Below are 540,115 nucleotides of genomic sequence, written 5' to 3'. Positions count from 1 at the left end.
GACCAGGAAAAGCACCTGGCTCCTGGCTCCTGCCAGGATCAGCGCGGTGCGCCGGCTGCAGCGGCGGCCATTGGAGGGTGAACCAACGGCAAAAGGAAGACCTTTCTCTCTCTGTCTCTCTCTCTCACTGTCCACTCTGCCTGTCAAAAAAAAAAAAAAAAATCTGAAAAAAATTATAGGAGCAAGTGTTTGATATCTTGGAAGTGAACCAGCACATGGGAGATCTCTATATCTCTCTCTCTGTGTTTCTGTCTCTCTCCCTTTCTCTCTATTGATTCCTGCCTCTCTTTCAGATAAAGTAAGTAAATAAAAACTTAAAAAGGAAAAAAGTTATATCAACCCAGAATTTTTTTAGCCAGCAAAGCTAGCTTTCAAAAATGAAAGAACAGTAAGATTATTTTAGATAAAAATTGAAATGATGTATTATCATTGAACTTACACAAAAGGAACTAGTAAAGAAAATTCCTGGCATAAAGAAATGAAGAAATAACATATAGAAACGGAATAAATGAGAGTAAACGTAAAATTCACTTTAGAATTTTTAACTATCCTGAAAGACAACTATCTAAAGCAAAAATAGTGCAAATGTATTGTGTTTATAGCATATGTAAAAATAAAGTATATAGCAGAAAGAATGGAACAAAGTAACTGGTAGAAGGACCTGCATTGTGGTGTAGCAGGAAAAGCCACTTCCTGCAATGCCAGCATTCCTCATGGGTGATAGTTCATGTCCTGGCTGCTCCACTTCAGATCTAGCTCCCTGCTAATGGCCTGGTAAAAACACTGGAAGATGGCCCAAGTGTTTTGACCCCTGCCACCCAAGAGGGAGACTCGGACTAGTGGCTTCAGCCTAGCCCAGCACTTGCTGTTGTGGCCATCTGGAGAGGGAGGCAGCAGAAGGGAGATCTCTTTTTCTTGATCTCTCTCTGTGTAACTCTGACTTTCAAACAAATTAATCTTAAAAAAAAATAGTAACTGGTAGCATATTGTTGTAAGATCATAATACACATAAAGCTTTATGAATTATGATTGAATACATAATTTATAAAGTATTTTACAAACCCTGTGGCAAACACTAAAAAAATTAGAGGCGTAAATAACAAGATAATAATGGAGATAAAATGAAAGAGTAAATTATACTCATTTAATACAAAAGAAGGCAGAAAAATGAAACAAAGAACCAATGGAACAAATAGAAACCTAAGAGAGACAGGTATTATGGTGCAGTGTGTTAATCTGTCACATGGGATACCCACATCTCATATCAGAGCTTCCCTGCTACTCTGATGCAGATACAACTTCCTGCTAATGCTTCTGGGAAGGCACTGAATGATAGGCCAAGTACTTGGGTTCTTGTTGCCAATAGGGAAGATCCAAATGAAGTTCTGGGCACCTGCCTTTGGGCAGGCATTTGGGGAGTGAACGAGCAAATGAAAGATCTCTCTCTCTCTCTCTCTCTCTCTCTCTCTCCCCTTTTCCCTCTCTTTGTCACTCTGCCTTTCAAATAAATAAATCTGCTGATCCACTCCCCAAATAGCTGCAATGGCAACACCTGGGCCAATCCAAAGCCAGGATCCAGGAACTTCTTCCGGGTCTCTCACGTGGATACAGGGGCCCAAGTACTTGGGCCATCTTCCCATGCTTTCCCAGGCACGTTAGCAGGGAGCTGGATTGGAAGTGGAGCAGCTGGGTCTCAAACCAGCACCCATGTGGGATGCTGGCACTGCAGGCCACGGTTTTACCTGCTATACCACAGCACTGGCCCCAGTAAATGAATCTTTGAAGAAAAAAAAAAAAAAGAAGATAAATTTTAATCAAATCATGTCGATAATTACATTAAATATAAATGGTCAGAACCCTTAAAAAAGCAGATTGGATTTTTTAGAAAAGCAATACCCAACTATATGATGTATATTAGAAATTCACTTTAAATATAAAATCATAGACTAAAAGTGAAAGGCTAATGTAAGACTTCGTATGATAACATCAATTTTTTAAACAGCTGGAACGTCTATGTCAATATCAGAATAAAAAAGAATTCAGAGCAGAGAATATTGACAAAGATACTTGTACTCCAATAAGGGACGCCAGTGTCACAAGTGGCTGCTTAACTGCATTGTGCCACAGTGCCAGACCCTGCCCCTCCAATTTTTTAAAACTTTGAAAAATTAATATTAAGAAAACAATGAACCAAAACTATGGAATAAATATATGGGGGAAAGACTTGAACAGACATTTTGCCAAAGAAAATATACAGATGGCAAAAAATTTTAAAAGGCCATTAAGGATGCTTTTGAGGCCGGTGTTGTGGCATACTGTGTTGAGCTGCCGCCTGCAATGCCAGCATCCCATGTGAGCTCTGGTTCAATTCCCACGTCCAATCCAGCTCCCTGCTAATGTGCCTGGGGAAGCAGCAGAGGATGATTCAAGTCCTAGGGCCTACCACTCAAGTGGAAGACCCAGAGGAAGCTCCTGGCTCCTGGCTCCTGGCTTCAGCATGGCCCAGCCCCAGCTGTTGTGGCCATTTGGGGAGTGAGCCAGCAGGTAGAAGATATCTCTTTGTGTATTACCTGTTTTAATGGTTTGTCTTCTGATTCTATCGTCTGTATATTCCTGTGTTTGTTTCTATTGATTACTTTTCCTCCCTTGTTATGGGGCTTATTGTATGCTTTATTGCATACAGGATAATTTAAAGTGAGACAGTAGTTAATATAATTTTATGTAGTCGAGTGCTAGATTTTTCTGCAATTCTTTAAATATTTTTTGAACTTCATTCTGGGATGTAGTTAAGTTACTGGGAAACAATTTGAATCTATCAGAGCTTGATTTTAGTCATTATTAAACGTTTATCTAGGATTTACCTAGGATTAATTTGGCTCTACTGTAAAGGCAATCCTATGCAGAGAACTTTACTCAATGCCCCAAGAGATAGGAAGTCTTTTCACTTTGTCTGACAGGTTCCCAGCTCTGGGTCAGTTCTGAGGATTTTTCTGCTTGCTCTTTCCCAGGAATCCTTTCCCAGAATGCAATGGCATCCTCTCTTGCTTGTACTGATGATCTCTTTCACCTCCTCCATCCTTTGCCCTGTGAAGTCTGAACTCTGTGAGACCACTGGCTTCTTTCCCATGTCCCTGACTGATGGCCTGGAAACTCCTTGGGCTGCAAGGAGATTGTCAAGGTTTATTTTCTTCCCCTTCTTTCAAGGATCTTCATCCTGCACTGCCTGTTGCCCAATATCTGAAAAGCATTATTGCATGTATTCGGTCAGGGTTTTTTAGTTGTTTAGGTGAAAGGGTAAATCTAGTCCCTGGTACTCTATTCTGATCAGAAGTAGAGGTCTATAAATAATTATCAAGTGCCTACTATTGTGCTGGACACAGCCTTAGATATTGAAGATGCTGTAGCAACCCAGACAGACAGACAAGGGTCCTGTCCTCAGGGAGGTACATTTTAGTGAAGACCTATGAAGACAAGTAGAATGGAGTGAACATGATCACGAAGTTTTCACTTCTACCTTGAGAAGAAACTTCTAGATCTAAAGCTGTAGCTACAAACAGTAGCAGATTGCACAGGAAGGCCGGTGGGGATTGGATGGGGAGTCTTATATAAAAAATACTACATATGATTTTATAAATAGAAGGGCTGTTTTGCAGTAACAAAACTGCATCTATCTAAGAACTAACTTGTGTAATGGTACTGTCCATTTCCTGGAATTCTTATAAAGCAAAATCAAGTTCATACATATGAAGTGCTTAGCTCAGGTTCAGTGTTGACTGCCTGTCCCCTCATTTCAATTCAAGCTAACATCTCAGGGCAGTGTTTGGTGCCTTTCTACCCACTTGTGTACAACTTTTATTATTACTTCTATTGCCTTATACTCCCAGATTAAGAACTCTCTCCAAAATAATTATTTAGCTAGGAGCATCTAAATAATTTGCATGGGCCAATATAAAATGAAAATATGAATCTTTGGCCCCAAAATTATTCATAATTTCTAGAGAACAATGTTGATTGAGCTAATGTTAAGTGAACATATTTAATATTATCTTCTTATTAGCTAAGGAAGAGAACTGATTTGGAAATTACCCTACTTCCAAGAGTACTATTGAAGAAATCAAAGTTCCAAGGAATAGTTACAGGAGCCCCTCCCTTCTCAGTTCCATCTGACCTTGGCACCAGATAGTGTCATAAAACTACCTATCTACAGGTGTGGAGAACAGATTCTCAGAATAAGGTGAACCTTAAGATATCTCTGCTAATGCCAAATGCACTGGCTGAGAGTAAAGCTGGTAATGGGAGTGGCCTAGTGGGCCAGTTACAGAAACTCTGTGCTCTGCTGGTCTTATACTGAGGCCCTTACTGAACCTGCTAGGCTAACACACACTTCCTGGACCATGGAATTGACATCCAGTTCCTCTCTCCAACCTTTACCTCCCATCCACACTTCTCTCTTTGCAAAACCCTGAAGGCTATTTCCACTTAGATGACCCACTGATAGCTCAGAGTCAGTTTGTCCTAAACAAGATCTCACCATTGTCTTCTCAGAGGCCTCCTCCCCCAATTCTCTTCCTTCTCTTCAAGGCACAGTAAGCATTCCTTACACGTGCTTCTCCAGTTCTGTCTTCCCATTAGCACTTTCCTCAGCTGACCCTGTGTTAGAGTTTGGTATTGGGCTTTTGTGCCTCTCACCTTCAGGAAGGAGCTTGTGACAATGAAAAGGCACCTGCAGCAAGGTGCGAAGGGGAGAATTTGAAGAAACTTTCCTTCAACTTCCCGATTTTGGACAGAGTTGACCTTGAATACTACCAGGCTGTTTGAATTCCTAGAGGCAGTTATAACTGCTGATGGCAAGTGCTGACCAAGGATTTCATTTTTTTAAGTTGATTTTATTTATTTGAAAGGGAGAGAGAAACTCCCACCCCCTGTTTCATTCCCCTAAATGCCCACAACAGCCAGGGTTGGGGCAGGCTAAAGCCAAAAACAGAGACCTCAATTTACTCTCCCGTGTGGGTTGCAGGGACCCAAGTGCTTGAGTCCTCACATGCTGCTTCCCAGGGTCTGCAGTAGCAGAAAGCTTGAATCTGAAGCAGAGCCAGAGCTCAAAAACTGGCATTCCAATATGGGATGCAGTCATCCCAAATAGTGTCTAACCACTATGACAAATGCTGCCCTCCCATTATTTTTATAGTATATTTTATATCTAATTTAAATTTGTACTGAAATATTTGCCTTTTCTCATGGAATTCTAATGTTTTTGAAATTTGCTTGAGAGAAGTTTAAGATCTTTTTCTCTCCAGCTTTGTCCCACATGGCAGGTTCCTTTCTGAGTGGGGAGACAGTGAACGTATTAAATAGGATGTGGAGAGGTTGGCGTTGTGGTATAGCAGGTTAAGCCTCTGTCTGCAGCACCAGCATCCCATATGGGTGCCAGTTCGAAACTTGGTTGCTCCACTTCTGATCCATCTCCCTGCTAATGTACCTAGAAAAGCAATGGAAGATGGCCCAAATGCTTGGGCCCCTGTCAGCTGGGTTCCTGGCTTCGGCCTGGCCCAGCGCTGGCCATTGCACCTCCTCCTCCATCTCCTCCTCTCTGTAACTCTGCCTTTCAAATAAATAAAAAGTAATTTAAAGGGGGGAGGGGCTGGCGCTGTAGCATAGCAGGTAAAGCCACTGACATCCCATTTGGGTACCCATTTGAGTCCCATTTGCTTCACTTCCAATACAGATCCCCGCTAATGGCCTGGGAAAGCAGTAGAAGATGGCCCAAGTCCTTGAACCCCTGAACTCATGTGAAAGACCTAGAAGAAGCTCCTGGCTTCAGGCTTTGGCCTGGCCAGCCCTGGTCTTTGCAGCCATTTGGAGACTGAACCAGTGGATAGAAGATCTCTCTTTCTTTGTCGGTCTGTCTCTTCCCTCTCTGTAATTCTGACTTTAAAATTTAAAAAAAAAAAAAAAAAAGGAGCAGGCAGGGTTGTGGAAATAGAAGAGAAAAGAGGCAATGATAGATACTCCTCGACATGGCAGTGCTGGCCTTGGCTAATTCATGGTTAGGTGCTGGATAGCCTACGTTTTAGTAAAGATTGGCAGGTTGACTAAGTATTATCTGGCCACAGAAAGCAGAGTGAGAATATGGGAAATCCTAAGGAGTTACAATGTCTGTGACCTGACATTAGGGGTTTCTCCTTTCTCTCCTGCCCTTTCTTTTGTATGCTCTTTCTAATTTCTTCATTGATTCCATCTTCTTTCCTTCATTTCTTTCCCTCTCTCTTCTCTGTGCCCCCTCACACCTTTTCTTCATCTTTAATTTCCTATCACTGTTTCCTCTTGACGTTTTCAGCACTCTGCCTGGAAAGCTGTGCTTAAGAACACTGGGAGAAAAAAAAATGGCATCTAGAATAGCTATGAAGGCCCCCTCAGTACTCAGCAGAGCTAAAGGCAGAGCGCACTGGTCATTTGTGTGTCAGGGAGGGAGTGGTAGGTGGTTGTGCCTTTGTGATGGGAAGAGACAAAGGTTATGGAGAGCCAGGGAGGGCCTGCAAACATGCTTGTGAGTTGTAGAAATTCAGCATCAACAGCAGCCAGCTCATGGGTTCTGCTGAGGGTTCTCTTCCTGGCTTTTAGAGAGCTGGCCACCTTTGCATCGTGTCCTCACATGGTAGAGGAAGAGCCAGCTCTCTGGTGTCTCTTCTAAGGGCACATGATCCCTTGAAGGCCTTACCCTATGACCTCACCTAAATCTAATTGCCTCACAAGAGGCCAAATCTAACACCATCACATTGGAGGGTGCTGTTTCAACCTGTTTCGGAGACGTGAATATTCATCACATAATACTTGACAACTATTAAGTATGACTTTTATTTTACTTTAGTCTGTGCAATTTTGACCATTAAAAAAAGTATTTTAGAAGTTCATCTTTGTTTCTAACCAAGTGAAATGCATGCCTTTGAAAGCACAAATTTCCCTTTTTTCATTGACATGGGTTCAAGGATGCTTTATTCATCACTTTATAGATTTCCCATGGCTATAAATATCCTCCCATATGTTTGATGTAGGAATTGAAACAGAATATTAAGTCTGACTTTTAACAAATTTAAAGCAGTGAGTTCTTTGTTGCTCCTTGCTGAAACTATATTTCATCTTGTCAAGAGCTGTTGGGTCCTCAGGGGACATGAACATTAGGTCTGCAACACTGACTGCCTAATAGAGAGAAACTAGAGAGAGCTCCTTTTTTCAAGTGACAAGGCCACATTGAATTCTCTGTAAAAGAAAGAGATATATTTTGATTAACAAATTCATGCAATAATATGGCACATTTCCCAAGGAAAATTGTTGATCAGACCTAGTATATATAATACATTATATGGACATTACATACAACAAACTATATGTTACATAACAAATTAATGGAGAGATGTTTTCAGGCAAATTTATTCACTATAATTAGACAAATAATCCTTTTACCACAAGACTGTATAGTTCAGACCAAAAAAATTGTTGCTTAATAATTATATAGTCAAGGATAGGCATATGGTGCAGTGGTTAGGTTGACGTTGAGACACCCACATCCCACATCAAAGTGCATGGTTGGAGTCATGGTTTCTCTGTTTTTGAACTGGCTTCCTACTAATGCTCATCCTGGGAGGCAATAGATGATGACTCAAGTATTTGAGTCCCCGCCATCCACATGGGATACCTGGATTGAGTTCTGGGCCCCTGGTTTCAGTCTGGCCCAGCCCTAGCTATTGCAGGCATTTGAGGAGTGAACAAACAGATAGAAGATCTCTATCTCTCTGCCTTCCAAATGGGAAAAAACAAGAAAGAAGGAAATTAAATAAAGATATTTATAACTAATTCAGATTAGTTTTTAAAATTTATAGTCAAATTAAATGCTACATTTTTCCCATTGAAGGTAACAAGGGCTGTTTTAGATAATTTTTTAAAAAATAATCTTCCAAATATCCCTTAACACTCAAAAGTTCTGCATAGTATCCCTTAATAAGTTTTAGGTATCATTATCTTTTAGGAACATGACAGGATATGAGAAAGAAATACCAGACAAAGAATAGCACTCTGAGGAGTCATATTTTTATAAAAGAAAAACACTCTATGCTGTGGGAAAGCTGAACATTTCCTGCCTGAGAGGTCACATGGCAGAGCTTGGCACCTTGTGCACTCGGGCCCAGCCCAGAGCTCTGATGTGCTAGTGACATGCTCTGACACACAGCACTGAACAGGCTCAGTGAACTTGACCAAGAGTACAAGGGGAGGGAGGAACACTTCCCAAAGACTGTGCCCTAACATGGCTAAAAACTCCGCCATTACTAGTAATAACAGTTCACCTATTTAAGAATTGACTAGTGAGCCAAGAGTCTTTCATGCATTATTTCACTGAATCCCCCTGGTGTCATAGTTACTGATTTTTAAACCACTATTCAAAGCCCCTATTTACCTTAGAGAGGTAAAGCAATTTGCCCAGCTGCTACTGAGTGGAGATCTTAGATGTTAATCCAGACAGTTGGATATTTCCTCAATTAGAGTCACAACCTCCAGGTAGATAAGTTCTAAATTTTACCCCATGTATCCCCAGGGGGCATTGATAGGGGCATTGCAGCTGTGGCCTGATTCAGCCTTTCACTTCACTTCTCAGACAGTTGCTCCAGTTCTGGAAAAAGCCTTCATCAGGCATCCTTGCCACCAAGGCAAGTGCAATCGGAAGTTCTGAAATGCAGATAATTCTAATTGTAGGGAGGGGCCGCCAGGCTGGAGCCTGCTCGAAGTCTATAAACACTGCTCGTGACTCAGTGCACAGCCTGAGTTCTGCAGAATTTTCCAAATGAAAGGTCGGCTGACACTGTGACCTGCAAGAAACAAGGAATGGAATGGCTGCCACTGCCTCCTTGGGTCACTCTTCTCTCCCACCTCACTGGGCAGGCCCCTTCCAATCCCTTCCACAAGAATTCACTATCCATGTCGTCTTTTTGAGAATAAAGAGGGAAATGCATTGCAACTTGGATCTGATGAGGTGTGGAGGCAGCAATGGTGCTGAAGGAACCAGCACAGATAGATGGGAAGGCAGCAAGAAGTCTTTGGGGCCATCACCCTCTCTGCCTTTGCCCTTGTCTCACCCTTCATCTTCCTCTCTATTCTCAAGACTGTCTGCCTCACTGGAAACCAAAGTCAGAAAGTAGCCCAGGTAGTTTATGGACCTTGCTAAAGGGCTTTTAAGAATTGGACAGCCAGTGAGGGAGGTAGACTGTCTTGTTCAGGATAATTTCCCCACTGCCTAGATGAGTATCTGGCTCCTTAAGATTTGTAGAATAAATTAAATTTAGAGGCCACCCAGTTCTTTCAAGACCCTAAAATTGCACCACCTTTTGGCCTGGCCATAGGCCAGTGAGTGACATGGTGTTGGCCAGATCTTCTGGGTAAAGGGACTTGGTGTGATGAAACATTTTGGGCCTGTGTGGGTTCTAGGCAGCAGAATGTGTGAAGCTAATACTCCATGTGATATCACTATTCCCGGGAAGCTCCAATCCAGGTTCCAGGACAGGAGGATTCTGGCTCTGTCATTGGAAGGCTGGCCCCCCACCCTCCAGATCACAGAACAATAGCTCTGAATTAAGCCTTTCCTGCCACTGCTATGGATTGAATTGTATCTCCTCAAAATTCCTATGTTGACACCCTAACCCCCATTGTGACTGTTTGCAGTAAGGAAGTTATCAAAGTTAGTGTCCTTATAAGAAGAGACACCAGAGAGCTCACTCACTCTAGCGCTCTCTCTCTCACTCCACCCCCTCACCATATGAGGACACTGTGAGAAGGTGATAGACTGCAAGCCAGGAAGAGAGCCCTCACCAGAATATAAATCAGTCATCCCTAGATCTTGGACTTCCAGCCTCAGAACTATGAGAAAACAAATTTAAAGTCACCCAGCCAATGGTATTTTGTTATGGCTGTCCAAGTAGAAAAGACACCCTCCTTTCTAATGCTTCAACATTTATATTCAGAGAGGTTCAAATGAGTGTGCATACTGAAAAGAAAGGAAGATTTAAAAAGTGTTTTCATCCATTTTAAAAGGTATTGACAATATGTGTAACTCATGAATAAAAGGAAAAATGTATTCTCCCCACCCCCAGAAAAAAAATGAATAGACATACTATTTGGCCCACTCTTGCCAGATTTCTCTCTGTCTCACTATTCTACATAAGTGTACACAACACTGGTTCCTGGCACACACCATTGCTCCTTTCCCATGTCTTAGGTATCCCATCACAAAGAGGCCAATTCTATGGGACAAGAATGTTTGCAAGAGCAAGGGCACCATGAGGCTCTAACAGTACCTTAAAATCTATCTTGGTCTCAGGCTGTCACCATAAAGAAGGCTGGTTTCAGGGACCTCCATTAAAGTGATCACGCTACTTTGGAATGGTAGCATAATATTTAAACCCCCTTCAACAAATTAGCAGGTTTTCTGGCTCTCTCAGAGGGGAATTGGATACAAGGTTACTTTCAAAAGCTCACAGAAAAAATGAAATTAAAAGATAAATTTGTTTTGGTGCAAAAATTTTGAAATTAATACAGTTTTTTCAAAATACATATTTTCTGTAAACTTTATAAAGACCCCTTGTATTTAATGGTGGGAGGAGGGTAGCAATGTTAAGAAACACAGGATGGGAAAGCTAAGGGACCAGAGCCGGTCTCTACAAAGACTTTGAGGAGCTGAAATCAGCAAATCAGGTTTGCTCCCTTAACAGTTTCCCCACATAGCTCTCAAAAACCAGAAAAAAACTACAATAAAGTACTTGTCCTGTCACAATGTAAACCTCAGCAAAAGTTAATTAATAATTACAGAGCACGAGATAAAATCTTAAATGATTAACTGAACAGGACCCAGGGTTATGGGATCTGATCAGGTAAATTACATATGCCCCTGTGAGATGGGGCTGCAGCTGGGAAAGTCCCATGAAGAGGCTGTAGCAGGAAGGTACTCTTAGAATCATCTGGGCAGAAGATAGTCAGGGGTAGGGCAGCAGAGTGTGGCCAGGGACAGGAGGCTAGAGAACGCTGTTGATTGACAGCTGTATATATTTCACTGCCCTGCCTTTGGGTAGCCATGGAGCTGGACATTAATCACAAAGGCTATCGCCCTTTCTGCACTGGTACACAAGCAACTGTTTGAGAGAGGGGGCTAGAAAGACACCACTAGAAATATAAGGATCTTTCTCTGAAACCATTATAAAGTGCTATCAGGCATATTTCTTGTGTTTTATCTGATCTTATCCTGCTTCATTAAAAACTTGGGCCTTGGGGTAGGCCTTGTGCTGTAGTGGGTTAAGTGGCCACTTGCAACACAGATATCTCATGTGGGGGTGCCCATGACACCTAGTAGTTCTGTTTTGGGTCCAGCTCCCGACTCATGCACCTGGAAAAGCAGCAGAAGATGGCACAACTACTTGGGCCTCTAGCACCTACATGGGAAACCCAGATGGAGTTGTAGGCTCCTGGCTTCTGCCTAGTTCAGACCTGGCTGTTGTGGCTGTTTGGGAAGTGGATCAGTGGATGGAAGATATTCTCTCTTTCTCTCTCTCTATCTCTCTCTCGCTCACTCTCTCTCTATCTCTCCCCTCTATCTCTCTGTAACTCTGCCTTTCAAATAAATAAATCTTAAAAAAAGTATTTCTCCCCAAATATATCAAAGTCCTAGTCCCTGGAAACCTGATCATATGATCTTATTTAGAAAAAGCTAATTGTCTCAAGATGAGATCATCATGGATTTAGGATTTAGTATGTGTCCTAAATCCAAAGGCAGAAGATTGAAGATACAGAAGATCAAAGACCAATGATACAGATCAAAGTGCTATGATAATGGAGGTAAAGATAGAATTAGGTAAACCACTAACCAAGAAAGGCCTGGAGCCACCAGAAGCTGTAAGAGGCAAGAGAGGACTCTCCGAGGCTCAGGAGGAAGTGAGTCTCTTCTGCAACACCTTGATTTCAGACATCCTCTGGCTTCTGATTGGGTTTAGGAGATGGGGTATCTTTCAGCCTATTTCTCCATCTACCTTGAGGCTAGCTCAATGGTGGCATGGGTGCAAGTCATAGCTGGGTTCCACAATAAGGAGTTCTTCTCACCAAGACTAATCTGGCTGCTCCCATTAGTGACTGTTGAATCTACTAATAGAATTCATCCCCTCCATTCCACTTTCACTGGAGGTCTCTGACTCAAATAAATCTTGCTTTTAAATACCAAAAAAAAAAAAAAAAAAAATAGTAGAGTTCAGTGATAAGGCCACAGTGAGGCATTATTTCTCAACACCACCAGCCAGTCACCTGACGGCCCCATCATTGTGGGGTCAGCAGTTCCCCAGTGGACTTAACATTTATTCTGGATATGTTGCAGCTTAGTAATTCAATGTCCCATGTCAAAAGGCAAGGGGAAACTATAGTAATGCAAGTCTGTCAGGACTATTAGTAGTTCACGTGCTTAAAAATGAAAACGAAAATAAAAGTCATGCCATCAGGTAAAGAACCATGAGTATTTCAGTGCTGGCTGGCTGCATAGGAAGTGTGAAATGGTGGGGGAAAAGGATATTACAAACTCTAGCTACTGCCTTATTACTAATTATTAGATTTTTAACAGCAAAGCATATTTTTCCTTGGTTTATTATTTATGCTTTATATTTATTAATTTCTTCCTTTTCTGTCCTCTATTCTTTGATATAGGGTAAATTGATAGTAGTTAACCCTTTAGTTTTCATGTTACAGGATATTAAAGGGAGATTGTGACTGAAAAAGAATGATCATCCTGAAGAGAATATAAATGACTGCTAGGATTTGGGGTCTCCCCTTCTGAGGGAAGGTGGTGGAGGCATCTTTATTTGTATGAGAAGTCACAGAACATTCAGGAAAAGTATTACGCAGTTGCTATCATCGCTTAGAAATTGAGTGTGGGTAGAATGGCAAGTCTGGGTGATGAGTACCTGAAGCGATGAACTTCACCAGACTGTCTATTCATTGGATCCTGCACGAGTTAGGAAGGTACTCTTAGAATCGGCTGGGCAGAAGATAGCCAGGGGTAGGGCGGCAGAGTGTGGCCAGGGACAGGAGCCTAGAGAACACTGTTCTTCTATAGTCCTGCAAGAGTTAGGAAGACTGCAAAAACCTTTGTTAGATTGCTTTGCCAGTCATTCCCTATGTTAGATTCCATAAATTAAGAGGCAGTTATATGAAATTTGGAGAATGGGAGAAAGGCAGAATGTTGTTTTTCCACTATAGCAATGAGCAGATATGTGGGCTTCAACAGATATGAGTATGCTTCAAAAAGTTCATGGGAAAAGGAATTAGATAAGTTCAGGCTGGCACTGTGGCCCTGGCCCTTGTAGTCATCTAGGGAATGAACCAGCAATAGAAGGCCTCTCTGTTTCTGTCTCTCCTGCTCTTTGTCAGTCTGCCTTTCAAATAAAATATGTATTTAAAAAAATAATAGTTTGACTTTAACATTTAAAGAAATTTAAGAGGCCGGCGCTGTGACACAGTGTGTTAAAGCCCTGACCTGAAGCGCCAGCATCCCGTATGGGTGCTGGTTCTAGTCCCAGCTGTTCCATTTCCAGTCCAGCTCTCTGCTATTGCTTGGGAGAGCAGTACAAGATGGCCCAAGTCCTTGAGCCTCTGCACCCATGTGAGAGACCCAGAAGAAGTTCCTGGCTCCTGGCTTTGGATTGGCACAGCTCCAGCTGTTGCGGCCATCTGAGTAGCAAACCAGTGGATGGAAGACCTCTCTCTCTGCCGTATCTCTCTCTGTAACTCTGTCTTTCAAACAAATAAAATAAATCTTAAAAAAAAAAAAAAAATTTAGGCCGGCGCCGTGGCTCACTAGGCTAATCCTCCGCCTTGCGGCGCCGGCACACCGGGTTCTAGTCCCGGTCGGGGCACCGGATTCTGTCCCGGTTGCTCCTCTTCCAGGCCAGCTCTCTGCTATGGCCCAAGAGTGCAGTGGAGGATGGCCCAAGTCCTTGAGCCCATGCACCCGCATGGGAGACCAGAAAAAGCACCTGGCTCCTGGCTTCGGATCAGCGCGATGCGCCGGCCGCGGCGGCCATTGGAGGGTGAACCAACAGCAAAAAGGAAGACCTTTCTCTCTCTCTCTCTCTCTCACTGTCCACTCGGCCTGTCAAAAAAAAAAAAAAAAAGGAATTTAAAAGATCAAGTCAGCTTTTGTACAATTTTTAATATATCACTCCCTCTTAAATTGAAATTACATTTGAAATTTACATATTCTTTCATTTTGTCTGATTCCCAATACTAACAGTGATATCAGGGGAACATGGCTGCATCTACATTTAACACTGTTTTAACTGCCTTCCTTGACTCTTGAAAACATTTTGGCCTTGATATTAGGGCTCCCTCTCAAACCTTGTATCCATTTCCTTCATCCAGCATGCCCATCCCATTTACCCCTGAGCTAAAGCAGGAACACCTGACCTGAGGGAAGAGTCCTTGCCCCACCTATCAGACCCAAAGCCCAACTTCAACAACCAGTGTCCAGAGGGCTGAAACTTTCTTCTGGCTCTCCTTTAAGACTTTTATCAATACCCGATTGCCCACCTACACCTGACCCTTCTAAAATACAAGGGTGATTATGTCTTTCCTCTGCTTAACAACAACAAAGCAGTGGACAGCCTTCAGGAAATCTGACATTTTGTCTTGGGTGCATTATTTTGAAGAACAAGCCTATGGTTTCAATGTATTCCCATAACAATAAGAACCATCAGCCTCCAGGAAAAAGACCTGATTCAAGAAGGCCAAGAAATTTATCACAATTTGGCTCCAGCCTCTCTCCATCTACTCTTCTTTTTGTATTTTAAATCATGGCTATGACTTGTCTTTCCCTGTGCTATCTATATATATATATTCATGCTTCCTTGTCTTGTTTCTGTCTTTTCTCTTTGCCTAGATTCCCATTTCCCCTTTTCTGTCAGGAAAATTACTATGCATGCCTTGGAACTCAAATCAAATATGGATTCCTGGTGGAATGAATTATCTAAGTCCCAATATACTGTGTATATAATTCTAGCATAGTTGTAATTATTTCCTCCTTCATCAAGTTAACCTTGGATTTAGATGACCTCAGCATAAGATTAGATCTTATTTAAATTGATATCTCCAAGGCATAGCACAGATCATACTAGGGACTACTGATTGTTGGGTCTGGGCCATTGCCTAACATATCAGGGACCCATCTCCCACTGATGTGCCTGGGAAAGTGGAGGGGTAGATGGCCCATGTGTTTGGAGCCCTAACACCCACATTGGAGACCCAGATGGATCTCCAGGCTCCTGGCTTCAGCTTGGCCCAACCCTGGCCATTGTACGCATTTGGTGAGTGAACACCTGACTGACTTTGTAACTGACTTTCAAATAAATAAATCTTCAAAACAAAAAGTCACTTGAGCACCTCAAAAGTAGACTTTCAGCCCAGAGGACAATCCTTTGAATTAAATATTTAGCATTTTGAAAAGCTTCCTACATTGACCTTATTTTTTCTCATTCCATGATGAAAAATTCATTCTAGTTTGTCAATTCTAGAATAATGTTTGGAAACAACTGATTTTGATCTTCACATTCTTCCTGACTCAGGAATGGGTTTCAAGTATCATGACAAAAATAAAATCCTACAGGCTTTCCCCACAGCTTCTTTTCTTGGGTGTGGAGAGAAGTGGCTAGAAATAAGAGACCAACTAATGCATATTGAGCAGTCTGGGCTATCACTTGACTTGTGTATTATGTGCACATCTCCGTTGATAAACTCAGCTAGAAAATTAACTACTTCGGGCAAGAAGTATCTTGCACAGCTTTGCGGCTCCCCATGACTTACAGCACTCAAAGAGCTAAAAGATGCTTATTTACAGGATAGATTGAGGATGGAATTTGAGTCCTGAATATCCAGAGAGTCCCTGTGAAGTGGATTCCATTAGTCAGAAGTGATGTCTTCCCAGTTAAATGAGTCTTCTGCAGCCTCTGCTCTCCCCATCCACTTCCTGGGGTGCAGCGCCTCCTATTGGGAATCCAGGTCTGTGCCTCCTCCCTCAATGGTCTCTTAGTGACTCCCAGATCACCATCTTCTCACCCTCAAAACCTCAGCGTCACCTCCACTGAAGAGGCTCGGTAGATTCTGGCAGTCCTTCGTAATAACCTATGTTCTCTAGAGGTGAGCAATGAAGGGCTCCATTAGTGATAGATCATTGCTTATCAAGCCTTCCTGGGTTGATGAATCACCTAGGGGGAATCTTGTTAAAGAGTCTGATCCAGCAGTTCCAGGCTGTGGAACCAGATTCTGAATTTCAAACAAGTTTCCAGGTGACATGGAGGCTGCTAGCTGAATCTGCTGCTCCCGTGGCAGCCAGCTGCTGCAGCAATGGCTGGCACCGCTGGGGGCAACAGCGGCAGATCCTTGGTATGCTGGTTATCCAGGAAGCCATGGGTTGATTGTAATATATATGATATATGTGTATATACATTTGCTGGAATGTTGTTTAAAACATTTTTGTTGGAACTTGTTATAACTTTAAAAAACTCCATAATAACATCTTTTTCTTTGAAGATGGTTTTTCTTTAAAAATGTTGTTTATTTTCATTTACTTGAAAGGCAGAGCAAGAGCAAAAGAGATCTTCCAGCTGCTGGTTCACTTTCCAAATGCTTGCAATAGCCAGAGCTGGGCCAGGCCGATGTCAGGAGGCTGGAGCTCCATCTGAGGCTCCCACATAGATGGTATAGGCACAAGCATTTGTATCACCCTCTGCTACTCCCAGGATACATTAGCAGGAAACTGATCAGAAGTAGCAAGGCTAAGACTTGAACTGGCACTTAGATATGGGATGTGGGCATCCCAAGCAGTGGCTTAACCTGCTGTGTTAACCCACACATTCATATTTAAAATATGAATTTTAAAAGGTAGGAAATCATTTTTAAATAGACTGTGATGACAGATATTGAGGTGGATTTATTCATAAAGCTTATAAATTAGTCCTGAAGAGAATCCTCAAACAAGAGTCAGAAACATTTGAGGCAGCTGATTAGAGAAAGTGGAATGCCTACTTTTGAAACATGACTTATTTGGATCCTTAAGTTCCACTGTGTTCACCTTTAAGACGTTGGTTTCTTTGTGTCATATTTCCCCCTACTATTTGATGTAAGGACAACGTCAATAGGGCTTCTTAAGTACCAGACACTATTGCTTTATAAATATTAACTCAATCTTCATAACAAGTGTGCTTCCTTCCCTGCCGCTTTTACAAATGAGAAAACTGAGACACAGAGACATGATGTTGGTTGCCTGACATTGCCCAGCTAGTAAATGGTTGAGTCAGGATTCAAACCCTAGGCAACCTTCTTGCAGGCTTCATTACTAAGCTGGGCTACCCGTTGACTAGGACAAGCCTAGAGGAAGGTGTCACTATTGCATCTCATGGTCTATCATATGGAACGGTAAAGAAAAGAAGGGAAAAGAAAAAGTCAGTGACTTAGAGACTGGAAACCCTGCAGAAAGTAACAAATCTAACCAAGAAGGGAAGAGCAGGTGTTCAAAGTATGAGCAGCGAGCCTTTAGACTGGCTGCCTCTTTCCTGGAGCTGAGAGGCCTGGAGAAGACCTCAGACCTCATGCTGGAAGGGGAAAGACCAGCTTCCCAGTAGCAGGGAAGAGCTGACTGGCTGCTCAGAGCCGGTGTCCCGAGGTGGCAGCGTCTTGCTGAGGTCTTCCCAAGGCAGGGTCTCCAGCTCTCAGCTCTGCCAGCCCAGCTGGCTTTGTCACAGCCCCCAGAAATAAGTAGGCTCTGGGGAAATGAATCATACCGACCAGACTCTTGAGTCTAAACCAAAATACCCATAGTGAAAAGAACAAGTAGCTTGTTCCGAGCAGAGCTCCTTCCTGCAGGAAAGTCTACCAGGCAGTCAAATCATTATCACAATCTGTTTTGTGGTCCTAGAATCAGAGTAGGGGAAACTGACTGAGTGACCTCAGAAGAGGATGTTAGGAATTGTTGGTAGCTGGATGCAACCAACTCCAGGACAGACATGTACCTGCCAAAAAGAAAAAGGCCTATAGTTGGAAGTGCAGGAGAGCACTCTTGCCCCTTGTCACTCTTCCTGCAAACCAAAGTGTCACAATATGACACTTCCAGTTTAGCTTTCCTTAGCATACCCAGCCTCAGATGTGGATGGCTAAGGGGTTATCTCAGAAGGTGGAGGTTATTGGATTTGTTTTCTTGGATTTTACCCACAATACTCTTAAAAGGTGGTTGCTTCTGACTTTCTCCTAGGTTCTGGGAGCAGGTCACAGCCCAGAGCACAGAAGCACCTGCACAGAGTAGTGGGGAAATGGCAGTGGGGCCAACAGGAGAGAGCCAGAGCCATTCATTTATTCCCACCATGACAGCTTACCCAGCCTGCAGGTTAAAAAACTTCAGTGAAATTTCTTGGTGAGGAGTCTAAGGAATAGAAACTGTCACATTCCTATCGATTGGTTCGTGTGTGTGACTTTGATCCTCTCTAGGTGTATAACCCTTAAATCAGTCATCTGAAGCCTGTCAAGTTCTCAGGTTCACCTTCACCTATTCTGCTCAGAACACTCTTGGGGTCTAAACTCTTAGGGAATTGGGGGCTGGGAATCACAGCCTATCAATGTCTCACTTCAGCATGTTCAGGAAGTCTTTGCTGATGGATTTTTTTTTTTTTTTTTTTTTTTTTTTTTTTTGCGGGTAGGGGCACAGCCCCAATGCAATGTCCATCTCTCCCAGGAATGCTTCCTGACCTGGTTTGCCTCCGCCCCCACCCCCCCACCCCACTCCCCACCCCAGTCCCCTGGGAGGAACTGAAGAGGCTTATTTTGCACTCAGTCCTCTCTCATTCCCTCCTTGACAGTGACGTGGCTGCCACCAGCTGCCTGAAAGCCAAATCCAATACTCACTTCCAATTTGCCTAATGGCGCATGACAGACCTGCATTTCTTGAGTTTGTTTTTTTTTTTAACTGCACAGAAAACAAATCAACAAAATTGACTTTAAATCTGAGGTAGATTAGGAAAAAAAAAAAAGCCTCCAGGAGAAAATGGCTTGTCACCCACCCAGGAGCTGTGGAGATGGGGCCACAAACCACTTATTAAGCACCCCTCAATAGTGACTACGGGAACCAGCGCCTGTGGTGTGGTGGTATGTGTCACTTGTCACAGGATCTGAACCAAGAATGGTTCAGTGTTTTGACCAATCTGCACTCTTCAAACCCTGAACCAATGCTTGCGCGTTGTTGTGATATATGGCCCCCAAGCATGGATGTTTTAGCCGGTGTGATGCTTATTAGAGGATTCTGTATGATTTGACCATCGATGGGGTCAAATGAGGAAAAAGTACTACGCAGAATCTATCCCAAAGCAGAATTATCACATGCTGGAGATGGGGGTTGGCTGGCTCACTGGCAGGTGGGTAAATAAAACGTGAAACAATAGTCCATTGTATCCACAGAGCTCTCTGTTCACGCGTGACGGCCCCATGGTAACCTCTGCCCCAACCTAACTGAAAGCAGCTCCCACATTCGCACGAATGTGACTTCCCAAATTTAAAAAGACACCCTTGCCGTGCCATTGTTCCCACAATGCCGTGACTCGGATTCGAACCGAGGTTGCTGCGGCCACAACGCAGAGTACTAACCACTATACGATCACGGCGAGCTACCGGGACGCCACGAGGAGCGAGCGGCCGGGCGTCTTGCCTCTTACGCTGTCCCAGCCTCTGTGCTTCCCGTAGCCACCCGCCCTATCGTCCTCACCCTGACCCCAGGGAGTAGGGGAGCCCTGGACTCCCCAGCCCAAAAGCTCCGCTTGGCTCTGCGCACCGGCCGCAAAAGGGGGCCGCGAAGTGCTTTGCAAACTAAAGATTCCTATAAGGCCAGGCCGTACTGACATGAAACCCCCGAGTCGTCGCTCTCACGCTCACAGCGCCCCGGCTATTGCGCTACCTGAACGGGCTCTGGCTGGGACTGGAGCCGTCCCTGGAGTTCTACAAGAAGGAATTCTGAGCCACCCCACAACTGCCTCGAGGCGCGGGAAAGGGGAACCCCTTTCGTGAAGCAAAGACGTCTCTCTGCAAGTGGATCAAAGTGCGGACCCAAACCGAGAACTCAGAGGAGACTATTGCGCCTGCGCGCACTCAGCCGCAATTTGGAGATGGGCGGGAAAAAGCAATGACAAGCCAGTGACGCCACAAAGGGGCGGAGCTTGCAACGAACAAGAGCGCTGCGGAGAGAGAAGCGCCACCAGTCCTCCAGTAGCTCGCCGTGATCGTATAGTGGTTAGTACTCTGCGTTGTGGCCGCAGCAACCTCGGTTCGAATCCGAGTCACGGCATTGTGGGAACAATGGCACGGCAAAGGGGGCTGTATTTTATCGTCCTCTTTCGTTTTTATCTTGCGCTTGTAACGTTCTGAAAAATGGAACCCCAACTCCCTTGTGGCCGCTGGGGACGACGTTTATTCAGGCTTTCGCTAAAAAGGATTTCCAAAGGATCTAGGTCTCGGGTTGCTCCGGGGGCTAGGCGCGTTCTCCGAGAGGCAGCACGGAGCTCTGGCCTCCCTGAACAAATGTAAAAGACCTCTGTGCGAATTTCCCTAGAAATTCCGCACAGGAAGCAGACTCCTGTTAGGAAAGGGAAGGCCTCACAGAGGAAGCGACCGTTGAAGTAGGTCGTAAAGCAGAGTGAGAATTTGCCCAGCACAGCCAGGATCATTCCGTGTGCAAAGGCTTGAAGGAAGACTTGAGGAGACAGGCTGATCCTAATTCACAGGTGTTCTAAGTCTCCTGTCAGTCCGCTTCCCGACTCCCCACGGTGCCGGAGGCTGTGCCTGACAGGGAGTGGGCGGTCCCCAGCGACCCGCTGAGTGAATGAATGAGGGGACCGGGGGGGGGGGGCACCCTGAGGGAGGGCCAAAGGATGAGCAGGAAGAGGCAACGAGTTTCCTGCAGTCTGGGGTGCACGGCCGCTCCAGTGGCTCTGCAGAGGGCCGGCCGGCTGAGCTGGTGGGCGGCCCGGATCCCTCGTCAGACACCACCCGCGCCTCCTCAGGGGAGCAAACAGCCACTAGCAGCCGTGGCCTCAGACCGTGGCCTGCTGGACCACCAGAAGCAGGCCGGTGGGCAGCTGGCCTGGAGGCGACACAGCCCAGGGAGGAGTGGGGGCCTCGCGGCAGAACGAGACCCTGGAAGGCAGTGGGTGTCGACAGGAGCGGGGCCAGGCGGGCAAGCTGCGTCCACCGAGTTCCTTCTACGTAGCCCACCCAGTTATGGGGGCGAACAAGACCCCTGTAAAGAGAATGTTGGATCACTGCTCGGGAAAATGGCTTAATAGAAGCCACGAGGAACGGCCCCTGCAGGCCCTGGCACGCTGGAGGCTTCGCTGGAAGGGTCTTCAGGGCACAAAAGATGGGCGTCCCCCAAGGACAGTCTGAGTTCTGGGCACCTCCGTCCCTGGACGTCTAAGCGGTCTCAAAACTCTTAAGGCGGCCCCAGAAAGCCTGCAGACTATCATCGCCGCCGCCTGCGGCTGGCGCGAATTCGAGCCCGGCAGACCGCAATGCGCCTGCGCGTTCTCAGGCATCGTCAGTCCGTGACGCAGACGCGACCGGCCTATGCCTATTGAAAGGGACAATCGGAAGGCTGTGTCCTCAGGTCCCCGGTAGCTCGCCGTGATCGTATAGTGGTTAGTACTCTGCGTTGTGGCCGCAGCAACCTCGGTTCGAATCCGAGTCACGGCATTGTGGGAACAATGGCACGGCAAGGGGTTCGTTTTTTCCCTTCAGGTTTTTTTGTTGAAACGAACAGCTGTTTACTCGCTTGAAAATTGAGCAGCCTGGAATATCGCCACCCCCTGTGATTCCCGTTTAGTCCTCTGAACACAGCCTTAGATCAAACGGTTGTAATCCTTTCCCTCCCGAAAATCCGATATAAATCATTGTACACGATCAAGACAGCGCCCTCGTGACCTTGTGGGCTTTTTTCTTTTTCTTGCATTTAAAAAAATTGGGTCGTTCTTTTGTAAAAAAGAGAATACATGTACACAGGTGTAGTGAAAAAAAGTAAGAAGTCTTCCGTATATCTTTCTATGACAATCCTTGTGTAAACAAATATTTATGTATGTAATTACATATGTAAATATAGTCCTCTTTGCTTCTTGCATAAAACACAATCTCTTCCTTCTCTCGCCTTCCCCTCTCCTCCCTCCTCGAAGTGATGTGATGTTAACACAGCATGAAATGACAGATGGGCAGGAACAGGGCAATCTCTTTTTATGGGAAAGAATTCACACACCAGAGGGAATTGCCACCCATTTCAAGTCCTGTACTTTCTCTCCCCAGGGTCTGATTCCTAGCCAGGGAGGTTGGGGGACAATTTGGGCTGAAAAGATAGGGGAAAGGCATTCTTTACTGAACCCATATGAAATGGATGGGAGTCTTGGCCCTGTTAGGAAGAAACCCTGTTTTGATTTCAGGTTGGGAGAGCAGAGTAGCATCTCAAATTTGCAGTCTGGAAGAGAGGTTTGGCTTGGGCAGTCCATCTGAAGACCCTCCATGCCCATCTCTCCTTCTCAGTCAGGACCCACTGTTAGTCTCGGGCCACTAATATTAGAAAATCAAATTGATTGAAGGTTGGACTAAATCTTGCCTGCGTTTCCATAAATATCTGAACAGAGGTTTCTTTACAGAGAAATGTGTGTGTGAAGTGCCCAAGGTTTGCTTTATGGCTGCATATTCCATTGTGTGTGTTTAATGCAAAACAACATTATTTTCATATACAATAGAAACAGTCTATGCTTGCACTAAAAAGAAAAATATGCTTTTCCATTTTTCTAGTAACTTGTCACTCTCTAGGTATCACTCCCCTGCTTGCTCTTTTTCTCTCTACCTTTTCCTTTCCTTTAAAGACACATAACCTGAAGAAATATTTCACTTTCCTCTTAAATCTACAGTAAGTGTGTGTGGGGGGGGGATGCTGAAAGTTGGTGATAAAAGGGACTGACTTGGGGTCCAGTGAAATCCTAAGGCCTTGGTCTTTGAAGATGTGGCCTCATCTAATGGCCCCCAGGCCACTCCTCTTCCATGCACTGGATCTCTTCATGTTTCTGGAGAAGACAACCATCTAGAGTAAGATCTCTAAAATTTTTAAATATTGATAATGAATTCAATTATTTTTTAAACACCAAGTTGACAAAAACTATGTAGACCAGACTTGATCCAAATGAAGCTCCGTGTCAACATCTAGAATCAAATAACAGAGTGCATATGTGAGTGTACTGGGATGAAGTTGTCCTCTCAAGATTATGGACAGAGATGGACCCAGACAAGACTGGAGGAGACAAAAGGCTAGGACCACTCCTAAAAGAAGACAAAACTCAGGTAGAATGAGGGTTCAGGACATGACCAGGCATCCAAACACAGGCAAACAGAGTGAGGATACTTCAGTCAGTACCCAGTGAAAAAACCAAGGGCAAAGTGCCAGGCCTGGTACATACACAACTTTCAAATGTTGAGAGGAAATAAGAATTCAGTCTGAGAGGAAGAAACCAGGAGAGTGTCATTTTAAGAAAAGTGTAGGAGAAGAAGGTTTCAAGGACAGGAGGTCAGCAGACAGGTGGGTCAGAGAAGTCAAGGAGAAAAATGAGACAAAATTATTGAGTTTGACACTTTGAAGTCATTGTTGACTTTAAAGGCTGCCTGTGGGAGTAACTGTATGATGTATATCAAGAATCAAACAAGTTGACATTCTTTGTCCCAATTATTATGTTTTGGGGATTCTTACCAAAAGAAATAATGTTAACAGAAAAAATTATCTGCAGAAATATGTTTGTTATAGAGTTGTTTAGAAAGGGGGAGATTGTAAATAGCCTCAATGTTCAGCAAATAAGGCAATGTTGAACTATACCAAAGCAGGTTCATTTGGTGATATATTTAATAGCCATTTTTAAAATGTTAACTTTAGGGTCCAGCGCTGTGGCATAGCGGGTAAAGCCACTGTCTCTAGTGCCAGTATCCCATTTGGGCACAATTTTTTTTTTATCTTTTATTTAATGAATATAAATTTCCAAAGTACGACTCATGGGTTACAATGGCTTCCCCCCCCCCATACCGTCCCTCCCACCCACAACCCTCCCCTTTCCCACTCCCTCTCCCCTTCCATTCACATCAAGATTCATTTTCGATTATCTTAATATACAGAAGATCAGCTTAGTATACCTTAAGTAAGGATTTCAACAGTTTGTTCCCACACAGAAACATAAAGTGAAAAATAATAGATGATTTTTTTTTAAATGATGATGAAATCAGATCAGACCTATTGTCATGTTTAATCCCAGTGAGAGTCAAGTTGGGAATTGATAATTTCTTTTTTTTTTTTTTTTTTTTTTACAGAAGATCAGTTTAGTGTACATTAAGTAAAGATTTCAATCGTTTGCACCCCCATAGAAACACAAAGTGAAATATACTGTTTGAGTACTCGTTATAGCATTAAGCCTCAGTGTACAGCACATTAAGGACAGAGATCCTACATGAGGAGTAAGTGCACAGTGACTCCTGTTGTTGACTTTACAAATTGACACTCCTGTTTATGGCATCAGTAATCTCCCTATGCACCAGTCACCATTTGGGCACAATTTGAATCTGGGCTGCTCCACTTCCAATCCAGCTCTCTGCTATGGCCTGGGAAAGCAGTAGAAGATGGCCCAAGTCCTTGGGCCCCTGCGCCTGTGTGGGAGACTCGGAGACCTGGTTTTGGCCTCACCCAGCCCCAGCCCCAGCTGTAGCTGTTGCAGCCATTTGGAGAGTGATGGAAGATCTCTTTTTGCCTCTCCTTCTTTCTCTGTCACTCTGCCTTTCAAATAAAATCTTAAAAAAAAAAAAAAAAAAAGACAACACCAAAAGACATAAGAATGTCTTGTAAAGCTTCCCATTGGACAAATTTGGGACAATTTGAACATCAAAAAACATAATGAAGGTGGGCATTTGGCAAAGCATCTGCTGGCCATCCCATGTCAGAGTGCCTGGGATCCCAATTCCAGCTTCCTTCCTACCATTGCATACCCTGGGAGGCAGCAAATGATGGCTCAAGTACTTGGATCCCTGCCACCCATATGGGAGAATTCCTGGCTCCTGGCTTGGGGCTCCAGCATTTGGGGAGTGAACCAGGGAATGGAAGATTTCTCTCTGTCTGTCTCTGTCCCTCTGCTTTTCAAATAAAGTAGAGAGATCTGGTGGACTCCAGCTTAAGCAAGTGATCAAATCTAGTGTCTTCAATAAAGGAACAAGTAGGCACACAAGAGTGCACACAACATTCTCTATGTAGTGGTCTTTTCAGAAATGTTTAAGTTGAACATAGTCATTAAGAAACTAGGTAGTGACTGGCGCTGTGGTGTAGCTGGTAAAGCCGCTGCCTGTAGTGCTGGCATCCCATATGGGCACCGGTTCAAGTCCCAGCTGCTTCACTTCTGATTCAGCTCTGTGTTATTGCTTGAGAAAGCAGTAGAAGATGGCCCCTGCACTTACATGGGAGACCTGAAAGAAGCTCCTGGCTTCCGATCAGCCCAGCTCCGGCCATTGCAGCCATTTAGGGAGTGAACCAGCAAATGGAAGACCTCTCTTTCCCTCTCTACCTCTGTCTCTCTGTAACTCTGCCTTTCAAATAAATGAATATTTAAAAAATGGAGAAAAGAAAAATGGAAACATTTAATATGAAGTGTACAATAGACAATACTAATAGATAAATGTTAAATTTCCTAAGTGTAATAATGATCTTGTGGCCCCATAGAATTCTTTGTTCTTGGGAATGCTTGCTATAGTATTTTTAGCTAAAGTATGATGAAATTTCTCCTTGCATCAAATGGTAAAGCAAAAACCAACCAAACAAAACAAAACAAAAAAACAGTGAATCTAGGTGAAAGGCATACAAGTTTCGACTGTACTTTCTTTGAACTTTTCTGTAGGTTTAAGATTTTTCCCAAAGGAAGTGAGAAAATAATTCCTATCTAACAAAAACAAAATATCATATAATGTTAAATTAAAAATAAAGACATAAAAATTGTGTATATAGTACAACAACAGTTATATAAAACTGAGAGAACCTATCTGCATTCATTGTGACGTTTGTGAAGCCAACACCATGCGTGCGACAGGCTCTGCACTAAATGATGGAATATCCCTGCTTCCACACAGGAACCTGATTGTGTGGTGAAAGGCTCAAGGTGTAAGAATGTGGATCTGCTCACTCCTTCCAAATCTCAAAGGAGCCTTGCTGTGAAGGCCTCCCCTCTTCACCTTTGATTCTTTTCAAACTGCCCCACCCCCGCGAAGTATTCAACACTGGTTGCTTTCAGCTCACACTCTAGTGGGGAGGGAAAGGACAGATACAAGTTGAGCATCCCTAATCCCAGAATCTGAAATCCAAGCCATTCTGATAAGGGGTACTCAATCCACAATGTAAAACAAGAGTAAGTGCATGGTGCACACAAGTATTATAACTTTTAAATGATCATTTAAACCCTCCCTTTAGGACATCCTCTTTCCTGTGTCACTTTATCCCTACTTTTCCCCACTGTGAATACTCCCCTTGTTTAAGATGTGCTGGTTCCCGCCTCTGTGTCTTTGCTGAGCTCCTGCTAACCTGGCTCAGAATGACCTTTTACCCATTTGCTTCATCTACCTGGCTCAGGTCTACCTCCTGCAAGAAGCCTGCAGATTTCCGGTCATTGATTCCATTCCTCTGAGCTGTCAGCAGCTGAACTCCACATTTCTTAAACATGTGGCCTTGTGTGACACCTTCCATTGTAAGCATTTCACAGTTTTCAAAGCGTGTTCATATCCATCACCTCTCTTAAACCTCACAAAACAGAAACCATTTATTTTCCTTTCTAGGAAAGGATCTGTGGCATTGAGTACCTTGCCCAAATATGCAGCCAAAGCCCTGTTAGTCTCCTGCTCAGGGACATTTCCATACCCTCACATCTGGTGATGGTGGGGACCCTCTGTGGAACACCTGGACCATACTGTGTCCAGCTTCTATGTCCAGCTATGCATTAGTCAATTTTAAAAAGCGCACATGTAAGAAATATGCATATTATTTTCTTTATTATACTTTATCACATTTCCACAGTGTCATCAGGATCTCCTACAGTCCTGCTACTCAAGCTGGGGGTGGGGGTGGGGGTTGGGCAGTGCAGGGCAGGCCTCCACTATCACCTGGGAGTCCATCAGAACTAGTCTGGAGCTGCATCCCAGAATCAGAACCTGCAATTTAGTAAGATTCCCAGGAAGTTCACGTTAAAGTCTGAGAAGCACTTGTCCTACACCTTACACTCGTTAGGATTCGCACCAAATGGAAACTTGACCAACACTCTGAGACCTGGGACCCTGGAAATCCTAGGAGATTCTGTGTTGCCATCGCACCTTCCTCTACACCCTAGCTTTGAACGCCCTTCCCTTAGGGGCCTCTGTGTCTTTGCGATCTCAAAAGCAGTTATGAGCTTGGGAGCAGGGAGACACTTGAGTCAGGGTCGCGAGTGGGTGACGGTGAGGTGAGGGAGCTGGGCCCGAAGCAAATGCTGGCGTTGACTTCAGGGCTGTATTTCTGGTAAGCAACCAGCTGTATTTCTGAGACAACAATGCCTAGCGCTTGAGCATCGGGAGAACAAGGGGTTTGTGATAGACAACATTGGAACTGTTTCCAGACTTGATTTATTGACTTGTCTGTTTCCATTCTGTCACTAATCTGACTGACAATGAAATCCCGGCCTGTGGCTCGAAGGGATCTCTGCGGGTGTGCAGGGCCGCGTGGGCGGGCTCGGGGCAGGTGCGCCCCTGGATGCGGGGTGTTTGTGCGAGGGCTGTTCGCCTGTGCAAACGACACGGGAGAGGTGGGGATCTCTAGGGAGTTGCTTGTCTGTGACTCGAGATGTTTGCCTGCATCGGGAAGCAATAGATCGGGTGTGTGCGGTGCGCACAGTTGGGTGGGAGGAGCTAGGCGGCAGCACGGGCAGGGGGTGCTCCTTCTGACCCATTTTAGGGAATAGCCCCTACGCTCGCCCTCCCTAGATTTTCTTCCTGGAATACCCTTCCTGGTTGTGAGACCTGGGGGAGGGGAGGAGTGGGGGCGGGAGGCGCCAGGAGGCCAAGAGCCCAGGCATCTGGGGACTTCCTTCCCCGCGCCTCGCAAGCGCTGGGAGCTGCGGAGGGGTACAGATGGGGACGGGTGCGCCTCGCAGGCGCACGCGTGGCAACACGTGGAGGCTTCACCCTCAGTTCAGGAGTCGCATCCCCCGTCCGGGGTCGTCCTCTTCCTCTTCTCCCGCTCCCACACCGCCAGCGAACCCGCAACCCACTTCCCCTCCCGCGCCGGGGGAGGTCGACCCCCGTTGGGGAACGGTGCCCCGCCCCCCGCCTTGTTACCGGCGAGCCCCGCCCCCCGCCGCCGCCGGAGCCCCGCCCCGCCCCCGCCCCCCGCCGCGCGCCGCGCTCCCCTCGCTCAGTCTGGCGGGCCCCATGCTACTGAGCGGAGCTCCTCCGGCGGGCTCCGGCCCGGGGCCGCGGGCGCAGGCGAGCGCTGGCGGCGGCCCGGGGGGGTCCCGCCGGGGCGCCGGGGGAGCGGGAGCCGGCCCAGGAGGGGGCGGCAGCGGCGGGGTAGCCAAGTGGCTCCGGGAGCACCTGGGCTTCCGCGGGAGTGGCGGGGGCGGCGGAGGGGGCAAACCGGCGCCCCCGGAGCCCGACTACCGCGCCCCCGCGCCTTCCCCGGCCGCGCCCCCTGCGCCGCCTCCCGATATTCTGGCAGCCTACAGGCTGCAGCGGGAGCGCGACTTCGAAGACCCCTATTCCGGGGGGTCGTCCGGCTCCGCCGCCCTTGCCACCCCCACCGTCCCCGGCCCCACGCCGCCCCCGCGCCACGGCTCGCCCCCCCACCGCCTTATTCGGGTCGAGACCCCTGGGCCCCCAGCGCCCCCTTCGGATGAGCGGATCTCCGGACCTCCCGCGAGCAGCGACCGGGTGAGTGCGGTGCCAGGCAGGGTTGGTGCGGAGGGGGTGGTGGTCAGAGGTCTGGAGGTTGCTGGAGGGACAAAGGTGGCCTGGCCAGGGCCGAGCCCCTCGGTGTCAGAGCCTCCGGCGGACGCGAGCTTAGTCCCTGACCCTGGGGCTCCGAGTGCTCATCCACCTTTGTTCAGATTCTCAGCCGGCTCATCTTGAACAGGATGCCCTAACTCTGCCCCTAACCCCAGGACGGCCCGGGGACTGGTGACCCTCCCCCTCCTGCGCTCCCGCTCTCGGCTTTGCAGCCGAGATCCAGCGCGTTTTCTAACGGGATCTGAGGCGCACCCACCTCCCCCTGCTGGCTGATGGCCTTTCTGCCCCTCCGGGAGCCGCTGCTCACTGCTCTTTGATCTCTGACCCTTTCCCCAGGGCAGAGCAATGCACAGAAGCGCTTCCCTCCTGCTGCTCCTCCTCCCTATCTCACCTCTTCCTCCTCCTCCTCCTCTTCCCCCTCCCCCTCCTCCTCATCCTCCTGCCCAAGCTCCTTGCAGGTGTCAAAGCCCCAGAAAGGAGGTGAAGGCTGGAGTTTCTCCCCGTGGGCCCAGGAAAAGCTGGCCTTTGCCTTTCCGTGGTGGGGATTGGAGCTGAGCGGGCTGCTGTTCTGGGGAGGCCAGGACCCGCAGTGAGCCGCTCTTGTCAAGGCTGCTGGTCGCTGGGGTGCAGGCCCACTCTTTGCCCCTCCCCATGTCCCCCTCTCCTCCCCATGTCCCCCTGGGCACCCCCTGTTGGTGCCCAGGACCTGTTGCCCAGATGGGGCTAAGCAGCTGAGCCTGTTCCTCCTCTCCTTGGCCTCCCTTTCCCCCAGGCCCCTTCTGAAGGAGGCTAGAGCCTTTTGTCGGTCTGCAGTCAGTGGCATGGGGAAGAACAGGACAGCCACTGTTCCCCTGGAGACCCACGGGGCCTCGGAGCTGCCCTCTCCCCAGCTCCAGTGGGTCTTAGCCCTCCCAGCAGAGACAGCTGCAAGCACCCTAGCCCCGCATGGCCCGGAGTTCTAGGAAGAGGGCTCCGTAGCCGCCCTGGCTCTGTTGTCCTTCACTCGCCCTGGGAGCTCAGCTCTGGAGCTCACCCTCAGCACAGGGGAGGAGAGCATTTGTGTGTGATTGGTGAGCAAAGTTGCTGTCCGAATCCATTGAGGCTTTTCAGTCTGGAGAGCGCCATTCAGCTGGATTTCCTGGATGAGAGAGGCGTCAGGGTGAGCGCAGAAGCCTCAGGAATGTCAGTTATTTTTCTCTGAGTTCCTGCCATGGGGCATGGCTGCCCTTCCTGGGCAGGATCCTTAGCCTGCAGAGAGGGTTCAAGGGCACCGCTCCAAGGCTGTGTTCCTCTCCTTCCTGGTTGTCCCCGCTGTCCTGCGATGTGATGGTGGTGGTGACAGTGAGGCATGGGGGAGGGCTAGGCCTTGTTCTCACCACTGACCATGTAGTCTCCTCCTCTCTGACCACTGCCTGTTGGCACATGGGCCTGAGCTGTCCTTGGCCCCTTTCCTCTCTGCAGTGGCTTGGAATGTCCCTCATAGGCTGCCCACTGAGCCCTGGACTCCAGGACGAGGGCCATGCCCTGCTCGTGTCTGTGTTTCCCAAGTGCCTGACGCAGTGCTTGGCATAAAGAGGGGTGTACAGATACACATGTCCTGAGTGGTGACTGTCTACTACCAGGGTGGACTGCAAAGCTGCCCCTGCACAGACCCCCGAGGATGGGACTGCACCTTCACAGCCATGCAGAGACAGACGCACAGCTGCTTCTTGCTGAGGGCATCCATGCCTCCACGTGGCCGCTCTAATCCACAAGCTGTTCAGACCTGGGTGGGGGGCGGCAGGGGCAATAGATATCTGAGGCCGTTGTCAGCCACACAGACAGGAATGAGCTCCAGCAAGCTCTCCTAGGAGCCTCCCAATCCGTGGGCTCTGTGGTGGGTGTGATGACAAGGATTTAGAATGCCACCTGAGCTGGCCCCAAGGTCACTGATGCTGTCTCCTGGCCCACCTCAGTAAGAGGTGCTCTCACCTCTTTGAGAGCAGAGTTTCGGGGGCCCTAGGAAGAGCTCAGACGAGGTATCCAGGCCCTTTACCCTAAATCCAGTGTCCAGGCCCTCTGTGGTCTACTGAGCAGTGCATAGCTGCCAATCTCCCACCCCCACCCTGGCCTGCCCCACTGAGCTGGTGCGTCTATGCTCTGGGGTGCGCTCTCCTTCCACTCAGCTACAGGGTCATGGGGCTTGTTGCTGTGGGTCTCCTGAGGTGAGGTAGGGACTGGGAACTGAGCTGTGCTCTAGGCTGGCCTGCTTCTTTCCTTCTGGAGCCCGGTGGCTGGTGCCAGAGGGATCAGACCCCTTTGAGAGGAACTGGGTCATGATGTTTGGTGAAGTGGGTGGGGGTGCTTCTGTGATGAGCCCGGGAGATTGACAGGAAGCCCAGTGAGAGGGGGTAGGAGAGCATGGGGTCCAGCAGAGGACCCTAAGAGTCCCAGGGGGCCCGGGGCTGTTAGCCTCCTCCCTGTGCAGGGCTCTGGCAGTTGGACCACACTGATTGGCCAGGGTACAAGGGTGGCCATCTGGGCAGGCCTGGCAGGGCAGGTGTGGGAGCAGCAGGAGTTGCGCCCTGCAGCGGGCAAGCAGGGCCTTGCCATCTGGCTGCAGGAAGAACTCCCTGGTGGCACTGGGCGCTCATCCTGCATCCAGGCCGCACTGGCAGAGGGGCTGAAGAGCTGTGCCTTCCCTTACTTTGCTGTCTTTTCTCAGACCTTCAATAGGAAAAACCTTGTCTCGTTAGGAAGGGGAGTGACAGGGGAATTGGGCCCTGATTGGATGAAGCCCTGAGCCACCCCCTGCCTATCTTCACAGTGTGTTCTTTGCCATCATCATGCCAAGATGCACATGTGTGGCATGGATGAGAAGACTGGCACCATATATTGAGACCAAGGCCCACCCGTGTAGCTTATGGAGGGGCTCCTGGGGTCCGCAACTCTCCAGAAGCTGTGTGCACCTATTTCCCATTTTCCCTGGAAAAAGTTCACAGCTTCAGATGGTCATAGGAGTTCACAGGCCCTTAAATATTAAGAACTTTTAAAAATGGAGAGATGGTATCCACATGGACATGTGTCCTCCAGCCCCAATTTGGAGAGGAGAGAATAGGCTAAATGAGAAGGGTAAAGTAAGGGAGCCAGAGGCTGCCAGTGTAGGATCCTGTCTTGGCCAGTGTCCTTTGAGTATTTGTGTCTCATGAGGTGACACTGGTCTAGGCACTGAAAGGGACCCTGCGCTTAGAGGACTCAGTCCTTGCTTTGTTTGAGTTTGCTTTACTTCTCAGGACTTCACTGAGTCTGGAGGTCTGCCAGGTTACCTTGCACACGTTCTCTGATGGTGATGGAGGGGGAACGTCGTGGGGAAGGCAGGAAAGGCAAGAAGGGGTCCAGGTCGCAGACCTCTGAGGACTGGTTGGGCTTCAGCCCCCTGTGGCCCAGGATGGCCGTCTTTGCTGTGGCTGGTGCTTCAGGGATGGCTGAGGCTGCTGGGGGATTGTGTGGCAGGCCTGTCTGCCCTGCTCGGTGCTGCTGCCTCACTCGGTGGCACTCACTCTGTCTGGGAGACATCTGCACTTGTTGACTTGGCCAGTGGGTGACTCCGTGACACCTCAGCCCTGGTGCTTTACCTGTTGGGCACCAAAGACAGCTGGAGTGAATCCTGACTGGGACCTGGGACTTGTAGGGAGTACCTGCTGTCCATTCCAGTCGCCATTCCCACAGGACAAACATGATGTTAGGTGAGAGCCAACATGGGGCCAAACTCTATAGTGGGCCTGAGGGTGCTCCCAGAGCTGACCTCCCAGCTTCGGTGATTCACAGCACCGTGAGGTGCCTTTCTCTCTCGCTCATGCTCTCCCTCTTTCTCTTTTTTGAAAGTGAGAGTTACAGAGAGAGAGAGAGAAAGAGATTATTGTCTATCTGCTGGTTCATTCTCCAAATGACCGCGACAGCTGAGGCTGGCCCAGACTGAAGCCAGGAGCTTCATCAGGGTCTCCCACATGGGGCCCAAGCATTTGGGCCATTTTCCACTGCTTTTCCCAGGCCATTAGCGGGGAGCTGGATGGGAAGGGGAGCAGCTGGGACGCAAACGGTTGCCTGTATGGGATGTAGGCATCGTGGATGGCGGCTTTAGCTGCTATGCCCCAATGCCGGCCCTCTCTTGGAGCTTGCTTTGTATGTGTTTCTATGAGCACCTGAAAGGCCCAGAAATTTGGGTTTTTCACTTTTGCTAATATAGTGGCTGACATTTACTGAGCTCCTACTGTGTGCCTGGTACCAATCTGAAGCTGCTGACAGGTGTTAGACCAGTTGATCCTTCCACACACTCAGTGAGGAAGATTCCCTTCCTCTCCCCAGGTTATACTTGGGGGAACTGGAGCACAGGAGTGTTGGCTACCACTTGTGCAGCCTCTCAGCTCACAAGCAGTGGAGCCCAGGTTCACAGCCAGGCTGCCAGCCTCCGGACTCAGCCAGGCCTGGGACTTCGGCACCTCCCTCCAGGAGCCTGGCAGACAGGAGATGTTCACTAAGCGTGTGCTGATAAGCAAGAGGAAGGAGGCTCTTAGAGAAGAAATGAGGAGCATGTCCTGGACTGAGTTCACCATCTCCTGAGTGCTGGGGCGATCCTTTGCCACCCAAATAGGAAGTGGCTGCAGACACGCCCAAGGATGTTAGAAGTGTGGGTGGTATCCATTGCACATCTGTAATATTTGGGTGTCTTATAAGCAGGACATTGCTTTTGTAATTAGAAAAAGGAAATAAATGTGTTTCATGTGAAAGAGTTTTCGGGGCAGACAGATTAGAAGGAAATTCCAGTTAGTAAGAACCATAGGTACAAAAGGTTTGATCTTGGGGAAGGTCAGTCATGTACCATTTCCCAAACCTTGACAGGTCAGCAGGTTTTCAATGACAAAGGGTTTCCACGGTTAAATACTTTGGGAAATAATGAAACAGAATTAGACTGATTTATTTGCTGTAGGACTACTCAGAGCTGATGTACCTTTTAAATCTACAAATAGAGGAGAGAAGACGCTGCACTTCCCAAATTTTTGGAAACTATATGACAAGGCACTTCTGAGAGTCAAGAGACAGGGATCCCAGTCTTGTCTGGCAAGCTCTGTACCCTAGACAGGCACTGAGGCCTTAATAGCTGAATGTGAAAGATAATGAATGTAAAAGATTATTATCAGAGCCATCGTTTATTGAACACTGACTCCATGCCAGCGTCTGGGCTAAGAACTCCTACAAATTCATTTTCCTCTTCCCCGCCCTGTGAGATAAGTACTCTTGAAGTCCTCTCCACAAATACAAAAGACAGGTTTCCAGACCCTGAATGTAAGTAGAGATAAGCAAAGGAAACAGGCAGTGGCAAACTCTGGGGACTTTGTAGAACCAGCATCTTGTAATGTGTGCCCTCCTTGCTTCTAGACTCCGTGGGTGGGGTCAGGCACGTGTTGCATGGCCTGGCTGCAGAGTGGGAGACCCAAGCAGATGGTGGGCCGGCGAGCTGCTTGGGAGAGGCTTGGGCAGGAAGGAGATTGGAAGTATGACAGCTGCTCTGGGAGGGGCACTGCCTAATTGGAACAGATGCAGTAGCGGGGTCCTGGAGGCAGCCTGCTGAACGGCAGGAAGGAGGCAGACAGGGGGCCTCTGCACAGCAGCTGCTTTACCTACTAGTTTGGAAATCTGTCAGCATTCAGCAGTGTTCTGGCTATGCCAAAGGAAAGGCCTTAACATCAGCCGCAGTTTAGGTGCCTGCCCCAGAGGCCTCCCTTTGAGCCCAATTCAAACATGGCTTCTCTTGACATCCTGATCCTATAGCTGCTCCTGATCAGTCAGACGTCAGGGTACATGAGAATCTGAAAGTTGGTGTCACTCCAGAGGATGGTGACTACAGCAAAGGGGGCCTTTTGAACATCCAGTAAACGTGCATTGAGCACCACTGTATGCCAGGACCACCCCTGGCATACCCTGGGGTGGGTATAGAGAGCAGCAGTGGGCACGTCAGGGACCATAAACAACAGACTGTGGTAGGTCACAGGCATTGGAAGCCCGTAGGGACAGCTTTGCCCACTGAGTCACCTGTCCTGTTCATGGGGAAGGCGGGCCTGGGCTCTGACTGGGATCCTCTGTGCCCAGGGTGGGCGTCTGTCCTGCCAGCCTTCCCAGCTGTCTTCTCTGCTGCTGTTCCCAGCTCCTGGGCCTGTGGGTGGCTCCTGTGGCTATCCCAGCCCAGGGGGGCTGGGACTTCCTGGAGCAGGGTGTGGAGCCAGGAATAGAACAGAGGAGCCATTGAGCTGCCCACAGAGCTGCCACCTGGGTGCCCAGGGCACTGTGGGTTGGGGCTGGGGAGGCTCATGCCAGCCTGGGAGGAGATGGCTCTGGGCACCAGCCCAAGACTCAGGTGGGAAGGGCGATGGGTGCAGCTAGGGCCAGATTTGGTGAGAGAGGGGCTGGAGGGGCTCCGTGGAGTGAGGGGTGGGTGGAAGGGTTGTTGGAGGCTTGGACCAGGCGCCTGGGCCCCCAGCAGCTTCTGGGAGTACACCTCACTCGAGAAGACTCAGTCCCCTTATGTGACCCCACCCCACCCCATTTATGCTTCCTCCCTCTTTGAGTGAACAGGGGAAAGCGCTTCCTTTGTCTGTAAATCTGTTGTATGTAAAGGGATTTAACAAATACTGAGTTTTCAGGAACCAGGAGTTTAGCAATAAATGTGGTCCCTGCCCTGAGGAAGCTCATTCTCAGGAAGACGTGCAATAAAATCCCACTTGTCAGCCGATTCAGACCGGGCTGAGTGCAAGGCTGCTGCTGACTGGAAGGGTCACCACTAACTCGAGGGCTTCAGCACCCCCTTGGTCAAGGGCCTGGGTGGCCTGGGAGAAAGTAGCTGGGGGTAGGGGTGGGGTCGAGTGGCTTTGTCACTACTTCCTGTGAGGAAGGAGGACTAGGGGTGAGGGTCTAGAGGGGCAATAGGTGGTGACAGAAAAGAAAAATTTTTAAATTACTGATTTATTTAAATTTTATTTAGTTTTTAAGTTTTATTTTCATTTGGAAGGCAGAGAGAGCGAAAGACCAATCTCATGCCCATTCACTCTCCACATAGCCACTGACTGAAGCCAGTGCCAGGAACTCAATCTGGGTGTCCCAGCTGAGTGGCAGGGCCCACAGTGCACATTAGCAGGAAACTGGTATTGGGAGCAGATCTGGGACTCGAATCCAGGCACTCTGAGTTTTGTGACACCGAACACCTGCCCACAGGGAGAAACACTTTACAGTGCCTACTGTGTTCCGGGTGCTTATTGCAACTGGAAAGACAAAACTGACTACGAGCTCAGGCTGCTGGTGGCGACATGGCCTGGGTGGTGGTTCACCAACAAGCAGGCAGAGATGCAAGGAAGTGAGGAGCCCAGGGCTTTGCTAGAACAAGGGGGGAACTGGAGATAGGAAATGAGGTGGTAGAAGCCACTGGGACATGCCTCAGGAACATGCAGAGGGGGTTCCCTGCTAGGGGTCTCCATTCCCAGATTCTCATCCCAGAGCAGGGCACTTATTGCCACAGCCTCCCAGCACAACTCGCTCTCCCACAGCCCCGACCCAGCTCCAAACCAAAGCCTAGCCTGCCATGTGGGGAAAGGTAAGAGTGCCTCCCCCTTCCTGCTGCGGGCCCTGGAGCCACCTCCCAGCCTCACCTGTCAACCCAGGGGTGCAGCACGCCCAGGATGCTGGCAGCCCTGGGTGGCCTGGGCCCTGTCTCCACCCAAGCTGGCGGCCCCGGAAAAGCCTGCGCCCAGCTAGGAGAAAGGCTCTATTGTCCTCGCTGCTCCCCACCCCAAGCACCTTGAGCGCCTCTGCAGGGTGTGTGGCTGTGGTTTGCTCTGCTTTGACCGGGAGCAGGGGACACAGGGCTGGCTGTTAGCCAATTGTGTGGGAGAAAGGGGCAGTGTGGGGAGTGGAAGGCCAAGGCAAGGCCTTTCCTGTTGCTGTCCCCATCATCCAGGAGCCAAAGGAATTTCAGCAGAGCCTCAAGGCTGTCCCAAGGTATCTCTCCCAGGATGCCCACTGGTGGCAGGTTGGCAACCGTTCACCCAGAGTATCCATCCTGCTTCTTCCCCTTGGGCAGAATGGTCTTGGGCCTGTTGCCCCTTGACTGTCCAGTTTTCAACCCCTTAAAGTAGGCCTAGTGATTCTCACACAACAGGGATCTTGTGAGTGCCATGATAGAGTGAGAACACAACCTTTCCTTCTTGGTGGTCAGCAACTGTTTCTTTTGTCAGCATCTGGAAGTGCACTGGTTGGTGTGTGGACCACGCTGTTCTCTGAGCTGCCTGGCTATCCTGGCCTTTTTCTTTGAACTCTCCCAACACCTTTGTTTATAAAGATTTATTTGTTTAAAAGAGTGACAGAGACAGAAAGATCCTTCACCTACTGGCTCACTCCCCAAATGCCCACAACATCCAGGGCTGGGCCAGGTTGAAACCAGGAAACAGGAGCTCCACCCAGGCCTCCCACGTGGGTGGCAGGGGCCCAAGTACTTGAGCCATCATCTGCTTCCTCCCAGGATGTGTTAGCAGGAAGCCTGATCAGAAGCAGAGGTACCAGAACTCAGACCAGCATTCCAATATGGAACGTGGGAGTTTGTGTCTGTGCCACAGTGCTCACCCCTTTCCAACAGCTTTAGTGAGAGGGAGAGACAGAGAGACAGGTCTTCCTTCCGTTGGTTCACTCCCCAAATGGCCACAATGTCTGGACCTGTGCCGATCTGAAGCCGGGAGCCAGGTGCTTCTTCCAGGTCTCCCATGTGGGTGCAGGGGCACAAGGACTTCGCCCATCTCCTACTGCTGTTCCAGGCCACAGCAGAGAGCTGGATTGGAAGAGGAGCAGCCAGGACTAGAACCGGCACCCATATGGGATGCTGGTGCTGCAGGTGGAGGATTAACTTATTGCACCATGGCACTGGCGCTAGTTCTTTGAATTAAGTCCCTCTGTTGAACCTCCTTGTGTTGCCTCTTGTCCTGTGTGGACCCTGACTGAGGCAGGCCCGAAAGCCCAGTTGCCTTGTCCTGGCCTAGGATATGGTCCAGAGGCACAAATCATAGAGAAGAAAGATGTCCCACTTGGTTGGATGCCTAACGGGGAAACCCTGCCAAGGAAGAGCCAAAGCTCGTCCCCCAGCCAAGCTCAGGGCTTGCCCTTGGGTGGCTGGGGCTCTGGCTCTGAGGCAGCCTACGCAGAACTCTTGCTGCCTTGGACAGAGCATCTGGGGAGAGGCAGAGCTGCCTGTCAGCAGCCTGAAGCCCTCTGTCTTTGCTGCTCTCACAGTTGGCAATCCTAGAAGACTATGCAGACCCGTTTGATGTTCAGGAGTCTGGTGAAGGCTCAGCAGGAACCTCAGGAGCCCCAGAGAAGGTCCCTGAAAATGACGGCTACATGGAGCCTTATGAGGCCCAAAAGATGATGGCTGGTGAGTGACGGGGGCTGGGAGCTGGGGTACTTCCTGAGGCGTGGGATCTCCAGAACAGGCTCTGGCACCCACAAGTCCAAGGACTGATCCCTTGGTCCCTAGAACATATGGAAGAAAGCCTTTGCCAGATCCTTGTGAGGACAGCCACTCATTCAAGATAATCATTCTGGAGAAGGAGCTGTGACTTGAGAGGCCGGGGTCACCAGGAAGGGCAAGGTAGTGGGGTGGGCTGAGGGTCCCAAAAAGAGGATCACTAGGGTTGGGGAAGGTGATGATGGGATGTCATAGTGCAACATTGTGGCGACGGGACATATGACTAGAGATACAGATGCAGTGGGCCCCATGAGGTTGGGCAAAAGTGGTTCAAGGATTTGGGGTAGGGAGAAGTGAATAAGACTTGGCCTGAGGACAGAGGCCAAGAGAGGATGTGGGAAGGAGACCCAAGTGGGGGTGATCAGAGAGGAGGACAGGGATGGGTCACGGAAGCCCGGGACCCAGGTCAGAGGAGAGGAGAAGTGGATCTGGATGGAAGATATTTGTGTGGGGGCTGTAGGGGGAGCTGAGGCAAGGGAGATGACAGAGAAGCACTTTGATGACTGGAATGAAGTGTTTGGACCTGTTCCAAAAGGGTGAGTGGAGCCATTGTGAATTCTTGAGCAAGGGAGGAACAGGACGAATATGGCATTTTAAGAGGATTACTGAAGCTTTGGTGTGCAGAATGTGCTGGAGGAAGGAGGCATCAGAAAGTTGCATTGGCAGGGTGTTGTGGAAATTAGGCTGTTAAGAGGCCAACAGTTAGCACCCCTTCTTCCTCTCCTGAACTTGGAAATAATTGAGAATAAGATTAAGGAAACAGATTAAAATATCAGTTTTCTTACTGATAGAGTTGATCGGAGAGCACTGCTTATCTATGTCACCGACATTGGGTTCCTTAATACTTCGTCACAGAATTACACTTGCCGGCTCAGACGTGGGCAGCACAAGGACAGCTGTAGGCCACTCATTGCATGGAGCAGAGAGAACCAGAATGTTCTCTCCCTGTATGAAGGCAGATCTTAGAAAGAATGCAAGCCTTCACTGGCCAATCAGATAAGCTGCTCCTCTTCCTTGAGAGAGGTGAGTGAGAGGGGCAGAGAGCGAGGGTCAGGCGTGTCATCCCAGGAGGGCCATCCCACGGGTTCCACAGAAACTTGAGGTTCACCCCAGCCATAATCTAGGAAATGCTCGGGTCTGACAAGGAGCAGATGACTGGAGAATGAAGTAGGGCCAGGTCCAGGTGTCGCGGACAGAAATGAAGACAGCGAGAGGGCAGCTACCCTGTGAGGTCAGAGGGGCGTGGACCCCAAGTGCCCTGGACCTGCTTGTGACAGTTTGAGTGCAGATTTTCATGGGAGCAGCTGCAGAGCTTTTGTTGGACGTTCACTGGGGACAGTGATCCCCAGCAGCTTTGGAGAAGGTGGGGAGTTGGCGACAGCGGGTGTCCAGGTGAGATGCCTTTGAAAACGTGACTGGGAATACGGAAACAGTGGCTGCCAGGAGGCTGGGCAGGTCATTCAGGGAGTTGGGGGGAAGGGAGGAGAGTGACATACGAGCCTGCTTGAGGGAACAGAGGCCAAGGGAGAGTGATCTGAGGGCAGACAGTCCCAGAAAACGACCTGGCACAGGGGAAGCTTCCAGGGAGGGGGTGCCTATGGTGTCTGAGCAACCAAGAAGCACTTTCTGGCTGAGAAATGATATCACTTGGGACACAAGGAGATAAAGGGAGCTGGGCAGCAGGGAAGAGATGGACTAGAGGAGGACCCTGCCTCAGTTTCCTAAACATGTCCACCTCCACTGCCCAGCCCTTCCTTTCACTGGTCTACCACTGCCTCCTCTGGGCCCTGGAAGTGAACTAAGGGTGAGATCCAGGCCCCATGACTGCTGAGCTCCCCCAGAGCTGAGGCTTCTGCCCAGTAGGAGGCACAGTTCCTAGTGGAAGAGGGAACCCCGGCAGTCAGGCCTGAGCTCTCTCCTCTCCTCGCCCTGGCAGAGATCCGGGGCTCCAAGGAGACAGCAGCTCAGCCCTTGCCTCTGTACGACACGCCCTACGAGCCAGAGGAGGAGGCAGCCCCCCCTGAGGGAGAGGGGGCCCCCTGGCCCCGGGAGTCCCGCCTGCCTGAGGACGATGAGAGGCCCCCTGAAGAGTACGACCAGCCCTGGGAGTGGAAGAAGGAGAGGATTTCCAAAGCCTTTGCAGGTGGGTCATGGTGGACAGGGCACTCTGCTGGGGCCCTGGGCTGCTGGCCAGGCCCCAGGAGAAGGGGGTGTGGGTCCTTGGGGGGCCGGATCATCAAGCCACGTGGGGACACAGTGCCACGTGCAAGGTCAGGGAATGGGCACAGGCAAAGGATGAGGCCTTCCAGAGCCCACGAAGTATGGGCCACTTCCATCTTTTGGAGGACTGAGTGTATTTTAAAAATAAAGAAATTCCAACACAGAATTCTAAAACTTGTGCCGCGTGTTAAATCCCGATATTTAATAAAAGGCAAGGCAGCATTTACCACAATGGAAGCAGGAATTCCAGGGCTGTGTGTCCCAGGGGTAGGCCCTGCCTGACCCAGAGGGAGGCTGTGAGGGATCTACTGATGGCCACTGAGTGCGGCTCAGGTTTCTCCAGGCCCCAGTCGCCCATAGACAGCCTGGGCTGGGAGGGGTGAGAGCCAGCAGAAAGAGGGCTTTCACTCCCGCATCCTTGTGGTGAGAGTGTAAAGGGTTAAATGCCATTAGACTTCATTTCTACTCCCAGCGTCCACCCCCCAGACCCTCCTTGGGCAAGGGGCTCATCCCCACCTTGGCTGCCTAGGAAACCTAGGCTTCTAATTTGCTTCCTGTAAAGCACCCGCCACTGAGGATGGGCCGTTTATCTCCAGAAGTCTCCTTGGAGAATCGATACTGTTTGGATTGCTTAATGGGAAAATCCATGCCCGTCATTAGGAAACCTCGTTAGCAGCCCTGCGGCCGCCGGTGGCATCACTCTTCCTGGGCTTGGGTGGGGCGGGTGGGAGCTAAGTTTCAGTAAAGCATCTCTCGCAACCTGAGTCCGTCCGCCAGGCAGCCTGAGGCTGGGTGGTCTCAGTCTGTTACCTGTGAGTTCCCAGGTTGCGGGGGAGTGGGGAGAAAGGGAGAGCAGGGAACCTGGATGTGGCACTCTGAGGTGTGGGTACCTCCCCTTCCTGCTTTTCCTCCTCTCCTGCTGCCTTTGAGCCCTAGAGGCTTGTGAGAGGTCAAATGAAGGGGACCCCAGGGCTGGCCAGCCGAGGCCCTCTGTCTTGCTGCCTGAGCCTCACACCCGTGCACCGGGCCACCCCAGCCTCTGCCTCTGCCCCTCTTCCTTCTAGGCTGTCCTGTGTCCTGACTCTGGGTTTTGGTGTCTCAACCTCTGCCTCTCCCTGTCCCTGTTTCTGTCACTGTCTGTTTCTCTTCTCCCTTCTGCTACCGGCTCCAGTTGACATTAAGGTCATCAAAGACCTACCTTGGCCTCCGCCCGTGGGACAGCTGGACAGCAGCCCCTCCCTGCCTGACGGGGACAGGGACGTCTCCGGTCCAGCCTCGCCCCTCCCCGAGCCCAGCCTGGAGGACAGCAGCGGTGGGTCCTGCGGGGGCTCGTGGCCAGGGCCACATGTCCGTGGGCCCCTCGGGCTTTGTGGCCTTAAGTCGGGGCGGGGGCTGAGAGGTGGGCCCAGAAAGAATGCCTCTTGGGTAAGCATTGGGAGTGACACAGTGCAAGCTATAGGGGAGTCTCCTAGGGGAGGGCCCCTCCTAGTATGCTACCCACCAGGTCACTTTGGATACAAATGTCTGGGGAAGCGGGTAGGGGTTCAGGGTTGGCACTGGCACAGGAAGTGTCTAACTCTTGGAGGAGAGGATCTGATACTGGCAACTGGTGACCAAAAGACAGTAGGACTTGAGAATGCTACAAGGAGAAAACACGAGAAATGGGGAGAGAGAAGATGCTGAATTCTTCTGTGTTCAGTGTGGTCCAGATTTGCCCCCGACTCGGGGCGGGGGGCGTGTGCTCATCTGTGGGTGCACAGACATGAGCACCCATTGCACTGCTGTGCCTCAGGGTTGTGGGTACTTTGTGAAGACAGCACAGAGGAAGGCGCCTGTCACTTGTGCCTGTGGCCCTGTGGCCTCCTGGGCTTCGGTGGGTGGGGGTTGGGAGCCAGTGGGCAGCGACCTTGGGATGGGGGAGGGGCCGCCTCCGGGGCTCCAGGCAGGATTAGCCTGTCAGGACAGGATGGCACCGAGGGGAATCGGATAATTGTTCTCAGATCGATAAGTCATTTCTGCAGAATGGCTTGGCAGGGTGATTCGGAGAACGGTAATGAACTCTGAGGAGGAGAAAGAAACAATATTATCAGCACCAAAGCCACCCCGAGGGGGATGGAATGGGGCAGGCAGCAGTGTCCCCCATTTCTCCTGTTGCTTCTGTCCCCCTGGCCCAAAGTGTGGGGGCAGGGAGGCCCTGTGTGGTGGAGGGGGCTGCGTCCACCCTCAGCCCCACCAGGGGACAAACCCAGGATGCAGTGAGGCACGGGAGCGGGTGCGCAGCTCCTGGGACATTGCCTGACCCCTCGGGACCAGCGGCTATGGGGGAAGAGCACTGGCTAGTCAGCAGGGCCCTTTCCCTAGGGTCATCAGGGTCCGTGACCAGTGTGCTCCCCACAGCCCAGTTTGAAGGACCGGAGAAGAGCTGCCTGTCACCCGGCCGAGAGGAGAAGGGGCGGCTACCTCCTCGACTCTCCATGGGGAACCCCAAGCCAGCCAAAGCCCTAAACACAGAGCCCGGCAGCCCTCTGGGGGAGTGGACAGACCCAGCGCTGCCTCTGGAAAACCAGGTGTGAGTGTCTGTGTCCAGCTGGGGGCCTCCCGCCTCTTTGTCCCTGCCTGGCACTGCCTTCCCTGTGAGGGACACCCGGAATGGGTGGGCCTGGACAATGAGGGACCCAGCAGAGATGCCCCCTCCTCTCTCTCCCCCTCAGCTGGTACCACGGGGCCATCAGCCGAACCGACGCCGAGAACCTGCTCCGGCTGTGCAAAGAGGCCAGCTACCTGGTGCGCAACAGCGAGACCAGCAAGAATGACTTCTCGCTCTCCCTCAAGTGAGTGCGCTATTCCCCTCGCGCCCAGCCAGCGCCCTGGAGCAGTAGCCGACTGCGCCAGGCATGGCGATCCCGAGCTGTCAAGAGGCTGTTCTTAATGAACACAGGGTCCGTGGGAGCACAGCGCCGAGCCACAGCATCCAGCTCGCCCACTGGCTGTGTGGCCCGGGCCCCTTAACCTCTCTCAGCCTCAGTTCCCTTACTAATAAAGTGGGACGATAAGGATTAGATGAAGTAATGTATGGGAAGCACCCAATAAGTTACCACCACCGTCATTAATAGAAGCCCAAGAGATTCTAGCAGCCTGGGCCAGGAGAGAGGAGCTGTGCCTGGGGGAGCTTGCAGGGCTGGGTGGGTCGTAGGAGGGGCAGGGCCCTGGACCCAAGCTGTTCCTGTTTACTGAGGAAGTTCAGTGGGTGGGGGCGAGGAGTCGTCCTGGGAGAGGAGGGAGGGGCGGGCCCTCTTTCCCACCAGCCTTCCTCCCAGGAGGGAGAGGCACAGACCACTTCCTACCATGTTCCCTAGATATACCCCCTACTTCAAACAAATCCCATCTATAGAAATTTGGGACTATAAGCCAGACATATTTAGGAGGCTGATTACGCACTTTCATTAAAAGGTAATAGGAAAATTGCCAAACATAGTCAGGTCACCTGGGTTCTATTCTCAGGTCTGATAAAACCAGCTGTGTGACCTTGAGCCAGTCACTTAACCTCTCTGGGCCAGGGTTTCTTCCTCTGCATAATGAATTGGTGGATACACTTAGATTTCTTCCAGCTCTCATACTCAAGGAGTCTGCAAATTGCAAAATCAAAGGAGCTTTTTTGAAAATTTCATTTGTCAAAAATTTGATTTGCATGATTTCAGAAATGTGAATTGCTGTAAAAATTGTAGTTAAGATCCATGGAGCATACCAAGCCACCTTGCAAGGTAGATCTAAATAGATTCAGAGAGTTTTTTTTTTTTTTGACAGGCAGAGTGGACAGTGAGAAAGAGACAGAGAGAAAGGTCTTCCTTTGCTGTTGGTTCACCCTCCAATGGCCACCCCGGCCGGTGCACTGCGCTGATCCAAAGCCAGGAGCCAGGTGCTTCTGGTCTCCCATGGGGTGCAGGGCCCAAGCACTTGGGCCATCCTCCACTGCACTCCCTGGCCACAGCAGAGAGCTGGCCTGGAAGAGGGGCAACCGGGACAGAATCCGGCACCCTGACCAGGACTAGAACCCAGTGTGCCGGCGCCGCTAGGCGGAGGATTAGCCTAGTGAGCCGAGGCACCGACTGATTCAGAGAGGTTTGTGACTTGCCCAAGGCCACCAGCCAGTGAAATCCCTGAATTAGGATTTGAACCCAGCTCAGTCTGACTCTAAGAACCACGCTGTTCCCTTGCACGGCTGCACCCCTCACCAGGTGCTGTGTACTGTGGCTGGTATTGTCCAGGGCCAGGGGAGATACAGAAGCCTGACTCCCTGAGAGGAGCCAGCAGGCCCTCCCTTATTCTGGGGAGCAAAGAGAGGAGGCAGGCCTGGACGCCACTCCAGCCCTGGCTGATCTGGCCCCGCCAGCATCTGTCTGCCAGAGCCTCGTTTGCATATAAATGGCTTCTCTGAAATACAATTATGGTTTCTCTTCTCTCCCTAATGGAAGGGCTTTCACTGGTAATTAAACAGCTTCCTCAGAAAGCTTTGCCAGTGCCTGCCCTGTGGCCCAGCTGGTCCCACCCCAGCCCCCTGAGGGTCTGCCAAGGGCTTTTCTGTGTCCTAATGGTCCCTTGGGACTTTGTCCCATGAGGTCAGAACCCTCGGCCATCTCCGTCCCCAGGAGGGGGTTACACGGATGGAGGCTGGGCTCTCTGGCCACTTGTTGCCCCTTTGGGCCAGATACAATGTGCAGCTGGGGGGAGTGATTCTCCCAGATGGGCTGTGGGGAGGGAGTCATCCTCAAATGGGAGATGATGAGAGGGAAGGCAGGGCCCACACTGCCGCCCGCAGCCTTGAACCTGGGCCCTGGCACAGGACAGACAGTGGAGGCTGGCTGCTCACTGCCCTCTCCACTGCCCACAGGGGCTTGTACGTCAGCCCCAGCTCTTATCTCAGACCTACAGAGAGCCCCACACCCTGAGATGAACCCAGCCTTCTCCTGGCTGAAGGCTCCAGGGCACCCTGCCCTGGCCAGAGACAGAGGCATGGAGTTAGGGATGTGGCTTTCCTCCCAGGCCTCTCTCCTCTCTGTCTCCCCACTCCTCCTGCTCTCTCCCTTGTGGGCCTAGTGAAACGGAGCCTCCTTTGCAGCCAGGCAGGCCAGGCAAGTGATGAGGCTGCCTCAAGGACGGGGTCTCAGGGCAGAGCGGCCCCTCACCAGCCCTACTTCTCACACCCACATTAAGCTCTGTCCTGGTCCCCAAGTGGGCTGCGGCCAGCAGCAAAGTGCCCAGGCCGGGGGCTCCCGCAAAGGTCCCTCACCCTTGCCTCTGAGTAAATTTCAGGCCTGGGGCCTGGCAGACCACCCCTCTGGCAGTTCTCACTGGGGGCCTCAACCTTCCATTGCCTCTCAACAGCTCAGAGTGCCTGGACATTTAGGAGCTGGCCAGAGCTCCGAGCAGTGGGGTCCTGGTCTTGGGGGTGGAGCCGGGCACGCGTGCTGATTACTGAGCTGTGGGTTGGGATGGGAGAGGCAGTGGGCGTGTCCTTTCGAGGAAGGCCATAGAGCTGCAGCCTGAAGAAGGATGATGTCATCCCAGGCTGAAGGGCTGATTGCTTGGATAGCAAGAGGGTGGAGGGGTGTCCCCAGGAGGAGATAGCTGAGCACCCCCAGATTGGGGGGGACACCTCCAGATCTGCTTCACCCCTCCCTGTCTTTGCAAGAGAACCCCCACCGTGTCTGGGTTGTCACCTGCCCACCCACCATCCCGCCAACAGCATCTGTGGCTCCACGTGAGTCACCAGGGAGCCAACCCCACAGCTCAGGAAGAGCCCCGGTGAACTGGGCCTGGCTTCGCAGGCTGGAGGACTAGCGTACCCGGAGCCCACGGTGGGAGGGGTGCCCCTTGCACACACCCTGTACGCTCACTGTATACACATTCTCGGCACACCCAGTGTCCTCCCACAAAGCCTGATGCCACCCACCCACGCACCTTCCCCCCGCACTGGCTGTGGGAGGGCGGCCCCCCTCACCAGGTCTCCTCTCTTCCCAGGAGCAGTCAGGGCTTCATGCACATGAAGCTGTCGCGGACCAAGGAGCACAAGTACGTGCTGGGCCAGAACAGCCCTCCCTTCAGCAGCGTGCCCGAGATCGTGCACCACTACGCCAGCCGCAAGCTGCCCATTAAGGGGGCCGAACACATGTCCCTGCTCTACCCCGTGGCCATCCGGACTCTGTAGACGCGAGGCCAGGGCGCTGTGATAGACCTGCAGCCGGCCTGGGCCCGCCGCCACCGGCTCCGGGCTGTGGCTCCTCCGGGGGCCCAGGAGCTCACAAACCTTTCTTCCCCTTTCCCTGGGAGGGGGCGGACGCTGGAAATTCCTTAATTTATTCTGAAGGGGAAGGGCCTTGGAGTAAAGGGTTTTCCGGAGCCGGGGAGAGACCACGGGGGACGCGGGCTCGGGCACCGCTGGTCTCCAAGGGACTTTGTTGGCGGCTCTGGCCCTTCCCACCCGGGGTGCGTGCAGGGCGCAGCCGGCCGTCTTCTGGCCTCCAGACAGCCGGCGGGCTCCGCGCAGAGCCTGGTGCTGGGCTCGGGCAGGCAGACCCCGGGGACTGAGACGGCGCTGGGGGGTGGGGCGGACAGGGCCCAGACCCGAGGGAGCTGTGCAGTCCCCGCGCCGCCCCGGCTCACGGCCAGAGGCCATAAATAAACCCGATCCTGCCAGGCACGGCCGCGTCCGCGCCTTCGGCGCCGCCCCCGGAATGGCGGGGGCGGGGAGCACGGGCTCTGGTTTATAAATCAACTCCCGAGCAGGCGCAGGCCGGCCGAGAACATTTTTCAAAGCATCGAGTTCCTTCCCTTGACGAGACGTCAAACTAGTCCCCGCAACCGCCCGCCGGGGCTGGGGGACCCTGGCCCGCCGGCCACGCGGCGCCCCGAGAGCGCGTCGGATCTCCTGCCAAAGCCATTTGTCTGGGAGGAGGGGAGACGCCGAGACAAAGAGGCGGCGCGCCAGCGAGAGAGCGGCGGCCATGGGGGGTGGGGGGGGGGCGGGCTGCGGGGATCCTCGCTCGCTTCCTTCCCGGAGGAAGCCGCGACCGGCCGAGCCTCCCGCAACCCCTGCCGGGTGGGTCAAGCCCGGGAAGCCTGCGTGCCTCAGCTCGCCGCCGAACCTGGCGGGGCTGGCCGCGCGCGCCCCCTGGTGGTCGCCCTCTCAACCACCGGCACTGGGCACGCTCGCCGCTGGACCGGCGGAGGCCCCCGCCCCGCTGTTCCCACTAGCAAGGTGAACAGAAGCTGTCCCGTGTGCGGGACAGACACCCTCGGAGGGCAGTCTGATGGGCAACCCCCAAGTGCAGTGAGAGTCACAGGACGTGGCAGTTTCTGATCCAGGTGACACGTGATCTAGCAAGTGCAGAAAGCCTTTGGGGGCGATAGAAGAGCTCGCTTGAAACTGGTTTCAGAAATCTACAGCGTTGCCCTATCGGGAGACTTGAGCGGTTGGGTGACAGGATCATCTGTCTCTGGCTGTATTCTCACTGCCTGAAGTATTAGGGATGGTATTAGGCACAGGTGCCTTCTATTGTTCGGAGAAGGGCGGGGAGCAACTGAGGGCCTCAAGCAAGCCCTGCACTATAGGCTCCAGCTGTGTCTCCTCCCCTCTGCCCAGCCCACCTCCTCCAGGAGCCCCAACAGCCTGCTTCCCTCTCCCTCTCCCCTTCCCCCATCATGATGCTCCAGAGCCACGCACTAACGTGCCCCCCCCCCCCCGCCTGCCACCAGTCACTAAAGGGCACCCCTGGGGCAGGAGACAGCAGGGTCTCCTGCTGGGGCACTTGGCCTTGGGCCAGTTCCTTTCTCCCACCAGTATTGGTGAGCTAAGAGAGAAAGCTGGCCTGGTGAGTGGTTTTCTCTGCGTGTGTCCCTGGGGGAGGATAAGGAAACCTTGAAGGCAGAGAAGCGATTTATTTGTAAAGGAGACTACGGGGTGGAGGAGCAGTGCACACACTCGCAGCGCTGCCCAGGCTCTGACTGCAGGGTGTGATGAGGGGAGACCACTGCTGGTTACCCCCACCCCCAACCCCGCGGCGTGCTCATGGGGCCTGTGAAATGTCTGCTGTGCGTCCAGCCTTACCTACTCTGAGGCATTTGCTGGCCATCTTGAAATGGGGTGCCTGGGAGAGTGTTCTAAGATGGCAGCATCTGTGTTCCCACTTCCCCCTTAGCTGCGGGCCCCCTGCACACGTGCATACATGTGCTACTCGAACATGTCAGCTTATTTTGAGGTTTTTTCTTAGCCTGAAAGAAGAGGCTTCCCTTTGCCATAAACCAACCGTTCCCCTACTTGCCAACCTCTAGGACCTTGACAGTTGCCTGGCTGGTCCAGGCAAAGGCAGCTTGTAGGTCTTGGGAAGGGGTCCCTGAGTCCACACCTGGGGAGGTGGCAGGCGAAAAGGCTGAGGCAGCCAGACTAGACGTGCAGAGGCGAGGAGAGGGGGCAGTGGGCAGAGCCCCGTGCAGGGGGCCCTAGAAGTTCTCGTAATGGTGGTAGAAATGAGTTCGGTCCTGCCTGTTGATGAGCTGGCAGGCCTTTTCCACGTTCTTGGTCATACCAGGGGGGCCACAGCTGAACACCCCGATCTTCCGGACCTGTTGGAGGAGGAGGGGGAAGTGGAGGCTGGCTGGTTCATCTGCAGTGTGCTGACGAGGGCTCACTCTGTTCAGGAGGGGCCAGCACCGTGGCTCACTTGGTTAATCCCCCACCTGCAGCACTGGTATCCCTTATGGGCACCAGGTTCTAGTCCTGGTTGCTCCTCTTCCAGTTCCGTGCTCTGCTGTGGCCCTGGTCACCCGCATGTGAGACCAGGAGGAAGCACATGGCTCCTGGCTTCGGGTCAGCGTAGCTCCGGCCGTAGCGGCCATTTGGGGGGAGAACCAATGGAAGGAAAACCTTTGTCTCTCTCTCTCTCCCTCACTGTCTATAACTCTACCTGTCAAATTAAAAAAAAAAAAAAAAAAAAAAAAAAAGACCAGCAGGAGCCCCTGGTGCTGCTAAGGTTCACTTTGCACCCGGTGAGCTATGTTAAATGTGAGGTGGGTGTTTCTATTGGGGGTGGGTTAGCTGGTGCTCAAGATGAGGGGCAGCGGTATGCCTTTTTGCAGGCTAGTGTCTTGTTCACAGTGCAGATGAGCTCAGTGTCAGGGTGACGGTGCCTTGAATCCTGGCAAGGACTAGCTCAGCCATCTCGCCCTCCCTTCTGGGCAACACATCAGGGCTGCAGAGGTGGCCAGCTCCGGTCCCCTTGGCAACTCAGGGTCAGCCCCACTGCCCTTCGCCATCCCATCACCCCAGCAGTCTCTTAAGGGCTGGCTTCTCATTGGCCTCTCTTTCCCTGATGGAGCAGGGTTGGGAGCTTTGCTCAGACCCAGGCAGGGAAGGCAAGGAAAACCTGGGTACGGGGAGCACTGACCTGGGGGTGGACCTCCTGCAGGGAGTTGAAGAAGGGCTCGAAGGGGGGGCGGCCGAAGTGGGTGACAGAGCGCAGGCCCGTGAACAGACTCCGGTTCAGCACCTTCTGGAAGTGCCGCTCGCAGATGTACTGGGGGTACGAGGACAGGCAGCGTCAGTGCCCAGCCCACACACAGCCGGGAGATGGGACTGGAGGTTAAGGGTCCTGTGCCCCCTACCTGCCGAGCCTGGCTGCCCACCCTCCCGTCCCAACCTACCAGCATGGTGGTCCTGAGGTCGAACTTCTCGGCCAGCTGGGTGATGTAGATGTGCACGGACACCAGGTCCCGACGGTCATTCTCTTCCACCTCCCGGATGATGTCAGCCAGCCACTCGAACTGCCGCTGGGTCCGCGTCACCCAGATGAAGTAGATCTGCAGACACAGCCAGAGCTCGGGACCCAGCACAGCCTCCACACTGAAAGCACACTTCTGATCTCAGCCAGGCTACCCCCAGATACCCCGGGTAGACGGAGCGTGTGGGTGATGCGGCCAGGCTCTGAGCTCACAAACAGAGAGGTGGACGGGAGAGACAGCCTGGGGGCCTGGCGAAAGGACACCCCCAACCCCATGGACAGCTGAGGGCCCACTGGGTGGGCAGCTGCTCTCATGCCGAGCGGGTCCCAGAGCACTACTCCCTGCAGAGTCCCGCTGGAGCCACCTGAGGGCGCAGGTCAGGCTGTGGAGCACTTCACCAGGAGATCCAGCCAGGAGTGGCTCTGGCTGCTGAGGGTTAAGCAGCAGCAGTAGAGGGGAGGGGACCTGTCACCCTCTGAGCGCTGACAGCACATGGGCTGGGCCTCTGCCCGCTGCATTCCGCCATCCCTGACTCACCTGTTGCCAGGCCCAGAGAGACAGGCAGGGACCTGCTGCCAGGTCTGGACTGGGGTGAAGGGGGCCCGAGGGCTTGGGCTGTGTTCCCGGGGCCCACCCAGCCCACCAGCAGCCCTGCCTTGCCAGCTCGCTTCCTTTTCTTGAGGGCTGAACCAGTTTCACTTGTGCCCCACCCCAAGGGAGCCCTTTCCTCTCCCCAGCCCGGCAGTGCTGCGCAGAGCACCCCATGATGGTGGATGCAGCCTTTGGAAACCAGGCACGCAGCAGCCGCCCAGGTCTGTCCTGAGTCAGGGATGTCAACCTGCACCTGCCCAGATCAGGGACGCCAGGGCCAGAGGTTGAGGGGGGGCACGGGGGGCACAGTGATGGGGGAGAGGGGCCCTTACCTTCTTACAGAACACCTGGCAGCTGACTGATGACTTGAAGACCAGGTCTTTGAGGATGGAGGCAAAGGGGGTGACCCCGATGCCCCCTCCCACTAGCACCGACACCTCAAACTTATGCCACTCCTGGTGGCCCTCTCCAAAGGGTCCATCGAGGTACAGCTGTGGGGCAGGGGAGGAAAGGGTTTTGAGTTCAGCTTGGCCACCACCGTAGTTCTGAAGGCAGAAACGGGAGGCAGGTAGGTTTATGGAGTGAGGTGGATGAGAGGGCCTGTATATTGTCTGGAAGCACCGGAATCCAGATGGAGAGAAGGGAGCAACATAGCAGGGAGTAGGTGCTGTAGGACCAAGGCCTGCTAAGAGGAAGTGGGAGGATGGGGCACGTCTGCGCACCTTGGGGTATCTGGCACAGTTGTCCCCTGTTGGGGGGGAGTAGATCTCCCTGAGGCGAGTGGTCCAGGGCCCTGCCGCCCGGATGTGCAGGCTGAGCGTGTCCTCATGGGGTGCAGAGGTCAGCGTGAAGGGGTGGTACTCAGTGGTCCCCAGAGCCAGGCAGGCGATCCGCACCCACTGCCCTGACTTGTACTCGAAGCCTTGGGGCCGCTGGAACTGCAGGTGGGTCACTCCTGGGGAGGGACGGTGGGCGAGAGTCCGCTGTGCTGAACCCAGCAACAGTATGGCTCCAGAGAATTCCCCCCACAGCCACGGCCTCAGCCCTGGTTCTGGGCTATGTGGGGAGGGGCTCTCCTCTTGAGCAGGTACCCCAGAGGAAACGCTGGGCAGCACCAGGGCCGGTGGTTAGCGAGGAATGGGCAGCCTGGCTCCCTGCTCTCTGCAGTGAGAGGCTCAGGTCCCTGGCAGAGTTCTTCCTACCAGCTTCCTCGTCCCTGCCACCTCCACTGGCCCAGGCCAGGAGATGGGTGGTGCAAACTCTGCCCCGTCCTGCCGGCTCCCTCAGTGCCAGCCAGCCCCCAACAGCCTCCGGGCTGGTACCTGAGGGCAGCAGCTCTGCCTTCACCACGCCGATCTCCACCTTCTTCCGGCTCAGGCTCACCAGCTTGTCCCCCCCATAGATGAGTGCCGGGACCAGGAAGAAAAAGTGGAAACGAGGCAGCTGGATCAGAGCATAGCTGCCGTGGATGATGAGCTGGGGAGAAGAGCAGAGCTGAGACCCTGTGGTCCCTAGCATAGGGTATGGGCCTGCCCAGGCTCCAGGCCCCACTGGCAGATCCATCCCCACCTCATCATGTTCCGTATTCCTGCCAGGTCGTAAACTAAGCACCCTCCACCCCATCCTCAAAGCATCTCATAGCAATGAGACTTATTTTCCATCTCCTCGCTACCACCCTAGACCAAGCCAGGTGGCCTTCCCTGGACTTGTACCCCTGCTGCTCCTCCAGCTCTTCCTGCAGCTGGCTCCGTCTCAATGTTTGGGTCCCAGCAGAAATACCACCTCCTTGGTCCACCCCTCCATGCTTTCTTCCCATCTCCCTGCTGCCTAGAGCCCTGGTCACCCTCCACCGTCCTGTTGCTGGTTTCACTGTTTATCTGGTCACTGTTGTTTCCCCGGCTGGACTGTTTGCACCATACTCTGGGCTCCTGCCTGGTACATGCGAGGCGCTCAGTAACTCTTGGAGAAAGGAGGCTCCCCAGTTTATCCTCTCCTTTGTGAGGGTTGAGAACCTCCCCCCCACCCCGCTAGTCCCCCTTTTCCATTAAAATAACTCACAATTATCATCCTCCTAGTGTGTGTGTGTGTGTGTGTGTGTGTGTGTGTTATGTGGTCAGACACCACTGGCCCGGCTTTGCCCCACTCACTTGCTCCGAGTCCAGGTCAGCCTGGCTCCACCCCACCTTAGGACCTCCCCAGTGAGGGCTCCTCTCAAACCTCCTGTTCCCGCTCCTGGCAGCCTGCAGCACTGGGGGCCACGCCCTCCTTGCCAAGGCTCAGCCGTGTGCCACCGCCCCTCCCTCTCTGCCTCTCTGCCTCTCAGGATCCTCGTTTCCATCTCCTGCACTGGCCACACTCCTGCTGCTGCCCCAAGTCTGGGATGTTACCCGGACCTGGTTTCCTCACCCGCCTCTGCTCTGCTCTGTCTACGCTCTGCCATGTGACATGGCCCTTCAGCCACGCTGCAGCCCCAACGTGTTCCCCAGCATGTACAGCCACCACCTAATGCTCTATGGCCATCCAGGGCCAGCCCTGTCTCATCTGTCCCTGGAACGTCCCATCATCCTTCCTACCTTTGTACCTGTGGCCAGGCCCTCCCTCCTCCCTGGGTTGCTCTTCAGTTCCCACTCTGCCCTGTCAGAGTCCAGCTTCTCTCTCCTAAAGTCTTGGTCCAAAGTCTTCCCTAACCAGTTTAGCCAACTGAAATCCCCTTCCCTATAACTTCCTGTCTGCAAGACTCTCTTAGCCTGCCTTTTCATTTTGATCATTTCGTGAGTGTGGCAATGACCTCTGCAGCAAACCCTAAGTGCCTGGGGGTAGGGAGAGTCTCCCCGCCATCTTCTGCTGGGCCTCACACAAGAGCTGGATCAGAACAGGCCCTCCACCAACATGCCTTGAGCTGAGCACTGACCCCTCACTCAAGCATTTCTTCCCCCGATAAGTGTCCCCAAATCCTTGCACCTTTCCCCACAGGACTGACAGAGCTCTGAGCTCTTCTCTCAGTTGGCTCTGCCTTCCCCAGGTTCCTCTTTCATTGTGAAGCCACACCCACCCCCGAAGCTTTTGGATCATCCAAGCAGCCGGAGTACAATGGCAAGATGACTCATACTCCTCTGTTTACACACCCCTTTTTTGTTGGCTTTTTAAAAAATAACAAACTACAAGGCTGTGGCTGCAGATTCCTGGTGGGGGTGGGGGCAGCCAGCCAGCTCAGCTTCTGACAGCCTGGGTCAGGATACTGAACACCTTTCCCCAGGGCCTACTCTACAGTGGAATCCTTTCCTTGTACCTTCTCTTTCTGCCCAATGTCAAGTGGCCACACCAGAGATAAGTGGGATGGAAGAGGGTACCTTGGCCCTACTGTTGGGCTGGAACTGCCCAGCAGGGGAGGTCTGTACCTTTCTGGGCCCCAGGGGGCTTTCTTGGTGGCAGAAAGGGTGTCTCTGAGCCCCAGTGATGTCCACAACCCAGGGATAAATGAGAAAGTTGCTTTGGTCTTAGGGCCCTAGACTGGCCACGCTGTGGGTCTCCCACCCAGTTCAGAGAAGGTGCTTGATCATCTGAACAAGAACATCACCCCTAACAGAAGCAGCAGCTGCAGGTGCTAGGGCTCCGCGTGATACTGGGGAGGGAGGAATACATTAGTCACAACTTCCAGTGAAGGGAAGGAGCTTTTCAGAAATGAGCAGTATCAGTCTGGCTGACAGCCTAAGTGAAGGGCGGGAAGCTATCTTCAGGCAGGTGCAACAGACCTTCCTCCTACCTATCGGTGAGGGCAGAATTGCATCAGACAACAGGTCAACGTGACCTAGGCAGCGGAGCGGACACAAAGGCGACCCCTACCTGCACTTGCACCTGAAGCCTGTGGATAAAGAAGGCAGTCATAGTGGCTCTGAGCTCCTTGAAAGCTGATAGCCAAGACATCAACTGATGGGATCAGCGGGGCCTTGGGACAGGTCGGAGCGTCTCCGCAGGGCCTTCAGGGTGCTCTCTGGGGAAGTGCAGGCAAGCAGAGCCACAGCACAGGGACTAAGCAGCTGCAGCAGCTGACAACAAACTCAGGGCCAGGCGAAGGGAACCCAAGAAGGGAGGCAGGAGCAGGTGGAGTCCTAAAAGTCCCTTCTATCAGCAATGCAACCAGAGACATTTGGGAAGCTCGCTGACTTTACTACAGGTGGCACTTAGCTGGGTGGTGTGGCCAACGTCCTTCCAAACAGGATCAGAACAGAAGTGGAAGAACCCACTTAGGATAGGTTTCTCCAAGAAGGGTCATGCTCCCTTGGGAACAGGCGGTCCCCATGCAACCACTCAAAGAGGGGAGAGACTGGTTAGGCAGAAGTGACGCAGGAGTGTCTGCAAGGAACGTGCATTGGCCTGGCAGAGCTGCTCTGGCAAAACCCACGCCGGTGCTACCTTCTGGGGTCAGCCCAGGGGGAGCTCCGTACTCCAACCTCCACCTTGGGAGAGGGATGTGGAGGAGCCTTGAGATAATTAAGGGATGACAAATTAACATCCTAGCCTTTAGTGCCTTCCTGGGAACATCCTGCTCACACCCTGTGGGCCTGGCTCACAGCCAGAAGCTCTTACCAGGACATAGAGCAAGAAGTAGAGGTGGTGGGTCAGCCAGAAGCCCCGGAAGCTGCGGCGGCGGAAGTGGCGTGAGGCGAAGACGTACATGATGGCCAGGACCAGGAGCAGCAAGACCCCTGTGAGGCCTGTAAAATGGAAATGGGTGTGGAGGGCAGAGGATTCGTGCCTTGTAGAGTGGGGCGTTGTTCTGAGGCTCCCTCAGTCAGGGTCCCCTTTCCACTGCACTGCCCAAAGTGGGGGTTCCTTGCCCTCCACAGCACTGAACACCTGCCCCTTTCATTGCAGCAGACCCTACTTAGCCTTGCTCACCCTTGTCACCATGGCCAATTTTTCAAACGATTTATGTACTTGAAAGGCAGAGTTGGAGAGGGAGAGAGGGAGGCATGGGGAGAGAAGGAGAGAGAGGTTTTCCACCTGCTGGCTCACTCCCCAAATAGCTGCAATGGCCAAAGCTGGGCCAGGTGAAAGCCAGGTTCCTGGAACTCCATCCAGGCCCCAAGCACTTGGGCCCTCCTCTGCTGCTTTCCCAGGGGCATTAACAGGGAGCTGGATCGGAAGTGGAGCAGCTGGGACTCGAAGCAGCACCCGTATGGTAGGCTAGTGCTGCAGGTGGCAGCTTAATCCTCTGTACCACAACACTGGCCCTGGCCTTGGCCATTTTCCACTGGTGTTATTTGATTTTTGTCTGTCACTGTCCATCAGAACAGGGGCCAGGTGAGGCTGCTTCACCACTAAATCCTAGTGCAAAGCTTGGCATGCCATGGCCTTGTCTAAATGTGTCCTAGATACACAGAGCATCTACTCTGGGCCTCAGGGCCGGACACCAGAAACTGTGCCTTCATGGAGTCAAGGCATGGTCCTTGTCCCTGCACCGCACACTGGGCTCCACCGCAGGAAGCACCAGCACTGGCACCGTTAGTGAGGGGGTGGGGCCGTGTTGTGCTCAGGCCAGCCCCCCACTGGTGGGAAGCCCACCCTCTCACAAGGAACCTCAGGCAGGGAACACAGGAAAATCCTGGAGCCAAGGTGGGGGTGGGGAGACAAGGCATGGCCCCTCGGGTGAGCGGGAAGGAGCGAGTCGGAAATTAGGAAGATTAGAGCCCTGCAGCGTGGGAAAGCAAAGGTTAAGGAGGGATCTAACCAAAGCCTGTAAAGTCCTGAGCACAGAGAAGAGCATAAACACAGTCTTACCCACCAAATCCCAGGGTGCAGGAATTAGCACGCACCCTCTGAAGTTGAAAGCGGATCGTTTCCGGATTAAAAAAAAAAAATAGCCAAGGTGTGGGTATAGAAAGTCTGTTACCCAAGGAGGGCAACAGACTGAACATATAAATAGGCACCAAAAGAGCTTGAATAGATTCATAACTAGTAACTCCAACACGTGCGATTAAAGGGAATTAGTTACACTGGGGGAGCATTTCTGTCTGACTTGACAAAAAGCCCGATCCGTCCGCCACGCAGCTGGGCGACAGCAGTCCTTGCAGCCACTGGCACGGGGGTTGAGCGTAGCAGGGTCCATGCCCGTCCCACTGAGGGCTAGTCCAGGGAGGTGCTAGCTAGCTCCTGCCAGGGGAAGAACCAGCCCAGGGTGGGGGCAGAAACCCAGCCATGCTCTGAGAGGAGGACTGGAAGGCAGAGTCCCTGAGTCCCCTGCTGCTGCCCAGAGCATCCTCGGGCTGGAAGGCAGAGCCTGCCCCCCCACCCCCCGGGGCCATTGAGTGCTCCATGACACCCAGAACCCAGAGCCTGCAGCTGGGAGTCAGGCCCAGAAATGCAGGGCAGGGAGGCCTCTCACCTGGTACCGTCTGGAAGAACCACCAGTAATACTTCTTGGGGAACTCAGATCTATGTGGAAGAGACAGCAAAGGGAGTCCCTGAGACGAGAACTCTGGGACTTCCAGAGGGGACCCTCCGGACAAGGCCTCCAGCCCAGGCTCCAGTCTCCCCTGCTACCGACTACAGGTTGAGGTCTCAGGCTGGTCATGGTGAGCGCCATCATCTAGAAGGTGACGCCCTCCTCTGTGCCAGCAGAGACTCCCCCCACCCCAACACACATATTCACAGCCCCACTCACCCATCATTGGGGAAGAGGCCGGGGAAGAGGCAGGAGAGGACACTGAGCGGGCTGATGGAGAACAGGTACACGTTCACCGCGTGGCCAGCACTGTGCAAGACTAAGGGGCAGCAGACAGGGCGGGGAGGGAGGCAGTGAGCCTGGGGCCAGCCCAGCGGGGTGTGAGCCCATTTCAAGATTAGGACCCCCACCAAACAGAGCTGGGGGCCTGGACTTCTGAGCTGTCATCAACCTGCTGGTTCTCCCTCACACCATCCGTGAGCCACACTGAGTCAGAATTATACCATGAGAAGTTCATTCCTTTAGTTTCTCGCAGAAAGTTATGTTTCAGTGAACGACAGGGCAGGTGTTTGGGGCAGTGGTTAAGAAAACTGCGTGGGACAGTGGGACACCGACATCCTGAATGGGAGTGTCTGGGCACAAGCCCCGGCTGTGCCCCCGGGCCTAGTCTCCTGCTAGAGCGCAGCCTGAAGGAGGCACGTGATGGCTCTAGTGGTTGGATCTCTGAACTCTGCATGAGTTCCAGGTTCCTGGCTTCCGCCTGACCCAGTGCTGGCTGCTGCTGGTGTTTGGAGGAGTGAACCAGTGGCTGGAGATTTCTCTCTCAGTCTCTCTCTGTCTGTCTCTCTCTCATAATAAATATTTACTAAATAAAAAAATAAATAAATGAAAAAAGGAATAAAAATGCAAAAATAAATAAATAAATAAATATAAACGGAGGGAGTAATAACACATTATGTGCACTGATTCTTTGGTGTTAGTCACTTGACAGCTGGAGGGTGCTGAGGTGCCTTCCAAAGTGCGGGAAGAGGCAGGCATGGGGCAGCGAGGGGCTCCTGGGCACCCTTCACACTGCAGCCCTGGCCAACACCATCCTTAGGGACAGGGCCATCCAACCCTCAAGCAGGCAGAGAGGAGGCGGCTCTCAGGGGGCGGGGAAGCCAGCAGGGGCGGGACAAGCTGCGGAGAGCCCGAGAACCCCAGGGCCTGCCTGTGAGGACGATGGCAGTGGAGGCGATCCAGCGATGGAAGTCCACGGCCGCGTCGAAGGGCACGTAGCGGTTGAGGAAGGTCTCCCGCAGGAAGGTGATGAGGTTGCGGCACATGGTGAGCAGGATGTAGGAGAACATGAAGGAGATGCTGGCCGCCGTGCCCCGCGACAGGATGATGCCCACGCGGGTGGTGTCAGTGATACCCATGTGGTGCGCCGCGAAGGCATAGTCTGCGCCGAGGTCAGGTAGGTGAGCGAGGGGTCGCGCCCCGCCGGCCCCGCCCCAGGGCTGTCACTCATAGCAGGCCCCGCCCCGGAACTGTCACTCATCGCAGGCTCCGCCCAGGGACTGTCCGTAACTCGCCACAGATCCCACTCCTGGACTGGCGATGGGGGCCGTCACTCACAGTAAGCCCTCTCCAGGAAGAGCCCGATGGCGATGGCGTAGAACACGGCCACACAGCCGATGTGGCGCCGGTAGTTCTCGATGAATCGCTTAAACTGCTGCACTGTCTGATGGCGTCGGCTGCGCTGAAACTTCTCGCGGTGCGCTTCGGTGAACAGCAGGGGCTGGAACGACGTTACCCTGGGGAACACGGGCTCGGCGCTAGCGGAAACCCGCTTTGCTCTCCCAGCGCAGCCGCCGCAGGCCGAGAGCGAAGGTCTCAGGCGGAGCAGGGTCGGGGCCCCCAGACTGCGAAGGACCGCCTCCCGAGTGGGCACGGATAGAGTGGGTGCACTCCCTCATCCCGCTGTCCCTCCACACTCAGCCCCCTCCCCGCCCAGCCCGCAGCTCCCAGCCCCAACCAGGCACCCGTGTTCAGCATTTGCTGGACGCTCAAAGAACACCTCCTCCCTGATGCCGCCTCTGACTTCCCAGGCTCCACTTTCGCACCCCGAAGCCCTGTGCTCTTGGCTCTGTCCCGCCAATGACCAGTACCACTCTCAGCTGCCTGTGCCTTGCTTGCGCTGAGATCTTTCACCCTGCCTGCACTGCAGAGCTCAGTGTGGTGCAGGGTGGATGGATGTGTGCTGGAGGGAGGGAGGGGGAAAGGGAGGGAGGGCCTGGGCTCCAAGGGAAGACGCACTTCTTGCCAAACCTCCGGCGAATCTCCTGCGGGGGCTCTGTGTCCGCGGGGCACTGCAGTCTCTGTGGCGTCAGCTCAGGGTCGGCATTGCTGCGGGCACAGCGTGGGCCTACTCTCAGAGAGGGACTAGGAAGGAAGGGCAAGACTGGACCTTGGCCACCTCGGCCACTTGGTCCTCTGCTGCCCTGGGTCTGCCTCCAAACCCCTCTGTTGAGGCAAGCTCACAGCAGGCAGCCAGGGGACAGGACTCCCACAGGGGGTCTGAGGGTCCCACCCGAGACCACAGCATAAGCCTGTGCCCCTCAGAGGGGCATCCGGCCTGACCCGGAATGGGTGCTGAACTCCATAGGCTCTCTGCCTGCCTGGGGTGGGGCTGTGTCTGAACGCAGTAAAAGGGGTGCATTTTCTAAAGTGTATGAAGGCGTTCCCTGCATTCACAGTCCGTCGAGGTCCTGGGTGTTCTGGGGAGAGAAAGGGCAGCCCCTCCACCCCACCTCCAACATTCCTGGTGGGGCTCACCAGATCTTCTCTTGGCTGATGTAGGAGGCTCGCCGGCACAGGTCCTTGATGACTTCCGGCACCTCCACCCCTGCAGTGCAGAACTAGGCTAGGTGGGAGCCCAGAGCCCAACCCCAGGCTCACATGTACAGCACCCCCATTTTCCCATGTGCAGGCACTAGAGAGAGTCCCAGCCTCAGCCTGTGTCCCCAGACGCAGAAGGAGAAGGCCTGGAGCAAAGAAGGCCAGGCAGGAGAATGTGTCCAGCTTCAGGTCCCCTCCTGGGACTGGTGGCATCAGACATATGGGAGAGTTCAGGAACTGTGTGTAACCTGCCTCTGAAGCCTGTTCTGCCACAAAAATCCTGCTAACGGCCCCTGGCTTAAAATCCTCCCAAGAGCCAGCATCGCGGTACAGGGGGTAAAGCTGCCACCTGCAATGCTAGCATCCCATATAAAGTGCCGGTTTAAGTCTCAGCTGCTCCACTTCCAATCCAGCTCCCTGCTAATGGCCTGGGAAAAGCAGTGGACGACGGCCCAAGTCCCTGGACCCCTGCCACCCATGTGGGAAACCTGGATGGAGTTCTAGGCTCCTGGCTTCAGCCCTGGCCATTGTGGCCATTTGGGGAGTGAACCAGTGGATGAAAGATCTCTTTCTCTCTCCCTCTGTGTTTCCCTCTCTGTAACTCTGCCTTTCAAATAAATAAAATAAGTCTTAAAAACAAAACACAAAACCAAAAAGCCTCCCAAGAGTTAGAATTTAAGTGGTAGGTTTATAGGAGCTCCTTCGAAAGTACTCTTTATTCTTCTGTAATAGACATTAAAACATGAAAAGGTTCATAATAAAATATTGGGTGGAAAAAACCTCCCATAAACTACCCTGTTGTTCCTTTCTGGGCTGAGTTGAGAATCCATATTCTTACAGGAGATGCAGGAATCTCCAGCTTGCTTCTAAGTTCTGAACCAACCCTGAAGATGGCCCTGATCTTATAACCCAGGCCCAGAGCAAGTAAGCTGAACAAAATAAAACCAGAGTGTTCCAAACAGAGTGTAGATGTCTCTACTCTCCAACGGTCCAGCAAACAGCCAATGTGGCATGACAGAAATACATGGGAAACCTAGGGGAAGGGGAACGGACATCTCTGAGTACTGTCCTTACTCCCTTCCTGCAGGTTTGAAATCTTTCAGAATGAATCTGGAGGAAATAACAAGTCACAACTATTAAAAGCAAAACAACAGCCAATGCCAACCTTCTATGAAATGCTCAATCTCCAAGCATACTGCTACCTCCACCCCAGGAACTAGATGTTCCGGGGACTCTGTGGTCTGGGCTCACATCCAGGTCCCCCCCGCCCCACCCCTCAGGCCCAGATGCCAACTGACCGGGGAAGCACTGCTGAGTCGGGAGTGCTGGGTCTCCTTTCTCTCGATTCCCCTCACCCCCAGGCCAGGGAGGCCCTGAGCAGAGGCCCATCTGGGTCTTGCCTGACTTGTGCTTCTCCCACACAGAGGCAGCCAAGCCCCGCTCCTTCTGGGCTCCCTGGGAGGGGCTGGGTTTGGTCCTGACATGTTCTAGTGAGAATCCCTTAACAGCGTAGCACAGGCTCCAGACAGATGCCCTTGGCAGCTGCCTGCTCCCTCCTCACTCCGACTCCAGCCCTGGCCCACTTGAGTCCAACACAGGTAGGGCAGGAAGTAGGGGGAAGGACAACAGAACTGTGTCTTCATGCACTCAGCCAACATTTGCCGAGCACTCAGCCAGGGGGTACGGTGGTGACAAAACCCAAGAGACAACACCCCACCCCCACAACCAGACCTCCCAGTTGAGGCAGGTCTGGCCCAGGTAGGGCTCTAACAAGGAGATACAGTGTCCCCTGCTGTCCTGGGCACCAGGCACATCCTAACCCTACCCACCTGAGCCCTGGACACTTCTGCCTTCTTGGGACACTTCCTCCATTAAAATAATAAAAATTAAACGAAAAACGATATCTTACAGTGGTGTCACCATCAAGAAGAATGTAATTCAGGATGGATACAACCTTACAACGTACTCCTTATTAGGATGTTCATTTTTTTTCCTTCTGATTTTCAAAGAAATGAAAACATTTCTAAGGGCTTCTCTGCAGGCACTGTGTCTACTGTGCCTATCAGATAGGTCAGCCCTGGCTGCCAGGCTGGCCCACCTTTGACACAGAGCTGCGTGAAGCGGAGCTCGCTGTCATGGTCCCGTAGCATGAAGTGGAAGTCCTCCCACGTCAGCTCCTCCTTGTCCTGGAAGCCCGACTCCCGGAACATGGACTCCACGACCTCGGCCAGCTGCGCCTTGGACAGGCAGTTATTGGAGATCTCAATGAAGGACCTGGAGTGGGAGGGGGGAGCCGTCAGACAAGAGCCCACTGACCAGCTCCCCAGGCCTTCAGTGCCCCCCACTGAGGGACCTGCTGGGCCAGATCCCAAGCCTCTCCTGGCTATTACAATCTCAGGTTACCTGGGTAAGGAGAGGCCCCTGCTCGCTCCTTCATGTCCCAGCTCTTTCCTCTGGCTGTGGCTGCCCTGGCCCACTCTCCTGACTGTCCCAGAGGACCCACCTCAGCATCCTGATGAACTCATCCTTGGAAATGAGGCCATTCCCATCGAAGTCGTACATCCGGAACATAAGGCGGGACTTCTCCTCAGGGGAGCCTGGGAGAAGGAGCACTCTGCTGGGACAGCCCCAGTTTCCCTTCCCAACCCCAGGCTGGCCAGGAGACCCTCTGCTGGACACAGCAAGGGGTTGCCGGGCCACCTGACCCCTACCTGGGCTCTCCCAAACACCTGTCATGGTTGCTGGCCTGGCCCCAGGGCTTCCCCATCTCCAACAGGTCAGCCTCGGTGCCCAGCCCCTGTCCCACCTCTCTGATGTGGACAATCATTCCCTCAGCCCCCTCACCTTTCATGAAGACCACCAGAATGTCCAGGAACTCCCGGAAGGACAGGTAGCCATTGCCGTCCTTGTCGGCCAGAGAGAACATGGACTCCACAAACATGTCCTGGGGCTTGAGGCCCAGAGATTCGGCAAACTCAGCCCTGCTCAGCTCGCACGTCAGGGCCTCCCGCACCTTCTGGGATGCGTCCAGGGGCAGGGTCCCCGCGTCCGCCTGGTTGATGTCCAGCACCTGCACGCGGACGGCAGCAGAGGGAGGGAAGGAGTCAGGGTTTTGTTGACCTGAAGGCTGATTGAGCCCTAGAGGAGCCACCTCTTGGAGTAACTTCCTGACACTCCCTCCACCCCTTATAGGTTGTCCTAGGACTATGTTTGCTCTGTAGAACCCTGGCCACCTGCTTTCGCTGACTGCATGCTTAACCTAAACTGGGGATCTGGAACTGGAGCTAAGAGGTCCCGGGCTCATCTTGTCCTGAGCACAAGAAACTTAGGAGTCCTGGGGTGCCTTCTTCCTCCAATGCTCAGACACAGGTACTGAATAAGGCAGAGACACAGAAAGAAGAGAAGGCAGCTGGAGAGAGGAGCTCGCTGACAGCTCTCCCTCTCCCAGCCAGCTCCAGTGAGCTTCTTCTATTGACACTTGAATGAGTTTGAACTAAGACAGGACTTGAGTTGGGTTGAGGAGAAGCTGGGTTTGGGAAGGGAGAATTCTCACTAGGGGCTGTCTCCAGCCCACCCAGGGGCTGCCCTTGGAGGAAGGGAAAAGACCGTGAGAGAGGCAGGCAAGCCACAAGCCATGCTACCTGTCTTTCCTGTCTATCAACTAAGGTACCCCATCCAGGCCTGGTTAGGGTTTTGTGAGGTAAGTGTCGCAGCTTCAAAGAAGGTGCTTTATGGAAAGAACCTGGGGCTGGAGGCAAGAGACCTGGGTTCACATCCCAGACTCTGCCACGTGCTTGCTGCACGACCTCAGGCAAGCCTCTTCGTTGTCTGTGATTCATTTCCTCACCTGCCCTATCATAGGGTTATTGTGAGAAGCAACAAGAAAGGCTGTGTGCAAAGTGTTTGAAAAGCTGGAAGCACTGTACAGACATAGAGGATTGGCAGGTACCCCAGGACACAGCAGCCTACCTCACCTCCCAGCCCCGGCAGCTCCCCTAATCCTGACAGAGCCTCAGCTGAGCACGGCGGCGCAGCCCCTGCCTCCGGCCCTGGCAAGGAATCAGCCCGGCTGAGGGTCACTCCGATCTTGTGCATGCTCAAGTTCAACTTGCTTGAGGATTAAATGACTTCAAACGATGTGCCAGGCACAGAGGAACCGCCCGTTAGATGGTAGCTTCCCTCAAGCGTCTTCTCCCGGAGCCAACCCTGCTCCTCCTCCAACATGAATCCATGCCCTTCCACAGCGCAGCTCCATTCAGCTCGTCCTGCTCCTTTCTCTGAACCCAAACTTTTCTCTGAATCCTTGCCAAATCTCCCCTCTCTTGGGCCTCCTGCCAGGCTGAAGGCTTGCTGGCCTTTCTGAACTCCTGGACTACTTACTCCCTGGTCACGCTCACAGCCTTTATTCTTTGCAGCTGTCTTCCTTCCTGTTCATCTTCCCAGCGCCATAAACTCTGCCAGTGGGGACCATTCTGCATCTCCCTCATCTCTCTCCTGTTTCTCCACTCTGCTGCACGCTCCATGGCTGCCTCTATTTTCGTGCCAGATGTGGACTCATTTTCCATTTTTTCCCCCATCTGGCTTTCCCGCATCCTCCCAAAGGCTCTCAGAGGTCCGCAGGGTGGACAGCAGTGCCCAGAGAGGCTTCTGGCAGCTGCGGGGCCCCCAGGAGGGGTGAGCCACGGCTCTCATGGCCCCTACTCTGCCTGTCTTTGCCCTGGGTTGGTTCAGAAAGCCTGGGCAGCCCTAAGAAGAGAGATAAGTGACAGGCAGGTGAGGTCTTTCCTGAGCGTCGGCACCCTGGAGCTTCAAACCTGGGGGCGGGGCCCCTCTGACTTGCCCAGATTTGTCATGGAGCTGATTATTTGTGAGAACTGGGGCTCCTGACTTTCTCCCGGATCACCCCATGTTTCATGCAGGTAAGCATGCAACAGACAAGACCCACTGGGATAGAGCTGATCCATGTCCATACCTGAGAGAAAAGGTGCCTGAAAAAGGTCTCCAGGAGGTGGCTCCGCTGCTCCCGGGTCACAGCTGCCCGCATCAGCTCCTGCTCCCGCAGCTCCCACTCCTGGAAGTTCAGCCCATTCTCCTTCAGAGCCCCCCGAAGGCTGTCCACCAGCGCCTGCCGCTCCTCCTCCAGGTTAAACTGCAGCACCTGCCGGGCAGCAGCAGTGACAGCAACCTTTTGTCAAGGCCTCTGGGGCCAGTTACATCACAGGGGCCACTGGACTGGCCTTGCAAGTGGCCTTGTAGCTCCCTTTACAGAAGAGGGAATGGGCTCAATAGGGTTCAGTGACTCGCTTATAGGTGTAGAACTGGCCTTCCAGGGCACAGGTACAGAGCCATGCTTCTCTCCACTCCCTGGAGAAGGGAGGGGAAGGCAGGGAGGCCAAAGAATGCAGGGGATGATAAGCCATGCAGAGGCAAAGCCCAAGATCAGCCTCTTGTCTTGCTCCCCTCCAAAATATCTAAAAATTCACTCAGTCTCGAAATAAGGGTTCAAGGAAGAGGTCCTAGCTTCTTCCAAGGACTCCCAGCTGGATGTGCCAGCCTTCACTGGAGGAGAGGAGACAGGCTGTGTCTGCAAGGGGAAGGAGGGCCTGTGGTGCTCCCGTCATCCAGCAGACCCCGAGCAGCTGAGCAGGCCTTCCGGTCTCCCATCAGGTACTACTGCTGGAGACCAGAGCCACACACACCACTCTGCTGCTTGGCTGCCTCCCTGGCTACGGCTGTGCACAGGGACCAGGGGCCAGTTGGGCCATACCAGGTCGTACTCCTTGGGGATCTTGAGCAGCAGTGTGCGGCGTCCACGGTTGCTGGACAGGATGAGGTTGACCTGCTGCGGGGGGCGCAGCTGGATGGTGCGGAGCACCGTGAGACTGCCGTCTACCACGCGGATCTGCCCCGGCTGCAGGTGCACAAGTACCGGTCGGCAGGGCTCCTTGCGGCCCTGCCACTCCAAAGCTGGAGAGAGAGAGAGAGAGAGAGAGAGAGAAATCAGCAGGGTCGGTGGGGGTCCTCCAGAGGCCCCCTGGGAGGCAGAGGGCCTGCTCAAGGCTGGGGTTAGGGCAAGGCCTTCCCATCCTGTCCCACGCTCGAGTATGGCTCCCCTCCCTGACAGTGGTGCTGTGCCTTAGCTCACGAGGAGAGCAGTGTCTACCATTTCCTGAATGTCCACAATTACACCAACTGCTTTCCATGAACTATTTCAGTTCATCATAAACCTTTAAGGGAGGTGCCATTATGATTTCTATTTTAGAGATAAGAAAAAGATAGGGTTGGAGAGTTTAAAAATCTGCTTAAGGATCAACAACCCTTAGTGCTGGAACATTCCAATGCCAGTCTGACTTGGGGGCTTCATTAATCCTTTCTCTGTCACCTGGAATTCCAGTGTGAGAGGCCACAAAGCAGTGGTTCTCAGGGATCTGTGAGTCACAGTGTCTGCGAGATCCAGGCAGAGGCCTACAACTTTCACACATGAGTCTATCACAGTCTCCCCCAACCCCTTTTTTTGACTCCTTTTTTTTTTTTTTTTGACAGGCAGAGTGGACAGTGAGAGAGAGAGACAGAGAGAAAGGTCGTCCTTTGCCGTTGGTTCACCCTCCAATGGCCACCGCGGCCGGCACGCTGTGGCCGGCGCATAACGCTGATCTGAAGGCAGGAGCCAGGTGCTTCTCCTGGTCTCCCATGGGGTGCAGGGCCCAAGTACTTGGGCCATCCTCCACTGCACTCCCTGGCCACAGCAGAGAGCTGGCCTGGAAGAGGGGCAACCGGAACAGAATCCAACGCCCTGACCGGGACTAGAACCTGGTGTGCTGGCACCGCAAGGCAGAGGATTAGCCTGTTGAGCCAGGGCTCCGGCCTGACTCATTTTCTTTAAAAGAAAAAAAAAAGGCAAACACACAGAGAGACAGAGAGAGATCTTTCAGCTGTTGGTTCACTCCCCAGATGTCCATAACAGCTGGAGCTAGGCCAGGCTGTAGCCAGAAACCAGAAACTCCTTCCAGGTCACCCATGTGGGTGGCAGGAACCAGCACACTTGGGCCATCATCTGCTACGTTGCAGGTGTATTAGCAAGACACTGGATCAGAAGTGTAGAGGAGCCAGGACTTGAATCAGGCACTCTGATAAGGGATGCGTGCATCCCAAGCAGCAGCTTAACCCACTGCACCACAACGCCCACCTCTATCACAGCACCTGTATTTGGGACCCCTGGAAGGGGCTCTGGAGGTTGGAAGGCTCCAGGCCCAATTTCTACCAAATGCTACTGTAGCTTTCCCCACCTGCCCTGGCCTTGACTGCATCCCTGGCCTCTTCCTTGGGCTCCTGGGGTGAGGCAAAGGACTGTCACCCTGAGCTGTGTCATCTCCGCCACCCAGGCCAGCCCCCCCACCCCCACCTACCTTCCACGCCCCCTACGAGTTTCTCCGATACGGTGCTCTGGCAGTCATGACCCTGCAGCCTCTTGAAATTCCTCATCCGGAGCCGGGCCACAATCCAGGCGCTGAGCAGGCTCACTGGGAGGGCAGAGGCAGTAGGATGCTCAGGGGAGGGAAGGGTCTGGGGAGGTGGAAGCAACTCAACACCTTTTCTTGGCAAGACCCCTGTTGTCCCCATCTCCTAAGTCTGCTCACCCAATTGTTTGAAATTAGGATGATCCCTAGGGAGAGCCTCTTTGCATCCCAAGGGGCACTTTGGTGGCATCTAAGATGCCTGCCCAGACTCCCCTGCGTCCAGCATGCAGGACCCTTCCCAGCCAAAGTAAGTACAGACTAGAGGTGCATTCAGCCAGGCCGCGGGTTGAGCCAAACACAGACAGCCTTGACAAAGACGGAGGCCCCAGCCCTTGCCCCACTCCTGATTCTCGAGTGGAGATTTGCCTCTGATGGTTCCCCAGACCCAGCTGCCACAATCAGGTTATGGGCTGTGGACCCTCCATGGCTCCTGACCTACCTGAGCCCTGGGGGTGGGAGGGGGGACGGGGATCCCAGGAGAAGAAGGAGGCAGATCTTGCCTGTGCTGACTTACCTGCAAGTCAGATCCTTCTCATATCCCCTCCTGCTCTAAGTGGTTCCTCCTTCATCCAGAGTGACTGTACTCTCTATGGCTGTTGTCAGATGGCATCACACCAGCCTCGCCCACAAGCTTGTACCTCCCACCCAGCCCCATCCTGCCTACCACTTTTACCATACCCAGGGGAAAGCAGCAGAGGGTCGCAATGGTGATTCCAAAGCCAAATTCACTGCCCTCAAAATAGTCCCGAACAATGAGGGGGGCACAGGCTGGCAGACCCTCGGTGCTGAGCTGTCCTGGCTGCGGGCAGGGATCTCCTGTGGAAGAAGAGGAAGCCGGAGTCCTGGGTACTGGGACACAGGCTGTGGCATACAGTCACGGAAGAGGTCAGGGTGGCAGAAAGGGGGTGGACTGCTCTGGGTAGCAGAGTTCCAAGAGGGGCTGCTTATCTTTGCTGGTGCACCCAGACTGTGGCATTGTCTACTTGGGTAACAAGTCGGCTGAGATTGAAGTTCAGTCTCTCTCTCTCACACACATGCACACAGCTGCGTGCACAACACACAGGGTGCTCGCCTCATGGCCGCTGTGGGATTGGAATATCCGCGCTGCACTTGTCCTCCTAACGTTACACCCCACCCCCACCCCCACCACATGTGAGCCTCCTCACCCGGTCCTGCTCTCACTTGGCACCTCGTGGAGTTGTGTAGCGAGGAGCCCACGCAGCTGACTGTAGCAGCCCCCACACCCCGACCCAAAGTTCCTAAGAGCAGGACCATAGCTTGTGCCCCCTTGAAGCTGCTGTCCAGTCACACAGGACCCAGTCCACAGCTGAGGAGGGAGGTTGTGGACCCAGTGCCCCCTCCTGCCACCCCCGGCTCACTCACCTGCAAGCCAGAAAAAGACATTGGGCTGCAGGGCGCTGGGGTCTGTGCTGGTGGTGGCCACTAGAACATCACGTAGGGAGGTGTTTCTGATCTCGGCTATCTCCGCCTCAGAGAACAGCCTAGGGTGGGAGAGAGGGGGAGCTGCTGGGGTGAGATGAGTCCCCCCGGCCCCAGACCCAGGGGCCCGGAGAATGAGGAGAGACCCGAAAGCCCAGAAGGGGGAGCTGGGCCATCTGGGAATCAAGGGCCTAAGGGGGCTGCGTGAAGCCAGGCTGGGGCTCTGGGAGCCCAGATCAGGTGGAATCGGAGGTGGGGCCCAGCAGTCCTTACCCATTCTTGGTGTTCTCAAACCAGTAGCGGTCGCCATCGCGCAGCCGCACAAACTGGTCAAGGACGATGGCGCTGAACAGGGGCCCAGGGTCGCCATAGCTCTCCAGGAGCCCCCCTGGGAGCAGCTCCAGCCGGGACAGGTCCTGGTGGTATAGGGCAGCTGTGGCCTCCAGCACCTGGAACCAGGAAGGGGCAAGAGTGAGTGACAGGCTCTGTCATCTACCCTTGGGCAAAGAGATGGCTCCCAGGGATTAGCTCCAGGGATAATAGCAATAAATGACAGAAACAAGAACTCACTCCCACAGAGTGCTTATTACGCCCCAGGCACAGCTCTGAGCGCTTTGCATAGGTTAACCATTTCTGGGAACCCTCTCATAGCTTCTGCCGCCTGTTTTACCAATTTGGAATAAAAAGCCAGCCAATCCTGCACATGACTTGTTCTTGGAGATGTCTGAAAGTTGAAGTGGCAAAATCAGAATATGCCAAATTGAATGGCAGAATGATGTGTTATAAAAACCGCCCATTCTTTGGAACTAAAAAATACCCAATCCCTGCCTTTTAGAGATAGTCTTCAACAATACACAAGTATCACCAGCATTTTCCTCCTGACCTTTACTCTAGCTCTTTTCTCTACAATGTAAATAGGCAGTTGCCCAACTTAATTCCAACTAAGATCCCAAAGCTTTAAGGCTTCATTCCAGTGAAGCCCACTATAGGCTAAAGATTTGCTATGCATCATGTGCCTGGTAATTCTGATCTTGATTTCAATATTATGAAGTTTATGAGCCCACACACGTATCACTTCTTCACACATATCACTTCTTCACCGGTCTTTCAAGTCTCCATTTCCCAACAGCTTTATAAAAGAGCAAGTGCAGAATGCAGTGAAACAGGCACACAACGTAGAAACACCGCGGTGCCAAAATGGTAAGGCGGCCAAAACAGGTGTGTGGGCTGGCAAGGATGCCATCTGCCTGGGTGACGGCTCAGGTGTAACAGCATGAAAGCACAGCTTGGTCCTAAGTCAAGGACCTTCTATACTCATTCAGGGAGTTGGAGGGAGGAGGACGTGAGAAATGCCCATTCAGTGCTTGCTATATCTGAACAGAGTCCAAAAATGAAACCTGGTAGTCCGGTAGTCTCCACCCTGGTGTGTGAGAAGTGGAAAGGTGACCTGGGGTGAGCCCTGCCCATCTTCTCATTGGGTTCTTGTCTCAGGTAGCCCATACCTTACTGCCCATCACCCACCTCTCAAGCCGGGCCCCGGCCCTCCCACTCTTCCCTCTGGGTCCTGACCCCTCCTCACAGTGCCATCACTCTGGGAGAGGGCAGGGTTGATGTCCTGCCACTGGGCAATGGGAGGCAGGCCCAGAGCTGCCCTGGCTCTGGTATAAGAGGGCAGGCCCAGATCGCGGCCCCGCTGCAGGCAGCTGGCCAGGTGGTCTGTGCGGGAGAACTTCAGCGGCCCCGGCCAGAAATCTAGGAATGAAAGACGAGAGAGTCTGAGGGAGCTCAGGGTCACAAATGTGGCCTCCTACCCAGGCCACTCCAGCCAGCCTCAGGGAAGGGGCCGTGGTCAGCAGGTCAGGAGCTCTCTCAGCAGCAAGCACAGTGCAGGCTCCCAGCCCTGGGCACCCTTCCCTGCCTGGCTTTGGAGGGCCAGCCAGATTTCCTTCCAGGGGACAGGGGTCCACAGCCTGCGGGGACAGCCTCAGCCTCACCTCGCACATCTTCAACCACCACATGGTCCTCTCGCTCCGCAATTTGGGAGGCCATGCCTAGCAGCAGTGCATCCATGTTGTCAGCACTTTGCAGGCTGGGGTGCTTTGGGTGTGGGGGAGAGGAGAGACGTGTGGTTAAGGGGACCAGAAGTTGGGCAGCCAGGCCTCCTCCCCGCATCCTCCTAACCCTGGGCCCACCCTGTCCTGCTGCTTGTGCCCACACTGCCTGCCCATCGCTCCTCTGCAGGTAAATTCCCTGCTCGGGCTGAATGACGTCCCCATCCAAAGTCCACACCACAGGGAGACAGATCTACAAGCACAAGGGACCTTAAAACTCCGCTTCTATCAGAGGAGGTGTGACAATGTGCTTGGCAAAGGCCCTAGAAGACCCAGGCCTCAGCACTGGCTCTGGTACTAACCAGCTGTGTGGCCGTGGGCGACTCACAGGACCTCTTTGAACTCAGTTTTCTCCCTGCACTGAAAAGGGACTCGGACTGCGAGGGCACTGAGGTCCCACTCACCCCAGTTCCAAGGCTGATTCGGTGCCTTCCTCTTCTCTCGCTGGGTCCTGTCTCCCCTCCCCTCTTGTAGCTGCTTTTGCTTTCAATTGCTGCTCAGCGCTCCTTACCCACCCTGGTGGGGCTTGGATGGCCCGACCATCCCTCACAATCTCTGAATCCCTTCCTCTTTCCTGCCGCGCACACAGATGTGTGTCCACATGGGACATTTCCCTGGGGGCCTGCCATGGCTGGCTTGCTCCATGGCCTGCAGGGGACCCAGAGCTATCAAAGAAGAACCTCACCTCCCCAGGCCCACACTCTCTCAAACAGCCCTGAGGGAGGGGCGGGGAATGACTTTTATCACCCAGTTAGCTCAAACATTTGTGGGGGAAATGACTGAGGTCCCCCAGGCTGCCTCCTTCACCCATCCCAGCTGCCCAACTGCCTGCCTCAGCCTACTGCTTACCATTACCACACCATCTCAGATCCATGCACAAGCTCACACACAGACACACACAGACACACACAGACACACACACCCAGTCCTGACCTTTCGGCTCCAGTAGCTGTTGCAAACCCGGAGAGCCCCAGACACACTTGAGTTCTGATTGATGATGCCCTGGAAGTGGCAGCTGGCATTTCTAAAATGTGAGGAGCAGAGGCTCACGTTGTGGTGCAGCAGGTTAAGCCACTGCTTGCGACACCGACATCCTGTATTGGAGCACCGGTTTGAGTCCCTGCTGCTCTGCTTCTACCCAGCTCCCCGCTAATGGTCTAGGAAAGCAGCAGCAGATGCCCCAAGTGCTTGGGCCCCTGCCACCCACGTGGGAGACCTGGATAGAGTTCTGGGTTCCTGGTTTTGGCCTGGCCCAGCCCCTGGCTCTTGTGGCCATCTGGGAAGTGAACCAGCAGACGGAAGAGCTCTCTGTCTCTCCGACTCCAACATGGTGCCTTTCAAATAAATCAAGTCAAATACATAAATCATTTTAAAAAATAATAAAATGCAGGGGAGTTGTAACTGAGGCCATGGAGTCCTAAAGTCAGACAACATCTCTGGTCTCCACGGCTGCAGCTCAGGCCCCAGGCCATCACCTCAGTGCATGGTGCTCGGTGCTGGGTAGGTCCTGTTTGGAAAGCCCCTCCACCTCAAGTCAAACAGCTAAAAATGCACGTACATTCTTTGTGTGTGCCTGTGTGTGTTTTAAAGGATTTTTACATTGTTCGTTTGAAACTACTCGCCTATGGATAATTCAGCTGTCTATGATTTCTAGGCCATCATCAAGCATACAGAGAGATTGTTCCAGAAAACAAACTAACAAGTGAATCATTTTATGTTACAGCACAACTGTAAAAAGTAAACTGGCATGCTTCATTTATGTACATATGTTCAAATATGTGCTTATTTATTTATTTATTTTTTGAAAGAGAGAGAGCGAGAGAGACAGAGTGAGAGAGAGAGAGACAGAGAGAAAGGTCTTCCTTTACCGTTGATTCACCCTCCAATGGCCGCCATGGCCAGCGCGCTGCGGCCGGAGCACCGCGCTGATCCGAAGGCAGGAGCCAGGTGCTTCTCCTGGTCTCCCATGGGGTGCAGGGCCCAAGCTCTTGGGCCATCCTCCACTGCACTCCCTGGCCACAGCAGAGAGCTGGCCTGGAAGAGGGGCAACCGGGACAGAATCCGGCGCCCCGACCGGGACTAGAACCCGGTGTGCCGGCGCCGCTAGGCGGAGGATTAGCCTGTTGAGCCGCGGCGCCGGCCAAATATGTGCTTATTTTAAAGTCATGTTTTGCTATTTGGGAGCCAACGTTTTTTCCCACAGATGGCACACCTGTTTAGAACCTTCTTGGGAAGTCCGGCAGCCCCAGCAGGCCCTGTGCCTATAGCTATAAATGCGGCCCCGCACTTCAGTCAGACCTGCGGCTCTGTGGCAGCCTCCAAGCCTCAACCAACCCCGTTTAATTGGAGGATAAAGAGCTTCACCGGCTGCAGGAGAATGGGAACCAAAGTGCTTGAAACCCACAAGGATGCATCTTTTAAAAAAATCATGGTTTTCCTTTCGTGTCCATGTTCATGGACGCCTGGGAAATGCGCCCATTTCAGAAAGGCTGCCCTGGGTGCAATTTCCCTCGTTTGACCCCCAACTGCCTACTCCCTCACCTCATGTAGACGCCAGGGGGCACCATGGTGGAGAAGAACTGCTCCGAGGCCGCCACAAACTCCGGGGAGATGCTGGGGTCCACGAACGGCCGGTAGCCTAGGGGAAGAGGGGAAGAGAGGGCCCTAGGGCTCAGTCCGCCCACCGGACTCCCGCCCACCGGACTCCCACCTCCCATTACCTCTCCTCCAGCCATAAGCTCCTGTAAGCCCCCTCCGCGGCTCTCACCTGCATACTCCGGGGGCGTTTGCTGCAGGAAGCTGGGCAGCCACTCGTACAGGGCGATGTTCTGTGGGGCAGAGAGAGGGGAGGCACCGGTGCGTTGGACCGGCCGGGGCCGGGACGAAGGCAGAGGGGCGCGGGCGCGGGCGCGGGCATAGGTCAGGTGGGCTGTCTTGCGACCGGCTACGCTAACAGGAGCCATGCGAGGCCTGACCCCGCAAGGAACTGCGGCTAGGGGGTAACTTGCGAGTAGGAGGAGGGCCGGGGCCACGCGGACGCAGAAGCTCAGTAAGCACCACGAGCAGAACCTCTCGGACAAACGGCACTTTCCCTCCCGCTCCCTTCCAGGGGCTTTGCCCAGACGCCAGCCCTCCACCCACCCCTACCCCCGGGACGGCGCGTCCTCCCGGATAGGGGCGTTTCCGGGCGGGGGCTGTGTGGTGGAGCGCTGTCTCCCCCGACGACGCGCGTGCGGGTAGCGGGCGAGGCCGGGCGCCCACCTGGTAGGTGGCGATGACCCTCTTGCGCGCGTGCTGGAACAGCTCCTCGTCGCTCCAGCGCGGGTGCTCGCGCGCCAGCCTCTGTGCCCACAGGTTGTGGTAGCGGAACCAGAGCAGGCCCAGCGCCTGCAGGAAGGGCTCCTGGTTCCCTCGCTCGGCCCCGAAGGCTGCGGCGGACGCGGGAGGCGGGCACGAGAGGAGCGGCGGCGTGAGTCGGCGGCGCCCGAACGCGCCCACCCCAGCCCGCGCCCGCGCCCGCGCCCGCGGCCTCACCGAACAGCCCCTGGGCCCCGCGCTGGCCGGTGGCGGGGTCGGGCGGCGTCCACATGAGCAGGGGGTCCTGCGCGCCCCGGGGGAAGGCGGGGTCGGGCCCGGACGCCAGCTGCCCCCCGGAGAAGCTCCGCAGTGCGTCGCTCCACGAGTGCGAGGAGCCGTAGATGGCGCTGCCGTCCAGCCAGCCGGTCACCCCATTGGTCTGTGGGGACACCGGGCGGCTGAGCCTCGAGTCGGGTTAGCGGAGGCGGGGCAGGGTTGGGCCGGGGCCGGGCGCGCGGGCGTCTGGGGGAGGCGAGTGGGAGCGGGCGAGAGCCGAGGGCCCCACTGACCCCGGTCCGGGCTCCGCCCGCCATCCGCCTGGCCTCACCAGGTCTCGCGGGTTGCTGGGGCTCCGTCCTGTATTGGGGTCCCAGCGGCTCCTCTGGAAGGGCAGCACCACGTTTCCCCGCCCGTCGGGGTCGAACACGGGGTCGCCAGGCGAGATGTAGATGTTGAGGAACTCGGCGGGGCAGCCAGGAGTCTCCACGCTCACCACGTCGGAGAGCACGTGGTAGCCTGGCCATAGTGTGGTGGGGTCACTCTCCTTCCCGCCTTCCTATCTGGTCCCTCCCCACCCCCAGCCTTCAAGAGACTCAGAAGCCACTATAGGCAAGTCCAAGCCTTGACCTCCCAAACTCCCTGCCAACCCTTTGTCTCTCCTGACCAGCCTGTGCCTGCACCTGGTCCAAGCTGATGTCACTGTCAGTTTGGCCTTCTCCTTGGTAACTGGGAGGTACCCAGTGACTGTGCCTAGGTGAGCCGGCTGGCAGCACCAGCTCCAACATGCAGTGCAAGCCTGCCCAGAGGGCCTGCCAGCCTCAGTGGGAAGTCGGACACTGGGGGCCAATGTTGTGGCACCTGGGGTGGTTCACAGGAGCCTGGCATCCCTGCCAATCCTCAGTCACTAAGGCCAGGCCACCCTAGCACCCCCATCTTGGCCTCCACTGAGCTCTCTCTGCCCTGAGCCTGTCCTAGAAGTGACCAGCAAAGAGTGAGAACAGGGTCTGGCAGAGAGTGCCCACCACATTATTACCATGCTCTTGACTCAGCTCCCAAGCCCAACAATGGCCCAACGTGGAGGGAGACTTCTTTTCCCTTGTTCCATCTCTCGCCCCATGTCTCAGACCCTCCATTGCTTCCCTCCTCATCCCCCGGCCCCTCCCCAAGACAAAGGTGTCCAGCAAGCCCCACTGCCTCCCCCACCCCCCCATAGAGGCTGAGGTTCTCACCAAAGAAGAGGCCCAGGACAGTGCGGTTCCTCAGGGAGGCCAGCCCTGCAGGGCCCCTCATGGCGGTGTTGCTAAGGTCCCGGGGGTTGGGCAAGTGGGGTTCCCCCAAAGGCTGGTACACGCCATCTGCATAGCTGGCTGGGACCAGGCGCCGCAGCCGGGCGCCTGGCGTAGGAGGGGCAAGGACAAAGAAGAATCCTGAGGGTGCATTCCTGACCTCTGGTCTCCTAGGCTGCCCTCTATAGCATAGATGCCCAAACCTTAGAAATGGATGGCTTTTGTTGGTACCTGCTGGCTCCCGCCCCACAGCACTGGGTACCACCCTGGTCCTTAGAAATCTTTGGCTCTCACCTACCTTTGCTGCCCCATCTGTGCTCCATCAGGTTGTTGTACCACCCATCAAATCGCTGTACCTCCCAGGAAATGGGGTTCTGAGCTCCTGTGTGGGAAAGGAGGGAAGAGGGCAGCTGGGCAAATCCTGGGAAGCCAGGCAGGGTATGGATCCTGTGGGTCTGGCAGTTGGAGCAATAGAAAATGACACCTAGCACAGTTGTGACAGGTAGGGTGCAGAGGGAGAAACCCGGCCAAGGTGACAGCCAAACTCAAGCCGAGTCTTTAAGCCACTCAGTGGAGGAGGCAAGGCAGGAAGTGCTAAAGTAACAGAACTGACAAATGGCCCCAGACAGGAAGTGGACCCTGTTGGGGAGTAGTGGTGATGGGGAAGGGGGTGCAGGAGCCTTCTGCTCCCTTCTACCTCTGCTTCCTGGAGGCCACAGCACAGCAGACACTGCCCCCAACCCAAATACACATAGAGAGCAAGAGACACCACACCCCATACCTGGGAAGCCATGCCATTCTGTGACCCATCTCTGGGCAGATGCAGTGTAGAGAGGGACCAGGGCAGGGTGTGGCATTGCTACTTTTTGGTCTTCTTTCCCAGCTTCTTGACTGGACTGGTCATGTGGATGACCTTGCCTCTTCCGCCTTGGGGCATCTTGCCCACACTTAATTCCTTTTCTTGATGCTGCTGTACTCTCTAAACACTAGACTAGGAGGGAGCACTCAGCTGTTGGGGGAAGAACAGAGCTGGGGGTGCAGAGAGAAGGGCTGGGGTAGGGATCTTTCTGGTCAGTAGATTGAATAACCAGCCAGATTATTTATTTTTTCATATATATATTAAAGATGTATTTATTTATTTGAAAGGTAGAGTAAGAGAGAGAGAGAGAGAGAGAGAGAGAGAGAGAGAAACACAGACACAGATCTTGGATCTGCTGGTTCACTCTCCAAATGCCTATAATAGCCAGAGCTGGGCCAGGCTGCAGCCTGAAGCCAAGAACTCCATCCAGGTCTCCTATGTGGGTAGCAAGGAATCAAGTGATTGTGCCAACCTCTGCTGCCTCCCAGTGTGCTCAATATTAGGAAGTTGGAATGGAGAGTGGAACTGGGACTCCAACCAGGCACCCTGACACGGGCATCCCATGTGGTGTCTCAACTGCTGGGCCAAGCACCCCCCGCCCCAGTCAGATCCTTTCACCCGAACTAGGAGGAAATAGGGCTGAGACTCCCTTTCTCCTCACCTCAAAGAACAGAGGAAGGCATTCCTCTTAGCCAGAGGGAGACCCATTCCTGTCTCCCCACTCAGATAATGCACAGGATCTCTGCCCCACATGCATTTGCAGACACACACACACACACACACACACTCACTCACCAGGAGGCAGGAAAAGAAAATGACTCAAGTCCTGGTGTTTGAGCAAAGGACCCACCTAAGGATCCAGGACTTGGGTCAGGGACCAGGGCAGTCACATGCGTGTGATCATTAGGATGAACTGGTAGCCGAACAAGGAGGGAACCTCTCGGGGAGGGTATGGGAGAGTGCCTCTAGGGGAGAAGAGGACAAGGGTGAGGGAGAAAAGAGAAACCCAGGGAAGGGAGAGCTGGAAGGACCAAGAGTGTGAGCAGCCCTGCCGGGGGAGGCTGCGCCAGCTGTGTCACTGTCCTGTTACCCCCAGCCAGGACCGAACCCTCCACAGGATTTTCTGTTTCCTGTTTTTGCCCTCTCCCATCCCTCATGATCAGAGACTTGCTCTTTCTAAGCTAGTCTGTGGCACCGTGTGTCTTCCCTCCTCACAGACCCGGCCTACACAACATGGCTTCGGATTCTAGGAAGAGACAGTCCAGAGCTGAGGGTAGCAAGATGACACGCTTGTGGATCATACTGGTTTTGGTGTGGATCTTATTGTTTTGAAACACTGATGGTTCCAGGTTGGAGTCCAATATGACTCCCAGATCCTTGATTGATTGATTGATTGATTGACAGGCAGAGTGGACAGTCAGAGAGAGAGAGAGAGAGAGAAAGGTCTTCCTTTACTGTTGGTTCACCCTCCAATGGCCACCACGGCTGGCGCGCTGCGACCGGTGCACCGCGCTGATCCGATGGCAGGAGCCAGGTACTTCTCCTGGTCTCCCATGAGGTGCAGGGCCCAAGCACTTGGGCCATCCTCCACTGCACTCCCTGGCCATAGCAGAGAGCTGGCCTGGAAGAGGGGCAACCGGGACAGAATCCGGCGCCCCAACCGGGACTAGAACCCGGTGTGCCGGCGCCGCAAGGCGGAGAATTAGCCTAGTGAGCCATGGCGCCGGCCTAACCCAGCACAGTTGTGACAGGTAGGGTGCAGAGGGAGAAACCCGGCCAAGGTGACAGCCAAACTCAAGCCGAGTCTTTAAGCCACTCAGTGGAGGAGGCAAGGCAGGAAGCGCTAAAGTAACAGAACTGACAAATAGCCCCAGACAGGAAGTGGACCCTGTTGGGGAGTAGCGGTGATGGGGAAGGGGGTGCAGGAGCTTTCTGCTCCCTTCTACCTCTGCTTCCTGGAGGCCACAGCACAGCAGACACTGCCCCCAACCCAAATACACATAGAGAGCAAGAGACACCACACCCCATACCTGGGAAGCCATGCCATTCTGTGACCCATCTCTGGGCAGATGCAGTGTAGAGAGGGACCAGGGCAGGGTGTGGCATTGCTACTTTTTGGTCTTCTTTCCCAGCTACTTGATTGGACTGATCATGTGGATGACTTTGCCTCTTCCGCCTTGGGGCATCTTGCCCACACTTAATTCCTTTTCTTGATGCTGCTGTACTCTCTAAACACTAGACTAGGAGGGAGCACTCAGCTGTTGGGGGAATAACTGAGCTGGGGGCGCAGAGGGAAGGAAGGGCTGGGGTAGGGATCTTTCTGGTCAGTAGATTGAATAACCAGCCAGATTTTTTATTTTTTCATATATATATATTAAAGACTAGAACCCCGGATGCCGGCACTGCAGGCAGAGGATTAGCCTATTGAGCCACGGTGCCGGCCATCCCAGATCCTTCATAATCTTGTGTGTCTAATCAATCTTTTCCTGAGTCAGTGGCTCTCATTCTATAGGAAAAGAGAGAAGCTAGAGGAGAAAGGACCCCTAAACTTCCAGGAGTACAACAGGAAGTACAGTCGAAGGCTTCCAAAATCTGTGTATTTGGAAATCATTTTCATTCTGCTTTCATCCATTTATTCAGCAGCTAGCATCGAGCACCTACCAAGTGCAGGGTACCATGGCTAGGGATGAAGGATGCAGAGGTGAATCGGACACAGCCCCCGTCCTTGGGGGAACCTGGAAGATGCTGGCTCCCTCTGCCACCAGCCATGCTTCTCCAGTCTGTACTCACCCATGAGGATCCACGGCCTGACCAGGAGTGTCCATGCCAAAGCCAGGCGGAAGTCCATGATGAAAGTGATACCACGGCCTCAGATGTCAGGATACCCCAAAAGGAAGACCCTAGATAAAAACAGGGAGAATGAGCTCCAGCTGTTTAGGAGAATCAGGCCAAGGCCTCTGCCAGCCCCTATATATCAAGGCCTGGCGCTGGGCCAGGGCCATGGTGGGTAGCAAAGAGCAAGAGACTCAGTCTCTCCCTAGATTGCTTTCCTTCATTCAACAAATACTTGACAAGAACCCACCATGTAGCAAGCATTGATCCAGGCACTAAAGAGTCAGCAGTGAACAAAACAAACAGAAATCCCTGCGTCCCTCGACTTTACCTTCTGAGATGACTTGGAAAACTTTGCCTTGGACCAGTCTCCTGTAGAATGTGGACAGAGCCTTGCCTAGAGGCCAGATGACTGACTGCCCGAGGTCTCAGCGCTGCTGCCAGTCAGTGCACTGTGAAATCTCAGGCCAACTTCTCCTATCTGATTCTTGCTTTCCTCTTCCAGCTGTGGGAGTAAACATGCCTCAACTGTTCACATCTCAGTGTGCTGCCAGAATCAGATGTGGGAACGAGGTGGAATTCAAAGCAAGAAAAGTGACAGAGGTTATGCAAATGTGGCTACAGGAAAGGCAGGCTGGAGTTTGGCTCCCCTGGGAGGACTCAGAAGGGCTGCCAGGCGCTCATGTTTCGGTGCTGGCTTCCTGGCTGCTTCTCCCCAAGCCAAGAAACCACCCAGGAAGAGAGGCAGCAGGGGAGTGAGGCTGGGATTCCTGTAGGGTACAAGGAGGACCTAAAGCCAGTGATGACCTCCTAAAGGCTACCTGAAGACTGGGTGTGGGGTGGAAGGAAGGGAGGGCTCAGGGAAAGCCTCGGGCCCTTGGACAGGTTGACCAGTCACAAAGGAGAGAAGCCACAGAGCGATCTCATCCCTACTCCCCACCTCCCATTAAACAAAAACCCTGGGCCCTGGCCATAACTCTAAAGCTCCGTTTTCTACCTGTTTGGTCCCAGAGAGTCTGTCCAGGTGCTGGCTTTTGATAGGATGGGAATAGCTGAGCTCTGGGTGGTTGGACTGAGGCCAGACATGCCCAAGGTGCCCAGGTGGTCCTTTCCTGATCCCAGAGGCCCCGCCCTTTCTCCCTACCATCATGTCGTCAGGATCCTGGGCCCCTGATACTAATGTACCACTCGATCCCCCGAGGGCATACAGGGGGCTTCCAGGCCAGGCTGTGGGGGCCACCTGGAGAGAAAGGTGGGCATACCTAATAACTGCTCCTTGTGGATGAGGGTAACTGGAAGGATTTACCCAGCAATGTAGAGGCAGTATGTTCCCAACAGCTTTGAAAAGGAGGCGCAAGCCCAGGCCAGGGCGGTGAGGCCCCAGGCAGTGGCAGAACTAAGGAGAGAACACAGGGCTGCCCGCCTCTGGCCCCACGTGGCCACTTTTTCAGCAGAGTGGTGGCCCTGCGGTTGGGAGGAGATGAGTCAAGATCATTGAGATTCCAACCTGGTCCCAAAGGAGGGCTGAGGCAGGGAGTCTGACTCCGGCATGATGTGCTGGTGCCAGAGGGAGAAGGCTCCCACCATTCCGCGGTCCGGAAGAACTCTATCTCCCCAAACCTTGGTGGGGCAGAGGGCAGGTCCCGACAGGGCCCAGGTCAGCCTCAGGGTAAGAGCCGAGGCTCAGGGGGAGTCCAGGATTTCTCGCCCCCCCCCCCCCGCCCTCCCTTGCCCAGAGCGCCCAGGCCTGTGGCCCCGGGAGAAGCCCCCCCACATCCCACCCCGATCTGACCTGTGGCCGAGGCCTTGTCCCCGAGTCCGCGACTGCGGATTGGCTCGGCTCCCAGCGGGGCCAGCGAAGCCGGCTCTCGTCCTGCTGCCTCTTCTGCTCTGCGCCGGGGCGGGCGGGGCTGGGGATGTAGAGGGGACGGCGCGTCCTGGCTCCTCGGCGCGGCGGGGCGGGGCGGCACCGAGCGGGGCGGGATAGACGTGGCGCTCGGGGAACCCGGGCGCGCCAGGTGAGAAGCCGTGGGCTCTGCGGACCCAGGGGAGGGGAAGGAGCTCGGCGGGGGTGGGTAGGTGGCCGGCGAATAGCCCCAGTCCCGCGGGTCCGAGAAGAAGGACGTGCGGCCCTCCCCAAATCCTCTCCACACCGTCGGGTCTGGCCCCCACGACCAAGAGGACCGGCCAACCCCACCCACGCCACCACGGTTCAGCCCGATATCAAAGCCAGGCATCCATTCATCCTAAACCGCTCTCTCCAAGGTTCCTGTGAGACCCTGGGGGTCCCGGAGCCCCGCGAGCCGCGCCCACGCCAGGCCACAACCGGAACCGCATTGGCAGGTTTGCGCTGTCTCTGGGTGCCGGGCCTCGGGGCTGGGCAGAGAGGAGGGGGTCTGAGGGCCGAATTGCCAGGGCGCGGTCTGAGATGGTTGGCAGTGACTGGAAGCGGGGCGGGAGGGTGGCGGGGGAGCACCCCGACCCGGTTTGTCCGGTCACAGCAACTTGGTCCTTAAATGAATTAGGAGAGGAGTGGGGGTTGGAAGGGAGCCTCGCGGAGAGAAAGGGGGCGCACTTTTGGTGAACATCTGGACCCAGGTCCCTCCGTCCTCGCACCCGGGAGCGCTGCGTGTGAGGGTCCGCAGGAGACGGCGAGCGGCGCCCACTGCCACGCACGCACCGAAGGTAGGCAGCAGTGGTCCCGTAAGGGTGGCGGGGCGGGCAGCGGCTACGATGTGCGGTCCACGTGGGTTTGGAGGGGGCTTGAAGTGCAATCCCAGCCCCGGCCCCTAGGGGGCACACTCCCCGCGGCCGCCCCGACCAAATCCAAGTCAAGCGAGAGTTCTTCAAAGCAGAGGTTTAATGAAAAACTAAGGAGGCAAGGAACACCTGGTAAGGCCGTAAACGCTGCAGAGTTTATAGCCACCGACTCTTTATCCCGGCTTGGCTGCAGTCTCGGAGGGCTGGCGTGCGAGATCCCACACCCCGGAGTGCCTCAGCACACTAGCCCTTAATGGGATCCTGTGCCAACTCACTTTTCAAAGTTTGTTCTGTTTTGCCACTTAACTCCTCTTGTAGAGCAACAGCAGGAGGACACACACACACACACACACACACACACTCCTTTCTTAAGAGGAAAGTTCAGGACAGGAGTTCCTGACAGGATCCCCTTGGCCAGCCACCACTGTGAACTTTTAACAGGGTCTACTCCAACCGCAGAAAGAAATCACCACATGCCAGTAGGCCAGCCTCAGAGCTCCTGGCAGTCCACACATGTCACCTGTTCCCCCTCTGTAGAGAATTGCAGTCCTCACTCTACCGGATCCAGCAGATGGCAGAGGTGGGCAGGGAGGAAAGTCCTGTCCAGCTACAAGAAAGGCTGCTAGGCGCTCACAGAACTTTGCGTGGTGGAGACTGGGGCTTGTACTAGGCTGTGAGCTGGAAGACCGTACCTTTATTCTTACTCACGTCTGGTGTATACACGGCCTCACCGCCCACTGTGGGAGGGGAAGGGTGGGTAAGTGTGTCTGAAGTGCAGCTCCACAGGAGGAAAGCCTTCAGTGTTAAAGGGAGTCCAGAAGGGAGTACAGTGCCTCGCTCCACCCCCAGGCGAGTGAGAAGGGAAGACCCCACAGTGTGGGAGTGGCCCACCTCAGGTATTGTCATGGAGTAACACAGGTGTCTGTGTTACCGAGAATGAGAGAGTCTTGTTTCTTCTTGTTGTGTCTGTGTCTGTTTGCATAAGCTTGTGGGTGTGTGTTTGCTTGCACCTTGTGTCTGCTTATTTGTATCTGTATACACTGTGTATAGCAGTTGTGGTGGTGAGGTACGGGAGCAGTAAGTCAGGTTGATGTTGGCATGAGATTTTTCTCAGATTAGAACAAACCCTGCTGTCAGACCCTGCCTGAAAAGCCAGGGAGAAAGATGTTCCTGGGGGTTCCCCAGGATTGCTGGGGGTGGGGACTTTCCATTTCAGTCCCTCCTCTGTTCAGGAGCCCTGTTAGTTTCATAATGGAAATCAAATTAGGAAGAGAATCATGAGAAGTCAATTTTAAACTAGGCCATATAGATTAAGAAAGACCTCAATCTTAAAACTGAATAAGAAGAAATTAAGCAAGTCCAGATTTTATTCAGTAACTGTCTTTTTTTACCTTAGTCATCTTTAATAAATATTTTTTGGAGGACTAGAAATAAGTTAACAATGTCCTGTACTTAAGATACAGAAAATCTTTTGTTAATGTTTCTTTGAAGTACCATGTTAATAGAGATGAGCCAGTCTTGTAAAAATTTTTATGACCTCTCATTAAAATAAATGCAGGAATAATGCTAATATGTGATCTTGAACAAAAATACATTATATTATTTGCTTGTATTGCAAATGTGTGTGTTCTTGCTATTAACACACTTGCTTTGCTTCCTACCTTATTAGCCAAGACGTCCTACACTTTATGTACTTTTCCTCTGTAGCCTTCATATAAAATATAATGGCTTCAATGTTGGTGTCATAAATTAAAAACTTTTAGACCAGTAAGCATCTGCTTTAAAATAAATATCACTGTCACATATTTTACAAAATAATCCACAAACTCGTAGTTACTCATCTTCAGCTAGGGTTGAAATGTGTGTTTAAATGTGAACATTCATATTTGGGTCTTCACTAATTTTGAAGACCCCAGCCATTGGAAGAGGCTTTCTGAAATTGTCTGACGTCACTAAGAATTGACAGGACCCACCAACTCCTGCCGTACAGTCCTCAGCCCCCAGGGGCGGTGCCCCTCAGACTGTGCTGAATGAACCAGCACAGGGCAATGAGGAGGCACAGCTCCCTCTTGTGTGGGAAATCAGAAGCAGGTGCTGTGAGGAGTGGTGCTCATTCATTTGATGCAGAGCCCAATTAGTATATGCTGCTCATGAGGGATGCAAAGATGGGACGATAAAGTCCCTGCCCTGATGGAGGTTAGAGCCTAACACGGAGAGAGATGTTCAAACAATTAGAGTACGGTGCCATTGTTGTGAGCATGGAAGTACGTTCAAAATGCAGTCAGAACCTTAGAGGTGGGAACTTCTACCTTGGCCCAGTGGTGTCAGAGGAGACTTCGCGGAGGAGGTAACACAGGCTGAGACTTGAAGGGTGTGAAGGTGTTTGCCAAGGCTCTGAGAGCATTCCAGGCATAGAATTAGCATCTACAAAGGCAGGAAGGCTTGAGAGAACATGTCAGGTTCAGGCAGAGGCAAGTAATTGAGAGTGGCTATAGATTAGGCTGAGCAAAAGATGGAGATGGAGAGATAAGTGAGACCAGATCTCAAGGCACATTATCTGTGACAGTAAGAAGATTAGATCCCACCCAGAGCAGGGAAGTGAAATGGTGATATTAGCTTAGTAGAAAGATTATTCTGGCACCAGGAAAGAGATTTGTGCAATTTGGGCAGAGGCAATATGAAAGGAAGTTTGTGGATAGTTCCAGGACATCTTTTGAAGGTAAGATGTCCCTGGTGTCTGGCCTGTTTGATTGAGGGAGTGTTGATGGTGCCAAAGAGACAAAGTTTTTGAAAAGCATAAAAAGCAAGGTAGAGACAGTGAATTCCGTTAGCACCTAATAACCGCGGTGCAGTTGTTCCTTTTGTGTTTGTTGCTAAGGTAGGAGACCTCCTGGAGACACTGGGCACCAGCAGCCATGGGAGTGGATATCATTGCCCAGGGAATGTTAAACCATGCTGAGAGTGGAGCTAAGACAGGGTCCTGGAAGCATTTACCAGGGAGGAGGAAGAACTAGCAGAGGGTCTGAGAAAAGGATGGCCCAAGGCAGGAAAAAATGGTGTCCTGGAGATGCTAGGAGGAAAAGTTTGAAGAGTATGGTCTCCAGCGTCAAGTGACATGTTCTCTCAAGCCTTCCTGCCTTGGTAGATGCTGACTCTATACCTGGAATGCTCTCAGAGCCTGGACAAACACCTTCCCACCCTTCAAGAGTAGTGTCTTCAGCTTCAAGGGTGGAGAGGGGTGAAACGTACAAGCTATACGCATCCCTCTGGACTTCACACCTAGTGACTTAATGGGGAAGGCAGGGACGAGGAGATAAGGCGGTGACATTACTGATGGAGATGATTCTTTCCAAAATCCTCCTTATGAAAGGGAGTAGGATCGGATGGTGAGGGAGAATGTTCCTTTTATTTGTGGGTTTTTAAAAAGATTTATATACTTTTAAATTTATTTAAAAGGCAGTGTTACATAGAGGCAGAGAGAGAGAAAGAGAGAGAGAAGTCTTCTATCTGCTGGTTCACTCCCCCAATGGCTGCAGTGGCCAGAGCTGGGCCGATCTGAAGCCAGGAGCCAAGAGTTTCTTCCGGGTCTCCCATGTGGATGCAGGGACCCAAGGACTTGGGCCATCTTCTACTGCTTTCCCAGGCCATAGCAGAGAGCTGGATCAGAAGTGGAGCAGTGTCGCTCCCCGTCTTCGTGGAGGAACGACACAGGACCCTGAGCTGTTCTTTTGTCTGCTCGGCCCTCCCCGGGTTTGCTGCTGGTTCTTCCCAGGTTGGCTACCGTCCCTTCCACCTCCGTGGAAGGGCGGTTCCCCCGGCCACTTTCCCCACTTCCGCGGGGGAGCGGCACACCGCCGGCCGGCTCTCTCGGGGGTTACACAGGTGTTCCTTCAGCTAGATGTTCCTGGTGCATGTTGTCTCTCTCCTCCTTTATAGTCCTCTTCCACCAATCCCAACTCTGCTACCCACACGCCGAGTACGCTGCTCTCCTGCAATCAGGAGCAGGTCCTACAGTTTATTGGTTGAACTGGAGGCAGCTGTGTAGAAGCTGTTTCTCCCTTCTCAGCGCCATATTGTGGGAGAGCAGATGCATAGAATAAGTCTTAATTCCAGTAACTTAGTCTAGTCCGGGTTGCTCCCCACAGAGCAGCAATGTCTTGAACTGGTGTCCATATAGGATGTCGGCACTGCAGGCTGCGGCTTTATCCACTACACCACAGCACCAGCTCCTTATTTGTGTTTTTGAGAAGGAAACTATTAAGCATATCCTCGGGAGGAGCCAGCAGACGAAGATGTGGAAAAGCTATGAAGGGGAAGAGGGACAGCCGAAGGTAAAGCCATGGTTCTCCAGGCAGGTGTGGAACAGAGGAGAGCAAAATGGAAAGAAGAGAGACACTGCTTCCTCTGGGCTGGCAGGGTTGGACAGTGAAGAAACAAAGACTTCATGTGAAAACTGAGACGCAGGGGTTATGCAAGTTGTCCAAAACACAGGATCTAAAGTGAAAACTGTGTCTCTGCCCGATGTCATGCTGTGCTCCCAGAGGCAGCATAAGGAGTGAGCAGCTTGGCAGATGGGGAAGGCTGGCAGCTGGAGTGTATAGTGGGAGAGTCCTACCACTGGACCCGGAAAGCACACAGAGATGGTCTTATCCAATTAACATGAGGCAGCCAAGGACCACGGGCTTGTCACTTCCTGTCCAGTGTTACGTGAGTCGGTGAGAAAGTGCAACTAAACCCAGAACTGACCCCAGCCCAGGGTTCTCTCCAGGAAGGATTGGAGAAAGAGGAACATGGAGTAATGAAATGCCGTCTTCTCCCCAGCTTGGTAATTTGTCCCCAGCACGATCCTTGATGCGTTACACACACAATCTCATTTCATCTTCTGAATAACCCTATTGGGTGACATTATTATCTCCATTTTAAAAGAAAACTGGGTCTCTGCAGAAATCAAATAAATTGCAAGAGGCAGCGGGAGAATCCAAACCTGTTGGAACTGAGTCTCAAGCTGATCCTTTCCTGCATCACTTAACAAGACACCGTGCAGTGCGAATGCATGATGGAACCTCCTGGGCAAACTGAGACCCCAGGGCAGCCCAGATCACAGCCGGGAAATGAGCAGGACTGGGACTGTTGATTCCAACAGACTTCCCCCCACGTTTTTACATCTCCAAAACTGTGATGAGTCTTGCCAACAGTGACTGTCAGGCTTTCATTCACAATACGTTTTTATTCTTTGTGGTACATAAAATAGTTGTGTATCTTGCAACCCCTTCTGTCTGAAATTTAGCTAAACATAGTAAGTTCAAGTGCAGTTTCCCCAATATCCTGTAGGCAACAGGACAAACTAGACTCAGATAAGCTCTGAGGTTAGGGGATAGGCTGAGAAGACCAAGCCAGGGTGTGAGCAGTAACAAGGCCTGGGCATTGGAAAGGAAAGGAAGGGCCAGTGTGGATGATGTGTGGCCTGGAAGGACTGCCGGCCCTGGCTCTGTGCTTAGTGGAGGGGAGAGGCCACTTCACTGCTTACCCAGGTGAACCGAATCAAGCTCAGTTGTTCTGGAATGGCCGGAACAGGAGCTCGGGGGCTTGAGAAAGCTGGACGGGCCAGTGTGGGCAGTGCCAGGTCTGGGAATCCATCCGCTAGTGACACAGCTGGATTATATACTTAGCAGAGCTGTCTGGCCTTTGTTCCTTTGGGGACAGAAAGCCAACTGTTTGGTCCGCTGGGCCCTCTTTGACCCTTATGCCACCACTTAATAGTAAATGTAGCTCTTTTTATGTCTGTGATCTATCTGCTTGTGCGATAGGCCCAAGGGAGAAGAAAGGACATTATTATATATCTTAAGAAAAGTCTCAGAAGAAACAGGTAGTGGAGACAGTGCTATGGGGACCTGGGGCACCGAGACCGATTGCCAAGACCCTGGTTCTGTCAGCTGATACTTGGGGAGCTGGATGGCTGAGAGCCGTGGAATGGCAGTGGCAGGGAGCCTGGTGAGGCATTGGAATGCAGGCTCCAGAGAAGGGCATCTGGTCCACCTTGTTCTTTGCTGTGTCCCTGGCACCAAGAGCAATACCTGGTGCTAGAGGGCACTCAACAGACGTCCATCGTTGTTGTACAGAGTTGCCTCCCTGCAGCCCTCCAGCAGAATGGCGGCTTTCGGACACACGTTCCCCTTCTATGCTGGCGCCAAGCCAACCTTCCCAATAGACACCAGTTTGGCCGTCATCATCACCATCTTCCTGACTGCACTGGTCACTTTCATCGTCATCCTGCCCGGCATCCGGGGCAAGATGGTAAGAAGCAACCCCATTCCCGGAGACCTTCTGACTGCCACCAGCCTCAGGGAAGAGACCCCCTTTCCCACCACACATACAGTGGAGAGCTCCCCCACTCACTGAGTCAAAAGATAATTGTTGAGCACCTACTATGTGTGCCAGACACTCCGATCTCAATTAATCAAGTGACATCGGTTGCTGAATGCCTAGCCTACCCCCGAGACTGGCAAGAGGAAGGAAGGGTGGGCTTGGAAGGAAGGCACTGCTTACTAACCCCACTCTCCCATCCTGTGACTCAGAGGCTGTTCTGGCTGCTGCGGGTGGTGACCAGCTTATTCATCGGGGCTGTGGTCCTGGGTGAGTGCCAAGCACAGCTGACTCGGGCAAGTGCCTCTGGCCCATGGGGCTGCCTCAGCAGCCTGCCTCTCCTCTCCCTGTGTCCCCACGGCGGTCGCTGCTTCAGGGTGGCCTCCACACGCTGCCTGCCCACCTCTCCCACCACGGCCTTAACCCTTTTCCTCTTACCCTAGCCCCGAGGGGTGTGGCCATGCTAGGTGCCTCTCCTCAACCTGTCGCGTTTCTACCCAGGGGAGAGCAGGCCCAAATGAATGTCTGTGGGGAGAGGGGCTCTAGACAGGAGCAGAGGAGATGGGGACTGCTGCCTGCCTGGCTTTGGTGACTGGGCAAACAGGAGCCGTGGAGAGTCTCTGCTCAAGCCATTGGTTTGCCTGTCGTGGGTTAGGCTGGTGCTTCCTCCCCCACTGCCTGAGTGACTCTCCCTAAATGGGGAGTGGGGAGTATGACCAAGCAGGCAGCCCACACATACGATTGGCAGGCTGCCCAGGATCCAGTCCCTGGACTGGTTAGCAGGTATACAGTTAGGACCCAAACAGACACGGAGCCCTTGTAACGCTCCTTCTGACGCTAACCCAGTAACGCCCAGACCTGCCTGAGTTCCCATGTGTTCAACTCCCAACCCCAGCTGTGAATTTCAGTTCTGAGTGGTCTGTGGGTCAGATCAGTACCAACACAACATACAAAGCCTTCAGTTCCGAGTGGATCAGCGCCGACGTGGGGCTGCAGATCGGCCTGGGAGGCGTCAACATCACGCTCACAGGTGAGGGAGGGCTCCTCCTGGGAAGGAGGGGACGGCTGTGCTCTGTGTCTTTGGTGTGGTCCCAAGAGCTAAGCATGCATGCGGGCACCCAGGGTGAGCAGGAGCGGGGGAGGGGCAGGAAGGGAAATTCAAAGCTGCCTTCTGTCAACAGAGGGAGCCAGCTCCTCTCCTTCTGCCCTCGACTCCTTGCTGAACACAGCTGCCCCATTCATTCCCCAGGGACCCCAGTGCATCAGCTGAATGAGACCATCAGTTACAATGAGGAGCTCACCTGGCGCCTGGGCGAGCACTATGAGGAGGCCTACGCAAAGGCCCTGGAGAAGGGGCTGCCAGACCCTGTGCTCTATCTGGCTGAGAAGTTCACCCCACAAAGCCCGTGTGGCCTGCACTACCCATACCGCCAGGCAGGACACTACGTCTCAGCCATGCTGTGGTGAGCACGGGGAGGGAGGGGACACGGGTTCAACCTATCTTGCCTCCACTCCTGTGGATATCTCAGGCGGGACAGGCTGGTGTCCATCACCACAGTGCTTGACTGGGAAGTCCACAGGCAGAAACCCCGACTTCACACCTTTGGGGCACCCTTGGGCCCCTGAGCCTCCCTCTATAGGACCCTCCAGCTTCCCTGGCAGGTCGAGGAGCCTGGGCCACCCTCACTGGGCCCTGGCTCTCCAGGGTGGCATTCCTCTGCTGGCTGCTGGCCAATGTGATGCTGTCCATGCCCGCGCTGGTCTACGGGGGCCACATGTTGCTGGCCACAGGCATCTCCCAGCTGCTGGCCCTGCTCATCTTCTCCACGGTCACAGCCCTCAGCCCACCGTGTCCCTTGCGCCTGGGCACTGCTGTGCTGCACACTCGCCATGGGCCTGCCTTCTGGATCACCTTGACCACAGGTGAGACACCCCCTACAGACAGGCGCCAGAGGGCTCAGGGCCAGGGACCATCAGGGTGGGGGTCCTGGGGGCCAGTGTGCCCCCTCCCTCTCTTTCAGGCATGTCCTGCGAGGCCCACACTGTCAGGATGGTGGGGTGACGGTGTTCTTCGACAAGAAGCACTAGAGACAAGTTTCAGTGAACATGTCCATTTATTAACAATCAGCCACAAGCTTTTAATGGGCAGGCAAAGAGAGGGTGTAGTAGTAGTTCAGGGTGACACTAATTCTATAGGATAAAGTCGATATTGGCACCGCTATGCTTCTCCAATCAGCTTGAAGGCCATGTAGCCTATGTAGCTTTCCAAGTGGTCCTTATGGGTCTGGGCCACACCAGGGAGCTGTTTACCTGATTAATTACAAGGCCCTTCTACAGGAAGTGGGGTAGGGGTTTGGTGGTGGTGGTGGTGGTGGGGAATGTGCCTGGGGCTCCTGCTGCCTGCCAGCAGTAAGGTCATAGAGTCCTTCCCTGGCCATGTCCCCTCAACCTCCTGCATGGGCTAGGCAGGCAGTCTCCCAGCCAGGCACAGGATCACCCACACCTCTTTAAGGCCCCATCCCTCTCAGGTGCCCACTGTCCTGGATGTCTCTCCCCAGTGCTGCTTCCTCTCCCACCTCCTCCTCTTGTCATGTCTCTCATCCCCGACATCTCACTTCACCCAGCTCCTTCCTAAATCTTCCAAACCCACGTCCTTTCCCACTTCTCCCAAACACCCTCTCTGTGTCCCGTTCCTAGGCCCCTTCTGTGTCCCTAACCTGTCCTGTGGTTTCGTCCTCCTCTCCTGTCCCACTGCCTCCACCCCTTCATGCCCTCCCCTGCCACCTCTGTGCTCTACCCTTCCCAGGGCTTCTCTTGGGTTTCAGACCTCTCTGTCTCCCTTTCCCTTCTCTCCCTCTCCCTGGATATAATGTAAAGAGCCCTGGGCTTGGAGTCTAGAACCAGGGCAACAGAGACACACCAGCCAAATGACCCCAACCTGTTACCGCTCTGGGTCCAAGTTGCCCTGGGTCAGGGACTCCTGGGGGAAGATGTCTCCTGGGGCATGCTCTTGGGGGAAGATGTCTTTGGGAGGGCTTCCCTGTGGCTAAGGTGGGACACCCGTTGCTGTCATCCACAGGACTACTGTGCGTGCTGCTGGGCCTGGCCATGCTGGTGGCCCACAGGATGCAGCCCCACAGGCTGAAGGCTTTCTTTAACCAGAGTGCAGAGGAGGACCCGCTGCAGCTGGGTCCCGCGGAAGGGGGCCTCCTGATTCCCCGCTACCGGTCCATGGCGGAGAGTCCGGAGCCCCAGGACATTGCTCTGTCGGAGGCCTCCTCGGAGGTGTGCTGCAGCGAGGTGTGCCCCCGCGAGCCTGACTGTGCCTGCTAATGTCCCCCTGCCCGGCGGCCACCTGGACCTCCAGTCTGGCTGCAGACCTCACTGGGGCCCCATGGAACTGCCAGGACCTCCCGCAGGGTGAGCTGATCGGACCCTCAGCTCCAATGTAGGAAGAGGAGGCTCTACTTTTTGTTAAAGAGAGAACAAAACAAAAGCCCTAAGGTGCTGAAGGGGTGTTGGGTTCCTCCTGCTCCCATGCAGGGGCCCAGCAGGGGCCGCCCGTGTCTCTGCACAGCAGCCCTGCCTTCCCTAGATGCTTTGCCTCCTCAAGGAGCCACTCACTGACACCCAGCTCCACCCACATGACCTGTGTGTGTGATCCATCTCTTATTTTCTGTTTCCTGGGTCCCTTTCGTTCTTCCTTCACCTCCCCGGCTTGTCTGACCTCTTGGTACAATGCAGGACAGCACTGGAAGGGAGAAGAGACCCAGCTCCCCATTCCGGATCTTACACGAACCACCCGTGCCACCGTCTCTTTGAATTCAGTTCTTAAATGTGTTAAATAAGATTGTAGGGCTTGCAAAGGACCTAAAAAAAAAAACCAAAAATTCTAGTATTGATTTTTTTTATGCCTTGCCGACATTTACCTTGGCTCTCAGACAACCCCAAATGAAGCCCAGTGGAAGGAGTTAGCGAATCAACTCCACTCAGCTAGGAGGATGAGAGCCAACACTCTCTGGGGCGGCTCAGAGGCTGCTGGTTACAGTCGTTCCCCTCCGGCCTCACTAGAGGGCGCTCTCTCCCAGCGCCTTCCCGGGTTACTCTGGCTTTTGCCGAGAGGAAGTTTCTGGAGCCGCAGCAGCGCAGAGAGAGAACCAGCAATACTAGGCTGTGGTCAGCCCAGCGAAGCCGGCCGAGGGCGTGGCTCTCCGACAGCCCAGAGAAGCCTTGGAAAGTAGTGGGGGTGGGGTGGGAGAGTTTTGTTTTTTAAACAAAAAAGTTTATTCACAGTTCACCCCGCATCCCTGGCGCGTGCGGCACCGTCAGACGCTGCCTGCCTATCCCTGGGTGCTGGCGGGCACTGGTTCCCGGCCCGCGTGGCCCCGAGGCGGGGTGGGAGTCCGGAGTGGCGTCCCCTTCACAGGTTTGTGGTGATGCTGAAGTCCGGGGGCTGGAACTGCTTGTCCAGAGCGTTGCTGAGGAAGAGGGGCGCGCCGCCTTCTTTCTCCAGGCCGCTGTAGTCGAGGTCGCGGAGGTCCAGAAAGGTGCGGAGAGCGCTGGGTGCAGCGTAGTGGGCACACACCACTGCCCCTCCGAGCAGCAGGCACAGGATGCCTGCGGCGCCGCCCGAGAGAGAGCGGCAGGGGGAGGGAAGCAGGGATCCAGGTCAGAGCCTGGCACCCCAGCCCCATCTGTTGGAGCCAACCCCTCAGCTTGCTCCCCAGACACACACACACACACACACACACACACACCCCTCGCAAAAGGGCTTCTGACGCGGAGGGCACCATCCCCGGGCTCGCGCGCTAACCGAGCCCTTCTGAACCTCATCTGCAAAATGGGCACAGTGGTGCCCGTGCGCCAAGATGGTAGATGGGAACTCATTTTGCAAGCTGGAACCTGCGCGCTCAACCGCTGGGAACCGCGTCCGCACCCGCCGCCGCCCAATGCCCAGCGCCCAGCGCCCGCCGCCTCGGTCCCCACCTGTTGCCAACGTGACCCAAAAGGCGGCGCCGTAGTACGTGACGAATGCCGAGGAGCCGAGGCGGAGCGGGCAGACCGGCACGGTGGAGATGGAAGCGAAGGCGAAGATAGAGAAGAGGACGAAGGCGCCAGTGACCAGGAGCCCCAGGCCGCCGTAGAGCGGGGCCGGCATGGAGAGCAGCGCGTTGGTGATGACCCAGAAGCAGAAGGCCACCCTGTGGGAGGGGGCGACCGTGAACAGCCGTGCCCCGCGCGCCCCGGTTCCCGCAGCCTCGCTCCCCGGCCGGTGCTACCGCTGCGCGGAGGCCGCGGAGGCGCAGGGGAATCCCCGGGGAAGGGCTTTGGGGGGAGAAGCAGGCTCCCGAGCGCCAGACCATTGCTGGGCCTCTCTGGACTCCCTCGCGGCCCTCCAGATCCTCCCGCCCGCAATCAAGCCGAGCGCGGCGGGCCTTCCCCCAGGCTCACCACAGCGTGGCCGAGGCGTAGTGGCCCGCCAAGTGGTACTTTTGGTACAGGCCGCAAGGGCTGCTCGGCGTGAACTTCTCCGCTAGGTACAGCACCGGGTCCGGCAGTCCCTTCTGCAGCGCGTCCACGTACTCCTTGGTGTAGTCCTCGTCCAGACGCCAGGTGAACTGCTCGTTGTAGTCAATGGTCTCATTCAACTGCTTCACGGGAGTCCCTGCGCACAGCCAAAGGACCCGGGCAGCTTCAGACAGGAGCGGCTTCGGATGGGAGAGTAGGGGTGGGGCGAGCCCGAGGAGAGAGGCTAGCTGGGCTGTGGGCTGTGAGCGGTCCTCCGAGCTGCCCCTGCTCCAATCCCCGGCGCCAGGAATCCGTCTGGCCGCAGCCTCCTCACCTTTGAGCGTGATATTGACACCCACCAGGCCCACGTGCAGACCCACGTGGCCTTGCACTTGCTCCGTGCTGAAGGCTTTGTAGGATGTGTTGGTGAACACTCCACCCACGAACCATTCTCCGCTGAAGTGCACAGCTGTGGGCACACCAAGCGACAGGGGTGGGGATGAAGAGGTGAATTAGGAGAGGGGTGATGGGATGTGGAACTGTGCAGAGACATCCGGGTCTAGGGGCCAGGGTAAGCGCATGGTAAGGGCAGGGAAGCCAGCACTAAGAACGAGCTGGAGCTGGGAAGAGGCAGCAGGAAACCAACCCCTCCCGCCTCCTTCCTTGGGCCCATTCCCCTCCCCTTGGGCTGCACCGCACACTCACCCACGATTTCTCCGCCTATGAACAGACTGAGAAGAACTCTCACCAACCAGAACCAGCGCTGCAGGAATAGGCACTCCCATCAGGGCACTGCCCCAGGGAGTCCCCGAGACCTCCAGTGACCCCGCTCTACCTCAGTCTTTAGTCACGCGCCTGACCTTTGGAGGCCGCTGCTGGGCATGCTTTTCTGAGACTGCCCTTGGGCCACTGGCATTTCTGATGTCCTCTGGCCTGTGCTTCCCCCTCCCCAGCCGCACTTCCCGGTCCGCCCTGCAGCCAGCCACCTTCAATCCCCCAGTCGTCTGGCGCCCGATCTGGCCCCACTTCCTGGTCCAGTCACTTCTGGTTGAGGCTCAGTGAGTCTAGAAGTGCCAGGCAGGCCAGGGTCATTGCCTCCAGAAGAGGGAGGCCCCAGGGCCTGGTGGCCAGGTAAGAGGAGCTGGTAATACAGACGTACTTCTGGGCACACCAGTTCCCTGGGAAACCAACACAGAGCAAGACAAAGAAGCCCTGGACCCTCTCAGACTAGAAAAAAATGCACAGCCCAGGTTCTGCAGGAGGAGGGAAGTCTGATGAAATACACCCAGACTTGGGATCCAGTCTGGAATTCTGAGCCTTGAGGGTGGTGCACCCAGACACCTGTATGTTAACCCGACACAAAGAGGAACCTAGTAGCCGGAGCTGCTGGCCGTGGCTGGCTGTCCTCTTGGCTCTAAGCCGGTGCAGAGGAACAACCAGGGTGGGACTGCAGAGTCTGGATGGAGGTGGGAGGCCCCGGTGGCATGTGGAGCCCAGAATCTGCTCTAGGATTACTGAACTGGGCACCCTGTCTGTGCAGCAGCTGGGGACAGGGTCTCTCTCCAGAATGTTCCTGGGAAGCGGTGCTGGCTGCAGCAGCCTTGGAAATTTGCTCTACCTGAGCCTCAGCTTGACTCCTCTTGGAGGCCCTTGACACCCTTATCTGTCTTGGATGCCTGTTCCTCCTCCCCGAGCTTCCCCCACATCCCTTACCGAGTGACCGCGGATCCCAGGCAAAATGAGCAGGAAGCTGCCAGCAAAGGCCAAGAAGACCACAATGACTATGAGCAGAGGCACGCAGAAGCCGGCCGCATGCGGGGACTGGGGGTAGAACGGCAGCACACCGTTCCACAGAGTCATCCTGTCGACAGGCTGGGCGGGCGGGCTGAGGTCGCTGGAACCTTGGGGGTACCGTCAAATGTGAGCCCGGCGGCTCCGCCCAGAGGAAATGCAGAGTCCCGTTGTCCCGGAGCGTCCTGGGTTTGGCGTAGGCAGAGCCGGGCTAGCCAGCGAGCTAAATTATTTCTCACTGGTCTTGATGGATTACTTGGCCGGCTCTGCTGCGTTTGGAAATTGAGCGGAACCCGGACCCCTTTTATAGGAACGTGGTGGTAGGTCGTCCCTACCTGCTCCGGCGGCAGGGTCCAAGCGGGAAGAGGTCATGCAAATGAGGGGCGGAGGGCGTTATGCAAATGAGAGGAGCCCCGCCTTCACAGCAGATGGGCGAGCCCCGGGTCCAGATATTCACACCTGACGCCAGGTCTGGCCTGAGTTGACACCTGTGCGGCGGCGAGACCGAGGACTCGGAGCGCAGGGTGAGAGTGCAGCTGGGAAGGCTGAGGATCCGCGGGGCTTGGGGAGTGGAAGCCGGCAGCAGAGCAGAGAGGCAAAGACTGCAAGAGTGGAGACGACGCCTGAAGCCCACGGGAGCCTTACCCCGGAGGCTGCACCAAGAGTTGGGAGCCTGGCTTCCTCAACCTCTGGCCCGTCACGCTCAGGCGCTTGTTTGCGGGAGGCTGGGTGGGCTTCGGGTCCTGGGGTCCCGGCTCATTAGTCTTGCTCTTCCCTACCACCTCTGGAAGAAGCGGTACTTAAGAGGCTGAGGGCAGTTTGCAGGCGTTGGGCCAGGGCCCTGGAACGCTGACCAGTCCTTCTGGGGACTCACAAGCCCCAGAGGACTCGTGCCCTTGTGTCCGAAGTTAGCTGCAGAACAGGGTGAAAGGTGGCGAGCAGCGCCAACACCTCCAGAGCTGCCAGTGGTCTCGGACAGACTGGCATGCAAATGCAGGTGCTCAGGGATGCTCCCAACAGTTTGGCTCCAGAACTGGCCACAGCTGGCGCGCCTTCTCTGGCGGCACGACCCGTCGGAGAGTGCGTGGAGTGGTAGCCGGTGTTCGTGGCTCACACACCCCACTCACCCCCAGCCTGCAGGATCAGTATGCAGCACGCAAGACTCGAGGCCCTGGTGCTCCTGGGAGCTCTGCTCACTGGACCTCTGGATCCAGCAAGTAAGTGTCAGGCACCTGAGGCTAGGAAGTGTCACCCGGTATCCCCTGGGGGTGGTGGTGGGGAACTGGAGAGGGGCAGGTAAGCGGCTCCCTGAGGTGGCAGGGTCAGGAAGAGGTCTCCACAGTTCGGAGGGACGGGAAACCGCAGCGCGGCCTGGACACTGAGCCAAGTATAGCCACGTGGGTCCCGTCGGAGGCGCTCGCTGAGCTGGGAGAGGGCAGAACTGGCCATCGGGTGCCGGGTTAGTCGCTGGAAGGCTAGCGCTGAGGGTGCCGCTATCTGTGCCCACAGGAGGCCAGGACGCACCCCCACTGCCCTGGGAAGTGCAGCGCTACGATGGCTGGTTCAACAATCTGAGACACCACGAGCGTGGAGCTGCTGGTGCGTCCCGGGTCCCCGGCGGGTGGTGGCCGCGGAGACCCTAAGCCGGGAAGCTGGGAACGCGCAGCGCCCTTTCACGCACTCCCGAGGCCAAGGGATCCAGTCCCTGAAAGCCGGTGGTTGAGGTTCGGGCGCTCCTTGGGGATGGCTGCTCCTCGCGAACCCGGCCCCCTGCCTCCCTCAGGCTCGCGGCTGCAGCGCCTAGTGCCAGCCAATTACGCGGATGGCGTGTATCAAGTCCTGGAGGAGCCGCTGATGCCTAACCCGCGCCTGCTCAGCGACGCAGCCACGCGGGGCAAAGCCGGCCTGGCATCGATCCACAACCGCACCGTGCTGGGGGTCTTCTTTGGTGAGAGCCAAAGGGGAAACCACTGGGGTTTTGAGTCGGGGCTTGGCGCTCAGCGCTGGAGGAGAGGGACCCAGAGGCTCCGCTGCCAGTCCGCAGGAGACCAAGCCGAGTTTCCCAACCGCTTCTGCCCCTCCAAACAGCGCAGCAAGGCTGCCATCATCTCAGAGAAGCTGTTCGGGATCGGTGCAGGAATATAAACTCCTCTCATCTTTCTCTTCCCCAAGAATGCCACTGGGTCTCCATCCTAGCTAGCAGAATGGAGTCCACAACACCGTCTTCCTGTCCTGCAGAGAGAGAGGACTGGCGTGGGGAAAACCCTCCATTGATCGCGTAGGGTTGCAGCAACTTTAGGCGGTGACTGGCCAGAACCCAACATTCTTGCTTTGCATATTAGGAACCTGGGGCTCTCTTGGGGCTTAGCCACAGAGCTGGCAGCGGAGCTCCGAGGCTAACCCCTGCGGTCGGGTTCTGGGGAACCGGTGGCAAGAGTGATGCGGGCGGTTTGCTCACCAGTTTGCTCCCCACTCCCGCAGGCTACCACGTGCTCTCCGACGTGGTGAGCGTGGAGACCCCTGGCTGCCCCGCCGAGTTCCTCAACATCTACATCCCGCCTGGCGACCCCGTGTTCGACCCCGACGGGCGGGGAGACGTGGTGCTGCCCTACCAGAGGAGCCGCTGGGACCCCGAGACAGGACGGAGTCCCAGCAACCCGCGAGACCTGGTGAGGCCAGGCGGATGGCGGGCGGAGCCCAGACCGGGGTCAGTGGGGCTCTCGGCTCTCGCCCGCTCCCACTCGCCACCCGCGGACGCCCGCGCGCCCGGCCCCGGCCCAACCCTGCCCCGCCTCCGCTAACCCGACTCGAGGCTCAGCCGCCCCGTGTCCCCACAGACCAATGGGGTGACCGGCTGGCTGGACGGCAGCGCCATCTACGGCTCCTCGCACTCGTGGAGCGACGCGCTGCGGAGCTTCTCCGGGGGGCAGCTGATGTCCGGGCCCGACCCCGCCTTCCCTCGGGGCGCGCAGGACCCCCTGCTCATGTGGACGCCGCCCGACCCCGCCACCGGCCAGCGCGGGGCCCAGGGGCTGTTCGGTGAGGCCGCGGGCGCGGGCGCGGGCGCGGGCGCGGGCTGGGGTGGGCGCGTTCGGGCGCCGCCGACTCACGCCGCCGCTCCTCTCGTGCCCGCCTCCCGCGTCCGCCGCAGCCTTCGGGGCCGAGCGAGGGAACCAGGAGCCCTTCCTGCAGGCGCTGGGCCTGCTCTGGTTCCGCTACCACAACCTGTGGGCACAGAGGCTGGCGCGCGAGCACCCGCGCTGGAGCGACGAGGAGCTGTTCCAGCACGCGCGCAAGAGGGTCATCGCCACCTACCAGGTGGGCGCCCGGCCTCGCCCGCTACCGCGCGCGCGTCGGGGGAGACCGCGCTCCGCCACACAGCCCCCGCCCGGAAACGCCCCTATCCGGGAGGACGCGCGGTCCCGGGGGTAGGGGTGGGTGGAGGGCTGGCGTCTGGGCAAAGCCCCTGGAAGGGAGCGGGAGGGAAAGTGCCGTTTGTCCGAGAGGTTCTTGCGCTCGTGGTGCTTACTGAGCTTCTGTGTCCGCGTGGCCCCGGCCCTCCTCCTACTCGCAAGTTACCCCCTAGCCGCAGTTCCTTGTGGGGTCAGGCCTCCCACGGCTCCTGTTAGCGTCGCTGCTCGCAAGACAGCCCCCACCTGACCCGCGCCCGCACCCGCGCCCCTCTGCCTTCGTCGGGCCCAGATCCCTCCCGGCCCCGGCCGGTCCAACGCACCGGTGCCTCCCCTGTCTCTGCCCCACAGAACATCGCCCTGTACGAGTGGCTGCCCAGCTTCCTGCAGCAAACGCCCCCGGAGTATGCGGGTGAGGGAGTTGGGGGAACACCTGGACTGAGTATCCAAGGGGGCAAGAAGACGGGCGGGTGCCTGCGATCCGAAGCCATAGGACTGGGGAGCCTAGCTCCTTTCCTGCCCCTCTCCTGCAGGGTACCGCCCTTTCCTGGACCCCAGCGTCTCCCCGGAGTTCGTGGTGGCCTCTCAACAGTTCTTCTCCACCATGGTGCCCCCTGGCGTCTACATGAGGTGAGAGAGAGCAGGCAGTGGGAGGGCACAGCTCTGTGGTACAGGTGCAGAAGGAGCTCCCGCCTGGGGCCTGGGGCCTTTCACACAGGGTTTCAATGGAGATGGCCCTGAAACAGGAGCCTGGGGAGAAGGCTGGGTTTTGTAGGGAAATCCCTAAACTTCCTCTTGGCAGAACTCTGATCGATGAGTGTAGGCTTTGAATAGCATCTGGGTCACCCTTCTCCCTCCACCTGCAAAGAGCTCACTCTGTTTTCACGCTGTGTTCAAGGAAGCTCTAGGGCCACCTGGTGATTCTGGCTAACCCCTGGACGAACCCCTCACCCCACTGAACCCCATCTTAGCTTCTGCCTTGAATGTCCTCACCGCATCTGCGATTCTCCATTTCAGAAATGCCAGCTGTCATTTCCAGGAGGTCCTCAACAAGGGTTTTGGCAGCTCCCCAGCTCTGAGGGTCTGCAACAGCTACTGGATTCGGGAGGTCAGCCTGGGGGCAGGGTCGAGGGGAGGTGGGTCAAGGTCAGTGTCTTTACGCAGTCTGGGTAAAGCAACCATTTCAGTTCTTGGGTGTTGCTCCTGAGATTCTGGGCTGGCCAGGGGTCCTTTGTCCTTAGGTGTGGCAGTGGTCCAGGGTGAGAGGGACGGAACTTTGGGGAGGGCCCCTCAAGCCTGTCTTGAGCCTATGGTATTGTTTGCTTCCAGAACCCCCACCTGAACAGTGCCCAGGAGGTGAATCAGCTGCTGCTGGGGATGGCCTCCCAGATTTCCGAACTGGAGGACAGGATAGTGGTGGAGGATCTGCGGGGTGAGCTCAGAGCTAGGAGGGATGGGCGTCCAGGGCCAGGGAATCCTGGGGACCCGGCCGGGTTCATCAGCAGGCAGACCGAGGGTACCTGAGATGCAGAAACATGCGTTAGCCTTCAAACATTCATTAAAAGACAATGAACGTTGAGCAGTTTTTATGCTTAATTTACATTTTTGTGTTGCTTTTAAGTTAATTGTGAGTGTTGGGGCAGGGCTGGGGGGACCTTTGTGCTTAGTTAGGTCTCACATGTGACACTGGTCACACACCGAGACAAGGCTAGTGTGGATTCAGGTCTCATGTAGAGGGGTGCTGGGGGCAGGGGGAGGGAGGGTGCTGTGGCCAGCCAGATGCAAAGTTGCAGACCCAAGAAGGGCTGGGAGGACTGAGCCCACTGTCTGGCCTTCTCTCCTCCCCCAGATTACTGGCCTGGCCCTGACAAGTTCTCCCGCTCAGACTATGTGGCCAACAGCATCCAGCGTGGCCGAGACATGGGGCTGCCCAGCTATACCCAGGCCCTGCTGGCCTTAGGGCTGGAGCCCCCGAAGAACTGGAGTGACCTCAACCCACATGTGGACCCCAAGGTCAGGAGTGACAATGATAATAATAGCAGCTAAAGCTTTCCTATGGCCATATCATTCCAAGTCCTCTATATAAGAATATTATAAGCTATCATAGCTTCCGTTTTGTTGGTGACCTTGTTGATGAGTTGTAGAGACATGATTTAAATCCATCCATGACTCAGAGTATGCTCCCAGCTACCATGTTGTTCCCTATCTGGCTTGGGTGTCATTATCCTGTCCGTGTACCCCATGGGTTGGATGCCCCAGAAGCTGCTACTCATTCAGGCCAGGTAGTCTGGAAAGCAATGGCCATAGGATGTGGCCCTCAGACACCTGGCAGCGGTCTCGCCTTGGGGAAGGACACACCTCTAGGAAGAGGAGACTCCCCAGGACTGAGCAGTAAGCCAGGCAGCTGCTGAGGCCACGTGTCTGAGAGCTGGGACACTGGTGGCTGCCCTCACCGACTCACGTGCACTCCCTACCTCCTGTGATGCCCCCAGGTGCTGGAGGCCACAGCTGCCCTATACCACCAGGACCTGTCCCGGCTGGAGCTGCTCCCAGGGGGGCTCCTGGAGAGCTATGGCGACCCTGGGCCCCTGTTCAGTGCCATTGTTCTTAGCCAGTTTGTGCGGCTGCGCGATGGTGACCGCTACTGGTTTGAGAACACCAGGAATGGGTAAGGACTGCTGGGCCCCACCTCCGATTCCACCTGACTGGGCCCCCAGAGCCCCAGCCTGGCTTCACGCAGCCCCCTTAGGCCCCTGACTCCCAAATGGACCTCAGAGTCTCTTTTCTCACTCAAGTCCTCGGGCCTGGGGTTGCTGGAGAACCGCCTGCCTGCCCTTTCTCAACCCAACCACTCCTGCCTTTCCCGGACCTAGGCTGTTCTCCAGGGAGGAGATTGCGGAAATCAGAAACACCAGCCTGCGGGACGTGCTGGTCGCTGTCACCAACGTGGACCCCAGTGCCCTGCAGCCCAATGTCTTTTTCTGGCATGAAGGTGAGTGGCCTGGAGGAGCACAGGTGACAGTGGCCAGTGAAGGGCCAAGGTTGGGGACATCCAGGGAGCTGGGCCTCAGCCTCCTGAGGCCAGCATCAGCTCTCACATGGACTGGGCCAACATGCAGGCTGCACCCTGTGGCCAAACTGGGGTGGCTGCTGAGAGCTGATGCATGAAAATGGACTTTTTTGAGGGGCACAGGTTGCAGGAGGTGGGCCCAGGAAGGCAGAGGACACCCCAGTGCCTTGCAGGGCAGAGTTGGGAAGGAGGCGTGTACACACTCTGAGCAGGCTCCTCGGACTTGGAGGTCTCCTGTGCCCTCTTCCACAGGCGCACCGTGCCCCCAGCCCCGGCAGCTCACAACGGCAGGCTTGCCCTCCTGCGTGCCCCTGACGGTGACTGACTACTTCGAGGGCAGTGGAGCTGGTTATGGCCTCATCATCGTGGCTCTCTGCTTACTTCCATTAGGTGAGCGCCTCACCCCCTCTCATCTGCCCCTCATTTCCTGCTGGGCTCTGGGACAAGCTCCTTATTCTAAGGCTTGAGGCCAGGCTCAGGGGGGCAGTGGGAAGGGAAGCCTCCGGGAAGCGGCCAGCAAGGGGCTCTCCCCACCCCCTGACTGGCCCATTCTGATCCCCTTCAGTGAGCCTGGTTATCGCGGCGATTGTGGCCCATTTCCGGAACCGGGAGCGCAAGAGGCTGCAAAGGAAAGGCAAGGGGAGTACGGAGAAGGAATCAATCAAAGAGGGGGTGCCAGGTGAGCTGGGTTGCGGGAGGGAGGGGCAGGCTCTGGCCGAGGAAGCCTGTGGGCAAGGGTCTGGGGCCCTCTGCTGAGCCTCTCTGTCCAATCGTCCCTTTCTCAGCGATGGAGTGGCCCGGCCCCTGTGAGAGGAGCTATCCTGTCACCATCCAGCTGCTCCCAGGTGGGCAGCTGCAGGTCCTGGACAGGCGGCTCACCCCACTCCGCACCATCCAGCTGCAGCCCCCGCAGCAGGCCAGCCTCATCCTGTCCAATGACCGAGGCTGCCGCACGCTGTTGCTCAAGATCCCCAAGGAGTACGACCTGGTACAGCCTCCCCCGCCTGGGCCACTCACACGCGGCTCCACTCACAAGCCACCCTGTCCTCAGCTATGGGGGGGGGGGGGGCGCACCTGTGAAGACTGATGCGGGGGGGGGGTAGGGGGGAAGGTCTCAACCTTAAACCATTCACCTGGCCCCAGCCTGGATGGGTGGAGAGGGGCTTTGCTCACCTTCCCTCAACCCAGGGTCCTTTGCGGGGAGCCTGAACCCTAAGCTGGAGCTCTGAGCACCATGGGGCCTTCCTCCTGCCCAGGTGCTGCTGTTTAACTTCGAGGAGGAGCGGGGCAGCTTCGTGCAGCAGCTGCGGGAGTTCTGCAAGTACTGGGGGCTGGGCCTGCACGTGGCGGAGATGGGCGAGAAGGAGCTGTTCAGGAAGGCGGCGACCAAGCAGCAGCGGGCGCGCATCCTCGAGATCTTCTTCAGACACCTTTTTGCTCAGGTGCCACAGCCTGGGCCTTTTGTTACTGTTGTTGTTTTGTTTTTAAGATATTTATTTGAAAATCTGAGTGACAGAGAGAGAGAGAGGAAGAGAGACATACAGAGACTCCCTAAAGGCCTCAATCGCCAGGGCTGGTCCAGGCTGAAGCCAGGAGCCTAGAACTCCATCTAGGTCTCCCCCATGGTACAGGGGCTCAAGCACTTGGGCCATCTTCCACTGCCTTCCTAGGTGCATTAGCAGGGAGTTGGATAGGAAGTGGAGCAGCCAGAACCCAATCAGTGCTCTAACGTGGGATGCTGGAGTTGCAGGTGGCAGCGATGCTACAATGCCAGCCTCGCCTATGCCTTCTGGGGACAAGCCCAGCACAGGGAATGGAGGGAGAGGGAGCATGGGCTGCATCAGACCCTGTGTGACTCCACTCTAGGGGCTGGAGTCAAATAGCCCTGGTTCAATCCTGGCTCTGTCACTTGTGTCTGCTTGTGTGGCCATTATCTCTATATGTCCATGTCCTTACCAATGAACCACTGATTCAATCAGTGGTTCCATCAGTATCCATCCCTCGGCGAGAAAATCTCAGTGAGTGCTTCTGAGAGGTTGGCCCTGGGGGGCATCAGCCTTCCTTGGGAACTTGTTGGAAGCGAGAATTCTCAGGCCCCTCCCCAGACAGACTGAATCAGGAACTCTGGGGTGAGCCATCCAGGTGATTTGATAAACACCTGTCCAGGTGTGGCCCAAGTGCTTCAGGGGACTTTGGTAGCTACAGGCGACTTTTCGAGTCTTGGCACAATAGGCAGAGACTGAAGCATAGGCACAGAGCAGCCCTATCTGAATTGGCACTAGAACTTGGCCCCAGCCTCTTCCCGCCTGTCCGCCATGTCTACTCCTTCTGTCCCGGTGCAGGCTTTCTCACTCTGCATTCCCCGAGTTTGCCCTTCCGCTTCCATTCCCCGCCCCAGCACCAGCACTGTGATTCTGGGGTTCAGGGAGGAAGGGTGCTGGCTGCTAGAGACTTGATTCCCTCTCTTCAGGAGAGCAGAGGGAGGCCCAAGTCGGTGAGTGTAAGGAGCAGGAGCAGCCATCGGGGTTGCCCCCTCTGATGTGGACTTTGGGGAGATGTGAGGGGTCACTGAGCTGCCTCCACCTGGGCCTCACTGCTTTCCCTCCCACCCTCTGCTGCCGTCCGCGTGCAGGTGCTGGACATCAACCAGGCGGACGCGGGGACCCTGCCCCTGGACGCATCCCAGAAGGTGCGGGAGGCCCTGACGTGCGAGCTGAGCAGGGCTGAGTTTGCCGAATCTCTGGGCCTCAAGCCCCAGGACATGTTTGTGGAGTCCATGTTCTCTCTGGCCGACAAGGACGGCAATGGCTACCTGTCCTTCAGGGAGTTCCTGGACATTCTGGTGGTCTTCATGAAAGGTGAGGGGGCTGAGGGATGGTGCACCCTCCAAGGGCCCAAGGGGCTCGCAGCAGAGAGGTGGCCTCCACCCCCCTTTCTCTCCCAGGCACCCCAGAGGATAAGTCCCGCCTCATGTTCACCATGTACGACCTGGATGAGAACGGCTTCCTCTCCAAGGACGAATTCTTCACCATGATTCGGTATGGGTGGTGGGCCTTCCAGTCCTGAGACCTCCTGATGTTTTAAACGGGACCACAGAGGAGGTCAGAGGTCAGAGGAAGGCAGGCAAGGAGGCCTTTTTTTTGGCCGCCTTTGGATCTTTAGGAACTCCCAATGGGACAGGTGACCTTGGTTACTCTTCCATTGCCAATCACCTGCAGGCTCGGGAGGAGAAACACGGGGAGTCGCTCTACACCACGGTTCCTCTCTTGTTTCTCAAGCGTTGCTGGCGCTGGCGAGCCGAGAACGCCAGTTCTGAGCACCACCGCTTCCTCCCTGCTGAAGACAAGGCCTCAGCAAGGCTGCCTTTTTCGGGGCCTCAGGGCAGGGCTCCCCCATCTCTTGGTTGTATCCGCTTCCTCCCCGTTGTGATTGGCACAGAGTAGGCATTGGACATGTAGTTGACTGAGGAAGATTCTTCTAACTTGCCTATCGCTGTGGGCCTCTCCATTGCTCTCAGCACTTCTCTTGACTGTCGCTTCTCTTACAGTCCAGGTACCCCTGCCAGGGTCAACTGATTGCATCCCGCACCTGCCCGGTGTCTCACTGCAGGCCCGGTCCTGGCTGGGGTCTGGGGGCTCTAGGAGAAGGCCCCTGCCACCAGGGGCTGAGCGCCCACCTTCTCATCCCGTAACTCAGTGTGGATCTTGCTTGGCCTCAAGGGATGGTTTTTTGTTTGTTTTTGTACAGTGATGGCAACACCTGCTGTGTCACAGAGGCCCAGGGCTTTTCTGCTGGACCAGTAGAAACTGGCATGGTCTGCTTGGTTTTGTCCCTAAGCACAGCCTGAGAAAGTGTTTGGTCACTATACATGCCACAGTGTGTGCTGTCAGAGTGGGTGTGGAGACTCTCCAGCCTGGGCCCTGGAGTGTTGGCATGAGGATGCGGCCAGTGCTGCAGCCACAGCCCTGTTCCTCTCCCTGCTGTCTGGTGCCCTGCTGGCCTGTGGAAGTGGGAGCCGCCGGGTGGTGTGGCAGGCATCAGCACACGAGTGGGCCAAGTGGCTGTGGCACACCCTGGACACATCCCTGCACCGAGTGGACGTTTGTCCTACCCATAGCTGCACCTTCCCCCTTCCCCTGCCCCATTTGACTTTGTCTTAAATGTTCAAGGTGATTTGAAATTCTGTTCTTTCAAGCCTGCGGCTACCACACCCAGCTTAGTGTCAGCTACAGGCTGGATGAACACCTTTTCAGTGCCATTTCTTGGGTCACTGGTAACCACATTGGACAATCCAGGCCCTGCCCCACCCTGTACCGGCCAGAGCCTGACCTCGATGGGTGACAGGCTGCTCTGTTGCTGCCCCTCCCCCAGGTCCTTCCTCGAGATCTCCAACAACAGCCTGTCCAAGGCACAGCTGGCCGAGGTCGTGGAGTCCATGTTCCGGGAGTCGGGCTTCCAGGACAAGGAGGAGCTGACATGGGAGGACTTCCACTTCATGCTGCGGGACCATGACAGCGAGCTCCGTTTCACGCAGCTCTGTGTCAAAGGTGGAGGTGGAGGTACGTGAGTGCTGAAGAGAGGGGCTGCGGCAGGGAGGCAGCGTGTATTCACAGTGAGAGTCCCTGGTGGACAGGACCCAGGTTGTGTTCCTCTCTGAGCTGTTGGCACCTAATACAGAGCCAGACAAGGCAGCCAGGGGCATCATATCCAGATGTACAAGTTGTGCACTGCACAGATGCCATGACCTGCTGAGGTCATGGGGCAGGCTGAAGTTCAGCCAACACCCTGCTCAAAGCCATGGGCACTGGCCAGAAGAACAAGCACCATTTTCTTTACCCAAAGTTTGTGTAGGGTTGCGTTTGCTCAGAGGGCGTCCCTTATTCTACTCACACAGGGTCAACACAATGTCTGGCCCGTGTCTACTGGGGGTTCAGTAAGGGGAGGGAGAGGAACGGGGCTTGAGCCAGAGATCTAGACACAACCCAGACACTGGCACGGGGAAGGGGGGGTGTGGCAGGTTCCCACGCCCCACTTCCTGCCCCTGTGGGGAAGCCAGACCAGCCTCTTGTTCTCCTCTCCAGGTGTTGGAGATGACTTTAAGAAAAATGCCAACTGCCGAGTGTCGTTCATCACTCGGACTCCTGCGGAACGGTGAGCAGCAGTGAGGCAGCTGGGAGGTCTCCCGGCTAGTGCCTTACAGGGAAAACAGAGGAACTAAGGATCGCTGTCCAGCCTCCAGGGTCAGGCATTTGCCCTCTGATAATAGCTCTCAGCACGTGGTGGGCACTAGCCCAGATTCCAGCTGCCCCCTCCCACACGCCGCTCCCTGCCGCTTCAGACCAGAATCCTTGTGCAGAACAGACCTCCTGCTCGGCACCTTGCCCCCGCCTGCCTTGCCCCTGTGGTGTGATCCAGCTCAAGTCCGAGTGGCACTTCTTCTCCTGGCTGCAAAGACAGGGGGACAACAGCCCCGTTCTCTTTTTCTCAGCTCCTGCCCCCAGGGAGTGGGGCTCCCTGACTCAGAAGTCTCAGAGCCCGGAGGTCCTGGGCTGAAAAAAAGGTTTGGCAAAAAGTGAGTGTATCCCAGACGCCTGGGCCCAAGGACACAGGGAGAGAAGTTTCAGGGTCTTTGGGCCTTGCCCGCACCAACTTGACAAGTAAAGGAGCACCCTGAGTGTCATCCTGTTTGTCCCTGACCCATTGCGGGGGTGGGGAGAAGGCTGTAGTGTTGGAGGGCTTCTCATCATCCTCTCCCCTCCACCACCACGGCCGTGCTGCATCCCGTTCCCACAGGGTGGCGGTGCCCACCGCGCGGCCCTACACCGAGGCGCTGCAGGAGAAGATGCAGCGAGGTTTCGTGGCGCAGAAGGTGCGGCAGTTCAAGCGCTTCGTGGAGAACTACCGGCGCCACATCGTGTGCGCCACGCTCTTCTCGGCGCTCTGTGTGGGCCTGTTCGCAGAGCGCGCTTACTGTAAGGCTGAGGCGGGGGGTGTCGGGCAGGCCCAGCCCTGGGCGAGGGCGGCGCTCTCCGGCTGCTCTTCCCCATCCTCAGGGCGGCACGGGAGAGCCCAGGCGGTGGGTGAGGGCTCGGGGCGCCGCCTCTCGTGCCCGCTGACCCCCGCCCGCTCCCACCCTAGACTACGCCTTTGCCTCCCCACCCACGGACATTGAGGAGACCACGTACGTGGGCATCATCCTGTCGCGGGGCACGGCGGCCAGCATCTCCTTCATGTTCTCCTACATCCTGCTCACCATGTGCCGCAACCTCATCACCTTCCTGCGGGAGACCTTCCTCAACCGCTACGTGCCCTTCGACGCGGCCGTGGACTTCCATCGCTGGATCGCCATGGGGGCTGTTGTTCTGGCCAGTACGGGCTCCCAGCGGCTTCCCTCTGCCTGCAGCCTGGGGGGAGGGGGAAGAGGGTTGGGTAGCACAGAGGTAGAGGCTGCCCTGGTGGCATCTCTAACGGGGCCTGGCTCTTTCAGTTTTGCACAGTGCTGGCCACGTGGTCAACTTCTACATCTTCTCAGTCAGCCCACTCAGCCTGCTGACCTGCGTGTTCCCCAACGTCTTTGTGAATGATGGGTCAGTTCTGGGGACCTTGCTGGGGCGGGCCCAGGGGGAGTAATGGAAAGTAAGTAGCTGGCCACAGGTCCTCAGCCTCTCGTGAGTGAAAATGATGCACAGCTGGCACCGTGAGGGAGCTGAAGAGTGGCCTCCTTGCCCTCAGGAGGCTACCTGGATGGGACAGGTGTTTGGGAGCTGAAGGTGGAGACCCTCTCCTTATGCACCTGACACACAGCTTGCCATCACAGCTCACCTTCCACTCAGCAGGGGGATCTCTATGAAGCATGTCCTGTGTGTCTATCCAGGAGCCAGAGAGTAGCAATGTCAGATAACAGGCAGTCATTCCACAAATGCTTACTGGACACTCGCTGTGTGCCTGGCCTTTGGAAGCCCAGAGATAGAGCAGTGACCACAGCACAAGTCGCTGTTCTTGGGGGACTTGTGAAATCATGGCCCAGGCACTCAAGTAAGCAAAGCCGGCCACAGTAAGGGAGCTCAGCACAACAAGGAGTGGACATCGCTGGGAGGGAGGAGGCTGCGGGTTGTGGTTCTCGGAAGGATCCCTGTCCACCTGGGCGGAGGTCCAGCAACCTCAGCCATCAGGGCCAGAGGGAAGGGACTCAGGCTGCAGCGACCGCTGTGGGGCCCTTCTGCCCCCCAGCCAGAGACTCCGTGTGCCTTCATTCCACAGGTCAAAGATCATCCCAAAGTTCTACTGGTGGTTCTTTGAGACGATCCCAGGTAGGGAGCAGGGCTTCTGCCTGGGGACCTTCATCTCCTGCTCGCAGTGAACACACACTTGTCTGTAGTGGCCCTGGGACCCCTTTTTATCCTGTAGACCAGCTCCAGCGCCTCCTGGCAAGAGGGGCCTAGAAGGCTGAGAGCAGGAGGAGGGCAGGGTGGGGGCCTGCTCCATTGCACTCCCTGCCCAGGCCGAGGTCCTGAGAGTATTTGCTGACCCTGTCCTCCTGCCGCCAGGTATGTCGGGGGTGCTGCTGCTCGTGGTCCTGGCCATCATGTACGTCTTCGCCTCCCACTACTTCCGCCGCCACAGCTTCCGGGGCTTCTGGCTGACCCACCACCTCTACGTGGCGCTCTACGCCCTGGTGAGGGACTTTTTTGGGCAGGACCAGGCCATGGAGCAGGGTGCTCAGCGTGAGAGATGGGGGTGGAGGAGGGAGCACGCAGAGTTAGACCCGAGACCTCAGACTGGGATCTAAGACTTCAGATGTGGGAGCCGGTGCTGGCCCCATCTCCCCAGCCCAGGCCTGGTTCTGGGCAGGAAGTGCCTGGGTGAAGGTGGGGCGGTGGGGTGGGGTGGGGTGGGGGCCTGGTGGAGCCTCAGCTATACTCACTGGCCATGTCCCCAGCTCATCATCCACGGCAGCTACGCTCTGATCCAGCTGCCCTCTTTCCACATCTACTTCCTGGTCCCGGCGATTATCTTTGGGGCAGACAAGCTGGTGAGCCTGAGCCGGAAGAAGGTGGAGATCGGCGTGGTGAAGGCAGAGCTGCTGCCCTCAGGTACCGCGTCCAGCCCGACCCAGGTGGGAAGCAGCAGAAGTCGGCCCCTCAGATGAGGGCAGACAGCTCAGCAGGCATCCCGAGCCCTCACTGCCTCTGATGCCCTCTCAGGGACTCCGCGAGCTTTTCTGATGGAAACACACCCAGGACAGGCTGTGCTGGGCCCTTGCAGATATGCAGTGACAAGGGACTGTGAGAAGAGAAGGCTCAAAGTTCACACAGTGGGGTTTGAGGATGAGAAAGACCCCTACTTGTGTGGCCTGGGTGCAGAGTGTAGGGCAGGAAGTCACATGCCCTCCTCCCATTCCTTGTCTCTCAGGGACAGGCACAGAGCCCAGGGTGCCCTCTGTTCTGACAGGCAGTGTTGGCCAGAGTGGGGATTCAGATCACTGTAGAGGGTGCTAGAAAATGGGGCTGGTGTTGTGGCATAGGGGGTTAAGCCGCCACCTGTGACACCAGCATCCCATGTGGGTGCTAGTTTGTATACTGGCTGCTTCACATCTGACCCAGCTCTCTACTATGGCCTGGGGAAGCAGCAGAGGATGGCCCGAGTGCTTGGGCCCCTGTATCCATGTGGGAGACCTGAAAGAAGCTCCTAGCCTCAGCCTGGCCCAGCATAGCCCTGGCCATTGCAGCTCTCTGGGGAGTGAACCAATCATTCTCTCTCTCGCTCTCTCTCTCTGGCTCTCTCACTCACTCTTTCTCTTTGTAACTGTACCTTTCAAATAAATAAATCTTTTTTTAAAAGATTGGCTGCAACAGCCGGAGCTCTGTCGATCTGAAGCCAGGAGCCAGGAACTTCTTCCGGGTCTCCCACGTGGGTGCAGGGGCCCAAGGACTTGGGCCATCTTCTACTGCTTTCCCAGGCCATAGCAGAGAGTTGGACAGGAAGCGGAGCAGCCGGGTCTTGAACCAGCGCCCATATGGGATGCTGGAGCTTCAGGCCAGGTCATTAACCCACTGTGCCACAGTGCCAGCCCCAGATAAATAAATCTTTAAATATATACATTTATTTTTTAAATAGAAGGTGCTGGAAGATGACTTTAGGTGTCATAGGGCCATCTAGTCTTCAGGAGTCATGTTGCAGGAAAATTCACCTCAATTCATTTTATTTCAACCAAGACCACTTCAGGAGAATGTCTCAGATCGTGTTTGTTTGCCTCTCCTACTCTTAACACTTGTTAATCTCTTCTTTCAACAAAGAGACAGCAGGCCTGTGGCTCAGCTGTGGTCAGGCAACAGCATCCAGCTAAGATCTGGATCACATGGAGTGGTTTTCCATGTACCTTAGAAATGAGATTTCCGGCCAAGATAAGTTGAACTTAGGGGCAGGTGTTGTGGCATAACAGGTGAAGCTGCTTCTCAGAATGTCCACATGCCTTATTGGAGTGGCTGGTTTGAGTCCTACTTCTGATCTGGCTTCCAGCTGATGGACCTCCTGGGAGGCAGCAGATGATGGTTCAAGTACTTGAGTCCTTGCCACTCTGTGGGAAAAACTCAAATAGAGCTCTGGGCTCCTGGCTTCAGCCTGGCCCAGCTGCAGCTGTTATGGGCATTTCAGAAGTGAACCAGTGGATGGAAGCTCAATCTCCCTGCCTTTCAAATATAAATAAATAACTAACATTTAAAATTAAATCAACTTAAGAACATTAGATGGATAGTAGTATAGAAGGTGTGCAGATGTGACCCACCACAAAGGTCACCAGCAAACAGGGGAAGTTGGATAAACACCAAGAGGGTCCCCGGGGAGCCTAAGGTCTCACCTCCCCTGCCCACCAGCAGGCTGGTATTCAGAGCAGGGGTGTGAGGCTGGGGCCCTGTGTGGGAAGAGGGAGGAGAGAGGCTGGAACAGGAGCAAACGACCCAGGACACAGAAAAAGGGGCGCTCGTGTTCTGAGCCCTAAGATCCCCACTGGCCCAGATCACTGCCTGGGCCGTGGGTGTGTGGCGAGCACTGGTGCCTACCAAGCCTCAGGCACCAGGAGCAGCCTTCTCATCTAGCTCTTCCCTGTCGACGACCCCCAGGAGTGACCCACCTGCAGTTCCAGCGGCCGCAGACCTTCGAGTACAAGTCAGGGCAGTGGGTGCGGATCGCCTGCCTGGCTCTGGGGACCAATGAGTACCACCCCTTCACGCTGACCTCTGCACCCCACGAGGACACGCTCAGCCTGCACATCCGGGCGGTGGGGCCCTGGACCACTCGCCTCAGGGAGATCTACTCAACCCCGAAGGACAAGGACTGTGCCGGATACCCGAAGGTGCCCATCACTGGGAACCCCACCTCTGAGCCTGTGGCGTGGGCAGGGTCCCTGTTCTTCTGCCTAAGACTAGAAGCCCCAGCCATCCCAGGACCAGGCCGGGACAGGGCTGAGGTGCCTCCAGGGACACTCAGGAAGCTTGATCCCTTCCTTCTGCCTGTCTCATTTCCGGCCCTGGAGCTGGGGCAGGGTCAGGCTGACCTCATCTCTCCCTTCTCTCGGCAGCTCTACCTCGATGGACCCTTTGGAGAGGGCCACCAGGAGTGGCATCAGTTTGAGGTGTCAGTGCTGGTGGGAGGGGGCATCGGGGTCACCCCCTTTGCCTCCATCCTCAAAGACCTGGTCTTCAAGTCATCCTGGGGCAGCCAAATGCTCTGTAAAAAGGTGAGCATCTCTGCCCCAGTCTCCAGGTGGGGGCCAGGCCACCTGACCATGGCCCTGCATCACAGCAGAGGCACTGGCAAACAAGCCGCTGGCTCCCAGGCACTGGGTTCACAGGGGCCACTCATTCCCAGCTGTCCACATGCCCAACGTGGAGAGCAAGTAAGAGGCACAGCCAGAATGATCCCTGCCAGGATCTGTCCACTGGGAGCCTGGGATCAGCCTGTAGGGGCGGGCGGCGCATAGAGTCTGACTGTCTATAGGTGGGCTGGGGCTTCCAAGCCTCTCAAATGAAGGCAGCTGGGATACAGGGGGCAGCGCTGCTGGGTCCCGAGCTCTGGCTGTGTCTGCAGATCTACTTCATCTGGGTGACACGGACCCAGCGGCAGTTCGAGTGGCTGGCTGACATCATCCGGGAGGTGGAGGAGAACGACCCCCAGGACCTGGTGTCCGTGCACATCTACATCACCCAGCTGGCCGAGAAGTTCGACCTCAGGACCACCATGCTGGTAGGTCGGGATGGGAGGGTGGGCAGCCAGGCTCGGCGGGTAGGGGGCACAGGCCCCTTAACCTCCAGTCCCATCTCCCGGCTGTTGTGTGGGCTGGGCGCTGACCCTGCCTGTCCTCGTACCCCCAGTACATCTGCGAGCGGCACTTCCAGAAGGTGCTGAACCGGAGTCTGTTCACGGGCCTGCGCTCTGTCACCCACTTCGGCCGCCCCCCCTTCGAGCTCTTCTTCAACTCCCTGCAGGAGGTCCACCCCCAGGTCAGTGCACCCCTTCCCAGCGCAGGACTCTGGCCTTCAGCGGCCGAGCACCCTGCAGCTCTATCCTGAGCAGAGATTCCCTGCACCATCCCTGCCCCAGGATGGGGTCCAGTGTTGGAGGAGGACTCCACCGTCCCCCGGCTCCAGTCTCTTCTTCAGGGCTCAGAGTCGGAGCTCTGAACCTTCTGGGCAGCTGGAGAGCAGCTTCCCCTCCCCTTCTCTCTCCAATCACCTGACAGGTGCGCAAGATCGGGGTGTTCAGCTGTGGCCCCCCCGGCATGACCAAGAATGTGGAGAAGGCCTGCCAGCTCGTCAACAGACAAGACCGAGCCCACTTCATGCACCACTATGAGAACTTCTAGGCCTGCCCCCTGCCCTCCTCTCTCTGGCCCTGCCTGCACTTTCTGTCAGAAGCCACCTCATGCCCTTCCTTCCTGGCCTGCTCTGTCCCATGCTCTGAGAAGGTGGAGGAGACCAGCCCAACCCCAGCTCAAGCCCTAGCAGGTTGTGGCAAGCCGAGCAGAGAGGGGACGGTCTCTGCTTGTGACCCAGTGGAGCTGTGCTTGCCTCCAACAGGCCCCACGTCTGTTTGACCTCCACAGCATTGCTGTGTTGAGTTGGTTTTTTCTTGGTCAAGGCATTTGCCGGAGGAAGGACGGGGATACCGCTGAGTGATGCCCAGAGCCTGGAGAGCACAGTGGCCTCGACTCAGTCTCTTGGGGTCTGTTCCCTCCCACTGCACAGGGGCAGGCTCGCTCCTACCCCTTCCTGCTCCCAGGGGGTCAGGAGCCTTGAGGAGGGCGCCAGGGAGCAAAGATGCCAGCCCAGCCTGAGGTTCCTAATGTCAACCAGGGATGCCCACTGCCCTGACCCCTGGCGGGCCCCTCTTTGAGCTCACTGGAGCATCCCTGAGCTGTGGTCAGAGGAAGTTCAGCCTCCACCAGGTATCCCAGACACCCTCTCAATGCCACCACCCACCCCCAGGAGTCAAGGGTTCAGCTGCCCCGTCTGCCCAGGACTGTCCCAGTTTTAGCACTGAAAGTTTCTTGTCCCAGCAAACCCTTCCATCCCAGGCAGATCAGGGCAGTTGGTCACCTTCCACAGGAGCCAGCCTGGGACGGCACCACCATACTCGGCTGTGCATGGTCTTTCCTTTTCCTTCTTCACCCAACTCTGTCCTAAAAAGCTGAGCTGTGAACTATTTTGAATTAAGATATAATTTGCATACAGGAAATGTACAACTCAGATCAAGAGAGAGAACATTTCAATGTCTCCATCACCCCAGAAGCTCCCCTCATCCCGCTGTCCAGCCGGTCTCACCCAATACCTTAGAGCAACTGTCAAAGTGATTTGTGGCTCCAGTTTTGATCCTCCTGAATGTATTCTCTTGAGACTGCTTCTCTCACCGAGTGTCCTGAGGCCTCTGTGGCCCATCCATGCCATGTATCCATAGTTTGCTGCTTTGTGCTGCTGGGTAGTAACCCATTGGAGCAGGGTGCCACACTTTTGTACCCATTCTTCTGTTGATAGACATCCGAGTTGGTTCTGGGATTTGATGATCATGAATAAAGCTGCTATGAACATTCTTGTGCCTGTCTCCTGGTGGACATAATGTACTCATTTCTCCTGGGTAGAAGAACTGGGGCAGGGGGTTCTCCAGGCAGTAGTGATAGGAAGAGATTCAGGCCATGTTCACATCCCTGCCCCGGGCTCCTCTCCTCGTTGGTCTAACCTCTCCTCTTCGACCTGGTCAAACGCCTCTGGTTGCCACCTCTCCATGCTGGGGGTCTCTCTGTGACAAGGCTGGAAAAACACCAGATCAGGAGCTAAGAGACCAAGGATTCTAGTACCAATTTTACTCATAAAGAGCTACAGAAGAAAATCCCCTCACTTCTCCAAGCTTGTGTCCTTGCTTATTCGAATATCTATGAGGGCACTGGGAAGTCAGACGGTGCCACTGGCCCACACAATCATACAGATGAGCAAATGTGTGAGCACAAGAGGATGGCACCAGTGCAAGTGCACGGTGACTACGAGTTCACCTGTGCGGGAACAGTGTCACGTCCCCCGGCCTCCAAGCCCCTGGCCCTCACAGGCACACAGCAGTCGTTAACCCTGGGCTCCACGTTCACATCTTCACATTCACATCTCAGCCTCAGCTTTATTCCTAAACCTAATCCATCAGTGCCTGCCTTATTCCCTTCTACAAACTGCTCAAACATCTATCTGTGCCACATTCATCCATCTGTCCTTGCTGGATGGAGAATGGCGTAAGTAGCTGTCGTGAGTATAACCTCTGACCTACCCGCCATGCTAGGGGCCAAGGGAGGGTCTCCAGAAGGCCCTGTGATCTCCAAGGATGGATCCCCAGCCAATGTTGCCCAGACCCCAGGCGATGCCAAGCACCCGTATGTCCAGCTGGATAGAGGGATATGCTGTCGTGAACTTGAATAGCCTCAGTCCTGACTCCACACCCAAGGCAGACTCCAGATGTGAGCCCCGCTCAGAATTGTGCCTCCCTGTCTAACTCTGCAGGAAGGTTTCCAGGAGGCGCCTGGAAGTCAAGAACTCGGGCAGCTGGGGAGAAGCATCTCCCATCAGGACTCAGCCTGCCTGGGACCTGTGACACACGCCCCACGGGAAGCAGGATGGGAGATGGAAACAGGCAACTCTTGGGTGACGCACCAACTCACCACCTGAGGGAGAGGTTAGGCTCTGGGTAACACGTAAACAAGGGAGGCTAAAAACATCCAGAGAAGGAGGACTAGGGGAGGGCGCGACAGAGGAAATTTATTGAAAATTTCATTGTCACAGAGTTTTTATTTTTATTTATTTTTTAAAGATTTATTTGAAAGTCAGAGTCACACAGAGAGAAGGAGAGGCAGAGAGAGAGAGAGAGAGAGAGAGGTCTTCCATCCGCTGGTTCACTCCCCAATTGGCTGCAATGGCCGGAGCTGCACCCATCCGAAGCCAGGAGCCAGGAGCTTCTTCTGGGTCTCCCATGCAGGTGCAGGAGCCCAAGGACTTGGGCTGTCTTTTACTGCTTTCCCAGGTCATAGCAGAGAGCTGGATCAGAAGAGAAGCAGCCGGGTCTTGAACTGGCGCCCATATGGGACGCCAGCACTGCAGGTGGTGGCTTTACTGTAATGGCCCTGACACAGAGATTAAAAAAAAAAAAAAAAAAAAAAAAACCTTCCCTAGACTGGGTCATAGATGCTGGCCCCAGGCTTTGGGACAAAGTCCAACCCCAGCCCTCCCTCACAGGGATAGGGATGAAGATGAGAACACAACAGGGATAGAGAAGAAATCAGGTGGCGTTGAGGATGGAGAAGAGGGTGAGGGTGAGTCTGGGTGGAAGAGCTCGGGACCATGTGGAAGGGAGTGGAGGAGGACAGGAGGTGCTGAGGCTGATCTCTGTAGGACAGCAATGCAAATTGGACCATTGCCTCTTTCCCTAACTTTCCAGTCCCTGCTTCTGCTCCAACTCAGAGAAGAGAAAGTGGACAAGATGTGGGCGTCCTACCCACTTCCTAGCTAAGAAGGAGTCAATTCAGGGTAGCCCTTAAGAATGGGGGCTTGAAGGCCGGCGCCGCGGCTCAATAGGCTAATCCTCCGCCTAGCAGCGCCGGCACACCGGGTTCTAGTCCCGGTCGGGGCGCCGGATTCTGTCCCGGTTGCCCCTCTTCCAGGCCAGCCCTCTGCTATGGCCAGGGAGTGCAGTGGAGGATGGCCCAAGTGCTTGGGCCCTGCACCCCATGGGAGACCAGGAAAAGCACCTGGCTCCTGGCTCCTGCCATCGGATCAGCGCGGTGCACCAGCTGCAGCGCGCCGGCCGCGGCGGCCATTGGAGGGTGAACCAATGGCAAAGGAAGACCTTTCTCTCTGTCTCTCTCTCTCACTGTCCACTCTGCCTGTCAAAAAAAAAAAAAAAAAAAAAAAAAAAAAAAAGAATGGGGGCTTGAGTCAAATTGAATTTGATCCTTGCTGGGTGACTTCTGAGTAATCAAGGGAAACTCTCAATGCCTGAGTTTTCTCCTCCACAAAATGGGGATGGAATCGCAACTGTTCCAATGATGTATTCCACTCAATTCCGCAAGTATTTGCCAAGCATCTATTATATCCTCTGTGTAGACCCTCCTATAGAACTTAAAAGCAGACAGGTAATAAACATGTTAAAAGGAGAAAACCCTAGATTGTAATTGCCCTGACAATTCTAAAATAATAAAACGATATTTAGCTACTAAGGGGGAGCCTTAAGAAGATGATGGTCCAGTGATAACAATGAATGTACAGAGATTGCAGTGTGCCCTGCGCTCATGCAAGTGCCTGAAATGTGTTAATTCACTCAGAACATCCCAGCAGGCAGGCAGGCAGGCAGGTACAATGTGATCCCATTTCACAGGCTTGGAAACCGAAGCACAGAGAGACGGAAACAATTTGCTCTGAGTCACCCAGAATGAATGTGAAAGGACTAGATAGGAATCCAGAAATTTAATGCAGAGACCATGCCCTTGCCTACCGCTTTATCCCGCCTCTCTAGCGCAGGCTGCACATGTCCAGCTAACAGGAGTGTACAGAGAGCCATTAACTGTGCTGGCACCACACTGAATCTTGTTAGAATGAGTCAGTAAGAGAAGAGGTGGCTCTGAGGGCACAGTTCCGCACTCTCCACGTGTGTGGGACTCGAGTGATGCTCAGAGACTTGAGCCTGCACAAGCCCTGCCCCCTGTCTCCCCAGGGGCTGGCTCTGTGAAGAGGGAGGAGGGGGCTGTCCCTGGTGACACTGCCTCCCATCCCTACATCATCCAGAGGCCACTCCATCCTGGCCTTGTCACATCCTGGGGTGTGACGTGGCGAGCCGGTGGCCTCCCTCCCTGGTTCCCAGCCTGGCTGCAAAGGGCCAGGGAATCTCTCCAGCTGACTTCACAGAAATCCTCCCGCCGGCAGACTGTGACCTCAGATGAACTTTACATGAACGCGCTTCCTTCTCGGAGGCGGGAGGCCAATGTGGGACTCCAGGAACGACTGCCCAAAATGCACTGGTTGCAAGGACTTCTTTTATTTTTTTAAAGATTTATTTATTTATTTGAAAGTCAGAGTCACACAGAGAGAGGAGAGGCAGAGAGAGAGATAGAGGTCTAACATCCGCTGGTTCACCCCCAAAATGGCCGCAACGGCCGGAGCTGTGCTGATTCGAAACCAGGAGCCAGGAGCTTCCTCCAGGTCCCCCATGCGGGTGCAGGGCCCAAGCAATTGGGCCATTTTCTACTGCTTTCCCAGGCCATAGCAGAGAGCTGGATGGGAAGAGGAGCAGTCGGGACTAGAACCGGCGCCCATATAGGATGCTGGTGCTTCAGGCCAGGGCGTTAACCCGCTGAGCCTCAGCACCGGCCCCAGCAAGGACTTCTAACATCACTGTGTGACCCTGAGCTCTCTAGGTCTCAATTGTTTCACCAGGAACATAAAGGAATTCTGCTAAGACCTCCTGTAGACCTAAATTTTCATGCTTCCTTCTGTACTCACTGCTTCAAGTGAATGGAAGGCCTATTTTAGGAAACAGCTTCCTTGGCCTAGCATGTAAGGCTGTTTTGTTTTTTTTTTAAATATATATTTGAAAGGAAGAGTTACAGAGAGAGAGAGAGAGAGAGAGAGAGAGAAGGGTTGGAAACAGAGGGAGAGAGAGCTTTCAACTCCTGGTTCACTCCCTAAATGGCTGCAATGGTCAGGGCTGGGCAAGACCTAAGCCAGGAGCCAAGAACTCCCATCTGGGTCACCCACACAGGTGGCAGGGATGGCATTTGCACCATCTTCCACTGCTTTCCCAGGCACACTAGCAGGGACCTGTATTGGAAGTTGAGCAGCCGGGACTCACACTCATATGGGATGTTAGCATTGCAGGCTTAATCTACTGTGCCATAACACTAGGCCCTCATTCAAGGTTAAACGGTCTGGAGAGGCAATGACACAGGTTTGTTTTGTGTGAGATCCTATAATACATTCCAGCAAATTGTCTCCTTAATCCACACAAAACTTTTATTAAACATTATCTATCTATTTACTTGTTCATTTTACTTGAAAAACAAGGAGATAGAGATCTTCCATCCTCTGATCAACTATGTAAATGCCTACAACAACCAGGGCTGGGCCAGGCCAGTGACAGGAGCCTGCAACTCAATCCAGTTCTCCCATGTGGGTGATAAGAACCCAAGTACCGGCCGGTGCCGTGGCTCACTAGGCTAATCCCCCCACCTGCGGCGCCAGCACTCCGGGTTCTAGTCCGGGTTGGGGTGCCGGTTCTGTCCTGGTTGCTCCTCTTGCAGTCCAGCTCTCTGCCGTGGCCCAGGAAGGCAGTGGAGGATGGCCCAAGTGTTTGGGCCCTGTACCTTCATGGGAGACCAGGAGGAAGCACCTGGCTCCTGGCTTCACGCCAGCAGTAGCAGCCATTTGGGGGGGACCTTTCTCTCTGTCTCTCTCTCTCTCACTGTCTAACTCTGCCTGTCCAAAAAAAAAAAAAAAAAAAAAAAAAAAAAAAACAACAACAAAAAAAAACCACACACACACACACAAACAAAACCCAAGTACCAGAGTGTGTGCGTTAGCAAGAAGCTGCATCTGAAGTAGAGGAGCCAGGATTTGAACTAGGCACTCCAATATGGGATGCAGCCATCCTGAGTGTGGACTTAACCATTGTGCCAAATGTCCACCCTCTACAGTGGGTCTTTGGAGAATGTATTACTTCCTCTATTAAACTATAAATTTTTTTTTATTTGAGAGGTACATACACACATGCGGGCACACGCACGCAGTAAGAGCGAGTGAGAGAGAGAATCTTCCATCTGCTGATTCACTCCCCAAATGCCTACAACAGCCACAACAGGACCAGGCTGTGGCCAGGAGTCTGGAACTCAGTCCAAGTCTCCCATGTAGGTGACAGGGACCCAAATACTTAAGCCATCACTTTCTACCTCCCAGGGTGCACATCAGCAAAAAAAAACTGGAATCGAGAGTGGAGCCAAGATACAAACCCAAGGACTCTGATATAGGATACATACGATCCAAAAAATTACTCAACTGTGCAGCCAAGTGCTCGCCTCGGCTTTCTTATTTCATGGAAGAAGATGTGAACTAAGAGAGCAAATCACCCACAAGCATCCAGTTGGTAACAGCAAGAAAAGGATTTGAACCTAGGCCCCACGATATTGCAGAGTCTGTTGTTTCCATCCTGTGGCCTCCAAAGGTACAGAAGGAAGGAGAACAGGAAGCAAAGGACGTTTTCACGACTTGTCTCCCATTGTTAGTGTTCTCCTGCTACTCGTGGAACACGGTTGAGCACACAGCTCATGTTGATAGAAGGCAAGATGGCTGCCAGGAGCCACAGATCTCCCCAGCTCTGGGAGAAAGTGCAGTAAGCCGCCACACTGGCAGGCACCGCGCTTGCTCAATGTCCCTCTTTCCCACCGTGCTGTAAGCCCCCTTGGCGGGAGGACCTGTGCCTTTGCTGTTCACTGCCCAGGACAGCGCTGGCCACGGAGCAGATTCTCGTGGGCTATTTGATGAATGAACTACATTATGGCATAAGTGATTGATTAAATGTCAAGATGAGGGGAGACTCAGAAAAGCTCCCTGGAGGAGGAAGATTTTGAGTTTAACTTTAAAAGACAGAGCACAAACTCACCTCTGCTGGCGTCTACATCCTGGGGGTCCAGAGTGGAGCCCCTTCCTCTGCCATGGCACGCTTTCCTGAAGACAGTATCTGCCGAAGGCAAGAGCATCTCTGGGGTCCGAACACCCTGGTCCTATCCAGGAAAGACAAATGTACAAGGAAATGCACTGTATTTATGATAGCAAAATATTGAAAGAAACAAACACCCAATGACAAAAGAATGAAATGGCACAGCATGCTGTACAGTGAATGCATATAATTACTGTTATGATAATCTACTACCATTAAAAAGAATGAATACTGGGGCTGGTGCTGTGGCACAGCGGGTTAATGCCCTGGCCTGAAGTGCTGGCATCCCATATGGGTGCCGGTTCAAGACCTGGCTGCTCCACTTCTGATCCAGCTCTCTGTTATGGCCTGGGACAGCAGTAGAAATGGCCCAAGTCCTTGGGTCCCTGTACCCATGTGGGAGACCTGGAAGAAGCTCCTGGCTCCTGGCTTTGGATCGGCACAGCTCCAGCCATTGTGGCCATTTGGGGAGTGAACCATCAGATGGAAGACCTCTCTCTCTCTCTCTCTCTCTCTCTCTCTCTCTCTCTTTTTCTCTCTATCTCTCTCTCTGCCTCTCCTCTCTCTGTGTGTAACTCTTACTTTCAAATAAATAAATAACTCTTTAAAAAAAAAAGAACGAATGTTATCTACATGCACTACCATGGAAATATATATGGTGAGGATGTGATTCCATTTTTGTAAAATTAAATTTAAGAGTAAGTACATGTATGTGCACGTAGTGTTTGTGTGTGTATACTATATACAATGTGTGCATATATACACACAGTCTTCAAAAAGTTCATGAAAAATGCATGTTATGGGGGCTGGCGCTGTGGCACAGTGGGTTAATGCCCTGGCCTGAAGTGCCGGCATCCCGTATGGGCCCCGATTTGAGACCTGGCTGCTTCTCTTCTGGTCCAGCTCTCTGCTATGGCCTGGGAAAGCAGTAGAAGATGGCCCTAGTCCTTGGGCCCCTGTACCCATGTGGGAGACCTGGAGGAAGCTCCTGGCTCCTGGCTTTGGATTGGCACAGCTCCAGTCGTTTCAGCCATCTAGGGAGTGAACCATCGGATGGAAGATCTCTCTCTCTCTCTCTCTCTCTCTCTCCTGTCTCCCTTCTCTCTGTGTAACTCTTTCAAATAAATAAATAAATTTTAAAAATGCATGTTATGAAAAAATTATTCTTGGATTTTAATTTTATGTACTCAAATAAATTTCTATTTTAATTCCATTTTCTACAACATTTTTTGAAGTGCCTTCCTCTGTGTGTGTGTGTGTGTGTGTGTGTGTGTTTAGTGTTTAAGGTATATCTGCAAGGATACATTACAAAGTGAAGGCTCATACTAAAATGGGGACTGAGGTAAGGTGGGGACATCATAATTTTGAGCTGAGTTAAACCTCCACTATCGAGCGGCGTAAATAATTAGCAATGCCAAAGACAGGTGTTTGGTCCCTGGCATTAGAATGTCTGCATCTCCTAGCAGAGTGCCTGAGTTTGCGTTCAGGCTCCAGCGCCACTGGGTAAGGCCTCAAGAAGTTGGGTCACTGGAGATCTGAATCGAATCTCCAGCTCCCGGCTTCCACAGTCCAGCAGATGTGACATCTCTTTGGCTGTCTCTGCCTCCCAAATAAAAACAAATGTTTAAGTCATTAGCAATGCCAAGAATACTAGCATAGAGCTAAAGGAAGCATAGTGGTGTTCATAATGCAAAAACAAAAAACCCAGAAAACACCTTGATGTTTATAGTGACTAATAGAAGGCAACAGCAAAGCAGAAGGCAACAGGCTGGCCAAGAATATCATGAAGCAAATACAGCTCGCTACGGCCGAAGCATGAGCCTGCGAACCTTCCACCTGCAACTCAAACCCTGACTCCACCTTTGTCTTTATTCAGGTTTTTACTGCTCTGAGCACCCAAGTCCTGCCAGAGGTGAGGGTAGCATGATACAATGTTTGCAAAGCACTGGATTCAGAGGCCAGGTCAAATAGGATTATAGAACCGTCAGTGTGGAACCTGGCGAGTGCTCACAAGGGGTTGACAAGAGACATTTTAAGGGGCTACAGGAAGATGTCTTTGGCCACCACTGCTCCAGCCCTGGGGAGAGGGAAAAGTTTGAAAGCAAAGCCCCACAACCTGATGGAATTCACAACACAGGGTGAGGGTCCCGGTTGACTTTTCCCATTTAAAAGATTTTCAGAAGTCGGAAGCCTTGGCAGGATGCGTCAACAAAAGACTTCAGCTGCAGAAGTCCGTACTTCGGCACAGTGGGGACACAGACATAGGGGAGTGACGGGAAGGGCTGGCTGAGCAGGGGATGGTGGTGTGGGTTCTCAGTGTATCAGACAAGACACTGGGAGAAGGACTATGGGAGGGGACAGGGAAGCTCGGTGGGGGTTTCAGACAGGGACTTGACCTTCACAATACAAGGCTGGAGGAGGAAACCCTGAAATCCACACGTGAGAAAAAAACTCATTGCTGAGGGCTGTCCTGCCTCCCGCCCACCGAGCCCCCTCAGCTCCGCAGGTGAGGAGTACGTATTGGGGTGAGGGTTGAGGGAGGGTGACAGCAGCTTCCTGGCCCTGCGTGTGTTGGGTGGACTCTTCCCAGAGCTTAAGGAGGAATTATAAGGTCTGGTGTGGTCCTGCCTTGCTCCTGGCGTTGTAATATCCCAAAGGTGTTTTCCCGGGTCCTGCGAGGGTGGCTCAGGAAGAGTGCTTTGTACATTAAGGTCCCAATTCGGAAAGTTGCCAGCAGGCCCAGGCCCAAGCCCAAGCCCACATGGTGATTTTGTTGTAGAATCCGGAAGGTCGGGCCTGACGCGGGAGTGGTGGGAGTTGTAGGAGGTGAGAATCAAACCCAGCTACTCTCTGTCTGGAACTCCCTTAATGGAGTGGAGTCAGAGTGGGCACAGGAACCGCAAGCTAAGGGCATGAGTCACTGGTGTGGGCCTTCAGGCAATGTTTGAGTCGCCTGGAGTGCCTTGTTCAAGTCCCAGGTTAGTTCTCTGTTCCAGCTTCCTGCTCATGCTGCTCCACCTCCACCCCCTCCTCACACAGGAGGTGATGGCCCCTACCACCCACCTCCTGGCTTTGGCCCTCTGGCCATTATAGGTGTTTGGGGTTACACCAGCTGATGGGGGCTGGGGTGTCCCTCTCCTGAAACAAAAGTTTTAAAAGAAAAAAAAAAAAGAAAAGCCAGAAAGATTTATTTATTTATTTATTTGAGAGAGAGATCTTCAATTCGTTGATTCACTCCCCAAATGCCAAGAGCATGGAACTCCATTAGGATCTCCCACATGGATACCAGGGGCCCAGGAACTTGAATCATCTTCCATTGCTCTCCTGGGCACATCAGTAGGGAGCTGGATCAGAAATGGAGCAGCAGGGACTAGAATCCTATACCACTCTGGTACAGGATGTCAACATTGTTGGCAGCAGCTGTGCCACAATGCCAGCCCTAATCCACACTTTCCTAAAACAAGATCAAAATATCCCTTAATTGCCAATTGAAATTAATCTTAGGAATGAGGAAAAAATTCTGTTAATACTTCTTATGGTAAAAACCAGTTTTCTAAATCAGAAAGATCTTTTTTAACCTAATTGAAAAGGATCCAGAAAACAAAGTCTTTTACAGAAACCACAAACAGGATGAAAGAAAGCAAAAGAAGGAAGTAACAGAGGTTAATCTAAGGGTCACTGGGAGTACACACAACACAATTGCAGCCAGAACAGATAACTCTGATGGTGGGAGGGCCATCGCCTCGATTCAAAACCAAAACTCAGGGTAGGTGTTTGGCTTAGCTGTGAAGACATAGTTGTTAACATGTGTGACCCATGGCAGATTGCCTGGGTTCAATGCTCTGGCTCCTGATGCCAGCTTCCTGCTCATGCAGGCCCTGGGAGGAAGAGATGATGATTCATGTAGTTGTGTTCCCACCATCCACATAGGAAACCTGGAACTTCTGGGGAGTGAATCAGTGGGTGAGAAATTAAAAAACAAAACCCCAGTTACATAGAATCCACAAAATGTAGTGAAGACCACAGATGCAGACACTAACCTCGAGGGAGGTGCTAAGGACTCCCCTGCTGTGGGCAGTTACTCTGCTGATCACCAAACCAAGCAGATGATTCGTTGGGGAGAACAGAGCTAGTGAAAGGCTGCAGCCTCATGGCTGAAGCGTGCACAGCTGACTTCCTGGACCCAGTATGCCCAGGGTCTGTTTTATTGTCCCCCATGGCCCTGGAGGCCTCACAGCTGACCTTTGAGGGCCATGATCTATAAATAGATAAATAAACAAACATTTTTTAAAATGTGGGACCTAGGAAAAATTATTCAGTCTCTGTACTTCAGTCTTCTCTGCTATAAAATGAGGGTAATGATGTTGCACTGATTGGGTTAATGTGGTTAATGGTCATTGTGTTAGGATACCCAGCATTCTCAGCAGAGGGTCTGGCCCACAGGAGGCACTTGGCTTTGGCTGTCATTATCAGTCGCTCCTCTTTGGCAGAGCTGCTTAGTGTTCTATTGCATGAGTGACAACAGTGCTGAGAGACTTTGTCTCTCATTGCAGGTGCTCAAGAACACACACAGGTGGGTGTTTGGCACAGTGCTTAAGTCCATGCTTGGGATGCCTGCATCCATATATCAGATTGCCTGGGTGTGAGTCCTGAGTCCACTCTCCATTCCATCTTCCTGCTAATATTCACACTGGAAGGCAACGGGTGATAGCTCAAGTGTTTAGGTCCCTGCCATTCAGAGAAGGGAGACCAGATTGAAATCCAGGTCCTTGGTTTTGTCTTGGCCCAGCATTGGCATTGTCCTGACCCAGGCATTTGGAGAGTGAACTAGCAGGTAGAAGATCTCTGTTTCTGTCTCTCACACACATATAACACACACAATGGCTCTTCTGAAATGAATGAGCAGCAGGCCCAGAACTCAGGACTCTGCCTCTGCCTCTGTGTTGTTCCCAGCACCACACAGGGTGCCCACAATCCCCCCTGAAACCAAAGAGGTCTGGATGGGGCAGGCTTCCCATTGCTTGTTGCTCAGTGGGGTTGCCATCTTATTTGGACTCCAGGCTGTCTCCAGGAAGATCTAGGCACAGGTGAGTCCTAGTCCTTAGGGCTCAGCTTCTCCTCTATATAGAAAGTCACCAGGTAGCAACATTGTCTCCTGAGGAGCCCCCCTGCCCCACACATACACTCAGCCCCACCACCCCTAGCCACTCTGGATTAGCTACAGATGTGGGCAGGAAGGAGGGACTCAGAGCTGAGTGAGGTCTGGCTGCTTATCAGGCTACAGAACACTTTCAGAGCTCTGTTCATGTGTGTAGGAAACCTGTGCAGTGAGGTCTGGCCGTGGCTTCTGGGAGTCCTTGTCCAGTGGGAATCAGCCACCCGGGGCGCCTGGGTCCAGACAATCCTCTGAGTGTTCACAGGGGGCAGGGCAGGTAAGAGGCAGCCCTGAGTGTATTTACCTGGGTCCTCTCTGCCCCCTCCACGCTCACCCTCCAGCCTTCAAAACTGGTGCCATCTCTTTTTCCCTGGCAGGCAGAGGGAAGAGCTGGAAATACCAGGTCATGGCCAGGCTGAAGTCTCTCCTGCCACCCTGGGAACTTTGCAGATAAACTTTCCAGTACCTCAGCAGACTCACAGGTAGCAAGTCTTGGGGACCATCCACTGTGCTCACTTAACAGGTGGAGGGAAGGTTTGTTGGGGGAAGGGCCAGAGCGTGAGCACATGATAAGCACAGCCACAGTGCTATTCACCTTGCAAAGAACTTCAAGACTGTTTCATTTTATCCTGTGACAACCCTGGGGGAGGTCTTAATTTTCCTATTTGAGAGATGAAGACCTGAGGCTTGTAGAAGTCAAGTGCATTGGCCAAGGTCATAAGGAAATCTTTATTTCTGCAAGAGGCCCAAGACATACCCCGGCCTCTTCCTTCACCATCTTTCCGATGAAGAGAGCGTTTCCTCCACTCACTGACAGGACAGAATTGGATGACGGAGTCCAGCAGGGTCGGTCTTCCCCTCAACAGTGTCTCCCCCTCTGGAGGCCTGCAGTGGTGCGTGTACAGCCAGGTGTGGGGATTTAGTCTGGGGTACAGGAGCAGTCCAGGTGGGGCTGGCCCAGGACAACTCTGGCTGGAGCCTGTCTGTCCCTGCGCTGTCTGGAAAACCCAGCTTCTCCCTGCAGCCAGCAGCCCCAGCCCACAAAGGCCACAGCTGAGTCACTTTCTTCACTCTGCCCTGGATTACCAGTGCCCTGCCTTGCAGCCTTTTCCTCATTATTTCACTCTCTCTCAGATCATGCACTGGCCTCTTGCTTGCTGATAACATTTCTTTTCAGAAGTTCATTAGAACCATCAATCTCTGATAGCATCATTGCTGACAGACCCATCCCATCGCATGTGATGGGTGATGGGGTGAATGATTCACTTTGGTGTTCTTGAAAGCAGGGAGTGCAAATATGCAAGCACACTCAGAAGTCTACTCTGTTAAGCTACATGCGTGCAGATTATGTATAGGAATGGGTGTTCCGTGTGCTGGTTAAGATGTTGCTGGGTGGGGGGCCGGCGCTGTGGCGCAGCAGGTTAATGCCCTGGCCTGAAGCGCCAGCATCCCATGTGGGTGCTGGTTTGAGACCCGGCTGTTCCACTTTCAATCCAGCTCTCTGCTATGGCCTGAGAAAGCAGTAGAAAATGGCCCAAGTCCTTGGGCCCCTGCACCTACATGAGAGACCCGAAAGAAGCTCGTGGCTCCTGGCTTCAGATCAGCGCAGCTCTGGCCTTTGTGGCCAATTGGGGAGTGAACCAGCAGATAGAAGCCTCCCTCTCTCTCTCCCTCTCCTTCTCTCTCTGTAAATCTGACTTTCAAATAAAATGAATAAATCTTAAAAAAAGAAAAAAATTGCTCTATTAAAAAAAAAAGATGTTGCTGGGGCACCCTGATCTCAGAGAGCCTGATTCAAGTGCTGGCTCTGCATCTGATTCCAGCTTCCTGCCAATGCATCTCGGGAGGCAGCTGACGATAGCTCAGGTGCCTGGGTCCCTGCTACCCACGTAAGAAACTCACACTGAGTCCTGGGCTCCCGGTTTCGGCCTGGCCCAGCCCCAGATGCTGCAGGCATTTGAGGAGTGAGCCAACAGTTAAGAAATCTCTGTCTGTCTCTCTGCTTTTCAAATAAATTCTATATGTATGTATATATACACACACATATACACATAGATATGGCAAGAGAATAAAATAGCAATGTGACAATTGCATTTGAATCCCTCAGAAGACAAAAGTCCCCCAAGAATTATAAATTGGGGCTGGCATTGTGGCATAGTGGGTAAAGCCACCACCTGGGACGCCAGCATCCCATATGGGCTCTGGTCCACTTTGGATCCAGCTCCCTGTTAATGGCCTGGGAAAAGTTGCAGTAGATGGCCCAAGTGCTTGGGTCCCTGCTACCCATGTGGAAGTCCTGGAAGAACTCCTGGCTCCTGACTTCAGCCTGGCTAGCCCCAGCCACTGCGGCATCTGGGGAATAGAACAACACATAGACGCTCTCTCTGTGTGTCTTCTCCCTCTCTGTACCTCTTTCAGATAAATAAATAAAACAGTTAATAGACTGCCAAGTCTCTTGGGGTCTGAGAATTCAAGATTTGCATCTCAATAACAAATCCAATTACTTTTGTGCCCTCCCGGATTTGCATCTATTGAAGCTGAGCCAGAACCAGAAAGGAATATCCTACACAGCAGCCCTACTTCTTCCCAATTACTTATTGACATGTGGTAATGGCACCCAGCAGCCCCTGGCATTGAAGTGAGTGGGTGTGGGGCAGGCTTCCAGGCACTGTTGAGGGAATTCTTCTCTGGGACTCCTTCCCCAGCCCTTCATGGGGTGTGTATTTCATGTCCTGTCAGTGGTTGCAAGCTGGCAAGGAAAGCTGATTTTTCTCCTAAGGAAACTGAGGCGTGGAGAAGGCGTGACCTGTCCAAGCCTACGGATGGTGGGGTGCAAGTCCCAGCTTCCCGAAGACTGAAGCCAGTGGCTTCATGGCCTCAGCAGCCCCGAGGCCTCGCTCACCCCCAGGAGCCCTTCCACCTCGCTCAGGGCGTGCAGTACTCCCAGAGATCCTCTTAGTGTCACTATCAGTGCTCCGTGTTCTTGTCTAACCAGGCCACCTTGGAAAGACGCACACCCTTTACCCCAACTGTTTTCCTTCTAAAACACAGCCTCAGAAAAGAAGTCAGTAGCACAAAGATGTATGCACAAGGATAGCATTGCCACTTTATCACAAGAGCAAAACCCTATCAACTATTCAAATAATCACAAAATATTGTGATTGCCTTTATAAATGATAGTGTAGTCACACAATGGGATGTGGTGACATAATATGACGATGTGTGTCATTGTTGACAGAAAAAATTCTGCCATTTATTAAATGAAAACAAGTAGCTTTTCAAAAGTGGTATTGAGCATAAAGGGCCCAGTTTCATTAACATAATGGCATTTAAGCCACAGTGGAGGGGAATTATAGTAAAGAGACTTAGGCGATACAACCACATGCAACGTGTTTAGATCCTGATTTCAGTAAACAATATGTAAAAAATAATTACTTTCTTCAATAAGATAATTAGGGAAAATTTGGCACAGATGGATTGGGTGTTGGATGATATGAAGGAATTACTGTTAAATGCATTGGATATATTAGCAGGAATTATTTGATAATTGTGATTATGTAAAATGATTTATTTATTTGAGAGGCAGAGAGAGAGGTCTTCCATCTGATGGTTCACTCCCCAAATGGTTGCAGTGGCCGGAGCTGAGCCAATCTGAAGCCAGGAGCCAGGAGCTTCTTTCGGGTCTCCTTCATAGGTGCAGGAGCCCAAGCACTTGGGCCATCTTCTACTGCTTTCCCAAGCCACAGCAGAGAGCTGGATTGGAAGAGAAGCAGCCAGGACTAGAACCAGCGCCTTTATGGGATGCTGGCACTGCAGATGGAGGTCTAACCTACTACGCCACAGCACTGGCCCCAGCTGTGATTTTTTTAAAAGTCCTAATTTGTTATGGGTGAAAACAGGCAAAAGTCAAGCAGAGTCCTATTTGCAATGATAACCCATGGACATGTTTCACAGGCATGAGATTGCATGGCAGAACTGGAAGGAGGCACCCAGCGTGCTAACAACCAGGAGAACAGATTATGCTGACTTTCTGTTTTTCACATATCTGCCTTTGTTTATTTTCTTACAGTTTACAGACGTGCTTGATCAGGGAATACGGTATCTCCTGCGGTCAGGGCACAGCAAACAGCTGACTTGAGCCGCTAGGGATTCCCGCCAAGGAGGAGAGAGCTCAAGGTAGGAACCACGGGCGCCAGCACTGCCCACAGGGAGCTGGGAGCTGAGCCCCTGCCGGCTGGAGCCCATCCCCCACACTGTCCTCCCTCACTGTGATGGACTCCCCGGCCTGGCTATGCTGGGTCTCTGTGTCTGCACAGCTCTGGACTGTGCAGACCCCTCAGGACCACACCTGGGAGGCTGAGGCCGAGGACCAGACAAGGTGATGCCCCGGATGCAGGTGTTCCCAAGCGCACACACATACACACACACTTGAACCGAAACCAGAGAAGACCCTTCCCACTCAATCCTGAAGAATAACCCCAAAGGGGTCCTCACTCCCCAGGGCCTCTGGTTGATGGTGACCCATCCCATAAAACATTAGTGCCCAGAGACCTCAGATCCTCTGGCACAAACCTTCAGTTGCCAAGGGAGGGAACTGAGCCTCCGACTGGGGAGGTGACTTGGCAAATTGCACAGTGAGTTAGTGGCTGCCCCAGGATTAGATAGAAGTCAGGAATCCTGGCATCAAGTCCTCTTTTTTTAATTTGAGAGTCAGAGTTATAGAGAGGCAGAGACAGACAGAGAGAGGGGTCTTCTATCTGCTGCTTTAGTCCCCAGTGGCTACAACTGTCAGGATGGGCCAGGCCAAAGCCAGGAGCCAGGAGTTTCCTCCGGGGCTCCCACATGGGTAGTAGGGGTTCAAACACTTGGACCATCTTCCATTGCTTTTCCCAAGACAGTAGCGTGGAGCTGGATTGGAAATGGAGCAGCTGGGACACACACTGGAACCCACTGGAACGGGAAGCCAGCATCATAGGCAGTGGCTCCAGCTGCTGTGCCACAGTGCCATCCCCACGGCACACAGTCCTCTAAAGCACACTGCCTCCCACAGGCCGGATGGGCCCAAGCCCTGAGGACAAGGCTGCGCCCTCAGCCACCCCCAGCACCACCGATAGGAAGATGCACTGAGCAGTCTGCTGCAGGGAACTCCATCCACATGCTGTGCCCACCCGCAGGTGCCCAGGGAGGGAGCTCAGTGTCTGAGTCAGCCAGGACCCTCAGAGGAGCAGGAAGCCCGCAGAGAGGGGCAGAGCTGCGGGAGCATGGAGGGCAGCTTCAACGTGGCAGCAGCTGTCCCACAGAGTATTTACTGATGTCTCAAACTTGCTGAGCTCCTCTCTGAGCCACATCACTGCTGCCCCTTCCCCACCCTGCTCCTCCCTCAGCCCTAGAAGAATTCCCCATCTGGAGGGGGATGAGGATGGTGGAGACCTGCTGGGCATTGCTACCTGCAGCCAGCCCACCAGGTGTCCAGAGCTGGATGGACATTGCTTCCTTGTCATTGGCCCAAAGTTGACGTCAAGAGCAGCAGACAGTTCTGGGAAATAGCAAATAAATCCTGTCTCCTGACCTCTGGCTCTGCCAACTCGCAGACAGGCCTTCTTTGCACAAAATAGGAGGCAGAGAAGAGGCGGGACCTTCCTACACAAGAAAGACTGAGAGGGGAAGGTGGTTGGAGAACCAGATGTCAGAGCCAGGAGTGTTCACACCAGCATGCACTGTGGCTCAGGGTGGACCCTGCAAGAGGGAGTTCCTGGAGCCCACATGTCCCTTTCTCATTGGGGGTCCTTGGGCAGCTTCTCTTTCCAGCTGTGAGGTTGCCTGTAGGGTCCTTTTCCCCAGCTCTCCACCCTCCACCCCACCCCACCCTGGTGCTGGGAGTGCCACCTGGGTGGGGTCCTCAGTGTTGACTGAAAGCTAACTGGTGCCAGGTGCTGGTGACAGAGCACACAGAGGTGGCCCAGCCTCCCCAAGGTTGGGGAGCATGTGGGGAATTCACATTCCTGGTTCCGGGACTGATTCACTCAGTATTGATTGAGCACTTAGTGGAGGTGGTGGTAGGCATGAATTTCTGGGCTTCCTTGGCTCCTTCCAAGCACGAGATGTTTCTGGAAGGGTGCAGAAGAAAGGGAGCCCTGGCTCTAGCTCCGTGATTCTAACTTGGGCCCTCATAGCCCTGGTCACTCATGGAGCAGCCAGGTCTTAGCTCACACACACCACCTGTGCCACCTCCACCTGCTCTGTCCCTGGCAGGGAGCTGGGATGTGTAGCTGGAGAGCTGCCAGGTTCAGGTTTGGAAATGGGGAGAATCCCTGCACTATTTCCAAAGGTTTCTTTGCTCTTCATAATCACCTGTGTGCCCATTTAACAGACCAGAAACTAGGCTCCAAGACATTGGCTTAGAAGATCAATCCTGGGGCTGGCGCTGTGGTATAGTGAGTTAAGCTGCTGCCTCGATGCTAGCATCACACATAGGTGCTGGTACATGTTCCATCTGCTCTGCTTCCCATCCAGCTCCCTGCTAATGCAACTGGGAAGATGGTGGAAGATGGCCCAGGTCTTTGGGAACCTGCACCTACATGGGAGAACTGCATGCAGTTCTGGGCTCCTGGCTTTAGCCTGGCCCAGGCCATTGTGACCTTTTGGGAAGTGAACCAGTGGATGAAGATCTCTGTCTCTCCTTCTCTATGTAAGTCTGCCTTTCAAATAAATAAATGGATCTTAAAAGAAAAAAAAAATGAAGCCTAAGCATGGTTGTGAATCAGTGGCACATCTCTGTGCATGTGGCCCTCTTCTCTGCAGCTCCCAGATCCCTTTCATGTTCAGTGGCTTCCTTACATCAGTCAGGACACTTCTACGGGAAGAATGCTTTCTCATTCAATTTTTGAAAATTTCTTTTTATTTATTTTCATCTTTTACTCGAAAGGTAGACAGACACAGACATCTTCTCTCTACTGGTTCACTCCCCAAATGCACACAACAGCTGGGACTTGGACAGACCAAAGCCAGGAGCCGGGAACTCCATCAGGGTCTCCCACTTGGGTGGCAGGGATGCGTATGCTTGCGTCATCACCTGCTGCCTCCCAGGAGGCATATCAGCAGGGAGTGAGAACTGAAGATGAGCGGGGACTCATACCCAATACGGGTTCCAGCAGCTCTCCAATATGGGATGTGGTCTGCCGAGAGGCCAGTTATCCACGGCACCAAACGCCTTCCCCACCTCTTTCCATGATAGAGGAGCCTTGGATGCCATGGAGCTGGATGGAGAGAGCTTTGAGAGAGGGCATATGGCGAGTCTGGCCCTAGCTAAACAGGACTCAGAGGAAAATGAACAAGTGGGCTGGGCTGTATGACCGCTGAGTGTGTGTGTGTGTGTGTGAGTGTGAGAGAGTGTGTGAATGTGAGTGATGTGTGGACAGAAGTCTCAGGACCCCACCTTCCTTAAGCGGGTGAGAGAGGAAAAGCAGCGTGTGACCTTGAGCACATTACTTGATTTATTTCCTTATCTGTAAAACAATCAGACACTTTGGCTTTGCTGCAAGGATGAGAGGTGATTCACATAAATTTCCTACAGCCCATGAAATTATATTTGATGCAGAAAATGTGTCAGCTGCAAAAATCCTGGGATTCTTCCCTCTGTGAAGTGGGCAACCTTGATCCACTCCTCCTTAAACAAGAATAAACAGCAGCAAGAGCCAGACACCAGCAACAGAGTTGATTATGCACAACAGTTTGAGGAGTTCCAGGCCCTGGTCGTAGCCTTCCCTGGTCAGAAAACTCACCCTCCACCCACAACCGAAGTGAGGGATTAAAGGCTGCAACTCAAGTTACACCACGGCTACTATATCCTCATTCTTGATGAATCATTTCAGCGCCCGAATTGGGCACGATGTGGTTTGGATCCGAATCTTACATAGAAAAAACCCCACAATTAAAATAAGACAAGTTCAGAAAATGTCATTCTGACAGACAGAAAGATAGCAAGGCCTTAAGTGGCTATGAGACGGGGAAGGGATCTGTCTAATAACCCAAATGAAATGGAATTATCTAAGAATCAGTGAGGGAGCCTTGGAGCAGATGCTCTTTCTGCAGGGGAAAGTCAGGTGCCTGGACCAAACCTGCAAGGTCTCCTGGTTGCCTAGCAGCAAGGGAGCCCGGTAGGGCAGGGATGGGGAGTACTGGGAAGGTGGTTCCCGGGCTGGCGCAGGAGAGGACAGACTTCTCAGGGGCAGAAGAGGCCCTGTTCCAGCAGTGCTGACTGAGACGAGCCCTCACCGTTTCCATCTTTGGGGAATGCAAGCTGGCTTGATCTCACAGTGGGTTTCAGTTCTACACATCCGTTGGGTTTTTAAGCCATCCCCAACCCAGGAAAATCAGTCCCTTTTGTCCCACTCCTTTTATCATCAAACCCAAAGCATGTATCAGTAGAAACACTGTGCTATAAACTACAACTGCTGACAATCCCCCCTGAGTTACAGATTTGCATGAAAATCAGCCTCTGGGCCAATTAAATCTCAATGAAATTGTTGCTTCTGTGAAGCCCCCATTCCCCACCTAGCCTGTCCCTGTGGCACCGGGAAGCCAAGGGCTAGGTCTGCCTCCTTACTCAAAGGCACGCCAGGAAGAAGGGAGTTCCCGGCACCTGCCTGTCCAACTCTGCTCTACTTGGTAAATTCTGTTCAGCATGAACAGGTCATCCTGGCCTCAACTTCCCCCAAGCCATCCCTGCTTGTGTCTTTAAGGCACACCAGCTCCTCCGTGTAAGGCTCTCCGCTCATATGAATTATTTTAGTTATTCTTATCATTCAGAAGAAGGCTATGTATCAAAGCCCACCCCTGCCCAGCCATTCAGCCCAGAGCCGCTGAGAGGCAGGGACCGGGGCAGAGCCCAGGGGACATCAGGGATTCTGGTCATCCGGGTCACACTTAAGCATGATTTTCACCCCCAGTCCTCTCTTGGTTGTTTCAAAGGCCTCAAGAGCTTTCTCCAGAGGAAACCTATGAGTGACTAAGGGCTTTACATTCACAGACTTGGACGCAAGCATGGAAATTGCTACTGGCCACCTGTAAAAAGGAAAAAGAAAAAAAAATCACAAACGTTATAATCAGCTTTCAGGGAGAAAAGAGCCAGGCCCCCAAAACTACCAGGGTTGGCTCAGCCATATTTACTTATGGCACTGCTGTTCGGCAAGGCCAAGTTTACAGCCCAGCCGCGGAGGTCACAACAGCCTTTGGCCTTGCAGTTGGCTTACAGGTGCGGAGCCTGACTGCAATTGTCCCCTCTCCTCCCTCCTGCCCCTCTGCCTGGATCCCCCTATTAGGGAGGCCACTGGGAAGGAGGCCCTGCAGTCTGAGGAAGGGCAGCCCCAGCTGAGCCACTCGCACCCACTGGTGCTCCGTGATGGGCCTGGAGTTATAGCCTCTAAAGCTGAGGGCGACAGTGGGGACAGAGGGACCTCACAGGGAGAGGGGAGCTGCAGAATGTGGGAGGGGTCAGTTAAACCGCCCCTTCTCCCCAGGGTGGGACTTGATTTTTTACTGTTGTCCTCCTCTTCCCCTTTAAAGGGGAAAGTGGAGACAGGGTCACTTCAGGACATGGAGAAGAGAGCAGGCGGGGGTGGGGGGGTGGGAGGGAGGATGTGGGGCGGAGACTCAGCGAGAGTTGCCTCTAAATCCCCTCCCTCCTGCAGAGGAGTAGGTGTTCTCCCTCTGGATCCCTATCATATCGCGTGGCCGTCCCTGCGGCCAGGGAGTGCCCCTCATGAATAAACAGGCAGCAACTCTTGGTCCCAGAGGCCACACAGGGCCTGCCCTGGTCCTGCTGGCGGCTGGCCAGCCAGCTCACCCACAGCACACTCACGTGTTGCAGTATCGAAACACGCCCTTGATATCCACCTCCCGCAGGGCGGCGTGCACCAGTGGTATGGTGGTCATGTCGGAGCCCAGCCCCACAAGCACCAGGGTCCCACCAGAGCGCGTGGCCTAGGGAGGAGGCAGAAACAGGAGAACTCAGAAGAAAGCGTAGACCTCCCGCTTCCTGTAACCTATCAGTCCCTCTGAGCCTGGCAGGTGGGACCCCAGAGATCCCAGGCAACACGATCCTTGCTGGCTGCTGAACTCTTCCATGTGGGGACTAAACCCAGCGGTGCAGCAGAGTGGATGTTATCTTCTTCAAAGTTCCTGAAATAATGCACTTGCCCTAGGCCAGTGCTGTGATGCAGCAGGTTAAGTGGTGGCGGCCTGCCAGGCTCCTCGTGGGTGAGAAAGGATGAGGGTAGGAGATGGCCTGGCACTAGGGAGGGCCCTGTGAGCAGCCTGGTGTGCTTCGACTGAAGCGGCAGCATCACTCACAAGCCGCCTGGGACATGCTGCTGCCCCCCTTAGAAAAGTGGGACAGACATGTCGAGGATGAGAGAGAGCCACAGGACACTCTCGATTGGGAAGTTTTCCAGGAACATGGTTTCACCCTCAGCACTTCTTCTATCTGGAGATGAAGGGGGCTCCTCCCAAGCTGCCGGAGGTCGCCCGTGCGGAGCTGGAGCTGACTTGTGGAGCTAGCGCAGGTGCTTACCCAGCGCCTGGTAGACACCTGCACGCAGCAGTGCCTAGAACCCAGGGCTTGTTCTCTTTCCCCTCCTTTTTCTCATACTTGGCCTCTTTTTTTTTTTTTTTTTTTTTTTTTTTTTTTTTTTTTTTTGACAGGCAGAGTGGACAGTGAGAGAGAGAGACAGAGAGAAAGGTCTTCCTTTTGCCGTTGGTTCACCCTCCAATGGCCACCGCGGCCGGCGCGCTGCGACCGGTGCACCGCGCTGATCCGATGGCAGGAACCAGGAGCCAGGTGCTTTTCCTGGTCTCCCATGGGGTGCAGGGCCCAAGCACCTGGGCCATCCTCCACTGCACTCCCGGGCCACAGCAGAGAGCTGGCCTGGAAGAGGGGCAACCGGGACAGAATCCGGCGCCCCGACCGGGACTAGAACCCGGTGTGCCAGCGCCGCAAGGCGGAGGATTAGCCTAGTGAGCCGCAGCGCCAGCCCATACTTGGCCTCTTGATGCCACTCCCTCCCCCCACCCCAGCTCCCTGCCAGGTTCCCAGGAATTGCTGGGGGGCTGCTCAGGGGCAGGTCAGGCTAGCACGGGAGAGAGCAGAGCAGTAGCCAACGTCCACCCTGAGAAGCCTGCTCACTTGGTGACTAACCCGCATCACAGCTGTCACTGGGCTCCATGCCTCAAAGACTGCAATTTCTCCTCAATAAACAAGAAGCGGGGCTGGTGCTGTGGCATAGTGGGTAAAGCTGCCGTTTGGGACACCAGCATCCCATATAGGAGTCAGTTTGAGTCCTGGCTGCGCCACTTCTGATCCAGCTCCCTACTAATGTGCCTGGGAAAGCAGCAGAAGATGGCCTAAGTGCTTGGGCACCTGCATTCAAGTGGGAGACCCAGAAGAAGCTCCTGGCTTCAGGTCTGGTATAGCTCCAGGCAGTGCAGCCTTTCGGGGAGTGAACCAGTGGATGGAAAATCTTTCTCTCTGTCCTGTCCTCTCTCTCTCTGTAACTCCAACTATCAAATAAAATAAATCTTTTTTTTTTTTAAAGACCACCAAGATAAGGCTTTCCTGCACTCCCCAAGAGCACAGTCCCCAGTCCTTGTTCCTCCTGTGGTCTTTCTGTCAAGATTCCTACTTTTATGGCCACAGATAGGATCTTGAAAGCAGCTCCATCCTAAAGGTCTGGCAGGTGACAGTTTTCAAGTCCCAAGCTTGTCTGTTATCTTGTTTGAACTCTATGCTGCCTCAGTGAAGACAAAGGCGGATGTTACTACCTCGCAGGGGGCACATCTAAGACAACAGAGATGCCAGGAGATGAACCTGTCCTGCCTGGGGGCCAGACAGCAAGTCAGTGAGCTCCTCGCTTCTGCCCTGTGCCCTCTCCCCCACCGGCAGGCTGCCCCGGGCTCACTCACGTAGATGCCCGCCTGGATGGCGGCCTCTGCCCCCGTGCACTCGATGGTCACGTCTGGCTTATGCCCCAGCAGCCCTTCCACTTTGCTGGCCACTTCCTTAGGGCTCTCCTTGGAGATCTGGAGGACGAAATCGGCCCCGACTTCCTTGGCCATGGACAGCCGAGAAGCAGACAGATCTGAAGGTGAACAGAGTTTCTTTCAAACTAAGAAAGCGGATGATGGGTTAGGAAGAGAGTAAAGTGGAGGGGCAGGATCTGATGGCAGCAAAGCTCGGGGAAGTAGGTTGTGTCGCTGTGCCCAACACATGGGCTCCTCGCACCCTTACTGCCCCATAGCCCAGGCAGCTACACACACACACACTCCCAGATCAACCTCTCCTCACACAAAACACAGATGCACACCCTCCTACATGCTGCACAGTGCTTGCCTGCACACGCTCTCATAGCATTCCACACTTTCCCAGAAAACCTCTCCTCACACATTCATACTCACATATTCATACTCACATCCCTCCATGCCTCCCACCCAAACCACACAGCACCTCACACACCTTTCCCTCCTGAGATCCAACAGATCCAGGGCAGAACCTCCTCTTAGGACCAAGGGGCCAATACAGGCAGCTGAGGCCCACATACAAAATTCCACTCCCCTCTTCACAAGAGCGCCTTGTTCTGAGCTCTCAGCGGCTCATGCCTGGGTGGGCTTTTCAGCCCTGGACACCGGAGACAAGACAGGAGCTCTTCAGAAACCCAGTAGCTCAGAAAGCAAGTAGGTCTCATGTCCCAGGCCCAGACTACGAGCCCAGCTATTTCCCCCGGAAGGAACTTTAAGAAGAAAGCCTCTTACCAGTCACCACTACCTGACCCGCTCCCATGGCCTTGGCCACGAGCAAAGTGAGCAGCCCGACTGGTCCTAAACAAAGCAGAAGATGGGGGATGTTTGTGAATTGTTATTGTTTTTCAAGATTTGGTTATTCATTCATTCATTCTTTCATTTGAAAGGCAGAGTGACAGAGAGAAAGAGAAAGAGAGAAAGACTTTCCATCCGCTGGTTTGTTCCCCAAATGCCTGGAACAGCCAGGACTGGGGCAGAGTGAAGCCAGGAGCCAGGAACTCAGTCTGGATCTTCCACATGGTGGCAGGAACCCAAGTCTTTGGCCATCATTTCTGCTTCCTAGGTGAATTAGCAGGAAGCTGACTAGACGCAGAGCAGCCAGGACCCAGTACCAGGCACTCCATAGGACGTAGGCATCCCAAGGGGCAGCTTAACCCACTGCACTCCAGTGCCCACCCTGTGTTTGTGAATTATTAGACATCAGCCCTCCCCTTTGTCCAGGCCACAGACAGGAACCATATCTTTCTTGTGCCCCTAGAACCTATCCCAGTGCCATGCACACAATGAGACATTAACAGCTACTGTTGACGCCGGCGCCGCAGCTCAATAGGCTAATCCTCCACCTTGTGGCGCCGGCACACCGGGTTCTAGTCCCGGTCAGGGTGCCAGGTTCTGTCCCGGTTGCCCCTCTTCCAGGCCAGCTCTCTGCTGTGGCCAGGGAGTGCAGTGGAGGATGGCCCAGGTGCTTGGGCCCTGCACCCACATGGGAGACCAGGAGAAGCACCTGGCTCCTGCCATCGGATCAGCGCAGTGCACTGGCTGCAGCGTGCCGGCTGTGGCGGCCACTGGAGGGTGAACCAACAGCAAAGGAAGACCTTTCTCTCTGTCTCTCTCTCTCTCACTGTCCACTCTGCCTGTCAAAAAAATTGTAAAAAATAAATAAAAATTTTAAAAAAAAACAGCTGCTGTTGAGACCAGAAGTGAGCAAATGCACAGAGAATTGTTTATGGGAAATACTTGGAGCTCGGTTCTGTTTCTCCTGGGGCACTTCTTGGAGCTAAACTCAAAGAACCAGAGGGTCGAAGGAAGCGTGCACTTTGTTAGTGAATAAGGAGTCTCGGGGAGTCCAGATGCTTTCCCGTGTGACCCCACCTTCCTGAGAACCCACCACTGCACTCCAAGGAGACACACACTCTTCCCGGGGATCTCTGAGGCTCAGCCTGAGGGGGCGGTATCCTCAAGTGAGCTGGCTCCCTGGGTTGACCCTGTTGCTCAAGCGGCTCCAAGATTCTCAGGTGCCCGAGATCACCCGCTTCCCTGCGGTGTCTACAGGCCATGCCCACTTACGGGGAGCAGGAAAATGGCCTTCCACAAGCTGGAGCAGGCCCCTCCCTCCTGGTCCTCAGAAGCAGCACCCCTGCCAACACCTGGTTCTGGACTTGTGTCCTCCACAATTGTGAGGCCCTGCGTTTCTGTTACCTAAGCCACAACATCAAAAAACCTGCGCCCCCCCAAATGAGGCAATGCAGAATCTCTGAGGGGGTTTGCTTTTTGCACATGCTCCTTTAAAAACAATTTTGTGAGTTCCTCTAGAAAGTTAAACACTGGGCCGGCGCTGCGGCTCAATAGGCTAATCCGCCTGTGGTGCTGGCACACCAGGTTCTAGTCCCTGGGAGACCAGGAGAAGCACCTGGCTCCAGGCTTCAGATCAGCGCGGTGCGCCAGCCACAGCGTGCTGGCTGCAGAGGCCATTGGAGGGGTGAACCAATGGCAAAGGAAGACCTTTCTCTCTGTTTCTCTCTTTCACTGTCCACTCTGCCTGTCCAAAAAAAAAAAAAAAAGTCAAACACTGGAAAATAATACCTGAAATGTCCAAAAAAGGGTGACTAGTTAACTAAACTGTAGGGGGATATTACAGTTTTTAAAAATGATGTCATAACTCTGCTACAGCATGGGAAAATTCACAATATTTTGATTTTTTTTTTCAAAAAGAATAGGCAAAAAGAGCATATTTAGGGCCTGGTGCTGTGGCACAGTGGGTTAAAGCCCTGGCCTGAAGTACCGACATCCCATATGGGTGCCGGTTCTAGTCCCGGCTGCTCCTCTTCCAATCCAGCTCTCTGCTATGACCTAGGAAAGCAGTAGAAGATGGCCCAAGTCCTTGGGCTCCTTCACCCCTGTGTGAGACTGGGAAGAAGCTCCTGGCTCCCGGCTTCGGATCAGCGCAGCTCCGGCTGTTGAGGCCATCTGGGGAGTGAACCATCGGATGGAAGACCTCTCTCTCTCTCTCTCTCTCTCTGCCTCTCCTCTCTCTGTGCAACTCTGACTTTCAAATAAATAAATCTTAAAAAAAGAGCATATTTAGTATAGTCTCATTAAAAAAAAAACAAAATGAAAAGATTCTGCACTAAAATGTTAAGTGGTTCTTTCAGGCTAGTAGGAATTCTGTGTGTGTGTGTGCATGTGCATATATGTATGCACGTGTGTGTGGTGTATATGTAGCTTGTTTTCCTTTTCTATGGCAAATGATTATTTGTGCAGATTTTTTTTTTTTTTTTGACAGGCAGAGTGGACAGTGAGAGAGAGAGAGACAGAAAGGTCTTCCTTTTGCCATTGGTTCACCCTCCAATGGCCGCCGCGGCCAGCGCACTGCACTGATCCAATGGCAGGAGCCAGGTGCTTCTCCTGGTCTCCCATGGGGTGCAGGGCCCAAGCACTTGGGCCATCCTCCACTGCACTCCCGGGCCACAGCAGAGAGCTGGCCTGGAAGAGGGGCAACCGGGACAGAATCTGGAGCCCCGACCGGGACTAGAACCCGGTGTGCCGGCGCCGCAAGGCGGAGGATTAGCCTAGTGAGCCGTGGCGCCGGCCTATTTGTGCAGATTTTAAAAGACCCCATGTCCTGAGTCCTGCAGCCTGCTGGCTCCCTGGGGCAAATCCGCTCTTCTCCCATCACTTCTCTGCAGAGAGCCCTGCCAGGGCAAGTCACTCCCACATGTGCACGAGAAAGGCCAGATCATAGCCACCAAAAGGGGAGATGCTGTCTGGATCCCCGGCCTGAGTTGGACCGAGGCTGCTGGGCTTGGTTCTGGGGGGCTGGAAGCAGGGAGCAGGAGACGGCAGGGAGCTGCAGCCCCACTGGAGGCAGAGCGCAGGCTCGCTGGCCAGGAGAATGGGCCCCGCCTCCCTTGTGGATACGACGAGGCAGTCATTGCTCTGGTATGATTTAAAGTTCCAAAATTTGCCCTCCTCCCTTTACTCCCAACAAATACTGCCCTAGCTTCTTGGGAGGAGTTCAGAAACAATCACAAGACTCGTGTTTTGAGAGAACAAGAGAGGTAGGCGTTTGGCCTGGCGGTGAAGGCGCTGGTTAGGATGCCTGCATTCCCCGTCAGAGTGCCTGCATCTGAGTTCCAGCCCAGGCTCCTAATTCCAGATTCCTGCAGATGCAGTGGTCGTGGCTCAGGTAGTTGGGTTCCTACCACCCATGCGGGAGAGCCAGTCTGTGTTCCCAGCTCCGTGGCTTCTGCCCTGCCCCAGCTCTGGACATCAGCTGCCATTCGGAGGATGAACCAGCAGAATGTCTCTCTCTCTCTCAAATGGAGAAATAAATAAGCAAATAAAGAGGCAAAAGGATTACATTGCCCAGGAAATGTAGCATTAGTCGCTGTCATGTTGCAGATATTTATTTAGCCAAGTACTGATCATGGAGGGAATGGGACTCTATAACCCTCCCCTACCCAGAGAGGTTCTAGACCAATCGCAGTCCTTGGAGGGGGGATGAAATGAGAAGAGGGGTCCCTGTGTCCCCAGTGAATGAACTCATAACCAAAGTGTCATCTCCTTACCGGCTCCGCACACAAGGACACTGTTCCCCAGGGTGACGCCACCTCGCCGGCAGGCATGGATCCCCACAGACATCGGCTCAATGAGGGCTCCTTCCTCAAAGGTGACACTGTCAGGAAGCCTGCAGAGTCATTCGGCACCGGTTAGGTCTAGGGGGTTGACTGTATCATATTGTGCACTCACAAGGTCACAGTAACAATAACAGTTGAGATTCATTGAGCATTTACTTAGGTGCACTAAGCAAACTGCATCTTCACGCAAATCCTTGGGGCAGTTCTGTGGCAGGTACCACCACTCCAGTTTTACAGGTGAGGAGACTGAGGGTTGGAGGGTTAAATGACTTATCCCCCAAGGTTCAAAGCTAGGGAGGGGCTCAAAGGGTCCACATTAGAAGTCAGACATACTTGGGTTCCAGTACCCACGTGCATCACCCCTATCTGAAAATGGTTTTCTCGGAGGAAATCAGTTCAGGGAATGTGAATATGTTTTCTCCAATGTGCCAGCCAAGCTAAGGGGTGGGGCGGTTGGCATCAATCAATGAGAAGTTCATTTAACCAGAGGCTGGCTGGCTGCATTCCAGCATCTCATGGCTTCTCCCTGTGGCAGCACTTCTGCCTCAGCCATCCACAACTGCACAGGTGCCACTCTGTTTCCCTGTCCCCCAGAGGACATCTTCCAGGAGAGCCACACCTGATGACAGCAGCTGCCTGGCTCCCCTGGGAATGGTTAGGACGGACCTGTCCCACACAGCTGATTAAACGCTGTGTCACATTCACCACGGGTTCTTGGTTTTTACTTCTGAGCCTCCTGGCATCTCAGCCCCATCAACAGGCCCACTGGAGGATGACAGTAAACATTTGCAGAAGGCTTTACGGATTAGAGAGCTTTCTCGCCCGTTATCTCATTTAATCCTCGGGATAGCCCGGCCAGGCAGGAAGGGCAGGCTTTATTTTTACCTTTCTTTTGCAGAGGAGGAAACAGAATGTCAGTGACATTGAGAGATTCGCCCAAGGTTACCAGGCTGGCAAACAGAACTTAAACCCGGGTCTCTGATTCCATGGCGTCTGCCTGGCTCACCTCAGCTGCCTCTTGGTACAAGCAGCTCTGTAGCTAATATCCAAACTCTGCAAGTTCCTCAGTGCCCAGGATTCATCCAGAGCCCTCAGCACCTTTGGATGCAGGCACAGAAAAACCCTCTGGTTCCAGAAGGGAAGGTGGCATCCCAGCCTTGTGCCTGTGCTCACAGTGCCACTGTGCCCAATCCTTAGCTGAACAAATCACGAGGCCCATGGTCGCCACCACCACGCTGCTTCTCTCCTCCCCACTCCCCTCCCCGTCCACTCCTCCCACCCCCGCCCGCTCCTGTGCTCTGACTGTTGTCCACACCTCTTCTATTCACCACCCCACAGGCATCAAGTCTGCAAAGGGGAACAGGTTCCAAGTGAAATAATGAGGAGCCACGACTCTCTCAGAGACCCCAGCAAGCACTCTCAGACATGCCTGTCCCTTCACATCTAGGCCTCCCTCTGAGCTCAGAATGGCCCTGAGCTGGGTAGGGGTGGGGGGATGGGATCCTTAGTTGGGAAATGAGTGAGCCCCACACCTCCCCTCTTTATTCTCTTCAGAATAAGAACATCCGGGAGAGATGGGATTGGGGATGGGGATGGGAATACTCAAAGTTTCCTCCCAGCCTTAGCCTTTTAAGACTTTATAACCCCCAGAGAATGACAAGGCAGCTTGGCTCAGGGGTAAGCAAAGGGGGACCGAGGGCGATCAAGTAGCCCGGGGGGAAGCAGGGAAATGGAAAGAAAACAGATGAGTGGGAAAATACAGCAGCCGTGGCTGTGCAGGAATCCTCTAAAACACATCAGAGGGGAGGGCCACAGCCCAGGCCAGAAAGGACCCTTGAAAGAAAGGAGGGGCAGGAGGCAGAGTACACAGCCCCCAGGGACCCCCCTCAGCCCCTCCACCACCCTCTGCCATTCCTTACACATCACCTCAACCTCAGCACTAGGCCAGATCCTGCACATCCATCCCCCAGACCATAAGACCATGGCTATGACACATCTCGGTGCTCATGCCGAGTGCTTTCTCTTCGAATCGTATTCACAAGTCTGAGAGGGAGGTGCTGTGATCACCTCCATTTGACAGGCCAGGATTTTGAAGTTATGCCTGTATAATTTAAGGAACTTGCTCAAGGGCTCACAGTTGGTAAGTGGCAGAGCCCACTGGTTAGTCTTGAGTTCTGCTTCTATGATGTTCTGCCTTCCTTGAAAATGTGGTTTGGCGCCTTGACTTGGAAAGGGCCCAGGAAAAGATGAGCTGATCCAGGAAGCATTAGTTGAAATGCAGGCTCTGTCCAGATAACCTGCTTTCTTCTAGAACAGGCTTGGCTGTTGACTTAAACTCATCGCAAGGTCTCTGGCCTGCGACTGCTCTCAAGGCTTCCAGTGGGCACTAGAAAAACCCAAATCTGTCACCCTGCCCCTGTGGCTGGCATCTGGCTTCCACTGGCCAAGGCACTGGTGGGGCCAGGCTGAGGTGGAAACAAAATGCACTTGGGCCAGGTGAGAGGGGAGCGGCACATCAGCATCCCGTGCAGAAGGGGCAACACTGGGCTTCTCCCTGACACAACTTCTCACCTCAAGACCATCGCAGGCACGAGCTGGGGTGGGGCAGTGGGCACAGGGCAGGTTCCCAGTTGACTCCTAGTTCTGCTCTGTACCTCAATTAGCCTCTTTCTGCCCCAGTCAACCCTTGCATTAAACTGCAGTCAGAGCGCCCACCTCACCATTATTCTTGGGAAGGTTAAATAAGATAAGGCATGCAAAGTGCTTATTGGTACAAGGGCAGGTACTTAGTAGTCATAATTGTGACTTACATGCATTGCCTTATTTAATCTTCTAGTGATTAAATGAAACCGAAGCAGGGGAGGGGAGGGTTAAGTCACTCCCGCAACGTTACTTGCTAGGAGGGATTGGGCCCCATCCCAGCCTGCGTGCCCTGGGCCACACTTGCATGTCAGTTGCTGTTGTGATTGTTTGCTGTTCTCAAGGTCATCGAGAACAACACCTTTCTGGTGGTTGTGGTGGAAACCAATAACAGAAGATAAGACAGGACGAGTTCTCTCTCCAGAACAGCTGGAGGGAAGGGAGGGAGTGATTTCAGCAAGAATTTCCTGTTGTCGCTATAGATGAGGGAAAGTCAGACTGGAAGACTAAAACCAAGCACTGCGGGTCAGGCTTAGTCCTAGTATGGCTACCCTCACTGAATGCCACCAAGAAGGGCAGGCCTGACAGGTGAAGCCTTATGTTTACAGTCATGAGCCGAGGGGCTGGCACTGTGGTTAAACCACTGCTTGACAGCATCTCACGTGATTGCCGATCCGAATCCTAGTTGCTCTGCTTCTGATCCAGCTCCCTGCTAATGGCTTGGGAAAGCAGTGGGACAAGGCACAAGTGCTTGGGCCCCTACCACCCACACGGGAGACCCAGATGAAGTTCCTGGCTCCTGGCTTTGGCCTGGCCCAGCCTTGGCCATTGTGGCCACCTGGGGAGTGAACCAGCAGATGGAAGACCTCTTTGTCTCTGTCTTGTAACTCTTCCTTTCAAATAAATAAATCTTCTTTAAAAATTATGAACTAGGCCGGCGCCGAGGCTCAATAGGATAATCCTCTGCCTGCGGCTCCGGCACACCGGGTTCTAGTCCCGGTCAGGGCGCTGGATTCTGTTCCAGTTGCCCCTCTTCCAGGCCAGTTCTCTGCTGTGGCCCGGGAGTGCAGTGGAGGATGGCCCAAGTGCTTGGGCCCTGCACCCCATGAGAGACCAGGAGAAGCACCTGGCTCCTGCCTTCGGATCGGTGTGGTGCACGGGCCACAGTGCACCAGCTGTGGTGGCCATTGGAGGGTGAACCAACAGCAAAGGAAGACCTTTCTCTCTCTCTCTCTCACTGTCCACTCTGCCTGTCAAAAAAAAAAAAAAAATTATGAACTAATGGGGCAGGTGCCGTGGCTCACTTGGTTAATCCTCCGCCTGCAGTGCCGGCATCCCATATGGGCGCCGGGTACTAGTCCCGGTTGCTCCTCTTCCACTCCAGCTCTCTGCTGTGGCCCGGGAAGGCAGTGGGGGATGGCCCAGGTGCTTGGGCCCTGCACCCTCATGGGAGACCAGGAGGAAGCACCTGGCTCCTGGCTTTGGATCGGCGCAGTGCTGGCCGTAGCAGCCATTTGGAGGGTGAACCAAGGGAAGGAAGACCTTTCTCTCTGTCTCTCTCTCTCACTGTCTAACTCTGCCTGTTAAAAATTGATTAATTAATTAATTAATTAAAAAAAGAAAAAAAATATGAACTAAAAAGAATGTAGAAATCACTATGGGAAACTAGAAGAAAGGTCACTAAACAAAAGGAGGGAGAGAGGTCCAGCAGCATGCTGGGGCCACAGGCACTGACTTGTAACAGAAGTTTGCATTGTGTTTGTAGAAGCGGCAGAGGTTCCCGTCATCAGGGGGTGTGGCACAGAAGAAGATGGTGGGCGACAGGTTGTAGCGGCCGGCCTTGCAGTATTCATCATTTTCTCGGACGGCGCCAGGCTCGATGGCAACACGATCACCTGGAGAGGAAAACTAAGACATGACCGAGCCCAAGAGTGGAAGCAGAGCCTGCCTCCTCCTTGGCCTGGTTCCTGGTTTTCTGATCTTTGAAAACAAGAGCCAGGGCAGAGGCGCTGTGAAGGCATGCAGGCTCGTGGGCAGGGCCTGGGGACAGAACAATGCAGCTGCTGAGCCGCCCTCCTCCTTGGGGACCCGGGTGTCCGAGGCAAGCCCAGCATATCGGTGCATCCAAGGGAGAGCAGATGCAGCTCCAACTTGGGGAAAGGATCAGCCCACATCCCTGCAGACTGCCAGGTTGCACCTGCTCTTTTCTAACTCGTGTGAAAAGCCACCGCTGCCCTCTGGCTCCACAGTCACTTCCCAGCTTGGGAAGCACAGAAGCAGGCCCATCTGCAAGCCAGGCCAGGTCTGGTTCTCCTTCTCAAACTGAAGCAAAAGAGGAGTTTATCTGGGGTTTGCACATCTTTTTTTCTTTGTCTGTTGTGAAAATATGGAGAAGGGCTCTACAGAGCTGAGACTCATAATCATGGCACGTTTGAAGTTCAGTCTGGCTGTGTTTAGGCAATAAGCTAGGAGTCAGCTGCTTCCTGGTTAGCAGAATCTCAAAGGCCGAGCACCTGTAGAAGCCTCAGACTCCAGTACGGAAAATAATATGCAAGGCTTGTCACACTCCACACCTCACTACCCCTGCTTGGAAATAGCCTGAGCATTGCTCTCTTGTTTTGTTTTGTTTTTCCTTTATGAAAATTTCCCAATATACAGCAAAGTTCAAAGAATTGTACGGTGAAATGCAGCTACCCCTCCCCCCCCACCTAGATTCTTCAGGGAATTTTAGCTGTGTTGGCTTCGTCTTGTATCTCTCCACCCAACCCTCTGTCCCATCTGCCCGTGTCTCCCCCAGCCATCAATGCATCTTCTTTCCTGATGCATTTCAAAGTAGGCTGTAGGCATCAGTACATTTCACCCTACAACACGTCAACCTGTACATCAGCAACTAGAGCTCAATCTTTGTTTACAGCTTTTTTTTTTAAGGTAAACTTTTGACATAAGGAAATGCCCAAGTCTTAAGTGGACCAGTGGATGAATTTTGATAAATGCATTTACTTGTGTAACACATCAAGACACAGAACATCACTACTACCTCAGAAATTAAATTCCTTTGTGTGTCCCTTCAGTCAATTTCACCTCTACACACACACACACACACACACACATACAAACACACACAGGCAACCAATGTTCTGTGGTTTTTTTCACCATAGCTTAGTACTATCTGTTCTAGAACATCATGGAATTAAACACAATGCACATATTTGCATCTGGCTTCTTTCCCTCATCCTCATGTTCTCCGGTTACTCCATGTTGTGATGCTATCAACAATCCATTCTTTTTTATGGCTGCATAGTGCTCCATTGTGAGTAGCCCACAGTTAGCTCAGCCACTCTCCTACTGATAGACAACTGTTTCCAGTTTCCTAATTTTGTTTGCTTTTTTTTTTAAAGCATATCTTGCCTTCTCATCTTGGACAAGTGTGCCTTGGGGTTAATGAATGTTCTGCTCCATATTTTATTTCTCCATGGTGCCTTGTGTTATGCTAGAGAAATGTTTACTGCTAAACATAGAATTTATGACTGGGGGGGACAAAACGATGGGACACCAGTGTTACTAGCATCTTAGAAGGGCATTGCTGGCCAGCGCCGCAGCTCACTAGGCTAATCCTCCGCCTTGCGGCGCCGGCACACTGGGTTCTAGTCCCGGTCCGGGCGCCGGATTCTGTCCCAGTTGCCCCTCTTCCAGGCCAGCTCTCTGCTGTGGCCAGGGAGTGCAGTGGAGGATGGCCCAAGTACTTGGGCCCTGCACCCCATGGGAGACCAGCGCAGTGCGCCGGCCGTGGCAGCCATTGGAGGGTGAACCAATGGCAAAGGAAGACCTTTCTCTCTGTCTCTCTCTCTCTCTCACTGTCCACTCTGCCTGTAAAAAAAAAAGGGGGGGGGCATTGCTTACTGGTGACAACTGTCCTAGGATGTGACAAATGAACGCTGTTGGTCAGAGAGTAGTCTATTATGCTGTAAAGGAAAGGGAGAAAGGAATGAACAATTCAAGGCAAGTGGTCACCCTGAGGCTCGGGGACGGTGCAGATGGTCTTGATGCCAGCACCCAGCCCTGCTCAGAACTCCAGCAGGCGGCCTCCATGCTTGCAAATCAAGAGCAGACTTGCAGGAGGTTTTATACTGCAGGCGTTGCAACATGCCAGCGTTCTAGCTGGATTTTAACTCCGCCTGAACGTGAGCAGTGACTCACACCAGCTAATCAGAGGCTGTGCTAGAAACCCCAGTGGAGCCTCCTGCCTGAGCTGAGGTGCCAGCTCCACAGCAAGGAGGAGAAAGCTGCCCCGCTGGCAGCCAGGAACAAAGCTGGGGACCGATGATGGCTGAAGGAGAGGGAGGCAGTGCCCTGCAGGGCCCCTCCCGCCGGAGGAACCTGAGCACCGGGGCCTATTGGGAAGAAGTGCTCACGCCTACAGGATACAGTTTCCCAGTGGTGGCACAGCACAGCAAGACCTGCCGCTTCCGGAGCATCAGGTGCGCACCAGGTGAAGCGCATCACAAAAGTTTGCTTCTTCCTCACCATAAACCAATGAGATGGAGATAGGATGGGAGCTTAGGGGGCCGCACAGTTTGACCTCTGGACTAGAGGAATTAGGGACCTCCTGAGCCTGAGGACAATGTGAGGAGCCTGCTAAGAACCCATAGGTCTGGCGTTTATTCAGCGCAGACATAGTAAGCTATTTTTATGAGTCTTTTTGTGTCAAAAGTACCCAGGGGGTGGTGTCTGGCACAGTGGTGAAGCCGCCACTTGGAACACCCACATCTCATATTGGAGGATCAAGTTCCGGCTCTGCCCCGATTCCAGTTTCCTTCGAGTGAGCACCCTGGAAGGCAGTGGGCAACGGCTGGAGATTTGGGTCCCTGCCACCCATGTAGGAGCTAGATTGAGTTCCTGGTTCATGGCTTCAGCCTGGCCCAGCTCTGGTTGTTGCAGGCATTTGGGGAGAGAACCAGAAGAAGAAAGATCTCTGTCTGTCTTAGTCTTTCAAATAAATAAAAATTTTTAGGGGTTGGCATGTGGAGTAGAAGGTTAAGCCTCTGCCTACAGTCCCAAGCTGCTCCACTTCTTATCCAGCTCCCTGCTAAAGTGCCTGGGAAAGCAGTGGAAGAAGGCCCAAGTACTTGGGCCCCTGTACCCATGTGGGAGACCAGAAGAAGCTCCTAGCTCCTGGCTTGGGCCTAGCCCAGCCCAGCCCTGGCCGTTGTGGCCATTTGGGGAGTGAACCAGAGGAAGGATGATCTCTCTCTCTCTGTCTCTACCTCACTCTCTCTATAAATCTGTCTTTCAAATAAATAAATCATTTTTAAAAAGATTCATTTATTTATTTGAAAGTCAGCATTACACAGAAAGACTAGAGGCAGAGAGAGAGAGAGAAAGAGAGAGAAAGGTCTTCCATCTGCTGGCTCACTCCCCAACTGGCCACAACAGCCAGAGCTGTGCCAATCCGAAGCCAGGAGCCAGGATCCTACTCCAGGCCTCCCACATGGGTGCAGGGGCCTAAGGACCTGGGTCATTTTCTACTGCTTTCCCAGGCCACAGCAGAGAGCTGTATCGGAAGTGGAGCAGCCAGGACGAACCAGCACCCACATGGGATGCCGGCACTGCAGGTGGTGGCTCCACCCACTATGCCACAGTGCCGGCCCCTCAAATAAATAATCTTAAAAAAAAAAAATCAGTCTCCTGCCGGAGCTTCTTTAACTACCTCTGCCCACAACAAATGCCTTTTCATAGTTATTTCACCATAGTGCCTTGTGTTGTTCTAGACTCATTTTTACTGCTAAATATAAAAATTTGTGACGAGGTGGGGGGTGGGGTGGGGAGTGGAGAAAACCGTGGGACACCAGTGTTGCTAGAATCTGGAGCAGAGCCCAGCAGGTGGACGTGGCTGACCTGGTTTGAGGTGTGTCACCGAGGATCCCACTTTGACGACGGTTCCTGCAGCTTCATGCCCCAGCACCATTGGCTTCTTCACGACAAAATCCCCGATCCGGCCGTGCTGCCAGTAGTGGACGTCTGAACCGCAGATCCCCACGGAATGCATCTTCAGCAGCACCTCTGAGGGGGGATGGGAGAGGGAGGAGACAAGTGAGGGGGAGAACCGCCCCTCCAGCGCGCAGGCACCCAGCGACTCCCCGGCTCCGCGCAGGGCAGAGGTGTGAGTTTCCGAGGCCAGGTGCACAGTGTAGACCACTGACTGGAACACGCTACACGGAGAGCCTCGTAAAGTCTCAGAAGGCAAACCAACAGCCTCCTTGGAGCACGTGAATGGCACGTGAGGGCTAGTTTTGTGTCGACCTGGCCAGACTCCGATGCCCCGCGGTTAGGTCACACAGCAGTCTAGGTGTTCCTGTGAAGGTATTTTTCAGACCTGTGACTAACATTTAAGTCAGTAGAATTGGGGCGAAGCTGCTTGCTCTCCACAGCGTGGCTGGGCCTCACCCCCTCAATTTGATGGCTTTGAGAGGCAAGCCCGAGGTTTTCTCCAAGGAGAAAGAGCGCATAGAAACCCTGCCTGGGCTGCCAGGCTGCCCTACAGATCTCGGGACTCGAGACTACAACGGTCACCTCACCTGGAGCCCACTCCGCTGGCCTGCCCCACGAACTTCCAACGTGCCAGCTCCCAGACCCCCACGATGGCATGGGCCAACACCTCAAAATGAATCTCCGCCTCTGTGGCCCTTCCCCCTACACACACACACACATCCCGCATCTCATTTGTTCTGTTTCTGGGGAGAATCCTGACCAATCACTGTGTATATAAGATATTACCAGTAGGGAGAAATGTACCAACCATTTAAGACAACAAACTTCTCCAGGAGACAACTGTTTTCAGGCCGTGACGAGCCTGGTTCCTACCTATCTGAGAATGAGTCTGGCAGAACCTTGGCTTGGCAACAGTCGGGGAGCTATCTGAGTTCTCAAAAGCAGCATCTTTATTCACACCATCCAAGGATTTCAACTGGCATCTCCCTTTGAAGGGTTTAAATAAAGCAAGAGTAGGGTGGTATTGTTGTCTATTTTCCAAGTCTAAAATAATGGTGCACTAAGTACGAAAGCGTTGCTGGTCTATTCTGACTCTGAGGACCACACTACTGGTATCTTCCTGGCTTTAGAAAGATGATGCAGAAGCGCCACTGTACATTCAGACATCCTACACAAGCCACCAGGGACCCACCAGGTGTGGCTCTGGTTTTAGCAGCCAGAGTAAGGAACGGAATGGTGAATGCTGAGATCAAAACTTTGGAAGGAGCAGGTGTCATCACAGGGATTAAGACACGGCTTGGGATGTCCACATTTCTTATAAGTGTGCCCTGGGTTCAAGTTCCAGCTCCACTTCTGACTTTCACCTCCTGCTAAGGCACGCATAGAGACATCACGAATGATGGCTTCCAGTGCTTGGATCTCTGCCACCTACATAGAGACCCACATTGAATTCTGGGTTCCTGACTTTGGCCTAACCCAACCCTAACTGTTGGTGGGCATTTGAGGAAGGAACCAGTGGATGGAAGATCTCTGTCTCTGTCTTCTCATTTTCTGTCTCTGCCTTTCAAATAAAAATGAAAATAAATATTTTCAAAATTAGGAAAAAGTTATTTGAAATTAGGCAAATTGTCGCAGAGCTTTCCCTCTTGAAGTTACCAGTTTGTAATAAGAGATTATATTGGGACTGGCGCTGTGGCTCACTTGGTTAATCCTCCACCTGCGGCGCCAGCATCCTATATGGGTGCTAGGTTCTAGTCCCAGTTGCTCCTCTTCCAGTCCAGCTCTCTGCTGTGGCCCGGGAGGGCAGTGGAGGATGGCCCAAGTGCTTGGGCCCTGCACCTGTGTGGAAGACCAGGAAGAAGCACCCGTCTCCTGGCTTCGGATCGGCGTAGTTCTGGCTATAGTGGCCATTTGGGGGGTGAACCAACAGAAGGAAGACCGTTCTCTCTCTCTCATTGTCTAACTCTATCTGTCAAATAAAAATTTAAAAAGACAGAAAATTCTTTAAAAAAAGAGAGAGAGATTACACTGGACTTGCTAGAAGGCTCACCTTCCAATTCCAGCATAGCAAGGGACAAGAAAATGAGGGCAGAATGCCATGTGAGATAGCAGCTGAACCGCGATCCTTGGAGTTCAAGATGGCCCTTGTTTGGCCAATTCTGAAATCAACACTGACTCTGCAGGACATAGTGAGGTACCTCCTTCTCTGAAAGTGGTATCATGGTGGAATGTTTAAACCCTAAATATACCTTACTCCTCCACACTGATAGAAATAGCTATGTCTGTATCTTATCGTCCTGAGTTAATAACCCGACTGACCTCAAACTGCAGACCTCGGAAGGCACCAGGAGAGCTGCCTTCCACGGGCTGTTCGTGCACACAGAAGCTGAGGTCTGGGGTGAGCTATGGTAGATTCAGGGAGGGCACCCCCAACTCACAGAGGACAGAAAGGGGACCTGTGTGACGGGGTGTGGGAGGGTGACGTGCCGTCTGTGGGTACTCTGCCCACTTCCCCTCACCTCTCTTCAAGGTCCTGTAGATTAAGAAGAAATAGGATGTGGGGCTGGGAGGGATGAAAAAACTATCAGTATGGTCCTGCCCCAGCTAACAGGGGATGTGACCTCCCCAGAGACAGATGTTACCCCAGGGACCATGCACGCAGCTCAGCCAGCCAGGAGCCTGAAGGAGTAGGGCAAAGGTGCCAGCAGCTCTGGCCTAGCGCTCTGTGCAGCTCCTCCCAACCCAGCGGGACACACAGTCCTGGGCTGTCCCACTCTTTGATAAGTGGCCTCTAGGGAAGGGCTGGCACAATGCTCTCTTCGTTAAGTAAAAGACTACATTCTGCAGACTCGCTCCTTTTCAAAGGTTGGGTGAGGGCTAAGACACGGTTTGCAACCCCAGCAGCAGCTGATGGTAGACAAGGTACTGGGCTACTAGGTCAAGAGAGGGAAGGTCCTCCTTTTGGCCCAAACACATCTCATTACACACTCTCCGGGGCGAGTCAGCAGTCTGATGCAGTCATTTTCATGGCTCTGTCACTGTCACCTACCTAATCAGTCTTATTATGGACAACAGATGAGGTTCTCAGAGTAACAAAAAGCTTAGCTTTTAATGGAGGCACAGGTAATGAGCAATAGGAAAAGAGGAGGTAAGGGCACAGTGCACAAGGGTCCCCAAGGTAAGCAGGAGCAGACAATCACACCCAAGCTGAGCTTCCAGGAACCTACCATTTGGGCCTGGCTCCGGGATAGGATAGTTCTCCTAAAAGAAGCAAAAGAGAAAAAAAATTTAACATGTAGAACAACTGTATCTTATGAACATTTTCTATTTTTAAAAAATCAAAGTGGGGGCCAGCACTGTGGCGCAGTGGCTTAACGCCCTGGCCTGAAGCGTGGGTATCCCATATGGGTGCCGGTTTGACACCCGGCTACTCCACTTCCAGTCTAGCTCTCTGTTGTGGCCTGGGACAGCAGTAGAAGATGGCCCAAGTCCTTGGGCCCTTGCACCCACATTGGAGACCCCAAAGAAGCTCCTGGCTCCTGGCTTCAGATTGGCACAGTTCCAGCTGTTGCGGTCAGTTGGGGAGTGAACCATCGGATGGAAGACCTCTCTCTCCCTCCTGCCTCTCCTCTCTCTGTGTAATCCTGACATTTAAATACATAAATCTTTTTTTTTAAAAAGTAAGTAAATATTAAAAAATATCAAATCAGGTGCCAGTGTAGTGGTATAGCAGGTTAAAGCCCCAGCCTTCAGCGCTGGAATCCCATATGGGCACCAGTTCAAGTCCCAGCTGCTCCACTTCCAATCTAGCTCCCTGCTAATGCTCTTGGGAAAGCCGAGGAGGGTAGCCCAAGTGCTTGGGTTGCTGCACCCATGTGGGTGCTCCTAGCTTCAGCCTGGCTGTTGTGGCCATTTGGGGAGTCAACCAGCAGATGGAAGACTTATCTCTCTTTTTCTGTCTCTACCTCTCTCTCTAACTATTTTTCAAATAAATAAAATAAATCTTTTAAAAAAAATCAAAGTGGAGTTTCATTTAAATTCTTCTGGGACCAACATTGTAGCACATTGGGTTAAGTTGCCACTTGTGACATTAGCATCCCATATCAGTTGGAGTCCTGGCTGCTCCGGTTCTGATCCAGCTCCCTGCTGATGTGCCTGGGAAGGCAGCAGAAGATGGCCCAAGGACCTAGATTCCTGCCACCCATGTGGGAGACCCAGAAGTTCCAGGCTCCTGGCTTCAGCATGGCTCAGCCCTGGCTGTTGCAGCCATTTGGGGAGTGCACCAGAAGGTAGGAGATCTCTGTCTTTCCCTCTTCCTGTCTCTGTCACTCTGCCTTTCAAATAAACAAATGAATCTCAAATAAATAATTTTTCTTTTTAGAGTTAGCACAAGCTCAGATCACACTGTGGCTAGGCCTCTGCCTGGCAGGCAGTGAGCTCCATGCTGAAAAAGCCTGTCTAGCTCTTTGATGCTTTGCTGAATGACAGAGCAACCGACGCAAACAATGGCATGCACAACACACTCGCCAAGTGTACGGGGGCCACACTCCTTGTCACCAGCGATGCGGCCCTGGGTAGGAAAAATTTCAGAAGCTGGGGTCCCTCTCCGGAAAGATGCCGCTGGCCCCACAGCCAAAGGCCCAGTCCCAGGGTCAGAACTTGAGGCCTGGGGGGGGGGGGGGGTGCGCTGATACACCTGCCTGACCCCAGCCCACTCACTGCCCAGAGAATAGTGCTAACCAAGAACAATCAAGAAAAAGTGCTCCAGGTGCCCTCAGGGCTGCCTCTAAGTCGCCAACCTGCCTTCCATACTGGCTCCTTCCGTCCAGAAAAAACACGTTCTTCGATACAGCTTTGTTTGGTCTGGCAACCGCCCACTGGGAGAGGATGAGGGCGGTTCTGGCAGTTGCCCTGTCAGGCCTCTCCATCTAGACAGGTGGGACAGAGCGCCGTGTTGCCGCCCTTTCCATAGGCACAGCTGAGCCTGGCTTGCTGCCCAAACCTCCCATGTGGCCCTATAGGGGCCCCTTGGAACACGTAGGACTGGAATATAGGTCACTCTCAGAGGTCCAAAATGCAATCTGACCTACTTTCATGTTCACAGCTAGTAGTAACAGTCATAGTATTTGTTTGCTAAGCTTTTTTTCCCAATGCCAACTGCCTAGGAAAGTCCTTGGGAAAAGGAGGAAGGCCACTGAGTTCCAAGTGTTCATTTCTTTTTACAGATTTATTGTACCTGGCACCCCATAAGGGCACTGGTTCGAGTACCAGCTGCTCCTCTTCTGATCCAGTTCTCTGCTATGGCCTAGGAAAGTAATAGAAGATGACCAAGTGCTTGGGCCCCTGAACCTGTGTGGGTGACCTGGAAGAAGCACCTGGCTCCTGGCTTCGGATTGGCTCAGTTCTGGCTGTTGCGGCCATTTGGGGAGTAACCAGCAGATGGAAGACCTTTCTCTCAGTCTCTCCATCTCTCTCTGTCACTCTACCTCTCAAATAAATACATATTTTTTAAAGATTTATTGTACTTATTATTTGAAAGGCAGAGCGACAGAGAGAGGGGGAGGGAGGAAGAAAGAGAGGAAGTGGCCACAATGGTCAGGGCTGGCTCAGGATCAAGCCAGAAGCCTGGAATTCCATCCTGGTCTCCCCCGTGGGTGGTAAGCACTCGGGCCACCTTCTGTTGCTTTCCGGTTGCATTCTCAGGGAGCAGGCCTGGAAGTGGAGCAGCAGGGACCTAAACCAGCACTCCAGTATGGGACTCTGAGGGCGTCACAGGCAGCAGCTTAACTCGCTGTGCCATGACATCACATTGCCCGCACCCTCCCCCCTCAGCAGCGTTCGTTCTATTAATTCCTTGAAGGCAGTCAGGAAGAAGAGGGAGAAGGGATGTAAATCATTCACAGTGAGGCCGTGTTGTAGCGAAGCAGGTTAAGGAAGCTGGTATCCCATGTGGGTGCTGTTTCGAGCCCCGGCTGCTCTGCATCTGATCCGGCTCCCTGCTAATGTGCCTGGAAAGGCAGCAGAAGATGGCCGAAGCATTTAGACCCTGCACCCGTGTGAGAGACCCAGAGGAAGCTCCTGGCTCCTGGTTTTGGCCTGGCACAGCCGCAGTCATTGTGGCCATTTTGGGACTGAACCAGTGGATGGAAGATGAAAAAAAAAAAGTTCACAGCACCTGCTCTCGGGCCAGGCAGTGTGCTGGACTGTATCTTCACCAGAGCCTCTGTAGTCTGTAGGCCAGAAAGCTGAGGCTAGAAAGCTGCAAAACTAGGTCAACATCCCACTGCCCGAGTGGGGTGACGAGGGCTCGGCCCACGTGTCTGGCGCCACGCCTGCTTCCCCTGGACCCCACTGCACTCAGGGTGCACTACGTCCTTCCTCCTGCAGAGGTGATGCCAAGAGCTGTCAATCAGGTGATGAGGATGTTGAGACGGGCCCCATGCAGGGTGTTCCCGGCTCGTCTCCTTCCAAACCCCCCCCCCCCAGCTGCTATACAGGCAGTCCCACAGCACTGGAGGACCCCGCAGAGCACGAGACACGGGCTACTCGTTACTGCCCTGCTAACGAGAATAAACACATTGAGGCCCAGCCATGCTTCCTATCTCCTGGGCACCCGGCCGCAACCCCGGGTGTGTGCGCTGTTAAATAACCCCTCTCCAGAGCAGTGCTCCCACAGGAGGACCTCACTCGTCACCTGCTCCCAGCACTTTCTGAGAAGCCCCGTGCTCATTCGACCTCCTCCTGTGAAACGGGGCTCCAAGTGACTACCCTAAAGCTCGTCAGGTGCTGTGCGCTCGGTGCTTTAATGATCACGCTAACTCTAGGTGCTGCCCTCTCTGATCACCCTGCTGTCCACGGGATCAGGTCGCGGGACGGGAAGACTGAACCTGCCCGCAGCAACAGCGGCAAGAGCTGCATCCAAAGCAGCCTGCCGTGGAGGAAGGGGGAGCGAGGCAGGTTTTTGCCTCTTTGCCATTTAAACTGCGTGCAAGAGCAGGGGAGGGAGGGGATCCCTCAGCATAGCTGCTGCCACCAACACCCTCCTCCGAGAAGACTGATGTTGTGCAGCACTGGGGACTGCTGGTGGTGTTCTATGGGGTGCAGTTCCAAACTGCAGGTTACAGTGCACCCAAGACTAAGGCCTTTATTCCGAAAACGGACCAGCACCTACTCTCCCTGCTACAGGCAATAGAAAATTCCACAGTCTTCATGTCTTTGTCTCTAGCCAGGCCGAGTCTTAACACCCCATTTGGGGCTGGGTAGGTGGTGAGATGCAAGGTCAGAGCGACAGTTGGGTACACCAAGTAGGCCTTGGGTCAGGAGAGATCACTGTTGTAATCTTAAACAAACTGACCGACCGACCTGCCCTTACCACGCAGGCAAAGCTGCAGTGACTCTTCCAGACACTAGAGGGTGCTGTGCCAGAACGCCCGTTTTTTTTTCCTTAGCCCCGAACACAGTTGGGGGAGATCTTGCCTCTCTACCACAACTTTGGCTCTTTCCTGCTGCGTCTAACCACCCTGACAACCCGGGCGGGCTCCTGCCTCCCCTCTCTGCAGGAGACGTGCCACCGGAGTGCAAGACCATGTTCGGATCAACACACAGATTTGTAGAGCTTGTCCTAAGCATGGCCCGCAACGTTTCACAGTAGGGTTGACCCAAAGCCTTGCCTTTTTTGTGTGTGGACTGTTTACTTAATCTCCTTTTCTGTCTCAGATTTCAGTAGTGCTTTTTGCCATCTATCAGTTTTTCAGCTCCCCTGGGACCCTGAACTTTCACTGTGATCCCAGGCACACTTGATCAGGATTTCTCTCTCTCTGTCAGTAACAAGTGTGTGAAGGAGTTGAGTAACTCTTCTTGCTGTAGCTGAGTCATTTTCCAACATCTGTCACTGCAAGTCAGAACGGCACACGTGACCCTCAGTCGGCCTTGCGACCCCTTCGGCTGCTCCCACTCCCCCTGCCGCCACCCCACAGGAACTGGTGGAAGCCCCTTGGGAAGAACTCTCTCTGGGAACACGGAATCATCTCAGATGCCTCGCACCCCACCCCCCACCCCCACCCCAGCCCGCTCCCGTTTACTCCCGCCCACACCCTCCACACGCCTTGCCTGGGTTGGAGCAAGGGCCTCAACACAAGGAGAAACCGAGGGAAGATGCCCCTGCCGTCTTCCTACCAACCCAGGTGGCGCGCGAAGAACCAGCAGTGCAGGTGCACACCAGGCGCCCGCCTCGCCCCGCCCCCAGCTGTGTCCTTCCCTGTAATTATGAAACCTCTGTTCTCAGCTTCCTCCTCCGTGTGAGGATAATCGTAAGAGGGAGTGTCGCCGCAAAGAAAGCCAAAGTTCCCTTTCCATCATTGGCTCACTCACACTATGCCTGCACAAGCTCCCGGCAACCTTGTCTGTGTGTAGGGGTGAGGTAGTTTCAGTTGTTTTTTTTTGGGAAAAGCTGTGTTCCCGCCCTTTTCATGTGAGTTTTAAGACAATGCAGCTGGCCGGCGCCGCGCCTCACTAGGCTAATCCTCCGCCTTGCGGCGCCGGCACACCGGGTTCTAGTCCCGGTCGGGGTGCCGGATTCTGTCCCGGTTGCCCCTCTTCCAGGCCAGCTCTCTGCTGTGGCCAGGGAGTGCAGTGGAGGATGGCCCAAGTCCTTGGGCCCTGCACCCCATGGGAGACCAGGAGAAGCACCTGGCTCCTGCCTTCGGATCAGCGCGGTGCGCCGGCTGTGGCGGCCATTGGAGGGTGAACCAATGGCAAAGGAAGACCTTTCTCTCTGTCTCTCTCTCTCTCACTGTCCACTCTGCCTGTCAAAAAATAAAAATAAAAATAAAAAGACAATGCAGCTGCTCTTGGAAAGGCTAGAATTCGGAAGGAGGTGAAGTAGGGCTCCAGGCTTGACTGGGTCTGTTGGAAAGACACCCCCCCCCCCCCACTGCCGGAGTAAGAGGGACCGGAGCAAGGCCACACGGCCAAGTCCCCAGCAGCCTGCTGTGGACCTGTGGGAACTGCTCTGCACGTTTCTGGGGAGCAGGAGCCCCTACTTTTGCTGGCCTTCTCCCTCCATTTTCCCATCCCCTTGCTGACTTGAAAGGTGTTTGGAAGGTGGGAGGAAAATTCAAAGGTTCCCCATCGACCATTCTGTCGTAAGAGACTTTGTTGTTGCCGTCAGTTCTGGTGTACTCATGGTCAAAGTAGAGGGTTGGATGCTCTCCCAAAGTCCACTACGCTAGTCTCCAGCCCAGGCTCTCCTGGCTCCATCCAGCCTGTATTCTGCTAATAAGAATCTTTGTAGACTGCAAATCTGTTTTAAAGTCCCCAGAGGCCCTAGAAAATCCTCAAGCCCTCCTGTGGTGGCCACTGGGCCCATTTCATCTCCAGCTCTGCAATACTCGCCCTGCACTCACTCGCCTTCCCGGGGCCCCTTCTGCCCTCCTTCAAGACCCACTGACAGGTGTCTTGGGCTGACGTCCTAATCCCCGAGGGAACATGGGAGACTTGGGTTTGGCTGTGTTGGGATTGGTGTTTGGGGACATCCAGGTGGTTGCTTCCTGGGACTAGTGTTCTGGTGTCACTTCCCGCTAGTCTTCCCGTCCTCACCAGGCTGGGAAGCTGACTCCTTGCTCTTCTTTGCATTCGCCCACCACTCAGTACTGAATCCACACAGGACAGCAAAAGGAGTGTTCCATTCTCAGCAGAGCCCAGGATGTCGAAATGCCTTCCTCATCCCAAGTGCATGCACATATCCACACACAAGCTTAGCAAATGGTCCTTACAGCAAGCAAAACACAGTGCCTGGAGTTTACCTGGATGCTGTAGTCTATCAGCCACAGTAAGTGCTCACTGCGTTCAGGTCTATGTAACTGAATCCTCAAGCATTTTAAAAATTGTCGAGCTGGGGCCGGCGCTGTGGCAAGGCAGGTAAAGTCACCGCCTGCAGCGCTGGTATCTCATATGGGTGCTGGTTCGAGACCCAGCTGCTCCACTTTTGATCCAGTTCCCTGCTAATGTGCCTGGGAAGGCAATGGAGGATGGCCCAGGTGCTTGGGCCCCTGTACCCACGTGGGAGACCTGAAGGAAGCTCCTGGCTCTTGGCTTTGGCCATTTGGGAAGTGAACCAGCAGATGGAAGATGTCTCTGTCTCTCCTTCCCTACTTCTCTCTAACTCTGCCTTTCAGATAAATAAAATGACTCTTTTAAAAAAAATTGTTGAGCTGAATATCACATTGCAAAATTTGAGTGTATTTTTCCCAGTAATTAACGTTCTCAGCATAAGTCTGGTTGGGGGGAGCCAGTTTTAACAACCACAGTAAATGACTTCTAAATTGATTGCCTGTGTGGTGTATTTGTTAACTTTGTGTGCATATTTCTCCTTAATCTGGCATGCAGTTCTGAAAGAGAAGTTTGCCCCACACCCAGCATTCTAAATCCTCTGGTCAGGACGCAGCTGCTCTTCCCGCATGCAACCTTCTCTGCCTGTGTGCACTGCCTAGTGTGTGCTTTGTGCCTTGGGGCGGTTTGCAAAGACACTGACTTCTCCTCGAGACTGGCAGTGTTGGCTGGGTTCAGTTTCCTGTTTGGAATTCGGAGTGTTCAGTCTGGTTTGGCTTGTGTAAACGGAAGAGAGGTGCTTGGCTGGGCTTTACACTACTCCCTAGTAACCCTTTTTCTGAAGGAACTCGGATTCTATTTTCAGTCTCAGGTGCCTGGGACTTGAGTCAGTTTCAAGAAGAAAAGATCTGCATCCAGCTTTGATAAGAAAGGGTTAAGGAAGTCTGCATCTGAGGGGCGGGGAGAGGTCATGTTTAATCCAGCAGCTCCTTAGACCCTAGGTACGCTTTAATCTCATCACCTAGGAGCAGCTGGCTGTGTCACGTGATGGCAAAATTAACCAGGGAAAAAGACCTGATGCTGAGAACCATCTGAGCTGCCGGTGCCCCTACCACGTCATTATACAGTCCCCTTCTCCTCACCCAAAAATCTTTTTTTTTTTTTAAATATTTTAAGGGCCGGCATTGTGGTACATGGAAACCGCTGCTGGTGTTATTGGCAGCCCATATCAGAGCGTGGGTTCAAATCCCAGCTGCTCCATTTCCAATCTAGTTCCCTATGAACATACCTAGGAAGGCAGTGAAGGATGGCTCAAATGCTTAGGGCCCTGTGGTTGGTTCATCCCCCAGAGCTGGGAACTCCGTCGGGGTCTCCCACAAGCACTTGAGCCTGCTGCCTCCCAGGATGCACCAGCAGGGAGCTCGGTGGGAAGCAGAGTCACTTCGACTTGAACCCAGGCACTCCGATATGGGATGTCTGTGACCCAAGCCATGGCTTACCCTGCCATGCTGCAATGCCCATCCCTCACCCAAAAATCTTAACAGTACAGGAGTAGACATTTTCAGCGTGTTGAATTATAAATATACAACTGTCTTATTTTTTAAAAATATTAACAAAAGAATTTTTTTGACCTAGGGTGTAAGACATTTCCTGAAAAAGCAAAAACTCAAGACACAGCTTCTTGGAACCCTGACTAATGTTTAAACTTGGTTGATGGTGGAAAATCATTTTCTCTGCTCTTTGTAGTTAAACAATGTCAACCCATCATTCTACAAGAATTATTTCTCCTTTGGCTTGTTTACTCCTATAGCCCTGCCTACATCCCCTCGGCGGTGCTCAGTTCCCATTCTCCTCCCTGCCCAGGGGCTCGGGCCTGGCAGCTGGAAGACCTGGCTGTCAGGAACAAGGGAGACAGAGCGTCCCTGATGAACTGTCACTGCTTCATGATGCCAAGAGTCCCAGGGACATCTAGAAATGCTGATAGTATTTGGGTACTGCTGCCACATCCGAATGCAGCAATGCAAACGTGAACCTGTGGCCGAGTGGAAATGAAAACGAAACTGGTCCTCCACCCCAGAGGGTTAACACAGAAGCTCTGCATTAAAGGGCCAGGCGCATGCCCATCAATTTCCTTACCATTCAAGTCAACCCCGGCACATTAAATAAGCAAGCCAGCCCCCACAGCAAACATGGCTCCCGTGCAAAAAAACAGACTTGCTTCTTTTATTATATCCCAACTTTATGAGCCAGTAATTCATTTCTCCATTAAAAACAATTGTTTGTGGTAATGAACACAAGCTCACGGCCTGGGCCCACTTTCTAACAGTGTGGTTAAAGGGTGCCCTCTGGCCGTGCTTGAGGCGGCGTTGGGCCTCTTGCAGCGCCCAGCCCGCCACCACCCTCACTTCCATTGGGAAAGTGAAGCAGAAAACAGCTAGTGCTGTACAGAACCAGCAGCAACAGGGCCGGGAGAGAAGCCCACACTGACCCCTGTCTGGCACGTGACCTCATTCCTGTTTCCGGTTGCCCCCAAGTGTAATTACTGATTTAATTCATTGCGCCTTGGAAATCCTGGCTTTCCATGTTGGTGTTCCCCCGCCTTGAGAGCAGGTCATTTTCCCTCAAAACGTTGCCAAGTCTGTTCCTCCCTGTTGCTATCCCTGGTTTACTACCGAATCCAGTACCGAACCAGTGACCCTGCTGGCCTTAAAGAAAGAGGAGGAGAGGCAGAGATACCCTTGTGGGGGGCGGATGCTAGGGGGAGACCATGTCTGGGAGGGAAGTGACCAAGGTCCAGGGTGGTTGGGTTGCAGGTGCCCCTGGAGCAACGCAGGCCTCCCTGGCCAGTCTCCTCTGCTGACAGCTCTTTCTGCCGCCTCCTCTCCAGTTCGGGGGGCTTTCTCCAGGGTAGCCGCCTCCAGTTCTTTCCTTCTGCCTCTCCACATTCCCCTCAGCCTCGGTAAAATGCAGGCTTCCACCATCTCCCAACAGGACACTATTTGGGCCAGGATGGTTCATCGCTGTACAGGACAGTGCCCCTCAGTCTGCCAGTCATGCCCCTCAGTCATTGTGTCAGTCAAATCACTGATCCATCCCCGACTCCCCCGGAGGAGGCGCAGTACTGCTCAGTAAAGCAGCAGTGACTCCCGAATCTACATCTCCAGCCCCTGGTGCCCAAGGGGCCTGCCCGAGAATACCCTGTGCATTGTCCCAGAGACGTCCTAAGTCTTTGGACCTGACGTCATCATTCTGAACTACTCTTCTGTCTAGCAAATGACCCCATAAGAAACACCTCACACTTTCAAAATGAACCTCCTGACTCCACCCATCAACCCTTTAACCCAGCAGCCCCACAGCCCCAGGTGAAATTCTCTAGCCCAAAATGTTTTCTCCAGCTTTTAAGATACAGCGAGCCCCACCCAGCCCCTAATCCAATCCTAGAGTGGCTTCTAATGCAGAGCCAATGGGCTCAGCTGTAAGGGGAGTTCTCCCCACTTACAGTCTTCAAGGGTTATCCTCTGGATGGAGGGGTTTTGCCTGTGCAGCTGCCTAGGGCGTGAGTTCAGGCACAAAGGCGGAGCGGAACATGGTGTTGTGATCCTGGGTCTACTACTTACTAAGTACAAGAACCTAAACACGCCCTGAACAGATGGAGGGCCAGGGGCCCTGCCTGCGAGGCATTTGCTCTGTGGCCTCCATCAAAGCCCTTGGGTCATAACTGCGTGTGTCAGTGGCTCTTGGGCAGCCTGCGAGCAGAGCTGTGTCCTCCACGTCTCTGGGCCCCCCATCAGTGCGTGGTGTCTTTCTCATCTAGTAAATGTATGATCAGCCTGTAATCTGTGCGGAGTTGAACCGCTTTCTCTTCCCCGTGGCACCATCTGGGATTTACAGCAATAAACACTAACAGGGTCACTGCTGTTCAGAACCTCAGGTGCAGTTTCCAAGGTGAGTGGAAATGAGCCAGAAATGGGCATCTGGGTTTCTGAGTTCTTGTCTTGTCTGTTCCTTCACCAAGCCTATCACACTGGGGATCCCGAGCTAGGGTTCTTTTAAGTCTGGGGTCCACAGGCTGCTGGATGGTCTGGAGGGGGGTGTCAGGGAGTCTGAATAATCGGAAATTGATTCCAAACTCTGGCACCCTGTGGGGAGGGAGGCCAAAGATTCTTGAGTGCTCCAAACTGCCACCTGGGTAATCTGAGTCCCTCCAGTTGAGTTCCTAAAGAATTCTTGGGGAGAAGGGGTGCTGGGGAACAGAGCTGGCTGGCAGCCGCCCTGACTCACCGCCACCCCAGGCCCATCTGAGATGGACTTTGTCAAGGGAACCCTGGCATGATCACAGGGCTGACTCTAAACTTTGTGGCTCCCTAAACTTTGGCCTCATGAGCCCCCCCGGGGAGGGGGTGGAGAGGCAGAAGGCAGGGTTTGAGGCAGGAGGAGACATAAACAATGTTCTAAAGGGACAGGAGAGCCAAAAGGGGCTGGGAAGTGAGCCAGATGTGGAGGTGCAGAGCTGGGAGATGAGAGCTTTGGTGGCCTGAGGACTGTGAAGACCTTAAGTCTGATGCAGGCAAGGGAGCACCAGAAATCCCGCAGGTGGAGGCCCAGCCTGGAAGGCAAGGAGAAGCCGGCCCTGTCGGAGCCCTCACTGAGTGCTGGCTTCTCTCGTGATCACAATAATCCTGCGAGGCAGGCTTTGTCAGTTTCAAGCAAGGGAGATTAGAGAGAAATTCCAATGCTTTTAAGCGTCCCCCGCGCCTCTTTCCGCCCTGCGCTGTCTGCCCAGACTAGAAATCAGCGCAGGTCCTAAACCAGGCACCCTCCCTCCTATCTCTGCTGAAAACTGCAATGGGAAGAGGCTGGCAAAGGAGGGAGGAAGCTTCAATCAAGTTAGCACCCTGGGCGCCTGCCACGTGCCAGCCACGGGGCTGGGTTCCGGGAGGCACACAAGATCCTCCCTTAGCGACAACCTCTAACCCCTCACCCCGACCCGCGTGACAACCAGCTCGGGGCCGGGGGCGACACGGGCGCGGGAAGCGCGGGGTCCGCACCGCACTGGACTGGGGATCGGGACCGTGCAGGGCTCAGAGGGGAGCGAGGCGGCCTGCCCACCCTGCTTCCCGTTTTACCAGGCGGAGATCGCCGGGTCCGTGCACCACCAGGGCGAGGTTCTCAGCCTTGGCCGCTGCCGCCATGTCGCTTTCTCACTGCTGTCGCTGCCGGCTGGAGACTGGGAGTCTGCCCGACCTGTGGTCGCTGGGATCACGGCCCAGCGGAGGGTCCAGGGTAACCGCCGGGAGGCGGAGCTTAGGCTGGGCGGCGTGCTCGGGGGCGGGGTTTCCTCACCCTTGACAGGCGGGGCGGGGTCAGCGTGCCGAGGCGGGGCTTTCTGTTCCCGGGCAACCCCTAGGCCAGAGGGGCTGAAAAGGGGACTGAAAAGGGGGCTGGCGGAGTCGGGGGCGCGCAGTCGCCCGTGTGAGTCTGGCTCACATCCAAGCAGACACAGCTGCCACAGAGAGTAGCCTGCAGCGTCACCAGGCCAGCGGCCTTAAACTTCAGCTGCACAAGAGGCTGGGGACTGTTGAGAATGCAGATTCTCAGGGCCGGCGCTGAGATCCTGATACAGTAAGTGTAGGTCTGCGGTGTGGCCCTAGGGCCTGTGTTATTAGCAGTGAGCATGCTGAGGGTGAGCCGTGGTGTACACTTTGAGAAACAGGTGCTGCACTCTGCAGCATCCGTGTTGGTCCCGTGTGCTCAGCATCCAGCAATAGGCCTGGCAGGAACAGGAGTGGATGAAGGCGTGGCACCGCGCCTGGTGGGTCTGAGGTACCAGGACACAGAAGCCATGAAGAGGAATCTGTGAGCCCTTTCTGTTAGAAGCAGGGTTTCTCTCCAAACCCTTCCTTCAAGGCTCTCTCCCCTCTGAGAAACACGGGGCTTCTACTCTCTGGGAAGGGCGCTGCCTCCTTCAGGTCTGGCTGCATAAGGGCTCCTCCCTCCTTTGAGGATGGTGCTCAGGGGTCATCCCCTACAACCTCTCCCTCTCCTCCGGCCACAGGACTGCTCCTCTGAGCTCCTCCAGGAGACTTTCCCAGGGCCTCTCAGCCCTTGAAGACGTCTCGGTGTGGCACTTAGCACTCGCTCCACATGCAGGACACAGCCGGTTCTTTCACTAGTGATCCCCCCTCTCCAACTGTACAGGGAGGCCACTGAGGATTTGATTAGAAAGCAAGAGAGAGACAGATCTTTCATCTTTTTCTCAGGGTCACAATGCGCTGGATCTGGGCCAGGCCAAAGCCAGGAGCCAGAAACTTCACTCAGGTCTCCCAAGTGGGTGGTAGGGGCCCAAGTACTTGGACCATCTTCCACTGTCTTTCCAGGCGCAGTAGCAGGGTCAGAGCAGCCAGAACTTGAACTGGCAGAGCTAGAACTTGAACTGGCGCTCAGACATGGGGTGCCAGCGACAAAGGTAGCGGCCTAACCCACTGCGCCACAACATGGGCCCCAATGGCTCTACTCTTAACCAGAGCCTGAGCCCCAGTAAAATGTTCTGTGTGGTGTAAGAGCTCAAAAAATATCTGATGGCAGAGATGGATGAACCTCTGGAGTCCTAATAATGACACATACACACACACAAAATGTGTGTGGGAGTGCAGGTTGGGGTGGTACAAGGGGCAAGAAGGCAATGGGATGGATTTTTGTAGGGAATTACTTACAGAGTCAGTCGGGATCTTTGTTTTGAGACACCTCCCACAATGCTTTGCTATGCCTAGACAGTTCCTCTGGCAGCTCCTGCACTCAGCTGCTAAGCAGGCCTTGCATGGAGAGATGAGGTGTCTCCTTCACTCATGTGCTGTGCTGAATTTAATACCCAAATTCCTCTTCCTGCCTTATGGGGATTGCTCATGGTTTCCCAAGCATGTCTTTCCAGTGGTGAAGCTCAACAAGAAGGCCCCTGGAAGGGCTTAGGAGCAAGAGCTGCTTGAAGGAGACATTTCTTGTCCTTTATAGTATGGGAACAGAACAACCAGCACCAAAGCAGTGGCAGTAAAGGGAGGACCAGTGGCCATGCCTGGACAGAAGACACAGCGGCCGTGCCTGGACAGAAGACACAGCGGCCATGCCTGGACATTGACACAGCGGCCGTGCCCGGATGGAGGACACAACAGCGGTGCTGGGAGGGAGGACACAGCGCTGTGCCTGAACATTGACACAGCGGCCGTGCCTGGAGGGAGGACACAGTGGCCATGCCTGGACAGAGGACACAGCAGCCGTGCCCGGATGGAGGACACAGTGGCGGTGCCGGGAGGGAGGACATAGCAGTCGTGCCTGGAGGGAGGACACAGCGTCCATGCCTGGAGGGAGCACACAGTGGCCATGCCTGGACAGAGGACAAGCGGCCAAGCCTGGAGGGGCCTTTGTTTTCTCCCTGAAGCTGTCTTGAAGGCTGCAGCTCAGGGTCCTGGAGGTTTGGAGGAGTGGGAAGCACATTTAGAACTGTATCTTAGGACTAAGGCTTTTTACAGAGAAAAGGATGAAGGGATGAGGTTCTTAAACTATTTTTTAACGGAGGAAGCAAGTTGTTATTATGGCAAGCATTTTTCAACAACTTGTGACATTTATACATACTTCCCGAACAGAGACTGGCACTCAGCGGTGAGGAGCAGGCTTTTCCAGGCATTTTACTGAATAAGCAGAGAAAGGCTGGCCTTGCCTTTGTCAGTGACCTGCTTAACTTTCCCAAACAGCACAGCACTTTGAGACACTCTGCCCACTGAGTATGGCTTTCACACATTGTTGATAAATTTTTTATGTGAAAGCTTATTTGGAATTAAAACTCACAGGACACAGATCCTCTGGAGCCACATATCTAGAAGAAGTGAGACTTTAACCCATCATTGATACAGAGTTATTGCATAATGTACCAAAAAGATAAATCAGTATGCCAGACCCTTGGCATTCCAAAGGTCAAACCATTATAAAATCTTGATTTCTGGCTTTCTCTATTTGGGCTTCAACTGTTCAATTACTCAAATAACCTGACTATTTTAAAAAAAAGATTTATTTATTTGAAAGGCGGAGTTACAGAGAGGCAAAGGCAGAGGCAGAGAGAGGTCTTCCATCTGCTGGTTCACTCCCAAGTTGGCTGCAATGGCTGGAGTTGTGCCAATCCATAGCCAGAAGCTAGTAGCTTCTTCTAGGTCTCCCACATGGGTGCAGGGGCCCAAGGACTTGGGCCATCTTCTACTGATTTCTCAGGCCACAGCAGAGAGCTGGATTGGAAGTGGAGCAGCCAGGACCAGAACCAGGATCCATATGGGATGCCGGCACTGCAGGCAGTGGCTTTACCCACTGTGCCATAGTGCTGCCCCAACCTGGTTATTTGTAAGAAAAGAAAGGCATGCCAAAGGGGTAGATGCTTGGCAAAACAGTTAAGATGATACTTGGGACATCTGCATACCATACCATACCATAGTGCTTGAGTTCAAGTCTTCTCTCTGCTTCCAATACCGTATACCTGCTAATGCACTCCTAGGGCGGCAGCTGGTAATGGCTCAAGCACTTGCACTGAGTTCCAGGCTCCTGGTTTCAGTGTCTGGCCCATCCCAGCTGTTCTGAACATTTGGGAAATGAATCAGCAAATGGAAGTTCTCTCTCTCTGCCTTTCAAATAAATAAAAAAATTTTAAAGACTAATTTTTTTCTTCTTTTTAAAGAGTTATTTATTTGAAAGGCAGAGTTAGAGAGAGAGATGGGGGAGACTTGGGGAGACAGAGCTTCCATCTACTGGTTCATTCTCCCAAATAGCCACAATGACTGAACTGGATCTGAAGTGGAGCAGTCAGAACTTGAATAGGCACCCATAGGGGATGCCAGCATTGAAGATGATAGCTTAACCTGCTGAGCCACGATACCAGCCCCAAGCATATTCTTTTATAAAGAGTAAGAAATAACAAAAATCATGACATTTATTACAGAACTTGGAAATAAGGTTACCAATGAAAGTTAAACGAGTAAAATCTATATGCAGTGGATGAAATTAATAGAAACTACATCCCTCCCATTTACAAGGCTGAAGAAGGTAGCGAAAAGGGTTAGGAAAATAGAGAGCAAGAATTTTAGTCTAGAAATATCCATCGCAGAGGAGACTTAGTGGTAGTGGTGGTGACAGTGAGGCACAGAGAGAATGGAAGCAAGAAAACCAGTTACAGGTTACTGCTGTGTACCAGCCGAGGCTGGTGACCTGGAGTTGAAGAAATGCCAAAAGCAAAGAAATGCCAAAAGATGGGATGTACAGACCCAAGTAGCTTCCATGCAACTTAATAAAGAGACTGTCTCATGTAGTTGAGGAAAAATTGATGGGATGGTTGACTCCCAGATTTCTAACATGATTAAGTGGATGGATGAAGATACTATTTTCTGATATGAGCAAGACTTGGGGAGGGGAAGGAAAGAAAGCTGTGGAAGTGTATAGCAGGCAACCTAGTGTAACTTGAAAGCAAGGCAAGGCTGCCCAGGGCGGAGGGGAGTAATGGATAAGCAGTATTTGAATGATTAGAGGAGTCACAGCAGTAAGATGAGGGAGAAAGAGAGAGCGTTTGTGCTTTGTGCATGAACATGTGTCCTAAAGGAGCCACACGTGTGGAGTTCAAGAAGGAGAGGAGACCGTCATTAGAAGCCAGCAGTGTGGGAGCTGGCACTGTGGCATAGGAGGTTAAGCCTCCAGCTGCAGCGCCAGCATCCCACACAGGCTCCGGTTTGAGTCCTGGCTGCTCCATTTCTGATCCAGTTCCCTGCTACTACACCTGGGAAAGCAGCAGAAGATAGCCCAAGTGCTTCAGCCTTTGTACCCAAGTGGGAGACACAGAGGAGGCGGAGGCTCCTGACTTCGGCCTGGCCCAGGCCTGGCTATTGTGGCCATTTGGGTAGTGAACCAGCAAGTAGAAGATACACACACACACACACACACACACATATATATATATATCTTTCTCCCTCCCCCACCCCAACTTTGTAACTCTGCCTTTCAAATAAATAAATAAATCTTAAACAACAACAACAGTAAGAAGTCAGCAGTGTGGGGACCAACTTTATGGCACAGCAAGTTAAGCCTCCATCCATGAAGCTGGCATCTCATATGGGTGCTTGTTCGTGTCTCAGCTGATCTGCTTCTGATCCAGCTCCCTGATCATGTGCCTGGGAAAGCAGCAGATGATGGCCTTGATACTTGGGTCCCTGCAACCAACATGGGAGACCCGGAGAAAGCTCTTGTCTCCTGGCTTTGGTCTGGCCCAGTGAACCAACAGATGGAAGATCTCTCTCTCTCTCTCTCTCTCTCTCTCTCTCTCTCTCTGTAACTCTGTGTCAAATAAATACATCTTTAAAAATATATATTTGAGAGTGTGGCGCTGTGGTGCAGTGGGTTAATGCCCTGGCTTGAAGCACCGGCATCCCATATGGGCACTGGTTCAAGACCCAGCTGTTCCACTTCTGATCCAGCTTTCTGCTATGGCCTGGGAAAGCAGTAGAAGATGGCCCAAGTCCTTGGGCCCCTGTACCTATGTGGGAGACCCAGAAGAAGCTCCAGGCTCCTGGCTCCTGATCAGCGCAGCTCCGGCTGTTGCAGCCATTTGGGAAGTGAACCATTGGATGGAACACCTCTCTCTCTCTCTCTCTCTCTCTCTCCCTCTCCTCTCCCTGTGTAACTCTAACTTTCAAATAAATCTTTTTAAAAAATATATATGTATATATATATTTGAAAAAAAGGCAGCAGTGTGTCACGATCATGGTGAACAGAAGAGGGGCACCAAACAACAAAAACACAAGCCTCATGCTCAGTAAGTGACCCAACCCAGGGGATCGCATTGGTACTCCAGTGTTCTACATTTTTGGAAATTCTGGGCTACAGGAAGAAATGTATTGAGAATGCCCATGACTGAGTATATTAGGGCAAAAGCCAGAAAATAATACTACTGTAAGGTGACGCATCCACTCTGAAGTCCATTTTGTTAAAAAAAAATTTTTTTTTATTTGAAAAGCAGAACATCAAAGAGAGGGAGAGATATCTTCTGGCTTCTGGTTCACTCCTCAATTGGCTATAACAGCCAGAGCTGGGCCAGGCTGAAGCCAGGAGCCAGGAGCTTTATCCAGGTCTCCCACATGGTTGGCAGACACTCAAGCACTTGGGCCATCTTCCACTGCCTTTCCAGGTGCATTAGCAGGGAGCTGGGTCAGAAGCAGAGCAGCAAGGACTTGAACTGGCCTTCCAGTATGGGATGCCAGCTTGGTAAGTGGCAGCTTAACCTGCTGAACCCCACCTGGGTCAAGCTTTTCTTATAGGAGGCAATGGGATGTGGTGGTGGGCTGTGTTGTGAACAGCCTTGCTGCTGCATATCTCTGTGGATAGGAGAAGTAGAAGCTAAAAACAAGCTCTTTATAGACACCCTGGGTTATAGGGGAAATTCCTGTTAGCCTAGAACTCAGCCTTGTCTTCTTCCCTTCATGTTGTGTTTGTGAATAGTTGGCCCAGAAATAACTCACCTCATCCAGAAATTTGTTATCAATAAAGGATCAGAAAAAGCAACGCAAACAAGCTACTGGGAAAACAGGAAGAAAGGAAGAGGGAAAGAAAATGCAGACAAAGAGCACTCACCAGAAATATCGTGGTGAAGAGCAAGTGGATCTTGTGATGGCTGAGTTTGCCATAAAAGGGAAGGAGGCGCTCAAGCCTGGAGGGTCCAGGGGGAGGTGGGGATGGTTCAACACCCGGGTGAGAGAAGGGCACCCTTGCAGGAAAGTGGTGGCGACATGGAGTGTCACAGCCTGAACAGATGGGGAGGAGTCCCCACCAGGAGGCAGAATGTCGCAGCTCAGTGTAGGGCAAAGGATGCCGAATGTGAAAACTAGGGTGATGATGCGGCCTGCCAAAGTCGGGCATTGGAGCCTGGGCAAGTCGGATTGGGCATTTGCACAGGTGAAGAAGCAAAGAGACAGAAGATTGGCACGTTAAAGGAGATTGAAAAATAGGGAAATATATTGAGGACAGTGGGAGTGAGGCTCCTCAGTGTCGCAAGGAGAAGTACGAGTATGGAGTAAGAAAAACGGAATGAAGCCCGTGCAGTGTTGGAACAAATTGAAGGGATTGGTATGAGCTCATGGTTTTCAATATAGATAGGTAGATATGGAAATAAATATAGGCACAGTGTCTACATTCACATGCTTTTAAGTACGTGTATATATGTGTATATGTATACACGCACCTACATACGCAGTTATGGTCTGAATGCTTTTGTCCTCACAGAATGCATATATTGAAATCCTAACTCCCGGCCGGCGCCGCAGCTCACTAGGCTAATCCTCCGCCTAGCAGCGCCGGCACACCGGGTTCTAGTCCCGGTCGGGGCGCCGGATTCTGTCCCGGTTGCCCCTCTTCCAGGCCAGCCCTCTGCTGTGGCCAGGGAGTGCAGTGGAGGATGGCCCAGGTGCTTGGGCCCTGCACCCCATGGGAGACCAGGAAAAGCACCTGGCTCCTGGCTCCTGCCATCGGATCAGCGCGGTGCGCCGGCCGCAGCGCGCCGACCGCGGCGGCCATTGGAGGGTGAACCAACGGCAAAGGAAGACCTTTCTCTCTGTCTCTCTCTCTCACTGTCCACTCTGCCTGTCCAAAAAAAAAAAAAAAAAAAAAAAAGAAATCCTAACTCCCAAGGTGATGGTGTTAGGAGCTGGGGCCACTGATAGGTGATTAGATCACGAGGTGGAACTCTTGTGAATGGGATGAAAAAGGAGGCCCGAGGAGCTTGTTTACCTCTCATGTCACGTGAGGATGCAGTGAGAAGTCATCATCCATAAGGAACTGGCCCCTCACCAGACACCAAATCTTCCAATGCCTTGAACTTGGACTTTGCAGCCTCAGAATTGTGAAAAGTGAATGTGTTGTTTATAGGCCTCTCCATTTAACAGCAGCATAAATGGACTAAGACACACACCCTCACCATAGTTCCGTCCACCTGTAGAGTTTGGTAACAGTGACACTGACAGCAAAAGGCACATCTGCTAGCCAATTACTGTTCCGAGTACCACTTCCCACACAGAGGATCCAGGGCTCCTCAAAGAAATGGTTGCATCTAGGATTGGAACAAGAAAAGTGCAAGGTAAACTTGTACTTTCTTGTACCAGAAAGCAAGTGTTGCAACAATGATGGGACATGTCAAAGGGCACAGAAGCCAGCTTGAAGAGGCTTCTACTGGCCAAATCAGGGGAAGTGTGAACTCAAAAATAATGACAGAGGGAGCAGTGTTGTGGCATGGTGGGTTAAGCCGCCACTTGGGATGCCTGCATATCCTATCAGAGTGCCCAGAGTTGAGTCCCACCTCCACTTCCAACCCAGTTTCCTGCTAATGTACACCCAGGGAGGCAAAAGATGATAGTTCAAGTACCTGGGTCCCTGACACCCACATGAGAGACCTGTATGGATTTGCTGTCTCCCGGCCTCACTCTGGAATGAACCAGCAGATAGATTCCTCTCTTGTTCTTGCTCTCACTCTTTTGAATCGATAAATAAATATCTTAAAGGTAATGATAGTAATAGATCATAGTCCACTGGATAAGATAGGAACTTGTAATGATAGTACTAGATAACAGTCCATTGAATAAGACAAATCACGAGTCCATACTTGGAGGGATTCAGTTTGACGTGACCTGTTGTATGTATCTGAGGAAATGGACAAGGGGCAGGAAGCACTTGCCGGGGAAATCCTGGCAGGCTACCTGTGGAGAGGGCTGCTCCACGGGCCAGACGTCCGTGGCCCCCGTGTGAGTATGAGGACATCTGACAGTGTTGCTGAGTTTAGACTGATGGCTGACTGTCACTTAGCCCACCGCAGTAAGGATGTATCGTGAACTGTTCCACTGGCTACCAATGTGCAGCAGGCCTCAGAGGAGAAGACGAAAAACAGCCAGAGAGAGATGCTGTTGAGGTTTTTGGAAAGGAGGGCCTCCCGGCTCTGAGCTGTGCTCTCCCACCCAACACCTGTGCAGTGAAAGGCACAGGCTCAACACACGGAGCAGCCAGCTCAAGCAGCCCCTCGAGGAGCATGGGAGAAGCCCAAAGGCCTGGGCCGGAACTGAGAGTCAGGCCGACCACGGACACCGAGAGTTTGAAAAGGCTCCATAAATGGATCTTCACCACTACATGGAAAATAAGCCTCCCAAGCCTGCCTCAGTGGTACGGACTGCTTCGCTCTCTCCTTTGCTCAGTTGTCAGACGGGATGGGGCTGATGTCCGGGAAGCCACAGCCAATCTGGGAAGGGCTGGAAGGGGCTGTGGTAGGATAGGCCCTGTCACTAAACAGAGTAGGAGAGGAGAACAAACCAAGCTTGGGGAAAAGAAAAATCAGGAATCCGTCCTGATAACTAGAAAGCAGGTGCAGCACAATCTCCTTGGCACTGGTGTTCCTGCGAGAAGAAACAGAACAGCCAGATGCCATGTTGCTCCGTGGAAAGACCCGCGGTTCCCACCTCTCTCGTCTGCTCCTGCGCACAGGCAGGCATTGCAGATCATATAGAAAGGATTCTACCCACTCTCAGAGAATGGGGGTGGGGGTCAAGATCGCCCCAAGGTGAGGGCAATAGAGGGTGACCAGAAGCCTTATAAAGAACTCTCTATCTCCCAGTCTCCCCAGAAAAAATAAAAAACGTTGCCCTAGTAGACACGGGCATCAAATGTGCACTTTTCCATGAAAACCCAGACTATTCTGGGGCCATGGGCACTCACATGTAGATACAGGAGCAAGCCCATTAGCGAAAAGTAAGGATCATTGCATTTCGGTATGGGGCAAATGCCTCCAGCCCTATTGCTGGTGCTCATTTCTAGAAAACCCCCTAGGCATGGACGTCTTGTTAGGGAAGACACTGCGAACAACTGTTGGGAGTTTCAGCCTCAAATCAGGGTTATCTGTCCCTGGGCAGATAATGCAAACAAAGCAGTACAAAATGCACTGAGGATAGGCCAAAAGAGGAGACACCAGGAAACATGAGACAATTAGGAAGGGTTGGAGTTCTGTAGCCAGCCCACAATGCTGTTAACAGCCCCATCTTAGAAACAAACACAAACAAGAAACGAACAGATGGGACTTGGAGAATTGATAGATTCCTGGGAACTTAATAGGCTAGTGCCTCACATATGTGCTGCTGATCCCAGTATTACCCAGGTATTAGAAAAACTAGCACCCTCTCCGGGTTCTCTGTATGCTGTTTTAGATTTAGCTGATGGCTTCTCAGCACCCCTTTACAGGTGGTTCCCAAGGTCAGTTTGCCTTCACATGGACTTTCCCGGTGCTGCCCCAGGAGTGTCTGTGTAGGGGCAGGAGTTGTGGCGCAGTCTTTAGCTGATGCTTGGAATGCCTGCGTCCCATAACAGAGCACTGGTTCAAGTCCCTGCTACTTCACTTCTGACCCAGCTTCTTCCTAACACACCTGGAAAGGCAGCAGATTATGGCCCAAGTACCTGAGTTCCTGCCACCCACATGGGAGACCCAGACAGAGTTCGGCGTTCCTGGCTTCCACCAGGCCCAGCCCTGGCTGTTTCAGGAATTTGGGGAGTGAGCCAATGGAAGAGCTCTCTCTCTCTTGCTCTCGCTCTCTCTCTCTTCCCTCTCCCCCTTTCTCATCCTCTATAGCCCTTCAAATAAAAAAATAAATCTTATAAAAAACCTTTAAAACAAAGAGTAGCTGCATAGTCCTACTATCTGTCATAGCATGGTGGTCCAGGACCTCACCCTGTTCTTTCCTGTTGGCATTGCTTGGTTTCATTGCATGGATGACATTATGCTAACCAGGGGAAATGGTGCTCTCTTACAGGACACATCATACGGCCTTTGCACCCACCTCCAGGTGAGAGATGGGCGATGAATCTCAAAAAATGTCAAGGCTGCAGAGCACCTGAAGTTTCTTAGAGAGGTCTGGTCAGGTAAGACCCATTTAATACCTGAGTTGCTGTTCAATGATATACAAACTTTCGCTATACTCTGTAACATAAAGGACTGGTTTGAGACAGAGCAGCCAGCGTGCAGAACTATGGAGAGCAGTCCATGAGGGGGTGAATCTGTTCTTAATCTGGGCCTCTGCATCCTTCACTGTGTTTTTGCTGGCGTTTCCCTGATTGTGTGAAACTTCCAATGTTGCCCTCCTTGGTTTGATGGTTTTGTTTTATTCCTCTATTGTTCCAGCTCACATTTCACTTCTTTCCTATGAGTACCTCCCTGAAACTTTTCATCTCTGCCTTATGCCATCTGTTAACAAAGGCAAATGTGTTACTGAATGTTCCTCCATACTTATTTTAAACTTTTACTTACAGGAAGCAAGCACAAGAGAAAGGACTCTATTTCTTAGTCTAGAACAAATTACCAGTGTTAGGCCCTGTTGAAACCAGTAAATTTAACATGGATTTTTCTAATTACTATTAGTCATATTTCAGACTTCATTCCAGTTCTGTCAATTGCCCCAACAGAGTCCTTTAGCAAAAGGATTAATTCAGAATCATGTCGGATTTAGTTGTCATGTCTTTTTAGTGTCTTTCAATCTGAAACAGTTCCTCAGGATTTCTTCCATGACACTGACCCAGTTGAAGATTGCAGACTGATTACTGTAGGATGTCCCTCAATTTAAGCCTCGATTCATTTATGCCTATTTGGCATGAATATCTTAGGAGTCTTGCTGCTTTTTTTCTCAGTGCATCCTAACAAGTGGGGCGTGCATAATTTTCAATTTGGTCACAGTGATTTCCTGAGATCACTGGATGCCAAGCTTCTCCACAATAAAATTACTCTTTTTTCCCTGTGCAAACAGTCAGTATTTGATGGGGAGGGGCTTTTGAGACACAGAGGGCTGAGGGAGCCGGTTAAACTACCTGGGGGTCTTTCCTGTGATCTCAGGGCCTGCAACATACAAGTTAGGGTTCTCTGGCTCTGGACATGAACAGACCCCTATCTGGACCACAGAGGCTGCCCTGGATTGACCTACAGCCCCTCCTGTGCTTACTCTAAGACCTTAGCCGACTAGATGACACAGTTGCTGGTTTCCTACTTCTCAGGAAAATCCTGAATAGCACTCCCTCTTATTAGGCTGTGCCTCGCCTCTCGCTAAATAAGCAGCATAATATTAAACACAGTTCAGAGATGGGGCCCCCCCGCCAGGAGCCTGCTCCCTGACTGTAGAGTGTGCACTTTTGCTGTCTCACTGAAACGCTGCCTGTTGGCTACTTGCTATTCTCCAACTTGCTCTCTAATTCTTTCTCCTGGCGAAGTCAAGAACTGGGTTACCAGGCAGTGCTTCCTGCCAGCACCACTCTTATTTATTTATTTATTTTCAATTTGAGAGAGAGCACTCTTATCTGCTGATTTATTCCCTACATGCCCACAATAGCCTGGGCGGGGTCAGGCCAAACCCAGTAGTCCAGAGCTTAGTTTGGGTTTTCCACATGGGTGGCAGGAACTCAATGACTTGAGCCATCACTGCTGTCTCCCAGGGGCCACACTGTCAGGAAACTGGAATCAGAAGTCAGAGCAGGTATCAAACCCAGGTACCTTGAGGTGGGATGGAGGCATCTTGACCACTAGACCAAACTCCCTACCCAAGAGGTCCTTCTACAGTATGGAACTGCTCGTTCTTTGCCAAACTGTCAACTAATTTGTTATTATCAATATTGTTTCTGAAAAACAGTGTACAAGAACCACTTGCCAAAGGCAGAAGGTGCCACAAGACAGGAGAAGGGACAAATCCAGTGTTAATATGGAATGTAACTTAGAGGAGCCTAATGACAGAAGCATGGCCTCCCACGCCTCTAAGACACAGGGATCTCCACGCCACAAGGGAGAGGGAATAGGGTTTTATGGACAAAGATAGCCTGTGGCTAATCTGAAAACACCTGAACTTATCAAGAGATACTAAATTTCTTTAGAGACATTCCAGTGTATCAGATGAAAGCATTCAGATAACAATTTTGTTTTTGTTGCAAGGTTATGATGACCTCCAGGGTTCGCTAGAGGAAAAGATGGCGGTCATACCAAGTTGAATCTCTACACTCCTCCCCACATAACTAACTTGCATTTTCATGCTTCCCCTTCTGCAGCGTGCCCTGAGCTGAGAGGGGCCTGACCATTGTCTTGCCATCGTGTCGTGTGGTCATTTGTCTGGTCTGTAAGCAGACAAATGATTCACTGCAGGAATAGAGAAACATGCACCAGAAAAAAAGCAAAAGATAATTTTTGTAAAAGAAAAGGAATGCCTGGTGTTGTGGTGTAGTGGTTGAAGTTGCTGCCTGTGATGCCGGCATCACACGAGTCCTGGCTGCTCCACTTCTGACCCAGCTCCTTGCTAATGTGCCTGGGAAAGCAGTGGAGGATGGCCCAACTGCTTGGGCACCTGCCAGCCAGGTGGGAGACCCAGAAGAAGCTCTAGGCTTCAGCCTGGCCCAGCCTTAGCTACTGCAGCCATTTGGGGAATGAGCCAGCAAATGGAAGAACTCTCTTGCTTCTATCTCTCCCTTGCCTTTCTCTCTCTCTGTAACTCTCTTCCAAATAAATGAATCAATCTTTTAACAAAGTGAATAATTAATTAATAATACTAATAAAAGATTTATTGAGACTGACATTGTGGCACAGTGAGTTAAGCCACAGCTTGCAAAGCCAGTGGAAGATGGTCTGAATACTTGGGCCCCTGGCACCCATGTGGAAGACCAGAATAGAATCGCCTTTGGTTTTGGCCTGGCCTAGACCTGGGAGGTGAACTAGCAGATGGAAGATTGATATCTCTCTCTTTCTCTCTTTCTGTCTCTCTCTCCTTCCTTCTCTCTTTCTCTTACCCTCACTCTCTGTCACTCTGCCTTTCACATAAATGAAAGTAAATAAATAAACTATTTTCCAAATCATGATTCTGTTACAGGAAAATGCTGGTTTAAAAGCAGATCCCAGAGGTAAAAAGCAGCAAAAGTAGCATCAGGCCTCAGCCAGGGATGGAAAAATGTCTAGCAGGGATTTACAATGGCACATCCACCTGGGCCAGCCAGCCAGGACTGGGAGCGCCGTCTCTGTCAGATGATGTGGCGGCCACAGCCAGCAGGACCAGACCACCTGTGATTCCTAACACTAACACAAAGTGGCATGCCAGAGCAAGAGGCCCCTGTTGTGTCCTACTCAAGGCCTGTGCTAGCAGGTCCAGAGGCCAACAGGATAAGTGGAGATTGAGAGGGCCAGAGGCTCCCCAGGCTATGGCAAGAAATGGTCCATCTGCCTTGGGGAAATGAACCACTGAAACCCTCATTTTGTTGTCCTCACCACTGCACTTAAGTGTGCTGTTTAAAACAGCAGCATTCTCTCTGTCTCTCTCTCACTTAGATAGATAGATAGATAGATAGATAGATAGATAATCTAATTCGGGCAACATGGCGTTTGGCTGTACAGCTCAGACACAGATGGTGTTTGGTGCTGGGGTTGGGGTTGGAGCCCCAGGCGCCCGTCAGGGGCAGGCATGCCCGCCGCGTGATTTAAATTTACTAATGCATCTCCAAGAACGCCACTCCAGCTGGCTAAGGGAGGTTTACGTGATGAGGCCCATATCGATTGCTCTCACGGACCGTTTTTCCTCTCTGTCAGCCGTTATCTGGGCGACACAGGGCAGGTGAAAGCGCCATGGTGCATCTTGTGTCCCGGCCACATGTGTTTCGTCAGCATGGCACAGGTGCCCGTCCATCACACTGCGCCTCTCGACACCTTGCTGGTGCCAGTGGGGTTGGCTCTTTGATAGGAAAGGCTTGCATAGGCCCAACAGCTGTTTCTACCCAGGAAATACCCATGGAATTAGGATTCTTACAAGTTACCTGTCATGTGATTTTGGACAAGTTACCAAACCTCTTTGTGTCAGGTTATTTTTTTTTCCAGCTCTAAAATATATTACTAACTGCTTCATGATACCCATTTATGGTTAATGAGATAGTATTTATACAGACAATTTGTACCCCAAATTTAGAATAAAATCAATTAGAATCAAATAAAAGGGATGAGGTCAGACACCAGCAGAAATGATACAGCCAAAGGCGTTATTTTTGACTGTGTAATGGAGTTTCAAGAACATCCATATCAAATTAAGGTGGCTGTGTTGTCATTTCTGGGAAATATGGACTGGATTGGATTAATTTAAATTTAAGCAAATAAATTGCACAATAGCATAGAAAAAACATGTGGTGGCAGCAAGGGTACTTGTTAGGAAAAGAGTTGTAGATTGGTGCCTCCTTTCATGGGGGCAGCAAAATGTTAGAAAAAGAGGTATAGAATAGAGAGGAGGCAGTGTCTGAATTTACAGCCAGATCGAATTTATTCAGAGAAAATAAATCCACAGAGGTGGGTGACCAGCTGCCCACATGCACATCCATGGAGCACGTGGCAGAAGGCCCCACCACCAGGGGCTGGACCTTTCTAAGGAGGGCTAGGGATGGGGGTGAGGGCAGGAGGCAGCAGGCGGAGGGGAATTCCTGAAACTGGGTGAGGCCTTGGGAACCTGGAAGAGAATGCTGGGTGGGGTATGAAGGCAATAGGGTGTGAGACCCAATTGCAATTCAAGGGCAAGGACTACATTCCAACGTTATCTATCTTTTGGGCAATGGGCAAGAATGGCTGAGGCTTCTGTCCTCGTTCCATCAGCACTCAGTCTCCAAAACCATCCTGGAAAGACAGTCCCTGATGAAGAGCATGGGGTGCCCGTGCCAACAGTGGGGACGTCCCAATAACAGACATGCCAGCATCAACCATTGGAATCTTCTAGCAACCCCCACTCCATGGTCAAGGTTGCATGCTCCCTGAGAAACCCTGTGGTGATATTTGATGTCCACAACTTTTACCACAGGAAGGGGAGGCACTGAAGAACCCACAGGCACATCCATCCCATCCTCTTAGAGTGGACTGATGGAAATCTGAAAACTTCAGGACTGAGACCCTTGCCACCTCACTTCTAGCATCTCTGAGTTGCTGATGTACAACCATCTTTATTTTATTTTGTAGATTCACTTATTTATTTGAAAGAGTGACTCCAAGAAGGAGAGACGGAGATTTTCTGCCTGCTAATTCAATCCCCAAATGGCCTCAACAGCTGTTGCTGGGCCAGACAGAGCCCTGGAACCAGGAACTCCAGGCAGGGTTTCAAGTACTTGAGCCATCATCTGCTGTTTTCCAGGTGCATTAGCAGGGAGCTGGATTGGAAGCAGAGCAGTCAGGACTATAACTGACACTCCCATATGAGATGCTGGCATCACAGGCAGTGGCTTACCTGCTGCACCATAATGCTAGCCCCTAGAGAGATCTTTTTGTCCTATCCCAGTCTAGCCAAGTTATATAGCCAGGAGCGGGGGAGGGAGAAGAAGTTTTGGGGGGTTCAGGCTTTTGGGGTGGCAGCTAAATGATGATTTCTCAGATTTACCAAATTGTGGCACTTATCCCTTTTGAAGAAAATGAACTACATAATGGAATAATTTAATTTTTATAAGATTCCCTTCTGGTTCTTAATTTCAATTTTAGAGAAAAATTCTTGTTGGTGAAACTCCTCCTCCCCTCCTTGCCTAGTGCTTCACTCCCTTTCTTCCCTTCCACGGTTTCACGTCTCCAGAAAGGCAGCCCAGCGTCCCAGACTTCCACCCCCCCTCCTTTCCTTCCCAGTGCACTTCTCCCCACTGTCACTCAGAATTCTTAGTACGATGACCCTGAAGAAGTGTCTTTCTGTGCAGTTCATTTCCTGGTTTTGCTTTGTCCTATTGAGTGATGTCCGCCTCCTACCCACTCCCAGGAGAATTCACTTAAGATCCCTTGCAATTTCTGTTGGCAGATTTGGGATCGCACGCCAACTTTGCCTTGGGTAACCATTGTGTTCCTCAGTTTCTTCATCCGTAGAGCATAGGAGGATGTCTGCTGTCAAAGTCGCTGTAGGGATTAAATGCTGCAAGTGACAGTGTCCTGGAAGTGGCATCCCGAGCACAGTGTGCTCACAGCCGCTGCTGAGGGTGACTGGCAGCAACCATGCTGGTCTCCAGTCGACGGAACCATGTGTGGGCACTTGATGCCCCAAAGTCAGGCAAACCCAGAGTCTCCCCAGTAATTAATGATGCAGCTTAGTGCAGAAAGTTCTTTCTAAAAAGGAAGGTAGTGGGATGAGCAGGTTAAGCTGCTGCTTGGGACGCTGGCATCCCCATATCACAATGTTGTTTGGAGTCCTGGCTGCTCTGTTTCTGATCCAGCTTCCTGCTGGTGTTCCAGGGAAGGCAGCAGATGGTGGCCCAAGTGCATGTGGGAGACCTGGATGGGGCTCCTGGTTCCTGGCTTCAGCCTGGCTCATCCTCAGCTGTTGTGGCCATTTGGGGGGTGAACCAGAGGATGGAAGATCCCTTCTCTCTCTCTCTCTCTCTCTCTCTCTCTCTCTCGGTATCTATCTATCTCTATTTCTATCTCTCTTTCAAATAAATCTTTTTTAAAAAGAAAAAAACTCATCCTGAGTCACCACATTGTGAAAGGATTTCAGTTGACCAGGATTCAAGCTGATGGAATATTTCCTTAAAAAAATTAAATAGAAAGGTTGCTCTCTAGAACCTGAAATGGGAATTAATAAGGAAATTAGAAGTGGAGCTAACAAGACGTGAGGAAGGATGCTATGATTTGGAGGTGGTCTGTACCCCAAAGATCCACATATTGGAAGACTGATCCTCATGTGATGGTATTCAGATGATAGAATCTTTATTTATTTATTTATTTATTTTTTACAGGCAGAGTGGACAGAGAGAGAGAGACAGAGAGAAAGATCTTCCTTTGCTGTTGGTTCACCCTCCAATGGCTGCCACGGCCGGCAGCGCACCGCGCTGATCCAAAGGCAGGAGCCAGGTACTTTTCCTGGTCTCCCATGGGGTGCAGGGCCCAAGTACTTGGGCCATCCTCCACTGCACTCCCTGGCCACAGCAGAGAGCTGGCCTGGAAGAGGGGCAACCGGGACAGAATCCGGCGCCCCGACCGGGACTAGAACCCGGTGTGCCGGCGCCACAAGGCGGAGGATTAGCCTAGTGAGCCGCGGCGCCGGTCAGAATCTTTATTTATTTATTTTAAAGATTTATTTATTTATTGAAAGTCAGAGTTAGGGAGAGGGAGAAAGAGAGGCAGAGAGAGAGAGAGAGAGGTCTTCCATCCACTGGTTCACTCCCCAATGGGCCACAATGGCGGGAGCTGTGCCAATCCGAAGTCAGGAGCTTCCTCCAGATCTCCTACATGGGTGCAGGAGCCCAAGGACTTGGGCCATCTTCTACTGCTTTCTCAGGTGATAGCAGAGCTGGATCAGAAGTGGAGCAGCTGGGACTCGAACCAGCACCCATATGAGATGCTGGCACTGTAGGCAACGGTTTAACCCATTATGCCACTGCGCCAGCCCTCAGGTGGACTCTTTAAAGAGGTAAGGCTTAGTGGAAGATGGTTAGGTCACTGAGCATGCTGCCCTTGGAAAAGTCTGAGGTGGTTCTTAGGGTCCCCAGCTAGTTCTTGCAAGAGTAAATTCTTATAAATGAGCAAGCTGGATCCAAACTAGTCTCTGGCTTCCTGTCTGCCCATGTAATCTCTCCCTCTGGCATGGGCTTCTGCCATGATGCTTTCCATCATGATGTGATGCAGCCAGTGGGCCCTCACCAGAAATGATGCCATGGTGTTTGGACTTGCAGCTTCCAAAACTGTGAGCTAAATAAACCTCTTCTCTTTCTGTTACGCAGTCTTAGATATTTTGTTATAACAAGGAAAAATGAACTAATACAAGGAAGGAAGAGATGGAATCAGAAGCAAGTTTCGATTATTGAGTAGGGTTAAGCTACAAGGAAGCAGACATAGTAAGTAAGAAAAAAATGATGAGGTGAAAGAAAGATATAGAGTAGAGGCTGAGGAATCCAGGAAGGGTGGAGAACTCCCCCAGTAAGTGAAGTCCGAGTCATTGAGGCATGTAAATAAATGGCCATGCAGCAAAGTGAAAATCCAAGAACTTCTGCCGCTGAAATTCCTGGTAGCATCTTGGGGACCAGAGGAATCCCTATTCTTGGATTTCCCTGGTTTGCCCATATCTCTTATTGCCAGTGCAGTCTTTAATTGATGTTTGAAGGAAGGATTTGGACCAGAGGGAACGAAAGATCTTTACAAAACCTGACAAGTGAGGAAGAAATAATACAGAGGAGGTGTGGTGAAGACTAATTAGGACAAGGAAGTGGACTCTAAAGGACAGAGCAGAAGAAACACAAGAGGCAGCAGGGAAAGAAACCCCATTAAAAGAGGGGAGGGCTCCACAGCTGGCAGACCCCCTTGTTTAAGTCTGCAATGCCGTCCAGAGGAAGCTGTGAAGTTGGCATCATGAAGATGGCATCATGGCAGGATGGCCATTCCAAGAGAGAAGTAGGACTGTGCCAGGTGCTTTATGGTGACAGGGTGAAGACCTGAGGGAGGGAGAGCCCTCTGATCAGGAATGTGATGCAGCAGATGTGAGCAGAGCCCCAGGGTGACAGAGAGCATGGGGAAAGATCACACACGTGACACAGAGGAGGTAGGCAGTCCCCTGGCTAGTGAGTACTGCAGGCTTCAGAGATTAGGGGAGCAGCCAACAGGAAGTGAAACCTTCGTCTGGGAAATCAGTCCAGGGTGGGAGACAGAAGGCAAATGGAGACAGCGATGGTCAGAGTTGGGTTATAAATTACAGGTAATAGCTGATTGCAAGCCACTGAGTCAGGATCTAGGACTGAAGTTGTAAAAGTGGTAAAGTGGTTCTGCACACAAGACAAAAGTTGCAACCACAGTAGTGGGGAAAATTCCAAGGCTGGCATTAGGTCAGGTGTGCAAAACGAAAGCAGAGAAAATCTGATTTCAGGACAAAACAGGTTTTATTCTCTTTTTAAATTTCAGATGGATCTATTGCCCCAAGCACTTTCTTTTCAGAACAAAAACAGGCCAAGCCATTCTACCTCTCAGAGCATGGTGCCTGAAGAACACAGCTGTTGCACTCGGTGACACACACCCAGAGCCATAAAGGTGACTGATAATGGCTAGCATGCACTGAGCATGTGCTAGACCCTGTGCAAAGCACTTTTATAGATACTGTCTCACTTAATCTCCAAATAGTACCCATTTCATTATGTCACTATCTTCATTTTTCTCGTGGGGAAACAGATTACATAGCTCATCAAGATTACAAAGCTCATAATTCATGAAGCTAAAGGAAGAGTTTTAATATTATGCATTCATTATTTTTTAGTTATAGGGCTATTCAGAGCTCCTTTTTCTTGTGTGTGCCAGTTTTAGTGAGAGATATTTCCTACAAATATTTCAGTTACTTTTTAAATTTATTGACATAAATTTGATCATAATTTCCTCATTTTTAAAAGATGTATTTATTTATTTGAAAGATAGTGAGAGATAAGAGAAGATATATAGAGAGAAATAGAGAGAAAATGATCTTCTATCCACTGGTTCGCTCCTCAAGTGGCTACAATGGCTGGAGCTGGACCAGGACAAAGCCAGGAGCCTAGAACTCCTTCCAGGTCTCCCATGTGGATGGCAGGTGTCCAAGTACTTGGGCCATCTTCTGCTGCCTTCCCAGGTGCATTGGTAGGAAGTTGGATTGGAAGTAAAATGACTGGGACTCAAATTGATGTTCATATGGGATGCTGGTGTTGCAGGTGGCAGCTTGACCAGCTGTCCCACAACGCTAGCTCCTCTTCCAACTCTTTAAGGGGAAAATGGAGCTGCCATACATTCTCTTTGTCTTACAGAAGTGCAAAACTCCCCAACTCCACAATCCTATTTAAATTTAAAAAATCCTAGTCTGATGACTGTTCATCACCTACTATGTGCCAAGAACCAAGATATGCAAATAGTAATGAAAATGCACAGCTTTGTTATTGAGTACTTGTCAGGTATTGTCCTAATCATTGTGCATGCATTGTCATTCCTCCCTTCCTCACAACTTCCTTGTAATTTTGGCATTATGATTCCCATTTGCCAAAAAAAAAAAAAAAACCCACACACAAAAAAACACAGAGGTACAAACATGTTAAGAAGCTGGTTCAAGATCACAAGTTAGGGCCGGCGCCGCGGCTCACTAGGCTAATCCTCCGCCTAGCAGCGCCGGCACACCGGGTTCTAGTCCCGGTCGGGGCGCCGGATTCTTTCCCGGTTGCCCCTCTTCCAGGCCAGCTCTCTGCTGTGGCCAGGGAGTGCAGTGGAGGATGGCCCAGGTGCTTGGGCCCTGCACCCCATGGGAGACCAGGAAAAGCACCTGGCTCCTGGCTCCTGCCATCGGATCAGCGCGGTGCGCCGGCCGCAGCGCGCCGGCCGCGGCGGCCATTGGAGGGTGAACCAACGGCAAAAGGAAGACCTTTCTCTCTGTCTATCTCTCTCACTGTCCACTCTGCCTGTCAAAAAAAACAAAAAAACAAAAAAAACACAAGTTAGGTAAGTGCTGTAGTTGGAATTTAAATCAAGACAGGCTGACTCTGTGCTGTTGCTGTGCCCTTACTGCTTCTGCAATATGATGCCCCCTCCAATGCATTAATAGTTTCAGATGGTTTCACCTGACATCCAGGATGAGAGACACTAGGCCTTTCATTTGAGTACTTCAGGCAATCACTCGTACTAAATAGAATTTTATGCTAAATAGTATTTCCAAGAATTATTTGTTACTAGTCAAATTTTATTTGTTACTAGTCAAATTTTACAGATTCATAGATCTGGAGGCTCATTTGGAGATCATTTATTCCAGACCACTTATTTATAGTATTTTTTTTAGATTTATTTATTTATTTGAAAGTCAGAGTTACACAGAGGACAGGTAGAAAGAGAGAGAGAGAGAGAGAGAGAGAGGTCTTCCATCCGTTGGTTCACTCCCCAGATGGCCCAACGGCCGGAGCTGTGCCAATCCGAAGCCAGGAGTTTCTTCCAGGTCTCCCACGTGGGTGCAGGAGCCCAAGGACTGGGGCCATCTTCTACTGCTTTCCTGCACCATAGCAGAGAGCTAGATGGGAAGCAGAGCAGTTGAGACTAGAACCAGCACCCTTATGGGATGCTGGTGCTTCAGGCCTGGGCGTTAACCCACTGCGCCACAGTGCCGGCCCCTATAGTATTAATTATTATCTTTGGAGGAAGAATTCTAATGGTTTTTAGCTTTTTAAATATTTATTTATATGATTAATTTTTATGAGAGCATATCATGCATATTTTTTTGACAGGCAGAGTGGACAGTGAGAGAGAGACAGAGAGAAAGGTCTTCCTTTTGCCGTTGGTTCACCCTCCTCCGGCACACCGCACTGATCCGATGGCAGGAGCCAGGTACTCATCCTGGTCTCCCATGGAGTGCAGGGCCCAAGTACTCTGGCCATCCTCCACTGCACTCCCTGGCCACAGCAGAGAGCTGGCCTGGAAGAGGGGCAACCGGGACAGAATCCGGTGCCCCAACCGGGACTAGAACCCGGTGTGCCGGCGCCACAAGGCGGAGGATTAGCCTAGTGAGCCACGGCGCCGGCCCTAAAAATAAATTTTAAAACGATTATTTCTGCGAGGACAATTCAATGGGGGAAAGGATAATTTTTTTTTTCAACACATGGGATTGGACCAACCAGATATTCACACACCAAAGAATGAATTTGGACTCCTACCTCACACCATATATTACAATTAATTGAAATGAATCATAAACCTAGATGTAAAAATTAAAACTATAAAACTCTTGGAAGAAAATGTAGGAGTAATCTGTATGATTTGGGGTTAGACAAAAGCTTCTTAAGTACAAAACTGAAAGCATAACCTAGCAAAGAAAATATAAATTGGACTTCATTGAAATTAAAAAATTTGGGGGGCTGGCACAGTGGCTCACTTAGTTAATCCTCCGCCTGCAGCACCGGCATCCCTTATGGGCACCAGATTCTGTCCCGGTTGCTCCTCTTCCAGTCCAGCTCTCTGCTGTGGCTCGGGAATGCAGTGGAGGATGGCCCAAGTGCTTGGGCCCCTGTGCCCGTGTGGGAGACCAGGAGGAAGCACCTGGTTCCTGGCTTCAGATCAGCGCAGCACACTGGCCGTGGCAGCCATTTGTGGGAGTGAACCAATGAAAGGAAGACCTTTCTCTCTGTCTCTCTCTCTCTCTCACTTTCTAACTCTGTCAAATAAAAAAAATTAAAAATTTTTGAGCTGCAAATGACAGCATTAAGAATGTATAAAGTAGGTGTAGAAGGTTAAGCCTTTGTTTACAGTTCCTTTACCCCATGTGAGTGTTGGTTCAAGTCCTGACTGCTTCACCAAAAACTCCATTTCACAGACTATTTTTTTTTTTTTTTACAAAAGATGCTATAACTCTAACATATGATGTCACTAAGGTTATCTACATAACTTCAAGGTCACAGATCTGTCAACACTCTACAGATACAAATAACTAGTGTCTTCCACACAATTCTGTCCCAAAGAACATGGTCAATAATCTAACCTTATGCCTTCATTATGATCAGTTTGGCAGCAATAGACACGAAATACTAGTGACTGGACATGGGAGTGTATTTCTGTCACACAAAGTCTGGAGGCAGGGTCCAGAACTGGGCTGGCAGATTTCTCCACAGTGTCCTCCAGAGTCCAGGCTCCTTTCAATCTACTGCCTTTCAATCCTTGGGTACGGTCTGTGCTCTTATGGTTCAAGATGGTGGCTATCACATCCACGTGGAGAATCCCACAGGAATCTCAAGAGGAGTCACGAATCACTGCTTACCTGAAAAGGAGATGAACTGTGGAAACACAGTAAAACATTGAGTTAAGAAGTTACCACTAGCCACAAAATAAAAGTAAAGTGGAGCTATAAGTCAGGAGCTGAGGCAATACCTAATGGCTGTTAGGGAGACGCCCCTAATCATACCAAGCAGACATCTCTGGTCAGTCAGATAACAGTGTGCTATGGACAGTACCCTCCTACCCATGCTGACTGGATAGCTCAAACATAAGTAAGGCGGGAACAGTATTGACTGGACTGTTCAACTATAAGCAAGGAGGAAACAGCATTGATTGGACAAGCTGGAGGATGGCAAGCTGGAGAACTGCCGGAAATGAGGATAAAAAGGGAGTCCTTGCACCACTCTGCATCCTCTCGGGGATCATGGCCCGGTGAGTGTGAACCTCTGGATCTCCACACATCCAGAGCTGAAGAGGCAGCCCACTACTCTTCATGGAGCAGGTAGCAGCACAAGCCAACCTGCAGAGCTGTCCCTGAGCTGTAACCCCACTGTGTGTGTGTGTGTGTGTGTGTGGCCCAGTGCGAGTGAACCTCTGGATCTCCTCGCACTTGGAGCTGAAGCACCAGCTTACTAGCCCCCTTGCTAAGCGACACAAAGCGACTACGGGATCAAAACTCCACCTGAGATGCCACCTCACTGCCTTGCCTAGAGTCCTTATCAGCCTGCTGCCAGACCTGACCACAAAGCTGGACCAGGCCTCTCAGCAGGGGACCTCTCCAACTTCTCGCCTGGCCGTCATCCTGGGAACTTTGAGCCTACTGCCCAGAGTGACAGTCTTCCCACGACTTCCTGCTTGTAAGTGACTGATCCGAGATCCGTCTCTGCTGAGACATGGAGCTCTGGACCTTGAACACTGACACTCTTATTCGTGACCATGATACGAGCCTTGAAAACGCAGCTTTTACAAATAATGTTAGTCATGTGTAATATAATGTAACTGTGTTTTGACCCTATGCAAGGTATCCGTAAATAATGCTGGAGACCTTGATGTACATATACTATTATAGTTAAATAGCCCTCAAAATTACTTTAACACTGTATACTGTGATCTATGGATTAACGAATAAGTTCAAGTAGTATTATTGATATTGATATTAATGGTATTAATCCCAGTAGGCTTCTAGTCATTAAGGGAATAGTGTTACTCTGATAGTTAAGTATTTTAGTAAGTAAGTTAAGTATGATAAGTAGTTATTTTAAGCTAAGTCAGTAAGTGTGTTAAGTTAGCTATAAGTTATGATAAGTGATATTTTTGATAGTGATATTAGTGATATTGATAAGTGTGTTAAATTATTATGTTAAGTTAGGTGATTAGGCCAAGACGTTAAGCTAAGTAGCTAAGTTAAGTAGTTAAGTCACATTAAATAGTAGTGTTAAGTTTATTGATAAGTGTATTAAATAGTATAGATTGATAAGTATATTGATACTGATAAGTGTATTGATCCCAATGAGCATGCTGATGAGTAGTGTGATATAAAACCCTGGTGTGTCCTCAGTGTGTGAACAATAAAATTGAAAAAGACAGTCTTGTGTCTGTGTGTTTCTTTCTTCCCCGTGACTGACAAGTCGTACGTCCCATTTGCTACTGTTGAGCTACGTGACAATAGGCGCTCACAACAATCCACACTCTAAGCAACAGGCTGAGAGAAGACAGAAATGGTGAGGGTAGAAGGAAATGGAGACAAAGTGTACATGCCACATGCCTTTAAGAAAGTTCCCTAACAGGCTGGCGCTGCGGCTCACTAGGCTAATCCTCCGCCTAGCAGCGCTGGCACACCGGGTTCTAGTCCCGGTCGGGGCGCTGGATTCTGTCCCGGTTGCCCCTCTTCCAGGCCAGCTCTCTGCTGTGGCCAGGGAGTGCAGTGGAGGATGGCCCAAGTACTTGGGCCCTGCACCCACATGGGAGACCAGGATAAGTACCTGGCTCCTGTCATCGGATCAGCGAGGTGCGCCGGCCGCAGCGCACCGGCCGCGGCAGCCATTGGAGGGTGAACCAATGGCAAAGGAAGACCTTTCTCTCTGTCTCTCTCTCTCACTGTCCACTCTGCCTGTCAAAAAATTAAAAAAAAAAAAGAGTACATGTCCCATAATTTCTTTATCCAGTCTACTGTTGATAGGCATTTGGGTTGGTTCCAGCTCTTAGCTATTGTGAATTGAGCTGCAATAAACATTAATGTGCAGACTGCTTTTTTGTTTGCCAATTTCATTTCCTTTGGGTAAATTCCAAGGAGTGGGATGGCTGGGTTGAATGGTATGGTTATATTCAGGTTTCTGAGGAATCTCCAGACTGACTTCCATAGTGGCTTAACCAGTTTGCATTCCCACCAACAATGGGTTAGTGTCCCTTTTTCCCCACATCCTCTCCAGCATCTATTGTTGGTAGATTTCTGTATGTGAGCCATTCTAACCCGGGTGAGGTGAAACCTCATTGTGGTTTTGATTTGCATTTCCCTGATTGCTAGTGATCTTGAACATTTTTTCATGTGTCTGTTGGCCATTTGGATTTCCTCTTTTGAAAAATGTCTATTGAGATCCTTGGCCCATCTCTTAAGTGGGTTGTTTGTTTTGATGTTGTGGAGTTTCTTGATTTCTTTGTAGATTCTGGTTATCAACCCTTTATCTGTTGCATAGTTTGCAAATATTTTTTCCCATTCTGTCGGTTGCCTCTTCACTTTCCTGACTGTTTCTTTTGAAGTACAGAAACTTCTCAATTTGATGCAATCCCAAATGTTAATTTTGGCTTTGACTGCCTGTGCTTCTGGAATATTTTCCAAGAAGTCTTTGCCAGTACCTATATCTTGCAGAGTTTCTCCAGTGCTCTCTAATAATTTGATGGTGTCGGGTCATAGATTTAAGTCTTTAATCCATGTTGAGTGAATTTTTGTGTAAGGTGGAAGGTAGGGGTCTTGCTTCATGATTCTGCATGTGGAAATCCAATTTTCCCAGCACCATTTATTGAATAGACTGTCCTTACTCCAGGGATTGGTTTTGGATCCTTGAACAAATATAAGTTGGCTGTAGAAGTTTGGATTGATTTCTGGTGTTTCTATTCTGTTCCATTGGTCTATCCATCTGTTTCTGTACCAGTACCATGCTGTTTTGATAACAACTGCCCTGTAGTGTGTCCTGAGAAATTATGGGACATGTACTCTATAGAATACTATACAGCAGTCAAAAACAACGAAATCCAGTCATTTGCAACAAGATGGAGGAATCTGGAAAACATTATGCTGAGTGAATTAAGCCAGTCCCAAAGGGACAAATATCATATGTTCTCCCTGATCAGCGACAACTGAGCACCAAAGGGGAAACCTGTTGAAGTGAAATGGACACTATGAGAAACAGTGACTTGATCAGCTCTTGTCCTGACTCTTGATGTACAATGTAATACTTTATCCATTTTAGTATTTTCTCTTTGTTTTGTTCTAGTACTATTGGTTGAACTCTGTGATTAACACACAATTATTCTTAGGTGTTTAAATTTTAACTGAAAAGTGATCACTGTTAAATATAAGAGTGGGAATAAGTGAGGGAGGAGATGTACAATTTGGGACATGCTCAATTGGACTTGTCCCAAAAGGTGGAGTTAGAATCATGCCAGGGGATCCCAATACAATCCCGTCAAGGTGGCATGTACCAATGCCATCTCACTAGTCCAAGCTATCAATTTCAGTTCACAATTGATCACACTGATAGGTCTAAGAGTCAAAGGGATCACACAAACAAGACTAGTGTCTGCTAATACGAGCTGATAGAATCAAAAAGGGAGAGAACAATCCATCTTGGGAAGCGGGATACACAGCAGACTCATAGAATGGTAGATGTCCTAAATAGCACTCTGGCCTCAGAATCAGCCCTTAAGGCATTCAGATATGGCTGAAGAGCCCATGAGAGTATTTTAGGCATGGAAAGCCAAGACACCCTGGGAAAAAAAAAAAAAAAAAGAAGACCTAAATGGAAGATCTCTGCGAGTGATATCCCAGTGGAAAGAACGGGGCCATCAAAGAAGGAGGTACCTTTCTCTGAAGGGAGGAGAGAACTTCCACTTTGACTATGACCCTGTCGGAATAAGATCGAAGTTGGCGAACTCAAAAGGCTTCCATAGCCTTGACAACTCATGACTAGAGCCTAGGGAGATTACTGACGCCATAAACAAGAGTGTCAAATTGTTAAGTCAACAACAGGAGTCACTGTGTACTTACTTCTCATGTGGGATCTGTCCTTAGTGTGTTGTCCAATGTGAAGTAATGCTATAACTAGTACTGAAACAGTATTTTACACTTTGTGTTTCTGTGTGGGTGCAAACTGATGAAATCTTTACTTAATATATACTAAATCGATCTTCTGTATATAAAGATAATTGAAAATGAATCTTTATGTGAATGGAATGGGAGAGGGAGCAGGAGATGTGAGGGGTGTGAGTGGGAGGGAAATTATGGGGGGGAGCCATTGTAATCCATTAACTGTACTTTGGAAATTTATATTTACTAAATAAAAAATAAAAAAATTAAAAACAAACAAAAAAAAAACACAAAAAAATTAAAAAAAAAAGCAGGTTCCCTAATGTCATTTCTGCTATACATCCATTGGCCAAAATACTGTGACAGTCATAGCTGATTCTGAGGGAGACTGAAAATATGGTCTTTATTCTAGGTAGTGTGCTCCCACATAGAAAATGGGAGGGGTTTTATCATCACAGAAGAAAAGGGAAACACATATTTAGAAATAACTGGCAGTCTTAGTCAATAACTCAAGAATTATCTAATTACACAAAACCCTACCAAAAGCTAGAAAGAAAAATAATCTGGCAACAAAGAAGGTGCAATAAGAATTAAATAGTAAATTAAAGAGTATATAAAGCAACCATGTTTGATAGCAGGAAGCATCAGAAGAGATGTTTGCAAAAGGGCAGAGAAATAACCAAAAATTCTGAAGGTGAAGGGGACATTTTCTATTAGATGGGAACCAGAGGCAATATCCACCAAATGTACTACAGCAAGTAAAAAGAAATAGTTTACAGGAGCTGTAACTAAAATGATACTGCTTTTTAAACTTCTGATTAAGGCAACAAACTCTTAATAAAGTTTATCTTTACCTATTTTATTTCTTCATATGCTTCTAATTCCTGAAAGACCTGTTATTGACTGATCTTAATGTTTCTGGCAATATTTCAAGGATCTATATTGCATTTGGCTCTTGCTATATATATACAAAGATATAATCACTTTTGTTTGACCAATACTTGCTTTTTATTTACTGTGTTAACATATAAGTAATACACATGTTGGAAAAATACTGAATAGTCTTTTCCAAAAAAATCCCAACATATACAACTTGCAGTAAATTTATGTAATCTTCTTAATAATTGATTACAAACCTACAAACAGACGTGATTTCTATGTAAGAAACAAACAGAATGTGATGAAGATAAAGTATTCAGGAGAAATAATGTTTAATATGCTTCAGGAAAAGATAATTAATATTTAGTTTTTTAAATCTACAAGTTCAGAAGGGTCCTACCACAGATATGAATATAAATAAATAAACGTTCCATATGGAAAATAAAACTCCCAAATGGTGAAACCCAGAGTAGTGTTAAAACTTTGTTATATGAGGCCGGCGCCGCGGCTCAATAGGCTAATCCTCCGCCTAGCAGCGCCGGCACACCGGGTTCTAGTCCTGGTTGGGCGCCGGATTCTGTCCCAGTTGCCCCTCTTCCAGGCCAGCTCTCTGCTGTGGCCAGGGAAGGCAGTGGAGGATGGCCCAAGTGCTTGGGCCCTGCACCCCATGGGAGACCAGGAGAAGCACCTGGCTCCTGCCTTCGGATCAGTGCGGTGCGCCGGCCGCAGCGCGCCAGCCATGGCGGCCATTGGAGGGTGAACCAATGGCAAAGGAAGACCTTTCTCTCTGTCTCTCTCTCTCTCACTGTCCACTCTACCTGTCAAAAAAAAAAAAAAACACTTTGTTATATGAAATGGACAAAAGGCCAGGGCCAGAGCTCACACATACCCAAATGAGACAAATGCTTTAAAGAAGTTCACGTTTTCTTTAATTCTAGAGCTGATTTGTACTTCCAGAAGAAAGTACAGTTCTAACAAGATGATAGCTTTAAAAATGTCATTTATAAGTATTTACAAACTATATTAAGACTAGCAGACTTGATGCATGACTATATGAATGAAGATTCAAAATTATTCAGATCTATTTAGCTTATTTAAAGGGCACTAAGACACCTGACTCAAAAGCTGTAGCACATGCCTTGTGGGGGAGGGGTAAACATTAGCCTGGAAAATGCAGAGAGTCATGCTCCAGTTCTGGCTCGGCCCCTATTTGGTTACCTTGGCAAGACTTTCTCTCAGTGTCTTCATTTCCTCATGAGGCAAGTGGTGTACACTTCGTGTTCTCTGAAATCCTTTCTTGCACTGTGATTCCAAGGGATCTTGCAGGTTCATCTTAGATGATATAAAACTCTTAGTCTGTTTATAATAAATCACTCGTGATGCATTTATTATAAGAAACAGTCCACACACGAAGTATGAATTATTAAAATGTTTTATTCCATATGTTTCAAGTCAGAAAAAATAATTCAGAACTGTGGCATTATAATTTTTAAAATAAAAGTAAGATGACCAGATTCAAAAAGTTTAGCATTAAACCTTAAAAAAAAATTAGAATGTTAAAACCAAAAAAGCATTTGACAGAGAAAGGGGAGGAAGAGAGAGAAGTTTCTCACAAAGCATGTTTCAGTTACTCTCTAACAACCGTGCACTCAGAATTTATAAACATAATTTACAGCTGAGGGAAAGTCCAGCCCAAATGTCCAAACACAGAGCCAAAAGGATTCTGAAATTCCTAGACACATATTGAGGAAGAGAAGAATTTTTCATTTCCCCATTCTCCTTGTCCCAAAAGGGATCATTATAAATTATGCATATAATATGGTAATATTTTATAGAAAATAAGTACTCAGATTAGTGAATATTTCTTCTTCAATTTGTTTTTTATAGCAGACATGTTAATTTCATTTTGAACATGGTATGCCAAATATCCTGAGCTTCCAGGAATGAAGTCATGTATCTCTCCAAGAAATTTCTTCATGGCATCAATTGATATATAACCTACAAAATAAAAAAGTCTATATATATATTTATTTTTAAAATCCTGTCATACTGTATGTTTTCTAATGTCATAGATTTATTAGTGCTGAGAGTTCTAGTGTTAACAGGCATGGTACTATGGAACAGACAGGCCTTAAAAATGTTATTATGTTAACCAATCAGGCCAGGTAAAACAACATCTTTCAGTCTTCACTAGGGTCCAGAAACACCCTCCCCCCATTTCTACTCCTCTATGAAATCCTCTCACTACTTGGTTAATGCCACTCTTAGGACCATTAGCTGCTGTTCTCACACTGGCCTTTATACTATCTTGTCTGTTTAAGTGTTTACAGGGGGTGATAACAGAATGAATCAAAGCCTTCACCAAACAGGCAAACAAATGCTACTACAGGGATATACTCGGCTCCCCACCCAGGAGATTGTGGCTTGAGAAATCACCCCATGCCAGTGTCGCCCCCATGTCAGCAGGAACTAGCTCTAAAGACAGGTAAAGCCATTGCCTGCAGTGCTGGCATCCCAAATGGGTGCCGGTTTGTGTCCTGGCTGCTCCACTTCCGATCTAGCTCTCTGCTGTGACCTGGAAAGGCAGTGAAAGATGGTCCAAGTCCTTGGGCCCCTGCACCCGTGTGGGAGACCCAGAGGAAGCTCCTGGCTCCTGGCTCCAGTTGGGCCCAGCTCTGGCCTTTGTAGAACCAAGCGGATGGAAGTCTCTCTCTCTCTCTCTCTCTCTCTCTCTCTCTGCCTCTCTCTCTCTCTGCCTCTCTCTCTCTCTGCCTCTGCCTCTCTGTAAGTCTGCTTTTCAAATAAATAAATAATCTAAAAAAAAAAAAAAAAAAAGACTGATCATCATCCCTCCATCCCCCTTTCCCTGGACTTTTGGGCCTGATATAATGCCATACAACAGTTGCTTAATAAAAAACAAAAGGGGGGAATGTTAGTAAAATGACACAGTCTTACCTGTGGCATGATCTATGCCCAGGCCACCATCCTCAGCTCTAGCCCTAGTTGTCGACATTGTTAGAAGCCAGGTGACCAAATGGCCCAACCACAGGTGTCGGTTCCACCCCCACCTAACAGAATTTGCTGCTCCTATTTCCCTGCCCCCTGCAAAGGTATAATAGGACCTGCTTACTGCACATGCGCCTTCTCTCCTGACCTTTCCCTCTTACTCCCTCGCCCTCTTCCCCTGGCCCATCAGCATTCCCCCACTGGACAATAAACCTTTCCTCTAAAAAAAAAAAAAAAAAAAGAGAGAGAGAGAGAGAGTTCTAGTGTTTTTAGAAAAGAAATACAAAGAAGAGTGAGAAAATTCTCCATAAAATTGGATAAATTATCAGGGAACACCCTTGTGGCCCCCACCCCATAACCTTCTCCTATCTTTTAAAGCACAGATACTTGATTAGCCACTTTGTTTACTCAGAGTGTGATACCTGGATTCAAACCAGAACATAAAAGTACCTGTATCTAAATAACTGGGAAATTGTTTGGCTTGGAGAGTGATCACTGTCCAAAAAGCTACTAAAAACAACAGCTCATCTTCCCTATTACAGCTGGCAACACGTCCCTGAACTGCTAACACTGATAACATTCTTTAGTGAAAAATTAATGGGGAAAGTGATATTACTGCCCAGTTAACAAAGATTATAAGTAATTTTGATGTCATTACTAATCTGAAATAGATATTAGTATCAAAAAAAAAAAAAAACAAAAAAACCCTGCCCAAATGGAAATAGCTTAAGGACTCAAATAATCTTAAGCAATAACTTGATAGCAATTGCTTACTATTTGAATGATTATATTTTATGTGTAATGCAAATGTTTGTGGTTTATACTAAAACCAAAATCTAATTTAAAAGTAAATAGTGTATGGAAAAAATTCTGGTAGAGTTCAAGAATAACTAAATTTAGACCACCACTACCAAAAAGATCAATAGCATATCTATGCATATAGTTTGTTTTAATAATAAATTCATGACAAATAAATTAGCTATGAATCCAACTATATAAAATCTATTAATATCTTTTTGAAAAAGATTTATTTATTTATCTGAAAGTTAGAGTTACAGAAAGAGAGAAAGAGAAAGGAGAGCGAGATCTTCCTCCACTGATTCACTCCCCAGATGGCTACAATGGCCAGGGTTAGGCCAAGCTAAAGCCAGGAGCCCAGGAGCTTCATCCAGGTCTCCCATATGAGTGGCAGGGGTCCAAACACTTGGGCCATCTTCTGCTGCTTTCCCCAGGCCATTAGTAGAGAGCTAGATCAGAAGTGGAACAGCTGGGATGCAAACCAATGCCCATATGGGATGCTGGCATCACAGGCAGCTGCTTTACCTGCTATGCCACAACACTGGCCCCAAATATCTTTAATGATATATTTGTCAGTGTCATTTAATTTACAGAATCTCTGCTATACTTTGTATAAGTTCATAATCTTTGCCTAATGGCAAAATAGCCATGTAAAATTAGTTAACAAATATCTTGATATAGAAAGACTTGACTTGCTGTATTCCATGTCTAAAAAATCCAGAAAAAGAGCTGCAATTAGCTCAGCTCAAGTCAAGTATTCAATTACAAAGCAACTCTTAGGAGTAGGAAACAAGCTCACATTTTAGAAAGTGTCCATTCCTGTGTAACCTAGATAAATTGGGAGGAAGAAGAGAGTTCCTAGGAAAGGCATTCTTGATAGACAATTCTAGATATGTCTGTGATAAACAGCCTCCCAGACGGCCCCAACAGATCCCCAACTCCTGGTATTCACAGATTTGTACAGTCCCCTTGAACAACAACACAGAAGTGATGGTTTGTCACTTCTGAGAGTAGGATATAAAAAGGTCAATGGATGCTATCTTGGGCACATTTTTTCTCATCCTTTTATTTCTCAGTACAAAAGAAGTTAGCCATGTTGTAAACAGCTCTTAAGGAGAGGCCCACCTGGTGAGGGGCTGAAGCTTGGGACCAAAACCCAGCTAGGACCCAAGGCCGGTCAACAACTATGAGTGAACTTTAAAGTGGAGTTTCCAGTCCCAGCTGTGCTTTGAAATGATTGTAGCCCAGCTGATAACTTGACTGCAACCTTATAAGAGGCTTTGAGACAAAGTACCCAGCTAGATACTACTAGATTTCTAACCTTAAGAAACTATGCAATTAATAAATGATCATTGTTTAAAGCTGCTGAGTTTTGGAACAATATGATTAACAGCCATAGATAACAACTATTATAGGTTCTCAACTTGCAATTATCAGAACTCTTGAGTATCTGCAAGGTATTTACAGTTGTTAGTAATTGTTTTCTTACTCTTATGTCACTCAATCAGAACTTCTTATCAAGGATGATAACTAATGACGTCAGAATGAGGGGATTTAATTCCAGTCAAAAGCAAAAAATATTAAAAACTTAATGTTTTAGGGTATATCTTGCAATGTCTGCAGACATGTTTACTTGTCACAAATGGGTAGAGAGGGGTACTACTAGCATCTATTGGGCAGAGGCTAGGGACACTGTTAAACATTCTACAACACACAGTACTGATGTTCACCCTGCCCCACCCAAACAGTTAATTATCTGGCCTAAAATGCCAATAGAGCCAAAACTAGGAGCCAATGTTCTAGGACATAGTTCCAACTTGTATTTTCTATAATCAAAGATCTCAATTCTATATCCAGAAATTTAACAGTCATTGAGTTGAACCCAACCCATTCTGAGGAAGAGACAGTCAAGTTGTAGTCATAAAAACTGATACCAAGCCTAAATTAGAACTCTAACTAAATATTTAACCAACACAAGCTGATTTTTTTCTAATAAGAAGTTATTCTGGGCCGGCGCTGTGGCTCACTTGGTTAATCCTCTGCCTGCGGCGCCGGCATCCCATATGGCCGCCAGTTCTAGTCCTGGTTGCTCCTCTTCCAGTCCAGCTCTCTGCTGTGGCCTGGGATAGCAGAAGATGGCCCAAGTGCTTGGGCCCCTGCATCCACATGGGAGACCAGGAAGAAGTATCTGGCTTCGGATTGGCGCAGCTCCAGCCATTTCGGCCATTTGGGGAGTGAACCAGCGGAAGGAAGACTTTTCTCTGTCTCTCTCTCTCACTGTCTAACTCTGCCTGTCAAATAAAAAAAATTAAAAATAAAAAATGAAGCTATTCTTTTCTGTACAAGTATTTGGGCATGATAAAAATGGGAAATATTTGTCATTTCACATAATACTAAAGACAAATTTCCTCTTAAAAAAGCTTTCTCCCAAGAAAGTGCTATTAAAATATTTAATGTAGAATATAAATAAAATAATTATTTCTAAACTATTTGTTTATTTATTTATTTGACAGAGTGATAAAGAGAGAAAGAGAGTGAGAAAGAGATCTTCCATCTACTAGTTCACTTCCTAAAAGTCTGCAATGAACAAGGTCAGGTCAGGCTGAAGCCAGGAGCCTGAAACTCCATACAGGGCTCCCATGTGGGTAGCAGGGTCAAAGTACTTGAGCCATCATCCACTGCTTCCCAAGTGCATTAGCAGGGAGCTGATTGGAAGGAGAGCATTTGGGACTCAAACTGGCACTCCTTGGTATTCCAATTTAAGCTGCATCACACATGGCAGCTTAACAGCTACACCAGCCCTGAAAGAATTATTAAGTTGAATAAATGAAAAGATCAGACATTTTTACTTTAACTCTACCAATAAAATTAGCAAGAGATTACTATAGGTTAAAATTAGAATCTAAAAAATTCTAATGATTATTTTTATGGTTCTTTTTAGTCTGTTTGTGTATAACATTAGCATGTCCTTTTGAACTGTCGGTTTCTTTATCCAGTAGCAAAACAAAGAGCAGTATTGTTACATATTCAAATGTATTTGTTGTGTGACTGACTTTAACATTTATCGTTGACCTTTTTAATGTGTTATTAGACATTTGGCAAGTCCAAATGAACTTTGGACATTTAATACCTGGTGATGAAGTTGCTTGAAGTAAAATCAATATCAGCAATATAGCACAACCATGATTTAAGACCCTACATTTTATCTGAAAGCTTAGGTCTAGGGCTAAATCTGGGCAGCAATCAATTGCTCCCAATCTTGGAACATAAGTACTTCTTAGTTCATTATCCTTTGCAGTCCACAGTTGTCTTCAGAGTACTGTGATAGATTTCTATTTTCATAACTGGGTAGCAAGTTTCTTTGATTTCTTTCAGACTCAGTCCAAAACTACACATTAAATGTTATTTTTAAAATGCTTTTACAAAGGCTACTTTCTATTACTTGAAAATGGTTAGAAGGCATTTGAAGTAATATGAAAGACTAGTCGTGGACTTGGAGTCAGAGATTGTTTTGATATGGCTAAATAAAGTGAAAATGATAAATGCAAAATTATTTTAAATGAATTTATAAAATCTACATTTTTTTAAATTCCTATTTTTAAAATTATTATCAATGACCCCACTGAATGCGACCCAGATCAGAGTATTCAATATCCACCTGACTCAGCACTATCTAAATTCCAGCGGCCACTTGGTCCCCTCAGTTCTACCTTGTCACTGTCAGACTCAGCTGTCTTCTCTTTATGTGGGGCACTAAGGTGGGAAAATGGGTGATCTGTGAGTAGGCTTCTGGGCATCTGTGAGCCTCTTTAAATTACAAGTAAAGTAGATGTGTTATGTTTGAATATGTATGTATGCTAGGGAAAGGGGCCTATGTTTTATCAGATTCTCAGAGGAAATTATGATTGAGGTTATATGTATAATGTAACTCCTAAATTAGGACACTTGAGAGTAAAAATTGATGCCAGAAAAGCAGGCATATACAGTGGCTATATTAGGGAAACAGAGGTGTGTGTTCACTCCACCTAGAGACCATCATTTTAGCACAGGGAATATGAGACTTACCCCTGGTAAGTCTGCAGGTCAGGTTATTTAATATACAAATGATGTTCCCTCTACAACCATGTATGACCGAGGCGGGGTCCACTTGTTAGGCCTTTGAAGTACAACAGCAGCTTTATTATATACAATATTCCCAGGGTTTACTCTAAATTTTCTTCTGACTTACCTGTTACCATGTTGTTCACTGGATAATTTTGAAGAGGGAAGTACATCTGCTTCTCTACAACTGGAGTCCTTGTAAAATCCTCTTCTGAGCTGTAAAATGAAACAAACAAAAATTCACATCTATGTTTGTTTTTGGTGGTCAGTTTTTGTTTTTGTTTTTGCACTTGCTTGGCAAGAGAGAACTTATTCTAAATAAAACATATTTATATAGCAATTTAAAGGCACTTTGATCTGATGTCAGTCTAATTGGATGAAAATGTTTATTGTAAATTTCTTTTGTGATTTAAGCTATATATAAGGGCCTACACAGATAGTTTTGGTTTTGGTCACTGCACAAATAAAGTATTTATTGAATATATAGAGAGTTAGGACTTTTTCTCAATATCTCTGAAAGTATAATAATTCAATAATACCTTATACTTAGTTAAAATACATACATTTGAGGGGTCTTCAAAAAGTCATGGAAATATATACGATAAAAAAACTGCCTGGATTTCAAATATAGCTTAAATTTCTTACAGTGAAATAAATTTATATTTTAATTCCGTTTCTCCATGGACCTCTTGAAATACCCCCATACATTTGCAATCTTAAATATAAAAAAAACTACAGTAGACTGTTTTATAAATGATCACCATATTTTTGTTATTTATCATTCAAGTAATTAACATTCTATTAAATAGTACTTCCATACTTTACCATAACAAATAAAAAATGATATCTGGGACAATTATGAGTTACAATAAGATTTTAAAAACATTAAGTTATGGTTAGTGTGGTTGTATAGTGTAACTAGCTATATTCTAAATTCTTAATTTAATTTTTAAAACATTAAAAAATTTACTAGGGGTTGACATTGTGGCATAGCAGGTAAAAGCCACCATCTGCAATGCTGGCATCTCTTATGGGTAATGATTAAAAACCTGGTTGCTCCACTTCCAATCAGCTCCTTGCTAATGTGCCTGGGAGGGCAGCAGAAGATGGCCCAAGTGCTTAGGCCTCTGTACCCAAGTGGAAGACCTGGAGGAAGCTCTGGGATCTTGGTTTGGCCTGGTCCAGGCCTGGCTATTGTGACTATTTGAGGAGTGAACCAGTGAATAGAAGATTTTTCTCTCTGTCTCTCTCTCTCTCTCTAGTTCTGCCTTTTAAATAAATAAATAAATCTTTAAAAAATTAACTAACAAAGTGATACATATCTATGGGGTACAATGTTACATTTCAATACATTTGTACAGTGTGCACTGATCAAATCAGGGCAATTAACATTTTCCTCTCTTCCTCATTACTTTATGATTGGAGCCTTGGAACTCTTCTCTTCTATTTGCTGAGAAAATACATAATAGGTTATTATGAACTGTAGTTACCCCACCATGTTGTGTAACACTAGGAACTTATTCCTTCTAACTCTCATTTGATAGCCATTATCCCATCACCTTCTGTCACTCTCCACCCCTCCCTGCCTCTAGTAATTACTGTTCTATGTTCAGATTGAGTTTTTTTCTAGCTTTGATATATGAAATAGAATATGCAATATTTGTCTCTATCTAGTTTACTTAACATAATGTCCTCAAGTTTCATTCACTTTGTGGGAAATAACAGGATTTCATTCTTTTTTATGGCTGAATAATATTTTATTATACATATATACCACATTTTCTTTAACCATTCATCTACTGATGGGCAACATTTTAGATTCTGTTTCTTGGCTATTCTAAATAGTATTGTAATAAACATTGTGGTGGAGGCATCCCTTTGATATAATGATTTTTTTTATCTTTTTTCTATCCAGCAGTGAGATTTCTGGATAACATAGCAGTTCTATTCCTAGTTTTTAAAGGAATTTCCATACTGTTTTCCATACTGGCTGTACTAATTTATAACTAATTCAAGATGGATCAAAGACCTAAATTTAAGACACGAAACAGTGAAATTGCTAGAGGAAAACACAGGGGATAGAATTGGTGAAGGCAATGATTTTTTGGATAAGACCCTAAAAGTACAAGTAACAACATTTAAGATAGACAAGTGAAGTTATGTCAAACTAAGAAGGTTCTGTACAGTAAAGGAAATAATCAACAGAGTGAAGAGAAAACCAACAGAACGGGAGAAAATATTTGCAAGTTATTTACCTAAGGATTAATATCCAAGATATATAAGGATCTCAAAAAACTCAACAAGGAAAATAACTAATCTACTTAAGAATTGGGCCAAGGACCTAAATAGACAATTCTCAAAAGAAGAAATACAAATGGCCAACAAATATATGAAAAAATACTCAATATCACTAGCCATCAGGGAAATGCAAATCAAAATCATAATGAGATACACCTCATCCCAGTTATTACCAAAATTTGTTATCAGAGGAGGATATGGAGCAAGGAGACTCATATACTATTGGTGGTAATGTAAGTTATATCCTAATTTTTTTAAAAAGTTACTTTAAAATTTCTACTTTATAATGGTCTCAAATAACATTTATTACATTTAGAAAACATTTACCCATTAGATAATACAATATGTAAACAAAAGCTTCAATGATAAAAAATGAATCTCCCCTAAATTTATTATCTCCCTAAAAATCTAAAATTATACTAATTGTTAATAATGGTTTTGTTTTTGAATTAAAAAAAGAGATTTCGTTTAAATTCTTTTAAAAGAAGCTATACCTCGGTTAAGATGAGATCCTACAAATAAAGCAAAATCGTATTCCCAGAAAAGTTAGGGACTAAACTCATTTATATATATATATATATATATAAAATAGGAATGCAAATTTGTTTAACCTTTTTTGAAGACAATTTGTCAAGAGCTATCAAGGATAAAAATGTATATACCTTTTGACCTAGTAATCCCTCTTCCCTGAAATAATTCTACAGACATACTTGTAGCAAAAGTCCATTAAAGTAAGGGACTACTTGAATAAACCATGGTGAATTCGTACAATGGAATACTACATAGTACAAAAAGAAAAGAACTCTTTATGTAGTCATATGGAATGAAATTCAGCATAAATTATCAAACAAAAAGAGGCAAGGTGAAGAACAGTATTCATGGTGAGAAAATGGAGAAACAAAAGTATATTTAGATGAATTTGTTAATAAATGTACATATATTGGTTGCCTCTGGGAAGGGAACTGGCTCTCCAGTAGCCAATATTTTTTTCATGGTATCTCCTTTTATATATATTGGATTTTGAATCCCCTAAGTATATTATCTAGGAAAGATAATTAAAATTTCAAAACAAAAATAGTAAGTAGGTATCAATAGCTAAGGAAAATATTTTTATAGCATAATGAGGGCTTTATTGTATCAGATTTTAAAATACATAAAAAGTTATATAATTTAAAGGAATATTGTATTGATATAAAAATAGATCCACAAATTAACAGACTAAAGCAAATAGTCTAAAATAATTTTCATATACAAAAAAGACAAAAAGAAATAAAACATAATAACTTTTTAAAAAACTAGTAGAAATTTGTGAAACAAAACTAAATTTAGATCCTCAACTCATATACCAAAATAAATGTCTGTACAATTTAAAACCCATTTGCTCTCCAATGGGAAAGGATTTTGCTGAACAAGGATACAAAAGAAGAAATTATAAATGAAAAGTGATTAATTTAATGATATAAAAATTTTAAATGTGTTTTTCCAAAGCACAATAAGCCAGACAACAAACTGAGGATACAACTTGACAACTGGCAAAAGGATAATATATGTATTGTTATACATAGACAAGTTGATAAGAAAATTAGTTAGATCCCCAATAGAAAGTATAGAGATAAAAGCAAAGAACCAACAGAAAAGGAAATGTAAAAGGCTAACAAATGTAAAAAGTTCAAATGTATTACTGATCATCAAAGATGCAAATTAAAATAAGATGCCATTTTTTACCTATTAAATTAGCACAAGATTTCTTGTTAGTATTCAAAATATTGATGAGGAATGATAAGATAAACACTGGTGGTATTTTAAATTTGCACTTTTGTGGGAAGCAACTGTCAATATGCATCATGACCTTTAGAAATATTCAGATCTCTTAATACCATATATTCCACATCAGAAAATTCACATGAAGAAAATAATCTAAAAAGTCGAGCAACATTTATTAATGTTTATAGTTTTATTTTTAATTGACAAACAATAGTTTGTACATATTTATGTGGCACAAATGATAGAGCTAGATTTTTCTTTAAAAGATGTTCATGAAGATGTCATAAGAGCAACACATTATTAAAAAATCATAAAAAGATGGTTAAACAAACAATAAAATGAAATATCATATGCAGTCATTGTAAATTATAATAGAAAATAAGGTTTTTCATTGGGGAACTGCCTATAGAATGTTAAATGGAAAATCAAGAGATAAACTATGCAGTATGACCTCAACTCTACTAATATGTGTATTAGTAGAAAACTGTCAAGAAACATACTAACGTTGATGGCAGTTATCTCTGAGTAGTGGAATCATCTTGTAATTTAAATTTTCTTTATTCTTTTCAAAATTTTCCATTTTGACAAATTACATGCATCACATTTATAATAACATAGTAACTCTTAAAAAACAAAGCAAAAATCCATACAATTTTCAGAAGATTTGGGGAACACTTCAGGAAGGGAGAATAGCAGCAAATAAAAATTTATAGTCTGGATCTGCTAGACTTGGTTTCAAATTCATCTCCACTCCTTAGATGAATAATGGATAAATTATCTAGCTCTTGGGGCCAGTGCTGTGGCACAGCAGGTTAAGCAGCCATCTGCGATGCCGGCATCCCATATGGGCGCTAATTCAAATCCCAGCTGCTCCATTTCTGATACAGCTCCTTGCTAATGCACCTGGGAAAGCAACAGAGGGTGCCCCAAATGTTTGGGCCCCTGTACCCACATGGGAGGCCAAGATGAGGCTCCTGGCATTTTGGGGAGTGAGCCAGCAAATGGAAGATCTCTCTCTGTCTCTCTATAACTCTGACTTTCAAATAAATAAATCTTTTAAAAAATTATTTAGTTCTCTAAATCTGTTTCTTCAATTGTAAAATATAGCTAACATTATTTATCTATCCCATAAAGTTGTGAGAATCAAAAGAAATACTGTGAACTGTTTAGCAAACAAGTATTTTGTATTTAGCAAGCGTTCAGTAACAGTTCACCACTTAGTACATATTCAATACTTAGTACATATTCAATATCACTAATAGTAGTATGCCAACAAAAAATGCTTCATGTGTTGGGGGTGGGGGGTTGGGAAACAGGATATATTTTATCTGTGTTCACACTGCACCCTCTGGTGGTTTCACAAAGAAAGACTCTAAGCAGGCATCTGCCTTCCTAAGATGTATTTATTCATATCCTTTGTCTATTTTTGGTATTTTTATTAGATTAGATGTATTTTCCCCAGATTTATAAAAACCTCTTTATAACATTAAGGAAATTAGACTTTATAGAAAAAAGATAGAAAAAAACTATTAATTTCTATATTGAAAACAATTATTTAATCATTTTTATTTCAGCAACTAAATTCTTTTTTTAAAAAAAGATTTATTTATTTGTTTGAAAGGTAGAGCTACAGAGAGGCAGAGGCAGAGAGAGAGAGGTCTTCCATCCATTGGTTCACTCCCCAGTTGGCTACAGTGGCCGGAGCCAAGCCAATCTGAAGCCAGGAGCTCTTCCATGTCCCCCACGTGGGTGCAGGGACCCAAGCACTTGGGCCATATTCTGCTGCTTTCCCAGGCCATAGCAGAGAGCTGGGTCAGAAGGGAAGCAGCCACGACTCGAACCAGTGCCCAAATGGGATGCTGGCACTGCAGCCGGCGGCTTTACCTGCTATGCCACAGTGCCGGCCCCCTAAACTCCATTTTAAATAACTGATGTCCCCTATGAATGTTTGAAAGCCCAACTGAATTAGAACTAAATTATTAATAAGTCTGTAAGAGACTGGCCCCAAGACAATGCTGTCTGGGTTTGCTTGTCTTTTTAAATTTAATTTCTTAAACTGAAGTAGTCACATTACAAAACAATTTGGAACAGAAGAAAGAAATCAGTTACAACCTTCAAATTACTGCTAACATTTTGTATAATTCCTATTTGGATATATAAATATATTTTAAAGATTTATTTATTTATTTGAAAGACTGAGTAGAGGGAGAGGGAGAGACACCTTTCATCTGCCAGTTCATTCCCTAAATGGCTGCAAAGGCCATGCCTGGACCAGGCCTGATCCAGGAACTGAATCTGGGAGCCTGGAACTCTACCCAGGTCTCCCATATGGGTGGCAGGGTCCCAAGCACTTGGTCCATCCTCCACTGCCTCCTAAGGAGCATTAGCTGGAAGCTGGATCAGAAGTGGAGCAGCCAGGGCTCAAACAGGCACTCATAGGGGATGCTAGTATCTCAGGCAGTAACTTAACCCACTGGCACCACAATGCCAGTCCTTTTTAAAGAGTAGCATAACTGTTATCATAACACACATAATCTTGGTTTCCTTTCTGCAGAGATAGTACAGCAGAGTAGTTACATGCAGAGGCGCTGAAGTTGGATTGATCCAGGTCCAATCCTACTTCTCCTCAATTAAACTTTGTATGATTTTGGGCAAATGACTGAAATATTTTAATCCTAAATATCTTTCTCTATAAAGTGAGATTGGTGATAACAATATCAATCTCATAGAAAGAGAGTGAAAATGAAATGAGATAAGCATGCAATAAGTGCCCAAAGATATCTACGTGGAGTTGAATATCAATATAGTATATGAATTCAATACCTTTTGGACAATTCTTTTTTGTCCTCTGTTGCTAGTCCACTGCTTTCACTAAGACATTTTATTTCTTTTGATGTTACTTCATCATGCTGTAGATAGTAAAAGAAAGCACATTTCAAAATTCAACACACTAGCAAGCCAATTAATATTTGAAAAAAGGAAACTGGCTATAAAAATATTTATATATTTATCATTATATCTAGTTTGGTAGATGTACACAAGCATAATGTACTATATATTTTTAGAGGTACATAAAGATGAGAATTTTAAAGATATCAGCTGTGGTTGTATTAAATGTTGATAGATTTAATTGCCTTTCATTTTTGAAATTTTCTCTAACATGGTCATATTACATTTTTAAAATTTATTTATTTGGAAGACAGAAACAGGGAAAAACACAGAGATATGAGACAAAGAGATTTCTCATCTGTTGATTCACTCCCCAAATGCCTGCAACAGCCAGGGGTGAGCCATGCCAGGCATTCTGATATATGGGGCATCTTAACTGCTGCACCAGTCATAAAAAATAAGAAAACAAAGCAAAAAGAAGTGTTACTAATTTTCTTAAAATTCCTGACTTAAGGATTTCAGGGCTTTCTGTGAGCTACAAATAAAAAATAGGAAGTATGCTGAACAAATTGACAACTAAAAATGACAGTGAAATATTTAACTGGGAAGTTCTGAAAGAACTTTGGTATATTAAGCTTTTCAAAAAGGTTTGTGAAAGTGGATTTGATATGGGTACCTATCATATAATCTATTTACTTAATATGCTATTGGGTAATTTTTATATTTTGGTCATAAATCTATTCCAAACAATGATAATGCTTCCCAAATTACTTTCCAGATTTACCCTTGTTACTGCCATTCCATAAAGTACCTTTTACTTACATGTTCTGTGGTACATTATTATAATTAGCTAGGATTCAATATCAATCAATACTTTGAAAAAATTGACAAAATCCTTTATTGTGTAACAATATAATTTCTAGAGTCAATAAAAGTATGCTGTACTTTTTTTTAGTAGAAAAATCACTGGGTTGTATTGAAGAACATATGTAGAGAAGAAAATTTGATTCTACTTTCCTAGCTATGAAACTAAAAGATGTCTTTTCTCTTTACCTCAGTTTTCTCATTCATAAAATTAATTAAATTAATGATCTTTAAAGTCCTTTTGAACTCTGCAGTTCTGCTATATGTAATAATTATTATCAAATAATAACCATCCAATCACCACTTATGTTCCTAAAACACTGTGATAAGCCAAGGATTAGGTATTTTATTTTCTTTCTTTTTAAAATTCTTATTAAGGATTAGGTATTTCCACCCTTAGTAAAACTTACTATTACCTCCTCACCAAAAATCATGAAATAACTATTATTTTTAGATGATAAACATTTTGGTAAGAAAAAAATGAATTAATAAAAGGAAAATAATATATAAGCTAATTTCTTGGATATATTATAAAAATTTTCTCCCTTATTGTGAAACATTTGAAGTTTATTGGAAAGTTAAATTGTACAATAAGTACTATATACTTTTTTTTTTTTTTTTTTTTACAGGCAGAGTGAACAGTGAGAGAGAGAGAGAGACAGGTCTTCCTTTGCCGTTGGTTCACTCTCCAATGGCCGCCGCGGCCGGCGCGCTGTGGCACCAGCGCGCTGTGGCACCGGCACACCGCGCTGATCTGAAGGCAGGAGCCAGGTGCTTCTCCTGGTCTCCCATGCGGGTGCAGGGCCCAAGGACTTGGGCCATCCTCCACTGCACTCCCGGGACATAGCAGAGAGCTGGCCAGGAAGGGGGGCAACCGGGACAGAATCCGGCGCCCCGACCGGGACTAGATCCCGGTGTGCCGGCGCTGCTAGGCAAAGGATTAGCCTATTGAGCCGCGGCGCCTGCTAGTACTATATACCTTTAACCTAGATTTATATTTTCCCCACCTTGAGTGCCCTTTCTTTCTTCATTTTTGCTGAACCATTTGAAAACATTTGCAGATATCATACCATTTCCACTTCTTAAAACTAGAATGCATTTTCTTTAAAAATATACTCTTTCATCTTTACAATACCACTCTCACACTAAAGAAAATTAATGTTAATTCAAGATCACCTAATTTATAGCCGGTGGTTAAATTTTCCCCAAAATGTCTTTTACACTTTTTTTTAAGTTAAAAAATATCCAGAATCCAGTCAAGGTTTATATATCACATCTAAGTATTATTTCTCTTAATCTGGAACAGACCTTCTGTCTTTTTAAATTAATTAATTTTAAATTCATTTGAAAGGGGGAGAGAGAGAGAGAGAGAGAGAGAGAGATCATCCACCTGCTGGTTTACTCCCCAAAAACCCACATCAGCTGAGGCTGGGCCAGGCCAAAGCTTGGAGGCAGTAACTCCATCTAGGTCTGCCATCTGGGTGGCAGGGACCCAAGTAGTTGAGCTATTATTTGCACATTAGCAGGGAGCTACAATGGAAGTAGAAGACAATCTCAAGAACTCTGATATGCAATGCAGGTATCTCAACTGGTGGCTTAACCTACTGCACCATAATGCCTATCCCTGCCTATCCCTCTCCTGTACTTTTTTTTTTTACAAAAAAAAATTTTTTTTTTTTTGAAGATTTATTCTATTTGTTTGAAAGACAGAGTCACAGAGAGAGGTAGAGACAGAAAGAGAGAGGTCTTCCGCTGGTTCACTCCCCAGATGGCGGCAACGGTGGGAGCTTCGCCAATCCAAAGCCAGGAGCCAGGAGCCAGGAGCTCCTTCCGGGTCTACCATGTGGTTGCAGGGGCCCAAGCACTTGGGCCATCTTCTACTGCTGTCTCAGGCCATAGCAGAGAGCTGGATCGGAAGTGGAGCAGCTGGGACTAGAACCAGCACCCATATGGGATGCTGGCACTTCAGGCCAGGGCTTTAACCCACTGAGCCACAGCCCCAGCCCCCAATATTAAATTCTGGATTTAATATTCTGATTGTTAACCACAATTAGACTCAGGTTAAGCATTTTGAGCAAGAATACTACATAGATAGCACTGTGTACTTATTAAATATTATATCAGCCTTGACATAATGTGAAGTTGTTCCAATACATGTGATACAAAGTCTGATCAGTTGGTTAACATGGTGTTTGTCAAATCTCTCCATTGTAAAGATCATTGTTTGCCTTAGTAATTAGTAAGTAATCTGTGAATGATAATTTGAAATTGTGGTTTTAGAATCCATTAATGACCTTGGCCTAAATCAATTCTTATATTTGGGGCTACACAATGGAGATTTTCTATTCTACCATCCTTTCTATATTTATTAGCTGCTATTATTCTGCAGTGGAAAACTTTCCTTATCCCACCTTTTTTTCTACCTTCCTTTATCCCTCCTGCTTTTGGAGTATCACTGTGGACTCATGGATCCTTTTTATTTAATGTATTATAATCTATAGTTGTCATTATCCCTTTTTGATATGCAGAGTATCCCAAATTTGGCTACTGTACAAAGATTTTGAAGTCAAAACTGTAAGTAGGGGCTGGCATTTGGTGCAGCAATTAAAGACACTGCTTGGGACACCTGCATCCATTATCAGGTGCCTGGGCTCAAATCCTGGCTCCATTTCCAATTCTAGCTTTCCACTAATGTGCACCCTATGAGCCAGCAGGTGATAGCTGAAGTACTTCGGTCACTGCCACCCACATAGGACACCTAGCTCCTGACTTCAGCCTGGCTACTCTGAGTACAGACAGTAGATGAATGATCTCTCTCTCACCTCTCTCCCTCATCCCTCTCTCTCTCTCTCTCTCTCTCTCTCTCTCTCTCTCTCTCTTTTCCCCCTTTCAAATAAATGCTTTTTTTAAAAAAATAGGTAAATTTGAGTCAGGATGACAAAAGCTAAAATAGCTGATTTTCAGTATTGTACACACTTATTGAGGACTGTTACTCAAAACATTTAACAAATGGCACATCACAGCAATTAATCAGAATCTACACTGGCAGTAAAGAACTGGTAAGTATCATGTACCTAAAACTCTCTTAATATTGCTATCAGAAGCAAATTTTCCACTTTTTATATGAATACTAACATTTATATAAAAATACTTCATGTACTACTATAAAAACAATGTCAAAACAGATAATATTCAATAAAAGCATGACCTTAATTCCTTAATCTGGCTCATGATTGCTAACATGTCACAAGCAAAAATTTTTTAAATTACATTGTTTTCTGAAAACTTTGAAACTGAATTCTAATCAAGAACCTTAATTTACTCTTACCTTTTCTGTCAGAAAATGTTGGTCTTGTTCCCAAATAAAACTACCAATTTTTCTTCTTATTTCTGTGGTAAGAAAAACAAATCCCATACTATTTTTCAAAAGTAGCTTTATAAAATCTTCTGACTTTTGTTGAAGTTTGAAATTTCTAAGTCAGTGTTACTCCATTTGCATCAACCTATGACACTTATTAAAATGCAGATTCCTGTTGAATCAGATCATTTCAGAAATTTGCTTTTCTAGCATTCCAATGTATTATGAAAATCACTGTTGCTTTTTCTCTTGGAATACATTTCTTCATTAGATATCAGTGTCTGTATTAGGCAAACAATTGTCCAATCAAAATAAAGTGTAAAACTGCTGAGCTTGCAGATCAGAGATCCTTAAGAATTAATTTATTTACTAAGAAAAGAATAGAAAAGCAATATGTCTAGTAGGTAGGGGAGTGCAGGAATTCTGCAGTATTGAGCAAGTCAATCAAAGGACTATGTCATCATCCTAAATCAATGCTCTCAAAAGTTTGTACAGGATCCACTGAAGTACAATGAGGGTAATATTACTCCAGACCTCCACTGTCCAGGATGGCAGCTACTAGCTACATTTGGATATTGAGTGCTCAAAATGTGTGGTGAATCCAAATTGAGATGTGCTGCTGTAAGTATAAAATAAACACTGTATTTCAAAGATTTAGTATCAAAAATATATGACAATATTTTGGATATTCAAGGGTACTTCAGAAAGTCTGGAAAAGTAGAATTAATTTATTTTAGTGCAAATTTCTTTTTAAATTTCAATTTATTTGTCATTTTATTTGAAAGACAGAGACAGAGATCTTCCATCCTCTGGTTCACTCCTCAAATGCCCATAACAGCCAGGGCTGGGCCAAGCCAAAGACAGGAGCTCAGAACTCCATTGTGGTATCCCACATGGATGGCCAGGAACCTGAGAATTTGAGCCATAATCTGCTGCCTCCTATGATACACATTAGCAGGAAGCTGGATCAGAAGCAGAGAAGCCAGGCCTCAAATCAGATACTGTGACATGGGATGTCAGTGTCCCAAGTGGTATCTTAACTGCTTGTACCACAAATCTGGTCCTTCGGTGCAAAAAAAAAAAAATTCTATCATGGTTTTTTTCATAATACACATTTTCCATAAACTTTTTGAAGAACCTTCTATTAGGTTAAGTAAAACATGTTTTAAAAATTAATTTCACTTATTTTTATTTTAAATAAATATTTATTTAATTTATTTGAAAGGCAGATAGAAGGGTGGGGAGAGAGAGAGAGAGAGAGAGAGATGGATTTTCCATCTGCTGGTTCACTCTGCGAATGGCTGCAACTACCAGTGCTGGGCCAGGCCAGAGCCGGGAGTCAGGAGCTTTTTCTGGGTCTCCTACATGGGTAGCAGGGGCCCAAGCACTTGGGCCATTCTTTGTTGCCTTCCCAGGCACATTAGCAGGGAGCTGGCTCAGAAGCAGACTCGAGCTGGCACCCATATGGGATGCCAGTACTGCAGATGGAGGTTTTAACCTTCTACACCACAGTGCCAGCCCCTATTTTTTAATATGATTACCAGAAAGCTTTAAATTCATATGGGGTTCATACTGCTCTAGGTGGATACAAATGCATACTTTTTATTTTTTAAAAGTAGCTTGCTTTTATTTAAAGCAGATTTTTAAGGATTTAAAAACATGTTAATATAAGATGCTAAACATAAAAGGAATGATAATTTAAAATCAAATCAGTTAGTCATTTTACAGTATAAGCTCCTTGAAGGTAGGTATTCACTGATTTGTCAATCTTTTTTTAATAAACCAATTCTCCCTACTAGTAATTAATTAACTTGCATAAATCACTTAGAGCAATTTAGTGTTATAAGTTACAAACAGGTCTCACAAGACAGCAACTATGGAAGAAACTCAATATTTGCAGTTTCTAAAAGCTCTTCTACAGAAATATTTTTCAAGTTTTTTTTAAATACTCTTTTATTTGGGAATTTGTACTCTGCTTCAATCTGTCTTTATGAAGATGTACATTTACCTATTGGTAGATGATACACATTAAGAATTGGACAATAAAGTAAATCGTACAAAAGTGGAATGTTTAAAGTTAACCCAGAAAAGAGGGGTAGGATTTGGACCAAAGAATAGGATAAGCAGTGAAAATTGAAAAAAAATCACTCTCAGAAACAGCTCACTTACTTATTTACTTGCCCTTCCAACTTCATTGGGTTGCTGAAATAATATGAAAGTACTTCCAAAAGGAAAAATACAATATGGGTATTATTCCCATTATATATTGTATATTGTAATATGGGTCTATTATCATAGCAAATACTTATTTAAATGTCAGAAGAAAATTTCAGAAAAATAAGAAGTTCAAAACTGGAAAAGGATACATTTATTAAATGCTCACTACATGTCAGACACCTTAACATATTATTAAATTTTATCCTCAAAACAACCCGGGAGAATTTTAAAAACTTGTTAAAAGTTCACAGACTAGAAAGTGCTGATTCCAGTCAGTGAGCACTTTAAGGGCCAGAACTGCACCAGTCTTATTCACAACAGAATCCCTAGCACCTAGGTTAAAACATGACATCTTGGAGGAGCTCAATGAATCTGTGAAAGAACAATAAAGCCAGGATATACACTTAAGGCAACCTGATCCAAAGTATATGCTTTTCTCACTTATACTAAATGATACCAAACTGAAAAATTTCTGACTGAGGACAAAGATCAGAAAGTTGGATTTGACTGCCTAACAGGAATTGGTTGAATGATGTTTGCTAACCTTTTTGCAGGCATGCAGGAGGAAGCATGAAATGACCTAAAGGCACTGAGCTTTTAATTTCAGCACTGGCTACTGCAGAGAGATAGCAGGCATGAAAAACCGTAGCATTATCTTCTATGTAATCAAGGCTCTGATAAATTCTAGGAGAAAGAAAGAAAACCTTTTAGGTTATAAAATAAGCAAAAAAATGTATTCAAACTTTTGAAAGAAAGAATAAACCACTGATATAGGGGACAGTTACATTAAAGGATACATGTACATTTATTCTGGTCCTTTCTTGTTTTTGTTTTTGTTTTTGTTTTTTTCGGGCAAAGGGATAAAAACATATAGCCTATGATATTACTGTTTTGGGGGCTAAAATCCAGGCAGATTTCAACTTTAGAGATTTAGTAAATGTTTACTTGAATTTAGACCTAAAATGTTACTATTTACTGGTCATCATCAATGGATGGAGAGCCAGTAACCTATGGGTTTTATCCACAGTCCTTGCTATAAAGAGGAATCAACCACTTCTGAGGTGTGGTAAGGGAAACCTTCACATAGAAAAAGCAGTGTCTTTCCTGGACCTGTAAAACGCACAACAAGAAAAAAAAAAGGGGGGGGGGTGGTAGGGGAAGATGCATGGAGGCGCGATAAGGCGAGATGGGGCTGACTGGACTATGAACAGCACAAGAAACACTGGGAAAGAAACCAGGCAGGCACTAGCCAAGGTCCAAGTCTGTAGGCAGTCAGCAGGGGAGGGCAGACGGTGGGCAGGAGAGCTGTGACTGGGCTTCTGCTTTGTATGAAGGGGTCTGCCGGGGACAGACTCCCGGCGGGGTAACCTCTGGGAAGTTGCTGTGAAAGTCTGCACAAGAGGTAAGGGTACCACTAGGGCGACAGCAGGGAGGATGCTTGGGGGGAAAGCTCGTTATTCGAAAAACATGGAGGTTTTACGTTTGGGGGACACAGGCTCTGGGGCAGGTATGAGGGGACACAACTCCTGGTTTAGACGTATTATGTTTGAGGGACCCTCGGGAAACACGCGCCCCGGAGACCAGGCTGGGAGGCCATGAGACTGAGGTGGACAGGCAAGGGGAAAGCTTTCTGTGTTCTCTCTCACGCGGAGGACTGAGAAGGCGCTCGCTTCCGGTCTCAGTCCACCAGCGCTAGTTGTTAGTGGGCTGCAACTTTTGCGCCCGACTCCGGACTCATCCCGACGCACAGGCGCTGCCGGGTGGCCCTCAGTACCTCATTGTGTCTGGGTGCGAGGCATCGCAGCTGAATAAGAAGTTGGCCGCCTGAGCGTCGCTGATTGTCCCTCCCTCGGCCACTGTGGAGGCAAGAGCACAGGGTGAGCCCTAGCAAGTACCCTGGTGCACCCCTCACCCGACCCTTCTGGCCGGCTTCCTACCCCAGAACTGCCTCAGGTCCTGGCTGACACTGCGGCAGAACCAACCGCGCTGCCCTTGAAACATGGCGGCGGCGTTCGCTGTGAGAACATGGGGCGGGACCCGGGAGCTGAGGCTGATGATTGGTCCCAGCTCTGAAGCCGGGCTCCATGATTGGCTTCTAAGAGCAGTGGGCGGGAAAGGTCTGAGGCACGTGGAAGAGGGACTGGGGCTACCAGACTGTGCTGACTGACTCACAAGGTTGTTCAGGGGCTCCCAGCCTTCTCTGCACACCCCGCGGGAGGAAGGCCCCTCCAGCTGGTGAGTTTTAAACCCCAAGTATTAACAAAGTCCCTGTGCTGTGTTGTACACCCACGGGCACAGGTTCTGAAGCATCAAGTATTATTTTGAAGCAAAACTCATTTTATCCTTTCGTCTATAAATGTTTCACTTTGAATCTCTAAAGTATGAAGGCTTTAAAAAAAATCATTGCACTTAAAAAAAAAAAGTTCTTAAGTATAGCCAAGTATCACCAGTGTTCAAATTTCCACTTTTCTCAAAATAATGTTTTTCTTTTATGGTCCTCCCATCCCTGCCCCGCTTCTTAGGTCTGTTTTGATAAATTGGATTTTTTTTTCTGGTGTGGAATCTAAATCTAAAATTTCAAAATTACTATCTATAAAATATTTTTTCTTTCTGGATGAGCATTCGGCCCAGCAGTGGCCCCAGCTTGGGATGCCCATATCCCATATTGGAATGCTTGAGTCCTGGCTGGGCTGTGAATTCCAGAATCCTACCAATGCACTCCACAGGAGGCAGCTCAAGTACTCGAGTTCTTAACTCCCATGTGGAAGACCAGGATGGAGTTACTGGCTCCTGGCTTTGGCCTGACGTGGTCCTGACTGTTGGCTGCCTTTGGAGAATGAACCAGCAAATGGAAGACCTCTTTCAAATAAAATGAAAATGAATAAAATTGCTTAAATTTTTCTTTTTTAATGTCTGCAGGTTCTGTAGTCAGGGTTATTTTCTTAAAAAATTATTCATTTATTTGAAAGGCAGAGAGAGAGATGAGACAAGAGAGAGATCGTTCATCTGCTGGTTCACTCCCCAAATGGCCACAACTGCTGGAGCTGGGTTGATCCGAAGCTCCTGGGTCTCCCACATACGTGCAGGGGTCCAAGCACTTGGGCCATCTTCCACTGCTTTCCCAGGTGCATTATTAGCAGGGAGTTGGGTCAGAAGTGGAACAGCTGGTACCCATGTGGGATGTTGGCACCTCAGGTGGAGGCTTAACCTTCTATGCCACAGCACCAGCCCCCTTCTGAAAATGGTTATTTGTAACTTCTTTTTTATTTTGTAGTCTCATCAGAGCTTTATCAATTTTATTAGCCTTTTCAAAGAACAAACTTCTGGGTGTGTTGATATTCTCCTCATGTATTTCTTTTTTGGAATTAGAAATATTTATTCAGAATATAAGAATGTTTGTAAAATATTATAAATTTCTATCTATAAATGAAATATTTTTAAAGTGATCCTGTTTCACAGATATATTTTTATTTATTTAGCTCTTTATAATTCCCATGTATTTTCCTTGTTTTTGAATTGCTGTTCATTTTCTAATTTCTTGAGATAGATGATTGGTGTTCAGTCTTTGTTTTTCTAATATGTGCATAAATGGATATACATTTCCTTTCTTAAGAAAATTAATTGGGGCTGATATTGTGGCATATTGGATAAAACCACTGTGTTCAATGCCAGCATCCCACATGAGTGCCAGTTTGTGTCCTGGTTACTCCACTTTTGATCCAGCTCGCTGCTAATGACCCAAGAAAAGCAGTAGAAGGTGGCCCAAGTGCTTGGGCCCCTGCTACACACATGGGAAAGCTGAAAGAAGTTCCTGCCTCTTGGCTCCCAGCTTCTGCTTGGCACAGGCCCAGCTACTGTAGACATCTGGGGAGTGAAACAGCAGGGTGGAAGATCTGTCTCTGTGTGTGTGTGTCTGATTCTCTATCAATTACTGAGAAAGCAAAGTTTAAAAAAACTCATACTTTATTTACAGATTTATCAATTCCTTCTTGTATGTTGTTAATTTTTGCCCTGTGGATTTTGAAGCTTTGTCATTAGGTACATTTAAATATGTACTCACTTGTTCTTACCTTCTTGTTGATTGAGCCATTAAGCATTAAATATGAAAGGCAAAACTCCAAAACTTCATTAAAAAGAAAAACACAGGAGACTTTCTTTCTGGCATCAGGATCAGCAAGGATTCTTTAAATAAGATGCAACAAGATCCATAAATTTGACTGTATTAAACTTCATCAAAGTTACTATAATTAGAATGAAAATACAAATTACAAAATGTGGCAAAATACCTGTAGCACAAATCAACAGTGCTCTCTCTCTACCTCTTCCTCTCTGTAACTCTGACTTCCAAATAAATAAATAAATAAATAAATCTTAAAAAGAAAGATGTTTAATTTTGGTACAACAGTTTTGAAATCCATGCGTAGTTTTTTCATCATATGCATTTCCATAGACTTTTAAAGATCCCTTGTATACATTACCTAAACTCTTCTGTATATATTTTATAATTAGATTTTAAAAAATAATCAAGAATGTTTGTAAACTTAGGAAGACTTTATCTGGAGTAGTGAATTTTTTTTTTAGAAACCTTTTATTTAATGAGGATAAATTTCATGAGTACATCTTTAGGAATACAGTGATTCTTCCTTTTTTTTTTTTAAGGTTTATTTATTTTACTTGAAAGTCAGAGTTACACAGAGAGAGAAGGAGAGGCAGAGAGAGAGAGAGAGGGCTTCCATCCCCTGGTTTACTCCCCAATTGGCCGCAATGGCCGAAGCTGTGCCGATCCAAAGCCAGGAGCCAGGAACTTCCTCTGGGTCTCCCATGCAGGTGCAGGGACCCAAGGCTTGGGCCATCTTCTACTACTTTTCCAGGCCACAGCAGAGAGTTGGATCGGAAGTGGAACAGTCGGGACTAAAACCAGTGCCCATATGGGATGCTGACACTGCATGCGGTGGCCCCACCCGCTATACCACAGCACCGGCCCCAAGATTCATTTTGATTAACTTTATACACAGAAGACCAACTCTATACTAAGTAAATATTTCAACTATTTGCACATACGCACCCACTAAATACAAAAAGCTGCTTGAGAACAAGTTTTACAGTTGAATCTCGTAGTACAACTCATTTAGGACAGAGGTCCTACATGGAGACTAAGTGCACAGTGACTCCTGCTGTTAATTTAGTAGTTAACACTCTTATGTATGACGTCAGTGATCCAGTGATCACCCGAGGCTCTTGCCATGAGTTGCTTGGCCTATGGAAGCCTTTTTTTTTTTTTTTTTTTTTTTTTTTTTTTTTTTGACAGGCAGAGTGGACAGTGAGAGAGAGAGACAGAGAGAAAGGTCTTCCTTTGCCTTTGGTTCACCCTCCAATGGCCACTGTGGCTGGCACGCTGTGGCTGGTGCACTGCGCTGATCTGAAGCCAAGAGCCAGGTGCTTCTCCTGGTCTCCCATGGGGTGCAGGGCCCAAGCACTTGGGCCATCCTCCACTGCACTCCTGGGCCACAGCAGAGAGCTGGACTGGAAGAGGAGCAACTGGGACAGAATCCAGCGCTCTGACCCAGGGTGCCGGTGCCACAGGTGGAGGATTAGCCTGTTGAGCCTTGGCACTGGCCAATGGCAGCCTTTTGAGACCACATTCTCCTTCAGAATTTAAGCAAGGCCAAAGGCAAAGTGGAAGTTCTCTCCTCCCTTCAGAGAGAAGTATGTCCTTCTTTGATGGCCCTTTCTTTCCACTGGGGTCTCATGGAGTAGTGAATCTTAATAAATTGACAGGGGCATCTTTTACCTTCTACATCATACAGGATGCTTTTGTTACTGTCAGCCTCACTGTCTTGTAGCCTGAAATACAGTGTTACTTGCATATAAGATAGCCCCAGCCATGATTCTCATGACTACCATTCAGGGTCTATTTTAGCAGGTGTCATATTAGTGGTGTTTTTTTTTGTTTTGTTTTTGGTTTTTTTTTTTTTTTTTTTTTTTTTTTTTTTTTGACAGGCAGAGTGGACAGTGAGAGAGAGAGAGAAAGGTCTTCCTTTGCCGTTGGTTCACCCTCCAATGGCCGCTGCGCTGTGGCCGGCGCACCGTGCTGATCTGAAGGCAGGAGCCAGGTGTTTCTCCTGGTCTCCCATGCTGGTGCAAGGCCCAAGCACTTGGGCCATCCTCCACTTCACTCCGTGGCCATAGCAGAGAGCTGGCCTGGAAGGGGGGCAACCGGGACAGAATCCGGCGGCCCGACCCGGACTAGAACCCGGTGTGCCGGTGCCGCAAGGTGGAAGATTAGCCTAGTGAGCCACGGCACCGGCTCATATTAGTGTTTTATAGTTGACACTCATTAGAAACATTTGTGCTGTTAGTTGTATTCTGAGTCCTATATAAAGGGATTGTTCAAGTGATTTAGTTTAGAGTAACCAATTGAGAAAACTGTGGGAAAATAAATTTGCATCATCAATGTTAGGATAAATGCTGGAGAGCTGAGCTGGAATGTCAGAAAAAAGTTTGAAGGGAGGTAACAGGTAGTGGATAGTATGTATACACCTGTGGTCTGGCATTATTCCTTTCATCATTTGAATAAAGCATTCATATTTTTCTTTTCCTCTAAAATAGTTTTATTGTAGTATAGCTTATATTCTGTAAAATTTTCCATGATAAGTATGTGGTTTGCTAATTTCTAGTTTATATTACTATGCAATCATCACCATATAAACACTCCTTCTTATGAAGTTATTTTCCAAATTTAGATTAGACTTTTTTTTGTTTTGTTTTGTTTTGTTTTGTTTTTGATAGGCAGAGTTAGACATTGAGAGAGAGAGAGAGAAAGGTCTTCCTTCCGTTGGTTCACCCCTCAAATGGTCGCTACGGCTGGCGCACTACGCCGATCTGAAGCCAGGAGCCAGGTGCTTCTCCTGGTCTCCCATGTGGGTGCAGGGCCCAAGCACTTGGGTCATCCTCCACTGCCTTCCCGGGCCACAGCAGAGAGCTAGACTGGAAGAGGAGCAACCGGGACAGAATCCGGCACCCCGACCAGGACTAGAACCTGGGGTGCCAGTGCCGCAGGCAGAGGATTAGCTTAGTGAGCCACGGCACTGGCCAGATTAGACTTTTTAGTCATTGTTATTCATCTTTTACTTTATCCAACTAATCACAACTTTTCCTTAGAATTTCTGTTCCTATACTAGTGAAGATTGCCCTCGCCTTTCTCTGAACTCTCTAGCAAGTACTTGTCTGTCCAAAGTTACACTTTAGGTATCAATGATCTAAAATTCAATGAGGGAACAACTAGGCCCTCTTCTGTCTCCAAAATTCTTTGTCATACTCCTTGAAATGCTTTACCAAAGTGCGTAAAACCACAGCATTAGAAATATTTACTTATTGAATATGTATCATACATTAGTAATATTGAGTCAATGTTAAATTTTTTGAATTTGATAATTTAGTAGTATGGTTATGTAGGAGACTGCCTGGTTCTCAGGAGATACTTACTGATGTATTTAAGAATTATAATGCCCACAACTTAATCTAAGGTGGTTCATAATAATTATAGGGGCAAGCATTTGACACATATAAGACGTGGCTTTAGATGCCCCTATCCCATATCAGTGTGCCTGAGTTCAAGTCCTAGCTCTGCTTCCTGCTAATGTATGCCCTGTGAGGCAGTGAGTAATAATTCAAGTTCTTGGGTTCCTGCCACCCAAGTGGGAGACCTAGATGGAGTTCCAAGCTTCTAGTTTCAGCCTGGCCCAGCCCCAGCTGTAGTGGGCAAATGGGGAGTGAACTACTGGATGGGAGGTCTCTGCCTCCTTCTGTATCTCTCTCTTTCTGTCTCTGTGCCTTTCAACTAAATAAATTATATATACACACACACACACACACACACACACACATACATATGATAATTAAATAGGAATAAGAAAGCTCATCTAAAGACTTATCTACCCAGAGCCACCATTCTAGAGAATAATGACAACATGATAAAATTTCTGGAAACATTTTTAAACTGATTTTTAATTTTTTAAAAAATGTATTTTCATGGCCGGCACTGCGGCTCACTAGGCTAATCCTCCGCCTTGCAGTGCCGGCACACCGGGTTCTAGTCCCGGTCGGGGCGCCGGATTCTGTCCCGGTTGCTCCTCTTCCAGGCCAGTTCTCTGCTGTGGCCCGGGAGTGCAGTGGAGAATGGCCCAAGTGCTTGGGCCCTGCACCCCATGGGAGACCAGGATAAGTACCTGGCTCCTTGCTTCGGATCAGCTTCGGCCGCAGCGCGCCGGCCATGGCGGCCATTGTAGGGTGAACCAACGGCAAAAAGGAAGACCTTTCTCTCTGTCTCTCTGTCTCACTGTCCACTCTGCCTGTCAAAAAAAAATTAAAAAATGTATTTTCATTTTATTTGATGGTGGAGAGAGAGAGAGAGAAAGGGAGGGAAGGAGAGAGAGAGAAGTCTTCCATTTATTACAACAGCCAGGGCTGGGCCAGGCTAAAATCAGGATCTAGGTTTTTTATATGGGTGGTAATGACTCAACTACTTGAGTCATTCTGCTGCCTCCCAAGGTATGCATTAGCAGGAAGCTGGATCAGAAATGTAGTGTAGACTTGAACCAGGTATTCCCATGTTGGGTGTGGGTGTCCTAAGTTGTGACGTAAGCACTGCACCACATGCCTACCCCTGGGCACTTTTATAAAGGGATTCCAGGGGCAGGCATTGTGACACAGCTGGTTGAGCCACTTGGGACATCAGCTTTCCGTATCAGAGGGTCAGTTTGAGTCCTGGCTACTCTGCTTCCTGTCCAGCTCCCTGGCAGTACACCTGGAAAGCACTGGGTGATGGCTTGAGTACTTGAGTTCCTGTCACCCACATGGGAGACCTGGATGGCTCCTGGCTTCAGACTGGCCCAGCCCCAGCTGTTGAGGCCATCTGGAGAGTGAACCAGCAAATAGAAGATCGATCAATCGATCAATTGATCTCTCTCCGTGCCCCCCTCCGTCCCTCCTTCTCCCTCCTCCCTCCTTTTTTCCCTCCCTCCCTCTATCTCTTTCAAATAAAAATAAAATACATCTTTAAAAAATATGTAAAGGGATCTCAAACACCACAAACTCAAGTTGTAGTTTGTCCTAGTAGCAATAGCATAATGTTCATGAAAGTGGATCCTGTGTCATAGAAGACCCCAGAGAAACAGAATGTCATCCTGAAAGATTGCAGTGAAATCCACTTAGGACCCTGAGAATGGAATTTGTGAATCTTCTTTTCATTATTCCAGAGTTCTCCCTAAACTGGAAAGAGAATCTAACGAGACTGGTTAACTATTTTAATACCTCTTTAATAGTGCTTTGAATTTATACAATAGTATGACTAATTACTGAGGGTGTAAGATGTGCAGTGGTTCTTTATTCTCTCCACCATCATTAAGGCAGGGGCAGAAGTAAGGATAAAGTTTCTCCATGAAAGTGCTGCTGAAGGTGTAGATGTGGACCATGGTTGTAGCATTGTAGAAGGACACCTGACCGCCTTCATAATCCAGGTAGACGCCCACCCTCTTGAGGTTGTCGGTCATTTTCAGATTGCAAGAAGGAAAGTCCAGAGCCTTTAGGTCAGTTTGGTTCCTCAGTCTTAAAAGCCAGAATCCTTGCTCAGGGGTTAGAGGACAGCTGCCCTTCCGAATGATGGATTCTCTGACAACTCCGACAGTCCATTTTGTCTTCTTTGCTACTTGTACTTCCCAGTACCACTTTCCAGATGTAAAGCCTTTTGAGCCCAGCACAGCCACACTTGAGTCAAACCTCTCTGGATCATCAGGCATTACCTGCTTAACGTCACCATGCCACACACTGGTTTGGTTTTTGGAGAGCACCAAATTTGGGTGAGCTGTTTTAGGGTCCAGAGTTAATGGAGATAGGCCTAGTTAAAAAAAAAAAAAAAAAAAAGAGGAAGCAGGGCATGGGGAAGAAGAGAGTGAATGCACATTCCCAGTGTAAAACACAGTACTTACATAGACATCAGTGCTTTGTCTCCCCGTACCCATACACTCTTAGACAGGCAGGTGGTTACTTATATACTTTTATTACTTGGTTATCCATGTTGCTGTATTTTAGACATTTTTATATTTAGGATAAAAATCAAGCTTTACTCTCAAGTAATTTATGCTCTGCTAAAAGCAGCAATACAAATATTGTAAATCTGTACTAATACATGTAAGAAAACAAATGCCTAAGTGATAAAAATTAGGTAAAGTTGTCCTAGGAAAACTTCCTAAGGAAAGGAAGTATTTCAGTTGTTATATAACATGGACATATTAGATGTATTTAAAAAGCTTCTTGTAAACAGACAGGGAAAAGGAATGGGTTAAAAGCAGTTGTTTGGGGCCGGCACTGTGGCATAGTAGGCTAAGCCTCTGCCTGCGGTGCTGTCATCCCATATGGGTGCTGGTTCATGTCCTAGCTGCTTCTTTTCTGATGCAGCTCTCTGATATGGCCTGGAAAAGCAGTGGAAGATGGCCCAAGTGCTTGGGCCCCTGCACTCATGTGGGAGACCCAGATGAAGCTCCTGGCTTCGGTTCTGGCATAACTCTGACCATTGCGGCCATTTGGGGGAGTGAACTAGCAGATGGAAGACCTTTTTGTCTGTCTCTCCCTCTCTGACTGTAATTCTACCTCTTAAATAAATAAATAAATAAATAACAGTTGTTTGTGTGGGAGAAAAGGTAAGAGCTCACCTGATAGACACAGGTAAGGCAGATATAACTGGTACAGAGAAGAATGATGAAAAGCATATATTTGTTTTAACAAATAATGGGACACTTGAAATCTGGAGCGGTTTATGTCATTCAGAATGGGGTCCACAAACTGTGTGGTTACCAATTTGGGGAAAAGGTAGTACAGAAATTGAGAGTAAAGTCTTAAAAGATTTTTTATTTATCTATTTTCTTTATTTGATAGGCAGAGAAACAGAGAAATCTTTCTTCCACTGATTTACTCCCCAAATGTCAACAATAATCAGGTCTGGGTCAGGTTGAAGCTGGGAACCAGAACTCAGTCTGGAACTCTCAAATGGTTGGCAGGAACCCAACTACTTGAGCCATCATTCACTGCCTCCCAGGGTACACACCAGCAGGAAATTTGAACTGGGAGTGGAACTGGGACTCAAATCCAGGCACTCTGATATGTTATGCAGGCAACCCAAGTGCTAACTTAACTTCTAGGTTAAATGTCTGCCTCTAAGAGTAAGCTTTTAGAAACTAATAGCAATTTGACAGAGTAATTTTGTGTTAGTTGAATTTAACAATTACTTTGTAATCTTGGGGGGTGGTATTTCATTTTTTCAAGTAAATTACATTTTATTCTACAAAAGTATCACCCATGGCAGATTGACTTTTTATAAGGTAAGGAAGTATACTTTTTTTTTTTTAACAGGCAGAGTGGACAGTGAGAGAGAGAGACAGAGAGAAAGGTCTTCCTTTGCCGTTGGTTTATTCCACAGTGGCTGCTGTGGCTGGCGCACCGCACTGATCCGAAGTCAGGAGCCAGGTGAGTCTCCTGGTCTCCCATGCAGGTGCAGAGCCCAAGCACTTGGGCCATCCTCCACTGCACTCCCGGGCCACAGCAGAGAGCTGGACAGGAAGAGGAGCGACCAGGACAGAATCCGGCGCCCCGATCGGAACTAGAACCCAGTGTGCCGGCGCCGCAGGTGGAGGATTAGCCTAGTAAGCCGCGGCGCCAGCCAGGAAGTATACTTTTTAGAAAAAGATTTATTGGGGCCGGCTCCATGGTGCAGTAGGTTAATCCTCCACCTGCGGCACTGGCATCCCATGTGGGTGCTGGTTCTAGTCCCGGCTGCCCGTCTTCCAATCCAGCTCTCTGCTATGGCCAGGGAAAGCAGTGGAAGATGGCCCAAGTGCTTGGGCCCCTGCACCCACATGGGAGACCAGGAAGAAGCACCTGGATCCTGGCTTCAGATCAGTGCAGCTCCAGCCATTGCGGCCATCTAGGGAGTGAAGCAATGGAAGGAAGCCCTTTCTCTCTGTCTCTCCCTCTCACTGTCTGTAACTCTACCTCTCAAATAAATAAATAAAATCTTATTTATTATTTTTTTTGACAGGCAGAGTGGACAGTGAGAGAGAGAGAGAGGCAGAGAGAAAGGTCTTCCTTCAGTTGGTTCACCCTCCAATGGCCACCATGGCCGGCGCGCTGCGGCCAGCGCACCATGCTGATCTGAAGGCAGGAGCCAGGTGCTTCTCCTGGTCTCCCATGGGGTGCAGGGCCCAAGCACTTGGGCCATCCTCCACTGCACTCCCTGGCCACAGCAGAGAGCTGGCCTGGAAGAGGGGCAACCGGGACAGAATCCGGCGCCCCGACTGGGACTAGAACCCGGTGTGCTGGCGCCGCAAGGCGGAGGATTAGCCTAGTGAGCCGTGGTGCCGGCCATAAATAAAATCTTAAAAAGAAAAATATTTATTTATTAATTTGAAAGTCAGAGTTACAGAGTTGGGGGGATAGACAGAGAGAAAAAGAGATCTCCCATTCACTGGTTCACTCCCCAAATGGATGCAATGGCAAGAGCAGGGCCAGGTCAAAGACAGGAGTCTGAAACTCCATCTGGGTCTTCCATGTGGGCAGCAAGGGTCCAAGAATTTGGGTCACCTTCCTGCGTTTTCTCAGGTGCATTAGTAGGGAAGTGTATTGGAAGTGGAGCAGCCAGGATTTGAACTGGTGCTCTTATAGGATGCGGGTATTGAAGGAAAAGGCTTAACCCACTGTACCATGACACCAACCCCAAATTGAAAATTTTTAAACTGGCTCCTCATCACAGGTAGTTTGACAGGCATTGGTTTAGACAAATCAAAGGACAGTGGTATAATCTCTGTAAGAAGAGAAATTAGAAGCAGATGAATAAGAAAGATGACAAATTCTAGGCCGGCGCCGTGGCTCACTAGGCTAATCCTCCGCCTTGCGGCGCCGGCACACCGGGTTCTAGTCCCGGTCGGGGCGCCGGATTCTGTCCCGGTTGCCCCTCTTCCAGGCCAGCCCTCTGCTGTGGCCAGGGAGTGCAGTGGAGGATGGCCCAGGTGCTTGGGCCCTGCACCCCATGGGAGACCAGGAAAAGCACCTGGCTCCTGGCTCCTGCCATCAGATCAGCGCGGTGTACTCTACTAAGAGACTATTGGAACTCATAGAAGATTTTGGCAAAGTAGCAGGGTATAAAATCAATGCACAAAAATCAACAGCCTTTGTATACACAGACAAGGCCATGGCTGAGGAAGAACTTCTAAGATCAATCCCATTCACAATAGCTACAAAAACAATCAAATACCTTGGAATAAACTTAACCAAGGACGTTAAAGATCTCTACGATGAAAATTACAAAACCTTAAAGAAAGAAGTAGAAGAGGATACCAAGAAATGGAAAAATCTTCCATGCTCATGGATTGGAAGAATCAATATCATCAAAATGTCCATTCTCCCAAAAGCAATTTATAGATTCAATGCAATACCAATTAAGATACCGAAGACCTTCTTCTCAGATCTGGAAAAATTGGTGCTGAAATTTATATGGAGGCACAAGAGACCTCGAATAGCTAAAGCAATCTTGTACAACAAAAACAAAGCCGGAGGCATCACAATACCAGATTTCAGGACTTACTACAGGGCAGTTGTAATCAAAACAGCATGGTACTGGTACAGAAACAGATGGATAGACCAATGGAACAGAATAGAAACACCAGAAATCAACCCAAACATCTACAGCCAACTTATATTTGATCAAGGATCTAAAACTAATTCCTGGAGCAAGGACAGTCTATTCAATAAATGGTGTTGGGAAAATTGGATTTCCACGTGCAGAATCATGAAGCAAGACCCCTACCTTACGCCTTACACAAAAATCCACTCAACATGGATTAAAGACCTAAATCTACGACCTGACACCATCAAGTTACTAGAGAACATTGGAGAAACCCTTCAAGATATTGGCACAGGCAAAGAGTTTCTGGAAAAGACCCGGGAGGCACAGGCAGTCAAAGCCAAAATTAACTATTGGGATTGCATCAAATTGAGAAGTTTCTGTACTGCAAAAGAAACAGTCAGGAGAGTGAAGAGACAACCGACAGAATGGGAAAAAATATTTGCAAACTATGCAACAGATAAAGGGTTAATAACCAGAATCTACAAAGAGATCAAGAAACTCCACAAAAACAAAACCAACAACCCAATTAAGAGATGGGCCAAGGACCTCAATAGACATTTTTCAAAAGAGGAAATCCAAATGGCCAACAGGCACATGAAAAAATGTTCAAGGTCATTAGCAATCAGGGAAATGCAAATCAAAACCACAATGAGGTTTCACCTCACCCCGGTTAGAATGGCTCACATTCAGAAATCTACCAACAACAGATGCTGGCGAGGATGTGGGGAAAAAGGGACACTAACCCACTGTTGGTGGGAATGCAAACTGGTCAAGCCACTATGGAAGTCAGTCTGGAGATTCCTCAGAAACCTGAAGATAACCCTACCGTTCGACCCAGCCATCCCACTCCTTGGAATTTACCCAAAGGAATTTAAATTGGCAAACAAAAAAGCGGTCTGCACCCTAATGTTTATTGCAGCTCAATTCACAATAGCTAAGACCTGGAACCGACCTAAATGCCCATCAACGGTAGACTGGATAAAGAAATTATGGGATATGTACTCTTTAGAATACTATACCGCAGTAAGAAACAATGAAATCCAGTCATTTGCAACAAAATGGAGGAATCTGGAACACATCATGCTGAGTGAAATAAGCCAGTCCCAAAGGGACAAATACCATATGTTCTCCCTGATCGGTGACAACTGACTGAACACCAAAAAGGAAACCTCCTGAAGTGAAATGGACACTATGGGAAATGGTGACTTGATCAGCATAGCCCTGACTGTTAATGAACAACTTAATACATTATCCCTCTTAGTAGTTTTTTTGTCTGTTCTACTTAATATGACTGGTTTAATTCTGTAATTAATACACAGTTATTCTTAAGTGTTAAAAATTAACTGAAATGTGATCCCTGTTAAACATAAGAGTGGGAATAAGAGAGGGAAGAGATGTATAATTTGGGACATGCTCAAGCTGACTTGCCCCAAATGGTAGAGTTAGAAACATACCAGGGGATTCCAATTCAATCCCATCAAGGTGGCATGTACCAATGCCATCTCACTATTCCAAGTGATCAATTTCAGTTCACAATTGATCATAATGAAAGGACTAAGAGTCAAAGGGAGCACATAAACAAGTCTAGTACCTGCTAACACTAACCGATGGAATAAATAAAGGGGAGAGTGATCCAACATGGGAAGTGAGATACTCAGCAGACTCATAGAATGGCAGATGTCCTAAACAGCACTCTGGCCTCAGAATCAGCCCTAAAGGCATTCGGATCTGGCTGAAAAGCCCATGAGAGTATTTCAGGCATGGAAAGCCAAGACACTCTGGCAAAAGATCTCTGCGAGTGAGATCCCAGTGGAAAGAACAGGTCTTCAAAGAAGGAGGTACCTTTCTCTGAAGGGAGGAGAGAACCTCCACTTTGACTATGACCTTGTCTAAACAAGATAAGAATCGGAGAACTCAGAGGGCTTCCATAGCCTTGGAAACTCATGACTGGAGCATAGGGAGACTACTGATGCCATAGACAGGAGTGTCAATTGGTAAAGTCAACAACAGGAGTCACTGTGCACTTACTCCTCATGTAGGATCTCTGTCCTTAATGTGCTGTGCATTGAGATTTAATGCTATAACGAGTACTCAAACAATATATTTCACTTTGTGTTTCTATGGGGGTGCAAACTGTTGAAATCTTTACTTAATGTATACTAAACTGATCCTCTGTAAAAAAAAAAAAAATTATCAACTTCCAACTTGACTCTTACTGGGATTAAACATGACAATAGGTCTGATCTGATTTCATCATCATTTAAAAAAATCATCTATTATTTTTCACTTTATGTTTCTGTGTGGGAGCAAACTGTTGAAATCCTTACTTAATGTATACTAAGCTGATCTTCTGTATATTAAGATAATCGAAAATGAATCTTGATGTGAATGGAAGGGGAGAGGGAGTGGGAAAGGGGAGGGTAGTGGGTGGGAGGGACGGTATGTGGGGGAAGCCATTGTAATCCATAAATCGTACTTTGGAAATTTATATTCATTAAATAAAAGTTAAAAAAAAAAGATGACAAATTCTAAAGGTGAAATAAACGGACCTTGACATGAAATTTGACAGAGACTTAATAGTTATATGTTCACATCACATATGCAGATACATGTACATATACATTTGTTGTTATTGGATTTACTTATCCTTGGAAGTGAGACTGATTCAGTCCAACTCATTTATCCCAAAAAAGCTTGAGACTTTTTCCATCACCCTAAGGACTTCTCTTTCCAAAAGAGGCTTTGAAGAGTTAAGAATCCTGAGTGTTTCCATACAGGCTGAATTCCTTCCCCTCACTTATCTCCATGCACTTTGGAGGTAGCATAAAGACTTGCTACCAAACTTTATAGAACCTCAGCCTGCTCAGCACTAAACTTCTGACATTTCTAGCTAGCTCTGCCTGCATCAGGACTTCTAGCTATCAGCTCTGCATCCTCTTTTGTTCTCCCGCCATATTCTACTCAATAGCAAGTTTTGTCAGCTCCACGTTTAATATATTTGAAGCTAAACACTTCAGACTACTTTTTTCTTCTGACTACAAACATCACTGGCCTAGAACTATTGCAGTAGTCTTTCTTTTAAAAAAAAAAGATTTTATTTATTTGAAAGGCAGAGTTACAGAGAGAAGTAGAGACAGAGAGAGAGGTCTTCTATCCACTGGTTCACTCCTCAAATGGCCCCAATGGCCAGAGCTGCACCAATCTGAAGCCAGGAGCTTCTTTCGGGTCTCCCACACAGGTGCAGGGGTCCAAGGACTTGGGCCATCTTGTACTGCTTTCCCAGCTCATAGCAGAGAGCTGGATCAGAAGAGGAGTAGCTGGGACTAGAACTGGTGCCCCTATGGGATGCCAGCACTTCTGGCCAGGGCGTTAACCCGCTGTGCCACAGCGCTGGCCTCTGCAGTAGCCTTTCACACTTCTGTTCCCACTCTTGCCCATCTGCAGCCTGCTCTGCCTGGAACATGAATGGGATCATGCAGTTCTCCTACCCAACATGCTCATGCTTCCCATCACACCTGAGATAAAATCCATAGTCCTTACAAAGCAAACAAGACTCACAAGATTTACCCACCTCTCTGACTTCATCTCCCGTCACACTTTGATCCAACCACCCTTGCCTTCTGGCGGTTCCTTGAACACACAAAGCTCATCCCTATATGGGATCTTTATACTTTCTTTCCTGTCCCAGAACACTCTTCTTCCATATTCTTAAGGCCTTTATTCATGCAAATTATTTTTTAAAATGTTGACAGAAGTCTATCATAGGTACCATAGGTGGGTGTAGGAATGGTCACTGTAAAAATCTTTAAGTTTTCCGGTAGGCTTAGAAATTTCCACAGTAAAGCATAAGGAGAAGGGGGTTACTATCTCAGAGCGGTTTACTCTGGCTGTTCTCTAAAACAGCACATGCATCTGCTATTTGTACTCTTATGCTGTTCACATTTTCTCATTAAAAAGCTACTTGTTGAGAGACCTCTGCTTCATTTTTTCACAATGGTTATCACTATGAGAAGTTATTTGTTCATTTTCCATCTCTTCCACTAGAACAATCTCCGATAGACCAGAGATTTCCTATGTTTTGCTCCCTCATGTATCTTCAAAGTTTGGTACATTTCCTAGGTGTTCATTAACTCTTGTTCAATGAATAAATGTGATTTAATCAAAGTTAGAGCATTGAGTGAACGAATTTCACCATGCCTTATATTCCTGTTATCCTTGGCCAACACCCAGAATATAAACCCCTCCAATGATTCCTCCTCTCCTGTACTTTTATACCCTTTATTCTGTCCTTTGCTTCTCCCTTTATACACCCCTTCTCTGTTCCTCTCACTGCACCCACCCAACCCTTCCACCTTGCCCTTTGGAAACTTCTCCCTAATTAACTCCTCTGCATCTTCAGCTTATAGAATTCTCTCATCAACTGCTTGTTGTAGCAGAAACCTTCCTGGTTCTTCCCCAAAAGCCAGAGCCTTCAAAGGTTCAGGAGACTGTTCATTCTCTAAATGCAGACACCAGAGATCCAGTAGCTACCACTGCCACTTTCAGACCACTCCTCCTCTCCTCATCCTCATGTAAATATCACTGGCTTTTGCCATTCAGTTTTGTACAACCTTTTCTTTGCTTGTTTGATGCTGTTATGTTCAAACTTCTGGTTACATTCCCTGAACTTTGAGTCAATTTTACTGTTCTTCCCCAAATCCAGTCCCTTGTTCCAAATGATTTTGCTGTTAGGATATAGCCATTCTTTCCTTGAAGGTCCTTGACTTTACTGTTAGAGACTTTTGATTCATTACATCAGAGCTGCCCATACCAATGACTGCATTCTGGACTATGTTACCATTGGGAATTATTTATTCTCTAAAGTCTTAAACTCTGGGGTAGGCGTTTGACACAGTGGACAGAGTGGCCGGGTTCAATTCTCAGCTCCACTTCTAATTCTAGCTTCCTACTAATGTGTACCCTAGGAGGCAAGAGGTGATGGCTTGGCCGGTGCCACAGCTCACTAGGCTAATCCTCTACCTGCAACGCCGACACCCTGGGTTCTAGTCCCGGTCGGGGTGCCGGATTCTGTCCCGGTTACTCCTCTTCCAGTCCAGCTCTCTGCTGTGGCCAGGAAGGCAGTGGAGGATGGCCCAAGTGCTTGGGCCCTGTACCTGCATGGGAGACCAGGAGGAAGTACCTGGCTCCTGTCTTCGGATTGGTGCAGCGCACCAGTGTAGCGGCTATTTGGGGAGTGAACCAACTGAAGGAAGACCTTTCTCTCTGTCTCTCTCTCTCTTACAAAAAAAGAAAAAGAAAAAAGAGAGGTGATGGCTCAAGTACTTGGGTTCCTGCCACCTAAAAGGGAGACCAGATTGAGTTCTGGACTCTGGCCTGTGACCTGGCCTGAGCTCAGCTTTTGTTGGAAGTTGGGGAATGTGCCAGTTGATCTAAGATTTTGCTGTCTGTCTGTATGCATCTCTCCCTGTGTGTCTTTTGGCGTTTCAAATAAAATTTTTAAATGTTTTAATTAAAATCTTAAACTCATGGGGCCAGCATTGTGAGACAGCAAGTTAATCTACCAGCTGCAACACCGGCATCCCATATGAGCACCATTTCAAGTCCCAGTTGCTCTATTTCCTATCCAGCTCCCTGCTAATGCACCTGAGAAAGCAGCATAAGATGGCCCAAGTACTTTGGGCCCCTGCCACCCACATGGGAGAATAACTTCAGCCTTGTCCAGCCGTGGCCATCTGGAGAGTGAAACAGCAGATGGAGTAGTGTGGTCTCTCACTCTCTCTCTGTCCCCCCACCCTTCCCCCTTTCTGTCTGTAGCTCTGACTTTCAGGTAAGTTAATAAATCTTAAAAAATCTTAAAAGCAGATACCCTATTCACTTACTTTTTGAGCTTTTGCACTCTTAACTCCCCCTACAACCATTATTTAACTTCATTAACATCCCTAGTTCCTTATTTCTCCTCAGTACCTTAATCTATCTACTTCCTGGCTTACTTCCCTAAACATCTCAGCTTTAGCTGCTTTGTCACCCATAACCTCAACACCCTTATCTTCTTCTGCTCCTACAGTATCTGCCATGCAACTCTCCAGTGCTGGCTCTACCTAGCCATTCAGATTCACATCCCAGCTTCTGACCACTGCAGAAGAAAAATCAAAGAATTGTGCAGATAGATATAAAGCTTTAATTTCCACTCTAACTTTAACCATCAGCACTGCCCATAAATCCTGTATTTCTCAGATCAGATCCTCCTCCATCCTTTACAGCAGCAACTTCAAATATTCAGCTCCCTCTTCAAACCTCCTCTTCCAGCACTTACCCCTCACACTCAGGCAGAGTCATCTCCTGCTTACAGAGAAGATACAGTGTACGGTAAGGGGACCCCTCTGCCCTTCCCTCTCACATTGCAAGCTACCTCTGTCAGAATCGTCTGCTTCACCATCTTTATCTCCTCTTCAGAGGAAGCAGAGGAAAATCAATACCTATTTCTGCTCTTGCTGTTACTCAGTCCTCCCTAATCCCACCAATTATGTCCTTTCTTGTTCCATTAATTTCTTTCCACGAATACTTCCTTCATCATGTTTCTAAAAATCTTTTGACTCTACTTATACCTTCTAGCTTCCATACTCACTTTCCCCTCTTAAATGAGTGATCTATTCACTTCACTACTGCCTAATTTAGCAACATTGTTTCTACCCATTCTACTCTCTTGTAATTGCCCTTGTCAAATTGATCAGTTGTTGTTTAAACCATCTGTTTTCCTGTCACTTTCTTAATTATCATCGCTGATTGTGGCATGAATGATCACTATCTTCTCCTTGACATTTTCTTTCCGTAGATTCCATTTCACCTTTATTTTTTGGTTTTCCTTTTATTTCTCCTGCCTAGATTCTCCTGTGTCTTTTGGCTGATTCATCACATTTTTCCTGTTGGTATTCTCTACAAGAAACTCCATTCTCTCCTTCTCCTGGAAAATCTCTTATCAATAGCTTCAGTTACTGCACTATTTCTAGGTCTTCACTTATTCTGCAGGTTCTATATTAGCTCCTTCTCTATCAGGTTTATACATGAGGCTGTTGCTTTTCGGAAGAAACTAATATTTTTTCTATAAGGGCTCAGATAATTAGTATTTTAAATGTTTACATGTTGTATGGTCTTTGTTGGAACCACTTAACTGCCATTATGGTGAAAAAAAAAAGTCACAGATAATATGTAAATGAATAGTCACAGATGTGTTCCAATAAAACTTCGTTTACAAAATAGGCAATAGGCCAGATTTGGCCTTTTGGCTATAGTTTGCCAACTCCAAATTAGGCAATCACTAAATTTAAAATATTTTAATTTATTTCCTTTAGTTTTGTGTTTATCAAAAAAAAAATCATCAAAATTCACTCATTCAGCATACTCTTATAAGGGGCCCACTATGTGTTAAACGTTAAGTTGGGCTCTGAGAACACAGAAATAAAAGATGTAGCTTCTGCTCCAAAGAAGGAGAACTAGAAGACCAACTCAGACTCTGTAATAGCCATCTAGGTGAAAAATTAAGACCTAAACCAAAGAGTGACAATAAGGATGGAAAATACAGATTTTAGAGATGGAATTCTAGGAACTGAAATGTATCAACTTGGATTCATTATTAAAATGTATTAAATATAAGATGTTATTTATAGGAGAACCTGGGGAAGGAGTGTGTGAGAACTCTCTGTGCTACCATCTCAATTGTTCTGTAAAATTTTAAAATTGAAAAGTGTTCTAAAAAATTAGCCCCATTAAAAAGAAAAAAACAGTACTTGCCATGCAAAGCAGCAGGAAAATATGACCAGTCAGGAGAAAAATCAAGCAGTAAAAACAGGTCCCAAATGATAACAATGATGGAATTAGCAACAAGGACATTAAAACAGTTATATCTTCCATCTGCTCAAGGAAGGTATGAGTACAATGAGGAGAGAAATGGAAGACTTTTATAAAAAGACCCAAAATGAAACTTCTAGAAATTAAATGTTTATGAAATGAAAATATCTTGAACAGCATTAATTAGTGCAGAAGAAAAGATAAGAGAACTTAAATAGCAAAAGAAACTATTCAAATGAAACACACGAATTAAAGCTTAAGTAGTGAGAATCAATGACATGAGACAACCTGACAATATCAAATTATCTAACATACGTAAAATCAGAATTCCAGAAGGAGGGGAGACAACAGGTATGGTAAAAAAAAAAATACTGGAAGAAATACTAGTAGATATTATTTCAAATTTGATGAAAACTACTAGCTCATAGATCCAAGAAGCTCAATGAACCACAAGCAGAATAAATATAAAGAAAATTACAACAAAACTCAGCATAATCAAATTAGTATATGCAAGTAGCATAAAAGCAAGTCTAAAAATAGACTCCCCGGGGTCGGGGGGAGATACAGTATATACAGAGAAATGAAGTTGAGGATGACTGTGAAGGGGCATGTGGGAACTTCCTGGGATGATGTAAGTTTTCTTTATCTTGATTATAGGGATGTTCACATAAGCGTATATGTCTGTCTAAACTCACCAAACTAATATACTTAACTAGTAAATTTGGGGTTGTCATTGTGACACAACAGGTTAAGCAGCACTTAAGATGCTGGCATCTAAGAGGTTGGTGCTGTGGCGTAACAGGTAAGGCCGCTGCCTGCAGTGCCGGCATTCCATATGGGTGCTGGTTCGAGTTCTGGCTGCTCCATTTCCTATCCAGCTCTCTGCTATGGCCTGGGAAAGCAGTAAAAGATGGCCCAAGTCCTTGGACCCCTGCACCCGCATGGGAGACCTGGAAGAAGCTCCTGGCTCCTGCCTTCGGATTGGCTTAGCTCCAGCCTTTGTGGCCAGCTGGGGAATGAAGCAGCAGATGGAAGACCTCTCTCTCTCTCTCTCTGCCTCTCCTTTCTCTGTGTAACTCTGACATTAAATACAAAAATCTTTAATAAATAAAATAATAAAAAGAAGATGCTGGCGTCCCATATTGGAGTACTGGTTCGAGTCCCAGCTGCTCCACTTCTGTTCCAGCTCTATGCTAATATACCTGGCAAAGCAGCAGAACAAGCCCAAGTGCTTGGGCCCCTGACACGATGTGGGAGATTTGAATGGAATTCCTGGCTCCTGACTTTAGCATGGCCCAGTCCTTGCCATTGCAACAATTTGGAGAGTCAATTAGTAGATGAGAGACATACTCCCTCCCTCCCTTTCTCCCTCCCTCCCTCCTTTCCACTCCCTCTCCTTTCCTCCCTCCCTCTAGATCTCCCTCTCCCTCTCTCTGTCACTCTGCCTTTCAAATAAGTAAATGAATAACTCTTTTTTATTGGTAAATTTTATTCTGTTGTTTATACTTCAGTAAAGGGTTTATTTTCCCCTGTCAATTCTCTGGAAAAATTTGTAATTTTCTTGGTCATAATTAAATCAGTAATTATGACAATCATGAAAATGGGTCTAAATGAATTCTGTAAAAACATTATTTAGAATTTTGTTTCTAGAAAAGATTTTCTTATAAAGATTTTTTAAAAACTTATATAGTGTTCTTGGAATGCCATCTATGTTATTTTGTCCTCATTCTTTTGGCATCCACAGGAACACAAAAACTTAGCATCCTTATTAGGCATATTTATTCAAATTATTGGTTTCCTACTGAAGATCTCTGCGCAATATCCTAAGATGTTCTACTCTGTGCTGTGACCGTCAAGCACAAAGAACCTGTAAACATCCCATGTGCATATGGAGAAATATGTGCAGAAACTTCCTTCCCCAGGGCAGAGAAGCCTCAGGGATTTATGGAGGTATTTTTGCAAGAGGACAAAATTTTGGCCACATTTAATAGAACAAACAAAATCATAGGCTGGGAATAAATTCTAATATCAGATTCATCTGTTAACTGATACAAAGCCATAAGTTCTTAGGTATAACTCCAAAAGAAGTTCAGTCATACCAACTAAGTCTCCTTTTGGCTAAACTCCATCTTTCTTCCCGTACCAGAGTCTAAAGACCTAATTAGGGCCTCAGAAGAGTCTCCAGGAATGAAGCATAATTAGGAGTCCAGGTCGCTACCCACTTGATACCTGGAAGGATGGTGGACTGCATTTCCCTCCATATCATATACTGGATGGGACCCTTGAACTGGCCTGGGTTCAACTTTCTGGAGATAAGGTCCCTGGGTGTCAGCACCTTCATTCCTTGCTCCAAGCTGAAGGGGAAATAAATCATTTATTTGTAGACATTCTCCAGGAGCTGAAGAACGGGCAGTAAGAGTACCATGGGGGAAACACTTACCTATCCAAAAGATTTGTGATGTCCTAGAAGAGGAAAGGAGAAATAGACAAGTCAGACATCTGTTCATCAACTCCAGAGACTCCTTTGGTGATTTGGCCACCACTAGAATTTGATCATCACCTGCTATCCTATGTAGATAGGCCCCCTCTCCACCAACTGCTTTCATCCTCCATATGCCTTTTCTGGTCTGCATCCCTGATCTCATCCAGGATAAACTGACCTTACCTTGTCTTGACTTTCTAGAATTCCCTTTTATAAAGGATAAGAGGGAAATCAATAAGACAGTAAAGTTTAAGCTTTTCTTTTTGTTGTAACCTATCCTTTCAAATAGTATCACCAGAAAATCCAGTCCAAGCACACTTTTCCTTCTGGCTAACTAAACTTCTAAGTGCTGAATTCTGTCAACTTAGAAGTGAAACTTTAGGTAGCAAAATTTGGCAAATAACTTTTCAAATATGTCACCTTATGATTGCTGAACCCAAGTCAAAGATACAAATCAAGCTGCAAACATTCTTATGTTTAGATATAAAGCTTTAAAGTTGGTTAGGGAGAAATACTAAACCACACTGTTATTAATGGCATTTTTTTAAAAAATGTTAATTTATATTTGAAAAGCAGAGCAACAGAAAGAGATCAAAAGGTAGAAAGATCTTCTATTTACTAGTCAGTCCTCAAAAGTCTGCAACAGCCAGAGCTTGGTCAAGCCAAAGTTAGGAGCCAGAAATTCCACGCAGATCTCCTATGTGGTTGGCAGGGACACAGGTACTTGAGCCATTATCTGCTGCCTCCCAGGGTACGCATTAGCAGGAAGTTCAGTGAAAGTCAGAGTCTGGACTCAATCCCAGGCACTCCCATATATGCAGGAATCTCAAGCAACTGCCTAACCCTCTGTACCACAGTGTCCCACACTATGAATGAGTTGGTTCTTTTTTTTTTTTTTTTAATTTTTATTTGACAGAGTTATAGACAGTGAGAGAGTGACAGAAAGGTCTTCCTTCCGTTGGTTCACCCCCAAGATGGCCACTACGGCCAGCGCTGCGCCGATCCAAAGCCAGGAGCCAGGTGCTTCCTCCTGGTCTCCCACATGGGTGCAGGGGCCCAAGCACTTGGGCCATCCTCCACTGCACTCCCGGGCCACAGCAGAGAGCTGGACTGGAAGAGGAGCAACCGGAACTAGAACCAGATGCCCATAAGGGATGCAGGCACTGCAGGCGAAGGATTAACCAAGTGAGCCACAGTGCCGCCCCTATGAATGAGATTTTATTATCTTCTTTTTCTAGGAGGATGACAGTAAACCCATCTGCTGAGCCAAAAACAAAAGTACCTTCCTGCTTTATTCCCAGAAAGACTTAAAAGCACTAGAGTAGTTTCACTTTGTTTTTCCCCTAGTGAAAAGTCACTTCCACATCCTCTTCAGCCCTCTTCCTCCCTCTGAGTGTACCTGCAGTCGCGTTGGGGTGGAGCCTCACCTTGAGGAAGTCGAAGGAGTTCTGCTGTTCCATCCGTACCTGAATGCTAACCAGCATATCCTTGGCCAGGAGACACTGCTCCTGAAGCTGGTTCAAATTCAACTCCATCTCCTCATTCAAGGTTTTGCCCTCTTCCCGGAGCTCATTTAGAATGTCCTTTTCTTTGCTGTGCAGGAACTGATGCAGCTTTAGAAACTCCAAGGACACATGTTGCTGTAGATGTACCTTGTTTTCCTGGAAACCTCCACGATCATCAGCATGGTTATTACTGAGACAAGGACTTGGGGACAGGGGCCCACACCACTAATGCCCACTCAGCTTGAGAAAGATCATCACAAGCAAAATGCATACAGTGTCAACATTCATCCATATTAAAAGGAATCTTTTAGGAGACTTACTCCTTCTTTCCCAGCTAGTTTAGTGATTCAGGATGGAATAGCAAAAGTGTTCCTATTGCAGCACTAAGATGGCAACCAATGCCGTATTAAATAAACTTGTGAAGTTCATCAAACATCCTAGAATGAACAGTAACCTCCAGATTGGCAAACCAATATCTACCAAGTTGTGCTGTTAGATTGGGATCATAAGGGGGCTTGAAGAATTGCCCTTATCTGGGACTGGAGGGGATGCTATTCCTGCTGTCAGAACAATATAAAAGAATCAGGTTCTGAGCAATGTCTGAAGCACTAAAATTGAAAATTGCTGCACATGAAGCTCTTTTCTTGAGTGACCTCACCATCCTCACATATGAACCATCTGACATCCTCCTGGCTTCTTAGTTCTTCATCCTCCTCATTTCCAATGATTTCCAGCTTTATCCACTCATTCCCACTGTTATAGTGGGGGTTTTACCATCCCCAGTAATTGCACCATCTCCAAAATAACTTTTTCTGCTCCAAGCTCACTTACTCAGGGGCCCCTATTGCAGCCTTTACTGGATCTCTTTTATACCTCCTATGCGTTGACTCCTCCCTCTCTATTCAATTTCTCTCTTTATGTCTGCTCTTACCCAGCTTGTATTCCATGATCCATAATTATTACTGAACTCTTAAGACAAGCTCAACTCCCCCTTCTAGCTCACACTTTTCTAGTTTCTCTTTTACCTTTCTCTCTACTATTTCTCAGTCTTGTTTATTGGTTCCACTTTCTCTAACCAAGCTCTATAAATATCAGGATTACAGGATAGTCTATCATGGGCCCTTTCCCATTCTCATTCTACACTTTCTTTCTAGACAATATCCTTTCCTCTCATGGATTTAATTGCCATTTAACTCTGACTTCTTCCCTAGACCAATTTCTGAACTCCAGATACCTACATTCAAGTATGTATCTGAGTTCTCCATTCATCTCTCATATCTCATCAGTCATTACATCCAAGTAATTGTTTTCTCCAAAGCTTATGCTCAAGCTGTTTATTTCTCTGCGTCTCCACTGCCTGTCTAGTCCAACCCACCATGATCATTCTCTACAACCCCTGCAGTAATTCTCTAAGTACTGTCTTTCTCACTGCCTCTCCAATCCATTCTCCATACAGCCACCACAGTGGTATTTTCAAAATGAGATGAAACCATGTCTAAACCCTTTAAAAGCTTCTCATTATTTGTAGGATGAAGTTCAAAATTCTTAACGTTATCTACACAAGAGTCTACACAGTTGGGCCCATATCTTTCTTTTCAATATCACCTTGCTTAGCATGCTACAGCTTTGTTGGCCTTTTCTCTGTTTAACATATTAACGAACTTCCTGTTCCTAGAACATTCTTCTCCAGGCCATCTCTTTCATATTCCCCTTACCAAGTTCACTTGACTAAGATATGTATCCTTCTCTTCAGAGCATAACCCTCCCCCAGCCTGGATTAGGTTCTCCATATATATACTTTCATCCTACCTTATATTTTCATTTATAGTACTTATCACACATTGCTTCTCAGCCTTTTGGCTAAGATCAAGTGTAGTACTTATCACCATTGTTGTTGATAAGAATATTTAATTAACATCTGTTTTCCACATCTAGCATGTATTACAATGTCTGATCTACTCAAATATTTATTGAACAAATGAATGCTGACTCTGATAGTTAAACTGAGAACTCTTAAAGATTTCCTTCTTCCCCTAAGTCTACCATATTTCTCCTTCTAGATATCAAATGCCAGAGAAGGCACTCCAACAAGTATTAATGAAGAGACAGAATTCCCAGCTTAATCCCCAGTCTTAGGGGCTGATTTTCCAAATCTCTAACCATTAATGTGGTCCTAGAATTCCTGAGAAGTTTAAAGTATAGGCAATATTTGATTTGATGGTAGCTAAGATCAAATAGGATAGGAAAAAATAAGCAAGTTGAGAGACCTTGGTCCAGAGGCACCTTGTTATAAACCCAAAAGAAAGGAAGGTATTTCTTTGGATGTAGCAATCTTTAGTGAATGTTTCTGGTAAACTCTTATTTTTCCATGGACAAAGAGAAAGTCTAGACAGATATCAGCCCCATAATAATCACCTAGTGATTAGCCCTCCAAAAGGATCAACATACTGGGGGAATGGTCAGTTTGCTCTGTTGATCAGCTATTGGGAACCTACTCCACCACCGTATTCATTCCTACTCTGCAGAATCAGTTTTCTAATTCAGTTGTCCGGGTGCCAGTTAGCATTTTAATAGTATATGTGCAGGTACTTTTGCACTCACACAGCTCAAGAAGAATGTATTCTGGCTCTATTTCATAACAGCCCTACCCTGACCCTCACCTTGTACGCAGCAATAGCGTCCTTCTGCATGTTTCTCAGAGATTGAAGCTCCTTCAGGGTTGTCTCCAGTTGACCCTGCTGAATGGCAAGCTCCTCCTGGGAACACCAAATGGAATTAACCCAAACCAACTTGAAAGATAAAGAGCCAAAAAGGACATCTCTCCCAAAGCTTCAGTGTGCCAGAGAAAGTGAATTCTTGCTACAGAAATCTTTCCCAGGCCAGTGTTGTGGCACAGCTGGTTATGCTGTCCCTTGGAACACTGGCATCCCATTTCAGAGCACCACTTTGAGTTCTGGCTGTTCAGCTTCCAATCCAGTCCATACTAATGTGCCTAGAAAGTAACAGAAAATATCCCAAGTACTTGAGTCCCTACCACCCAACTGGGAGACCCAGATAAAGTTCCAGGCTCCTAACTTGGTCCTGACCCAGCTCTGGCTGTTGTGGTCATCGGGGGAGTGAACCAGTGCATGCAAGATTTCTCTCTCTCTCTCTCTCTCTCTCTCTCTCTCTCTAGCTCTCGCTCTCATTCTCTTGCTCTGCCTTTCAAATAAAATTCTTTTTTTTATATTTTATTTATTTGAAAGACAGTTACAGAGAGAGAGAGAGGGAGAAAGAGAGAGAGAGAGAGGTCTTCCATCTGCTGGTTTACTCCCCAAATGGCTGCAATGACCAGGGCTAGGCCAGGCTGAAGCCAGGAGCCAAGACCTTCCACCAAGTCTCCCATGTGGGTACAGGAGCCCAAGGACCTGGAGCATCCTCTGCTGCTTTCCCAGACACATTAGCAGGGAGCTGGATAGGAAGTGGAGCAACCAGGATTTGAATTGGCACCCATTTGAGATGCCAGTGCTGCAGGCAGCAGCTTTACCTGCTATGCCACAGCGACAGCTCCTATAAGTTTTAAATTAAAAAAAAAAAAAAGGTTTTCCCCTTTCCCCTGTATCATAGCTCCCATATTTTTCAAGGACTATGAAGAAAATTACAAGCAGAAAAATTTAGTTTTGCTCTAATAGTTAACTATAGGGGTTTGAAAAAGATAATGGAACTCAATACATTTTCCACTCTAGTTATACTGTTCTCATCTATACTTTTACTTATGTTGTCCTCAATTGGAATACTTGTTTCTTCCTCCTACTCGTTCAAATTCCAGTTCAAGCCCTATCCTTTTTCTTTCATTATGCATACCCTATCCAGCTTTCTCTGATCACAGAAATTCTAAACACTTATGAATTACAAACATAACAAAATTTAACTCCCCATAGTAGACTATTTGATATTTCTTCCATTATTTTAATCACTTTAAACTTGAATAGACTTGAAAACCTTTCTAATGAGAGCATCATTATTCTGCAATGTTTGGTAGAGTGCTGTCATGGCAGAGTCTAAGCAAATATTTGACTGAAGGGGGAGAGTTCCACTGTCCCATTCCTGTAAGCAGCAACTGTAGAGAAAGAACTCTGCCAGCTGCATTGTATTTCCTGAGCACTCTGAGCTTCTCTTTATCATCATTGGAATAAAGTGAACTTAGAAGACAGAAGAGGCTACAAAAGATTTTCCCTAGCTTTCCTAAGGGGTTGTGTGAAGCCTGGGCTCACCCACCATGAAGAAACGGACAGCATCGGAGATTTGCAGGAGCTCCTTAGATTGCCCCACAGACAAACGGGCATCCTTGCATTGAAAGCAGATCAGTTTCCCGTCTGGCTTACTGAACAGCTTCAGGTTCTCTCCATGCTCTGGGCACTGTGGGGGGCCCTTGAGTAGGGGTAGCTTCTTAATCTTCTCCACCAGCTTCTCTAGTACAAGATTGAACGTACAGTTGCTGTATTGACATAACATTTGACACTCAGGACAGAATGTTTCCTTAGCTTTCAGCTTCCAAAAGTTTTGGATACAGGCCTGGCAGAAGTTGTGACCACAGCTTAGCATTAGTGGGTCACGGAACCAGTCGTCACACAGTGGGCAGTGTAGCTCCATAGTAATATCTTGTATCACCCCTTTGGACGGCATGTGGGTGATTGAATCATTCACTTCAACATAGTTGCCTGGATCTGTGTTGGAGGAGGGTCTGGAGGATACCTTTGGAAAAGAATAGCTTAAATGAGTTTCTCTTCCTCATTGTCCATTTCAGCACTCTAGGACGGTGGCCTCTGTTCCTAAAAGAACTGAGAATTGACAGAACTAGAATAAAAGTACAAAATCTCACCTTTGAAACTGATCCAATAAATTCAGTGTTTTTCTAACATAATAGCTTATGATACTGTTTAAACTTTAATAGGGAGTCAAGGCCCAAGAAAAAAGACTGCTCAACCAAAGAAATATGTATTGTTTACATCCCTCTCACCACCTACTTTCTATATGTGTCAGTAGAAAGTTTTACTTTCAGCTGCAGGTCTAGTAGTTATTAGCCTTGTTTTGATTTTCTAGAAATCATTTACAAAGCATTGGAATATCAGTCAGTTTCCTCAGCCATTGGCATGATATCATCAACCATCCAGGCCTTTCTCCACTCCAGTCCTTATTTAAAAACACGTATGTGCTGCTTGTGGACTGGCAGAGAGGGTCTGGCAATGGTGCATAACTGTGAGGTTGGAGGGGCAGGAAAACTGATCTCGGATGGGGCCCACACCATCTATGTCGGGGTTGGGAGCAGGTGATTTTGGAGATATCGTAGCCTGTATTCCTCCACTAATGTTGTCAAAGATAGAAACTAGTTGGCTTATCCAGTTCTGTGAGAACCAGAACAGATAAACTGTTAACATTCTCTCTTTTTCTCTGTCCCATCATATATATTTATATATCTGTCCATCTGCCTTTCAAATAAATAAATAAATTTCATAAATAAAAGGGCATCTTGAAAGCAGCAAGAGAGAAGTGACTTATCATATGTAAAAGATCCTCCGTAAGATCAACAGCTGACTTCTCTTCAGAAGACATAGAGACCAGAAAGTAGCGAGATATTTGAAATGTTGAAAGGAAAAAAAAAAAAAGACAAACTATCAATCAAGAATTCTATATCCATAAAAAATATTTGTCAAAAATGAAGGATGAATTGAGACATTCCCAGATAAACACAAACTAAAGATTTTCCTGGTATATCTACCTTATAAGAAATAGCTAATATGCCTGCTCTACATAAACTATTATAGGGAATCTTTTATATTAAAGTGAAAGGACACTAAATAATTCAAAACCATTTAAATACAATAAAAGTAACTACATAAGTAAATATAACAGCTAGTAATGTTGCAGTTGATGGTTTCTAACTCATCTTTTTCCCCATATGATTTAATAGACAATGGATAAAACTATGATTATACATCTGTGTTAACGGATACAGTGTATAAAAATATAATTTATTCAACAGCAATATAAAGGAGGATATGGAGCTGAAAAAAGAGCAGAATTTTTCTACTAAAATTTTCTGTTTTATATTACTGAAACCAAGTATTAATAACACTGGATTATTATAAAGTTAGCATATTAACTGTCACCTCCTGGGTAATCACTAAGGGAAAAACCCCTAAATATAAAGAAAATGAAAAGAGAAGGGGGTCAAAAGTGTACACTAGAAGAAAGGGAAGAAGGAAGTGATGGATAAACTTAAAAATGAAGATAACACATTGTGATGGTTGATTTTTGATATCAACTTGACTGAGTTGAAGGATGCCTTGAGAATTTGTAAATCATCCTCAGCATATCCATAAAGGGGTTTCCAGAGAAGATTGGCGGTAGGTCAGTGAACTGAGTGGGGCAGATTAGTCCTGAATATAAGTGGGAACCATCCAATCAACCAGGGAGCCTAGATAGGATAGGACAGCTTCCCTGGCCCTCTAACTGGCTATCATGCCTCTGTGATCATGTGACTCCATGTGCTATATCCAACTATATAAATGTATATTCTATTGGTTCTTTTCCTATAAAGAACCCTAATACACACATATAGAAAATAAATAACAGAATCTCATAAGCAAGTTTTTCTTATCAGTAATTATTTATATGAAAGTGGATTAACTTCTAAATAAAGGAATAAAGGCAGAGATTGGGAAAGACATAAAAAGAACATAATCCCACTATATACTACATATCTACAGGAGATTTACTTTAGATCCAAAGACACAAACAGGTTGAAAGTTTATGAATGGTAAGATACTGCTTACATATTGTTTCCAAAGAGATATTGACTATGTTAATATCAGACAAAATACATTTTGTTTTAAGAAAAAAAGGACATTATATATTTTAATGTATTTTAGGGCTTGAACTTATTAAAAATTTTATTTTCATTTTATTTGAAAGTCAAGAGAGAGAGAGAGAAATCCGTCTGCTGATTCCTCGAAAAGTTAAACATAAAATTACCATATGACCTAGCAACTCAAAGGTATATACCGGGGCCAGTGCTGTAGCGGGTTAAAGCCCTGGCCTGAAGCGCCAGCATCCTGTATGGGCACCGGTTCAAGTCCCAGCTACTTCACTTCCAATCCAGCTCTCTGCTGTGGCCTGGGAAAGCAGTATAAGATGGCCCAAATCCTTGGGCCCCTGACCCACGTGGGAGACCCAGAAGAAGCTGGCTTCTCCTGGCTTTGGATTGGCTCAGCTCCAGCCATTGCGGCCATCTGGGGAGCGAACCAGCAGATGGAAGACCTCTCTCTTTGTCTCTACCCATCTCTGTAACTCTTTCCAAAAAAAAAAAAAAAAAAAATCTTTAAAAGAAAGAAAAGAGCTCCCTAGGCCTCCTCTCTCATATTCCTGTTTGATGTTCACTATATTTGGCAATCTTGTCTCATAGATTGTAGTACAAGTAAGTATTTCATGTCCAAAGCTTATTATAAATAGTATGTCTGTTGGGGACAGGAGTTGTAGCACAGCAGTTAAAATGCTGCTTAGGGTACCTGCATTCCATATTAGAGTGCACAGCCACAAGTGTTGGCTCTGCTTCCAATCCAGCTTCCTGCTAACACACACTCTGGGACACAGCAAGGGATGACTAAAGCACTTGGGTCCCTGCCACCCAGAGAGATGAGTTCTGGGTTCATGGCCTCAGCCTGGCCCAGGCCTGGCTGTTCCTGGCATTTGGGTAGTGAACCAGCCAATGCAAGACCTCTATATTCTCTCTCTCTCTCTCTCTCTCTCTCTCTCACCTTCAAATAGATAAATAAATCTTTTTAAAAATAGTATGTCTATTTTTCATTCTCCTTATGACTTTGACTTAAAGAAGAATATTTTTCTAAGAAAGGAAAGAAAAATTGCTGTTTTTATTCCACAGTTTAAAAACCAAAGCTTAAAATTGTTTGACACATTATCCAACATTTCTGTGTATTTTTTTTCTCTTTTATTTATTTATATAATTATTTATTTATTTATTTATTGACAGGCAGAGTGGACAGTGAGAGAGAGAGACAGAGAGAAAGGTCTTCCTTTTTGCCGTTGGTTCACCCTCCAATGGCCGCCGCGGCCGGCGCGCTGCGGCAGGCACACTGCACTGATCCAAAGGCAGGAGCCAGGTGCTTCTCCTGGTCTCCCATGGGGTGCAGGGCCCAAGCACTTGGGCCATCCTCCACTGCACTCCCTGGCCACAACAGAGAGCTGGCCTGGAAGAGGGGCAACCGGGACAGAATCCGGCGCCCCGACGGGGACTAGAACCCGGTGTGCCGGCGCCGCAAGGCAGAGGATTAGTCTAGTGAGCCTCGGCACCGGCCACATTTGTGTGTATTTAGAGAAGGGTGTGTGAGTGTGTATATGTGAGAAGAGGTCAGAGATATTTCAACATGTCTTCAGTATACCATCTTGACCAGTTGGATAATGGACTTTGAGCAATAATCAATGTAGATGCCTTTCCTATTACAAATTGGATTTCCCTTCAGCCCACAGGAACTCAAAATCAATATTTAGCAGTGGGGCCGGCGCCGCAGCTCACTAGGTTAATCCTCCGCCTAGCGGCGCCGGCACACCGGGTTCTAGTCCCGGTCGGGGCGCCGGATTCTGTCCCGGTTGCCCCTCTTCCAGGCCAGCTCTCTGCTATGGCCAGGGAGTGCAGTGGAGGATGGCCCAGGTGCTTGGGCCCTGCACCCCATGGGAGACCAGGAAAAGCACCTGGCTCCTGGCTCCTGCCATCGGATCAGTGCGGTGCGCCGGCCGCAGCGCGCCGGCCGCGGCGGCCATTGGAGGGTGAACCAACGGCAAAGGAAGACCTTTCTCTCTGTCTCTCTCTCTCTCACTGTCCACTCTGCCTGTCAAAAAAAAAATATATATATATATATATTTAGCAGTGAAAGAGAAAATATAACTACTAGATTTAACTGTCATTCCCATAGTCCCTGCTAAGGTTCTGGCCTAAACATACCAGATGCCCTCCACTTGTTCTCCCAGACCGCAGATGGGCTTCTGACCCATTCCATAAGCTGTCCAGCAACCTAAGAATCATCTGGTGCCAAAAGATGATATTGGCAAAACAGAGCCTCGTATGAATTTGAATCTGGAAACAGAGAATCAGGAAATGAAAAGCGGGAGCAGAAGCTTAAGGATTGTTGTGAGGTAGAGTTTGGATGACAATTAATGCATGGAAAGTCATGAGGTAACAACCTAACAGATGAGTTTTAAACAGAAGGCAAAAGGAATGCAGAGATGCAGGGTGGGGAGAGTTAGTTGGTTGAGACAGAACTAGAGAAAGAAACAAATGTAAGCAGTGGCTGTGGTACGATCGCCACTGTACTGTCTTTGGCTCTTCCTAGATTCCTGTGCCTAGGACCATGCTTTGCCATAGTATAGGCTTAACTAGTGTTTTTTGTTTTTGTTTTTGTTTTTGACAGGCAGAGTGGACAGTGAGAGAGAGAGAGAGAGAGAGAAAGGTCTTCCTTTTGCCGTTGGTTCACCCTCCAATGGCCGCCATGGCTGGCGCGCCACGGCCGGTGCACCGCGCTGATCTGATGGCAGGAGCCAGGTACTTCTCTGATCTCCCATGGGGTGCAGGGCCCAAGCACTTGGGCCATCCTCCACTGCACTCCCTGGCCACAGCAGAGGACTGTCCTGGAAGAGGGGCACCCGGGACAGAATCCGGCGCCCCTTGGGCACAGTGGGTTAACGCCCTGGTCTGAAGTGCCGGCATCCCATATGGGCGCCAGTTCGAGACCCGGCTGCTCCACTTCCTGTCCAGCTCTCTGCTATGGCCTGGGAAAGCAGTGGAGGATGGCCCAAGTCCTTGGGCCCCTGCACCCGCGTGGGAGACCCAGAAGAAGCTCCTGGCTCCTGGCTTCAGATTGGCGCAGCTCCAGCCGTTGCGGCCATCTGGGGAGTGAACCATCGGATGGAAGACCTCTCTCTCTGCCTCTGCCTCTCCTCTCTCTGTGTAACTCTGCCTTTCAAATAAATAAATAAATCTTTAAAAAAAAAAAAAAAAAGAATCCGGCACCCCGACCAGGACTAGAACCTGGTGTGCCGGCGCCGCAAGGCGGAGGATTAGCCTAGTGAGCCGCGGCACCAGCCTTAACCAGTGTTTTGAGGATTGGGTATTTTTCCATCTAGTAAGTGAAGTTACATCTTTGCTTAAGGTAACTTGTCTGAATCTCTGCTCTTGTAATAAACCATTTACCGTGGCACTCTACTCAATTTTTTCTTTAGAGTAGAGAGAGCTTGCTAAACAGTCATTTAATGATGTTACAGATCTGCGTCATTTTTGACTTATTTAATCTATCCTTTGACGTTTGTGATAGGCTCCTGTCCTAGCTCTCCTGCCTCTGATCATTCCCTGCCTTGGGTGGTTTTCTTTCTGTTTCTTATTCTCTTTCGTCCAAGCAATCACTGTGGTCCATCCTCAGCTGTCTTCTCGCTCTGTACTGTCGTCTCACTAAGTGAGCCATTCATTCACAAGACTTCACATCTGTAAGGGTAACTCCCAAATATGTATTTCTGAGCCCACGACTGGGTCTTTGAAAATCAACATAACCGAAACAGAACTTACATTTCTCCCTCAGTCAGTTCCTTCTCTTGACTTCCCTATTTCTGCTTTTTTTTCTTCCAGTTTTGAAATCTGAAGTACCCTCACATGTTTTTTCTCTTCTTCCTTCCTCATAATCTAATTAATGGCAAAGTCTAGCTAATAATAATAACAATTGCTAGCCCTTCTCTGCCTCCAAAATCTGCTGATGCTCTTTGTCGCCTACCAAAATACAATCTCTGAGTTTTATTTAAAGGGTCCCAGAATTCAGAATTCCCTACTATATGCTGAAAAATCACATTTCTAGTCTTACTTTCCATGATTGTGTTGTGTACTATAAATTTTAATTCATAATCTTCTTGCAAATTAATAATTCGTTTAAGTTTCATTAACCAAAAGGAACAGGAGTTTTTTTTTAAAGGTTATTTCATTTTTTTAAACTAGAGTAAGTGGGAAATTCTTTAAGAGTAAAAAGGAAGGCCGGCGCCGCAGCTCAATAGGCTAATCCTCCACCTGCGACACTGGCACACTGGGTTCTAGTCCCGGTCGGGGCGCCGGATTCTGTCCCGGTTGCCCCTCTTCCAGGCCAGCTCTCTGCTGTGGCCAGGGAGAGCAGTGGAGGATGGCCCAAGTGCTTGGGCCCTGCACCCCACGGGAGAACAGGAGAAGCACCTGGCTCCTGCCATCGGATCAACACGGTGTGCCGGCCACAGCGCAGCGGCCATTGGAGGGTGAACCAACGGCAAAGGAAGACCTTTCTCTCTCTCTCTCTCACCCAGAAAAATATGCCTACCAAAGAATATACAAGTACAAAAAGCATTGCATTTTAAGCCAGTCAGTGCTGTTTTGAAAAACTTTAAAAATTAGAGAGCAATTCCGAATAAGATAAAACTTGGGGAATTTGACCAATAAAATGAACAAGGAGAAGTGTGATCCTGGCAAATGTAGTGTCTTTTGAAGATGAATGTCATTTAGTGATGTGTTTATCAAATATATTTATTTATTTATCTTTAAAGATTTATTTATTTATTTGAAAGGCAGAGTTACAGACAGAGAGAGGGAGAGACAGAAGATCTTCCATCTGCTAGTTAACTACCCAAATGGCCCCAATGACCAGAGCTGGGCCTATCTGGAGCCAGGATCCAGGAGCTTCTTCTGGGTCTCCCACATGGGTGCAGGGGCCCAAGAACTTGGGCCATCTTCCATTGCTTTCCCAGATGCACCAGCAGGGAGCTGGATTGGAAATGGAACAGCCAGGACTCAACTGGAGCCTATATGGGATGCTGGTGCAGCACCCACTATGCCACAGCACTGGCCCCTTAAAATATATTTAGATTGGGGGTCAGCATCATGGCATAGCAGGTTAAGCTGCCACGTGTGACATCAGCATCCCATATGGGTGCCACTTTGTGTCTCAGCTGCTTTACTTCTGATCAGCTCCTGAGAAAAGTAGTGGAAGATGGCCCAAGTGTTTGGGCCCCTGCCACCAACATGGGAGACCTGAAGGAGTTCCAGGCTCCTGGCTTCAGCCATGTGTGGAATGAACCAGCAGAATGGAAGGTTCTCTCTCTCCCTCTCTCCCTCTCTCCCTCTCTCCTTCTCCCTCTCCCTCTTTCTCTGTGACTCTTTAGATAGCTAAATAGCTAGCTAGCTAGCTAGCTAGATAGATAGATAGATAGACACACACACACACACACACATTTAAATGGGCAGACATTTTGCATAGCAGTTAAGACACTGTTTGGGAGGTCTGCATACCTTATCAAGAGTACTTGATTCAAGTCCTAGCTCTTCCACTTTCAATCCTGCTTGGTCCCAATCACAGACTTGGATTGGGATCTGGGCTTCTGACTTTGGCCTGGCCCAGACCTGGCTATTGCATGCATCTGGGGAATGAACCAGTGGATGGAAGATCTCTGTCTGTCTCTCTGTCACCCCTCCCCATCCCTTTCAAAGAAAATGAAATAGATAAATGATAAGTAAATAAATACTTTAAAAAAAAGATTTATTTATTTATTTGAAAGAGTTACACAGAGAGAGAAAGAGAGGCAGAGAGAGAGACAGGTTCCACGTGGGTACAGGGGCCCAAGGATTTGGGCCATCTTCCACTGCTTTCCCAGGCCATAGCAGAGAGTTAGATCAGAAGTAGAGCAGCCAGGACTTGAACCAGTGCCAATATGGGATGCCAGCAATGCAGGCAACGGCTTCACCCACTACGCCACAGTGCCGGTCCCAATAAATACTTTTTGAAAACATAAAATATATTTAAAGTTGATAGTGATTATCAAGGGTGAGGCAAGAGGGAAAGAGAAGTGATTGACAATGGATATGACATTTCTTTGGAGAGTTATGAAAATGTTCTGAAATTAGTGGTAGTGTATACATTTTTGTGTCTACGCTAAAAGAACACTGAATTGTATACTTCAAAAAATTGAATTGTATGATATGAAAAACATATTTAATGTCATTTATTATTGATATTATATGATTTTTTTCTAGTTAATTCATTTTTCCAGTTGAGGTTTTTTCCATTACCCCAACTTTCAAGAATACATTCTCCACTATAATAAGGGATTAATTGTGTTATCTAATTCTTATATTTACTGACTATTCACCATGAAAAATGCAGTATGCACATTATTTCACTTAATCCTTATTATAATCCTATGATATAGGCATTATTATCCTTTTTTTTTTTTTTTTTTTTTTTTTTTTAGAAAATGGAAGCTTAGAAAATTCAAGTAAGTTTCAAGGTTACAGCTATTAAGTAGTGGAGCCAGGTTTGAATTAGCTTTGAACCAATCAATACAATGAGTCTTCAAAAAGTTCATGAAAAATGTGTATTATGAAAAACCTATGAATGGATTTAAACATTTTTGTACTAAAATAAACTTACTTTTAATTCCATTTTTCTGTGAACTCTTTGAAGTACCCTCCTATGTTTTGTGGAATTGAATTTATTGCATAGGTCAAATCTGTCAGACAAATGTCTAAAACAATTTCTTTTTTTTTTTTTTCAGGCAGAGTGGACAGTGAGAGAGAGAGACAGAGAGAAAGGTCTTCCTTTGCCGTTGGTTCACCCTCCAATGGCCGCCGCGGCTGGTGCACTGCGCTGGTCCGATGGCAGGAGCCAGGTACTTCTCCTAGTCTCCCATGGGGTGCAGGGCCCAAGCACTTGGGCCATCCTCCACTGCACTCCCTGGCCACAGCAGAGAGCTGGCCTGGAAGAGGGGTGACCGGGACAGAATCCGGCGCCCCGACCGGGACTAGAACCTGGTGTGCCGGCGCCGCAGGTGGAGGATTAGCCTGGTGAGCCGCGGCGCCGTCTAGAACAATTTCTTACTGCTCTAGAAGACCATATGGAATTGGAAACCAAAGGAGACTGAAATTTCCATACCTGGAAGTCTTGTAGGAAACCACATTCACTGCTAGCCCCTGGGGGAGAAACCTAACTTTAAGGCAGAGGCAGAGAGAAACCCAAGTCAGAGATTAATAGTCCTCCTTACAGCACCCTGGCTGGCAGGAACCACTGTCCAAGAAAGCACATCCTTCTCTCTCACAGCACACATTTCTCATAGAACAGAGAAAACCCAATGAGTGGTGCTAGAAAGTCTTTGGAAATTTGCAGAAGAGATCACTTTTCCCAGAGACTTTTTTTTCCTGAGAAGTTTGATATTGTGAATTTTTTAAAGACTTATTTATTTGAAAGAGTTACAGAGAGGCAGAAGTAGAGAGAAGGAAAGACAGAGAGATCTTCCATCTGCTGGTTCACTCCCCAAATGGCCAAAAAGGTCAGGGCTGGGCCAAACAGGAGCCAGGAGCTCCATCTGGGACTCCCACATGGTGCAAGAGCCCAAGAACTTAGGCCATCTTTTGCTGCCTTCTCGGGCACATTAGCAGGAGTTAGATCAGAAGTGGAGCAGTCCAGACTTGAGTTGGTGCTCATATGGAATGCCAGAGCTGCAGGCCACAGTTTAACCTGCTAATGCCACAACACTGGCTCTATAGATTGTGAATTTTTGAAAGCACGGTTAATAAGATATTTGAGGGAAGTTAATTTGTGGTTTTTCAGCCTTAATTCTTCCAAAGTTATGTTTTAAAACTTTGTTAGAGAGGCCGGTGCTGTGGCGTAGTGGGTAAAGCCGCTACTTGCGGTGCGAAATCCCATATGGCTGCCAGTTCAAGTCCAGGCTGCTCCACTTCCTATCCAGCTCTCTGCTATGGCCTGGGAAAGAAGTTGAGGATAGCCCAGGTCCTCGGGCTCCTGCACCAGCATGGGAGACCCAGAAGAAACTCCTGGCTCCTGGCTTTGGATCAGCCCAGCGCTGGCCATTACAGGCAATTGGGGAATGAACCAGTGGATGGAGACTCTCTCTCTCTCTCTCTCTGCCTTTGCCTCTCTGTAGCTCTGCCTTTCAAATAAATAAATAAATCTTTAAAAAAAATACTGTTAGGAAGATTTTGTGAAGAATTCATCTTGAAAGCAGAGAAATAGTTTACCCATAGAGACAAACCAGATGGCATAGCCAGCTCAAATTCAAGAATAAGACACTGTCTGCTTGAGAAAAGCAGCCTTGGCGCCATCCTGACACCAGTCAGACACACTTGTGGTTTTCATAACTTGTGTGATGTTGGGCTCATTGTTTCTAACACACCTGAACTTTTTCTGGAAGATGTCATAAGCATAAGGATTGTTTGGAGTTCCAGCAGCCTGTAAATAAGCTTCCATGCTAAAGTGTTCGCTTAGATCTGCCCAAAAGATCTGACTCTTACTAGCGTCATCTCAGAAGTTAATGTTCTCAGTGGATTAGATTAGCACAGGAGACTGTGGTCTTCTGATTGTGAATTTGAGTTCATTTTTAAATATTTTCCCTTTAGTTCCATTCTGGTCTAGTCATCCCTACAGCACTGTTTAATAATCCCAAGCACTTGTACCTTTATAACTGAGCCCCTATGACCTATTCTGCACTGCAGTCTTTGTGAATATTAATGTTACCACTGTTAAAAAAAAAAAAAGAATGGCCGGCGCCGCAGCTCACTAAGCTAATCCGCTGCCTGCAGCACCAGTACCCCGGGGTTCTAGTCTCGGTCGGGGCGCTGCATTCTGTCCCGGTTGCTCCTCTTCCAGGCCAGCTCTCTGCTGTGGCCCGGGAAGGCAGTGGAGGATGGCCCAAATGCTTGGGCCCTGCACCCCCATGGGAGACCAGGAGGAAGCACCTGGCTCCTGGCTTTGGATTGCACTGGCTGTAGTGGCCATTTGGGGGGTTGGGGGGTGAACCAACAGAAGAAAGACCTTTGTCTCTCTGTCTCTCACTGTCTAACTCTGCCTGTCCAAAAAAAAAAAAAAAAAAAGAGTAAGACACTGTTTCGCCAGTTGTCTTGCCATTTGTGTGAAAGAAATATTCTGAAACTGGCTTTTCAGAGCTTCTTAGAATTGAAGGAAATCTTAAATCATTTAATTTACTGTTTTACATCCTGTACCTGAATCTTTGAATTAATGGGAAACTCATTATCATGATTTTTTTTTATTACAGAGAAGTGTATTTTTACTTACAATCTTTTTCAAAAGTATTAAGCACTTTTTTAAAAAAGATTTATTTATTTATTTATTTAAAAAACAGAGCTACAGAGAGAGAGAGAGAGAGAGGGAGAGACAGAAGAGATCTCCCATCCACTGGTTCACTCCCCCAAATGGCCACAATAGCCCGGACTGGACCAGTCTGAAGCCAGGAGCTTCTTCCTGTTCTCCCACATGGATGCAGGGGTTCAAGTACTTGAGCCACCTTCCACTGCTTTCCCAGGCCCATTAGCAGGGAGCTGGATAAGAAGTAGAGTGGCCAGCACTCAAACCAGCACCCATATGGGATGCCAGTGCCACAGGCGACGGCTTTACTCACTATGCCACAGCACCAACCCCTACTGGCTTGATCTTAAAAGAATACAGTATAATGTGTACAAGCAATAATGCTTATTTTTTCCTCTAGAAATTATAAATAAAATGCTTATAGTCCTTTTGGCTTCAACAGTTAAGGACAGAGAACTCTAGGACAAACCTAAAAGTTCCATGAAGGAGGAAACTAGAGCCCAATTGTGTGACTAATGTACATAAAATAAAATAAAATTTTGTAAGAAGTGGAAACTAGTGGAAATCAAAGCTCAGAACATAAGGGCCAATAGATCAGACTTTTATGTCAATGAATTTTAAAGAGCGTTTTACAGCTGGCGCTGCGGCTCACTAGGCTAATCCTCTGCCTTGCGGCGCCGGCACACCGGGTTCTAGTCCCGGTCGGGGTGCCGGATTCTGTCCCAGTTGCCCCTCTTCCAGGCCAGCTCTCTGCTGTGGCCAGGGAAGGCAGTGGAGGATGGCCTAAGTGCTTGGGTCCTGCACCCCATGGGAGACCAGGAGAAGCACCTGGCTCCTGCCATTGGATCAGCGCGGTGTGCCAGCCGCAGTGTGCCAGCCGCGGCGGCCACTGGAGGGTGAACCAACGGCAAAAGGAAGACCTTTCTCTCTGTCTCTCTCTCTCTCTCTCCCTCTCACTGTCCACTCTGCCTGTCAAAAAAAAAAAAGTGTTTTACAGCTTTCTCATGGGAAATAAACATTTTCTTTGGTCTGTCTGACAATCAAGAAAACACTATTTATAGAAGAATACAATCCCCCACTTTTTTTTTTTTTAAGCTCTGAAGAGATCTTAAAGGAAAGAATTCAATTAGAAATGTTTAACTCCTGTAATAATCAACTCTACTTTTAACATAAAATACAGGGTGAGTGTCTGTCTGTCTGTGGTATGGTGGTTTGGGCTGCCAGTTATGCCCACACCCCCTATCAGAATGCCTGGAATCGAGTCCCACCTCGGCCTTCCAATCCAGCTTCCTGTAAATGCATACCCTGGGAGGCAGCAGATGATGTCTCAAGTACTTGAGTCTCTGCCATACATAGGAGAGACCTGCATGGAGTTCCTGGCTCCTGTCTTCAGCCTGGCCCAGCCCAGGTATTGCAGGCATTTGGAGATTAACAAGCTAATAGAACCAATTTCTCTCTCTCTTTTTATATATTTAATTTTTACTTATTTGAGAGAGAAGGAAAAAGAGAGCAAGAGTGAGAGCAAGAGCAAGAGAGAGAGAGAAAAAAAAAAAGAGAGAGAGAGAGAGAGCTTCTATCTGCTGGTTCACTCCCCAAATGCTGCAGCTGTCAGGCCTGGACCAGGCCAAAGCCAGGAGCCACGAGTTTTATCAGGATCTCCCACGTGGGTGAAGGGCCCCAGGAACTTGGGCCATCTTCTGCTGCTTTCCCAGGTGCATTAGCAGGGAGCAGGATAGGAAGTGGAGCAGCCAGGATTTGAACAGGTGTCCATATGGGATGCCAGTATCACAAGCAGATGCTTAACCTGCTATGCCACAATACTGGCTCTATGTCTCTCTCCTTCTGTCTGTCTCCCTCTCTCACTGTCATCCTACCTTTCATATAAATAAAAATGAATAAACATTTTAAAATTTTAACAGAAAAACCAATCCAATTTTTCAAAAAAATCAACTGTGATAATAAACAAGCAAACCAAGTTATACATAATAATTTTAATCTAAAATTAATATAATGATTGCATTAATAAGGAGGGTAATTTTTTGTGTAGTGTTTCATTTTTCTCAAAATATTGTGATAGATTTCATTATTTTTGATTGTCCTATTTATTTAAAAGGCAACAGAGAAAGAGAGGGAGAGATATCTTCCATCCCCTGGCCCAGAGTTGGATCAGGCCAAAACCAGGAGCCAGGACTCGATCCAGGTCTCCTACATTGGTGGGTCCCTACCACCCAATCGCTTGAGCCATCACCTGCTGCCTCCTAGGGTACACACCACCAGGTAGCTGGAATCAGGAGTGGAGTTGGGACTCAAACCCAGGTACTCCATAGGGGGTGTGGACATCCTACACAGCATGTTTTCTACCAGTCTCTATAATCTAAATTCTCAGTTATTATAAGGTCTGAAGAGGGTATAGAAGTCATCTCATGTTAAATAATTCCCCAAATCTCCTTTCAGGCTCTGCGATCTAGTTTTCCTCACTGTGCCTGCAAAACCTGCTGTGTTGAGAGTGACTTACCTCCATGAAGCTTGATCATCAGGCCACCAGGGGGCAGAAGCAGTCTACTTGTATCAGAGCTCAGCAGGCCCAGGGTGCTGCAGATCCGGAGTTGGAGACCTACCAGTTTTCTAGGAATGGGCTCAGAGCATGACATAAGGAGGAAAAGTTTCAGGAGCTGGAGAGCAGAGGAAAGGCCACAGCGAAGTCCGGCAGATTCCGTGACAGTTTGTCAGTTGCTTTGATCAGCATTTGCTTAAGAGAAAGAGAAAGAGAAGCCCTGATTGGGTAGCTGTCTGATGCCAACGTTCCCAGATCCCCATTTCTGGACTAGACTGCTCTATCAAAGAGCAACCTAGAAGCCGAATGTGGTCAAAATAGCTGCCTCACTCCTGCTCCTCGTCCTGTCACAGCATCGAGACGCGGTGGAGAGGCTGTGCTTGAGAGCTGTTTCAGCCCTGACCCTGCCTCTGAGAAAGTGACAAAGGCCTGGGAACCAAAGGAAGCAGGATGGGGAAAGTCATTCATTTCTTACAGCGTTCGTGAGCTGTTTTAGCTCACAGAGATGCATTATGGGTCTGTGCTCCTGAAAGAGCCACATCTCAATCTGTTTTCTGGAGTGTCTAGCTCCTGTGTGCTGTCCAACCTGAACATCGACAGCTCTGCTCCTGGTGTGTGTGGTTGCCCACATACACTCTGCTCTGGTGGCTTTGCACATGTTGTCCCTTCTGCTGGTCCCTCGCTGCCCTCAGTCATTATGCCTTCACTGAACTATCCCCTCGGCCCCCTACCAAGGCGTTACCCGCTCTGCCTCCCATTTGCTGGCTTTATCCCAATGTTTTCCATCCTCAGCCCTTCTGACATTGTGAGCTAAGTCTGTTGTAGGAGGGTGTCCTGTGAATTTCAGCCAGTAGCACCACTCTAGTTATTGCCAGCTTATGCTGTGGGTGGAAGTTGGAATTACCCACCCCCCCAGTTCAGAACCACTGTTTTACACATTTCTGTAGCACCTTAGGTGTATGTACACGTCTATACCATTGGCCTTAACAATGTATTTTAATCATTTGCACGTCTCCCCCTGGACCCACCACCCTTCCCAGTAAGTTGTAAACAACAGCAGAGTTGTGCTTTGTCTTACCCACCTTGACTGTACCTAGCATTTGTTGGACCAAATTCTTTGTCAGAGAAAAGGCGATGAGGCATCCACACAGGTTCCGGCACGGTGCAGCATGGTGGGGCTGCAGCAGCTCTGGGTACAGGAGGTGGTGGGCTTCATGGTGAAGAATCTGGAGCAGGAAGACATCCATAAGGTGCAGGCCCTCATGTTCCAGTGCAGCGCCAGCTGTTATGAGGGGAGCCAGGCATCTGTACATCAGTGTACCAGTGCATTGACCACTGCCATGGCCTCTGGCTCAAGCCTGGGCCTTGGTGACCAGCGACTTAGAGCAATTCCAGGGCTGCCTGGCCTGGAGAACCATGCGTTGCAGCGATAAAGCCAAAGATTCACTAGATGTGGAGAATTTGGAGCTACAGGTAAAGTGGCAGCTAGACAGTTGTGTGGCCAAGTGCGTGGATGACCACGCACACATCTCATCCCAACCATGAGGAAAAAGATGAAGGAGTTGCTCTCATTCATTGGGAAATAAAAAGTCTATGGCAGTGGACATTAGGGCTGAAGGAAGGAATCTATTTAAAAGAGGAATGGGAATTTTAGTCTTTTAAACAGAAACTAATGAATGAAGAAGTCAAGGAAGGCAACAAGTTTAAAGCATGTCACTTGCCTCTGGACACTGGTTCTTTTATATTTCTTTCTTTTTTAAAAAAAGATTTATTTATTTGAAAGGCAGAGTTACAGAGAGGCAGAGGCAGAGAGAGAGAGAGAGAGAGAGCCCAGTTCTTTTATATGTCAGTCCTTGTAAGTGAAATGGTGAAAAAAAAAATCGTGCAAAAATTTGGTTTACAGATGACACAGGAAGTTGTTTTAGAGTCTAAATTTCATGAGGCAAATGTTTGTCCTGGCAATGGGATCTCCTTTGTACCAAATCAGAGCCCTCCAAGGCACCAGATTCTTCTTAGTGACACAGATACCAGTAGGCTATTGGGTTCCTCTAATATGCCTGAGGTCTGGTGCAGTTTGAGGAAAGGGGCTTCTGTGTGTTGGCAGTCTCCTGTTTACCTGAGGTGACGCCACACCAGTTTCCATATGCTGTAACACAAAATCCACGAAGTCACCAATTTAGAAAATTTAGAAGTTGGGGCCAGCACTATGGACCAGCGGGTTAAAGCTCCAGCCTGCAGTCCCGGCATCCCATATGGGCACCGGTTTGAGTCCCGGCTGCTCCTCTTCCAATCTAGCTCTCTGCTACGGCCTGGGAAAGCAGTAGAAGATGGCCCCAGTCCTTGGGCCCCTGCACCCGGGTGGGAGACCAGGAAGAAGCTCCTGGTTCCTGGCTTCGGATCATCTCAACTCTGGCTGTTGTGGTCACTTGGGGAGTGAATCAGCGGAATGGAAGACCTTTCTCTCTCTCTCTCTCTCTCTCTCTCTCTCTGTAACTCTGTCTTTCAAATAGATAAAATAATTTTTAAAAAATTTAGAGGAAAAACGTTTCTGGGTCTTTGTGTTGCTTGATTCTGTTTTATATACAAGATCAAGCCAAGTATATACAAGCCAAGTAAAAGCCAAGTAGAAAGTTGATTTAAGATGTGGAATTGGGAGGGAAAGCAGTTTGAGAAAGAATCTTAAAGAGCTATATTCGTTTTTTAGCCATCAAGATACGAATATGTGTTTTTTGACATTCTTGAACAGTGCATCTTTCAGCCTGGAGACGATGCAAATACATGCAAATACAGAAGTGATGTCACACTGGGTATGGGAAACACAGCTCCTCTCTCATGCAGTACCAGGATAAATTTGCAGGGACACTTTCCCCTTGAAGGGAAAGAGGGCTTTAACGGTGATATGCACCAATATCCAGGGATGACTGGTAAAAGATGAACTGTTGGCTACATAATTAAGAGAGCTGTAAAGTACTGAGTTTGGAAAAACCTGGTTTTCATGCCAACAGAATGGAAAGAAAGCCTAAACACAGCATTGCTTATTTAGCCCCCTGAATTAACAAAGCCTTATTCAGACAATCCCCTAGCAACAGGAAAGCCAAAGGAGAAAAAGCAAGCAACTTGGGCTAGGACAAGCGTTGACTCCCTGAGAACGAAGGACGGGAAGGCAGCCCCACATTACTAAATCCCATTTTTGCCTAGGGTCTTTGCAACTTGCAGTGTTGTGCCCCAGCATGACACCTTATCATTTTTATAAAGATCTTAATTTTTTTACCAACTTATTGAAATGATCATATAACCTGTCTATTCACTGTTTGAATGTTGTGATCTATCTTCCTAGTTGTCTAAAGAAAATAAATAAGGTTTAAGTTTCCCTTTAAAAACAAAACAAAAGGCAATGAAAGTTCTGTCAAAAAAAAACTTTGCTTCATCTTGAATATTTTTGTAGTTGGCCAACATTTAACAATGTTTAGTACAGATGATTGTACTAAATCCTGGAGTCTACATGTTCTCAAGACCTTAGCCCAGGAGTGGGAATACTGACCTGAAAGAGAGAAGTCTTGTCTCCCACCAGAGCACTGGGTAATCTTGGCTAAGACCTGTGAGCCTCTGGGCATCAGTCCTTCCATGTGTAGAATGTGTATCCCTATGCCCCCTGCCCCCTATAGAAATCTGTGATGCCAAACCTACATAGCAAGAGGCCCCAGTCACCACAAGGAATACTTCAAGTCTTTGTTTCACTATTTAAAAGCCAAGTAGAAAGCAGAACAGGCAGTGATATCTAAGAAACTAAACATACCGGGTTTTATCATATTAGTAGGAAAAAGCATTAATCCAAGTTACTTTTCTTTTCCAAGTCTTAATGTTATCATATCTAAAATAGGAACAATAATATCTACTTTATATGATTATTATAAGAACTAAATGAGATGATATATATAAAGTGCTTAGCAGTATCTGGCACATGGTGGGTACCTGTAACTGTTAACAGCTATTATTATTAAATATTTATCATATTATTCTTTATTATATATTGCATGCATGATATCATGTATTTTATTATTATTGTATTAAAATTGGTGTGACAAACTTTTTGTCTTGAAATATAGCAGAGATATAAATAAATACTAAGCTTCAAGGACTCCAGCAGAGTTGAATATAAATGAAAGGCTTAGTTTTCCATCTTTAAGGCTCCAAGACAGTTACTAAGAATTCATTTTTCATTTTTTATGCCTTAGCCACTCCCTGGAGATACGTCTATCATAGCTTTTTATTACATCTCATTCTTTTTTTTCATTAAAACTGTTTTCAAACCTCTTCCCTACTAGCTGTGAACTTCCTGGAGGAAACTTATAGTGGTTTATAGTTCTGTTGTCTTAGAGGAATAGACTTATTCATCTTTTTTAGTGACAAAGGCCTACCACATTATCAAACTTTAATAAATACTAGCTCAATGAGTGGGTGAGCCAGTGAATTAATAAATTAGCAGGTCCCAGAAACACACCAAACCCTCTCTTTTCTCATTGGATAGCAGAATAACTGCTGCTTCTGTGGCTTGTGCTTGTTCATAGCACAGGAAGAGTGTGGTTTTTCTCTAAAGGTGCTCTTAACAGAGAGGCCAAGCAGGGTGGGAGCTACACTGGCTGCTCCTCTGCCCTCCCTTTAGAAAGAAAGTGATGCTGGCAGAGCCACACCTGGGGCTGTGCCCGTCTTCATGCCGCTTCATGGGAGAAGAAAATGTGAGCCAGGCTGTCTGCTAAAGACCAAGGGGGAACGGAAGGGGTCATCTCAAATGCCACCCTGATTGGTGGCCCCATAGAGTGAAGGCTCTTATGTCAGATCTATCTCTAAATAATCCCTGGACAATAAAGCAGAAAAGACATTCAAAGTCAAAAATCTACCTGCAGATTACAAGAAACTGAATTAGGAAATTGAAAATGAGGGAAAAGAACATATAAGTTTTACTTTTTTTAAGATTTATTTATTTATTTGAAAGGCAGAGTTACAGAGAGGCCGAGGCAGAGAGAGAGAGAGAGAGAGAGAGAGAGAGAGAGAAACTTCCACCCACTTGTTCACTCCCCAAGTGACTGCAACAGCCAGAGCTGGGCCAATCCAAAACCAGAATTCAAGAGCTTCTTCTAGGTTTCCCATGCGGGTGCAGGGGCCCAAGAACCTGGGCCATCTTCTACTGCTTTCCCAGGCCATAGTAGAAAGCTGGATCAGAAATGGAGCAGCTGGGTCTTGAACCAGCTCCCATATGGGAAGCCGGTACTGCAGGCAGCAGCTTTACTGGCTAAGCCACAGCGGCGGCCCCAAGTTTTACTTTTAAAATACTGTCTGCTGGGGCCAGCATTGTGATGCAGCAGATTAACCCACCTTTGCAACATCCCATTTTGGAGTGCTGATTTGAGTGCCGGCTGCTCTGCTTCTCATCCAGCTTCCAGTTAAGTACCTGGGAGGCAGTGGAAGATGGCCCAAGCACCTGGGTCCCTGCGACCCTTGTGGGAGACCCAGATGGAGTTCCTGGCTCCTGGCTTCAGCCTGGCCCAGCCCTGCTGTTGTGGGCTTTTGAGGAGTGAACCAATGGATAGAGTTGTGGGCATCTGGGGAGTGAACCAGTGCATGGAAGATTCTCTCTCTCTCTTTCTCTCCCACCCCTCCCTCCCTCCCCCCCCCAATGGCACTCTCTCTGTCATACAAATAAATAAATATTTTTTAAAAATACCATGTGCTGCAGTGGGCATTGTGGCACAGCAGATCAAGCCACCACTTGAGACACCACATTGCACAGCAGAGTGCCTGGTTTGCATCTCAGCTACCCCATGCTTCTGGTCCAGCTTCCTGCTAATGCATCCTAGGAGGCTGTGGATGATGGATCAAGTGCCTGGGTCCCTGCCACCCATGTAGGAGACCAGATGAAGTTCCTAGCTCCCGGCTTCAGCCTGGCTCAGCTCTGGCTGTGGTAGACATTTGAGGAATGAACCAGCAGATAGCTCACTCTGCCTTTCAAATAAAAAGAGGTAAATCTTTTTAAAAATACCAGGTATTAACAAATTCTAAAACTATTAGAAGTAAAGCTGTCGAGTAGTCTGTTGTTCTAACCATGAATACATTGTTTAGAAATGCCCAATAGGACCCAACGGTGCTTACTAGCCTCCTATGCAAACCCCTAGAGCACTGAAGGAGTTCAGAATCATGAGGTGCCAAGAGAGCAGGGTTCACAAAGACCTCCCTAAGGCACTCCATGGTGCCAAGTGTCCATGAGGCTGCCAGGAAAGCCAGAGGAAGGCAGTAGGTAAGAAGCACTGGGAGTGCATCTGCACCTGGGTGAGTGCTGCTGCTCCCTGCTCCACTGCAGGGAAACTCCTGCTGTACAGACAGCCAGTGAGGGAACGATGTCACTGAGAGCCAACTGGCTTCACTAATGCTCCTTAACTACCCCAGCACAGATTTAATACTGGGACCTAATTGATGTAGCTGAGGAAAGACCCTAAAAGCTTATCCTTCTTAAGAATTTCAGGGCCGGCGCCACGGCTCACTAGGCTAATCCTCCGCCTGTGGCACCAGCACACCGGGTTCTAGTCCCGGTCGGGGTGCCGGATTCTGTCCCAGTTGCCCCTCTTCCAGGCCAGCTCTCTGCTGTGGCCAGAGAGTGCAGTGGAGGATGGCCCAAGTGCTTGGGCCCTGCACCCCATGGGAGACCAGGGGAAGTACCTGGCCGCGGTGGCCATTGGAGGGTGAACCAACAGCAAAAAGGAAGACCTTTCTCTCTGTCTCTCTCTCACTGTCCACTTTGCCTGTCAAAAAAAAAAAAAAAAGAATTTCAGGTTCTCAGTGAGTAACATGTTTGTACTGGCAGCTGTACCCAACATATGCAGTAGGGATAGTTTAGTATAGGCCAGGCAATAAGCCTAGGCCCTAATGGTCTCGTCTATCTTTAGTTCTCACTTCTTCATATAACTGTATATTGTCATGTCAGATTATTCATGTTCATGTGCCATGTGTCAGCTCACTTCCTGCTCCTGCCTAAGTGTTTCCTTGACTATCTATGGCATGTGAAGTTATGCCTGAAACGTAACTATTGCTTTTAAAAAATATATTTATTTATTTGAAAGTCAAAATTATGGAAAGAGAGGGAGGGACCAAGAGAGAGTTCTTCCATCTGCTGGTTCATTCCCCAGATAGCTACAACAGCCAAGACTGGGCTAAGCCAAAGCCAAGAGCCAGGAGCTTCATTCTGGTCTCCTAGATAGGTGGCAAGGGCCCAAACACTTGGGCCATCTTCTGCTGCTTTTCTCAGGCCATTAGCAAGGAGCTGAATCAGCAGTGGAGCAGTCAGGACACAAACTGGTACCTATATGGGCTGCCAGTATCACACGCTGTGGCTTTACCCGCTACACCAAAACACCAGCCCCACATCTATTGCTTAATACATAGTAAATATCGCTAGTAATATTTTCTTGCCTTGATTCTTTTTTAAAATTTTGTGTTTGTTTATTTTCTTTTTATTTGAAAGGTGTACAGAAAAACAGAGAGTTCTTCCATCCATTGGCTTATCACCCAAATGCCCACAATAGCCAAGAGTGGGCCAGGCTGGAGCCAGGAACTCCAGGTCTCCCAAGTGCTTGATGAGACTCAAGTGCTTGGACCATCATCTGCTGCCTCCCAGAGTTCACCTGGCAAGAAGCTGGATTGGAAGAAGAGGAGCTGGGGCTTGCACCAGATACTCCAGCATGGGATGCAGTCATCCTAAGCCGTGTCTCAACTGTTACACCAAATCCCTGCCCCCTTACCTCAATTCTTACAAGAGACGATGTAAGTCATTCTCTTCCCCTTCCCTCCTTAAACCAAACCCTTGATCCCTCCCTAGTGCTTATACTCCAAGTCCTTGTTGAATTTCCCTTCTTGATGAGCTGGGCTAGATAATGAAATAACTGAAGTCAGTGTCTCCATACAAATCTACAGCGGCAGTAATCAGAACAGTGATTGCCTGTAGGGGATGAGGATTATCTAGAAGGAAGCATAAGGGAACTTTCTGGGGGTGATGGAATTGTTGTATATTTTGATTTCAATGTTGGTTAAATGAATACATTTGTCCAAATTCATCAAATTATACACTTAAGATCAATGCATTTCACTATCTCTAAAATTTACCTTGATTTTTTTTAAGATTTATTTATTTGTGGGGCTGGTGCTGTGGCATAGCTGGTAAAGCTGCTGCCTGCAGTGCTGGCATCCCTTATGGGTGCCGGTTCGAGACCGGCTGCGCTTTTTTTTTTTTTTTTTTTTTTTTTTTTTTTGACAGGCAGAGTTAGACAGTGAGAGAGAGAGAGAGACAGAGAGAAAGGTCTTCCTTCCATTGGTTCACCCCCCACTGATCCAAAGCCAGGAGCCAGGTAGCCACCCCTGGTCCCTCATGCAGGTGCAGGGCCCAAACACTTGGGCCATTCTCCACTGCCTTCCCGGGCCACAGCAGAGAGCTGGACTGGAAGAGGAGCAACCGGGACAGAATCCGACACCCCAACCGGGACTAGAACCTGGGATGCCGGCGCTGCAGGCAGAGGATTAGCCTAGTGAGCCGCGGCGCCAGCCTCGGCTGCTCCATTTCTAATCCAGCTCTCTGCTGTGGCCTGGGAAAGCAGTAGAAGATGGCCCAGGTGCTTGGGCCCCTGCACCTGCATGGGAGACCTAGAAGAAGCTCCTGGCTCCTGGCTCCTGGCTCCTGGCTTCTGGCTCCTGGCTCCTGGCTCCGCGCTCCAGGCTAAGGATCGGTGTAGCTCTGGCCATTGCAGCCAGCTGGGGTGTGAACCAGCAGGTGGAAGACCTCTCTCTCTCTCTCTGCCTCTCCTCTCTCTGTGTAACTCTTTCAAATAAATAAATAAATCTTTTTTTTTTTTTTTTAAAGAGAGAGAGAGAGAGGTCTTCCATCTGCTGGTTCACTCCCAAATAGCCACAACAGCTGCAGCCAGGCCAATCTGAAGCCAGGAGCCAGGAGCTTCTTCTTGGTCTCCCACATGGGTGCAAGCACATTAGCCATCTTCCACTGCTTTCCCAGGCGCATTAGCAGGGAGCTGGATTGGAAGTGGAGCAGGGGTTGGCACTGTGGCGCCATGGGTTAACACCCTGGCCTGAAGCGTCAGCATCCATATGGGTGCCATTTCGAACCCGGCTGTTCCACTTCCGATCCAGCTCTCTGCTATGGCCTGGGAAAGCAGTAGAAGATGGCCCAAGTCCCTGGGCCCCTGCACCCACATGGGAGACCTGGAAGAAGCTCCTGGCTCCTGGCTTTGGATCAGCGCAGCTCCAGGCGTTGCAGCAAATTGGGGAGTGAACCGTCGGATGGAAGACCTCTCTCTCTCACTCTCTTTCTCTCTCTCTCTCTCTGCCTCTCCTGTCTCTGTGTAACTCTGACTTTCAACTAAATAAATATAATCTTAAAAAAAAAAAAAAAACAAGGAAGTGGAGCAGCAGGAACTCAAACCAGCACCACATGGGATGCTGGCACCACAGGCAGAGCTTCAACCTACTACGCCACAGTGCTGACTCCTTACTTTGATTTTTTGAAAAGCTGGGATCCCTTTATTTTTTCCACTAAAGGAGAAACCAAAACCTCAAATGTCTATAGGAGTTTGGTAGGTAAATCAATGTATGAGTAAACTGTGTAGAATATGATGGGGGCGGGACACAGGGCTGACAGCAAACTGAGAGTGTTCTTCACCCTGATCCCATAGACAACACGTGCAAAAGCTGGACTGCATTGAACAGGCATCTCCTCTGTTTCCATCAAATTTGTGACATACTGCTTTGTCACAGAGCATTTATCAGTCCCCAAAGTGGCATACACAAGATAATCTATGAAAATGTGGAAAGAGCATATTTAAAACTTTTTTACATTTTTATAATTTTTATGTTCTTTTTCTTCCTCATTTCATTTTAGAACATAAAAAGAAACCCACTGAATGGTTTATGCCACATAAACCAGAAGCTATTCATCTTGTATATCGTGTGCCAAGTCAAGCATCTGAGGTCTGGGGAGTGGACAGGCATGCTGCAGGGGCAGCCCCTGCTCCATTGTACAGCTGAGCCCCTGTCAGGGGGGTGGTGTGCTTCAGTCACTGTAAGGAAGAAGCAAGGTACGTTTCATTCTTTTTTTTAAAAAAAAAAGATAATTATTTATTTGAAAGGCAGAGTTATGAGAGGCAGAGAGAGAGAGAGAGAGAGAGAGAGAGAGAGAAGTCTTCCACCTGTTGGTTCACTGCCCAAATGGCTGCAATAGCCGGAGCTGCGCTGATCCAAAGCCAGGAGCCAGGAGCTTCTTCCGGGTCTCCCATGCGTGTGCAGGGGCCCAAGGACTTGGGCCATCTTCCACTGCTTTCTCAGGCTATAGCAGAGAGCCGGATCGGAAGTGGAGCAGCCGGGACTTGAACCGGCACCCATATGGGATGCCAGCACTGCAGGCAGCAGCTTTACCCACTGCACCACAGTGCCAGCTCTGGTACATTTCTTTCTTGAGAAATGGTAAGAGGACTGCATAAGTCACACCCCTCCCATTCTAGAGTGTAGGCTGAATTAAAAGTGCTACATGATTCTCTGCCAAAGAAAAAGGGCTGTGGCAGAACAGGACAGTTCCCAAAGCCCGTGACCCCAGCCAGTTTATTTACAGAGAAACGTGCCTACTTGTTGATGAGCTGACCAGTGTGGAGGAAGGCAAGGACACCTGTAAAGCCAGCATGAAGGCAGATCCTCTCTGGCCTGGCGAGTCAGGGAGCACAGAACCACAACTCTGTGTCCCAGTGTGCCTAGACAACTCTGTTGACTGGCCTTGCAGGCCACTAGGAGACCCCACGGGGCCTGGTGTCCACCTACTGGTATTAGAGGTGGTCAGAAAGGACTAATCTACTCCAGTAGAACCAAGAAGTTTAGAGAGACCTAGAGACAGCATCCTGCCTGATTCATTAACTAAAACAATGATTCCATTACTCTAAATGAGACCCAGTGTAATGGTTAGTTTTACGTTTCAGCCTGACAAATAAACACAGTATAATGGTTGCTTAAGCAAAAATGAAGTTTATTTCTCTTTCAAGTACAAGTCCAAATTTGGCTGGTGGTGTGGTGACTCTGGTTTTCAAAGTTGTTCGTCTCCCCAGTTCCTTCCATCTACGTGCCACCATCTCCAGAGAACAACCCTTATTTACATGGTTCATAATGCCCACATGTGGCCAACAGCAGCAGAAAAACTTGATGACTAGGAGAAAGGGAAATTTACTTTGAGGTCAACCACCAGTATCTGGTACACTTTGACAACCAAAGTCCAGCCCTGAAACAAGGAACCAAGGGAAACTAAAAGTGATCTCAGAGTATATGAGACATGAGCTTTTTATATATTCCAGATGGGAATTTTTTTTTATTTTATTTTTTATTTTTTGACAGGCAGAGTGGACAGTGAGAGAGAGAGACAGAGAGAAAGGTCTTCCTTTGCCGTTGGTTCACCCTCCAATGGCCGCTGCGGCCGGCACGCTGCGGCCGGCGCACCGCGCTGATCCGATGGCAGGAGCCAGGAGCCAGGTGCTTTTCCTGGTCTCCCATGGGGTGCAGGGCCCAAGCACCTGGGCCATCCTCCACTGCACTCCCTAGCCACAGCAGAGAGCTGGCCTGGAAGAGGGGCAACCGGGACAGAATCCGGCGCCCCGACCGGGACTAGAACCCGGTGTGCCGGCGCCGCAAGGCGGAGGATTAGCCTAGCGAGCCGCGGCGCCGGCCTCCAGATGGGAATTTTACAAATTGTCTTATAATTTCTATGATTTAAGAGGCAGAGGGAGCTCTCATCCCTTGGGTTTTTCACCAGACATCCACTATGGGTGGCACTGGGTCAGGCTGAAGCCTAGATTTGGAGCTCAATCCAGGTTTCCCTCATGGGTGACAAGGACCCAATTTTTTAAGCCATCATCTTCTGTCTCACAGGGTCTGCAATAGTCTTTTTTTTTTTTTTTTAAGATTTATTTATTTATTTATTTGAAAGACAGAGTTACAGGCAGAGACTGACAGAGACAGAGAGATCTTCTATCCACTGGTTCATTCCACAAATGGCTGCAACAGCCAGGGCTGAGCTAGGCCAAAGCCAGGCTTCATCCAGGTCTCCTGCATGGATGCAGAGGCCCAAGCACTCGGGCCATCCTCCACTGCTTTCCTAGGCACAATAACAGGGAGCTTTATCAGAAGTGGAGCACCTGAGTCTTGAACCAGCAGCCAAATGGGATGCTGATGCTGCAGGAAGTGGCTTAACCTGCTTTGCCATGGTGCTGGCCCCTGATTACCCTTAAACTCAGAGCACTGGATGCCAACAACTCACAGTCCCTACATAAGAGCATGAAAAAAATCCAACCAGATATTCTGTCTGTCCTGAGTAACAGGGTACACATCATATATAAATGTGGTGGTACTGATGGTGGCTGATCTTTTACAAACAAACCGAGCATGTCTTAGTATATTTAAGAGAAGTGCATAGACACCAACTACAGAAGATGTGGCCACATTCTGTGGAGTAGATGTATCTTCTACTCAGTTCAATTTCTGAGTATCCATCCATGCAAATTCGACATCAGATATAACCACACGTTGTATGTGACTTCAAGTTTTTTCTTCCAGAGAATTGCATTGGGCACTGTTGGTCACATTCACATTTCTGTCCCTCATGAACTCGCCATCCCTGTTTGCCACACAGCTATCTGTCTGGCCTTGGGGTGACCTTGTGTTTCCCCTTGGCCTTCTCCATTTTTCAGTAGCACAACAGAGTCATGGCAAGTTAGGTCAATCACTACAGGTTCTACAGATTCCCAGGTGAGGCCAACTACTCCGTCACTTTCCTGAGTTCTATGAGTTCTATGTCCAGGGCCAGGTCAGGAGTTGATCTCCTTCCCCAGATGAAGGTGTCCTCAGGCTTGTCTGGAATTCACCATGCTACCACAGCATGTTCTTGTAATTATCATGCTTTTTGGATTCAGTCTTCAGAGAAGCGATACGTGTCAAACATCTCACAGCTGTGGGCTAGTCACTCTTGATGGACATAAGAATTTAGAGCTCAGGGGCTGGCGCCATGGCTCACTTGGTTAATCCTCCCCCTGCAGTGCCGGCATATCATATGGGTGTTGAGTTCTAGTCCCGGATGCCCCTCTTCCAGTCCAGCTCTCTGCTGTGGCCAGGGAGTACAGTGGAGGATGGCCCAAGTGCTTGGGCCCTGCACCCCATGGGAGACCAGGAGGAACCTGGCTCCTGGCTTCCGATCGGCGTAGCTCCGGCCGTGGCGGCCATTTGAGGGGTGAACCAACGGAAGGAAGGCCTTTCTCTCTGTCTCTCTCTTTCTCTCACTAACTCTATCTGTCAAATTTTTAAAAATTTCAAAAAAAAAAAAAAAGAAAGAAAAGAAAAGAAAAAAGAATTTAGAGCTCAGATTTTCCACTCTATCTGAACTCTGATTCTGGTTCTAGTCCTGTTTCCACCTCCACAACTGCTGTGCTCCCATAGCGGGTGAAGCCTCTGGAAACTTCTTAGAAGACAGTTGAATCTGCGGGATAGAAGAGCCATCTGTCTCTTCCCCTAAACCCAAGAAAAAGAAGTCTTTCTCCAAGGAGGAGTTGGTGAGTCATCTGGAAGAGACAGGGGTGGCTTGTAAGTAAACAGTAAGCCCTCCCAAGAGGAAGAAACCCTCGGCCCAGGAGGAAATGGTGACTGATGTGGAGGAGGCGGGCACCAGGAAGGTCCCCAAGAAAAAGGGGAAATTCTCTGCCGAAGAGGAAGGGAGCAGCGGCCCGAGGAGGCCGCCCCCAACAAGAGCAGTGCCAAGAGAAAAAAAGCTCCACAAAGCATCCCAGGAAGACTGACCAGCACGGACATTCCCTGCACCTGCGAGGCGTGCCCTTCCCGCCCTGTGCCCTCACCCCAATAAAAACATCACAAAATGCTAAAAAAAAAAAAAGTTCAATCTGGAAAAAAAATGAGAAAAATACTAAGCTTTGATAATACCTAAAACAAGATTGTATAGTAAGATTTGTAAATGTTTATATATTTACATTATATTATATATTATTGTGTATAATTGTATAATGATAATTGCATAAGAGTTGTATAAAATATATATATATAGAGAGAAAATTCATATGCAAAAATTATATTTACATTTATTTAAAGTTTGGAAGACCTCTCCTCATTCCATGGCCTGAGGCAGTGGGGAGGAGGAACCCAACAGATACCCAAAAAGAAGTACAATTTCATTAAATACCAAGAGCCATTATGAGAATCTCAAGGAAGCACTTTTTTTATATAAGTAAAAATAGAGATACCAAAAAGCTCTTTACACATTTGAGTTTCTGACAACAAATAAGAAATGAATCATTTAGTCTGCTTGCAGGTTCATCTTGCCCAGGATTCTCTTTCTAATAGAGGCAACGAGTAGAGTTAGGTTTTTTTATTTGAGAGGCAGAGATAGACAGAGCTCCCATTCTCTGGTTCACTTCCCAGACTGTCACAATGGCAGCGTGCTGGGTTTGGGCTGAAGCCAGGAGCTGGGAACTTAATCCAGAGCTGCCTCTGTAGGTGGCAGGCACCCAACTACTTGAGCCATTGCCACTGCCTCCCAGGATCTGCATTTAAAAGAAACTGGATCTGAAGCAACAACCAGGATTTAACCCAGGCATTCTGATATAGGACATATGTGTCTTAATTGCTAGCCCAAATTCCCACCCATGCAAGTAAGAGTTTTGAAGATTTTTATCCCTGATCCTGTTTCAGGAAAGAGAGAGAGCCTAATCGTTAGCTATGGAGAGCTTTGGCTGTGGTTTGGGGCACATGAAGTTAAATTTTCAAAACCTCAGCATATATATCCTTTTAAAATTATTTTGTAATTTAAAATAATGCATTGTTAGTCATTGGGGAAATACAAATCAAAACCATAATGAGATACCATTTCATATCCACTAGAATAGCTATGATCAAAAATACAGATAAGTGTTGGCAAGTATATAGAAAAACTAGAACTCTTACCAGTACATTACTGCTGGTGGGAATGTGAAATGGTACATTCTACTTTGGAGTGAAGCTTTGGGAAACAGTCTGGGAGTTCCTCAAAGGTTAAACGGGCTCTCTGTATGATTCAACAATTCCAAGCCTTGGTGTATCCCCAGAGAACTGAAAACTTATATTCACACCAAAACTTAAACAAAGTATTGATTACAAGATTATTTATAATAGCCCATAGTAGGAACAATCCAAATACCCATTATCTGATGAATAGATAAATAAAACTTAGTGTATCCGTGCAATGGAGTATTACAAAGCAATAAAAAGGAATGAAGTTCTTGGACTTGCTACAGTATGAACGACTTTTGATGAGAAGCTAGTCACAAGTGGCTTGTTTCTTCCTGTATAAACACATTTGGTGTATTTCAGTTCATATGAAATGTCAAAGGCCAATCCATAGAGATAGAAAAACTGATGGTTTCCTAGGACTGTGGGGCTTGGCAAAAACGGGAAGTGACTGCTATTGGGTTTGGGGTGATGAAAATGTTCTAGAATTGAGGTGGTGAGTACACAACCCTCAGAATATGGTAAAAACTCACTCAGTTGTAAACTTTTTTTTTTTTTTTTTTTTTTTTGACAGGCAGAGTGGACAGTGAGAGAGAGAGACAGAGAGAAAGGTCTTCCTTTGCCGTTGGTTCACCCTCCAATGGCCGCTGCGGCCGGCACGCTGCGGCCGGCGCACCGCGCTGATCCGATGGCAGGAGCCAGGAGCCAGGTGCTTTTCCTGGTCTCCCATGGGGTGCAGGGCCCAAGCACCTGGGCCATCCTCCACTGCACTCCCTGGCCACAGCAGAGAGCTGGCCTGGAAGAGGGGCAACCGGGACAGAATCCGGCGCCCCAACCGGGACTAGAACCCGGTGTGCCGGCGCCGCAAGGCGGAGGATTAGCCCAGTGAGCCACGGCGCCGGCCCAGTTGTAAACTTTAAATGTTAATTGTTTCGTGAATTATATCTCAAAATATGTAAGTCGGCAAATGTTACACAATTAGTGTAACACAATCTGGATTTAGAAGCAAGCTCTAGAACCTGGTGGGGAGAAGTGGCAGCCCAGGAGGAAAAAGGGTGAAATTGTGAGGCGGGTGCAGCACCCCACCCTCCACCGCATTCGCTGCTTACCGAGGCAATACATCTCTCAGACTCCAGACACCTGCCTCTTCCTGGATCGCTGCACTCCACTCCGCAGTTCTCAACCTGCCTGCAGCTCTCTGCTCTGGGAAGGAGCTCCCTCCGGACAAGGCTGAGCAGCCCGGAAAGCAGTGCTACCGCCCCTGGAGCCCACCCAGGCACCATCAATGACCTAGATACATGTCCTGTCCAGCCCAGCCCTGCCCAGACAGGGCTTCAACAATTAGAGAGCAGAAAGCCGGCGCTCCAGCCTCCCGCCTCTTGGCCAGCCCTAGGCTGCTTTCCGTTCCAGCACAGCAGACTGTGGGAGCTGAACGTGAGTGGCTGGCTACCCTGTGCCGCAAAGTGGAGCGGGGCGGAGGGTATAGAGTGGGGGGCTGTTGTGAGCCCCAGGCTGGGCGACGCAGGAGGGTGTACTCATGACGAATGCACACAGGCTGGCAGTGGTGCACAGCCAGCTAAGCGAAGATAACCCAGTGGGGCAGTGCGTTGCAAACTCCCACAACTGGATGATGAAAAATACAGGGTTTCCCCCCACTTTTAATCTACTTTTACAGTTTCCCAACTGCCCAATCCGAACCCGAGCTCAGAGTGACTCATCACCAGTCTCTGGGCAAAAAACACTGGTTCAGATTAGAGAAGGGGACAGTCCCGACTGTAGTTCCCTTTCTCCAAAGCCTGGTGATTTCCGAGAAAAGGAAGGGCAGGGTTGCTTCCTCCTCCACGCCCGCCAGTGATTACGTGAGCAGCTGTCCACTGTGCACACGTGATTCTCAGAAAGGCAACAAGGCTCCCTATTGGTGCATTTTAGAAGTTAACAGGACTAGTTTGGGTTGTTCCAAGGATGAAGTCACTTGAAGTACTTAGGGACTGAGTCACAAGGGTCCCACCTTGTTTCTCTCTCTCTCTCTAAATTTATTTTATTTGTTTATTTATTTATTTATTTGAAAGAGTTACACAGAGAGAAGGAGAGGCAGAGAGAGGGGAGGGGGAGGGAGAGGGGCAGAGGTCTTCCATCCACTGGTTCATTCCCCAGTTGGCTGCAAGGGCTGGAGATCCAAAGCCAGGAGCCAGGAGCTTCTTCCAGGTATCCCATGCTGGTACAGGGCCCAAGGACTTGGGCCATCTTCTACTGTTTTCCTAGGCCACAGCAGAGAGCAGGATCGGAAATGGAGCAGCCAGGACTCGAACCGGTGCCCATATGGGATGCCGGCACTACAGGTGGCAGCCTTACCCACTACACCACAGCTCTGGCCCCTCTCTATCTCTCTAATCTCAACATATGAAAAATCTGCTGATTATATGAGCTTACAATCACATGTCAAAATGTGTTTTATTTTCCAGTTGTCTTTTTTTTCTGTTTTTTTTTTTTTTAATTTCTTGAATATTTATTGACCATCTATGCCAGGCTTACATACACTGAATTTTCCAGGAACGTGAACACCAGGCAACTCAAAGGAAGATGTACTTTGGTTTTTTGGTTTATTTTTGGAATTTTACCTAGAGTTTTGGCCATTCTGAAGTCTCAACACAGAAAGCAAGTTGAGGCACACTGAATGTGAAAATAAAGGAGTTTATTAGAGCCAATTATTAGAGGGCCACCCAGAAACAGGTAATCTGCTTTCCTAGAATAGGTGTTCCAGATGACAGCAGAGCAGCTTGACTGTCTATATACAGGGGAGAGGGTTAATGCAAATTGCTCATTATGGCACAAGCTGCTGGTTGGCTGTTGCTTATTTCTTGCTGTACATTTTGGGAGAAATAGCAGGAAGTGGGGACATGTGCTTTACTTGAGTTGCTCACTGTCTAAACAGCATAAGCTAATCAGCAAGGATTAACCAATATGTTAGGGTCTTATGTGATTAAGGTCCCGTATCATTTTCCTCCAAGCCTAGTGCTTTTTAGTAAGTTTTTGCATAATTTTAAAGCCCTTTTTCAGGAGAATCATACCAGAGCCAGCAATACCATTTCTGAATCCAAGTTACTGTTGGGATTCAGAAAACAATACCCAGCTATGGTGCCTTGACATGCTGAACTAAAGCAGCCTCAAGATCTCGCAAACCCTGCCCCAGCCCTAGGACCACTGCCTCCTATCCTTTTTCTTTCCCGAAGCCCAGAGAGGGAATTTCCCTAAAGTTCCCCTATTTACCTGAAGAGGGGATCCACCAAAGAGGAACCCAGTTGTTTTCACTCTTCTTATTCAAATTTCATTAACCAGTGAAGATTAAACTCATATCACAGGCCGGCACCGTGGCTCACTAGGCTAATCCTCCGCCTTGCGGCGCCGGCACACCAGGTTCTAGTCCCGGTTGGGGCACCGGATTCTGTCCCGGTTGCCCCTCTTCCAGGCCAGCTCTCTGCTGTGGCCAGGGAGTGCAGTGGAGGATGGCCCAAGTGCTTGGGCCCTGCACCCCATGGGAGACCAGGAGAAGCACCTGGCTCCTGCCATCGGATCAGCGCGGTGTGCTGGCTGCAGCGCGCTGGCGGCAGCGGCCATTGGAGGGTGAACCAACGGCAAAAGGAAGACCTTTCTCTCTGTCTCTCTCTCTCTCACTGTCCACTCTGCCTGTCAAAAAAAAAAAAAAAAAAAAACTCATATCACAGAGAAGAGACTGAAAATCAAATACCACACTCAGTTGAGGAACTATGTTGCAGGCCATTGTCTGTTGTTCTAGGCCCATCCACTCCTGTAAAAACCCTTCACTATTCCTTTAAATTCCCTACAGTGCCACCCCCACCCCTACTTTCCTCTCCCCTTTGAAAAAGGCATTTGATCCTCAACTTTCTGGCCTTTGAGTTTTCTTTTTTTAAAGATTTATTTATTATTTGAAAGATAAGAGTGACAGATATCTTCCATCTGCTTAATCACTCTCCAAATAGCTGTAACAGCCAGGACTGGACCAGGCTGAAGCCCGAAGCCAGGAACTCCATCAGGTCTCCCAGATGGGTGGCAAGAACTCAAGTACTTGAGCCATCATCTGCTGCTGCTTCCCAAGCTCACGAGGAGGGAGCTGGATTGGAAGCACAAAGTAGCCAAGACTCAAACTGGCACTCCAGTATGGGATGCAGGCATCCCAAGTGGCAGCTTAACCCAGTGCTGAGCTGGGCTTTTATATTTTTATTTGAAACTCTTATGTGGCTCCATGCACATTTACATGTTAGTAAATTTGTTATGCTTTTCTCATGGTGCCTATCTTTTGTTATCTGGGTGTCAGTCATGAATTTATAATGGGCAGGAAATGGATCACCCCTTTTCTGCCCCTACAGCATCAATACAGTATACCTGTTAGTCTTCAGTGCCACCAGTTCACAGAGATCCCGGGCCAGTTGCCAAACCTGGCACTTCTTTATACCAGCCTGTATAGCCAGTCCAGAGCCTTCATATACTGCGTTTCTTGACTTTCATAACCATATTAGTAAAAGAGACACCCCCAAATAATTATCATTAAAAAGCCGTGTCAAAAAATGGGAGAGGGGAGATATTGCATTTGAATGGAGTTGAAGCCTGTAGTCTACACTGGGGTCCTGGAGACTGTGCCCACCTTATCTGCCATGCCTAAGCATGGGTACTTAGTTCCTATCCCAGAAATGTAGTAGGTAAGCTTCTTGTACACAAGTGACTTTCTTATTGTGACAACACCAGTCAGTAGCCAAGAACCCTTCGTTTTACAGTTAAGAAAATTGAGGCAGGAAAAGATTAAAAGAGATGAAAGAGGATGACTTTTGACGGAGGAAGGACTCAACGTTTTCCTGAGAATACAATGAGACTTTATAAAATCCCTCAGTAAGAAGGTCATCCTCTGTCAGAAGAGAGCTCTGTCTACAGGCCTACCCTTGGAGGAACTCACTGTGCAGGGTGAGTGCGGATCATGCTACCTGAAACCCTTCAGGGAAAGGATTCTTCCATGGATCCTTTTTCATCAGTGCAGTGCCAAGTTTTCCCCTGTATTTCTTTGCTGAATTTCAGCTGATTTGTTCTAACAGGCTATGAAAGTAAACTCCTGGACATAGAAGTGGTTGCCTTTGAGCTTTACCTCTTACAGAGCCCTTCTCATCACCATCCCCTTCTCTCAGGACAGCTCTGAACAGTGCCTAGTGCAGAATGTATACTCCATATTTGCTGAACAAATGAATGACTAAATGAGTAAATTTCATAATTAGCTCATTGTGGATATGGTGACAAAGGATCGAGTCAGTGACATTAACTGTTGCAATCTCTTTTGTGAAATTAGGATTCAAACTCAGGTGAGTCCGGTGACATTCGCCCCTTAATGGTCTAATGCCTTAGATTTTAATTTGCACAGAGTTTGGGACTGCATATGTTGGGGCCCAGCAGAGAAAGCTAACAGAAACTCACAATGGCAACTTAAAGCCCCACCCAGATTTGGCTTTAGGAGCCAGTTCCCACCCACCCCACCCCACCCCACCCCCAGCTCTTGCATACTTTGCTAACAGCTAGCACCTGCAGATTACTCTCAGACACTGGGGAGCACTAGAGGTATCCAGGAGTTTTCTCTTCCGCCCCATCCCACATCCCTCCATACCCAAAGACAGGGGGATGTGGATTACCAAAGCCCAGCCCCTGTGCTTTGAAGCAGGACAAACTTTGAGATGTGTTGTGTGTTCTCGAGCTCCCCATGGGAGCAGAACTAAGTGTGGGACTTCTGCAATTATACTCTCACTTGGCTTCTCTCCACTCCCTCTCCTTTATCCTCTACCCTCTTACTGTTTGGTCCTGGAAGCCTTTTCTTAATAAGCTGCTAGCAATTGATCCTTGACTCAGAGCCTGCTTCAGCATGAGTTAGACCTAAGATACTGATTCTTCAGATGATGAAGATGGCACACGCACCTGCAGACAGCAAAGGATACCTAGAAGACCACTGCAAATAACATTCTGCCATTGTGAGGCAGCAAAAATCCTTTTTATTTTTTTGTCTATGCGAAACCAGTAAAAAAGAGGAAGTGGTTCCTGGGGGAGGGGAAGGCTGCATATCATTGTGGGTGTTGGTCAGACCTGAGTGCTTTACCAAGAGACAACAAGTATCTCTTCCATTTCTTGGATTTCATCTGTCTTGTGGAAGACCAAAGAATGAATAATTCTATCTAACTTATGAGAGGAGATGTATAGTATACTTACTGCATAGTAAGTGCTTGATATATGACTTCCTGGTATTTTTAATTATATTAGTTTTTTTTTTCCTTTCAGCCCTTCTTGTGGCTTTCCAAAGAATCAGAATAGTTTTATTTTTTAAGGATTTATTTATTTATTTGAAAGGCAGACTGTCAGAGAGTGAAAGTAAGACAGAAAAATATATTTTCCATCTGTTGGTTCACTCCTCAAACAACTGCAACAGCCAGGTGTAAGCCAGGATGAATCCAGGAATATTATCCAGATCTCCTACATGTGTTGGAGAAACTGAAGTACTCAGGCCACCATCTGCTGTCTTCCGGGTGCATTAACAGAAAACTGGGTCAGAAGCGTGGAACAGTCAGGACTTGATCGGTGCTGCGCCAATGAGAGATAGAGGCATCCCAAACTATGGATTCCCACCCCTAAGAATAGCTTTTATGCATGAGGTTTTCAATAAAGATTTTTACTGATATGTTATTAATTACTTTTGAGATATCTAAGACACAAATGTTAGCCTTCGATTTTTTCCCAGAAGTATAGAAAACACGGAAACCGTATTTATAAGTAGGATTATAAAGAAGATGATGCCAATCATTTTAAGTTGATGTATACAAATATATCAACATTTAAAAAGAAAGAAATCCTGAAATACTCTAATTGAAATGAGGTATCCTCAGACCTGAAAAAATAAAAAGAAAATGATTAGCAAACACACTTATTTTATTTGAATTACAGATCTCACCACCAAACTTGTCCAACTTTTGCTCTGTAGATTGCCTTTCTTAAAAAGTGTTTTTTTTGTTTTTTTTTTGTTTTTTAATCTACTTGAAAGGCAGAGTGACACAGAAAGAGATCTTCCATCTACTGGTTCACTCCCCCACCTCTTTTTTTTTTTTTTTTTTTTTTTTTTTTAAAGAAGTAGTTGGGTAGATGTTTGGTCTAGCAATTAAGACACTGGTTAAGATGCCTTATCCCGGCCGGCACCATGGCTCAATAGGCTAATCCTCCGCCTTGCAGCACCAGCACACCGGGTTCTGGTCCCAGTCGGGGCACCGGATTCTGTCCCGGTTGCCCCTCTTCCAGGCCAGCTCTCTGCTGTGGCCAGGGAGTGCAGTGGAGGATGGCCCAAGTGCTTGGGCCCTGCACCCCATGGGAGACCAGGAGAAGCACCTGGCTCCTGCCTTCGGATCAGCACGGTGCGCCAGCCGTGGTGGCCATTGGAGGGTGAACCAACGGCAAAGGAAGACCTTTCTCTCTGTCTCTCTCTCTCACTGTCCACCCTGCCTGTCCAAAAAAAAAAAAAAGGATGCCTTATCCCACATTAGAGCATCTAGGTTCGAGCCTCAGCTAATGCAGACCTTGGGAGGCAGCAGTAATGGTTCAGGTAGTTGACTTTTGCCACCCATATGGGATACCTGGATTGAGTTCCCAACTCTCAACTTTAGGGGGCTGTTGTGGGCTTTTGGAGAGTGAACAAGTGAATGGGAACTCTCTCTACATATTTCTCTTTTCTGTCCTTTCTCCTCTCCCTCTCTCCTTTCCCCTCAAATAAACAAATAACAAACAAAATAAGTAGCCAGAGACAATTCTCTAAGCAAAAAGAGCATCTCCTATTAGTTTGTCCTATTGGTGCTCCAAAAACCTTATAGCAAAGTATACTGCTATTAGAGTTTGGGTCCTGGCTCTACCATGGCATAATTGTGCGACTGGGCAGAACACCAACCTCTCTGGTGCTCTCTCAAATAAATTTCCCTGTCCACAAATATAATAGGAGATTTGAATGGGTTTTCAGAATCAAACAATGGGCAGTGGAATTCTGTTGAAAAGCTGAATTTTCTACTTCTGTACTCCAACTCAAGATGCACAGAAGGGGGTGAAATTGTGGCACAGTGGGTAAAGCTGCCGCCTGTAATGCCAACATCCCATATGGGTGCCAGTTCAAGCCCTGGCCACTCTGCTTCTGATTCTGCTCCCTGCTGATGTGTCTGGGAAAGCAGTGGAAGATGGTCTAAGTGCTTAGGACCCTGTGCTCACATGGGACACCCAGAAGAAGCTCCTGGCTTCAGCCTGGCCCACCCCATTGCAGCCATTTGGGGAGTAAACCAGTGGGTGGAAGATCTTTCTCTCTAACTCCATCTTTCAAATACATAAAATCAATCTTTTTAAAAAGATACAGAGAAGTCCAAGTTCATCCTCTTTCATTACTCTAGACTCTGTGTAGAGATACATCTATTAGAGCATCTTTAGTTATAACATTGTTCCCATTTCTCTCCACTAATGGACTGGCAGCCCCTACAAGGCAAACACAGAGCCCACATACAAAGGGCTCACAAACAACAGTTTGAAGGAATGAGGTCTACAAAACTCAAAACTATATCATTCCTCTCTCTGGCTGGCTATGCAAAGAATGAGTGGTTAATTTTTAAAATGATACACTGGGGGCCAATAAAGCCACTGCCTTTGATGCCAGCATCCCATATGGGCACCGGTTGGAATCCCAGCTGCTCCACTTCCAATCCAGCTCCCTGCTAATGCACCTGGGAAAGCAGCAGAAGATGGCCCAAGTGCTTGGGCCCCCACACCCATGTAGGAGACCCAGAAGAAGCTCATGGATCCTGGCTTCAGTTTGGCCCAGCCCTAGCCTTTGTGGCCACTTGGGGAGTGAACCAGCTGATGGAAGATCTCTCCCCACCCTCCCATAACTGCCTTTCCAGTAAATAAAATGAATCTTTTAAAAAATTATTTATTTATTTACTCAAGAGGCAGAGAGACAGACATAGCTCCCATCCACTGATTCGTTCTCAGAAGGCTTGCGACAGCCAAGGCAGGGCTGGGGCCAGAAGCTGGGAACAATCCAGGTCTCCCATGTGGGTGGTAGGGACCCAACTGCTTGAGCCATCACCACTGCCTGGAATCAGGAAACTGGAGCCTGGTATAAGGGCGTCTTAATTGTCTTAACCGCTAAGCCAAACACTTGCCCTAGAGAGTGGTTCCTATTTGAGGACCCTTAGAAAAGAAGCCCAATGTGGAAATATCAGAAAAGGTCAAACCCTTGCAGGTGATACTGGTAACCGGTGCCTCTATCCCAGCATACCACACTGGCAGCTCCTCTGCCTTTCCCTTTAGAGAATCAGTGGCGCTGACAGAGTCACACCTGCAGCCACACATCTCTCTCATGCCACTTCAAAAGAGAAGGGTACGTGATCTGCTAGGATTCTTCTTCACCCACGGAAATGCTACTCTGATTGTCAGCCTCCATAGAGTGAGGATTATCATGTTAATGTTATCGAAAAATAGTTCCAAGGACAGTAAAACAAACATCTTCTTAAGTTCAGAAACCCACCTCCATGCTGTTGATTAGTAATCTCGATCTATGAAAAAGAAAATGGAGAAAGAAAAAAGGAAAACATTAAGTTTTTACTTTTAAACACCACATACTTTTTTAGAAATCTATTAGAAAATATCTACTACTAAAAAAAAGTCTAAGGGAAGAAGGAAGAGGATATCATTATATTCTTAGACTTGTATCTGCAAACCAGACTGAATCTGTTAGAAACTAAACATTTTAAGAAACAAATGTAAAAGGAGAAAATGTCTAATAGTTAAAAAAAAAAAAAGTCTATCGGAAATGAGGCTGTCAGAACAGCCTGCTGTTCCTAAGGTAAATACATTGTTTAGAAATGCCCCAATAGGACCAACTCTGCCTACTAGCCCGTATGCAAACCCAGCCAGAGAGAGTACTGGATCCCAGATTGTAGGGTGCCAGGAAAGCAGGGTTTACAGACAGCGGCCTCCCTAAGATACTTGGTGATGCCAAGTACCTGTGAGGTTTACCGGGAAAGTCAGGGGAAGGCAGTAGACAAGAAGCAACGGCAGAGCATGCATCCTGCGCCAGTGCCGCTCCCTGCTCCCACTACAGGCAGACCACAGGTTCAGCCATATGCTGGGCAGACGGCATCTCAGCAGGTGCCACTAACCAGTGCTTTAGGAACATTGCCTGATGATCCCAGATTGCAGTGTTTTGCTTGTTTGAATCAAAGCAGCTTTATGCTATGGCTCTCCTCAGATACAGCTTTGAGCAGTTAAGGAGAGAACTTGAAGACTTACCCCATTTCACTGTCATAGGCTCCTTGAGAGTGACATGTTTCACCCGGCAGGAATACTCATCCTTATCATTGGGCGTGAATTCAGTGTGGACCAGGAGATAGAAAGACCAGTCCTTGTTGAAAGACAGGTCTGACTGTTCCACGTTTTCTATCTTCACTCCATTTTTCAACAACTCAATATCAATCTGGGGCGGATGAAACCCAGATACATAGCAGTTTAGGAAATTAGGTTTTCCATTTTCTGCTGGATGACGAGAGTACACTTGAACATTCGGAGCACCTGAGGAATATTGAGGAAAGACAAGTGAAAATCGCCAGAAATGTGCATTTGGGAATAACCTGGTCTCAAGCTCAGTCAGGCACCGAGAGTTTAAATTTGCTCACCTGTTTGTCACAATGGCATTTCTACTCTGGCCAAATATGCTTCCACTTTCCCAAAAGGCTGCCTCCATTTTTAGGGGTAAACCAAGACTTAGTATCTGGGCCATGTATATTCATATTCCCTTTTGTTTTGTTTTGTTTTTGAGGAGATTTCCAGCAGTATCTTTTTCTTTGCTTAGAGACTGTGCTGAGTATTTAAGAACCTTGCTCTGAAGGCCTTCAAAAACCTTTGATGGCTTCTTAGCACCCACAGAATTCTTGAGCACAGGTGGAGAACATGTGGCCTGCAGCCCACAAAATCATTGGGTGTGGCCTGTCAAGGCAGCTGTAGGTGGAACTCAAAATTCAATAAATTTGTAGCAGATTAATTTTTAAGCTGATAATTTTGTGTGCCCCTTGGGAGAAAATGGTTCCCTATCCCTGCCTTAACACATCACAGAAGAGTCTGTTTGAGCTGGTCCCAACCGACTTTTCAAACTTCATTACTTACTTCACACACCCTAGACTCAGCCACTTACTGGCTCTGTGACTCTGGGAGAGGTATTTAAGCTTCTGAGGCTTAAATGAAAAAGTATGCACACAGTGAAACAGGAAACCCACTGGCAGGACAGAGGGAAAACAGGCCCCCACGGGCAATCGCCACTGTACATTTCTGTGTATCTTCCAGAAATGATACATGCATGGCATGCACTACTTTGGAAATTTTCAAAATAAGATTTTTTTTTTTTTGACAGGCAGAGTGGATAGTGAGAGAGAGAGAGAAAGGTCTTCCTTTTTGCCTTTGCTTCACCCCCCCCCCCCAATGGCCGCCGCAGCTGGCGCATCACGCTGATCCGATGGCAGGAGCCAGGTGCTTCTCCTGGTCTTCCATGGGGTGCAGGGCCCAAGTACTCGGGCCATCCTCCACTGCACTCCCTGGCCACAGCAGAGAGCTGGCCTGGAAGAGGGGCAACCGGGACAGAATCCGGCGCCCTGACCGGGACTAGAACCCGGTGTGCCGGCGCCGGCCCAAAATAAGATATTTTCAAATGTCAGATTGTCATTTGAAAAAAAAAATTACATCTATTATCACCAGCAAATATCAATATCAGTGAGGATGTATACAATATTTATTCTGAAAATAAATAATATTCAAATTAAACACTGTATTTCCACGACCAGAACCCTCGGCTTCGAAGGAGTTTTGTGGGAAAAGAGGGTCCGTTATTTTGTTCGGTATTTAGAACATGCTCAAGGCCTGGGCACCCCAAGAGTCTTGATAAACATCTTGGATGACTCTCATCACTGGGTTTACAACCTCTCTGCCTGACAAAGCAACCTTCACTTTCTCAAAACCGAAAGTGGAGACTCCGTCCATCTTGAAAAGTACCAGGCCAACAGCCTTGGACAACAGCGGGGTGGGGCCCCCCAGCGCCCTCCGACGACTCACGCCCCGCCCCAGGGCGACGAGGCCAGTTTCCGAACAAAAGCTTGCAGCTCCCGCCAAAGGCCCTGGTCAGGCTCAGGTTCAGTCCCGGCTGTCTGCCTCGGTTGGTTAAGTGACTGGCCGTCTCGGGGCCTCAGTCTGCCCATCTGTCAGAGGCGGACGCTCACTATGCTTACAGGACGTCGTCCGAGGCGCATTTTCAAAAGTAAACGACATAAAGTTCCTAACATCCGCGGCGCACAGCAAGCTGTCCAGGACCGGGAGCTCCCGGGACTGCTAGGAAAAGCGATGTGTAACGCGCGCAAGCTAGTTGCTGATGGGAACGTGCAACCCGTTCCAAGAACGCCGCAGGGGCCTTTTCTCGCCACGGTTTGGTTTCCTGTGTCTGGAGGTGCCAGAATGGCAAGCAAGCCAGGTGGACGGCCCCTCCACCCCGGCCACGCACACCTGTTTCCTCGCATGCTCAGCCTCGGCTCCGCGCCTGCCTCCAGCTGCGCTCGGCTTCAGGAGCCAGCGGCGCCGCGGAAGAGAAACCCACTCCCACCCCCGGCCCCGCACGGGGGCCCCTCTGGAGCTGACCAACTACCCCCACCCCACCCCGACACTCTGTCCCCACAGCCCTGCCCAGCCCACTGCGGAGAGGAGCCAGGGAACGAGTCCCGGGCTCGAGCGGCCGCCGCACCACTGCCCTGCAGACCCAGCCCCACAGCCAGGAAAGAGAACTTGTGGCAGAGGCTCTCAGAGCTAACCGCAGGGACTGCCAGGAGCGTAGGGAGAGCGAAGAAAGATCAGAGAGGAAAGAAGGGGGGGACACTCACGCTGGACGCACTCCAGGCAGGGGAACAAGACTAGCGCGAGCAGCGCCAAGCCCAAGACGGAGCGCGACATCGCGAACGGAACGCCGACCACACGTCGAGTGCCCGGGGCCGCCCCTGAGCCCTCTTATATGCCCCATGTCCGCGTCCAATCAGGACGGCGCCCGCGGGGCCGTCAGCAGTCTCCGGGCGCGGGAGGCAGGACTAGGTTAGAGAGAGGGACTTTTCTGCTTCCAGTTTCAGTTTCTTGTAAAGTCTCGTGATGCTTCGCAAGGCGTGGGCCGGGCCCAGCGGGTTCGCTGTCCGTAGTTCGGCCTTCGGACAGATCTGGGGTGTGTGCCTGAATGTGGATGCGCCCCCCCCCCACCGCCCACCCATCCCCGTCGTCGGCCTCCAGGCTGGACTTGCCTTCCTCCAGCTCCCTCTCTGTGGGAATGGGCCTCAGAGACAGACGCTCAGCTGGCAGAATGGCTCAGCCAGCCAAGGGCTTGGAGCCTGAAGTTTTCCTTGGAAAGAAAAAGCCCAGAAATATATTTGGGTTGAAATATTTTTGGTTGAAAGGTGACTATCAGAACTGGAACTTGGATTTATCAGCACAGCCCCGGGGACACGCTGGGCAAGAAAAAAAACGCGCCCCATGAAGACCACGCAGGGCGCCTCGGCAGAGGGGAAGGGGCCCCTTCTTGCCTTTGGTATCTCTGCGGGGAAAAGTTTCTTTCTGTGAAATTTCGTACCACGAAGTTCCTCCCCTTGGCCTCACTGTGGTCTCGATAGCCCTCTTTGGAGAATGACAAAGCAGTAGCTGACAAAAGCAGTAGCTGCTTAGGGCGTCTTAGTGCCCGAGCCCTCCAGGTGCATGGTTCGTCCCCTCCCGGTGACCACCTCAGAAGGGTACCGGGATACCTGAGCAGGTCAGCTAGAAGCCAGAAAGAGTGCATGCAAGAGTTAACTCTGGGGGGCAAGAGTTGCCTCACTTCTTTTACGGACAAAGAAAACAAAAGCTAGGAAGCTGGGATTCAAACTCTGGCCTGATTCCACCAGCGCTGGCGCCTTACGCACTTGGAAGGGCTCAGCGTTTTAGAAAGAGCTTGGATCGCTTCTGGGTGGGCCCAGCCAAGAAAGTTAAACCCCCTGGCTAGAGGAGCGCAACAATACGGGCAGACTCTCTAAGAAAACTTACGCTAAATATACGTAGAGTGACGCCTGGGTTTTGATGCTAGACAGAATAGGCAGTGGACCGTGGGGATGGGGAAGATAGAGATTTTGGAAATCACCAAGATTTTTAGTTGAAGGGGTTACACGGGGCTTCCCCAAGGAGCACAACCAAAACCTCTAGATTGCTGTATCATTTTAGGCTTTTAATAATCCCTACCGCCGAAGCCATGTCTGAACTAAGAGAAGGTAGACTATTCTCTACAGACCTAGCAAAATGAGGTAATGCAGACAGCCTGACCCTGCGCCCAACAGCAGTGGTTAATGCTGTTTACCTGGGTTTTCTACCAGCTCCTTCTGTAACTCTGAACTATAAGAATAATTGTTACACCTTAAGACCCTCTTTAAGGCTCATTGAAAACTATTTAGGCCTGAAATGTTTGTGTTGAATTGTACTAGGAAAGTGCCTTTGTAGCATAGGAAAAGATAGCTGTTTTTAGCTTCTACAGCCATGTTTCCTAGAGTACAGAGAAGAAATACTAAACACTTATTAAAGATGAATTTTGACCTATTTACTTAGAAAAACAACTTTAAAAGCATTTAAAAAAAAACAGTGAAGACAGAGAACAGTCTACCAGCTTTCTCTGTATGGGAAACTGTTGTATTTTTCTTGGATTTCTGTTTGTGACTGTTTTGAACAGTGATGAAGAAAATGAGAATAAAACTTTTTTAAATGATAGGAAAAATATTTGCCTAGGAGGGCAAGCTTGTAAATCTGCAAACATGACAAGTTAATAGTGTTAGCTCCCAGAGGTGCAACTAACTATAGGATTTTTTTTTTCCCTATATGGCTTTCCTAAAAATATTTTTACAATGAACACTTATTCAGAATAGTAAATGCTGGCTAGAATGCAAAGGGAAGTGGAAGGTATTGCCAAGTTCACACTTTGCTGAATTCCAAGCATCGATCCAAGTGATTCAAAAAACCTCACCCTTTCCACTAGACAACCACTGTGGGCAGTTTCAGAGAAGGTATTCATATGAAGGCCTGGTGCCTTAGAGACTAAGTAAGAAGAGAAGCAGGTGCCAAGGTAAGAGAAAGTAGATAAATGGGAACCAGTACCAGATTGTGTGGTGTTTTTTTTTTTTTTTAACTGACTTTTTTTGTGTTTGTGAAAGTCATATATGCATGTCAGAATTTGGAACCACCAGAAATCCTGCAACCCAGAGGCAACCGTTGTTAAATGGTATAATTTAAGGGGTTTGTGGATTGTTCCCTGCTGGGAAGTACCTCCTGGTTAGGTCTGCTTTGGGGCTGGAAATCCTCAGCCTTTTATGTTAAGTCTACGAATAAAGTCAGCAAATGTTGGTTGAGGGCAGCGTTTGTGGAAAATGTAAGTGCTGTGAGGGGTCCCAAGGAGAAGAGGACCCCAGACTATGCTGGCCTGGAGTTACTGTGTGAGCACCCCTAAGGTGTTCATGCTGATTTGCTCCTTAGATTTGAGAGCTGTTGCATAACAGGCCATAGGCCAGAGCTTCAAGTACAACCCCAAAAGGGAGATTTCTGTTTTTAACTGACAGCTACTAAATCAGACACCATCCAACGGAGGGAGAAAACCTCACAAAATCCATATAAGATATGCACTACTCTGCCCTACTTGAGGATGAATAAATAGGAAAACAAAAGTTAAGAGAGTTGAAGTATCCAATTGGCCAGGAAGCTGTCTGCCTCATAGGCTTGTGTGTAAGCAACGTATGCTATCAATTGCCAATTAGTTTTTACTGGGGAAATCATATGTACTTTATGTAAAAAAAAAAAATCAGCAGCACAGGAGTATGAAATCCTGATTTCTCCCAAATCTCTTAATAATAACCACAGTTTGGGAAGGATGTTGATTCTTATTTTCAAGCCAAAACATGAGTATATGACCATTGGGAAAACACAAACAATTGGAGCCTAGTTCAGGATAAATATTTGCCTGTCCAAAGTCAAGTTTACCTTTTAGCTCAAAGAACATGTTGAATACACTCAGGTGAGGGACAGAGGATCATGGCCTATAGAGCTGCAGGTGAAGGGTGGGAGGGATTTTGCTGAAGCCTGGCTTAGTCAGAAGCTCCAATCCCCCTGACCCATCACTGCCCCCAGTTGAGCCAGGCCAGCCCCAGTGTTGTGGGCCCAGCACACCTTGTGAGGATGGCAGGCTGAGTCCTGCCGGCACTGCCACTTCTGCTCTATTTCACAGATACCACACTCCAAACTGGCCAGACTACTGTTACTATACCTGCTGTTGTCAGGGTTAAAAAGGAATTGAGAGTAACAAGAGGGGTCCTCTAGCCCCCAGGACAAAGGTGTTCCAAGGCTTTGGCTTCCTTCTTAACCTGGCCTAAAAACTGCTATCATCTGCCTGCAACCTATCCATCTGGTCTCAGTGCTCACCGCAATCAAGCACTCAACAGTTGTTTACTGAGCACCTGCTAGTCTCTGGGCAAGAGCCTGGCACTGGAGAAAGTTAATCCCATGAGAAGCTCATAGACTGGGTTTTTTTTTTTTTTTTAAGATTTATTTATTTATTTGAAAGTCAAAGTTACAGAGAGAGAGGGAGAGACCGAGAGAGAGATCTCCCATCTGCTGGTTCACTCCCCAGATGGCTGTCAGGGGTTGGGCCAGGCTAAAGCCAGGAGCCAGGAGCTTCTTCCAGGTCTTCCACATGGTGGCAGGGGTCCGAGGACTTGAGCCATCCTTAAGCTTGTTAGCAGAGAGGATAGGAAGTGGAGCCATTGGGACTGGAACAGGTGTTCATATGGGATGCTGGCGATGCAGGTGACAGCTTTACCTGCTGCGCCATAGCGCTGACCCCTGTGGACCGTTTTATAGGCCTATGAATAGATCATGGTATCGGGAGAGCAACAAAGTCCAGCCGTAAGCATTAAGGAAGAACATGCGGAGGACCTTGGTACCAAAGAAAAGAAGGTGAACTTTAGACCGGGAGCCAACAGAGCTGGTTTTCCCGCTTGCTTTTCCTTTTTAAAGCATTTTTCATTGGATATTTTTAAAAACCTTTCCACAAAGCTTTATTGTTTTGTTCTTTTTTTTTTTTTTTTTTTTTTTTTTTTGACAGGCAGAGTGGACAGTGAGAGAGAGAGACAGAGAGAGAAAGGTCTTCCTTTTGCCGTTGGTTCACCCTCCAATGGCCGCCGCTGCAGCCGGCGCACCGCGCTGATCCTGGCAGGAGCCAGGAGCCAGGTGCTTTTTCCTGGTCTCCCATGGGGTGCAGGGCCCAAGCACCTGGGCCATCCTCCACTGCACTCCCTGGCCATAGCAGAGAGCTGGCCTGGAAGAGGGGCAACCGGGACAGAATCCGGCGCCCCAACCGGGACTAGAACCCGGTGTGCCGGCGCCGCAAGGTGGAGGATTAGCCTATTGAGCCACGGCGCCGGCTTATTGTTTTGTTCTAACTACAGGTCAAGTATTCCTTATCTGAAATCCTTGGGACCAGAAGTGTTTTAGAGTTTGTATTTTATAGTAGTTTGGAATATTGTCATTCACGTAGTGAGATATCTAGAGGGAGGAGCATGCGAGTCTAAATGTGAAAATGATTTCTGTTTCATCTCTACCTCGCTTATGTAGCCTGAAGGTGGTTTTATTCCATCTTTTTAGCCATATGAGGTCAGGTATGGAATTTTCCACTTATGTTATCCTCATGGCAGTCACATAGTTTCACATCTTAGATCATTTCATGTTAGGAGCTTGGGGATTAAGACCGCAATCCTAATTCAGAATCCACAGCTATTATGAAAATGTCAGTCAGTACAGGTAAGAGTAAAGATAAAAAATTAAAATCACCTGTTCATGCACAGAGATTAATTTTCTGATCCTTTTTACCTTTCCTGTAGGATTGAAAATGTGCAAAATGGGACAGCATGGAGAAGAGAGTGCAGAAGGGCAGAGGCTGGGCAGAGTGCAGGCCACTCCCTTCCCGCGACCTGGCCTCCAGCTCTGAGGACAGGGGCCGCTGCAGCCTAGGGATTCCCGGCCAGCTCGAGTGAGTCCACAAAAACCGAGCTGGCCCTGGGCCTGCAACACTGCCACCCATGCCTGCCTCAATGCTCCTGGACAGCTACTTCTACAGCCCAGATCCCTGATGGCCTCGCTGGAGATCTACTTTTAAGTTTGAGATAGAATAAAATAGAATACTGATTTCCATCTTCCATGTCCAGAAACCAAAACTGCAGTTTGTTTTTTAATTTTTTTATATTTTATTTTATTTATTTGAGAGGTAGAGTTGCAGACAGTGAGAGGGAAAGACAGAGAGAAAAGCCTTCCATCCGCTGGTCCACTCCCCAGCTGGCTGCAATGGCCAGAGCTGTGCCAATCTGAAGCCAAGAGCCAGGGACTCCTTCCAGGTCTCCCACATGGGTGCAGGGGCCCAAGGACTTGGGCCATCTTCCACTGCTTTCTCAGCCCGTAGCAGAGAGCTGGACTGGCAGTGGAGCAGCCGAGACTCAAACCGGCACCCACATGGGATGCCGACGCTGAGGGTGGCGGTGGCTTTACCCACTACACCACAGTGTTGGCCCCAAAACTGGTGTTTTTAAACAGAGCATGGCAGATGGAGTTCACACAGTGGAGGCTGAAGTTGGTGGCTGCCTACTCTGCTGTGACAGGCAGGACATTTGGTACCATTCCTTAAAGGGACTGTCTTTGGATTAATCCTGGATAGTACAGGAGAACAGAGCAAGAAGAGGAAGGACTATATTAAGTCACACATGCATTGGATACGAAACCGGAAGACAGCCAAGAATCAACTTTGCCATAAAATCTCCATTCATAAGTGTAGTCATAGCCAAATATTGCTTAGAGTTTTTGAAGCTTATGTCCAAAATATTCAAGGAAGCAACTTTGATAGAGTCCATTGCTGGTTCATGAACATTTCATGATCGTGGTGGTTGTCAGCCATTCACGTTTTATGTGAAACCATCTATTTGAAGATAAATAGAAAAGTAAAATTTACCACTCCAAGCTATATAACATTGAAAGAACAAGCAGACATGTGATAAACTGCCACAGTCGTAGTCATTAATAATATCTTCCAATTTATTTTTGGGCATTGTCCTAAGTCTGAAATATGTTGACTTTTGTCTGTACAAGTAATCCTATCTATTCAATGGAACTTGCATGTACAACAGAAATATTTTGAGTTTAGGATAATTGAATGAAGCCATAGTAATAGCTGCTTTTTCCCAAATTTGGAATTTTCCTGATGTCATAGGTGATTTAAGTAAATGAACGTTGAGCTTAAATGCAATATCAATTTGTCTTTTAAAATTTCTCTTACCCAGAAATTTCTTTTCTTTTCTTTTCTTTCTTTTTTTTTTTTTTTTTTTTTCAGTCAGGACAGAAAGAGTGGAAACATGAAACAAAGTGCGGAGGAAGATGGAAAAGTCCCACGAAAGTCAAGGGAGCTGGAATTTTTTTTTTTTTTGACAGGCAGAGTGGACAGTGTGAGAGAGAGAGAGACAGAGAGAAAGGTCTTCCTTTTCCGTTGGTTCACCCCCACAATGGCCGCTACGGCTGGTGCGCTGTGGCCAGCGCACCACGCCAATCTGAAGCCAGGAGCCAGGTGCTTCTCCTGGTCTCCCATGGGGTGCAGGGCCCAAGCACTTGGGCCATCCTCCACTGCCCTCCCAGGCCACAGCAGAGAGCTGGACTGGAAGGGGAGCAACACGGACAGAACCCGGCTCCCCGACCGGGACTAGAACCCGGGGTGCTGGTGCCGCAGGCGGAGGATTAGCCTAGTGAGCCGTGGCGCCGGCCCAGAAATTTCTTTTTTTTTAAAAAAAAAAAGATTTATTTATTTATTTGAAAGAATTACACAGAGAGAGGAGAGGCATAAAGAGAGAGAGAGGTCTTCCATCTGATGTTTCGTTCACTCCTCAATTGGCTGCAATGGCCGGACCTGCGCCGATCCGAAGTGAGGAACCAGGAGCTTCTTCCAGGTCTCCCACGCGGGTCCAGGGGCCCAAGGACTTGGCCATCTTATACTGCTTTCCCAGGCCATAGCAGAGAGCTGGATTGGAAGTGGAGCAGCTGGGTCTTGAACAGGTGCCTATATGGAATGCTGGTGCTACAGGCCAGGGTTTTAACCCACTGTGCCACACAGCACTGGTCCCCAAACAAATAAATCTTTTTAAAAAAATTTAGAAATAATGAAAAGAGTTTTTATACCTGTTTTTCTTTGAGATTTTTTAAAAAAATGTTTAAATCTTAAATCTTTAAATCTTTTGGATCTTAATGGAGAATAGGACTAGGAATGGGAGAGGGAGGAGGAGGAGGGGTGGGAGAGTGGGTGGGAGAGCGGGTATGGTGGGAAGAATCACTATATTCCTAAAGTTGTACTTATGAAATGCATGAAGTCTGGGCGAGCACCATGGCTCAATAGGCTAATCCTCCGCCCGTGGCGCCGGCACACCGGGTTCTAGTCCCGGTCAGGGCGCCGGGTTCTGTCCCTGCTGCTTCTCTTCCAGTCCAGCTCTCTGCTATGGCCCGGGAGTGCAGTGGAGGATGGCTCAGGTCCTTGGGCTCTGCACCCACATGGGAGACCAGGAGAAGGCACCTGGCTCCTGGCTTCAGATCGGAGCAGTGCGCCGGCCGCAGCACAGTGGCCACTTTGGGGTGAACCAACGGAAAAGGAAGACCTTTCTCTCTGTCTCTCTCTCTCACTGTCCACTCTACCTGTCCAAAAAAAAAAAAAAAAATGCATGAAGTCTGTATTCCTTAAATAAATGGTTTCTTTGAGGGGGGGGTAAATTTTAAAAAAAGAAAAAAAAAGAAACTGCATCTGAAGAAGTTTTTGCAAGTAAGCACCATTATTTTTCCATTTCAGTTCAGTTCAATGAACATTTACTGAGAACCTGCTCTGTTCCAGAGATCGTGGTAAGTGTGGGCACAAAGAGGAGGCTGACACGTCTCTGCTCTGCAGTGGAGGTGACCAACACAGAAACGGAATGACCACTAAGTGTGACAGGTACAATGGAAAAAAGGTGTAGGACCTCTGAGCATACCGCGGAAGAGTGCCTGATGTAGCCTGGAAGGGAGGAGGGTGTCTGAACCAGCTTCCCGGAGGAAGTAAAGCCTGAAGTGAATTTGCTTTTCCCATTGAATAACTGAAACATTAGCATTAAGGCAACCCAATAAAGCATCCTGAATCGCCTTCCAATTAAAATCACTGTTCCTTGATAAATGCATTTTGCTTGTGATCAGATATGAGCTGAAAATATACTTCCAGTGTCATTGAAAAAAAAAAAAAAAAGCAAAAACTGGGCTAGGGAGCCATCCTATTCAAGAAATGAATATAACTCCCAGACCAAGGGTGAGAAGCCCCCAGGGCAAGGAGAGAGGTGCTGGTGCTGAGGGATTAGGAGGGAGGATGCAGCACAGTCCTGGGCTCCCCGCACAGCTAAAAGCAGTTCACTGTTCCTGAATCCCAAACCACAAGGCTGGAGAGAGGCAATCAGGGTTTTATATACATATGCATATACATGTACATATACACATATATACATGATCACACACATACTTTTTTTTTTTTTTTTTGAGAAGCAGAGAACTACATAGAGACAGACAGAGGAAAGTCTCTCATGTACTAGGTCACTCTCCAAATGTCTGCAATGGCTAGGGGGAGTCCAGGCCAAATCCAGGAGCTTGGAACTTGATCCAGGTCACCGACATGGATGGCCAGAACACAGTTAATTGAGCCATTGCCACTGCCTCCCAGGTTCTGCATCGGCAGGAAGCTGGAGTCAGGAGACAGAACCAAAAATTTAATGTAAACACTCTGATGTGGGACACAGAAATCGTAATTGCTGGGCTGAATACCTGCTTCCATGGGTCAGATCTTAAAAGGCCTTCTAGACTGGACAGGGGATGAGAACCCACCGAGGTGCTTTACGTCTCGAGGGGTCTGATCTGAGAAAGGGACTTGGAAGTCATCAGCACTGAGTTGGGAGTAAAATGTGAGTAAATGAGACTGCCCAGGGACCCCAGGTTGTAGAGGACTTATCCTTCTGAGGACCTTTGATCTCTTTGAAAATGTGAGGGAAGCTAAGGATTGTCTCTCCAGAAAAATGTTCAAGTCAAAAAAACACATGAATACATACAGAATTTCAGGGGACTCTCAGATTAAGAACTTTTCGGGGCTAGTGCTGTGGCGTAGTGGGAAAAGCTGCCGCCTGAAGCACCAGCATCCCATATGGGTGCCGATTTGAGTCCCGGCTGCTCCACTTCCAATCCAGCTCTCTGCTATGGCCTGGGAAAGCAGTAGAAGATGGCCCAAGTCCTTGGGCCCCTGCACCCACATGGGAGACCCGGAAGAAGCTCCTGGCTCCTGGCTTCAGATCGGCACAGCTCCAGCCATTGCTGCCATCTGGGGAGTGCAAGGTGTCCGGTGCGTAACAAATCTTCCCAGGCATATGAATCAATTAATTCACAAGCTTTTATTGGGATTCCGCTCCCGGGCAAGGTTCCCTGGTCCCAACAGAGTGGAGACGGGGGAAGTCGCGCGTCAGAGGTTGGGAGGGCTCCTTTTATAGATACAGAGCATAGGGGTTAAAGGTTGAGGCAGGTCTGATCCTCATTGGTTGACCTTTAGGCACCTGTGGGGACCTTGACAAGGACTTTTCTTCCCCGGAAGTACAGGTAGGGACTCCCCATTCCCGGAAGTGTAGGCCTTCTCTCCTTGCGGATTCCAAAGCTACCAGAGAGTAAACCAGCGAATGGAAGACCTATCTGTCTCTCTGTCTCTCTCTGTCTCTCTCTCTCTCTGTAACTCTGCCTTTCAAGTAAATAAGTAAATCTTAAAAAAAAAAAAAGACCGAATCATTTCTTTTATACTTACAGCTGAAAAATCACTAGTAAAGGTGCTAAAAATAGGTTCTAAGGAATGGCGGATAATGGTATCTGTAAATCTTTTTTTTTAAACCAAGAAGTATTTCAGGGTGGTGTCTAGATAGAAGTGAGGGTATGGGACTTGTTTTGTTTGTGTGTGTGTGTAAAGATTTATTTTCTGAGGAAAGGAAGAAGATGAGTAGAACCATTATCCAATTTGCTCTCCACTATATGCACACACACCCATATGCATCCATATGCATGCATACACTAAGAATGCAACAGAAACACAAGTTTTTCACCAATATTTCATATTTTAAACCAAAGAATAGATTCTGGGAGGAAACGTAAAATAAAATAACCCCAAAATTCTGAATAAATAGCATTATATATATATAAATACATTCATTTAGCAGAACTAGTAACAGGTGATATCCACTGTGTCTGTACAACTGTGGAATCACAAAGCTAGTTTAGTTCTGGCTTCATTCTTTGATGCCTCATCAAAATTTTCTCAGAGATCTAGAACATCCTCCTCCTCCTGTCTTCTGGTGTGGGTGCTTTGGTCTCTAACACGTGACATGGCAGCTGTCCAACTGACTTCCTAAGGCGTGTGAAGCTGTCAGCATTCCAGGCAGCACCTCTGTGCTTGGTTTGGCTTCCACATAACCAGGAATTGAACAGGTGTTGGTGGAGAGAGAAGCTTGGACTTCGGGATTGTTGAAAGGAAAAATGTCCCGTGGTCTTTAATCCTGCCCCCCTCTCCAATACCAGCTATAGTTCACAGCGGGTTGGTTGGTTCATTTTTAAGGGAACTCTGAGGTCTTTGCTCATTTCCTGTAGCTGTTTTAGATAGTGGCTTCTTCTTTCTCAGAGCTGTACCCTTGCCCCTTCTCCAGACCTGAGCCCAGGTTTGATTCCTGTTTTTCATACTGTTGGTAAATCTGAAGCAGAACAGTTTCTGCAAACCAGCCCGTGGCAAGAGCACAGTCTAGGGGACTTGTCTCAACACTGTGTTGGCAGAGCGCTAGCAGTAAGTTGGAAAATTGTCACTTATCCAAGAATCGAGGGAAGCTTGGCTGCTGAGAGTAAAGAGACAGAAGTTGTGTAGAGGACTTGGGGACATGGGTTTTTGTTTGTTTTGTTATAAAGATTTGTTTATTTATTTATTTGAAAGGCAGAGTTAGAGACACAGGAGAGAGAGAGAGAATCTTCCATCTTCTGCTTCAGTCCCAAAATGGTCACAATGGCTGGGGCTGTGCCAGGAGCCAGGAGCTTCTTCCAGGTTTCCCATGTGGATGGCGGGAGCCCAAGCACTAAGGCCATCTTCAACTGCTTTCCCAGGTATACTAGCAGGGAGCTGGATTGGAAGTGGAGGAGCTAGGACTCAGTGGGATGTGGGGTGCCGGCATTACAGGCAGAGGCTTAGCCTAGCCTACTACGAGCAGCGCTAAGGGACAGCGAAGCACTCTGGGCCTGGAAAAAGTGCAGAGCCTTTTCCGCTGCCAGGCTTCAAGGGCCTCGAGGAGAAAGCAGATCCCAGATTCCAGGGAGAGAGGCTGTTGTTCGGAGGGCTGCCACACCACAGCACACACGACACGGCTGTGCCCCTCTCTGGCCAGGCAGCCTGGGCCGTCTCCCGGTTCTGCTCACCCCTCTGTCCCTTACCCTTGCCTTGAAGTGTTAACATCCAGCTCTTACTAGTCCCAGGGTATTCTGCTAATCCTTGTGATTTCACTGTATCCCTTCTCCACCTTTACAAATTACCTCCTGATTAAATTCTACTCAAATTGCCCAATGTGAATGTAGTCTGTTTTTTGAAGAAACTCTGACTTGGGACCGGCACTGTGGCACAGTAGGCATCCCATATGGGCACCGGTTCTAGTCCTGGCTGCTCCTCTTCCAGTCCAGCTCTCTGCTATGGCCTGGGAAAGCAGAAGATGGCCCAAGTCCTTGAGCCCCTGCACCCGCGTGGGAGACCGGAAAGAAGCACCTGCTCCCAGCTTCAGATTGGCGCAGCTCCAGCCATCACAGCCATTTGGGGAATGAACCAACAGAAGGAAGACCTTTCTCTCTGTCTCTCCCTCTCACTGTCTGTAACTCTACCCCTCAAATAAATAAAATCTTAAAAAAAAATACACACACACAAAGATTAAAAAAAAAAAAGAAACTCTGACTTAATGTATGGTTCTTGAAAATATTAATAAAATAGATGAACTCTAGAAAGGAGCAAAAAGGAGACAGTAAGAAATGATAGGAATAAAAAGAGACAAGGCACAGATACAGCATGGATTTTTAAAATTCTCATAAACTATGAACAGTTTTATGCGAACAAATTTGAAAACTTAACAAGAAATGGACAAATTCTTAGGTTTCTAACAATAAAATAGACTCAAGAATAAATTAAAAACCAGAGTAGATCTATAGCCATTAAACAAACTGAAATAATGGTTTAAAAAAATCTCCCCATACAATCAAGGCAGTTTTATTTTATTTAGGTGTTTAATATGGCAAACAAACATTTTATAATGTATTTTTAATCTGGTTCTACAGTCCTGTGTACTTGTCCACACTAATGCTATGGCAAGTTCTAAGAAGCCATGGGAAGCATCTGTTTTATTTGCTGTTGTCCCTCAAGCATGCCACAATCTTGCCTTAAACTTTGCCTAACTATGGCAGGAAAGCTAGAAAACCTAGGAGATCAGTAGACATCTGAGACTTCAGCCAAGGGTAGAGAACTTTCACAAAAGCTGTAGCTCCCAAGTGAAACTTCAGGCAGGCCTGTGATGTTTTTTCAAATTTCTTTTAAATTTATTTACTTAAACACTTTTTTTGAAAGGCAGAGCAAGAGTGAGAAGGAGAGATGAAGATCTACCTTTTATCCACTGTCCACTCCCCCAAAGCCTGCAATGAAGCCAGGAGCCAGGAACTACTCCCATGTGGGTGGCAGAAACCCTAAAGTACTCAGGTCGTCATCTGCTGCCTCCCGAGCATATTAGCAAGAAGCTGGATCAGAAACAGAGGCAGGACTTGACCCCAGGCACTCCAGGATGGGCTGAGGCGTCCCAAGTGGCTGCTCAACTCTGTGCCCCAACACTCACCGCAGGTTGTGATCTTAAAACAATGAGCCCTGGATCACCTGCTTCCATGCTGATACAGGGAGTCCCTTCGGAATGAAAGACTGCTCGCAGCAATGTTTCTCCCTGAGGCCTGGCCTCTGCGAAAACCCAATGAAACACTTCTGGAACACTAAATTCACCATTTGGGCTTTTTGTTAATGATGCCAAAGTTGATTATTAGGAAGTTCTTAGGAGAAATAGCAGAGTAACATTACCCGCAAGGCTAAAAAAACAATTCAGATCTTAGAAGTTTGTCAGTAACTTTCAATCTATTTAAATTTGTTCCTTTCCTCATAGAGTTCTGGCCTGCAGCAAAACTTTGGAAACAAATATTTCCCTTTAGAGGCACCAGGAATTGTGGCCTTGTCTATGGCCCTAACTTGCATTTGGATGTAGAGAAATCATCTTAGTTTTCGTTTCTGTTCAGAAGGTCCACAAAGTCACGTAGGTGTTAGCTGAACACAGGATGTGGGCATGCAGGTGTTAGCTGAACACAGGACCCAGGATCACTCAGGGGTTCGATGAGGCTCAGGTGGTTTTAGGTTTTGCCTACTAACAGTAGTGAAGCACTTGCTTTTGTTGTTGTTGGTTTTTTATTCCTGAGCTTCCATCACAGCAGCAAGAAAATACAATATTGTTGTGTATCTCGTACAAAAGTGTTCTTTAATCTGGAATATCCAGTTGTTGAATTCAGTAGTGTTCCTCATCAGTGAGAGCCGGGTGGCAGACTGAAGCTCCTGTGGCCCAGCACGGGGCAAGGCAGGCATCATCAGGTGGAGCTGGGGGAGCAGCCAGGGCGCTGTCCTGAAGCTCCCAGAACTTGGTGGCAAGACAGCCTCCTCGAAGACCCACCCAGGAATTTCCTGTCCAGTGATGTTGGAGCAAAACCTAGGGATTACATGGAATGCAGCCTCACAGAGTTCCTGTGAAAGGTGTGGGCAAGAGGGATCCTCTTTTTAAATATACGCAGCCAAATATCAGTCCCAATACACTATACTCACAACCTTGGTTAACAGTGCAGCTTCTTCCTCTTCCCTCATTAAGGGTTTCCTTTATCATTACATTACATTCTCATCCTTCTACCAAGACTCCGTGACTGGGGGGCGCTGGCCCTTTAACGGTGAGCAGGGGAGGAGCTGAGACTCTTAAAGTCAGGGGCAGCTGGCAGGCGCTGGCCCAGGCAGCCATGGCTCATCCAAGCAGGAAGGACAACAGCAACAGTCAGGCGGTGGGTGTCAACAACAAGACGTCACTGCACCCACGGCGGCTGCTGGTTTCCACGTGGAAAGTGCTTCCCTTCTGACTCTGTCCTGGCCCCTTGGTCTGTTCCTCTGTTGAACAGCTCCCTGGAGCTGGGAGGGTGAGGGCTATGGTCTGAGAGCCCAGATGCTTTCCTCCTTGAGACTTTGGGCCAAAAAATTCTCTGCCCACCTGGTGGGGAGGTGACCATGCCTGTGTTAGGATGCCAAGCGCTCCTCACGGAGTGGGGAGGAGGGTGTCCCTGAGTCTTCCCTGTCTCAGGTTTACCTTCCAGAGGCTGATAATGCTGTCTCCCTGGAGGACATGGCCACAGAGGAAGCCCACCAGCCTGCCAAGATGCAATGCCTTGAAGGTATGGCCAATCAGGCCATGGCATCTCCGTGAACAGGCCTGGGGTGCAGAGGACTGCGAGTCTGCGGTAGCCACGGCCCTGGGCCTCCGGAATCGCTGGGTGTGACTCCAAGCTCGTGGACTTGCCGTTGACGCCATGCAACTGAGCTCGCTCTCCCGGAGCTCCTTTTCCGCACCAATGTAGTAAAACCAACAACAGCCTTGGCAGCCTCGTATGACTACTGAGTGACCAGAAACATGTAAAATACTTAGCACACAGCAAAAACTGGGTCGGGGCAGCTGGAACTTGATTTAAAAGGCAACAGAAAAAGCCACTGGTTGGGAGAGGGCAGGTGCAGAGTGAAGACAGCTGAGGCTGCCAGGCTCCCTCTGCTGGAGCAGGAGGTGGGGGTGGATTGGGGCGCCCTGAGCTGGGGAGGCTGGGGACAGAGCAGAGGCAGCATGGGAAATGCTCAGTGCTGCTGGGTAGCAGTCACTCTGCCTGAGATTCCGCACACCTGAGCTCCCATCTTCCTGCCCCACAGGCCCACACTTAAGTCAAGGGCTAGGCCAATCCCGTGGACCCTTGGTTCCTGAGGAAGAGCCGGTGTCTGTCTCCCAGCTGGAAGAAGAGAATGAAGAGGAAGTAGAGGAGGAGGCGGCCGAGGAGGTGGAGGATCCAGACCTGGCCCGGAGCCCAGAGGAGGATGGGAAGGAAGAGAGTGACCCTGAGGATCTGGCTGCAGTCCGTGCTGCCCATAACACGCAGGTAGGGCAGCAGAAGGAGTGAGAGGGTGCCTTGAGCAGTCTGCAGCTCACAGACTGGGGCTGAACATTCCCCTTCGACACACCTGTCTTAGATCTTAGTTTAATGTGTTTCAGGTTTAAACCCAAATTGGGGACTCGCTCCTCCCCTTGTCCTTGGGTCTCCTACTTAGTTTCTAGGGCCATCACCCTAAAACAGGTCCTAGCAGGGCCTTGATCCCAGTGGTCAAGGGGTCTAATTTGCTTGCCCCTGTGTCTCAGCAGTGCAGGCTGCTTCCCTGGGTTCTGACAACCAGTGGGGATAAACAAGGGCTCCTATGTCACAACACAGACCTTCCCTAAACCTCCTCCTAAGGCCCTAGTCTTGCTTCCTCCAGGGGGAAGGACAAGCTGGCCCAGTTAACTTTGTGAAGGAGCCAGGTCTTCCTCTCCTCGGTGGTGGAAAGGGCTGGCCCTGCTGCCCGCCCCCTGCCCCCAATCCTCGCGGACACAGGTGAAAGTAGAAGCTACCACAGGGGCCCACTCATGCCAGGGTTTTCCCCTCTCCCCTTCCAGAGAGGTCTTCCCAGCTACCCTGGAGTTAAGGCCCCTGGTGTTCTGGGATTGCCACCTGCCTGCATGCACTTGATGGGGCAGGTGAGTCTGCTGCCACCCCCATTCCCGGAGAGGGTATCTGGGCACTGGGGAGGAACCCATCGCTGAGCGTGCTGCGAGTCCCTCGTTTCCCTGATGGTCAGTCTGCCCTTGACCCTGCTCTGGAGACAGCATGGAAAGTGGGTGTCATTTCAACATGTAGAGAAGGTTAGAAAGTGACAGGTGGTGTCACCTAGCCAGGGGCATGGGTGGACTAAATAATGTGGCGATGAGTGACTTTTCCCCATGAAAAAAAATGGAGAGCCCTACTCCCACCTTAGAAAATATTTCACAGATGAACAGCATGAGCTTAGCTCTGGAAAGATGCCGTGCCCTTCAATTAACTGCATGTTGGAACGTAGCTTGGGGTAGAAGAACCCCAGAACCAGGAAAACACATGAGCACTGCCCTATTGGCTGAAGACACACAAGCCTCAGAGGGGACCGCTTCAGAGGGGAGCGAGAGGCCTGGCTTCCCAGGAAGTAGGAAGAGGCACCCGCCGCTGACCTTGTCAGGGACTGAAGAAATGCTTGCTAGGAGGTAACAAGCAGGACCACTGTCTGAGAACCTCACAGCTGTCTTGGCAAAATGTTGTGCGAAGTTCTTGCAGGGAAAGGCAGCTGAGAACACAGAAGCAGCAAAGGAACTGGGTCTTGGCAGCCAGAGCAGCTTTCTCTTGGTGGAGACGGCTCTTCTCGCACCTCCCGGCTCCTCTGCCCCTGGGTCACCTGTTGCCAATCCCTTTGCAGCCTGCACTTCCCAGTGCCAGCCCGTCAGCACGACATTTTGGACCTCGACTGGCCACGCCAGACCCAGTTCTCCTCTGTGGCCCGCTGACCTCTTGTCCCCCCAGATCCAGGTACTGGTTTGGGGTCCCGGGGTCTAGCACAAGGCATACTGAGTTCCAGATGAGAGGTCTGGGGGCGGGGGTGGCCCTCTGCCAGTAGCCACAGAAAAATCTATTTAGTAATAGAAGTCAGATGAACAGTCCAGTCCTTCTCCCTCGTGGATAAGGAAATGTAGCTGCAGGAGAGAAATGTATTTGAGGTCAGATAGCATGAGGCACTAAGACTCAGAACTCTGAGTAGCCAGGCCAAGAGTCCTGCAGCCAGACCTCAGGAAAACACATCTTAGGGGCAACGTGAGCCCTGCTGGGCTGGACCTGTGGTGTTTGCATGATGATTTTGGGGGTGGTATAGGCACAGGTGTGAGTATTCCTTAGATACCCACTGGAGCTTCCCCGGGCGAAGAGGTAGGGGAGTGGAGCACTTCCTTCCACCAGCCCCAACTTATTTTTCAGTCTTCACAGTCATCTGACCCAGCTCCACCCTCAGCACCGACGGATCTTGGAGCAGCAGCAGAGTCGAACACCAAGGTGAAGCCTGGAGGAGGGAGCGGGTTTGAGAGGAGCCGTCGGCATGCTGGCTGTTCCCTCCAACCCCTGTACAGTCGGGGGGGGGGGCCTGGGACCCCCACCCACCTCTGCACGCTCCCATCCTTCCCAGAGCTCCACCGCCTACTCTGTACTCCAGGGAAGTTGAGGGGGGAGTGGGAGAGCCTAAAGGGACATTGCTCCTGCTTCAAGTCCCCCAGCAAAGAAGCCCTGGTCTCAGCAGCCAGACCCCTATGCTAACCTCATGACCCGAAAAGAGAAGGACTGGGTGATAAAAGTGCAGATGGTTCAGCTGCAGACTGAGAACCCCCGCCTGGATGACTATTACTACCAGGTGAGCCCGAGATGCCAAGCTCTGCCCCCACAGGCCCTCTCCCCGCCTCTCCAACTCAGAGCAGCTGTGTGACAGGTGGCTGAGACGATCACCACAGATGCCGTGGTTCTAGTCGGCATCCCAAACTTGAGCCCTTCTATTAGACCCATCAGCCAGGTGGGGTTGCGCCAAACTCCATAAACATGCTCAGGTTCTATCGCCACCTTTTAATGAGTTTTCCCTATACACCCTGGAAACAGGGACTTTGTCACAATTGTACACTTTGGTAGATCCTAGAAATGTGTTAAAATATTTGTCGACCTTTGACTTTAGGAAAAGACAAATTTTATGTGTTTGAAGCGTGCAGTGACAGGGAAAGATAAAGATCTTCCACCTGCTGGGTCACTCTCCAGATGGCTGCAGTGAAGCCAGGAGCCTGGAACTCCAGGTGTCTCACATGGGTGGCAGGGATCCAAGTTCCTGGGCCACCTTCCTCTCCCGTCCCAGGTGCATTAGCAGGGGGCTGGATCAGAGATGGAGCATCTGGGACTCAAACTGGTACTCGTGGGATACAGGCTTTGGAGCAGCAGCTTAACTCACTATGCCAGAACTCAGCCCTTCCCTTTGACTTTTATAATCTGATGATGAAGATTTTATACATAGTGAGAATCAATTTGAGCAAGTGCTGGCACACATTTTGACTTTTTCCCTCAGCTTCCTACTCCTTTATTTATGGAGCAAGTCTTGGGCTACAGGTTTTGGTTTTGTCCAGGCTGTGATTCATTCTCATGAGCTCCCTGCTAATATCCCCACCTGTGGAAACACTAATTTCGTTGTTTCCACAACACCTCAAAATGCTGCCGCACTCCCCCACCCCCGCACTTCTGCCAGGATCACTGGACGTGAAATAGCTTTCACGCTGTGGCCTGCTTGACATGGCTTCTAAATGAAGGCATTGCATTCAAGTCTTGACCTGTAGTCAGTGGCTGTATTAGTTCAGGATTTCTCTCAACTTGTTTTAAAAGGATGTTAGAACTCCCGAATAAATCCACAGAAGTGGATTTATTTATTAGAACTACTTCTGTGCCTAAAGCTGCTGATAGCCTTGGTGTCATGAGAACAGGTTTGAGAAAGCACAGGTGGGAGCATGAGGGTTAAAATAGAGTATAGGTGTGTACTGTGTGTGTACACAGACACAGCCAATGTAGGAAGGTTGCAGAAAGTGGGACAACTTAGTGCTTCACTCTCGAGCCTGTTATATCTGGTGGTGGTTGTCGGCTCTTGAATTATCTGGTTTGAGAATCCCAAGGCAGGTGACATGGAGTTTCAGGCCCTTAAGGATAACTGGTAAGAGGGTCCAAGGTGATAGGGTAATTTCTGAAATGTGCTGTAGGCAAGGATATTTTAAGAGTTTGTACTTGAGAATCTTAGACTCCCAAGTTCAGAAGATGAACATGAAGTTTTCCCATTTTATGAACTCCCAGGAATATTATCGGAAACTAGAGAAGAAGCAGGCAGACGAAGAGCTACTTGGACAGAGGAACAGGGTTGAGTCGCTCAAGCTGGAAACGCCTTACATACAGAAGGCAGAGGTTTATGAGTCAGGTAGGACCTGGGCTGAGCTGCTGGCCTGGGATAGACAGCTGAGTGCAGAGGGTGGGAAGGGGGGCAGAACGTGCCTCTTCTGACCCCTTTCATGCAGTGGTTCGAATTGAGGGTTCTCTGGGCCAAGTAGCTGTGTCGACGTGTTTTAGCCCTCGCCGAGCTATTGATGCTGTACCCCATGGAACTCAAGAGCAGGTAGGGGCATTACCTCCCTAGGGTTCTGTTTTTCTCTCTCCTCAAAACACTGTCACGTTTGAGTTCAGACTATGACCTTAAAGCGAGGAAGCTGTGAGATGGGGCTTTGTCTAGCCTTTCCAGCTTGATTCCTAACTAGCTTGAGGCCTTGGCCAATGCTGTGACATGACTGATGGACAAGGAGCTATTTTCTCCCAGGATACTGGAGCTGCAAGCAGTCAAAGGCTTCGCCTATTGCACCGGATTGAGAAGGTGAGATGTCAGCTCCTTGGGAGTGAGTTCTTGAGTTACCCTGAAGAAAGAGATATTGTGCACATGCAGCTCTCTTCCCCCTTTTCCCATCTGCAAATTCCAAGATGTTCCTGCAGTTACTGGAGATCGAGGAGGGCCGGAAGGAAGGGTCCTCACAGCCCTGCCACTCTGAGCAGCACAGCAACCAGGTTGAGAAGCTCTTCCAGGCGCTAAAGACCCAGGAGCAGAACAACCTGGAGTGAGTATGGGAGGATCAGCGAAGACATTGGCTTTGCTCCTCCTGCCTCCCCGCATCCCCTTCCTGGAAGGCAGCCCTCTTTGCGTGCAGAAAACGCTCTGCTCTCTCCCTCGCAGGGAGGCAGCAGATAGCATCCTGCAGGTGCTCTCCGTGAGGAAGGGGAAAGCCCTGGTGGCCCGGCTGCTGCCCTTCCTGCCCCAGGATCGGGCTGTCAGCCTTCTTCTGGCTATCACCCGCCACCTGCCCATCCTGGTCCGGAGGGATGTGACTGACCAGGTACCGTGGCACTGGGTCAAGAGGATGGCCTCCTGGATGGGTTAGGAATGTTGCCTCCCCTTCATTCCCCACTGCCCAGAAAGACGAGCAGCCATGCTGGGCAGTGAGGGGGCAGCCCTCAGGTAAGGAAGATACAGGACAAGCTACTGTAAGTACAGAGGATCACTTTCAGGTACAATGAACAGACAAGGTTGTGTGACACACGTGTGCTGTGGCTGAGAGAAGATAAGGGCTCCCTGGTGAGCACTGAGCCCCATACCTATTTTTGTTTAATATTTGAAAGGCAGAGCGCTAAAGGGAGAGAGCTTCTATCTGCTGGTCCACTCCCAAAATGACTGCAACAGGCCAGGCCAAAGCCAGAAGCTGCAGATCCATCCTGGGCTACCACATAGGTGACAGGGGCCTGAGCACTTGGACAATCTTCTCCCTGCTTTTCCAGGAGCATTAGCAGGGAGCTGGATCAGAATCGGAGAAGCTGGGACTTGAACCAGCAGTCTGATAAGAGATGTTGGTGTTGCAAGTAGCTGCTTAACCCAGCACTACAGTGCCAGAATCCCTTATCTGCTCTTCCCAGGAGGGCACTGTAGGACAAGTGGGTGCTGCGGGATTCTGGGATAGTCCTCAGTGATAGGCCCTGGCAAGGAACCTGACCGAGACGCTGCCAAAGGCGGGTTATTGAGGGAAGGGGACGGAGGCAGGGTAGGAGGAGGTGAAGCTGTAGTGGACTTGGAGAGAGGTGCTTACTGACCTTCTTGCAGGCCCTACACATGCTATTCAAACCTCTGGGCAAATGTATCAGTCACTTAACCTTCCATGAACTCCTCCGAGGACTTCAGGGACTTCTGTTGCTACCACCCGGCTCCTCGGAGCGACCACTCGCTATGCTGCTTCAGAATCAGGTAACACTGCTGGGAGGCTGTTTTCTTTGCACAGATCGGTCACTGGGAAGGAATATGCGAGAATGTTCGAGTCCCTCTACAAGTCTCATGCTTTGCAGTGCTTGTCAGCTTCTAGTGAGCCAGGGCTCACCTGGAAGCGCTTGTTCGACACAGGTTCCTTGATCTCAGCTCCAGAGATTGAAGCGAGAGGTTGGGCTGAGGCCTGTGCAGCTGCCTTTCTGACAGGCTCCCTGCTGCTGCTGGCATGAGCATCTGGAGCAGATGTTTCCAAGCTTGGGAGTGTCCCTTGTAGTGAAAAACCTGGAGCCATAGCCCCCATCTGCGTGTCCATAAATCCCATGCTCCTGTATGTAATGCTTAGTAATATGAGCTATATAGTGAACACCAGATAGCAAGTTTAAAGGATGAGACTCCAGTGTGAAAGTACTAAGATGGTCTTTGACTAGCCAGTGGATTCTCTTGGGTACTTGAAGTTAAAGAAGTGCTTCTTCAACTGGGGCCAATTGGACCCCACTTCTTGAATCCATTCTTCAGCTATTGACTGGGGCTGGAACCTAGGAATGTGCGTTTAATCTGCTCTCATGGTCAAGGAAAAGTTCAGAGCAGTGACTGCTTTGGAAGGGCGTTGGAGAGCCCTTCAGCCAGCCAGGGTAGAGCCTCACCTGTCCCGGGGGCCTTGGATTCCATCTGTCAGTGTGACCCTGACCATCAGCCAGAAAGATAGAGCCAAGGAAGCACTGGTGACCTCCTATGTCACTTGCAGTTTGGAATATCTTTACTCTATGCTCTGCTGAGTCATGGGGAGCAGCTGGTATCCCTGGATTCTACTCTAGAGGAACCCAACAGTGACCACACAAGTTGGTAAGATCATAAAGGCCTTGTTTATTTCAGTACTCCTGGGATGTGTAGGCTGAGCCAAATGGGATTATTACCTGAGTAGTATATTCAAGTACGGTGGAGGAGGCTGGGCAGCAAGAGGAGAAATAAGAGCAATAGATGTTTTGTACATATGCCTCTGTCTTTGCTTTTTCTATTTCTTTCTCTTCACCTCTTTCTTTACAGTCCTAGAATCTTGGTTTCTCGTGGGAGGCATTGCAATGTAATTTGGAGTCAAACACTTAGATTTGAATTCTGTCACTTGATGGCAATGTAACTGTGGGGGCCAGTTATATCACTTCTTAGTCGTTGCCATATGTGTAACTAGGGATGATGGTATTAAGGTCTAGATTTCCTAAGATTAAATAAACCATTGTAAATCATCAAGCATTTCTTGGCCCATACCAAATGTACAAATAGTACTTAAGTGTTAACTGGGGTGAGGGGGTAGTGTTAATGGTGGTAAATGGATAGTGAGTCTTGCCCCCCCACCCCAGTCTGTTTCCTACATAAATGATAAATTGCTTCTCTGCCTTCCAGGACAGACATGGTGGTTCTGATTGCCTGGGAGATAGCCCGAATGCCTACAGCCTCTCTGGCAGAACCACTAGCCTTCCCCAGCAACCTACTTCCCCTGTTTTGTCACCACGTGGACAAACAATTGGTTCAGCAGCTAGAAGCCAGGATGGAGTAAGTGAGGGCAGAAAAGAGATTCCAGACCCATGTTAAGCCCAATCTAGGTTCTGTCACTTGCCTCCCTATTCTATTTCAAACTATCAACATGGAGGATAATGTGGTTCAAAAGTAGTACTGGGCATGCTGGCATTTACTCCAGGTCAAAAGTCTGGCCAAGTTAGAATCCTGTGCCCTGTTCCTTCAGCCAAATCTTTTATTTCAAGGTACTTCGCAGCACTAAGCTAGTTGGAGGCAAGAATTTAAGAAACACCTGAGAGACCACTACTTACAGTTACAAGGGGTCATCAAAAAATTAAAATGCTTAGTGTGAAAAATACTCAAGAATTTCAAAATCCTATGCCAAAATAAACTTCAAAGTTTTTTTTTTTACTTTAAAAGCAAAGATGCTGAGGTAGATGGGCATACCAGTTGCTGGTTTATTTTCCAAATGTCTATAACAGGTCCTAGGCCAGGCCAAAGCCAGGAGCCCAGAACACAATCTGGATTCCTCATGTGAGTGGTAGGGATCCAACCTTCTGCCTCCCAGGGTGAGCATTAGCAGGAAGCTGCAATCAGAAGTGGATCTTGGACTTGAACCTTGGCACTGTAATAGGGGATGCAGTGTCATGCCAAATGTCTGCCCCTAAATTTCACTTTCCAAGCCTCATAGCAACATGAATACTATGAGGTCATTGACTAGAAACTGGCATGTATTATTGATCAATACCTGTAGAATGGAATTGCTGGCAGTTGACATTTGTTCTCTTCACAGGCTTGCCTGGATCTACTGATCAGTTCTGGAATATGCAGACGTGGAAAGCTCAATCATGAGGCGGTAGCTGTATGAGCTAGGTCTACAGGGATCCAGAAACTCCAAAGACATTTCTTAGGCCTTTAGTATGTGGAGGTCCTTCCCCAAAACCTATTCATATCCTTTCTTCAAAAACCTATATAACATGCCTAAAAAAGGCATAACAATGTGTAATTAAAGAAATAACAGAACGATGTGTTAACTTGTTTGTAAGGCAGGAGCTATAATGAAGACCATCTTGAAATGCTCTAAGAATGTTCTAAAGGAGTGTAACATTGAAACTGGCTTCAATGTCAATTTTTATAAACAGGAAATAGCCCATGCTAAGAGGACTGGGTGTAAACAGCTCCCCCGGAATAGGAAATGCTTTGTTTCCTTTTTTGACAAAGCCATTCAGAATCTGCTTCTTTGGTCTACTGCTTATGACCATGGACCACATATCCCTGAGAGGACAAAGTGACAGGATTTCCACCATCACCATTCCTTACTCTCCCTGTGTCTCTGCCTGTTTGAATGAGTTGACGTCAACACTCAAGCCAATACCCTCTGTGAACCTGGTCTGTAAGACTTGGTCCACTGGACCACACAGCAACCAACCACGCAAAGACAAGCAGAGGCAGAAAGCGGGCTCCAATGGACTAGGAGGTAGCCAGGTAGATTTAGCAGACATAAAGAAAAGCCACGGAGAACAGTTGGAACGCCAGGCCCTAAGTAGTTCGTTAATTCAGAGAATTAGGTGCAGGGGTAGCAAACGAAGCACCGTGGCGGAGTCAGCCTAGTTGCGTCTTGCCAATAGCGTTAACGGGGAGCTAGAGCCGCTCGGTACACTGCGCATGCCCACAGCGCAGGTTCCGGGACGGTCAGGCGCACGTGACGGGAAGGAACGGGAAAGCCAAAATGTCGGGGAAGCAGGTTCCCGGAAGTGCGGATGGCGCCGGCTTGAGCTGCGGGTCCGAGACTATGGAACCGGTTCTGCCCATGCTGTTGGTGCCGGTCCCGGCCGAGGCGACCCGGCGGCTGGGATCCCGGGCGCAGCTGCACGGACGGCAGGAGGCTCTGGCGAGCCTGACGGATGCGGGCAGCCTTCAAATACTTTCCTTGGCCCCGGGCGGCCGGGGCGGGGGTGGCTGCTGCCTGGAGGGTCCTTTCCACCAGTAAGTGCTGCAGGAGAACTGGCGTTGCGGGTGGGAGTCCGGAGCTTTCGCCCGAATGGTCGCTCCTGCAGGTGTCACCTCCTACCCTCCTCCTGGCTGGGGACTGCGGGGAGAGGAATGACTGCCATAGGAAACGCCTCCCAGTCGACCCCTCTTCACTGTCGAGCCTTTTCACCGGCTTCCCTTGGTGCATTGCCCGACGCCTGCTGCCTGGTGCCATCTGCTACCTGCCGCGACCCCGGGACGGAGCCTAGCCTAGGCGCGCGGGGTGGGGGTAGCGGGTGGTGTCATTCATTCCACGCAGGTGTCACAGTACTGAGTCCCATGCTTATTTCCCTTCAATTGGGTCGTTATCAGTGCCAGCTGGGAATCGTCTCAATCATTGATAGCTTTTCTTTCACACATAGGTATTTTTGTGTTTTTTTTTTCTTTCAAGGACAATCCAATTTGCACATCGAGTTAATCATTCGACAGATACTTTTGTACCTGTGAGCTATGAACTGCGCCAAAAAGTCTGAAAAAGACAGTTCTTAAGTGTGAGGCTCACGTGATTTGAGAAGGCAGAAGCATAATAACGCGTATTCTGGCTCTGTAGCTCCCGGTCCAAGAGTTAACAGTTGAAATCATATTTGGGGAGTGCCCTCTAAGTGTTTGGGCTTTTTTTTTTTTTTTTTTTTTTGAACTATTTTAGAAACGATCTACCCTTTAGAACTTGGAAGTCGCCAAGAAGTGCTTTACTCACTTTAGGTTCTCCAGGTAGCACCGCACTGGAGTCTGAGTTTGAGATTAAGTTGTTAAACGTGTGAATGCTTTAACTTTTTCTGCATGTGTCATCCCTATTGTTGATTTCTAGTTGCTAGGGTAAGGCATCTCTCTAGGAGAAGTTAGTTTAATCAACAGTAGTTAGTACTGATGAATGCCATTCTGTAAACAAAGGAATGGGGTGGAGAAAAGAACTCTGGGTCTTTGAGAACCCAAAAGAAGATGACCCAACTTAGGATGGTGATGAGGACTTTCATTTGACTTTAAAATACTTTATGATAAAGGACAAATTTGTAGTACTTAGAACTTCCTACTTTTGTTCAAAGTATATAGTCATTTCTACATTGAAGTTATCATGCATTATAGATCTTGATTGAAAATTCTGTCCCTGTGGTAGTGTATTGCACATGCTAATGACTTTAGTGGCACAATATTTTAAGTATGTTAATTTCGCCTTGTCTGTAGTTGGCGTTTGGGTGGTTTTCCAGGTTTTCAATATAGCACATAGCCAGGAATTGGTTAATGAAAAATCAAAGGTATGTAAAGACAGAAGTGTGAGGTGTTATTTTCCTTAAACCAGGACATAATAGTCCATTTTGGGTGATATAAGAGTTCTGTAGAAGAAGGAAGATTTTTAAAAGCTGAAACTTTATCAGCATCCTATCATCTCTTCCATTGTTTTCAGATATGAGCCCTTTTATTTTTAAAATGTAAAATTCATACTTGAAGTGTAGCATCATTAGTTTTCTTCCATCCTTCTAGCCAGTATTTATATTTTGACATTGTACTGCTTCAAGAATTCTATACTGAGCAGTGCAATATGGCAGTGATTAGCTACGTGTTGCTGTTAAAATTTAAAAAGAAAAATTCAGTTCCTCATTACGCACATTGCAAATGCTCAGCCACCTGTGGCTTTTGGCGTCTGCCTTGGGCAGCACTGATAGAAAACACCTCCATCATCACAAAGTTCTACTGGACAGTTACTTTACAGTAAACGATTTTGGGGCCTTCAAAGTCCGTAGATAGAATTAATCACTTCTTGCAGATTTTTGAAAACATTTAAGTCAACAGAAGCCAATTTTAATTGTGAGCACTACCTCATATAGATAATACGTAATATATTCGTTGATACTTAGCCTTGATTATGACAGTTTTTTTAAAGTCATCAGTCAGGATTTAAGATGAAAAAATAAAGGAAAGTGATTCTGGGTAAATGAGTGAATAAAAGAAGCCGTCATTTCTTTTCTTTTTTTTTTATTTTTGACAGGCAGAGTGGACAGTGAGAGAGAGAGACAGAGAGAGAAAGGTCTTCCTTTGCCGTTGGTTCACCCTCCAATGGCCGCCGCTGCAGCCGGCACACCGCGCTGATCCGATGGCAGGAGCCAGGATCCAGGTGCTTTTCCTGGTCTCCCATGGGGTGCAGGGCCCAAGCACCTGGGCCATCCTCCACTGCACTCCCTGGCCATAGCAGAGAGCTGGCCTGGAAGAGGGGCAACCGGGACAGAATCCGGCGCCCCAACCGGGACTAGAACCCGGTGTGCCGGCACCGCAAGGTGGAGGATTAGCCTATTGAGCCACGGCGCCGGCCCGTCATTTCTTGATCTGTGCTCTCCCACCCCCCTTTTACCACCCACTCCTACATGATTCTGTTTGGGGTGAAGAAGCAGAAGTAGAAATGAGGAAGGAAGTCCTAGAACAATTTACATTCCCTGAAGTTGGAGTTAGGATTAAGGCTACCAGGTGAACTACTCTGTTAGTTGTGCCCTTGCACACTCACCGTTGTGGGTAAATGTTGTGGATGCGGAGTACTCGTATAATTCGAATTTTTTTCCTTAGGTCTGTTTGGGAGGATTGTCATAACAGCAGCACACCAACAGACAAGCCCAAACTGCTTGCTCTTAGTAAAAATCATGAACTGTTTGTCTATGAATTTAATTTGAAAGATGGAAGATGTGATACAGCTGTTGTTTATAGCTATAGTGGGGATAAACTGCAAAAGCTCATTGAAGATCAAGGTATCAGTAAGTATCTACGGGTGGTCCTTAAGCATGTTTAGACTTGGGTCATTACCATGTAACTATATACTTCATGAAACATTCTCAGAAGTAACATCAGAACAGGAGGTCCACATTGTCCATTACTGTAACCAGCTGCCACATTTTAACACTTGAAATGTGGCTACTGTCAATTAAGATACCATAAGCTAAATGTTAGAATTGATTTCCCTGTTTCCTTTCATAGTGGCTACTAGAAAATTTAAGATCATGTATGTGACTTGTTTTGTGGCACACATTGCTATTGGATAGTGGATCCAGTCTGACTACAGAGCTGTTTACTAGTCTGGTTTTGATGGCTGCAAGGAGAACTCAAAGTCTTCAGTCCTATTTTTAAGGCAATAACATGTTCTCTACCTTTGTTTATAAGGTTCTTTTTCTTAAAAAAAAAAAAAAAAAGTGTTCTTGTGCAATCCCGTGGGTAAGTTGGTATTTTGAATCGTCTTTATTCTGTGCTGCAGACATAGTGGACCATCTTTATTCATTCTCTTAACCTACTCCCCTTGACAAACTGCCTAGGTGAGAATGAGCAGTAACTGCCTAAGTTGGGACTAAATATGGCTTCTGTTTTGGTTTACCTGTTTGTATTTATAAAATCATATTTACCTGTTGTGCAACTGTGATCAAAGCATTTGAAATAACACTCTGTTTTGTTTTGTAGGTATTTCCTTATTGTCTTTGCAAATTCTATCATTTCGCAGTAACACATCGTTATTGTTCATCAACAAGTATCTCATCCTACACATTGTGTTTCCTGAAAGAGGTGACAAGGTTAGCGTGCTCGGCTGCTTCACACTACCCTTGCCTGCACAGACAGTGGATGCGATTGTTGACGTGCAGAGCTGCAGAGGAGTTCTATTTGTTTTGAGTAGTGGAGGCTGGATCTGTATCCTTGGCAGTAAAGATGTCAGTAGATAGGAAGGGCAGCAGACTAAGTAGACAGATGAGCCTGTTTAGGCTTTTCGTTTTAGGGGCTGCAGTATACAAGAATACTTAGTTTCTCAGTAAAACTTGCAGAGAAAAATCCTCATGAATGTAAAATATTCAGCTATATCACTTTCAATTCTATTTGGATATTTTCCAGTGTAATCATATTCTTCAGTCATCTATACTTGTGTTCTTTTAAAACTGTGTGTTCTGGGTTACCTGTTTATTAAAAAATATGCTTCTTGGACATCTGTGTGCTTGTTCCAAGAAGGATTTAGGTGTCTATTTCATGTAGGAATGTAATCCACTTCTTATCTCTAATGATTCCATCGTATTAGTATATAGAATGCTTAACCATTGTTAATTTGCTTTTGGAAAATATTGAATTCTTTGTCTCCAGCATGTAGGCCTTCAACAAAATTACTTTGAAGATTTGAAAATGATCCCTTCTATGATTTTGGTACTCTGATTTCTGAGGTAAAAGAATGGTTTTCCTATATTAGATACTTCATTTTTGTAAAAAAAAAAGTCATAAAATACTGGATTAATTTTTTGTTGCCAGATTATGAAGATGTGCTGCCCTATACAACATGCACTAAGCATATCTGGCTGTTGAGTACTGGAAACTGGCTAGCGAGACTTGGCAAGTGAATTCTTTAATTACTTCAAATTTCAAAGCTGATACTCAGTTATTAAAGAACCTTTATGTTTTGAACAACATGATTTTTTTCAAAGATTTATTTTTTTATTTGGATGACAGAGGGAGAGAGAGAAAAACATTTACTTCCATTTATTTGTTCACTCCGTGAATAGCTGCACTGGTCCCAGGCTGACGCAAAGTGAAGCCAGGAGCCAGGAACTACATTCAGGTCTCCCACATGGGTGGCAGGGACCCAAGTACTTGAGCCATCTTCTGCTGCTTTCCCAAGCACATTAGCAGGGAGCTGGATCGGAAGTGAGCAGCTAGGACTCAAACCAGTGCTCATGTGGGATGCTGTTGTCTGTGTCCAGAGCAGCAGTTTAACCCACTGTGCCACAATGGCAGCCCCTGGAACATTATTTATTTCAGATTTTCAGCTTTAAATTTTACAAAGTCTAAATTCAGATCAAATGTTCCAGTGAAACCTTAGTATCTGAATTGAGGTATTCTGTAAGTGTAAATTGCCAGATTTTGAACAATTATGAGTCAAAGAATATAGTATGCTTCAATTTGTAATATTGATTACATGTTGAAATAATTGGAACATATTGAGTAAAGTATATTAAAATTGGGTTCACTCAATCTCTTGCATAGCACTGTGGTAGAACACTAATGGAAAATATTAGCAGTGTCCTAGGGCCTGGTACAGTGTGAGAGTTCCATATCAGATTGTTGATTGTGCCACTGACCTGTTAGTCATCTGGTTGCTGTGATGAGGGCTGCCTTAGTGGCCTGTCTTCTTTCTGTTAGTACACCTGTGAGATTAGAGCAGTGATGTTTACAACTGTATCCCATCTGGATTAGGCATGCTTCCAAACTGACATTTTCTTTAACTCTGACTCAGACATTTTTGACACAGCCGATGGTACACAGGTAGCTCAGGTGGATTTAACGCTTCACCAAGAAGATACGGGTAATGAGCAGCACCAAGAGCCAGCCACGATTTGTTCCTTTACTTCACTGAAAGTGTCTCAAGACCTAGATGTTGTAGTGATTGTCAGCTCTTCCAATTCTGCAATTGCTCTGAACTTAAATTTGTATTTCAGGTATGTAGATGACCAGGATTTCTGATTTGAGGTAAACAGGGTCATAAAAGGTTAAAAAAAAAAAACGAATGTTAGGATGTTTTTTTCCAAACAAGTTTTGTTTTTTTGTTTGTTTGTTTGTTTAGTTAGATCAGGTTCTGACTACTCTGTAGTGAGATGGTCCAAATGACTTGGCCACTTTTGTATTTCTGCATGTATGTCAAAGTTTTTATTTTGAAGTGTATATGGGTTATATCCTAGAAATAAAAGGCAGTCAAGATTGCACAGCTTAAAAAGTCCTTGATTATGATGTGTCATCCACTCACCGCGGGCCCTGTGTCAGAGTAGAAGAGAAATGAGATTTACCCTATGGTAGAAATGCTGCTTTTGTGGTTTGGGGTCCTGGCTACAAAGTGACTATGGCAAGATGTGTTGAACTGGCTTTGTCCCACAGATTTCCCAAGGTATTTCCCTTGGAGGGCCTGAACTTGGGATATCCACCTAGGTTAGTAATAACTGAGTATCTTTTTTTTTTAAGATTTATTAATTTATTTGAAAGTCAGAGTTACAAAGAGAGGAGGAGAGGCAGAGAGAAATAGAGAGAGAGAGAGAGAGAGAGAGAGAGAGAGAGAGAGAGAGAAGGGATGCCAGCGCTTCAGGCCAGGGCATTAACCCGCTGCGCCACAGCGCCTGCTCCTTATTTGTCTTTTTGATTCAGGTATTCTGGTTGCTTGTGATTTTATATTTGAGAGTGACATGTGTGTGCATTCAGTCTTCACACGCATGAGAGCCTAATCACCATAACTTACCTAAAAGTAGACCAGTCCGGCCGGCGCCACGGCTCACTAGGCTAATCCTCCGTCTAGCGGCGCCGGCACACCGGGTTCTAGTCCCGGTCGGGGCGCCGGATTCTGTCCCGGTTGCCCCTCTTCCAGGCCAGCCCTCTGCTGTGGCCAGGGAGTGCAGTGGAGGATGGCCCAGGTGCTTGGGCCCTGCACCCCATGGGAGACCAGGAGAAGCAGCTGGCTCCTGCCATCGGATCAGCGCGGTGCGCCGGCCGCAGCGCGCCAGCCGCGGCGGCCATTGGAGGGTGAACCAACGGCAAAGGAAGACCTTTCTCTCTGTCTCTCTCTCACTGTCCTCTCTGCCTGTCAAAAAAAAAAAAAAAAAAAAAAAAAAGACCAGTCCACATTTGTGACTTTTGATATTTAGAGCCATTTGAAAGCCTTAGGATTTTTAGTTCTACTTCATTATAAAGGAGATAAGCACATTTTTTAATAGTTGGGAAATTTTTTTGATGAGTTTTATTGTTTGGATCACAAGAAAGGGTAAGTTCATCCTCACATACCTACCAGAGTTCTTCACAACTGTGATGTGTTTGTTTTAAATAGCCTTTTAATTAAAAAAAATCTTTGAATAAGGATGAATAATGCAGTCTCAGATTGTATTCTTGTTTATCAGTAGACCATTTTACTGACTAAACATGCTCTATGCAGAGAGTTAGCTTCTGATCGTCCAGTAAGAAAATAAGTTGACCAGTAAAGGAGGATAAAAGCTGACTCAGTACTCTGACCTTGAGGCTAGGGGTCTGCTCCTCTGGATGTTGTGACAGCATTGTAGGAGAATTCCAAAGACAGAACCAGACACATTCCTTTGAACAAACATCATTGCACTCAGCTATTATAGCATCAACCAAAGGGATATGACCTGGCCTAATAACTTGATTAATCTGTGTGTATTAATTGTATGAATGATCCTTAGTATAATTTATCTGGAGTTGACTGCTTATTTTCTAGCTGTGCTTTGAAGTCCAAAAGTAGAGTTTTTGTTCTGATCCTTGCTTTTCTTTCCCCTGATAAAGAATATTAGTCCCGCATTTATCAAGTCCTGCTTATCCTGAGACCCAGCAGAAATCCACCTCTTGTGAAACCTTTTCCTTGCTAAGATCCTTTCCTTATTAAAAATCTGTAATTATATAATCTTTCATTTTTTTTCTCCTCTTTGAAATTGTGGGCCCTTTTTTTTTTTAAGCTTCATGTCTTTATTGAAGTGACTCAAAAATGAAGACATTATTTGTAATAAAAACACATAAGAGACAACATAGCCACAATTATCTTACTTTTTCAAGCTAATGACTTTTGAAATTGTGGGCACTCTGCCTTGAAACAGTTTCACATTTAATTGTAGACATATTTCACTATGTTTTTCATACTTCCCTTAGAGTTTGTAAGTTCCTTGAGTATCCAAACTTATGGTTTGTTCTCTGAATTCATTGTAAGTAACTTTTTCTTCTAATTTACCTTGGCTGTCTACTCTGATAGGCTTTGTCAGTGTTTGAAATTGCACCCCTCCCCCCCAATCCCTACACCACGAAGCTCACTGTAACAACAACATCCCACAGTGTCCAGCTTGCTTACTTCGGTCTCACACTTCACCTGTCCTCTGACCTCACTGGAATTTCCAGTCATTGACCTTCCACTCTCCATTCCTCTCCAGTCTTCACTTCCTTTAATGTCATTTTTTTTTTTTTTTTAAGATTCATTTATTTGAAAGGCAGAGTCGCAGAGAGAGGGGGAGACAGATTTTCTAACTGCTGGTTCACTCCCCAGATGGCCTCAGTGGCCAGAGCTGGGCCAATCCAAAGCCAGGAGTTTCTTCTGAGGCTTCCATGTGGTTGCCCAGGCCCAAAGACTTGGGCCATCTTCCACTGCTTTCCCAGGCACATCAGCAGGGAGCTGGATGAGAAGTGAAGCAGCCAGGACGTGAACTGGCGCCCGTATGGGATGTCAACGCTGCAGGCAGTGGCTTTACACACTGTATCATAGTGCCAGTCCCTCCGTCATAGATTCTATGATCCATCATTTTCCTTTTTATTTTTAAGATTTATTTATTTGAAAGGTGGTTACAGAGAGGCAGAGGCAAAGAGAGAGAGGTCTTTTTTTAAAAAATTTATTTGTTATTTATTTATTTATTTGTTATAGACAGAGAAAAAGGTCTTCCTTTCGTTGGTTCACTCCCCAAATGGCCGCTACGGCTGGCGCTGTGCTGATCCGAAGCCAGGAGCCAGGTGCTTCTTCCTGGTCTCCCATGTGGGTGCAGGGGCCCAGGCACTTGGGCCATCCTCCACTGCCTTCCCGGGCCACAGCAGAGAGCTGGCTGGAAGAGGAGAAACCGGGACTAGAACCCGTGCCCATATGGGATGCCGGCGCCACAGGTTTAACCAAATGAGCCATGACGCCGGCCCGAGAGAGGTCTTTTATCCGCTGGTTCACTCCCTGATGGCTGCAATGGCTGGAGCTGCGCCGATACAAAGCCAGGAGTTTCTTCCAGGTCTTCCATGTGGTGCAGGAGCCCAAGGACTTGGGCCATCTGCTTCTGCTTTCCCAGGCCATAGCAGAGAGCTGGATCAGAAGTGGAGCAGCCAGGACCTGAACCAGCGCCCATATGGGATGCTGGCACTGCAGGCAGCGGCTTTAGCCACTGTGTTACAGCGCTGGCCCTAGCCTAAGTCTTAACTTATGGTGGTAGCATAGTGATGGAAAATGTGGAATTTCTGGTCACATTGATCTGATTCAAAAGTTTTTCTGAGCCTTAGTTTCTGTATCTTTAAAATAGGGCTTTATTTCACAGAGTTGTTTAGAAGCTTAAATAAGGCTTTGTGTAAAGTGTTTTAATACAACATCTGCAGTATAATAAAAATAAGCTTTTACTGTTTTATAAAGCTTACTGCCCTTATGGAGTCAAATTCTCGAGGTTCACTCTATCACTGTGTTCAGGTCAGGGAAATTAGGAAGGCATTTCATTCAGTGGAATTTGTTGTCTAAACTGTAACTTTTTTGTGATCTTTGTTTTTAACTGGAGCAATAATGACACAGATTTGGGTTTGATCATCCTTTTTTACTATGGCTATCATTACTTCTGATTATAGGCTACACCCAGGACACCTACTGTGTGAAAGAATGCTGGAAGACAGTCCTATTCAAGGACCTAAGGGGATAGATGAAGATGATCCTGTTAACTCTGAATACAACATGAAACTGACTAGCTTTTCTTTCCAGGTTGATAGGTACAGAAACTTCCCTTTTTTGGTGTTAATTGCCATTTTTATCAAGCTGATACTGAACCTTCTTATTAAAGGTTTTTAAATATATATAATACATATTATATATGTTTATGTTAAGACACTTTTTTTTTTGTCCTGGGTTAGTATTTTACTTAGTGCCTTTCACTGTAACAGTTGTGAGAGGTACCCTTATCTTTCAGGTCTTGGAAAGGTCGGCTGTCATCACTGAATGAAACAATAAAGAGCTCCAAACTGGAAGCTTCCTGTTGTGCTCCATGGTTTCAGGGTATTTTGCCTTTGGAGTCTCCTGAGTCTAGTAACTGCAGTACCAGTGTGCCAAGCTGGACTTTCATGCCACAGGACATAATGTGTGGCCAGTATAATTGGTCACAGGAAGACTGTGCCAAGGCCAGTGATCCAGGAAAACCATGGAAAATCATGCACATCACTGAAGAAGAGGACCCCTTAGAGCTTAAATGCATGTCAGTGACAAGATTCACTGCACTGTTTACTTGGACAGTGAAAAGGACAGGCTGTACCATTGGCCTCTGGGATTTGGAGACTCAGGGCATGCAATGTTTTTCCCTTGGCAAAAAGTGTGTTCCTGTAGACAGTAGTGGAGACCAGCAACTGTGCTTTGTCTTGGCAGGTGAGGATGCTTTGTTACCAGATTGAAGTCCCTTGTGAGAGGTGTGCTTTCTCAATGTGTTGTACTCGCGTTGCCCTGGTGTCTTTATGTGTCTACTCACCTGGAAGTGGTGTTCGTTTGTAGAAGAAATTTAGTGTTCCCTTGGTGTTGCTGCCTTAAGTTTGATTTTTAATTAAGGTCATTTCTGCTCAGCTAAATGCCAAGACGCTAAATCAGAAAGTTAAAGTGTACTAAGGGTTAGTTTGGCTCCCAGGGAGTCTTTATATGATTTCAGGCCACACAAGTAGAGGTTGCAGCCTGGCTGCTCTTGGGCCATATATAAACTGCAGATTGACTTTGCTTGGCTTACACTAGACAGGCTTTTAAAAAGATTTTTACTTACTTTTTAACTTGCACAAAATCTGAATTTCTGTTACTGGAAAAATTCCAAAATCTGACAACAGAGGAGCTGCATTCCTGCTTAGTAACTTACGGGTTGGAGCTGAATCTCAGTTGTTCTTTCAGATGGATCATTTTATTTCTGGTTATGTTTTCTTACATTTCTTTCTCCCCTCTGCCTGTCCCTGTGGACTTGCGGCATTTTTTGATCTGTCAGATGTGCATTGTTTAAACATTGATACCATAACTTCCTAGAACGATACTGAATGTTGTGATTGAATTAACCACATTTTGCTCTGTCAGTGCTAAAATTTTAATAATCTTGTTTTTCTGTGGGTCAGAACTATGCTATTTTTATTTTAGTAAACCTGACATCACTTTAAATAACTCAGTGTTCTAGGTGTTGATTGTGCAGGGTACTATAAAGCAGAAATATGAGATTTAGTACTGTTTCATAGGATGCATTGTTCTTAACGAAAATTGGCTTTTTGTGGTGAATGTTAAAATAAGACTCTTGAAACACATTGAAAAACTGTAATGATTAATTAAAGTCACAATACGTGGTATCTGATAAATATCTGTAATTATAGCACAAATATATAATATGTATATTATATATATATAAGCTGTGAGAAGCTTGAATAGGGGTTATATATACTATATATAATTCTATTTATATATAATTATATATATATTCCTAAGTCATAATCCTAAAACCTGAATCCTAATAATTTGCTGAAGCTGACTTTTATTTTTCCTGTAGAAAATGGACTCTCTCTGATTTTATTTGGTTTGACTCAAGAAGAGTTTTTAAACAGACTTATGATCCATGGAAGTGCCAGCACTGTGGACTTTATTTGTCATCTCAATGGTTGGGGAAGATGCTCAATTCCTATACATGCACTAGAGGTAACAGAACTGCATGTCTGTAGAACCTAACTTGATTATTCTCTGTCATATACTCTTACTGACTGAGGATCTGATAGAATTCATTTAACCTAGCAGCTAAAAGGAGCTACAGGGGGTCTTAGAAAAATGTCATGAAGACTGTGCATTGTCTTCTAGTTGCATTTTCCACAGACTTCTTGAAGTGCCGTTGTGTAGCCTTTCCTCGTCCGTTTCCCCATCCGTTTCCTTAATTCTGGCTGTTTCATTACCCTAACTTGGCTTAGCAGTCTACCCTTATTTGGCTTAAGAAATTAAGAGATGATAGTAAATCTAATCTCTTAATATAATAAGAAAGAAAAAGTTGTAGGAAATGGAGGCAACAATAAGCTTATGGGACTAATTGGAGTGGAAGCAAGCTGTGAGAAGCTTGAATAGGGGTGATTTTTTTTTTTTTTTGACCTTTGATTGCCTACTTTTCTAATCCAGCTTCAGGAAAGACTCTCTGAGCTTGCATAACATTTTACAATTTACTAGCGTTCATTTAGAAGCATTATCACTTTAGGAAGGGTGTACTTTCACAAACTAAACCACGTGAGATGGAGTGGTAATTTTTGTATTCATTTTACAGATGAAACTTGGGCCCACAGTGACTGAGTAAGCTGTACTAAGAAAGGGGCCAGCGCCATGGCTCACTGGGCTAATCCTCCACCTGTGGCGCTGGCACACCGGGTTCTAGTCCCGGTCAGGGCACCGGATTCTGTCCCAGTTGGTCCTCTTCCAGGCCAGCTCTCTGCTGTGGCCCAGGAGTGCAGTGGAGGATGGCCCAAGTGCTTGGGCCCTGCACCCCATGGGAGACCAGGAGAAGCACCTGGCTCCTGGCTTCAGATCAGTGCGGTCCGCCAGCTGCAGCGGCCATTGGAGGGTGAACCAATGGTAAAAGGAAGACCTTTCTCTCTGTCTCTCTCTGTCACTGTCCACTCTGCCTGTCGGGGGAAAAAAAAGACAGGAACTAGAATCATAGTTGGGGCTCTTTCTGCCATAACACATAGTCTCTGAAAGATAATGCTATGTGCTACAGGTTTTGTGTGTGTGTGTTTTTTTTTTGTTTTTTTTTATGGCAGCTTTATTGAGATACGATCCACATACCATCAAATTGTCTTTTACAATTTGGTGTTTTTAGCTTACTCAGAGTTGTGCAACCATCACCACTGTCTAATTCCAGAACATTTTCATCACCTTAAAATAAGCACCATGCCCTTTAACGCTCACCACCTAATTCTTTCTTCCCTCAAATCTCAGACACTGATCTGTTTTCTGACTCTGCATTTTCCTGTTCTTGACATTTCATGTGTAGTCAATTGCTGCTTAACAATGGGGATACATTCTGATAAACGCATTCTTAGGCTATTTGATCATTAGGCAAACATAGAATATACTAATATGGCATTGATGTCACTAGGCAATGTAATCTCATGGGCCCACCATCATTTATATGGTCCATTGTTGACTGAAACACTGATTTGAGGCACATGACTGTAAGTGGAATTAGAACATGTTGTCTTTTGTGACTGATTTCTTCTAAGTGTGTTTGCAAGGTTCATCCATGTTGTACCATGTGTCATCCCTTCTGTGTATGAATATTCTATTGGATGGATGTACTTCATTTTGCTCATCAATTGATGGACATTTGGGTTGTTAACACTTCTTGGCTATTATGAACAATACTGGTATGAACATTTGTGAACAGATTTTTAATGTTGACATATGTTTTTATTTCTCTGGGTTTTTGTTGCTTTTATTTTTAAGATTGATTTATTTGAAAGGCAGAGTTAGAGAGAGAAACATCTTCCATCTGTGGGTTCACTCCCCAGATGGCCACAGTGGCTGAGGCTGGGCCAGGCCAAAGCCAGGAGCTTCTGCCATATCTCCCACATGAAGGGACAGAACCCAAGGACTTGAGCCGTCTTCTGCTGCTTTCCCAGGCCATTAGCAGGGAGCTGGGTCAGAAGTGGAGCAGCTGGGACACAAACTGACTCCCATGTGGGCTACCAGCATCACAGGCAGTAGCTTAACTATGCCAACATTCTGGCCCCTTCATTTCTCCTGAGTATACACTTAACTCTGAAATTATGGGGTCATTGACTTTTTTGATAAACAACCAAACTCTTCCACAGCAGCTGCACCGTTTTAAATTCCTACCAGCAACGTATGAGGGCTTGAATAGCTCCACATCTTCACCAACACTGCTGACTGTAGCCATCCTAGTAGGTAGGAAATTAAAATTATGGTATCTCAGTGTGGTTTTAGTTTGCATTTTTCTAATAACTAATGATATTAAGCATGTTTTCATGTGCTTGTTGTATTTTTATGTATCTTTGTTTTTAGAGAAATGTCTATTCACTTAGTTTGCCCTTTGAAAAAATTTTTTTTCTTTTTATTTGAAAGAGTGACAGAGGAGGAGAGCTGGATTGGAAGTGATGCTCATGGGATGATGGCGTCACAGGTGGTGACATAACCTGCACCACAACACTGGCCCCAGTTTGGCCTTATTCCAGTTGGGTTATCTTTGGACCCTTTTGATGGTGTCCATCCTTTGAGATACAAAAGTTTTTTTATTTTTTTTTAAAGATTGATTTATTTGAAAGATTTATAGCAGGGGAGGGAGAGGGATTCCATCTGTTGGTTCACTCCCCAAATGGCTACACATCCAGGGCTGGGCTTCATCTTGTACTCCCACGTGGGTGCAGGGGCCCAAGCACTTGGATCTTCCTGTGCCGCTTTCCCAGGCACATTAGCAGGGAGCTGGATCAGAAGGGGAGTAGCCAGTACTTGAACCAGCGCCCATATGGGATACCGGTGCTAGAGATGGCAGCTTAACCTGCTGTGCCACAGCACCAGGCACAATATGAAAGTTTTTAATTTAGATGAAATCAATTTAGGGTTTTTTGGGGGGGGAGGGAGAGTCACTTTTGCCTTTTGTGTAATATATACGAAACCATTACTGAGGAATTTTTTAAAAAGATTTATTTATTTGAAAGGCAGAGTTAGAGGCAGAGGACAAAGAGAGAGATCTTCCGTCTTCCATGCACTGGTTCACTCCACAAATGGCTGCAGTGGCCAGAGCTGGGCCAATCCGAAGCCAGGAGCCAGGAACTTCTTCCATGTCTCCCATGTGGGTGCAGGGGGCTAAGGACTTAGATATCTTCCGCTGCTTTCCCAGGCTCATTAGCAAGGAGCTAGATTGGAAGTGGAGCAGCTGGGACTCGAACAAATGGGCACCTATATGGGATCCCAGCACTGCAGGCTATGGTTTTACCCACTATGCCACAGTGCAGGCCTTGGGAAATTTATTCTTTTAAGAGTTTTAGGCCAGCACCGCAGCTCAATAGGCTAATCTTCCACCTAGCGGCGCAGGCACACCGGTTCTAGTCCCGGTCGGGGCGCCTGATTCTGTCCCGGTTGCCCCTCTTCCAGGCCAGCTCTCTGCTGTGGCCTGGGAGTGCAGTGGAGGATGGCCCAAGTGCTTGGGCCCTGCACCCCATGGGAGACCAGGAGAAGCACCTGGCTCCTGCCTTCGGATCAGCGCGGTGTGCCGGCCGCAGTGCGCCAGCCATGGCGGCCATTGGAGGGTGAACCAACGGCAAAGGAAGACCTTTCTCTCTGTCTCTCTCTCTCACTGTCCACTCTGCCTGTCAAAAAAAAAAAAAAAGTTTTGTAGTTTTAGTGCTTACATTCAGGCTTAACAATGCATTTTGAATTAATTTGTTACATGGCATTAGGAAGGGAGCCTGACTTCTTTATTCTACATATGAATCATTTGTTGAAAAACATTTTTGTATAAATATTGTAGATAAAATTTAACCTATAAATCTACCATTCATATATAATCATGTTTATTTGTGAGTTATTTCCTTATGGTGGTTTTTCTATATATTAATAATAATCAAGTATTATCTCATTAATCTTATTACAGACCCTATTGGTAAATACTGTTATCTCTGTTTCTTAGATGAAGGGACTGAAGCATGGAGAGGTTAGGAAATGCAGTTCAGGTAATACTTGTACAAGGGCAGTAGGTGGTAGAAGGTGGTAGGATTTGAACTCACACTGGTACTCCAGAGCCTCTCCCCTTACGTAATGTGTGGGTACAGGTATGGGAGTGAGTTTAATTATTGTGTATTGGATGCAATGTTGTTTTAGCTTCTTCTCCTCCCCCCACATAATAATGAGTAATATATATTTTAAGTAATAACACACCATTCAGTTAAGACAGAATATTATGGGTATCTTTGAATGTGTGACCCTTCCTCGATCCTATGCTTTTAGCTTGCACAGCCTCATATTGAACATTATTTTTATATATTTAGGTTCATATATTCTAAACAGTTACTATACATTTTCGCTGTTCTTCATTTCTTCTCACATTTTAGGCCTTCCCTTTGCCAGAAGAGTATCATTTAGAATCTCATTTAATGTGGCTCTGACAGCTGCTGAATTCAATTTGTAATCTAACTAATGAGTTCTATTTTGTAGTAGGTTTTCAGAAATACTGTTGTTTGGTTAGGACTTGCAGATAGGCGGTGTTCACTTTCTGCTGCCTTCTAGATCCCGTTTTCATGGAGAAGTAAAGTCTCTCGTCCCCCTGCCTGGCCTCGCTGGCCCCGCCACACCCCACCCCAATGCCTCTTTGTTTTTGGTGTTCTACAATTTTGCTATTTGTGTCTCTCTAATGGCCCTTGATTGAAAAGTGCTAGTCTATTTAGTATTAATTCTTGAAAACTGGTTGAGACTTAGCTGAAATTTAATAGGTTATCCACTATCATGAGTGTTCTGTGTGCTTGAAACTGCAAATTGGACTGGGCAGTTTTCCAGCTGCCACACTTTCGATCAGGAATAGGAAGATTTGACTCTTACCTCAATTTCTCTTAACCTCTATGAGTTGCAGTGTTGTGTAATACTTTCTTCATGTGTCTCAGTGCATTAAGTCTATTCAGCTGTGTCTGACCTGATAAACACATATACTGAGTTTCTAATTTCAGTTGTATTTTTTTATTTCTAGAATTGCTACTTGGTGAGTGTTTTTAAATGTGTTATCTGGAAAATTTTTACATCTGTAGGACAACTGCAGGGAGTAGTGAAATTTGCATCCATTCACCCCCTCTCCTAGATTCATCAACTAACATTTTACCACGTTTGTTTTAACTATGTACTTTTTTTTTTTTCTGAACCATTTGAAAGGTGCAAAGTTCTTAACTCTTCACTCAAAGTACTTTAGCATTTATGTCCTAAAAACCAGAATCTTTGCTTATTTAATCACATCTACTTGAGTTTCTCTTCCTGTGACCTAGAGCAAAAGTATAAATTTGTTTTTGGTCTCCCTTTGGAGCCCCTAATTTTTCTAGCTCATTCTTGTTTTGGAGGTATCACCTTTCATGAACCCCAGATTGATCCAGTCTTTTCTTCTTCCTTTTATGGCTTCCACCAATATCTTAGCTCAACCTCCCTAGTAAGTTAATATCTAGAACTTTGGTGATTATTTCTCAAATTCTGGTGCCCAGCCAGCAGCATCACCATTACCTGAGAATTTGTAAGAAATACAGGTTCTAGGTTGGGCATTGTGACACAGCAGTATAACCTGCCACTTGGAAAACTCACATCCCATATCAGAGTGCCTGGGATTGAATCCCACCTCTGCCTCTGATCCAACTTCCTGCTGATGTGCCTAGGAGATAGTACTTGGACCCCTTCCACCTATATTGGAGACCTAGATGGAGCTCCTGGCTTTGCCTGGCTCAGCCCCATCCTTTGTGGGCATCTGAGGCATGAACCAGTGAATGGAAGATCTCTCTCCATGTCACTCTGCCTTTGAAATAAATTCATACATGCATATATACATAAATACATAAAAAATACAGGTTCTTAGGCCCTACCCCGGATCTACTGAATCATTAAATTGGGGGTCAAGGTCAGCAGTCCACATTTTGAGAAGCTCTCCAAGTGATTCTTATGCACATGATTTAGGCTGAAGGTGGCAAGTTTTTCCTGTAAAGGATCAGGTAGTAAATACTGTTGATTGTGTAGGCCTGTTGTCTATATTGTAATTAGTTAGCTGTGCTGATGTGGTCTTGGATGCTATGTGAATAAAAGGGTATGGCTATGTTCTCAAAACACCTTATTTAAGACAAGGCGACCTTGCCTGTTTTTTCCAGTGCCTGCTTTTTTGGACCATCAGAGGTCTGTAGATGGTTTCAGGAGCTTTAGAACTCCATTGCTTTTTTGAGGTTGTCTGTCCCCTACTAGGTTTTTTATGCCTTGAGGATTCTCCTGATTTCCCATTTGGACATATGTATTTAATCTGTGATTTTTTTTTTTTTTAAACGCTCTGGATAGGAAAGTTCTCAAAGATACCTGCTTAGAAGCAGCAGTTTGTTTTTGCCCACTTTTTCAGTTCACTTTACATGTTACAGTTGTAATATCTTCAGATAAACTATAACTTGACTGGAAGGGCAACCCCCAAGAATAGTTTTAGAATTATAAAATCAGAGCTGTGGGCAGGGTTTTCTAGTATAATCTGCTTTTGCTGAAGCAGAAACATGTCAAAAAGGTTAGAGACTGGTCTCAGATCACATGTTCGTTTTAAGAATCTTCACTAAGAACCCAGTACTCAAAGCAAAATAAATATAGCTTTGTGTATCCTTAAAACTCAGCTCATATTCTACTAAAGATTTTTTTTTAATTTGTATCCTGATTTTTATTCCTATTAAAATTTTTAAAAGTTTACCCCCTATTTAGGCTGGGATAGCAAATCGTCAGCTGGACACAGTCGATTTCTTTTTGAAGAGCAAGGAAAATCTTTTTAATCCATCCTCAGAATCTTCTGTACCTGATGAATTTGACCACTTTTCATCTCATTTATATTTAAGAAGTAAGTATTAAGTAAGTAAGCACCTTAAAATTATTGGTGTTTTCTGATGATGTATTTACCAAATCTCAGTCACATGATTTTTGTATGCTTTGTGGAAATTTGACAAAACTGTCCGAATCTGTAATGTTCTCATTCTAAGTCAGGTTCATGTCCTTTACTGTGTTTTATATTTTTAGCCTGTAAGGAAGAGATGATCTTTGAGATTAAAGAGTTTTATATAAGAGTAAAATCCATTTGGAAAACTGCCAATCCTTGCAACTGTCTTAGATATGTATTGACAAGTAGGGCTTTCTGAGTTGTGGATTGGCATTTGTTACGAGAATTTTTCACCTTGATTCTTCTGCTTTTTTTTGCAATATTACCGACACTTCAAGATTTTGACTTTGCTTTAAAAAAAAAAAAAAAGATTTACCTATTTATTTGAAAGTTAGAGAGACAGGAAGAGCGAGCTCTTCCTTTTGCTGATTGATTCCCCAGATGGCTGCAATGGCCAGGGCTGGGCCAAGCTGAAGCCAGGAGCCAGAAGCTTCACCTGGGTCTTCCACACAGGAGGCAAGGGCACAAACACTTGGGCCGAATTCCACCATTTTCCCCAAGCAGGGAGCTGGGTTGGAAGTGGAGCAGCCAGGATATGAACTGGTACCCATGTGGGATGCCAGTGTCACAGGTGGCAGCTTTACTTGCTACACCACAGTGCCAGCACCTTAGCTTTCCTTTTTGTCAAATGGGAAAATTGACTTTTATGTTTCAACCAGGTATGTTGGTTACCCTCTCCTTAGAAGAGGAGGATAATAAAATGTTTTCCTCATACAGAATTTGTTTACTTGATAATATATTATGGGCATCTTTCTTAATAATATCTATTATTTTGGTTGCATATAATTTTTGCTTTATAGTCTATCATAATTTACACAGCTGAGTTCTAGTTAGATATCTAGATTGATTGCACTTTTTTTTAACTTTTATTTAATAAATATAAATTTCCAAAGTACAGCTTTTAGATTACAGTGGCTTTTCCCCCCCATAACTTCCCTCCCGCCCACAACCCTCCAATTTCCCGCTCTCTTCCCATTCTATTCACATCAAGATTCATTTTCAATTATCTTTATATACAGAAGATCGATTTAGTATATATTAAGATTTCATCAGTTTGCACCCACACAGAAACACAAAGTGTAAAAAACTGTTTCAGTACTAGTTATAGCATTAATTCACATTGGACAACACATTAAGGACAGAGATCCTACATGGGGAGTAAGTGCACAGTGACTCCTGTTGTTGACTTAATAAATTGACACTCTTGTTTATGGCGTCAGTAATCACCCTAGGCTCTTGTCATGAGTTGCCAAGGCTATGGAAGCCTTTTGAGTTTGCCAACTCCGATCTTATTTAGACAAGGTCATAGTCAAGGTGGAAGTTCTCTCCTCCCTTCAGAGAAAGATACCTCCTTCTTTGATGGCCGCCCGTTCTTTCCACTGGGATCTCACTCACAGAGATCTTTCATTTAGGTGTTTTTTTTTTTTTTTTTTTTTTTTTTGCCAGTGTCTTGGCTTTCCATGCCTGAGATACTCTCATGGGCTCTTCAGCCATATCCGAATGCCTTAAGGGCTGATTCTGAGGCCAGAGTTGATTGCACTTTTTAACTATTAGTAAAGTGCTCTAAATTTTCTGTGTGTGGGGGTGTGTGTGTGTGATCACACATATGTATAATTGTTTACTTGAGATAAATTCTAGATATGAAATTTTCAGGTCTAAGTATATGCAATTTACATTATTTTTTAAAAAGTTTTTTATTTATTGGAAGGCAGATTGACAGAGAAAAAGAACTTCCATCCATTGGTTCACTCCCCAGATGCGTTCAATAGCTGAGGCTGGGACAGGCTGAAGCCTAGAACTCCATGTTGGTCTCCCACATGGATGGCAGAGACTCAAATACTTGGGCCATCATCTACTATCTCCCATGTACATTAGCAGGAAGCTGGATTGGAAGTGGAAGCAGGACTCAATCTCAGGCACTCTGATGTGAGACATGGGCATCCCAAGCAGCAGTTTAACCCACTGTTCCACAATGTCTGTCCCTGCATCATTAAACTAACCCTTGATAAATTGTCCACCAAGAATGTTTTGTCAGCTTGTACTCTAGTTAAATGGAGAAAATGAAATTTGTTCTTTTTCATTCATGATAGTTCTCACTGAGAATATCAACTAGAAATTTTTTAAAGATTTATTTTATTTATTTGAAAGAGTTAGAGGGAGAGATGGAGAGCTTCCATCCGCTGGTTCACTCTCCGAAAGGCTGCAACAGCTGGGGCTGGGCCAGGCTAAACATAGGAGCCAGGAACTTCTTCTGGGTCTCCCAGGTGGGTGTAGGGGCCCAGGCACTTGAGCCATCTTCCACTGTTTTGCTGCGTGCATTAGCAGGGAGCTAGATCAGAATTGGAGCAACCGAGACTCAAACTGGCCTCCATATGCAATCCATGCTGCAGATGACAGCTTAACCCACTGTACCACAGCACTGGCCTCTAGAAATTTTCTTTTCAAAATTTTTCTTGAGGCCCACATAGTGGCATAGAGGGTTAAGTCATTCTCTTGCATACCAGCATCCCATATGGATGCCAGTTGGAGTCCTGGCTGCTCCACTTCTGACCCAGCTCACTGCTACTGTGCCTGGGAAAGCAGCAGACAGTCCAGGTACTTGGACCAGGCTCCTGGCTTTGACCTGGCCTAGCCCTTTGGAGAGTGAACCAGTAGATAGAAGATCAGTTTTTCCCTTTCTCTGTTACTGTGCCTTTCAAATAAGTAAATCTTTAAAAAAAATTGTTTTGATTGTAGAGTTTGGTCTCCCTACTCTTGAATTGCTGGCTATATTAATGCTCCAGACTTTTTTTTTAATCTGGCTCATTTTATAGGAAAAGATCTGGTTTGTGTATTGAGTGGGTAATTACATGTTCATTTTTTTTTTGCTTCTGTTTGTGGTCAATAATTCCTCCCCTCCATTTTTAACTGTGCTGCTCTGCTCTAAAAGGTAAAGATGGGTCTGGAATAAGAAGCATGAGAATAACTTTACCTCTTGAGAGAAATTCATGTTTCCAATAATTCTCACACAAGAGCTATCATAAAGGTGGAGCCCATGCTGGGATAAACAGGAATCGCTTCATTTGGTCTTTTAGTAATCAACAGGATTCAGGAGTCCACACTCCTTATTTTTCGTTGCATGTGTTAGAGAATGGCTTTGGAATTACAGAGACTTAAATTTGGGGTATGCAACTTACTTTTCAAGTTAGCTTTGGCAAATTATCTTCTGTGAACCTCAGTTTTCTCATCTATGGAAAGGGAAAATAGCACTTAACTCTCAGATTGTTAAAGGAAAAATATGGTAGCATTTATAAAATACAAAGTATTATACTGAAAATGTAGGTAGCCAGCAAAATTATAATTAATCATAGTTGCAGGAATAGTAACTTCTAATAATTAGAAACAATGAATTTTGCAAGTAAAAAGACTTCATTAAAGTTTTATGAGCTTTCTGAAAATAAAAAATGCTCCTTGTTTTATGTTTAAAAATACCAGAGGTGGATGTTTGGTGCAGCAGTTAAGGTGCCTCTTGGGACATGTGGCATCCCATATCCGAGTGCCTGGTTTGAGTCCTAACTCCTCCACTTGCAGTCCAGCTTTCCACGTATGCACACCCTGCTGGTGATGGTCAAGTACTTGAGTTCCTACCACCCACATGGAGATCGAGAATGAATCTGAGATCCTGGCTTTGATCTGGCCCCACTCTGGTCATTAGGAGCATTTGGGGAAAGAAGCAGCAGATGAAAGGAGTGTGTGTGTGTGTGTGTGTGTGTGTGTGAAGTGAAAATAATTTTTAAAACTGCACATACTTTTGATTGGGTTAATTTTATTGGGAATATGGTGGTGATCTCTATTATTTTCTTTGCTGCTTTCTCAGATGTGGAAGACCTGACACCAGCATTGGATTTACTTTGCTCAGCAATTAGAGAAAGTGATTCTGAAGCCCAAAGCAAACATTTTTCAGAACAATTGCTTAATCTCACGCTGTCTTTCCTTAACAAACAAATAAAGGAGCTTTTTGTTCATAGTGAAGGTAAGAATACCAGTAACGCAGGAGGCAGCGGTATCATTCCTGTTACAGGACGGAGGTTCACTATTGCAGGAAGTAGCAGAAGCCGGTGGAATGTCATTTGCTGAAGTTGGATCAAGTCAGTGTGTAAATGAGTGAAATGGGTTTTGGTACTGGGAAGGTTACCAGAAAGACCCAGGCCAGATCGTTGTGAAGAATTCAAAAAGGGTTATATTAAGACACAGAGTTGCTTGAAAATAGGAAAAATCTGTTAGAAATTTGAAAACACTGAGTTTGAATTTCACAGTCTCCAGATTTCTCTAATTATAACTCGCCCATGGTATGTCATTAACATTCCCCCTCCCTTGGTCTCTGTTTCTGTCTCTGTACCCACATAATATGCATTTGAATTACACATTGATATCTTCCTCAGAGCTAGATGAACACTTACAGAAAGGAGTGAACATTTTGACCAGCTACATCAATGAACTTCGAACCTTCATGATAAAGTTTCCTTGGAAGCTAACTGATGCTGTAGATGAATATGATGTAAATGAAGATCTCCCCAAAATAAAGGAAAGTGATGTATGGGAGAAGATCAGCTTTGAGGTAAATATAAATATTATCACTTCTTTCATTTGCCAGATTATGAGAACCTCAGAAAATAATAGAAAACTTAGAATCTATTCACTTGTGACTCAGTTTTTGACAAGGGTTTTGGGTTTTACAGGTTTTGGAATCTCTGGGCATGACTTTGAATTTGTGTCTACAAGCCCTTTTCGTTTAATTCAGAGCAAAGAGGCTCCCTCTTAATGCTGGGTCTGACCACTGGCATCAGTAACAGACGTCTAATCCTGAGACTGAAGTGGCTGCCATTCCTTTAGTAATACTCCTGCAGTAGTGAGGACCTGGCACTTTGAACTCCGGTGTTCTGTCTGACCTCCCAATAAACTGAATTGCTGCTGATCAGATCTTAGGAAATTTTTACCATATGGCATTATTACTTGGAGATACACTCAGTTTACTTTCTATCCAAAATTGTAGTTACAACATTTTTGCCAGTTGAATTTTTGTAGAAGTTGATGCAACCAAAATGTGCTGGCTTCAGTTTGATTTAGAAGGGACTAGAAGAATCCCTTCACACATGGAGAGTGATGGTATTGGAAAGGTAAACACCAAAATAGCTTAACACAGAGCATCAGAATCAATGGAGAGTCAAGGCAGCAATGTTGAAATGCTGCCAGGTTCTCAGGACTACTGTTCTTGGGTGGGGGACAGGAAGTACCTGCTTTGACTGTCCTTACTCTGTCTCATAATCATTCTGTGACTAAAAATCGGTTTTCCTTCTGTTTTGGTTGCTTGTTTTCTACCTCCTTCTCAGATGTTTCTACCTGTTTTCCCTCCTTTAATAATACCTAAAGCTCTATCAATGATCTATGTTCTTTCCCTAGGAACAATGATTTCTAACTTGCTACAGGAGGTTACTGATCACTTGGGTGAAATGTGTCACTAACGACATGTGTGGGAATGTGTGTGTGTGTGTGTGTTTGCACACTTTTTCACAATTTTGCTCGTGGCTTCCTGGGTTTTCAGACCACTTTGAAGCCCCATTTAAGAATGCTTCCTGGCCGGCGTCGCGGTTCACTTGGCTAATCCTCTGCCCATGGCGCCGGCACCCTGGGTTCTAGTCCCGGTTGGGGCGTCGGATTCTGTCTCGGTTGTTCCTCTTGCAGTCCAGCTCTCTGCTGTGGCCCGGGAATGCAGTGGAGGATGGCCCAAGTGATTGGGCCCTGCACCCCCATGGGAGACCAGGAGGAAACACCTGGCTCCTGGCTTCAGATCAGTGCAGCACGCCGGCCGTAGCAGCCGTTTGGGGGGTGAACCAACGGAAGGAAGACCTTTCTCTCTGTCTCTCTCTCTCTCTCACTGTCTAAATCTGCCTGTAAAAAAAAAAGCTTTCTTTTTGTTCTCTCTGGGATTTCAATCTTGTTTTTTTCCTCATTAGATTATTGTAATAATTATCTAATACCTCACTATCTAGAGCTTGAATCACTCAGTCCAGTCTCCACACTGCTCCATGAGTCTTCTGCCTAACATATGTATGTGAGTTATCACCTCTTGCATTTAGGGGCTTTCAGTGTCTCCACTGAAATTTCGGGATACTGTTTACCTCACACACACACACACACACACACACACAGCCCTGCATGGTGGAACCTTGGCTTTTCTTGCAAATTTCATCCACGAGCCAGGTTTTTCTCCACATATGTAATTTGGAATTCCTTGAAGGCTTATTGCCATTTCTTTCCTTTGCACACATGATGCTGCTTCTTTGGGGAGCACTTGTCCTCTTCTCAGTATACATCTGGAATACTTTCTAATCTTAAGTTTTTGTCTCTTGTCGCCCTCTTATGTAGGTGCTTCTCTTCTGGTCCCTCCTCCATTCTAGTACCCTACGTCCTGTATCACAGCCCTTGTATACAGTACTATAATCAGTGCTTTGTGTAACTCCCACTAGACTGAACTCTAGGAAAACAGGGTCTGTTAGTCAACCTTGTACCCTCTGTGCCTAGTCCCAAATCTAGTTGTAGATTTTGAATAATATAAGTCCTGTAGGAATGGGCATTTGACACAGCAGTTAAGGTGTTGCTTGCAATGCCTGTATCCCATATTGGAGTGCCTGGGTGCAAGTCCCACTTCCACTTTAGTCATCAGCTTTCTTCTGATGTGCACCCTGGGAGGCAGCAGGTGCTGGCTCAGGTGATTTGGTCCTATGTAGAAGAACCAGATTCGGTCCTGGGCTCCTGATTTAGTCCTGGCCCAGGCATGGCTATTGTGGGCATTTGGGAAGGGAACCAGCAGATAGAAAACCTGTCAGTCTCTTCTATTTCTCTGCCTTTCAAATAATTTGAAAATAGTTAGAATTTTGTAAAGTTCCTAAGTACGTACTTAATAAATGTGTAATATCTATGTTGATAATCATAACAAAAAGGAACTTAAAAATGTTGGGACCAGTCTTGGGAACAGTGGGTTAAATGACTGCCTGTGATGCCAGCATCCCATATGGGCACTGGTTTGAGTCTCAGCTGTCCTGTGTCTAGTCCAGCACAGTGCTAAGGTGCCTGGGATAGCAGAAGATGGCCCAAGTCCTTGGGCCTGTGCACTCATGTGGGAGATCCAAATGGAGTTCCAGGCTCCTGGCTTTGGCCTGGCCCAGCCCTGGCTGTCATGGACACTTGGGGAATGAACCAGTAGAGGACGTTCTCTCTCTGTCTCTCCCTCTCTATCTGTAACTCTGCCTTCAGTAAATAAATTTTTAAAAAATATATTCTTTTTTCTAGGAAGTCATTGCTGATGCCATTTTAAACAACAAAATACCAGAGGCACAAATTTTCTTCAGGATTAATGGTCATTCTGCTCAAAGACTTGAGGAGCTGATTAGAATAGGCCTCGATTTGGTTTTTGACAATTTAAAAAAGAAAAATATGAAGGAAGCCTCTGAACTTTTGAAGAATATGGTGAGTGGTATAAACAATTTATCATCTTAAAATTCGTAATGTAAGAGAATATGCATTTAGGGTGGCGCTGTGGCTCAGCGGGTTAAACCCTCAGCCTGCAGCACTGGCATCCCACATGAGTGCCAGTTCGAGTCCCGGCTGCTCCTCTTCCAATCCAGCTACTGGCTGATGGCCTGGGAAAGCATTAGAAGATGATCCAAGTACTTGGGCCCCTGCACCCGAGTGGGAGACCTGGAGGAAGCTCTGGCTCCTGGCTCGCTCTCTCTCAAGAATATGATTTTAATATAATTTCTTGTTAGTATAAAAACATCAATTTGTATTCAGAGTTGTGTCATACTAGGAAATTTATGCAGTCTTTGCTGGGAAGTAATGACATTAATAATATGTTACTTGGGGGCTAGCGCTGTGGTGTAATGGGTAAAGCTGCAACCTGCAATGCCTACATCCCATATGGGTGCCGGTTTGAGACCTGGCTGCTTCACTTCCGATCCAGCTCTCTTTTATGGCCTGGGAAAGCAGTAGAAGATGGCCCAAGTCCTTGGGCCTCTACACCTGCATGGGAGATCCAGAGGAAGCTCCTGGCTTCAGATCGGCTCAGCTTGGGCCATTGCAGCCATTCAGGGAGTGAACCAGCAGATAGAAGATCTCTCTCTCTTTGTGCCTCTCTGCCTCTCTGCCTCTCTGCCTCTCTGCCTCTCTGCCTCTCTGCCTCTCTGCCTCTCTGCCACTCTGCCACTCTGCCACTCTGACTTTCAAATAAATAAAAATCTTTATAAAAATGTTACTCGGGGCTGGTGTTGTGGTTCAGCAGGTAAAACTACCACCTGAAACTTGGCATATCCCATATTGGAGTGCCGTTTTGAGTTCCGGCTGTTCCACTTCCTATCCAGCTTTCTGCTGATGTGCCTGGGAAAGCAGCGAAAGATGGTGTAAGTACTTGGGTTCCTGCCACCCATGTAGGAGACTTGAATGGAGTTCTGGGCTCTTGGCTTTGGCCTGGACCAGCCCTGGCCATTGTAGCCAATTAGACGTGAAACAGCAGATGGAAGATCACTTACTCGAGTACTCTCTGTTCCGCTCCCCTCAGTCGCTTTGCCATTCAAATAAGTAAATCTTTCAAATAAATAGATAAACTGTTCCTTGGTACTAAGAACTTCCTCAGAGAATGTTTTCCTCCAGCTTTGTGAGGAATGACTGACAGCTACAATTATGTATAGTTAAGGTGTTTTGATATATATGTACATTATGAAAAGATTACCAGAATCAAACTAACATATCTGTCATCTCACTAATTGTGCACATGTATGCATATATGCATGTTGAGAACACTGGATCTACTTTCTTGGGAAATGATGTAACACATATGTAATAAATATAGTATTAACTATATATAATATGGTATTTTTTAAAGATTGTGTTTATTTATTTGAGAGGTAGGGTTACAGACAGTGAGAAGGAAAGACAAAGAGAAAGGTCTCCCATCCTCTGGTTCACTCTCCAAATGGCCAAAATGACCGGAGCTGAGCCTGTCTAGAGCCAGGAGCTTCCTCTAGGTCTCCCACTTGGATGCAGGGGCCCAAGCATTGGGCCATCTTCTACTGCTTTTCCAGGCCTTTGCAGCAAGCTGAATCGGAATAGAAGCAGCTGGTATTTGAACCAGCACCCATGTGAGATGTCGGTGCCACAGGCGGAGGATTAACCTACTATGCCACAGCGCCTACCCCATAATACAGTATTTTTTTTTAAAGATTTATTTATTTATTTGAAATTCGAAATTACACAGAAAGAGGAGAGGCAGAAAGACGGAAAGACCTTCCATTCGCTGGTTCACTCTCCAATTGGCCTCAACAGCTAGAGCTGTGCTGATCCAAAGCCAGCAGCCAGGTGCTTCTTCCAGGTCTCCCAAGTGGGTGCTGGGGCCCAAGCACTTGGATCATCTTCTGCTTTCCCAGGCCATGGGAGAGAGCTGGATGGGAAGTGGAGCAGCCAGGTCTCAAACCAGTGCCCATATGGGATGGTGACACTGCAGGCAGTAGCTTAACCTGCTATGATACAGCGCTGGCCCCCATAATACAGTATTAACTGTAAATAATGATGTATAATATATATAATACAGTGTTAACTGTAGTCACCTACTGTACTCAAGTCTCCAGAACTTACATCTGGAAGTTTGTATCTTTTAATCAATATTTCCTTCGTTCCCTTTTTGCCTAGTCCCTGGTAACTACCATTCTGCTGTGTTACCTTGAGTTAAAAATAATTATTTTTAAGATGAGATCAATGTATTCAGGGAGAAGAGTTGTTTTGTAGGATTTGAGTTTCAATGCTACAAGATAAGAAAGTTCTGGAGCTTGGTTGTACAATGTCAGTCTACTTAATACTACTCAACTGTACACTCTAACATTCCCAAGATGGGAAATTTTATGTTATATGTATTTGATCACAAATAATAACAACAATAATAAAAGTCATAATGTGTGCCTGATTGGAAAAAAAAAAAAAAAGATGAGATCAATGTAGTATTCGTCCTGTATGTCTAGCTTATTTCACTTATGTGTAATGTCCTCTGGGTTCATCCATGTTGTTGCAAATGGCAAGATTTCCTTCTCCTATAAGACTGAATAATAGTCCATTTTTTATATATACCACACTTTGTTTATCCATTTATGTTGCATATTTAGATTATTTCCATGTCTCTTGAGCAGATTTTTAAGCGAAGTTTCTATCATATGCCCTCTGTTAGTTCTAGCACTCTGCTGGAAATACTGTTTTTCACATAAATGTCGTATACGTCAAAGCATGCCAAGACCTCTTATTTGTACAAGCAATACCTTCTATCTCTATATGAACTTTATTGTGGATTATGCCTTTGCTAGTGCGTCATGTTCAGTGGTTTTGCCTCATTTAAAAAGGAGAAGTCACTGGGGCCGGCGCCGTGGCTCACTTGGTTAATCCTCTGCCTGCAGCACCGGCATCCCATATGGGTGCTGGGTTCTAGTCCCGGTTGCTCCTCTTCCAGTCCAGCTCTCTGCTGTGGCCCGGGAAGGCAGTGGAGGATGGCCCAAGTGCTTGGGCCCTGCACCCGCCAAGGGAGACCAGGAAGAAGCTCCTGGCTTCGGATCAGCATAGTTCCGGCCATGGCAGCCATTTGAGGGTTGAACCAACGGAAGGAAGATCTTTCTCTCTTTCTCTCTCTCACTTTCTAACTGTCAAATAAAAAAGAAAGAAAAGGAGAAGTCATAGAAGTAGGGCTCTCCTGAAATAAGCTAAGACTTGGCCCTCATTCATGGTTGGGATCTTGCACACGGTAAGTTCTGAAAGAGGAGAGGACTAAAACCATGTTAAGGGATTACTATTAATGCTGACCATTGTTTTCAAATGAATCATTTGAGCAGAATGCTATCATTTTGGTCGTGTGGTAGCCTCATGTTAATATAAATTATTCTGTGTGCTGCCTTTGCTCTGGCAAAATGCTGAAGGACTTTAGAGATACAGTAAACATACGTGATATTGAAAGATGCATATTTATTAGAGCAGAAAAGCTGTGGAATTCTAACAGGATATGTCTATAATAGAGTACTTCCGTATCTAACATACACTTGTTTTCCTGTGTTTATTATAGGGCTTTGATGTAAAAGATCAGTTGCTCAAGATATGCTTCTGTACAACTGATAAAAATGTACGGGACTTTCTGGTAGGTAAAGGAGATGCTGCATAGTTTACATTTTCTAGAAAGCTTCGGTGAAAAACATGGGAAAAAACACCTTTGATGAAGAACTTAAATACAAATCTATTTTAATATTCAACTAAATCTAATAAATACACAAAAGTGTGACAAATCCTTTTTAAATGATTTTTGTATTTGTGGCAAAGTAAATTTTTTATGAATATTAACTGAAAAATACAAAATACAATTCATAAATGGCATTTACTCTCATGACATCTATTTTGGAAATGCGCTTGATTTTTATGAGGTCATTGACTGGATCACTTTTTATTCAAGGTTGAGATTTTAAAAGAAAAAAATTATTTTTCTGATAAAGAAAAAAGAACTATAGACTTCATGCATCAAGTTGAAAAGTCTTACTCGGGACATTCCCAAGAAAATACACAGATCCACTCCTTCCCCAGGTAGTGTCTCTCTCTCTCTCTCTTTTTTTTTTTTTTTTTTTTAGTTAATTAGTTGAAAGAGTTAGAGAGGTAGAGAGGTTTTCCATCTGCTGGTTCACTCTCCCGATGGCCACAATGGCCAGAGCCAGGAGCCGAGTCTCCCGTGCGGGTGCAGGGACCCAAGGACTTGGGTCATCTTCCACTGCTTTCCCAGGCCATAGCAGAGAGCTGGATCGGAAGAGGAGCAGCTAGGACTAGAACCAGCGCCCATATGGGATGCCAGCACATCAGGCCAGGGCTTTAACCCACTGTGCTGCAGTGCCAGCCCCCCCCCCCCCCATAGTCTCATTAACACCCTTTAGATACTATTGGCAGGGTATCATAGATGGGGTTTGATTTGGGTATATTAAATGTGAACACGTTTCTTATGTGTAACTGAGCCTGCCTTCTCCATGAAGGCAAAGCTTGTGTGGTATAGAAAGGATTTAGGAATTTCCTGTCATTTCAGTTTTTGCATAATCAGAATTATGTATTTACTCAAAGAGTAGAAGTTCCTGAGCAGATATAAACTTTTTTTTTTTTTTAAATGTCACTGTTTCTTAGGTATTGGATAAAGGAACATGATTTTTTCAAGCACAAATCTGTTTTGGACTCCTTCCTGAAATATCATAAAGATGAATTTAACAAACAGGACCATAGAATTGCACTAAGTTGGGCACAGTGGTGGGATCAGCTGACACAAGAATCCATCCTCCTTCCTAGGATAAGTCCAGAAGGCAAGTATAAGATAACTGAAACATGAGCATGCTGAATGAGGGTTCAGTTAGGTGTTGGTATTTGAATATTTTGTTGTCTGCATTTTACAGTTCTTTTTGGAGGAAAAATAGTTCAAAATATAAATCATCCCATTAAGACCTCATTTATCTTAAAGATTTTATGAGCAATCTTTTAAGATTCTTTTTTTTTTTTTTTTTTTTTTTACTTATTTGAAAGATAGGGTTACAGAGAAAGAGTGGGAGAGAGGTCTTCCATCCCTTGGCTCACTCCCCAAATGGCCGCAATGGCTAGAGCTGGGCCAGGCCAAAGGCAGGAAACAGGAGCTTGGTGTAGGTCTCCCATGTGGATACATGGGCCCAAACACTTGGGCCAGCTTCTGCTGCTTTCCCAGGTGCATTAGCAAGGAGCTGATTGGAAGTGGAGCGGCCGGGTCTGGAACCAGCACCCATGCAGGATGCCAAAGCTACAGGTGGCAGCCTAGTCCAGTAGACCACAACACTGGCCCCACAAAGATTTTATGAGGAATTTATAATGTGATAGTGAAAGAAAAAAGTCACAGTTCAATAAATTGAGATTTCAAGACTGAGTTTTCATCCAAGCTTCAAAGTGACATTCTTTATTTTTCTCCTGTTCCTGATGTTTCCTCTTATATACATTGTGGATCTATGCCTATAGCGTAAACAGTGGTAGTTCAGAGAATCAGATTCATGTTTACTTTTACACCTCAAGTTTTTCTATTAAAGGAAAGGGGTGGGCATTGAGCATAGTGGTTAAGATGCCACTTGGGATACCCACACCTCATATTGGAGTGCCTGAGTTTCAATCCTGGTTCCATTCCCAATTCCAGCTTCCTGCTAAATGTACCTGGGAATCCAGGAGCCAGGAACTCAAGCGAGGTCTCCCATGTAGGTGGGGCTCAACCACTTGAATTATCACCTGCTACCTCCCAGGATTTGCATTAGCAGGATGATAGTTTAAAGGAGTCACAGCCTAGACCCAAGTTTTGTTTATTGTTTTTTAAGATTTATTTATTTGAAAGGCAGAGTTATTTAGAGAGAAGGACAGAGAGGTCTTCCATCCGCTGGTTCACTCCCCAAATGGCTGCAATGACCTGAGCTGGGCCAGTCTGAATCCAGGAGTCAGGATCATCTTCTAGGTCTCCCATATGGGTTTGGGGGTTCAAGCACTTGGGCCATCTTCCATTGCTTCCCCAGGTGCATTAGCAGTGGAGCTGGGTCAGAAGTGGTACAGGTAGGACTCGAACCAGCACCCATATGGGATGCTGGCTCCACAGGTGGAGGCTTAACATACTGAGCCACAGTATAGTTTAAGAAAGTATAGTTTAAGAAAGTAATTTTAGCCAGCGCCATGGCTCACTTGGCTAATCCTCCTCCTGCAGCGCCGGCACCCCAGGTTCTAGTCCTGGTTGGGGCACTGGGTACTAGTCTCGGTTGCTCCTCTTCCAGTCCAGCTCTCTGCTGTGGCCCAGGTGGGCAGCGGAGGATGGCCCAAGTGCTTGGTTCCCTGCACCCGCATAGGAGACCGGGAGGAAGTACCTGGCTCCTCGCTTCAGATCAGCACAGCACCAGCCGCAGTGGCCATTAGGGGAGTGAACCAACGGAAGGAAGACCTTTCTCTCTGTGTCTTTCTCACTGTCTGTAACTCTCTCTCTCTGTCTCTCTCACTGTCTAACTCTGCCTGGCAAAAAAAAAAAAAAAAAAGTAATTTTAGGGGCTGGCGCTGTGGTGCAATGGGTTAATGCCCTGGCCTGAAGAGCCGGCATCCCATATGGGCGCTAGTTCCTGGCTGTTCCTCTTCTGATCCAGCTCTCTGCTGTGGCCTGGGAAAGCAGTAGAAGATGGCCCAAATCCTTGGGCCCCTGCACCCAGGTGGGAGACCCGGCAGAAGCTCCTGGCTTTGGATCAGCGCAGCTCCGGCTGTTGCAGCCATCTGGGGAGTGAACCAACGGATGGAAGACCTCTCTCTCTGTCTCTACCTTTCTGCAACTCTTTCAAATAAAATTTATTTTTAAGTAAAGATTAATTTAAACCGCCATTGTGTGTCAGATTACAAAAACAATAAAATTTTAAGTCACGTAATTGAACAACTTCTTTATATTCAAAGATAAATATAATACAGTTTTAAAAATGAAATCACGTAGTTCTAAAAGATAAGTATGCTAAACCAAATTCTATACATCAATGAGAAACATTAACAACAAATCCAAGTGCAGGTGAAGATGTTCCTTTGAATTTGCATGTTTCCTTGAGAATCAAACTCCCAGTCTTCGTGTCTTTTTCTTGTACATTATGCTGTACCCACGTTCTCTGCATCTGATTGGATCCCTGGGTTTTATTTCATTTTCAGTGTGACATTCTCCACAAATACATATCATTGGCTGCTGCTTTGGGAGCTGAATGTCTTTGTGGGTGTCCGTTATAGGTTGTCCAGGCTACACAGGAACTATTTTTTGTTTTTTAAATTATTTATTTGAAAGCCAGAGTGACACAAAAAGGGAGAGATAAAGAAATCTTCCATCTTCTGGTTCACTCCCTAAATGTCTGCAACAGCTGGGGCTGGGCCAGGCCAAAGTCAGTAGCTAGGAGCCCAAGTATCATCTACTGCCTCCCAGAATGCATTAGCAAGAACCTGAATTAGAAGCAGATCCCAGGCCAGCGCTGCGGCTCAATAGGCTAATCCTCCACCTGTGGCACCGGCACACCGGGTTCTAGTCCCGGTTGGGGCGCTGGATTCTGTCCCAGTTGCTCCTCTTCCAGGCCAGCTCTCTGCTGTGGCCAGGGAGTGCAGTGGAGGATGGCCCAAGTGCTTGGGCCCTGCACCCCATGGGAGACCAGGAGAAGCACCTGGCTCCTGGCTTTGGATCAGCGCCGGCCGCAGCAGCCATTGGGGGGGGTGAACCAACGGAAAAGGAAGACATTTCTCTCTCTCTTTCTCTCTCTCACTGTCTAACTCTGCCTGTCCAAATAAAAAAGCAGCAGATCCCAGGCACTAATATGGTTTGCTGGTATCCCAAGCGGCAGCTTAACACACTTGTCCCTCCTTTTCTTTCCACCAAAAAATGTTTGTTTTCATTCACTTGAAAGGCAGAGCCACAGAGAGATGCAGGACTTGACCCCAGGCACTCCAGTATGGGATGCAGGCATCCTAAGCAGCAGCTAAAGCCACTGCACCACACCATCCTACCCCCAAGTTTCATTTTGTTTCCTTTTTTTTTTTCTTTGAAGATTTATTTTATTTTATTGAAAGTGTGATGGAGAGGAAGGGAGAGAGAAAGATAATCCATCTGCTGGTTCACTCCCCAGATAGCTGTGGTGGCCAGGGCTGGGTCAGGCTGAAACCAGCATTCTGAACTCTATCCATGTCTCCCACCTGGGCTGCAGAGGCTCAAGTAGTTAGGCTGTCATTTGCTGCTTTCCCAGGTGCATTAGCAGGGAGCTGGATCAGAAGTGGAGCAGTAGGGACTTGATATCAGATGCTGGTGTTGCAGGCTGTGGCTTAACTTGGTGTACCACAACACTGCCCTGTACTCACCTGCCCCAGTTAGCTCGTCCCCTGGCTGTAGTATTGTAAAACCAGCAGCACAAAAGAGGAAAATAGTAAAAGAAACAAAGGACCTGAATAATTGATAGATTTTATAAGTATGTCCAAAATGTTTACTCAGTAGTTAATTCAGTATGAAGTTACATGTCAATAGTCATAACTTCATTGCTGTTTTAAAATGTGTTTTCTTCTTCCTGTAGAATACAAATTATATTCTCCTAAAGCCCTCTGGAGATACCTCACGGCTCGCCATGATTGGTTAAGCATCGTCTCGTGGATTGGAGAATTTCAGACGCAGGATAGTTATGTTCCACATCACCAGAATAAATGGCCCTCCCTGACTGTTGATGTTATTGATCAGGATACTTGCTGCAACAGCTACATGAGGAATAGAATTTTAGATACACTGGGCAGGTATTATAATTGTTGAACTACTCTCCAGTGGGAAAAATAACAATAAAAAATAATGGTGTGAAATGTCCTAAATCCCAGCCCCTAAATCTTATTTTTTTATTTTTTAAAGATTTGTTTGTTTATTTGAAAGTCAGTTACACAAAGAGGAGAGTCAGAGAGAGAGAGAGAGATCTTCCATCCGATGGTTCACTCCTCAACTGGCCACAACGGCCGGAGCTGCGCCAATCTGAAGCTAGGAGCCAGCAGCATCTTCCAAGTCTCCCACAAGTGTGCAGGGGCCCAAGGACTTGGGCCATCTTCTACTGCTTTCCCAGGCAATAGCAGAAAGCTGGATGGGAAGTGGAGCAGCCGGGTCTCATAACGGCACCCATATGGGATGCCAGTGCTTCATGCCAGGGTGTTAACCTGCTATGCTACAGCACCGACCCCAGCCCCTAAATTTTTTTTTTTTTTTTTTTTTTTTTGACAGGCAGAGTGGACAGTGAGAGAGAGAGACAGAGAGAGAAAGGTCTTCCTTTGCCGTTGGTTCACCCTCCAATGGCCGCCGCTGCAGCCGGCGCACCGCGCTGATCCGATGGCAGGAGCCAGGAGCCAGGTGCTTTTCCTGGTCTCCCATGAGGTGCAGGGCCCAAGCACTTGGACCATCCTCCACTGCACTCCCTGGCCATAGCAGAGAGCTGGCCTGGAAGAGGGGCAACCGGGACAGAATCCGGCGCCCCAACCGGGACTAGAACCCGGTGTGCCGGCGCCGCAAGGTGGAGGATTAGCCTATTGAGCCACGGCGCCGGCTCACCAGCCCCTAAATTTTATACTGACGTTTTGAAATATTATACAGTTAACCTCATGTGGTAGTGAATAGATGGGACTTTTTTAAGATTTATTGGGGCCAGTGTTGTGGTGTAGCGGATAAAGCTACCACCTGCAATGCTGGCATAGCATATGGGCACGTATTCAAGTTCCGACTGTTCCACTTCCCATCCAGCATACTGCTAATGGTCTGGGGAAAAGCAGTGGAAGATGGAACAGATACTTGAGCCCCCACTACCCACGTTGGACATCTGAAAGAGAGTCCTGGCTCCTGGCTTCATCCTGGCCCAGTGCTGGCTGTTGGGACCATCTGGGGAGTGAACCAGTGGATAGAAGATCTCTGGCTCTGCCTCTCTCTATATAACTCATTCAAGTAAAATAAACTTTATTTATTTATTTGAGACAGAGCTTTTTAAAAAAAATTTACTGGCTGGCACCGTGGCTCACTTGGCTAATCCTCTACCTGCGACGCCAGCACCCCGGGTTCTAGTCCCAGTTGGGGCGCTGGGTACTAGTCCCGGTTGCTCCTCTTCCAGTCCAGCTCTCTGCTGTGGCCTGGGAAGGCAGTGGATGATGGTCCAAGTGCTTGCGCCCTGCACCCGGTTGGGAGACCGGGAGGAAGTACCTGACTCCTAGTTTCAGATCGGCACAGCGCCAGCCATAGTGGCCATTAAGGGAGTGAACCAACGGAAGGAAGACCTTTGTCTCTGTCTCTCTCTCACTGTCTGTATCTCTCTCTCTCTCCCTCTCTCCCTCCCTCTCTCTCTTTCACTGTCTAACTCTGCCTGGCAAAAAATAAATAAATAAATAAATAAATAAATACAGGATTTACTGACTTACTTGAAAGTCAGAGTTACACAGAAAGAGTAAGAGACAGATCTTCCCACTCGTTGGTTTACTCCCTAAATGGCCACAAGGAGTTGGGAGCTTCTTCAGGATCTCCCATGTGAGTGCAGGGGCCCAAGAACCTGGGCCATCTTCCACTGCTTCCCCAGGCACATTAGCAGGGAGTTGAATCAGAGGTGGAGCATCTGGGTCTCCAACCCATGCCCTTATGGGGTGGCAGCTTTACCTGCTACTTCACAACTCTGGCCCCTAGGAGATCTTCCATCTGCTGGATTACTTCCTAGATGGTCACAATGGCCAGAGCTGCTGAAGCCAAGGGTCTGGAACATTATCTGGGTCTCCAATATGTGTGGAAGGGGCCCAGGCACTTGGTTCATCTTACACCGCTTTCCCAGGTGCCTAAGCAAGGAGCTGGATTGGAAGTAGAGCAGCTGGGACTCGAACCAGTGCTCATTTGTGATGCCAGCATCATAGACAGTGGCTTCACCGGTTATGCAACAACACCAACCCTGGATGATTATTTCTTAAGTAATTAAGACTTGAACAGTGTTAAGTTATTTGATTTACTGTGAACCTAGCAACATTTAAATTTGTCATCCTTGAAATTTGCCCAATAGGAATGGGATTTTTCTTACATCTGAACTGGAAGACTTTGAACTTTTCCTCCTAAGACTGAGCCGTATTGGGGGTGTGATACAAGTTACCCTCCCTGTTCACAACTACACGAGTAAAGAAGGTTGGGATTTCCACTCTCACTTCATTCTGTATTGTTTGGAACATGGTCTACAGCATCTTCTTTATGTCTATCTTGACTATTACAGGTGAGTACTGAGAACTGATCTCTTCAGCAGGTGTTTATGTTTCCTCTTTGCATATTTTAGAGAAATATTAAACTTTCACCTGGAGAATGCTGATGTTTTTGAGGTAGTTACTCCCACCCCAACACTTGGTACATCTTTGGATTCAATGCCACATTCAACTAAATACTTAAGTGCTTTTGGTAATATTAATTCTGTAACTTCTGACCTTTTAAATAACTTGAGATTAGAATAAAATCAAAGCAGTACTCAATATATATCTATAAGATCAGCCTTCAGAATATTATCTGTGACCAATGTTAATTGCTGTAGCATCAGGATTAACAGCAGTCAGTGCAAGAAGCTTGTGATATATGGGTGCTTATGATATTCTTGGTGTAGGCAAAGTGCTTCCTATACATTTATCTCATTTGCTTTCCACAAGAACTGTGGGGTGGTCACTGCCGTGTCTGTGCACAGAGAAGGGAGCTTAAGCTTTGAGAGAGATCTTTAAAGCACATAGCTAGTCAGTGGGAGAGCTGGATTTAATTCTATTCATGTCAGATCCAGCGCCAACATTTGTGCACTAGTAGAGAACATTTTTATTTTGTGTAGGAAAGACTTGAAGTTTGAACAGAGAATGTATTTCTGGTGTGTATCATTGAAGCTTACACACAGGATTAATTCTCCATAGCTACTGGCAAGAGACCAATTTTCAGAGCCTTATTTTCAAAGTGCCTATTCTGAGCCTTCACTCCTCAAGCCTTAACTTGCCTCTTTGTATTTGTATATGTTTTTTAAAAACTCCTAAGTTTGGAAATGCCAAAAATCTTTTGTTGTAAAAACCAGTGAACTGTAAAGTCTCCTAAGGTACAAGGTAGATACAGGATTGGTAACACTTGTCTGTGGAGGTTAGATGTGATGTCTCTAAAATCTTATTTCCAGATCGAAAGGAATATGTGAAGTACATATTTGTGTTATACTTCTTTTTTATTTCAAGACCCTTTTTTCAATACTAGTTACTACCTGAGCAAACATGATTGTAACTTTCTTATCTTGTATTAATTAAACAAGGTTTTTGTTTGTTTTGTATACAGACTTAGTCCTGAAAATTGCCCCTTTTTGGAAAAAAGAGAATTACATGAAGCCCACCCTTGGTTTGAATTTCTAGTTCAGTGTCGGAAAGTTTCCAGCAATTTAACAGGTATGAGTGTACTGTATTAACACAGAAACTTTGAATAAATGACAGGTCTCTTTAAATGAATCATTTGACTATAGGCAAATACCTGACTGTAACTTGAGGCTTACACTTTGCTTAAGAAGCAAAAGACTGAAATGTAGCCTCTTGCCCACCAAGAAGAGGTAGACTTGGATGAGACAGCTTGTGTGGTTGTGTCCCTTTCCCCCAGCTCAGCCTTGTGTACCCTGACTTTGGGTCTCACTCATCCTCCCAGCGTATCACAGGCCGAATTCTTGCTCTCTGGTAGATTGGCACCCTTTTTCCATGAAGAAATGGACTGTCCTCCAGGTCCCCATATAGTGTGAAAAGAAATCACAACGTTTGTGGGACTGTTTGTCCTCTTCAGTACCACTGCTGATGTGTAAAACCTTGCCTTAGTTCTAACCAGACAGAAAAGCCCTGTTACCCTGAGGACTTAGGGGGTGTTATCCCAGTGCTGGGGGGAATGGAGATGGGCAAGGAATGTAAACAGCCAGTCTTCACTGTTCTTCAGTGCCCAGTTCTCCCCAAAAGAACAACTGTTTCATAATGTGGTTTTTAGTTTTTGTTTCTGGGTGCTGATTATCAAGTATAAATGTTCATTGTTAAGGAAAATATTAGGGACTGGCACTGTGACATAGATTAAGCTGCTACCTGCTTACCCGCATCCCATATGGATGCCAGCTTATGTCCTGGCTGCTCCACTCTGATCCAGCTCCCAGCTAACACACCTGGGAAAGCAGCGGAGGATGGCCTAAGTGCTTGTGTCCCTGCACCCTGTGGGAGTCCTGATGTAGCTCCTGCTTCCTGGCTTTGGTCTGGCCTAGCCCTAGCTGTTGCAGTTATTTTGGGAGTGAACCAGTGGATGGGAAACTTTCTCTCTCTCTCATCCTCTCTCTCTCTCTCTCTGCCTCTACCTCTGCCTTTCTGTAACTTTTTTTTCTTTTTTAAAGAAAAATTGGAGGGGCTACTGTTGTGGTATAGCAGGTTAAGCTGCTGCCTAAGACACCAGCTCAAGTCCTGGCTGCTTTACTTCCAATCCAGCTCCCTACTAATGGCCTGGTAAAAGTAGTAGCAGATGGCCCAAGTGCTTGGCCCCCTGCCACTGACATGGGAGACTCAGATGAAGCTTCTGGCTGTTGCAGCCATTTGGGGAGTGAACCAGTAGATGGAAGACTGACTCACTCTCTCTGTCCCCTCCTCCTTCTCTGTCTCCCTACCACTGCCATATCTTTGCCATTCAAATAAATGAAACTTTAAAAATTTTACATTGAGAAATCTATAATAGGATATAATTTGAAACAAGCACAAAAATTTTATGTTAAATTATATTTAAGACTATTTATAATAGGAAAATACTGAACATAGCCTTGCAGGTGGTGGCTTAACCCACTATGCCACAACATTGGCCCCTAGATACAAAATTTCTGTGTCAAATACTGTACATGTTTAGAATTTCTTGCTGTGAGACTAGATTGCCTTCTAAGGGGGTTGCACCATTTTATCTGTAAGTCTTAGTTTCTACTCAGCTTGACCAGCATTAATGGTTGGTGATAATTATTTTAAATTCTTGTTGATTTGATAAGTGATATGTGGCATCTGGTTATTTCATTTGCATTTCTTCATTGCTAATAAATTACAAATTTTTATGTAAAGGAATTATATTTCCTTCTTTGTAAACTAGTTACTTATTTTTGTCCATTTAACCATTAGAATCAGTATTTTTGATGTGTTTGTAATGGACTTTGTCACTTGTAGTTTTTCTTAGTTTATTTTTAACCTTTACTTTGAATAGATGTTTCATTTTCATGTAGACAAATCTTACGTATTTTTCCTTTTGTGATGTTTCCCCATTGCTTTATTTTTTTTTTTTAATTTTTGATAGGCAGAGTGGACAGTGAGAGAGACAGAGAGAAAGGTCTTCCTTTGCTGTTGGTTCACCCTCCAGTGGCTGCCGCGGCTGGCACGCTGCTGCCGGTGCATCACGCTGATCCGAAGCCAGGAGCAAGGTGCTTCTCCTGGTCTCCCATGCGGGTGCAGGGCCCAAGGACTTGGGCCATCCTCCACTGCACTCCTGGGCCACAGCAGAGAGCTGGCCTGGAAGAGGGGCAACCGGGACAGAATCCGGCGCCCCGACCGGAACTAGAACCTGGTGTGCCGGCGCCGCAAGGTGGAGGGTTAGCCTAGTGAGCCACGGAGCCGGCCTCCCCATTGCTTTTTTTTTTTTTTTTTTTTTATTTGACAGGCAGAGTGGACAGTGAGAGAGACAGAGAGAAAGGTCTTCCTTTGCCGTTGATTCACCCTCCAATGGCCGCTGTGGCCGGCGCGCTGTGGCCAGCGTACCGCGCTGATCCAAAGGCAGGAGCCAGGTACTTATCCTGGTCTCCCATGGGGTGCAGGGCCCAAGCACTTGGGCCATCCTCCACTGCACTCCCTGGCCACAGCAGAGAGCTGGCCTGGAAGAGGGGCAACCGGGACAGAATCCGGCGCCCCGTCCGGGACTAGAACCTGGTGTGCCGGCGCCACAAGGCGGAGGATTAGGCTAGTGAGCTGCAGCGCTGGCCCCCATTGCTTTTAAGCTTAGAAAGTCCTGACTATAGATGAAATTAAAATTACTTTTCTTTCTCAGATTACGCAGTTCTTAATTTAGTGTTCATTGCTGTTACAGAGAAAAACATACTGTTTTATTTTCCAGATCCTAAGCTGATCTTCCAGGCCAGCCTTGCAAATGCTCAGATTTTGATTCCCACGAACCAGGCCAGTGTGAGCAGTATGCTACTGGAAGGACACACCCTCCTGGCCCTTGCTACCACCATGTATGCTCCAGGGGGTATCAGCCAGGTATGGACAACATTTTTGCCTTTATTGGGAAATAGGACTGATTTTAAATTTGTCAGAAATATCTATGGGTTGTATAGATCTCAGTTGGTAGTAAAATATAACATCTTTCAAGGTAGGCATTGAGTGCAGTTAAGATCCTGGCATCTCAGGTTGGGTGCCTAGGTTCAAGCCCTAGCTCCACTCCTGATTCCAGCTCTTTGCTAATGCACACCCTGGGAGGCAGCAGGTAATGGCTCAGGTGGTTGAGTTCCTTCCACCCATGTGGAATACCTAGCTGTTCCAAGCATTTGGCCTTTATGGAGTGAACCAGCAGATGTCTTTCTCTTCTTTAAACATGTAGTTTTTACTTATTTTCATCTACTTGAGAGGCAGAGCAACAGAGAGAGACCAAGACAGAGATCTTCCATCTACTGCTTCACTCCCCAAGTGAACAGCAGCCAGTACTGGGCCAGGCCAAACCCAGAACTCCAGAACTTGATGTGGGTCTCCCACATGGTGGCAGGGGTCCATGTACTTGAGCCATCATCCTCTGCCTCCCTGGATGCATTAGCAGGAAGCTGGATTGGAAGCAGAGTAGCTGGGCCTGGAAGCAGCTTTCAGATATGGCATGTGGGCATGCAAGTGGGAGCTTAACCTTTGTACCACAACATCCACTCTTGCCTTTTTTTCTTTTTAAGATTTATTTACAGAGAGGCAGAGGCAGAGACATCGCCATCTACTGGTTCACTCCCCAAATGGCCACAAGGGCCAGGACTGGGCCAGGGTGAAGTCAGGAGCTTGGAACTCGATTCAGCTCTCCCACATAGGTGCAGGGGCCCAATTATACATATGGGATGCTGGCACTGCAGGCAGCAGCTTAACCCACTGCATCACAATACCAGCTTTGCACCTCTGCCTTTCAAATAAATAACTAAAAAAAGTAATATGTACATACAACTGCTTTCAAGTGTTTCAGTAAAGAAAATAAAGATAAATTTTAAATTGTATATCATATACTAAGCTGAAAGAGCTAATACATTGTACAGAGATTCTTTTTACTCTGTTGTTTATTTACTAACACTCCAGATTTGTTTCAGGGTCTGATTTTAGATTTTGTGCTTGAACATTATTTTCTACTCTTCATTATCTTAGGTTAAAGGAAAAAAGAAACCATAATCTTTAGCTACCTAATATAAACTTTTTTTTTTTTGGACAGACAGTGAGAGAGAGAGACAAAGAGAAAGGTCTTCCTTACATTGGTTCACCCCCCAAATGGCCGCTACGGCTGGTGCTGCACAGATCTGAAGCCAGGAGCCAGGTGCTTCCTCCTGGTCTCCCATGCGGGTGCAGGGCCCAAGCACTTGGGCCATCCTCCACTGCCTTCGCGGGCCACAGCAGAGAGCTGGACTGCAAGAGGAGCAACCGAGACAGATTCCGGCGCCCCAACCGGGTCTAGAACCCAGGGTGCCGGCGCCGCTAGGTGGAGGATTAGCCAAGTGAGCCGCGGCGCCGGCCCTAATATAAACTTTTGAAGAACCTGTGGGAATTTGCCATTTTTTCTTTTGTTTTTGAGTTTTTTTTTTTAAAGATTTATTCTGCTCTGGTTTCTCCTCAGATTGTACAAATCTTTTGCCTTTTAAAAGATCGATTTGTTTATGTGAAACACAGACGAGACAGAGAAAGATCTTCTATCCCCTGGTTCACTTCCCAAATGGCCACAAAGGCTGGGACTGTGCCAGGAGCTTGTTCTGGGTTTCCCATTTGGGTTGCAGAGGCCCAAATACTTGGGCCATCTTCTCTGCTTTTTCCACATTTATTAGGAGAGAGCTGGATCAGAAGTGGAGCAGCTAAGACTTAAACCTGTGTCCATATGGGATGCTGGTTTTGCAGGTAGCAGCTTAACCTGCTGAGCTACAATGCCGGCCTCCATCGTTTGGTTATTGACAATATATATATATATATATATTTTTGTTTCTCTGTTTTTTTTTTAAAGATTTATTTATTTTATTTGAAAGAGTTACACAGAGAGAGAGAGGTCTTCCATCTGCTGGTTCACTCCCCAATGGCTGCAATGGCTGGAGCTGTGCTGATCTGAAGCCAGAAGCCAGGAGCTTCTTCCAGGTCTCCCTCATGGGTGCAGAGGCCCAAGGACTTGGGCCATCCTCTACTGCTTTCCCATGCCATAGCAGAGAGCTGGATTGGAAGTGGAGCAGCCGGGTCTTGAACTGGTGTCCATATGGGATGCCGGCACTTCAGGTCAGGGTGTTAACCCACTGCGCCACAGCACTGGCCCCAACAATATATATTGTACATCGTTGAGGGAATTTAAGAATTCTGTTAAAACATGTAATCTTTGAAGGTTTCATACTGATGATGGTAGCCTTTTTTTTTTTTAAGATTTATTTATTTGAAAGAATTACAGAAAGAGGGAGAGACAGAGAGGTCTTCAATCCTCTGGTTTACTCTCCAAATAACTGCAACAGCCAGGAGCTTCATCCAGGTCTCCCGCGTGGGTGTAGGGGCCCAAGCACTTAGGCCATCTTCCACTGCTATCCCATGCATGTTAGGAGGGAGCTGGATCAGAAGTGGAGCAGGCAGAATTCAAACTTTGCCCATATGGGATGCCAGCACTGCAGATGGAGGCTTAACCTTCTACACCACAGTTCTGGCTCCATGATACTAGTTTAATTTACTTTATCTTTTTAATTTTTTTAAGATTTATTTATTTATTTAAAAGAGCTATGGTGGTAGGGGGGAATCTTCTATCCGCTGGTTCACTCCCCAATTGGCTGCAACAGCTGGATCTGGGCTGATCTGGAGCCAGGAGCTTCTTCCAGGTCTCCGATGTAGGTGTGGGAGCCCAGGCATTTGGGCCATCATCTGATGCCTTCCCAGGTGCATTAACAGGCAGCTGGATTGGAAGTAGAGAGCTGGGACTCAAACCGATACCCATATGAGATGCTGGGGCTTTAACCCACTGAGGCATGGCACCTGCTCCAATTTAGTTTATCTTAGAACCAGTACTGAAACTTACTAACTTAAGACAAGTGTCCAATGCTGTTTTTACTACAACATACTTTCTAAAGCTAATCTGTTTCACAGCATTCTTGTGAAAAAAAGTACACGTTTGAGGGGGAGAAAACTATTCTGCAACCTGTTATCTTTGTTTTTACTTAGGTTATTCAGAATGAAGATACTGAGAGCTGTTTGAAGAAGGTGGATCCTCAGTTACTGAAGATGGCATTACCTGCTTACCCCAGGCTCAAAGCTGCTCTCTTCCCACAATGCACTGCTCTGAGTGTCCTGCCACCTGATATTACACTCTACCACCTAATTCAGGTAGTATTTAGGTGGTCAGTATATGTATCAGGAAGTGTTCATCAGGGAAAACAGAAATCACTGTAGGTCTTCTGAATGGAGGGCATTTACCTTTGGGAATTACATAGCATGTTGGTGTAATGGAGAAATCAAACATGGTGGTGAGACTACCCAGAAATTAGCATGTAAAGAAGCCGTTGACATCCTGGATGCAAGTACAATGCAGGGAAATGGTATTATCAGAATCCAGGAACTGCAGCCATCTCTGGGAGCTAAACTCAGAACCAGGCTGCCCAGTGGGAGCTGGGAACACAAGAGGGTGAGGCTAGCATCCTGGAGGAGGGAAATATCTTGGCTTCTCTCCTCTTCCTGCCGTTAATCACCCACAGGGTCCTTGCGACCAAACAGCAACGGAATTGAAAATGCAGCTCCCTGCAGTACAGAGCAGAGCAAGCAAAGCGTGGAAATAGATCAGAGAACAAATAGGTAGTTGATCAGTATGCCTGGCTGCTGCTTTCATCAAGTCTCCATTTTACTACTGATGACTTGTGACTGCCTCTTCTCAGTGTATTAGATTTGTTTAAATTGGTGCTTCTTAACCTTTCAAAGTATGTGAGAGAGCTTTGAACTCTTTTTTTATTATTATTTTTATTTATTTTTTATTTTTTGACAGGCAGAGTGGACAGTGGGAGAGAGAGACAGAGAGAAAGGTCTTCCTTTTGCCGTTGGTTCACCCTCCAATGGCCACCGCGGCCGGCGCGCTGCGGCTGGCGCACCGTGCTGATCCGATGGCAGGAGCCAGGTACTTATCCTGGTCTCCCATGGGGTGCAGGGCCCAAGTACTTGGGCCATCCTCCACTGCACTCCCTGGCCACAGCAGAGAGCTGGCCTGGAAGAGGGGCAACCGGGACAGAATCCGGCGCCCCGACAGGGACTAGAACCCGGTGTGCCGGCGCCGCAAGGCGGAGGATTAGCCTAGTGAGCCGCAGCGCCGGCCAACTTTGAACTCTTAACCCAGAAAAATTATGTGTATGCACGTATTTTGCTTTTATTTCAGTGGGATTCATGGAATCCTAAAAACCTATTCAGGGGTGTTGAGTTAAGAGCACCTGCTGCTCATTCCTCATTTCAGAAGGCTTTTCTTCCCTCTGCCCCCTGGGTATACCTATTCTGATAGTACTTTCAGTACTTTCAGTACTACAGAACTCTAATTCCATAAAGGTGCAAAATCCCAATTCTTAGGGTACAGAGTGGCAGTACTCAAAAGTGTGGTCAGCAGAGGGTGCCAGGCCATGACGGCTACTTGTCACTGGTCTGTACCGAGATAGAATTTTGCCTCAATATAGTTGTGCTGTGTCACCAAGGACAATGTTCAGTTCAGCAGGCTTTTCTGTGGAAGACCCCTGTAAAGAAAGAAGCAAATGATGAATTTATATTCCGACACAGGCGTCTTAATTCGTTGCAGATCAGTATTTAGTTAAAAACTATGGATGGTCTACATATAAGCAGTTTAACTAGCATAACTGGTTTGAATCAACTTGAAATGTAAGTGGTTTCAAGTTGGTTTTTGTTCTGTTTTCAAATTGACTGATGTGATTTTTAGTACTGTTGCTAAAGTAAAATTATTCTTTCCTTACTACACCACAACATTTTTAATTTTAAAGCTACTCTTTGCTAAGCCATTCAAATCCTAACTTAATAGTCCCTGTATCCCTTTCACCATCTCCTTATAGACTCTGTGAAACCTTTGGCCTGGACAGATTCCAAAGGCCGGTACTCCCTGCTGCCAAAGCTCTGATTTCAGTCGACTCTTTTTCCTTGGTGGTGATTGGTTGTTGTCACCTTCTTTGAACCCCTGGTCTTGTGGCCTTTGACTTTCCTGCCCTTAACTCATTTTGTCATGTTTACATGGTAATAGTTTTTAGCTTTTTAGTCCTTTGCCTTTTGATTCCGAAAATATTTCTAAAGCCCTTTTTACGTTATAATTGGTGCTATTTCTACTGAAAGATACAAGACTTTGCAGACATTTCATGAGTTAGAGATTCTTTGAAAGGAACATATTATTTTTATAAAAATAGAAAGGTGTCTCATTTGTTTTTTGTTTCTAACTGAGTTCAAAGAATTTATGTCCAGAGTGGTAAGGTTTTAAATTCCTTGGAGAAAGGCAGGCTGCCTCTGACTTCCTTACACATAATTTTGTTTATTTGTTTGGGCTTCGATGGACTTTAACCTCCGTTTGCCTTTCCCTCCTTTTCAGTCATTATCACCCTTTGATCCTAGCAGATTGTTTGGCTGGCAACCTGCTAACACTCTAGCTGTAGGAGGTAAGTTACCATGGGCACCTCTAGCTTTAGAAACATTTCAGCTGTATGGCCATAGAAATTAATATACTTAAAGCTAATCCTGTATTTTCATTGCTGTCTATTTTAAAAACGAAGGTGCATTCCAAAACAGAAGTCTTTCCAGGAGACTGAACTGAAAGCATACCGTGAGTTAAGTCAGTGTGTCAGGGCATTTGTGCTGTACTTGTAGAAAATGTAATATGTATCTATCTTTCGATATATTATTTTTCCCTTTCCAAAAAAATCTCTTTCAATGTAGTGACATAAAGGTTAAGAACATAGGTGTTGATGTTCATCAAATTCTGACCCTACCTAGCTGTATGACCTTGGGCAAGTGATTTAACCTATCTTTGGTTCCTTATAAAACAAGGTTAACAGTGCCCACCACACATGTTACTGTGAAAATGAATGGAGACAAGGCATTTAAAAAGCTTTGATAGTAAGAGCCAGATGCTCACACACCACTGTCTTCCATAGACCATAAGAGTTTGTAATTTTTGTGCCATTCTTAAACTGCTTTCTTTTTTTCTTTTACCTTTGTATTTAGGGTTAGTCTTTAATATGTTACCTGTGATGCCTCTGCCTATATTACCCTAATGTTAGGGTAGTAATTTTCACATAGACTCTACCCCATACATCGACTGACATACATGAAAATGATATATTTTTTAAGATTTATTTATTTGAAAGAGTTATAGAGAAGCAGAGACAGAGGTCATCCATCCACTGGTTCACTCCCCAGTTGGCTGCAATGGCTGGAGCTGCACTGATCTGAAGCCAGGAGCCTCCTCTGGGTCTCCCACGCCGGTGCAGTGACCCAAGAACTTGGGCCATCTTCTGCTGCTTTCCCAGGCCATAGCAGAGAGCTGGATCAGAAGCTAGGACCCCAACCGGCGCGCATATGGGATGCCGGCACTGCAGGTGGCAGCTTTACCTGCTCTGCCACAGTGCTAGCCTCTAAAATCAAGACTTTTAATGGAAAAACTTGATCTAAATTCTGTCATAGATTTCTGAGACCCATGAAAACAAAGTTTGATAAGGGTGATGGGGAATTGTGTCTGTAGTAAAAAGAAAATTAAAGAGTAAATTGCTCAGGATCACACAGCTGATGGTGTCAAGACCAAAAATCAAATGTACTCTTTTCTGATCTCAAAGCCCTGTTATCTGAGATACCAGACCTGCCACACTGAGCTGCTTCCCATCATTGGAAACAGTGATATCAACTGGCTCACTTGAACAGCTTCCCAAGTTAATTTTCATTAGTTTTATACATACAACTGGAGTAGCTCAGGGTCTCCTACACTTGCCCCAAAATCTGCAAACACATTGCCTAAGGAGTCACTCCTGGATCTGCTTTCTCCTGTACCCAGTAAGTGCTCCTCAGTCTGTTTTTGAGAGATTACAGATAGCAGGAGTCCTCCTTGCAGTCATAATTGGCACCTGCAGCAACAGCTGCAGTGATGTCCAGATATGAAGTCCCAAGCAGAGAGTCTGCACCCGAGCAGTCACTGAACTTTGTTCCACTGGCAGCCAGACCCTCCCTGGCCTCTGCCACAGTATAAGTGACCCAGTATGTCCCATTGTCCTATACAAGGAACAGTCTTAAAGACTTAATTTGAACAGTAAATATACCACCATGGTAACTCTAAATATATCATGAACTATTTGCTGAATTGAAAACTTAGTACTTAATGGGCTAAGCGCCACAGCCCTCACAGCAGGGAGATTGCTTTAACCTCAAACTGTAGAGCAGCGCATATTCATAAGCATGTGAGCTGGTGACGGTGCAGTACGGGGCAGAGCCAGCACTTGATTTGCCTGGGTGGCACTGCCCTCAGAGACCATCTAGCCCAATTTGCTTGTTTTACTTCAGAGCACACAGAAGCCCAGCAAGGAGAGGAGACTAGACTCATTCACAGTGCTTAAGTGTTAGAGACAGCCCACTCTGCACTGCTAATTGAGGTCCTAAGACAGTCTCTAAGAAGAAAACAAGAAAGCAAATTACAAATAAATTCAATAGGAGCCAGAATTGTGGTTTAGTGGGTTAAGCCATCACCTGAAATGCCAGCATACCACAAGGGCGCCAGTTCAAGTCCTGGCTGCTCCACTTATGATCCATCTCTCTGTTAATGGGCCTGGGAAAGCAGCAGAAGATGGCCAAGGGCTTGGGCCCCTGCCATCTACATGGGAGAGCTTCAGTCTAGCCCAGCCATGGCTATTGTGGCCATCTGGGAAGTGAACCAGCTAATGGAAAATCTGTCTCTGCCTCTCTCTTTTTTTCACTCTGCTTTTCAAATAAATAAATCTTAAATAAGTTCAATGGAGGGAAAGCTTAAGAGTTTTTATACAGCTTTTCAGGTAAACATCTTTGTATTCAATGAAGGCTGCCTCTAAGTAAAACAGTTACCCTCGTGGTGGGTTCAAAGTGGTACACAGTGGCATCAAAATGATGATTGCAAATCTGAGGTTGATCATGCGAGATGCAGAGGAGTGATGTCACTTCGCTTTCTCCCCAGATGCGTCAGGTCGTCTCCCACATTTCTCTAGCCCTGACCTGGTTAATAAGTATGCCATAGTGGAACGTCTGAATTTTGCATATTACTTGTATCATGGACGGCCATCATTTGCATTTGGTACTTTTCTAGTCCAGGAATTAATCAAGAGCAAGACTCCCAAACAGCTGTGAGTATTTAAAACATAATTTGTGTTCTTTAAAAAAAAGTACAACTGCATTTTACACATAGGTTTTAAAAAGTACTGGGAAAAAAAAAAAAGTATTGGAAACATATGATAGTGTAACAGTGAGTATATTTGGATAGTGGTACTTTTATTTTAAAAGATTGTATTTATTTAGTTGAGAGGTGGAGTTGCAGACAGAGACCCAGAGAGAGAGAGAGAGAGAGCAAGCTTCCATCTGCTGATTCATTCCCAAAATGGCCACAACCATGGGAGCAGGGCCGATCCGAGGCCAGGAGCTGCTTCTGGGTCTCCCATGCCGGTACAGGGGCCCAAGGACTTGGGCCATCTTGAGCTGCTTTCCTAGTCCATAGCAGAGAACTGAATCTGAAGAGGAACAGCTGGGGCATGAACTGGAGCCCATATGGAATGCTGGCTCCACAGGCGGACACCTAACCCACTATGCCACAGCGCCGGCCCCTGGATAGTAGTTTTTTTTTTCATTTGTGACTTTCTGTGTGTCCTAAAGTTTTGGCACTTAGTATGTTTGATTTCTATTAACAGGAAAAGAGGTAATATATTTTCAAAGATAATACATTTTTTAATTATGAGTTGTTTAGCAATTATTCTAAAGAAGACATTCCATAATGAGATAGGAATTCTGTAATTAAGAGCTTTCCTTTATAATTCATTTTATAAAGCACAGAATGGAAGGAGTGTTTGATACAATGTTAAATATAGATTAATTTTTTCACTTGTTTTATAAATAACCAAGCAATGCATTTTTACGGTAAAATAGTCAAGTGGTTCAGAATGATAACAGTGAAAGTTGAAAAGGCCGGCGCCGCAGCTAACTAGGCTAATCCTCTACCTAGCGGCGCCGGCACACCAGGTTCTAGTCCCGGTCGGGGCACTGGATTCTGTCCCGGTTGCCCCTCTTCCAGGCCAACTCTCTGCTGTGGCCCGGGAGTGCAGTGGAGGACGGCCCAAGTGCTTGGGTCCTGCACCCCATGGGAGACCAGGAGAAGCACCTGGCTCCTGCATTCGGATCAGCACGGTGTGCCGGCCGCAGCGCGCCAGCCGTGGCGGCCATTGGAGGGTGAACCAACGGCAAAAAGGAAGACCTTTCTCTCTGTCTCTCTCTCTTACTATCCACTCTGCCTGTCACAAAAAAAAAAAAAAAAGTTGAAAGTCTTGGGTCTACCATTCTCATTCCACAGAATATCATGGTTTATAATTTTGTGTCTCTCTTTAGAAACTTTCCTGTGCCCACCAAAGGCATATATGAGCCCTTTGAAATAAGCTTTATGATGTCAAACTTTGAATGATGTTATTTTTTGATAGTTTGTGTATATACTCATGGTTGATGAGACCACAAGTTGACAATCTTTGGGAAGTCTTCTGAATGAAGTGGGAAGCAAGAGTAACGTGGATAATGAGTAGGTGTTTCAGGAGAAGGTCGATCTCAGGAGAGACACTGTGGCACCAGAAGATAACTAGAAAGCTACGAGGGGCTGGCACTGTGGCATAGTGGGCTAAGCCCCTGCCTACACCACCAGCATCCAATAAGGGTGCCAGATCAAGTCCTGCTGCTTCTCTTCCCATCCAGCTCTCTGCTATGGCCTGGGAAAGCAGCGCAAGATGGCCCAAGCATTTGGACCCCTGCACTCGTGTGGGAGACCCAGAAGCCGCTCCTGGCTTCGGTCTGGCCCCAGCTGCCATTGCTGCAGCTGTTTGGGGAGTAAACCAGTGGAGGGAAGACCTCTCTCTCTGTCTCTCCCTCTCTCTGTAGTTCTGCATCTCAAATAAATAAGTAAAATCTTAATAAAAGCTGCCAGGGTTAAATGGATGTGTGCAGCAGGCACAAAAAGGGAAGGGGAGGAAGCCAGCTATCCCATGTGTGGCAGTGTGCGCATGCCTGGTGTTAAGTCACTTGTGTGTTCTGGAGGAGAAACACTTTCATGTGCTGATGTGATTTTGATTCTTTTCTTCTTCAGGATCCAGCAAGTAGGCAATGAAGCCTATGTTTTGGGTCTCTCCTCCTTCCACATACCTTCAATAGGAGCTGCCTGCGTGTGTTTCTTAGAATTGCTTGGCCTTGACAGCCTCAGGCTTCGAGTTGATATGAAAGTGGCCAATGTCATTTTGAACTACAAGTGTAGAAATGAAGAAGCCCCGTCCAGCTTTGTCAGAGAGTCTCTAGGTACAGCAGCTTTTCATCATGCGACTTGTTTTGTTTGGAGAAGAGATTGTGGTGGATGGGAAAGAAACCATTCTCTTCCTGTTTCATCCTTTTCCTGCAGAATGTATGTTCTCTATCTCACTCTTAATTGGCCTCTGAAATGATCTGAGCCACACTATTCAAACAGAAATGCCCAGGTCTTTTTCTCTTGACCATGTTGTTTTATATTTCTTATAGGTGAAAAACTATCTAAGCTGGCTGATGGTGAAAAGGCAACCATAGAAGAATTACTTGTCCTGTTAGAGGAAGGTACATGGCACAGCATTCAGCAACAAGAAGTGAAAAGGTTTGTAAATTGCAGGCCCAGCCTGTTTGCTGGCAGGCTTGTTGTGCCAGCCTGTGTTTGACTTAGTCTTTCTTCCAAAACCTTTGTTATCACCGAAATCCCCTTAGGCCGTATCCTCTTACTTTCCCACATATACACTCAGTATGTGGACAATGATTTTCTTAAAGATTTACTTAATTATTTGAAAGGCAAAGTGACTGAGAGGGAAAGACAGAAGAGATCTTCCACCTGCTGGTTCACTCTTCAAATGACCATAATGGCTGAGACTGGGCCAGGCCAAAGCCAGGAACCTGGTGCTTCATCTCCCACGTGGATGCAGGGGCCCAAGGACTTGGGCCAGGTTCTCCTGCTTTCCCAGGCCATAGCAGAGAGCTGGATTAAAATTGGAGCAGCCGGGTCTCGAACCAGCGCCCATATGGGATGCCAGTGCTTCAGGCCAGGGCGTTAAACCACTGTACCACAGCGCTGGCCCTGCCTGCTCCATGTCTAATCCAGCGCTCTGCTACGTGCCTGGGGAAGCAGAGGATGATGGTGCAGGTCCTTGAGCCCCTGCTTCCACATAGGAGTCCTGGAAGAAGCTCCTGGCTTCAGCCCAGCCTAGCCCCAGCCATCTGGTGAATGAACCAGTAGATGGAAGACCTCTGTCTCTTTCTCCCTCTCTCTCTTTATATGTGTGTGTGTAACTCTACCCTTCAAAAAATGAAGGAAGGACAGCTGTCTTTACCAATGGAGCTGTTTCCTCTGCTGCCTGCTGCTCAGAGTCTGTTAAGTGTTGCAGGTTGATGTGGTTTCAGAAGATACGGGATATCTCACGAATTTGAATCCAGTGTCCTTAATTTTTTCTTCCTATTCAATGTCAGCCAAGGTGACTATCAACAAAAAGCCATCTTTTCTCTATGCTGTCCCACTGGGGCTGACCCAGCGAATTCATTGCTGTTTGGTCCCTTCTCTCACCGACCAGTCTCCCTAGTACCCTGCTTGCTGCAGGAACTTGTACTTTGCTCTTAGGGAGACAGCCCAGGTGCCTGGCGAAGCTCAGAGGACTCTAAAATGCAAGAGAATGAGGTGCTCAGAAACTGCAGTGGCATTCTTAGTTTTCCTGTGAATGGTGCATGGATACTGGGTTTGCTGATTTGGGGAAGGAAGGAGTTCTGCCACAATGCTGAGAGAGAGATCTTCCTGAGGGGTCCCCTGTTTTTCAAGGCCGTCTGGGACATATTTGCTATTTGTTGAAAGACTTCTTAGAGAATATACTGTACATAAATTTAATTTTTTAAAGATTGATTTATTTGAAAAGCAGAGTTAGAGAAAGAACTATATCTTCCCTCTGCTGGTTTCTTATCCAAATGGCCACAATGGCCAGGGCTGGGCCAGGCCAGAGACAGGAGCTTCATCTGGGTCCCAGATGGGTGGCAGGAGCCAGGTACTTGGTCCATCCTCAGCTCCTTTCCCAGGTGCATTAGCAGCAAGCTGGGTTAGAATAGAGCAGCTGTGACACGAACTGGCACCCATAGGGGATGCCAGTGTTGTAGGGGTGGTTTTACTCAATGTGCCACAATGCTGGCCCCCAATTTTTTTAATTTTTACTAATTTTCCAGTTTAAAACTAAAGCTTTGTTTTATTTTATTTAAAAAATATTTAGGGTTCAGCATTATGGCATAGAGGATTAAGCCACTGGCTGCAATACTGGCATCCCTTATGAGTGCCAGTTTGAATTCTGGCTGATCCAGCTCCCTGCTAATGTGCCTGGGAAAGCAGCGAAAGATGGCCCAACTACTTTGGTCCCTGCCAACCACATGGGAGATATGGAAATTTGGGCTCCTGGCTTTAGCATGGACTCACCTCTGCTGTTGCAGCCATGTGGGGATTGAAGCAGTGGATGGAAGATCTCTGGCTGTTTCTCCCCCCCTCTCTAACTTTGCCTTTCAAATAAGTAATTGAATCTTTTTTTAAATGAAAAATTGATACATAAAAATTGTACCTAAGAGTATTTATGGAATACCATGTAATGCTTCAATACTTGCGTACATTGTGTAATGTTCAAACCAAGGTATAGAGCTATACTTTAGTAAGTTTATTTCTCTACCACCCTCATTCTAAGTCTAATTCTAGGTTATCCAGTGAATCCAGCAGCCAGTGGGCATTAGTGGTGCAGTTCTGCAGGCTCCACAATATGAAACTAAGCACGTCTTATCTGAAAGAGTGTGCCAAAGCAGACGACTGGCTGCAGTTCCTTATTCACAGCCAACTCTATAACTACCAGCCAGAGGAGGTAAGCCACCGACTGTTGGAAATTGGAACACCCCTCAGAATAAAGTGTCATGTAGACATAGGCTTTTGTTTGATACAACATTTTTTACTGAGATGTCAGTGGATTGGCATTAGACAAAACACTAGTCAGTAGGACTGAAGAGCTGAAAAGTAGGACTCTAGATTAGATATGGAAATTCACTAAAAAGCAACAAATAACTTTGTAAAATCATGTGGTCACCTTCAACATGGTTCAGGGTGAGAAAGAATAGTTTTGCCTATGCGTTAACTTTTCAGCTGTAGCTGAAATTGAAAGTTGGGTGTCGACTTGAATTACCTGATTATGTTTCCTAGGTGAAACCTCTTCTCCAGTACTTCAACCCAGTCCTTCAAGACCACCTAAGACTAGCTTTTGAGAACTTGCCCCCAGTGTCCAACTCCAGAATGGAAGGGGATCAAGTCTGCAGCAAGTTCCCCCAGGAATTCCAGAAGAACAAAGAACATGGCACTGATGTCTTTGGCATTCTGCTGCAGTGCCCAGAGGAACCGAGCTCCTGGCGCTGGCTCCTGGCCGAGGCAGTGAGGCAACAGGCCCCTGTCCTCAGTATCCTGGCTTCATGTCTGCAGGTGCAAATCATGAGAAGCCAAAATTAAGGACCGAAAGAGCAATAGAGACAGTGGTGAGGGACAGGGAGACTGATAACCAGAAGTGGGGTGACGATGAGAGTGAGGATCCCGCGTGTGTGTCTAAGGTCCTGCTGCCTCGGCTGTGAGCCATTTCGTGTACTTCCTGTGCTTTGAGATTTGGTGAACGCAGATGGTCAGAACTTGGTTCCTGCTTGGTGGTCTCAGAGATGGATGCTTGGTGGACTGACCACCACCACCTCTTAACACAGAAGGGGTGTGCCCGACAGTCCCTTTGCAGAACAGAGGAAGGAAATTCTGTTCTCCTGCCCTGAGGACTTGGCTGACTTGTGCATATGTCCCCCCCTTCCTGCTGCGTTGTCTCTCACCTGCCAAACTGCGGGCCAATTTCCGCTAGTCCCTCTGTTGTTCAGTAGAGGCTGTTTCATGTTGGAAGGCTTTCAAGCCATTTTAACTCCATAAGTGGGCGACTTGTCCTAAACAGGAAATAATCTTTTCATTTGTGCATTTATCAGGTAATCCTGGCCCAGTTGTTTTTGACTTTGAAAATGTCTTATCCAATGGCAGGGTGCCAGCACTGTTCCTTGTCTCTGTGTTTGGATCATCACTTCTGTGGAGCACAGTGTTGGAGCTGAAGCAATGAGACACATTCAGGGCTCGATAGAGGACCACACCTGGGACCTTGAGGACCTGTCAGTCATCTGGAGAACATTATTAACAAGGCAGAAGAGCAAAACTCTCACCAGAGGTTTTCGACTTTTCTTTAAGGTAGTGATAATCACTTTATTTTAATCCCAGAGCTAAAAAGGGCTGATTCAGCATATACCCCTTGGCTTTTTCTTATTCCTATTCCAGGATGTTTTAATTTTTTTAGCTAACAACAGATAAGGACAATAGTAATAGAATTGTCATTTGTTTAGCAAAGTGCTTTGTATACATTATCTAAGTTCTCACAATAATCTTGTCCAAAGATAATTAAGATATTTAAAGGGATATATTACAGACTAATAAACGAGTGCTCATAGAACTTGAGTAACATACCCAAAATCTCAAAGTACTTTAATAAGTGGTATGTATATTGTTCAGATCCATACTGTCTGATTCTAAACTCTTGTCCTCTGAGTGAACAGCTGCAATTTCATTGGAAGCTATAAAAATGCACAGCTCATACAGTTAGTTACATGGAGCCAATTGTCCAAAAGTGTTAGTTAGCGGTTGCTAATAGCGCCACCTAGTGGAATGTCTCCGGCCCATGTGTAGTGGGCCAAGTACCATTTAGAATAGAGAAAATGAATTGCTGGCCAAGAGTGGAAACAGATGTTTGGCAGAGCTGTTAACATACTGCTTGACACACCTGCATCCTTTATGGCAGTTCTGAGTCCCAGCTCCGCTCTTGCTTCCATCTTCTTACTGGTGCACACTGTCAGACAGTAGTGGTAGCTTAAGTGCCTGAGTCTCTGTCATCCACATGGGAGCCCTGGATTGAATTCTGGGCCCCTGGCTTCAGCCTGGCCCAGCCCCAGCTGTTGTGGGTATTTTATGGAGTGAACCAGCAGATAGAATAGCTCTGTTGTGTCTCTGTCTTCTCTGCCTGCCTTTTTTTTTTTTTTTTTAATTTTTTGACAGGCAGAGTGGGCAGTGAGAAAGAGAGAAAGGTCTTCCTTTGCCGTTGGTTCACCCTCCAATGGCCGCCACGGCTGGCGCGCTGCAGCTGGCGCACCGCGCTGATCCGATGGCAGGAGCCAGGTACTTATCCTGGTCTCCCATGGGGTGCAGGGCCCAAGGACTTGGGCCATCCTCCACTGCACTCCCTGGCCACAGCAGAGAGCTGGCCTGGAAGAGGGGCAACCGGGACAGAATCTGGCGCCCCGACTGGGACTAGAACCCCGTGTGCCGGCACTGCAAGGCGGAGGATTAGCCTAGAGAGCCGCGGAGCCGGCCCTGCCTTTCAAATACATTAAAAAAATTTTTTTAAATGAAAGGATTTTTGGGAGAAAACTTTTTTTTTAAAGATTTTATTTATTTGACAGGTAGAGTTAGAGACAGAGAGAAAGGTCTTCCTTCCGCTGGTTCACTCCCCAAATGGCCGCAATGGCTGGAGCTGCGCCGATCCGAAGCCAGGTGCTTCTTCCTGGTCTCCCATGCAGATGCAGGGGCCCAAGCACTTGGGCCATCTTCTGCTATCCCAGGCCACAGCAAAGAGCTGGACTGGAAGAGGAGCAACCGGGACAGAACCGGCACCCCAACCGGGACTAGAACCTGGGGTGCCGACGCTGCAGGCGGAGGATTAGCCAGCCTAGTGAGCTGCGGCGCCGGCCCACCCAAATACCCTTTTCAAAAAGAAATATAAATTTAACTTCCTTTATTTTTGACATGTATGATTTAATTCTATAAAACCATTATTAACAGTTCTTAACATCATCATATTTGGCAATATTCTCTGAGAAAATATTAAGGATCATGTAATTGTGTGATCTCTTTAAAGGATTCTCCATTACTATTGATGATGGAGATGTATGAACTGTGTATGCTGTTCAAGAATTATAAAGAAGCTGAAGTTAAACTTCTGGAGTTCCAGAAGAGCCTTGAAACTGTGAGTTGGAATGATTGTGCTCTTCCTTGCTGACCTGAAATTGGTCGCATGACCTGTTGGCTGCGGACAGTGGGGATGGAGCAGTAGAACGGTGATGATGTGGCAATTCAAAGGAAGTCCGTTACACCGTTCCAGAGGTAGGGAAGCCAGGGCGTGAGCTGCCTCACTCAGCAGCTTGTCAGGTGCCGTGAACAGAGGGGTTTCAGGTGATGTGCTAATTGTGATCGGTAGCCTTAGGTTGTTGAAGCCCGACTCTGTGGGAAAAGAATTAATGGTGTCTGCTGTGGACAGTGGAGAGGAGAGTAGTGGTTCCTGGGCTGTATTTTGCCAATGCAGGATCGCTCCAGCGATGTTGAATGTGAAGGGCGTTTAGTACTGCATTAGTGGGGCTGGCATTGTGGCCAGGTAAAGCTGCTGCCTCTGACACCAGTATCCCGTATGAGCACTGGTTCATGGCCCAGCTGCTCCACTTCTGATCCAGCTCTCTGCTGTGGCCTGGGAAAGCCTGGCCTGGGAAGATGGCCCAGGTAGTTGGGCCCCTGCCATCCACATGGGAGACCCAGAGGAAGCTCCTGGCTCTTGGCTGAGCCCTGGCTATTGTGAGTATCTGGGGAGCTGACCAGCAGATGGAAGATCTGTCTATCTCTCTTTGACTTTCAAATAAATAATCTTCTGGGGCTGGCACTGTGGTGCAGCAGGTTAAGCCACTTGATGCAGTGCTGGCATCCTATATGGGTGTTGGTTCAAGTCCTGGGCTGCTCCACTTCCAATCTAGTTCCCTGCTAATGTGCCTGGGAAAGCAGTGGAAGCTGGCCCAAGTCTTCGGGCCCCTGCAACCCACATGGGAGACCTGGAGGAAGCTCCTGTATTTAAATCAGTGAATAAGAACTCATGTCCTAATTCTAGCTAATTTTACTAAGAACCTTCAAGAATATAAGGAATTAAGGATAGAATAGTATATGACTTTCGGCTTTCCCAGAAATCAGTCTGGGGCCAGTGTTGTGGTGCAGTGGTTAAGCCACTACTTAGGACTCCAACATCGGAATACCAGTTTGAGTCTTGGCTGCTCTACCTCTGATCCAACTTCCTGCATTTAATAGGCCTGGGAAAGCAGTGGATGATGGTCCAAGTACTTGGGTACCTGCCATCTACATGGGAGACCAAGGTGGAGTTCTGGCCCCCAGCTTCAGCCTGGCCCAGTCCAGGCCGTTGCAGGCATTTGGAAGCTCGCTCTCTCTTTCTCTGTCTCGTTCACATAAATGAATCTTTTAAAAAATACATTAAAAACCAAAGTCTGATTGGAAGGGTTCCTTAATAGTATTTAGGAGGCCGGCACTGCAGCTCACTAGGCTAATCCTCCACCTGCAGCGCCGGCACACCAGGTTCTAGTGCCGGTTGGGGCGCCGGATTCTGTCCCGGTTGCCCCTCTTCCAGGCCAGCTCTCTGCTGTGGCCAGGGAGTGCAGTGGAGGATGGCCCAGGTGCTTGGGCCCTGCACCCCATGGGAGACCAGGAGAAGCACCTGGCTCCTGGCTTCGGATCAGCGTGGTGCACCGGCCGTGGCGGCCATTGGAGGGTGAACCAACGGCAAAGGAAGACCTTTCTCTCTGTCTCTCTCTCTCACTGTCCACTCTGCCTGTCAAAAAATAAATAAATAGTATTTAGGTAGGCTGGTATCTAATAATGAGCTAACTTCCAACACTTTCTTATCGTAAACTTCTTGAATTATTCTCAGTGGGAGAGAGGCTCCAAAAGCACAGTAATCTTCGTTTTAAGGTTTTTGGAAGCTCGCTCTCTCTTTCTCTGTCTCTTTCACATAAATGAATCTTTTAAAAAATACATTGAAATTTGAAATTTGAGAGAGGAGGATGAGATTTGAGAGAGGAGGATGAGAGAAGAAAAGGGAGGACCACATGGGATACAGGAAAGAAAGCAGAGATTGAAATTCTAACCAGGAGCAAGGAGACAGCAGTAATGTGACCTCAGCTTTTATAAGCCATTTCTTTTTTTTTTTTTTTTTTTTTGACAGAGTGGATAGTGAGAGAGAGAGACAGAGCGAAAGGTCTTCCTTTGCCGTTGGTTCACCCTCCAATGGCCGCCGCGGCCAGTGCGCTGCGGCCGGCGCACCGCGCTGATCCGATGGCAGGAGCCAGGAGCCAGGTGCTTTTCCTGGTCTCCCATGCGGGTGCAGGGCCCAAGCACCTGGGCCATCCTCCACTGCACTCCCTGGCCACAGCAGAGGGCTGGCCTGGAAGAGGGGCAACCGGGACAGAATCCGGCGCCCCGACCGGGACTAGAACCCGGTGTGCCGGCGCCGCTAGGCGGAGGATTAGCCTAGTGAGCCGTGGCGCCGGCCATAAGCCATTTCTTAGTTTAAAGTTTTGGCAATCTTGTAATTCCATTGAAGAGAATATTGTACTTCGGTGATGTGCATCAGAGCCCAGAACCTCTTTGTGTATTAGACTTTCCTCCAGAGTGACTTTCATGATGTGATCAGAAGTAAATAGGAAGTATCCAGCCAAGTCTACTGCCTGACTTGGCAGTAGGCACAGATGTAATGAACAGGGTTTTGTAGTCTATTAACATATAATAAATACAGTTTTTTAAACCAAGGGGTTAAGTTTCTTTTGCACCAGAAGGCCCACAACTTTTTATGATTATGTTGTGTGACTATGAAATTACAATTACCGAAAACCAAAGCATGGTCTTCCAAAAAAAAAAAAAAAAAAAAACAATAAAAGCAAAAGGCCAAGGAAAAATCAGGAATGAAGTCCCAAAGGAAATGTCAAGGGGTGAGCCTTATGGCGCAGTGGATTAGGCCACTGCAGAGACACCTGCATCCCTTATCGGAGAGATGATTGGAGTCCCGGCTGCTCTGCTTCTGATCCAGCTTTCTGCTAATGCTTTCTAGCAGGCAGCAGGTGAAAGCCCAAGTTCTTGGTCCCCTGCCACCCATGTGGAAGCTGAGCTGCATTCCCGGCTCCTGGCTTCAGTCTAGCCTTGCCCTGGCTGTAGGAGGCAATCGGAAGTGGAAGTGAGCGAGCAGATAGAAGATATTTCTGTGTGTGTGTGTGTGTGTGTGTGCACACATGCACATGTGCATGCATGCCAGTGTTACTCTGCCTTTCTAGTAGATATAAACAAACATCAGGTGGGAAAACCCTACTCCTATTAGTCTCTGCCTTCACCTCTTAGTCTTGCAGTGTCTTAAATGTCTTTGCCATATATGCTTGTAGGGTGAACCAACGGCAAAGGAAGACCTTTCTCTCTGTCTCTCTCTCTCTCCCTGTCCACTCTGCCCGTCAAAAAAAAAAAAAAAGTTGCTAGGGGCCAGCACTGTGGCATAATGGGAAAAGCCACCGCCTGCAGTGCATCTCATATAGGTGCCAGTTCGAGTCCAGCTTCTCCACTTTTTTTTTTTTTTTTTTTTTGACAGAGTGGATAGAGAGAGAGAAAGGTCTTCCTTTTGCCGTTGGTTCACCCTCCAATGGCCACCACGGCTGGTGCGCTACGGCCAGCGCACCGCGCTGATCCAAAGGCAGGAGCCAGGTGCTTCTCCTGGTCTCCCATGGGGTGCAGGGCCCAAGCACCTCGGCCATCCTCCACTGCCCTCCTGGGCCACAGCAGAGAGCTGGCCTGGAAGAGGGGCACCCGGGGCAGAATCCGACGCCCCGACCAGGACTAGAACCTGGTGTGCCGGCGCCACTAGGTGGAGGATTAGCCTAGTGAGCCGTGGTGCCGGCCTGATCCACTTCCAATCCAGCTCTCTGCTATGGCCTGGGAAAGCAGTAGAAAATGGCTCAAGTCCTTGGGCCCCTGCACCCATATGGGAGACCTGGCTTCGGATCAGTGCAGCTCCGGCTGTTACAGCCATCTGGGAAGTGAACCAGCAGATGGAAGACCTCTCTCTCTCTCTCTCCCTCTCCCTCTCTCTCCCTCTTCCTGCCTCCCCCCCCACCTCTCTGCCTCTCTGTAACTCTGCCATTCAAATTAATAAATCTTAAAAAAAAAAAAAAAAGCTTCTAAGTGAAACACATTTGATTAACTCCACAGTAACTCAGCAGGCTGTTAATTTGAAGTCACTAACTGGGGTACTTACATGCATTAGCCCGTCTTTGACTCGGACACACGGGGACCTCCCACAGAGACTGCAAAGCTTGCCAAGGAGGGCTTGTCTGTGCCAGTTCTCTGAGCACCACTTCCTGCCATTTTGAAAGGACCTGCGTGAGCATCCCCTTTGAGGCAGATGACTTTTGAGGATATCTCAGCTTTCTCAGATGGTCCCAGTTTCAGGAGTTTCCATTTGCTATTCCTGTGAAACCCTTTACCTGAGCCTCTCTGTTTAGTTTATTATTATTATTATTTTTTTAAAAGATTTATTTGTTTGTTTGAAAGTTACATAGAGAGAGAAGGAGAGGCAGAGATGCAGAGAGGTCTTCCATCCACTGGTTCACTCCCTAATTGGCTGCAATGGCTGGGGCTGTGCCGATCCGAAGCCAGGAGCCAGGAGCTTCTTCGGGGTCTGCCACACGGGTGCAGGGCCCAAGGACTTGGGCCATCTTCCACTGCTTTCTCAGGCCATAGCAGAGAGCTGGACTGGAAGCAGAGCAGCTGAACTTGAACTGGTACCCATATAGGATGCTGGCACTGCAGGCGGCAGCTTTACCCACTACACTGCAGCGCTGGTCCCTCTCTGTTTATTTGTTGTTGTTGTTTTCCCATAGCTTGACACGGCAGCCACCAAGATCCACCCTTTTTTCCCTGCCACGTGGCTGAAGGATCAGGTGTGTTTCCTTTTGAAGCTTATGCCACAGCAGTGTCAGACCCAGTATGAGCTGGGGAAGGTTTTAGAACTGTCCATTGGAATACAGCATCTCTTCTCTGATGGTAAGACAGTTAAGTTGCTATTGCCTAGCTTTCTTAATCTTGTAAAGATTTTAGAAGGGTAGTCAGGAAATTAAAATTAAAATATATATAATATATAACATTATATCCATTACCAGGTGTACCTTCAAATTGTGGTTAAAACATTCAAAACAGTACAGCAATCCACATCATAAATAAAACAGCCAGTCTCATTCCAAGCAGTTGTCAGATAGCCGCGTTTGTCCCCTGGCCTCTCCATGACATTGCCACTATCATTGCTGCCTCTGGAAAGCAGCCTTAACATGTCACCATTGCTTTTGATCAAAAACCAGTTTGAAGAGTGCGTAACTGACCGTGCATGTTTTGGAAACAGTGTCTTATTTGCTGTAGACCCCTCCAGACACTGGCAGCCTCTAAACTTATTCAGTAAAGCCAATGTTCCTTAGGTATTTGGATAGCCTCACATTCTTGCTGAGTGAACGTGTTATTCTTTAACACTAGATTCTGACGCTTCCATTACCAGGATTATTATTATTTTTTTTTAATTTTTGACAGGCAGAATGGACAATGAGAGACAGAGAGAAAGGTCTTCCTTTTGCCGTTGGTTCACCCTCCAATGGCCGCTGTGGCTGGTGCGCTGCGACCAGCGCACCGTGCTGATCCGAAGCCAGGAGCCAGGTGCTTCTCCTGGTCTACCAAGGGGTGCAGGGCCCAAGCACTTGGGCCATCCTCCACTGCACTCCCGGGCCACAGCAGAGAGCTGGCCTGGAAGAGGGGCAACCGGGACAGAATCCGGCGCCCCGACCAGGACTAGAACCCGGTGTGCTGGCGCCGCAAGGCGGAGGATTAGCCTATTGAGCCATGGCACCAGCTACCAGGATTATTTTATCACATTCAGACTCATAAATTTTCAACTGGAGAGCTCAGGTTTTCTTGGAACACTGACAGAATGCTAGACTCAGTACCAGTACTGTAGGCGTGGGCCTGATGACTGACGGGAGAAAGTTGTTTCCCAAAAGCAGTATATTTAAGATAGTGCTTGTCAGTTACTATGCAAAGCAAATGTTTTAACCATTACTAAAGATTCATTTTTACAGAGTATTTGTGTTGTGTCTGTGTAGTATGTTGTATACACTAGAGAACAAAAATACATTCTTTAAACATCTGCTTTATTAGGATGCCAGCAAAGAAACCCAGCGTCTCCATATCAGTGCTTATGGTGCAGGTTATCTCACGGTCCCTGGGACTACCTAAATGTGCAGCAGGTGACATTAGAAACAGGCTTCCAGGGGATGTCTCTTACGTTCTTCCCTTATGTCAGGATATCCGTAGGTTCTGTGTAGGCTGTTGGAGAGTGGCAGCAAACCCAGCCACATGTATTGTTGGCAGAGAATTCTTAATGTTACTGTGGGTAATAACTTCCCAGGGACGTGAGGAAGCGCTCAGCTGGGTCTCCCTGTGTTAAGTAGGTGGATGTCAGGAGGAGCACTTGGTGCTGCATTTGGAATGTGATGTAACCAGTAGAGCCATGAATATTGGCCAGCCGCTGTTTTCACTGTACTTCAAATTCTGTGTCTTGAACCACATGCTGCTTTCATTGAATGAGCAAATGGCCAATCAACAAAACAGATTTGGAGAAGATTTCAGAAAGACAGGAGTAGCCTGGGTAAATGGCTGCAGTCTTCCCAAGATTACCACATCCCACTGCATAGGAAGCTGCTGTAGCCGTTCTCTGTGTGTAAAGCCAGATGTACAGATGGAGTCCATGTGCTAATCTCTAAGAGTTTTTAGTAAAGGGATTGCACATTCAACCAGATGTTACTACTAAGGTTTTCACAGGATCATTTTTGGTATCTGATATATAGGAACTATTTTAGGGCTTCTTGTGCTTGTCAGAGTAGAAAAATAAATTCTATTCTTTTAACTGTGTTAAATATATATTTCCCCCTTGATACTTAGTTGGTCTTGAAGTGCCGTAGTGACATTTTATTGATTAAATGTTTATATCCTGTTCTCTTTGGCACAGGTCCAGATGTAAAGAAGCTGTATGCTCTGAGCCAAATTTTGAAGGATACATCTATCGCCATTAGTCATAGGATTATTACTAGCTACAGCATTGAAAACTTTCAGCATGAATGTAGATCTATTTTGGAAAGACTGCAAACAGATGGACAGTTTGCTTTGGCCAGAAGGGTAGCAGAATTAGCTGAGTTACCTGTGGACAACTTGGTTATTAAAGAGGTATCATTAGTCTTTGAAGTTACTTAAAATCTTAGCATATTAAACTGGGAATAAAATGAGATACATAGTTTATAGGAGCTAAGGCTTTTTTCCTTTTGACACACATATTACTTTAAGAAATGGGTGAGGAGCGTGTGTTGTGACTCAGTGGGTGGAACCACTATTTAGGATGCCTGCATCCCATCTTGCAATGCCAGTTAAGTGCTAACTACCACACTTGCAATCCAGCTTCCTGTTAATGTCCCCACGAAGTAGCAGGTGGTGGCTCAAGTACTTGAGTTCCTGCCACCAATGTGGGAGACCCAGATGGAGCTCCTGGTTTCTGCCTGGCCCAGCCCTTCATGTTGTATGTATTTGGGGATTGAGCCAGCAGGTGAAAGATACCCTCCCCCATTCTCCATCTCTCTATCACTCAGCCTTTCAAACAAATACATAAGCTTTTTTTAAAAACTGGATGCGCTTAGTGTATCCATTGTTGAAAAGTGTATGCTCACATAGTAAGTTTCACCACAGAATATGCTACAGTTATTTTCTTTTGGATAGAATTAAATACTAGGTGGCTGTCTCTTGAACCTCACTCAGATAAATGGACAATTGTTTTTCATACCTTAACTTTCCAGGGTCATCTTAAAATATCCAGGGTCATCTGTAGCCAAGTCCCATATTCTCTTATTTGGTATACCTGGGGAGCATTTATATTATGTTCTTTATCCAGGAAAGGCTAAAATTTTTCTCTGTTAAATTTCACAGGTAACACAGGAAATGCAGACCCTAAAACATGTTGAACAGTGGTCCTTGACTCAAGCAAGAATTGACTTCTGGAAAAAATGCCATGATAATTTTAAGAAAAACTCTGTTTCAAGCAAAGCAGCCTCCTCCTTTTTCTCGGCCCAAGCTCTTGCAGTGTGTGAGCACCCAAGTGGACAGAGCAGTATTGAGGAACGCCATCTGCTACTCACCCTGGCGGGGCACTGGCTTGCCAAGGATGACCCGGTGTGCTTGGACAAACTGGAGGCGCTGGAGAAACAGATCTGGCTCTGTCGCATTTCCCAGCACACTCTCAGGGGAAACCAGGAGGAGATGGAGCCCAGATTCTCTCGACAGATCGCAGCTAGTGGTGAACTTTCCTTTGATAGCTTAGCCAGTGAGTTTTCCTTCTCCAAGTTGGATGCTCTAAACTCATCAAAATACTTAGAACTTCATGGCCTTCCATCCAGAGAGACATGTGAGCCGAGACTAGATTGGAAGGAACAGGACTCACTGAACTTTCTGGTAGGGCGCCTGTTGGACGATGGCTGTGTGCACGAGGCGAGTAGGGTGTGCCGGTACTTTCATCTCTATAACCGAGACGTTGCCCTGGTGTTGCACTGCAGAGCACTGGCGTCAGGGCAAGCTAGCGTGGATGACTTGCACCCGGAGATCCGTGCCCTCCTCCAGAGTGCGGAGCTGCTAGAGGGAGAAGAGCGTGCTGTCCCTCCGAGGAGAGTCCAGAGCAGTAAGTGAAGGAGGTGAAGCTTGCCTGACTCCCAGCTAACGCTGTCAGCACTCGCTCCCAGGAGGAAGGGTCAGTGAGTTCAGGGGTAGCGGCTTTTCCCCAGGCAATCTGTAAACTAGGTGATTATCTGGACAGTGAAGTAGAACTACGTCTGGCTTGTACCCTGCTCAAAGAAATTTTTTTTTTCAGATTATTTATTTATTTAACTAAAAGGCAGAGTGATAGGGAGGGAGAGACAGAGCTCTTCCTTCCACTGGTTCACTCCCCATATGCTCTAACAGCCAGCAGGAGTGGGGGTGGGGAGTCTGGTTCAGGCCAGGGCCGTAGCCAGGAACTCCATCCTGGTGTCCCACTGGGAGGTAGGGACCCAAGTATTTAGGCCATCTTCTGCTTTCCCGAGCACCTTAGTTGGGAGTTCCATGGGAAGCAGAGTAGCAGAATTCAGACCAACACTCTGATATGTGATGCAGACATTGCAAGTGGAGACTTAACCTGCTGTGCCACAGTGCCAGCCCCAAGCTCACGGAAATCTCTTCTGTACAAGAAATCGTGTTTCCAGTTGTAGTATGTAGACATAGGTTAATTTCTATGTTAACCTTGTATGCTGTGACTTTGTTAACTTTGCTTATTCCGAGAGTTTTCTTGTATATTCCTTGGGATTTTTTACCTAGATAATCACGTCATCTGCAGTTTCTTCCTTTACAAACTGTATGTAATTTACTATTTTTTTTAAAGATTATTTGTTTATTTGAAAGAGTTAGAGAAGGAGAGACAGAGAGATCTTTCATCCACTGGTTCATTCCCCAAATGGCTGCAACGGCTGGGGCTGGGCCAGGCTGAAGCCAGGAGCTTCTTGCAGGTCTCCCAATGGATGCAAGAACCCAAGGACTTGGGCTGTTTTTGCTGCTTTCCCAGGCATATTAGCAGGGAGCTGGATTGGAAGCAGAACATCTGGAACTCGAACTGGCCTCCTGTGGGATGCTGGTGCCGCATTGCCGGCCCTGCCTTTCACTTCCTGTTGTTGATGTTTCACACTGGTTATGCCCCTCAGTCCCAGGCTGGCTAGGAGAGCTGAGAATGGGCATCCTTGCCGTGGCGTATGGTCTGCCTGGGCTCTGGGCTGTGAGAACCCTGTCTTCTCAGTCCCCTTGCTGTTTTAGAGCGGAGGCAGTCTTTCATCATGAAGTATGATGTAGAGTGTCAGTTTTTTGGAGATGTGCTTTATCATGTTGAAGAAGTTTCCTTCTGTTCTAGGCAACTGAGGTGGTTTTTTTTTTTTTTTTTTTTTTTTTTAGATTTTATTTATTTGAAAGAGTTACAGAGAGAGGTAGAGCCAGAGAGAGAGAGAGAAGTCTTCCATCTGCTGGTTCACTCCCCAGTTGGCTGCAACGACCAGAGCTGTGCCAACCGAAGCCAGGAGCCAGGAGCTTCTTCCAGGTCTCCCACGCAGGTGCAGGGGCCCAAGGACTTGGGCCATCTTTTACTGCTTTCCTAGGCCATAGCAGAGAGCTGGATGAGAAGAGAAGCAGCTTGGTCTTGAATCGGCACCCATGTGGGACACCAGCACTACAGGCTGTGGCTTTACCCACTGCGCCACAGTGCCGGCCCCCTGAAGTTTTTTTTTTTTTTTTTATTTGACAGGTAGAGTTATAGACAGAGAGACAGAGAGAAAGGTCTTCCTTCCATTGGTTCACTCCGCTAATGGCCGCTACAGCTGGCGCTGCACCAATCCGAAGCCAGGAGCCAGGTGCTTCTCCTGGTCTCCCATGGGATGCAGGGCCCAAGCACTTGGGCCATCCTCCACTGCACTCCCGGGCCACAGCAGAGAGCTGGCCTGGAAGAGGGGCAACCGGGACAGAATCCAGTGCCCCAACCGGGACTAGAACCCGGTGTGCCGGTGCCACAGGCAGAGGATTCGCCAAGTGAGCCACAGCGCCGGCCCCCCTGAAGTTTTTAATCATGAATCAATATTGAATTTTGTCCACCAGTCATGGGGTTTTCCTTCTTTATTAATATGGTGGATTAAATTTATTGGTTTTTGAACATTGAAACATCCTTGTATTCCTAGGATAAATTCTACTTAGTCTTGGTGCATTATTTTTTGATAATGTTACTGGAATTGATTTGCTGTTTTGTTGAGGATTTTTTTTTTGCATCTATGTTCATAAGGAATATTGATCTGAGATTTTTTTTTTGTCTGTTTTCTTGAATTACAGTAAGGCTGGTTTGATGAATTGAAAGTTTTTTTTTAAGGTTTTATTTTTTTTATTTGAGAGGTAGAGTTATAGACAGAGGGAGAGACAGAAAGGTCTTCCTTTTGTTAGTTCACTCCCCAAATGGCCGCCACGGCCGGAGCTGGGCCAATCCAAAGCCAGGAGCCAGGTGCTTCTTCCCGGTCTCCCAAGTGGGAGCAGGGGCCCAAGCACCTGGGCCATCTTCCATGCTTTCCCAGGCCATAGCAGAGAGCTGGACTGGAAGTGGAGTAGCCGGGACTTGAACTGGCAGCTATATGGGATGCCAGTGATGCAGGCAGAGGATTAACCTGTGCCACAGTGCCAGCCCCAGTATTTTCTCTGTAATTTTCTGGAAGATACTAGATACGGTGTTTTTTCTTCTTTAAATGTTTAGTAGCATTTATCAGTAAAACCATCTGAATCTACAGATGTTTTTATAAGATTTTTCAGTATGAATTCAATTTCTTTAATAATTATAGGGCTTTTCAAGGTTATCTCTTTTGGGTGAATTTTTTTTTTTTTTTTTTTTTTTTTTTTTGACAGGCAGAGTGGATAGAGAGACAGAGAGAAAGGTCTTCCTTTGCCGTTGGTTCACCCTCCAATGGCCGCTGAGGCCGGCGTGCTGCGGCCGGCGCACCGTGCTGATCTGATGGCAGGAGCCAGGTACTTATCCTGGTCTCCCATGGGGTGCAGGGCCCAAGTACTTGGGCCATCCTCCACTGCACTCCCTGGCCACAGCAGAGAGCTGGCCTGGAAGAGGGGCAACCGGGACAGAATCCGGCGCCCCGACCGGGACTAGAACTCGGTGTGCCGGCACTGCAAGGCGGAGGATTAGCCTAGTGAGCCGTGGCGCCGGCCTTGGGTGAATTTTAATAGTTTGGTTTTCTTTGAAGTCTTTTCCCTGCCTAGTGGGTTATTTGAACCTTTTTTGATCATCCATTTTAATTCATTATGACTCTATGTACCTTTGCATTGTTTAAATGGTTGTTTGATTAAAAAAAATAAGTCTTCAGAATCTACTTAGACTCAAAATTGTACCACCTCAACTGGAATGTAGGAGCATTACCATGATATAGATCATTTTCCTGGGCTTCCTGTACAGCCCAGTTGTCTGTCTTACGTCTTGAGTGTTTGCCCAAGCAAAATGAGATGTCCACATCTCATCTCAGAGTGCCTGGCTTTGATATATACCTCTGCTTCCTGACTCAGTTTCCTGCTAATGCAGAACCTGGGAGGCAGTGGTGATGGCTCAGATTACTGGGTTCCTGCCACTTAAATGAGGGGACGGAATTAAGTTCCTGCATCCCAGGTTTGGCCTCAGCCTAGCCTTGGCTATTGTGGGTAGTTGGGGAGTGACCCAGGGGGTGAGAAAGCACTCTAGCTCTCTCTTCCTCTTTACCTCTCCCTCCCCACACTTTCAAATAAATGAAAATTTTTTTAAAGATTTATTTATTTATTTGAAAGTCAGAGTTACACAGAGATAGAGAGAGAAGTCTTCCATCAGCTGGTTCACTCCCCAATTGGCAGCAATGGCCGGAGCTGTGCTGATCCAAAGCCAGGAGCCAGGAGCTTCTTCCGGGTCTCCCATGTGGGTTCAGGGACCCAAGGACTTGGGCCATCTTCTACTGCTTTCCCAGGCCATAGCAGAGAGCTGGATCAGAAGTGGAGCAGCCGGGTCTCGAACCAGTGCCTATGTGTGATGCCCGCACTTCAGGCCAGGGTGTTAACTCACTGCGCCACAGAACTGGCCCCTCAAATAAGTTTTTAAAAAGAACTTATTTAGGCCGGTGCCGCGGCTCACTAGGCTAATCCTCCACCTTGCGGCACCGGCACTCCAGGTTCTAGTCCTGGTCGGGGCGCTGGATTCTGTCCCGGTTGCCCCTCTTCCAGGCCAGCTCTGCTGTGGCCAGGGAGTGCAGTGGAGGATGGCCCAAGTACTTGGGCCCTGCACCCCATGGGAGACCAGGAGAAGTACCTGGCTCCTGCCATCAGATCAGCACGGTGCGCCGGCCGCAGCGCACCAGCCGCGGTGGCCATTGGAGCATGAACCAACAGCAAAAGGAAGACCTTTCTCTCTGTCTCTCTCTCTCACTGTCCACTCTGCCTGTCAAAAAAAAAAAAAAAAAAAAAAAAAACAAAAAAAAACACAACTTATTTAGGGACTGGTGCCGTGGCATAGCGGGTCAAACATTGCATGTGGGCACCAGTTTGGGATGCCGATGCTGCAGGTGGAGGTGTAACTTTCTGCGCCACAGTGCTGACCTCTATAATTTTTACTTTACACAGAAAAATATTTGGATATTTCAAAAAATTCATGGAAATGGAATTGATAACTAGGTTTACTGTCAAGTAAGAAAAGTTGGGTTCTATGCATCCAAGGTGTTTTAATCAGCCTTTTGTCTCTGAGAAACACTGAAGAGGAGCTCAGTAGAAAGAAAAAAGTTTATGGCCAGCGCCGCAGCTCACTAGACTAGTCCTCCGCCTGCGGCGCCGGCACCCCGGGTTCTAGTCCCAGTCGGGGTGCTGGATTCTGTCCCAGTTGCCCCTCTTCCAGGCCAGCTCTCTGCTGTGGCCAGGGAGTGCAGTGGAGGATGGCCCAAGTGCTTGGGCCCTGCACCCCATGGGAGACCAGGAGAAGCACCTGGCTCTTGGCTTCGGATCGGCGCAGTGCACCGGCCGCAAGTGGCCACTTCGGGGGTGAACCAACGGAAAAAGGAAGACCCTTCTCTCTCTCTCTCTCACTCTCTCACTCTCACTCTCTCTCACTGTGTAACTCTGCCTGTCAAAAAAAAAAATTAAAAAAAAAAAAAGAAAAAGAAAAAGGTTTATTTCATCTCCTGGTTTTGGAGATTAACAGTCCAAGATCAAGCTGCCCCATTAGTCCTGCATCTGATGAGGGTGGAGGCCAGCAGAGGCGAGGTGTGTGGGGAAGGATAGCAGTGGTGAGCCAGGACGCAGAGGGACAAGGAGCATGCTCCTCCCTTAGAAATCTACCATGACTTGACCACGGGGGCCCTATCCCAGCACCTTAATTCAGTCCAATCACTTCCTGATGTCTTAAGAGGAAAATAATCTATTATATTTGGATACTTCTAATTTCTGTTGCTTTTCCCTCATTCCTGATGTTCCGAATTTCCTTCCAGTTCATTTTCCTTCTGTCTGAAGGACTTCTTAGTAATTCTTCTAGGGCTGTCTGCCAGCCACAGATGCTTTGTTGTTTTAAATGTTTTTCTTCTTATGAAGACGTCTCTAACCTCCATTCCTGTGGATGTTCTGGTTGTATATAGAAAACTTATTTTCTTTCAACACTTAAAAATCATATACCACTACCTTTTTGTATCCCCGGTAAACAATGAGAACTCTGCAGTCACTTGAACCATTGTTCACCGATAGATGGTGATTTTCAAGGTTTTTTTCTGGGTGAGTATTGTGGCACAGTGAAGTAAGTCATAGCTTGGGATGTCTGCATCCCGCGTTAGAGGTCCTGAGATCGAGTCCCACCTCGGCTTCAGATCTGGTTTTCTGCTAGTGCCTCCTGGGAGGCAGCAGATGATGTCTCAAGTGCTAGGGCCCCTGCCACTCACACAGGAGACCCAAATGGAGTTTCAGACTCCTGGCTTCGACCTGGTCCAGCTCTGGCTCTTGAAGGCATTTGTGGAATGAATCAGCAGATGGGAGATCTCACTGTGGCTCTCACTGTGCTTTTCAATAGATGAAAAGTAAATACTTTTTTTTTTTTTAAGTTTTTTTTCTGTCTTTCGTTTTTAGCACTTGTTATATTGTGATGGGTGTGTGTTTCATTGGCTTTACTGTATTTGGAGTTGACTTAGCTTTTCAAATGGGTAGGTTTATGTTTCACCAAACTTTGGTATTTTTTCTTTTTCTTTTTCTTTCTTTTCTTTTTTTTGTTTTTTTTTTGTTTGTTTGTTTGTTTGTTTTTTTGTTTTGTTTTAAGCTTATTTATTTGAAAGGCAGAGTGGCAGAGACTGGTCAGTTTTTTGTCCACTGGTTCTCTCTGGGTCTCCCGTGTGAGTAGCGGTGACTCAGGTTCTTGGGCCATCCATCACCTGCAGCTTCCCAGGCACATTAGTAGGGAGCTGACAGGAAGGAGCAGAGCAGCCAAGACTCAGGCAGGCACTCGGATGCGGGATGCGGGATTGCAGGTGGCAGCTTACCCTGCTGGACCACGTCACCCACCCTGGGTAGGTTTCAGCCATGGTTTTTTGGTGTTTTTCCATAATTTTTGCAACACCATACTCTCTCCTTCTCTCCTCCTGGACCTTCCATAACACCAATATAGAACTTTGGTTATCTCACAAGTTGCCAAGGCTTTGCTGTTTTTTTTTTTTTTCAGCCCATTTTCCATCTGTTCAGGTTAGATCATTTCTGTTGGTCTGCCTTCAGTTTCACTGATTCTCTGGCATTTCCATTCTGCTATTGAGTTTTATTTCTATGATTTTTTAAAATTCAGTTATTCTTCAATTCTAACTTTCTTTATATCTTCATATCTTTGAGGCTTTTGATTTTTAGTTCATCTTAAAAATATACATGATTGCTTGTTGGAACATTTGTATAAGATCTGCTTCAAAGTCTTTTTCATATAATTTTTTTTTTTTTTTTTTTTTTTAAGTTTCATTACTTATTTAAAAGGCAGAGAGAGAGGGGTCTTCCATCCGCTGGTTCACTACCCAAATGGCCACAATGGCCAGAGCTGGGCTGATCTGAAGCCAGGAGCTAGGACCTTCTTCCAGGCCTCCCACATGGGTGCAGGGGCCCAAGGATTTGGGCCATTTTCTGCTGCATTCTCAGGCCATCAGCAAGGATCTGGATCAGAAGTGGAGCAACCGGGACTCAAACCAGCATCCATATGGTGTCACTACACCATGGCACTGGCCCCCAGATAATTTCAGTATCTATTGTTTGAATGTGAGCTGACATTTTAATTATTTTAGAATCCTGTGTGTTGAGAATTTCCTGTTTTTTTGTATGCTGAGTAATTTTGTAGACTTGGAATAGTATATACTATTTGAAACTCTGAGTTTTATTTAAATCCTGTGCAGACTATGGATACTTCTCGCTGTTGACCTGGTTAGGTTCCAGGCCTTTCTGTGGGCTGCAATTCCACCATGAGCTCAGTTTTCTTAGCTGATCTATTCAGATCTGCTCCGTGTACCTGTCTGACTGTGACTGTGACTGGGTGGTTGTCTTTCTGTTAACTCGGCTCTCAGAGGCTTAGGTCTGCTAGTTAGAATCTGATACATGTACAACCCAGGAGTAGCCTCTGTAGTTCAGCTAGTTCCTGGAAGTTTCCCTTTTCTTTCTTCTGGCAAAAGCTGAGGCTGACGGGGCTGTAGTAGGGCACAGTGGGTTAAGCTGCCACCTGTGATGCTAATGTTCCCTAGGTGCCAAGTAGGTCCAGCTTCCTGCTAATGTGCCTAGGAACACGAGCTGCTTCCAGGTCTCCCGCGTGGGTGCAGGGGCCCAAGGATTTGGGCCACCCTCTGCTGCTTTCCCAGGTGTGTTGGCAGGGAGCTGGATTGGAAGTGGAGCAGCTAGGACTTGAACCGGTACCCATATGGGATGTCAGCACCACAGATGGTGGCTTTACCTGCTGTGCCACAGTGCCACCCCCTGATGCTTAAAATTTATATGCAAAAGTATGACACGTGGGCCGGCGCCGCGGCTCACTAGGCTAATCCTCCACCTAGCGGCGCCGGCACACCGGGTTCTAGTCCCGGTTGGGGCGCCGGATTCTGTCCCGGTTGCCCCTCTTCCAGGCCAGCCCTCTGCTGTGGCCAGGGAGTGCAGTGGAGGATGGCCCAGGTGCTTGGGCCCTGCACCCCATGGGAGACCAGGAAAAGCACCTGGCTCCTGGCTCCTGCCATCGGATCAGCGCGGTGCGCCGGCCGCAGCGCGCCGGCCGCGGCGGCCATTGGAGGGTGAACCAACGGCAAAAGGAAGACCTTTCTCTCTGTCTCTCTCTCTCACTGTCCACTCTGCCTGTCAAAAAAAAAAAAAAAAAAAAAAAGTATGACACGTGTAGTGAAACAAATCACACACACAGATGTGCATAAAGTACAAAGTCAGTCAGTGTCCCTGCCTGGCACACTCGTTCTTGGTGTACAGGAATGCATGCACGTGTTTACCATTAATATCACCTTGCTCTACAACATTTTCCCTGTTAGTGTGTACAGATTGGCCCCTTTCTTTCTAATGGCTATGGAGTATTCTGTTTGGGTGTCCCAAGCTTTGTTTAACAGTACTTTATGGATACTTAGATTTTTCTGTTTCATTTTTACTATTACTGTTAGATATCCTTTTCTGCTTTCTTCTTAGTAGAATCCATTTAATCAAATTGAAAAAGCTTTTCTACTTTAGGCTAAGAAGTTCCTTTAAAATCAGGAATGTGATTTTGCTATACCTGTAATACATATTTGCATTTTAGAAACAGTACGTTGAAGATTGGCTCAGGCGAGAGGGGTCTGGCACGGGGGACAGATAGCAGATGCCGCATGATAGGGGCTGTACAGGGCGGTGACTGGCAGGATGACCTGGGGGTCGTTAGCAAGACCTGGTGATTTGTTCGCTGTGAAGGGCGTGGGGAGGACAGGTGAATCGGGCAAGCATCTTGGTGCAGATCTCTGGAGCGCTCGTTAGGTGGCTGAGTTTACAGCAGATGAAGGTATCCTGGGTTGGAATTTCTTAGAAGTTGAAAAAAGAAATTTCAGTGGGGCCTTGTTTAGAGGTGGTCCTAGACCCAGGGAAAGCCATGGGAGTACCATGCCAGAAGCTGTGATCAGAGAGGTGGAGTCATGGGGAGCCGGGGAGAGGCCTTAAGCCAACAGCTGAGATAGCCCTCAGACCTGTATCTCTTTCCAGCGTCAAGTTTGGACAGTCAGCCTTTGGTGGTGGTGCCCCCCAGCGATGAAGTGGTGCTCAGTCTGGAAACTCTGACGAGCAAGTGCCTCCACGGGAAGAACTACTGCCGGCAGATCATCTGTCTGTATGAACTTGCCAAGGTACGTGCCGGGGTCGGGAGTCCACGCAGGAAGCTGCCCGGTGAGCCCTTCCGAGGAGGACCGTGACCTGGAGGAGAGCTCCTGTCGGGGCCCGCCTAAGTCCATCTCGGAGGAGTAGTAGGAAGTGAGGACACCAGGCAAGTATCCGGGCACCTTGAGTTCCGACAGTAGCTTAGCCAACCAGAAGGCTAGAGCGAGGCAGTTCAGTTCTGTGTGGTTTTCTGTAAATGGCAACTCGAGCATGACCTTAGGACCTGCTGACCTAGGTGTCACATCATGGTTGTTGGGAGCATTCCATATGGAGTGCAATGGCTATAGACAGGCCACAGCAGCCAGGAAGTGTCTAGCTGGGTCTTTTTTGGAAGGGGAAAATAGTGGACAGGATGTGGAACTCATGACAGTCACACAGCTGAGCAGAGCACTAAGTCATGGCCCTTGGCGCTGGAGAAGACACACATGGTTTCGCTACTGCCGTAGGAATAGGGAAGGGGCGGCTGTGTTTTAATTGGCTTCCTTAACGTTGGATAATGTTTGAACAGATCGTGTTTAACCAGAGACCGTCACCTGATGCTGTCTCTTGGCTTCAGTTAGGTTGTATGAAGGGTCTGGAAGAAGATGCTAGCTGCTTCTAAGGCTTCCGCTCACGGGAAGGGATCTAAGCCCAGAGAACAATGGAGTTGATTTCGGAGGAGCGCTCCTGTGCCTTTTCCTGGCTTCCTGCAGTGGCCCTGACAGGCTTTGCCTTCCCCTCAGGAGCTGGGCTGTTCCTACACGGATGTTGCTACACAGGATGGCGAGGCCACGCTCCGGGCAATCTTGGCCTCCTGTCAGTCTGACCGATGCACACGCGCCCAGGCCTTCATCAGCACCCAGGGCCTCGAGCCAGACACCGTGGCTGAACTCGTGGCTGAAGCGGTGACACGGGAGTTGCTGACCCCATCAGAGGGAACAGGTGCCGCCCTCCAGGCCTCCCCGTCCTCTCCACATGCTCAGGTTCTCAGAGGCAAGGCTTTGCTGGTGGTACATGCTGTCTGCTGCCCTCTCATTAGAACAAATTGCATTTCCTTTGTTCTGCTTTGTATTTTGTGAGTATGCCTAGAGTAGCTGTGCCTTTTTGAGTTCAAGAATTCTCCGTGGCCTGAGAGATGACATCAGGCCAAGACTGCTGAGCTCAGCAAGTAAACAGGGAGACAGGTGGCAGAGGCGCTCCATCACCATTCCCCCAGCCCCGGCGTGCCCATGCCGGGGCACAGCAGTCTTGCCACCTCAGGCTCCTGCCCTCCTCCCTCCCTGCGCTCTGCGTTCTCCGTGCAGGAGACAGAAATGGATCTTTGCATGCAGGCCGCAAGCCCGTGTGCAGCCCTGCAGAGCAGAGCCAGCCGTGTCTTCAACTGGTTGCCCTGTGTCCAGACCGCACGTTGGTGGGCATGAAGTTGCTGGATAAGATTTCCTCCGTCCCGCACGGGGAGCTGTCGTGCAGTAAGTCCTTGACCTTTTTCTTGTATTTTGGGTCAAAATAGTTGTACAAAAGTCTCCTGGGAGTGGTCTTTCTAAAACTCTTGAGTCCTTGTTCCTGCCTGGATACCTAACCCTCTGGTAGAAAGCTGGGTGTGCACTGAAGAAAACTTAGACTAAGTGTGGCCAGACTCCACAGGCGCCTGGAACCTTCCACCACCTGTGTAGTGCCCTGCTGAGTGGAAACAAACTGAGGCAAAGACTACTTTGGAAGCTGACGTGTGTCAGGGCCGATACTTAAACCCAGTCCCTGTGATCTCAAAGCCTGCTCGTTTGTCACACGGTGCAGCTCACATCTGCAGTCAGTAGTGTGTGTATCTCTGAGCTTTTTCTTGGCAAGACTGTAAGCTTTCTTTTCTTGAAAATAGCATTATACTGTTAATCACTTGACTTTATGGAAATACGCTGTCATTCACATTTTATGACACTCATATTTGATACAATTTTAGTGGTTACACAGTAGTTCTCACATGTAATTAAACATTTTTACCATTGTGGAACCTTCAGGTTGCCTCTATTCTTGCTATTTCAACACAAATTCTGCACATCCACAGTTATTTTCCTAAAATAAACAGCTGACCCAAGGGTATGCTCATGTTTAAGGCTCTGAAATACATATGTTTATTTACACACACACAGACTCACATACATACACAAATTTCATTCCATGGGAAAAACATTCACTTTTCACTCCCACTGAAGAAGTCTGAAGTGTGTCACTGTCTGGAGCTGATTCCACTTTGCAGATCTGAGAGGCCCCCACACAGCATCCTCCCAAGGTTTACTGAACAAATGAGTAGAGATTTTTTTCAAGGTTGGAGAGTTGCATTTTTAAAGTAGCGCTTCTGTCTTGTCGCAGCCCTGCTCGGTGCCGGCTGCTGAGGGGCACCGGGCGCAGGGAACAGTGACAGAGCATGGCACTCGCAGACCAGCGTGGGGCCAGGCCAACCACACCAGGTTTCTGGACAAAGTATCCAGATGCAGGCCTGGAGGATTAGTCATCAGTAGGTTTCAGTAGGGCCCTACGGATACAAAAGCCCATGAGCATAGCCTCACGTACTGAGAACCTTCAACATGGCAAATACTTTCCCCAGTTTGCCTTTTAACTTTGCAACAATGATTGTGTGGTACTTTTGGATCTGTCAAATATCAGTTTAATCTAGAAATCCAAATAGCAGTTAAATAGGTCCCAAGACCTTCCACTGAGATAACAAGCAGAGAAAGGCCCTTGGATTTATGTTGGCAGGAGCTCCTTCAGTTTGTCTGAAATGAGCTACTCCCACTTAGCAGACAAGCCTTCCTTGGTCTCATTTGCTGGGCCTTCCGGCAGTACGGTCACTATGTGACTGGCTCTGAGGAGTTAACCCGCGGCTGTCACAGAGAGGGCTGTCCCGGAGCTCAAGCGGGTGAGACCAGGGACCCCAGCGAAGTGGTAGGAGCGTCCTTGCTGGACTGGTGCCTTCTCTCTCAGGCCGCTTCGCCCTCCTGCGGGCTGAGGGAGGTTGAAAGCGGGAGGCCTGGGTTCATAATCCTCTTACCAGTACCCTCCCATGTAGCCACAGAGCTCCTGATCCTGGCCCATCACTGCTTCACCCTGTCATGTCACATGGAGGGCATCATCCAGGTCCTGCAGGCCGCCCGGATGCTCACGGATAACCACTTGGCTCCCAACGAGGAGTATGGACTGGTGGTGAGTAGATCCCTCAGCCCTGCCCTCCATCCCGAGGAAACCTGTGAGAGGAGTGACAGGCTGCGGGCCAGCTCTGAACAGATGTGGTCCTGGGAATTTGGCCCCTCTGATACCACTGTGTACCTAGTGGTTGACCACGCAGTCCAACCCTCTTCTGCAGGCTTTGATTGCTATCAGAATCCGAGTGCGCCAAGGAGTAGAAAGCCAGCGTGTCCCTGCCGTGTTCAGGCTGCCACACCCCTAGCCGAGCTCACACAGCTGCGTTTCTCCCCCTAAAACAAGACTGAGACGCTCCTAACTCACACCTCGTATGTCCACGTTGTCTGGCCTTGACACTGACCTGAGTGGCTGAGCAAGCTGCTGGCCGCTGTGAGGAATAGTGGGAAGAGGAAGGTTGCCTCCCAGGGGGGAGCCTTCAGCACTTGATAGTTTCATGCACAACACAGAAGGGGGATAGCGGCTGGCGTCCCAGTGACTGGCATTTCTCAGTCCTCCAAAGAAGCCCCTTGTTGGGTACGTGGGAGGGACCAAGGCATGGCAGCCTGGCCTTGGCCCTTGTCACCCTAGAGCTTGGCATGTGAAAACAACCAAACTGATGGGGCCAGCGGTCCGGCAGAAAACTCGCGGTGACGCAAGCACCCTCCCTCTGCAGGTCCGTCTCCTCACCGGCATTGGAAGGTACAACGAGATGACTTACATATTTGATTTGCTGCATAAGAAGCACTACTTCGAGGTGCTGATGAGGAAGAAGTTGGATCCGGTAGGTGGAAAGCAGTGAGCTCCAGGATATCTGGGAGGCTCGGCTCTTCTCGGGGTCAACCCCATCAGGGTTCCAGGACACACTAGTGGCTTCAGTTAACGTACCCAGTAGTGAGCATGCTGAGTGCTGAAGAAAAGGAGCTCGTCCCCCTCCACCTTGGCTTCCGTTGTCTTACATCCTGCCCTGGTGGGAGCAGAATCCTTCTGAGCGCCCTGCTGCAAGGGGCCTGTCCAGCTCCAAGGCTGTCTGACAGCTTTTAGTGTGAGGAGGTTTCAGCGGCCCATGAAAGTCGCTGGCTGACGGCTCAGTTAGGAAGTGAACACGAAGGCCTGGGCAAGACGGGGTTATTATAAGGCCACTGGCAATGACCAGGAAGGAGGCTTGGAAGCAGACCTGACCTGCGCCTGTGTCCCCAGCAGGCTCTGTGACACCAGGTATGTTTCATAGCCTCTTTCCAAATCATTGTTTGGCTGATTATCGTTTCTGCTCATTTTACTTCTGAAGAGTTAATTAAAAACTGAATGTACTTTTGGCTTCTAGGAACCTGGGCCCAGGCAAGCAGGATTAATAGACAAAAGCACAAAAAATTAAAATCTTCCTGTAATGGTGGCCAGTTTCAGGACGGATTAGTCCAGCTAGCAGGTGTCTGCAAGAGCCCCCAGAGGGTTGTCAAAATTGTTTTTAGGCAATCTTGCAGCTGCATTTAAATATTCTTTCAATGATTTTTTTTCCTGATTACAAAAGTAATACATATTCTATGTAAGACACTTCGAAAAGAGAACACAGAAAAAAAGCCTTCAATGTGTCCTCCATCTGGAGACAGCCAATGCTAACAGTGGCACTCATACCCCAAAACATATTTTAACATGGGAAGATGGGCCATAACTCTTACCTTAACAGTAAGTGTATCAGGACTGTTTCCCAAGTCAGATCTTCCCCATCAGTTTGAACGGCGCTGTGGCCTTCCTAGTGTGCACATCTGGACGGTTACTAGATACCCATACGGCTTTCATCCTAGCACTGTCCTCGCTTCTCTCCTCAGCACCAGATGCTTAGAAATGGAAACGTCAGATCAACCTACGTGTATTTCTAGGGCTTCTCCCATCTGAAAGATTCACTCTATCCACAGCAAAGAGAAAGTTGTCTTTTTATACCAAGGATAGCCTATGCTTTTGTGTTCATTTTCATTTTTGCTCATTTTTTCCTGTGAGTTTGCTAGAAATTTTCAGAGCCAAGGGACGCAGCCGCCTCGCCAGGGCCCTGCCCGCCGTGGCCTGCCTTGCAGTGCCTGACTGAGACCTTGCTCTTGGTGCTCCCTCCTTCTCTCCCGGGCAGAGTGGGACGCTGAAAACAGCCCTACTGGACTACATCAAACGCTGCCGCCCTGGAGACAGTGAGAAGCACAACATGATTGCCCTGTGCTTCAGCATGTGCCGGGAGATTGGCGAGAATCACGAGGCAGCTGCCTGCATCCAACTGAAGCTGATAGAGTCTCAGCCCTGGGGTGAGCAAGGCCCCAGCACCGCCCTGCAGCAGTGCCGCTTGCTGGGGAAGGGTCTTGGAACTCAGGGCAAGAGCCCACGAGCTTGTGAAAAGCTGAGGTGGGAACTCGTCACTCAGCAGGGGCCCCGGCTGGGCAGTCGGGAGATGGAAGGGGGCCCTGAAACCTGTGCGTGCAGTGTCATCACACCGCATAAGCCTGCTTTGCTGTTTCAGAGGTGCAGCGTCCTGAATCCTACTCCAGAATGAAGTTACAGTAAGGACAAAGGCATTACTGGCTCGGCAGCTTTTATCCAATGAGACAGCGCCGCCTCCCTGTGATGGCAGCTGACGTGGCAGCACGTTGGCTGGCACAGACTAAGCGAGTCTCCTTGCTTCCCCTGCAGAGGACAGCCTCAAGGAGGGGCACCAGCTGAAGCAGCTGCTGTTGAAGGCCCTGACGCTGATGGTGGATGCGGCCGAGAGTTATGCCAAGGTAACCACAGTGTTACTGCAGACTGGCCCTGGGCCCTTCCCAGTGAAGGGGTCATGGGCCAACCAGGGGCTGACAGGGTGAGTATAGTTGTTGAGGTGGTCATGCAGAAGGTGGTAGCTACACAGTTGTTCCTCTGCCTGTGCCTCCCTCCACCGTTGTCCCTCAGGACTCCTGCGTGCGCAAGGCCCAGCACTGTCACCGGCTCACCAAGCTGATAACGCTACAGATCCACTTTCTGAACACTGGCCAGAACACAATGCTCATCAATTTGAGCTGCCACAAGCTACCGGACTGTATCATGGCCCTACCTCGGTTCTACCAGGTAAGAAACCAAGGTCTGCTGCACAGCCAGCATGTTCTCTCCCTGCTGTCCCATCACGGGAACCAGAGGCTAGGTGACTCATCCAAGGTCTCAGGGCTAGTGACAGCCCCAGGGCAGTTTGGTGTTTCTCACTAGCTTACTGCTTGGGCCAAGGCAGATGGCGAGACAGCAGTCGTTTTTGCCTCTGAGCTGGCCCTGACAGCACGGGGAAGATTCAGGTTCGGAGTGATATCCCTGCCGGGCAATTCTGCAAGAGCCAACCAGTCCCGAACCCAGCATCTATAGGATGGTGCACACACTTTAGCACAGGGAGTCATCAGGGTTGTTAGGGGATTGTTTCCAGCCCAAATGAAGAGGACTGCTGGGGAATCTGCCCTCTCATTCCTGATAGAGCTGAATTACTGGGAGTCATACTCTGTCCTAGCAGTTGTATCAGTTCACCGTGAGGAAGATGAAAAACACTGAGGGAAAGGTGTTTGGGAGTTTGTGGAAGGTGAAATGCCAAACCCACACCAGACTTTCCACCAGCTCTGATAGGCACAGAGACTTCATGATCTGGCATGGTTGTCATTGTGGGCGTGTACAGGACTGCTGACTACAGCAGACTGCCTTCAGCTGTACAACTAATGGGCCCTCATGGCGTCCTCTTCCATCCTTTTAAGGCTTCTATCGTGGCTGAGGCCTACGACTTCGTTCCAGACTGGGCTGAAATTCTGTACCAAAAAGTGATTCTTAGAGGAGATTTTAATTACTTGGAAGAATTTAAGCAGCAACGGTTATTAAAACCCAGCATATTTGAAGAAATTTCTAAAAAGTGAGTATTAAAAATTGACTGTAAGCATTTCATGTATAGCCTCTGCTTTCAGGTGAGACAAAAGCCAGAATTTTGTGGCCTCAGTGCAACATGCTGTTAGCCATCCCTCTACTTAAATGAAATAAAATGGCAGCAATAAAGAGGCCCCAGAGGGAAGAGATCTTTGACCAGGTGTAAGCAAACGTGCCAAGGAGAAGTTTGCCTGTGGTGCTTTGTACTAAAAATGAGAGGCTAACTCTTCACTTTGTGGAAGGGGCCTTTTGGAGTCCTAAGCTTCTCCTAACTACCATACCCGGATTTAATTGAAGCACGTTGTATGTATCAGGCACTTCTAATTCTAGTGTGAGATCACGTGCCAGACCCCTCCTCTGGGAGTAATGGTGTCGGAGCTGACAGCCCTTGCTCAGGATCCAGTACACTTAACCTGTATGTACTTGTTTCTTTGTTTAGATACAAACAACATCAGCCTGCTGATATGGTCACAGAAAACCTAAAGAAGTTACTCACATACTGTGAAGACATCTACCTGCATTATAAGCTGGCTTATGAACACAAATTTTATGAAATTGTAAACGTGCTTCTGAAGGACCCTCAGACAGGCTGCTGTCTAAAGGACATGCTAGCAGGTTAGATTATTTCACAGGTGCCTGTTTGCTTGTACTGATGGCAGGTTCTGACACATGTCCGCGATCAGAGTAGATCTGTTGTTCATTGAGAAAACATCCAGCACTAACAGTGTTTATGTTCCTTTGTGACTAGTAATGAACCAGAGACTTTTCGCAAGGGAATCCCTACTTAAGTTACTCATCTGTAGCATTTTATATGGATAGTAGTCTTTAGATCAAAAGCCGCCCCCTTTTTGGAGGCTTCTACTTGAGGAGGTGATAGAGTAATGATTAAAAAATACCTGTGCCTGCAGATTCCAGTTTCAAAGAAATTTAATATTATTTACATAGTTAAGGAATAGGTAGGTGATACATTTTCGTTTGTTAGAAACTGATCTTTCTATAATAAAAAATAGATTTTAATTCAGTGTATGTCATTACTGCTAAGGAAATCTTAGCCCTTGTCTGCCTTGAAACAGCATTTACTGTAATTATTGCTGTGTAGTCACTGCTCTCTGTTAATTCCTCAAATCATTTAGATGGTCACGTTTCCCACTCAATACTCAACAGAAGTTTGGGGTTCCTATTTCTTACCTAAGAGAAATTACAAACTTGCAGAAGGGAAACTAACCACAGACTTCTTTAAATCGCCCTGGAGAAGACATGGGACGATGATCCAAGAAATTCATGGAAAACAGTTAAGCTTATTTCTGTGCAAAAATTTAAATCTATGGAGTTTTTTCCATAAACATATTAAGATCCATCATGTTTCATTTTTGCACCAAAATCTTTTCATTCTATTTTCGATGAACATTTTGAAGTACCCCTCATATAATGCCCCCAATCTATTCTTACAACTAACCTGAATTGTAGGCTTATTTACCCCCAATAAATAGTATCTATACGACAAAATGATTTCTCAAATAAATAAGAGGAATGCACCCTCCATCCTTGTTGCTTTAAGGTGAGGCTATGAAGGACATGGCAGACCATTCTTGATTTAAAGCTGAAATGGCACATAAAGCATTTGTAAGCTTTAGTGAAGTACAGAGAACAGTAGTCCCAAGAGCTACATTCTGTATTCTCCAAAAATATCTCTTGGGAGGTAACACAAAATTTAAGTCCTCACAATAGTGATTTTATTAAATTAGTTGCTTTATAAAACATTGCGGATGTCATAATTGTTAACATAACAATTTACCAAACTGTAGTTAACTGGTGCAGTTTGCTGAGAATGTTTTATAAAGAAAAGAAAATGCCAAAACCCTGGTAAAGTTGTTCCATTGCAGCCTAGGAGAACAAGAGAGAGTGGTTTCTCAGACACTTGAATCAGGCAAATGAAAACAAGCAGAGTTTCCCTTCCTTATCTGAAGCACTCCATCAGTAGAAATAGTCTGATAAATAAAACTAGACAGTCTATGCACTCAAGAGATTCCACAACTTGTACTGCAATAATGGAGAGGGTTACCTTCTTCAGCTTCAAAGTCGGAAGGTTTGGTCACTTAAGGATCAAACCAGAGCTTTTTCAGTTGCAGTATCTTCACTCTGAGATAAGCAGTCTTCTTCACAATGTATTTTTAATATCCTCACGCTCAATTTTAAGACAAAGCAATTTTAATACTAGGTGCACACCACATGCCCTTGCAGCAAACTGCTTTTCTTGACAAGTTATGAAGTAGTTCCAGGAGGTATGGTTAAGGCTGTATTACTGAATGGTGCTGGTAAATACTACACAATTTTTTGTCATGTTGCAACCCTTGTTTCCAATTTAGTGACTGCTGCTATGGAATCAGATAGCAGCACTGACAACATTATTCAGTTGTGGGTTTTGTTTTTTTTAAAACTATGATTTAGTAGCAACTGAGTTCCCGATTTTAACCCCTTGGCAGCAAGATCCAAGTTCCCTCCTTTGCACATTAGCACCTAAGTGTCAAGGGGTTAAATAACCAGCACAAAAGATACTGCACTTCTGATTGTAGCATTTGGCAGAACTGAAAGGAAAGGAAGTTGTGCTACATGTTGAAGGGATTGTGGGCAACAGAAAGAAGACAGCAGAAGAAGATAAAATGTCACATGAAGTCTTCATAGTCTTGTGCATATCCTCCATCATAGCCCCCGTAATCTGCCAGATCGTCTTTCATGGTGGCTTTTAATCCCCCTCCAGGAACCACACCTTTCTTCTTCTTTTTGGCTTTGCTTTGCTAAGGATGAAACAGAGCAATTCATGAGACTTCATCTGCTATGAGCACCTTATCTGGTATAGCAACCCTCAGAGAAGCACCATAGCCACCAGTCCCAAAATATCTTTACTTCTCTGAGGGAGAGAGATTCCACTACTAACTCAGGAAGGACAGGAGCACCCCTGTGAATACAAGGACTCTCTGTAAACAGGACAATAACAGCACCCAGGCCTCTGATCCATTGCAAATTTAAGTGGTATTAGTGAATCTCTTGACTCTTAAGTTTCTTTAACTAGGCCAGCTACATTAGAGAATATTCTATGTCCAACCCCATCCTATTGTAATACCCCTTTCCCTGCAGTTCGCTCCTACCTTTTCTTGCTTTTGTTTTTCACTGCAAAGCACAGTCAATGAATTGGTAATCTTTTTCAAGTCATCGATTTCCACTAAAAAAAAAAAAAAGATACCACTAATGTTTCAGAATAGTTAAAGTAAAAAAGTAAAAGCAAGATAAACATCCTTCTAACAAAAGTACTCAATCATTAAGCATCAGTAACTTTGAAATGATTGAATGATTCTTTACTTCCTGTTAAAAGAAGTTCACAGCCTATGGTTAAGGCTGAATGTCATAACTTATCTATTTAAAGAAAAATGGTAAACTCGGCCAAAAAATACGATCAGCACCACACCATTGCTCATGAGGAACTCAGAGCATCAGCAGGGCTTACAGTGCCCTTGCCATCCTTCCTTCCTCAGTGTGTGTCTCATCAGAAAAGGGAGAACCATGCCCTTCCTTCCACAACACACCCTCCTCATGCTCTGTCTGGAATGGTTACATGACTAGGCAGGGACAGTTCTTAAACCTGAAGATGACAACCTCCTACCCCAGGAGATCTCCATTTTGTAGCACAGGGACTAGAATGAAAACAGTGATCACTCTGTTGTTGTACAGAGATAGGCTTATGTAATAGACAACATATCCTTCCATGCTTATGAAGCTAGATTAGAAAGCGCCTCCAAAAATAGGAAAAAATCGGGCAGAGAAAAATACCAGCTCAAATCAGAAACTCCAGCTTAATGATAATTTCTAAAATCCCCATTTAAAGTTCACTTGTAGGATTTAAAAAAAAAAAAAGACGGGAGCCAGTGCTGTACTATAGCGGATAAAGCCTCCACCGGCAGTGCCAGCTTCCCAAATGGATGCCGGTTAAGCCCCAGCTGCTCCATTTCCCATCCAGCTCAGTAGAAGTTGGCCCAAGTCCTTGAGCCCCTGCACCCACGTGGGAGACCTGGAAGAAGCTCCTGGCTTCGGATCACCACAGCTCTGGCCATTGGGGCCAACTGGGGAGTGAACCAATGGATGGAAGACCTCTCTGACTTTCAAATAAATCTTTAAAAAAATAATAAAATAACCAGGGGCCCAGCACTGGCATCCCATATGGGCACCGGTTCAATTCCTGGCTGTTCCACTTCCAATCCAGCTCCCTGCTAATGGCTTGGAAAAGCAACAGAAGATGGCCCAAGTGGTTGGGCCCCCTGCATCTACATCAGAGACCTGGATGAAGCTCATGGCTTCAGCCTGGCCCAGCCCTTGTCGTTGTGGCCTTTTAGGAAGTAAACCAATGGACTGAGGATCTAACTCTGCCTTTCAAATAAACCTTTTTAAAGGTGGGGGTGGGGGTGGGGCTGGTGCTGTGGCATAGTGGGTAAAGCCTCCACCTGCAGTGCCAGCATCCCAAATGGGCACGCAGGTTTAAGTCCCAGCCCATCCAGCTCCCCTGCTATATAGCCTGGGAACACAGTAGAAGATGGCCCAAGTCCTTGGGTCCTTCACACACGTGGAAGCCCCACAAGAAGCTCTTGGCTTCGGGTAGGACCAGCTGCGGCAGTTGTCGCCATCTGTGAAGTGAACCATAGGATGGAAGACAGCTCGCTCGCTCTGCCTCTCTATAACTGCCTTTCAAATAAATAAATCTAATAAAAAGCAAATACTAATAAAACCAGTTCTAACCACATCTGTGGTGCACCACCTATGGCTGTCACTCCCATACACCCTGCCCTGAAACAGATGACTCCTTTCAGGGTGTAGCACCAAACCCAGGACTCAGAGAATAGGTGCATCTATTCTGTCCCTGGCCTTCTCGTTTGTAAAATGAACAGTCACCAAATTCTCACCCAACTCAAATCCTGTAAGCCCAAAGATCATCCCCAGACACAGATAATTCCTAGCACCTTTCAAGAACAACTAAAATAAGAAGCCAGTTTACTTAGCTGCTTTGACAGTAAGCCCAGGTGTCTCTTTTGGAAGTAGCTGTAAAACAATGAAGGCCCTCCCAAGTCAACAGAGTAACAGCTAAGGAACAAGGCCTGAGTCCATATTATGCCACAAAAACAAACCAAACCCTTCCATCCTTCTATGATGTCCTTGTTATGGTCTACTCATAGGAAGTACAGATTAAAATTACTTACATGAAATACACACATCTCGAACTAAGGCTTCCAAAAAACTGGCATAATATAGTGACTTTTCATACTGTGTAATTTTATCTTTTAGTAACTTTCCAAACTCTGTGAAATCTTCTCTTGAAGATGGATTCATAGCATCTATTCCATAAACTGTATTATTAACACCTGTAGGAGGAAAAATAAACACACTGAAAAGATCAGGAAGAGTTTCTAAATGTTTATAAACCACTTAACTATCTGATTAACCCTGTTATTTTTTTAAATTTATTCTAAAGCAGAGGTTCTTAACCTGGATCCACTGGAGACTGAACAGAATTCAGTGCATCTGTGAGTGAGAGAACTTATAATACTGTTCAGTCATTACTTTTTTTTTTTTTTTTGACAGAGTGGACAGTGAGAGAGAGACAGAGAGAAAGGTCTTCCTTTGCCGTTGGTTCACCCTCCAATGGCCGCCATGGCTGGCGCGCTGCGGCTGGTGCACCGCGCTGATCTGAAGCCAAGAGCCAGGTGCTTCTCCTGGTCTCCCATGGGGTGCAGGGCCCAAGCACTTGGGCCATCCTCCACTGCACTCCCGGGCCACAGCAGAGAGCTGGCCTGGAAGAGGGGCAACCTGGACAGAATCCGGCGCCCCGACTGGGACTAGAACCCGGTGTGCCGGTGCAACAGGTGGAGGATTAGCCTATTGAGCTGTGGTGCTGGCCCAGTCATTACTTTCAAAATACTTAGACTACCACCTAATCTTATTAATGCATTAATATATTTTTACATGTTAATACATTAATAAACATGTAATTTGGTTTCATAAATTTTTTCAATTTTAGTATTTTGATACCTATTTTAATATAATATATTTCCTTTGTAAATAAAGTCCTACATATTTTAATTCCTTTAAAAATATTATCAGGGCAAGCCTTCTGGTACAATAACATGTCACTTGGGACACCTGCATCAGAGTACCTGATTCAAGTCCTGGCTTCCACCTTTTTTTTTTTTTTAAAGATTTATTTATTTGAAAAGCAAAGTTACAGAGAGGCAGAGGCAGAGAGAGGTCTTTCACCCGTTGATTCACTCCCCAAATAGCCACAATGGCCAGAGCTGGGCCAATCCAAAGCCAGAAACCTCTTCCGGGTCTCCCATGCGAGTACAGGGACCCAAGGACTTGGGCCATCTTCCACTGTTCCAGGCTATAGCAGACAGCTGTATAAGGAGCAGCCGGACTCGAACCAGCACCTATGTGGGATGCCAGCACTGCAGACAGTGTCTTTACCCAGTACGCCACAGCACTGGCCCCCTGGCTCCACTTCTAATCTAGTTTTCTGCTACTGTGAATCCTGAAAAGGCAACAGGTTCAAGTGCTTGGGATTCCTGCCACCCACATGGAGATAAACACTGAGTTCCTGGTTCCTGGCCTTGGCCTGATGCAGACTCAGCTGTTATAGGCATTTGGGAATGAATCAGCAGATGGAAGATCTCCTACTGCCATGCAAATATAAAGGAAAAATTTTTAATTAAAATATGTATTTTAGGAAGAGGTCCACAGGTTTTATCAGCTGCTAAAGGCATCCATATCATGAAAAGGATGCTCTCATGAAAAGGCTATCCAAGAATAACCCACAATAAATTGGGGAGACAAGGGAATAAGGCATAGGAAACAAAGATGGATTCTGTAAAAATATTCAGTTCACTAAATCCAGAAGCTCAGCCGTTAAGGTTCCTTTGGGACACCCATAGCCCATACTGGCATGCCTGGTTCTGGCACACTTCCAACCAAGCTTCCTGTGAACATGCATCCTGGGAGGCGGCAGGTAATGGCTCAAGTACATGGGTACCTGCCACCCAAATGAGAAATGCATACTGAGCTTCAGTCTCCTGGCTTCAACCTGCCCCCGCTCTGGCTATTGCTGGCATTTGGAGAGTAAAGTAGCAGATAGAAGATCTGTCTCCTTGTCTGCCTATCAAATAAAATGAAAATAAATTCCAAGACATTTTAATAAATGTAGAAGCTAAGCAGGGGCAAACCATGTGGTAAATACCAATAGAAAAATTAATCTACCTAAAAGAATTTCAGTCTCGGGGATAAGTATGCTTTCCATCCTTCTCAGTACCTAGAAAATTAGTTGTTGTTAATACCACAGATTCAGAATTTCAGTATGAGAGAATGAACAGTAGAATCCGGTAAGCCAAAGACAATGAGTGTATATTGATTTTACCTTTTAATCTGAAGCTGATGTCTCACACTTAAGTTTTCTGTACACTGCATAAACCTACCTCTTTAAGGGCAGTTCTCACCATCCTATAAAAACACATAATGGCTGAGTGCCCTCTAGAATTAGATGAACACACTGAAGACCTGCCAAGCATACGCTGGTACACAGGAGCATCCACAACAACGCTTGAGGTTGCTAAAGCCCCACTGACGGGAGACTCAGAAGAAGCTTCTGGCTCCTGGCTGTGGCACAGCCCAGCTCCAGCCATTGCAGCCATTTAGGGAGTGAACCAACAGATCAAAGATCTCTTTCTCTATCCTTTTCTCTAACACTGCCTTTCAAATAAATAAATCATAAAAACGGAACAATCACAACAGTCAGCCTGCTTGATCCATTTTAGATAAGACAAAGGATAGGGGAGAAAGAATAAGTAGATCTTTCTTATATAGACTTCAATTTCAAGGATTTTTTTTTAAAGATTTATTTATTTATTTGAAAGAGTTACACAGAGAGACAAAGACAGAGGTCCTCCATCTGATGGTTCACTCCCCAGATGGCTGCAACAGCTGGCACTGTGCTCATCCAAAGCCAGGAGCCTGGAGCTTCTTCCAGGTCTCCTATGCAGGTGCAGGGGCCCAAACACTTGGGCCATCTTCTACTGCTTTCCCAGGCCATAGCAGAGAGCTGGATTGGAAGTGGGGCAGCCAGGTCTCAAACTGGTACCTATAGAGGATGCCAGCACTCAGGCCAGGGCTTTAACCCGCTGTGCCACAGCACCGGCCCCTCAAGGTTTTTAATTTCAGCAATATTCTATTCTGGGGCTAGCATTGTGGTGCAGTGGGTTAACATCATCTATAACACTGGCATCCTGAATGAGCAACGATTAGAGTCCCGGCTGCTCCCTACTAATGCACCTGGGAAAGCAGTGGAAGACGGCTCAAGTGCTTGGGTCCCTGCATTCATTTTGGAGACCCCGAAGAAGCTCCTTGTTTGAGCCCGGCCCAGCCTTGGCCACTGCAGCCATCTGGGGAATGAACAAGCAGATGGAAGGTCCATCCATCCATCTCTCTGTCTCCCTCTAACTCTGCCTTTCAAACAAATAAATAAATCTTTCAAAAACTTTACAAACTTCTCTGAAAAGCATTCAGTAAGTAACAACGTCAATAAACTTTTGTTCAGCTCGGGCCATGTCTACTTTCTGTGCCATGGAACTCTCCCCCCTGGAGCATTCTGAATGTATTTATTTATCGGACCTACAGGTTTCTTTTATCTCATGCACTAACCACTGCTGCAGGTACAATATAGAAATGGAGGTCCTCTAAAGATATACGCCATGGTAAGGGCCAAAAGGGTCATAGAAAGAAACCATCCTGAGCACAAGACACAGCCAAACTGAGTGCCCTAGCTGTGGTCTAAGTCTCTTAAGGCAACAGGAGAGCCCTACAGTCAGTTCAGTATTTAAATTTCAAGGCCACAAAGAAAAAAAAAAAAAAAATTCAAGGCCACAAACCTTGCAATTCATCCAAATCTCATTCAGCTGATGAATATATTCTATTAGGAAGTGTGGAGGCTGGCACTGTAGTGTAGTAAGTAAAGCCACTGCCTGCAGTGCCAGCATCCCATATGGGTGCTGGTTTGAGTCCTGGCTGCTCCACTTCCAATCCAGCTCTCTGCTATAGCCCAGGAAAGCAGTACAAGATGGCCAAGTGCTTGGGCCTCTGCAACCACGTGGGAGATCCAGAGGAAGCTCCTGATCCCTGGCTTTGGATTGGCCCGGCTCCCCCCATTGTGGCCATTTGGGGAGTGAACCAGCATATGGAAGATCTCGGTCTTTCTCTCTCTCTGCCTCTAATTCTGGCCTTCAAATAAATAAATCTTAAGGAAAAAAAAATGTGCTTTGAGTCCATCGACTTTTTCTATCTTAATCTGTTTTGAAACTCAAAACAATTATTCAAAAGTCTGAACACATACCCTACTCTACCTTCTCAAGTAATGAAGTCTCAAACATACAGAAAGAGATTAAAAACTGCTTTCTAATACCTAAATTAGCTACTACTGTTTTCTTTAAAAAAAAAAAAAAAAAAGTAGATGTTTTCAGGGCCGGTGCCGTGGCATAGCAGGTAAAGCTGCTGCCTGCAGTGCTGGCATCCCATCCTGGCTGCTCCACTTCCCATCTAGCTCTCTGCTATGGCCTGGGAAAGCAGAAGATGGCCCAAGTCTTTGGGCCCCTGCACCCACATGGGAGACCTGGAAGAAGCTTCTGGCTCCTACCTTTGGATTGGCTCAGCTCCTGCCGTTGCAGCCATCTGGGGAGTGAACCAGCAGATGGAAGACTTTTCTTTCTGTCTCTCTACCTCTGCCTCTCTAATAAATAAATAAATCTTAAAAAAAAAAAAAAAAATCTTCGTAACTAGTAAAACTTCTGGAATTTCCATGTGGAACAGTTTAATACTGTACTAATCTGTACCCTCATCATTTTTTTTTGCACCCTCAACTTACCAAAAGTTTCTTTTGCTAATTCAAGGTCTGACTCTTCCTGTAATTTCTTTAGCCGCAGTTTATCTGCTAATTGTTCTTCTGGTGTTAGCACTTTGGGTTCTTCTGGTTCTTCTAACTAAAAGGAGACAGAAAAGTTTTAAAAGAGCTGAATTATGATGGATCCAGTACACTGTCGTATTGCATGAATATTTTAATAGGGATAAATAAATAACCACATGTATTCATAAAGTGATTATCGTATTTCAGGCAGTCTTCTGAACACTTTAAATATTGCTGTTCCATTTTTACAGATTAAAAGCATTGGCACCAATATTAAACAACCTGGCCACAGAAATGGCACTCTCACTGCCACTACCAAGAATGTATTGGATCAACCTTTCTAGGGCAACCCAGTAATATATTACCAGGTTATAAATTACTTTGTATGTTTAAATGAACTAATTCTACTACTAGGTATTTATCATAAGAAACCTTAGACAAAAATATTTAAGCACAAGAATACCTGTTGGAGTTTGATTTACAAATTCAAGTAAGCAGAGACAACTTAAGTGTCTAAAAACACTATGGCGTATCCCTGACAATATTATATGGACATTAGAAAATGTTTCCCTTTTAATTATATTATAGAACTACAAAATTATCATTACAATATTTTATAACCACAATAGAAGTTGTATACTTATTTCCTAATTTCATTCCTTTTAGATGACAATTAACATGTGAGTGTATAACTTCTCACGATAGTTGTGAGGTAATTCTATATGACAAATATGTATTACATTTACTATGAGGGAAAAATTTTGACAATAGTTCCTGGGGAAAAAAGTAAAGGGAATTTGTGTTCTTTATGGTTATCCATGTTGATGTAATTTGAAGATTTTCAATCAGAAACCTGCTTCTCAAATATCACATTTTATTTTTTAATGGAGAAGATAAAATGACAAAGAGAAGTCATTATGACAAGTCAGGACGTCTCAGAACATTTTCTTCAAAGAAATAGGGAAATTTTCTTGACTTAAATGTCTTAGTACACCGGGACAGCATATGTAATTCCTGAATCAAAACTAAAAATATCTTAACTCAATGCTTGGTCTAACATAAACTGAGTACACTCTGAAAGTTTCTTCACGCTAGAGATTAATATGAAGATATAACAAAATAAGGATACTTCTAACTGTAATGACCAAGAAAGATCCAATCAGTACAATTTCTTACACTGAGTTGTTAAGATTCTATTACTTATTCTGATCATAGAAACACAGGTAGATATTTTTAGATATACAAATATACAAGTTAGCAAAAAGTGTGTGTGTGTGTGTGTATATATATATATGTATATATAAATATAATATTCCTGCCCTGGGGGCAAAACAGGTACTCTCATGCATTGTTGGCAAACGCAAATCAGTACAACCCTACTTGGAGGGCAATTCAGGACCATTTATCAAGACTATAAATGTGATATGCCTTTACCCAGCAACCTAGGTTTGCAAATTTACTATACAAATAATAGACAGACATACATGGTTATTCACTTAAGTACTATACATTAAGAAAAGGGCTGAGAAAAAAAATCTATCCTTCCACCTGAAATAAATTATGGTACACCTCGGCATTGAAATATTATACAGCTACCAAAAAAATGAATTGGGAGGAAAGCCAGAAACTAATGAAAATGAAAAAGGTTTCTTATACGATATAATAAGGAAGACAGCAGAGGATAGGAATGGATGTTTGAGACTTCCCTTCTCCCTAGTTTTATTAAAGCTTAATTGACAGGCAAAAACTGTACATATTTATGGTGTACCATGTGATGTTTGATACATGCATATACTGTGAAATGATTAAGCTAAATTAACATCACCTCACCTATTTCTTTGTATGGTGAGAACATTTAACATCTCTCTCAGCAATGTGAGATGTTTCTGAGTACACCATTTTTGTAGTTTTGATATCTGAACATTTTCATGTTCAGAAAATAAAAGCACAGGCATTTGGCCTAGCTAGTTAAGCCACCGACTGGGACACCTGCATGCTTTTATCAGATTCCCTGGGTTCAAGTCCTGACTCCACTCTCAATTTCAGCTTCCTGCTAATGTACACTTTGGAAGGTAGCAAGGGATGACTCAAGTACTTGGGTCTCTGCTACCCTCATGGGAGACCTGGACTAATTTCCCAAATCCCAATTTCAGCCTACCCCTGCCTCAGCTGTTGTGGGTATTTGAAGAATGAACCAGCCAACAGGAGATCTCTCTGTAACTCTACCTCTCAAATAATAATTTTTTTTAAAGATCTATTTATTTACTTGAGAGGCAAAGTCAGACAGAGGGAGAGACAGAGAGGTCTTCCATCCACTGGTTCACTCCCCAAATGGCTGCAACAGCCAGAGCTGGGCCCATCTGGAGCCAGGAGCTAGGAGCTTCTTCTGGGTCTCCTAAGTGGGTGCAGGGGCCCAAGCACTTGGGCCATCTTCTGCTGCTTTCCCAGGCCACTAGCAGGGAGCTGGATCGGAAGTAGAGCAGCCAGGACTCGAACTGGCACCCATATGGGATACCAGCATCACAGGCAGAGGCTTAACCTACTGTGTGCCACAGTCAGCGTTCACTTTTTAGGTGTGATAATACTATTATAATCTTGTAAGAAACATCTTTTTCAGTGATGCATACTGAAGTAATTAAAGGTAAAGCACATAAGGTTTGTTATCGACTTGATTATTTTTTAGCCAAACAAGAACAAAAAAAGCAAATAAGGTAGAACATTAACAAATATAGGTGATATATATTATTCATTATGCTATGCTCTCTACTTTAATGTCTGATAATTTTCTTTTAAAGTTAAAAAAAATTAAAAATGCTTTCCATGACCTGAAATGGGAAGATCTCTGTGATATGTTAATAAGCAGCAGCAATGGAATAGCACACTGGTTTAAGCTGCCACTTGTGATGCCTGCATCCAATTAGAGTGCTGGTTTTCATCCCAGCTGCTCCACTTCTAATCCAGCTTCCTGTTAATGTGCCTGGGAAGGGGCCGGCGCCGCGGCTCACTAGGCTAATCCTCCGCCTAGCGGCGCCGGCACACCGGGTTCTAGTCCCGGTCGGGGTGCCGGATTCTGTCCGGTTGTCCCTCTTCCATGCCAGCTCTCTGCTGTGGCCAGGGAGTGCAGTGGAGGATGGCCCAAGTGCTTGGGCCCTGCACCCCATGGGAGACCAGGAAAAGCACCTGGCTCCTGGCTCCTGCCATCGGATCAGCGCAGTGCGCCGGCCGCGGCGGCCATTGGAGGGTGAACCAACGGCAAAGGAAGACCTTTCTCTCTGTCTCTCTCACTGTCCACTCTGCCTGTTTAAAAAAAAAAAAAAGTGCCTGGGAAGGCAGCAGAAAATGGCCCAAATGCTTGGGTCCTTGCCACCCTTGTGGGAGACCAGGATAGGGTTCCTGGCTTTAGTCTGGCTATCATTGCCATTTGGGGAGTGAACCAGGGGATGGGCGGTCTCTCTCTCTCATCGCTCCCTCTCACTCTGCCTTTCAAATAAATAATCTTAAAACTATCTACTTATAGGGTGGACAGAGAGATACAGGTTCTATAAATAAAAGGTTGTGAGTGCTTTTTAATAGTGTTTTTATTTTTGAGCCACATAAATGTGTTTTCTATTCAAAAAGAAAAATATTCCTGATCCTGCTTCAAATAACCAAGAACAGCACAGAAACAGATACTTTTTGTATCTCACTCAGTATGTACACTGCACACAATGACTACAAAGAACTGCAGACATGGGCAAAAATCATTGACTGTGGTCACTGTGCAGTCACGACTATTCCTGAATGTCTGTAAAACTTAAATGGCATCTAATACATGACAGTTCTGCATTCTGCTTTTGCAGTAACCACACAGCAGTCTGTTTTGGGATTCACCTATCTTAAGGCATTCACTTATAGTCTGTACAGAGTCCTTCAAATTGACAGGTAGTACTCACAGGCTGTAAGACACGACAAAAACTGCCATGAGAATTCTGTATCTTAGGAAAAAAACAGCACTTACCCTCTTCTTAATTTCTTCTTGCCTTTTCTTTTGTTGCCGTTCTTTCTCTTTAATCTTTTCTGCTATTTTTTTCTTCTCTGAAATTTTTATTTCTGAAAGAAATGTTTTATTCACAGTTACACTGAATATTTACCAGTCTATGGATGAGATAGACATGATATTTGTATATTTCAAGAGACTAAACCTTTCTCGGTTTCCGGTTCATATGCTGATTTCCTGGCAGACAAGAATGGAAAAGTTCTGGAGCTTCTCCTCCTCCTCCTTAATGTGATCACTAAAATCCAAACATCTCCCTTCTTTTTTTTTTTTTTTTGACAGACAGAGTGGACAGTGAGAGAGAGACAGAGAGAGAGAGAAAGGTCTTCCTTTGCCGTTGGTTCACCCTCCAATGGCCGCCGCGCTGCGGCCGCCGCACCGCGCTGATCTGAAGGCAGGAGCCAGGTGCTTCTCCTGGTCTTCCATGGGGTGCAGGGCCCAAGCACCTGGGCCATCCTCCACTGCACTCCCTGGCCACAGCAGAGAGCTGGCCTGGAAGAGGGGCAACCGGGACAGAATCCGGTGCCCCGACTGGGACTAGAACCCGGTGTGCCAGCGCCGCAAGGCGGAGGATTAGCCTACTGAGCCACGGCGCCGGCCTCTATCTCCCTTCTTATTTCCTGATCACTCCCTAGAATGGACTTAAGATTCTTGAACTAAAATGCCAGACACTCCACTCTCCTAATAATAGTCACACAAAGGAAAAAAACAGCAGATATCACATCTGTTCATAGTTTGAGGGAATACAGAAAGATGCAAGGAAAAGAGAATTAAGGTGGGACTGAAAGAATACTTCCTGTCTAAATGCCAAAATTTTCAATTTTGTCATTTAACTTAAGCACCAAATGCCTACCAAGACAAAACCAAAAATGGAGGAGCTCCAGTAGCTCACCTGGTTTTACTTCTGCTTCCTCTTTCTTTTCGTCGTCATCATCATCCCAGTTATCCTAAAGAAAAGGACCCCCATTAATAATTCTCGCATGTTCGTGTTTCCGTCAATTTATTATCAACTTGTCTAACTCCATAGAAACAGCTTGTTGCCATTTTTGAGGTAATGCATTAAATTTGTAAATTAACAGAGATAACTGACATAACACTGAGCTGTCAAGTCTAGTTTTGTTGTTTTTCATGAGTGTTTCAAAGTTTCCCTCTTAGAGGTTTTGCACATTTCTCTTTCTGATTATTCCCACGTATTTCATCTTCTGTTTTGCTACTGCATTTCTAGCTGGTTATTATTCATGAACAATAAAGCTACTGATTTTTCTGTTAATTTTATATCCTGCTACCCTACTGAATTCATTTATCACTTAAGTTACATTTATCATAGACTTTTCTAGGTAGATAGGTTGAGTATTCCTAATCCAGAATGTTGTAAAATCTGAAATTTCTGAGTATGTTGCAAGTGGAAAATCCCACACCTGACCTCATGTGACTAATCACAGTCAAAATGCAGGTGCACTAAGAACACTGTATACATGACTTTCAAAATATATAAAGATATAATACACACATTCACTGTGTGCAAGAAACATAAATTAATTTCATTTTTAAACTTGGGTTTCCTACCCAAAACATCTCATTTTATATACGCAAATATTCTAAAATCCAAAAAAACCCTAAAATCCAAAATATTTCTGGTCCTAAGAATTTCAGATGGGATACTCAACCTCTACTAGCAGATCATCTGTAATTAAGTCAACTGTATTTGTTCTTCACCAATCCTTCTGCCTCACAATTGACTTCTCTTATTCTCATTGCTCTGGCTCAATCTCTACAATGTGGGATACCAGTATCTTTGCCTTGTTCCTCTCTTCTTGGAAATATCTTGTGTTTCCCCATGAAATGCTATGTGTTCCACCAAATTTATGCGTAACTTAGCAATTTTTTCTTTAATTGCTTCTGGATTTCCAGGCAGAAAGTCTCTTCTTCCAACGAAGAATTCATCCACATTTTCTTCTAGAATGTGTAGGCTTTCACTGTTTCTTCATTTAAATCCCTGATAATATGGAGTATTTTTCATATGTATAGTGTGAAGCATAAAGGTAATTCTACTCTTTTCCAAATGGCTACCCAGTTGTCATAGCATCATTCATTGAAAGCTCATATTCAGGGCTGGCGCTGTTGGGGTAGCGGGCAAAGCTGCCGCCTGCGAGGATGGCATCTCATATGGTGCTGCTTGGAATCCCAGCTGCTCCACTTCCAATCCAGCTCCCTGTGCCTGAGAAAGGCACAGAAGATGGCCCAAGTGCTTGGACCCTTGTACCATGTAGGACACCTGGAAGAAGCTCCTGGTTTTGGGTTGGCCCAGCCCTGGCCATTTGGGGAGTAAACCAGTGGATGGAAATTTTTTCTGTCTCTTCCTCTATGTAACTCTTTCAAATAAATTAATTTTAAAAAACCCCATCTTTGCCCCGTGATTTACATATGCTAAATTTCTTATTCCTTGGATCTACTTCTGGGCTTTCTGTTCTACCCCTCTGATCTAATGTCTCTTTGTGCACCAGTACCATCCCGTCTCAATTAGAGGCTTTACAGAATGTTTTAACGTCTGCTAGGGCCAGTTCCCTCTTGCAGCTTTTCAGGACTTTCATGTTTTCCTGACCATTCCTGCATGTCTGTTTTTCCATCTGAGCCTTTATACCAACTCATCTAATGCCAAAAAAAGTTTCTCCATTAGCAATTAAAATACAAACTAAAATTAATAGCTTTATTTGGTGATTCAGTGTTTTAAATTAAAAAACTGAGGTAACTTTATACTTCTTACTTTTCCCATTGCACACCCTGGCCAATGGCTCACTTATTTGAAGCCATATTCCACACAACACAACCCTGTTTAATGACTTAAATCTATATTTGTATGATACTTAGGCCAGTATTAAGGCAGAGTTAGGAGTTGACCAACAGCTTCATAGATTCCCAGCTCCTAACTTGAGCAAGGTGCCCTGACACAGATCAACACTCTGTCTTCTCTATGCCCAACATAACCACTAGACTAAGTATAAACCGATTACCAAACACAATTGTCTAAAGGCTCCACAGAATTTAGAAGGTTCAAGTTTACTAGAGACAAACACAGCCCTGTATTTAAACAGGGCTTTAATCTACAGGTAGCCTGGCCATTGTCTAAGCTACTAACAGGCACACTACAACATGCTATCGGAAGCTAAGACACTGAGCCACAGGATGACAGATGAAAAGCAGGAGGCCCTGACGCTACCATAAGAGGCACAGGCTGACTAATATGCCACAAGGATGACACCAAGCTTGTGGTTTTATAACAAGACCAATCATGAATCTAAATCAGTCTAGGTATATAAACTAACCAAGGCTTGATTCTTAATAAATATCTATAAGTCCCCCAAAGAAATTAAAAATCCAATATCTGGACTAAGGCTGTCATGAGCTCTGCAAGCAGAATGGGAGGAACTTTATATAAAAGTAAGCATCTTTTTATAATCACCTTGACACTTTAACCCATGATTCAGTCTCAGACTGGAAGCAAACTGGTTAGTCATTATTTGGATAATTAAGTTACTAGAGTTAGAAATTAGAGCTCAAATGTTTATATTACTCTACTGGTTTACGTTCTTTTATCAATGCATCACAGTACAAAAGGAACCAGAAAGCTAAAAATAAAAGTTAACTAGTAGATACTTTTGTTGTTGTTTTAATCTTCACAGAACACCCTAAGCCTGGGTCTGTGATAGGTTGCCTAGGCAATGCTTCACATAGGAAAACCATTCGCCTACTTCCAATGAGTGCACACTTACAACCTCTATCATACTGATTAATAATGTGAAATAGCATTTACTGAGAGCTTGCTTTGCACCAGGTAGTGTGCAAAGAGCTTTGTATGTAGTAACATAGCTAATCTTCACAACAGTTCTGAAAGTAAAATTATATTGTCCTCATTTTACAGATAAGGAAACCAAGGCTGTGATACAGCCATCCCACAAGCTAAGTGAAAAACAAGGACTGTTCTGAAAGGCCCAGAGTTCCTTCAAAGTATCAGAGTAAATAAGACTTCTTCCCGGAGCCCATAGTATAAAACAAGTATCAGAACTAAGTACTTCCTCACCAAAATCCCTTTTTTTCAATCAGCTCTGGAATGAGCACCCCTGGAATCATAGTGACTCACATTAAAAAGAAGGGTATAGGGGCCAGCACAAAAAAGCTATGGCCTACAGTGCTGGCATCTAACACTGGGCGCCAGTTTCAAGTCCTAGCTACTTCAATTCTGATCCAGCTCCCTGCTGGTGTGCCTGGGAAAGCAGCAACAGATGGCCCAAATCCCTGGGTTCCTGCACCTAGGTTAGAGACCCAAAGGAAGATCCAAGCTCCAGGCTTTAGCAGGCACAGCCTTGGCCATTGTGGCCATTTGGGAAGTGAACTAGATGGAAGATCTCTGTCTCTCCTTCTCTCTGTGACTCTACCTTTCAAATAAATAAATCTTTTTTAAAAAAATCTTTTTTTAAAAAAGTTTTTTTTTATTGAAAGAGTTACAGAGAGAGAGAGAGAGAGGTCTTCCATCTGATGGTTCACTCCCCAAATGGCCGCAACGGCCTGAGTTGCGCCAATCCGAAGCCAGGAACCAGGAGCCTCCTCTGGGTCTCCCACACGGGTGCAGGGGCCCAATCACTTGGGCCATCCCCTACTGCTTTCCCAGGCCATAGCAGAGAGCTGGATTGGAAGAGGAACAGCTGGGACTAGAACCGGCACCCATAAGGGATGCCGGTGCTTCAGGCCAGGGCATTAACCCGCTGAGCCATAGCAACGGCCCCTCAAATAAATAAATCTTTAAAAAAAGAAAGAGGGGCAGGGGAAGGGGTAAAGCACATGCTAACAGAATACAGCTGGGTACACTGGTTACCCACCTTCAAACCTCAAACTGCCTGTGGTGGTTTTTGACTAATTTGAAGAAACTTGTCTCTGGGGCCAGCGCTGTGGCATAGTGGAGAATGCCAGCACTGGATGCCAGTTTGAGTAACAGCTGCTCCACTTCCAATCCAGCTCTCTGCTATGGCCTGGGAAAGCAATAGAAGATGGCCCCAAGTCCTTGGGCTCCTACACCCACGTGAGAGACCCAGAAGAAGCTCCTGGCTCCTGGCTTCGGATCGGCGCAGCTCCGGCCATTGCAGCCATCTGGGGAGTGAACCAGAGGATGGAAGACCTCTCTCTCTGTCTCTACTTCTCTCTGTGTAACTCTTTGAAATAAATTAAATCTTCAAAAAAAAGTAACTTAAGGTATAATATCTATCTCACTACTTCAGAGAAATCAGCCCAATTTTCTATAAACACTAGAACTTTATAAATGCTAGTAAAAATTTCAGATAAAAAGAAAAAAGGATTCCTCAAGAAATACCTAAAACTAACAATAGGAAGTAAGTGTATAAGCCACTTCAAAGAACCCTAAATGTGTATTTGGCTCAAGATACTACCTATCAATATACAATTAAATCGCTTACCCAGTTAATTTTTGGTAGCCAATAAATCTCACAACTATATTTATCTCCAAATCAATTACCCAGGCTGCTCTCCAAAAATTTAGCCCAGCTTCTTAGAACAGAGACTGATAAACTCCTTGCTTATCTATACTCTTGCCCTGCAGATACATAGCCAACATCATTTGAGCCATTACTCTGAAAGAGGCGGCTCCTTTTCAAGTTTAAAACCCACAGCCCAGGCCGGCGCCGCGGCTCACTAGGCTAATCCTCCGCCTAGCGGCGCCGGCACACCGGGTTCTAGTCCTGGTCGGGGCGCCGGATTCTGTCCAGGTTGCCCCTCTTCCAGGCCAGCCCTCTGCTGTGGCCAGGGAGTGCAGTGGAGGATGGCCCAGGTGCTTGGGCCCTGCACCCCATGGGAGACCAGGAAAAAGCACCTGGCTCCTGGCTCCTGCCATCGGATCAGCGCGGTGCGCCGGCCACAGCGCGCCGGCCGCGGCGGCCATTGGAGGGTGAACCAACGGCAAAGGAAGACCTTTCTCTCTGTCTCTCTCTCTCACTGTCCACTCTGCCTGTCAAAAAAAAAAAAAAAAAAAAAAAAAGGTTAAAAAAAAAAAACCCACAGCCCAATAGAATGTGATTAAGCTTTAAAAATAAAACAAACATTTAAAGTCCTGCTTCCTTTTTATTTCTAACAATGCATGTAGTAGTTGGCAGGTTCTGTCATTTTTATAATAGACAACTACAGAACATCACATGCAATGAGAGAACACATTTAGGAATGAAAATGCTTTCCGCCTGAAGCAAGATATATTTATAGATTCTCAAATAGAAGTAGCTTCACAAGAGCAGTATAACTCTTTGGCCACAAAGCAACAGCCCAGGAACTAACATACATTCCTTCCCCTTTTTTCTTCAAATAATTTGGTTTAGATAAGACAAAATCTCTTGCAGAAGTCCTTTACTGATGTTCTATAAACTGTGTGGTTCTGCTCTGAGTGGTCTCAGAACTCTGCAACAAAATCCTGGCAAAGCTAGACTACCCAGCAAACTTGAGTTTTTCAAACAAGATCAAACAGTCTTCTATCAAATCAGAAATATGCTGGTCTCTAGAAATAAATGTACCAGTCTTAGTAAATTCTACTCATTTCATCTAATTCACTGGGTTTAACATCCTATAGTGGCTCAGCACTGAGATGAAATTCTACTACCTCAATGCTTCCTATCTCATAATAGTTATCAATCAATTCTACTTTAAATTTCTAGCTAAGCAAGATTAAGATCAATACATTTAAAAACCAGTGACTTATTTACTTTCAATGGATCAGCATGACAAATACAATAGGCAAATATTTTTTAATACCAAATATGTTTCCTAATGCAAAACTTGCTACTTTAAACTTTTCTATTTCTTTATGTCTGGTATTTTTCAGAAGACACATATAAACACACTCTAAGATATCCATTCCCTGGAAAAATGTCCACCTTCTGAGTATTGCTCAATACTTTCATATTTCTCCAATATATAGATTTCATTTTTCAGAAGCTGTTCCCAATGCTTGAAAAGTGTTCTCAGCCTGGTAGATTCAAACCATTACCTGCAATAGGAACCTAACAGAGGGTGAACATGCAGGATGAGACAAGCAATTTTCAACTAAGCCAGTTCTTTAGGATCTTTTTAAATAAATTCTACAACACAGGATGGTTATCCTGGTGGTTAGGATGCTGATGTCCAATACTGGAGTACCTGGGTTTGAGGCCCACGTCCAGTTCCTGACTTTACCTTCTTTTTTTTTTTTTTTTTGACAGGTAGAGTGGACAGTGAGAGAGAGAGAGACAGGTAGGTCTTCCTTTTGCCGTTGGTTCACCCTCCAATGGCCGCCGCGCTGTGGCCAGCGCACCGCGCTGATCCGATGGCAGGAGCCAGGTGCTTCTCCTGGTCTCCCATGCGGGTGCAGGGCCCAAGCACTTGGGCCATCCTCCACTGCACTCCCTGGCCACAGCAGAGAGCTGGCATGGAAGAGGGGCAACCAGAAAAGAATCCGGTGCCCCGACCGGGACTAGAACCCGGTGTGCCGGCGCCGCTAGGCGGAGGATTAGCCTAGTGAGCCACGGCGCCGGCCCTACCTTCTTTCTGATACAGACCATGGGAGGCAGCAGTGATGGCTCAAGCAATTAGGCTCCTGCCACCCAAGTAGGAGACCTGGATTCAGTTCCTGGCTTTGGCTTCAGCCCAGTCACAGCTGTTCTGGAGATTTGGGGACTGAAACAAAATGATTACCCCGCTGTCATTTTAAAAATTAATTTAGGGGTGGCGCCGTGGCTCACTTGGCTAATCCTCCGCCTGAGGCGCCGGCACCCAGGGTTCTAGTCCCAGTTGGGGCGCCGGTTACTAGTCCGGTGCTCCTCTTCCAGTCCACTCTGCTGTGGCCCAGGAGGGCAGCAGAGGATGACCCAAGAGCTTGGGTTCCTGCACCCACATGGGAGACCGGGAAGAGGCACCCGGCTCCTGGCTTCTGATCGGCCGTGTTGGCCATCAGAGGAGTGAACCAACGGAAGGAAGACCTTTCTCTCTATCTCTGGCAAATAAAAAAAAAATTTTAATTAATTTAGGGGGCCGGCAGCCGTGGCTCACATGGCTAATCCTCCACCTGTGGCACAAGCATCCTATATGGGCACTGGGTTCTAGTCCTGGTTGCTCCTCTTCCAGTCCAGCTCTCTGCTGTGGCCCGGGAGGGCAGTAGAGGATGGTCCAAGTGCTTGGGCCCCTGCACCCACATGGGAGACCAGGAGGAAGCACCTGGCTCCTGGCTTCAGATTGGTGCAGCTCAGGTCGTGGCGGCCATTTGGAGAGTGAACCAACAGAAGGAAGACCTTTCTCTCTGTCTCTCTCACTGTCTGTAACTCTACCTAATAAAAAAAAATTATAAAAAAAATTAATATAGGGGCCGGCGCTGTGGCATAGCAGGTGGGGCCGCCACCTGCAGTGCCAGCATCCCATATGGGCGTGGTTCAAGACCCAGATGCTCCACTTCTGATCCAGCTCTCTGCTGTGGCCTTGGAAAGCAGTAGAAGATGGCCCAAGTCCTTGGGCCCCTGCACCTGCGTGGGAGACCCAGAGGAAGCTGCTGGCTACTGATCGGCCCAGCTCTGGCCATTGTGGCCAATTGAGGATTGAACCAGTGGATGGAAGACCTCTCTCTCTCTTTGCCTCTCCTCCTCTCTCTGGGTAATTCTGACTTTCAAATAAACAAACAAATCTTTAAAAATTATATTTTTTTAAGATTTTATTTATTTATTTGAATGGTAGAGTTACAGACAGTGAGAAGGAGAGAAAGAGGTCTTCCTTCCATTGGTTCACTCCCCAGACGGCTGCAACGGCCGGAGCTGCGCTGATCCAAAGCCAGGAGCCAGGTGTTTCTTCCTGGTCTTCCATGCAGGTGCAGGGGCCCAAGGACTTGGGCCATCTTCTACTGCTTTCCCAGGTCATAGCAGAGTTGGATTGGAAGAGGGGCAGCCAGGACTAGAACTGGGCCCATATGGGATGCTGGCGCTGCAGGTGGAAGATTAACCTACTGCGACATGGAGCCAGCCCCTAAAAAACTGATTTAAAAAATAAATTCTACAATACAATTGTAGAGGCAAATGCTTGAGACAGTTAAACACAGCCAAAGATTTTCTGCAAACTCTATACCCTTTGAACAAGTCCACCTGTTCTTCTGAAATGCTGAGAGACTAGCAAAATGGAATAAAAGCTGTGTTGTCTCTGTTTTCAACAGGTACTTATTGCATTCTCAGTCAACACATCCTACACATCATTCCAGCAATGAGAAAGGAGTCCAGTCATACATGCCAAGTGAACAATTCCTCCCACTGCCTCTGTACAACACAAATCAGTAAGAATGGCAAAATGAAGCCAGAGTGGCAGGAAAGAATGCTCTCTAGTTCTCACTTCTATGAATATTAACAGTTTTACACTTTACTCTAAGTCTATTTCTGTTAGACAACCATTTGAAAAGCCAAGAACAGCAAAATACTAGGTCCATTGAAAAATAAAACACTTGGGGCCGGTGCTGTGGTGTAGCAGGTAAAGCTGCTGCCTGCATTGCCAGCACCCTATATGGGCACCAGTTCAATTACCAGCTGCTCCACTTCTGATTCAACTCCCTGCTATGGCCTGGGAAAGCAGTAGAGGATGGCCCAAGTGCTTGGGCCCCTGCACCCGTGTGGGAGACCCAGAAAAAGCTTTTGGTTCCTAGCTTTGGATCAGCCCAGCTCCAGCTGTTGTGGCCACCTGGCGAGTGAACCAGTGGGTGGAAGACTGCTTTCTTTCTCTCTGCCTCTCTGTAACTCTGCCTTTCAAATAAATGAATAAACCTTAAAAAAAAAAAAAAAAAAGACCACTACCAGAGCAAAATTATTATAACAAAGACCCAAGCTCTCTTATCATTTTCCAGGACATTACAAATGACATTAACATAAATTCTTAAAGGTTAAGTACTAGATTTCAGATAAACTAAAGAACACATTACTTTGCTTTTGAGGACTTTTTTAATTCACATATTCTGTGACTTAAGGACTACGATTATCTGACTTCAAGGAAGCTAATTTTGTTTGCATCTTTTCACAAAAATATTAAGCAATAAAACATCAGAATTTAGACATGTGACTCACTACTATGCAACATGACAACTTTTCAACTCTAGACTGATAACCTCCAGGCAAGCAAACTTGTGCTTGCTAACTTTCCATAATGTCTACTTACTACAAACTTCATTAATGGATTGACCATAGTTATCAAGCCAAAAAAATTAATACTGTAACATGAAATGAGACAGAATTAATGTTTATTGAGTAACTACCAACTGGTAGGCAAATCAGCTTAATGTTTGACGTATCTCGTTTAAAACACAAAACAACCCTCTGAGATAGGCCCTACAAAGACCATTTACAGATTGGAAAACTGTAACTTGCTTATGACAAATCTACAAAATGTCAAGGCAACAATATGAAACTAGGTCTTACTCCGAACCCAGGAATCAAACTACACCCTGGATACCACATCTTGAAACTCAAACAAAATAAGCTAACATTTCAACACAGGGATATTAACAGACAGATTCAGCTTCCACGCTCCAGGATCAATATTAAAGTGCAGGTAAAAGAATTATTATCATTTATATAAAATTCTGCACTGGAAGAGTAAATAGACAAGATTCTCCTTGTGGTTCCTAGCAATATATAAATCTCCAAAACTAGTTCCAAGTGATCAGAATTATATTGACCAGCACTGACTTCATTTAGATACCATGAAACCAGCAACTTCATGGTAATCAACCCAGACTGCTCCATTTAAACTTTATTTTCTGGGACTTCTTTTTTGATTTCTCCAATCTTTTCATTACATTTTTCTTTGCAAATGTTTTGACTGTCATGTCCCGTATGCACACAAAGAAAAAGGACAAATCTGAACTCAAGGCTCAAGACTGAAAATGTATCACACTGTGGAGAGGTAACTAATATCTTGTAAGGAAACTGACAATACAATCCAGTCCTAAGTTTACATAATACATAAATGAAGCATCTAAGTATCTTCAGTCAGTAACAGTACTACCTATTCACTCCAATGTGTGCAAAGCTCATATCATTCCTGAATCTGAGGCTATTGGATACAATTGCACACTTTCCCCTATGAGCCCTGGGTGCAAAGGGAACAATTTAAACAGCAGCACCATTAAGCGCATCGTGATTATCTGGTTTAAAGCTTCAACCCAAGCAGAAAGGTAAAGAGCTAAACATTCCTAAAATTTCCATTTCATAAAAAGCTCTGTCTGCACAGATACAAGATTTTTAAGAACTTTTTAATAAAAGTTTTAACATTCTGGACTTGTGACTTTTGCTTAAAAAAAAAAAAAAGGGGCAAGAAAGCCACAGAAGTCAACGTTATCTACAGTCACAAGATGAGCCCAGGAGAGTTCACAAAAACAAACAACGACGGTGAATATGGTTGAGATCCACAAGGCACAGGAAAAATATAAATACTGGGTCTTCCAATCATTAACTCTTAAATGTTTTCTTGGGCGTCATTCACGTTGTAGTAGACGAAAAACTGTCAACTCTCCATTTTCCAGGTCACTGTGTGGACTCCCAAGGTCCACTAACTTCTGGCCATCTCAGTTCTCAGTTCATCCTTTTTAACCACAGGGTGGGGGAAGGGAGAGCTCAAAGTTACTTCACTTTACTGCTCCTATTAATCTCATGTGGGAAGAAAGGATGAAATTAACCCACAACATTTCACCCACCTAACTGCTTGAACAAACTCTCTAAACAGGCCTTCGGAGTCATAAATGAAGTTGCTGGCTCCGGGGAGACCTGAGTTCAGACAGGCAGGCGGGTTTCAAGACTTTCCATATGGGATAAACCATGGCGCTCGAGCCCCAACTTCCCAGTCTCATCCTTGGCGAGAAGCTCCGGACCGCGAAGCTTGCACGTGGGCCGGCCTGGTTGCTGCTGTCACATCTCGTCGCCAGTCGGCAGGTGGGATCCAGGCCCGAGCGCGGACCCCCCAAAGCGGGGCTGGGGTCGGCTCGCCACTGCCTTCGGCCAAAGAGTCGAGAGGCCACACTGCCCGCCTGATCCACATGGTCGCCGAGCGGAAGGAGAGAGGGCACCATCGGGCCCTAGGCTCGTGCCTGGACCCGCGGCTCCCAGGCCCGGGCGGCGCCCCTGGGCCGGGAGTTCGCCCGCCGGCGGGCAATCCCGCCCGCGACAAGGCCGGCCCATTCCCGGGCTGCCCAGCGCCCCAGCCCGCACCCACCTTGACGTCTTCATCCTCGTCCTCGCCTTCCCAGCGGTCCCCACCAGCGGTGCCGCCGCCCCCCACCTTCCGCACCGGGTCTTCCACGGAGAACGTGTCCGCGTCTACGGAAGAGAGCGAGCCGCGTTAGTGCCTGCCTCGGCGTGGGGCCGGCATCGGCCCGGGCCCTGCCCCCGGGGACTTCGCCTCACCCCAGGAGTCCGAGTCGCCCGCCGCTGCCGCCGCCGCCGCCGCCATCTCGAGCCGGGTGTGAGCGTGTGTGAGGGGAGAGCTGGCGCGGAGTTAGCGCGGCGGAGGTGAGTCACTGGCTTTGCTCTCGTTGGCCCGCGCGGGGCAGGCTGGGACCGTGGCTGACTGTGCGCCCGGGCCGAGGCCCCGCCCCTCCTGGCGGCGCGGGCGACGCGCACTGCCGGGGCGGGGACTGAGGCGGGCGGCGCGTCCAGCTCCCCACGACGCGGGACTGTGCTGCGGGCTCGCGGGGCGGTGGAACTGTCTACCCCAGCGTGGGTCCCGGGGAGGAAACGTGAGTGCAGGGAAGTGGGCGGGGCGGTCCCCCGGCTTGGCGTTTGGCCCTCGCTGGCCCTCACCGCCCCTCCCGCTGTTCTCGGAGATCCGCGCCCGCCGCCGCTGGCGGATGGTGTTCTCTCCGTGCGGCGCGCGGACTCGGGCTCTCCGCGCCACGCCCGCCGGTGTACGCGGCGGACCGGCCTCCCCGACCTCTCTCCAGTGCAGTCGAGCTGTAATGAGCAGGGGATCCTCTTGGAAAGCCTGCGTGTGCGGGGCGTCGAGGAACGAGCGAGGTGGACAGACCGCGTCCGTGGCGGCCTTCCCGATCCGGATGGCCAGAGCCACTCCGAACGCGGTTGCGTCCAGTTAGTCACCAGTGGATCGAAGACAGCCCCAGCCCCCTAGGCTTTTCCAAACTTCCTGGGAGCCCCCTGAGGCCAGCACATTGATTCATTCTTTTACAGACCAGTTTTGGGGCTCTGGTGCCTGCCTTGGGTATAAGCTCTAGCCTTGTCCTCCCCAAGTAGCAAAGACGGACAGGTAAACAGATTTCGGCACAGTGTGATGACTGCAACTGAAAGAAGCATTATGAGGTTACTTGTAAATAGGTGACATTAAGGGCAGCGGGCGCTGGAGGGTGCAGGAAAGGCTTCCTGGGGTTAGGCGCGGCGAAACGGCAATCGGAAAGACCCAGAGACATTTGCTCGAGAGCATTTCCGGTAGAAAGAACGCGCGGTGCCCCTCATCTGGCTGGCGCCATTGGAGGTAAACCGAACAGGTAAACTGAACAGTAAGGGCTTGAGATGGGCTAAACTCTCTGCCCCTGGGGCCACTGGGCTCCCCTGTAGGACTTTAAGGGGTGGGCGGTTTCAGATGTTTTTATTTTGGTTTTATATTTATAACTTGCTACAATATCTGAATTTTAAAGAGGTAGGGGGTGGGTGTTCAGGCTAGCGTAGGAGTGCCTGCTTGGCACTGATTTCCTGCTTCCTGCTCATGTAGGTACTAGGAGGCAGTGGTCGTGACTCAGATGCCTGGGTGTCTGCCACCCACATAGGAGACCTGGGTTAGTGCTCTTGTGGGCATCTGGGGAATGCTCCAGCAGATGGGAGCTCTGTCAGTCTGTATTTCTGTTTGCCCTAAAAATAAATAAATAAATAAATGTGATCAGTTACTGGGTCTGTTCTAGTAGCAACAATTGTGGCTCATCTTTTGTGTATTTTTTTAGAGCCTACAAATAAACATTTTATAAGGATGGTCTATCAAGAGATATTCTACAAGACGGGCAATGACCTACAGGCTTCTATTTATAAAGAATAGATTGGAAGGCAGCAAGACAGAAGGCAGAGAAAGGCAGGAATGTAAGTCCCTAAGGGCCTGGTCTAAGAATTGTATCTCCAACATATAGCATAGTGCCTGATACATGTTTTAGGGATGAATGAATTAAATGAGAACACCACAAAAATACCTTGAAGTGATGGTAATGGAGAGAAAGAAACCAATCTATACCTAAGTCAGAATCAATAAAATTTAATAACTGTGCTGGTTAATTCTGTATAACAACTAGGCTAAGCAGTGGTACACATGTTCCCCAGTTTTTGGTCCAACAGTCCAGTTGTGGTTGTGAATATATTTAAATATGATTGACATTTGAATCCATAGATTTGAGTAAAGCAGATTAACTTCCATAATGTGGATGGGCCTCATCCAGCCAGGCCAAATTAAGACAAGCCTTTCAGGAAGAAGGAATTCTGCCTCAACTGCGCTATCAAATCTTCCTGGGATCTACAGCTACTTGCCTACCATGCAGATTCTGGACCTGGCAAGTTCCCCAGTTGTGTAAGCACTTTCTTTAAAATTAATCTTTTTTATGTTCTATTTATCTGCTTCTCGAACCCTGACTATTATAGTAACTGGATATGGAGGAGGAGACGAAGGGAAATGGAAAAGATGATCCCTTTGGAGCTTGAATGAGTGGTAATCACAGTATTCTGGTTGCTTAAGTCAAAGCTATCCTTGATTTCTGCCCTTCTCCCACCCCTAAATTCAGTGTCATCAAATTCTGTGGTTTTCTGTATTAATCTTGAAGCCACTGAGTTCTTTCCTGGTCTTCTGCTCCCATCTTAATCCAGACTACACTGTTCTATAACTTTGCAATTGATCTGTCTTATTCCATTTTCCCCCTCCACAATCTGTTTACTCCATACTAGGCAGTTTATATAAACATGCAAATCAGAAGCTGGCATTCAGCCTAGCAGTTAAGAAACCTATTAAGTCTCCTATATCCCATGTTGGAGTGCCTAGGCTCCTGATTTCAGATTCCTGCTAAAGCACACCCTGGAAGATGGTGGTAACAGGTCAAGTGATTGAGTTCCTGCCACCCATGTAGGAGACCTGGATTTTATTCCTGGATTCCAGCTTCAGCAACCCTTACCCAGCCAAAGTCCAAGCCCGACAACTGGTGCATTTGAAGGTTGACAGCAAATAGTTCTGTCTCTAACTTTTATGCATCTCAGATAAATAATTTTTAAAGGTAATAAAAATGTAAAGATCACTCAGATAAATAATTTTTAAAGGTAATAAAAATGTAAAGATCATGGCACATGTAACCGCCAGTTGCAATTAAATAGAAGCCCTTTTTTTTTTTTTTTTTTTTTTTTGACAGGCAGAGTGGACAGTGAGAGAGAGACAGAGAGAAAGGTCTTCCTTTTCAGTTGGTTCACCCATCAATGGCCGCTGTGGTCGGCGAACCGCAGCTGATCCATAGCCAGTGGTCTCCCATGCGGGTGCAGGGCCCAATTACTTGGGCCATCCTCCACTGCACTCCCGGGCCACAGCAAAGAGCTGGACTGGAAGAGGAGCAACTGGGACAGAATCCAGACCCAACTGTGCTGGCGCTGCAGGCAGAGGATTAGCCTATTGAGCCATGGTGGCGGCCAATAGAAGCCATTAAATTTTGACTCCTTACCATGGCCTGCAGGGCCCTCATAACTTTCTCTCTCTCTCTCTAACTTCATTGCCCTCCAAAAGCTACTAAGCTTTTCCCTGTTTGGGCAGATTATACTTCCTGTTCCTTCTGCCTGCAGTACTCCTTCCACACTTTGCATGATTAACATCTGTTCCTCCCTCTCATCAAAGCTTGAATGTTATCTTTGCATAAAGCTCTTCCCTGATCTCCAGCAAGATATCCCCAGTTACTGTCTCATCACTCTCTTTTTCTCACTGTATTTATCACAGCCTGTAAGGATCTTGTTTAATGTCTAGAGGGTCCTTGTCTGTGTTCTGGATAGCACATATGGCACATGCGTTCTGCCTGACACATAATCAATATTTAGTATATATCTCTGAAAATGGCCGAATGGTGCCTATCATCATATGGAACACAGGATAAGTTGGGTTTGGCTACACAGATGTTGACAATTCCAGTGGGATATCCAAATGGAAATACCTGATACACTTTGGAGCTAGAGATATCTGGACTGCAGATGAAGAATTAAGAATCACTGATTATGTTGCTGCATGAAAGCAGAGGTCTTCTGAAGATGCCAGAGAAGGAACAAAAACCTTAAAGGCCATTGCCATATAAGGACCAGCCAGAGGAAAAAGGTGTAGGGAGGATAGTAAATTTTTTTTTAAAGATTTATTTATTTGAAAGTTAGTTACACAGAAAGAAGGAGAGGCAGAGAGAGAGAGAGAGAGAGGTCTTCCATCTGCTGGTTCACTCCTCAACTGGCCGCAATGGCCGCACCTGAGCCAACCCAAAGCCAGGAGCCAGGAGCTTCCTCCAGGTCTCCCCTGGAGGTGCAGGGGCCCAAGGATTTGGGCCATCTTCCGCTTTCCCAGGCCACAGCAGGGAGCTGGATTGGAAGTGGAGCAGCCAGGACGTGAACCGGCACCTATATGGGATGCTGGCACTGCAGGTGGAAGCCTTACTCACTATGCCACAGTGCCAGCCCCAAGGATAGTAATTTTTTTTAACATTTTTATTTATTTGACAGGTAGAGTTAGAGAGAGAGAGAGAGAGAGAGAGAGAGAAAGGTCTTCCTTCCATTGGTTCACCCCCCAAATGGCTGCTACTGCCGGCGTGCTGTGCCAATCTGAAGCCAGGAGCCAGGTGCTTCCTCCTGGTCTCCCATGCAGATGCAGGGCCCAAGGACTTGGGCCATCCTCCACTGCCTTCCCCGGCCACAGCAGAGAGCTGGCCTGGAAGAGGGGCAACCGGGACAGAATCTGGTGCCCTGACTGGCACTAGAACCCCGTGTGCCGGCGCCATAGGCAGAGGATTAGCCTATTGAGCCACGGCGCAGGCCCACAGTATTGTTATTTGTAAATTGTTTTGTTTTGTTTTGTTTTTTTAAACAAAAGACACAACATGGTAGAATTGGAAAGATACAAAATATTTTTTAAAAATTTACTATCCGGGCCGGCGCTGTGGCTCATTGGTTAATCCTCTGCCTGCGGCGCCTGCATCCCATATGGTCTCTGGGTTCTAGTCCCGGTTGCTCCTTTTCCAGTCCAGCTCTCTGCTGTGGCCAGGGAGTGCAGTGGAGGATGGCCCAAGTGCTTGGGCTCCTGCACCCACATGGGAGACCAGGAGAAGCACCTGGCTCCTGGCTTCAGATTGGTGTAGTTTCGGCTGTAGTGGCCATTTAGGGCATGAACCAATGGAAAAAGACCTTTCTCTCTCTCTCTCTCTCTCATAAATAAAAAAAATAAAAAAATTTTTAAAAATTCACTAACGAGGTCAGGAGACCTGGTACCAGTCATTAAAATGACTGTATTTTACTGAACTGAATACTGGACACTTCTGCTAAGATAAGGAATGCTCACACTGATTCCTCCTTTTCTGAAAATTGCCCTAGTGTAAAAGAGTAGGTAGGCTTCCCAAAGCCATAGCTGTTGCTTTACCATAGCCCACTTGGGGAAGGAGTCTGAAACAAATTAACTATGAAGCTAATGATGATTTAACTTTAGGGCTCCTGTTTGCACGGACTCCTTTTATTCTTCAAGAAAGCCCTCTAAACTATATGCTTAAACCTTATAAAATATGAATCTACCCCTAGAAGGGATATACATAACCCTGTGGAATCATCAATCTCCAGCATTGGCCCCCAGTAAACAGTTCTCAAGCCCTTTTGTAGTCTCCTCCCTTTGCCTCTGGGCTATTTTTTTTTTTTTTTTTTTTTTTTTTTTTTTTGACTAAAATCAGGTAGAAGTGATCCCCAAGCCTAGACCTGCAGCTTGCAACAAGACTTGCAGCTTCCAGTGGTACCTTTTGGAATACTCACTCTGGTGGAAACCCCTGCCATTTAAGCATTCTTACCCCCCTTAGATCACATAAAGAGCCTGTATAAAGAGAAAATGCAACCAGCCCGTCTATTCCAGCTATCCCAGCTGAGATGTCACTTGTTGGAATAAAGTAGCAATCTTGGGAATCCATCCTAGTTGAGCCTTCAGGTGATTCCATATCCCTAGTTACCGTATGAACGCAACCAAAGAAGACCCCAAGCTAGAGTTGCCCAGCTGACCCCAGCAACCTACAGATCAGTGAGAAAAGTCCTTTTAAGCATTGAGGTTTTGGAATGAATCATTATGAAGTAATAAATAACTGAAAGATTTTTCTCCCCAGGCTTTTAGGATTTGGAACTTGAAACTCCTAGAGCATGGGAGTTAGTGGGTGATGATGGCATTCTGAAGGGAGGGCCACAAACTACTGCTGAAGTGATTTTCAAAGATACTTTACTTCCTCCTGCCTTCTGTGAGGTCTATTTTTCCAGTTTTTCTTTAAATATCTGGAGGTACCCTAGGATCTTCTCAGTACATACATCCTAACACGATGTGATTACCGTCAAGTATTGAGAAGGTAATGCTGTGCTGCACGGAAGTCTGTGGTTGGCACCTCATAGGCACTTGTACTTACTATTGAATGGATACATTTCTGTGCAGAGCTGGGCTTCCCCACCACCACCCCTCCAAGAAAAACCTGCCTAGCAGGTCATTGTTTGTCTTCATGAAAGATAGTCCCAAAACATTAGCTGGATTCTGGGTCTTAAAGAGGCAAGTTTAAAAAAAAAAAAAATTATTAATAGAGCCACAGCATAGTAGCAGTGATGTGAACTAGGAGATAGTAAATTAGTGGCTAAGTAGATGCCAGATCCAATCAACTACCCCAAAGCAGAGTCTCAGGAAAGCAGGGTTATACATCTCTGTTTCTGAAGTGAGATGTTGTTATTTGTATTGACTTGGCTGAAGATGCTTTAAGACAACGTATCTTTAAAAAAAACAGTAATAGAAGCCGGCGCCGTGGCTCAATAGGCTAATCCTCCGCCTTGCGGCGCCGGCACACCGGGTTCTAGTCCCGGTTGGGGCGCCGGATTCTGTCCCGGTTGCCCCTCTTCCAGGCCAGCTCTCTGCTATGGCCAGGGAGTGCAGTGGAGGATGGCCCAGGTGCTTGGGCCCTGCACCCCATGGGAGACCAGGAAAAGCACCTGGCTCCTGGCTCCTGCCAGGATCAGCGCGGTGCGCCGGCTGCAGCGGCGGCCATTGGAGGGTGAACCAACGGCAAAAGGAAGACCTTTCTCTCTCTGTCTCTCTCTCACTGTCCACTCTGCCTGTCAAAAAAAAAAAAAAAAAAAAAAAAAAAAAACAGTAATAGAAAGATGGTGAAATCCAGGCAAGGTAAAGCCAAAACAACAAAGTTTTGACAGTTTCCAGTTAAAAAGGTAAGCTAACCTGTAGACTTTTAGCAGATATTTAGAAATAAAGACATTCTGTTGATGTGATACTAGGCATTAGCATTCACTTTTTTTTTTTTTTTTAAGGTTTATTTATTTGAAATGCAGAGTTAGATGGAGAGAGATTTCATCCCCTGGTTCACTCCCCAAATGGCTACAACAGCTAGGGCTGGACCAGGCTGAAGCTAGGAGCCTAGGGGAGTTTCTTTTGGGTCTCCCCAGTGGGTATAGGGGCCCAAGCACTTGGGCCATTTTCCAGTGCTTTCCCAGGTGCAATAGCAGGGAGCTGGATCGGAAGAAGAGTGGCTGGGACTCGAACTGGCACCCATGTGGGATGCCAGTGCTGCAGGCCACAGTTGTAACCTGCTACACCATAGTGCCGGCCCACAACATTCACTTTCAGCAGACACCTTTGTTCTACTCTTACCAAGCAGGCATCTGATTATGATTTACTTTCCTAAGGAAAAATCTGGCTTAAAAATTAGTGTGAACCACTTGCCATAAGACCATCAGTTCTGATGCAATGAACTAGTTTTCTGGACTTACCTAAACTTTGAAATGTAGCTTCATTCATGTATTTTTTTTTTTAAGATTCATTTATTTATTTGAAAGATAGAAATAGAGAAGGTGAGAGAGTGAGCGATATCTTCCATCTATTGGTTGACTCCCCAAATGACCGCAATGGCTGGGGCTGTGCCAGGCTGAAGCCAGGTGCAAGGAGCTACTTCCGGGTCTCGTGGGTGTAGGGGCCCAAGCACATGGGCTATCTCCCACTGCTTTCCCAGGCACATTAGCAGGGAGCTGGACTGGAAGTGGAGCAGCTGAGACCCGAACCTATGTATACAACATTAAGTAGGTTTTCTTTTTTAAGATTTATTTATTCGAGAGGCAGAGTTACAGACAAGAGAGGGAGAAGCAGAGACACAGATCTTCAATCTGCTAGTTCACTTGGCTCACTCCCCAAGCCGCACTGGTCAGAGCTGGGCTGATCAGAAGCCTGGAGCTTCTTCCCATTCTCCCACATGGGTGCAGGGGCCCAAGCACTTGGGCGGTTGTCTACTGCTTCCCAGGCCATTAGCCGAGAAGTAGCTGGGATGTCCATATGGGATGCCAGTGCTGCAGGCAGAGGCTTAACCTATTATGCCCCAGTGCCAGCCCCTAAATAGCTGTTCAAAGCAGAAATTGATCTCATTCATACTGCTGCTTTCAAATGAGGAAGGGAATCAAGTGTTCAGAACTGGAACTGTGTGTTAAGGACTTCATTTAGTCCTTAAAATATGTGAGTTACAGATTTTTAAGAAGAATTGATGAAGAAAAAGCTAATTGAATGACTTTTTTCCATTTTAAACCAAAACAAAGGAAACCTCAAGAATCTTGCAAGATCCTAAATGACATCATGTTTCCAACTCTATACATTTTTTTCATACTTACTTTTATAGGGTAACATAAAATCTTGAAGTGCTTTTTCAATCCTGTCTGGCAAATGGAGAAAACATGCCTGTTTTAGGGAATGCCTAAAATGTGCCTGGTTACTAAACACTCAGAAACCCAGACAGGCCATACTATCCTCAGAACCATAACCAGTCTCTTGACGTCAGACTACCCATTGTTAGGCCAGCATCCAATACATTAGCCACTTGCTGTCTTGGAGAAAGGGAATACTTTGTAAGGGGAATTATAAAATTTCTAACTGGTTTCTCAGCCACCCTTTTATTCTGAGGCCACTTCAGAAAAATGGCATTAGATGTTTATTTTGGTGCAAAAGTTTTAAATCTAGGCATAAAGACTCTTCATAAGGCTCATGGAAAATAAATGGAAAAAAAAAAGACAAATTTGGTTCCGGTGCTGTGGCTTACTTGGCTAATCCTCCTCCTGCGGCACCAGCACCTGGGTTCTAGTCCCGGTTGGGGCACCAGATTCTGTCCCAATTGCTCCTCTTCCAGTCCAGCTCTCTGCTGTGGCCTGGGAAGGCAGTGGAGGATGGCCCAAGTGCTTGGGCCCTGCACTCACATGGGAGACCAGGAGGAAGCACCTGGCTCCTGGCTTCAGATTGGCACAGCACGCCGGCAGTAGCAGTCATTTGGGGGGTGAACCAACGGAAGGAAGAACTTTCTAACTCTGCCTGTCAAAAAAAAAAAAAAAATTACAAATTTGGTCATTTACTGTCCTGCTTGAATCTTCTCTCCCCATCAAGACTTGTCTTTCAGCAAATATTCCAAGTATCCCTGCTTCAGTAATTGTTATGAGCACTCAAAGCCATTCTTCATGGCCCCTTTCCTAAAAATAATCGCATCTGACAGCACTGCTAGATTATAAGCTTGAGGGCAGTATTGCTTTTGCTTCCTTCTTCCATTCAGAGCCTGGCTTGATGCCTAACACTGTAAAGTAGTGCTATTTTTTTAAAATGCTATTTTGCTGTCATTAGGAAGGCTACCCATAGGACTAGCTATCTTTAACAAATAGTCAAACATCAAACACAATAAATATTAAAGCTTATTACTTGGTAGCCACTAAAAGCTCCAGTTCATTTGGTTCTTCCAGTACTCTAGGAAGTTCTTAACTTGGCTAGTCCTTCAGTTGAGCCTGGTACCACTGCTCACCAGGCTTCTTAAGCCATTCAATACTCACTCCTCAATTTCCTCACCACCCATTTCTTAACATACTCTTAACAGTCCTCTTCAGGATCACTTACCAGTCGCCATTTCTTTAAATGCATCCAACTGCCCATCTGTCTGGGGGGGGGGGGGGGGACCTGTCATCTGCCATGTGACAGTATCCTGACCCTGCACTTCACACCCTGCCTCTTGGCTGCAGACATTGCCCAACCCTGTCTAGTTCTCATCTTACAAACCCTGCTACAGAGCACTACCTGTTTTAACACTGGCATTCTGGTAAGTAACTTACATGTTGCTTTACAGCTTTACTGTTTCATTTGATCAGCTATTTTAACAAATTAAGATTCAGAAACTGCTTTGTCTATTGCCTTTTGACTCTGAACTTTGTGCTACTTTCATTACCCATTCTCCCTTGATAACTATTCATCTCAAATGCATTTATTTCTAAGACTGCTGGGAGACTCTTAAACCTGTGTATCACATTTCTTTGGAACCTAAGGAAAAGTTAACAAGTATCATTACAGAACTAGGGTGTGAACAAAGTGCTATTTTATTGTTAAATGAGCTTGTTAGTCCATACGCTAAGTATTAAATTCTCATTTTAAGTCACTATAATCTGGTTCTTGCCATTTTCCGTGTACTTTTCAAAACCAACCACTATTTTTTTTTTTTTTTTTTTTTTGACAGGCAGAGTGGACAGTGAGAGAGACAGACAGAGAGAAAGGTCTTCCTTTGCCGTTGGTTCACCCTCCAATGGCCGGCGCGCTGTGACCGGTGCACCGCACTGATCCGATGGCAGGAGCCAGGAGCCAGGTGCTTTTCCTGGTCTCCCATGGGGTGCAGGGCCCAAGCACCTGGGCCATCCTCCACTGCACTCCCTGGCCACAGCAGAGAGCTGGCCTGGAAGAGGGGTAACCGGGACAGAATCCGGCATCCCGCCCGGGACTAGAACCCGGTGTGCCGGCGCCGCTAGGCAGAGGATTAGCCGAGTGAGCCGCGGCGCCGGCCCCGACCACTATTTTTTATTTTATTCAAGCTGGCCTCTTAAGTGTGTGTGTTTTTAAGATTTGAAAAGAGCAACAGATCCTTCCACTGGTTCACTCCCTTGTGGCCACAGCAGCCACGCTGTGCCAGACTGAAGTCAGGAGCCTGGAACTCAATGTAGGTCTCCCTAGAAGGTAGTAGGGTGCAGCTACTTTGGCCACCTTCAGCTGTTTTCCCAGGCACGTTAGCAGGGAGCTGGATTGGAAGTGGAGCAACTATACTCAAACTGGCTCTGTGACATGGGATGCCACACCCTAAGTGGTTGCCCCTCCTCAAGTATTGTATTTCACAGCTGCTCACAGTAGTTCAAAAAGAATGTGTTCAATTCTAAAAGCATCACGTTGCGTAACGGTTACTTAGAGGCCCAGAGAGACATTTTTCTAGATCTACTTCCTTATCTAATAAAAGTACACTTAAAGTTGGAATTTCCTTTAGTTTTTTTTTCCTTCTAGTTTTAAAATAGTTTAAAATCCAATTAGTAAGCCTAGTTTGTAATTTTCTATATACCTTACATGTTACAAGAACATTCTGTTAGCTGAACTGATTTACGAACTTGAGCAAACTTTGTGTAACATAACCATATAAGACTGCCAAAGCACTAGGATATACTATGTTACAGAGATGGCTGAATTCAAGTCTCCCAGAATAGTTGCATGGTCACAGCCCTAAACCTCAGCTTATCTGTTTTCCTTAATCTGCAGCTCCTTCTGCATTCCTTTATAGGTTTGTCCTGAAGATCACCATCAACAGGAAAAGTAGTTTGAAAAAAACTGTACTTGTAAACAAAAACACTGTACAAATTTAAGTTGTTATAAATTATATTGTTTCTTATGGCTGATAAAATATCATCAAAGAAAAGTGCTTCCATAAAAGTTTTATTTATCCCCACAACAACCCTGTGAGGTAGGGTGATCAGGGCATTTGAAGATGAGAAAACTAAATCTACATTACTTGTTCACGGCTACACTGCATAGTAAATAAGTAAAAATTAAATTGAGATTTTTTTTAAATGTCCGTGACTTTATATTGATTCTTGTGGAAACAGGCAGAGAATATTAACTCCCCCTACCTTAATGCCAAAAGGACGCTGCCTTGAAAAATCCCATTTCAAAAGATGAAAGTAGTATTTCATTGCTTATTTCTACAAAGATTTATAAAATAAAAAAATAGTGAAATATTTTACAGTTAATATATATAATGTTCTCATTCAGGGACATGTCCTTTAGCTGTGTTTAAGATCAACTATTCCAAGTCCTAGAAATGCAAACTCTTTAAAAAAAAAAAAGTATGAAAAACAAAAATGGTAATGAGCAGTGGCCTCAATCTTCTTTATTATTCCTCCATGTATCTTCAATAAGTTTTGTGAAATCTGGTCCCAGTTTAAATTAAAAAACTCTCTACCATAAAGAGAAGTCTAGTAAGCTTTTATTTTGTTGCCTACTTTTAAACCACTGTCATGTTATTTGAACAGGGCTTTTGCAAACCTGGCTATTAGAACACTGGAAAACAATACAGAACTCTCCGGCTCCATTTTAGACATCATTTCCCAGGGGTAAGCTTCAGGAATCTTGTTTTAAAAGCTCCTTTGAGTAATCCTAATCAAGTCAGGTTTGGGAACAGATCTTAAAATACTAACATCAAACCCATCAACTAGTATAAACTTGCTCTCTTATCTCTTTTTTAAAAAAGATCTCAAAACATGTTATACCCCCAGACCTCTTGCCTCTGGGCAATTTAAGATACAGAGAAACATTTTATAAAAATGTATCCCTGTTAGTGAAACTTGGATTTCAATAATAATTTAATTAGCATTTAAATATAAGACACTGAGTTTTGTGGTTCTTTCTTTAAATGTATTACACAAGTTCCTAGCAGGCTTTTAAATCAGGGGAAGACATGTAAGGTAATGACATAAGCATATCAGCACTGAAAAAATATTATACTCATATATAGCTCATGAGAGGAATAAGAAAGTGAATGAATGACAACCTAAGGCCTTTTGGCCCATACATTTTTGTTCCCAGTCCACTCTTCCCCTATAAGGGGAAATAAAATAAACATTCTTTCCTAGTTGCTTGGCATAGTTATTCGGTGGGTAACTATTATCTAAGTTAATTTAGATACACAAGATTAAAAGTATAACAAATAAATACCTAGGAAGACAACTTAGAAGTCAGATCAGGAAACCTTAACTAGCTAATGATGTATTATATAACACCATCATATTAGTACAATTAAATAAAGGCTTCAGTGTCCTTTACATTTCAGCTTTATGTGATTGACACAGACGTAGAAGAGATCTGGTCCTTATGAAGAATTCTGTGCTCGCTGGAAAGATTTGTAGAAATAATGAAATGCTTTCTTCATTGATGAGATGAAGTCTATTTTTCAGGCAAGTTGACTGAACAAAACACTGAGAAATGAACTTCTTTAGGAGGCTGAATGAAAGTGAAGTGATATCTAGCTGAAAAAGGCATTGGCCAAATAATTTCTTAAGAAAGCCACTCTGTTAACCCTCAGAAAACAAAAACAAAATTAAAAAAAAAAAAAAAAACACCAGAGAAATATAAAAAAACAATGTACACATCCATTTCACTGACAGTTACAAGAAAATAGCCATTTATAGAAGTTACACAATGCTTTCAACAAATCCCAAACAAATTTTTGGGAAACAGATAAAGCCATCAGGTAAATAAATATACATACTAGCTAATATAAAACAATTTATGGTTATGAATTGTCACCAATTCCCCTCATAGGACCCAAGGAGAAATATGGTGATATAAATCTGATTAGGGCTACATATATTACATGAAATTCAAAAGCAACTTTATAAAACATCTTCTCTAATAATGATACAAATATTTAAAAGAATGCTTTAAAAGTCAGACATTTTATCACTGGAAATAGCACAATTTTAATATGTACTTCAGAGCTGTTATGTGTATGCAGGTCACATGAGGTATCCATCTCTCCTGCATTTACCATAGTCAGTTTTTTGAGTTTGTGTTTCCTGTATGAGCTGAAGGGACTGGGCATATCTCAATTCAAAAAATACACACCTCCAGTCAACTAAATGGAAGTGTTTAACATCTACCACCACACAAAGAAGGGATAATAGGAAGATAAAACATTAAAGTAGAAGGAAGCTGGCTAAATTGTCTCTTTATTAATTTATTTTAACTTTTGTATTAACAAATTTAAAATCCAAATAAAGTAATGAAAATATATATATATTAATTTGCTCTCAATAAATTTTTTCAGGCCATATAAAATTCCCTTAATTTCTTTATGGAAACTTGTTATATGCTTGATTCATTTTTTCGGTTGACTTAAAGGAACTCTAGCACGGGACTGAAAACAACCTTACCATAATAGAAGATGATTAAATTTTTTTTAAGTTATTACATAAAACTGTGCCCACAGGCACAATGGTACAGGTACTTTTAATTCCCTTCAAGATATGGGAAAGCCCTTTGAGACTATATTTACTTAATAAGGAAAACTTTCAGCAATTAGGATGCATGCTGAAGGTTCAAATCTTGTATAGGTTTTGCTGCTTGAGCATAAAAATGAAGGGAGCAAGGAGAAATGTAACTAGGTTCACAATTTTGAGCAAGAGCATATGTAAAGGTAACGTATGTACATTTTATTTCAAGAAAGACAGAAGACAAACAGCATAAAGATGCCCAGATGCCCTAAAGATAAATACATTTCAAAGATTCTCATTAAAATGAATCCGTAGTACTTTTTCCTGCAAGCAAAATACCTTTCTTTAAATTAAAAAAAAAAAAAATCAGTATTCTGAATTGCAAATGCTTTTGCTTTTTTTGCAGAAAATCTGCCATGATTATTTTTTAATGATAAGGATTTTCCACAAAACAGGCTTGCTCTACATGCTAGATTTTTAAACAGTTCAGTGACACAATATGCTAACTACATACACAACAGATAATATAGTAAGAAAACACTTAACCTGATGAAAAGTTAAAATCTTCATTAATACACTGAAAACTGACATAACTCATGCCTTTAAAATCAAAAATACAAAAAATTAAATGTTTCCTAAAAAGATTTCCTTATTTTAAGGATTCATTTGAAAATGAAGCTGCATGTAATTTGTACAATAAGTTGTACAAGTAAACAGGTAATATACATAAAAAATTAATTGACATACTCCTCAATTATCAGTTGTCCACCTTTAATTTCCAATACTGTACTTTCTTAACAAGCATACAAAATATCAAACTTCTCTTTAGAAAAAGTGCCGTTCTTTGACATCCTTTACATAAAAACAGTCTGAGCCTGTGGCATGTCAATGCAGTTGAGAGGCAAAGCATACTAACTTTTACAAATTCTACCTTCCATAAAAAGCCTCCCGAAAAGGAGATTACACACCACTATAAAAATATCAACCTCTTGTGGTAGCTGCATTAGAGAACCAAGGCTTGATGACTATTTTCATATAGCATAGAAAACCACTATGAGAGCATATTAACTGCACTGGTGGCTTGGGAGTGTACTGTGCCACAGGATTATGCATAGCTACTGTTAGGTACCAAGACTGTTACACAGAGTTTTAAAACTGATTGTAACCGAGAGCATAACAGAGGTACTACCAGCCCATGCAAAAGAACTAAAAATACTGAGTCACTGTGCTGAATACTTCATTCCTGGAGAAAACCAAAGGCAGCAGTAACTAAATCAAGCCCAACAGGTGACCAAACTCATTCTCCTCAAAGATTGGTGAACACAGTGAAGTCTGAGGTATACCTTTATCCATTAAATCTGTGTGCCATTGCCAAGATATTACCATTTGGGAATACACGCCATCACAATGGTTTAAATCTTTTGAATATTAGTCATTTGTATATTCTTTTCTACCCAGTCTCTTGATTTTTGAAAAGATTTCACCGACAGTAGAATATTACAGAAACAAAATATAAATGCATGTCTTTCTAAATGAAACTTACATGGACTAAAAGTAGAGAATATTTTTAAACAAATGTACAATGTGCAGGCAGACAAAGCAGGAAAACGGCCATTCAAATGTATAATAAAAAACTAAAAACTGACTTGACTATTCCAGAAAACTATGAAGCGCCTCAACTAAAAGGAATGCATAATGAAATTCTAATCTAATACAGGTCAACAATGTAAAAAGGTTATAAACCTTAACAGGAAAAATAAAACAACTTTTACTGGCCATTCCTGTTGAAATGAGAATCATAAAGTAACAGAAAAGTGGCTACAAACCCACTTAGAGCACCAAACAGAGAGAAAATAAAAGTCCATTTTCATCTCTGTTATTATCATAAAATCCTGTGTGACTACAGGTCAAACTGCTGGTGGCAGAAACAGAATTCTTTATAAACTGCAGATGTCCTGTACATAAAAAAATTTCACTGGAGTTGCACTAGTTCTAAAGACTCTTCTGTTTTAGCCTACCTACTGTATGTATTCAATCTGATATAGATAAAGTCTCTTTCTGTAACCCTTGATTATTATTGGGCACCAAAGATAAGAAAAAGCAAGACGGGGTACAAAAATGCAAAATTTCAACAGTAATGGCAATGTTTTTGTCTTAGTCCAAAAGGGTCCTGCATTCTCTCCCCCTTCAGTGATTTGACAAGTCTCTGTACTTAATCTGGGGGCAGCAAATCATGCAAGCGAAATCTGTCTCTGATGTGAGGTCGGACATCTTCATTCTGTGTGGAGAAAAAAAAAATTTTTAAGCTGCAAAATTTCAAAACTACAATCCTCATAACATCATAAACATTCTTAATTTGCAGAAAAAGTAGACCACTATTTTATTGTATGACTTTCTTTTCCAAATACAATCAGCCCTTTGTATACAAAGGGTCCACATTGTATATTCAACCAACCACAGATATAAAATATGGAATGGAGGAAAACACTGCCTCTGTACTCAAAACTTAAGACTTTTTGTTCTTGTTATTATTCCCTAGACAATACAGTATAACCACTATATATCCACACTGTATCAGGTACTATACCTAAGGATAATTGAAAGTTGATAGGAAGGCAGCTGGTATTGTAGTGCAGCAAGTTAAGCCATGGCTTGTGACACTGGCATCCCATATCAGAGTGCAGTTGCTCTGCTTATGATCCAGCTTCCAGCTAATGCATCTGGGAAGGCAGTAGAAGACAGCAAATGCTTGGGCCCCTGCCATCCGTGTAGGAGACCAAGACAGAGTTCCTCATTCGTGGCTTCAGCCTGGCTCTGACCCGGCTGTTGTGGCCATTTGAGGAGTGAACTAGCAGATGGAAGGTGTGTGTGTGTGTGTGTTTCCCTCATTGTGTCGCTCTGCCTTTCAAATAAATAATCTTTAAAAAATAAATAAAAGATACATGATAATGTGCATAGATTATATAAGGGGTTTGAGCGTGCAAAGATTTTGGCAGCTCCAGGACATCTTGAAACCAATCCTTCAGAGATAAAAAAGGATGAGTATATAAAGATAACACAGTTAACTTAGAACTAAATTCCAGATTTAAAAAACTTTCTCTGAAGTTTTAATTTTCTAAGAAAAATTAAGCTATAAGAGGCCAAACTAGAAGACAGGAAAAAGTGTTAATCCACTGAATTATTCTTTCTACATTAGTCTTACAATTGATCCATGCATGTAGAAAAATAATTTCCTGAATAAAGTTTCAGTGACATAAGCATTAATTCTAGATGAGAATTATGAAAGCAAAGTGAAATCAATTTAATGTTATTTCTAACATACCTTTTAGTGACTTGAAAGAGCATATTGTAATTGTCAATTAAAAACAATCTACACATTTTAAAACACTTATATCTATAATTTTAATATAATATATAAGGTTTGAACATACTCATAGTCCTTTTCAAACTATGCCTCAATCCCTCACTATAGTTGATCATTAAATTTCACTACACATAAAGTGAAAAAATTTAAAAAAATTTGTTGGAGGGCCAGCATTGTGACATAGTGGGTTAAGCTGTCACCTGCCATGCCGGCAACCCATGTGGGCACCGGTTCAAGTCCCAGCTATACTGCGCTACTTCCAATTCAGCTCCCTGCTGGTGTGCCTGGAAAAGCAACAGAAAATGGCTCAAGTGCTTGGGCCCCTGCCACCCATGTGGGAGACACAGAAGAGGCTCTGGACTCCTGGCACAGCCCTGGCCATTATAGCCATTAGGGAATGAAGCTGCAGATGGAAGATCTGTCTTTCCTTCTCTCAGTGGCTCTACCTTTTAAATAAATTATTTTTAAATTGTTTTAATATAATTAAGAAAACCAAAATATAAAAATATAAACTGTAAGATACACTTACCAGTTCTACAAGCTTCTCCAGAAATGGAATCAATTTTAGAAGTTCATTGTCATTTTTATCCATAAACCAGCTTTCTATAGGGATTCCATTAGAAAGCTGAAATGATAAATAAGTAATTAAATGTTCCTTTTACTTATATTTTGCCTGGTATGGAAAGCATAAAAAAGATACAATAAAATTATTGATTCTTAAAAGTTCTTATGAAAAGGAACGCTTCCAGAGTTGTCTCTTACAAGTCAATAGTGCAAGGGACAGATGTTAACAAAGCCTAATTGGTTTTCAGTGTCACTTTTCCTTGGTAAGCATAAAACTAAACAAGAGAGCTCCATTAAATCAAGTTTAGGACCATCACAGCTTAAACCATATCTTTATTCATTCATTCAAGAAATAGTTACTACATAGAACACTAGCAGAAAGCATACACCTTTTATTTAATCATTTTTTTTATACAGGGACTATGTCATATTTATTGTTCTACTCCTAACAACTAGCATAACCTGAAACACAGTAGGAACTGAACAAATGGATTCCATGGTGTTTCACGGAAGAGAAATCTAAAAACAAGAATGTAAATCATTTTTGTTTCTTTATATTTAAATTCAGGCTAAACATCATGTTTGAGATAGAGGATAACTGAAATGACTGTACCTAGGAAAACAAGATAAAATTCTTAAAAACATGTTTTAAAATGCAAGCAAATAAAAGCAGAGACCCGAAGTGAACACATTTCAATACCATATACAATTCTTTACATTAAAAAAATAAGTTTTATTACAGACATTTTGAAACAAAGGACCAATCTTGTCTCATCTATACCCTAATCCATTTTTCAGTTTTCCTACTCTGCTAATTTATCATGAAGCCACTCTCAGAAATTGTATCACATGGACATGTTCGGAAAGTAAAATATATTTTACAAAGATTGCTCATCTTTAGTTGTAGTTGCTTTTCAAAGAAATATTAACAGAGGGCACAAATATGTTAACAAAATAGTCTAAGAAAAATCTTTCAAAAGGTTAAACAGACCAGAAAAAAAAAAAAAAAGTTAAACCAATCATAACTCCAACACGTTTATGATTAGCAGCTGTTAAGAAAAATTATTAAGCAATAGATATATTATAGTTCCATCCTATTCAGATGTACTACTCAGGTTTTCCTTCATTTATGTTGCATTCAGAAAAATTTTCCACAAAGAATATACCAATTTGGCATTTCTAATTCTAAAAGATGACACCCTAATCAGCGAAGTCCATCAGTGAAAATTCTGTTGTTCTCCCATCATATTCATAGTCTGTTTAGCAGCATTTGTCTTCATTGAATTTTTTCCAATCTGAATTTATTTAGCAACTCTATTCCTACCTGATATGCAAAGGCTTGCGGTGAGTTGTCAATTATTATAGTTTTTGAAAGATCTCTTCCAAGGATATTTAAGTCCTTTATATAGTTTCCTTGTACACAAACACAATGTTCACGGAAAAGCCGATGCCTAAATGTAAAAAAAAAAAATAATTAAAAAAAACTCTATAAAGTACAACATACATGGAAACATATACACATATATATATATATCATAGGCTTTACTAGCTAGCCCTTATTATTTTCTTTCAGAAAAGAAATTAAAATACAAATATGGGCCTAGGCTCTGGGCTACAGTTTTACTATAAAATTCACAGCAATTACTGAAACTGTATACCAAATATTACTATGACTTTAAAAACTAGTTTATCCCAAACTGTTAAATTATAAAGGAGGAGGTTAAAAAAAAATCTAAATCGTTTTTGTAATTTATTTACCCAGGAAAGCTCAGCTCAGATGCAGCATCTGGTTGTCAGCGAGGTCCTGCTTTATAACCAATTTTCCAGATGGTTGACTGAGGCACAAGGAGATCAAGTGACTTGCCCAAGGTCACACACAAAGTCAGTGGTTAGCCCCGCATTGGAACCCAGGATCCTCCTGGCTCCCAGTCCTTTGCTCTAAACCAGTAGAACACACAGCCTCCCTATCCCTGTACATGCCAGAATAGAAAATATAAAAAGGAATGTTTTTGTGTTGGCATTTTTAAGAATTCTTTTTTAGCTTTTCCTTATAGTTTTTCAGAAAAGGTACTAAGGCCAAAACATTCCATCCTGTCAACTTTTTATAAACAATCCTATTTTAATTTGTGGGAGTGTGTATGTGATCATTTGAAAAAACAGGGATTGAAAAATGATGAATTCAGATTTAAGTATTATAAATGTAGACTGATGTTTTACCAATTTTAGATAAGGAGAAAAATGCTGTAGCATTTGAAAAAGCTATTAAAGGTTTTACAATACTCATATACAATAGTAATTACAGAATCACCATTTACACTCAAAATATTAACCCCTTTATATTACTAATCATTTTTTCATACTGAAATACCCCATTCTGTACATTAATAATTGTTAGTTTGTCTTCCCTGTTTCTTAGTCCCAATAATTTCTGATAGCTATAGCCTAGTCATACCTATAGTATGAAATTATATGACTTTCTACTCATAAAATCTGTCACAGTTTGTCAAAAAATAAGTATTTTTAATACCTCCCAACACGCATAAATAGACACTCAGCCTTAAAAGTATAAATAGTGGTAGTGGAAAAGAGGATGAATTTTGCAAACAGACAAAATGTACAACAGTTCTTTCACCCACTATTATAAGAAATATTTTCAATTGGTCAAATCGTCACCTGTCTATGTAAAGTTTAAAGGCATTTCCACTTTGAAAAAAATAAGAGTAGGCAGGTATAGCAAGTAAATGCAACTCACTGTTAATGTCCCTTCACTAGTAGTAGCAAACTCAAACAAGAAACAATGAAGTAAATAGACACTGCAGTTATTTCAATTAAATTACACTAAAAACCCTTTAATTAGTCAATAACCTTATGGTCAAAACAAATACTTAAAAGTTTAGAAAAAACTTCTTATGCCAGTCATCTAAGAACAGATCCTCTATGTCAACAAATCTGCATTTTAACTCAAAGGATTCAGAAATTAGAAGAATTTCTGCACATCTACTCTGTCACCAATACAGATAATCCCAACAGCACTCTTAACAAATTCAATCTCCATCCAAAAAGCTTTTCATCTTTGAGGTTTTCTAAACAACTAAATAAAACAAGTTTAAACTCTCAGTTGTGTAGATTTTGTAAATGTAGTTTAAAAGAGGGTGTTGATTTTATAACACATTGTAATAGCATGACTATGATCTGTTCCCTACTCAAATGAACTCTCTAAAAGGGAAAGGGGCTTGTACTGCTCACCACTGTTCCTTTGGAAGGTTAGAAATGTTGAACTAAAATCTTTAGAATGTCTGAAACCATCAACGCAAAATCATTTGCATGCTTTTACCAAAGCTAGGTAAAATAACAATAAACTACAATGTACTTTTGTGACTAGGAAACAGCATTTCTCATGTGTGCTGGCAGCTTAGTTACAACTACTCAATAATAAAAGTACTAGTAATAGTAGAAATTTAAATTTAGAATTTTCCACTAAGACAATATGGGAGAAAGTATTCAAAAAATTAATGCCTAGCTATCAAAGATTTTATGAACCTTTTGTGTCATCTGTTAGCTCTTGGTTAAAAATTCCTACATCTTCGAGCCGGCGCCGTGGCTCAATAGGCTAATCCTCCACCTTGCGGCGCCGGCACACCGGGTTCTAGTCCCGGTTGGGGCGCCGGATTCTGTCCCGGTTGCCCCTCTTCCAGGCCAGCTCTCTGCTATGGCCAGGGAGTGCAGTGGAGGATGGCCCAGGTGCTTGGGCCCTGCACCCCATGGGAGACCAGGAAAAGCACCTGGATCCTGGCTCCTGCCAGGATCAGCGCGGTGCGCCGGCTGCAGCGGCGGCCATTGGAGGGTGAACCAGCGGCAAAGGAAGACCTTTCTCTCTCTGTCTCTCTCTCTCACTGTCCACTCTGCCTGTAAAAAAAAAAAAAAAAAAAAAAAAAAAAAAAATTCCTACATCTTCAGGATGTAGGAAGAATGCTTCAGTCTTAATATCTGACTTTAGCTGACAAAATTAATGGAACTCTCCTGTCACTTCCCACAAAATGAGTTGAAGACAACAGTATTTTTCTCGATTTGCCTGGTTGTGACTTTTTAAAAATAAATGAAAGGAAAGAAAAAAAAATTAATGGAACTAATTTTCAAAATGTTTTAAAAATCACCCAAGGCACTCCTGACTAACCAAGAAACACAATATGTCTGCTGGCCAGGTGCACAAATAGCTGAGTTCAGCGCTGGACGGCCCAAATGATTTAATCAATTATAGTTGACAACTGGGTTCATGTTAACATTTTCTTTCCATGGAAGATAAATTCAGTCTTGGGGGGAGGGGGGGGTTTAAGAACCTTTCTGTTGATAAAACTTTTATTTCTCTAGATGTTAAAAAGGAATTATGACATGCATTATCTCAGAGACAAAAGGAAATGAAGCATCATGAAACTGTTAAAAAAAATTCCACACACATTCACCTCCCTCCAATCCCGAAAGAAGTGAGGATATGGATGTCACAGTGAATAAATACATTTGGTCTTTGTATCCTTTAAAGAGCGTCTGTCTGCTGTTATCATGAACTCCTCAAGAGTTTTCAGGTTTAAAAATTTATTTATTTTCACCATTCAACACAATAAATTTCTATATATGCAGCCAACTTAAAATGGCCATTAAAATTAAATAGAATCATAATAATTTCATAGATAAATGTGACAGACATTTCCACTATTTCTTAATTAAATTTACCTGACCAGTTGCTTTTTAGGGTCTAGTATGTTCAGTAACTTGTCTGCATACACCTTCTTAGAAGCAGTAAAAAGAATGATCTACAAATTCAGGGGAAAAGAAGTAATCATTATACATGATCTAAATATGGGTACTACAATGAATAATTTTAAAATACATACATAATTCACAAAGTATGTTTACCTCATACATCTGAGACATTCGTTCCAGGAATTCCCTGAAGAATGGTCTTAACCTCACGTAAACCTGAAGAAATACAAAAATGAGATTCAGAAAGTAAACATAAAATGGAAGTCACTTATTTTTATGACATGTTTTAATGGGATACAATTAAAAATTCATATTTTAAAGTAACAGAAAAGTTTACTAAGTTCTATGCAAACCAAATGTATTTCACATAGAAGAGATCACTTCAAACAATCTTAAAAGTAGGGTAGTTAATCACTGGTCATCACTTCACTTTTAATAAAATTCAGCAAACAATAGTAACAGTATTTCATTGGAATTTAATTTTAATAAACAGTTAAACTAAAAATGGAAGGTTTCTCTCTGAGATTTTGATCCACCAATCAGCTCCATCTTCCAGCCAGGTAGCATCCATCCAAATACTAGGCAGGCTGTGTGTCCACCTCTAGCTGACCTGTCTCAATGACCATCTCCTCAATAACATCTTAGAATTTCTTCTCATTAATCACCTACTAAAAATACTTTTGTAATTCTATTAAGATAAATAATATTCAAGAAGATGTCTAGATTGGTGGGTTTAAATAGTTTCTAAAATAACAATCTTGTACATTTAGAGATTAAGATGTAGCATCTAAATTTGCACTACTGGACTACTTCATATTAAAAATTTAACAGTCAAATGCACCTGTTCTTGCAACCTACTGGTCAATATCAGGAGAGTTTACAGCCTTATACAAATTATTTCATATTTTTCCGTTTTCTTGCCTACATTTAATGTTCTTGTAACATATATACTTCATTATTCAAAAAGCACAGAAATAATAAGCCATGAGCAACCACTAAAACTATATACAAAAGATTCTGGCCCTCTGTTATATTCATTTTGAGCAGTGGATGTTTGGCATAGCAGCTAAGATGGCCAGATCCCATATCAGGGTGCCTGGGTTCAAGTCCCAGCTCTGCATGGGATTCCAGCTTCCCGCTAATGAGGCCCAGGGAGGCAGCAGGTGATGACTCAAGTATTTGGGTCCCTGCCATCAACATGGGAGACCTGTAATGAGTTGGTACGGTTCAACATGGCCCAGGCCCAGCTGTTGTGGGCACCTGGGGAGTTAACCAGTGATGGAAATTATTCAGCTCAGATACCATGAATAAAAATATTGCTGAACCAGATTCAAATCTAAGTTTTAGAGAATTTAATTATGGCCTCCATACATATTCACACAAAAATGGCCCCATGACAAAATCTAGTTCTGGTAAAGTTTTAGGGCAAAACAAGGAAAGCATGCAAAGGACTCCTGGAAGTCAGGGATGGTATTTTACCAATGTTTCTAATTCCTAAAGCCCTAAAAAAGGGCTAAAAATAATGCTAAATGTATAGTAGGCACCTGTGAAAAATCAGCTGAGTAAACAAAATAGAATTATCTAAAATTAAGGAATATAGACAAATGGAGAAAATGCAAACCTATGTGACTACACAAATACAAATATTCAATTTCCTTCAGATCTGACCACATACTAAGGACAAAATTTTGAGTGATTAGTAGTATACAATGATTCTGTCCCCATCTCTGAACAACAGCATTAATTCCATTAATCAAGCATTTTAATTTCTGGACTAATTTTTTTAAAAGTCACATATTCCTCCTCTTAGCAAATAAAAATAACCAGATGCTCACTACTTAATAACTATAATTTAGGACAATATATTAAAAAAACTACAGTGACTCTTCTAGTCAACTTCAGCATAATAGCTTTAGTTGAAAACCACACAAACCATATTTGTTTGGTAAGCCAAGTAATGTAAGATTTTAAATACATTACTATTTTACTAGTAAAATCATTTTTATTAGCTATGGGTCTTTTCAAAATAAAATTAAGGTTAAGAAAAGCCTATTCTGCCAATTTTTTTTAATTACCTCATTTCAAGATAGATGCTTAACTATGAACCATCAGAACCTTTTATTTGTTGCTAAGGTTCATCCCTTCTATAACTTAATAATCAAAAATATTTCATTTTTTCATGTTTCATCTATTTTCAGTATTGTTGCTATTATTTGCACCATCCAGTAAACTAAGATAAACAGGGCCTCTGCCATTTAGGATTGTTTCTGAACACCATACATTTCCACTGCAAAGGAATAGTTCCACTCAAAACATTTTCCAAGCATGGTAAGTAGAACACTGTTAAAAGGTGACATTTTCCAACTTCCTATACAGTAATATCTACATTAGGTTAAAACTGTAATTTCATTACAAACTTAATCTATTCGACTATTTAAATACAGCATACATCTTCAATTTGACATTGCTTTCAAAATATATTTGTTTATTGGGAATGAAAGGCAACAATGAAGATGGAGGGACATATTGCTACAGTTTCCTATTTGTAGAAGAAAAAGTTTCCTTTACCATGAAAAAAGATAGAATAACTGATGACTGTAAAAGTTTCTATCCTCAGAAAACTACTTGCCACCTAAATTAGAACAGAAAGATGTTTTAGGATTAAAAGACATAGGCAAAGACTGAGATAATGAAGAAAAGAATGTAGAAAAGCACAATGTAATAAGCGAACAGGTCTGCAGTTACGGACACAAAGGGCTCTGCCATGGAATGCAAAAGCAAAATCTCAGAAACAAAGGCAGAAACAGCAATACAAGGCCAGATGGGTCTGAATCATTTGTATTAAAGGTTATGTGTGAGCATTAATATATATAAACTACAGAAGCACTATATAGTGTCCAGTAGGAACAAATGAAGAACATGTATAAGGTATACACAGGTATACAAGTGAGACTACCAAATCTTTATTGGGTTAGGTCACAAATACACAAACACAGATACACATGTACACATAGGCATGCCTCCAAATACTTCAAAATCTATCCACTGATGCCATTAGCTCCACTTTCCTTCTGTTAACTACTTCCATACAAAGATTCCTGTCCTAAGCTCTTCCTACTTTCTATTTTCTAGATTTCCTTAATTCACATCTTAGTATTTCCAAACCATCCTTCAAACTGCATTTTTCAGAACTAAGTAACTTTTCCAAGGCCAAAAGATTCATTTCAGTCTAGTAATTATTCTATCTATCCTACAAATAGTTTAAATGTTCTCCCAATAAACCAAGTATATTTTGAAAAATAAGAACTTTAAAAATGTTAAATACCATAAGAAAAATTATATAAAAATATGACTACTACTATATGACAGAAATTTAAGAATATGTTCATTATGCAAAGCTTAACAGCCTATTACAATAATATCTACAAAACAATGATAATGGAGCTAATCTTACATAATCTGTTGTGGGTAGATTTTAACAAATTAAATTTTATAAAGAAAGCCATGAATATATAAGAAAAACCTACATAAACACTTTTAACACAAAAAATGCCTGACAACCTGCATTTTATTTGGTATTAAGATGAGAACTGAGGGGCCAGCGCTGTGGTGCAGTGGGTTAAGCCCTGGCATGAAGTGCCGGCATCCCATGTGAGCACCGGTTCGAGTCCCAGCTGCTTTTCTCCCGATCCAGCTCTCTGCTGTGGCCTGGGAAAGCAGTAGAAGATGGCCCAAGTCCTTGTGCCCCTGCACCCGTGTGGGAGACCCGGAAGAAGCTCCAGGGGATCAGTGCAGTTCCGGCCATTGCGGCCAACTGGGGAGTGAACCATCAGATGGAAGACCAATCTCTCTGCCTCTCCTCTCTATGTGTAACTCTGACTTTCAAATAAATAAAATAAATCTTAAAAAAAAAAAAAAGATAACTGCCTATAATTCTATGTAGACAGTACTAATAACCCACTAATAAAGAACTAGGTTTAAAAAAAGTATTCATTGAAATAAAAATCACATATAAACTGATTATAAATATGGTGTGGTAAAGTCTGTCATTCACATTCTATACTGAGTAATTTCTAATTATTAAACAAAGGTTACTCTAACATCACAAACAATTTTAACAGTATCTGACACCTTCCACCCCTGGCCAAAAAAGCCACCCAAAGATAAGCAGTTTCAACTTGTGGGCAAATGGCTAAGATGAAAAATTATCTTAGATGTCCATCTTTTCAGGAACAAATATTTCTAAATAATTTTTTAACTCAATATAGTCTTAGCATTGAAAAAGTAATATATTTTATACTTTCTCTATGATATCCTCTAACTTACCCTAATATAGCAATAGATTGAAAAATGCATACAGTGGGACACACTCACTTGTGAGTATGGCATGATTTCTTTGAAATTTAAAGACAATGGAGTCAGCACTGTGGTGCAGTAGGTAAAGACACTGCCTGCAGTGCTGGCATCCCATATGGGTGCCAGGTCGAGTACTGGCAGATCCACTTCCAGTCCAGCTCTCTGCTAAAGAGCCTGGGAAAGCAGTGGAGGATCACCCAAGTACTTCAGCCCCTGCACCCACGTGAAGACCCAAAAGAAGCTCCTGGCTTGGCTAGTGGGTAAAGCCACTGCCTGCAGTGCCAGCATCCCATATGGGCACCGGTTCTAGTCCTGGCTGCTCCACTTTTGATCTAGCTCTCTGATGTGGCCTGGGAAATCAGTAGAAGATGGCCCAAGTCCTCAGGCCCCTACACTCACATGGGAGACCCAGAAGAAGCTCCTGGCTTCGGATCGGCACAGCTCCGGCTGTTGCAGCCAATTGGGGAGTGAACCATTGGATGAAAAACCTCTCTCTGTCTCTGCCTCTCGTCCTCTCTCTGTGTAACTCTTTCAAATAAATAAATATTAAAAAAAAAAAAAAAAAAAACAACTCCTGACTCTAGTCTCACCCAGTCCTGGCCACTGCCAAGATTTGGGGAGTGAACCAGCGGATTGAGGGCCTCTCTCTCTTTGCCTCTCCCTCTATAACTGTATTGTAAACAAACAAATAAAGAGAGAGAGAGAGAGAGAGATGATTGATGGGTTCTAGTTTATTTAATAAGCAGCAGAAACTAGCAACATCGGGGAATGGTGAAGAATGAGAAACTATAAAATCTTACTGTTAGTGAATACCCAGGCATACAAATGGCTCTGCCAGTTTTCTAACTCTTAAGAACACCTCAGTGTCCTCACCTACAAAATGGATATAATAGTCCTTACTTCATAAGGTTGTTATGACGATTAAATAAATTAATACATTAAAAGCACCTAGAACAATGCCTGGCACATTTAACGCACCAATAGCTTTTAGGTATCATTATCATTCTCCATCTCATTATTTAAAAGTAATCCATCATAAAAAGAACAAGTAGAATGAATATGATTTTTTATGAGGCAAAACTAGGTATGCGCAATTCCAAAGAGAAAGCCCTACAGGTATGATCTATACTACTGGAAGAAGAATGCACAACCTGCTTATTTTATTTAACTATTTAATTTACTTGACATTTTCTTAGCAGCAATACTAAAGCACAGGGACAAGAACCTAATCCTTTTCCAGGAAAAGAGGTTGGTTACTCAGGTGGTCCTGTGGAGGACTCACCTTTATAACCCTTTGGGTGGTTTTACAATCATCTTTTGCTTCACGAAGTTCTAACAGAGAAGAGAGATGCTGGGGTTAGTATTTGTGTGGGATGAATAGGTAGGTAAATAATAAAATCATAACCATACAACAAAAAAAATTCTCAAAACTTCTATAAAACCTTACTCTAATAAATAGAAATCAAGGGGGCTGGCACTGTGGTACAGCAGGTTAAAGCCCTGGCCCGAAGCGCCAGCATCCTATTTAGGTGCTGGTTCGAGTCCCAGCTGTTCCTCTTCCGATCCAGCTCTCTGCTATGGCCTGGGAAAGCAGCAGAAGATGGCCCAAGTCCTTGGGCCCCTGCACCCATGTGGGAGACCCTGAAGAAGTTCCTGGCTCCTGGCTTCGGATTGGCACAACTCCAGCCATTGAGGCCATCTGGGGAGTGAACTAGCTGATGGAAGACCTGTCTCTCTGTCTTTACCTCTCTCTGTAACTCTTTCAAATAAATAAAATAAAACTTTAAAATAAAAATACAAATCAATTTGAAAAGTGTTGGATAAAATTAAGATTAATGAAATCATGTAATGCACAAAGCCTAATTTTCATTAAGCACCCATTTCACATATACAAGAGGGTACCTCAAAAAGTTTGTGCAAAGTGGAATTATTAAGAAGTATAGGGAGCAAGCAATGTTGTACAATGTGTTAAGTCCTCTCCTGGAGGACCTGCATCCCATATCAAAGAGCCTGGTTCAAGTACCACCTAACTCTGAGCTTCCAGACTGACCTTCCTGCTGATGTGCCTGGAAGGCAGTGGATGATGGTTCGTATACCCTGTTCTTGTGATCCATGTGAGAGACAGGGATGGAGTTCTGGGCTCATGGCTTTGGTCTGGCCCATCCCTGAGTGTTGTGGGCATTTGGGGAAGAACCACTGGATGGAAGATGGATCTCTCCCTTTCTCATTTTGACCTTCAAATAAATAAATATTTTTTTTAAATGAGCAAACTAAGTTAAAAAATGTATATGTTGGTATATAAAAATTGTGAAGCCCATGCATATTGGGCAGTCTTCAAAAAGTTCATGGAAATGTATATTATGGAAACCTATGCACAGATTACAAAACATTCTGCACTAAAAATAAACTTGTATTTTCATTCCATTTTCCATGAACTTAATTTTTAAAAAACTGTTGCCTTTAAAATCTAACTATATACTTCAAAGAGAATGAAACCTCTAATTTGATATGCTGAGTAAACAAGGGTCAACTCTTGAATGCACAGAATATTTTCAGCTGTTAAACAAGAACATCCTATGCAGTCTACTTTTCTATTGAACTTCTCCTAATTAAAAAAAAAACACATTTTAAACAAAGAATTCCCCATTGAATACATTTTCCTTTTTTGAGCAGTAAAGAACTATAAGTTTTATATTTTTAGACCAAAAAATTAATAATGAATACTTATGATGAAAAAATTAGTACCAAAGACTTACTATACTAAGGAAAATTAATCTATTTTTTTAATATTAATCTACAATCAGCAAAATATTATTTCCTATTAGGTAAATATTACTTTTATCCTCAATTCTAAATTGTGTCCACAAACCCCAAATGTGCACAAATACACTTAACTATTTTTGCACAAAAATGTATGCTTTGAAACTGAGTAATAAATCACTTCCAGGTTTAAGAATCAACTTAAGTTAGAATTTGAGAAAACAGAAAACTAAATTAGGTATTTACAACAAAATTCATTTAAATGATTTTTTTCCTTCATGACACCAAGTTAAAGCTGACTCTTCTAGGACAGAACAGTGGAAACAGAAGCCACTAACCCTCTAATTCCTTTGTTCTATGGTATGAAAATTAGTCTAAACTGTAAGATTTCCCAAAAAACAAACTAAAAGAGAAAGAAGAAGGGTTTTTGCTAACCATGGTTCCCCACCCACCGCTCCCTGCCTCCCAACTTTTCCCACAGAAGCAACCTACACTAGTAAACAAGTAAACAAGGCATCCTTTAGAAGCAGCTCCCTGTAGGATGCTTTTTCTCTCCTAGAGTGCTTACCACATCACAACCTGATTTCTGGACAGCTGACCCAAAGTTGGTGGATTTTACTGATTGTCAGAAAGTCACTGACTGGCTAAAATCTTATTGGTGAACAGAGTCAAAAATCAGATGCCCCTACCATACTTTACAGAATGAGGAGTTGGACAACACAGTTACGTTTGGCTGCACTGTGGTGAAACATATGAGGTATCTTCTTTTTGTCTTCAATCAGCCACGTTTGGGCTGAGTAGCTCTATTACATCTTCAAAAAACTGAGCTCCAGTTCTTGATGGAGACAGAGGAAGGTCATTGAGGAGGTGGTTCAGCTCAAGAGCTAATTGAAAAATGTCTTTTGATTCAGTCCTGCTTGTGGATAGAAGTCATCTTCTGGATGGAAGAGGGAGTGAGATGACCTAGAGTCTTGAATTGGTGGATCTGCAGGAACAGAAACTAAATACAGTGGAGACCTCTTAACCGAGTAACACCACGAGATGGATTTCCTGACAATGTGTCAATATAAGATAAATATAAAGATTAAATATGTGCACTGGAAGTGATCATGCACTTGCTTTTCCAGATATCAAATACATCTGTACCATTTTATGAATGGTTCCCCAATAACTAATTATAAAACAATTCATAGAAAAAAATATCAATTTAAGAAAAAAAATAGATGAATTCAAACAAAAATCTATAGACTGTGAGTGCCATCCCCTCACTTGAAAAAGTTTTCTTAAATAATCTATTCTCTATACAGGCAAAATATAATCTGTCTACTCTATACTTTCAGGTTTTTCTAATCCCCTAACAAAAAGAAATTTCAATACACTCAAGGCACTAAATTTTTACTTGAATAATCTATCTGATTGTAAATTCTAAGAATTTCATTAGGATAAATAAATCCAGTTTATCTCTATCGATCAAGAGAAGAATATGTATCATGAAGTCAGGCAATTTTTAAATGAGTAGTGGCCACCTCAGATTTCCATCAAATTTTGATCTGGGGAGAAAAATTAAAAAAAAAAAAAAAAAAAAAACCCACACACACACACAAAACCAAGAGAAGTCCACAAAAAGTTACTGTGGATCTAATTTAAATAGTCTATATATAAATAAAAATTCTGATGAACATTTGCTTACTTCCCCTTAGAATCTGAATATGTAAATTTACTGTATATACTCTCATAATTAATAGACCAGGAGTCAACAAACCATGGCCTATTGACCAAACTCGGCCCACCACTTACTTTTGTAAATAAATACAGTTTTGCTAGGACACAGCCATGCCTTTTCATTTATGTACTGTCTGTGGCTTCTTTCATGCTGCAGTGGCAGAAAAAGTAGTTGCAATGGGGACCACAAAACCTAAAATATTTACAACTGGACCTTTACAAAAAAAAAGTCTGCCAACCCTGGTATAGATAATTACTGAAACATGTGTAATAAAAAAAAAAAACTTATACTGTAAATTGTTTTGAAACGAAAGAGAAATAAAATGCAGGATTAAAATTAGATATGTGAACCATAAGAAACTTACCACAAAAAGAAAAAAAGAGCAAAATAAATCCCAAGAAGATACTTTATCTGGCTTTGATTTAGATGAAGAAGTTAATCCTACCTTAACATTCAGAGTCTATATTATGGAACTGACATACTCAAGAGTATACCGATAAATGCTATGGAACTGTTCACTTAAAAATGGTTAATTTTATACCATGTGAATTTCACCTCTAAATTATTTTTAAGAGTATATACAGTATTTTACAGGTCTACCTTTAAGTGTGCCACATTATAGTATAGTGGTTAAATATGTAAGTTACATCTTACCTAATAATGTGGTTTCTCCAAAATCTCTTAGATCATCTCAGACCCTTGTGTATATTTCTTCTTTGCCAGTAGATGGAGACAACACCACTGAAAGTTTAAAAGACATCATTCCCTGTTTAAAGGGAGCTTGCTGGTCTGAAAACTAGGGGAACCCTAACCCAAAGATTTCTTCAGTTATTTTTAAAAAGCAGACAGAATGATATGCCAAAACCAGAAATCTCAAGGTAAGGTACCCAACATTAACTCTGGGCATCCTCAAAACTTTACTTTGAAGGGGAACTAAACTCTGTCCATAATGTAGTAACTGAATCGAAATAAAATTTAGTAATCTCTATAGTTTGCAAGATTCAAACATCTTTCTCCTGTTTAGGGAAGACCATTTATTTTTTAGCGTCAGAAGGTGTATCTCAAAATACAGAAGAAAAAGATCTCTGAAATCTACAGAGGTAGATGCAGTACACATGCAAGTACAGCTTCTGTAACTATTAGTTATATGCACTGCTAGAAACTGTTTATTGAAAACGAGACAACTATCTAGATCCACATGAAATATTAAGAATTTTATAAAGAAGAGAGTTAAAGCAGAAATGGTGGAAGCAATAAGGGAAAAAAACCTGATGTTTGTCATCATACTAAAAAGAAATACTCATGAAGGGGTAAAGAACCAAATTTATCTTTCCAAGTTTCTTTTTCCACTATTAAAAAATTACATAAACAGACCAAAAACCACCTGTAGCAATTCTAGAAGAGAAGTCACCTCAAAATCTTGACCTGTATTTTTCAAAAACAACTTTCCTTTCCAAATTCAAAGCCTTAACACCACTTTTTCAAGTGCAATCTTGCAAAATAACCAAAATTGAAGAGAAAAAAAAAAACCCAAAACCTAAGGTTATTGAGCTGAAAAGAGAAAACTAAGAAATAGCTATACTATTTATTTGCCACAAGACTCCTGTCCTATAAGTGAACTAACAAGAGCAGCCTATTTGGCAAAAAATGATTTGTCTTAAACCAAACAATAACCAGTAAAAAAGAAATAAAAATATCTTTAAAACTTTTAGGAATTTCTTTGGCTCATGCTCTGATTATGTATCAGAACTAAAATAAGTTTACATGAAAAGGAAGGTGAATACAATATTCATGCTGCCATATCTAAGTTAAACTAGAATTGACAGTGATTGCTAAAATAAATCCTCTTAAGACTCATCACTAGATAAAGTATCCCTATACCACAGACTTCTAACTCTGAAATTCTGATCCCTGTGAGGATAGCAACTATCATATGCCAAGAAAATTATAATCACATTCTGTCTATCAATAGCATATAAACGACCATAAGCATCTTTTTATTATCCACATGGTAAATACTCTGTGGCTTTAGTTAGTTAATCCTTGGGTGGACCTTCTCTTAATAGACAACAAACTTTTGAACCTTCCCCAATCCTTCAACAACGGCTTTGTATGAAAGTGATGCTAATTACATAACATAACCACCAACACCGAAAGGTATTTTGTAGTTTTCAAAGTACACTCACTCATATTAAGTAATTCAATCTTATAATAGGAAGATCATAAACATAAAATAAAAACTAAGGCCCAACACACATAATCCACAGTGAAATCTTGAATGATATTTGTAATTTGCACTGTTACCTGTCCATGAGCACAGATGAGGGAGAAATGCCCATTATATAATTCTTATATCAATAACTAGAAGAATGACCTGGAATTCTATGATTAATATAAAGGTAGGTCTACCAAGCTGAACCGTTACAGACCATAATACTACTACAGGAAATAAAAATGACCAACAAGGAATGAGTTTTTCTTTTGTATTAATTGGATTTTTTTTTTAAACACCAAGTGTTATTAACCTGGCAAGTTCCTCTTGAGGATCTATGTCAGTGCTTCTGCCTCCACCTGCTGGCAAACAGATAATAAAACTAGCAGTGATCATGGGGTGAGAAAAGTTAGCATTTCTTTGGTAAAAATGTCTTATGTAATTAGCTAGCATGATGCTACCTTGCGTTAACAGATCCTTAAAATACTGATGAAATCCATCAAGAAGCCTACACAAAACCAATATTTAATGTCACATAAAAAATTACAAAGATTTCTTGATTCAGAATGTTACCCAATAGGCCAAAAGTCAAGTTTAAATTGTTTTAGTTACCTGGTAAATGACATCTTGGAAAAGAACTGGAAAAGTAAGTGCTGCATCTTCTAACTCATTTAGACTACAGTGCACTAGTGTTTCATCCTTAAAATAAAAAATATTAAGTGAAACAATGCATAAGAAACTCCAATTGATAATTTTACATAATCATAACTATAAATATTTATTAAAACAACCATTCATTTGAGGAATTTTACATTTATAATACATTCATATGTGGCATAGCAATTTGGGATAGGATTTTCTAAAGCCAATACTTTTCAGGTGCAGTTCCTAGACCAGGAAGCAGAATAAGCATCATCTGGAAACGAGTTAGAAATGTAAATGCCAATTAAAGCAAAAGCTCCAATTCAGATGATTCACAAACTCTGAGGGCAGAGCACATTTCAGCAATCTATGTTTTAATAAGCTCTTAAGGTGATTCTGATGACTGCTCCAGTTTGACAATCAGTTCTTGGAGTTCTGCAATTGCCAACAGTCTGCTAAAACAACATGCATGCTTTTATGTTTTTGTTCACAATTAGTAAATTCAAGTTCAGTATCTATTTTTTATTAAAAAATGTTTCTGGGGGACTGGCACTGTGGCGCACTAGGTTAATCCTCTGCCTGTGGCGCCAGCATGCCATATGGGCGCCGGGTTCTAGTCCCGGTTGGGGCACCGGATTCTGTCCCCGTTTCTCCTCTTCCAATGCAGCTCTCTGCTATGGCCTGGGAAGGCAGTGGAGGATGGCCCAAGTGCTTGGGCCCCTGCACTCATATGGGAGACCAGGAGGAAGCACCTGGCTCCTGGCTTCGGATCGGCGCAGCACCGGCCGTGGAGGCCATCTGAGGAGTGAACCAGTAGATAGAAGATCTCTCTCTCTCTCTCTCTCTCTCTGTAACTCTCTCAAATATATAACCTTTAAAAAAAAGGTAAAATTAATAAAAATGTATTCTATTCATATAACTCCTTATCCTCAAACGTTTTATAAAGTGTCTTTCAGAACAGATGTTTCAGTATTTCATAATTATGTTTCATCATACTGTTTGACTAAACAGCAGCTGATGAAAACTTGCCATCTTTGATTACCAATCCTATTTTCTTACTATCAAGAGAGGATGATACAATCCAAGATAGGTACAAATATTTCTATTTCCCAAATCCTGAATGCCTTATAAAGCAGGGCTCTCATTGGTATTATGTGACAGCATTTATTTTCTAAAGCTGCTAATAACTATTCCAAAAATCTTCAATGCATTTAAGTCCAATTAAAATGTAACACCAAGGCACTGTGGTACAGTGGGTTAAAGCCCCAGCCTGATGCACCGGCATCCCCTTATGGGCACCAGTTCAAGTCCCAGCTGCTCCATTTCCGATCCAACTCCCTGCTAAGGTGCATGGGAAAGCAGTGGAGGATGGCTGGGATGTGGGAGACTTGGAAGAAGTTCCTGGCTCCAGGCTTGCCCAGCTCTGGCCATTGTGGCTATTTGGGGAGTGAACCAAAGGACTGAAGACCTCTCTCTCTGTAACTCTTTCAAAAAAATAAAATAAATCTTAAAAAAAAAAAAATGTAACACCAAGTGTTCATATCTTATGATTCCATATCCTATTTTTTTTTGACAGGCAGAGTTAGTGAGAGAGAGAGACAGAGAGAAAGGTCTTCCTTCCATTGGCTTACCCCCCAAATGGCCGCTGCAGCTGGCTGCGCCAATCCGAAGCCAGGAGCCAGGTGCTTCCTCCTGGTCTCCCCTGCGGGTGCAGGAGTCCAAGCACTTGGGCCATCCTCCACCACCTTCCTGGGCCACAGCAGAGAGCTGGACTGGAAGAGGAGCAACCGGAACATAATCTGGCACCCCAACCAGGCACCCAGGGTGCCGGCACTGCAAGCGGAGGATTAGCCTAGTGAGCTGCGTCTTATTAGCTGGAATGTTCCTTTTAACCTAAAGTTAAATTTGGTGAAGCAAAGAGCAAAATATACTCCAGACAGGCCTCATTTTCTTTTAAGAGCTTTATCAGACTACACATTTCAAGGTAATCTCTTTAAGAAAAGATATTTTTTCTGACAAATGAATCATAACTAATTTTACTATTTCAACTATAGCCTATTTAAACCTGATAATTCTTCATCTATTTCTGTATTATTGTGTATGCTCAGTTAATTCTTATCTTTCCTTCTCTACCTAGTACACTGGATTCAAAGGTAGGGCCAAACTTGATACCAGGACCACATCAAGTTTTAACAGCAAAATCTACTTTTCATTTTTTCTACTATCTGGCACACATAAATCTATAAACCATTCATAATCAATTCTGAATTTTTTTTTCCTTTTTACTTACCCAATATTTTCAGACTTCTGGATCCTTCCCTAAAACTGACTAGGCAAAGGCTAAGTTACCTAACTCTCAAATTGTAACTATACATGCTAATCAAAAATTTAAAAGAACAGGCTTATTCCTTGAGATAAATTTTCTGAGAACTAAACCACATGTCCAAATACAGGGTACTAGTTAAAAAAAAAAAGTTAAATAGAAGAACCATGCTCCAGTATGATACGTCTTTTGCTAGTAACGTGAAACTATGTGCAGATTTTAAATGTGATAATTATATATTAAATATGGTTATCAGCAAGACACAGAAGATTAGAAGATACTAATTTTTCCAAGCCTTCCTGACACCCTAAAATAAAAATTTTTAAACCCTGGCTGATGTTGTGGCATCAGAGATTAAGCTACCTCCTGGATGCCAGTAATCCCATATGGGCACCAGTTAGAGACCCGACTGCTCCACTTCTGATCTAGCTCCCTGCTAAGGCACCTCGGAAAGGAGCAGAAGATGGCCCAAGTGCTTGGGCCCCTGCATCCATATATGAAACTCAGAAGCTCCAGGCTCCTGGCTTCCACCTGGCCATTGCAGCCATGTGTAGAGTGAACCAGCAGATGAAAGATCTTTCTCTGTGTGTGTAACTCTGACTTTCAAATAAATAAAAATAAATATCCCCCCCGCCCCCAAAAAAAGAAAAAAAAATTTTAATCGCATCAAAATAGCATATTTATTTATTTATTTATTTACTTATTTGAGAGGCAGAGAGACACAGAGGGAGCTTCTATCTGTTGGTTTACTCCCCAAATGCCTTCAGTGGCTATGGGGATAGAAGGTCAGAGCCAGCAGCCAGGAAATGAATGCAGATCTCCCACATGGATGGCAAGAACCCATCTACTTCAATCATCACTGTTGCCTCCCAGGGCTCACATTAACAGAAAACTGGAATTAGCAGCCACAGCCAGGTATTAAACCAATGTACTTAGATGAGACGTAGGCATCCTAAATGACATCTTAACCACTAAATACTCTTTCCTCAGGAGAATATATTTAAGGCTTTATTACCCAGTGTTTAAAATCATGCATTTGGGATGGTTAGTAAGAAGTTAACTGGTGTTAAGTAATATGCAAAAATAAAAATAAGGAAAGGAGTATGGTCTTGCATATGGTTTAACTCACTGAGACCTAAATCATATTTGGTGGGAGGTGAGGTGGGAGAAAATTTAAAATCCAGGCATGATTCTAATACAATGAAACTAGAATTTCTTGGGAAAGAAACAAATCACAAAGGTCTTAGGTGTGTGGGTGAGAGAACTCATTTAAATATAAAAATAAAAGTCTTAATTTATTTTCAAAGGGTACCTGACACTGAGGACCCTAGCATTAGACTATGCTTGAATAAAAACATTTCAGGACACCTAGGACATACCTATGGAAAATGTGATTGCTACTCATTTATTTGTAGTCTTTTAGGTATTGAAGACTATTATTCTAAACATGATTTGAATTCCTTTATTCTCTACACCTCTACAGATTAATATACTTACCAGGTCTAAAACTAGGGAGAATTCTGGTGTGCTTCTTGTTTTCAATGGAAGAGCAGGTTTCCTATTAAGCTGTTCTTCTGTCAGTGGTGGAACATGTTTGATGAAATAATAACTGTAAATTACATTTTAAGAAAATGTCAACATTTTTACTTTAAAAAATACCTAAATTCATCCATTTAAAAATCTTTAATAAAGCACACTTTACCCTAAGCTTTTAAAACACATAAATAAAAGTGAAAATATAAATCAGCATTCCTGCTACTTGTTAAAAAGAGTATCTATGGGTAAAATGCTCTTTACAATACAATGCTCCTCACAACAGGATTATGTCCAATTAATTCACTGCTAAGCTGAAAACATCTTTAATCGAAAATGCATTCAATTTACCTAACTTAATCAAACACCATAGCAACGTAGTATGCTATAGAGTATCAGTTGTTTATTCTCATGATCACATGGTTCACTGGCAATAGTGGCTCACTGTGCTTGCCTAACATTGTAAGAAAGTATTGTACTTAGGACTGGTCTTATGGCAGAGTGAGTTAGTTAAACCATGGCCTGAAATGCCAGAATCCGTATGAGCACCAGTTCAGGTCTTGGCTGCTACACTTTCAATCTAGTTCCTTGTTAATGTGAATGGGAACACAGTGGAAGACAGCCCAAGTCCTTGGGCCACTGCTACCTACATGGGAGACCCAGATGAAGTTCCAGGCTCCTGACTTCAGTCTGGCCCAGATTTGGTCATTGTGGCCATTTGAGGAGTGAATCAGCTGATGGAAAGTCTCATCTCTCCCTCTAACTCTGCCTTTCAAATAAATAAATCTTTAAAATAAATAATACCAAACTCAAAGCACAATTTCTAGTGAATGTGTATCTCTTATATATCTATCATAAAGTTGAAAAATCTTAAGATGAACCGATATAAATCAGGGACTGGACTACATATCATTTAGCCATATATTTTCTTTCATTATGCTCCAAAAAGTAAACAAAGAAAATAAACTCACGGGTCAAATACTTCCCAGTCTTCTTCATAGGTGGCCTCTGCATGAGCTGATGAATAACCACTCTCTGGAGTTACTGGTGCTATTTAATAAAGTGAAAGACAAAATGTTATTTTTACTGACTTCATGTTACCTATGAAGTATACATAAAATCTCCTTGAAGTCCTGTGTATTCTAGGTTAAAGATAGAAATAATTTGTATATAGTATTTCATGGCATATTTGTTAACATTCAGATCTAACTCTAGATCCAAAGGGAAAATAATACCATTACAAACAAAATGGCAAACTACATCATGGCTGGTAGAATTAAGATCCCTTTCAGCTCAAATTTATCACTATTACTAGAAAAATACACTCCACAAAAATTCAGTTCTAATTAGATGGTGTTTACATGTCATAATCATTAAAATTCAGTGGTGCTCTTATAGCAGTAATACTTTACAAAGTACCTCACATGCTGACAATAGATGCAAATGTAGTTTTTAAACCTGAGATCCTTGAACAATCATTCAGTCCATGAAGATATGAAAAATTATTGTATGAACATTTTTCCAGGCATCTCAAGGCAATCTAATGACCTTAAAAAGTTTAGAAATACTGCTTTATATGCTGTTTATAAGACCCATTATTTTACTCCTAACTTACAAACAACTTAAAAATAATCAAGAAGCAGTTCTATCTTCTATGCCACATAGTTCATTCTCTGAGCTAAGAATGAGCTTTAAGAATTATGTTGGAAATATTCTAAGACAATATTTACAGCATATTGTATCAGAGGGCAAACACAGAAGAGATAGAAGTTTAAGGTGGTACCCAATAAAAATAGCTGTAATCTTCCTACAGAAAGTGAATGTTGGTGGATTAATAGTCTATAGAAAAAAAATTTTTTAAATAGTCTTTTAGGACAAAACCTAACCTTTATTGCAATTATCATGTATTAACACCTTCTGAGACAATCAAGAGGTGGATATGTTTAATGAAAGTTACTAGATGTAAAGCAGAATTTTTGTTTATCTGTGAAAACTTTATGCCTGCAGTGGTTCATTAGAACAACGGAATAATGGGAACTATATCTTCCAACCACTTTACTGTTCCAAATTCCTATCAACCTCAGAGAAAATAAAGAATATTTGAATGTCTACAAGCTACATTTCTCAAGTATCATCTCATTTGAATTTCAAAATACTCTATCATTACTATTTTAAAGCTTAATAAACTAGTTTCAAACTTCCAGCAAGAGTTAAAAGAAGTTTTCCAGTCATACAGCTAAGTAAATGGTGGAACCAGCCTCTTACCTTCTTTTTCTCTTTGGCTAGGCTAAAAGTAAGGAAAAGTAGGACTTTTGTTCCTCCTATTTTAAGTTAGGTATAAATGTCCTCTCTATCAATCTTCTCATGACCAACCCAGAGGTAACTGCAAAATGCCACCATGTCATTTTGCTCATTTATTTATAATAGCACTCACCACTCACTCTGCAAAGTAATTTTTCTGTACACTTCAGTCTTCAATTAAATCATGAATACTTTAGTATAAAAGAGCATATCTTATTCATCTCTATCAACAATTCCCATAACAAAAAAATAGGTGCTCATAAATAATAAGGGAATAAATTAATCAGACAACTGTAGTAAATCTTAATTTTCACCTCTAGAAACCACTAAGGTTATAAAAATTCCTTTTAATTATCACAGTTGTCAAAAAAAATAAATACAAGACTCATACAGCAGATAAAAATACAGAATGAACATAAGACCAGGTGCTATGGACTTTAGTCTGTATTTCAGCCTTATAATACTGGGCAAAGTAATCAGAAACAATGATAGGTCAAAGGTAGGCTAATTTGAAAAAAACACTTAAGAAATAATGAACAATCTGTTGATAATCCTGTTGATCTGCTTGTTAGATTCAACATTATTCTTTAGTTTGGAATTTAGTTTGGAATTATGTTAAATTTTTACCTGAAGGATTTCAAGTCATTTTTCCCTTATTTTTCTGCTTTATTCTTCATATTAGAATTATTGGGTTATACAATGTTTCATTACTATATCCATATTTAACTGTTTTCTGATGTTTTTATAATTTATTTTTCAATTTCCTCGTTACGAGAGAACTACATTATTCTACTTTCTTATACCACACTACAAGAGGGTATCTCAAAAAGTTGATGGAAAAGGGAATTAAAAGATAAGTGGTCCACGCTGCAGCTCACGTGGCTACTCTTCCTCCTGCGGCACCGGCACCCCGGGTTATAGTCCCGGTTGGGGTGCCAAATTCTGTCCCGGTTGCTCCCTGCACCCGCATGGGAGACCAGGAGGAAGCACCTGGCTCCTGGCTTCAGATCGGCGCAGTGCACCAACCGTAGCGGCCATTTGGGAGGTGAACCAACAGAAGGAAGACCTTTCTGTCTGTCTCTCTCTGTCTAACTCTGCCTGTCAAAAAAAAAAAAAAAAAAAAAAAGATAAGTTTAGGGCAGACATTTAGTCTAGCAATTGAGACACTGGTTGATGGTAGGCATTTGGCACAGCAGTTAAGACACTGCTTAGGACATCCACATCCTTTATCAGAGTATGTGGATTTGAGTCCCAGCTCCACTTCCAATTCAAGCCTCCTGTTAATGTGCAACCTAGGAGACAGCAGGTGATGGCTCAAGTACTTGGGTCTATGTCACCCACATGATATTGTATTCCAGGATGTGACCTAGCCCCAGCTGTTGTGGTAATTTAGGGGAGTGAACCAGCAGAAAGAAGATCTCTGTCTCTCTATGCCTTTCAAATAAATTTTAAAATTATTTTTCAAAAAATGTAGGATCTTAAAAAAAAGGATGCTGCTTGGGACAACGAAATTTCACATGGTGTGAGTTCTGTTTCCAGTTCTAGCTCCTGACTCCGGGTTTCTATCAGTGCAGGCCCTAGGAAGCAGTAGTGATGGCTCAAGTAATTAGGGTTCCTGCCTCTGACAATGGGAGATCTGGACGGAGTCCCTGGCTGCAGGTTTCACCCCAGTCCAGTCCTAGCCACTGTGGACAATTAGGGATTGAACCACCAGGTGGTAGCACTCACTTTCTTTCACTATCTCGCAAATAAATACATTTTTAAAAACATTTACTTATTTATATTTAATCTGCTTGAAGGGCAGGAGGTGGGGAGGAAATAAAAAGGGAAAGGGGGAAGAAGGGGAGGGGGAGGTGGAAGTGGGGGAGAGAGAGAAAGAGGGAGAGAGAGAGGGAGAGACAAAGAAAATTGATCTCCATTATCCATCAGCTGTTTCATTCCTTAGATGCCTGTAACACCCAGGGCTGGGCCAGGCCGAAGTCAGGAGCCAAGTACTCCATCTAGGTCTCCTATGTTGGTGGCAGGGGACTGAGCACTTGAGCCATAATCTGCTGCTTCCCAGGATCTATTAGCAGGAAGCTGGATCAGAAATGGAATACTGAAGCCTCGAACCAGCACTTAAATACAGGATACAAGTAAACCAAGTGGTGGCTTTTAAACCCCTGTGCCAAAACATTACCCCAATAGTTTTTTTAGTGCAAAAAAAATATTTAATTGCATGAAATTTTTTCATAATTTGCATTCTCCATGTACTGGCTAAAAATGCCTCATATTGCTTAACTGATATGTACTTACAGGTTCTCTCAAATATTTGATATCAAAAGTAATAAAACATAAATCTAAGATAAAATTTATCTCAGAGAAGATGGTTATCCTGTTTTATTTCTGTGTCTAAGAATTGTAGAAAATTTTTGAAATGCTAGTAATGCTTTCCTCCAGCAGTTCCTTCCTTGAAGTTACAGCTATGTTACTTGTATTATTCTTGACCATGTTGTTAATAAACAAAAAAGGAATTATAGAACACTTATATTATATGTTTAACTACCACAGCCCTCAAAGGCAATTAATTCTGATCTCATGTGTTTCCACATTTCAATGACAATTGCTCAGGAAAACAATTACAGTATACCTTTTTAAGAATCCAGAGTTAAGCTGCCAAGTTGGGATATAGGGAAAGACCCAAGAACAGAAGCCTCTTGTGGAGACTTGGAGGAATCATTTATGAACAAAAACAAATCTGAAGGTATTGAGACTACTTCTAGGTAGGAACCTCAGACCTAAGAGTCTTAGACTGGTACAAGTGTAAGTATGGTCATAAATGAGTATATAATATTTTGCTAGTTTTTTTTTTTTTTTTTTTTAAGATTTTATTTCTTTATTTGAGACGTAGAGTTACAAACAGGGTGAATCAAAGAGGAAAAAAAAGTCTTCCATCTGCTGGTTCATTCCCCAAATGGCTAGAGCTCCGATCAGAAGCCAGAAGCTTCTTCAGGGTCTCCCATGTGGGTGCAGGGACCCAAGCTCTTAGGCCATCCTCCACTGCTTTCCCAGGCCACAGCAGAGAGCTGGATTGGAAGAGAAGCAACGGGGACACAAACTGGCATCCATATCGGATGTCAGCGCCTCAGGCAGAGGCTTAGCCCACTACACCACAGCACTGGCCCCACTAGCTGTTTTCAACTTTTCCTGACAGTAAGATTGGTGGAAATAATTAAAATGTGAAATGAGTAACACTTAAGGAAATTTGGGGGGACTAAGTATGTTACTAATTTTAAACTTCAAGAAAGATAAATTTACACATTTAATCTACTCATTTAAGGATAAATGTAACACTATATTTTTATAAACTACTCATGAAGATGCATAAGAAAAGGAATTTTCTTCACCTGTAAGGGGTGGAATATCACGATGAACAGTTTCTTCTGCTTCTTCTAAACCATTATTTATCGACGGCCTCACTTGAACTGCTTGATTTGAATAAGTTGCTCCATTAGTTGATGTAGCAGTACTGGTAGTGATCTCATCCACCTGTTCCATGTCAAGTTGTTTTACTATCTCTTCCGCTTCCACAGCCTGTCCTGGAGAATCTGATCCTGATGTTCCTGAAATCATGATTCAGTGTATTCACTATCATTTTGCAACTCAGATATTTAGAAAAGTCAAAATCAGTATCACTGTATGATTTAAATAGACTGAACATTTATACAGAACAAAGCTGTGGGGAGCAATTCGGACTAGACTAAGTTACTGGAATTAAGACTTATTCTATGCATCTGCTCTCCCACAATATGGCGCTGGGAGAGGAGAAAACAGCTTCTGCACAGCTGCCTCCAGTTCAACCAATAAACTGTAGGACTTGCTCCTGATTGGAGGAGAGCAGCGTACTCGGCGTGTGGGCAGCCGAGTTGGGATTGGCAGAGGAGGACTATAAAGGAGGAGAGAGACGGCATGCACCGGGAACATCTAAGGGGAACATCTGAGGGAACACCTGTGCAGCCCCCGAGAGAGCCGGCCGGCGGTGTGCCACTCCCCTGCGGAAGTGGGGAAAGTGGCCAGGGGGAACCGCCCTTCCACGGAGGTGGAAGGGACAGTAGCCAACCCGGGGAGGGCCGAGCAGACGAAAGAACAGCGCAGGGTCCTGTGTCGTTCCTCCACGAAGAGGGGGAGCGACACAAAGCTGAGGATACCAATATTTAGTGAGTTTTTCTAGACATTTCAATGAGGAATAAAGACCATGACATTCTAAAATACTATCTGTGAACAAAATTAAGCATTCAAACAGCTTGGAAACACCAATTTACAGTCAAACAACAATTTAGAACTTCTTTTCATTAAAGCAAGTATCATTTATTAAGTGCATACTATGTACTAAGCATTTTATAAATGTTCATTATCCCCAAATAGCACCCAATCCTTAAAACTCAAACACTAAGCATTTAGTCACTGGGGGAGATAATAATTTTCAACCACAGGTGGTTATTTCTTACTGGAATACTCCAAATGTCATTTTAAGTAACAAACGTAACAAAATCAACCTCCAATAATCTCATCTTCCTTACAAAATAGTCCTTCTCCCTTACTGCTTTAATCTCTTCTGATCTTTTCCTGATACCCTCCCCTCAACATTCTTTATTCTCCCATACTGAATCAGAACTCATTTATTACTACCACTGTTATCAGATCATCACTGGTTTTCCACAAATGTGCAAAAAGTGTCTGTTCTTTTAAGACTGATGTCACGTCACTACTTAATTCTTCACTGATCCTTGCTGTCATCTAACACCTACTGCCAGGATCTTCTCAAAGAGAAGTTTAACACCCAAGCTACTAGTTAACCACTTATTTATAAGAGTATTTGGTCTAGTTATTACACGTAAGGCCAGTGATTAATCTTCAAAATTTTTGGCCTCTTCAGCTCCAACTATTTTCACTCAGACTGCTCTTTACTAGTTACCACCATGACCATAATCCTGACATTAACCCTAGGAAACTGTTCATCTCTTACCACAACGTCTTGACCTTCCGGTTATCTATGATAACCCCCATTATTACTTGATCTGCAAGCCTGATAAAGGGCAGTCTCTTTTATTCCAAACACATCCCTCAATACCTTCTTCCCCACCCTCCTCAACTAGTTAGGTTTCATGGTTTTTTCCTCTCAAACCAGCAGCTCCAGAATGCTTGCTTCTTTGTCCTTCCACTGTTACCCATCAAGAAATCACTCTCAGCCAACTTAACCTACAGGCTTCTCAGATCCTAATCCCAAAGCTACTGAAGGAAACAATAAGCTTATAAAGACTGTTCATACTCCAAACAAAATCTTCTAATCTTAACCAAAGTAGGATACTGGGTGCTTTTGTATGTGTTTCTTAACTTCTTAGGTCCCAGGGCAACCCTTCCAACCCTTCACCATTTTCATCAGGTCCCTGCCACCAGAAGTATCTCAGTAAACACCATCTTCTCTTGCAAAGAACGAACAGTAACAAACATCTATTGCTATACATGCCTTTATGGTATCTTTCTGCATCTGATGTCTCTTCTATTTCAACTTAACCTTCTGATCCCATCTCTGTCAAGTCTCCATAAATTTGACCCATTGGATATTCTCTTCCTTCTATTTTCAGTCTCTTACTACTACACCTTTCCCTGAGAACTAAAAACATGTTTGCTCCTTGCAAACACAAAACTAGCTCTTAAAACCTTTCCAGTTTCTTTCACACTGAAGCTCTTCTACCTGTAATTTACACTCCTGCCTCCTTTCTTATTCTCCAGCCTGCTCTCCCAACTCAGTGATATTAGACTTTCAAATCTAAATGCTCCTTTGAAACCATGATCTTCTAATTTTCAGATTCAGTTGTATCTTTTCCTTCTTTTTCTTTTTTTTTTTTTTTAAGATTTATTTGTAAGGCAGAGTTATATAGAGTCTTCCATCCACTGGTTTACACCCAAAATGGCCACATGACCAGGGCTGGATCAGGCCAAAGCCAGCAGCTTCTTCATTCCCGTGGGTGGAAGGAGTGCAAGGACTTAGGCCATCCTCCACTGCTTTCCCAGGCACATGAAGAGGGAGCTGGGTCAGAAGTGGAGCAGCAGGGGCTGGCGCTGTGTTACAGCAGGCCGGCAGCACCGGCATCCCATATGGGCGCTGGTTCTAGTCCCAGTTGCTCCACTTCTGATCCAGTTCACTGCTGTGGCCTGGGAGAGCAGCAAAGGATGGCCAAAGTGCTTGGGCCACTGCACCCCTGTGGGAGACCCAGAAGAAGCTTCTGGTTCCTGGCTTAGAATCAGCTCAGTTCTGGCTTTCAAATAAAAAAAAAATCTTAAAAAAAAAAAAAAAAAGAAGAAGAAGAAGAAGAAGAAGAAGTAGAGCAGCTGGGACTACAGCTGGCAGCTTAACCTGCTATGCCACAACACTGGCCTCCAGTTGTATCTTTTCTATGCTCACTTCCTTTTCTTCTTCCTTTATAACTATCTAACCCTAGGTTGTTTTTTTGTTTTTTTTTTTTTTTAAGATTTTATTTAATTATTTCAGAGACAGAGAGAAAAGTCTTCCATCCGTCGGTTCACTCCCCAATGGCCACAACAGCCAGAGTAGAGGCGATCTGAAGCCAGGAGCCTCTTCTGGGTCTCCAACATGGACGGCAGGAGCCCAAACTTCCACTTCTTTCCCAGGCCATAGCAGAGAGGTGGATCAGAAGTGGAATAGCCAGGACATGAACCAATCCCAAATATGGGATGCCAGCACCAGACTTAGCCTACTGTGCCAACTCACTGGCCCCTAACCCTGGGTTTTTGATAGTCTCTCTTCTTTTGGTTTCTCCTAACTTTCCCTCTATCTTCCTTTGTTGGCACCATTTAATATTTCAATTCCTTAAATGTTTTTCTCATGGATCTTGGTTATAGTCTGCTAAGCCAAACAAATAATTTACTCATGTGGTTTTAATTAACCTATAAGCAAGTATGGCTTAAACCCAGAATTCTGAAATACAGACTGCAATGACAAATTGCTACTAGACATTTTTATTTGGTTGTTTGTTATCTCAAAATCAGCAAAGCCAAATTAAACTCAATTGTCTAGTCGCCTGGAATTTTCCTCTCCTTGAATGTTATACCCTTGCGTTATCCTACATTCTTTAACCTCTAACAGGTGCTCCAAAATGTGTCCATTTATATATCCCCTGATCCTTTCTTTCTCTTCTAATATTACAATTAATTTCTCATCAGGTCTCAAAGGACTTCTACTATTTTTCTTCCTACCTCTAACCTCTTTAGAATCCAGCCTATCCATTTTATACCAAAAAAGATCTTTAAAAAACATAAATCTGATAGCATTATTCACCAGTTTAAAACTTTTCAATTATCTCTCAGCAACTAAGGATAAAGTTCACATATGACTTTATTAGCTCTATAATCTGATTTTTTCATAACTCTACCTACCCCTTCTGAAATCCAAACTACAGTTTCTCAAATATACTACACTATTTCCTGCTTTGGGATCTTTGCTCATACTGTTCTTCCCACCTGGAATGCCCATTACCACTTTTCAAGACTAAACTTTACTATCAAGTCTTCTGTAAACCACTAACCCCAACCACTAGAAAACTAGGATCACTCCATTCTTTGAATACCCTACTTTCCATACCTCTACAAATGTATCTATATCATGTATTATACTTATTTATTTACATACATCTCTCCAATAAAAAGTAAGTTCCTTGAAGATACGAATCATGTGTTTGATACTGGAGATGCTTCATAAACATTTGTTGAATGAACTACAATCTTCAAAACTACTTTAACATTTAAGCTTAATTATCCCATTTCATGGATTAATTTTAAGAATTAAAAGAACTGGTCTAGGGGCCAACACTGTGGCTTAGAGGGTAAAGTTTCCACCTGATGTATCAGCACCTCATTTGGACATCAGTTCGAGTCCCGGCTGCTCCACTTTCGATCCAGCTCTCTGCTACGGCCTGGGAAAGCAGAAGAAGATGGCCCAAGTCCCTGGATCCCTGCATAGTTTGGGAGACCCAGAAGCTCCTGGCTCCTGGCTTTGGATTGGCCCAGCTCTGGCTATTGTAGATGAAAGACCTCTCTCTCTCTCTCTCTCTCTCTCTCTCTCTGTAACTGTCTTTCAAATAAATAAATGAATAAATCTTTAAAAAAAAAAAATAGAGAACTGTACTAAGATAATGTGCTTAAAAAGTAGAGGAGCTGAAAATTCACCATTTTTTTTAAGATGTTATTTATTTACCTGAGAGGCAAAGTTACAGAGAGAGAGAGAGAGGAAGAAACAGAGAGATGTCCTCCATCTACTGGTTCACTCCTGAGATGGCCACAATAGCCTGAGCTGGGCCGATCTGAAGCCAGGAGCCAGGAGCTTCCTTTGGGTCTCCCATGTGGGTGCAGGGGCCCAAGCATTTGGGCCATCTTCTATTGTTTCAAAGGCTACAGCAGAGAACTGGATGGGAAGTGGAGCAGTTGAGACTTGACATGGGATGCCAATGCCACAAGTGGATACTTAACCCACTACATCACAACACTGGCCCCAAAATTTTACTTTTTATTTATTTTTTATTTATTTATTTATTTTTTTGACAGTCAGAGTGGACAGTGAGAGAGAGAGACAGAGAGAAAGGTCTTCCTTTGCCGTTGGTTCACCCTCCAATGGCCGCCGCGGCCAGCGCGCTGCGGCCGGCGCACCGCGCTGATCCGATGGCAGGAGCCAGAAGCCAGGTGCTTTTCCTGGTCTCCCATGGGGTGCAGGGCCCAAGCACCTGGGCCATCCTCCACTGCACTCCCTGGCCACAGCAGAGAGCTGGCCTGGAAGAGGGGCAACCGGGACAGAATCCGGCGCCCCGACCGGGACTAGAACCCGGTGTGCCGGCGCTGCTAGGCGGAGGATTAGCCTAGTGAGCCGCGGCGCCGGCTGAGTAAATACTTTTTAAAAAGTAAAATTTTGGCCGGCGCCGCGGCTCACTAGGCTAATCCTCCGCCTAGCAGCGCCGGCACACCGGGTTCTAGTCCCGGGCGGGATGCCGGATTCTGTCCCGGTTACCCCTCTTCCAGGCCAGCTCTCTGCTGTGGCCCGGGAGTGCAGTGGAAGATGGCCCAAGTACTTGGGCCCTGCACCCCATAGGAGACCAGGATAAGTACCTGGCTCCTGCCATCGGATCAGCGCGGTGCGCCGGCCACAGCGCGCCGGCCGCGGTGGCCATTGGAGGGTGAACCAATGGCAAAAGGAAGACCTTTCTCTCTGTCTCTCTCACTGTCCACTCTGTCAAAAAAAAAAAAAAAAAAGTATTTACTCATCTATGTATTTATCTAGCAGAGCAACACAAAAGAGATAACTTCTAACACATCCCAAATGACCACAACAGATAAGCCTGAACCAGGCCAAAGATGGGAGCCAGGAACTCCATCCTGCTCTCTCATGTGGGTAGCAGGGACACAGTTCATCTGCTACTTTCCCAGGAAGCTTCCAGCAGGAAGCTGGTTTGGAAGCAAAGTAGCTAGAACTCAAAACAGGCACTCAGACACAGGATGCTAGCAACACAAGAGGCAGCCTAACCTGCTGAGCCACAACACAGACCCCAAGAAGCAGCGTTTTAAATAAGTTCATCTAACTCCATAGCCTACCCTTTTTCTACTATTTCAGTATTTCTTTTTTTAAAAAAAGATTTTATTTATTTATTTGAAAGTCAGAGTTCCACAGAGAGAGAAGAGACAGAGAGAGAGAAGTCTTCTGTCCGATGGTTCACTCCCCAGATGGTCGCAAACGGCCAGAGCCGCGCCGATCTGAAGCCAGGAGCCACGAGTTTTTTCCAGGTCTCCCACACGGGTGCAGGGGCCCAAGGACTTTGGCCATCCTTTACTGCTTTCCCAGGCCATAGCAGAGAGCTGGGTTGGAAGTGGAGCAGCCAGGACTAGAACCAGCACCCATGTGGGATGCCGGCGCCTCAGGCCAGGGCGTTAACCCACTGCGTCACAGCACCGGTCCCTATATCAGTATTTCTAAAACACTAGCAAATACTTCTCCAAGATGTTAACACATAAGCCACAGTAAAGGATTCTAGGGTCAGATATATCTTCGCAATACTAGGTTTACAAAGCTAAACAGAGTCTTTATTTCTCTTATAGAACTTTTTAGTCCTTTAATGGGTTAATATGCATTATTCTATCAGGACATCTTGATTTTACATTATATCATCCAACCCTTCAAAAACTGCACTATTAAGACAAGTGTTTAGCTGTTATGATACCAGTTAAGACACAGCACCTGACATCATAGTACTTGAGCTTGATTCCCAACTCCAGCTCCTGACCAGCTTCCTGCGAATACAAACCCTGGGAGCGAGAAGGTAACAGTTCAAGTAAGTGGGTCCTTGCTACCATGTGAGAGACCAGAACTCAGTCCCTAACACCCAGCTGCTGGCTGTAAACCCAATGTGGCTCTAGTCAATGTAGGTAGGCATTTAGAAGTGAATAAATGGGAACACTCTCTTGTCTCACTGCCTCTCAAATAAATAACTTTTTTAAAAATTGTGCAGTCTTCTACAAACATTCAGATTACAATTTAAATAATCAGGCAACAACTATTAAATGATTATCTTCCATATGCCCAAAACTATACCAAATACCATGGTAGATGCCACAAAGTAGACATGATCTCTTGCCCTGAGCTAATCTGAACTAAATGATAATGGAAAGATGGGATATCAGTTAAGTCACCAAAAATACACAAAGAGAATTAAAAAAAAAATTTTTAAGGGCAGTGGGCGTTTGGCCAAGCACTTGAGCCACCAGTTCCAGTGCCGACACACCATACCAGAGTACCTGGGCTCAAGTCCTAGCTCTGCTCCCAACTGCAGATTCCTGCTAATGCATACACTGAGAAGCAGAAGGTGATAGCTTCAGTAATTAGGTTCCTGCGACGCAAGAAGACCTGGATAGAGTTCTAAATTCTGGCATCAGCCTGGCCCAGCCTAGCTATTGTGGATATTTGGGAACTGAACCAATGGATGGGAGCTCTACCTCTCAAATAAATGAAATAAACATACAAATTTTAAAACAGATGAAGTGGGGGAAAACATTTGGAAGAGTGGTTAAGAAACCACTTGAGACACCAGCCCTTATATTAGAATACGTGGGTTCCAGTCTCAGCTCTGCTTCAGATTTTAGCTTCTTGCTATATGCATCCTGGAAGGCAGCAGATGATAGCTCAAGTACCTGGGTTCCTGTCCACCCAGGTGGGGTAAGAAATGAGTTCTCAGCTCCTGGCTTCAGCCTACACATTTTGAGGGTGAACCAGCAAATGGGAATCTATTTATTTCTCCCTATTTTTCAAATTAAGTAAAACAATGAAATTTAAAAGTTCAAATATACATGCATATGGAGGGAAAGAAATCAATACTGCCTCTTCTTTTCTAAATATCTTTAAGATTTATGTATTTGAAAGGCTGAGTTACATAGAGGAAAAGAGAGAGAGAGAGAGAAAGTCTTTTATCCCTAGGTTCACTCCCTAAATTGCTGCAACAGCCAGAGCTGGGCCAATCTAAAGCCAGGAGTTTCTTCCGGGTCTGCCACACAAGTTCAGGGGCCCAAACACTTGGTCCATCTTCTTCCCAGGCCATAGCAGAAAACTAGATTGGAAGTGGAGCAGCTGGGACTCAAACCAGCACCTATATGGGATGCTGGCACTGCAGGCAGCAGCTTCACCTGCTACACCACAACACCAGACTCTTTTTTAAATAATTAAAAAAAAAAAAATTGGCGGGGGGAGGGGGCACCTGGCGCTGTGGCGCAGTGGGTTAATGCCCTGGCCTGCAGTGCCAGCATCCCATATGGGTGCTGGTTTAAGACCCGGCTGCTCCATTTCCAATTCAGCTCTCTGCTTTACCTTGGGAAAGCAGTAGAAGATGGCCCAAGTCCTTGGGAACTGCACCAGTTTGGGAGCAGGAGCTCCTGACTCCTGGCTTCAGATTGGCGCAGCTCCAGCCACTGAGGCCAATTGGGGAGTGAACCATCGGATGGAAAACCACCAGCCCCCTCTCTCTCTGCCTCTCCTCTCTCTGTAACTACTTTACTTCCAAAAAAATAAATCTTTTTTTTTTTTTTTTTTTTTTCTGACAGGCAGAGTGGATAGTGAGAGAGAGAGAGAGACAGAGAGAAAGGTCTTCCTTTTTTCCGTTGGTTCATCCCGCAATGGCCACTGCGGGCAGCGCACCGCGCTGATCCGAAGCCAGGAGCCAGGTGCTTCTCTTGGTCTCCCCATGTGGGTGCAGGGCCCAAGCACTTGGGCCATCCTCCACTGCACTCCCGGGCCACAGAAGAGAGCTGGACTGGAAGAGGAGCAACCGGGGCAAATAAATAAATCTTTAAAAAAAATTTTTTTTGTTTTCATTTTATTTGAAAGGCAGAGAAAAACAGAGAGAGACAGAGAGAATCTTAGATCCACTGGCTATTTCCCCCAAATGCCCACAACAGACAAAGCTGGGTCAAGCCAAAGCCAGGGGCTTAACTCAATATGGGTCTCCCAATATGGGTCTCCCACATGGCTAGTAGGGAACCAACTCCCTAAGCCACCATCTGGTACCTCCCTGCATGTGCACTAGCAGGAACCTGAAAATGCAAGCAGAGCCAGGTCTCAAACCCAGGGATTCTGATATGGATGTGGTATTTCTAAGTTGCCTCTTAATTGCTGCATCAAACAAATGCTCCCCAGTGTTGACTCTTTTGGCAAAGACAGTATAAAGCATAACCTTAAATTCACTTGAATTAGTTTATATAGATTGAAAATCCCTGGTGAGCGTGAGGGTAACAAGCAAATAATAATATTAATAAATTACTACAAAAAATCATTTAGTTTTAGTTCACTTAAAAAATAGTCAGAGATTGGGGATGGTGCTGTGGCATAGCAAGAAAAGCCACCACCTGCAGTGCCAGCATCCCATATGAGAACCGGGTCGAGTCCCAGATGCTCCACTTCCTACCCAGCTCTCTGCCATGGCCTGGGAAAGCAGTACAAGATGGCCCAAGTCTTTGGGCCCCTGCACCCACATGAGAGACCCAAAAGCTCCTGGCTTCGGATCGACACAGTTCCAGCCATTGCGGTCAATTGGGGAAGTGAACCAGTGGATAGAAGACCTTTCTTTCTCTGTATCTCCTTCCCTCTGTGTGTAACTCTTTCAAGTAAATAAATAAAAAATTGTTTTGACAGGCAGAGTGGATAGTAAGAGAGAGACAGAGAGAAAGGTCTTCCTTTTCCACTGGTTCACCCCTCAAATGGTTGCTACGGCCGGCGCACTGCGCTGATCCGAAGCCAGGAGCCAGGAGCTTCTTCCCGGTCTGCCATGCAGGTGCAGGGTCCAAGCACTTGGGCCATCCTCCACTGCCTTCCCGGGCCACAGCAGAGAGTTGGATAAGAAGAGAAGCAACTGGGACAGAATCCGGCGCCCAACCAGGAATAGAACCCGGGATGCCAGCGCCGCAGGCAGAGGATTAGCCTAGTGAGCCGCAGCGCCAGCCAATACATAAATCTTAAAAAAAAAAAAAAAAAAAAAAAAAAAAAAGTCAGGGGTCAGTGCTGTGGTGTAGGAGGCTAAGCCTCTACCTGCGACACCAGCATCCCAAGTGGGTGCTGGTTCAAGTCCAAGCTGCTCATCTTCTGATCCAGCTCTCTACTTACGACCTAGGAAAGCAGTGGAAGATGGCCCAGGTGCTTGGGCCCCTGCACCCATGTGGGAGATGCAGAGGAAGCTCCTGGCTCCTGGTTTTGGATGGAACCAGCTCTTGCCGTTGCAACCATTTGGGGAGTGAACCAGCAGACGGAAGACCTCTCTCTCTGTAACTCTACCTCTCAAGTTAATAAATAAACCTTTTTAAAAAAAATTACACAAATATACTGAAAAGCAAAGCCAAAAAAAAAAAAAGCCAATAAGGGGTTGGTGTTATGGCACACTAGGTTAAACTGCTAACCACAGCACTGGCAACTGGCATCTCACATGAGCACCAATTCAAATCCCAAATGTTCCACTTCAGATTCAGCTCCCTGCTAATGTGCCAGGGAAAGCAACAGAGGATGGCCCCAAGTACGAGGGACCCTGATATCCACGTAGGAGACCCCGATGGAGCGCCTGGCTTTGGGCTGGCCCAGCACCACTGTTCATTCTCTCTCACCCTATCTGTGTCTCTGTCTGTCTTGGCTCTCCCTCCTTCCCTCTCTGTAATTCCGCCTTTCAAATAAATCTTTAAAAAAAAAGAAAAATAGGTCAGTTTTGTGATGTAGTGAGTTAAGCTGTTGCCTGCAATGCTGGCATCCCATATGGGTGCTAGTTTAAATCCTAGCTATTCCACTTCCAAACCAACTCTCTGCTAATGCATCCAGCAAAGCAGAAGGAGATGGCCCAAGTGCTTGGGACCCCTGCCACCTATGTGGGAGACAAGAATGAAGCTTTCGACTTTAGCCTAGCCCAGTCCCATCCACTGCAGCCACCTGGCCAGTGACCCAGCAGACGAAAGATCTCTCTCTCTCTCTCCCTCTGTAACTCTACCTTTCAAATAAATAAATCTTTAAAAAAACAAAAACAAAACAAACAAACAAAAAAAAATGGTTAAGACATTCCATTGCAATGATCTAAAGAGCATATTGAAAATTTTTCTGGATTCTCTCCTATACATTATAAGCATTACAGAAGTCAATCAGCATAGTGAAAGTAAAATCTTTCCCTCCAGGCCAAAGTTAATCACCTGCCCTTTCAGATGATAAAAAATTGTTTACTACAACAATCTATCTTTATTTCAGTCACTAAAAGAATGCTTTTAAGGAGCAGTATGTATTTAATGAGGTTGAAAACAAACATAAGACATTGATAAAATACACATGTAAAATGAAAAAATCTTTTTAAAAAACCCTGAAAAGTTTTTTTAAGCCAGATTATGATTAATGGTTTATAATTACCATTTTTATTTGCTGGTGAAAAAAAGTTGAAGACAGGAGAAAATATGGTCCCCAACAATGTAGTCCTTGGAGGACTGCCAGAAGAAGGAGTATCTTCTAATTTTCCATTTTGCTTTACATGTTGATTTGTCATTTCGTAACTACCAGCTTCTAAGAAAGAAACAAAGGGAAAAAATTGTCATCCAGAAAACACTTTCAGAAATATACTGCAAATCATTCATTTTTCAAATAACCATTTTTCTCCTCAAAATACTTCTAGAAAACTGATTAATGTTCAAGAGAGCTTATCAAGTAAATCCTGAGGCAAATCACTTGTAAATCAAATCAAGTGTAAATCAAATCATCTTTAAACATAAATGCATTCATAATGCTTTATAGATGTTAACACTGACAGTTTTTCAAAGTAGATTTACACCTAAAAATATACAGACCAGAAGGCTTCAAATCAAGACAGTATGTAACAAAGGAAAATTCTTTGTAAACATGCAAACAAGTTACCAGTATCAAATGCACAATTCTATTTTTGTTTACCATCAGGGGTACTATTAGAAATAACATGGTTCTAGCAAAAGATACATAGAACAGTATCAAAGATTATTTACAAGTATTGAATCACCATTTCAGAGTAGTTAGGTAAAATAACTAGTTGCTTTTAAGTAACTTTACATAAAAAATTCTCATAATTTTTGAAAAGCAATAAAAATAAAAATAATACACAAGTTTTGCTTAATCATCTTTTGACCCTCCACAACTTTTCTTTGCTGTGTATCACATCTTTTCCCATCTTTATTGTAACTCTTTTAACTTGCTTCTCTCTTTTTCTCCCTCCTGTTCTATCTCAGTGTCTTTTTCTCTCCACTGGAGAAGAGATAAACAGTTATTGCTGCTTTGTTTAAAGTAACAGTTGGTTAAAAGAGCACATCCCGCTCTGAAGTACTATTCTTTATAGTTTCCTGGGCCTGTCTTTAGTGCTTTTCTCCTATTCTTTCTCATTATACGTAGGTGTTGACAGAGTTTATAAACAGCGGTAGTATTGACATTTGAGCCTGATTAATTCTTTGCTTTGAGCTGTACTGGACAATGAAGGAAGCTTAGTGGTATCCCTGACAGCTATCTCCTTTAGATACCAGCAGCAACTCCTCCACAGGCTGATAACCAGCCTACCATGTGGGAAACAAAACCATCCACAGTTAAGAACTACTGGCGCCGGCGCCGCGGCTCAATAGGCTAATCCTCCCCCTTGCAGCACCGGCACACCAGGTTCTAGTCCTGGTTGGGGCGCCGGATTCTGTCCCGGTTGCCCCCCTTCCAGGCCAGCTCTCTGCTGTGGCCAGGGAGTGCAGTAGAGGATGGCCCAAGTGCTTGGGCCCTGCACCCCATGGGAGACCAGGAGAAACACCTGGCTCCTGCCTTCGGATCAATGCGGTGCGCCGGCCACGGCGGCCATTGGAGGGTGAACCAACGGCAAAGGAAAACCTTTCTCTCTGTCTCTCTTTCTCACTGTCCACTCTACCTGTCAAAAAAAAAAAAAAAAAAAAAAAAAAACTACTGGCATAAGTGATACAAATATCTGCTAAGCTCTTAAACAGTATGATCGAGAAACAAATTTTTGTACATATTTCAATTGCCACAATTATTACTGCTTTAATAAAGGCTGGTTCATATACATTTGCAAGCTAAATAGTATAAAGTTATTTATTTTAATTCATATCAGGTCAGAGCTCTGCTTATACCTAAATAAAACAATATCTATAGATTAACAAACCTCCATTTACTTGACTTTTCCGTCTTACTCGAGATATCTGTTTGTTAGGCTTTTCTCCTGTTCTTGGAGTTGATGTGATCAAATTATTATCTACATCCCGCTCAATTCTACTCCGTTTCGAAGGATTTTCTCTCTCTTCCTTAAGGAATAAAAAAAAATGCACTGAACACAGTAATTCTGCCATTTAGGTTACACTTTTAAAATGACAAAATATGATATGCATGGCTTCCAAATATTTTTGCACCAAAAAAAACAGCATTTAATTCCATTTTCTACAAACTTTTGGAAGTACTTTCATACTTTCCCATTTTTTATATTTAGGAGAAACAAAATACAATTAATATCAAAAAGTGGTAGAAAACAGGAAAAGGGTCTTAATGCAACTGCAATACAGACATACAATTACAGCATCTCCACAATTCAGATCCTTTCCCCAGGGTACATTAAGTCTTCTACGTTATCAAAATATTGAATTGTACAACATGCCCCAAATTTTCAGCAATTTTTCTTTATTTTAGAACAGTTTTGGGGGTAGCGTTGTGGGGTAATGGGTTAAGCCACAGCCTGCAGCATTAGCATTCCATATGGGTGCCACCTATGGGAGCTGCTTCATTTCCAGACCCAGCTCTCTGCTAATGCACCTGAGAAAGCAGCAGAAGATGGCCCAAGTCCTTGGGTCCCTTGCACCTGCATGGGAGACCCAGAGGAAGCTCCTGACTCCTGGCTTCAGCCTGGCACAGTCCTGACTGCTGTGGCCATTTGGGGAGTGAACCAGCAGAAAAAAGACCTTTCTCTATCTCTCCTCTCTCTCTCTGTTAACTCTTGACTTAGAACATAGATCACTTCCTTGAGTGCTCAGGGTAGTACAGTCACACTGAATTTGCTGGTACTTATATATTATCAAAGAAATAAAGTCTGCCACTGCCACACCACACCACCCATCTCAATTATTTAAATACCCAAATTACCACCAAAGAGTCTACCCTTTAGCAAAGCTCTCTATTTTCTATCTTATATGGAGTAACTCTACATGACGAGTTATACTACTTTTCCATTATTATTGACTAGAATAGTTTACTTCCAAGCATTTTATTTGCCTTTTTCTTCTCCATTTATACATCCACTATTCTCATTTGCAAAAATTTTCTGTAGTCGATTACATTTCCTATAGTGCTTTTCTTACATTTCTTTTTTTTTTTTTTTAAGATTTATTTAATTGAAAGGCAGAAAGGCAGAGAGAGAGAGAGAGAGAGAGAGAGAGAGAGAGAGAGAGAGGTCTTCCATCCACTGCTTCACTCCCCAGAAGGCCACAACAGCTGGAGCTGCGCCGATCCGAAGCCAGGAGCCAGGAGCTTCCTCCAGGTCTCCCACACAGGTGCAGGGGACCAAGGACTTGGGCCATCATCTACTGCTTCTCCAGGCCATAGCAGAGAACTGGATTGGTAGTGGAGCAGCTGGGACTCGTACCGGCACCCATATGGGATGAAGGCACTGCAGCTGACGGCTTTACCAGCTACACCACAGGACCGGCCCCATTTTTTTTCTTAAAGATTTTATTTATTTATTTGAGCGGAAGAGTTACAGACAGGGAAAGGGAAAGGCAGAAACAAAGTCTTCCATCTGGTGGTTCACTCCCCAGATGGCCACAGTGGCTGGAGCTGGGCTGATCCGAAGCCAGGAGCCAGGAGCTTCTTCGGGTTCCCGAGCAGATGCAGAGGCCCAAGTGTTTGGGCCATCTTCCACTGCTTTCCCAGGACATAGCAGAGAGCTGGATGGGAAGAGTAGCAGCAGGGACTAGAACCGGCGCCCACAAGGATGCCAGTGCCACAGGTGGAGGATTAACTCACTGCACCACAGTGCTGACCCCGATTTTCTTACATTTCTGTAACACTGTCCTATAACTCCTTGCTATTTTAATGACACTAGTTGAAATATTTGTAAAAGAAATGGACTAATTTTTTGAATCCATATACTATACATAATTTATACATATAATCAATACTTTTAATAAACTGGAATAACATCCACTTTTTTGTATTTCATGATTTTACTTCATAGCAACCTATAAATTATACTATCACACATTTTTTTTCTATCTTTAGGATTTATTTATGTATTTACTTGGGAAAGTTACAGAAAAGGAGAGAGAGAGTCAGAAAGAAAGAGAGGGGTCTTCTAACCGCTGGTTCACTCCCCAAATGGCCATAATGGCCAGGGCTAGGCAGGCCAAAGCCAAGATCCAGAAACTTCCTCCAGGTCTCCCACACAGGAGCGGGTGCCCTAGTCCTTGAACCATCTTCTGCTGCCTCCCCAGGCTCATTAGCAGGGAGCTGGATCAGAAGTGGAACAACCAGGACTTGAACTGGTGTCCATATGGGATGCCAGTGCTGCAAGTAGCACTTCACGCACTACACCACAGCACTAGCATCACCATGCATTTTCGTTTTAATTTTTTTTAATTAATTTATTTTTCTGAAAGGCAGAGGCAGAGGTAGATAGGTCTTCTATTGGCTGGTGCACTCCCCAGAGGGCCACACGGCTTGAGCTGGGCTGATCCAAAGCAAAGCCAGGGGCCAGAGGCTTTCCTCTTGGTATCCCAGGTGGGTACAGGGGCCCTAGAACTTGGGCAATCTTCTACTGCTCTCCCAGGCCATAGCAGAGAGCCAGATCCAAAGTAGAGCAGCCAGGACACAAACTGGCGTCCATATGAGATGCCAGAACTGCAGATGGCGGCCCTTACCCACTAAGCCACAGCACCGGTCCTCCCATTATGCATTTTCTAAAGGTTGAAAATTATAATTTTGAAACAAACCTTGGAACTGTAAATGGTAAAAATTACCATCCTAGCTCTAGCCTCCATTGAACATTATAATTTTGAAACAAGCCTTGGTTCTGTAAATGGTGGAAATTACTATTTCTTATGCAAATATCATTTACCAATCAATATTAGGTAGCTCCATCCAAACAATATGGCATTATTATACAAAATAATGCCCTGGTGATCAACAAAAGTCTTTAAATTTCTCCTGCTTATCATTACTTTTGCATTTTAAATCTATTTATTTGAAAGGGAAAGAACTAGAGAGGAACTGAGAAATACCATACATTCATTGCTACACTCCCCAGATACCTATAACCATTAGGGAACTCAATCTGGGTCTCCCACATAGGTGACAGAGACCCAAATAAATAGGTTTCAAATATAAAAGTAATGATAAGCAGGAAATATCTGAAGATTTTTGTTGAAAACCAAGGCATTACTTTGTATAATAATACCATATTGTTTTGATGTAGCTACTTAAAATTCATCGTTGAATGGTATTTGTATAAGAAATAGTAATTTCCACTATTTCAAAATTATAATGTTCAATGGAGACCAGAGCTGGGATGCAGAAGCCCCAAGTTGTACCTCAACCACTGTGTCAATCACCTGCCCCTGTATTTTAAACTGATGAATAGTATCTTAAAAGGAGATGTCCATTACCAGAATATACATCGGCTCTCTAAGAGCAGAAATAAATTAGCAAATATTCAACTACACTAACCAGCCTTTCTTTGAAGAAGTTTTTTAGTATAGCTACTATAAAATAAATACTACATATACTCCTAAAAACTGGATATTCTGTAATACTAAAAATATCAAGGCTTAAGGACAAAAATGTCAAGGAGCTGAGAAGGGTAGGCTGGGGTAAATAATTTAATGCCCCTTGAACTTTGTAATGATACCACTAACAAAAACAAAGATTAGGACCTCCATAAGTAACGCTGACATCTCAGCCGGAAGTTAAGATAATGAGAGGCCAGCGCCACGGCTCAATAGGCTAATCCTCCGCCTACACAGGGTTCTAGTCAGGGCACCGGATTCTGTCCTGGTTGCTCCTCTTCCAGGCCAGCTCTCTGCTGTGGCCTGGGAACGCAGTGGAGGATGGCCCAAGTCCTTGGGCCCTGCACCCACATGGAAGACCAGGAGAAGCACCTGGCTCCTGGTTTTGGATCAGCGCAGTGTGCCGGCCGCAGCGGCCATTGCAGGGGGAACCAACGTAAAAAAGGAAGACTTTTCTCTGTCCCTCTCTCACTATCACTGTCCACTCTGCCTGTCAAAAATAATAATAATAATAATGAGAACGACACCTCAGGACATAACAAAGGTATTAAAAACAATGAAGGCCGGCGCCGCGGCTCACTAGGCTAATCCTCCGCCTAGCGGCGCCGGCACACCGGGTTCTAGTCCCGGTCGGGGCTCCGGATTCTGTCCCGGTTGCCCCTCTTCCAGGCCAGCCCTCTGCTGTGGCCAGGGAGTGCAGTGGAGGATGGCCCAGGTGCTTGGGCCCTGCACCCCATGGGAGACCAGGAAAAGCACCTGGCTCCTGGCTCCTGCCATCGGATCAGCGCGGTGCGCCGGCCGCAGCGCGCCGGCCGCGGCGGCCATTGGAGGGTGAACCAACGGCAAAAGGAAGACCTTTCTCTCTGTCTCTCTCTCTCACTGTCCACTCTGCCTGTCAAAAAAAAAAAAAAAAAAAAAAAAAAAAAAAAAAAACAAAAAAAAACAATGAAGCAAGAAACAAGGGTTTATGGGACCTGAGAAGTGGAGTATAAGCCACCTGGGGCTGTTGTTAACATGGCAACTAGAGAAATGCAAACTACCACAGTGAATGATTGATTACCTGCTAGATCAGAGTATACCTTTCTGGGGAGGGAGGCTTACACTGCAAGTTATCACTTTCTTTAAAAAAAAAGGGGGGGGGGGAATTTATTATTATTTAGGGGACATTGCTGTAGTACAAGTCTTCCTATCACAGTCCACTCCCCAAATGCCAGCAACAATGAGACTGAGCCAGGCCAAAGCCAAATGCCTGGGAACTCCATCAGGGACTCCCACATGTCTGGCAAGGAAGCAGAGTGGCTAAGGATTGGAATGATCACTTCACTATGGGATGCCGGGGCCCCCACCAGAGGCCTAATCTATGGCATCTACCCCTTGTTACCACTTTCAATTTATAAAAACAAGCATAAGGGCTTTTGCCAGTGCAACAGCTAAATTCAAAGTGTTTCTTTCCTGATGAAATATAAAACTCAACTCCCATCATTCACGACAATCTCTGTCAGTTTTTTTTTTTTAAGATTTACTTATTTATTTGAAAGACAGAGAGAGAGAGAGAGAGAGACAGACAGACAGACAGACAGAGACAGAGAGACAGAGATCCTCCATCTGCTGGTTCATTCCTCAGGTGGCTCACAAGGCCAGGGATGAGCCAGGTGGAAAACAGGAGCTTCATTCCCAACTCTCACATGGGTAGCAGGAGCCCAAACACTTGAACCATCCTCCACTGCTCTCCCCATGCCATTAGCAGGGAGTTGAATCAAAACTGGAATGGTCCACCTGCGGCGCTGGCACCCCGGGTTCTAGTCCTGGTCGGGGCGCCGGATTCTGTCCCGGTTGCCCCTCTTCCAGGCCAGCTCTCTGCTGTGGCCCAGGAGTGCAATGGAGGATGGCCCAAGTGCTTGGGCCCTGCACCCCATGGGAGACCAGGAGGAAGCACCTGGCTCCTGCCTTCGGATCAGCGGGGTGCGCCGGCCGCGGCAGCCATTGGAGGGTGAACCAACGGCAAAGGAAGACCTCTCTCTCTCTCTCTCTCTCACTGTCCACTCTGCCTGTCAAAAAAAAAAAAAAAAAAACAAAAACAAAAAAAAAACTGGAATGGCCAGTCAATGAATTAGCACCTATATGGGAAGCTGGTGCTATGCTACAACACTAGGCCCTTTGTCCAGTTTAGAACAAAATCACATATAGGGGCCGGCGCTGTGGCATAGTGGGTAAAGCCCCTGTCTGCAGTGTCGGCGTGCTATATTGGTGCCAGTTCGAGTTCCAACTGCTCCTCTTCCAATTCAGCTTTCTGCTGTGGCCTGGGAATGCAGAAGATGGCCCAAGTCAGGCCGGCGCCGCGGCTCACTAGGCTAATCCTCCGCCTAGCGGCGCCGGCACACCGGGTTCTAGTCCCGGTTGGGGCGCCGGATTCTGTCCCGGTTGCCCCTCTTCCAGGCCAGCCCTCTGCTGTGGCCAGGGAGTGCAGTGGAGGATGGCCCAGGTGCTTGGGCCCTGCACCCCATGGGAGACCAGGAAAAGCACCTGGCTCCTGGCTCCTGCCATCGGATCAGCGCGGTGCGCCGGCTGCAGCGCGCCGGCCGCGGCGGCCATTGGAGGGTGAACCAACGGCAAAGGAAGACCTTTCTCTCTGTCTCTCTCTCTCACTGTCCACTCTGCCTGTCAAAAAAAAAAAAAAAGAAGAAGAAGATGGCCCAAGTCCTTGGGCCCCTGCACCCATGTAGGAGACCTGGAAGAATCTCCTGGCTCCTGGCTTTGGATCAGCCCAGCTCCAGCCATGGCAGCCATTTGCAAAGTGGACTAGCAGATAGAAGACCCCTCTGTCTCTCTCTGCCTTTCAAATAAATGAATAAAGTCTTAAAAATGAATAAATAAATCACATATAAACCAATATATATCACTGATGTTATACTGAAATTACTTCCCTGTTTACCAATAGCATATTAGCTACTAACACTGTGAAGGCAAGACACATTTATAGCAGAATAGACTATATTGTGGTTAGTTTAGAACATAACTCAAATGCTTTAGCTAACATCTCTGAAAAGGAAAAGGAAGCTATTAAGGTCAATATTGAAAGTCTGCAGTCATGGACAATTAAATCCTACTCTTTAGAAAATGCATTCAGGGGCCAGCGCTGTGGCGCAGCGGGTTAACACCCTGGTCTGAGGTGTCGGCATTCCATATGGGCGCCGGTTCAAGACCCAGCTGCTCCTCTTCCAATCCAGCTCTCTGCTATGGCCTGGGAAAGCAGCAGAAGATGGCCCAAGTCCTTGAGCCCTTGCACCCGCTTGGGAGATCCGGAGGAAGCTCCTAGCTCCTGGCTTCAGATCGGCGCAGCTCCAGCCGTTGCAGCCAATTGGAGAATGAACCATCGGATGGAAGACCTCTCTCTCTCTCTCTCTGCCTCTCCTCTTTCTGTGTAACTCTGACTTTCAAATAAATAAATAAATATTTTTTAAAGAAAAGTAATAAAAAAAAGTAATGGTGCAAAACATTTAAAAAAAGCAAATGCATTCAAATGTGTGGTAATGATCCAATTCTGAAATATAGCGAGATCACTCAATCCTATTCTTTCTCAAGCACTGAACTACAGTTGTGCAGCATATAATAATGTTTAAGTCTATGATGGTGACCCCATAAGATTACAGAGAAGGGGCCAGTGCTGTGGCACAGGTTAATCCTTTGTCTGCAGTGCTGGCATCCCATACAGGTGCAAGTGAAAGTCCCAGTTCTGGCTGTTGCCTATTGTGACCATTTGTGGAGGGAACCAACAGATGGAGGTTCTCTCTCTCTCTCTCCCCCTCCTTGTATTTCTGCCTTTCAAATAAATAAATTCTTTTTTTTAAAAAGGTTACTATAAAATAGTATGCCATGTTATCAGCAACAAGTTCACATATTTCATGTTTACTATATCTCTCCCTTTTTCTTTTTAAAGATTGACGTATTTATTTGAAAGGCAGAGTTACAGAAAGAGATCTTCCATCTGTTGGTTCACTCCCCAAGCAGGAGCTGGGCTGATCCAAAGCCAGGAGCCATGAATTCTTCTGGGTCTCACACATGGGACCAGGAGCCCAAGAACTTGGACCATCTTCCACTACTTTCCCAGACACATTTGCAGGGAGCTGGATGGGAAGTGGAGCAGTTGTGACCTTATACCACCTAGGTCTGTGCTAAATATCTCTATGATGTTCTCTAAATGACGAAATTGCCAAATGAAGCATTTCTCAAAACTTTTACTGTCATTAAGTGATGTACACCTGGGCATAATCTGGAGACAGTTTCTGGACATGGTTATAATTTTTAGAAAAACTAGGAGAAAAAAGATTTTTACATTACTGTATAGGTTGTTTCACTAAATCTAAGAAGCTACAATGTCTTCTCTGGAATTTGTAATTTTCAAAGTTGTCTTTAAGATAAGCTGTTAAGCAGAAAATCCTAGGAGCATTCAGTTTTTGTTTTTTTGTTTGTTTAATATTTATTTATTTGAAAGGAAGAGTTACACAGAAAAAGAGGCAGAGACACAGAAACAGATCTTCCATCCAATGATTCACTCCCCAAATGGCCACAATGACCAGGAGTAAGCCAGGCTGAAGCCAGGAGCCTGGATCTCTGAGTCTCCAATGAGGGTGGCAGCAGCAGTTACCTGCTATGCCGCAACTTCTATCCCAAGGTAGTATTTTCAAATCTCTGAATCATCAAGTAAAATAGATACAGTACTAAAGAGACAACAAAAAAAAACAAGAGCAACATTGACAACAGAATTAGGAGACAAGGTTTTTCCCACAAATTCCAAACTGCAAGCAGATGAGGAATAACCAAAGGCATAATACCTAAATACCCATAAACAAGACTGAAGAAAGCAAAGTTATGAAAGAAGGCAGATCTTAGAACACATTTTAGAACAAGAGAATCTCAAAATACCTATCAGGTAGGTAATCATCAGAAAGCAAGGCAAGCAAATTTGAGAAGAGCAAATCAAACAGGGGAAGAGGAGTTGCTGCCCTATCAAATAACAAAATGGGTCCATGTTTGCTCTAATGAACTCTCGAAATTGGACAACTATGGCTTCCTTTCTAGAACAGAACTCCACACTGAGAAAGAAGTGTTAGGAGAGGAATCAAAATCGACAACAGCTACAACAGAGGGGAAAGAATGAAGTTCCAGATAAATTTAGGTAGGGATAACTAAAGAAAATTACTATTTTTTTAATGCTATTAAAAAAAAACTAGTTTGGAAAAAATACCCTGAACTATATAGACCCTTCTATAATTCTGCAATAGAAATTAGCAACCAAGGCCGGCGCCGCAGCTCAATAGGCTAATCCTCCACCTAGCGGCGCCAGCATACCGGGTTCTAGTCCCAGTCGGGGCACCGGATTCTTTCCCAGTTGCCCCTCTTCCAGGCCAGCTCTCTGCTGTGGCCAGGGAAGGCAGTGGAGGATGGCCCAAGTGCTAGGCCCTGCACCCCATGGGAGACCAGGAGAAGCACCTGGCTCCTGCCTTCAGATCAGCGCGGTGCGCCGGCCGCAGCGCGCCAGCCATGGTGGCCATTGGAGGGTGAACCAATGGCAAAAAGGAAGACCTTTCTCTCTGTCTCTCTCTCTCACTATCCACTATGCCTGTCAAAAAAAAAAGGGGGGGAGGGGAATTAGCAACCAAAAGTATAGGTGTTGCGGCATAGCAGGTAAAGCCGCTGCCACCTGTGATGCCAGCACCCCATATGGGCACCAGTTCATATTCCGGTTGCTCCACTTTCAATCTAGCTCCCTAAAAATGGCCTTGGAAAAGCAGCAGAAGATTGTCCAAGTGTTCGGGTCTCTGCCATCCACATAGGAGACCAGGAAGACGTTCCTGGTTCTGTCTTTGGTCCAGCCCAACCCTGGCCTTTGTAGCCATCTGGGGAGTGAACCAGTAGATGCAAGATCTCTGTCTCTCTGTCTCTGTCTCTGACTTCCAAATAAATAAATAAATCTAAAAAAAAGTCAAATCCTATACAAACTTATTATTTTTTAAAATGCTTACAATTCTTTTTTTAAAAGATTTATTTACTTATTTGAAAGTCAGAGTTACACAGAGAGAGGAGAGGCAGAGAGAGAGTTGTCTTCCATCCACTGGTTCACTCCCCAATTGGCTGCAACGGCCGGAGCTGTGCCGATCCAAGCCAAGAGCCAGGTGCTTCTCCCAGGTCTCCCATGCAGGTGCAAGGGCCCAAGGACTTGGGCCATCTTGTACTGCTTTCCCAGGCCACAGCAGAGAGCTGGATTGTAAGAGGAGCAGCTGGACTAGAACCGGTGCCCATACAGGATGCCGGCACTGCAGGCGGCAGCTTTGCCCACTACGCCACAGCACCGACCCCACAAAATTACTATGATGAAACACATAGAGCAGAATAACACATTTACTGATAACAGAGACTATCAAAAAAATATACATAGAAAATTAGATCAAAATTATAGCCCAAAGATACTAAGAAAATGATGAGATACATATCAGAGTTAGAAAAACTCAGAAATCATGAACAGCACTAAAAAAATCAGAAATAGGGGCCAGAGCAGTGGCCTAAAGAGTAAAGCCGCCTCTGCACTTGCATGGCAAGACCCAGAGGAAGCTCCTGACTCCTAGCTTCAGATAGGCGCACCTCCAGCTGTTGCAGCCAGTTGGCAAGTGAACCAGAGGATAGAAGACCTCTCTCTCTGTATAAATCTGACTTTCAAATAAATACATCTTAAAAAAAATAGAAATAAAAATAATTTCAGATGACTAGACTAGAAGTGATTATGCATTTAAGAGATACATAGAGGCTGACACTGTGGCTTAGCTGGTAAAGCCACCGCCTGCTGTGCCGGTATCCCATATGAGCACCGGTTTGAGTCCCAGCTGCTCTGCTTCCCACACAGCTCTCTGCTATGGCCTGGAAAAGCAGTATATGGGAGACCTGGCAGAACCTCCTAGCTCCTGGCTTCAGATGGGCACAGCTCCGGCCTTTCCGGCCAATTGGGGAGTGAACCAGCAAATGGAAGACTTCTCTCTCTGCCTCTGCCTCTCTGTAACTCTCTTTCAAATAAATAAATAAATCTTAAAAAGAGAGAGAGAGTGAGTGATACATAGTTTGAGTGTTGGTTGAGTGTTATCAGATAACCAAAAATTTATTTATCTACACTTATATGCATTTCTTGGCATGTATAAAAAACAAAAAAGTTACACAGAAGGTAAATTGGAGGAAAATATTTTAAATGAATAAAAAGAAACTGAAAAGCATAATAAACACTGAAGATAAACAGAATATACAGCAGACAAAAAATAGAAGAATGAAATCAAAGCAAAAGCACAGCAACAGAATACCAGAAAATTTAAACAAAAATATTTTTTTGAATTTGAAAAATCTACTCTCAGAAATTTTTTAATTATAACATGTCAACTATAGATACCATGCTGCATAACAGATCTCTGGAACTTAATCCTCCTACCTAAATGAAATTTTGGTTACAGCCATCCTAGTAAATGCGAGAGACATCTATCTCATTGAGGTTTTGATATGCATTTTCATAATAACTGATGGCACTGAGCATCTTCTCAGGGCCTGTTTATCCTTCATGCATTTTCTTTGAACAAATATTTGTACAGAATCTTTTATTAAATAAAGATTTATTTTATTTATTTGAGGGTTACAGAGAGAGAGAGAGAGCGACAGAGAGAGAGATCTTCTGTCTGCTGGTTCACTCCCCAAATCACAACAGCTGGAGCTGTACCAGGTAGAAGTCAGGAGCTTCTTCTGGGTCTCATACATCAGAGCAGGGACCCAAGCATTTAGGCCATCCTCTGCTGCTTTCCTAGGCAAATCAGCAGGGAGCTGGATCATAAGTGGAGCAGCCAGGACTGGAACCTGTGCTCATTAGGGATGCCAGCATTGCAGGTGGAGGCTAAACCTGCTATGCCACAATGCCGGCCCCTGTTAAAGAGTTTTTGCCTGGTGTCCCCCCCCACCCCCAATAGGATTGTTTTTCCATCTTTTGATCAACATTTCTTCAACCCCAAATAAAAAATATTTGAAATTACATAATAAAAGAGAACATTATTTTCCTAAAGCTATCAATCCAGAAAAACCAACATCAAGATATGTTCTAATTCTAAACTTAACAGAATTGAAAGGAAAAAAAACCCTTTGGAGAACAAGGCGGCCGGCGCCACAGCTCAACAGGCTAATCCTCCGCCTAGTGGCGCCGGCACACTGGGTTCTAGTCCCGGTCGGGGCACCAGATTCTGTCCCGGTTGCCCTCTTCCAGGCCAGCTCTCTGCTGTGGCCCGGGAAGACAGTGGAAGATGGCCCAAGTGCTTGGGCCCTGCACCCCATGGGAGACCAGGATAAGTACCTGGCTCCTGCCTTCTGATCAACGTGGTGCGCTGGCCGCGGCGGCCATTGGAGGGTGAACCAACGGCAAAGGAAGACCTTTCTCTCTCTCTCTCTCTCTCACTGTCCACTCTGCCTGTCAAAAAAATAAAAAAATAAAAATAAAAATAAATAGAACAAGGCAAAACAATTCATTTATAAAGGGCAAACATTATCGAACATTTGGCAGCAAAGCTTTCATCTCAGTTAAAAATGGAATAACATTTAAAATAACAAAGAAAATAAAATATGATGGCTTTCAACACGCAAAAAAAGTCCAACTTGTTTTACAATACCAGGACAGTCCTGATTTCCAAATCAAGACAACTAAACACCAAAAACCTTCAAGAAACAAAAAACATGAAACAGCCAATCAACTCCAACAACACAAATTATTGTTTTTCCATTAAAAAAAAAAGTCTGTACTTTTCCACATTAAAATATAGAGGAAAATATGAAGAACACCTCAAAAGAAGTAGAAAAGCATTTGACAAAACTCAACAAAAAGATAAAAACTTTTTTACAAACTAGTAAGAGACTTCTTCAAATCATAACTGAGAAACATTTATCTAACATCCTACCTAATGAAACAAACACTTATCTCCTAAGATAAGCAACAAGGCAAGAGTGTTTCTCTCACCACTTAAACTAACCATTGCATTACAGGTATGAACTAATGCAATAAGTGAAGAAAAACAAAGACAGGGTCTAGAGCGCAGAAAAGGGAAGTAAAATCTCTAGCACACGACATGCTTATTTATGTATAAAATCCTATATATGATGAATGGAATATGAAATATTCCAAAAGATTAGAACTATCAAGTAAATTCACCAACTTCACATATCAGGTCAATATAGAAAAAAAAAATAAACTATTTCTATATATCAGCAACAATTAGAAAGTAAAACTTTTAAGTGCACACACTGTGACACAGAGGCTGTGCTACCACTTAGGATGCTCATATCCAATGTCAGAGTGCCACCTCCACTTCTGATCCAGCTTCTTGATAATGTACTTGGGAGGTAGCAGATGATGGGCAAGGTACTTGGGTTCTTGCCAACCACCTGGAAGACCCACATGAAGTTGCTGGCCCCTGGCTTTGGTCTTGGCTGTTCTAAGTATTTGGGGAGTGAACCAGCAGATGGAAAATATCTGTTTCTCCTTCTCTCTGCTTTTCAAATACATGAATAAATAAATCTTTCATCAAAAATTTTCAATTTATACTATTTAAAAAAGTACCATAAAATATCAAATATCTAGGAATAAAAGTAATGAAAGCTAAGACTTCTATATTACTGTGATAAATTAACACCTATATTAGTAAAGATATTTCATGATCATGAATATTGGCTGAATCAAGATGTCCATTCTCACTAAATAATCTACATTTCAATAAAAGCTCTATTATAATCCCAAAAGGATCTTTTGAAGAAATACACAATCTAATTCTAAAACACATTTGAAACTATAAAGGATCTAAAATAATAAACTTGAAAAAACCTAAACTACAGAACTTATTCTATCTCATCTGAAGACTCACTATAAAAACTACAGTAATAAAAAGTGCAGTACAGTTATAAAGATAGACATATATGTCAATGGAATAGAATATTTTCGGAAAAAGATCCACATATATAGCCTTTTGGTTTTCAAAGAAGGTATCAATCGAATGTGGACAGGGAAGTCTCTAGCAAATGCTATATGATTAACTGGATATCCATATTGGGGGTAGGATAAACCCTTCCTTCTCTCTGATTTTTTAAAAGACTGTATATATTAATTTGAAAGGTATAGTAACAGAAAGGGACAGACAGAGTAAAAAAGAGATCTTCCACCCATAGGTTCACTCCCCAAACGGCCGCAACAGCAGAGGCACAGCCAGGCTGAGGCCAAGAGCCTGAAACTCCATCCAGGTCTCTCATGTGGGCAGCCAGGGCCCACATACTAGAGCCAATTTCCACTGCTTTCCCAGGCAAATTAGCAGGAAGTCTGATCAGAAGAGCAGGCAATATGGAATTGGCACTGTGACATAGGATGCCAGGGTCCCAAACAGTACCTTAACCCAATGAACCAAAAACACTGAACCCTGATTATTTATATATGTATTTGCTATAGTCTCATGGATTATTCTTGTTCTAGACATTATTATCTACTACCACCCAAGCTTTAGAATGAGACATTTCTTCAAGAATCTCAGCTCCTTTTAGTGAAGAATAACAATTAGAAACCAAGATTTGGATGCTCGGTGCACAAAGTTCAGAACACAAACAAATATATATATAAATAAATGCATGCATGTAGGAGTATGTATAGGGAAACAGTGACAGAAAGCAAGACAAAATATGAGAAAGTATCAAAAATAGTTGTCTTCTCATTAATTCCAACCAGTATAGGCTTATTTTTCATCATATAATACACAATACACTATAAAATAGGTATATAATAATAAATTTAAAATGTAAATAAATTTACTGCACTAAACCAGCTGTTCAAGAAAACAGCTACAGAGACTTATTTATAGGAACTGAGATTTAACTTTCATAGGGAAAAAGAAGATTCTCAGATAAAACTATGAAATCTGGCAATACAGAGGTTAAAAATTTAGAACAAAATTTTCCTCTATTTTTCAAACCAGGGGACACAATTCATCAGTGGATCATGAAATCAAAGTATTAAGATAAACCTGTAAAGGAAGAAGGGTGGGCATTTGGTACAGCAGTTAAGATAGTTCTTGTGGGGCTGATGTTGTGGCCTAGCAGGTAAAGCCATTGCCTTCGGGGCCAGCATCCCATATGGATACTAGTTTGAGTATTCACTGCTCCACTTCCAATCCAGCTCTTTGCTGTGGCCTGGGAAAGCAGTGGAAGATAGCCCAAGTCCTTGGGCTCCTGCACCCATGTCAGAGAACCAGAAGCTCCCTGGATCCTGGCTTTGGATCAGCTCAACGCCAGCCATTGAGGCCATTTGGTGAGTAAACCAGCAGATGGAGGATCAATATCTCTCTTTCTCTCTCTCTCTCTCTTTTTGCCTCTGCCTCTCTCTAACTCTTTCAAGTAAATAAATAGAGCTTAAAAAAAAAAAAAGACAGTACTTGCTGCACCCACATCCCATATTGTAGTGCCTGAGTTTTAAGCTCCACCTCTATTTCCAATTCCAGCTTCCTGCTAATGCCCACCCCGGGAGGCAGTAAGGGCTCAAGTATGTGGGTCCTTGCCACCCCCACAGGAGACCAAGAATGAACTTCAGCCTTCTGGCTTAGGGCTGGTGCTGGTATTCCCAGTATCTGGGGAGTGAACCAGTAGATGAAAAATCTCTGCCTCTCTGCTTTTCAAATAAAATTTTAAAATGAAAAAAAAATTTTAAGTTCTCATAAAAAGCACAAAACATTTCAAAAATAAAAGAAGAAACAATAGAAAAGAAAAACATCAAAGTATATCACACATATCAAGGTTAAGTTTTGGGGCCAGTGTTGTGGCTTACCGGGTTAAGCCACTGCCTGCAATGCCAGCATCCCATATGAGTGCCAGTTAGAACCCAGCTGCTCCACTTCCAATCCAGCTCCCTGCTAATGTGCCTGGGAAAGCAGCAGAAGATGGCCCAAATGCATGGTTCCCTGCACCCACGTGGAAACCCAAATGAAGTTCCGGGCTCCTGGCTTCCGTTGTGACCATTTAGGGAATGAACCAGCAGATGGAAGATCTCTTTATCTCTCCTTCTCTCTGTAACTATTTCAAATAAATAAAAATAATTTTTTTAAAAAAAGGTTATGTTGTATTCCATATATATTAATATAGTATTTCTTTCTATGGATCATAGTTAAAAGACCTAAAAACACTAATTTTATGTTAAAGATCCTTCAGTATTAATTAGATTTATACCCATTTAGAAAATTGACGGCACTTAACTATGATAGCAGAACAGTATTTAGGTAAGAATAGAGGAAAAGGTTTGTTATAGAGAAAATTCTTAAATAAAACACCTATGCAGGTTCTGGGGCCAGCACCATGGCACAGGTTAATCCTCTGCCTGCAGTGCTGGCATCCCACATGGGCGCCAGGTTCTAGTCCCGACTGCTCCACTTCTGATCCAGCTCTCTGCCGTGGCCTGGGAAAGCAGCAGAAGATGGCTCAAGTCCTTGGGCCCCTGCACCGGCATGGGAGTCCAGGAAGAAGCACCTGGCTCCTGGCTTCAGATCGGCACAGCTCCGGTTATTCAGTCATTTGGGGGGTGAACTAACGGAAGGAAGACCTTTCTCTCGGTCTCTCCCTCTCACTGTGTTTAACTCTACTTCTCGAATAAAAAAAAAAAAAAAATCTTTAAAAAAAAAAAAAAAAACTCTGTAGGCCTTCACCTCAAATATATAGAAATATCAAGGAGCTGGAGGTGTGGCGCAGCAGGTTAAGCCACTGCCTGCAATGCCAGCATCCGACATAAGAACTTGTTTAGTCTGCCTTTCAAATAAATAAATCTTATAAAAAGAAAGCACACTGTGTTAAAAGCTTCACTTCTGATCCGGCTCTCTGCTAATGTACCTGGGAAAGCAGCAGAAGATAGCCAAGTGCTTGGGCCCCTGCCACTCACATGGGAGACCCGGATGAGGCTTTTGGCTCCTGCCTTTGGCCAGGCCCCACCACGGCCACTGGGGTCATCTGGAGAGAGAACCACCAGATAGACAATATCTATCTATATCTCTACCTCTCTCCCTCCCTTTCTGCCTTTCAAATAAATAAATCTTATAAAAAGAAAGAAAGCTCACTGTGTTAAAAGCAGAAAGAATATACATGAACAATTCATGAATGGTTCTTAAATGATTCTGACAATTTCAAAGCATTAAGTCTTTCAATCAGAAAATCTGGATTTGAAACAGAAAGAAGATGTCATTTATCCTACTATATGTTGAATTATGCCCCTGCCCCAAATGCATATACTGAAGCCCTAACCCTAACTACTTCAGAATGTGACCATATTTGAGGATAAGGCCTTTAAGAAATAACCAAGTTAAAAGAGGTATTTTAGGGAGGTTCCTAAAGCAATGTGACAAATATCAGACCATCTGAGGGATACTGCAAGAAGGTGGCCATCCACACATCAAGGAGAGAGGCATCTGAAGAAATCAAATCTGCCAACACCTTGATCTGGAATTTACAGACTCCAAAACTGAAAAAAACAACACACTGTCTATTCTATAAGGCACCTACATGAAATATTTCATTGCAGTAGCCCTATAAGCTAAACACACATTTCTTTATATCCATAAATGAGCAACTTATGTTTAGATTACATTAATATTCTCATGGATAATTTATATGGCAGTTAGGACTAGAATATAGATTAAAAATGACTGGTGGTATAAGCCACTGTTGAAATGCTACCTGTGATTCCTACATTCCAGGTCAGAATGCTTAGGTTGAAGTCCTGGGTCTGCTTTTGATTCCAGTTTCTTGTTAATGTACACCCTGAGAGGTAACAGGTGATGGCTCAAGTACTTGGGTCCTTGCCACCCACTTGGGAGACCTGGATCCAGTTTCAGGCTTCTGGTTCCAGACTGACCTTGCCCTAACTACTGCAGGCATCTGGGAAGCAAATGGGCAGGATGAAGGAAGGATCTGTCTCTGCCTACCTGCCTCCCTCTGCCTTTCAAAATAAACAACCAAAAAAATCCCACCTTTAAAAATAACCATTTAAAATGAGAAAGTACCAAGAACACCATTAGGCATATATAGTCCTAGAAAGTTCAACAGTAAAAGAACACAACAGGCCGGCACAGAGACTCAATAGGCTAATCCTCCGCCTGCAGCGCCGGAACACGGGGTTCTAGTCCCGGTTGGGGCACCGGATTCTGTCCCGCTTGCCCCTCTTCCAGGCCAGCTCTCTGCTGTGGCCCGGGAGTGCAGTGGAGGATGACCCAGGTCCTTGGGCCCTGCACCCACAAGGGAGACCAGGAGAAGCACCTGGCTCCTGGCTTCCGATAACCGCAGTGCGCTGGCCGCAGCGGCCATTGGGGAGTGAACCAATGGAAAAGGAAGACCTTTATCTCTCTCTCTCACTGTCCACTCTGTCAAAAAAAAAAAAAAACACAACACACAAAGCAGGCAAGAAAATTTCTAAGAGTCAGATTCATGAACCAGGCACGAAGGCAATGTCAGATACCTTAGAAAGGACCACAGCTTAAAAGAGAAAGCAATTAAGTTTGTTTAAACATTTCAGTTTCAGGCATATGCAACTCCAGAAAAACCCTTCAAAAAGAGTCAGGTACCAAAGAAACGAAGCTGGCAGCATAGGGAGGGTGTTTTGTTTTGTTGATTTACTGATTTATTTGAAAGGCAGAGTTACAGAGAGGTAGACAGAGGCAGAGAGAGAGAAAAAAAAAAGAGAGGTCTTCCATCAGTTGGTTCACTCCCCAAATGGTTGCAACGGCTGGAGTTGGGCTGATCTAAAGCCAGGCTCCTGGATCTTCCTCCAGGTTGCCCATGTGGGTGCAGGGGCCCAAGGACTTGGGCCATCTTCCACTGCTTTCCCAGGCACATTAGCAGGGAGCTGGAATGGAAGTGGAGCAGCCAGGACTCAAACCAGCACCCTGGGCCGGCGCCGCGGCTCACTAGGCTAATCCTCCGCCTAGCAGCGCCGGCACACCGGGTTCTAGTCCCGGTTGGGGCGCCGGATTCTGTCCCGGTTGCCCCTCTTCCAGGCCAGCTCTCTGCTGTGGCCAGGGAGTACAGTGGAGGATGGCCCAGGTGCTTGGGCCCTGCACCCCATGGGAGACCAGGAAAAGCACCTGGATCCTGGCTCCTGCCATCGGATCAGCGCGGTGCACCGGCCGCGGCGGCCATTGGAAGGTGAACCAACGGCAAAGGAAGACCTTTCTCTCTGTCTCTCTCTCTCACTGTCCACTCTGCCTGTCAAAAAAAAAAAAACAAAACAACAACAAAAAAAACCCAGCACCCATATGGGATGCCATTTCTGCAGGCAGTGGCTTTACCCACTATGCCACAGTGCTGGGTTTGAAAACAACACTTGTAAAAATAAGAGAAGTAGTCCATCAACTAATTCAAAACACTAAAGACAACAGATGATGATACATGCAAAAAAAATATTAGGGGAAAGGTTTTTTTTTTTTTGATTAAAAAAAAACAAGCTTCAAGTTTTGAACTAACACAGACAATAAATAAATGACAAATTGAGCAGTATGGGAACACTCAACACTATTTTCTGGCATCAAGAATAATTTTCAGACTAGAGATTTATTATAAAGACAATACCTAGCTACATTGAGACAGAATGCTGAAGAATAAAGAATCCAAGTATCAAAGATACCTGGGTTTAAATCCTAGCACTATCACTTATTGGAGATGAAGTAGTACACAGTGCTTAAGAGTATAATAATCTCTGGGGCCACTGCTGTGGCATAATCAGTTAAGCTGCCACCTGCAACACAGGCATTCATTTGGGTGCACATTCGAGTCCCAGCTGCTGCACTTCCAATCCAGCTCCCTGCTAATGCACCTGGGAAAGCAGTGGAGGATGATTCAAGTGCTTGGGCCCCTGCACCCACATGGGAGATCTGAAAGAAGCTCTAGACTACTGACTTCAGTGTGGCTCAGCCCCTGCCACTGTCACCACTTAAGGTGCAAAACAGCACACTGAAGATAGACCTTTCTCTTTCTCTTTCTCTCTCTCTCTCTGTAACTATGCCTTTCAAATAAAATAAAATAAATCTTAAAAAAAAAAAAAAAGATTCTAGGCTGGCGCCGTGGCTCACTAGGCTAATCCTCCACCTTGTGGCGCCCGCACACCGGGTTCTAGTCCCGGGCGGGATGCCGGATTCTGTTCTGGTTGCCCCTCTTCCAGGCCAGCTCTCTGCTGTGGCCAGGGAGTGCAGTGGAGGATGGCCCAAGTACTTGGGCCCTGCACCCCATAGGAGACCAGGAAAAGTACCTGGCTCCTGCCATCGGATCAGCGTGGTGCGCCGGCCGCAGTGCGCCGGCCGCGGCAGCCATTGGAAGGTGAACCAACGGCAAAGGAAGATCTTTCTCTCTGTCTTTCTCACTGTCCACTCTGCCTGTCAAAAATAAATAAATAAATAAATAAATAAGATTCTGAAACCAGGCTAACTTACCCATTTAAAGCTAAGTAATCTTGTACAAGTTACTCTCTTTCTTAACCCTTCTTTGTCTGCAACATAGAGATAATACCTACCTCATACAAATTGTGAGGCTTACATTAGATATTACACTTAAGACAGAATAGTGTTTGGTACATAATTATTGCTCAGTAACTTAGTAACTGTTCATGTATTGCTGTTTATTGTTATTTTTATTGCTATTTTTTAACCTGGGAAAGTTATTGTTGTTATCACTGATACTGTCTTCCCTATGTTCACTAAGTCTTGGTTTTTCTCTTCTATGACATATCAAAAAATGGTTTTAAAGAGATGCTGGATTTGAGCACCTAACAGGCATTCAAGTGCAATTTCTGTGAACATCTGTTCCAAGTTTTGTGTTTTTGTTTCTGTTTTTGAGAGACAGAGTCCCCATCCACTGGTTCCTCCCAAATGCCTATAATAACTGAGACCTGGTTAAGGCTGAAGACTGGAGATGGGAATGTAATACAGGTCTTCCATGTGAGTAGCAAAAATCCAATTACTTGATCCATCACTGCTGTCTACCAGGGTCTTACTGGTGGGAAGCAGGAGACAGGAGCCACATAGTCAGTATGGGATGTGGGCATCTTAACCACTAGGTTAAATCCTCACCCAACCAAATTTTGAATAAGACAATGACACTATATTTAAGATACATAATTAAGTACTGTATACATACTAAACGCAAATTTAGGATGTATTATCAGGAAGATGGTTTATGACAACATAGATAAGAAAACAACACTGAACAGAAGTTAGTTTAAGTTCATTAAAACTAACACATGAAAAGCTAACCACTTACTTACAATCAACAGACTAGGCAAAAAAAGCATATGTTGAATTCAGAAAGGCATTTAAATACAATTTTCAATAATCTATAGAATATGACAAAGTAATCTAAATTGAATAGCATAAAATTAAAGAAATTTGTAGCTGAAGGAAAAACCTTACTCAAAAATATTTTTTTATTTTATTTTTTTTTTTTGACAGGCAGAGTTAGAGAGAGAAAGGTCTTCCTTTTCCGTTGGTTCACCCCCTAAATGGCTGCTACAGCTGGCGCGCTGCGCCGATCCGAAGCCAGTAGCCAGGTGCTTACTCCTGGTCTCCCATGCTAGTGCAGGGCCCAACCACTGCCTTCCCAGGCCACAGCAGAGAACTGGACTGGAAGAGGAGCAACCGGGACAGAATCCGGCGCCCCAACTGGGACTAGAACCCGGGATGCCAGCGTTGCAGATGGAGGATTAGCCAAGTGAGCCGTGGCACCGGCCACTTACTCAAAAATATTAATGAATGAGTAAAACATTAGTTTGCAAACAAGTTTTTTATGGTCTTTTTCTTTTATTTTTTTCCTCTCCATTTATTTGAAAGAAAGAATTAGAGAGTAGGAGAAACAGAGACCAATCTTTCATCTGCTGGTTAGGCCAGGCCACAGCTAGGAGCCAGGAGCTTCTTCCAGGTCTCCAACGTGGGTGAAGGGGGCCAAGGACTTGGGCCATCTTCTGCTGCTTTTCCAGGCACATTAGCAGGGACAAAGATCAGAAGTGGAACATCTAGGATTCAAACTAGCCCCATATAGGATGCCAACGCTGCAGGCCATGGCTTTAACCTGCTACACCATAGTGACAGCCCCTGTGGTTTTTTTCTACTTAACACTGTTCAGTAAACAGGAATCTAGGAAAAATCCTGGATTTTGGTTAAAAATGACAAAAAATTCAGCTGGCACCGCGGCTCAATAGGCTAATCCTCTGCCTGCGGCGCTGGCACACTGGGTTCTAGTCCAAGTTGGGGTGCTGGATTCTGTCCCAGCTGCTCTTATTCCAGTCCAGCTCTCTGCTGTGGCCCGGGAGTGCAGTGGAGGATGGCCCAAGGGGCCCTGCACCCGTATGGGAGACCAGGAGAAGCACCTGGCTCCTGGCTTCCGATAAGCGCGGTGCGCCGGCCACAGCAGCCATTGGGGAGTGAACCAACGGAAAAGGAAGACCTTTCTCTCTCTCTCTCACTGTACACTCTGCCCTTCAAAAAAAAGACAAAAAATTCTACAGAAAATGAGTTTTAGTAAACATGAGCAAAAATTTGTTGAAGTTAACTACTGAAGGAGAAAAAAGAATGTAACATGATATAAAGCCACAGTAACAGAAAAAAGTCCAAGTCAAAGGAAGTAAACATGAAGATCTAGGGACAGCCTATTTTTATTTCTGGTTATTATCTTTCATGAACAACAACAAAAAAAGGGACCAAGATGGTGATATATACTCACAGAATATATGTATATAGATTAAATCATGACTAAAGATTTGCACTTGCACATGTAAAATAACACATTTAGGAGGAAGCACTTTACAGCAATATGGCTATTCAGAAAAATGAGCTGACAAACAGTAAGCTTCTCACCAAAAGAAGCCGATTAACAACCCATCAGAAATATACAAAGCTGAGAATTCATATTAATGGAAGGAATTTGATCTTTGTTATATAAGAATATTAGAGCTGCCGGCGCTGTGGCATAGCAGGTAAAGCCTCTGCCTGCAGTACCAGCATCCCATATGGGTGCTGGTTCGGGACCCAGCTACTCTGCTTCCCACCAACCTCTCTGCTATGGCCTGAGAAAGTAGAAGATGACTCAAGTCCTTAGGCCCCTTCACCCACATGGGAGACCCAGAAAAAGCTCCTGGCCCCTGCCTTTGGATCAGCTTATCTCCAGCTGTTATGGCCAACTGGGGAATGAACCGGCAGATAGAAGACCTTTCTCTCTCTCTCTGCCTCTCTTCCCATTATGGCGCTGGTTTGAGTCCTGGCTGCTCCACTTCCAATCCAGCTCCCTGCTAATCGTCTGGAAAAGCATGGGAGAATGGCCCAAGTCTTTGGGCCCCTACACCCACATGGAAGACCCGACTCCTGGCTTCAGATTGGCCCAGCTCCAGCTGTTGCGGCTATTTGGGGAGTAAACAAGCCAATGGAAGATCTTTGGCTCTCCCTCTCTGTAACTCTGCCTTTCAAATAATAAATAGATAAATCTTTTTAAAAATTCTTTACTTAAAATTAACAAAAGAAGAGTGGGCATTTGGTCTGGCTACTAAGATATCAGTTGACAGCCAGGTCCACTGCTTCATGTTCCCACATCTCATATAGAGTACCTGGGTTCTGACTGGCACTGTGGCATGGCTAGTGGGGCTGCTACCTGCAGTGCCGACATCCCATGTGGGCGCCAGTTTGAATCCTGGGTGCTCCACTACCAATCCAACTCTCTGCTATGTCCTGGGAAAGCAGTAGAGGATGTCCCAAGCCCATGGGCTCCTGCCCCAACGTGGGAGACCCAGAGGAAGCTCCTAGCTCCAGATCGGTACAGTTCCAGCCATTACAGCAATCTGAGGAATGAACCCGCGGATGGAAAACTTCTCTCTCTCTCTCTCTGCCTTTCAAATAAATATATAAATCTTTAAAAAGTATAAAGAATAACATCCTAAGATGTATTTTAATAGTTTTTAAAAAGGAAAAAAAAAAAAAGTACCTGGGTTGCGTACTGCTCCACTTCCAATTCTGGCTTCCCACAAATGCACACCCAGGGAAGCAGCAGTTAGGTCCCCACCACCTACTTAGCAGACCTAGACTGAGTTTCTAGCTCCCCTTTTAGGTCTGTCTCAGCTCAATTATGGGCATTTGGGTAGCGAACCAGAGGGCAGAAGATCTGTTTGTCTCTGTCCCTGTTTCTCTTTTTCAAATAAATACAAAATAAGTAAACTTTTTATAAAAATTATAAAGAAAAACAGAAAGACACCTACAGCCCATATTTGAGTACCTGATTCAATTCCCAACTCCAGTTCCTTACTCCAACTTCCTGCTAGTTCAGATTCTGGGAGGCAATGGTGATGGTTAAGTGACTGGATTCCTGCCACCCGTATCAGAAACCTGGCTCCCACTTGTGGGCATCTGGAGAGTGAACCAGCAGATGGGAGCTAGCTCTTGCTTGCTTACTCTCTCTCTCACTCTTTCTCTATCCACGTGTCTCTCTCTCTCTATCCCTCAAAATTTTTCATTAATTAACAAAAGAAATTATAGTATTAAATAAAATATAAAAAGTCCTACACAAACACAGAACATTTCTTAATTTTGGCCAACAGTTCACAATAATTAGATTTAATTAATTCTTTTAAAATAGAATCCATCATTAGGAATAAATCAACACTGACTTTTTTCTACTTATCAAAATGATACACTTAAGACTATAATGAGGAATTTATCATATAAATGATTTTCCCCAGAAAGAATAAAAACATACATCATAATTAAATGTACATACAATGAATAATAACAATACATTTACAGAGTGCATTCAAGTTTCTCAAACTGTTCTTCTTGTTATATCATCTAATCTGAAAATAATTCTTATACAGACAAGCAACTGGTACATTAGTCCCATTTTGCTATCTTCCTGAGGCTCTTGGGGGTAAATGAAGGTCACTCAAGTTGCTCCACGGCATAATTCTAAAGCACAAGATTTTTGTTCAGTTTCCAATTTCTTTTAATAATTTTGTTTCTTCTTTGATGATGTAATATATTTTCAGTGTACAAATGTTACAATTCAGATAGACAAAAGAAATCACCTCCATAATTAAACATAATTAACTGCTGTTTGAAATGAATAATGAAATAAAGTAAAAGAACGGAAAAGTTTATTTTGTTCCCCGTTAACACTATACTGAAAACACACAAGGCTAAATGGATTAGTCCAGTGGAATAATTGTTATTCTTGAACTACCATTAAATATTTTGAATATTCAAGTAATATTTTTCAAAGTAAAGTAACACCAAAATGTAGACATCTCCTTTAAAAAGAGATTCTAGCAATAGCAATTTATTATCTATGCATCCTCGCAGAAAACCTAAACTTCATTTTGAATGATACACAGTTTCAGGACAAAACCATTACCTTGGGTGTGCTTCCTTTAATGAACTTTTTAATTGAAGACAACAAGCCAGTTTCATTCTTGGGTGGTTTTTCTCCTCCTGAGGGTAGGCTATCATCAACCTCTGAGTATTTCCTCTTTGCTCTGGCAGTGCGTTGGGTTTGGATTTGATTTGATTGCTGAGAAGTTTTCCTTGTTCTCAGCCTCATTTTTTATGGGTGCCACATGTAAAACTGTGAGAGAAAAATAACAAAGATTATTAAAATTCAAATGTGTCCAGCTGATATAATACCTCTTGATTAAAAACAAACAAACAAAAAAACCCAGGTCTTCAAGGAACTAACTCTTTTTTGACAGGCAGAGTGGACAGTGAGTGAGAGTGAGAGAGAGAGAGAGAGAGAGAGAGAGAAAGGTCTTCCTTTTGCCGTTAGTTCACCCTCCAATGGCCGCCGCGGCCGGCGCGCTGCGGCCGGCGCACCGCGGCCGGCGCACCGCGCTGATCCGATGGCAGGAACCAGGAGCCAGGTGCTTCTCCTGGTCTCCCACAAAGTGCAGGGCCCAAGCACTTGGGCCATCCTCCACTGCACTCCCTGGCCACAGCAGAGAGCTGGCCTGGAAGAGGGGCAACCGGGACAGAATCCGGCGCCCCGACTGGGACTAGAACCCGGTGTGCCGGCGCCGCAAGGCGGAGGATTAGCCTAGTGAGCCGCAGCGCCGGCAAAGGAACTAATTCTTTTAAAAAAAAAAAAAAAAAAAAAAAAAGGCGGGAAAAAGGCGGGGTCTGCACTGTGGCATAGCATGTAAAGCTGCTGCCTACAACAATGGCATCCCATAAGGGCACCGTTTCAGGTCCCGGCTGCTCCACTTCCAATCTGGCTCTCTGCTGTGGCCTGGGAAAGCAGCAGAAGACGGCCCAAGTGTTTGGGCCCCTGCACCCACATGGAAGACCCGAAAAAAGCTCCTGGCTCCTGGCTCCTGGCTCCGGATCAGCGTAGCTCCAATCGTTGCGGTCATGGGGTAGTGAACCATCGGATGGAAGACCTCTCTCTCTCTCTTCCTCTGCCTCTCTGTAACTCTGCCTCAAATAAATAAACAAAATCTTGAAGGAAAAAAAAGATTTGTACAGATTCTATAAATGTTTATTTGAAAGATAAAGAGCCAAGGCACAGTGGCACAGAGGGTTAAGCAGGTTGGAGTTCCAGCCACTCTGCTTCCTATCCAGCTTCCTGATAATGTGCCTGGTAAAGACGAGAAGATGGCCCAAGTAGTTAGCCTGTGCCACCCATGTGGGAGACCAGGATGGAGTTTCTGGTTTCAGCTTGGCCCAGAGATCTTGCTATAAAGGCCACTTAGGGAGTGAATCAGCAAAAGGAACATATCTGTCTCTCCATCTCTCTTGCTCTGTTATATGCTGTTACACAGATACACAACTCAATGGATCTTCAAGAAAAAGGAAGGAAAGGAGGAAAGGAGGAAGGGACGAAGGGAGGATGGGAGGGAGGGAGGGAGGGAGGGAGGGAGGGAAGGAAGGGAAGGAAACATCCCCAATAGCCAGGGATCAGCCACTTCAAAGTCAAGAGCTGGGAACCCAATCTAGGTCTCCCAAGTGGGTGGCATGCCATCACTTGATGTTTTCCCAGGGTAGGTACCAGCAGGGAGCTGGAATCAGAGGTAGTCAGGATCCAAATCCAGGCACTCCAATACGGGATACAGGCATTCCAAAGGGCAATTTAACCACTGTGTCAAATGCCCACCTCAGGAACTTAAGTTAAAGGCATTATGCCTTATATTTTGAATTACCATGAGTTATGTTCCCAACAACCTTTGAAATATCATATGTTATAAAGTGTGGAAGAAGAGCATACATGCTCTTTCCACAACACTATGCTGCCTCCACCTATACCAACATCACAACTTATTTCACAAATATTTATGAAGCACTTAAGCACACTCAGGCATCAGGTTAGGTAAACACAGAGAAAATAAACAAGATAGGGAAGGATTTTGCCCTTCTGAAAATCACAACGCAATGGGAAAAATCATCATTCAATGAATTTAATTAATTCCATGAGCATGATTCCACTAACAATCAAAAAGAGGGAGAAGAGTTAGCATAGCAGTTTAAGACATTGGTTAGGGTGCCAGCCTGAGGTGGGTGTTTGGCACAATGATTAAGTTGCAAACTAGAAGGCCTGCATCCCATATGAGAGTGCTAATCTGAGTCTTGGCTCCTCCCTTTCAGATCCAGCATCCAGCTGATGCACATTATGAAAGGCAGCAGATGATGTCAAGTACCTGTCACCCATATTGAGTTCTGTGCTCCCAGCTTGAGACTGGCCCAACTCTGGGTGTTGCAGACATTTGGGGAATAAACAAGCAAACAGAAGATCTTTGTTTTTCAAATAAAATGAAAGTAAATTTTTTTAATGTTTTTAAATAAGATGCTTGTTAGCAGATGATGGCCCAAGGGTTTGGGTCTGTCCCCATGTAGGTGGCAGATCCAGATTTAGATCCAGGATCCTGGCCTGGCCCAGCCTCAGTTGTTGCAGTCATCTGGGAGTTGACAGATGGAAGATTTCTTTCTCTCTGTGTCACTCTGCCTTTCAAATAAATAAAACAGATTAAAGATTAAAAAAAAAAAAAAAAAAAAGATGACACTTGAATCCCACAGTGGATAGCATGGGTTTGATTTTTCTTCTGCCAAAGGAAACTGAAGTCTAGCCCTGGTTGTGACAGGTATTTATCTGTCTCTCTACCTCTCTCTCTTCTCTCTGCTGCTCAAGTTTCACAAGAGTGGGCGGATCATTTTGAGAGATTCCAATCTTTTTTTTTTTTATAGATTTATTTATTTGAAAGTCAAAATTAGAGAGAGGGGGAGATACACACACATACAGAGAGCTCTCCCATTTGTTGGTTCACTCTCCAAATGGCTGCAATGGCCAGGTCTGGGCCAGGCCCAACCCAAGAGCTAGGAGCTTCATTCAGGTAGCCCACTTGGGTACAGGGACCCAAGCACTTGGACCATTTTCTACTGCTTTCCCAGATGCATTAACAGGAAGCTGGATTGGAAGTGGAGCAGTTGGGTCTCGAGCCAGTGCCCATAAGGGATGGCAGTACTGCAGAAAGGCTTAACCTGCCAGACAACAGTGCCAGCTCCAAGAGATTCCAATCTTACCAAACACAATAATAATTTAAAAACTATTATATTATTATTATGCGGCCATCTGGGGAGTGAACCAGCAGATGGAAGACTTTTCTTTTTCTCTCTGCCTATGTCTCTCTGTAACTCTACCTTTCAAATAAATAAATAAATCTTTAAAAAAAAAAAGTACTAGTAGTTCAGCTCATTAAAGTTTAAATACTTACTGGTCACCTGCCATTAGATTGGAAACAAAAGGCTGAAAATTATAATCTCTGCACTTCAGAAGCAAAAAGTTTAACAAGTATAATAGACATTTGTCATATTATATACTATTATATATACAAAATACTAGACCACTCTGTGTGGAGAAAATGAAGACAGTTCTGGGAAAGTTTAAGAAAAAAGTCTGGGGCCATTATTGTGGCACATCAGGTTAAGCCATTGTCTGCAGTGCCAGTATCTGACATGGATGCCAGTTCGAGTCCAGGCCACTCCACTTCCAATCCAGCTCCAGCTAATGCAACATCAGGAGAAGTTAGCCCAAGTGCTTAGGCTCCTGGATCCACATGGAAGGGACCCACATGGGAGACCCAAAGGAAGCTCTCGGCTCCTGGCTTCAGCCTGGCCCAGCCCCAGCCATTTGGGGAGTGAACCAGCAGATGGAAGTTATCTTTGTCTCTCCTTCTCTCTCTATAACTCGGCCTTATAAATAATTAAAAAGAATTTTAGGGGCCAGCACTGTTGCATAGCAGGCTAAGTCTCTGCCTGAGGCATCAAAACCCCATATGGGCACTGCTCCACTTCCAATCCGGCTCCCTGCTAATGCACCTAGGAAAGCAGGGAAAATGGCCCAAGTCCTTGGGCCTCTATACCAATGTGGGAGACCGCAAGGAAGCTCCCAGCTCCTGGCTTTGGCCTAGCCCAGCCTGGCCATTGCAGCAATTTGGGGAGTGAACCAGCAGATGGAAGATTCCTCTCTCTCTGCCTTTCAAATAAATAAATAAATCTTAAAAAATAATTTTAAATAAAAATCTTTCCAAAAAGACTAGCATTAAATGGATTTACTAGTGTATTTTACCTAATGACTGAAGAACAGCAATTCTCAAAATGTTCCCAAAAATTGATGAGGAACACCTTCCAGCTCACTAAGCCTTAACCATGATACCAGAGATAAAGACAATACAAGAGGTGCTGGCAACCTGGCACAGTGGGTTAAAGTTGCTATCTGCAGCATCCCATATGGGCACAAGTTGTGTAACAGTTGCTCCATTTCTGATTCAACTCCCTGCTACATGCCTGAAAAAGCAGCAGCAGATGGTCAAAGTCCTTGCTACTCAAGTGGGAGACCCAGATAGAGTTCCAGGGTACTGGCTTCAGCCTGGCTCAGCCCTTGTCACTGCAGTCATTTGAGGAATGAACCAGAAGATGGAAGATATGCCCCTCTCTCCCTCTCTGTAATTCTGCCTTTCAAAAAAATAAATAAATCTTTTTTAAAAAGCAGTATAAGAAAACCATGGGTCAATATTCCTTATAAACACAGAGGAAACTACCCTGAACAAAATATCAGCAGAATAAACAGATTACACTTCATGATCAAGTGGGATAAATGTCAGGGCAATTCAATACAGGAAACCCGACATAATACACATTATCGAGTAAAGGGAAAAAAATCCACCTGATATCATTTCAATTCACCCAGAAAAAGTATCTGATCAAATCCAACATTTTTTCATAATAAAAAAATACATAACAAAAAATAACTTCCTCAACCTCATAAAAAAAAACCCAAAGTACTTCGTACATGACAAAAAATGTAATTGTTCTCTTCCTAATATCAGGAACGAGACAAAGAGACAAACTTTATGTCCAATCTCACCATCCATTCAATACTTTACTGGATGGAAGCTCTAGTAATGGTTATATAATATGCCAATGTATAAATATTTCATAATTTATTTAACCAAAGGCCTGCTAAAAAATTAAACTGTCCATATTAGTAGTATTACCTCAAATGAGTAACTACAAAAATTTCAGTCTACATTTCTAATTAAGACAGTTTGTTAGCAATGAATTTATTCAGATTTCTAACATTTGGTAATATCTCTAGAAATATCAACAAGCTACCTTCTAGAAAATGTTTTCAATCAGTAATGTACAAAAGACTGAATCTTCCACATCAGCATTATTTTTAATTTTTAAAATGTTTACCAACTCAAAGTAAAAAATTGTTAAATTGTAGATTATAACTAATGAAACTACATAATTTATACTTACACTCTACCACTAGTTTCCATTTTGTTAAATGTCCCTTTATAATTTATTTCTAAGATTATAAAACACGAAAATTGGGGAGGGAAAAAACTCTTATAATTCAACTTCCCAAGCAAAGCAGAGATACCTAAGGTAACATTCCTGAAGAAAAGCAATTTAAAATCTGCTTGAATGCTCAGGGAAAAATGAAGCTCATTACTTCGTAAGACAATATTAAATGTAGAGGCAGGTATGTGATTAAGACACCAATTAAGATGCCCATGTTCCATATCAAGTGCCAGGATTTGATCCCTGCCTCTAGCTCAGGACTACAGTTTCCTGCTAATGTAGACTCTGGGAAGCAGCACTGATTGTTCAAGTATTTGGGTTCCTCCCACCTACAATACTGATCTGGATTGAGTTCCTGGTGCCTGTCCTCAGTTCAGTCCCAGTCATCACAGGTGTGCGGAATGAATCAAAGGATGGGAGCTCTCTGTATCTCCCCAAAATTTTTTAAACTTTTTTTCAGAAATTACATTACATATATTATATATTAATATATATTATAGAATATATTGGTATTAATTAATATATTAATTAATATATAATAATATATAATATAATAATAGGCTAATCCTCCACCTAGCGGCACCGGCACACCAGGTTCTAGTCCCAGCTGGGGCGCTGGATTCTGTCCCGGTTGCCCCTCTTCTAGGCCAGCTCTCTGCTGTGGCCCGAGAGTGCAGTGGAGGATGGCCCAAGTGCTTGGGCCCTACACCCCATGGGAGAGCAGGAGGAGCACCTGGCTCCTGGCTTCGGATCAGCACGGTGTGCCGGCCACAGCGCGCAGGCCACGGCGGCCATTGGAGGGTGAACCAACGGCAAAAGGAATACCTTTCTCTCTGTCTCTCTCTCTCACTGTCCACTCTGCCGGTCAAAAAAACAAAAGAAAAAGAAAAATTATATATTACATGAGTTCTAACCAAAAACTTATTAAACTCAACTGAGCAAAATTTGCAAATATTCACATGTCAGCATTGTGGTACAGCAGGTTAAGCCAAGGCCTACAGCGCCAGCACCGCATATAGGTGCTGGTTCAAGCTCCAACTGTTCCAGTTCCAATCCAGTGCTCTGCTAACGCACATGTTAAAGCAGCAGAAAATGGTTCAAGTCCGTGGGCCCCTGCCACCCACATGGGAGACTCTGAAGAAGCTCCTGGCTCCTGACCTCAACCTGACCCCAGCCCATTGCAGCCATTTGGGAAGATGGAAGATTCTCTCTCTCTCTCCCCCTCTTTCTCCCCCCACCCCCCGTCACTCTTTCAAATAAATAAATAAATCTTTTAAAATTAAAACAAAAAGTTTCAAGGGTAGCCGTATGGTACTTTTTTTTTTTTTTTTTGGACAGGCAGAGTTAGACAACGAGAGAGAGAGACAGAGAGAAAGGTCTTCCTTTTCTGTTGGTTCACCCCCCAATGGCCGCTGTGGTCAGCACGTTGTGGCCGGCGCACCGCGCTGATCCAAAGCCAGGAGCCAGGTGCTTCTCCTGGTCTCCCCATGTGGGTGCAGGGCCCAAGCACTTGGGCCATCCTCCACTGCCTTCCCGGGCCACAGCAGAGAGCTGGACTGGAAGAGGAGCAACCGGGACAGAATCCAGTGCCCCAACCGGGAATAGAACCCGCCGGTGTGCCAGCGCCACAGGCGGAGGATTAGCCTGTTGAGCCGCGGCGCCAGCCAGTATGGCTCTTGGTTAAAGCTTTCTTTGGGGGCCAGCACTGTGGCATAGCAGGTAAAGACATTGCCTGGAGTGCCAGCATCAGATACAGGCACCGGTTCCAGTCCCGGCAGCTCCACTTCCAATCCAGCTCTCTGCTATGGTCTGGGAAAGCAGAAGATGGCCCAAATCCTTGGGCTCCTGCTCCCACGTGGGAGACCCAGAAGAAGCTCCTGGCTCCTGGTTTCGGATCGACGCAGCTCTGGCCATTGTTGCCATCTGGGGAGTGAACCAACACATGCATGACCTCTCTCTGTCTCTACCTCTCTCTGTAGCACTATCCTTCAAATAAATAAAATAAATCTTTTTTTTTAAAAAAAGCACCTGGATCCAATTCCTGTCTCTGCTCCCAATTCCAGCTTCCTGCTAATGCACATCATGGGGGGACAGCAGGTGACAGCTCAAAAACTTCAGTCTGGTTAGCAGGTTAAGCCCCTTCTTGGACACCACATCCCATATTGCAGTGCCAGTCCCAGCTATTCTATTTCCAATCCAACTTCCTGCCAATTCATCTTGAAGGCAGCAGATGATGGCTCAAGTGCTTTGGTTCCAACTACGTGGGAGACCCAGGTGGAATTCCTGGCTTCCAGCTGGTCCAGCCCCAGCTGTTGCAGGCATTTTGGGAGTGAAGCAGCAGCAGAATATCTCTCTCTTCAATATCTTTCCCTCTTTCTGTGTCACTCTGCCTTTCAAACAAATAAATAAACATTTTTAAAATTTTTACTTATTTATTTGAAAGGCAGAGTGACAGCAGAGGGAGAGGCAGAAAGTGAGAGAGATCTTATTGATTCACTCCCCAAATGGCAACAACAACCAGGGCTGGGCCAGGCCAACCCAGGAGCCGAAAACTCCATCCGGGTCTCCCATGTGATGCAGGGGCCCAAGCACTTGGGCCATCTTCTAGCTGCTTTCCCAGGCCCATTAGCAGGGAGCTAGATTGAAAGTGAAGTAGCAGGCACCCATGTGGGATGCCATGCAGGCAGCAGCTTAATCCAATGCACCATGGCATCAGCCATTTTTTTTTTCTTGAAGGAAAAAGCAACAACAAAGAACTGCAGTCCCTGACACTCAGAGAGACCTAGATTGAGTTTTCAACTCTCAGCTTCAGCCTAACCCAGGCCTAGCTGTGAGGGCATTTGAGGAATAAACCAGCAGATGAAGAGATGTCTCCCTATTTCTCTTCCCCTCATATAAATAAATGGATTTTTAAAAAAATAATAACCTTCCATGTGAAAAAATTTTGCCTAATTAAAAAAAGTTACCCAAAATCCCACTTTTTCATAATTCTTTAGCTTCTGCTTTTCATCTAAACAGCTTTTGGAACGGGTGACTTCTCTGGGAAACCTTTGGCTGTGCAAAACCTTAAAACAACCTCAATCTGTAAAAGCACTGCTCACAAATTGGCTTCTAGGAGCCCAAAATTAACTTTTTATAGATACAATGTTACAAATGGGGGTCAGAGTTCCAGGGCAGTTGCTATGAGTACCCTTAGCCCAATAATTGAACAGAAAAATCTCAAATCTAATTATAGAAATAATGTGAAAAACAGCATTCTACATCTCAGCACGAGGTCTATCTGTATCTGTAACAAAACTACAGACCTCTGATGCTAGGAAAACTAGGTATCACAATGCAAAAAATGATGCTAGACATTTGGACCATATACAAAATTAACTCAAACTTAGTCAAAACACTAAATGTAAGAACTAAAACCATAGAACTCTTAAAGAAAAAAATAAGGGAAAAAGCTCAAGATACTGCACTTGGCAACTGTTTATTGGCTATGACACCAAAAGCATAAGGAATAAAAGAAAAAAATTAATTATACTACATCAAAGTTAAAAACATTTGTTTATCAAAGGGCACTATCAACAGTGAAACAGGCAACTCATGGAATGAAAGAAAGGATCTGCAAATCACATATATCAAAAGGAGCTTGGCCGAGCTCCCTGCTGTGGCCCGGGAGTGCAGAGGAGGATGGCCCAGGTCCTTGGGCCCTGCACCCACATGGGAGACCAGGGGAAGCACCTGGCTCCTGGCTTCAGATCAGTGCAGTGCGCTGGCCGCAGCGGCCATTGGGGGGTTGAACTAAAGGAAAAGGAAGACCTTTCTCTGTCTCTCTCTCTCACTGGCCACTCTGCCTGTCCAAAAAAAAAAAAAAGGCGCTTGGCCGGCGCCGTGGCTCACTTGGCTAATCCTCCACCTGCAGCGCCGGCACCCTGGGTTCTAGTCTCGGTTGCTCCTCTTCCAGTCCAGCTCTCTGCTGTGGCCCAGGAGGGCAGCAGAGGATGGCCCAAGTGCTTGGGTCCCTGCACCCACATGGGAGACCGGGAGGAAGCACCTGGCTCCTGGCTTCGGATCGGCGCAGCGCCGGCCGCAGCGGCCATTAGGGGAGTGAACCAACAGAAGGAAGACCTTTCTCTCTGTCTCTCTCAATGTCTATAACTCTACCTGTTAAATAAAAAAATTTAAAAAAAAAAGGAGCTGATATCCAGAATATATAAAGAACTCCTTCAATCAGGAGTAGGTACTTGCCAAAGTAGTAAAGATGCCACTCGGGACACCCAATTCTTTATCAGGATGCCTGAGTTAAGAGTCGCAACTCTGCTTCCAACTCTGATTCCAGCTTCCAGCTAATGTGCACCGTGGGAGATGATGGCTCAAGTACTTAGGTCTCTAACCTCATGGAGATCAGACAAGTTTCTGACTCCTGACATCCATCTGGCCCAGTCCTGGCTATTTATGGGCATTTAAGGAGTGAATCAGTGGATAGGATCTGATCTCTCTTTTTTCCAACTTTTCAAATAAATTAATAAATATTTTTTAAAGTATAAAAATTACCATATAACGCAGCCATTCTAGGTATATACCAGAAGAAACAAAAGCAGAGATTTGAACAATACATTCATATTCATAGCAGTATTATTCACTATAGCCAAAGTGGGGGGGGGGGGGGCACCGTGGCTCACTTGGTTAATCCTCCGCCTGCAGCACCGGCATCCCATATGGGCGCCGGGTTCTAGTCCCGGTTGCTCCTCTTCCAGTCCAGCTCTCTGTTGTGGCCCGGGAGGGCAGTGGAAGATGGCTCAAGTGCTTGGGCCTCTGCACCCACATGGGAGACCAGGAAGAAGCACCTGGCTCCTGGCTTCGGATTGGCGCAGCAGCCATTTGGGGAGTAAAACTCTCAATGTCTGTAACTCTACCTGTCAAATAAATTTAAAAAAAAAAAAAAAAAAAAAGGAAAAGGAAAAGGAAAAAAAAAAGGTAGGAGAGGCCAGCATTGTGGTACAGCAGGTTACACCATCACCTGTCCCAGAAGAGCACTGGTTCAAGTCACTAGATGTTCCATTTATGATCCAGCTCCCTATCAATATGCCTGGGAAAGCAGTGGAAGACAGCCACAGTGCTTGAACCCAGTGACCCACGGGAGACCTGGCTTCAGCCTGCTCCACTCCTGGCCACTGAGAACATCTGGGGAATGAACTAACAAACAGAAGATCAACAGATCTCTCTCTCTCTCTCGATAACTCTGCCTTTCAGATAAATAAATCTTAAAAGAAAGGAAAACCAGTGTCCACAAACAGATGACTGGATAAACAAAATGCAGCACATACATACAATTAAACAGTACTCAGTCACGTAAAAGAAGGAAATCCTGACACATGCTACAACATGAATGAACACTGAGAACTATTGGAACCGTGTTCAGTTTGAGAAGATGAAAAAGTTCCAGACATGGATGATAGTAACAGTTACACAACAAGGCAACTGTACTTAATATCACTGCATATTTCAAATGATAAATTGTTTTATATACATAGTTTACAAATTTCTTAACACCTATAGATCTTCATCTAATACTTTGGCCCTAGCCTAAAAGTAGTATCAGCAAAGTTTTCCAGTAGTGCCAGAACTTTAAACTATTGTGAATCAGAGGCAGAATAAGAGAACAGAAGAAAAGGACAGGCAAAGGGAACAAGTAAAATTTGGCCTCTTATCTCATCTTTTAAACATTTTCTTTTAAAAAAAATGACAAAATAACCTATCAACAAAATATGTCAAATTATCAGGCACATAAATTACTGAAATACTACATCTCAATTCTGAATTTAAAAATTCAAAATACACCTGGTTTATTTGGTAATGCATTATCAGGAAATAGAATGGAAGAATGAGCAGGGTTGGAGAAAGAGATGGGGGGGGGGGGGAATGACAAAAATTGTACCAGAGGACCTGACCCTTAAGTGGGAATCATAGCATAAAGAAGAAAAGGCAATCTAGGTCCAGCTGGGGAATCAGTCTTTCTCCACTATGAATCTAGCCAGGTGGACCATTTCCTTTAGTCTGCCCTAACGAAAAGAGATTTTGAGAACAAAGTAGTCATGGACTTAAAAACTAGAGCCCCAGAAAACAAACTTGCTATGACCAGCTGGAGTTTTGCCTAGAGATCCATTCTTATCTTGATTGGGTTCTATCTAGACAATAGAAAACTCAGAAGAATGCTGATTCTAGTCTAACAACAACAACAACAAAAAACTGGATAAACCACAAAATTAAACCTTTATTGAACCCATCAAACAGTAGAAGATACAAGGCAACCCAGTAACCTCAAGTACAAGACAAGACAAGCTCTTTCTAGGATTCAAAGGAGGCAAACACTGGCTAACCTATGATAGAGCAAGGATGCCATTAAAGCAGCTGAAAAGAATTCATCTAAAATTGTTAATAAATTGCTCAAGGTAAAATGTGAGCATGGAGCATCCTTGGAAGCCACAGATATGAGGGAAATTCAAGTCCATCTTCAAGGTCTTCACTGAACCTCCACCAGGTTCTTGCTCTCAGTGGGACTGGAGACAGCACTTCCTCTATGGTGCCCAGTGGCTGGAGAAAGGGAGTAGCCTCTGCTATGGGAAAAGTACAAAGCCTCAAACATATCCCCATTCCCAAAGGATATAATAAGCCTTTAAGGCACTACAGAAGGGGCAAGTCTAGTCACACCCACAGTATTAAGTGGTAAGTGAAGACATTATGGATGAAAGCAAAGTCCATCTACCACTATGGAAAGAGGCAGGAAGGAGTCTTGAGCCTAGAATCTTATACCAGCGCCACCAGGAATCTACCACTGAGGCAGGCTTAGGAAAACTTTTCCAAATAGGACTTGCAAAGATGCAAGGAACAGCCAGGCCTAGAGGGGCAAGATCACTGAAAAAGCCCTACCACTGATGCCCAAAAACCACAGGGCCTGTCCAAGTTTGAAACTGGATCCGGACAACACAGTTGTTTCAGACTCCACCACCAACCTAACAAGCACCAATTAACCCAATAGTAGTCTATCTCTGGGAAAGGGTCAAGAACACCCACAAATTCCCCCTCTGAAACACATGAAAATCCAAAACCTGAGAGCTAATCATAAAAATTAAGAAACACCTTCCTACTCCCCAATTCATAAGTACAAAGTCAACATAAGTTAAGTCAACAAAGTCAGCGTAAATACAAAGTCAACACAAACCAAATTTTAAGCCTATGGTATACTAAAGGTACCCTTTGCCATAAGAAAATGTAAAACTCAGCTCAACTCATGACTAGGCTGACTCAATTCCGTATACTAAAAGTCCTGTGGAATATAATTTTCCAGGTATAAGAATAGTTATTTAGTCTTTACTGCCCTATTCAAAATATCCAGCATTCAGTAAAATGTTGTATGACATACCACAAAGGAAGAAAATCCAACCTGCTGTTAAGAGACAGAGTATTCAGGGGCCAACACTGTGGCTTAGTAGGTTAAGTTGCTGCCTGTGAAGCTGGAATCCTGATGGGCACCAGTTCGAGTTCCAGCTGCTCCACATACAACCCAACTCCCTTGATGATGTGCCTGGGAAAGCAGCAAAAGATGGCCTAAGTGCTTCGGCCCCTGCCACCCAATGTGGGAGACCTGGATGGAGTTTCTGGCTTTGGCCTGGCCCACCCCTGGCTGTTGAGGCAGCCAGACAGAGATCTTTTTCTGTTTCTCCCTCTCTGTAGCTCTGCCTTTCAAATAAATAAAATAAATATTAAAAGGAAAAAAAAATTAGGGGCCAGCGCTGTGGCGGAGCAGGTTAAAGCTGTGGCCTGGAGCGCTGGCATCCCATATGGGCACCAGTTCTAGTCCCAGCTACTCCTCTTCCAATCCAACTCTGTGCTATGGCCTGGGATAGCAGTGGAAGATGGTCCAAGTCCTTGGGCCCCTGCACCCATGTGAGAGACCCGGCGGAAGCTCCTGGCTCCTGGCTTCGGATAGGCACAGCTCTGGCCGTTGCAGCCATCTGGGGAGTGAACCAGCAGATGGAAGAACTCTCTCTGTCTCTACCTCTCTCTGTAACTCTGTCTTCCAAATAAATAAAATAAACCTTAAAAAAAAAAAAAGGAAAAAAAATAAGAGTATTCAACAAAATAAGAGTATTCAATAGAACCAGAAATCAATGAAGTTAAAAACAGGGAGAAAAGGGCCGGCGCCGCGGCTCACTAGGCTAATCCTCCGCCTAGCAGCGCCGGCACACCGGGTTCTAGTCCCGGTTGGGGCGCCGGATTCTGTCCCGGTTGCCCCTCTTCCAGGCCAGCTCTCTGCTGTGGCCAGGGAGTGCAGTGGAGGATGGCCCAGGTGCTTGGGCCCTGCACCCCATGGGAGACCAGGAAAAGCACCTGGCTCCTGGCTCCTGGCTCCTGCCATCGGCCGCGGCAGCCATTGGAGGGTGAACCAACGGCAAAGGAAGACCTTTCTCTGTCTCAAAAAAAAAAAAAAAACAGGGAAAAAATAAAACCAAAAGTTGAATTTTTCAAAAAGATCAGCAAATTGATAAATTTTCAACAGGACTAAGAGGGAAATGGAAAACATAAATTGCCAATATTGGGAATGGAAATCTAAACAGCACTACAGATCCTGGACATCACTACAGAGGCTTTAAAAGAAAAATCATGAAATATTACAAACAACTTTATTCCCATGCATTCAACAAAAAATTTAGATGAAATGGTCAAATTCCTTAAAAAGTATAAACCACCAAAGCTCACAGCATCTGATTAGCTCTATATCTATTTGTATTTTTAAAATAATTTTTAAAAATTTATTTGAGAGGCAGACAGAGAAAGCACCCATCTGATAGATGGTTACTCCAAATGATCAACAATGGCTGAGACTTAGGAACTCAATCCAGGCCTCCCATGTGAATGGCAGGAACCCAATCACCTGGAGCCTGTATCATGGCATTGTGGTTTACCTGCTGTTTGTAATGCCAGCATCCCATATCGAGTGTCAGTTCAAGTCTTAGCTATTCTGCTTCCAATACAGTTCCCAGTAAATGTACCTGGGAAGGCAACAAAATATGGCCCAAATATTTGGGTCCCTGACACCCATATCAAATACCAGGATGGATTTCCTGGCTCCTGCCTTCAGCCTGGCCCAACCCTGGCTGTTGTGGCCATTTGGGAAGTAAGACATTACATTTGGGAAGTTGAGATTCCTGTTTCTCCCTCTCTTCTGTGACTCTGCCTTTTAAATAAATCAATCTTTCTAAAAACAACAACAAAGAACCCAACCGCTTGAACTATCACCTGACATTTCCCTGGGTCCACACAAGGAGCAATCAAGAGCCCAAGCCAGTAACTTGACCCAGGCACTCTGATGTAAGACAGGGGCATCCTAACCAGCGTGTTAACCACTAGGCCAAAAGTTCTCCCTATTTTTAAAATGGAAACTGTAGTAAAAAACCTCCACACCCAAATGGCTTTACTGGAGAATCCTACTAAATATCTAAAAATAAATAACAAATCTGCATAAACTCTTCCAGAGGTGGGAGCACTCCTAAGCTCATTTCCTGATTACCTGTGATTATGTCTACCTTAGCTCTTATCATAATCAAAGACTGTTTCTGTATCTTTAATTGCATTAGATTTTGAGAATCCTGAAGACAGAGATCTATTACTCCAGTAACCTGGCACACAGGTAACTCAGTCTTTTTTTTTTTTTTTTTTTTTTTTGACAGGTAGAGTTACAGATAGTGAGAGAGAGAGAGACAGAGAGAAAGGTCTTCCTTCCATTGGGTCATTCCCCAAATGGCCACTACGGCCGGAGCTGTACCGATCCGAAAACCAGGAGCCAGGTGCTTCCTCCTGGTCTCCCATGCAGGTGCAGGGTCCCAAGTACTTGGGCCATCCTCCACTGCCCTCCCAGGCCACAGCAGAGAGCTGGACTGGAAGAGGAGCAACCAGGACTAGAACCCGGCACCCATATGGGATGCCGGTGCCACAGGCGGAGGATTAACCAAGTGAGCCAAGGCGCCGGCCCCATCTCAGTCTTTTTTGAACTGAACCACACTTTTCTCACTCCTCTCAAAAAGACCAGGTAATGAAGAAAAAACTTTGTCAATGAATCAAATAATCCTCCCTGTAATAAATAACTCTTACTCAAAAAAGGGACTATAAAATAAAATTTTAAATGTTCCTTCCTTGTCACAAAATTCCTGATATCAAGCAATCTTTGAGGAAAACAGTAACAGTTGTAAATTGTCTTGCCTTAGGATCAAGTAATGAAACAAGCATAAAGTCAGTTAATATTTTACTAAAGAGGTCTGCACTGCACAAATTGCTACCCAAACAACGTGAGGGAACAATAGCACATTGTCTATGAAGGAATCTTAAAATAAATTACCTAAGATACTTTTTTTTTTTATTAAGATTTATTGGGGCCAGCACTTCGGCATAGTAGGCTAAGCCTCCACCTGAGGCACCAGCATCCCTATGGGCCCTGGTTCAAGTCCCGGCTACTCCTCTTCTCATCTAACTCTCTGCTTACAGCCTGGGAAAGCAGTGAAAGATTGCCCAAGTGTTGGGCTCCTGCACCCACGTGGGAGACCTAAAAGAAGCTCCTGGCTCCTGGCTCCTGGCTTTGGATCAGCCCAGCTCTGCCCACTGCAGCCATCTGGAGAGTGAACCAGCAGATAGAAGACCTTTCTGTCTCTCACCTTTCAAAGAAATAAACAAAAATTTTTTTTTTTTTTTTTTTTTTTTTTTTTTGACAGCAGAGAGGACAGTGAGAGAGAGAGACAGAGAGAAAGGTCTTCCTTTGCCATTGGTTCACCCTCAAATGGCTGCTGCGGCCAGCGCACCGCGCTGATCCGAACGAAGGCAGGAGCCAGGTGCTTCTGGTCTACCACGGGGTACAGGACCCAAGACTTGGGCCATCCTCCACTGCACTCCCGGGCCACAGTAGAGAGCTGGCCTGGAAGAGGGGCAACCGGGACAGAATCCGGTGCCCCGACCGGGACTAGAACCTGGTGTGCCGGCGCCGCAAGGCGGAGGATTAGCCTATTGAGCCGTGGCGCCGGCCCAAGAAATAAACAAAATCTTTAAAACAAGAAAATGTATTTAGTTATCTGAAAGGCAGAGGTATACAGAGAGAGGCAGAGACAGAAAAAGATCTTCCATCCTCTGGTTCACACCCCAAACGTTTGCAATGACCAGGGCAGAGATGAGCTGGTCCAGGCAGAAGCCAGAAGCACTATCCTGGTCTCCCACATGGGTAGCAGGAGGCCCAAGCACTCAAGCCATCTTCCACTGCCTTCTCAGGTGCATTAGCAGGGAGCTGGATCAAAAGTGGAGCAGCTGGGACTCAAACTGGTGCTCATAGGGGATACCAGCATCACAGGCAGTGGTTTAACCCACTAAACCACAACATCAATACACTCTAATAAATACAACTGCTAGGGCAGTCACTCAACTCAGCAATTAAGACAACTGTTAAGATGCCTGTGTCCCTTATTAGAATGCCAGGGTATAATACCTGGCTTCACTCTTGATATCTGTCTTTCACTAATACAGACCCCCGGAAGCAGCAGTGATGGCTCATGTGACTGCCACCCAACTTGGGATACCTGAAATAAGATCCTGACTCTTGGTCCTTCCTTGGACTGTTAATCAGCATTTGCAGAGTAAGCCAGCAGATGTGAGATCTCTGTGTGTTTCAATCTCTCTCAAATAAAGAGATTAAAAAAAAAAGAAGCTTACTGAATGAATGCCAGTAGTATTCTGATATACCACATATTAGAAGGGAAACAAGAGTAGATAATAAATACAAGTCTAAAGGAAATTATAAAAGACACAAATCAAGGGGCGTGCATTTGGCACAGTGATTAAATGCCACTTAAGAAGCCCACACCTCCCACACGCAGTGCCTGCATTTGACTCCCAGCACCAATTCCAATTCCAGCTTCCTGCTAATGTACACCTTGGGAGGCAGCAAAGAATGGCTCAAGTCGTTGGGTCACTGTAACTCATGTAGGAAACTTGCATTGAGTTCTGGGCTCATGGCTTCAATCTGGTCCAATCCCAGTTATTGTAGGCATTTGGAGTGAAACAGATGGAAGATTGATCTCTCTCTCTGCCTTTCAAATAAAATTCTGAGGCTGGCACTGTGGCACAGCAGGTAAAGCTGCCTACAGCACTGCCAGCATCCCATATGGGCACCGGTTAGAGTCCTGGCTGCTCCACTTCCAATCCAGCTCTCTGCTATGGCCTGGGAAAGCAATAGAAGATGGCTCAAGTTTTTGGGCCCCTTTACCTGTGTGGGAGACCCAGAAGAAGCTCCTGGCTCCTAGCTTCGGATTCGGATTGGGGCAGTTCCAGCCACTGCGGCTACTGGGGAGTGAGTCATCAGATGGAAGACCTCTCTCTCTTTCTCTCTCTGCCTCTGCCTCTCTTTAACTCTTTCAAAAAAATAACTAAATCTTAAAAAAGAAATAAAAATATAAAAAATACAAATCAAACTTTAAAAGCAACAAAGTCAAGGTCTGACATATAATTTAGGCAGATTATGAATTAGTTATCTACATAAATAATAATGCATACATGCAAGGTTCTGGATTAGGCACCTGAGGAAAGACCTCCAGATTAGGTGGAAGGAACTCAGGTTCCTGTCCTGAATGGATTACTAGTTAGTCATGACACTGATTATGCCATACCATCGTTCTTGTACTCCATTACTCAATAACAGAAGTTATTAGACATCTATACTTTCAATACATGTAAGTGTTACATTACAAATTAAAATAGAGCTGAAAAAGTGGGAGATGAGTCATTAATCCAGGTTGTCTTCATCCTTTTTTCATACACAACTCATCCTGCGGCACCCAAATTAAGACAAATGTTTATTACATATTCAAAAGTCTTCAGAATAGCACATTAATAAAACACAGATGTCACTAGATTAGATATGCTATGGGGCCAGCACTGTGGCATATTGGTTAAGCTACCCCTTTTAACACTGGCATCCCATGTGGGCACCAATTTTCATGACTTGGCTGCTCCACTTCTGATCCAGCTCCCTGCTAATGGTCTGGGAAAAAGCAGTGGAAGACAGCCCAAGTGAGAGACCCAAAAGAAGCTCCTGCCTCCAAGTGGCAGGAACCTAAGCACTTGAGCCACCATCTGTATACAAGCAGGGAGCTGGATCAGAAGCAGAGAAGCCAAGACTCAATCTGGCACTCTGACAGGGGATGAGGATGTCCCAACGAGGATGTGGTGGCTCAACTGGCTGTACCACAATGCCTGCCTTTTTAAAAAATTTTGAAGATTTACTTATTTACTTGAAAGGCAGAGGTGGGGACCGTGTTGTGGCATACAACATAAAGCCACCCACCTGCAATGCCGGCATCCCATATGGGGATGGGGTTTGAGCTTCCTATCCAGCTCCCTGCTAAAGGCCTGGGAAAAGCAGCAGAACATGGCCTGAATGCTTGGGTCCCTACTACCGACTTGGGAGACCTGAGAAAAGCTCCTGGTTTCAGTCTGGCCCAGCCATGGCTGTGGCAACCATCTGGGGAGTGAACCAGCTCATGGAAGATTCTAACTCTTTTGAATCAATCAATCAATCTTAAAAAAACTTTATAAAAAAAATGGAGCAGGTGCTGCGGTATAGTAGGTTAAGCCTTTGTCTGCGGCACTGGCATCTGATATGGGCACTAGTTCAAGTCCCAGTTATTCCAGTTCTGATCCAGCTCTCTTGATGGCTTGGGAAAGCAGTGGAAGACAGCCCAAGTGCTTGGGCCCCTACACCCATGCGTAAGACCCGAAAGAAGCTCCTGTCTTCGGATCGGCCTAGTTCCAGCCATTGCAGTCATTTGGGGAGTAAACCAGTGGATGAAAGATCTCTCTCTGTGTTTCTCCTTCTCTCTGTAACTCTGCCTCTCAAATCAATAAATCTTTAAACCCCCCCCCCAAAAAAAAAGAAAAGAAAATTTAAATGACATCTTTTTTTTGGGGTGGGGGGGAGGCAGAGTGGACAGTAAGAGAGAGACAGAGAGAAAGGTCTTCCTTTGCCGTTGGGTCACGCCCCAATAGCCGCTGCAGCTGGCGCACCACGCTGATCCAAAGCCAGGAGCCAGGTGCTTCTCCTGGTCTCCCATGGGGTGCAGGGCCCAAGGACCTGGGACATCCTCCACTGCACTCCCTGGCCACAGTATAGAGCTGGCCTGGAAGAAGAACAACCGGGACAGAATCTGGCACCCCGACCGGGACTAGAACCCAGTGTGCCGGTGCCGCAGGTGGAGGATTAGCCTATTGAGCCACGGCGCCAGCCTAAATGCTATCTTAAAAAACAGTATACCAACTAAATTTCTATTAACATTTGCATTAATGAAAGAAAAATCTGAAAAGATACTATCATGACATTTTCAAAAGCAGCAACAACTGGTTCAATATAGCCAATAATTCTAGCCTACTTCAAAGTTAACAACTTCAGGTACTGCAAGAGTCCACTTTTACTCTCTACCACTTCCCTAAGTCATTAAGAGAAGAGATTCCTCTGTCACCTAATAAAAATCAAATGTCAACGAGGACAAAAGGAATAAGTAGAGGAGAATTACAAAATTATTTTAAGCTCATTCATAACAAAGTATGTATAAGGAAAAGTGCTCATCTGCATTACTATTGCCTGCTTTTTAAAAAATATACATATTTTCATTGTTTGAAAAATAAAGTATGAAATGAAATTTTCATTTTATTTGAAAGGCAGAGAGAGCTCATCCGTCCACTGTCACTCCCGAAATGCTCACAATAGCCAAGGCTGAGCAAGGCTGAAGATTGGAGCCCAGAATACAATCTGGGTCTCCCAGAAGGGTGGCAGGGACCCAAGCATTTGATCTATCATCTGTTGCCTCCCAAGATGTACATTAGCAAGAAGTTGGATCAAAAGTGAAGGAGTGGGGCTGGCGCCATGGTTCACTTGGTTAATCATCCACCTGAAGCGCCAGCATCCCATGTGGGCGCCAGGTTCCCGGTTGCTCCTCTTCCGGTCCAGCTCTCTGCTTGGCCCAGGAGGGCAGAGGAGGATGGCCCAGGTCCTTGGGCCCTGCACCCACATGGGAGACCAGGAGGAAGCACCTGGCTCCTGGCTTCGGATCAGCGCAGCGCCGTCCATTGCGGCCATCTGTGGAGTGAACCAACGGAAGGAAGACCTTTCTCTCTCTCTCTCTCTCTCTCTCTCTCTCTCACTGTCTATAACCCTACCTGTCAAATTAAAAAAAATAAAATAAAATAAATTTGTTTTAAAAAAAAAGTGAAAGAGCTTAGTGCAGGAGCTCAGACTTGAAACAGGCACTCCAATAGAGGATGCAGACATTCCAAGCAGCATCTTAACCTCTACACTAAATGCCCTCCCCGTTTCTGGTTTTTAAAATTAGCTACCACTATATAATTCTCTAGAAACAAATATAATAAACTTATAATGAAAAATGGCAAAATATAGAGTACACCAAAAGACAAAACTAGTTGAATTAAGCCAATAAAATTATGGGTATTTTCCCTTCTTAAAATTTTCTTTTAGGGGCCGGTGCTGTGGCGTAGGGGGTAAAGCTGCCGCCTGCAGTGCCTGCATCCCATATGGGCGCTGGTTCAAGACCCGGCTGCTCCACTTCCACTTCCAGCTCTCTGCTATGGCCTGGGAAAGCAGTACAAGACGGCCCAAGTCCTTGGGCCCCTACACCTGCGTGGGAGACCTGGAAGAAGCTCCTGGCTCCTGGCTTCGGATTGGTGCAGCTCAGCCGTTGCAGCCAATTGGGGAGTTAACCAGCAGATGCAAGACCTCTCTCTCTCTGCCTCTCCTCTCTCTGTGTAACTCTGACTTTAAAATAAATAAATAAATCTTTTAAAAAATTTTTCTTTTAAATTAACTTATTTGAGAGAGAGAACAAGTGAGCACACTCCCATCTGCCGGTCCATTCCCAAATACCTGCCAACAGCTAAGGCCAGGCTAAGGTCCAAATCCAGAGCAGGGAATGCAATCCAGGTTTCCCATGTGGGTGGTAGGAACCCAATTACTTAAGGTATCGCCATAGCCTCCCCCACAAAAGTCTTAATTAGATGGAAGCTGGAGTCAGGAGCGGAAGCCAGGAATGGAACCTAGACACCACCAAGAGGGATGCTAGCATCTTACCATTAGGGCATCCCAGTCTATAAAGAACAAAAGAATGTTTATAAAATTATATTTATTTTCTTTAGAAGAACCACATGTGGGTTATTAAATTATTGATGACTAACACTCCAAAAATATAAACTAATTTTTTAAGATTTATTTGTTTGAAAGTCAGAGTTACAGAGGAAGAGGGAGAAAATGGGGACCTTTCAACCTCTGGTTCACTCCCTAAACTACAACAGTGATCCGGAGCTTTTTTCAAGTCTTCCACGTGGGTGGAGGGGTCCAAGCAATTGGGTCATCCTCCACTGTTTTCCCAGGCACATTAGTAGGAAGCTGGATTGGAAATAGAGCAGTCAAGACACAAACTGATACTCTTCAGATGCCAGCATCACAGGCAGTAGTTTAACCCACCATGCCACAACACTGGTTCCCCAATCTACGTTTTAATAAAGCAATAATTTAGAAAGATTTTCCTAGCTCTCTGCTAATGTGCCTGAGAAAGCAACAAAAGATGGCCCAAGTACTTGGGCCCCTGCACCCACATGGGAGACCCAGAAGCTCCCAGCTCCTGACTTCAGTCTGGCCCAGCGCTGACTGTTGCAGCCATTTGGGGAGTGAACTAGCAGATCAAAGACCTCTTTCTCTCTGCCTTTCTGTAATTCTGCCTTTCAAATAAATAAATCTTTAAAAAATAATAAGAGATTTTTTTCACTACTTCCTCTAAATATAATTTAAACATCTTACAAAAGGGCAATTTTATCACATGTAAGAAAATTTGGGACCAACATCTTTACCCATTATGCCACAGAGTAGCCCAATAAATAAATCTTTAAAAAAAAAAGAAAAAATGTATAGCAGGTTTTTTTAAAAATTTATTTACTTGAAAATCAGAGTTACACAGAGAGAACAGAAGAAGAGACAGAGACAGAGAGAATCTTCCATCTGTTGGTTCACTCCCCAAATGGTCGCAATGGCCAGGGCTGGGCCAGGCTGAAGCCAGGAGCCAGGAGATTCTTCCAGGTTTCCCATGTGGGTGCAAGGGCCCAAGCAGCTGGGCCATCTTCCGCTGTTTTCCTAGGCACATTAGCAGAAAGCTGGATTGGAAATAGAGCATCCAGGTCTCGAATCATTGCCCATATGGGATGCCGCCATTGCAGGCAGAGGCTTAACCCACTATGCCATAATGCTGTCCCCACAATAAAGTTTTAAAGTACAATGTCATTCTAGCAAGAATTTAAGTATGAATTCAAAACAACTGAGTACAATAGTTCATTCTTTTTCTCAACAAACATGAAAAACAACACTACCAGGCTAATACTTCAACATTTTTATACTTTATATGAAATGTGCCAACATCTATTTTTTTATTTACTGGACTCATCTACACACACACACACAAATTTCAATATACTTAGGAGATACTCATGAAAAAATTCTACAGATAAAGCCAGCGCCGCGGCTCAACAGGCTAATCCTCCGCCTTGCGGCGCCGGCACACCGGGTTCTAGTCCCTGTCCTGGTTGCCCCTCTTCCAGGCCAGCTCTCTGCTGTGGCCAGGGAGTGCAGTGGAGGATGGCCCAAGTGCTTGGGCCCTGCACCCCATGGGAGACCAGGAGAAGTACCTGGCTCCTGCCATCAGATTAGCGCAGTGCGCCGGCCACGGCGGCCATTGGAGGGTGAACCAATGGCAAAGGAAGACCTTTCTCTCTCTCTCTCTCTCTCACTGTCCACTCTGCTTGTCAAAAAAAAAAAAAAAATTCTACAGATAAAAAAAGTGAGTTTGGCCTAGGAATTTGACCTAGCAAGACACCTACATTTCATATCAGAAAACCTGAGTTCCAGTCCCACCTCCACTCTGCATTCCAACTTCTTGCTAACACAGATACTAGGAGACAGCAGGTATGGCTCAAGTGAGTAAGTTCTTGCCACCCATGGGAAACGTGGATTAAGTTTCTAGCTCCCAGCTAGCTCTGGCCCTCAGCTAGCTCTGGGGAGCAAAGCAGTAGAGAGGAACTCTCTGTCTCTTCTCTCTCCATCTCTCTGCTTCTCAAGCTAAAACTTAAAATAAATAAATAACTAGTCAAATATTAGATATAATTTTCTATATTCTCTTTTTACTACTAATAAAAAAGGCATATTCCCAATAGACAGGAAAAGCATGACTATTTGAAATATGATTTGACTATTTTTTAAATTCACAGTTGTACATCAGAATATTCAAATTCATATTTGTACATCAGAAAACTGATTATCATAATTTAACAAAATATACCAAAGTAGATATTTATGATATTAGTGAAAGGTTAATCATTTTCAACCTAGTAAGATAGTCATATATATTTAGGGAACAGCAAAAAAAAAAAAAAAAAGCAATTATGACTAAGGCAAACAATCATAGTTTCCTCTAAAAGAAAGGTGTCTGTGTCCTGGATATTTTAACAGATTAACAGTCTTATTTTAATAAAACACACATTTAAAATTCCTAAAGATTATGTCAGGGGTAAGATTATGGCACAGAGGATTAAGCAACTCCTTGGGACACCTACATCCTATTACTGGGGTGTCAATGCAAGTCCCAGTTACTCTGCTTCTAATCCAGCTTTCTGCTAATATGCCTGTAAAGCAGTAGACAGGTAACAGCCCAAAAAGTTTCCTGCTATCCACACAAGAGACCCAGATGGAGAACTTAGCTCCTGACTTCAGCCTGGCTAAGACTGGCTATTTCAGGCATTTGGAGAAGTCAACTAGCAGATAGAAGATTTCTCTTTTCTCCATCTCTCCCCATGTCATTCTGCCTTTCAACAATAAATAAATCTTTTTTTTTATTTTTTTTTTATTTTTATTTTTTTTATTTTTTTGATAGGCAGAGTGGACAGTGAGAGAGAGAGACAGAGAGAGAAAGGTCTTCCTTTGCCGTTGGTTCACCCTCCAATGGCCGCCGCTGCAGCCGGCGCACCGCGCTGATCCGATGGCAGGAGCCAGGATCCAGGTGCTTTTCCTGGTCTCCCATGGGGTGCAGGGCCCAAGCACCTGGGCCATCCTCCACTGCACTCCCTGGCCATAGCAGAGAGCTGGCCTGGAAGAGGGGCAACCGGGACAGAATCCGGTGCCCCGACCGGGACTAGAACCCGGTGTGCCGGCGCCGCAAGGTGGAGGATTAGCCTATTGAGCCACGGCGCCGGCTAATAAATAAATCTTAAAACAAAAAAATTAACTGGTCTACATGAGAAACTGCAGCATAAATCAGGTTATGTCACTAACAGGGTCTTTAACTCCCTCTTCTTATATTTAGTTACTTCTCTGCTTTTTTCATTTCCAAACCATTTCACAAGCATGAGGGCACTTCAAAAAGTCTGTGTAGTGAAAGGCCTTTGGCCTCACAATTAAGATGCTGATTAAGGCAACTGTACCCAAATGTAAGTATCTAGTTTGAAATCTATCTCCACTCCTGACTCCAGCTTTGAGCTGGTGAAGACACCAGGAGTCAGCGGTGATTGCTCAAGTGACCTGGTCCTTCTACCCATGCAGGAGCCGTGGACTGAATTCTTAGTTTCGAGACATCACAGGACTCAGCCATTTTGGGCACCTCAAGAATAAATTAGCAGATGGGAGGGCACACATTTTCCATGTCTGTTTCTCAAATAATTTTAAAAAACATGTTTGTGGAAAATGGAATTAAGCACAAAGTAGGAAAAGCCTTTAAAGTGTAAAATTCCAAATTGCTGACAGGTCCCCCAGATATGGTGGGCACTCAAGTAATTTTTCTAGATAGGTTAAAAATTACATGATCAGGGCCGGCACTGTGGCATAGCGAGTAAAGCCACCGCCTGCAGTACCAGCATCCCACATGGGTGCCAGTTCAAGTCCCGGCTGCTCCACTTCCAATCCAGCTCTCTGCTATGGCCTGGGATAGCAGTGGAAGATGGCCCAAGTCTTTGGGCCCCTACACCCGTGTGGGAGACCCGGAGGAAGCTCCTGGCTCCTGGCTTCAGATAGGCACAGCTCCAGCTGCCGCAGCAAGTTGGAGAGTGAACCAGGGTGGAAGAACCACCCACCCCGCCTCTCTTTCTGTGTGTAACTGACTTCCAAATAAATAAATCCTTTAAAAAAAAATCACATAATCATCTTTACTGTATTGTTAAGGGGAGTCATTTACTCTACCTTGAGGATGAGATTCAACAGATATGGAACCTGTATTAAAATCCAACAATTGAAGCCAGTGTTGTAGCACAGCAGGTTAAGCCACCACCTGCAAAGCTGGCATCCCATATGGACTCTTATTCATGTCCCAGCTGCTTCACTTCAAATCCAGCTCCCTGCTAATGTGCCTGGGAAAGCAGTGGAAGATGGCCAAGTGCTTGGACCTCTGCTATCCACATGCGAGCTCCAGATGAGTTCCAGGCTGCTGACTTTGGCCTGGCCCAACCTCAGCCATTGTAGCTATCTGGAGAGTAAACCAGTTGATGAAAGCTATCTCTCTTTCTCTCTTTCTCTCTCTCTCTCTTCTCTCTCTCTCTCAGGGGCCAGTGCTGTGGCACTGTAGGTTAATCCTCTACCTGAGGCGCCAGCATCCCATATAGGTACCGGTTCTAGTTCCGGCTGCTCCTCTTCCAATCCAGCTCTCTGCTGTGGCCTGGGAAAGCAGTAGAAGATGGCCCGAGTGCTTGGGCCCCCGCACCTGCATGGGAGACCAAGAGGAAGATCCTGGCTCCTGGCTTCGGATTGGCACAGCTCTGGCTGTTAGAGCCAGTTGGGGAGTGAACCAACGGAAGGAAGACCTTTCTCTACCTCTAAAATAAATAAATAATAAAATCTTTAAAAAAAAAATCTAACTCAGCCTTTCAAATAAAATCTTTAAAAAAAAAAAAAAAACCACTATTGCAGCTTTAGTTTCTGCTTGACATTTGTCCCAAAGCATATATCTAAGCCAGACATATATTCCCTAGTGGTTGTAGGACTAAATTAATTTTTTTAATTTATATATTTTTAAAGGTTTCTTTATTTTGAAAGACAGAGAGAGACCGGCGCTGTGGTGTAGCAGTGGGTAGAGCCCTTGCCTGCAGTACTGGCATCCCATATGGAGGCAGCTCCAGCCGTTGCAACCAACCAGGGAGTGAACCAGCTGATGGAAGACTTCTCTCTCTCTGCCTCTCCTTCTCTCTGTGTAACTCTGACTTTCAAATAAATAAATAAAATCTTTAAAAAAAAAAAAAAAAGAAAAAGAAAGAGGAGAGGCAGAGAGAGAGAGAAGTCTTCCATCCACTGCTTCACTCCCCAGATGGCCACAACGGCCAGAGCTGCAATGATCTGAAGCCAACGAGCCGGGAGCTTCTCCTGGGTCTCCAGCGCAGGTACAGGGGCCCACGGACCTGAGCCATCTTCCACTGCTTTTCCAGGCCACAGCAGAGAGCTGGATTGGAAGTAGAACAGCTGGGACTCAAATCAGTGCCTATATGGGACGCCAGCACTGCAGATGGCAGCCTCACCCGCTACGCCACAGTGCTGGCCCCTAATATTTTTATTTTTTGAGACAGAAAAGCGAGAGGCAGAAAGTTCTTCAATCCATTGGTTCACTCCACAAAAGCTCCCAAGAGCTGAGGCTGGAACAGGCCAAAGCCAGGAACCAGAAACCCCATCTCCCATCTGAGTGGCAGGAGCCCAAGTATTTGCTGCCCTCCAAGCACATTAACAGGAAGCTAGATCAGAAGCAGATCTGGGACTTGATCCAAGGCACTCCAATATGGAAAGGAGGCGGCCGGCGCTATGGCTCAATAGGCTAATCCTCCACCTTGCGGCGCCGGCACACCGGGTTCTAGTCCTGGTCGGGGCGCCGGATTCTGTCCCGGTTGCCCCTCTTCCAGGCCAGCTCTCTGCTATGGCCCAGGAGTGCAGTGGAGGATGGCCCAAGTGCTTGGGCCCTGCACCCAAGTTGGGAGACCAGGAAGAAGCACCTGGCTCCTGGCTTCAGATCAGCGTGATGCGCCGGCTGCAGCGCACCGGCCGCGGCGGCCATTGGAGGGTGAACCAACGGCAAAAGGAAGACCTTTCTCTCTGTCTCTCTCTCACTGTCCACTCTACCTGTTAAAAATTAAAAAAAAATTAGAAAAAAAAAAAAGGAAGGAGGCATTCCAAGCAGGGGCTTCATCTGCTGTGCCACAACACCTGCCCCTTATAAATTATTAAAATTTGTTTATTGAAAGGCAGACAACATTGGGCCAGTGCTGTGGTTAAGTGGGTTAAAGCCCCGGCCTGTAGCATCAGTATCCCATATAGGCATTGGTTTGAGTGCCAGCAGCTCCACTTCCAATCCAGTTCCCTATACTCATGTGCCTGGGAAAGTAGCAGAGGGTGGCCCAAGTGTTTAGGCCCCTACACTGACATGGGAGACCCTGAAGAAGCTCTTGGCTCCTGGCAATCCCAGTCTGTGCAGCCATTTGGAGTATGAACCAGCAAATGGAATCTCTCTCTCTCTCTCTCTCTCTCTCTCTCTCTGTCTCTACCTCTCTCTGTAACTCTGCCTTTCAAATAAATAAAAATAGGGGCCAGCGCTGTGGTGTAGCACATAAAGCTGCTGCCTGCAGTGCTGACATCTCATATGTGTGCCAGTTCAAGTCCTGGCTGCTCCACTTCTGATCAAGCTCTCTGCTATGGCCTGGGAAAGCAGAAGAAGATGGCTCAAGTCCTTGGGCCTCTGCAAACACGTGGGAAACCTGAAAGAAGTTCCTGGTTCCTGGCTTCAGAGAGGCGAAGCACCAGCCATTGTGACCATCTGGAGAGTGAACCACCAGATTGAAGACCTCTCTCTCTCTGCCTCTCTGTAACTCTGCCTTTCAAATTAATTAATTAAAAAAAAAAATTTTTTTTTTTAAAGCAGAGAGACAGAGGCAGAGAGACAGAATACAAGCAAGTACGTGCTCCCATCCACACATCTACTTCCCAAATGCCTACAACAGGCAGGGCCGGGCCAGGCCAAGCCATCCCAAAAGCCTGGAACCTAATCCAGGTCTTCCACATGGGTGGCAAGGATCTAACTACTTAAGCCATCACCTGCTGCCTCCCAGGGTATTCATTAGCAGGAAGCTGGAAATAGGGGTAGAGTCAAAAGTAGTACCCAGGTACTTTGATATGTGCTGATAGTATCCCAAGTCATGTCTTAACCACTATGCCAAAATGCCCACATCCAGACTATGGTAATCTTTAATGTAATCCATAGTTATAATCGGACCTATATTACAACTAGGTAGACTAGGTGACTGACCATGTAGTACAATTTTTTTAAAATTGCCAATGCCTAACTTTATTTGTATCTTTCTGATGCCTTTTTTTTTTTTTTTTTTTTTTTTTTTGGACAGATAGACAGTGAGAGAGAGAGGGACAGAGAGAAAGGTCTTCCTTCTGTTGCTTCACCCCCCAAATGGCCGCCACAGCCAGAGCTACACCAATCCAAAGCTAGGAGCCAGGTGCTTCTTCCTGGTCTCCCAACTCAGGTGCAGGGCCCAAGCACTTGGGCCATCCTCCACTGCCCTCCCAGGCCACAGCAGACAGCTGGACTGAAAGAGGAGCAACCAGGACAGAATCCGGCACCCCGACCGGGACTAGAACCCGGGGTGCCGGTGCCGGTGGACTTGGGCACCTGCACCCAAGTGGGAGACCCAGAAGAAGCTCCTGGCTTCGGATCGGTGCAGCGGCAGCCGTTGCGGCCAACTGGGGAGTGAATCAGATGGAAGACCTCTAACTATGACTTTGAAATAAATAAATAAATCTTTAAAAATTAATAATAATTTAGTCACAGCAGTTTATATGGTATTGAAAGAATATTTTCTTCCTTTGGCTGAAAATGTACATGGAAAAATGTACACGGAAAATATAATTTAAAGGTAAGATTATTTTAGCACAAAAAATCTTGAATTCCATGCATCCAAGGGATCTGCAAAAAGTTCATGGGGGGCTGCTACTTAGCAACTTGGTAAATTATAGCTGTAATTAAATATTGCTTTTTTCAAATTCTGGCAAACCACTTGATTCTTTATCTCATTAACCCAAAGCATAGTCTCCTAAGACTAAAATAATTTAATACCACTTTACTCAATTGGCAATTAATTCTGTGGTTCAGTATAGTCTAGTATATCCTTTCTGAACAACTGGCCCCCGTTTCTTTAACTAGAACTGAATTCTATTATTATATAATAATCTCATGAAAAACTACCTGACCAAAAACACAAGCTTAGAATTAGCTAAATGAATTTGGGAAAGTTAAAACTTCCCCAATTCCTAATCTCTTTAACAGTGGAAAAAGTAACATTAATAGCTGAAAGAAAATTCCCAAGAGCCACAATCAGAAGGGAATATTGTAAAATGTAGCAATCCTATTTGGAATTTTTATACAGCTACAAGTCTACAAAAGCTAAGGACCACACCGCTTACAGCCTTCAACCAATGCTGAGTGTTAAAAGAGCAAAGGTACTGAATGAACGCAGAACTAAACAATCTGGTAGAATCCTCAAAGACATAATCTACAATGCTCACGGTTACTTGAAAAATAACAATTTATAAACTACACAAAAAGGTAATAAAAATAAAAAGCCTGCATTAGATGTAACTACATCTTGGATCCCTTTACATCACATATTTTCCCATTTATTGACATAAATTAACTCAGCAAGTTTCAAACATGCCCACACCTCCATTTTCCACCCCCTATTCTACTGATCCTAGAAAAGAAGTATGAAGTTTAATTCAATCCTAAAAGACTGCCTTACATAAGAGCTACATTTGTCTTGACTTTCTTTATGACCTTGGGCAAAGTCTACCAAATGAGGACTACAACGATTTTTTGTGTTCCTGTTTATTAAGGAATTTTCACTCTAATATCATGCTAACAATAGTGAAGTTCTCCAAACTGAGCTAAAAGGTTGAGTATTAATGTCAATTGGCAGGTTATATGAATTTTTGAAATTTAGTCCGATTAGTGAAAAAACCTAGAAAGACTCCAAATCCAACACAACTGAAACATTCTGAAAAACACCAACATCTTCATAGATAACTGATCTAAAATGGTAAAGGGGGGGGGGTGAGTTAAACTAGTTTTAACTTGTCATTTCTCTGCTTTTATTAGGATAACAGCTGTATCACAAATGAAAAGAAGGGAAAGACAGAATAAAGAGCAATCTACAAGCTGAAAATTATACAGATAAATCTATCATTTCAAGTCACTAATTTGTATAGCCACACAGGGCAGTAATCTTGGTACTGCTTTATTAGCATTACAAAGATAAATCCCTGCCTTGGAGGAACGTCTACTAAGTGCATTTCACTTCAGGATCTTGGGAAAGTTTACAAGCAGTATCTTTTAGACTTCCCTAAGGTACTCTTAAAGTGCTTAACATCATTCACACATCGAGCCACCACTAGGGTGAGAAGTAAACACAATTTACTTATGCACTTATTTACCATAGAATTCTGGTCAAGAAGGCAAATGTAAACATACATGCAGGCATGTGATACCCAAAGGAAGCTGAGAATATGAAATATAATAAAATTCACCCTTAAATGACCACCATGAACACCAGGGGCCTTCCACATGAGCTGTTCCTCACTGTCACTCTTGATTTGAAAAAGTAACCATGTCAACTCAGTATTTTAACAGTACAATAGATAAACAGGACTTTATGAAATCCCTTCTCCCCGACTCTCGAAAGGTGTTTATAATCAGTGAGACACAGCAACGCCCCCCATAAGCACCCCACTAGAAAGAATGAAACACTGAAAAAACCAAGTGGATCAAGAAGGTTAGCAAGGCTGATCTTCTAACTTAATTCCCCACAGGGACCACAAGGTTGGGGACTAGGAACGTGAGATCGGGGTGGGGGTGGGTAGCGAAGTGAAATCTAACCCCAGAAATCACAACACAGGCCGCAGCCTCTGAGCTGAAGCTGGCGGGAAGTGAGCTCCCTTTCCGTTCCCAGGGGAAAGTCCAGAGAACAGCGGCTCCACACAGTGGAAGTATGAGGCGCCAACAGTGCATGCCTACCAAGGCGCCGGAGCCGCTGGAGGACCGGGCTGAGAAGGGGAGGAGATCCCGGCAGACGGCCCTGGAAGAGGAGGACTGAGGCTGGGAGCAGAGGCAGCGTCTGGACGAAGGGACTTACCTAACTGTGACGACAGAGAAGTGTCCTCGGTCTCCGGCAATGGTTCCGACTGCGCAATGTGTGGTGTCTTTCCCGCGTAGCCCGCAGCAGCAACAGAACCAGCTCCTTCAGCCAGTCGCCATTTCCCGCCTACCGACCTGCTGCACCGCACGAACAGGGACCCGGATGGAAAGCGGCCTCTCCGCGCAGGCGCCTTAGCTTCCTCCTCCCCCTCCCGCCACAATTCTGCGAGGTGGGAGGGGAGGAATGCGGGCGGCTACAGCAGGAGGTGGGGGCGGGGGCGGGGGGAACACCACCAAACCACTTTTACTTCCGTGAAGAATGTCGAAGCTGCTGAAGCCCGAACAAACTCTCGAGTCCGGGTTCCTGGCAGAGATTGAACATTGGTCCTTAGGGCTGGAGGGGGTAGGAAAGGACAAAACCTGTCAGGCTGCGCCGGGGCCTGGGGGATATGTGTACTTCAGGGGCCTCCGTAGCCGCCTGTGGAGTGGTCGCAGGGGGAGTAGGGAGTAAAGCGTTAGTAGAGGCGGGGACCCGAAAGGACGGTTTTTCCTCCGGCTGCTAACGGAACTGCTTAGGCCGAGCAGGGAGGGGGAGCGCGCCCTGGCCCCGGAGGCGGAGCTTGGGAATGCGTCGCGTTCCCTGGCGGCTAGGTTTAGCACCCGTGGGCGCGCCAGATGGGTGGAGCCGAGCTGGACCGGGCGGGGCTAACGGCTTGGCGCGCTGGAGGAGGTGGTTTGTGGAGAGCGCTGCCTGGGGCGAGTAAAAACCGGATCACGCATCTTTTCCTGGGATCCCAGCGGCCCCTGAAGGTGTTCTTTCCGGCTCACTGACTGGAAGGCAGAGAGTAGTGGCTCCTTGGATCAGTCGTCAGATTCACGCCCTTGGATTCCACGTGATGTAGGCGGTAGGGCTACAAGCTGAGAACTCAGATCTTTCAAACAGCGTGTACCTGCAAGCCTGGGTCAAGGGACGGCCAGCTCCAACAGAAAATGTATCCGAAACGGCTAGTCCTAGTGGTTGGAAGAGCATTATCTTTTAACAAAAAATCCTAGGCCACTTTCATTATTCGTCCAGGATTTAATTATTGAGGGGCGGGCATTGTGGGGCAATGGATTAAACCACCACTTGGGACTCTCGCATTCCAAAGCAGATTGCCAGTTCCAGAGCTCTTCCGCTTACGATCCAGCTTCCTGCTTAATGTGCACCCTCAGAGGCAGCAGATCATGGCTTCAGTACTTGGATTCTTGCCGCCCACATGGAGGACAGATGGAGTTCCTGGCTCCTGGCTTCAGCCTAGCCCAGCCCTGGCTGTTAGGGGAATTTGAGGTGTGAACCAACGGATGGAAGCTCTCTCTATTTTCCTCTTTCTGTCACAATGCCTTTCAAATAAATAAACCTTAAAAAGAAAAAAAATAGGGCCAGCGCTTGGCTCTTGGCTTCCCATCAGCCAAGCTCCCGCTGCTCAGGCTGTTAGGAAAATGACACAGTCTTATCTATGGCGCGATCTACACCCTGACAACATCCTAGGCTCTAGCCCCCACCTCCATGCTGGAAGCTAGGTGGCCACATGGCCCAACCACCATGTCAGCCCCATCCCCCTCCTGACGGGATTCACTGCTCCTGCTTCCCTGCCCGCCCTACGGCAACGTTTTAAAAGGACCTGTTCCTGAACACGTGGTGCTCCTCTCTCCCCTCCTCTCTCTCTAGTCTCCTCTGCTCTCGCTCCTCTCTCTCAGCTCCTCTCTCCTGCTCACGCTCTTCTCTCGTCTCTCCTCTCTCTTTTCCTTCCTCACCTTTTCCCTCCGGCCTGCTGGGTTTCCCCCAATAAACTCTC

General features: G+C 46.7%; 13 protein-coding genes, 2 long non-coding RNA genes, 3 other non-coding genes and 3 pseudogenes across 65 annotated transcripts; 11 read left to right on the top strand and 10 right to left on the bottom strand.

The window, feature by feature from the left end:
* Nucleotides 1–19,643: 19,643 nt before the first annotated feature.
* On the bottom strand, nt 19,644–19,715 carry TRNAH-GUG (transfer RNA histidin (anticodon GUG)). Its single transcript has one exon. It is a non-coding gene; the product is annotated as a tRNA-His (tRNA).
* A 605-nt stretch (nt 19,716–20,320) lies between these two features.
* Nucleotides 20,321–20,392, top strand: TRNAH-GUG (transfer RNA histidin (anticodon GUG)). The gene has a single exon. It is a non-coding gene; the product is annotated as a tRNA-His (tRNA).
* A 1,331-nt stretch (nt 20,393–21,723) lies between these two features.
* Nucleotides 21,724–21,795, top strand: TRNAH-GUG (transfer RNA histidin (anticodon GUG)). The gene has a single exon. It is a non-coding gene; the product is annotated as a tRNA-His (tRNA).
* Nucleotides 21,796–28,537: 6,742 nt separating this feature from the next.
* Nucleotides 28,538–47,709, top strand: SHF (Src homology 2 domain containing F). Of its 2 annotated transcripts, XM_017348071.4 has the most exons (7): nt 28,538–29,061; nt 38,443–38,584; nt 40,614–40,820; nt 42,069–42,209; nt 43,295–43,466; nt 43,609–43,728; nt 46,916–47,709. In XM_017348071.4, exons 1-7 carry the CDS (start codon nt 28,564–28,566, stop codon nt 47,100–47,102), a joined length of 1,467 nt encoding a protein of 488 aa, XP_017203560.2. In that variant the 5' UTR covers nt 28,538–28,563; the 3' UTR covers nt 47,103–47,709. The 2 variants fall into 2 exon arrangements, with proteins under 2 accessions (XP_017203560.2, XP_002717944.4); XM_002717898.6 differs by lacking the exon at nt 42,069–42,209.
* Nucleotides 47,710–48,817: 1,108 nt separating this feature from the next.
* On the bottom strand, nt 48,818–82,133 carry DUOX1 (dual oxidase 1). Of its 3 annotated transcripts, XM_070054121.2 has the most exons (35): nt 82,001–82,132; nt 80,540–80,713; nt 80,167–80,276; nt 76,816–76,899; nt 76,461–76,625; nt 75,560–75,747; nt 75,190–75,391; nt 74,917–75,083; nt 74,423–74,483; nt 74,197–74,293; nt 72,589–72,679; nt 71,539–71,641; nt 71,124–71,296; nt 69,818–69,993; nt 69,488–69,606; nt 68,783–68,920; nt 67,994–68,107; nt 66,355–66,554; nt 65,560–65,745; nt 63,432–63,657; nt 63,091–63,184; nt 62,686–62,861; nt 60,525–60,594; nt 60,006–60,131; nt 59,325–59,503; nt 58,918–59,148; nt 57,927–58,026; nt 57,648–57,697; nt 55,850–55,977; nt 52,585–52,738; nt 51,985–52,217; nt 51,595–51,753; nt 50,594–50,749; nt 50,338–50,466; nt 48,818–49,516 (listed from the first exon to the last, which is right to left on the bottom strand). In XM_070054121.2, exons 3-35 carry the CDS (start codon nt 80,222–80,224, stop codon nt 49,394–49,396), a joined length of 4,656 nt encoding a protein of 1,551 aa, XP_069910222.2. In that variant the 5' UTR covers nt 80,225–80,276; nt 80,540–80,713; nt 82,001–82,132; the 3' UTR covers nt 48,818–49,393. The 3 variants fall into 3 exon arrangements, with proteins under 3 accessions (XP_069910222.2, XP_089166377.1, XP_089166378.1); XM_089310251.1 differs by having other exon boundaries at nt 51,595–52,217; nt 82,001–82,133; XM_089310252.1 differs by having other exon boundaries at nt 51,595–52,217; nt 60,006–60,095; nt 82,001–82,133.
* Nucleotides 59,028–61,546, top strand: LOC149123093 (uncharacterized). Its single transcript, XR_016218082.1, has 2 exons — nt 59,028–59,163; nt 61,428–61,546. It is a non-coding gene; the product is annotated as an uncharacterized LOC149123093 (long non-coding RNA).
* Nucleotides 82,134–82,167: 34 nt separating the features above from the next.
* Nucleotides 82,168–93,221, top strand: DUOXA1 (dual oxidase maturation factor 1). Of its 8 annotated transcripts, none has more exons than XM_089310255.1 (9): nt 82,185–82,226; nt 82,474–82,551; nt 82,807–82,893; nt 89,088–89,262; nt 89,544–89,601; nt 90,227–90,361; nt 90,581–90,794; nt 91,037–91,254; nt 92,411–93,221. In XM_089310255.1, the coding sequence occupies exons 4-9, from the start codon at nt 89,116–89,118 to the stop codon at nt 92,662–92,664; spliced, it is 1,026 nt and encodes a 341-aa protein (XP_089166381.1). In that variant the 5' UTR covers nt 82,185–82,226; nt 82,474–82,551; nt 82,807–82,893; nt 89,088–89,115; the 3' UTR covers nt 92,665–93,221. The 8 variants fall into 8 exon arrangements, with proteins under 8 accessions (XP_051678385.1, XP_089166381.1, XP_089166380.1 ...); XM_089310254.1 differs by having other exon boundaries at nt 82,189–82,226; nt 82,734–82,893; XM_051822425.3 differs by lacking the exon at nt 82,807–82,893 and having other exon boundaries at nt 82,168–82,226.
* DUOXA2 (dual oxidase maturation factor 2) lies at nt 92,692–96,951 on the bottom strand. The gene is made up of 6 exons (XM_008269068.5): nt 96,553–96,951; nt 95,545–95,602; nt 95,174–95,308; nt 94,783–94,996; nt 94,318–94,532; nt 92,692–93,948 (listed from the first exon to the last, which is right to left on the bottom strand). Exons 1-6 carry the CDS (start codon nt 96,697–96,699, stop codon nt 93,752–93,754), a joined length of 966 nt encoding a protein of 321 aa, XP_008267290.3. The 5' UTR covers nt 96,700–96,951; the 3' UTR covers nt 92,692–93,751.
* A 130-nt stretch (nt 96,952–97,081) lies between these two features.
* Nucleotides 97,082–116,193, top strand: DUOX2 (dual oxidase 2). The gene is made up of 34 exons (XM_008269073.5): nt 97,082–97,154; nt 97,764–97,847; nt 98,140–98,229; nt 98,414–98,578; nt 99,112–99,299; nt 99,468–99,669; nt 99,782–99,948; nt 100,392–100,452; nt 100,574–100,670; nt 101,058–101,148; nt 101,370–101,472; nt 101,890–102,053; nt 102,533–102,708; nt 102,914–103,032; nt 103,363–103,500; nt 103,676–103,789; nt 103,896–104,098; nt 104,367–104,552; nt 105,743–105,968; nt 106,055–106,148; nt 107,482–107,669; nt 108,192–108,261; nt 108,599–108,682; nt 108,904–109,082; nt 109,249–109,479; nt 109,598–109,697; nt 110,371–110,420; nt 110,658–110,785; nt 111,050–111,203; nt 113,229–113,461; nt 113,687–113,845; nt 114,196–114,351; nt 114,480–114,608; nt 114,848–116,193. Exons 2-34 carry the CDS (start codon nt 97,778–97,780, stop codon nt 114,968–114,970), a joined length of 4,638 nt encoding a protein of 1,545 aa, XP_008267295.4. The 5' UTR covers nt 97,082–97,154; nt 97,764–97,777; the 3' UTR covers nt 114,971–116,193.
* An 18,772-nt stretch (nt 116,194–134,965) lies between these two features.
* SORD (sorbitol dehydrogenase) lies at nt 134,966–167,915 on the bottom strand. Its single transcript, XM_008269076.5, has 9 exons — nt 167,787–167,915; nt 156,060–156,093; nt 152,740–152,904; nt 148,580–148,739; nt 144,136–144,254; nt 140,300–140,365; nt 139,454–139,629; nt 137,355–137,476; nt 134,966–136,558 (listed from the first exon to the last, which is right to left on the bottom strand). Exons 1-9 carry the CDS (start codon nt 167,850–167,852, stop codon nt 136,393–136,395), a joined length of 1,074 nt encoding a protein of 357 aa, XP_008267298.3. The 5' UTR covers nt 167,853–167,915; the 3' UTR covers nt 134,966–136,392.
* Nucleotides 167,916–197,902: 29,987 nt separating this feature from the next.
* Nucleotides 197,903–219,908, bottom strand: TERB2 (telomere repeat binding bouquet formation protein 2). The gene is made up of 7 exons (XM_002717749.5): nt 219,825–219,908; nt 219,662–219,743; nt 218,432–218,571; nt 215,641–215,702; nt 211,383–211,468; nt 204,625–204,713; nt 197,903–198,590 (listed from the first exon to the last, which is right to left on the bottom strand). Exons 1-7 carry the CDS (start codon nt 219,886–219,888, stop codon nt 198,439–198,441), a joined length of 675 nt encoding a protein of 224 aa, XP_002717795.1. The 5' UTR covers nt 219,889–219,908; the 3' UTR covers nt 197,903–198,438.
* Nucleotides 219,909–227,183: 7,275 nt separating this feature from the next.
* On the bottom strand, nt 227,184–278,810 carry TRIM69 (tripartite motif containing 69). Its single transcript, XM_017348076.4, has 9 exons — nt 278,305–278,810; nt 263,203–263,346; nt 262,082–262,315; nt 247,652–248,128; nt 246,055–246,150; nt 243,317–243,550; nt 241,848–241,870; nt 241,637–241,761; nt 227,184–227,782 (listed from the first exon to the last, which is right to left on the bottom strand). The coding sequence occupies exons 3-9, from the start codon at nt 262,085–262,087 to the stop codon at nt 227,241–227,243; spliced, it is 1,503 nt and encodes a 500-aa protein (XP_017203565.1). The 5' UTR covers nt 262,088–262,315; nt 263,203–263,346; nt 278,305–278,810; the 3' UTR covers nt 227,184–227,240.
* LOC127484087 (U2 spliceosomal RNA) lies at nt 245,235–245,328 on the top strand (annotated as a pseudogene).
* Nucleotides 263,290–263,706, top strand: LOC100348167 (TIM double twin CX3C motif protein pseudogene; annotated as a pseudogene).
* Nucleotides 278,811–283,552: 4,742 nt separating the features above from the next.
* On the bottom strand, nt 283,553–290,275 carry B2M (beta-2-microglobulin). The gene is made up of 4 exons (XM_008269078.5): nt 290,176–290,275; nt 287,552–287,830; nt 286,788–286,815; nt 283,553–284,123 (listed from the first exon to the last, which is right to left on the bottom strand). Exons 1-3 carry the CDS (start codon nt 290,243–290,245, stop codon nt 286,802–286,804), a joined length of 363 nt encoding a protein of 120 aa, XP_008267300.1. The 5' UTR covers nt 290,246–290,275; the 3' UTR covers nt 283,553–284,123; nt 286,788–286,801.
* Nucleotides 290,276–300,668: 10,393 nt separating this feature from the next.
* Nucleotides 300,669–303,357, bottom strand: LOC103351222 (transcription factor BTF3 homolog 4 pseudogene; annotated as a pseudogene).
* Nucleotides 303,358–304,406: 1,049 nt separating this feature from the next.
* Nucleotides 304,407–314,039, top strand: PATL2 (PAT1 homolog 2). 6 transcript variants are annotated; one of them, XR_016218069.1, is made up of 17 exons: nt 304,407–304,555; nt 304,849–304,939; nt 305,463–305,686; nt 306,238–306,318; nt 307,065–307,174; nt 307,616–307,690; nt 307,901–308,042; nt 309,506–309,626; nt 309,724–309,821; nt 310,020–310,073; nt 310,178–310,311; nt 310,428–310,587; nt 311,346–311,486; nt 312,250–312,347; nt 312,903–313,052; nt 313,499–313,585; nt 313,810–314,039. XR_016218069.1 is itself a non-coding variant. In XM_089310237.1 (17 exons), the coding sequence occupies exons 1-16, from the start codon at nt 304,514–304,516 to the stop codon at nt 313,503–313,505; spliced, it is 1,728 nt and encodes a 575-aa protein (XP_089166363.1). In that variant the 5' UTR covers nt 304,407–304,513; the 3' UTR covers nt 313,506–313,550; nt 313,810–314,039. The 6 variants fall into 6 exon arrangements, 5 of the variants coding, with proteins under 5 accessions (XP_089166363.1, XP_089166362.1, XP_089166364.1 ...); XM_089310237.1 differs by having other exon boundaries at nt 313,499–313,550; XM_089310236.1 differs by lacking the exon at nt 313,499–313,585 and having other exon boundaries at nt 307,625–307,690.
* A 634-nt stretch (nt 314,040–314,673) lies between these two features.
* On the top strand, nt 314,674–398,636 carry SPG11 (SPG11 vesicle trafficking associated, spatacsin). 5 transcript variants are annotated; one of them, XM_089310231.1, is made up of 40 exons: nt 314,687–315,002; nt 317,601–317,785; nt 318,480–318,704; nt 320,290–320,491; nt 324,399–324,536; nt 324,734–325,182; nt 326,324–326,469; nt 333,241–333,373; nt 337,326–337,481; nt 337,891–338,066; nt 340,799–340,975; nt 344,598–344,669; nt 344,979–345,106; nt 345,689–345,861; nt 349,624–349,837; nt 352,108–352,311; nt 353,385–353,491; nt 356,202–356,347; nt 359,504–359,665; nt 361,902–361,968; nt 364,503–364,668; nt 366,660–366,865; nt 367,082–367,190; nt 369,303–369,462; nt 369,795–370,067; nt 370,653–370,853; nt 372,571–372,678; nt 377,402–377,564; nt 379,570–379,784; nt 380,535–381,279; nt 390,393–390,532; nt 391,286–391,484; nt 391,874–392,011; nt 393,604–393,737; nt 394,390–394,497; nt 395,833–396,001; nt 396,384–396,472; nt 396,639–396,794; nt 397,457–397,608; nt 398,059–398,636. In XM_089310231.1, the coding sequence occupies exons 1-40, from the start codon at nt 314,746–314,748 to the stop codon at nt 398,237–398,239; spliced, it is 7,329 nt and encodes a 2,442-aa protein (XP_089166357.1). In that variant the 5' UTR covers nt 314,687–314,745; the 3' UTR covers nt 398,240–398,636. The 5 variants fall into 5 exon arrangements, 4 of the variants coding, with proteins under 4 accessions (XP_089166357.1, XP_089166358.1, XP_089166360.1 ...); XM_089310234.1 differs by lacking the exon at nt 333,241–333,373 and having other exon boundaries at nt 314,712–315,002; XM_089310232.1 differs by lacking the exons at nt 324,734–325,182; nt 333,241–333,373.
* Nucleotides 398,637–399,329: 693 nt separating this feature from the next.
* On the bottom strand, nt 399,330–424,311 carry EIF3J (eukaryotic translation initiation factor 3 subunit J). 5 transcript variants are annotated; one of them, XR_016218075.1, is made up of 9 exons: nt 424,087–424,311; nt 423,896–423,999; nt 412,530–412,584; nt 411,602–411,693; nt 407,566–407,680; nt 404,913–404,964; nt 402,863–403,024; nt 400,766–400,839; nt 399,330–400,414 (listed from the first exon to the last, which is right to left on the bottom strand). XR_016218075.1 is itself a non-coding variant. In XM_051822438.3 (8 exons), the coding sequence occupies exons 1-8, from the start codon at nt 424,130–424,132 to the stop codon at nt 400,283–400,285; spliced, it is 780 nt and encodes a 259-aa protein (XP_051678398.2). In that variant the 5' UTR covers nt 424,133–424,311; the 3' UTR covers nt 399,330–400,282. The 5 variants fall into 5 exon arrangements, 4 of the variants coding, with proteins under 4 accessions (XP_051678398.2, XP_089166374.1, XP_089166375.1 ...); XM_051822438.3 differs by lacking the exon at nt 404,913–404,964; XM_089310248.1 differs by lacking the exons at nt 402,863–403,024; nt 404,913–404,964.
* LOC149123092 (uncharacterized) lies at nt 424,290–453,068 on the top strand. Of its 5 annotated transcripts, XR_016218078.1 has the most exons (4): nt 424,291–424,418; nt 426,065–426,241; nt 436,267–436,347; nt 446,522–446,689. It is a non-coding gene; the product is annotated as an uncharacterized LOC149123092 (long non-coding RNA). The 5 variants fall into 5 exon arrangements; XR_016218076.1 differs by lacking the exons at nt 436,267–436,347; nt 446,522–446,689 and adding an exon at nt 452,836–453,068 and having other exon boundaries at nt 424,290–424,418; XR_016218080.1 differs by lacking the exons at nt 436,267–436,347; nt 446,522–446,689 and adding an exon at nt 452,836–453,068 and having other exon boundaries at nt 424,290–425,180.
* Nucleotides 435,655–538,902, bottom strand: CTDSPL2 (CTD small phosphatase like 2). 21 transcript variants are annotated; one of them, XR_016218071.1, is made up of 15 exons: nt 538,279–538,475; nt 532,687–532,808; nt 506,546–506,755; nt 481,486–481,624; nt 479,721–479,870; nt 468,148–468,363; nt 463,432–463,510; nt 462,425–462,536; nt 458,575–458,661; nt 456,405–456,491; nt 447,065–447,127; nt 446,882–446,961; nt 443,478–443,604; nt 442,119–442,214; nt 435,655–440,503 (listed from the first exon to the last, which is right to left on the bottom strand). XR_016218071.1 is itself a non-coding variant. In XM_089310240.1 (15 exons), the coding sequence occupies exons 4-15, from the start codon at nt 506,729–506,731 to the stop codon at nt 440,438–440,440; spliced, it is 1,401 nt and encodes a 466-aa protein (XP_089166366.1). In that variant the 5' UTR covers nt 506,732–506,755; nt 524,279–524,444; nt 532,687–532,808; nt 538,279–538,452; the 3' UTR covers nt 435,655–440,437. The 21 variants fall into 21 exon arrangements, 16 of the variants coding, with proteins under 16 accessions (XP_089166366.1, XP_069910218.2, XP_069910217.2 ...); XR_016218074.1 differs by lacking the exon at nt 532,687–532,808 and adding an exon at nt 496,959–497,203 and having other exon boundaries at nt 538,279–538,452; XR_016218072.1 differs by lacking the exon at nt 532,687–532,808 and adding an exon at nt 516,657–516,890 and having other exon boundaries at nt 538,279–538,449.
* Nucleotides 538,903–540,115: the final 1,213 nt, after the last annotated feature.

This window comes from Oryctolagus cuniculus, chromosome 12 (genome assembly GCF_051225735.1).
Source record: "Oryctolagus cuniculus isolate XC-2025 breed Fujian yellow rabbit chromosome 12, ASM5122573v1, whole genome shotgun sequence".
Lineage (NCBI taxonomy): Eukaryota > Metazoa > Chordata > Mammalia > Lagomorpha > Leporidae > Oryctolagus > Oryctolagus cuniculus.
The sequence above is the reverse complement of the archived record's forward strand: the minus strand, read 5'-3'. Positions and strand labels throughout refer to the sequence as shown.

Bases quoted from the DNA above. Each gene is read 5' to 3' on its own strand.
- SHF (XM_017348071.4), top strand. From the start codon at position 28,564: ATGCTACTGAGCGGAGCTCCTCCGGCGGGCTCCGGCCCGGGGCCGCGG. The intron at 29,062-38,442 runs GTGAGTGCGGTG...CTGCTCTCACAG, and splicing joins CTCCCGCGAGCAGCGACCGG to TTGGCAATCCTAGAAGACTA. The intron at 40,821-42,068 runs GTGGGTCATGGT...TACCGGCTCCAG, and splicing joins GATTTCCAAAGCCTTTGCAG to TTGACATTAAGGTCATCAAA.
- DUOX1 (XM_089310251.1), bottom strand. From the start codon at position 80,224: ATGGACTTCCGCCTGGCTTTGGCATGGACACTCCTGGTCAGGCCGTGG. The intron at 60,595-62,685 runs GTGGGCCAGCCT...TCTGCACTGCAG, and splicing joins CACGCAGCTCTGTGTCAAAG to GGGTGGAGGTGCCGGAAGTC. The intron at 55,978-57,647 runs GTGAGAGGCCTC...TCCATTTTACAG, and splicing joins GTTCTTCCAGACGGTACCAG to GCCTCACAGGGGTCTTGCTG.
- DUOXA1 (XM_051822425.3), top strand. From the start codon at position 89,116: ATGGCGGCTTTCGGACACACGTTCCCCTTCTATGCTGGCGCCAAGCCA. The intron at 89,263-89,543 runs GTAAGAAGCAAC...CCTGTGACTCAG, and splicing joins CCGGCATCCGGGGCAAGATG to AGGCTGTTCTGGCTGCTGCG. The intron at 90,362-90,580 runs GTGAGGGAGGGC...TTCATTCCCCAG, and splicing joins CGTCAACATCACGCTCACAG to GGACCCCAGTGCATCAGCTG.
- DUOXA2 (XM_008269068.5), bottom strand. From the start codon at position 96,699: ATGACTCTGTGGAACGGTGTGCTGCCGTTCTACCCCCAGTCCCCGCAT. The intron at 95,603-96,552 runs GTAAGGGATGTG...CTATTCCTGCAG, and splicing joins CTGGGATCCGCGGTCACTCG to CGCTGGTTCTGGTTGGTGAG. The intron at 94,533-94,782 runs GTGAGCCTGGGG...CCCCTCCCACAG, and splicing joins TACGCCTCGGCCACGCTGTG to GGTGGCCTTCTGCTTCTGGG.
- DUOX2 (XM_008269073.5), top strand. From the start codon at position 97,778: ATGCAGCACGCAAGACTCGAGGCCCTGGTGCTCCTGGGAGCTCTGCTC. The intron at 104,553-105,742 runs GTGCCACAGCCT...GTCCGCGTGCAG, and splicing joins TCAGACACCTTTTTGCTCAG to GTGCTGGACATCAACCAGGC. The intron at 109,698-110,370 runs GTCAGTTCTGGG...TTCATTCCACAG, and splicing joins AACGTCTTTGTGAATGATGG to GTCAAAGATCATCCCAAAGT.
- SORD (XM_008269076.5), bottom strand. From the start codon at position 167,852: ATGGCGGCAGCGGCCAAGGCTGAGAACCTCGCCCTGGTGGTGCACGGA. The intron at 139,630-140,299 runs GTAAGAGGCTTT...GTTCACCTTCAG, and splicing joins GGGTCAGGTAGTGGTGACTG to ATCTGTCTGCTTCTCGGCTG. The intron at 137,477-139,453 runs GTGAGTGAGCCC...CCTCCTCCCTAG, and splicing joins CCATCCAGGCGGGCATCTAC to GCCACGCGCTCTGGTGGGAC.
- TERB2 (XM_002717749.5), bottom strand. From the start codon at position 219,888: ATGTTTCAAGGGCAGCGCGGTTGGTTCTGCCGCAGTGTCAGCCAGGAC. The intron at 219,744-219,824 runs GTAGGAAGCCGG...TTGCCTCCACAG, and splicing joins GGACCTGAGGCAGTTCTGGG to TGGCCGAGGGAGGGACAATC. The intron at 211,469-215,640 runs GTAAGAGTAAAT...TACTATCTACAG, and splicing joins AACATTTTCTGACAGAAAAG to CATGATGAAGTAACATCAAA.
- TRIM69 (XM_017348076.4), bottom strand. The intron at 241,871-243,316 runs GTGAGGCTCCAC...TTCCTCTTCTAG, and splicing joins ACTCCTTCGACTTCCTCAAG to GACATCACAAATCTTTTGGA. The intron at 227,783-241,636 runs GTATCAAGTGGG...TTTTTTAACTAG, and splicing joins GCAGTCCACCATCCTTCCAG to GCCTATCTCCATTAACTCTG.
- B2M (XM_008269078.5), bottom strand. From the start codon at position 290,245: ATGTCGCGCTCCGTCTTGGGCTTGGCGCTGCTCGCGCTAGTCTTGTTC. The intron at 287,831-290,175 runs GTGAGTGTCCCC...AATATTCCTCAG, and splicing joins CTGCCTGGAGTGCGTCCAGC to GTGCTCCGAATGTTCAAGTG.
- PATL2 (XM_070054120.2), top strand. From the start codon at position 304,514: ATGGCTCATCCAAGCAGGAAGGACAACAGCAACAGTCAGGCG. The intron at 310,312-310,427 runs GTGAGTATGGGA...TCTCCCTCGCAG, and splicing joins CAGGAGCAGAACAACCTGGA to GGAGGCAGCAGATAGCATCC. The intron at 312,348-312,902 runs GTAAGATCATAA...TCTGCCTTCCAG, and splicing joins AACAGTGACCACACAAGTTG to GACAGACATGGTGGTTCTGA.
- SPG11 (XM_089310231.1), top strand. From the start codon at position 314,746: ATGTCGGGGAAGCAGGTTCCCGGAAGTGCGGATGGCGCCGGCTTGAGC. The intron at 370,068-370,652 runs GTGCAAATCATG...ATCCAATGGCAG, and splicing joins TCCTGGCTTCATGTCTGCAG to GGTGCCAGCACTGTTCCTTG. The intron at 392,012-393,603 runs GTAAGTCCTTGA...CCTCCCATGTAG, and splicing joins GCACGGGGAGCTGTCGTGCA to CCACAGAGCTCCTGATCCTG.
- EIF3J (XM_051822438.3), bottom strand. From the start codon at position 424,132: ATGGCGGCGGCGGCGGCGGCAGCGGCGGGCGACTCGGACTCCTGGG. The intron at 424,000-424,086 runs GTGAGGCGAAGT...TCTCTTCCGTAG, and splicing joins GGGCGACTCGGACTCCTGGG to ACGCGGACACGTTCTCCGTG. The intron at 411,694-412,529 runs GTGAGCTACTGG...CATTTCTTTCAG, and splicing joins GGAAGCAGAAGTAAAACCAG to AAATAAAAATTTCAGAGAAG.
- CTDSPL2 (XM_051822430.3), bottom strand. From the start codon at position 506,731: ATGAGGCTGAGAACAAGGAAAACTTCTCAGCAATCAAATCAAATCCAA. The intron at 479,871-481,485 runs GTTTGTTAATCT...TTTCTTTCTTAG, and splicing joins GAAAAGTCAAGTAAATGGAG to AAGCTGGTAGTTACGAAATG. The intron at 440,504-442,118 runs GTAAGTGTATCT...TTCTCCACACAG, and splicing joins TGGAGAAGCTTGTAGAACTG to AATGAAGATGTCCGACCTCA.